The sequence below is a fragment of the Alligator mississippiensis genome, chromosome 4 (genome assembly GCF_030867095.1).
Source record: "Alligator mississippiensis isolate rAllMis1 chromosome 4, rAllMis1, whole genome shotgun sequence".
NCBI classification, from domain to species: Eukaryota; Metazoa; Chordata; order Crocodylia; family Alligatoridae; genus Alligator; species Alligator mississippiensis.
In genome coordinates, this window is record NC_081827.1 from 13,737,622 (window position 1) to 14,297,241 (window position 559,620).

Consider the following 559,620-nt stretch of genomic DNA (forward strand, 5'->3'; position numbering starts at 1 on the left):
GAGCAGCAGACAGACAAGCAAGCACACATTTCTCCGAAAGGTCAAGTCCCAGGCAAACTCCCCGATTACTATTGTCTGATTGCTGTCCCCTCATTTTGCTGGGCTGCCATGGTGGACACTGATTTAGTTCACTAGCCGGGCTGTCGGGGTACCAGCAGAACAGCGACACAACGTCTCAAGGTAAATGACCACCCCTTAAATACTCCAGAGGTTATTGAAAAACCATGCAGGTCTATTAAACAGTGATGGCAACAGGTCCTTGGCTCAAGCCCAAGGCTGGAGCTAGCCAGATCAAATGGACTTGACAGGGTTAAAATGGGGAGAATTTGTTTGTGGATCAGGCTGACATAACTATGAGGTTGGTGAGAGTATGCAAAGCAGCTGGGGTTTCCTAAGCTTCCCTGGGATGACAAGTCTTAGGTGAAGCTGACAGGCATATAGGCTGTTTGTACTAGTTTAAAACCCTTTCTCCTTCATGTTTTCTTCCCATCTTGTTTCAGTTAAGAGTTAAACCATCCTTTGCTTGGAGAAAGCTGCCTGGTCACTGAAGTAACCGCTAGTCACAGGCTCCTGCAGGGAAGAAGTATAGGGACTAAATCTGATTAGATCTGCTAAGGATCCTCGCTGGTACCCAGGACCTGGGGATCCAAGAGCGTAAGAACTGGAGGATTCTTTCTCTGGACAGGTGAAGGCAAGGGGCCTGACATTTGTGTGCAGGATGCAGTCTGAGAGACTAGAGAAAGCTTCAAGGTATGCCGAGCCCTGTAATGGTGACATGGAAAAGTGTGCAGTAACCTGGTGCAGTCTTTTTGATGCTAAGCAATTAGTGATGGCAGACACACAACATGAAAACGATAAACCTTATATATACTCTCTAATATAACATACATGTATACACTCTGACAGTTGACTTTAAAAAGTTAAATTGTTTAACTGTCCGAAAGTACGTGTGTACACACCCATAAGGCTAAGTACAGCCAGTCAAAAAGCCCGAGGCTGAATTGATTCAGTCTTTGCAGGTTAGTCTAAGCTCCAAAGATTGAACCAATAAGCAAATGAACAGACATTCGCTTTTGATTCAGGAAATGCAGCCACATGCCTGCAGTGGCTCAGGCTAGTAGCTGGGGACACTAAAGTATGGCTCTCTGGCATGTAGCCCATGTAGGCTGTGTGTTTGCTTGCTCTCCCTGCTGCCCCTGAGGTCCCTGGGTTTTTCAGTCCAGACTCACAATAACAGGACTCTGCAGGGTTGCTCATCACTTCCTCTTCCTGCTTCCAGGTGCCTCTGGGATTTGTGGTCCACATTCACAGCCAGAACTAAGTAACCAGGGCAGTGCAGGACAGCTCTGTACTCAGGGGAAGGGAAGTTAAACGCCCCCTCCCTGGCCTAGGACCCCAGCAAGGGGTTGTCTGGTGGGGCCAGTGAACCAGCCCTCACTGCTCCAGTTAGGGAGCGGGGAGGCAGGGCCAGCCCTGCTCTCTGGAGCACACAGCAAAGCCCAGCCCAGGGCTGCGAAATGCTGGGATGCTGAGGGACCAATTTAACTAAATCAGTTAAGTCTGATACTACATTCAACCAGATTAATTTTAAACCAGTTTCAGCCATTTTGAAACTGGTTTATGTGCACTGAACTTCTATTCTGTTACAGGTATAAACCAGTTTCTGATCACTTAAACTAGTTTATGTGTAATTTCTGTCCCTAGCATAAATGTCTACAGCTTTTAAAAATCCCACTAAACTCCTGAGGCAGTGAGTTCCACGGGTTAGTTATGCCTTCTACTACAATAATACTTCTTTTGTAAGCTTTAAATTTCTGTTTCATAAACCACCCCTTGTTCTTGTATTATTGGAGAGGATGAATAGGAACACCAATTTACCTTCTTTGTAGCATGTGTTCTTTTGAATACCCACTATCATTTCCCTTAGCTCTTAATTTTTGCTTGAATTGTTGTATAAACGCAACTTGGGAACAGCAGCATTTCCATTGTTTCCATACTTTACACTGCAATGTTTTACCAAGGTCAGGCTGTGTCAACTTTAACATAGTATTCCAGAAGGGATAATAAAGTGTCACCTTCCAATGTGTCAGACTCTGCTTAGTTTTACAAACGCAGAAGTCAGAAACGTGAAGCCATTACACACAATTGGACACGATTAAGAATTCAGAATTTGAAGATGCCTGGTACTAAGCAAGTGTGAAAATTGCATCAGCTTGCAGTCTGTTGGCTTTACGTAATGACTTCACTTTGGGGAAGCAGGCGCTGCTTCTACCTCAGCTTCTTCTTGGCTGTGAATAAATATAAAGCATCAATGTAAAGAGATGTTTGCTGTTGTGTTAAAAAAAGATCAGAAACAAATGGACCGTAATGGATTAAGGACTAACTCTCTTTTCATACTCAGTAAACAGACAGGAATGTGCTATGCATACGCTGCGAAGAACCCATCATAACCCAACACATGCAGCCCGCTCTTATTAGCAGCAAATGCAAGCACCTACTCCCTGACTCAGTGACTCCTGCCTACAGGATTAGTATTTTCTTAAGTAAAAAACCTGCAGACTGAAAGTAAATGCCTGACCAACTGTGTAGCCTATGGCTTTGTTCTGTCTCTTTAAGATTCAGTTTACAGAACTGCTATTCTTGAAAAAACAGTACACATGAGTGAGATGCTTAAGATGCTTCTTACACCATTGGTCTTTCCTTTATGGCAGTGTAGAGACAGATTGATGGAAGACCAGGGAAGTGGGTCCTGATGGGGACAAGAGGAAAGAAGGAGGGAAGAAGGTAGAGGAGAGATCTTCAAGTTGTTATCATTCCCCTTAAAAATATTCTAGGGACAGATATCCACAGGGCAAACCTTTGCTGAGAACTCCATTTCTTTTCTATACCAGTTTATAATCCCATGGTTGGGGTGTCACAGACTACTCCCTTGTCTGTAACTGTGATGCCAAAGAGAATTATTCTCTACCCAGCACTAGAGGTGAGTACAGCTTTGTCCAGGACATGACACTATAATCCCTGGCTCACAAAATAATAAGCCTGAGGATTCAGAGTGGAATGGACTGGGATGAGACGTTGGAAGGCAGGGGGATGGGGGAATTTTATAACTGGCTTGTATCAAGGAAGAGGAGACTTTCAAGGAGATATTTAAAGAGGAAGAGAGCTTAATGCATAATACTTCCGGGGCTGTTCAGTAGGGCTGTGCAAAACAGCACTGTTCCATTTCGACTTAAGTTTCGAGGTTCGAATGGAACAGCATTTTGTTTCAAATTTCATATTGAGTCGAAATAGCTGTTCCGTTTCGTTTCGTTGAAACAGTGAGGCTGTTTTGACGCTGTTTCGACATTTTGCCTGACCATCATGCTGGGGAAAGGAACTCAGCCCAGCTGGGCTGAATTTGTTTCCCCAGCCCAATCGTGGGTCTGGGGTTGGGAAGTCAGCCCAGCTGGTCTGAGTTCCTTTCCCCAGCACCATGGTTGGACTGAGGAAAGGAACTCAGCCCAGCTGGGCTGACTTCCCATCCCCTGCCCAATCTAGCTTTGGGGAGGGGAACTGAGCAATCGGGCTCAGTTCCTTTCCCCATCCCCATCGCAGCACTTGGGAGGGGGACTGAGTTTGGGCTCCATTCCCTTCCCCTGCATTGTGATTGGCCTGGGAGCGCAGGCCTGGTTCTCCCCTGTCTCCCATCAACATGCTGCTGGCATTGAAACTTGAAACACTTCAAAACTTTTGAAACATTTTGATTAGCCTTGTTTTGTTTCAAGGCTGTTTTGAAGCTGTTCGTTTCAATTCGACTTCACTGTTTCGAGCTCGAAATGAGTCGAAACAGTGTCAAATCGAAACAGCCAGCAAAATTTTGCACAGCCCTACTGTTCAGTACAGGCAAAGTGATGTGGTAGGAGGCATGTTACTAATGGAACCATAGGGCTGGACACAGGACCTCACCGGTCATCTGGTCAAACCCACTGCACGAATGCAGGATGTGCAATACCTAAACCACCTCTATCCATCCCAGGGGATGAAGGAAAGAGGGGGGAGGAATGACACAAAGTAATGGGAACGTTATTACTGGAAATCCAGTAACGTGAACAGCATTCCTGAACACTAATAGATGCCCTCTGCTTGGGTTTAAGGCAGGTGTGTTTGAGTATCTTTGCTTCTTATAAACAATGCTTTATCTGAACTTTTATTCTGTACTTCTCTGACTAAAAGCCTGGAGCATAGCAAGGCCCGCAGAAGGGCGACATGAGAGTACATCTAACATTGAGAGGCTCAGTCACTCCAAAGAATGGTGTGTGTTTCTATAATAGCCTTTTGGGCTAACAAAAGCCTGTGAAAGACCCCTGGAGTTCTCATTTTATTATGTGGCTCATTAATACGGTCATTTTGGTGTCAAATAGACCTGTTGTTTGCTTCTAGTACATGTAATGGAGGACATATGTGAGACTGAACTTTGTCTAGTGATTTTATGCATCTTGGTTTATACAACCTCAATGACACCTGTGCAGCACCTGTTGCCCTCAGTGGCTGCATCCAGAAGACCGCAGCCATCTGTTTTCCCAGGGACAAGTAGCAGTGGCACACTGAGTGCCAATGCTACTTGTTCCCGGGGAATGCCCATGCCATGCGTGCTCCGGGTGGGTAGGGGAGGCTGGGGCCAGCAACCGTGTTGGCCCCAGCAGCCCTACCTGGGGTCCTGGGCACCTTGGGGGGCAGCAGTTGCAGTGCTCCTGAAGCTGGGAACCTGGCTGGCAGCTGGAGTATGGCTCTGGCCACCCAGGCTCTGGTTTCGGGCAGCATACACTGCCACCACATGTGCCACCCCACTTTTTTTTGGTGTGGGTTTTTTTGACCCTGGGATCTCCCGGGATCAAAAAACTCCCCCAAGCTGCAAGGTAGCAGTGCAGGACATACCTGCATGTGCAGTGTATGGGTGTACAGTGCACCCAGTGTACAGCACCACATACTGCACGTGCGTGCTCGTCTGAATGCGGCCAGTGGGTTTTACATAGGTTTAACCAGGTGGAATTTGGTAAAAAGCTTGTCAGCAATGCACAAGACCTAGAATTCAGATGACTCTCTCTTAACATTGCTGGTTTTGTAAAACTATCAGATATAACAATTACTTCACTAAGGTAAGATCTGTCTCTGAATAATGTGGGGGAAGGGTACAATCACACTGTAGGTATGTTTGTGACTGATGGCAGGACAAAGCATAAAGGTTAATATGGAGATTTAGCAAGGGATTTTGTTTGCCTGTAAGTCTTTGCACGCAATCTCCAAAAGGTTTTAATCCCTCTGCATTTGTGGATATTTGTGCTGAGGTATTGCTGTAAGACGGATAAACAAAGCAGGTCCTTAGAAGACCTGTGTCACCTTCTTACCTTTTGATCTTGGCTTTTAGGGTTCTGAGTACAGACTAATTAAGATTAAGACTAATGAAGATTAAGGAAACCTGGTTATGTAACACGCCAGGTATGTGCAATCTGGATAAGAAAGTCTAACATTCCCATAGGTTTATGCCCTGTAGTTTTGTGCATCGTCATAGATGGAGACGAAAAAGATTTGTGTGAGGCTGCTGATGTGGGAATTATACTGGTGGGCATCATCACTTATTTCTTCCTTTTTTAATACATAAAAGCATTAAAAGATCATTCTGTTTGCACAGACAGCCCTTGTAGATTTGCTCTTATAACTATAGCCAGAAACTGGATTATTACAATTTAAGGTTTTATGCAGCTTTATATATCTTGTGCTTTCACGTCTGAGTAACCCCTTGGGCTACAAATCAAGCTTAGAAGAAGCCATCAGGCTTTTGGATGTTAGAAACTCTGGCAGATGCAGTTGATGCTTAAGTTTTACTGGAGTCTATCTGTCAAGACTCATTTCAAAATGCGTGTTGTCATTCAGATACTCCAGGTCTTACTATCTAAAGACAGCAGGACTCGTTTTGGTAAACAGCCTTTGAGAAAGATGGCTGGCTTCCAAAGCAAGGATAAATAGGGATAAAGTAAAGGCCATGGAGGGTTGAAAACTTCTGTTTTCCCCTTTGCCCACAAGGAACCTTGCGCAGTAACAAAGGTCCCAGACAGGTGCTGGAAGTACAAAACTGGCATGAACAAAAATGAGTCGTCCAGTGCGAACATGCCCAAGGAGTGAAAGACCCGCATCACCCTGACACTGCTTCTGGCATTAGGTCTTTGTCAATGGAAAAAGGGAGAAAATTATTATTTGGAAAAAAACCCCAAACCCCCAGATTCTACCCCAGGCAGGATCTTGACCTTAAGAGACGGTTCAGAGACTCACCTTCCCCCCAGTTCTGTTGCTCTCCACCCCTTCCTCTGCTCAGATCTGCCCCTTGTGTCCCTACCTTGGCTCTGAAGGAGATACGAGTGGTGATGGGGAACTTTCTGGTGCCATCAGACTATTTTTATGGCTCTGTGGTTCCCAGAACCCCTGATGATGGTGCTCAGTCTCATATACTGGAAAGCAAACAAAGGAAAATCAAGAGAGCTTGGCCCAGAGCTACTCCCACTAGCCCATTTTTGCATGGGTGTTTCCAGCCTGAGTAGCCTCGGTATAACTCACTATTGTGAGTGTTTTTGACCTGTGCATCAAGCCAAAATTCAAGCTCTTGCAGATTTTTTCAGCTGGGAAGAAAACTGGAGTTGGAGTCACGTGTTTCTCTAATGCAATGCTGTTTATTGACTACGAATGAACCAAGTTCTGCTGTCCTGAACATGGGAGGAGCCAGTTCCTTGCTCACAGTACCAGCCTGAGTAAGTCTCTCTCAGGGCTTTTTCTCAGAGTCATGTTACCCATATATTCTGGCTGTACCAGGCTTTAACTCTGCCTTTGTTTTGTAACCTGGTCTCCCCACTTTTTCCACCTTAGCTGTTTTTCTCTGTCTCATGTACATGCACACACATCCAACATCCAGCAAAGCACTTTTGCTCACATAGTTCAAGTACTCTAGCAGACTCCATATCAATCATGAATACCCTCCTGCTGGGAAAAATGCCAACATTGTACTGGGATGTATAAACGGTTGTGACGTATGTAAGACATGATGTAATTCTTTGCAGCACTGGCCAGGCCTCAGGTGGAGGTACTGTGTTCAGTTTTGGGTGCTGCACTTCAAATAGAGGTGGATCAAATGGAAAGAGTCCAGAGGATAGCAACAAAAATGAGCAGAGGTTTAGAAAATGAATGATGAGGAAACCATAAAAGAACTGGGTTTGTTTAGTCTAGAGAGGAGAAGAGTGAAGGGAGACATGAGAACAGCCTTCAAATATGTAAAAGTTTATTGCAGAGAAAGGTTATAACAGTAGCATAACCTGGAGGAGGGGTGAGAGAGACATCAGCCCTGGGTGTTGACTTCGCAGAGGTCTTGGAAAGTTACCACCCCCCTGCTGCCAAATCTTTGCTTGCTGGGGCAGGAATAGCCCCATGCCACACAGCTGTAGGAATGGGTGCAGTGAGGATACAAGATCAGCAAAGGGGGGTCTTTCAGGGCAGGCAAAAGACTGACCACCCTGCTGCCCCCTCCTCATCCCTGTCTTTCCCAGGGCCCAAAACTCAGTAGTTATACCTTGGGGTTATAAACTGTTCTCTGTGTTCACTGAGGAAAGAACAAGAAATAAGGGGTTTAAATTGCTATAAGGGAGTCTTAGGTTGGGTATTAGGAAAAACTTACAATTAGAAAGGGTAGGTGAGCTCTGGGGAGGTTGTGGAGTCTCCATCACTGATGATTTTAAGAGCTGATTAGACCGATATTTATCAGGAATGGTTTCGACAGGCGTGATCCTGTCCCGGTGCCCCTGGGCCAGATCAAGCCTACAGATCCAGGTCATCTGAGCCCATGAGGCTCTCTGTGAGTCCAGAAGTCTGGCAGTGAGGGAGCAGTAGCAGCACTAATTGCATCCAGTGCGGTAGCAATTAATGCTGCCCTGCTCCCCAGCTGCCAAATTTCCAGACCCATGAGGAGCCCTGTGGTCCAGACGACACAGCTCCATGGACCAGATCACGCTGATGTAGGGTCATGATGCAGCTGGATTCAGTGCATGGGCCTGTACTGCAGCTGGATCCAATGTACAGAGTTGTGCCAGCCCACTGGGTTGCACCTGCATGCTGACCTTGCATACAGGATCAGGCCCACAGATAACTCCCAGGCATGAGATCTGGCCCACAGGGCTATAGACTGGACTAGATGACTGACCTCTTGATGTCCCTTCTATCCCTGCTTTCTATCATTTGAGCAGAGACATACTTAGGGTTTGATGACTGCTATGATTTCAGCTACCTGCTTCTAGAAAGGAGCTTAGTGACTTCTTGCAACTGTCTTAAAGGGAGGGCTGTGGTTGAACCTACCAGTTTCAGTGAGCTTTAACCCAACCTATAATACAAGGATAGAGTGAAATTCTTTGTCTTCTCTACATATGCTCTTGATGTTGAGACCAAAGCGCTTCTGTGCCTCAGTTCCCCATGCATTAAATGGGGAAGATGATACATATTTCTCCCAGAAAGTGAAGATGAATAGTTACTGCAGGCATGGATCTCTGAAGCGCTGCTTGGCAGTGGTGTTTTTGAGTTTGTTGCATTACAATTTTACATGCACGATCTCCCCATTTAGTTGCTGCCCCTGGTTGATGTGGCTGTTGGGCAGACCTTCAGTCAAGAAAAACTAGGCAACTGCTACTCAGCCTCAGACAGTTATGTGAGACTAGGAAAGAGACACAGAGACAGGCAGCAAGGAGCAAGGTATGAGTCAGCAAGGTAGCTAATGTTACAATAGCTTTGGCAGCTCCTGCTTGGAAGGAATACAGCGTGCTAGGGAATAAGGATTTTGCATTATAAAAGGAGTGGAGTTTGATAAAGAACTCTGGCCCTTCTCACCTTATAGGCTTATGCAAATTTAATTAGAGGTGAGTGCCGAAAATATGCTGTTCAATTAAATAGTTTTCAAAGAGTGCAAAGCAAACAGCAGTTCCATCAGGGAGAGCACGTACCTTTTGGCACTTGCATTAGAAACGCTCCTGATTATGCTCAGTGTAGCACTCTTTTATGGAGTTTTATCTTTCATACCAATCGGCTGACAACACATTTTTAAAGCTGAGTTATAGATCTCTGAAAAATGAGATTCAACCATCTCCTAATAACCCTTCCTTCTCTTGAAAACTCTGCATTGCTTACCTACCTTTCAGAGGTCTTTTAACAATCCACTCACATCTTAGTAGAAACAAATTTGGACACCTTGAAGAATTATGCTGCCCAAATCTGGCATTTGACAGTTTAGGTCATGTCAGGAATTCCATTACAAACTGTAAAAATGCCAGCTTTGGCTTTAAAACAAAGCAAAAATAAAATCCGCTTGTGTTGCCAACTTTGCAACCTCTAGAAGTGAATGGGGATTTTGCCTGAGTAAAGACTGCAAGATCAGAGTCTTTATGGTCTGTTTTTTCTATATTTATTTTTAGGTTTTGGCCTGCAAGGCTAGTTTAGTTTGCAAAAAGTTGGAGGAAATGTATTTGCCCTCTTAATAAAGACAGCAATATTTATTTAGTTTAATGGTTTGGGTTCTTTGCAGCCATCCAGGATGACAGCAGCTGTATTATTGGTAATATTTATTGTTTAATTAGTTAATGTTGTTGTTAGTTGTTATTAGTAATATTTATTGTAGCAGTTGCAAGGCCCAGTCATAGATTAGGATAGATGCTCTATAAACACAGAACAAACAGATCTTCCCTACCCCAGAGTATAGTGTTTCAGTAAGTCAAGGAGTCGAAGGCTCCAGTTCTCTTTTGTCCCCCTAAAAAAGGAATAAACTGCTTAGGGGACAGGAAACCTTGCTAGTTGCCAGTCATGGAGTGGGATTAATTCCACTCCAGTTAATTCTTCTGTGGGATGCTCACAGCCTGCACTCACGGAAATGAAACAGGGGTGCAAAACGCTGCACGGCTGGAGTGGCTGCTACGGTGCCAGCACAGTGAACGACACCGCTCTGTGCGCTGCTGCTTCGTTGTGTTATGCCTCTGTATTCTCACCGTGCCAAGGAATCTGAGGGCTTCCAGCCTTACAACCTATGAATTACCCAGTCTCCATAGACGGGCTGCATACATCGGCAGGAAGCCTCTTTTTTATCCGTGTGCTCCTGCGGCACAGCTCAGTTTCCGAAGAGCTGCCTCTGATTGGCAATATTTGCCTCTTGAAGCCCACGGGGGGCAAGGTAGAGCTGGAAACAGTATAAATTAATATAATGTCAGGCTTTAATAACTTCCCTACATGATGGAAAAATTCTGGAGGAGGTAATGGGGCTCTCACACTGCCATCCTCCTACTCACGCCCTTTGTCCAGGGGAAGCTGATTCCTACCCAGTTCTAAAAGGGGAGAGAGTAAAAGGAGCAAGTTGCCGTGGCAGAAATCTTCTCTTTAGTGGGTTCAGGCTTCCCTCTGTGACTGGAGGAGTTTTTCATAGTGAAATAAAAGTGTTGCCAGCTCTCATGATTTATTTATGTATTGCTGTTTTGCACGTGTCAGGACATCGGCTGTTTCTCTTGTTGCGAAGCTCCCAGATGCAAGGATCTCAACTTTTATTTGATAAAAAGTCAATTTCCAACCCCTTGGTTGTGGCTACGGTAATGAAAAGGGCCTGCTTAACAGCACAAAAACCAGAAGGAAGCGGCAGACCAAGATTTTTTATTCTCATCATTTTGTGAAGCCTGGCTCATTGTTTTGAAGCTGCTGACAACACTGAGACAAGCACATTTTACAATTCAGACTTTTGAGTGCCTAGCCTTTCTTACAGTATTTACAGAGGTACTGATTCTGGAGGAACAAGAGGAACCAGACTGTGTCACTGGATGGGACTGGTGTCTAATAGTCTGCATTTCATTGACAAAGGTTAATAGTCAGCACCGTTATTGTGAGATCTACAACACAAACCCAGCTCCAATCTGGGAGGATTTTTTGCGTGCATATCTCCCATTAAGGCAGATGAGGTTGGGTTTTTTTCATGTGAGAAGAATGCAAGGCTGGACATAATATAGTATCCAGAGTTAATTAACAAACCACTTCCCTCTTCACTCTTCAATGATGCTAATGCCCTGGCGAGCAAAGAACAAAATGAGCCAAGTTAATTTGAGCTCTGTTAGAAATGCTGGGAAACAGAGATGTTTGCCACATGGAAAACGAGAAACTTGTGAGATAAATGTTCATTTTCAGCTTCCAAGAGGGTATTACCAATAACAATATAAAAGGTAGCCGAGTGTTTTGTTTAAATGAAAGAAACCTGATTACTTCAAAAGCAAGTGAATTGCTCTCCAAAAACATTGGACAGTGTAGCTATTCTAATTAAAAGTTACAGTGATAGTGTATTCAAAATATTATCTTTCCCACCTATGTCTCTTAATTTCTTTCTCCTTCAACTTTCTATGTTATTCACTGCTATAATTGTAGTAATTTTGTGCTGGATTTAGCTGTTGTTTATTCTGGGGGCTGTTCAGAAGAACTCCTCTAGTTTCAGTGGAGCTGTTCTTGTTATGTTGCCAGTGCAACTGCATTATGTTTGTGCAACATTAATGTTGCAAGAAAGGGTGCTCCGAAGTCAGGAAATGTGATAGTTAACTGTAAATGCAGAGCCTTAACATCAATATTGCATGATAATATGGAGACATATTCTGCTTTCAGACCTAACAGAACCCCTTTGAAAGCATGGAGAGGCAATAGAATTTGGCAGCAAGGACCAGACTCTCAAGAATAAATTAAAATGGTTTCACTGATGGCAGATTTATGCCAGTTTGGAAACTGACCCACAGATTAGATAATTAAATGTGCACGTCATTTTCAAATGCATATAACATTACAAATGTATGCAAAAGAGCCCCATGCAAAACCAGGAATTCAGCCAGCAAAATCAAGTCTCAAAAATCAGAAACGTTAGAATGAAGGTCGCCCATGCAACCTTGTTTTTGCATAGTTGTTAGGGGCTGGAAGGGACCTTACAGATCGTTGGGCCCAGCCTCCCTGCATTTGGGTAGCAAAGACCACTGGTGTCAAATGACCCCAGCACGATGGGCGCCATAATGCCTCTTGAAGACAGCCAAGGTGGGTGACTGTACCACCTCTGGGAGGAGCCTGTTCCAAACCCTTGGCACTCAATTTTTTAAAGAAGGTTTTCCTTATGTTGAACCTGAAGTGGTGTTCAATCAGTCTGTGCCCATAATTTCTTGTCCTGCCCCAGGGGGCCTTGGTGAATAGATGTCCCCCCAAGCCCTGATGTACGCCCCTGATATACTTGTAGGCTGCCACCAGGTTTATAAGGGAGCATCTATTCACCAAGGTCTAGAGACCTCTAATCATGTGTGTGGCCTTCCTTTGGACTCTCTCCAGCTTCTCCACATCCTTCTTGATGTGCGGCGCCCAGAACTGGATGCAGTACTCCAGCTGCTGTCTCACCAAGGCTCAGTAGAGCAGGAGGATGACATCCTTTGCTGTGCTTGAGATGCCTCGGTGGATACATGTCAGCATTTGATTAGCTCTGCCAGCTACGGCATCACTTTTGTGATCTCTTGTGCATATATATTTTGATATTGTCTTTCTTGTGTGACTATATTATGCATTTTTAGGTTTTTTTAATTGATAGTTATTGTGTATTTATCTTCCTCCAGGATTTGGCTCCAGGATTCATTGAACACACATCAATGAACACACATTTCCTTCTGAGGTTTATTCTGGTGCCCATCGATATTCTGTCTACTTCTCAAAATCAGTGATCTTATCTTCACGCTCCTGTGAGATAAGACTGCCATAGTCACTATTTTCTCTTTGTGGAACAGAGGCACAAAGACACTGAGGCCAAAATTACCAAAGTGTCTTCTTATTCTGGGAGCCCAATTCAAAACATGTGGGTTTTATTTTCTTCAAGGTACACATAGCACATTGGCTGTCTATAGTGCAGCTCCCATTGTCCTCCCAGTTTTAGAAGGCTTGACATTTCTGCAAATCTGGTTGACGTGTCTGATTCTGGGCACCCAGAAAAGAGAGATTCACTAGACATCCTTAATTCATCCCCAGATGAGGTCTGTCTTAGGCACTGAATGAAACATGGGTCCAGTAGAATAAAGAATATGTGGCTGTGTAATTAAAGACTTTCTTGGTGTATTTGCACAAGGGAGATGAATTAAGATGGCACAAAACTGAATTGGGAAATTTCCTTCCTAACTTTTGAATACTTGTCTTTGTTGTCTGTTTTTCTTTTAATGTAGATTTTTAATGTGATTTTCTACTTAGAGAAACTGAAACCCCCTTCCCCACCGTGCAATTTATATTTCATGGCACCATACTGACCCCAGTTTAAACCATCAGACAGGTTCAGCCCTCTAGCTCCATGTCTCAGACCTCTCCTCCCTCAGTGAATCTAGTAACTGAAAGCAGTAGTAAGTCATTCCCCTCTGTATTATCTATAACTGTCATTGCCAGGATATGAGACATGTTCTGCCAGTGGCTTTCACAGATCTTTGGTGATGACAGAGAAACGAAAGACTTGGGACTCCTGGGTTCAGTGCTAAGATCTGTCAGGAAGTGTACTCAAGTGCAGGTGTGTCACACTCGTCTGGGACCCTGGACTGGATTTGGACTGCAGCCTGCAAGGCTTCTCGCAGGCGGGATCCAGCCTAGGGCGTATGGCTGTGGTCACTGTGATGATAGTAGCAGTGACAGCTGCAGCCATCGTGGTGACAGTAAAGTAAGAAGTGTGGGTTGGCTAGCCAGGCACTTGCATGCAAGCAGCAGCAGGCCAGGTGGTCACAGGGCAAGGGAGAACTGTGTTCTGCAATGCTCACCCACCCACCTGCCACTGAGGGTCACGTACACTGAGGCCAGGGTTTGAATTACACTTTGACTCTTGGGGAGGGGTTTGCATAAAAAATTGGCTGGAGTTGGGGCTGTGTGCACGGGTCCCCGCCAGTACCACCAGGCTGGGGCCGGTGACAGCGGCAGCTGGAAGGAGCTGCCACCGTTGCTGCCTAGGCTGCTTAGAACTGCGTGGGGCAGGCTGGGGACTGTGCATGGTGGTGCATGGGCTCCAAGCTGTTGTGGTGCGGAGGGAAGGTATGCTGACTGGCCTATTTCTCGTCTCTTATGGGGGGGCTCAATCCCCGCAAGCTCCCCTGTAATTTGAGCCCTGACTGAGGCCATAGGGCCCTGGATTCCACAGCAGGCCATGCCGCCAGCTTCTGGTACCCACTGGTATCCTGGAGAGCCAGATGGGGCAGCTCTGCAGGCCATATGTTTGACACCTCTGCTTTAGTGCGTATAGACCATTCTGTCCCTGTGTCCCCAGCTGGCCCTGTACCCTTCTACATCTATTCCCAAGCCTTGCTTCTGCTCCTATCCGCCCCATCTGCTCCTGGCTCTTCTCCCTGGGCTCCTCTCCATGTTTTTTTCTGCAGGCTCATACACATATGCATATCTGAAGTTCTCAAAATGTGTTATGTGCTAGGGGCAGAATTAATTTAATTTTTAAAAAATTTCTGACTTCTGAGTATGTAAAGGTATAATCTGAACAGCACCTTAAACATAGTTTCTTTTTTATTATTTAACTTCCTAGATTTAATCAAATAAAAATAAAAGGAAAGAAGAAAAATCCCAGTCTTAAAACTCTGAAATCAGCTGGTGCCTCAACAACATCAGTAACCTGTGGACTTAACAGGCACCAGATGGTCCCAGGGTGACTAACGCCTAGTTGTAGGCTAAGCAGGCACATCTCTACTAGCACATGCCGTTATACAAGCATGGTTTAAAAATTCCTGAAGACAGCGTAAGTCCTTTACCCTCCTATTCTTTAAAGTTGCAAATGCATCAACAGTCTGTCATCCTTTTGCCCTCAATTCGTGTGTTTTGGGATGCTGTTTTAATAGTTTAAGATGATCCAGGGCCACAAATCATCTTAAAGAGCTTAAAGTGATTCAAGGCCTTAGGCTGCTTTAAGTTGCCTTAGGGATGTTTATCATTTTAACCTGCAAAAACAGAACAGTTTTACAATTCAGCAATATGGAGAGGCAATATGGAGCTTGGAAGGTGGATTGAAACTGGGAAAAACAGGTTAAAGGCTTATGGCCTGAGGATTGTGAATGAATTTAGAAAAGTGCTGTTTTAAAAAAGCTGCACGCACATGTGTTTCCCTTTTACAGTGAAATGTAACCCAGTTCAGAGAGCCAGCACAAGACGGCACTAGGACACAGAGCTGGGTGGAGTCTTCTCTATGGGGTAGCATTTCTCCCTGCCTGCACACTTCTTGACCTGATCCAAAGCCTGCTGAAGTCCATGCAACATCTCTCATTGGTTTCTATGAGTTTTGAACCCAAACTTGCACTCCTGATCACAGGGGATGTTCTGCCCTGGCCATCAGCTGCAACATAACCTGAGCATGCAATTTGGAAATACTCCTAAATTTGCCATGTCCAAAACAGGTTTAAAAAAATCAGAGCATAAGCATTCCTCCTTGCTGAGGACTGTTCCCTTGCCAAATTGCAGCTTGTCAAACTTCTGTTATTACTTAACTTTTTAAAAAAGGCAGAAACAGCACTGAAAAAGAAATATTTTAAGTCAGAAAACAAACTTGCATCTTTTTTTTCACCCTCCCATGACTCAGCAAAACTGCTGTGGGGATTTTGCTCAGACTTTCTGAACAAGTCCACTTTTCTTTGGCCAAAGACCAAGTCCACAACATTTCAGCCCCTGAAAGTGAATATTTCCCAAAATGTCACACACATGTGAAACACAGGGGGTTATAATGGAAGTGGTTTGCAATGCTAGTTATCCTAGCTATAGCTGGAACACATTAAACTTAAGAGAGAAGCTTAAGCTACTACATTTGGAGCCGGAGAGTCGGATTTCGAGATGTGTAGGTCCAAGATTTTAGTTAATTTCATTTTAGGCTCTGAACTTCTGTCTGACATCACTCATGCATGAATAGAGAAAGAGAGGTTTGGATCAATTTAGCTTGAAAACCCTGGTTCTGAATCAGGCCGGGCAGAAATTGAACTTTGGTTTTCCATGTCCATGCCAGGACACTGCTGTGGTCCTCGGCCACAAAGAATAAATGGGGATGGAAGGAGGGGACTGATCCCCCAGCTTCAAGCAGCCACTAGTCCCCCTTCCTGGTGGATGCCCTCTACCCCCCGGTTTCTGGTTGATGCCTGTGAGCCCTGGCCGTTGGCATTTTCTTATTAACTGCAATGAATGAAGAGTCAGATAAGCACTGGGTGATTTTCAAAATCCCACTCGCAGGACATATGAAATCTCATGGGATATTTTAGTTTTAGTGTGTGTTAGAATATCACGTGCATGTAGATGAATGCACAGATAGCTTGTTTATCTACATGCTGTGGATGGAGGTAATATGCAGAAATTATGTATAGGTAATAAATACTTCCATGACACAATTCTAAAATGGCACGGTTTTTTGGGTAGATGTGAGATCTTTTATTAGACCAGCCAAAGAGCTGGAAAAAAGTTTGTTGCAAGCTTTCAGGCAGAAACACCTTTCCTCAGGCATTGTGTCCTTAGACCAACACGGCTATAATCGACAACCCTGCAACAATTCGAAAATGTATCAGAAATCCTTGACCACCTGGTTCTGTCCACTAATCCATCTTCTTGGGATATGGTTTGTTCTTCTTGAAATCAGTCTGTTGTCAGTGGAATGGTTTCTCTTTCTTCACCTCAAATTTGTTCATTTTTGCTACTCCTATATCCCCCGAACTGAACTATCATAGACCAAAGCCCAGTATGGGCAAGATTCAATCTTGAGACAATGGCAGCCTTTCTGCATCTCAAAACTGTCATGACCCAGCTCTGGCTTGCAGTCCTAAAATCTTAAGCCATTGGTTCTTAATCGTGGCATTTTTAAGAGCACACATGCTGTTTTAAAGTTCTCTTGAGTGGTTTGATGGTTCCTCCTTCGCTTTATGCACTTAGGCGTATGTAGTGCAATCCTGGTCCCGTTGAAGTCAATGAGAGTATTGCCCTTATTTTCAGTGGAGTAGTAGGAGTTCACAAATGGTAACTTTTAGGCAGATGCATAGAGACCAATAAAGCTGAAGGAAGCCCTGTAAACACTTGTAAAATAGGTTTTTGGTTTGTATAAGACTTACCAGCTAAAAATGCTGAAAGGAGTAGTGTGATATCAAGGTTTTGGCACCCATTTGAGAGGACTAATATAGCTACCATATGTAATCTCAAATTAATGTTGATAAGCCATTTGCGTCCTTATCCTAATATGTGTTAGAGTTCATACTATGGAAAACAAATAGTATACCACTGTGTAATGAAAGACTACTATATCGCATGCAGATGCAGGTTCCAAATTAAGGCTGGACAGGTATTTCCTATTTTTTGAGTGCCTGATTTTGCAGTCAAAAATAATTTTCTTTGAACCTAGTTCTGTATATATAATTATACAGAATAGAATTATACATAGCCAGTCTACCTCATCCTATACTGTTATACGCAACCACTGCAGAGGGAGGGATTTCTTTCATTTTTTTTTAAATCGACTCTTCAAATAACTGAGTTCACTACAATAGCTCATCTAGATCATGTCAATCAAACAGGATTATAGGCTCCCGGAGTTCATCCTGACATGACAGACTGTAATGACTCTGAAGAAGCTGTTACAGTCTATTGTGTCAATGATCCATGGCTAATGGGAATGTCTCATATACTTGTCATTAAAATTGTACTGGCTCCTGAGGATTCCTACATTACTAGTTATTTCAAATATGGGTTCTATTAGCACAAAAAGTACGGTAACATGAAGTTAAAGGTGCAGGTTAAATTGGCAAAAGAAAGTTTGAGTGAGAGGTTGACCTGACACCTAACCCTCAAGTCAGAGTCTTTTGATGCTTAGAAACTGCCCTGTTCACAATGCATTCTGGAGTCTTAGGAAAACATGAACATCTGCAGCTAGCCTAGGAATTGAGATGCATGCGAGTCTCTTAGCATGATGAGATTCCAGCGCCATGTGGAATGAAGTGACATGATAAATAATAGTGATGGATGCTTATGATATGCTACAGCTCAAACAGAAGTTATAGACTTGAGGCAGAAATTACTGATGAGATTCTTTGGCCTGTGTTATGCAAGGGGTCAGGCTACAGCATCATCATAATCCCTTCTGGCCTTAAACTCCATCAATCTTATACCAATGATGTGAGGTTTATGTGAATTTCATAGCACCATTTGAGTACCCGTGAGTGAAATTTCAGGATTCTGCGTTACCAGTGTCAAATAATTTACATCTCATAGAGAGGAAGAGTGAACATTACATTGGCACCGATAGGTAGGCAGAAGGTATATGTATTTTGGGGTATTTATTGCAAGTTCTTTGGGAAATGTTCTGTCTTGTCTGTTATATTTATACAATGCCTAACGCAATGGGGTCTCAATTTCTGACCGGGTTGCCAAGGCACTACCACAATAAATGATAATAAGAAATTATTGTAACTGGATGAGGGTGGGGATGAGAGGATCAAGTAAACAACAGTGTAATGTGTTTAAAATTAATTCTTTGACGTTATTTGTGCAGAACGTTGTGGCAAATGTGAGGTCATTTGGGTTGTGAGCATGTTGCCACTTCAGACTGCAGTGCATCAGTGAAGCCCCTGCTACCAATTTACCGAAGAACCCAAGACACAGTCCTGTGGATCTGGTTCCTTCCTGGAGAGGGCAGTATTGCATGGACACACTAACCAGATTGCCTGATGATGTACACTTGAAATCCTTAATTGGAATATATGTATTGTTCCTCGTTTACTTCTCAGCTCACACTCCAGTAAATCTAGCCTTATCCCCATAAACTGGATATTATCTCATTAATAACACTCACATTTTTTATCTTAGAAAAACACTGTCTGGAAACTAGGAAGATAAGAAAGAATGAATATATATATATATATATATATATGAAAAGAATTTCACAACATTTTGAGCTTTACCCCTCATTATTTTCTGTTGTGAGTGTGAATGTTGTCACATTAAAAAAGGCAAGAGTCACACATGGGTCTGCAGGGTAGAGAAAAATGGTAGTACCATACTAAACAATACAATGACACGCTATTCTTTTCATTTTAATTGGGATTGGATTATTCAGGGGATAGGTAAGGCACTAGAATGACTTTCACTCTTAAATCGCTGTCTGTAAATTAGGCCGTGCCGTAATTCATAAACACTTGCCGTAATTAGTAATAATGCAGTCATAACTGATCCTTTGCCCTTACACAATATTTTCCATCTGAAGGGATCCATGTGCCTCAGTGTGTGCAGGTATTATTGGCCAGTTCTGGCAAATTTGGGGTCATAAAGTTGCACACTTTAAACCCTATTTAGGGAGCTAAATTGGTGATCAGATATCGGGCCCAATCCAAAGCCTGGAGAACTCGATGACAGCTCCCACGGCTACTCAGCCTTTTGGCAAATGAAGCCACTGAGTGCTGTGCCTAATTTTAGGCACCTGCTTTTGAAAATGGTGCCCTGCTTATCTCCATCCACAGGGATGGAAATTACAGAGATGTTCATGGCTTCCCTGCGAGCTCGTGGGAGAGAGTCTGGGCTTCCTGCCTCTCAGCCGCCCGACTTAACCCACTGGCAGCGCGTGGCCTCTCGTTGCGGCGCGGAGGTTGCTTGGTGGCCGTTCGAGGACGCTGGGGCTGCATCCAAACTGCTTTGCCGCACTCCCAGGAGCGCCACCAAGATGCACCACTGCTCCACAGGCGACTGGTGCCTCCCGAGTCTGGCGTGGCACCTGCAGAAGCTGGTGGCGGTGGCGCGGATGGGGCTGGCGAGCACCTGCAGAAGCTGGTTTTGTGGACAGAGCTGGTGAGCTCCTGCAGAAGGCGATGTCGGTGGCAGGGACAGAGCTGGCGAGCACCTGCAGAAGGCGATGTTGGTGGCAGGGATAGAGCTGGCGAGCACCTGCAGAAGGCGATGTTGGTGGCAGGGATAGAGCTGGCGAGCACCTGCAGAAGGCGATGTTGGTGGCAGGGATAGAGCTGGCGAGCACCTGCAGAAGCTGGTTTTGTGGACAGAGCTGGTGAGCTCCTGCAGAAGGCGATGTTGGTGGCAGGGACGGGGCTGGCGAGCACCCGCAGAAGCCAGCGTCAGCATCGATGTCGGGGGGGGGCACCCACACCCAAACCCCACTTTTGGCTGGGCCCCCTTTCCAGGCAGGTGTCTCTGGAGCCGTCCCTGGGGGGGTGCCAGCGGGCGAGGGCGCTGATGTGCCAGGAACTTGGCCACACCAGTGCAGTGGTGCTGGGGGGGGGGGGGGGGAAGCCGCCCTCAGTGTTCCCACCTGCGGAATGGGCAGAGCGCTCCCGCGCGGGTGCGCACAGGCCCCGCCCCCGGGGCACATGCGGGGCGGGGCGGGGCGGGGCGGGGCCGGGTTGTGTGTGGGTTTTGTATTTTCTCTGTGTCTCTCTCTCTTTCCTCGTTGCCTTCCCCTTCCCCTTCCCCCTGCCCGCCCGCCCGCCCGGGCTCCCCCCGCTCGACGCGCGCCGTTTTGGTGCAATGCGAATTATCGGCCGGCTGCAGGCGGGCGGGCGGCCCGGCCTCCCCCGCCCATCGCCATAACAACCCGCACGCCCATGTGCCCGGCCCCGGCCCCGGCCCCGGCCCGCAGCCCCGCGCGGCAAGCGGAGGAAGAGGAAGCGGCAGCAGCCGGCGCCATGGCCCGCGAGACCGGCGAGGACAGCTCGTCCTGGAAGAAGCCGGCCGAGGACATCAAGAAGATTTTCGAGTTCAAGGAGACGCTGGGGACGTGAGTGGGGGCGGCCGGGCCGGGGCCTGTGGGTGGGTGGGTGTGTGTGTGTGTGTGTGTGTGTGTGTGTGTGTGTGGAGGGGAGGGCGAGGAGGGCACCCCCCCCCCCTGCACGGGCACCCTCCAACTTCAGGACTCGCGAGTCGTACTTTTGGGCACGACCGTCCCGTTTCAGGTGTGACACCGGTGCCGCTCTGACAGACAACACCGTGTGGGGCTACAATGTGCCCCGTGTTGGGTGCCGGCCGGGTGTGTTTCCGTTCCCCGCGTGCTGTCTTACCTTTGCTGGAGGGAACTTAACCATTGGCGAGGCTCCCGTCTCCGTGGAGGGTGACGGCGCCAGCCGAGCGACCCGTGATGTCGCTAAAAGCCTAAACTGCATCCGCATCTGGGGGGCACCGGCGCCGTTCCTGCGGGAGCCGGGTCCCGAGGGGCTGTCGGTGCAAACTTGCTGCGGAAACATATCGACTAGTGCAAAGATGTAAAAAGATGGCTGTTTCTGCCGAAATGCCATATGTGACCGTTCGGTACCTCGTGCTATTAAAGATGGTCTGTTCGGTGACTCTGCGTAACCATACGTGTCAGCCCAAAGCGTTTCAATTTGATGTCATTTAATAGTCTGGCAAGTTTTGCAATAAAGTGGATTAAATTAGGAGGAATTACATTGTGTAGAAGCCACTGGATGCCAGGGGGACCGTGACCGTGGCCCCTGCGAGGAAGGCAGAGCAGACCCGAGGATAGGTATGGCAATTATAAATACACTAGCGTTTAAAATCCTCAGTCGGTTCCTTTCCCGTCCCCGGCAGGAGCAGGCTGTAGCCGCAGAAAGCAGCCTGCTAAATGGGAGGCGTGCGCTTCGGTTTGTTTTCTATCAGAGGTGCCGAGTTGTTTCTCTTCTCCTTAGCTGAAATGGGGCATGTCCGTACTTGGAGCCCCTGCAGAATCAGGTTGCTACCGTGCAAGTTACTTCAGCCCCTGGGAGGCAAATGCCATGGCAGTTTTCTGCTGCGGGCCCTTGCCCTTCAGAGCAGAAATGCCCCAGTTTTGTTTCTGTTGAAGTCAGTAGGCAGACTCCTCTCGACTTCGCTGGGAGATATATGGAGCGCATGCAAAAAGAGCCTGGATCCTAAAGCATGCTTTGTTGCCTAATCCCTGCTTAAACACCTAACTCCTCCTGAAATCAGGTTAGGTATCTGTGTACCTCAGATCTGGACCAGAGTCCTTTTCCTCCGTATCATGACTTAGCAATGCAAGAGTCTGGTTTGGTCGCTCCTGTACTGTTATGCTGAACTGTGTTGGACACTGGCATGTGTAAGTAGAGAGAGGTAGGTCTGTAGTCATAGTAGTACATACATGTCATGTAGAAGGCAGAGTAGATTTGAGCTTATAGACTAAAGAAGATATATAGCACAAGCTTTGGTGGGCTTGAGGTCACTCTGTCAAGTAGCAGATTTTTTTCCGCGGGGTTTGTGGGACCTTAATTCCTTTTGAGTCTCAATTTCCTTCTATGTAAATGTGTATGCTAATATTAATCCACTTCACAGCGGTGAAAACCTGTAGATCCTCTGGTGAAGAGCCCTAGATGAATGCATATATATTTTGTACTTCTCTATTACCGTTCATGTGAGGATATCAGAATGCTAAAAGCACCTTGAACAGAAAAGCAGTCCTTTTCCTGCACTCTGCAGCACTGAGTAGCTCTGATTAAATAATCTGTGATAAGAAAAGTACAAAGCCCCAAATCAGGCAAGAAAGTGAAAGTTAACCTGATTTTAAAATATTTGGTGCTGAAATGTACTCAGTTGTAAACGTGAAGTCGTCTTACGCACTCTGCTAACGACTCAGTCTCTGAAAAATTTATTTTTCATTTTATACAAAAGCTTTTCAGTTCATTGTTAAGATGTGGAGGACTCGGGCTGCCTTTAATACATTAAAAAGACATCTTTTTAAGACATCGTCTGTCTATTATGTAATAATTCAAGCTGGAAGGGATCCTCTAGTGCAGGGGTCAGTGAAGTTTTTGGGCAGAGTCCCAAAAAATACCCGCAACTTGTAAGATGTTGGCATGCCAGGGGCAGATGGCAGGGGAGCCGTGCGGCGCTCGATCCTTGTTCTGGCAGCACAGCGCCAGCCTCTTCCCTGCTGTCCGCCCTGAGGCATGTGTGCCAAGCAAAATGCCTTTGCGTGCTATACTCTGACACCTGTGCCGGGGGTTCCCTACCCCTGCTCTATTGGGTTACCTAGTCCTCTCTTTCTCCCCCCCACCCTCCCACATTATGGCATTAATTAATGACTTGGATGTCCCCAGAAAATTATATCCGGTCATTTATTAAGGTGGAGGCGATATAGAATTGAGAATACCATTTTGTAACACAGGACTGGTTGCACAATAAATCTCTCCTGTTAGACTGCTGAAGTCTTGGCCATTTGCCTTCATTGAACGTTCCTGTATAGAAGGCTGGGCAGTGTGGTGGTTCACAGACTAACTTAATCAGAGAGGATGTGCTAACAAAATCCTTGTACAGTTTTTCTTGAGGAGTCAGCTGCAGCAGGGAATCAACTTCGACAACTTTGCTGAAGTTTCCCCCTCTCCATGCTGGCAACAGCATGCAACCAGCTGTGATTCAGGGTTGCCTTGAGAGCCAAGGGTGCTGCAGGGTGCTGCACAATGGTAGCACTGTTAGGTGTGCACATTTGATTTGTGTGATAAGCCCAGAGATTTCAAACAGGAATTCATAGTGTTAAAAGCATTCTGCTCTGTTGGGGTCTTTCTGAGTTCTTTGCAACACAAGACTTGCATTATTTTTCTGTAGTCAAATAATGAGTGAAAACTAAGAATTGACATTTTCTGAGGGGTGCCTCGAATCTGGCAAGGGTGCCTTGAGTCTAAAAAAGGTTGAGAACCACTGAACTCGATTCAGAACCGGTCCTTCGCAACTTCACGCTAGGTTTGGGAATATAAGGAAGAGGCTTTTACTCAGCAGCACCCATCTGGGTAAATCTCACCACCTTTGTGATCCTGAGGTAAGGAAGTGGCAGCAAAGAACATGAGAGAGACCAGTGAGAGAGGCAGAGAGAGCAGAGTCAGTAGGGAGAGAAGGGGTACAAATAGAGAATCGAAAAGGAGAAGGAGATAGAAATAGAGAAGAAGGAGGCAGGAACAAGAGATCAAAGCAGAAATTACACATAAAGGAGAAGTGAGTGGATGAAGACATGTGATGCAGACTGCCTTTTGGGCAGGGAGGAGGGGGGAAATATGTACGGTGTCCAGCAAACTGAAGTCATAAGAACATATGAGATGCCATACTGGGTCAGACCCCAGGTCCACTAGCACAGTGTTCTGTATCTCAGTGACAGAGTCGATTCTAGGGGGAAGAGTACTTATGCGGGGCCTCTCCACACTGACCTGTCTCCTTCCCCTCTTCTCTTACAGCTGACAGCATTGAGAGGCTTAGGAAATCTGATTTTGGAGGTTACAGGCCTACTGTCCTGTTAAGTGCATGAGTCTGCCTAATCCTTTTTTGAACCAAAGTGAATTATCAGTCACTACAACCTCCTGTGGCAGCGAGTTCCACAAGTAAATGACACGTGTGAAAAAATCCTTTTGTTTTGCTTTAAACACACTCCCTAATAATATCATTGTTTGTTCCGTACTTCTAGTATTGTGAGAGATGGTAAATAGTAAATACCTATTTCCTTTCTTCACCCTATTCATTACTTTATAGACCTATGTTATACCTCGCTCAGTTATCTTATATCTCAGCTGAAAAGTCCTAGCCATAGCCTCTCCTCGTAGGGAAGTCTCTCCTTGTTGCCTTTCTCCATACTTTTTTAGTTCTGCTCTATCCTTTTGGATGTGGGGAGCTCAGAACTGCACACAGTATTCAAGGTGGGGTGTACCCTTGATTGGGACTCCTAGGTAAAGAGAGCACAGTAAGGAAAACAAAAGTAAACGAGAACAGAGAGGGAGAAAGAGAGAACAGATCAAAAAATCTTATTCAGGGAAAACTCCCTTTGACTTTAAAAAGTGGGCCCTTTCTTTTCTATCAGCATAATTTTGCCTCTGCCGTTTTGGACCTGATTCCTCTCTGGATTACTCCATTTTTGTGCTATCCACCAGTGTAGCGCTAGATTATCAAGGCAGTGATTTACGCTCTATAACAGCAAGTTTAGTGGTACCTTGGTAGGCCCTTTAGTCACCATTTCTGCACCTGGACTTTTGCATTTCTGATTGTTGAGTTTTGACAGATAACTAAGAGTGAAGCTGAAGAAACGGAAAAGCATGAGGGGAGCTTCCCCCTACTTCTACAAATCCCCCTCCCCCCCCCCCCCCCAAAAAAAAAAAGCCCCACCCCAAACTTTGATGACAGTAAAGGGTCAGACTCTCTACCAATGCAAATTAGTATGGGTTCATTAAAATCAGGGCAATTATAAACAGGGGAGCAGAAGATATGGCTTGTGATTTGCAGGTTTTCCAAAATTTAAATTCACCTGACATTGGACAGGTAGAGAACTGTCTTGATTTGCCTTTGGGTGATTTAATGTTTTGAAACAACGTTGTTAAAATATGGTTGCTCAATGCTATTCTCTCTGTAACCATCAGAAAATAAAGTCAGGGTAGTACGTTTTTCAGCTGAGAGAGTGACATTCCAAGAGCTAATGAGAAGCAGAATGTCATCTACCTATCCAGTAGGAAAGGGGAGAAAGCCTTAGATCAATTGATCAGATTAATCTAAAGAATCTGCATTTATAAAGCATCTTTTAGTGTAGCACTCCATCTATGTCATAGTTACAACCAAATTGAGGGCTACAGTTTTCCTGTCTTAGCAGGGAATAAACTCTGTCATATTTATATGATGAGAGTATTGTTCTCATTGGGGGAAGATTGGGAGTGAAGAATAATTCCCCTAACATTTCCCTAATCCACTAGTCAAGCCCTAACTTTCTTCCTATCAGATTATAATGGTAAGAAAGTTAGGGCCTCCGTTGCACAGGCAGAGCAAAACGATGTTGTAATAACACAATGGTGCGTGGACACAAAGGAATCGTAACTCTGTCCCAACACTGCTGTAAAGTGTAACACAGAGGGAACCCAAAAGTGACTGCATTTGTCTTGGGAGTCAAATCATGGGCATTTCTCTTCAAGTCCCCTATATGCTGTGTCTCTACTCTTCCACACTCCTACAATCACATGGCTCCTCCTACCCCAACCTTTGACGGTTTTTGGATAATGATACTGAGAAGGTAACAGGATGCAAGAAAACCCAACCCATAAACTGCAGTTCTGACTGAATTTCCTCTGGCCATCGGAAGGAAATCCCCACAGCTTGAGCAGTGCTGGAGGTTTTCTGCAAGCTACCATCTGCGGACTGCTGGCCCACCTGCACATGTTCACACTTTGTCCCACATTCACTCAAGAACTGTTGTGCTCATACACATCTTACATTTCTTCTCTCATGTACAAGCACAGTTGCAAACTGTCACCTGCAGACCGAGATCTGTCTTTGCAACATGCATGCCTTCACTCGTGTCGTCTTGCACATACACTCGTGCATCTACATATACACTATTGTTAAATTCTCATGCCTTTGTTAAGGGGTGACTGGATGGATCACGCGTTGGTGCAACTCATCGAGGCAAGCAGACACCTAGCCTCCTCTTCCACCCAGTGCAGAAAAGACACCCCAGCATATGTGCTAGTGCAAAGGATGGGGCAGGTGAATGCTACTACATACAGATGATTTGGTTCAAGTCATGCATGGTCCTGACCAGAAGTCGTTCACTCATCTTTCGTTCTGATCACCTGTTGAACAGAAATTAAAACTTTTGTATTTTCTCCCATAAAATGAGTCTTGAAACATAATCCCTTTAATTGTGGGTGCAATATAAATTACAAAATAGCTTTTTTTTCTTGCTGTATTTTAGGTATATGAAACTTCAGTAGTTTCTCAGATCTTGCAGGGAAAAAAATATTTGCGCTGCCCCCCACTTTTTATTCCACAAAAGACTGAAATACTGTTTTAGTTTCACAATGATGCTGCTGACATGCGCAGCTCTGACAAGTGATTTGTGTTTCCATTTGTTGACAGTCCTGTGGAGCTAGATGCAGAACATGGTGGATTTCATCATAATTATTTTGCTTAGTTTGGTACTTTCTCTACATAATTGCATTCGGAGGATGCTCCTATGCAGCAGGCATAACATAGCAGTATGATTACAATATTTCACAATGGATCCAAAGGTGTGAGTTTGAGCTTTTTTCTGGACGTGCCAGTGGGTACCTCCTGTTGACCCAGCAGTGAGTGCCTACTGGTCAGCAGGCTGGGAAAATCAGAGTCAGCTAGACATGATTCTGGCCATATTGTTTCTTCACGTACTGTGGTCTACAAACCCTGGTATGCTTGAACCACACCAGCCTGACAAGCTACCTACCCTGAGGTAGGCGGCTGACAAGCTAGGACCTCAAGCTAGGACCTCAGACCTAGATAACAAGATGTAAGTACTTCCTGAACAGAAAACTCTGGACTCGAAAGATTTCTTTAATTCATTAGAGAAAAGGAATAATAAGAACTGTTAACTTGAATTTAAAGCAGGAAAAATTCAAATTAGAAATCGGGCGGAAAAGCAGTGAGAGTGACTAACCATTGGAACAAATGCCTAATGCAAATGATGGATTTTCCATCTGGTGATATCCTCAAATCAAAACTGGATGCCTCTTTTTCTGGAAGCTGTCATCTAGCCAAACACAACTTTCTGCATTTAATACAGAAGTAATCCTCTATCTTATGTTATTCAGAAGGTTGGAGTAGATGATTTAATGGCCTTAGGACCCCTGGTACACATTACAGTTCTGCTGCGATGGATGTGTCAATCGCACATCCATAAATGGCAAGGGTATTATATTGGATGCACTTGTAAGGCACCACAAAATGGTAAACCAGTCCTAAAAATGTTCTACATATAATATCTACATATAGTATAGAACATTTTTATGGTTGGTTTGCAAGGCTCTTTAAATTGAACCCATGGTATGTCTGGTCCTGGGGCTGATGATCAGCTGATTGTTGGCTCTGGCCCCTGATCACACTGGGGCCAGGTCAAGACTCCTGTGCACCCCTGGGACTGGAGCCAATAATTAGCACCCCAGCTCCAGACTTGCAGGCACTGGGGGAGCCCGGGCTCTGATCCTGGGTTTCCCCTGTACTGGCAAGTAGAGAGGGCATTATTGGGATCTGATCCTGGAACCCAGAATTGCGCCTCCTGCAATTCATGTGGCATCTTTAAATGAATGTATGTCAGGAGGCTAGGACTTGTAACTCTAGGAATCATGATGTCACTGGAGTGCACAAACATGGGAATATATTGTGGTGTTAGCAGCCTATAGCATCCAACTATCTTTGGCTTCCCTGGGAGGAGAATTCATAGCTGATGTCCAACAGTTAACATTTCTCTACATTTTGTGAAGAAACAGATTTTACTGAGCTGAATTAACATATGGCAGCCAATAAGGAGGATATGCTTGTTTTAAAATCAAGTCATTTTGATTGCTATCTTACAGCATACCCCGTAGTTTAAGAGGCAGTGTTCTTGTAGGGTTTTAGTTATTTTTATTAGATTTATTTATATATTTAGATATATTAAGGCCTAGGGCAGTTTATAGTAGAAGACCAAATAAACTCATAAAATATTCAGCAATTATTAGTTCCTACCATTTTCAAAATAAATCGCAAAAGCTCAGAAGATAGACTATTTAGTTTAATTCTAATAATCATAGAAAATAACCTTAAAAATGTGGTTAGAATTGAAGTGGGGGAGAGAAAGCCAAAATGATCAGAATTAAGGTCTGGTACTGACTGAATCATCTTTTACTATACAGTAGCGGAGAGGAAGAACCCTTCCCAGTTGTCCAGTGATGCCTAGCGTTGCTTTCTCAGCAGGGTGGTTCGTGAGATGCCAGGGTTAAGCTGTTTGTTGGTCTGCCGTACTGGGCAGAAATGCAGGTGGGCTACTGAACAGTCAGGTTGCTCTCCCCCTCATAATTTTTTAGAGCAGATCTGAAAGTATTCTCGACTCAAAGACCATGGAGCTTAAATGTTTTCCAATTCATTTCATAAACCTTATTTTCCACTATTTCTCTTTCATTTCCTTCCCATCTACCACCAGCCCTTTGGTTTATTTTCATGGTCACTATGTTTTGAGTGCTTATGTGGCCTCCATCAAGATAGTACCTGAGTGCTTCAGAGTCATTAATGTATTAATTGTATTTTTAACCCTGAGTTTGTACAACAAAACACAGTGTCATAGTATGTGACAAGTGCTCCTAGGTACTGCTGTAATACAAATAAATATCAGTAACAATTCATCAGTTCAGTTTGAAGCAATTCACTTTTGCCCTGCTCTTTGCACATGCTGTTATGCCAGAGTGCACAGCTACATACGGCTACACAAGGTACCGCGTAATAATGGATGAGGCGCGGTGAGACTGGGTTGCCTAAGGTAACACAAGAAGTCTGTAGAAGTACATGGGACTCAACCCAAGTCCCGCACGAGTACTTTAACTGCACGTCCATCTATCTTATTTCAGTCTCAGTGCTGCAAGTGCTGGATTCTCTGCAGCCTGTCATCTGGAGCAGCCGCTCTGCCTTCTTCCCCTTCCATCTCTTTCAAATATCCGCTGGAAATACATTTTTCTTGAAAATATATTTTTCTCTCCTGTCTTTGCCTCTCTTTCTGTCTACCTCCGCCGCTGACCTTGATTACTTTTGTTATAGCCCAGGTGATGCATTTACATGGCAGCTACCATAGTATATACAGAACCTGGGTCTGAGTGTTTCACTCTGTAAAGCACTGCAGGATACATTTTATATTGAATAAAATTTCATTGTTTTGGTTCGTTTGACAATTAATGAGTGCTTATAATAAGGTTCTCAATTTATTGCCAGTAATGGCATTCACTTAACTGGTGAGTCACAGTTTATAATCATGATTACTTAATAGGACCTAATTTTCCAGTCATTTAGGGTAGTATGAAAACAAGTTTGAACTGTAAAGGTATTATTAGTAAACAGGTTAATGAATCAAATGAGTGATGAAAGTGTTCCTAAGGCAGGGATCTGTCACTTTATTAGTCTGTAAACTTCCTTGCTTATCCATGGTACTTTGTAAATAATAATTAACAATAATAATTTCTTAACATATTTGTTTGCTTGGCCTACACATGAAGGACAAATCAAATAGTCCAGCAGCAAAAATCTTCATAATAGGAATCACTCTGACCCATAGCATCTTTCCATCCTGTCTTATCACTGGTATATGTTGTGCTGCCTATTTTGGCGAGTCCTGTAATTGTCTCTACATGTTGTCAGTCTTTTAAAAAAATTTTTATGAACACCAGAAATAACAGATTGTTAACAAACTTTACAAAGCCCTTTTCTGATATTTTCATATTAAGATTTTCATATTGTGTTTTATGCCAGAATTAACTCACCAAACAGCTTGCATAGGTTAAATTCAATTAATATGTATTTTTGTTAGCAGAATGTCTTGGTTTAATTGAAAAGCTAATTTTAACACTGGCTATAATCAAACAAAGCTTTTGAGATGGAGACCCATATAGATTTCATCTGAATGTAAAACATCTGAAAACAGATCTCCAGCTTTTTTCTGTTACAATAGATCAGTGGTTTCTCATGCACTTTTTCTGGGTAGTTTCACGTCATATATAGAAACAAAAACTATAGGCAAACAGGCCAAGCTAAGTGGGAGAAGAAACCAAAAATACCCTTTTTCGGGGAGTGGGGAAAGAATGGCTTGGGATTAGTGTGTCCGTGTCTCAGAGGTGGGCTAAAGGAAGGGGAGTAATATGAACTTAAATTAGGTTTACATGAAAGACCCACTGTAACTTTCACATACCTTTTCAATTTTAAAAGAGAGTATCAGTCTAATTACCATTTCTAGAAAGAATAAAAGAGAGAGACTCTTTATAACAATGCAAACAAATGTGATAATTTGACTGAAGAGGCAATCTCTCACTGTGGCCTTGAGAATGCGTTGATGGCTTTTGTCCTTTAGCATTGTATTCCTCACTCTGCTCTTGATACACTCTTTCTCTGACTTAAGGCAGGTCACTTGGATTTTAAAGCAGAGTGCCTAAAATTAGGGACGTAAATCAGATAGCCTGATTTCATAGGATCCCACAAAAACGCGTATGAAGTTAATAGGGGCAGGGGTGCCCAGTGCCTCTGGAAAAATCAAGCTTATAAGTTTTGATACCTGAATCTACCCTTTTAGGCCTTTCAAGCGCCACATTTCTTCAGAATGTGAAAGGGCTTGATCCTGGATCACTGTAGTCAATGGGAGTTGTGACAGTGGTTTCTATAGGAGTAGTATCAGGCCTGAGCTTTTGACTGTTGTGAGACAGTATTAGGATGTGCAAATCTAAATCACATCTTAAAACTGTATGTTCTGTAAGTGCCAGGCATTGTTGTTAAAATTGATAGAAACATTTGGTTACATAATTATGTTTGAAGAGCGCATCACATTAAAAACACCTGTCCACCCACTCTAATCTGCAGCTGAAAAGTGTTTCCATTTATGACATTGGTTATGTAATTGGTTTTACACAAGGGTATGGTTTCGATGGTCAGCTGGTAGTAGAAAATGGTACAGCACAGTGATCTGCACTTACAAACTGCCTTGGTCCTATTGATTTTTTGCAACTAGCAAGGCCAGAATATGTTGCACAAATATGGGTTCAGTCTTGGTGGGCAAATGTGACGGTTATACCATCCTCATTAGCTCTAGTACCTGGAGGCCCATGCTGAGATCTAGTCTAGAGTAAGGGTAAGTCCCTACTGAGAAGAATTTACATTCTAATGAACACACAGTGGGTTGGAAACTGTTACATGGCTTTATCAAAGGTCAAATAACTGATAAGTGGCAGACCTGGGGGCTGAACCCTGAGCCCTAGTTTAGCACTCTGTGTGGTGGATGGTGCTGCACCTCTCATCGTCAGTGGCTTCTTACAAGCATATTTATGTCATACTAGCATCTAACTGGCGTTAAGTGTTTGCTGGACTAGCTAACTCATTATGTTTTTGTAATTTAACTTTTTCACATTGGTGGTTGAGTTGTCCATCCTCTAACCTAGGAGACCATAGACTGGGATTGTGTTTGGTCTCCGTCCTTTAACTCTTCAAGATTGGGTGACACTACTAGGAGGTCAAGAGAGTCATAAACAGCTGGCGCCAGGTCAGACCAACACTGGAAATGCATAATTGTGTTCCTTTCACAAAGGTGCAGTTATCTGACTGATGTTGAATACCTCTGGATATCTTGGCTCTAGCCAACTATTGCCTAACTTTGAACATTTAATTCCCATACGAGGTCCTAGAAAAGCCAACCTAAAGGCAACCAAAAGGCAGCTTAAAGCCAGCTATAGGCTCTAACTGAAGCTAATATTCTAAACCTGGCACAATCTGGATTTAGGCCAGGATGTAAACTGCTTTAGTGGTGCTAATAGATGATCCTATATAATGCAGAAGGAAAAAGATATCCACTCATCCTCCCGGACCTCTGTGCAGCATTTGATACTGCTGACCACTGGAGAAAGCAGGCAGGCCTTGAAGGTAAAAGTAGCTTGAGTCTTTTCTGACCACCAGCACCAGGCTCTTCATTTGTGAGTTTCACAAGGATCTCTTGTCTCTTTAACACCTGCGTGTGGTCACTAGGCCCGTTGGTCAGACGAAAAAGAGTCAAGTAGAATGATGCAGATGATATACTGCTGTCCTGATCCATCACATATCACCACGCAGCTACCAAGAAGATGGGCCAGTGCTTGGATGAGCCAAGCGCTGGGGTCAAAACCAGGTAGTTGAAGCTGCATTTATTTCTGGTGGGCAGAAGAAAACTTTTTTTTTAAATAAAGTTTGCAGCCACAGTGCAGCTTCCTTGACTGAGGGTACTTTTTAGCAGTATGCTTGGGGTTCTTGTTGATGCTAAGGTGTCACATAGTGGTGTGGTTTTTTAGTCCTTAGGCACACATTACACTGTTCACAGAAACCACGGTATTTACAGAAGCACACAGGTGGGTTAGTGCTTAACTGCCACTGGAAGTTAAAGGCAGTTGCCAACAAATGCATTCAGGCAGTGTTGTAAACTGCCAGGCACAGTGAAATGCATGTCAGGGGACTGGTAGTGCTCTTTTCCCACCTGGGGCATCAAATCCTTCTTCTCTTTCTGTGTTGTTCAGTGGTTGCAACAGGGGACTGGGCGCCAGGCTCTTCTGTTCTGATCCTGAATCTGCCCTGTGTGATCTGAGAACTGTGTGTTCTTTGTGTTATAATGATACTTTCTTTCCTCCCTCCCAAGGAAAGAAAAATGGCTTAACTAATTAATGTTTGGAAAGTGTTCTGAGATCTTTGGATAGAAGAAGCTGTGTGTGGTATTAGTATTTATTATGTAAGTCATATTTCTCCGGTCACTTTGTTCAACTGGCCAAATTCAAGTAAAGACTTTGAAGTTACATCCGTCTGTTCCAGGGTTCAGTTTAGCTAACTGTCCTTAAAGGTGGCTCGAAACCAAAAAGTAGGATGTGAATATCTCAGACACTGGAAAAATTTGCCTCTGGATCCAAAGGTTGCAATGCAGTCCAATTTCTACTTATTTTTTTGTTATATGCATCATCTTGGTGGCCACATTTTGTGATGTGTATCTTTCCATCTGCCAGGGGAAAAATAGAAAAGTCTTTACTAAAACTTTTTATTCTGGGAAATGAGGTTAACTACAGTCTGCATAGCCATGGCGCAGTGGCAGGGTGAGAAATGAACTATATGGTATAATTTATCTTTTTTCTCACTCATCCCTGCAGTTGTTCTTTGCTGGTAGTTCTACAAGTGCTGCCAAGACTTTTAACATGTCTGGGCTTCCAATTTGATGAGTTGGTGAACAGGATTACATAATATTGTTGCCTGCAATAGGAGGGGATAGACCTAGGAGATCTTTTAACCAGTCCTGTATTTCTGTCTGGGGGAGAACAACATGCATGTGAGGCAAGTCTAGTGGATGCAGACCACATTCTCTACAGTTAAAACTCACCAGTTAAAGAAAACCAGAGAGTAGAAAACATGGAAGTGCCTAGAATGATCCAGACAAGGTTCTTTGGGTAAATCCGATATCTTCTATTAGACCAACTCAAAGATATTGGATTTACCCAAAGAACCTTGTCTGCCTACGTCCTTAGACCAGGGGTGGGCAAAATGCGGCTTGGGGGCTGGATGTGGCCCACCAGGCCATTCTGTCCAGCCTGCGAGGCCCCTAAAATATTTAGAAAATTAATATTCATCTGCCCTGGGCTGCCTGTCATGTGACCCTCGCTGGCTTGCCAAAACTCTGCGCAAAATAATTGCCCGCCCCTGCCTTAGACCAACACGGCTACAACCCACACCCCTGATAGAATGAGCCAGGTTCTCTGCTTTCTTTTTGCCTTTCCTCTGATCCCATTGCGAGTACTGATGCTTAGTCATCTGGAAATTTTCTTGTAATGTGCAACAAATTATAGAGGGAGGATGCCAGCCTTACATAAAATTGAATTAAGGAACCATGGAGTGGCCCCTTGTTCATACAGATAGCTTGAAAATCAAACGTAGGTGGAAGGTGAGTACAGTAAGGGCAAAGGAGAGCATATTGTCTCTTCTTTCTGGATCATCCCTCCGTTGCCATCATTTCTGCCAAACAAATATTTTCTGGCAGATGCCCAAGTTACTTATGGTTCGCGTAGCAGGGTGTGGTAGTCAGATTTACATCGTTTGATGGACACACACAGCTTGGAAGGCTACAGGACTTTTCCTTTGAGTCAGTTAAGTCATATATTTCTCAGGGCTTTGTTGCATGTTACTCTTAGAACATTTTATTTAGATTGGAGTAGGCAGTACTGCACATTGCAAAGTTTTCTGAGCAGTTGCATGGTAATGCTTATTAATTATTACCATCTATCTAAGTACTGGAGCCCTTGAAGACTGGTGTGCTGCCGTGCACTGCTCAGAGTAGCAAATAGCTGTTTGACACTCCCAGCCCCGTCACTACACCTGAGTCTCCTGATCACATTATCTTCGTGGAGTAACGGAAGCTCAACATGCGTTAAGTAATATGATCTGGAGCTACTCCTCACTGTGCTATGCTAGGATGGCACTTAGTGCGTGTTTACTGCATTAATGCTTTAGGAACAAGCCTCATGAATGGTATACTTAGGGCCTAATTCAGCCATCTGCTGCTTGCAAACTGGTCCTTGGGCCCCTGCGGAGACATAGCTAGGGCTCCACATGGACATTAGGATTCAACCACAGAGATCAGATTGGTGAGTTGATGTATCACTGACCTGTGGGCTTCTGTGGTGTATCAAAGAGTTTCTGTGCACGGGGTACAGCAGCAGCTGGGGCAGCGGTTGCTGTTCTTGCACCTTCTCAAAATTGACTCCCAGGGCCAGTGCCCCAGTTGCCCACCCCTGGTTCTGCTACTTGTGAGGCTCCTTTATGAGCCAGGTAACAGTAGCTCTGTTGTATGGGAGCCAGTATTGCAACAGAGCCACGTGGACACAATTAGCACATCTACACACGAGTTAAGGCGCTTTAGTTATTCAAACCTAAAATTGATACCTGCTTTTGCAGATATCAGATTTAGGAATGAATAGCCTAAAATCATCATTTTTTTTTAAGGCACATTAAGGGTGCGCATGTGTAGATCCATGCCCTTAATGGGCCTTAAAAATAGCTAACGCACCTTAAATTGGCACGTATAGACGCGCCCGATCTGCAGAGCACTGTGTGGCACTTCAGGGTAAAAAACTGTGTAGATGTAAACTCCATGTATGCCACATTAGTTTTCTCTACACAGTTTTCTTATTTGTAGTATCATACACTACATATCTGCACTGGTGAGAGTGTCAAAAAAGGTCTTCCAGGTATTTGCATATCAGCTCCAAGAACTTGGAAGTAGAGAGGGTATAAATAGTGGAAATGCCATATAAGGTATAGTTTTGGTTTTGGAAAGTGTCAGTACAGCCCCTTACACCAGAAATACTATGTGTTGGCTCAGCCTGCCTTATGAGATGCATCTGTCGACTGCAGCAGTACAAAAAAAAGGTTTGCTTTCCATCCTGCAGAACCAAGACATCTGCAGATTACCGAATTAATCCTTAGCCTTTGTATGATCTGCTTGCAGGATCTATATTGCTGGGGAGGATATCTGAGCCAGCACACAAGTGGGCACACAGGCCAGGTTGAGCTGGTGTCAGGGGTTAGTGAACTCATCTGAAAAGGTATAAATGGAACGTGTCATAGTTGCTTAATGAGAAACGTGAGAACAAGGATTCTCCAGGCTTAAAAAAATCTGCCATGTCTCTATCATGGTTTCTTAAACAATTATGCAGTTTGTTTAAAGTTCTGACAAGATAACTGGCAAAATTGGTGCACAGAGCAGATCATATAAATATACAATGTTTTCCAGTCAGCATTACTGTCATAAAACCTTATGATTTTTATCATCATAATCCCAATCCAGTCATTTGCTTTCAGCAGCATGCTCGGATGAAATCCTACATGGCCAGTAATGATGTTGTAGTCTAGATCATTTGTCATTTATCCATTTCTGGTCTAATGGTACTAAAGTCTGGTCTTCAGTGACAATGAATAATTTATTGCTTTAATATAGAATATAGCTATGTGTTTTGCTCATCTCTCAAACTGGAATATTCCAAAGGGTTTAAGGCAATCTGGCCCCCAACTCTTGTTGGCATCTAGTCTGAATTTGTTGTAATGTTTTATTTATTCAGCAGCAGCAAAGTTGGAGCCAGTAGAAGAAAGGTTAGAAGGACATAATTTAAGGGAACAAAAAACAAAGCTAAAGTTTTGAGAGCTGCACAGAGGAGGTGGTTTAGTGTAAACGAAGCTTTTCATTCTACTGCACTTCATTCTGGTTGAGCCTGAATGGTTCAGTTATAGCTTACAGACCTTATTAGCTGCACACTGGCAAAGGCAATTTATCACCTATAATGGCCATTTGATCCTGTGCAGAATAAAGCTGTTGATCCCAGCCCGGTTCCTAGTGACAAGCAGGCACATTATATATAAAATAAATAACTAAATAACCTACAGGAGCTGTCAGACTTAGCACTGATTAGCAGCCATGTTGGCCGCCTTAACGGCAAGACCAAGCGTGATTAGTCATGGATGTTCAGCTGCTCTCTGAGTGCTGGTCAAACTTCAGCGTATTAGTAGAGCCGTGTTGGGCAAGCTAGTCTGTGATGACGCACAGTTTCTAGGGCTGCCACCGTGGCACTTTTTACCATCTTTAAAATGTTTAGAGAGGAGAAAAGCACTCTGAATTCTGTGAGATCAGTATTGTGTGCTGCTGTTAAATGGCAATTCTATGGCAACCCATTTGCTTCAGTTCACCTGAGCCTCAAATACATATTAATTGGTCTCATTCTTTTTCCATTCTTTTCCCTAAATGATTCCCCATTTGTTGAATGTGCATGGCTATTAGGCTAAAAAAAAAAAAAATCCCCTCTTCTGCCTTCTTGTACCTCATGCTGGTCTTTGCATCTTCCACACAGGAGGAGCAACGAAGGTACGTCAGAGCAGGGGTTTCTTCTGCTCGCTTTACAAAGAAGATGGGAGTCGTCCTTTGGCGCATTTGCATCTTACCTGGCCAATAGGAGCCATAAACATGCCTGATTACACATCTCACTGTGCCCCAACTTTGCATGCCATGGGGCACGTCTACACAAGACGGCACAGTGCAGTAGCAATGAGTTACTGTGCCGTAGCTCGTTGCTACCATGCAGTATCGTTGCTGGGCACTAATCGTGTGGCATTGGGCAAAACACTCATGCGTCAACGGTACTGCGCAGTAACAGCTGTGCAGTGGGTGGCTCATGTAGACGCACCCACAGGTTTTCAAACTGGAGGTTGCAAACAGATTTTAGAGAATTGTGACCACTTTTCCTTTCTTTGGTCATGTCTCCTCTGCAGACTAGCATAGTGTAGAGATACTTGATTTAGCTTGAAAGCTCAGGTCCCAGAAACACTCCTGCTGAGTCTGGTAATTTCTGCAGCTGAGAAGGGTATAGCTATATCCTTTATAACTACATGAGAAGAGTCCTAAAAATGTTTTTTCTATTGCAATATAAAGACACAACATAGAAAAGCTGAGAACCAGCGAATTATGCTCAGTGGCGCCCCCCCCTTTCATCCATATCTGACTCCTGTTAATGCTGTTTCTGAGCAAGGGACTGCAAACCCTACCAAATCTGACTATATGCCTGAAATCCAGGCTTTCTACCCATGTTAGGCATGACACATTGCCTTCCATGATCTGTCTCCAAATTCAGCTTACCATCCTGTTTTATCCTATGACTGTTGAAGGATATGAATACATGCAATATCTCCTTTACTATTCATGTCCCTGTTGCCTTCTTGGCTTTAGCTTGTAGTTTGTTGGCTAACAGTCTCTTATTAATGGCTTTATTAAGGAACAGATGTACAGGTCTACTCTTTGTTTTTGTAGCTGCACTCTTGACATACTGTAAATGCTCTTAATTGATTTTATTCAATGTAATACCATCTGCTGGCTTCTGTTTATGCTGTGGCTACTGCTGAATACTTATATTTAACTTGTTTTGCACGGACCAAGTGCTGCTGTCAGTTACACTGATTAAATTCATTGCAACTTTCATTGCTGTGAATGAGAACAGGATTTGGCTTTAAAAATTAATGACAGACAGACAAGTTTAATATCTGGGGTAAATGGTCATGATCCAAGGAAGAATTTGGTCCAGTGTGCACGTTGGCTTCTTACATGTCGCTAATAATTTTGTATTTGTGAGCAGGCTAGAGCTAAACTATTTTTTCTCAGTTTGGTGGAGAAAGCAACCTTTGAATTTTATATTTGGATACTGTCGATGACAGGAGGATGCCCGTTATACAAGCCTGAGGTCTTGATGTAAGACTTTGTTCAAGGAACAGTCAAGATTAGTAAACTTTAAAAACCATTTATCTGTAAGACTGATGGGCTTTTTGTCATCCCTTATCACACCCTTGTATATTCTTACATAGAGCTTTTGGTGGCAAAGACAATGTTACTCAGGTGTTGGATGAAAAGTCCACTGAGAATTCAGTGAAGCAAATGTATGCCGAGTCTCACCCAGAGTCCATAATGAAGCCTTCCTTTTTATACAGGGCACTGTAGCTCACTGGATATAAAACTGTCATGTCAAGTTTAGCTTTATGTCTTCAGCTCAGTCCCCTTATTAACTGTAGTCAGCACTTACTGTAGGTTTCATTACAGGTGCCATGTCCATGTCCAGCCTGTGAAAATTAAATAGAGGATTTCATTTCCCATCACTGTCTCTTGGTGGTCTATGACGGGTGCCAGCAGCTCTCAGAACGTTTTAGAGTGTCATTTTTTTTCTTTTATAGTGGCCTAATACTGCCCCCACTAAAATTTTAGGCATTTTACCCATGATTTCAAAGGGAGCAGAGTTAAGTTGATGCCCAGAACTTCTGAAAACCCCAAACTTTTAAGCACCCACAACCTGATCACGTACCATTAAAGCCAGTAGGGGCTAAGTCTTGTAACCCGGGATTTCGGCATAATACTGTCTGATTAGCTCTTCACTACTTCAGGATAGTTAGACTCAGTGTCATGATGTTTATGGTAGGTGGAGGCCCATGAGAGACATGGAAGTCTTGTCTGCTTTTCATGAAGATTAAAGCTCACATGGTGATCTTTGTGAGAGCATAGATCAGCTTCAGCACTCCTTGCAAAATATCTCTTCTCCCTGAGGTGCTGGCTGCTGCTGATTGCCCTCAATGCTAGTGTTCAAAAGTTACAAGTCTGGCCCCCAAAGTCACAAGGTTGTTTTAAGAGTTAAAATACTACAGTATTTATAATTTGTGCATTTATCTTTTAGTTCTGAGTCTCTAGAGTTCGTTTGAGCCCCTAGAATTCAAGTCTGAGCTGCCCCAAAATATCCTTGCCTCTTGCAAAGGCTTCCTGGACCATCACAGCTACAACAACATCGCTACAAGTCTACTAATGGGATTTTTGCCATTGACTTCAAGTGGAAAAAGACTGGTCTGGAAACAGCATTAGCAACTGGATAAATAAGCCAAAAATCAAGCAATATAGTTTATTTTTTGAAACTGTTAAGTCATCCTCTTCAGTGTGAGTCAAGATCCAGATAAGGCAGAAAGTTTTTGTGTGCCATTGTGTTATGGCTCAAGTCCTGCTGATTGGTGGTTTTATAGCAGGGGTTCACTGTAAGTATTTGCCTTTGTTAGGTAATGCTAGAGAAACTGGGAGCCAGATAACATTTGGTGGGATTTCCCCTTTATGGTTAGTTGGGTTATAGGTGGGTGTTGTTTTAGAGACACTGAGCAGCTGGAAAGTAAAAATTAAAGTGGTTTGGGGACTGTTCTGCCTGTAGCAATGGTGCTGAATGAGAACTTCATTTGCATTAAAGAACTATTTGATGGTAAGACAAGGTGGTCTGGCCTCATTCACCCTTAGTATTGCATTATCATCTGTTATTTACTTTAATGCTCGCTTACATTTCGTATTTGTCTTTAAGTTATTCAAAAATTGAAGTCTGCATGCTGAGTAATTGTGGTGAGCCTGCGGCTATATTTTTGCATAATATCTTAAAAATATCAGCAAGCCAATTAAAGGAATATGTTCATTATGGGAAAAATATTCACGCCTATGGGAAACTATGAGATGCAGCCCAAATCACCCTTGGGGGTCTTTAAGAGGAAGGCTGGATAGGCATCTGGCTGGGGTCATCTGACCACAGCACTCTTTCCTGCCCAGGGCAGGGGGTCCAACTCGATGATCTGCTGAGGTCCCTTCTGACCCTAGCATCTATGAATCTATAAAATATGATTATGTGCTCATTCTCCCAAGAATCACATCATTGCTCTTCTAAAAGGCCGTTCGTGGGTATAAAACATTTTAATTTTTATTTTTTGGGAAAGGTGATATTTTCAGCATAAATGGTGAAAAGCCTTTTCATCAAAGCTGTATGATTTACATCTGTCAGTGGAGCCTGCTGTGTTAGAGCCTTCAGCATCCATCAGAGAAATCTCCAAGTCTAAACAGTTTTCTTATGCAAAGTTATATACTTGAATGGTAAAGCTCTTTATCTTTTTCTACTTTGAAGTTCAGTTCCAGCTGATGGATTGTCTGTTGAATATCTCATAAACCTGCAAGAAAAGCAAATGACTTTCAGGCCCATTCTGCAAACTCTTGAGCACTGTGTGCAGACATAGGAATCTCTCAAATTTCTGGAAAACCGAGAAAGGCAAAAATTCTTGTGGGTGATCTCTTTTATTGGACCAACTGTATGGTTGGTATAGACATATGCCAGCTTTCAGTCTCACAGTACCCTCCCTCAGGCCTCCCTGTTTTAAACACTTGTTTTATCACTTGCAGAACACCCTCATTAAATGTATGCAATGGCCTGTTGTTGTCCCATTGGATGCTGATTTATTTCTTTAGTGATTTAGGGTCCCAATTCATCAAAGCATTTCAGTATAAGCTTCAGTCCATTCTTGAGCATATGATTATCTTACTTACGCACACTTAAGCATGTAATTATCTTTCAGCACATGCTGAAAGTCCCATTGGAGAGAGGCTTATATATGTGTCAAAACCTGAGTACTGTATAGCTTTGCTAATTAGAGATGGGCATCTGAATTGGGATATGGAGCAGGGCACTGGGATCTTAGACAACAGGGTACTCATTCTTATTTGTCATATGCTCATTGTGTGATTTTATTTATTTATTTATTTTAAGTAATGAACTTTAATAGTTATCGCATCCCATTAATCACCGAAGGATCAAAACAAAAAGCATATTTCCAAAAAGTCTCATAAATCATCTTATAACAGACTACAAAAACATCATGGGAGGAGAAGATAAATAAGATTTGAGCACGAGCATTTTAGATGTATAGTAAGTGTTCAGAAAGCAGTATATTTCTTGATAACATTAAGATCTTAACAAGGAAAACAATTGTCTCTATAATCCCATTAAAAATACAGTAATTCAGAAAATTTAACATGGGGACCAGTTTCTAATTTGGCTAAACAGTCCTCTTAATTTTTTTAATGAGAGACTTCAGACAAATTTTGTTTTTATCATGGTCAAAAGAAATATTCTTTTTTTGTCTTTGGATAACTTTGGGATTTTCTGGGAAGAGGACTATAGCAGAAAAAAGTAGCCTGAGCCTACAAGCTGGATCCGGAACAAAAACAATTTCTTGCATCTAGTTCAAGGCCATGCATTAAGTGCACTGCATAAAATTTTCTGTGGACCCACCTGTATAGTTGTAAAAGCAGCTGAAGAATGAATTCATAGGTTTGCTGCATGTTATTCAAGTGCCTAAGAAAACTTGCAGAAAATAAAACACTGCAAATAATGTAAATATATCATTTTATTTCTTTTACTATAGGAGCTGCAGGGTTTTACTGAAATGCTGCCCTTGCCACATGCATCTATTACTAGTTTTTAAAAGAAGCAAAGTAGTTGATTTTCCCCAGGCACCATTACGTGAAGGTACCCCATTCCTTACTGCTGCTGAAATCCCATTGTGGGACAGGGCACGAGATGACTGGAGTTTAGACAGAAGCAAGATGCAGGGGTCTGGGTATCTAAGGGAATTGAGAAGCTCCTGTTGGGGATCTCTGTGTTGCTGCTTTGAATCTAGTTTAGTGTGGGAATGGCCATAATATTAAAAAATGGACTTTTACTTCATAGGCCTGCCAGAGAGACCAAAGATTTATGGGTCACAGACAAAGCTGTTGGTACTCAGTATTTCTGAAATCAAGCCAAGGTGTCTTAAATTATGCAACCAAAATCAGCAGCCAGTTTCGAAAACTTAGGCCCGTGCGATTTGCCTGCAGTCACCTGTGAAATCTGTGGCTGAGCTGGGCTTAGATTCCGGGTCTGTCTCCCATATCTTTGCTTTCACTGTTAGACTGCAGTTAAATCAATGGAAGTTTAGGGGATTCTGGAATTGGCTCCCTTCTATGTAATGTGCCTCATTACCCAACAGGTGTATTGGACTTTTTTCAGCAACGTTGCTCTCCCCTGGTTGGATATAGCCCAGTTCCCTAACATTGGTAGGTGAGCAAGCCCTCCATTGGTTTGAGGGCTTTCTTATGCACTTGAAGTTCAGTGCTCCGTGATAATTCCCAACCTCATAATTAGCTAGAAAAAAGAATAAGCAAAGCTAACTTGTAAAATCTTCCATTGAATCTTGCTGGTGGAATATGAGTGTCACCTCAGCTGCGACTGCTTTCATCTTCTCACTTTTTGCTTTTGCCAGTTTTCCAAACATCTCTGGAAATTTAAGATGACCTTTCTCATTCCAGGGAGGGTGGTGGTAGCTCTGTTTTCATTGCATGGATTCAGCTGGCATAAATAAGACATTCTTCTTTGGTTGTTCATTTTCAAATAAGCAGCAAAAAAAAAAAGAAAAAAGAAAAGAGAAACATGCTGCACATACATATACGTCGTTTGAGCTGGTTCCCTGAGAGAACCTGCTTTTATGAGTATAGGTTGTAGCCATGTTGGTCTAAGAATTTTTCCAACTATTTTATTTGGTTTAATAAAACTATTTTAGTTGGTCTAATAAAAGATATCGTATTTACCCAAAGAACTGTGTCTGCCTGCTTTTATGAGAATTTCAAAGTGGAAAACTTCTGTGATCAGCTTCTCTGGACATGATGCTACAGGGAGGATATCAAGAACAGAAATTAAACATTAATTCTTCCTCTGCTTGAAAATAGCCATTATCTTGTTTTTAGTCTCTTAAGAGCTTATAATGGGTATTCTCCCTATCACCTTTTAAAGCCTGTGCTTACTTTTGATCTAAGTTGGCATTTACACTGAAAGGTGATTCAGACCCAATAGCTTCATGTCAGTTATAGGTTAGATCTGCTTAAAATTAGTTTTGGATCTTAGTACAGAAGAGCATGAATTTTTGCTAGGGGCTTAGGGATTGGTGTAATGCCTGTTTCATTCTTCCCTTGGCAAGAGGGTCTGTAAAAAAAAAAACTCAGCCAGAAAATTCTCATGGAGTTTTGTTTGAATATTTCTGTTAGGCAGGTGGGATTTAGGGAGTTGGCAAAGAAAACTTCAGGAAATGTAGAAATCTGTAGGAAAGGCAAGTTCTGGTCTTGTGGTTGATGGGGGGCGAGGGGGAGCAGGGCTTTTTTTCTGTGATGTTCCCTGAGAACCACCTGTCTCTGGCTGACACCTCGTGGAGGAGACCAAAGCAAAGAGCAAAAGAATGGTATTTTTGGCAGCATGGTGGTCTCGTTGGTTTTTCTGCTTGGATTCGTGTTGGATTCAGAATGGAGCACAGCACATAAATCAGCTGCTCCCATGTCTGCTATTTGGGATTGTACCTTTCACTAACTTTGCTTCCCAGGCAGGGAGTCGGGAGGGGGAGCACAGCAGAGATTGCTGGGACTGGGGGCCTGAACCAAGAAGCGATCTTACGAGTATGTCTGGTGGAAGGTTTACTATCTGCCACTGCCAGTGTCTGCTCCCCTGCTGTGCCGCCAAAAGAGGGAGGTCCTTCACCCCTAATTCGAAATATTTTACAAGGTCGAATGCAGACGGTAATTGTATCTTACCTTCATGGGACACTTTTGTAATCCTAGGTGGGCCCAAAGTGCATCAGTGCTGCAACAGGCCATTGATAAAATGGAAATCCTAAAGCCTTTCCTAGAACATAGGTTGTTATATGGGGGTTGAAAAGCCAAAGAGTCTGACATTCCTGCCAAATATCATGGGATTCAAGGCTTTAATATAGTGTGGCCTCAATCTGCTTGTACTACATTTCATAGATTTCATAGACATTAGGGCTGGAAGGGACATTGGAAGATCGTCGAGTCCAGCCTCATTGAATTTGGTGGGAGGAAGATCCATTGAAGGCCCATAGATACCTGCTGCATTTCTTACTGAGTTCCTGCTCCAGGCAATCAAAAAAAAATGATCTATATATTTCCTTGTGAGCCCCTCTTACTGGACAGGCTGAAATAGCAAAGCTGGGGAGGAATTGGGAAAGATGACAGCCAAATGTGAACAAACATTAATATATATAATATAAATATATTATAAATACGCACACACACACACATATTAATGTTTGTTCACGTTTGGCTCTGTCATCTTTCCTAATTCGTCCCTAGTGTTGCTATTTCAGCCTGTCCAGTAAGAGTGGTTCACAAGCCAACATCTCTATAGCAATTTGTTGCTTCGTCTTAACAGTGCAAGATTATTTAACACCCTGCTTTTCGTTTCCCCTCTACCAGGAATCAGCTCTCTGGAGGGTGGTTACCTGGCATGGTTGCATGAGGGGCAGAAACATGCTGTTTTTTGAGGTTTTGATTTTTAACCTGGTTGGCAGCTGCAGAGATTGAATTATGTTCCTAAGGGGAAGCAGGCTTCATGCACGATTGCCGGGTCTGGAGAGCAGCTGTGCCTCCTGCATGATCCTAAGACAGTTGAGCTCCACTACATGCACAGTGCAGTCAGAGCTGGTTCAGCTGATGCTGACTGCAAGCTCGATTTTAATTAATCTTTTTTTGCAAAGAAATCAGATTAATTTTACAAACAAATCAATTTAATTTTTCCCTCTTTGAAATGGCTCTCAGTAGCCAGCCAGAGACGGAGAGGTACATGGGTTCCATTATTTTTCCCTTTTAAACTGTATTTAATTACCCCTGAAAGCTCCCAGAGATTGAAAATGAAATATGAGGTTGTCTTCTTTTCAGGCACGCCTTCTGATAACTACCCAGGATATAATTGAATGCTCTTTCAAAATCATAGGCCTTTTTAGACATTCCTTGCAAATATGCAGCAATACTAGAAACCAAAAGATCTGATAGGGAAGCGTTATGGACCAGGGGATGAGGAAACAGGTCTGAAAGTCAGAATATCTAGGGGTTTGTCCTGGCTTTATCACTAACTCCCTGTTTGGCCTTTAGCAAGTCATTTATAACTAGGGATCTACTGAAATCAATGAGGCAGGTGGCTGATTTTGCAGGCTGATTGCAAGGCTGGCCTCCATTTTCACAGGGTTATTGCAGCAGGGCCCCTCCCGTGCCTCAGGTTTCATGGATGTTGCCTGATTTTGCAGACAATGCCTGATTTCATGATGTCCAAAAGTGTTTTGCTTGAAGAATTTAGAGTCCACAGTTTCTCAGGCTACCTAGAGAAATTGTAGAATCTCCATCCTTGGAAATTTTCAAAAATAGGTTGAACAGACACTTGGCTGGGATGGTTTAGCTGGGAATGAACCTGCTTTGAGCAGGGAGCTGGACTAGATGACCTTCTAGCCCTACTTTCCTATGATCCTATAAAATGAAGTGGTTTGTTTTGCCTGTAAACTACTTTTTTACCTTTTTAAAAATGTAGGTTACTTTATATAATAAGAAGTTGACATATTGTCTTTTGGAAGTGTATACAATTCACTTTTTTTTTTCATCTCCAAATCTGTGAATAGGTTTGATGATCCCCAAACAGTATTTATTTGTGTATTCAGTGGAAAGATTTTACTCGGGGCTACTCATAATAGCTTTGTGCTTCAGTTTCTTTATTTATAACATGGGGATAAGGAGGAGAAGGAGACTTGCTCATCTTTTTCAAGTGCTTTGAGATCTGTGTTTGAAAAGTACTGTGGAAGTGCTAAATATTGCCATATTATTATCCAGTTAAATAAGGGATCACACAGAAGAGCTCCTTATCCCTTGCTATGATTTTTTTGTTAAAATCTTTATTGTGTTTCCATTTATAAATATTTTGCATAGGGTTAATAGATGATTAGAAGATATTTTAACAAATAGTTAATCAGTTGTTATATCAGTAGGATACTTATTACTGTAGGTTATAACCATCTATAATCCTTCTATTGATGTGCTTATTACAGCAGATAATACATACTGCTCATGTCTGTCACATGTGAAGAACATTTATTAATCATTTATTAACCTTTTGTTAAACCATTTACAATTAGCATGTTATTCAGTTCAATTTATTATTAAGGATTCTGGCTAAATGCCATGCTCCCAAAGACAACATAACACACACACCCATAATATAAGTAAGTTTGAACAAAGTAACCAAACTACAAATATTATACTAAAGAAAGAACCCACCAACATAAAAACATTAATATAAATATAGTAGTAAATCAAGACATGAATCGGTCATATTGTTGTACATAGATCCACAACTGAGACAATAAAATCAAGTCTAATTAGCATGTTAATAAAAAGTGCAACCCATTAGTTCTTGGCACTGTGCTAAACCATTTATTGAAGGAAGCAGGATCTAGCCATCATGAAAATATATGATTAATCTGCTATGTGGATCTTTTTCAGCCTTAGGACTGAGGAAAAAGGCTTGCTCCTGCCTTTTTTGTTCAGCCCTTCCTCTGCATCCTTTCAGCTTGATGACAGTTTTGGGTGCAAAAGCATTATGTGATTAAGCCCACAATGTGTTTCCACTATTTTCCCACATTCACATTCCCATTGACGGAGGAACGGCTAGTCAGTTCTGGCACCCATTTATTCCTCCTCCATTTTTCATAGGAGTCTTGCACTCTTATTTGTGAGAGTACAGAGGCCTTTTTTCTCCCATCTGAAATATGGACAGGTTATATGCACGCACATATTTAGGAGAGGAATAATGTTTCATTACAAGAACCCATCAAATATTTAATTCCCTTGCATATCCATCTGATTTGCAGTGTTGGAAATAGCATGTGTGAAAGGAAAGTTTTTTTTCCCCTCTGTTGGTAGGTAGCAGTGATTTACTATCTGACCTCTTTCTTCTTTGCCATAATAATGCATATGCCTAGAATAAGGTATTTACCTGATACTTGTTCAAGTGGACTCTATATTGACATAAAAGGATGTGATCATTCAGTAAAGGCCAACTTCATCCACTTGTCTGGAGACAGTGGCATTACATAGGAGATGGATGTGAATCAAGATAGAGACTATAGATCCTAGTACATATCAGACTGGTTTATTTTACAGTTTTGATAACACTGTTTCACCATTTAACACCCATCAAGACACTGTTCGTTTTGTCTGTGAGCTCCTCTATTACATTTTGAGAGAAGGGAAGATGATTTGACATGGCAAGGAAGCTGTGAGTGTTCCTTGCTGAGCTGTCAGACAAGCTCCCTTTCAGGACATACCTGCTGCTTGGGTTGCTGAAGTCAAAGGACAGGGCTGGGCTGGGCTGGGCTAAGATCTCCGCCCATGCCCAAAGGGCCAAGGGAGCACGGAGCGCAGGTATGCTCTGATGAGCTGCCACGCACAGTCCTATTGCATTGTGTGCAACCTGGGCTGGACCTGGAACCCACCGGGCGTCCTATGTAGGGAGCAGTTGCAAAAGGGGACCCCCTACTGAGAGTAAAGTACTGCAGGATTTCAGCCTTGCAAAGCTCATGTTAATGTTATTTGTAAATAGAAATCTCCATGTTTTTTCTAAAGCATCCATCACCGTAGTGCATGGTCTTTCCTCACAGACCCCATGCTCCTGGGTATAAGATCTTCATGTGAAGATTAATCACCCCCCTCACTAGTTCTGATTAGGGCCCTACCAAATTCATAGCAGAAGGCCCGGTGGCTCCTTTAATCTTGCAGGTTCCCCTGCGCTCCTGCCACTGATTGGTGGAGGGGCTGCGCTTGCGGCTCGCTCCTGGTTAGCAGGGAAGCAAAAACAGCGATATTACAACACAGCGCTGTTTTTGCTTCCCTGCCGCTGATTGGCTGAGGGGCCCTGGCAGCCCCACTGCTTGCTGCTGCTGACTGGTGGGGGAGGCAAAAACGGCGTTATGTTTAAAACCGCAGTTTTTGCTTCCTCGCCGATCAGGAGCGAGCCGTAAGCAAGGCCCCTTCATCAATCAGCCGTGGAGGGTGGGTGTGCGGGAGAACCTGCAAGATTGAAGGAGCCGCAGCGCAGCCCACTAACACCGTGAATTCAGTAGGGCCCTAGTTATGATCAGCATGGCTACTTGATGTACTTCCTCCAATGTGCACCGCGCTCCCATGAAACAACCTGGCCCGAGAATTAACTCAAGGCTTGCGGTGGTCAAGGGGATGAGCATGGGAATTCCCAGTGGCAAAGGGAGCCTCGTCTTTTTTCTCGGTCGGCTGACCAAGCATTTATGTCAATAAATTCCTAGAGAAACAAGCAGAGGGGGAGAGACATTGGGGCAGAAACGGGAAAAAGATCCTAAAAAGACATAGGAGGTGTTTCCCCGACGGTGACTCCATTCTATATTTTGTTCTCCTCATGCTTCACAAAGTATGCAGCCATGTTTATCTTCAAATCTGATTTACGACCTGTGTAATCTGAGCTGTGTTTCAGGAATTTGGTGCATTTTGGAAGTTAAATCCTAGGGGTATGATTTTTCCACAGAAAGGAGTGTACTGAAAGCTTTCTTGGTTTTGTGATGCACAGAAAGAAATCTTGTGACAATCTTTATTTCAAGGGAAACATTCAAATTAACATGACTATCTTTTTGTAAATCCTGCTGGAAAGTCCTCTTTGTTGGTAATGTTACATTTCAGCTCGCAGGGCACAGAACGGAACGTTAAGCAGCACATCTTCCATGCAGTTTCAATCTCTGATTAGCAGGGATCCTGGTTTTCTTTGATAAAAATTCGCAAATTCTCTGATTAAAAACCCCAAAATATGCAATTAAAATGAAACACAGCTATATGTGTATCAATTAAATGAAATGTTTTCTTGATATATTTACAATTTTAAAGCAATTTGGAAGCCTACCAGTGCCTCAGTGACGTATTTAAAATTTATTTTATTATACTGTAAATTTTGGTATTTGATTTTGGGTTTTTTATCATGGAAAATCAGAGCTCCTCTGCCCCCTTAGCTCACAGAACTCAGGTCCAGGCCCCCCACTCCCCACCCACAGCCCCCCGGGCCATAGCAGTGCCCCTCACTCTGCCCCTCCCCAGCTCCCTAGTCCTGCTGGTGCCCCTCACTTTCCCCCCACAATTTCCGGGGCCTGCTGGTGCCCTTCATTCCCCTCTCACAGCCCCCTGACCCCCCAGCCCTGCCAGAGGGGGCCCCCAGCTGCCAGGGCTATGGGGCCAGGGACCCAGGTCCACAGTGCCCGAGCCCTGGCTGCCACCTGTGCAGAGCCTGGCTCCCCCTTCTTCACCCTCCTGTGGGCAGCATGGCTGGAGCAGAGCCCATGGGACCGTGGGTACAGGTTGCTTGGGTGGGGGGGCTGGCTCCCCACTGCTGTGCTTGCTTTCGGGGGGATCAGGGGGGACCTGTGCCCCCCAGATCTGTGTGTGGGGCAGAGGTGGGGGCAGCAGTGTGGGGAGCCCGATCCCACAGCAGGAGTGGGATAGGGCTGTGGACTGCTCATCTGGGGGGCGGTGGGGCTGACTCCCTGCCACTGCAGAGCTTGCAGCAGGAAGGAGCTTCCCCACCCAGCCCCACTCTGTCCTGCCATGCCAGGTCCTGCCTGCTGGGCCATGGAGGCCCTGGGCGAGGGCAGCAGGGTGGGGAGCCCGAGCTCCCAGTGGGCAACCTGCCCCCACTTCACACACAGATCTCGGGGACATGGCCACCTCTGCCCCCCCAGGAGTGTGTGCAGCGGCAGGGAGCCAGCCCCTCCCCCCATCCCCTGGATCCGCAGCCCCATCCCACACCCCCAACCAGGGCTGGCGGCCCTCTGTACCACCCTGCTGGGCAGCAGCCGTAGCCCCAGCCCTCCCCAACTCCCTCCCTCCCTCCCTATGGGGGTCTCAAGCCCTCCATCACCCTGCACTTACCTGCAGGAGCTGCTCTCCAGGATGCCTGGTGGCCCTGTGCATACACATGCACATGGCGTGCTGCCCCATGCCTGCTTGCCCTCTACCTGCTCCCTCCAGCCCCATGCAGGCTGGGACGGCCAGTCTGCAGAGAGCTCTCTGCAAAACTGCAAAATCTGCAGGTTTCTCCGGTAAAATGAGAAATCTGCCTTTTCTCCCAGTAAAGGGGAAAGTCTGTGTTTTTCTCTGTTTCCCCATGGGAAATGGAAAACCCAGATCTCTGCTAATTAGTATCGACAAGGGTGTTGCAAGGCTTTCTGTTGGAGTCTCACTATGCTACTGCTCTTTGCACTGAACTCCATTTGGGTTTCAGATGTAACCCTGGAACCAGAGCCAAGCAAACAGTAATGGCTTGTTGTAGTTAGAGTTTATTTAGAAATGCTGTCGAGTTTTGTGAGCTGTACTTCTCCAATCCTCTTGCTTCTGTAAGGTCAACATTTGGCTCTCCATTACACAAGAATAAATCTGTGTTATCTCCAGAACTAAAGTATCTCAAGTAAATTTATCCCATTGCCCTTAATGGATTTTTTTAGACTGATATAACTGATCAGAAGATGGATACTAGCCATTATAATGCTGAGTAGACAAACAGAACAACTGAATTGAGCAAGGGACAGTAGACATTCACTAAGCCCTGGATGCAGTAGCGTGAAGTTTCATAAAACTTATAAAACTTTGGTTTCAAAAAATCAAAGCCATATGTTGAATAAACCTAGTTCTTATTTTCTTAAATGGGCCATCCCTAATACTTACAGGTAAAAGGGAAAAGCTAGCTCCTCTCATTTTTGCACGTTACTTTTTCACTATATAATGCTACACCTTTTGAATTGATAAGATGTACTGCCCTGTACTGCCTGTCAAGTGCTGTATGACAAGACACATGCTTTTCTATCCAACATGATAAAGACCAAGTGAAAAATAATGGACATGGTTTTCATTTCTCTGCGAAGAAGATACGCTGTGCCCTCTGTTTTGTGGTGATGCATCCTGACTCAGTAGCAGATGTAGCTGTTTGGGCATCAGTATACATCAGCACCAGTTGTTCACAGTAAGACAGTTACTGCCATTCTCTCAAGCTCATGCTGTTAACATAGTTTTAAAGAGGTTCTGAAGATAATATAAAAGTAAGGAGCAATGGTGTTTGCATGGGTGTATCTGCATGCTTGTGCATGTGTGAGGGATGGGAAAGTCACTGGGGTGAGGATTATAGCGTGCAAATACTTCCCTCTCATTTCTTTTGTGATTTATATGGTAGTTTCCTTGACCACACAATCTTATTAGCAGTATTAATAGACTTAACATCTCCCACCTCAACACGTCAGTGGAATCTTCTGTGTGGTACTCTGCATGGAAATGCAAAAGGACAATGGTAGAAATACATCCTACGTGACAAGTGATGCATTTAAACTTTTCTTTAGCCTGGTATCAGAAAGCACATTTTTTTGAAGTAGGTCTTGCTCCTCTTGCAGTCGTAACTTTTGGCACACAGGGCCTTTATCCTCCATTTATGCTTTACTTTAGAGATAAGTCAGAACTTGACACTTTTCAAGCACCCTGAATTTTGTGGTTTGGGTAAAATGGAATGTCTTCCAAATTGTGTTGCCTGCAGACCAAACAGGAATAATTTGAAATAGAAATTGCCAAGTCTGGATCAGAGCCGAGGCCCATCGAGTCAGGTGTCCAGTCTCCAGCAGTGACCAACACTGGATCAGAGGAGGATGCAAGAAACCCGCAGTAGGCAGCTGCAGGGTAGCCTGCCCCATTGCATCTTATCTTCATTTCTAATGCTTAGCGATCGGCTAAAGCCTTGAAGCACAAAGTTTAATATTTATTCAAGGCATTTTGTCATCACTGATTATAATAACTCCGGTTCGTTTTGATAGTTGCATGAATGTCCAGTCCAAATGTATTTACCCAATCTATGTAAATGGACTGGCCATAAATAGAATTTACTGATGTTTATTATGGTGATTTTGTATTCTTGTATCCCCTTACTGTTTCCAGCTGTTAGATGCCTTTAACTTTTACCCTCTAATACTCCTGTGCATGTTTCAGAAATGGATAATGTTTTTTTTTAACGTTACATACATTAAGATGGCATTCTCTGTGGGTGAGTCTACACGTGCCATTAATGCTATAAAGGTTTTGCACAGTAAGTCTTCCGTGGGATCAAATCTGCTCTCGACAGGAGCAGCCTGGTACAGGGCTGCTCCTACCTTGCTCTGGCCCCCTGTAGCAGTGGGGGGGAGCTCCAGGCTTCCCTGGAGTGCTAGCCCAGGGGCTGGCAGGGAGCACAGGGGCCAGTCCCGATGCACGTGGGGCCCAGAGAGCTCTGCCGGCTGCAGCAGCAGCTGTCTCCTGGTCCCATGCACATCGGGAGGGGTCCTGATGTGCACGGGGCTGGGAGACAGCTGTCGCTCCAGAGCTTTCCAGACCCCATGCACGTGGGGACAAAACCTGTATCCAACAGGGCTTCCCCATGCAGCCAGGGGTTGGCTGGGAGCTGCCCTGTTTCTGGGTTTGTTCCTGCTAATCCTTGGCTAGGCAAGGATTTCTGCTTTTCTCAGAAGTGGGACGGCTCCTGGCCAGCCCTTGGCTGGGCAGAGAAGCAGAGCGCTCCCCTCCCAGTTCTGCGTGGCTCCTGTGGGGAGCCAGGAGCTGAGCAGTGCCAGGACGGGGCAGGGGCAGGGGCTACCCCATCCCAGTGCTGCTCGGCTCCCAGCTCCCTGAGCAGTGCCAGGACTAGGGGAGTTCCCCATCCCCTGTGGCCCCCTGGTGTTGGTCAGCATCTACACATGCACTACTGCGCAATATCTACTGCGCAGTTAATTTATGGCCTATATTTATGGGTAGTAGCTAACTGCGCAGTAGACTCATTTACTGCGCAGTAAATGGTGTGCAGGTATAGATGGTAACACTTCACTGCGCAGTGTATTAGTCTCACATAGACATGCCTTGTGTGAATAAAACACAAAGGCCACTTCTGTTCCACACGAGTCGGCCTTCCCACCTCATCTCTATATTGGTACATGGAACCGGTAGCCATTTGCTTAAAAGACAGGTCCTTTATTTGGCAGGATCTGCTCTTTAGTGCCATCCCAGTTGATTTTTAACACAGCCTGAATATAATTGAATGGCCTCTTCTTATTTCTATGTACAAAATGACTTGTTTACGTGCCTCCTGAGGATTAGGCAGTGAATTAAGAGCAATCACTTTAGAGAGCTGCAAATACCCCTTTCTCTCCTTCACCCCCCAAAAGGGAAAATTATGACTGTTTTCTTAAACAAGCATGATATCTGCCATGGGATTGGGCTGGCGTTCTCTCTCCCCAGCCTGCCATGCTGTCCCTCACCCCATCCGGCCCCCTCGATAGATGAATTTTCTTGCCTGTTTACAAACAGCCTGGTTCATTCTGGCTGGGGGATGAGAATGGCACTGTGCTAAATCATTTCACACACGATTTGCCTGGTCATCTGGGTCAGAGTTTTATCTTAAACTGCATAAAGAGTTTAGGACATAGCTCTTTTACTATTTTTAGCTAATCTCTGTGTCTCCCCTACAGCTCTGTTCACCCTAACGCAGCTTATACTAATGGGCAGAGACAGTTACTGGGGATGTTAATGACTTGTCTGTTGAGGTCTGTCACTTGCTAGCTGCTTGTGTAGTCAGGTTGTTGTTTTTCCCCCTAGAGCTATTGAAGGTCCTTTATCTGAGTCTCTCTTTCTCTCTCACTAGTTTCAATGGCTTCTCTATGGAGATTTTTGTTTGTTATAAATGTGCATCATAAAACATAATTGACTTTGCATAGTTTACTGCAGTGTTTTTGCTTCCAGTGCATACGTGCTTTGTGTAGCCAGACACGGCGTAAAGCTAAAATCTGCCTTATTGACATCAAAGGGTTCTCTTGGTTGGAGTGGAGAATCGGGCATATTTAGTGTGGTAGGATTTTACATTTTAGTGGTTACATGACTGATATAAAATGTTGCGTGGGGACGAGAGGTACTGCTGCTTTGGATGATGCAAATCAAGTGAATCCCACGGTGGTGTCTTTTTCTTGAAATCATCCAGGATGCCCAGAGTGTTAGATGGATTCCCTTCGTATATCATCGCCTTTTAGACTGAAATATCTCAGTGAATTTTACTCCTGCAGAGCTTCTTGGGAAGAACGGGGCAACAGTAACGTTCAAATATTCTAGACTTTGTGAGTGGAGAACTCTTTTTTCCCCCCCCCCCCCCCCCTGTTATTTTAAATAAATTGTAAATCCCTATGCAAATATACTTTCTCTTCACATTATAAAGAACACATGTGTTTTTCAGGGCTTGCAGAAAAGTGTCATTGGTGCTGTGGACCACAGGCTGAGAGCTGTTGCATCTTGAAACCCGCCTTAGTTGCTGTGGTAACTTATGATCCAGCTGTTCATTTGATGTGGCTTAATTTGATCTTGAGGCCTGGAGCTTCAAGGAGAGACTTTCAGCTGTTTTAATGAATTGAATTTGGGAGGGTGCTGTTTATAGTTATAGCTTCCTGCTCTCAGATAAATAAAGTGGGAGTAAATCTCTTATTTATGCAGCGCTGAGCCACTAAGCAAAGCCAAACAGTATAGCAAAGCTGGGCCCTTGCCTCACCACTCACCACTTTGATTAGCTGTACCTTATAATCTGCATCTGTCTTATATTGTCCTCCTCACCAAAGTATCTGAGTGCCTCCTAGTAGGAGATAAGTGATGTCACTAACATCTGCCTTGTGAGTCATTACTTAGAAGGAAGGTAGGACTGAAATAAAGAGCATGCACAAATGAAAGATAAGGCTATGGTGTGACAATTAGGAGCACCTAGAAAATCTAGAATAATATACCATTTCTGGCTTTTTAAAAATTTCTGGAGGCAAATGGGTCTGAATCAGATCACTGGGTTCTAAGCCTGATTGCATTCCAGAGAAGTTTGGATTTGAATCTGGATACGGTTTTGCATTTGTCAGGCTTGGTTCCATCTTTGACTCAGGATGCGAATCCAGATCTGATCCTTAGGGTTTTCTCTCCACATCTAATCCCTATGTAAATGGAATTGGATAAGAAATATACGGAGTGGTTTGAGCTAGTGTTCAAGAACTCAAGTTGGACAGCCCACTATTGAAGATGGAGACCAAGAGAAACTGGAGGTGCTATAGTACTCGCACCCTGAAGGTCTGACAGGAAGAAAAGTAGTGAAAATGGTGTTGGGGAATAAGTGTGCACACAGTGAAGTCCTGGCATGGGAAAAGGAGGGGAAAATCTAGTTTAGGAGGACAGGATAGGAGTAGGGTGAAGTATACACAGAACCTTTTGGCATGGGAGAAATTGGAGATGCCCAAAAGGTGGCATTTGGCAGGGAAGAGGAAAATGTATTTATTTATTTATGTGTTTGCTTATCTTATTCAATTTATAAACGGCATAAAAGGGGAAGAGAGAAATAGAAAAAAAGCAGAGAATGGGAGGTTTAGTGTACTACACATATGTACATGCATTCATATAAACACATACGTAGACTACCTCTGTGTGTGTGTGTGTATGTATATGTTATTAGTATATGCATGCACAAGCAGTATTCTGTATATACATGCACAGAGTATGCTATTCCATAAATACAGTAGAGTATGCTAAGGGCTGCTTGATATTTAGCTAATAAATAAGAGTTTAGCTATCCAAAATGACTCAGTGCTCTGAATGTTTCTAAAATGGACTATAATGCAATTCGGTCAGATCTAATAAACAAATATACAAACTCTGCCTAGTGCTATGGCCAGTATAAATCCATCCACCCTAAATCTGATTTTAATGCATACATGTAAGCAATTCGTTGATAAAAAAAACAAACTGTAAAGAAAAGCTTTTGGATTTTTATACAGCCCAGGAAGCATGCTTAGATGTGCTGGCATTTTGTAGCATTAAGCATTGAGTGACTGGGCAGCTACCAAACTCTACATAGGCACAATACCTTGTTGGATGCCAGTCCAGGTGGGTGGCCCCCGTGGGATCCATCTGAGTGCAACACAGCAGAGGAAAAGTCTTGTGCTGGCATGTGGTGCACATTAACTCTGCACGCAGACACGTTTTAATTAGTGGTGGGCAGAGGCTGGTTTCCAGGTGGAGACAGCCCTCGTGGGAAGAGGCAAGTAAGAGTCAACGCTAGGCAACAATAGAGCAGGGCAAAGGAGCCTAAAATCTTGGGGGCAAGGGCGTGCAAGAGAAAGAAAGATGAGGATTATGGGTGGCTGTTGCCTCATGACAAGGGCAGGGGACTGGGACTCCTGCAGTCCAGGCTTCTGTGCATCATGACCTTGGGCAAGTCATTTAACCTTGGGGATTTCTTCTCCAGGTAGTGAATGGGCATAATGGCACTGGCTGCTCCCTCAAAGGGCTCTGTGAACATTGTGAGATCCTGGAGTGCAGAGGCAGTCAGTGTGCGAGTACAAAGTATCATGATTAAGAGGAAAGGGAGGAGAAACATAGCAAGGGAGATCTGTTTTTCCTTCTCTTCCTCCTAATAATAATACTGTACTAATAATAGAGCAGATGAGGAAACCAAAGAGGAGGCAGGTGCAGAAAGGAAGGGAGACAGAAGCATGCTGGATGTAGCAGTTCTCACCAGCTAGGCAGAGGGAAGCGTGTGTTGGGAGGAAGCTCTGCTTCCAAAAAAGCTAATTCACACATTGAAAAGGGGCCTGAACATCGTGGAAACCCAAATCATCCCCAGCAAGGAAATCAGAATGAGAGACCAAGGAAAAAGAGAGAGAAAAGGGAGGGTGGTTTCAAACTGCATTTGTTTCCAGAGGAGAAGCATTCCCATTCTGCCACCCTCTGTCTCTGGTTTTGATCAAAGGCCTGTTTGCCCCAGGGAGTCTTTCTGTTGACTTTCTAAGTGATTAATGTGGGGAACCTCCTGCAAATTCACTTTCTTCCTTGGCTTCCCTCACTGCTTCCTTCTTTCTCTCCTTCCTTTTCATCTCAACTCAGCTGAGTTGGCAGCTCATTCCCTGCTGGTGCTGGACCCCAGGGAGCCTAAAACTTCGGTATATGCTTGGAGCTTAAAAGAGGTAGCATTTAGTATCCCACACTGTGCCGGGGTGGGGGGGCCGACCTCGTGACTTTCCGTGTAACTTACCTGGCTTGGGTGACCTCAGGAACTGCGTCCGTGCATCTGGCTGTGTGCATTTTTTTCCGACTGCCTATTGTTGTCTGGAGCCTATCATGTAAGCACCAGTCTGCCTATAATAATCTAATGAGTCATGCAAATACAGACACCTCCTTCCGCTTTACCTTAGGATATGTCTTATTGCATTAGTAGGTTTAACGTAACGGCTCTGATTCAGACCTCTGGCTGCAGGCCCCTGCACAGCCCATTGCTGCCCACCTCAACAGGATTTGGTTGTTGCTGCTTCCAGGGTGGTCTTCCTTGGACCTGACTCCCTCTGCCCGCTAGAGGATGAGGGGGCTAAATTCTGGCTTACCAACATGGAGCATATGTGGGTCAAGCTCTGCGTCACAGGTAAATGAACTCTGTGGGAGGTGCTCGTTGTTCTGTGACAGAAATAACACAAGGACCCTGCTCCGAAGAATGCATCAGAATGCATCACCAGCCGTGCTATTTTGAGACGCAACGGTGCAAATAAGGGTTTGAAATCTATCGTGTGCATTGAATCCGGGACACATTTTCGTCTCTGGTGAAGTGAGGAGTAGGAGGGGGCCTTTCTCTTTTCAAGGAAGAGTTGGTGAGTAGGTGTCATGGGCCCAGTGCTCTGAGCTGCCTCTGTCTGTATTTGCTCCTTTGGACACTGGCAGAGGCAACTCTAGCTCCCTCCCTAGCATATTTTTAGTTACATAAGCCTTTTTACAGTCTTCCTAATCAAGGATAGGCTACCATCCTACAGAAACAAAGAAGTGATAATCTTTATTTATAGAGTAGGGTTGGCTATTTGATCAGTCGAAAAATATTTGGTCAGTTGACCAGCGAAAGAATGTCAAATAATAGTCAAGTAATTTTAGCATTCATTTATTGGAACAGTAAAGCGAGGGACTGATTTTGAGTGAGTTAGATGCTCATCTGTTAGTGAAACAATTAATTTCTAAAATCTTGCTAGTGAATTGTTATAACTAGCAATGTTAGGCAAATATAAATGGGAATGATACAGTACTCTAGATTGAGCAGCTCTTCTTCTCCTTGGCTTTTATCCCAGAACCCCAGGGTTGGCCCAAATAGTTACAACCCCAAAACAAAACAAAACACCCCCAAAACCACCAATAACCCCAAAACAAGAAATAAAACAGGAATGAAACACATATAGCAACTATAAAAGACAAAACTCAGCATTTCTGTGCTGCTGTTTCAGTTCCTCCCACGGCGCAGAGCAGATCTCCTGCAGCCCCTTATGAGCTTTCCTGTCCTGTCCCAGACTTGCACTGGGACCTTGGGCAAGCTATTTGTGGGATGGAAGTAGTTTTACAAAACCTACCTCATTGAATGAGGCACAGCAGTTCCTTGAGACTCTATAGGACTTGTGCAAACTTGGGGGTTTTTTTGGAAAATTGCACCCTCAATCTTTTTATGCCTTGGCTTCCTGATTTGTAAAATGAAACAGTACCTGCCCTACAGCTGTGGTAGGAGATTAATTAATTATTTAATTCATATCTGTAACATTTTTGAGACCTTAGATGTTATATGACAAAAAAATATCCTATAGAGATATGGGTTTGGAAACCATTCCAGCCACCGGAAAACATCAGGAAGTTGAGATGGATTTTATGGCTAGAGTTCAGCCCAGATTATGCATTATTTGAACAGGATTAACTTCAGCCACCAGCGACATTCAGCTACGTCTGGGTAGAATTAGGCAGCACACCAGTTTGAGGCAGGGAGTGAGAAACTACCTCCCGTTTAAAAAATCAGGAAAAGTTTGGGTAGGCAGGATAATCATCCAACAACAATTTCATTAAGAAAAGGGCCAAATTCTCATCTATTATTAACCAGAATAACGCTGTCAGTTCCAGTGAGATGCTCAGACTTAAACCAGCTGAGGATCAGGTCCTTGTCTGTGAAGGCTAACAAGAATTTAGAAGTTTAAAGTTGTGTTTGACAGCATGTATTTAATAGAAAAAAGTTATATGGAATTTCAGAAGAAAACCATCTTTCCTCTGCTTTAAAAATTAAACCTAACCTTAATGTTTTGTGTGACACTGTGCTGAACAAATCTGTGCTTTGATCTCCAAAGCTGAGGCAGAACAGTGGTAGTTTTTCTTAAGGGCTGGAATTTGCAATGGGAGATATACTAGACGCCTAAAATAAAGTCCCAAGATAGTGTTCACTCAGGATTTCACTTGGTGAATCACAAGTGTAGATTTGGAAGACCTCAGTCTAAATGGTGCTTGCTACCACTCGGGTCTCGCAGAATGCATCCGTTTAATAAAAAGGAAGATTCCCAAGAGCTCTTCACCTGTTATCCTGAGATGTGCTTAAATTCTCCCTTATGCTTCAGTGTCAGCCACATTGAGATTGCAGACTCCTCCAGGATTTCTTCCCCTAACCTGCCAAAGGATTGATTTCAGTTTCTTGCAGAGGCATCTCGAAAGTATCCCCTTATGCCTTGAATTAAGGAGTTTTTTAAATGTAACAATCGATCCTGGATGCCTTACAGAAGTTGTCTGCAACAGGGGAGTTGTTTGGCGCTAATTTTTAGGGGTTTTCTGGTTTGAGATTGATGTGGAGGTAGAGATTTCAGGATTGGACCCATGCTGAGAGGAGGTTTCCTGCCTTCTGTTATAGCGACAGCATACAGGAGCTGTAAAAGCCTCTTAGCCAGTCAGAGGAGAAGTCACTTGGTACAGTTAAGGTTTCCATATTGCTTGGCAGAATAGAGCAGTACGTGGTCCCTAGGTAGCCCGCTGCGTACCTGAAGGGCCAGCCTTGAGTTAGTGATCTGACCCCAGCTGATTTCCTGCCCCTTGGATAGGGGGCTGGATCTGATGATCTCGCGAGGTCCCTTCCAGCCCTAACGTCTATGAAATCTGTGAAATCTAGGCAGCTATATCCCTGTAGAGCAGGGGTGGGCAAAATGCGGCCTGGGGGCCAGACGCAGCCTGCCAGGCCATTCTATCCAGCCCGCAGGGCCCCCCCCAAATTTAGAAAATTAATATGTATCTGCCCCGGCTGCCTGTCATGCAGCCCTCGATGGCTTGCCAAAACTTAGCAAATGGCCCTCCACCTGAAATAATTGCCTGCCCCTGTTGTAGAGTGTATAGGGATAGTGAAGTGCCTAAAAGAAGGATTTTCGAAAGCTGAGTGAGCGAATGGGCATTTGCCCAAGCTAGTTGGGAGTAAGATGCTGAGGAGGGAGGGGTGAGGACAGGTTGGTACTTAAGTGGCTGACCAGGTATGTCTGGCTTAGAGGTGAGGGAAGGCTACCAGGGTCCTTAGCCATGAGCCCTTTTATGGAGTGAGGACCCCAAGCTTGGTCAGCTGCTTTAGCAGCCTGCATACTAGCTTATAGGTTTATAGTAGGGCTGTTGAATAGTTAAAAAAAAATTAATAGTATTTTTTGCAAGATTAAAAAATAGTTGCAATTAATTTTAATCATGCAGTTAAACAATAATATAATCCCAATTTATTATAAATATATTTTAATGTACGCACACACGTACACAAACCCTCGACAGTCCCCAAGACCTGGCCCTCCAACCCCTGCCCTGCCATATACTTACCTGCATCCAGCTGCTGAGTCATCTCCCAGGACCGTGTGTGTGTGTGTGTGTGTGTGTGGGGGGGGGGGGGGGTGGGGGGTGGCCAGGCAGCTGTGAGGGGGAAAGGCTGCTTTTCCCCCAGAAGCACAGGTAGGCATGCACCAGCAATGGGAGAGGGGCTGCTTCCCCCCCATCACCAGCAGTGACTAATGCGGATTAAAATTAATGCAAAATCAAAAGAATGCGTTAATTGTGGGCGTTAATTGTGATTAATTGACAGCTCTAGTTTATAGCAGCCTTAGCAGCTCATACATTTTCCTTCTTACACTCAGTCCCTTCCCTTTTGGAGATGTTTGTGCGGGGGTTGTGGTGCTCCTCCATCATTGGGTAGGCTCTATCTGGTCCTCCTGCTGTGGTGTGGAAGCATCTGGACTTGGGCCTGGTCATGGGATTGTGCACTGTAGACAACCACCTTGCAGTGTCTAAAAGTTTTGCTTCAGTTGGGGCTCTGAGAAGTTCTTTAGCTGGGGTGGTATTGGCAGTGTCTAGGGTGCTTTGAAACATTGGCTGGGGATTCAGTGGCCCTTGAGCTGTGCTGTGGGGTTTATGCACCTATCCCCGTCTGCGGGTATGTCTACACGAGATGTCTACTGTGCAGTTGTTACTGCACAGTCATTTATTACTTGCTTAACCAAGTTCTAAATGAATGTGCAGTAACTGGCATTAGTTGCCTGGTGGTGCTTACGGCGCAGGAGCTCATTACTACTGCACAGTAGTGTCACGTCACGGTTCGTGCCTGGTGATGCTACCGTGCAGCTACTGTTCAGTAAGCCTCTTGTCTAGATGCACCCTAGAAGTACCTAAGTTCCTTTGAAAATCTGCTCCTTCCCAGCTCTCAGGGAGGTGCTTATTCCGAGGCAGAGAGGGGAGAGGGGGTGCCTGGGTTGGGAAGCTGATGTAAATCGACATGTCTCTAGCAGAGACTCTGGCTCCTTTGAGTCTTTGCCTATAAATCAATCTTTCTTGCTAGCTTTTCACTCCAAGACCTTGATTCCAAGCAGGGATAGGTTACAAGTGAAACGAATTGTACGCCTTTCTCTAGTCCGTAGTGGACATTTGTTTTTCTCATGTCACTCACTATGTTTGGGAAATCAGAATACCGGTCTCCACTAGAGCAGCTTATTTCTGATTCCCACTGCTCAACAAGAAACGAAAGGACATAGCCTTGCCTTAGCAATAAATGTTTAACCTGTCAACACATATCCACTGCTACTATAGTCAACACTCCCTGCAACAAACCCATCAGAATCCCGGGATTCTACTTATGTCTTTCCTAAAATGCAATATACTCAGACTTGGCAGGATTCAATTTTTATCAGTAAATGTTGATAAACTTTGATGTTGTTGGCTACAAATGTCCAACTCGGGATCCTTAAAATTCTGGTTTATTAGGCAGATTGAAACACTGTAATGAAGTTAACTCATAAACCTTGGGGCTGCTCCACACACACACACACACACACATATATATATATATATACAGTAGCAAGCTACAAGAGTCTGGTATACCTATCCCACGGGCACTGGAGTCTGCTGTTGAGGCTTCTTTCAGCGTGGTGTTATCTTCCAGAAGGGGGTCGCCGGCTGGTCCTTCTGGCTGGACAGGTCGGGTGCTGGTCAAGTTGGAGATCAAGAGGGCGCCACTGAGGGTCACTTTTCACTGCCTTTTATCTGTCCTTGGCAGACTTTGGTGACTCCCCAGTTTTCAGGTTTGCACAATCCAGGGGTCATTGACCCTCGTGGGACTTCCCCCCTCGGTGGCTACTGGATGGCATCTGTCAGCCCCAGGGGTCGTCCACATGTATGTGCAGGTTTGGGAGTCCATTGATGAATTTTGAATAGGGCTCTGGGAGTGGTCGATCTGGATATATTCATCCCAAAAGTTGGTCCCCAGCATTGATTAACTCAGGCCAGGGCTTCTACCCCTTGATCAGTGACGTTTAGAGATTTCCCAGTTATTACATTGTCTTCTATTGATTTCTTCCGTTGGTTGATCTGCAGTTTCCTAGGTGTTAATTGCTGCCTACTACCGTGTTACAGATTCAATCACTGATTCACTTGCTCTTTCAGGGGCCAGCCTGATACAAGGAAGGGCAGTTTGATTCCTGCCCTTGTTAACATTGTTACAATGTATAACTTACTTATGAAACTAAACACATTTAGTTGAAAGTTGAAAGGTGAGGTGTATAAAATATAAGCTACAAAAGTAATGCCATGGCACACAAATAGATAAAAATACCAAAATACAAGGGGAGATACAAAATGCACGCATACAAATTTCAAAACACAATTCCTTATCTTAAAGTGAAAGAAAGAGAAAGGAAGAAAAGGTAGAAGAGGAAAAACATATCCAAGGAAGGGAGAGCAACTGCAGGCAAGAGGAAAAGGGGCTTTCTGCTACATTATCATCTCACATTCACAGACCAACAAAAACATGTTTCCATCATCAATAATTGAAAAGAGAGGGGAAGAACAAAAGAGTCTCAGGCCGGAGTACAGAGGGGTGGTCTCTTTAAAGAGGAAAGCAGCAGGCGACCTAATAAATCATCACTTAAGCAATTAGCTGCACATTCACAGATGCTGGGAAGCAGGCTGGAGGGAGATAGGCTACTAGCTCAGAGCTGGTGGGAGGAATATTGAGCTGAACTGGGAGGAGGGCATAAGAAGCAATGGTGGGGAGTTTCTGATGCTTGAGTGGGACAAATCATCTGCGAAAAACTAGGAAGAAACTGTAAGAAGAGGCAAGGCAGCCTACTGGTGAGACTGGTATGTGGAGAGAGAAATTTCATTAGAAAGGATACAAATTTTGGTGTTTTCTTGGTGTTTTGGTCATTTTTTTTCCCCACCCCAGGCTGTGGAAGGTCTTTATGTTTTTAATTTAATTGAAATTGATAAAAAATGAAATAAGTGCTTAACAAGAAACATCAATATTACCCATCAAAATGATAAAAAAAAAGAAAATAATAATCCTGCCCAGCTAAATATACTTGATCTAATGTACCAAGTGCCCTCATGCAACTATGTGGGTGAAACTAAATAGCAACTATGCACCAGAATTAACTTTCACAGAAAAATGATGAAGGACAGACACACCTATGTACCATTAGGAGCACGTTTCTCGCAGAACAACCACTCCCTACCTTGCTATCTTTGTATTCAAGGAAAATCTAAATAATACTTTAAAAAGGTGAACTTGGGAACAAAAATTCATAAACTGGTTAGACACAAGGAACCAAGGACTAAACATTGGTATTAGTTTTATGGCACATTATGATGTTCCTGATTCCTGACTTCTTTCTACACATGGAAGGTGAGAATGACCACCCTCCCTTTTGATAGGTCTTGATCTCCCAGTAATTAGTTTTTTTTTCTTTGGCTAATTGCTACACCTGGGGATTTCTCTCACCTCCTCCCATCACTGTTCTTTACTATGCTATGCCTAGCTTGTTTTGGTCAGACTTTATGAAGAATGTCTTGCATTAGAAAGCTTGTATGATTTTATCCCAACTACACGATTGGTCCAATAAAAGATGTCACTCTAAGAAATCCTTACCTATTTCAAAGACGCAGGTATTTTCAAACTTTGTATGTGTGCACAAGTGAGAGAGAGGAAAAAAAAGACAGACTGGAGCAGTTATATAACCTTTCTGCAGCCTATAGTGTGCCATCAGTTGTGAACACAAAATAAGTCCAGTCCATAATTTTTGTTTCTGCCACAATTCTCTGCATATTGGGGCTGACTCCCCAATGTACCCCTCAAGACAGCATACCAGTTAACAAGCGAGTCAGCATTAGTCGAAAATATAACAATAAATACTGCTTATTATAATATGGAGAATTCACAGAAAAATGAGTACAGTGGTTCCCTAGGGTTGTATTCCATTACTGGCATTACTAATAACATTGTCCTTGGCATCTATACGTAGGAATGAATCAGAACTGTGCACGGAGAACGTCTACTGGGCACTTGAAGCCTCTATGCCTGAGGTGGATCCTCCTCCTACTCGCCTGACACGACTTGATAGTCTTAAAAAAAGAATGGGAAGTTCCTTTAGAGATGAGGTGTCCTTCCACTCTCAGGCTGGCTAAGTGCGATAGTGAGTGGCTTCAGGCTCCGCCTTCCCTATACCCCATCCACTCACTAACTGAATAAAGTTGCGGCAATGATAGGATACTTGACCGTCACGAACTTGAGTAATCTGTTGCCCCTTTCCTGAGCTGGGGTGGGCTTTCTTCCCTCCTCCTGCAGCCCTTGGGGAACCACCTGAAGCTGTCCTGCTCTGGCCATCCACCTTAAAGGGTGCCAGAGACTACCGGCTCCTTCTGCTGGGCCTCTTTAGGTCGTGCCAGGTGCTCCTGGGTCAGCGTTTCATAGTTTCATAGTTGGTAGGGTTGGAAGGAACCTGAGCAGATCATCAAGTCCGACCCCTGCCATGGCAGGAAAAAGTACTGGGGTCAAACAACCCGAGCGAGGTGTTTGTCTAACCTCCTCTTAAAGACCCCCAGGGTAGGAGCCAGCACCACTTTGCTTGGAAGTTGGTTCCAGATCCTAGCTGCCCTGAAAGTGAAGTAGCACCTCCTGATGTCTAGTCTGAATCTACCCTCTGCCAGCTTGTGACCGTTATTTCTAGTCACTCCTGGTAGTGCTCAGGGGAACCAGGGACTCCCCCAATACCTGCTGGTCCCCTCTGACTAGTTTGTAACAGGCCACTAGATCCCCCCTCAGCCTTCTCTTGTGGAGTCTGAACAGGTTCAGGTCCCGTAGCCAGTCCTTGTAAGGCCTGCCCTACTGCCCCCTGATCATGCAGGTGGCCCTCCTCTAAACCCTCTCAATGCTGTCCACATCCCTCCTGAAGTGCAGCGCCCAGAACTGGACGCAGTATTCCAACTGCGGCCTGACCAGTGCTGCATAGAGGGGGAGGATCACCTCCTTGGACCTGCTCGAGATGCATCTGTGGATGCATGATAAGGTGTGGTTGGCTTTCCTGACCGCGTCTCCACACTGTCGGCCCACGTTCATTTTGGCATCAATAATGACTCCAAGATCCTTTTCTGCCTCTGCACTGACGAGGAGGGAGTTCCCCAGCCTATAGGTCTGCTGCTGGTTCTTGCTCCCCAGGTGCAGCACCTTGCACTTGTCAGTGTTGAAACCCATCCTGTTCTCATCCGCCCACCCCTGTAACCTGTCTAGGTCCAATTGCAGCCTATTCCTCCCTTCTAGCGTGCCCACATCCCCCCAAATCTTAGTGTCATCAGCACATTTGAAGAGGGTGCTTTTTACCCTCTCATCCAAGTCACTGATGAAGATGTTGAACAGCGCGGGTCTGAGGACTGAACCCTGGGGGACCCCACTGCCCACATCCCTCCAGGTTGAAAATGACCCGTCCACCACCACTTTCTGGGTGTGGCCCTCCAGCCTGTTAGCGACCCATTTGATTGTGTACGTGTTGACACCACAGTCCCCTAGTTTTTTAATGAGAATGTGGTGAGAGACAGTGTTGAAGGCCTTCCTGAAGTCCAGAAAGACTACGTCCACTGCTACCCCTGCAGCTAAGGATTTTGTGACCTGGTCCTAGAAGGCCACCAGGTTGGTCTGACAGGACCTGCCTCTAATGAACCCATGTTGGTTGCCCCTAAGCATAACCTCCCTTGCTGGCCCTTTGTGGACATGTGCCAGGATAATTCTCTCAAAAAGCTTACCCAGGATCGAGGTAAGACTAACTAAGCGTTGTTTTAGCATAGAATAAATTCCACAGCAAAAGGAAACTGAAACCAAAAACACCCCAGGCACCTAATGTGGCATGCGTCCACCATCCGTCCTAGGGGCTTACTCTGGTGGTGGGTACCACCAGTTCCACTCTAGCTCACCGCTGCTAGCCTTAGAGGATTGAGGTTCCTCTGCCTCTCCCTGTTTCCAGCTTGTATGTGCTTTTTCAGCATCCTTGCTGGGTCTTGCTGTATCTGTAGGGACACTCCTGGCAGCCTGTGCTGCTGCTGCTGCTCCTGTGCTGCTTGCCAGGGCTGCGGGGGCACTCCTGGCAGCCTGTGCTGCCTCTGTTCTTGCTCTGTTTGCCCAGGGCTTGTTGATTCCCTGGGCACCTTTTATTGACGTCAGCAACAGCACGCCTCCACACATGTAGGGAGAGTGTGCTTTTAAAATGTTGAGGAGACGCTGCGCCTGTCTCCACTTCTCGAACCCGGGCTGCTACAAACATGGTAAGCAGCCCATCAGTCCGTTCTGGGCTTTGGTTCCCTGTCTGTTGCAGTTTGTCGGGGGGGAATCCCCCCTGCTTCTGGGTCCCCTGGGAGCCTCATCGCCCATTGCTGCGGCAAGAACCGAATGTGAGATATGAACCCTCTTAATCTTTAGATTTTAAAAGCTGATTATGTGATGGGCTGAACTGAAATCCCCAGTCAAAATGCTGTAGAACTGTGGAAAACACCAGACCTCGGCAGCTTCTCTGTACTTTGCCAATGATCGTTATAATGATGCCAACCCTGTGCATGACCCTACTCCTTCCCAAAAATCATGTGATTTTTTTTTTAAATTCAAAATTTGGGGTTCTTTTGATTTACCTTCTGGTCTTTTGCACCTTTTAGAGTTTGTACTTTCAAACATTTTTTCCTACAATCATGAGGATTGAAATCTAATTTTTTTTTAAATGGACCTAGAGGTTCTCTCATTTTCACACGACTCCAGGTGCTAGGGCTTTAGGTAAAGTGCAGATATCGCAAGATATAGCAACACTGGCACCATCCCAAATCTTTTGTTAATAAACCACCCCAAAATCAAATTTGTAGCCTGCCAGAGGGCAGAACATGAAGCAATGGCTTTAAATTGCAACCAAGTAGATTTAGATTACATCTCAGGAAAACCCATTTTGTTAGAACTGTAAGGCAGTGAAATAGACTGCGTAGGGAAGTTGAGGAACCTCCGTTGTCAAAGGTTTTCAAGAAGAGGCTGAATAAGCATTGGACAGCAATGATTTAGGAATAGCAAGATGTTGGACCAGATGACATTTGAGGTCCCTTCTGATTCTAGGATTCTGTGATATTTATGTTTTACATGAATTAATGATTCCAGCTAACAGTATTTTTCTCATTTGTAGCCATTTAGTAATAGCATTGATACATTATTTAAAATAACTCTTCCCAGAGCTTTGTGTGTCTTTATTTATGGCTATTTCAGAAGACTAAGGGTTTTCTTTGATCTGTCTTGTTTGTCTAGAGTGCCAGGCATTTGCATTAACCAAAAGACTTAGCAAGACAGTAGTTACTGATCCCTGAGGGGGCTGATTTTTCCCTTGATGTGCATATAATTCCTTTTATACTAATGGGAGGCATTTGTACATGCTGAGGGGATTAGTTAATGAGCTGCAATGGAAGTCCAAATGAGTGTGGCTCTCCAGTGACCACCATCATACCGTACGCTCTTGGAATCCCAACGTGCTTTACAGACCTTCAATCGGGACTCGTAGCAGAGATGAGATCTTTTATTAGACCAACAAGATTTTTGCAAAAAAAATTTTTTTTTAATTTCAAGCTTTTGGGCACAAACACCCTTCATCAGGCACCAGAGAAAAGATTGTAAAAGTTTTCCTGTGTAGAAAGGAAAGTTTATATTTCATAGGATTTCACAGAGGAGTCAGTAGATGGAAAACTCCTCTGGGCAGGCAGTTCAGAGCTGGTGTGGAGCTCCTCACCTCTTGTGAGGTTCTGGGATGATGCAAATTACTTTGAGACAAAGGCAGGAGGAGCAGGATCCTAGGCTTCAGGTGGTCACAGTTGCTTCCTGCTTGGGAAAATATGAAGATTTCATTTAAAAAATGAAAAAATTACAGACTGTCATTCATTAAGCCTCAGACTATGGTGAAGGCAAATATCTGTGTCTTCATAAGAAAACTGAGGTACTGCCCACTTTCCAGGTGAGGAGCCAGAGGCCCTGGGAGGTTAAGCAGCATGACCAGGGGTATATAATGAGCAAGTGTCTGAACTGGGAATACAAGTAAAAGAGTTTTCCCTTTGACAACATTGGCAGATAAAGTTCTTTGGGTAGATGTGATATCTTTTATTAGACCAACTAAATAGTTGGAAAAATTGTTCTTTGCAAGCTTTTGGGTACAAGCACCCTTCTTCAGTTTTCTCTTTGAGAAAACTTCCTCCTCTCTGTAAACTGCATGGATGTCCCCATGCCTACTTGTGCCTTTGTCAGGCAATGTCACAAGCTATTGTGACAGCTCTTGTGGGATAGTATAGCAGTGTCATGCTGAGTCACAGAGTCCCCGTTCCACTAAAGCAGCCAGTGCAGTCCCTGCTTATTGTTCAGTGCCTATGGTGATGCATATGCAACCGTTCTGTACTAAGCTCTGGCTATTCTGCTGAGCCGAGGAGTAACTCGTTTTTTCTGAGAGGGCAGCGTATGCTTGGGACAGTCTTTAGGAATGACACATAACCACTGAGTAGCATATCTACTCTGGCCAGATGTTAAAACCAAACACATGGCCTCATTATTATCTTAACCCAGACTAATGTAGCTATTTTGGGGTTTTGTGTCAGAGCCACCAAAATCCTGGAAAATTATAGATGGAAAAGACCTATGAGATCATTCCTCCCACTCACAGGATTGTTCCCTACAAAAATATTCTCCACTGCCTTGTCCAGTGTAGTCAGAAGTGACCCCATTGATGGGGTTTCCACTGCTTCCTGCGACATCCCGCAGCCTGCCAGGTTTAACCCGTTTGCTCCTGATCTTTAGTGTTATTGTTTCCTTCACCCAGTTTCATTCTGTTGCTCCCAGTTCTGTTCTCCTGCGCAGCTCCTCGTTTTTCTTGGCCCCTCTCTGGTCCTGCAGATGAAATGCAAATTGCTCAGCTCTTCTGTAGCATTTGAAAACTAGGAAGAAATTGGGCAGGGGGGTTATCAACTGCCTTGGTGTGATTGCCCCTTTTATGAGACCTCTTCATATAGACAGGGCAGAGATGCAGTCACATGTATCTGGGCATAGCTCCTTCTCATCATCCTCCAGGACACAAACAACCCTGAAGCAATTAGGGGGCAAAAGGGAAGAGATGAGGCCAGGGCTGGGGCTGTACACTGGGCTGTGGGGTGAGCCAGACATGTCACATCATCCGGTGGGTGTAGTGCACTGTGTGCCCTCCTTGGCTTGCTAAGAAGCTCCAAGTAGAATTGTTTGCCCTGAAGTAATAATCTTGTGTCAAACCTGCTATGTCCTAGCATGGGCCTGTGTCTTAGTTGCTCAGTTAATCTCAAGGCTCAGTGAGAAGAGGAATGTGTGCGGGAATATCAAGCATAGCAAGGGCACAGTTTGCTTCCCAGTCTGGTATATAGCTCATTTGTAAGAGCTAGAGGCTATGCACAAGACCTTATGAACCAGACTGGTGTCCCAGTTCTCTTCCCTTCAAAGTAAATGGCCAGACTTCCCTTGATTTAAGTGGGAGCAGGCTCCAGGCCCCGAGTAATACCTACCTGACAAGAGATGTATTGGAGCAGTCCAGTTTGTCCAAGTGTTCCCCTTCATACATGTTAGAGTGGCTTTCACCCATGGAGGGAGGGCAGGTTTAAAAAGGAAAAGCTGTATTTAATCCTGTGAAAGGCCCAACATCTGTGCCAATGGCTCAGTCAGGATCTGACTGTAACTACCCTGCAGTCCTGTTTGGTGCTTACAGCATCCATTATATCCTGGGGTTGCAAGGCATTTAAGAAACATAAATTAACGGAGGCCTCACAGTAGTGCCACAAGGAAGGCAAGCAGTATCATACCTGCACCAGTAGTACTGCTGAAGATCAGGGAGGCAAACCCTTTCAAAAATATTCACTCATTTTGGGAGCCTCAGTTTCTGGTGGGTTTCCACCCAAGCATCCCGCACTGGAACCTGCTTTTGAAAATTTCAGCCTTTGGGATTTGTCCAAGGTCTCCGACTATGCCAACGGCATAGCTGGGGTCCAGGAGTCCTACTTCCTTGGACCCTGCTCTGACTACCAGACAGCTCACATTTTGCAGTATGTTAGCAGCAGCAGGCTAATGGTATTTGTGTGGGACCCCAGCCATAATTTCAAGCCATACTCTGTGCTCAAGAGTGAAATGTGGAGAGGGGCTACCAGAGACCCCTTTGCATGGGTCTAAATGGTGTCTAGAGCGGTCCACCTATGATGTTCCAGGTGAAGCTATGCAGATGCCTTGTGCCTCAGCACACCGGGGGCCTCTCAGAGCCTTGTCTTACATTTCCTTAACTTCCCCTTAGGCCCTGTCCCCCACACTAGCAATGCTACACACTGTAGTAAAAATAACTTCAGAAATATAAAAATAGCTACAAACCAACAAAGCAAGCAAAAAGTCTGTCTAATAGTACTATAAAAAAATTTACAAACATATTAATAAAAGTTGACTCGCTAGAAAAATAAACAAGAGCTTTTACAGAAATATTGTAAATGGAAATAATCCTTTTTTGGGGGGCTGAGACCTTGCAGTCCAGTTTCTAGCCGGCAGCCAAGTTGTACATCTGTTCTAAACTTATGATACTATGAGTGAAAGTGGAAACCCTGAGACTCTTAGTTCTGGCAGTATTCATGGATGCCAAGCTATGCTTTTTTTTTGCCAGTTCTTACCTCATATAGTGTTCCTATAATTAATCATTTTGGTGAAACTCATCTCGGGGGAAAAAGGGCCTGCATGCAGTTCTAGGCGTTATTTAAGAAGCCTGGAGATTCTTATAAGACCTTTGACATACTTTGCCCTGCAAGCACTGCACCCCTTCGATAAATCATGAAACCTGCTCAGATCTTCAGGCCTCTCCATGACTGTAGGTATTGGGAAGGACTGTGTCACTTCAAGTGGTAAGCCGTGGTGAAACAGGGTGGTCTGGCACTTCAAGGCAAGTGGACAGCCCTGGAGGAGGAGCCCAGCTGTGGGTGATTAGCTGGCAGTTAAAAGTCCAAGAGAGAAAGAGGAAGAAGCTGGAGCTGGGGGTAGGAGTAGTTAGTGGCAGGAGGCAGACTGAAAGCCAGCAGAGCTGGCGAAGGGCTCTCTCCTGATGCCTGGAGAAAGGCTAAAGGTTTGCTTTGTTTGTTCATTTGGACCAAGGAGTATTGTTTTGTGTTACGAGGACTGGCTGAGGGCTCCTGAGGGGGCAAAGCCAGATGAGGCAGCAATTTCCCAAGAATCCTAGTATCAGGAGGGATCTCAAATGTCATCTGGTCCAATATCTTGCTATTCCTAAATCTTATGGACATCAGTCCTGCTTATGGACCAATGTTTGGAGGCCTGAAGGGCTCCAAACAGGGTCAAAGGCGGTCTAAGCAGCAGGCACACCAGCCTGCATCCATGTGGCTATCTTGGCAGAGGTTTTCTCTGACTGAAGATGTTATTTCAAGCCTGAACCTTAATGGCATGAACCTGGAGATGCCAGTAAATGGAGCATGGGTCTGTGGGATTTTTTTCTTTTTGGGGGAAGCAAAGCTTTCATTGAAGACAAGGAGGGTTTTGGCTGATGGTGGCCCTATACGAAACCCTTGAGTTTTGCATAGCTTTACTCCATATACACTCGTCCACTGCAAGGAGGACAATGTCCAAACATTATTCAGTAGACAGCAGGGAGGCTCCCTGCTCCTTGGGAACAAGGGGTTTACTCCATTTTTGCCTTGCTTATGCTTGAGCACAGGTGCTCAAGGGAAGATTGCAGTGTTTGGCAGCTTGCAACATTGGAAGGACAAAAGCCTTCTGGAAAATGAGATTCTTTCCATCACATTCGCCTGTGTTTGTTCCACTTCGCTTTCTCTTATGCCTGGAAAAACCTCCTACTAGTCTCTTTGCTGAGCCTGATTTCCATTTTCTCCTGCCAGTCCCTCTATACAGCCCCTTATTCTCCCTCCCTCTCTTGGTCTCCATTAATCTCTCCGCATTCTTCCATCTCTTAGTTAACCCTCACTTTCTCTATTGTTCTGCTTTTTTTTGCCTGTTTACCTAAGCTTTGTAAACTGCTCAGGGCAATGGCTGTGCACATAAGGCACATGGTCAACACAGAGATTTAAATGTGATGTTTTTTCACAGGAATATAAACCTGTGTCATTAATCATAGTCTTCGATTCTGTGATAACAAAGGGTCATTAATGTGGTATGACCAAGTTAAATTTGTAAAGATCCTGTTTTTTTGTGTCACAGGATAAACAGTCCCATAGTGCAGTCGGACACTTTTTTGCCCAGCCTCTAGATTGTCTCTATCCATCTCTTATCGCTTACAAAAGCTGCCTTCAGGCTCAGTCATTAGGGTCTCACTGCAAATGTTTTTTCTCTGACTTTCAGCTTTTTCTGTGCTTAGCCTATTTGTGCCAATTCATGGTGGTGTGATTCATTTGTATCATTATAGCTAGAGGACAAAGGTTGGAGTACAGGTAGTTCTGGGCTTCGAATGGTGAGATTTGTACGTCCAGATCATTTCACAGAGGCCAGCAACCATCACAGTTGGATATTTTTTGTGGAACAGTTGGGCAGTCATGTCTGAGCTCTTAGCAGTTGGGTTTTCAAGTTGCAAAAACTCACCATTGAAGGTGGCATCCTGCCAGCCCAAGGCCATATGGGGTGGGGGGGGGGGGGGGTTGTATTGCTACTAGTCATGCTGTCTTTTCTGCAGATAGACAGAGGACTTCATTTTCCAGTGATGCCACTCTGGCATCTTTTCCTAGCAAGAAGATCCACTCAATGAGAGAAAATTGAAGTCAATGGGCCCCCTCAATTTTTTTCCCCACCTTCTGAAAAAAACAGAAAAGAAAAAAAACCCAGTATTTTCTAGGGCACACTGCCCCGAGTGAGAGGTACATTGTTAATATGCAGAATATGGACAGTCTGTGCTGTGACTGTCACTTCAGATCAAATCCTGCTTGCCGTATGTAATGCAAAATACAGCAATAGACTGTATGAGTAAAGTAAGCAGCAAGCTCTTCTTGAGTCTGCTCTGAGCTGCTGAGCACACACCTTACAATTAGTATGTGACAAAGAGACTGAATGCTTCCTTGAAGAGTAAATCGCACTGCAGTCTCAACTCTGGCACCTCCATAAATAGTGATGCACTCCAAGGTAGTAAGCAGAAGGCCCAGTCTCCTAGGGACCGGAGACCTCTGGGACTCAGATATGCCTCATTTGTATTTGTGTAGCATGTAGAGCAGTGCTTCCCAAACTTCCTCAGCATGACCCCATTTATGGCCCCATTTCCTCTGCATGACCCATCGCTCCCACCCCTGCCACCCCATCTGCTGATGTTGAGACCCCATTGGGGTTGTGACCCACAGTTTGGGAACCACTAATGTAGAGGCTGAAATTAATACCAGGCACCATTGCATTGGGTGCTACACACAGAACAAGGTGCAGTTCCTGCCTCGAAGCACTCGCAGTTTAGCCAAGACAGACAGACCCAGGGTGGGAGCAAAGAGGCTCACATACATGAGTATACCAGAGGTAGGAGTAAAAGATGGGCGTTCCCCCGGGGTCTGGGTCAGTGCTTTTAGCCTCTTCGCAACATCGGCCTTCCAAGTACAGATCAGGACCTTCCACTTTGTGGATGTGTGTCTGATGCGATCTATTGCATCTGTGTTGATTATCCGCTTGAGAAGGGTTGCATTACCCCGAACAGCATATGTGTCTTTGGGTTATAAAAGCAATGTGTTGAGGTTAAAATGAAAAAAACAAATCTCCAAAATCTGCTTTCATTCTCCTTTTCCTTCATGTTTCAGTGAGCTGTTTTCTGTCAGCAAGCATCCTTTCCTTTTCATTATAACATAACGCGACTGAAAAAAGACCACATACTTCTGTAGTAGCTCTGAGTTGCAAACGTGTGGTTTACTCTGGAAACCTAGCAAGAACATTTCTCATCTGCACGGACGTTTTCTCTCATTGAAGGTTTCACACTTACTAGAGCAGTGAATCATCTCCGGGAGGAGCGCAGCATGGCTGCCTATGGATTGGGACAAGGATGCTCGATCCCTGGCCCCCGGAGCTGTCATCTGGCCTGCAGGGCTCTCCACAGGTCGGCAGATTTGGCAGTGGAGGAACAGCAGTCCTGTTAATTAGCCATCCTCTGCTGCCAGAATTTGGGACCTGCGGGAGGAGCCCTGCATGGTGGAAAACACGTCCCTGGGCCTGGCCGGTGCAGGACTCCATCTGCAGCCTGACCCCATGTCACTCATCCAGCCTGTGGGGTTAAAAGGTTGGACCAGTAGTGAGGGGGATGGATTTGGGTTGTGAGGGCTCGCGTTTTGGTAGCAGGACTGCTGGAAGACTGGCAGCCCCGGGGGGATCTGCAAACTCAAGCCAGACCAGAAAAACTCCTTTTTCAATCCAGCCAGGCCCCTTGCCGCAGCAATTTCTTTCCTCAAGTGAAACGTGTCAGAATGTGGACCCTGGTCTTATGGCAAGTGGTTATTCGTGCACAGAAGTGGTTGTCTGAGGGTTGCACTGGGCTCTCCAGAGCTGAAACCTGTACGAGTCTCTATAGCTTGCGGTAGACGGCCAGATTCACATACTCCGGACATACTGCAAAGAGCTATACTTGCAAATGCATACAGACAGGAACACAAACCACGATCGGACCAGTGGGTTATGCTTACCATAGGATCCTTGTTTCCATTTTACGCCATGATTTTTTTTCCCCCACAGTGACTTTATAGTGATAGCACCATTTGTTTGCATGATTTTAGTAACTTCCTGCTCCTCTGTGTGCTTTTACACTTACAGAAGAGAGCCCTGATTGTGCTGGTTAAGATAAAAGCAAAGAGCAGGGGTGTTTAGGTGTCAGCAAGTGGTATTTGCACCACAGGGAAGAGGCAGCACTTCCAGGATTATGGGGAATCTGGCTGACCCCTTCTTTGTCTGGCTTCTGACCCCCCTCACTGACCTCAGTGGGTGAGAGGAGCAGCAGACTGCTTCTTGCTGGCCAGTTACTCTCTTAACATGTGAGCCTGAGGCCTTTTGCAAATCAGAAGTGTGTCCACCCTGTGGGCTGGTCTGCGGTGGCAGAGCCTCCTTCTGCTTTGCTTTATCTCTGCCAAGTGGCACGAGGCTCCGGCTGCTTCCCAGTAGCTGGCTGAAGGCACGCTCTGGTGCCTACTGTTGGCTGCCACATGCGCGTATTCAATCAGGACCCCTGTGCGCTCAAAAACTTGGTTAGAGATGTTAGAATCAAGTCAATGCTTCATCTGTCTGGGAGGCTTTGTAGTATCTACAGAGGATCGGTTTGCTAATCAGAGATATGTCTGGGAGTCAGGAGATGTGAGCTCTGTTCCTGGCCCTGCCCAGCCCATACAGCTATTCTGTGCCTTGGGTTTTACATTGATAGAGCAGGCATAGCAGCATCCGCTTGTGTCCTAGGGGCGCCACAGGGCACCACCAAATTCACTCTAAAGTGCTTGGAGACCCTCAGATGGACGTCTTAAGAGCTTATGAATCTAACTCTGGAACAGTTTGGGGGGATGACAGGGTTTTTGCAACTGAAAAGGGTACAAAGATTTCACTTGATTTCAGATTCCTTGGGCATCAGGGTATGAAACCTTCCCCCCCCCCCCCCCCCCCCCCCCCCCGATAAAGAATTTGGGTCCTGCATTTTAAAATCAGTGCTGGTATTGTGGCTAAGGGTAAGATTCACCCAACTTATGCTGAAAGCAATAGGGCTGTGCACATAATAAGATGCTATTTGACAAGAAAATGGGTAGCAAAATGAGACTCTTTGCAGGAGATTCCTTTTGTGCATCTCCTAAATGTCTTAAAGGACAAAATGTATATTCTCCCTAGGCCTCAGGAAGAGGTCCTCTTTGTAAGGAAAGCCTCACATAGTCTGATTTAATTTTTTTTTTATTTTTTTTTATACTGTAAGAAAAATAGAGAACTCCTTGGGACTCAGATATGCAAAGTTCATTACAGTATTAGCATAGCTGAGCAAACCTATTACTCTGTTTAAAAGTTGCAGTTCTTCACAAGGCACGTATGTTCATGATGATTAATTTTCCTGGCTACTTAATCTAAGAGTTCCTAGTGGGATAAATGGAATAGGAATGAAGTCAATAGTTCACAGCTGTCAAGGTGAAAGAAGAGAAAATACCCATATACTGCACTGTGCAGCCTCTCAAATGTGGTAGCTTTTCTTAAAATAGATAAGATAGCTAAGTTTCCCTCGGTAGCTGCAGTTTTTCCATGTACTTACTATAAGAAATACCATGAAGTGCAAGGAAGGCTGGTGGAGTAGATTAGATATCTTCCAGAGACTTAGTTTCAGCCCACTGCTGCACCACAGACTTCCTGTGTGACCTGTCTCTGTCTGCCTCAGTTTCCCATTAGTAAAATGGAGATTACTGTGCTTCACTGCATCACGGGGGTGCTCTGAGAAGAAACACGCTAAAGGTTGCGTGATTTAGGCCATATGGAGCAGAGGGAGAAATACAGGGGGGTTATCTCACTGCCAATATTTACTGATCTGCAGGAACTGGCACGTTCAGGGACACCACTGTGCATCATGCAGACTGTGGTATATCAGTCATGCTGCGGTATAAAAGCATGAATGTAAATGCTATGACCTGCACTCCCCCCAGCTCCAAGTTCTGCTCTGAAGGAGCTTGTTATTGCTTTTTAATTCTTTGGCCATTATATATCACCCCTATCTCCTGTAAGAGCTAGAGCATTGTAGGCGATGGTTTAGATTTTGCCACGGGTATAATAGTGGTTAGAGGTTTTATGCAAGGGACGGGCCACCGTAGCACAGCGGGGCTTCCTGACCCCCTGTCTCAGTATTTCCTCCACACCAGGATGGAGGTGCTCTTTGCTAGAGGAATTATAAAAATGTAATCCCTTTGTGCCACCTGAAAAGTTGAAAGGGGTTGAAGCATCCACCAGAGTGCAGCGTATATCCCGGATCCTCAAACATACTAAGTGCCCAGGTCCTCTGTTTAGACATCACTGGCATTTTCAAAAGTGCTGCTCAGCTGCTGCTTAACCCTGTAATCACCTACATTTCCATGGAGGGCCACGAGCAAAGTAGCCTAAACTCTGCTGTTACCCCAGGGGGAGGTAGGTCAAGCTCAAGTCCCAGGGGCCTTAGAATAGGCTTTTGAAAGGAAGTGGAGGAATGCCTGTTATTAGTGGGGCCTGATGTGTAAAGCATATGCTAAGCAGGTCTAAGTCTTAATCACTATCATACCTCTCAGCAGTAGGGCCAGACAGCTGTCAGGTGGAATGGCAACACAGCACAAGCACTAAGGACAGCCAGGGGCACAGGAAAACTTTGTGGGTGGTGGGCCAGTTCAGAGGAGGGAGCTAACTGAAGTCTCCTACATTGCCGAGGCATTAGCTTCTTCTCTTTCATATTGTCTCTGAGTGCATGACTTTGCTTAGAGATACCCAGGGGGCAAGGGAGTGGAGGGAAACTGCTCTGATCACATTAGTTTTCTACGTCTCACTTCTTTCCTCTGCTCCTCACTTTTGGCTCGGTAGCAACCTGCTCAGCATGCCAGTAGTGATCTGGAGAAATAATAGGCAATGGCAAAGAAATATCTGCAGAAAGGGGTACGTAAAAATCTGTTAATAGCAGTGAGAAGAAAGCTGTGCTGGGACGTGATAGTTGTGTAATATTAATTCTTAGCAATTTCCCCTGCAAATGCTAATAAATTCAAGGGTCATAACAGACAGGTAGGGTAGGAAAAGGTTATTTGACAATTGGGGAAATGTAGGTACTTAGGAAATGTGGGTACCCAGCCTTCTCTATACAGGGAGGCCAGAATTTCAGACTTTGTACTTACAGGGTCCCTAGGGTCCCTAATCCTTTTTTTGGAGTTAAGATATTTTGGAAATCAGACTGTTCATTTAAGTATCTAAACATGGATTTAGATATCTAATTATAAGCATGAGTTTGACAAGTGATACTTAAGAACAGGCCTTAACCCTGTAGAGCTCTAGACCTGAGTGTTAGCCACTGTCTATATTAACTGCCCTGAGTGTGTTTTACTGAGTTTTTGAATGCTCTTCTGTAGAATACCTCAAACTGAAACTTTAATTAATCACAGAAGGGTCATCACATTACCAACTTGAGTGAATTACTTTTACTAGCAAAATGTATATTTAAAACTCAAAATGTTCTTGTTACAATGACTAATTATCTACAGAAAATTGAAAGCATGTGAAAAAAAATTAAAAAGATCATTTATACATCATCTGTCTTTCTAAAAACACTCATCTGAATGTTTTAGGAAGAATATTATTGCTGCATAGACGTTAGCCATTTGAAATATGTTTTTTCAGCGTTCTCTTTGATGTAGCCTTGATGCAATTTGTTTTCATGGAGTCTGTGAACAGATTAAAGATTTATAGAGTTTGTAAACTGGAATGATTTTCAGGAGGAGATTGATTTCCCTGCCACCTCAGGTTCAGTTTAATTTTGTGTTACTTAGGAAATAATGAGAAATATACATCAAAGTAATGGAAAGAGGCAAAGGCACGGAGCACTGGTTGCATTTTAGAAACTGCAGGTCAACAAGGAATCTTGCTCGTTTATTCACGAACCATAATCACATAATAGGGATCAGAAATTTCAGGAGTGAGCTGACTACCAAAAATGCATCTAGCAAAATGCATGGCTATCCATAGCTCTGTGCACTGTCATTATTTCATGACTGATGATTAAGGTTGGTTATTTACTCATGGCTAAAAGATATCACACTGGGCTTTGAAAAAAGAAAGAGAAAAAAGAAGCAAGTAGGTAGCAAAAGCTGCAGTTTGATTTGGGATCTGGTCTGGGAAGTTACAAACACCAGCCTATTCTCAGAAGAGTGAAAAACCAGTGCAGCGACCCTTAAGTCCCTAAATGGTCTGGGTCCTACATACCTAAGGGACCTTCGTTTCCTTCATGCCCATTGAGATCCCTAAGATCAGCTGAGAGCAACCTCCTACTAGTACCCCTAGCCTTCATGGGACCAATTGCCTTGTGGGCCTGATTCAACTCCTGAAGTTAGGGGGAGTCTGTCCACTGCGTCCAACAACAGTTGAATCCAGCCTCTTGACTAGAGATCTTGACCTGTTCTCTTCCCGTTCCTCTGTCCACAACACACCCAGCCATTATGGCTTGAGAAGCTTTCAGCCCATAGTGATGTCTGAAGTTCCATGATTTCCACAATGCTGTGTGACAGCTGATTGTAAATTATAGGGTCTGAAAAATCCACATCTTCCCACCATGGCAAGAAGGAAACTTTCCTAGGCAGGTCCCTCCATCCTCCTGCCAAGGATAAGCTTTTATGTAAGAGTAAGAGTTTTTCCCATTTGTTTTAGCTGTAAGAAAACTGCTTCCAAATAGAACCAAATGTTTTCCTGAGCTTTGGTGTCTGTACTGCTCAGGAATTCCAAGCTGCTGCATAGTAAAAATAATTGACTCGTTATACAAGGGTGAATATCTCCCTCTGAGGCTAGTTCCATTATAGTAACTTTGGAGCAGGTCCTGTGCCTGGCTTTCTGAGCTACTTGGGGTGCCACGACAAGTAAAGTGGGTCCAACAGCCAAAGCAACCAATTAACCAAAGAAACTAATAGCAAGATGAGTAAATACAGGCCCTTATCTTAGAGCCCTTACATATAAAAAGACACATGTATGTTCAACCACAGATCAGATCTTCATGAACGTTTTTCAAGGTAAGGGGATGAGTTGCATACATAAAGACGGCAGGAGCAGGGCCAGGTCATTCATAAGAACCATTGCGATCTTTTTGAATGAATTTGCTTTTTTATTAAAGAACATCAAAGCCAGCAAGGAAAAGTACTTTCCTCATATCCAGACAATATAAACTTTGCGTCACAAAGTGTGGGACAGTAAGGACTGATTCACAACTTCCCATTGTAATCAGTGTACCCAGAGAAACAGTGTCATAAAGAATAGAGGGAGTTAAAAAATAATTCAGGTTTTAGAAGGACTTCTGGTAGTAAGTAAAAAAAAAAACACAAAAAACATAATCCACTGCTACTCACACCAATGTTTTCTTATCATCAAGAAAGACTGCATCAGTGAAGAGACATCCAAGAGTTGTCAGATCATATTTTGTACTGGACAGCCAAACTTGCCGCTCACCTCTCGTATAATAACAGTCAGTATATTTGAAGAATCTATCATATGATGCCTCTTGCATTTTTCCTGGCTTTTTGCAGAAAAATGACCTTATATGTACAAGTAATTTCCGGTATTAATCGGGTATTAAAAAAAAAAAATCCCCTTTGAAAAACACAGCATTCTTTAGAATCTGTGCAGCAGCTGAAGATTGATTTGGTTCTTTTGCAACTACATCAACTTTCATTGCATCCTCTTGATAGAATGAGTCCTGGCATAGCTTGATGGATTGCATTCATTTCCATCCAAAGCCTAAAAAGTTTAAAGGCAGTCCTTTAAGTTGTTCTTTTTGAGGTACTCCCTTCTGAGCAGTTTTGCTTTTGCGCAGTTTTATTTGTATGGTTATATTGTACATAATCAGAGTTATGTAGCACTGCAGGAGTATCTTCAGATTTGATTAAGTAACACATGTTGAGCTAATGTCAGATTTCTTTGTGGAGATAATCATTCCTGTAGCTGGAATTTACAATCTGCTGATTGTGGGTCCTGCACCCAGGACCACATTGGAGTCTCAAACTGGTTCCAGTGTGGTCCCAGAGCTGAGACCAAAATCAGCTGTTTGTCAGTTCCTTCCCCATCCCCTATCCTTTATCTCCTCCCTTGCCCCCCTACAGTGGAGCCAGTTCAAGACTCTGGTGTGGTGTGGGGACCGATTATTGGTTCAGCGCCAGCACCACACCAGGGCTAGTTCAGGACTCTGGTGTTCAAGGCTCTCAAGGAGCAACGGTCTCAAGTTGCAGCAAGGGTAGTTTAGGTTAGATATTAGGAAGCATTTTCTCACTAGGAGGGTAGTAAAACACTGGAACAGGTTACCCAGAAAGGTTGCTGAATTTCCTTACTTGGAGGTTTTAAGACCTGGCTAGACAAATCCTTGGGTAAGATGATCTAGTTGGGGACTGTCCTGTTTTGAGCAGGGAGTTGGACTAGATGAGCTCCTGAGGTCCCTTCCAACCCTAATTTTCTATGATTCTGTGTGGTGGCAGGGCTGGGACTTGCAATCAGCTGACTGTTGGTCCAGCTCCATCAGAGCCAGTTCAGGACTCCAGTATGGTATGCAAGCTGGGACCAACAATCTTCAACTGTAGTAAGCATTACCTTGCAACTGCTCAGAACATGTTCTAACTTTTAATACAGCTCAGTAATGCTCATTATCAATTCAGATAAAACGTGTGCTAAGTGTCTCGTGCAACAAGGCCCTAAGGCTCTTGTGGAGAGAAGCCAGCTTATCCCAGTGCTTGTTTTGGTTGATGTTTTTGCTGACAGCCCTGTTTCCTGGAGTCTTATTGCCCAAGAATCTTTCTTTAAAAAAAATAAATAAATAAAGTTCTACCCATCATTGTGGTAAAGGAAAGCTTGAGAACAGGAACCTTAAAGATTGGAAAAACCAGGAGATGAAAAAAAAAATCTATAATTTAGTATGAATAATAGTGCATGATGTTAGGAGGCCTGGCTCTTGGCTCATGGTGAGTGCTTAGGGTTGACAATGCTGTCTCTGTTACAGCCACTTCTGGCCTCAGAAACCTGGCACACCCTCATAGTAGTCATATTTCCCAGCTTCAAGCTCCAGTCCTTCATCTGTTGCTCCACCCTGTACATGCTATTCTCCCAGGCAAGGGTGTTTAGTATCAGAATATTTTACTGAAAAATCACCAACACCAGTGCACAGACGTTCCACTGTTGGTGCAAACAAAGACTGGATACTCACTTGAATCTGATATAGAATTATCCTGGGATAAATCCAGGGTAAAACTACACTCATGCAAGAGCTGTGTATCCACAGCTATGTCTGGGAAGCTGTTTGGCACTTGCTCCTGCTACCTGTACTAGCACCTGCTGTGGGCAGTGACTCCAGGATAACTGGTTGTCTGCTCCAGATCCCAGTGTAATTACAGTGGCATGCAAAACTAATGTACGTTATACTGGTGTAAATATGCCGTAGGCCTAGAGGCTTACCTGAGCTTGCAGATGACGACTTTGGAGTGTTGCAGGAACTACATAGGATACTAATTCCTTTCCTGCTGTTAACAAGCTAGTCTTCTGTATCCTATTACATGGCTATTAAACCATTCCAGTGTCATTTTAACTGGCCAGAATACATGTAAGGCTCCTCACTGAAACATGAGATATCTCACTGACTTCAGTGGGTTGTTGGGGACAGAATTTGCTCGTAGATTGAAGAGCCAATAAGTTGTAACAACTATGGTCAAATAGAGTTATGAGCTCGAGACAAACTCATACAAAAAGTGTAAGAACACAAATACATTATGAGATGAATGTGGCCAGATGTCCAAAAGCCTAGGTGTAGTCTGCTTTTGGAAGTCTGAGCTGTTCATATAGGTGTTCAATCCTGGGTTCTCCTTAATGGAAGTGCTCACTTTTTATTTCCCTGCATCTTCTTATCCATCTGCCATTTTACATTCATATTTATTATCTCTTTCCTATTACAAAACACTTACAAAGAGAAGTGCAACAAGGGCTAATACGAAAGGGCGCTAGTATAATAGCGATGCTTACTTTTGGCACTTTTGAAACTTTATTTTAGCTACAGATCCCAACGGATCCCAAAGTATTAAACAGTTGCATCTCAATACGCTCATCTAAGGTTGGAAGGCAGATGTATAAAGTTCACATTATCCACTAAAGTGCAGCCCCATCTGGCACAGAAGGCAGGAGCTATTTTAAGTCGGGCAGCAAAACTGCGTTAGCTCAACATTAGTAAAAATAATGCAACACAAAGCACTACATCTGGAGGCATCCTTAGAAAAGCGTTAGATATATTTGCTACTTAATAACACATTTGAATTTGGAAGATGTTAATGTCTGGATTATCTGGGGCCTGGTTTATCAAAACCAAGTTGATTCGTATGTGCCAAAGATAAGAGGCCAGGAATTATGTTTGGACAAAAGGGCTTTGAGATTGCCGGGTGCAAATGTTTTAAATGAGGACAAAGGATTGAGTCGGAGGGATCAAGGTTTCCAGTCTCAGCTGATCTTCTGTTTCTTTGTGCCTCCCTGTGTAACTCACTCAATCCACTTGTTCTTCAATGAACTCAGCTGAAGAAAAAAAGCTGGACCACATCAGAAACCATGTGTATCCTCTGGGATTGGTTTTCATCAGCTAAATTCATTTAAAGTTGGTATGTAAGGCAGGTATGTTGTTCCAGCTGCACACATCTAAAGAGAAGTAACAGCCATAGCTCTGACCTATACACCAGTTCATAAAAATAGTGCAGGGGGACAGAGGGGCTAATTACTAAAGATTATTTGAAAAGTGTTCAATCTATTAGGCATAAATAATAAATTCAAGGGACAACAGATTCTCACCTTGCTAGGATCATACCAGGGGTACAAAATGAGGTTTCAGGCCTAACCAGAGCTTTCAAAACCATTTCTTCAGCAGACCATGGCCCAGAGAGGTGTGCATCAGAGTCCTTTGCTAGGATCAGGGACAGTATACTCTTCATCTTCATTACAGTCTGTTTTCTCACCAGGCCTTTAAAGGAAAACAATGACAAGTAAAGGTTATACCTCACCACTGCTATGAGCATGGGTGCCATGGAGAAGCAGGGAAGAAGAAAAGGAATCTCATGAGGTTCAATAAAGACAATTACAAAGTCCTGCACTTAGCATGGAACCATCCCATACGCCGGTACAGACGAGGGGCTGACTGGCTAAACAGCAGCTCTGCGGGAAAGGACCTGGGGGTTACAGTGGGCATTAAGCTGAATGTGAGTCGACAATGTGCCCTTATTGCAAAGAAGGCTAACAGCACACTGGGCTGCATTAGTAGGAGTGTTGTCAGCAGGTCAAGGGAAGTGATTATTCCCCTCTATGCAGCACTGGTGAGGCCACATCTGACGTACCATGTCCAGTTTTGGGGCCCTTGCTACAGAAAGGATGTGGATAAACTGGAGAGAGTCCAACAGAGTCCCTAGGGGTTGGGCAGGGAGAGGTAGCTTTCAGCCATCTTCCTCTTTTTTTCAATTTTAGGGCTAATAAGTTGAGGTTGGGGGCTGCTCTGAGTCAGCAGTTTTCCCCTGAAGTCATCCCCATCAGCCAAATACACCCCTTCAGTTTCCCTTAAAGAGGGCCCTACCGGGGGTTGTGGATAGCTTAAAGCTGGCTAAGCTATTCAGGATATTCCCTTACGCTAAGAGAATTTCTGTCTGGAAGCAGCTGCAACAGGGACTGATGATCTGGCTGTTGGGATCTCTGGAATGTTAGAGTAGAAGTCTGCCAGGGTTTCATTTGTCCTAGACAGATAACTGAGATCCCTGGGGCATGTCCAGATGAGTGCACATATTTGTGCTGCTGCTAGTTGTCCCTCTGGAATGCCTTTGCATGCATGTTCTGGCACGTTGTCCCACGTGAAGTAGGGGAGGTTGGGTCCAGCACCTGGGCTAGCCTCAGCAGCCTTACCTGGGGTCTTGGGGGCCTCCCAGGGCTCCAGCAGTGGTTATCTGGACACGTGGAGCCTGGCCAGGCTCTGGTTTGGGCAGTGCATGCTGCTGCCACATGCACCACTCTGTGTTTTTTTTTTTGTTTTTTTTTTTTTTGGCACATTTTTTTCTGATCCTGGGATTTCCCAGTGTCTAAATTCGGCTCTGTGCTGCAAATATGCAGCAGAGAGAAGCAAATTATGTGTGCCTTATGCTTTTTGCAGCGCTGCAAAAGTGTTTGAGGTGCTGCAAAATGCATGTGTGCACTCATGTGGATGCGGCCGTGCAGTTTAATCTATCAGTCTTTCAGGTGTTTAGCATGGTAGTTAAAGAGCTCATCAGCACTCCGCTAAGTGCATTTGGTCCTGAGTTGCAGTGTCTGCTGGTTGACTGCCACTCTCGGGATGGTGTATGTATAGGCTCTGCAAACCATTAGGTCTTTTGTGGGTAATGTGGGCTAATGCATGTATGGCAGTTGTGAAGTGCAAAAGTTATTATTATGGAGGAGGCTACTGCTTGTGTGTTCCTGGTACTATACGAGAGACAAAGTAGACATAGTGCCTGTCTCTAGCATTTTGTGGTGTAGTGTTTTTGAATAAGTGGAAGAACTCTCCTATGCATAATGTATGCTTAATATTAATATAATGAAATCTTTGTTGTATGGCTCTTATTGGATGTAATTAAGTTATGGGATCTCGGTTTTTTTAGATGTAATTACACCATTAACCATACCTTCATTTCAGCCCCAGAAATACTGCAATTACACCATTTAATGGCATTACATAATTCCATTTAACTATTGAGGGAACAGACAATTAATGTGGTTCTGGCGTACACCATGTTCTTTCTGTTTTTAACTTCAAAACTTTCACTGGATTAGATGTCCTAGTGGAATCTCAGGAGTGCAGGAGTGCATGAATCTCAGCTTCAGTGCCCAAGCCTTTGGAGCTCTTAAGTGAGCAAGTAACTTTATGCTACCGAGTACTCCCCATGGATGTGATGAGGCCCCTATTCCTAGGTGCTTACAGGATTAGGGCTTTAACTAAGAGTTCAGGTTCAGCTGTTTAAAGGAATTATCAGTTGTTTGTAGTCTTCAGCTATTCTTGTGGCTGCAAAGTTTAGTAGTAGTTTAATATATCTACTTAGATTATTCTATCCTAAGGATAGTTTGATCCTATCCTTAGAAGATAGGATCCTAAGAAGAAGCAGCTCTAAGGCCAGCTTATTTTGGTGCTGGAAATAAAGTGGTCCATATTAGGGCCAGATCAGGAGCTTGATTAGCATAGTAAAGCAGTCAATGGGAGACCCTGGGTAGCCTGCATAGGGACAGGAATTGAGGACTGGTTGGTGTGTTGGGGAGGGGTGGGCAGGGAGCATCTGGGCGCTACCCATGATCCCTGCATTTTTGTTGGTGGCGCACGCTGTGCCTCTGGGTCTCAAGGTGGGTGACACACTCATCTGGAGATGGACAGACATTTAGAAGATAGAAGTATGTGCATTCTCATAGCCTTTGGGAGGGACTCCACCAAATGTCTCCATGTCTAGAAGACATTTCTTGGCTGACATTAGCCTTGTTTCCAGAGGATGAGCGCCCAGTTCACCAGAGCTGATACTGCTATTGCCTTTTCCAACGTAGGAGCAAAGGACTGTCAGGGGGAAACAGATGCTGACTGGAGACACCGAGGGAGCTGCTAAGACTTTTGTCAGTCCAGGTTATATGACCCATCTACTATTTCCAGTTTTCCCAGTGTCTCTGCATAGATGCTGTAATGTGTCCAGGCAGGTAGAAATTTCCAAATCTTGATAGGGGGCTGGGCACTTTTTTTTTGCTTTTTAACATAAAGGTTTAAACATAAAGCCTTGTGGCTAAAAGATTTTAGTCTCCAAGTTTCTCTGTTCATCTGTTTTCACCAGACCTAAATCCATATGTTCCAATTTTTAAAGATAGTTTAATATTTCATTAAATTTTTTGGTGAAAAGATAGCAAAAATGTGCTTGCTTTAAAAGTATTTTGTTAAAAATAATCAAAAGAAGAATCTGATATGAAAGGGGATACAAGCTCTGGAGTTATACAAGCAGCTCCATTCCTTTGTGTTCCTAAATAAAGCCAGTATCCAGGAGACATATTCCTGTTTCTTCTTTTTGCAAAAAGACCCGGAAACTCTATAATTAAAATCTGATACAAAGTGGACATCCTTGCGACATGCTGCTGCCAAAATTGAAGTTAGGCAGGAAAGCTGGACTTAGAGCTTGAAAATAATTGAACCTGGTGGTTTTTTCCTCTCCCTACTGAATTGATGGAGTTTTTTTAAAGTGGCTATAGTACAGGTCAAAGTTGTGCTAACATTTGGGAGAATGGAGTCCTCTTCCTCCACCCTCAGCACAGCAACGAAAGTAGAGAGAGAGGCAGCCACCCATTAACTTGATCTTCATGAGCTGCCTTGAGGGGTGACAGGTGGGTTTTATGTTCACGGGTCTTGTACTTTCCGATTGACAGCAGGGGTGCATATATTGGGGGGGAAAACTAGTGCACTTAAAGGGGCCCTGCCAGCTCCAGTGAAGGCAGCAGAGCTGCAGAGGTGTGTGAGAGATGCATAACAGCTGTGCATGGGTAGCAGAGGAGCTTGTAGAAGGGCACTGTTTAAAAAAACCCCAAAAACCTAACAAAAAAAAACTGCTTTACCTCCCAGCATTTTTGGCTTCTTCCTGCATGGTTACTAGAAGGAACAAGCGGGGATTTTCTACTTTTAACCTCTATGCAGAACTGTCTTGCAGAGAAACAACTTAGCTGTTGCGCAGGCAGGACTGGGAGTAGGTGAGGGGAGACTTCTGCTTTCGGTAGAAATGTGAGTGTGCAGTGTCAGCACTGGGCTAAGTACGGCTCATGCCCGGCACACTGATTAGCTGGGTCAGCTGAATGAAGAGAGCTGGCCAGGGCCAGCTGAGTCCTAGTCTGTGGGGCAAGACTAAGTGAGTAACTGAGCCCAATGGGCCCTAGCTCCTCCCAGCACCTGCGTCTTACTGCACAACTTACTGGTCTCCAGTGCTTGTGTAACTCCTTTGGCTTCCTGATTCCTGGTTAACCCTCTGGCTTGATGTTTGAACTTTGGTTTGACCTTGGCCTGCTTCCTGATCTCTTTTTAGTCCTCTGGTTTTGTTTTGGACTCTGGGCTTTGGTCCCTGCTGCCCGAGTTTAGAACTTGGCTTGTCCCCGGTCACTTCAAACCCACGACTTATCCCTGAAACCCCACTGATCCTCACTCGTGGCTCCACCAACTTGGCCTTATTCCCTTGTGAGCTGTGGTGTACGTAAGGGAGTGCAGTACCTGTGCCCAGGTGATGCCAAGTCTAGTGCAGGAATGTGTGTCATTTCCATCATATCCGTTCCTTGGTTGTACAAGAAAGCTGCTCTGATTATTTCTATTTTTGCAACAGGGAAGGGAAGGGGAGGTGCAAAGGTGTACCTATTGTGTGGTGAGTTGGCAGCCAGCATGCTGGACGGTGACTGTCCTTTTCTTTGAATGTAGCACATGTGTTTGGGGTACTCATGGCTGTGTTCACAAGTAAGGGGTGTTTCTTTGTGCACCTCCAGCGACTGCTGAGCTGTCATACATTTTGGTTTTGTCAGGAACTTTGGCTCACAGGGAAGGAAGATAGCCGTGTGGTTAAGGGACTGGTTATGGAGTCAAGATACTTGGCTTGGATTCTTGGCTTTGCAAGGATTTCCTATTTGATGGTTGGCAGGACACTTATTTTCTCTGTGCCTCAGTTCCTCCTCAGGAGTAGCATGAGGTTGTACTCATTACTGCATGTATGGTCTGGCCACAAACCTAGATAGATATGTACTAGACCATGGAAGAGTGAATGATATAGTTTTATATGACGTGAGCTCTGTGGCAGAACATATTAAAAGATAATGTAAAAAGAATGAAAATCACATTGGTTTGTTCAAACTAGTCCAACAGTGAACTCTGGAAAGAAAGCATGGCCAAGTAATGAGAGCAAAGGGCTGACAATGAGAAGCCCTGGCTTCTGTCCTCTGCTTTCTGCAGACTTGTGGCATCCCAGAGCCATGGCAGTTGATATGGATACTGCTCTGCGTTGCCAAATTTCCAGACCTGTGGGGAGCCCTGTGGGCCAGATGACATGGTTCTGTGAGCTAGAGCAGTTCACCAGCTGTATCTTAATCACCCCTGGTTTAGACTGTTAGGCCAGAAGTACCACCTATTTGGCGCCTAAGTGGGATCCCGTTCCACTCTGTTTGCATCTCTGAAAACTTGTTAATGAAAATAATGGGATGGATCCTTCTCCTCCATGCATTTTTGTGACTTTTGGTATAAAGTGGGTGTGTCAAACTCATCCAGCCCTGAGGAAGAGATGCGGGGTGCAGGGCCAGTCTGCTGGATTGGGCCCAGAGACTAGCCCCATGTGCTGGGCCAGGTCACAGGGCTAGTCCATTGAGGGTTCTGCATGCAGGGTGTGCCCTGGACTGGTCCCATGGGCTGCTTGCTTGAGCCCAGCTCAAAACAAGGTGCACGAGGCTGGTCTGGGGTCATGGCTGCATGTAGTGCCCATGCCAGAATGGCCCTATGTGCTGAATCTTGCACACAGGGCCGATTTGTGGGCCTGATCTGGACCAGCTTTGGATCCAGTGTGCCAGGCTGCTCTTGCATGGGCTGTACATGCAGCATACACCCAGATTGGCTGATTTCAGTGCGTATGCCATATACAGGGCACGGGGACATAGTCAGCATGTGCTATATGCAGCGCACCAGTCTGAGACGCACAGGCATTACTATGGGCTGGACTGAAGGGCTCGCTCCATGGGCTGGCTCTAGCTTGCGGGCTGTCTTTGACACCCCTGATCTCAACCTTTATAGAAAAGTAGGTGCATTAATGGATTTTTTCAGGGATTCGAACAGGGTGGAATAGGATTGCACTATGTTGCCGAAGTCCAGTTAGGCGAGTAACAGATGCGAGTAGGTTCTATTAATCTCTCTGTGCCTGGGAATATTAATGTTGGGGGATTGTGAGGATTGTTTCAAGTTCTGTGAGATCCTTGGATGGATGGTTGTATCTTGAAGTGAAGGCCAATGTTGCAGTCTATGTTAGTGCAGTCAACATAGAGGTGTTACAGAGCAAGGGCAACACCAGGCGATACTCAGTGCTGCATGCTTGCAACTTCTTTAGCATTGTTAACACTGGTTCTTACTGTGGTGCCAGCAGGAAAGCTACAGCAGTGTTGAATATTTACAGGTGGTCTTTGATTTGGTCATGCCATGTCAAGCCTTCATTACCTAGGCTTTATTACTGCTCCTTGCTATATGCAGGAATGAAGGCCTGAGCCCTGAGTGCCAAGTGGTGCAAAAGCATCAGGCCATCCGCTTAGCATCACTGGTCTCTGTGAGCACGTCAGCCTGGTGTTGTTATATTGAATACAGAGTCCAGGTCAAGGTCTGTGCCTCGATATTCAAAGTTTTATATAGGGTTGGTGCCTGCCACATGAAACTCTGACATCCTACAACACTTGTGCTCCACTACAATAGTGAAACCGCCAGCAAACCGTGGGAAGCGCAGGAGCCAAAACTTTCACCGGAGCCAGATCTGAAATGTGGAACTTCCTCCTGTAATTGATAAGAAGGCCCCATGTGGAAGCTTTACCGTTTTACACGTTAAATGTGAAACTTGGTCCTTTTACTAAGGTTTCTCTAGGTAATGAGTATAGCCCTCCTATTCATATGCTTATAGATGCAGACAAAGGCAAAGTCATGTCTGGGTTTGGATTTTAGACACCCCTGGGTCCAGAACCAGGGTTTTGTTTTGGTTCATTTCTAAAAACGAAGTTAGATTTTCACTAATATAAATTCTCCCATTCAGGGCTGAGGGGTGGTTAGTTGTATTGTTTTGAAATTAGCATCTGACAAAGTATGTTGTTGCCTGTGAAAGCTCATGCCTCTCAGAACCACTTAGTTTCTAAGGTCACATATACACATGCCCAATGCCTGCTCCAATGCATGCTAATCGAGCCTGCTGGAGCGTGCTAATTAGCATGTTTCAGCAGCCTTGGTATGACGTGTATTCAGTGTCCCTGCACTTTAACATGCCATCAGGGGCGCTTTAACTAAAACTTGTCGAATGAGCTTTAGTTAAAGCACCCCCACTGCCATGTTGAAGCACAGGACTCTGAATACATGAAATGCTGTGGGCTCTTTAATTAGAGAGGCTTCCAAGAGTCTCTCTAATTAAAGCACTCCCTTCCCACCCCCAAGCACATGTAAAGACACCCTAAGGTACTATCCAGCCCTACCTTCTGCCTCATTCAGTGTTGTGTGTGATTAGGCTGTGGCAACTTGGAATAAAATTATATAAAAACCCAGAGATTTTAAGGTAATGGTATGCAGACTCCATGGACAAAAACCTCAAGGAAGGTGGGTGGTAACTTTGTATGAATTTAGCAGCTCTCCTCGTTAGAACCATCAAATATATAAAAAGCAAGAGGAAAAAAGACCATGATTAGGCTGCATCGGAAGAGACTTTGGCACCACTTACAACTTAGCTCTGATACTAGCTGTTCTCCCTGTGACGCTGGCAGAATGCAGCTCTGCCTCTGAATTGCATCTCCAGATTTGTATGCAGATGTCTGCCAAGGGCAGGGAAAGTCGCTCATCTACTTAACCTAGGTTAGTACATATCTTGATTAACAAGTCAGCCACGGATCTAACAGGAGTTGATTTCCCCTCCTTCCCCCAATAGATGCCAGGCTCTTTAAGAGAGGTCTCTGCTCTCATGCACCCTTGCAGTATCTCCTTTCTACCTCTTCTTCTCTCTGTTTATCTACATGTAATTTCCTGCAAGATATTTTTTTCCCACACATTTATTTTTAGGCCTACATTTGTTTACCAAAATCTGTCTGAAGTTCTGCTAAATAGCAGCTCAATATCCATTCATTGATTTCCCAAGCTCTCATTAGTTTTAAATGCCTCTTTGAAGCTGCCGGTGAAGGAGGTCTTTGTCTTTCATTTTAAAAGCATTTTTTTAAGTTAGTCATTGTATCTGAATTGATTTTATCTAGATTTAAAAGGAGTCCATTTACATTATCCTTCTACTTTATGTTTACTTTTTGGCCTGAGCATCCGAGCGCTCTATAGTACTTACAACGGAAACGAAGTTAGAGATAGGAATTAATGAGTCTACTGATCATCAGCCAAAAAAAACATGCCAGGGAAGATCTATGTAACAAGCTAACCCCAAAGGTTTCCCCAAGAGAAGCCCTTTTCTATATCAGGGAAAAGAAAAATGGAGTAACTGAAGTGATGTAGTGGGTAAAGGCATTTGCTGAGGTTTTAGGAAACCTGGATTAGGGAATTTATTTTTGGGTGTGCCCCTGGCTGTTTGCTGGGTGTCACTGTTTCTTTGTGCCCTGGTTTCTCCATCTGTAAAATGGAAATCCTATCACTTACCTTCCTTTAAATGTGCTATAGGACCTGTAGGGAAGAGCTGTATAAAGGCTTTTTATTGTAATCAAGAACAAGATTCTTGCCTGCAGAACAGTGACTTGAGCTAAGCGATGTAGTTTTCTGTCTGATATCAGAGGGCATTTTACCCATAAATTTTATTGGCTGTCTAATGAAGTGCTGTGTTGTGTACTAATCTTCTTATTTCGGGATCCATTTTTGCATAATTGGATGCAAAATTGTAGGGACAACCAAAATATGGGTCCCCTGCATTCCTGCTGCCAACAGCAGGATATGACTCAGATCCTGACAGTGGAAGAAAGTTACAGTCTTTAAAATAAATAATTTAATTTGTATTAGTTTGCTGTTGTTTGCGGTTGAGTTAAAAGGGAAAGGGTGCTCTGAGGGAATTTTGTGCTTTGTGATATAAAAAGCAGATTCTTTTATAGCCAAGGTCTCAAATGGACCCTGTTGACTAGGTCCCATAACTTGAAGGGCTCTGAGCTAAGTGGGAGATTTTCATTGCCAGACCCGCATGTGCAAATAAGGTATTTGCTTACCTAGCTCCTTGATTTCAAAGTGTATGTGCCTAATTGTGGGCACAAACATATTATTGCACATGCGGCTTTGCACACAGTTTTACAATGATGCCGTAGGCTTTCAGTTTTCAAATATGGCCACCTAAATTGCACCCAGGGTACCACATTTCCCGAGTGCAAAAAGGCATGCAAGTGTTGTTTGCCTATCCAGCTGGCATTTGTGGGTACAAATGCAAGGTTTGGGTCTGCAGTTTAGGTAAATACTTTTGAAAATGGTCTCCAGATGCAAATCTAGGTGGTCACATCAGAAAGAATTGTATTTTTCCTGAAGTTTATAATTCCTAAGTATATTAAATAAGCTGTCACCATTTAGAACTAATGTTCTGATACCAGACTTGAGTTATTAGACTAGTAAATTCTATTTGTCTGTCTAGTAGCTGTCTTCACTGACATCTAAGTGCAGTGAAATGCAGAGAAAATTAAAAGCAATTGCATTAAGAAGCTGTTTATTCAACAGGAATGTTCATTTTTCATACAGTATTAAAGTTACAGAGTGCAGCCTGCAAGTTGGAATATTTTATTACAAAGTGTCTACAATAAACAGCTAGCCAGAATAAATTATATTCCTCTGCTGGAAGATTTATTGAAGTAGCATGTCTTTTACTAGGAGACTATCATTGCATATAAATGCATTACCCTATAAAATATTACAAGAGCATCACGGCATGCGTCCAGGGTTCTGAACTGAACTCGAATGAACAAATGGTGGACGAGCTGGGAGGAGGGGGAGAAGAGGAAGGAAAAACATGCATTTCCAGCAACAAATTATTTTTTTGGCCACTGTCATTACATTTCGCTAGGGATCAGAAGTGTCAGTTGTTTAGGAAATGTTGTAGACATGGAAACTTGAGACTCTGAAGAATAAATGTACACGGAGCAGATTCTAGGCATACCAAGTTGTGCTGTGATATTGTTAATCATCACAAACTAACCATGGCTTACTTTTGGTCAATTATTTATTATTTGCTGTGTTTTTCACATCCTGGAATTCCTACTTGCTTTTTGTTTGTTCCCTTCTCGAGTGAAAATCCTGTTACCATCTGAGTTTGCCTGGGCACATGCAGAATAAGGACTTCCAGGATAGAACTTTTACATATAGTCAATATTATTTAGTTTTCATTCTGCAGTAACATCTAGAGGCTTCTGTACATCAGGACCTTATTGTGCTAGCCCCAGTACAAACACAGTCAGAGACAGCCTACGTCCTGAAAGCCTTACAATTTAAATTGGCAGGACAAGCAAAGAGTGGGCATGGAAGTGACACAGAGTCAGTGCAGAGCCAGACCTAGGAGCAAAACCTAGATCTTTCTGCCTTAACCTAGCACTCCGCCAGCTCGGCTGCCTCCCCTGTGCCTATTAATTATCCGCTGTTGTCACCAATCTCTTTTTTTTTTTTTTTTGTAGCACCTGCTCAGTATTTCACAGAACATAGACAAAAACAAGAGCTCTGTGCTATATTCCTTGTAATTTAGGCTTCCTGTCTTGCAAGCTCTATTGCTATGTAAATCTCTGCTTCAGAAAAGCTGCTCGTGTGAATAAGAGTTACTGGTGTGAGCAAGGCCTGTGGAGTTAGGCTGTAAATAATGGATCAGCCTAGGTTCAGCACAAGAGTACAAGATCTGGGCTGAGCATATTGGCAATACCAGGTTGGTTATTGCTGGTGAAAGGGTAAGGTCTGTTTTGCACAGCTTTGTCCTTACCCCTGACTTAAGCTATCCTGACTGCAGAAGTCTTTGATAGTATCGGTTGTTTCCATGAGGGGAGTTTGCCGGTATAATTCTACCCGCATGGTTATGCTGGCAAACCCTTTCCAAAGTAGACAAGATCTAGCATAGGTGCTGACTTTGTTTTTTGCCAGTGGGTGTTTGCAGATGTAAAAAAACAAAACAAAAACCAACCAAAAAAATCCGGACTTTACTTCTAACTTGGTGCCTTCCTGCGCTGAACTACACACATGCACAGAAGACACTCATACTTCAACCCGACTCTGCAGCATCTGTAAAGATTGGGCACTTTAGTGGGGCTTTTTTGGTGCTTTTATCTAATAGCTGATTGAATCAGCTTCAGCTAAAAGCACCAAGAAGCCCTGCTGAAGTGCCCGGGCCTTACAGATGCTGCAGAGATGGGTTGAAGTAACAAGCTGCTTCTTTTAGGAAAGCACATTTTGGTTTGTTTGGGGTTTTTTTTTAACATCTGCAAGTGTGGCTCTGTGCATGCTTAGCACCGACTAATTTCTTTCGGTGGGTGCTTGAGCCCTGGAGCACCCATGGAGTTGGCACTTCTGAAACCTAGCCAGGAGAAGGGGTGGGAGGGTTTAGAGTTGGGATGAAAAATAAAAGAATAAAGAATGTGTTGGGTGTGGAGGAAATGAAAAAGTGTGGACACCCTTGTATACACTTTTTTGGAAAAAATATTAAAAACAGAAGATGTCTGTATTGTGCTGGCGGGGGCTAAATTCTGTTTTCCTCCCCTAGGGGTATGTCCAAGATGAGTGCAGACATTTGTTTCCCTGGGGACAAGTAGCAGTGGCACACCTTGTGAAACGCCCATGCCATGCACACTTTGGCATGTGGCAGGTTACCCTGGATGGGGTAGGGGAGGCTGGGACCAGCAATGTGCTGGCCCCTGCTGTCTTACCTGGGGTCCTGGGGGCTTCCTGGGGCTGCAGCTGTGCCAGGAAGCCTGGCCAGTAGCTGGAGTGTGGCTGTGGTTGGGCTCTGGTTTTGGGCTGCTGCTACATGCGCCACCCCACTTGTTTTTTGGCGTGGGTTTTTTGATGCTGGGATCTCCTGGGGTCAACACCCCCACCATGCTGCAAAGTAGAAACGTAGGGAATGCCTGCATATGCGGTGTGTGGTGCCACAGATAGATCTGGATGCGCCCTAGCTGTCTAACATTAGGCAATTGCCCAAGTCCTGATATATGTGGCCAGAATCAGGGAGGTGTCCTTTTCCTCCTGTGTTCTTCTGTGCTTTCATTCAGGAACTAACGTGCAGCTTGTATGCCCAGGAGCGTCACTCCACTTTGCCCCGCAGAACCAAACTGCCCTCCTGGTGATTTCAGTGGGCAACTCTTGGACACCTTGGGAGAGATCCTCAGTTATGTAGGGGGAGCCTGGCGCTTCATTTGTTCCTATGGGAATTTTAACCTGTGCTGAGCTGCCTCGATTTTTCTCTTCAAACACAGGTGCGCTCTTCTTCCCACTAGTAAGTCTCTGCCTCCCCTGCATGAAGTACCCTCAAGAGGACTGCCATTTGAAGCTTTTCCAAATCATCCAGTTCCACCCCTGTCGAAGGTAGTTCAAGTGGGTGGAGCATGATGTGAAGGAGCCTGCTCACCACCCTTAGTGCTACGTATGCGGGTTTCCCCCTGACTCTGAAATGCAAAATATACAAAAATCCATGGGAGCCAGGGCTCACTTTCCTGCTGTCGGGGCTGGGTCTACTTCCCGGAACAACAGTCAGGCTTCCTCTTACTTGTTTTCCTTCTGTCTTCAGCATGTATTCTTCCCGGGTGCTCAGGGACCTAGTCTCAGCAGGAAGGTGCTCTCATTCCTGGCCCACAGCTTGGTACTTGATTACTTCCTTGGGATGTGAGAGAGCAGGATTCAAAACCCTCAGTGGGAGGTGAGTCTAGAATATGGGTCCCCTAGGTTTCCCCTGTCACAGGGACAAGGTGGGATGATGGACATGGCTGTGCTCTCTTTGACTCTCACTCTTTTTGGCTACAATTTTGGAGTTAGGGCTGTTTTGTATATTAATTTTATGTGGCTCAGGGAGCTCTTAACCTTGGGATTGTTCACATAGTAACATGTGAAACTGGTTTTAGGCACCCTTTGGGCATCTTAAAGTTACGCCACTCCAGGCTAGGTTTATCTGTCATCTGTTACCCAGCTAGTGTTACACTAATGTGTGGCCACTCTAGGCTGGACATTAGTGTAACACCATTTCCTCCCCGCACTTGACCTGGATCCGGTCACTGTCCCCCACCACATTAGGCTTGCTACCTCCCTGCCACCATCTCCCACCAGCCTGGATTGGCGTACTGTCCCCCATCCACCCAGCATGTCAGATCCCCACCCCCTGCCCATGCTTCTGGCCCACCTGTGGCTGCCAGCACTGTCCTGGGGGAGCAGGCAAGGAAGGGGAATCTGCCTGCTTGGTGTCTGCTGCTGGCTGGGCTAGGCTGGGCTGGGCTGAGCTGGGGCATGGGTGAGCTCTGGGGACAGGGGGAAGTCCTGGGGTTGGGGGGTGAAGGGGAACGGGGAGGGAAGGGAGGGGGAATTCTTACCTTTTAGTCCTAAAGGCTCCTGCTCACCTGAGCTGCTCTAAACTTGAGCTAACACTACCACTGATCAGCATTTGAGAAGCTTAAAGTGCAATAGGTAATAAAGCCCATAGATGGGTATGGAGCAGCACTGAACTGCTCCTGAGCATCTGCACTACGGACAGCCTTGGTCACATTGGGCAGAGCTGTACTGTGCACGTGCAACTACATGAAACGTGCAGTAAAATATCATCGGGCAACTCAGGCTCCTAATATCTGTGTGCATCCTAGCAGTGAGATGAATTCTTCTTGAAAGGTCTCGTGGGGATGCCTGAAAGTTTCTAGCATGTCCTCTCCCCTGTACTGCTGTGAACTGGCCTCTCTGTTAGGTGTCTGCTAACCATCCCTATAGATCACTTTCTTTCAGTGGGTCCTTGTGAAGTACAAGCAAAGTTGGTCAAGTGCTTTGACCTAAGTGGTGCTGTTTAAAAGTACAGTTTCACTAGGGAAGCTTAAGTGCTAGCCTGATGTGGTTTAGCAGCCTTGGTTGCTTTGAGAGAGTTTGCATTTTTGTAAGGTTGATGCTAGAAGGAAATTGTCTCACCTTGGGGAAATATATTCCAAAAAGGAGACCCCTGGGTTATTTTAAAAAGGGATTTAAATGTGTGATAAGAATGGGTCACCTCTAAAAGCTGGCATCCTCTGGGAATATTCTTTGTCCTCAAGTTCATTTCTATATACCACCGAGTGCAAAGTTGGAATCTTTGTTTTCTCCTAAGAGCTAACTTGACATGGTTGAAAAGCTGGAACAAAAAATGAGGTCTCAATGAAACTGGCTTAAAAATGTGGAGGTTATAGGAAAAATAATACATTATTTGGGTCCTTCTATTCCCTGTCTGGTTCCTGAGTCCTTAGGATTAAAGTATTCAAGCTTTTTTTCTGTTACCAGAATGGCTTGAAATTTATAGTTCCAGCTTATTTTTATTGACACAATCACACAACCCCAGACTTGAGTTTCTTTAAGAAAAAAATAAATCACAAGGTTTGCAATAGAAATGTTTGTAATAAGTGCTTGTTGGCAGCACTACTTCCAGAGTAGATTAACTAAAGAGAGGCACTTAGTACCAAGTCCTGAGTTTGGTACCATTATTGCTGAGTGTGGGAGGGAACAGGAATCTTGGCCAGTGCATACTTTCTGGTTCACGAATAGCTGGTGCAGTGGGACATGACTATTGACTAGTCTGTGCTGCAAATCCCTCTTAGGGCAAGTGGCTTCCACCTGGCTAACCAAGCCCATTCCTGCCTGCAAGGGAATAAATCCTTGTCCCCTTAACATTAACTCTGCCGTCTTGCTTTGTGGTGGGGAGAAAGTCCCACAACCTCATTCCCACCTGGTGCTGTAGGCAGAATCTACCCCTATCAGCTGTTGTAAACCTCAGTCTCCATTCCCCCTCACCTGCCCTTATCATTAATATATCATCATGTAGGAATGTTAAGATCATTCAGATGTTATGTCCTCCTGCCTGTTACAGCTTTTATATATCCTTTGCTCTTCACACTGGCTCCTGCCTTCATGGTGGCTTCTGATTGCAGTGTGTAGTGGAGGCTTTTTACTCTATTGATTTATCGTAGCTTTCAGACAATGCCAGATGTCTGCTGAGTGCCGAGCAATCTGCAGTGGTCTCATTTTTACCTTTTTTAGGGAGAAAGAGACAGGCTGGTTGGGCCTGCCCCCATATGTGCAAAAAACCTTTCATGAGAAATTTGCAGTACAGCTGACAGCATACAGGAGAAGACTTCAGAGTGGCCCGATACAGGGTCAGAAACAGTGTGCACATTTCAGAAGCGAGGAGGACTGGAACAGTTTCTGGAGGGGGTTGTTACAACACAGCAGGCTGGATTCAATGCTGGTGGCTCACCTCTGCAGACTGACTTTTTAGCACCGATGGCTTTGATCCATGACCACCAGAGATAGCATGAGTCGGCTCAGCTGCTCTGTTTCCCTTGTTTCTGTTTTCTTTTTGGATGATGATGTTAAGACTCCTTTAGTCCAGCAGGTTTCGTTTTATGGACTTGCTTGACTATTATTTTGGTTAATGAATAGTTGTAAATTATAATGGTTGAACTTGTAAATAGTTAAGTAATGGAAAAGTTAGATGTCTTTGGCTACTGGTGTCCTTACCTGCCCTGCCTATAATATATACACACACACCTGATAGAGACAGAGGTTTCCTTTCTTGATATTTATGCTATTTCACCTGCCCTGAAATGGGGAAAAGTGAATGCGTTTATCCTCTGAGGCTTAAACTATACCTGGAAAGGACTAAGATGGTGGTATTAGGAACCGGAAAGTGCTGAACACCTGAGAGTGTCTCTGCCAGCAGTGTGTATGTATTAGGGACACCTGTAGTTGAAGAGGCCTACCATTTTCCACCTTGTGCCCTTTGATTTTCAAATGGAGCCAAGTTGAAACTTCTTGATATCGTAGAGTTCAGAATTGTTTGATTCTGGGATTTTGGACCAGCCTGCTATAGAGATTGGATCAGGAATAAAATTTGAATCTGAATCGAATCTTCCCCAAATCTTAAAGCCTATCACTGATTGGATATAGGCATCGCAGCAAAACACATACAGTGGAATTTAGGTTATTTTGGTGGTGCAGAAATACTCCAGTTAAGTGTAAATGTGCTAACCCAGCTACCAGAACAGTAGGGCTGTATTAGTGTGGTACTCCGCCTAAGATAATTAGTCCTACTTTTCAGATCAGAGCCCACTGCGCGTGCCGGATTAACGCATAGGCAAACTAGGTGCAAGCCTAGGGTCCTAAGTGAAGAATGGGCCTGATTGTGCTTATTTTGCTGTGGCACTGCCGCTGCCATGCCACTGCACGGGTGTCCAGCTCCTTTTCCCTTCTAGGGCTGCACACTGCAGCTCCAAGTCCTGACAGTGGCTGCTGCTACCTTCTGCAAAGCACCTAGGTGCACAGTTTGCTTGCGTAGGGCCCACAAAAGGGTTAGTCTGGCCCTGCCCCCTGGTACTGTGGCTCCATTGCTTTGGGTACCCAAATTAGCTCCTTTACAGCTCGCTCAGGTATCTCCTCTCTGTATGGCAGGATACCATGTAGACAGCATAGCCTCAGTTTATCACAGATATTTTGACAGCCGGTGTGGGGCTAGGGAAGGTCGATGGGTGTTGTGCTGGGTGAGGGAATTTCCTCACAGCTGTGTGAGCACCCTCTCCCTAGTTAATTGCTGCCCTTCTCTCTAACTAAAAGTCCCTTTAAATGTCGGTGGGGAGAGGAAAGCAAGGTTCTTTGGGTAAATGTGGTATCTTTTATTAGCCCAGCCCAATTAAATAGTTGGAAAAATTATTCTTTGCAAATATTCAGGCATGAACACCCTTCTTCAGGCACGGGGAGAGTGGTGGTGTTTTATGATCTCCTGGATGGAAAAGAAGCCAATATGCAAAATGCAGGTCTGGTGACAGAATGTTGCTGGTAAAATGTAGTGAGGTTACCCAGGGTTATCAGTTGGCAGGCAGGTTGTATATAATGTGAGAAGAACGTTCTTGTTATGCGAAGACAAGTGTGGTGATGGTTTTGTAGGAGTTTGCTACACACCCAACCACTGCAGGTGTCCCCCCTGCAGCTCTCTTGGGGGAATGGCTTCCTTGCAGTCAACTGAGTGCTTGCAGCATGGTTAGACATGCCCCAACCAGCTTGCATATTAGTGCACTATCTAGGGCGGCACAGGCTTCGGGGAAGGCTGCGCAAGCCTGCGTGCAGCCCTGGGTACTTCTTCAGGCTTCTACATCCCACACTGAATTTTGTGTGGCTGCACATGTATCCACACCTTTCTGTATGTGTTGCAGTCACTCATCTGATGGCGGTGTGGACATCCTTACTGTGTGCACATAAGGAAAGCTTAGGTTCACTGCTTTATTGGTCTCTGTTAACTCCTCCCTTGATACCAATACATCCCGTGTGAGAACAGTCTTTAGACTCTCGCTGGTATGGCACAATATTGCATGAGTTATTTAGCTGTAGCAGCGGTGTTGACTCCAGCTGAACTTCCTTTGTCAGGGAAAGGGTTGCCCACGCATGGGTCTTTCTGTTGTGGCTTTGGTAGTTTTGTTAGGGACTCAGATTCTGTACTGATGAAAGCGATGCTTTCCTACATGGCTGACAGATGGGAGCAAAATGCGCGGATGGAAACGAGAGGCTGTGCCGCCCGTGGAGGTGGGGTGCGTCAGCACCGCCGTGACACTGTAAGACAGTGATTCTCAGCCAGAGTGGCTTGAGCTCCTTTCACTGTTGTGTGTGCAAACATGATTCACAAGAGAAACCCAGAGATTGTAAGTAGGAATTCATGATGTCCAAAGCATTCTGACCTGTTGTGGCCTTTCTGAGTTGTTTGCAACAGAAGAATTGCTCCATTATTTGTTGTAGCCATAAAAAATTGAAAACTAAGAGCTGGCATTGTTTGAGGGGTACCTCGAGTCTCATTAGGGGTGCCTTGAGTCTACAAAAGTTGGGAACCAGTGTGGTAGGAGAAAGGCGAAAAAGATTTTCTTTGTCAAAACCAAGGGACCTGGCTTGTGATGGAGGAGCGCCTCTCAATTTGGTCTGTCTTTTCAAGGACAAATCTCTCTCACTTCCATGGATACAGCAGGCCCCCAGCTTGGTGAAACTGCTGCAGTTCGGCTTCATGGTGACATGGGCGAGCTCTGTGCTCTCTGTGCACTTCAAAGCCCTGCTCTGCGGCAGCTTTGAAGTTGAGGGTCTGAGAACTGCAGAGATGTGCTGGCCGGCACATCTAGTGCCTCTTCTTCAGAGCTGCAAACAGGAAGTAATTTGCAGTGCGTGAGAACAGCAACTTGACTGAACCTGCAGAGTATCAAACAGTAAAACCAGCACCAATTCTCATGGGCCACTAGCTGATGATTTATATATATAGAGACTGCTTACATAACAGCACCACCACAATCCCGGGGTGTGAGACAGAGTGGGCCCTGTACGCTGGCTGCAACATAGCTCCCCTGACATGAAATACACTTTCTTGGGCTTTGGTAGGAGATAAGAATTTGGCCCTATTTTTATTTTTTTTTGCATACTTGATATTCAGACAAGGCTGGATCTTGATATAGCCCAGCTTCTTGTAGCACTGGTGTGATTCGCACCACAGGAATAAAAGGAAGGTGGACTCTCTCTGTTAGTAGGGAGCAGAGGCATCACTGTTGTGAAGAGCGCAAACTGCAGCGTTCCAGCAGAGTGAATGGTACAAGCCAACATTTCAGATTACTTATCAGAGCGATTGCAGGTAAAAGTGTTACAAATACCATATAAAGAAAGAGAAACATTTGCCCTGACTGTTAAAACAAAGATCCAGAGATCAAAACACTCAGCTCCATTTAGAGTGAGTTAGTCTCAGAGTGAGTCTTTCATTCTTTAGCTAGCAGAAGAGATGTGAAAGTGGCAGGACAAAGTTGTCCATTAATCTACTGATTTCAGTGGAGTTGCTCTAAAGATAAATTTAGATCAGTACTTTGGGTAGAACAGTTCTTTTGCATTGCTTAGGATTTGAACTTTTCCAAATCTAACTTTTTTGATGACAAATTATATCCTTTTTTTTTTTTTTTTTTAGAAAAGTTTTCAGAAAATAAATAACTCTTGCCTCTCCAGAAAATAGAGACATTCATTTATTCTTAATGAACAAAATACATCTTTCTATTATACCAGCTTTCCCTGAACTCAAATGCTGCTTTTTCTGTAGGTTATCTGTCACAGGCCTTCTTTGTACATTGCCATTGATGTCACAATTAATATGGTAATTGTGGCATATATGTAAGGATACATGCGCACCAAGTTTAAGGCACCATAAAGTGGCATAGCAGCCATAAAAATGTTTTACATTATATGCATTTCCTGTGTCATATATAGACCACTTCTACGGCTGGTTTGTATGGTGCCTTAAATTGAACATGTAGCAAGCAGGGATTGGGGCCCTAGAGTCAGCTGGTTGTCGGCTCTGACGGGAGGGATGGGGGGAAACACTGGAGTCTTGAATACCTCCAGTGTGGTCCAGGGTTGGGGCTGACTGTTGGCCTTGGCCCTAGACCTGCAAGCACCCGATTTTCAGCTTGTCTGGGGTCATGATCCCAGGCTCCCCCAACACTGGCAATTAGAAAGGGCACAATTGGAATCTGATTGGCAATCCCAAAATCATGCCTCCTGCTATGCATTGGTGGCATGCAGTCTTACAGGAATGCGTGCTTGGAGTCCTAGTTCCTTAGGGCTGTATCCTGCAAGAAAGTTCAGGTAAAAACCCTCTTTAAAGTCATATCAGATAATAACCTGTGAATAAAGTCATCTCAGCTCAGGGAAAACAGGAGAGTTCAGTGCAAAACTACTGTAGGGCTCTTATCGAGCGCTTGTCTTTCATTGATCTCAGAGTACTTTACAGATAGGGCAACACGGGGAAGAGAAGTGACATGTTCAAAGTCAGTCAGCTAACTAGTAGCAGAGTTAGAAACAGAATCCATCTCTCGCAAGTCCCAGTTCAGGCACACATTGGCTCCTTAGGAAGCTATTCCCTATCCTTTGATGTGCAGGTATTGAAAGGGACAAAACTAAAGACCGATGAAGGGTAGAAGAATGGCTCCCTTCACCCTCTCTCTATGTTAATATGCAGAAAACGGCGGCCTTGGTGCATACGTGATTTGTATCTTATTGGCCTGGTATTTCTAGCAATTTGGCTGTGTTCAGAGCTGAGTGCTCTCCTAAGTCTGCTAGGACGCAGCCTGTTTAAGATGATGAGTTAAAGCATCTGGATAGTTCTTGCTTACACTTGTTTGCCGCATAGGGCTGTAAAAAATCGAGAGAGGTATCAGCTGCCAGGCTGACGTGTTGGATTCCTGTGCAGCTCAGTAACTGAGATGTGCTTGGTGATACGGACAACACTTACTCGGAGATACAGTCTCTTAAGCCAGCTGTTCTTGGGTTTATTCATATGGTAGACCATGCTGGAAATGAGTCAGCCCCAGTCCCATGCATCTCTTTATGCACTACTGCTTGGTTATGTGAAAAAAAAACAAACAAGTTCAGGGTAACATTAAGGAACCAAGACAAGATTAATACTAGAATCATCAGGTTGGAGAGGACATCTGGGCTGATCTAATTCAGCCCCGTGTATGAATGCAAGATGTGCTATTTCCAAACCATCCTCAACAAAGGCTTAGCCCCCACCATTTCCACCCCCCGCTCCCACCATTAAGGTGAGGTGTATGCCTGGAGATGTGCTTTGCGAGCTGCTGGGGTCCTATCCAGTCTGTTAGGCTGTATGGGATTGAATTTGGGTTGCTAGGCCCTCCTGTTTCTGAGGTCTAGTACAGGTCCCACATAGGGGAGGGGAACACAGAGGACGACTTCAGCTGGCTCCATTCTTCTATGCCCTTCTACTTCTGCAGATATTGCCAATACTTCCTCTGGTTTTCCAAGTTAATTGGGATATAAAAGCCAACCAGTCAGCAAACTCTGATCACACACTAATTGTGTACCATGTAAATGCATTGTCTTAAGTGAGTTTTTCTGATTTATATGCATGTATGAGTAAGGGGAAAAGAGACTATTCTAAGCTCAGGGCCTAAGTTTTCAAAAGTGACGAAAGATATTTTATTTTTTTGGACGCTTCTGTTTTTGGGTGCTTGATTTTTTTTTTACCTGCTTTTTGGTGGATAGGGACTTGGCACTTTTTCTCAGTGTTTTGAGAATTACTTAGGACAGCAGGATTCAGTGTTTCAGAAGGCCTCTTCCAGTCCTTTGTTCCCATATTTTTAAATATTCAACCCCCTTTAAAGCATCTCAGCTCAGGCACATAAAATTACTGGTCATTTTCAAAAGTTGAGGCAAAATGGTCTTTTGACTCCCCATAGATCACAGATTCCATCCGTTTTGAAAATGAAAGGTGTTATACAAAGCCTTGGTATTAATTATTATTCTTATTCATAGAACTTCTTTCTGTAGATCAGTATGACACTTCAAGTTACTGTACCACTTAACACATATAATGGAGAAGCGAGAGAGTATGAAATACTGCAATTCAGTTCCCATACCGTGGTCTTACAGCTCACTTTGCGGGCAGGGCGAACTTTCCATTAGCTTTTCTTTTCTTCCCCCTCCATTTTCCATATTTTTATTTTGCCAGCTTGGTCATTTCTGCCATATCTAAATAGGAAGAAATAAAGCATTTTTAAACAAGCATTTCCTTGCCATGCTTAGCGTGACTAGATCAGAAAAGCTAGCCTTTTAGAGCAGACTTTGGGGCGGCTTAAACTTGAAGGAATGTGCTGTTGTACAGGACGTTCCCTGGCTAAGGTCAGTAAATAGATGGTGATAGAGCAGAGGAAGGAGATGAAATAAACTTCTTCATGGTTTCAAAGTGTTTATCTTTCTTAATGAACACGTGAACACTTGAAAAGTCCGGTTCTTAAGTCTTAAAAACATTTAGTTGGCCCATTGGAAATCAGCTACGAATGATTAACTGTATTGCTGGAGATCTTCGTTCTACTATTCAGAGATGCTCTGGGAAAGGGGGGAAAAACTAACTAAATAGGGCTCAGGGTTTGCAATGGGTCACCTGCTTGTCTGTCAGAAGCTTGCTTACACACAGTTGTCCCACCAGTCTACTTAAATTGGCTTAAAAAAATGAATTAAATTGGTGCAAACCCCAGTGAGTGGGCACTTTTACATTTGTTTAAAACTAACTGTTGGAAAGCCGACTTTGACAAGCTCAGGCAGCTTGTCAGTGAGGCCCTAAGGGACCATGACCCCAGGGGGAGGGGAGTCCAGGAAGAGTGGTTGCTCCTCAAGGGAGCGATCCTCAGTGCACAAGCTAAGTCTATTCCATCTTGGAGGAAAGGCAGCAAGAGGGCACAGCAGCCCCCCTGGATCTCCAGGGACCTAGCAGACCTCCTGAGGCTAAAAAGAAAGGCCTACAAAGGATGGAGGATGGGATTTGCCTCCAAGGAGGAATATTCGGCACTGGTCCGGTCCTGCAGGGAGCAAACCAGGAAAGCCAAGGCTGCAACTGAACTCCAGCTAGCTTTGAGCATCAAGGACAATAAAAAGTCCTTTTTCAGATATGTGGGGAGCCGGAGGAAAAGCAGGGGCAACATTGGACCCCTGCTGAGCCAGATGGGACAACTGACAACTGACGCCCAGGAAAAACCCAACCTATTAAATGGGTACTTTGTGTCGGATTTTCATCAGTCCCATGGGACGCCCATGCTTGCTACGGGATAGGGAGGTCTGGGTGAGGGAGATCCCCTGCCCTCCATCAATGCTGACCTCGTGAAGGAACACCTTGAGAGGCTGGATACCTTCAAGTCAGCCGTCCCTGACAATCTTCACCCCAGGGTACTCAAGGAGCTGGCGAGCATCATAGCCCAGCCTCTAGCACGGATCTTTGAAAACTCCTGGTGCTCTGGTGTAGTGCCCGAAGACTGGAAGAAGGCCAATGTGGTGCCTATCTTCAAGAAAGGGAGGAAAGTGGATCCGGCTAACTATAGGCCCATCAGCCTGACTTCTATCCCGGGGAAGATCTTAGAAAAGTTTATTAAAGAGGCCATCCTTAACGGAGTGGCCAACGCCAACATCCTGAGGGATAGCCAGCATGGGTTTGTTGCGGGTAGGTCTTGCTTGACCAGTCTCATTTCCTTTTACAACCAGGTGACCTATCACCTGGACAAGAGAGAAGAGATTGATGCCATATATCTTGACTTCAAAAAAGCCTTCAATCTGGTATCCCACGATCACCTTTTGGTGAAACTGGCCAATTCTGGACTTCGGTCCACCACGATCCGCTGGCTGGGAAATTGGCTCCGTGGTCGGACCCAGAGGGTAGTAATTGACGGAAGTCAATCATCATGGTGCCCTGTGACCTGTGGGTCCCCCAAGGCTCTGTCCTTGGACCCATACTGTTCAACATCTTCATTACTGATGTGGACACTGGAGTCAAAAGCGGACTGGCCAAGTTTGCCGATGACACCAAACTTTGGGGCAAAGCATCCACACCTGAAGACAGGAGGGTGATCCAGGCTGACCTGGAAAGGCTCAGCAAATGGGCGGACAAGAACCTGATGGTGTTTAACACTGAAAAATGCAAGGCTCTCCACCTTGAAAGGAAAAGCCTGCAGCATCCTTATAGGCTTAGCAGTGCTATGCTGGCTAGCACTACAGAAGAAAGAGACTTGGGGGTTGTCATTGACCACAAGATGAGCATGAGCCTGCAATGTGATGCTGTGGCTAGTAAAGTGAGCAAAATGCTGGCTTGCATCCATAGATGCTTCTCAAGCAAATCCCGGGACATCATTCTCCCCTTGTACTTGGCCTTGGTGAGGCCGGAGCTGGAGCACTGCGTCCGGTTTTGGGCCCCACAATTCAAAAAGGATGTGGAGAAGCTTGAGAGAGTCCAGAGAAGAGCCACGTGCATGATCAGAGGTCAGGAAAACAGACCTTACGATGACAGGCTGAGAGCCCTGGGGCTCTTTAGCCTGGAAAAGCGCAGGCTCAGGGGTGGTCTGATGGCCACCTATAAGTTTATCGGGGTGACCATCAGTATCTGGGGGAACATTTGCTCACTAGAGCGTGCCCCAAGGGATGACGAGGTCGAACGGTTATAAACTACTGCAAGACCGTTTCAGGCTGGACATAAGGAAGAATTTCTTTACTGTCCGAGCCCCCAAGGTCTGGAACAGCCTGCCATCGGAGGTGGTTCAAGCACCTACATTGAACACCTTCAAGAGTAAATTGGATGCTCATCTTGCTGGGAACCTATGACCCCAGCTGACTTCCTGCCCTTCAGGCGGGGGGCTGAACTTGATGATCTTCTGAGGTCCCTTCCAGCCCTAGTATCTGTGAATCTGTATCGGTTTAGCTTGCATCTCTACATCTGTCAGTGCACTCTATGTTGACGCGAGTCAGGTCGCAATTGATTTCAGAATCTCTGCTCAGAACAGAACATTTTAATAGTGTAATAACTATGTTGGTATGAAGTCACCACTTTGGGTAAGGCAGTGCTTCTTTCTGTGTAGCCAAGCCTTCAGTTACAATGAAGTTGATCCGAGAGCTTATTTTACATCATCATCTGAAGTCACAATATCCAAGGCCGGGAGCTCTGCAGACGTGTAAGAAGAATGATAGCTTGTTCCAAAATTAATTACAAGGAGATAAGAGCTGTGAAACACAGCGACTGCCCTTGGAACTGTCATCATCGTCCATGTGACTGCCTGGTGCTGGTGTCACTTGGTTGTATCAACTGAACCTTTCTTCTTGTGACAGCAAAGTAGCACCCGCTCATATTCAGTCTTTGCCACTTTTTGACTTGTAGACTGAAATTGCATGGGAATTTGAATTTGTTTGATAAAATGCAAGTCCAGTGACTTCATGCCAAATATAAAATTTTATTCCGTTGTCTATCAGTTACATGGGATGAAATATAGACCCAGTGTCTGTCACATTCAGAACCAAGCTATAACATTTTGTGAATTTATCTGACTGGGGGTTTATTTAGCTTTCTGAGGCTTCATATCCATAGATTCATAGATTGTAAGGGGCTGGAAGGGGCCTCAGAAGATCATCAGGTCCAGCCCCCTGCACCAGGCAGGAAGGACAGCTGGGGTCAGGTGACCCTAGCAAGGTGACTGTCCAGTCTCCTCCTAAGGTCCTCTCAAACTGGCCAGGAAATGAATGCAAGTTACAGTTAACGCATTTTTAATTCAGCACCAAATAAACTGACCATCTGATAGACATCATTAAAATACCATTTCTGAAGAAGCCCCTTGGAAGTGGTTGCTTAATTGGCTATAGATTGTGCTGATGTGTGGAGCTAGTTTGGAAGTGGCTACCAGAAGTAATAGACCGGGTAATGGGAAGAAGAATACTTTGATCTGACAACTTTAATAGTTACATAATTTTAATGGTGTCACCAAATGAGGACTGTCACCAAATGAGGGACTAACAGCTATGATAGGCTTGAAGCAAATGTTGTGGGGGTCTGATGGTGGGATCCATGGCTGCCTGCAATTGCATTATGATAGTGTCTGAAAGCCCGTCATGGACCGTCCATCTCACTGAGCTAAGTGCTGCACAGGCATAGAATAAATAGATGCTCCCAGTTCTACTGAGCTCACAAAAGGCTTTGAATGAAAAAAAGAGGATTTGTAAGTAGCTGCTATACTTAAGGTCTATTTCTGACTGTGCCATTGAGCCAAGAGTCACTCCTTCCTTCTATGCCTCTGGTTCCCATCAGGATAATGTTCACCCCCTTTGTAAAGCCCTTTGGCTAGGAACAGATGTAGCATGTATCAGTGGATAAGCTGTACCTGCATTTGTCCTGGAATAAAAATATCCCAAGGTTGGCATGTACACACATCACCCTTCTAATCAGGGTTCAGTGAGTGGCTGAATGCACTGCTTTTCTGCCATTGATTCAATGATGTAATCCCAGGATAACTCTACAGACCTACTTTGCAGGGATAAGCTGTTACTGCCTCTTAGCAGGGAACCTTTTTTAAGGCTTTATCGTGGAATAATGGACACAGACATTTGTATGATTGCACTTTGTCCCAGGATAAACTGGTTTATCCCAGCATAAAGGCAATGTCTATTTGCAGCCTTCAAGATCTAGGGAGGAAAAGCACTGGAGGAAACCTAAGCATGTTTAAGGATTGCTGTTGCTTTACTGCTAATGCTTTACTGATTGAATGTGAGTTGGTGGGTGTTAGTTTCAAACATACCCAGGGAGAATTCCTGGAAGTTAAAAATAATCCAAGCAGAAGAAAATTAATATAGGGCTGAATGCTAAGAATAAAGGGAAAAGGTCTCAGAAATCCCTGTGCATTAGGAGAGAATGTAGACAAGTGTCTTATGGATCTCTAGGAATTCTAAATCTTACTTATAAGAAATATGAAGCTAATGTACTTGGGGATAACAGTGGATTAATATACTTATTCAAATTATCTGAAAATCAGCCTTATAATGAAAACAACCAGGTCCAAGAGGCGAAAGATAAGTAATGGAAAGGAGGAAAAAAGAGATAGAGTGAATAATCATGCTACTCTGAATTTTTAGCAAGTCTAATTAATCTAGTGTCACAACACTGTTAAAGTAGAAGGCAGTGTAATGATCTTCATTTTACAGAGAGGCAAGCTGAGGCAAGATGTGACGGAAGTATGCATGTATATTGATTTCTATATAGCATGACTATAACTGGGCGCATCTACACATACTATTAGTTCAAAGTAGGCTTACCGTGCAGTAAAAATACTGCATGGTAAGCCTACCCAGGAGCACGTTTACATGTGTTCCCTCTTGGGAGCAGATTTTCTGCTAGCTGCCCCACTGGTAGGACAGCTCCTGGCTGCCCCTGGCTAAGTGGGGATTCCCTGCACAGCCAGGGGCTTGCTGCTAGCTGCCTCACTGGTGGGACAGGTCCCGGTCAGCCCCTGGCTGAGTGAGAAAGGAAGAGTCCCGGCACTGCTCAACAGCTGTTTTTGTGGGGAGCCAGGAACTCCACAGCGCCGGGACTGGGGGGAGCAGAGAGAAACCCAGTCCCTGCGCTGATCGGCTCCTGACTCCTGGAGGTAGCAAGGAGCTGAGCAGCACCAGGACTGGGCGCCCCTACTGGTGTGGCCAACAGGGAGCAAATTTGCTCCTGGCCAGCATCTGCACAATTCCTACTGCGCAGTTTAGTACCTGTAATTACAGGTACTAGCTAACTGTGCAGTAGACTGATTTACTGTGCAGTAGCTTATTAGCATGCTTACTTGGTAGATTACTGCACAGTAAAGCATCCCGTGTATACACACCCACCGTGTCTCTTTGCTAACGGCAGAAACTGGGAAGTGTTGAAACATAACAGTGCTGCTTCCGTTCACCTGTGTATCACTGGAAACATATTGCCATATTGGTGAAATGCAAATTCTGTTTGATAACAAGATTTAATTTTATATCTTTATATCAATGAAGTCTAACTTGGACAAAACTCTGCTTGATATACATGCGGTTAAGTTCAGTGAGGGTAGTCAGGAGTTGCATCTCCTCTACAATGCACTAGTTGTGACTTGGGATGTGTGAAATGATTCATTGTGAAACCTAAGGTGGACATTTCCTTGGGTTTGGCAAACACTAGTCCAGTTTCATTAAAAACTTGCAAAATGCCCCAGGACTGTATTGTCAAGCACCAGCATCAACATTTTGGAAATTCAGAATGTTATTAGGAAAATGCTGGCTTTGGAAGATAAACTTTTTTTAGCTTTGAAGCATAAGGAAGGATTGCTTAGTGGTCAGAGCACTGGCTTGGGAGAAGAGAGACCTGTGTTTACTTCCCAGACTTTCCCAGGCTTTACATCACAGGCTTTCCAGTTTTTGGGCAAGTCACTTAATTTCTCTGTGATCCAGTTTCTCATTTATAAAATGAGAGTAATATTTCTTTGCTATACAGTGGATTTTGGTAAGATGAATACATTGAGAATTTGGACATATTTGGACACTTCACATGACAGTGGTAGGGATCATGCTGGTGAGGATCCCACAATTGCCTAATGTAGACCTTGATGTAAAATCTAGTGAAGACAGGACACGGTTGTTTCTTCTTCAGCATAGCTAGTCATGATCAACTGGAGGTGGAAGTGTAAGAAGTCGTTCATTAAGGTAAAACCTGCAGTGCCTTATACCTACACCTATACGGATTTCATATCAAAACAGCCTCTCATTTGCTGTCTCAATGTAAACCCACACTTTTCTTCTTTTTTGCAGGGGAGATATTGCCTTATCCCTCTTCAGATTGGGTATAAAAAACTTCCAGAAAACATTCAATGCATGTGATTTCACTGTAAGGTTCAAGGCGATGGAGAGTTACATCTTTTTGTCTGTAAAGAGATGTGTGAGCTTAGTTTTGCATACGTGTGTATGCATGTGTGTGTTTAAGGTTCAGGGTCTTTACTGACTGTGGCCAGATCTTCATGTATATTACTATTTTCTAAGGCTGTTGGATTTTTTTTTTTCCCTTTTCTTTTTTCACTAGTGGAAGGACCCGTTCTTCACCCAGGTTGTTATTTTTGTAATTGAAGCGTCTGTTTATTTTCAAAGAACTTAGTACAACATGTTTAGGTAAAAAATACTGTGTATTCTTAAAGAACATACAACGTATTTAACATTTAATATTTAATGTAGAGCAACATTCCAAATGACATCCAAATGAATGATCTTTATGGTAGACCTTCTTTGTAAACAGTTTTTGCGGTATTTCCTGTTGGCGCCAGTATATACTGTACAACCCTCTTCGATTATCAACTCTGGAGTAAGCCACATATAACTGTCCGTGTGAAAAGCATCGTGCCCTTAAATAGTCACTCGAAGCCGCGAAAAGGGTCAAGTGAAAAATAACTCGCCTATAATTTTCTTCAGGTGGTATTCAATGATTTTGAAAGGTTTAGAGTAGATAGGACTAGCCCTTCTCGAGTTATAAGTGAACATGCAGACATACACTTCATTTTATAGATTTATTTAAATAACAAATTTATTTAACTTGAAACTAGATTTTACCCTTGCGTTCTCCATGAAATCTAATAAGCTAGCTGGCGTGAATCCTGTTACACAGGACACAATCCAATTTCTATGTTTCACAGGGTTTTTCTCTTTTTCCTTGCAAAAGTTCTTTTCTTTAACTTGTCCCTCAAAAAAACAAAAAATAATCTTTCATACCAATGCCTCTGTAATGATCTCAGTCATATTTTCATGTTTTAGTGATTCCTCCTACACAGAGGCTTTAGGATGTGGCTGTTTGAGCCATCAGTTGCAGCTCTTGAGTGCTCTGCTGAGAACATTACATTACTATAATGATCCTTTTTGGGTTCTTATGGATTTTCAGCAGATTGGTTTATTTGTACCAGTCTCTGCACCCCAGGAGTGGAGAGGAGGACTCATTGACAGGAGAGATTCAAGCCTATTACCAACATATGGCTTTTTCATTTCTGTAAGTGTTGGTTTCCATGACTCCTCTCTCTCCCATCCAGCTGCTTAAGGCTTTGGGTAAATTAAAAAAAAACATAATAACATAAGAGGTGCCATAGTGAGTCAGACCAGTGGTCCAGCTAGTTTAATATTCTGTCTCTGACAGTGCCAGGAACAAAATGCTTTAGAGGGTGAGCATTGAAAAGGGTATATCTAGAGTGACCTATGCCCTGGTCATTACCCTTCCTGGCATCCACCATCATTATAGAGATGCTAGAGGAAACTTCCACCTCTTCTGTTTAATAGCTATTAATACATCTAGTGTCCCTAGTCTCTTTTTGAATCTGGCTGTGCTATCTGCCACTACAACTTCCTGTGACAGTGAATTCCACAAATTAACTACACGTTGCGTAAAAAAGTACTTTCTCTTGTTTTAAGCCTGTCTCCTACTAATTGCAATGTGTGCCCCTTCATTTTCATATCCCAGAAGGACTTGGTAAATACCAGTTTTCTATTCACTTTGTCTTTACCCTTCATGATTTTATAGCTTTCTATCATATTCTCCCTCGGCCTTCTCCTCTCCGAACTGAAGAGCCCTACCCATTTTAGTCTCTTCTGGTATGGCAGTTGCTTCATACTGCTGATCATTTTTGGTCATAGAATCATAGAAGTAGGGTCAGAAGGGACCTTGTAGATCTTCAAGTCCGACCCCCTGCCTGGGTAGGAGAGAAACTGGGCTCAAGTGACCCCAGCCATGTAGGCATCGAGCCGCTTCTTAAAGACCCCCAGGGTAGGAGGCAGCACCACTTCCCTTGGAAGTTGGTTCCAGATCCTAGCCGCCCTAACTATGAAGTAGTTCCTACGGATGTCTAATCTGAACCTACTCTCCAACAACTTGTGGCCGTTATTTCTTGTTATCCCGGGGGGTGCTAGGGGAAACAAGGTCTCCCACAAACCCTTCTGGTCCCCCCTAGTGAGTTTATAGACGGTCACCAGGTCCTCCCTCAGCCTTCTCTTGTGAAGGCTGAACAGGTTCAGGTCCCGTAGCCTCTCATTGTAGGGTCTGCCCTGCTGTCCCCGGATCATGCGGGTGGCCCTCCTCTGGACCCTCTCAATGTTGTCCACATCCCTCTTGAAGTGGGGCGCCCAGAACTGGACACAGTATTCCAGCTGTGGCCTGACCAGTGTCGCGTAGAGGGGGAGGATCACCTCCTTGGCCCTACTTGAGATGCATCTGTGGATGCACGATCAGGTCCAGTTAGCCCTGCCGACCGTGACCCCGCATTGTTGGCCCATGTTCATCTTGGTCGCCCCTCTCTGTACCTTTTCTAATTTTATTACATCTTTTTTGAGATGCAGAAACCAGAACTGAATTTAGAATGGAAAAGTAGCTCTTGCACCTGATTCGATACTTTATCTTCTCCACAAGAGGCTATGCCAGTGGTTCTCAACCTGGTTGCACTTGAGTCAACCCTCCATAACTTTTGTGGATTAAGTGGCCCCCATTTTCAAAAGCTATTTTATATATTATAATGCTTGTCCCCTTACACAGGGGGTGGGGTGGCAATAGGGGTGGGGGATCATCCAGGCTGGGACAAGCCTGAGCCTACCTTATTTGTTTAGCTTATCTTCTTCTGTCTTCACACCATGGGGCACCCTTCAAAGGATCTGGTGACACCCCTGGGTGCCCTGCCATGTGAGTTGAGAATCACTGGGCTACACAGTCCATAGCTTTGAATTTTTTCTGATCTCTTTCACTCTCTGGCCTTTCACTTCTGGCAAGCCAACGTGAATCTGGCTGTGTGACTGGACAAGATATTGCCATATGATGTCTGTTTCATGGCTGATGAAATGAGCTGATTGGGGTGCACGCAGCTGTCTACATCACAAAACTCCCAGGAACGCTGATGCTGGCCATCATCTCTGTTGGAAGTCTCAGCAGAGAGCATGAGGACTGGATGGACAGGGAGGCTTTTATGGGGTTTGAGGCTCATTGATGGGGAAACACAAAACTGTTGCTGATACTCACCTGGGGTATTTGTTTTGTGGATTTTGTTCAGCTGAACTGCCAGTCTGGTTCTAAAACCTCCACATCAGCCCAAAAAAAGGCACACTGAATAGAAACAGGGAGCTTTATTACCTCTGTATTTGTTATCAGTGACTGCTGAAACACAGCAGCCACAATGGAGTCCACTGCTCAGGAAGGATGTTGATAAATGGGAATATGGAGTTGGAAGGGGTGTCCTGGACCATCGAGTCCAGTCCCTGAGGGTTCATGTCCGGATGATTAGAACGGTGGGAAGTGCGTCTCATAGCGAGACTGAGCTCCTTGAATGCCTACTCGGCTTATCAGAGGGACGGATAAGGAGATACTTGGTCTCAGAAGATGCAATGGCTAGAATTTGAAGCGAGATAAATTCAGACTACAACTAAGGTGCTGGACAAGCTATGGAGTCTCCATCACTTGAACTTTACAAAGAGGAAGATTTTTTTTCCCTAAAAGGCATAGCCTAGTTCAAGCAGGAATCTGCTCAGGGAAGTCTTGTGTTATGCAGGAAGTCCAACTAGTTCATCACAAAGTCCTTTTTTTGTTTGTTTGTTTTTGCGATTTCCTAGTTGGTCTAATAAAAGGTATCATTTCTGTACCACGAGTTCTAAATTGTTGCATTTCTTTTTGTCTCAGACCAACACGGCTACCAAATACATCCCTGAAAGGTCCTTCTGGCATTGGTAATATGTAAATCTGTGAGCCATCTGTTGTGAGGGAGAAGGACAAAGGGTTTTTAATGACTGGTTCCTAATCTGTAGATTTAAGGAGTGTTCTTCTAGAAAAAGTTATTTGGGAGCACGCCTGCCCAGCAGGTAAGTCCCACCTGGCCGGGGCCCCACTCAAGTTACCCCTGGTCCTGCAACTTACTGCGGGGGCCCCGATCTAGCCCCCGCCCCTTCCCTGCTCCACAGACTGACCTGCTGGGCTGGGGTGTGTGTGTGCGTGCGTGCAGGCACTCAGCCCTCCACCCCAGCCTCAGATTGGCTCTGATATCTATTGCAAGAGGCTCCAAGATCTACTGGTAGATAGAGATCCACTGGTTGGTGACCACTTGTCTAGGAGGCTCCTTGTCGTGAACTCCATCTGAAGGCAGATGTTGTCCGGGTGTGTATTAAGATTCCCTTCTCTGTCCCTCGTTCTGTCCCTCTGGTGGTACTCCCGTTCATGTTTTCTTGTTGCTTCTTCCCCAGCCTGGGGCCCGTTCCTTATTGAGGTGCAGGCCTTAATTATTTTGGGAAACTCCCTCATTAGTAGATTTAAACAGGTTGGGGAAAAAAATGAAGACACAATCTTCCTGTCCAATTCGAATAATTAAATTTACATGGAAAGAGAATTGTCAAGGTCACCAGAATTAAGGACCATCTTTCCTTGTAGATTTGACTTTGATTTTGGATTTCTGTTGCTTTGTTTTTTTTAGTGGTTATTTCCTGCTCTGGCTCCAGCTGGCATTAGCTAGCTGGCTAGTTTACTCATGTCTACATGAGTTTGCTGCAGAGTAGACTAATTAGCTCCCCAGTAAACATCTCAGCATCTACATGTGCAGGGCTATTCAGCTGGAGTAAACTAATAAATTCCACAGCTAGGTAGTGCTTGTAAATACAAGTACTATTCTGCTACAGAGTTTTTTACTCCACAGCAGCTCATGTATAGATGTTGAGAGGGTTGGTTGGAGCCATGAGGGTGCTTCAGTGTGGGGGCTGGCTGCTGGCTAGCCCTGCACTGAAGCACCCTCAGGCCCCAGGCAGCCCCTCCAGAATGTTAAGCCAAGTGGCAGCAGCCCTAGGCTAGCAGGCTGGTCCCCCGATCCCCCTGCCAGCCAGGACTGCTCTGACTTGGCTCAATGTGCTGTGGTCCCAGGTACATGTGTAAACACAGTGCATGGGGGTAATAAACTCCGGCACGATAAGCACCAGAGTTTATCGCATTGCATTAATACGCACATGTAGCATTAATATGCACGCCACATATCATTCAGGATAGTCCAAGTTCCTTATAAACCATGAATGTCAGTCCGACCCTTTCTTTGGGTCTGTTAGTTTATAATCTCTCTGTCCATCTATGCATTTCCAATGAGGACCCCCTTGATTCTCGCCTGCCTTCTACAAAGTGAAGTAAAAGCAGTGGTCCAAGAAGGGCATTCAGGCCTTCCTGCTCCACCTCTCTTTCCTCCCCCTCCCTCCCTGCTGTTCTGCTCAGAATTGATGTTATTTTTAATTCAGCGCTGTCTTGCTATTAATTAATCTTTGCTGTTATTTAATTATTTTATTATTATTTAATCTCTGCATTTGAATCACGGCAAACATGCGTCAGCGGCTGTATTTTTTCTGAGGGATTGTGGAAGGAGGTGATAGTTTTCATTTGTAAACTGAGCAAACAGACACGCTTCTCTTAATCTTTTCATATTTACTGAGAAGGAGATAATTATGCTGCTGAGTACAAATTAATATTACATCAACAGGCTTAACTCTCTCTGGTTTACAGTAATTCATCTTTATACAAAGAAAGGAATAAAATAAGAAAAGGTAAGCATCCAAATAGAAGTGAGTTTTGCCTCTTGTTTAATGCTTCAAGCCTGATATTTAATGGAACCTGTTAAAACAGTCTGAAAATGGATTGTAGCATATTGGTAGGGCCCTATTCTGACCGCTTCTGGCAGGTAGGGAAGTGGAGCTGGGTGTAGGCTGAGAGTCGTAGGCTCATATGCTATGGGTACAAGTGGGTTTCTATGCAATAATTCAAAGCTCCAAAATGTCCTTCAAGTCTTTCATGTAGTTAATGTCATGACTCCAGTTCCACCAGTGGCAGAGCAAGCAAAACTGTATATCCTACCCCACACCTCAGCTATATGGCTTAGAAAGGGAAAGAATGCAGAGGAATAAGAGTTAGCAGCTTTTTAAGTGTAGAATTGGGCTTGCCAGTTAGATTAACTATTCCCAGTTGACATAGCTTCTCTCTCTCCAATGGCTTCTTTCTTCAGCCCTAATTTATTCCAGATCAGCACAACAATCTGGGAACCTGCATCTGCCAGCCTACCTGCGGTACGGAAAAATATTGCCTGCATGTGCTGTATGAAGATCTATTTCTCCCTTTGGGCTGGATAATTTGCCCTCCTGAGCTGTGCATTTAGATCTCTGGCACTCTCAGACCTCTGCCCGAGCGAGCCCTTCAGTGGATACTGATCTCCTGGAGCAGGCCCCAAGCAAGTCATTGTGAGAGTGAATAGTTTCATGAATACCAAGGATGGGATTTAATATTTACTGGTCTCAACTATAGCAATCTTTACTTAAACAATTTCCCTTAAGATTACCATCAGAAACCTCTCTTGACAGAGTGCTCCCCCTTCCCTCCATCCCAAACTCAGAAGCCCGCTGGAAAGCCAGCTGCTACAATGGAAAGGATGGTGAACAGTTTTCTTTTGCCCTACATCTTGGGCTGCTGTTTACTCTAGCTCAGAGCATGCACAGTGATACAGTCCTGATTTGCACTCGTGTTATGCTGGAATGAGTGAGTGTGCAGAGGCCCTGGACCTCGGGGAGCAGGCCCTGAGCAATGATGAGTTATCTTTCTCTGTTCCACTCATCCTCTAAAGCAGTGGTTTTTAACCTGTGGTCCACAGACCCCTGGGGTCCACAGACTAAGTCTAAGAGGTCTGCCAAAGTTGAACTATGTGAATACCCACACTTAACAATTTAAAGGGGTCTGCAGCTCCATTTGAAGTTTCTGAAGGGGTCTGCACCTCCATTCCAAATGATTTAGGGGTCCGCAAATGAGAAATGGTTGAAAACCACTGCTCTAAAAGAAAATCCATGAACCTGCATTCAGAAAAGGGGAAAGCTAAGATACCCAGCAGTTAATAAGATGAAGAGCCTCATATAAAAGTTGCATACTGCTTTGCTGAGAAATTGTCATTGTTATTTGTTTTACTTATTATTTCTATTGTAGCAGCACCTAGGAATTAGGTTGAACTCAGTGAAGACAAATAGACAGTCCCTGTCCCAAAATGCTTGCAATCTGATCCTCAGACAGAGAGATGACACAGTGAATTGGGTTAGAGTTTCTAGAATAGTTTCTATTCTACATGGATTTTATTCATCTTTAAAGTGTTTTCTTGGAATATAGTAGACTCAGTTCTACTTTGTAGCGCCAATCGGCTTGCTTTGTTTTAGACCAACAACAATGCTTTCTTCTCATAACTAATCAAGGCTTGCAATACCACTAACTGTGGTGACCCATTTATCAACTTGGTAAAAATTGTCAAACGTCTCAAGAGAAGTGCTTAATTAGTTAGAACAATTCTGGGACTTATCCATTTATTATGCAGCCAGTCTCTAATGAAGCACTTAATTTTGGGTGCTTTACATGTTTTTGTGAATGCCCAGTGTTTATGTGCGTTCCTTTGGTAAGTGCATAGTGCTAGGAGTGCACATGTCACTAGACAGACTAAGGAGAAGAAAGGTCCCCTGACCTTACAAAATTAACAATGCAAACAAATAAAGATGAGGAGAGACGTTAGCATTTGGAGGGAGAGGAGGAAAGAGGGCACCTAAGAAAACACAGGAGAAACTGTTCCTGGGAAAGCCTGTTGACAAAATGTCCAGGTCCACTGTTAGATTGAAGTTTCATGCTTTTATTTGGCTCTTGTTCTAGTTCCCTTGTTTTGTCATGGCAGGTGTGGTTTGCCCTCACCTCGATCAGGTGTGGGATTGGCTGGAGTTAGGAGTAGTGATGAGCTCAAATAAGTAAACCAAATCACAGGATTTACCATTCCAATGTCACTGGGTCTCCAGACTCACTGGATGCCATCCTGGGTTCATTGAAGTCTATGGGATTTTTGTCAGTGAGGTCAGTCGAGTCAGTAATTCATTTTATTGGAGATACTACTCCAATAAAAGTAGATAGACTATAATAGATAGTCATCTACTATAGCACAGGCCATTGCATTTTTGCTTATAATTCCGTTCTCAGGCCCACGATTTCTGAGTTTTTCCCCCAAAAAGACTAACCCTTTGTTTGTTTAAGGATCACAAGTGATGCAGGTTTTATCCCATCCCAGGGTAAATTCTTCTGTTGGTTATCTACCCTCTCAGATGAAATATTCACAGCTTATTTGAATGTTTTGGGTAACCTGGATTGTATTTACTGCTCAGGCAGTTGCTTGCTGTGATGCTTCACTTCGCAGCAGTGTCCGTTTCCCCGGTTGTCCGTTGTCTTGCGCGTTTGGACCATCAGTTCTTCATGGAAGGGGCTCGGTCTTGGGGTGTGTTTTGTACAGGTGCAGTGTCATGGAGCTCCTATCTCAGTTAAGACTTAAGTATTGCTGCATTACCAATAACCATGCTTCAGCCCCACAGCTCCCTTGCGCTGGGCCTTCCCAGAGAAACCCAGTGGATTTGTGTCCCACTCCCTTGACTTGTGGAAGTGAAGGGGATGATGCAGTCCTGAATTATTCCTGACCCCTTCCATCTCAAGAAAATAAGCCATTCCTGTTAGCATGAATGGGAAACATGTATAAAGCAGGGTCCTGAAAGGGTCTTTCCACTCTTCAGTATCCCACAGCCGTCACTACCATCGGCCACAGAAGAGTACTTCTCTGACAAGCAGGTGCTGAAAAATAGTAGAAATTCTCTCCCTGGTCACAGGCCATGAACTCTCAGCTCAGGGACTTTAAGGCGCACAGGCCACATCTACACGAGACACTGAATGAGCAGTTGTTACTGCACATTCATTTGGTGCTTGCATACACAGGTGCTAAATCACTGCGCAGTAACTGGCCTTACTGCACAGCACTGTCCCCAAGCAGCTTCTCGGTGACACTGATTGCACAGTAGCTGGTTACTACCGCCCAGTAGCGCCGTGTCACGCTTCGTGCCGTGCAACACTACTACGCAGTAGTAACAAGCTACTTTGCAGTTAGTGTCTCGTGTAGACACGACCACCCTGACCTAAAGGATCCCAAGACAGGAAAAAAGAGATTGGATTTGAGGTGGTTTTAAATATATTTTTCTGCGTGTTCTACCAGCATTGCTTGTTCTGCACCAGCAGAAAAATCCAGGAAATGCAATGGAAATCCAGGAAATGCAATGCTTTGTTGTATGCTTCGTTTTTCATTCCTGCCAAAGAAAGAGTGTCGTTTTTGAAACAACTGAAAACCAGTTTTTTGTACGGAGTTTGTCTTTGCGGGTTTCTGTCTGAAGCTGACACTTAGCGTCTTTCTAGAGTTGGCAGTCCCACTAGGTGTGTATAATGCTTTTTTGCAGTTTGCTGTTGAAAACAGTAAGTCAAGTTGAAAGGGAAATAAAAACTTTTGTGAAAAGATTCCTTTGGGGTGTTTTGATTGAAGTGTTCTTATTCCCAGGTCCTTAGAAGGATACTCTGTGTCTAAGGTAACTGGATTTTGTAACAAGATTTCAGCAAGAAATCGTAACATGAAAGAAGATTTTTTTTTTTTTCATTCAGCTCAGTCACTTATCCAGAGACTTTCACACCTGAACAAATGGCTAGATAGTTTTCAGAGGAGAGCTGGACAAATCTGCGCTGTTTGCTGGAGATCTCGTCCCATAATGTCTAAATTGGCGGTTCACAACCACGGTGCCATGACACTCTGGGGTGCTGCCCGATCCTTTTGAAGGACATTGGGAGGTGTGAAGGGATGAGCAGAACAGCACAGGCTCGGGCTTATCCCTGCCTGGTGGTTCCCCCACCCACTGCCCTGTAATACATAAATTAGTTTTTGAGAACGAACTCCACTAAATTTGCACAAGTTATGGGGGGATGCCTTGAGTCCACAAAAGGTTGAGAACCACTGATCTAATTTCTACCTGGTCTGTTATCTTTTTTTCTGCTTCAAGGGCATCTTGGTCCTGAGACGATGGAAACACAAAAATGAAAGTGGAGTCAAAAGAAAAGGAGCACTGAAAAGTTGCTCCTGGGTCAACAAGTCCAGTCCTCAAGGCCTGATATGGCACATCTGTGATGGACTGTGGGTTTTATTATAATACTTCTGGTTTAAATGTGGTTGTGTTGTTACAATGCTGCACGCTTCAGTTTAGCCAACTAGAAATGCAAGTTCATGTTTCATAGGATTTCACAGAGGAGTCAATAGATGGAAAACTCGCTCCTCTGGGCAGTCAGTTCATAGCTGGTATGAAGCCTCCACCTCCTGTGTGGATCATTGATGATGCAAATTACCTTGAAACACAGGCAGGAGCGGGATCTCGGGGTCCCAGAGAAGCTGAAGAAGATAAGCATGACAATAGATATGGGAGTGGGACCAGGCAGGATATCTGAGACTAAATGCAGAGACTAGAGATCAAGGAGGTTTGGGCTGGATTGAGGATAGAGGAACTGCTTAATCGTTTGGAGGGGAAATCTACTTGGGCAGCCTTGGGTCTAATAAACACGGTTATTGAAGTGGAGCTGTCTGCTGCGCTTGCACTTATTCTCCCCAGGAGAAAAAGTTCCTTTCTCAGGAGCAGACAAGTTTCTTTGGGTAAATCCGGTGCCTTTTATTAGACCAACTCAAATAGTTGGAAAAAGTCTTCTTTGCAATCTTTCAGGCACCAGTGCCATCCGTCAGGCTGAGGAAGCATCTCTCAGGAGCTGAAATCTAGATCTCCAGGTTGCTCCTTGAGTCAGGGCCTGGGATAACCCAGGAGGCTTAGGGACTGAAAAGCCGGTCTGAGTGGGAAAGAGTCACAGCTCCCCCCAAGCTCTAGAAGAGACCTAAAGCCTTTTAGTTCCTCATTGTCCCTTATCTGGTCTTGGAGGGTGCCCCTGAAGCCAGACAGGGCTGGAGGGGTCTAGAGAAAGCACCATAGTGTCCTGACCCTTTTCTTTAGGACTTCAAACCTGGCACTTAGCAGCAGTCAGCTGTGTGAAAGGCCAGGCTTGGAAAACAGAAGGCGCTTCCAATGCACCTGGTTCTGGAGAGGTGACTTAGGGGGCTGCTCAGGCTTGGTTGGAAGAAAGGGAAGAGTTTTAAGCCCAATGGTAGAGCTGCTTAGAAAATGATGAACATTTTCATGGAAGAATTTTGGAATAATTAAAAAGGTTTTTCTTTTCCTTTGGAAAACATGCTTGGAAATGGTTTTAGGGTCTGCGGAGTAGAGCAGGTACCACCGTTCTGGAAGTGCCTGCCTTGCTCTCCCAAGGACCAGAGGCCTCGCTGGGTTGTCAAGCAGGCATTTCCGGAGCTCTGGCTACCATTGTGCTGGGAGATGTCTCCTCTTCCATCTCCCATTGCTGGGATTCTTTTGTGGAGTCTTGGGCTAATTTTTGGACCACAAGGGTCTTTTATGTAAGTGAGGATTGGATCCTAAGCAAAGTATGGCCAACCCTAAGAGTTCAGCATTCAAGCCTCAGAGATTTTGTTCAAAAATAGTTTTGGAGTTATTTCTATTTTAACCTCTCATTCTTTGAGCTTTGAGAGTGGCTGTGTCATGTTTTCAAGCTCTTCTTTCCAGCCAGAAAGACTAGAAAGCTGCTTTTTTAAGAGAAATGAATGCTGAGATATATAGCTAACCGCATCTCCAGAAGCTGAACCTTTACAAAAAAAACAAAACAACCCAAACCCCCCAACATCTCAAGAGTCACTATAACAATTTAGAGAGCTGGAAATATAATTAGTGCGAGTCCCTGGAAAAAAAAAGAGTGAATTTAAAATTTGATTATAATCATAAAACTACTCTGTGTGTTGTCCAGGCCGGAAAAGGCAAAAATAGAGTATTAATGGCAAAAAAACAAAGCAAAAAAAGAAAAGACACCTGCAAATTCCTTCAGTTCTTGGTGGGGGAGGGAATGGGTGTTTTTCCCCCATAATTAAGATGTCGTTTATAATATAGGGGAGGAATTTTGATTTTATTTTTAAAAGATGTATTCTTTCTAAGCTGACAGTGTCCTTTTAAATAATTCAATGAGACAAGGGAACAAAAAAAGAACTCTTGTGAGTCAACTTTGCAGCTAGCAGCTCTGTGACGAGTGAGTGTCACTGCAGTCGAGCCACGTTTAACAAAGGGGAGAAAGAAATAGCAGGGAAGGGAGCCTGCTAATGGGAAAACTTGTTAGTGGCACACTTGTCAAGCAGAGAGATTGTATGTTTTCCCTCTTTGTAAGAAGAGAGTATGCTTGAAAATAGTTGTAAAAGCATCCCAAACCAAAGACTATTATCTTTTGCCTTTCAGAATTACTTCTGTTTTTTTTCCCCCTTTGTACATTTTCCTGTGGGAAAATACAGATGCTGCTCCCACAGATCAGACTGTGTCAAAACTGCACTTGACCTTTTATCCATTTTATTAACCCTCCTGGTAGTTCCAACAGCTGTTGGAGCCGTTCTTAGAGGGAGAAAGGACGAGAAGAAACCCCGTGTGAGCTGGTCGTGTCAGATGGGACATGGTCAGGGCTAATCCTAAAGCAAGGCCACTCCTGTTTCAGGAAAGCTCAGATTGGGAAGCAAACGTTGCATTTTAGGATACTCCTTTCAACAGGCTACTCTGCCTGTGGCCTGGGGACAAACGCCCTGGCTTCAGTAGGGAGAGAATGAAAAGAAAAAGTCTGAACTCGATCATCTGTTCTTGGCAGCTAGGATCAGTGCAGGAACTTGAGCTTTGGTCCCCAGTAGCTAACAGCAGCAGCAGCAGCTTTGTCCCTTGAACATCGGGCAGAGGGGACCCCCATTTCCTTGTCCTTTGAGAACTCCCTCTGGAAAGTGGATTTAGTCCATATGCTAGCAAGCGTCTCAAGTTCCCTCTGTAGATGGATGCTTTAGAGGAGTCTTTCCTCCTAAGGCCTTTTAATAACTCCCCTATTAATGTTACAAATCTAAGCACAGGATTCATCCATTGAAGCTTGGATGAGCATAAGCAAGAGAGCTACTTTTGCATGACAGCGAAAGCGTGTTTCTTCCTGTATCGTTTGCATTGGTACATGTATTCCAGCAGGCATGTTGGCAGACCTGCGCTCCAGCAAACTGGAAAGCCCTTGAAATGACAAACCTTGCTGAGACAATTGCTTGCTGTGCAAACAGCAGCACCTCGGGAATGTGTTTGTTCATCGTGGGCATTGTAGACATTTCATTTTGAAGAAGTGACGTGACAGTGTAGATCCGGATGCGCTCAGTAGCTAAAGGCATCAATAGCAATAAACTGATGGCTTCTGCAGTCAGAAACCCTTCAGAGCACCTCGCCAGAGGCATTCAACATCTTCTCTTCCTTGCTTCCTGGCTTAAATGTGTTGTTAGAAAAGGTGATCAGAACCGAGCAAACTGTCATTAGTAGAGATGCAGCGCAATCTTTGTTGGCCTCTTTTGCTTTTTCCTTATAGAAAACCAAAGATGACGTGAAAAATATTTTGCCTGTCCTAGGAGGGAGGAGGGGGTGTTAAATAATGTATCAGACTCCACTTGACTTCAAAACCATATTTGCTGGGGTTAAGTTATAAATGGAGAGAGAGAGAGAGACAGAGAGAGAAATTTTCAGGCTAGGTGGTTTTCCTGCCTATATACCATTGGGAACAAAAGTTTAGCAGGATTCTGAAAGTTTATACACGTAAGAAGAAGATCCAGAATTATGTTAAATCACGTGGGATTGGGAATGGCTATAAAACTTCATGCTTCAGGGGATATGCCAAGCTCTCATCAGTGAGGATTTGAGAAGAACCTTTCCCTAGGGGTAGGCGACACTATAACAACCAGCTGCAAAGTTTCTTATGCATTTTTGTAAGGCCGAGACAGGACACTAGTGTAGATGGATCCCTAGCCTGATCCACTTCCCATATGAACATCTTTTTTCTCGGAGAGGACCAGAAGATCTGTAGGGGCAGGTCCTCAACCAGTATAATTCATGGTAGCTCTGCTGATTACAGTGTTACCCACTCCACACCAGCTGCAGCCCTGCCCATAAAGTTTTTATTTCTGGAGTTTACAACAGATTGCTGTGTTGAGGGGGTGACAGCAAATGAAATAATTGCTGACTGGCATGATTTCAGGTCATATGAAGAAGTGTGTAATGAGCAAACAGACTGTTGATTGTATTTACAGTTTCCATAACAGATGGACAGAAGAGATTTCATCTCGCCCTGTTTCGTTTGCTGAGATTTAGTTAATTGTTTAAGCCACGCAGGTATGAGTGGTGCCATGCGTGCGTTCCAGGGTAAATAGAGGCTTGAGCTATTGGCCATTATGGCTTTTAAAAGCCTAAACCAAAAAAAAAGACAGATCCTTGCTGACCTCTTAATTATACAGGGAGTGACTATGAGGGAGGAATAATGTGGGTTTCCCCTTTTGTACATGTTTTATTTTTATGTTTTTTAATAAGAGGTTTGATTCTCCAAGAGTCATCAGGTTAGAGGGCAAGGGGGAATGTCACTGTATCCTAGCATTTAGGACAGTCCCCTGTTGTGGGGGAAGACTGAAATGCATGAACAGTCCTTGGAACAAGGACTGGAAGCAGTCTGAAAAATGACATTATGAATAGCTCCATGTTTGTTATCTCAGGCATTTCCATAGCTGTTGCACTCGACGTGCAAGTAAAACCTGCGTTTTTCCCACCTTGACTGTATTTGACAACTGATTTGAGTCAAGCTGGCTTTTCTCCTCCTGAATAGTCACTAGTAGTAAAGGGTTCTGTGTACTGAATTGTGCTCTCGTAGGCCTGTGCAAACTCCGCTGTCATTTTGGGGGCTGCACAGCATACACCTACACAGCTATGAGTCAGAGAAGTGACAGTGGCATAGCAGAGCTACTTGAGATAGCTTGGGTAATGGTTGCTGCTTAGCCACAGCAGCACAGAGCACGGACAGATTTGTCCTGCAGAGAAGCAGGTACCCAAAATAGTTGAAAGCTAACTTGGGTACCTCTGCTTCACCCTGCAGATGTACCCCCTGATAAAACTCTGCTGGTGATGCACAGGACAGGCCAGAGTTCAGATCACTCAACTTTTACTTGGACTGGCTCCAGAAAGAGAACAAGAGTAAGAAAGCAGCAGAAACTCATTTTTCGTAGCATACGTTTTTCTAAACGCACAGGGGGAGCAGATCTGTGGAGTAAGGTAGTGTTTTTGTATATACTGTATAGAATAGAGCCGCGCTTTAAGATTTGTGTGTTTTTCTTTTAAAGTAAGTCAGGCCGATTGGATAATTAGGTGTTAATATTAAATGCAGATTCATACCAGGCAATGTCTATGTGGGATGCTAAGCCTTCCACCTGGTTCCATACCCCCCCACCTCTATTTAATGGATAAGATTGGTGCACAAGAAATACAGAAAGGTTGGGCTAAAAGGTTGCTTGTACTTGCTCATCCTTTCTCTTCACTACAAGCACTTCATTTGTTTTAATAGTCTTCTTATCTCTTCATAAGTGGCAACTGTGCTGTGTCTGATGTGAGTAATTTCTCTGTATATTGTGCCTCCCTATTGACATTTATAAACTAAACAATGGTGCACCGCCCCAGAGAGTGCCATTGTAATACAGTTAACAATTTAATCATGCAGAGTTGATTTTGAGGTGACGGAGTTGAGGGAAAACATCACTGATGTTAGAGACAAGGATGACATAGATCCCTCCTGTGTGGATCACATTGGCGTGACAGATAATTAATTCGGAAATCCCAGTAGTAGTTTTTGTTATAATTTCTCTAGGGAGGAAAGATGAAAGGGCATTAAAAACCAAAACCGGCAGGCCTAATTTTGAACTCAACAGGGATTTCCTCTTTGACGTCACTGGGAACGGTAGTGCATAAAGTAGTGCCTGAAATATGCTAGCGGCTGCACAGTGCTGAGAAACCACGAGGACTGATGGAGTTAACTCTGCTTCCTTCTGCCTATGCAGAGCTGGGCTTTGGCTAGCCCTCATTGTGGGGTTTGTTACTTCCCTTAACTCAGGGGCGAGCAATTATTTCAGCTGGAGGGCTGCTTAGCCAGGGTTGGTGAGCTTTTCAGGACCACATGGGTAGCCCCACCCCTTGACAGTTGCCCCGCCCCCTGGTTGCCATCTTGGGACTGAAAGTCCTGCCCCTGACCCAGGGCCAGAATAACCCTTTAGTGGGCTCTAGGCAAACAAACTCATGGGTCCCTACTTAATACAATATATTTTTATTACTTTTTTCAGTCAATAATTATAATATGTAAAATATGCACAGCTGGGCCCCTTCTTCACTTAGGGCCCTAGGCATGTGCCTAGTTCGCTCATGCGGTAATCCAGCCCTGCCCTGCCCTTTGCCACTGGAAGTCCCTTCCCTTGCGCTCCTGGAAATACTCCTTTTGGGAGGGTGGAATTGCAAATCATACACTAAAAATCAAACACCTACCATAGATTTCATAGACATTAGGGCTGGAAGGAACCTCGGAGGATCATCGAGTCCAGCCCCCTGCCCAAAGGGCAGGAAGTCAGCTGGGGTCATAGGATCCCAGCAAGATAAGCATCCAATTTTTTCTTGAAGGTGTTCAATGTAGGTGCTTGAACCACCTCCGATGGCAGGCTGTTCCAGACCTTGGGGGCTCGGACAGTAAAGAAATTCTTCCTTATGTCCAGCCTGAAACGGTCTTGTAGTAGTTTATGACCATTCGACCTAGTTGTCATCCCTTGGGGTGCTCTGGTGAACAAACGTTCCCCCAGTTACTGGTGGTCACCCCTGATAAACTTATAGGTGGCCATCAGACCACCCCTGAGCCTGCGCTTTTCCAGGCTAAAGAGCCCCAGGGCTCTCAGCCTGTCATCGTAGGGTCTGCTTCCCTGACCTCTGATCATGTGCGTGGCTCTTCTCTGGACTCTCTCAAGCTTCTCCACATCCTTTTTGAATTGCGGAGCCCAAAACTGGACGCAGTACTCCAGCTGCGGCCTCACTAAGGCCGAGTACAAGGGGAGAATGACGTTCCGGGATTTGCTTGAGAAGCATCTATGGATGCAAGCCAGCGTTTTGGTCGCTTTACTAGCCACAGCATCTCATTGAAGGCTCATGTTCATCTTGTGGCCAATGATGACCCCCAAGTCCCTTTCATCTGTAGTGCTAGCCAGCGTAGCACTGCTGAGCCTATAAGGATGCTGCAGATTTTTCCTCCCAAGGTGGAGAACGTTGCATTTTTTCAGTGTTAAACACCATTAGGTTCTCGTCCGCCCGTTTGCTGAGCCTGTCCAGGTCGGCCTGGATCGCCCTCCTGTCTTCAGGTGTGGATGCTTTGCCCCAGAGTTTGGTGTCATCAGCGAACTTGGCCAGTCTGCTTCTGACTCATATGTCTGCATCATTTAATGAAGATGTTGAACAATATGGGTCCAAGGACAGAGCCTTGGGGGACCCACTGGTCACAGGGCACCATGATGATTGACTTCCGTCAATTACTACCCTCTGGGTCCGACCACAGAGCCAATTTCCCAGCTTGTGAGGACCCTGTGGGGAAGCAGGGGCTAGGGCTCCCCTCCACTTCTGGCAGAGTCGTGGGACCTGCGCAGCAGGGAGTAGCGAAGGCAGCCAGCTCCAGCGTGTAGAGCTTTCCTGTGGTGCTGCACGAGTGCAGGAGTTGCATGTGTGTGGCGGGGAGCCCGGGCAATAGAGGCAGCCTGGTCAGACTGTGCACCTTGCTGCAATGTGCACCACTGGCTGGAGCTGCGCACTGCCGGCAGCAGCACCTCTGCCAGGCATGTACACCCCAAACATCCCTGCCTGCAGGGGCTTTGTGCCATAGGGGATGTGCCCGGGGGGTGTCCCCACACCCTCCCTCACACCCACACCCTTCCCACCTGAACTCCGCACTGCCACACGTGCCACGCTCCATGGTTCTGCCCTCTGCAGCTCCCTTGCCCTGCTTCTGCTGTTTCCCTACCTGCTGCCCAGAGCAAGCAGGATGCTGGGGAAGCCAAGCAGGTCTCCCGGCGGCTGCAGCTATGGCAGCATCAACCCTGCCCAGAAGCTGCTGCTGGCTGGGCTGAGCCCTCCCGCCCACGAGGGTGGGAGTGAGGCGCTATAGGGTATGTTGGTGGAGGAGGGGTGTAGTGGGAGCATCGCTTCCACCCTCATGGGCAGAAAGGCTCAGTAGGGTACAGTTAGTTGGTGGGTGCTGCGGGCTGGGCAGAAGTGCCTGGCAGGCTGAATCTGGCCCATGGGTTGCATTTTGCCTGTCCCTGCCTTAACTGGTACATAGGTAAGAAATAGATTCTGGCTTTTTTGTTCTGTGGAGCCATACCAAGGTGGTAGCACGTGGGGCCAAAGGGTCTAAAGTGAATCAAGTTTGATGCAAGCGTGGTTAATTTGGCAGAGACCATATGCTTTGCGAGTTCATGGGACTTATTTCTTTGTGCTTTTATTACACATCTTTGTTTGTAGCCTCCTTTTGAACGGGATTATAAATCTCATGACACTAATGAGAGTTACACATCTAAAGGAAGGGAAGAGTATATAACCCCCTCCCATTTTGTTTGATCTCCAAATCTGGAGTTCTCAAAAAAGGTATTTATCTCTTCAACTCTGTGCACTAGGTCACAGTAGTTTTCATCAAAACCTTTAGCCCTTGAACATGTCTAAGATGAAAGATGTCAAACGGTTTGGTTTCATTTAGCCCATGAAGTTGAAAATATGTATTGATGTTCACTTCTTTTATTTTTCCTATTGAAGAAAATTTTGCAGTTGGACATCAGTAAGTCTCTGCGGAGACTTTTAATTCTTTTGACATCAGCATACCAAGTTTTTCCTCAAAGTGTTGCCAATATACTTCAAGCCTGATCCTGAAGAGAGAACCTCAAGCGATAAAAGGCCCATTCAGTTTCCATAACTCTTTGACACCACTGCTGAGACTGTCAAAGCTGGTGCCAATCTGTGGTCTTGGTTTTTGGGATACAGACATATGTCTGGATTGGGTCTACCAAATGTATTTGTACTCCAAACAAATGTCACCTGGTGGTGACTATCCAGACAAATCCTCACTTGGGCTGATTTGAACAGGCAAGCTAGAAGTGAAGGGGACCTCCAAGGCTTTGTTAACCTTCTAGTAGCACCTTTTCTGTTATTGTCTTGATGCTTTGTGTCCCTAGGAACAAATGCATGGAAAAAAACATATTATATGCACCCTGACAGCTTCTCCCAGGGCCTGCTTCATCCCCACTGATGGGAGGAAGAAATGGTGGATGGGAGAGACTTTGCGAAGGGTAGAGCCTTACAGATTTGTTAGTGGCACTTTTGTGTCCCACTAGGTCTTCTAGGGTAACTAGAAAAATGGTGTGCTGGATTTTAAAAGCCACATCCAGTAAAAAAAAAAAAAAAAAAAAAAAGGGTATCTACAAGCAGGTACTGCTGTGCCAAACTCGCATGTGCCCAGTTTCTTCTCCTATGCACAGGTGTCTGACAAAAGCTGACGGGGGTCAGGTATCTGCTTGGGGACTGCCTGGGGAGGAGGTCTGGGAGAGGGGTGGAGACTTGCAGCATACAGCAGTGGACAGGTCACAAACTCCAACTCATGCTGGCAAAAGGTGGTTGACCCCTGCTAAGCGTGTAACGTCACGGTACATGATACATGGCATCTTATTCTCCTGGGATGAGTGAAATTCAGCCTCATAAAAACCCTCCAGCAAAAGGCCTGTGAAAGACCTGTGCACGATGCAAGTCCCACCTAATTCCTCAGAGCAAGCACAGGCTTAAACTGGCCCAATGCAAAGGGTGCATGCCATTCTTAGCATTGGGCTGAAGCTCGAGGACCAACTCCTCAGCTGATGTAAATCAACATAGGTCTGTGGTATAAATGAACATAACACCACCACTGGATCTTTACCAGCATAGAGCAGCTTCAAGTCTGGCCCAGGGATTATGTATAACTATAATATAGTGACTTTTAGAACTTAGACTTAACAACAGCAACAAAAAAAACCCTTTCCCTGGTGAGCGAGAGAGAGAGACCTTTGTTGCATGTTGTGCTAAGAGCTGTTAAATATGAATGAGCAGGATGAAATACCTTTTCCCCATTACTTCAAAATGAATAAACAATAATTGTCAGTCTCTGTATCCATCTGAGACTTAAAAAAAAAACCCAACAGAAATGAATTTAATGTGAACACCTGCTAACACCCTTGTAAAATAAATGGCCCTCCGAAGCTTTTGCCAGCAAAGTGGAAAGATTTGTTTCTCCATAAAGGCTTTGATGGCAGCTCAACCAATACATATTTACACTGTTTACTTTAAGTTATGCAAATGAATCCTGGCAAATGGAGGAACAAAGTAAACAGGTTTGTGTAACTGGAGTGCATTGGATTAACGAGACAGTATTGTGCTGATTTGCTGCAGCTTTCATTGTGTGCAATTTTGGAAATGGCATCGTTTTAATAAAGGCTTGGGTAACTTTGCTTTAAAGTTTTCCTCTGTAAAAACATCACATTTTTACACCCCATAGATGTTTTATCATGTCTTCACAGTGAGCTCTGCTTTCTGGGGTAAAAATGCAATTCTGCTGCTGTCCTCCTGCGAGCCTTGGGGAACCAACACAGCCGTGGGAGAATGGACTGATTTTTGTTGTTGTTGTTCCTGGCTTGTGGATGCTCAGCAGAATTGTTAACAAAGTTGCATGTACAGGACATCTCCATTGTCCTCATATAATACACATGGATAGTCCTCAGTATTCCCGCTGAAGCCCATATTGTGTCCATAGGGCTAGAAAGTGGACAATACCGTCTTCTCACTTGTGAAATGAGCAGATTTTGATAAGGAAACATCAATATCAAATCCATGGAGAATGACGCCATCTTAACCAATCCACTTTATAGAGCAGAACCACACTTCAGTAATGGCTGATATTCATTTTAGAGACAAATAGTATGTAACACATTGAAACTGGAAAAATCAATGTATTACAGACTCTTTGTCTCTAAAATGATAATACCACAATGGCTCATGATTTGGAAGTTGAAATCTGATGCCATATGAAAGAGTCATCTTCATCTGTAACACAGATGAAAGGTACTTGGAAGCTGACCTGATGCAAGTGGCCAGTAAGCTGGGCATGAGGTTGTTAATACAATCAGGCAAAAAGAAAAGCTGGTCCTGCAGGTAGGGGCACTAATGAAGGCCTAGGGAGACTGGGATGACAACAAAGGAACTAGACAACGGAGCAGAAAGTACCTAAAAATTACAGCCAGACAAAAAATAGGCTTTTCTCCGTGGGCATTTTTTAATGGAAAAATGGAATTGTTTCTTTTGAATTTTCAGCAGAATAGTTTTACTTTTTAAAAAAATATTCTTACAAGTAAAAGTATCCAAGAAAAGCAGGTGCTCTTGTTAAAAAAGCAGTTAACCAACAAAGTGTTTTGGCTATTTTTTCCCTAGCAATAGTTAAAAGTTGATGTCATATAGATTGGGAAAGCAATAAGGGCAGAGAGTAAAAGGGGCTGGGGTAGCAGGAGAGAGAAGAAAACAGCAATGGGAAAGGAAGCAAGTCATCTGGCAAAGGAAAGGAGAGAAGAGGCTGGAAGAAAGCTCTAAACCAGCATTTCTTTGGAAGAATTTAATAGCAGCCTCCAAATACCTGAAGGGGTTCCTAGCCTGATGAAGGATGTTTGTTCCTGAAAGTTTTCTAAGAAGAATTTTTCCAACTATTTGAGTTGGTCTAATAAAGATTTCGGATTTACCCAAAGAACCGTGTCTGCCAAGGTAAATTACTGACTTTTTAGTTCTTAGTAAAATTACTAGTAGAACATCCTCCATTAAATAATCCATTGCTGTGCCTTTTATTGCGACTTTCACCCATCTCTATTTGATAGATCCATCATAAACTTTGTCTTTTAAGCATATTTGTATGGTGTGACCCATGCTTTTGATAACTGACAATGTCCTACTTGATGGATGTTTAAAATGCCCCCAGGGACTTACATGTGCACTGAAGTTGAATTAACTACACAATGCCCTGAAGAAAGACTTCATCATCAGAGCAATTAAGAACAATCAAGGGCTTAGTTGTGGAATCCACACCTTATAACCTGTTTTAGGGCTGTACAGCCTGCCTGTAGTTCTGTTTTGTGCTAGGGTCTGCAATCCTAGCCAAAGTCTGGACAGCAAGAGCAGTAGGACAGTGTGACAAGCAAGACATCTATGGAACCTCCACCGTTGGAGGCTTTCCAGAAATGTCTTGATAAGTACTTATCTGGGATGGTTTAAGGATGGTGAGCCCTGAATCTGTGGACTACCTTATTCTGATTATTCCCCTAATCTTTATCCATTTTACCTTCTGCAAGTGGACACTCTGAGACTCTTAATTCATAGGCCTATTCCATGCCTTCATATTCAAAACCATCTCACATTGTTTTCTACAGTATATGGGAGGGCAGAATCCCTTCTCTTCTTCACCACCCTGCTAGTGTCCTCTGTCAAACCTACTGCTGGGGTGAGATTCACCCTGGAAAGATGATCGGCTACTTCCTTTGTGTTCATGTTCAAATGATGAGACAGCATTCAAAGAAACATGAAAATTACCAGGTTCAGATTGCCAGAGCAGTATTCCCCCCACCTCATCTAACTCATCAGTATGCGCATTAAGTATCCACTTGGACGTACTGTCCGAGATCCATGCCAGCTTATTTTGAGCTGGGTTACTGATGAGAAGCATAATGACTGCAGTGTCTGCCATTGTGTGTGCCATGTGTACAAAACAGCACAAGATGGAAATGAGTTCTTAGAAGTTTTATTTTTAAAAATAGGTTGTGTGCGTGGCAGCAATCTCCTAGGAAACTCATATTCATATTATGAGAATATAATGTACTGTAATTACATATCAGATAAAACAGAATAGAATTAGCTGTCAAATTGTTTCTGCTAACATATTCTAACAGGGAAGGTCATAAGTGCATAATAGTTAGTTATGGTTGACTTTCTTGAACCGGATGGTGTATCAAGATGATTCCTCTCATGTTGCTACTCTCAGTAGACCAGATAATGAAGAGCTGATAGAGACTAGCAAAGGCTTACAGTGCCTTTTGCCTCTAGTTTGGCGGGTGAGGTTAGTGCTGACTGAGAACAATTTGCCAGTTTTGACAATCGTGTCAAAACGTGTATGATTCTTAAGCAGGGTGTCTTGGCACCCTGGGGTGCTGTGAGATCCTCTTGAAGATGCCACCGGGAACTGCACAACATTAGCACAGTTAGGTGTAAAAACACACAATTCACAAAATTAAAAAAAAAAAATTCATATAGGAATCTGTAAGTCAAAAACCTATTGACCTGTTGTGGTCTTCTAGATTTCTCTGCAATAGAAGAATTGCTCTATTATTTTTCTGTAGTCAAGAAATGAGTAAAAGCTAAGAGCTGCCATTTCTGAGGGGATCTTGAGTCTAGCAAGGGGTGTTTTGAGTCTAAAAAGGTTGAGAGCCATTGGTGTGTGGGTTTAAGTGGTACCAATAGACTGTCCTCAGCTAGTCCATTCTCAGTGATGGCAGATGACAGAACAAGGACCAACATCTCAAGTTGCAGCAAGGGACGTTTAGGTTGAGAATTAGGAAAAACTTTCTTGCTAGGAGGTTGGTGAAGCACTGGAATGGGTTACCTAGAGAGATGGTGAAGTCTCCAGCCCTGGAGGTTTTTAAGGCCCAGCTGAACAAAGCTCTGGCTGGAATGATCTAGTTGGGGATGGTCTTGCTTTGAGCAGGAGGTTGGACTAGATGACCTCCTGAGGTCCCTTGCAACCCTAATTTTCTATGATTTTGATTCAGTCCAATCCCTCGGTAGGCAGAAGTCACCAGTCCTCTCTGCCCTGTCAGTTGAGGATTGCAGTCAGCTGTTCTGCTGATGGAGGCTGGGCTCATGACTTCAACCTGCAGCAACTCATGCTTTTAGCTCTTGTTCAATGGTAGCTGTTACACACAAGACTCAGACTATCTCTCTGGGTGGGGTTGAGTGTCCCCCTCCAGGGTGAAATTCAGCTTTACGTAGAACACTAAGATGATGTCCATGATCCACTTTAATTTCTGGTGGAGTTAAGCCTCTTTGCTGGCCAAAGAAACAAGAGGTGCATAGTTATTCTCCATTGCATTTCTGGTGGACAGCTCTCCACCATATCTTGATTCACTCCTCAGCAAAGAGGTGACTCAGTGGCTGCGTCCACTGTGGGGACTGAAGTACCTGGCGTTGATCTGGGAAGCTAAGGCCTTCCAGGAAGAGCAGATGAGGGACCTCCAAGAGTCCTTTAATCACTGGTGGCTTATGTGGAGCTCACCCACTACGAGGATCTGGAGGGCAGTGAATTATTTTCTTCTTTTTCCTGAAGGGTGGGAAGCATCACTGACTGCTCCGCATGGTGGTCCTCAAATGGGCCCAGCTGTCTCAGCAGCTGGTCTGCCACCTGTATGCTGTTAGCTGTCTCTTGCCTTTTGAGATTAGCTTGGCAAGTGCTTCCTCATGCCCTGTAATAATGCACAGCACAGCAGCTTACTCACTTCATAGAGAGGAGGCAGCTAGGGACAGCCCCAGCCATCCCCTAAATCCCTATCTGTTCCTCCTAACTTCCTCCCTCCTGATCTACCTTTTATCTGGCCATAGACTGCCAGCTTCCCAGGGCTCATTGCCACAGATCAGATCAGCACTTAATTGGCCATGGTTTGTATGAGAGTTTGGGTGGCCTGTGGTGTCTGGGAGCCTCTTGGGAAATTTTGCCATAGCCCAAGCTAACTGCGTGCACTGCAAGGTTGCTTTGAAGAAACTTGCACCAACACAGAAGTAGTTCCATGGATAATGGCATTAGCAGTCCTACGACGTGTCTGTAAATCTGGGACCATATTCGGAACCTCTTGAAGTCGGTGGCAAAGCTCTTGCTGCCTTAATTTCAGTGGGAACAGGGTTTGAATTTACTTTACCAAGATACTTACTTAGGCCCTGAACTTACTTTACAAAGCTAGAAAAAAACTATTTACAGAAGTTGCTGCAAATTCCAGATCTGCTGGGTAACTTCCCTGTATAATTGCACCGGAATAAACAAAAATGTTATTTTTAAGCTTGCTGACTACTGGGGAAACCAGTCTGCTAAGGCTGTTCAATGTTGGTTTGTTCAGATGCTCAACCAGAGGCTGGATCCTCAAGTGAGGAACTAGCTGGAGAGGAAGACAAACTCTCATTTGTTGTTCTATGAGAGCCCTGTTAAAAATGAGCCTGGAGACAGAGCTCTAACTTTATTGCATTGCTTGTGTTACTTCACAGATTCTGAACTATGAAATATTTTACATGCTTTAATACTATATTCTCCCCTTTTTTTGTTTTAGCTCTAAGCTGTGATTAAGAGTGGGCGAGGATACAAATTACACATCATTTGGAGTCCAAATATTTAAAACAGATATTCAAGCCTGGCTGGATGGGTAACAACAGAATGAGAACAAGCCAATTAATGTTTCATAGTCATGCAAAGGCAGTGTTATACAATGGGAATTGTTCAGCTGCATGGCCTGTTCCTGGAGTCATTACTTCCTTTCCCAGGATATGCAGTGGAGTGCGGGGGGGAGTCATCCCTAATTGCGTACAGAGCCCTAAAGGGTTACTTTGGAAGAGGCAGGTCTCAGAAGATGCATCTTGGCTTCAGGATCTGATTAACTGATCGGTTTGTTCCTCAAACAGGGAGGATTTGTGGTAGAGAGGATTAGTCATGGATCTCAGACTCCCACTTGGTACAAGTCACTCAAGACATGAGTCTGTACCATTTAAGTTAGTGGGAGCATAAGGTCAGACTTTGGCTCTTAAAATCCCTGTGCCCCAGTTCCCTCATTAGTAACATGGGGCTTCTGCTGTCCCTTGAAGAGCAGTGCCCAGCCTGCGTCTGAAGAAAGCTGCTTGGATTTTGGCCAACTCATAGCAACATTTGACAATCACACTCTGAAGAGCAGAGTTGCTTGCTGAGCAGATGAGATTCGTCCCTCTGCAGAGGACCCACAGCTCTTGCAGGTGCCTGGGCAGTATAGTGCGTGGAGGTGTATGTCACTCCATAGAGCAGTGCTCTGTGCGGGCATTTGTACATGCCTGTTCTTCGCAGCAGGATGAATGGTGGGCCAACAGTTTGGGAAAACAATCCTAGCAATCCTCCTCTTGCTTTTTCATTCCCTGCAGTAAACGCTGTAGGCAGGCTGAGAGCCAAGAACTCCTGAGAGCAGGTCCCACCTCCACAGCTACTTGACTTTTTTTAAGGTGAAAATACCAGTTCAGGAACTGGGGAAGGGCTGAGCACAAGACTGGAGTGTTTGCATTACCGCCTTTCCCTCCTGCCCCCTCCTCCTCCCCCTGAAAAACTCATGTCCCTGGATTGCTGCTTAATTTATTCAAGAGCTTTGGACAGCATCACTGTCTGCCAGACTTTTTCTTACATGAAAAACACCATGTCGAGGAGCAGAGGAAACAAAACAGAAAAAGCAGAATATTTTTAATTGATGCAGTCTTCTCTGCATGATCAGACAAGATCAGTAGAAAGCATGTGTTATGCTAGCGTTGTGATTGAAAGAGTTTTGAAGAAGTCATGCTTTTTTTAAAGGTTTGAGGTCAGCCTTGAAAATAGAAAGATTACTTCTCTGCTAGAAGGCTCCCATCAGATAAGCCATAGGAGATGATGAGCTCCTTTTGTTTTACAAGATGATAAAGAGAAATGATATCTGAGAGAAAGCGATCAGAAGTGCAAAAGAATAAACTGCTTATGAGTTCATTTGCAGGGAGTAATGGAGAAAAACCTTTTTACAGAAAGCTGTTTGCATAGTCTTTGATTCAAGACAAGTTTAACATGATTGCTGTAGAGGACACAGGTGTAATAAGGTCTTGAAAGATAAGAGTTGCCTTGTTAACAACAGGGATAAGGATTAATCATAAAGGGGTCGGCTTGGGATGGGGTAGGAATGGAGTGAGGGAGGCCTGGAAAAGAACTTTGTTTGACCTGTTTGGTTTAGTCCATCATGCCTGGGAATTTGCCCTAAAATGATCTAGTGTATAAACTAGAGAAGAAATGTTTTGTTTTGGGTCACGATCAAGGCAGAAGGTAGGTTGACTGTGCTTTTCCAGTGAAGGTCTGACATTGCCAACATCTGGTTTATGGTGCGTCTTACAACTCTGGGCATTTCATCTTAAATCCTGTGGTGCTGTATGCAAGAATCTGAGCTTCAGCTTTTATAAAATCTAGCCGTCTTGACTCTAGAGAAGAGCTGTGACAAATGGCTCAAATGCACCCCAAAATCTCAAAACCCGGAAGGTGAAGAACTACCCAGCTTATTTTTGTGAAGTTTCATAATTAAGCCTATCTCCACAATTTATGACCACCTGGAATCAGCAACGTCAAATTCCTTCTTTGACACAGTTGTCCAAGATCAAGATGCAGACTTGAGAGCCCCAAAGCCTGAGCTAGAGCTGCCCTCTCAATCCAGTATCAAGGTAATGGAGAAGACAGTGCTGATGTGGTGCTGCTTTTTCATGGACTGTCAGTGCACAGGACCCCCACAGTCCAACACGCATCTTGCTGGCTGGTGCTGTCCTAGTGCCCAACCAGCCATCTCCAGCTTTCCTCCTTTCCCTTTTCAGACACTGCCACACATTTTCATAGGGCAAGAATCACCCCTATGCAAGGCAGTTGTTTTTTTTTTTCTTCGCTAGTGTTTATTAAGTCTTAGAGCAGGGGTAGGCAACCCCCAGCACGTGTGCCAGAGTGTGGCATGCAAAGTTGTTTTGCTTGGCACTTTCATCTTGGGGAATGGGCCAGGCCTGTGCTGCCACAACAAGGACCAGGCCACTTGCAGCTCCCCTGCTCTCTGCCCTGGCATGCCAACATCTTACGAGATTGTGGGTGTTTTTGGCACACTGCCCAAAACCGTTGCTGATCCCTGCCTTAGAGTCTCCACACAGCAGCCCTGAGGCTCAATCAGACGTGTAACCCTTAACTCCACTGACTAGCAGCTTCCACTCTTTCTTGTCCTGCCTGCTACCTGGGAGGTGGCTGTTCTCTGTCCAGGGCAGGTCAGCACGTCCCCATAGTCCTCTCCCTTCTCTGACTCTAGCTAGGAAAGAGCAGGGGATACGTTCTTCCATTACACCCGGGCTTTCCTCCCTTCTTCAACCCAAAGAAACCAGCAGGCAAATATTTCTGCTCCCTGCCTGTCCATAGGCTCCTGCAGCCTCCTCCACTTTTGGCTCCTGAACTTAGGAAGCTCCACAAACACATCCTTATATGCTGTCATCTCCATTCTCCAGGAAACGCCTACCAGATCACAAGTACCCACTTCCTCTGAACTAACAGCTGCATCCCCTCTCTCTCTTCTCCCAAACTAGCTGCTGCTTATTTAGCGCTGCCTCCTGGCTTGGCCAAGGTGCCACCGCGCCCTCCTAATCGAGTCCTGCTGGGAAGTGCCTGATGTGCCTCGGAGAAGCTGAGCCCACTTTCCTTAAAGGAGGCAGGAAGCCTGACTGATGCTGGGAGCCATTGGTTTTGTCACATGAGGTGCAAGTGCAGGAAAATATCAAGTGCATTTATTTTACTGTTGTTATTAAAGGGAATCTGGTTGTTCATGCAGGAAGGTTATGCTAACCCAGCTGTAGGTCAAGAGAAATTTAATTTTAGCTGTCAGGAGATATAGGCTCATAGGAAGGCAGATCTGTACAAGGATTAGAGCCGAGGATTGGAATCAGGACTTGAGAGTCTGTTCTTGTTTCAGTGAGCCTTGCTGAATTCAGTTGTGCTAATGATCCTTGCCTTCCTGAAGTTTTTTGAGAGCTCCAGTGAACTATGTATATAGAAGTGCAAACAATTGTTCTTACAATTCACTTGGGTCATCCAGAACCTTATGGGGTGCTGCACACCAGGGTGTACCTTCCCCCTCCTAATGGTGGCAGCCGGGAGAGAAAATGGATCCAAAACCACAGGCTAGGATCAGGGACAATTATTGCTCCCTGTAGCAGTAGAAGACCATAGCATGCATCTGAGCAGTTCTGAATCTCTTCAATAGAGAACAAAGGGATGCTGATGTGCATGCACACACGCACACAAATGCCTGCTTACATGCATGTGTTCATGCTCACATACACACATGTGCAGGGTGAAGTTACACATTACAATTAGACCATACTAAATAAGTGGAATGTTAAGTGATGTTAAAATTAGGATATTCTGTGACTAATCTGTCATTAAGGATTAATACTGTTTTTTGCCTACACAAATCTGACTTGCCACCAGAGAGGTGATGGGCAGAGGTGTGACAACGATCCAGGACTCCTGGATGTCTGCTCTGGGTAGGCAAAGGACTGGGAGTGATGCATCCTGGGATGATGGAGGACTGCAAATTGCTCATTTTACCTCCATGGACCCGACCCAAATTTACCCCAACACAATCTAGGTAGTGTGGTTCAGTTAACCCTTGCCTGAAGTGGCATAACTTTGAGATGCTCGGAGGGCATTTAGCTTGAGTCAATGAGCTTTAATGTATGGGTGCTCACATTTTTTGAAGCCCTTAGTATGGTTTAAGTGTAACGTAATTTTACACACACAAGTTTCCTCTCCCACTCAACACGTTACATTATTATAGATAGTAAAGGCAGCAGTGGAGTGAGCTGATAATGTGTACATCCCTTGAAAAGCATGAGGAGATCGTGGAAAAACGTGTAGAAAAAAATCTGGATGCTGCAGCCTCCCAAACAAAACACATGAAAAGCTGGAAAAGTTCTACCAGTTTCCCTTCCAACCTCTTCTAATCTTCTACTGATGTCTCTTGACAAATGATGTTCAAAAAGCATTGGAAAAAATATTGCAGGAAATCAGAGCTACGCAAAATACTTGGTTGGTTTTATCCATAATGATTGGTCAAACCTGAAATTTTCCAAAGCGTTTCCTAGAACATGAGTACTTGATCTGAGGGTGTCTGAAAGGAGCACAGTGAATTTTCTTTGAATTCATTTTCAGGAACATGGGACTGGGACTTTCACAGCTGAGTGGCCGGGCATTTTCCTTTGGGGTCTAGGAAACTTGTGTTCTAAGAAAGGGTTAATGACATATCTTGTGGGCTTTTTGCAGTGGGGAATGGGGCTTCGCTCTGTGTATCCCCAACCCCTAGCTAGGAGTAGGTCTAGACTAAGACCCCTGTCTAGACTAGGACTCCTTGGTGCTGCCACAATACCAGTGAAGAAGAGAAATTGCTGGGGAAGTCTCCTGTTCTCAGAGTGGAAGTGACAAATGAAAGCTTGATCCAGTGACCATGCCTCTCTCAGTATATTGCCTAGCAGTTTTATGGGTGAGAACTGGTTACTTCTGCACTCTCCAGATCTCCATCTGCCCCTTGTAGCTGGATCTCCTTCAGTTCCAAACACCTTCTACCGACTGCATTGCAGTGCTTAGACCTGCTTGGTGCAACTCTTGCTCCAGCGTGTGCATTTTGACTCCAGGTGTATTAAGGATCAGTTAGAGCCTGCTCCTTCTTACTGCTTTTGCGTTGGAATTAGCTGTCCTTCAGGTTGGGGCTGTGATCCAAGTTTTCTGTGCTGCAGCGCATTGGCAAGTGCCAGGAGGTTAGGGCTGTGGATGGCTAAACCTCTCCTTCCATTAAGGGGTCAACCTTTTTGGTAGGCATGCCACAACTCAGCCCTGAACCTTCTTGGAGTGCCACCCCAATCCCCTTCCTCTGCCCGATCTGCTGCTCTGCTCCCTGCCCTGTGCATCTGCCATTGTGCTGCCCGTCCCCTTCCTGATCTGTCGCATACCCCATACACATGCCACTTGTGACACACATGCCACAAGTTGGCCACCCCTACCCTAAGGTGTCCTTTGCTGCCCAGCTCATACAACCCCCATCCTCATCCCCAGCCCCTAACTGAGACTCTCTATCTAGAAACTGTAAAGGGGTGCTATGCATGGAAATTGCTCTCCCCTCACACAGATACTAATTAACAACTTGGATGCTTTGGCTAATCATTTTGTTGATGTCCTGTGTTAAAATGAGAGCATCTCTGAGGGCTGCACTAGCAGTTTGCTAAGTGTTGAGCCGCGAGGCATATATTTGAACTGTTAATTTGTTGGATTTGTTTCTGTCCAGCAGTTACATAAATCTGGGAATTTCCCCATCTGTGAGGAACAAGCTGGCTGTGCTGTGCTGTGCTGTGCTGTGCTGACGGACGAAAAAATATTTTGCTCTGACCCGAGCCATTTAACAGCTCCTTTCAGAATCACAGATGTCTTGCCTTTGTATGAGAAAAGAGGGAAGGTGTTGCTCTAAGGCTGCAACAAGACTTGCCTCTCTACAGTTTTACACTGCTTGGTAGCACCTTTTCAAACAATCACTGGTTGGGAGCTGGTGCCTCGTTCCACGATGCAGGGTCTTTCCTGCATTTGTGCAACTGCAGTGATTTGGGGACCTGAATGGCTTGCCAGCAGGCTTGCTTTGGGATACTCAAATCACTCACTCCATGTTTATACACTGCTCTATCCCATCCTCTCACAGCATCTGTCTAAACTATTAAGATTAGAAATCACTGAGTAATGCTGACAGTCATGTTTCTACAACACTACAAACTCACCTGCATTGCACACCCACCAGTTTTTTTTCTACTCTTTCTTACAAGAAGTGTAAAGCAATACAACAATATCATGTGTTATATTAAACACATTTAATAGTTTCAGGCTGAGCAAGGATGGATGGGTCCCTATTAGGAGACTGTGTGGGGATCTGGCAGCTCTCTATTTATTTCATTATTCTGCCTATGTGACCATGGGCAAGTTTCTCTTTGCATCCCTGGTTCCCCATCTGTATTCAGAGTACTTGCACAGGTTCTTGGGGCAAAATACATCAAAGCCACAGGTGACTTTAAATTGTTACACAGTGACCTTATTGTTGCACAGTGGCAGTCTATACCAGTGGCAGACTGCACAGTTGTTACTACGCAGTCATTTAGTACTTGCTTACCAAGTCCATGTTTGGGGGTTTTTTAGATACTAGTGCTCAGTAGCAACAACCCACTGTGCAATAGTCATGAGCTACCCACACAGTAGCATTACAGTAGCTCGTTGCTACTAGCTCGATGCCATAGCATCTCGTGTAGAAGCGTGCATTAGGAAGCAGGAGCATGAAGAACAAATGGAAAACTCAAAATTCAGGGTGCAGCTGAAATACTAAGAACAAGTGTTTTTTACCTTACAAATATGTCTGCAAACCACATGTTTCTGGTTGTGGGGAGACTGACAGCTTTTCTAGTGTTAAGCATAATGCTCTCTGTAAATGCTGCCACATGGCTGTGACTGCAGTGCTCTTCAGCCCTAATCTGCAACAGTTCTGCTCACTTAGTACTTGCAAGTCATTCACTGCAGACCTGTGCATATTATGCAGCGACTGTAAATATAAGCCCTGTATAGGGCTGAAGAATCACTCCCCTTCAAAGTGAACTACCAAGGTTTGTTAGGTTCCTAAGTCAGGGAGAATAGTGTTGTACACCTGAACACTCAAATGATAATACCCACCATTTTCCATTTGCTGAGCACTGTGTAAGCAGCTCTAACACCCCTGCCAGCTAGCTATTATCATCTCTCTACCAACAGAGGGAAAAAACAAGACCCAGAAGTGAAGTACAAAGTCCAATGAGTAAATGATAGAGCCAGGATTAGCATGCCGGAGTTCCTTATTCTTAGTTATTTGTTCAGTTCACTAGACCACGCTGGCTTTTAGCAAAATAAGATATGAATACACTTACAGCAGGAAACATCAAGGCCTCCTATACTTAGCCAGCAAGCCCTGGGTTCTGTTTTTTGGTTCAGACTGCAGCCTTTTAAAACTTAACAACACTGAGGACTAGAATTATAGAAATAGTATGATATTTAATAGGCAAGTGCAAAAGCATACATTTAGGGACTAATACACATTTGTGTTACAAAGTAGAGATCTCATAAATTAGGGAGGGCAGAAGAGGAAAAAGACCTCTTTTGTATTAGCTGATTACAGATAACCATGAGCCACCACTGTGAGGTGGACATAAAGGCAAGTGTAATCCTAGGATGTATCTATAGTGGCATCTGTGGTATAGACAGTGCAATAGCACTGGGACAAGACACTGGAGTGTTACTTACAGCTCACTTCTGTTTAAAGAAAGATGAATTAAAACTGGAACAGGTATAGAGAGAGGCTACTAGGATGGGCAGGGAAGTGGAGTCCCATATTATGAGAGGAGACTAAATGACCTTGGTTTGTTTAGCCCAGCTGCACTCAGGTGCAGACAGCTGTCTATAAATGCATTAGTGGTATAAAGAGGAGGGCAGGAAAAGAGCTAGCTAGCTTAATGGGCAAAGCTGATGCAAGAGCAAACAGACATAAACAGGCCATTAATAAACTGAGGTGGGAAAATGGAAGAAGGTATCTTGGCATCAGGGTATTTTTGTTTTGACAACCTGCCAAACGGCCAGACTGGTTTTAAGATGCGGTTTGATAAATTTATCAAAGCAGTTATATGACATAGTTGCCAATAACAGCCAGGACAGGACTCGGCCACCAGGGAGGTCCCACCCATCCTAAGATTTTTTTCCTCTGCATACACCTAAAACTGCTTTAATCAATGTGCCCCTGCCCTTGTTATTTATTTAAAGCTATACACAGGGGTGGACACAAAAGCCTGAGCTTGCCAAGTAGGAGACTCTTTGCTTTTGTTAAAAGGTTCAATCTCCTAGCCCTGAGCTACAACCCCAAAATGGCTGCAGCAACCTTTTTTGCCATCATGATCCGTAGTGGAGCAGGAGACCTGGGCAGCTTTGGTATGGAATTTAAAATCTCATTCTGGGCATATACCAACCTCTAGATAAGGGGTTTAGAAAGGAGCTTGCCCTGGGAACAGGGTACTAGTATTGTTTATTGGCCTAATGGTGGCATATAGAGACTCCAGCAGGGATTTGGGCCCCATTGTATTAGATGTGGCGTACCGCAAAGAAGAGACAGTATTTTTTTTTAAGTCATAGGTTTTGGCTTTCCAGCAATGGGCCATTGGGCTACCGTGGTCCAGGCATGTCAGCCAACAGCATACAGCAAGATGTCCTAGCTGCTCTGCTGCCACACGCTGGAAGAACCTGGTTTTAATGACCAAGGGCAGAGCAACTTGGGCAGAGCCATCCAATAGAGACTAGGGTCTAATAGAGACTAGTTTCCTAACGTCTGACGGAGTGCTTTATCTGCTAGTGCACCCTGCAGCCCATATTATCCCACAGGGATTTCTACAGGGTTTCTCATATCTTGTGCTGAGATAGGACATACTGGCCTCTGTGGAAGTCAGGCTGCTAGACTGGCAGGGCTAATGGTCTGACTCAGTCTGGTCATTCCCATATGTTCCTGTTTCACATTACTTTGGGGTGATGTGGTTAAGCAGTCAGGATAATTGGAGAACCATGATCCATATCGTTGTTCTAAATGGCTTTATGATATGTTTTACCTGGAACAAAGTAAATCCCTACAGCCACGCTCTTTCAGGAGCTGGCTCTGAGCCTGCAGGAAGATGTATCAGTGATACAGACTGGGACGACTTGCTGCATGAGCCGTGGCATGAGGAACGGCACTGGCCTCTGCCCTTGTTAGCTAATCGTCCTTTAGGGAAATAGCAACAGCATTTTAAGCAAGCCTGAGAGCACTGTCCATTGTCTAGATCACATAATAGCAGCGTGATGAGTGACTGGGGGCGTTAAACTTCGAATAGATGGTGCGCATGAGAGGGCAAGCAGCACAGCTGCCTGGTGCAACAGAGAGAGAAGACTGTGTGCCATGTTAATACAATAACAATGGAGCAAATATACCCCTGGTGTTGCAACACAAACTCATCTAGCCCAACAGATATACAGAAATATTTTCAAACACAGGTGACTAGATTAAGAAAACAGAAGTAAATACCAGGGTTGAAAGTTTGGTCTTCAACTCCTATGGTCTGATCTTGCGGTGTTTACTGAGGTGAAATTCCCAGAGTAAGGGTTGAAGGACTGAATCTAAGGTATGATGAATAAGGCTAGATGGATAGCACAGTTGCCCCACTAAAGAATAAACTACTGCAAAGGGATCAAAATGTTTGTGACCTTGCCCTTAGTTTTATATTGAGCTGCTTTGGGTCCTTAGCTGAGTCTAAGGCAGGGGTCAGCAACGTTTTTGGGTAGAGTGCCCAAAACACCTGCAGCCTGACTTGTAAGATGATGGCGTGCCAGGGGTGGATGGCAGGGGAGCGGCGAGGGACCCGATCCTTTTTGTGGCAGTGCAGACCCAGCCTCTTGAGGCGCATCTGCCAAGCAAAATGCCTTTGCGTGCCACGCTCTGGCATGCCTGCCAGCAGTTGCCCTGGTCTAAGGGTTTGACACCGATGGAGATGCCCCAAATACCTTGGTTTCACACTGGACTAGTCTTGGGCCTGGATCACACCTCTTCATTGAAACTTCCTTGAACTTCTGGAAACTTTGGTTTCACGTCCAAGTCTGAAGTTTGCAGGACAAACTTCCCTCCCTATAGATCACAGCGCATGCTGGGATGTGGCTTCATGGCGAAAATGCTTAATTTTCAATTTAGTTATGGTTTGGGCTTTGTGCCAGGCAGAGCGTAGAGCCGTAGAGGAATAACAACTTGAGTTACATCAGTAGCAGACCCAGCAACAGAGCTCGGCTCCCACTTCTGTGTGTTTTGTCATAAAACACATGGTCTCATAGCTTACACGAGAAGGCATCTGTGATCCCCTCGCCGCTGAGAGCACTTCCTATTTATCCTTGACGGTGTTCAGGAACAGTTTAAATGTAGCCTCTCTGCAGAGGATGGAGGGGTATGGCTGAACAGGTAAGGTGCTATGTTATGTCTCCACAGGCCATAACAGTTTGATCCTTGCTCTGGACTTGCACTGAAGGCTGCCCTCAATCAACCCAGCTGTAATTGGGTATTTGGTGATTTGGGCTGGGGATCTGCAGGCAGTTGGATGTGATTGTCACTGCATTGCTCCCTTGCGTGTTGTTGGCTGCAGAAAGTGGTGTGCTTCAGGCCCATTAGTCTGGTGCACCATGTTGGCTTGGCACAGACCTTTTTCTGGAGAGAAAACGAATATCTGTGTTTGCTTACTAAGATCTTATGAAATGGCTCATTGTTGTTTGGTGAGCCTCACACTTCACAGGGTTGTTCACGCTGGCAGCTGCCTTTTTTTTTTTTTTTAACGCCATTAGTGCTCACTGATTACTTTCCTGAGAATGGCTAGAGCAAAATACACACTGAATGCCACCTATATCATAATTAAGGTCATTAGTGATATAGGGCCTACACATGCAAAATCTGCTTCCTGCCTACTTCTGTTGGTTTAGTATAACAGCACCTGCTAACGCAGTGGAAAACCATTCAACATGTAGATATTAGTAAATGGAAAATTCCTTCATCAGCCATTCATTTGTCAGAGTCTGCATTTGTATTTTTGTGGCACTGAAGCGTATTGATGCAGTGTGACAGATTCTCTCTGACACAGCGCATGCCATTCATTTTATTTCAGGCTTTCAGTTTTCATAGTAGGTTATGATTTGAACAGATGCCACTGAGATGTGGCAGAACAAAGTTCTTTGCACTTCATTTCATCTTTAGCAGCACTCAAGTTTAGTATGAGCACCCTTGCTTTCCATTAGAAAGCTGCTGTAGACAAAATCCATTTGGAAGCAAATGCAGTTTGTTCCAGCAAAGTTCTTGAAGTGCTAATCTATTCTTGTAACTCTAGATTAAAGAGAGTAACTAGAATGGGAAATGATCCAAGGAAATTCAGAGCATGAAGGATGGGGCGTCACATGAGATGCTGCATGGTTAAAAATTTTGAAGAAGATAAGGAGTCCGTGTTTCTTGGGTGTCTTCCAGAATTTGTCCCTGTTGTGACCAAGGACAAGTCACTTAGCCTCTCTCTGCTTCTCTCCCACCATGTTTTAAATGAGTGTACAGTTCCCTAGATTGCAGAACTGTGGCTTAATTAGAAGTTTGCAAAAAGCTGAGGCCCTCAGATAAAAGACATTTAGCCTCTACGTCCACTTTTAGGTGCCCCAAAAGTGGCCTGGTTTTGGATCGCAGATAGAGCTGTGAGACGCCTGGCACTTCTGCAAAATCATGTTACTTATTAATATGCCATATTATAATACCGACTCAGGATGGGATTTTAGAGCTGTGAAAGTGGTATGGAGGCTCTGAATAGAACTTTTGGAAATACCAAGGGAATTAGGAATGGAAAACAAATTGGATATGAACATGCTCTTAATTTCCTTAGGTGCTTTGAAAAGCCCCCTTTTTGTTATTTCCCATTTAAGGGGAATTGGATATCTAAAGACATAAGCAAGTATAGATTCTCAGTCTTTAGGTATGTGCCTTTATCTTCCTACATATAAAACTTAGTCTCTATGTGTAAAAGTACTTCAAAATTGTCTTTCATTTGACTACAAAAGTAAATAATTTTTTTGGTCGCTGTGAAGGGGGAGAAGTTCCCCAAGATTTTTTCACAGAGTAAAGATCAATTTGTTTCTAAGAAGACTACAAACTGAACTTGCCCTACAGATGACATTTCTGATCCAAATCCATTCTCACTTCAAAATCTTACCTGGTGGCTTTTAATTGTATGGATTTTTGTCATTAATTTTGTAATCCCCAGTGTGCTTCTCCCTTCCAGTGTTTCAGGAGTCCAGAGCTACTTTGAAATAGTAGCTTCTGTAAGACGTATCTCTAAGTTTGGGAATTTGCAAATCCTTAAACAAGTGCAGAGGCTATTTGAATGAAGTGGGTTCATTCAGCTTACTCACGTGCTTAAAATGGTAGTCAGATTGGGTCTTATTAGATTTGGTGGAGGCAGTACAAGAAATAGTGCTGAAGATCGGGACTCAACCTCCAGCCCATGGGCCAAATCCAGCCTGTTGAGCCGTGGCATCCAGTCTGTGGGGATCCCCATGGGTCAGGAAATTGGGCAACAGGGGAGTGGTGGAGGCTCTGTGTGGCTGGATCCAGCCCTGCCTGGGCTATTGAGCCCCCTGTGCATCCAGATCGGGGTGGAGCTGCACACCCTCTACTGCGGGCTGGATTGAGCCCATTGGCTGCATCTGGCCTGCAGACGGACCTGGCATTGCCCGTCTGGTCCCCGGGGTATCACTATTCTAAGTCTGTTACCCAGCCAAAGCCCTAGCCCTGGTTTGGGGCCACTCTGATGTTGGAACAGACTCTTTTATACAAGATCCAGATGAGAGATCTTGATTACTTCTTGCCATTATGGTTCATGTGGCATCTTTTGAGTAGGTCCAGGTGTTAAACCCCATGTCTTGTCTGCCTTCCAGACCTGCATGCACATTCTCCTTGTCTCAAGTCCTGCCTGTGCTTCCTACCAATTTTGTATAGTAAAGCTCCTGGGTGCTGTTACACTGCTGATACCCGCCACCCAACAGGAGAAGTCTTTGGGATTTGGGAATGAAAGGTACCTTCTCAGTACAACTCACTGTGCAAAGAAAGATGGTCTCTGTAGTCAACAAGAGGAGGAAAGGGAAAAAAGCAAAGGTAAAGATGTGCTGTCATTTATTAATGCGAATGTCCTGATACTAATATCAGTACTGTATAGAGGACACCGCAGTACATGCCAATATTATAGACAAAGCTGTCTGTTCAGAGAGCATTAGGGAATAGGGCTAATAACAGTTCTGTGCTATACAAATGGAAATAATAAACACGGGATGAAATAAGACTGAGTTTTGGATGGAACTTATTATTATCCCGGGTGATGCTTAATGAAACACATTAAAGAAAAATAATGCTGCTTTGATGTTGTACAATAACCATGTTTGCTAAAACTAGGCAACCTGTTATAGGGATTTATGTGCAGAATTACTGATTTTTTATTTTTTTTTTTGAACCCTAGAGATAAGTAGAGATTTGTCCTCAGAGTTAAATCGCTGTTCTTGATTAGACTCTCGAATGAAAAGGGTCATCAGTTCCTTTGGCTAAAACTGTTGTTTAGTCCCCCTCGTGGTCTAGTGCAGGGCTGTCCAACTGGCAGCCCCCGGGCTACATGTGGCTCACAAGGGGTTAATTTGTGGCTTGCCCCCTCCCCCCATCCTCCCACCCAGCCACTATTTCCCCATTGCTTCAGCTGCAGCAGCAGCCAGGATCTCTGGGCTCTTCCCTCCTCCAGCTTTCACAGTCTGCTCTGCAGTGAAGTGCAGCATGCAATGCCCAGGGAACCCAAGGCCCGGGGCCATTTTGCCTTGCTCTGAAATTCCTGGCCTCCATACCAGCCCCATGGCAGGGAGACAGGGAGGAGGGTGGGGTGAAGCTATACCAGGAATGAATTTGATCCAGGATGTTTCTTTCTTTCATTTATTTAGTTGTTTTTGCTTCCCCCCTCAATCGCTCTCAACTTCTTGGGTCTTCCCTGCATCCCCTTTCTACTATGGCAGCCTCTCCCTCTTTTAATTCCTCGTTAATCCCTTTGGTAATATTTGCTGGATGGTTGCACCCTTGTCTGCTTGCGGACAGGACTTCCTATGAGAGCCTCCTAATTAGCTTCCCACTTCGACTTGCAGTGGGAGGATCTCAGCTACACGCCGACTTTATGGAAATGGGAGACTGCTTCCTAGTTTGTGCTCGCAGCAATATGGCTGAGGGCAAGCGAAACTCAGGGGCATCCAAAACCCAAGCCTCCGGGCTTGGGCCTGCACGTAGGATGCCGGCCAAAAGAGAATCTGAAGCCCCAAGTAGGGGTGAAGGATGCTTGCCGGTAGCAGGGCTACTTATGCTTCTTGAATGATTCACATGGATTTGGAATTGACTTGGCTGATTTGCCTTGGGACATGAAAAATTTTCCATTAAAGAAAAAATAAAGTGTGTGTATGTGTGTGTGTACATACACACGCACACAATTTTTTATTTTTTAGATAATATGTATCATTCCTTCCCAGACCAGTGTCACACACTGCGTGTGTCCTCAGGGGCTGGGGGATTGCAGGGAGCAGTGCTCAATGCTATCGGAGGGCACTTTCCACTGCCAGAGGAGACATGAATCTCGCCAAGTGTTTGTACAACGTTGGGAACATGAGGAGTGCACTAAGCACCGAGGGTTGACATTCAGATAAACACTTTAATAGAGTATCTTCCCATTTTGTGATCCTAATGAGAACAGCCATTAAAGAAATATGATATTAATCTTAATGAGGGGAACTATAAGTCCTCGAAAACATTCAGGGGGCTATCAATTCAAATCTGTAGGCTGGATACAGCTTCTCCTTCCCATGGCTTTCCAGCAAGCAGAGGAGAAGGGCAGTAACCCAGGCATTTAGCAGAGTTTACTGAAAAGAGATTTTTGTATCACGGTCTTCAGATGGCAATGAACTTACGTTATAAACAGAAGCTTTCTGGATTTTTATAGTATTGTAAACATACCCGGCTCTGTACAACAAATGAAAGGAGTTGTACAAACATTCAAGCTGCTGTGCAGAGCAGGCAAGCAAGAGGCAAGGGACTGGTACAGTACACAGCCAAGCACCTGCAGTGTAGATAGTGTGACAAAAGCTTACCGATGCAGACATGGTGTTGATTATAGCCGTGTTAGTCTAAGGATGTTGGCAGACAAGGTTCTTTGGGTAGATGGGATATCTTTTATTAGACCAACTAAATAGTTGGAAAAATTGTTCTTTGCAAGCTTTTGGGCACGAACACCCTTCAGGCAAGGTGTGGCTTAAGTGGTTCTTGAAAGGATGCCTGGGAGCCCTCTTGTGAGTTCCTCAGCACCCTTCTCTTTGAAGTTAATGATACTTGAAGGTTCAAAGTGATTATTCCCTAAGTATTTGCAAGGACAAGGACTGGCGTGAAAGAATTTCATGACTCAAATAACTAGGGCTATTCAGCAGGAGAAAGTTGCAGAATAAGTCTTTTAAACAAACTTGATCTGCTTGGTTCTTTTGTTCTGGCTGAGTCTATGTGGCACAGGCTAGGTGAACTCCTGGATGAAGTACCTTGGTCCCATAGCGCTCTGAAACTTGTGATCTAAACACAAAGCATTAAGTAGAAATTAGTGAGGCTAAAATTTGAACTGTTCACACACACACACACACACACACACACACACACACACACACACACACACACACACACACACACACGCGTAATATTTTGCATCAATCCCATTAATCTATTTCCAGCTTCCTGTCATCATTTCCTTATCACCGCTAACTACAAAAGTATTTCCCTGTAAACGGAAGTTTTCTGTTTCCTAATCAGCATCCTCCTTCTCCAGCCTGATTCATTTATTGACTCGCTTAATGATTCATTCAGTTATTTCACATCCAGGGAGCAACTGTGAGGTCACCTATACTCAACTGTGCCATAAAAACTGTATGATTGAGGAAAGAAGAGCCTGGCGGTAAAAGGGAAAAAGCTTCTGTTTACCCATAAACACCAGATAACCAGCAGTGATGGGAGATGAAAGTCAGAGAACATTCAGAGTTTAATGAGGTTGTGATCAAATATTAACATTTTAAGAGCTTACTGGAGCTTAGTTGCAGCTTGTTTAGGCTGTGAGTGGCGTGGTTTTTTCTGAAATGCCACGCCAAATAATATATTGATTGATTGAGGGGAAAATTCAAAGGGAAATGTGCCCTAGTTCTGGGGATTTATTTTTATTTTATATTAATAATAAATGACCTTGCAGCTATTAGTTGACCTTGGGCTGTGGTCTTGAGAGAGAAGCACTTGGATGTGAGATACACAGGGGAGCACAGGTACTGCGGAAAGTGGTTTTTCGATTAATAGGAGCATTGGGATTTGCCAATCTGAATCAGGCCAGTAGGCCATCCAGCATCTTATTCAGCAGTGGCTGAAACCAAGTAATACAGAGAAGTTCATAATACATAAATTTGGCATAAAATGTCAAAGCGGCGGCTTCTTCTTACTCTTGGCTGCTGAGTGAGGACTTGTGCCGTGGATCACATGCTCTTCGTATGTTTTATCCTGTCTGCAGCCCTGAATATTCTTACTATTCATGGGAATGCCTCAACCGACTCTGTAATCCTGCCTTCAGCAAAGTCTCTTCTAGAAGTTTGTTCCATGGGTGTACAAAAAACTAGACCTCTTGGTTCCAAAACGATACCTTTTAGTAGACCAACTGGAAAATGGCAAGAAAATAGTCCTTTTCTGCAAGCTTTTGGGATCAAAGCCCCTTTGTCAGGCTCTGGGAAAAGTGTAGATGGTAGAAGATGGTGAAAAGTCCCCATAGGTAGGAAATAGACTTTATTTTTGCACAGGGGGTGCTGAAGATGGAGGGTTGTCCCTCTGGGTCCATGAGAGTGTCTTTGTGAGCTGTGTTGAGTAGCTCTTTGGTGTTAATTTTATGTTGTGCAAAGTAGTTCAATAGCTGCTGTCTTTGCTGAGTCAGAATAGAACAAAAGGCGATGGGAAACCCTAGACTGCTGGAGAACTAAAACGCAAGCAATCATTAAAGTGCGAGTATCTTGGATAAACATAAGTGCAGGCTTTACAGACTTTTATGAATTAAACCTTCTAACGCTGCAGCGAGTGAAGGAATCACTGCAGGTAGGCGTCTGGGGCAGAAGATGCTAAGTGCGTTCTCCAAGTCTCACAGTAAACCGTTGGCGATGGCACAAGTAGCATTTCTTGGTTTCCAAGAGATGCCTTCATTCCTTTTTTGGACCCTGGCTTACTTTTAAAACTTTCCTGTTGTTCAGTAAACGTGGCTGTCAAGAATATTTAGCCTGAGCGCCAACAGGAGTATGTTTGTAAAGCAAATGAAAGATGCTCTACACATGGAACATTGCTGTTAATAATGAGAAGTTGCAATAGCAGCCTTTGTAGCCTGTATGCGCGTGCTTCGGATCGCAGAGAGGAGATGATTTGAAACTGATCTTTTCCTTTTCCTTTAGGGGTGCATTTTCTGAAGTCGTTTTGGCTGAAGAGAGAGCAAGTGGAAAACTATTCGCAGTCAAGTGCATTCCCAAGAAAGCACTGAAGGGGAAGGAAAGCAGCATAGAGAACGAAATTGCAGTCTTGAGAAAGTAAGTATCAGATACGCATATCTCCTTTAGCAGTTAGACTAGCAGATCAGTCTGCTCTATGGCCAGTGAGTGAGAACCGCAATTTGATGCATGTGACCCAGTAGCTCAGCCTGTCGCAGAGGGCTGGGAATATCTGAGCATAAAATGCTTGCTGCATTTGGTTTCAAAATTACTTATTTTTATTGTGCATTAATGGAGCCAGACTAATGCACAGTGGGAGAGAAAGCCTTTGGGCGTACAGTATAATGTTCTCTAAATCAGTGGGGGCTCACTTTGTTGGCAGGCAGGTCACAGATTAGCCCTACACCTTCTCTGGATGTCACTCTGATCCCCTGTCCTTGCTCAATCTGTTGCTCTGTTTTCTGCTCACTGTCCGATCTATTGCTGTTGCTGTGTTCTGCTTCCTTCCCTGGGCTCCCTGTCCAATCTGCTGCTCTGCTTTCTGCTTCCTGTCCTATCTGCCACTGTACGCCCTATCCCCTCCCTGATCTGCTGCATGCTGTATATAGCATTTTGTCCATCCCTGTCCTAAATAATCCTGGTGTCACTGAAATTATTAACAGTTTGGCCATGGGTTTCAGTGGGGGCCAGATCAGCTTTAACATAATCCTGAGCCATCCTTACAACATAGGATGCAGATGTGTGGCAGTACCGTTAAGATTAACCCCTCTTTTCCCTGTTATGGAGTTCTCAGCACAACTCTGTGCCCTGTTTGTACATCCGCTCAGTTGTTACAGATGCTACTGTTCAATGTATCTCAGCTGGGCATTTTTGCCTTAAGAAGGGATTGTTGGAAAGTACAATAGATAGAACCACTGGGGGATCAGGCCTACATTTCTTGTAAGCTACAAGCTTTCTCTGACTCCATTAGGAAGTTTGAATGCATTTTAAGAAGGGAATCAAAAGAAAAGGAGGTGTTGACCAGGGCATAGCATAGTGGAGAAGCTGGAACAAGCCCCACTGGTGTTGAGATTTCATACCCAGGCAGTAATTTCAAGTGGCACAATCTAGCAGCTTGAAACAAATGCTGTCTTGGTAGAACAGGCAGTTTTGCCTGTTGTAAGGACTGCCTTGCCTGGATCTGCCTTGAAGGATGGAGTACAGAGAAATCTTTGGGGGTCGCTTCTTGCTTTTGTTTTTCCCCTCGTTTTTCTTGTTCACTGGCACGTTGTTTTGCAGGACAACAGGAAGCAGAAGCTCGGGTTGAGCTGTCCAAGCTGCACTGGCAAAGTAGCAAAGGGATGGAAAATACCTTATAGATCTGCTCGGTCTGCTGCCTACTGGGCATTAGGAGTTAGCTGCAATGAGAGAGATTTGCCCATTTCTCTCTCCTGATGTTTCGTACTTAGATATTGCCAGTTCAACTTAGGATGTCTTTGTATTTACTCTAAAAATAGTTCCTTTTTGCTAATAGCCCCAGTGAAGAATATGTATGTGCCACCAAGGAAAACCCACCACCTTACCACCTTAAAAAAACAAAAAAACAGCTGCTTCTCTCAGTTGAGGAGGTGGAAATCAGCCAGTTGCGTTATTCAGACACACTGCAATGAATTCTTCTCTGATAAGCAGATGTTGGGCATAGCTTTAAAACAGAAAAGGTGAGGCGAATCCCGAGATGCTGTTGCTAGGCTGCGGAGGTACCTCTAGTTGTCCTGCTTTTGTTTCTGGTAAGCTTAATACTAACCCTGATCTTTAGTATACACCTCTCCTAATGATTATGTATTATACCAGAGCATTGGGCTGGTATACTTCACTCTAAGGAGTGAGAATCCTTAAGTAGGCATGTACTTGGCTAGCTGATCCCAAAGTTAGTGCAAATAGGTGGAGGAGATGATAAGTATTAACTTGATTTCCTGAAAGGGAAGTACAGAGAAGGAATTCAGAGCTCATGAAAATGCCTCCCCTTGCCCTTCCAGTCTATCCATGGAGCTTGCTAAAGACTCTGGCTTTCACCTGAGAAGACAAATGTCCACGACTAGGCTTAACCCTGCTGTGACATGAAATATCCCTGACCTCTTCAGAGGATGCTCTGTAGTAGACTTGAGTTCTCTGTCCTGCATTTGGGTGGGTGGTAAATGGTTTCTTCATCCTGGGGAGGCCTTATCTTCTGGCAGTTGTCAAGCAGGGGCAAGTGCTATAGTGTATCTGCATGAAAGAAACCACACCTGTCATGGGGTCATGCTTCTGTGCCATCTTCCAGCTCAAGCGAAGCTCGCTGCATTAGGCAGTTTCCTTTTGTGAGGTGGGGTGCACCTTGAATGACACACAGGAATTGTTGGGAACTCCAGGGCTAAAAGCAAGAGGTGCTTTGGCATAAGATTAATCTCTCCAGATGGAGCTAGACTAAGGTGACATCCTTAGCAGTTGGGGACACAAGAAGAAACTGTAACCCCCCTCTCCCCCCTACCCCCTACCTTGGATTAAATTATACAACTGCTCCCGAGATGGAGGAGCAAATCCCAGAATCCATGCATGTCTTTTGCATCTGTATATGATCATAGAAACGTAGGGCTGAGGTGGACCTTGAAGTTTTCTACTCCATCCCCATGCTCAAGGCAGTCATCCTGTCTAAACCATCTGAGAAAAATGTTGGTCAGACTTTCACTTAAAACCTTCCAGTGACAGATTCGACAGCCATTATCTCTCCCAGTGCTTAGCTAGCACTATACATGGAAGATTCTTCCTGGTGTCTGACATAAATCTCTGTTGTTGCAGTTTAAGCCCCTTACTTGTTCTGTCTTTTGTGGATCAAAAAACAGTGATCACTCTGCTCTGTCTTCCGTTCTCCAGATGAAATAACCCCAGTTTTTCCAGAGTCTTTCTGCCAACCCTTGAGGATCTGGCAGGCTGCACTACCTCTTATATCATGCATTTGAGTGGATCATGGTATGACTTTTCTATTTAAGGTGAGTTTTATAGGCAGTGGAATCTAATGTCAAGAGCAGGGATCTGGGAACTAGCACTCCTGTTTATATTCCTGCCTCTGCCACTGACTCTCTCTGTGACCTTAAGTTTTTGATGGCTTAACTTGCCCAGTTATAGCTTGTGAAACTCAATTATTTGTTGCCTCTGAAACATACTGAGATCCTTGAATCCAGTGCTGTATGTACAGTGTCCTTGTGCATCCTTTACTTACGTCAGCAGTCCCTTTGACCTCGCAGTTTGGACCTCAAGTGCAAACTTATTACATGTTCTTCTAAATGCTCTGTTTTTCTGAGATTTCCTTTAGAGCTGTTGGATGTCATACCCCAGCCATTACAAGGAGAGCGTGCTTGTATACTGTAGAAAGCTGGTGGCCTATATGGAATTCTTGGGCATATATGTATGGTCTTTACCTGTTAGATGCTTTCTGGCTTTGGGCTTCTGTGCTTCTGCTGCCTGAAAATCACACATTTTACAAATGATGCCATGCTACCAGTTGAGTTTGCAGCCAGCCAGCCACTCTGAATTTTTTTCTGTGCAGGCTGGGATGAATCATACATGCTCAATCACTGTATTTTTCCAGCTCAAGCAGGCAAATCTTTTCTTAAAAAGAAAAGGATGGGAGAGCCGGTAAGTGACATTAAGTCTGTCTTTACATTTCTTCACACTAGTAACCCGAGCAGCATTCTTTCAAAATGGGCATTTTTGTTTCTATTGGAATCCATGGCAAAATTTCCCATTGACTTGAATGGCGGGGGCAGAGCAGGCCCTTGAAATTACAATATGAGAAGTGAAAAATGGCTCGGCTCAGCTAGTCTGGTAAGTTCTACCTGACAAAGGCCCGTGGCCCTGTTTCAGCAAGCGTGAACTTAAATTTAAACAGTGAGTTGCCCTTATAAAGTCAGTCGGTCCACTCACAGGCTAAATAACATGCTGAACCGGGATCTACAAGGCTGCTTCAAATGAGGACAAAAATCCCCTTAGGCATTTGTGTTCAGCGCTATATCATGAGTAGCAGAGCTGGCCTTAGGGAACATGGTGCTTTGGGTGAACTTATATTTTGGCAGCCCCTCCTAAGCCAGTGGTGCTGCTAGAAGCAGAGGCAGGCAAGGGCATGGGGCGCAGCGCAGCAGGGAGGTGGAGCGGCATGATGTGCCACGCAGTCAGGCAGACAGTGCTGCTGCTGTGCAGGAGCAGGGTGGGTGGACTGGAACAGGAACCATCCCATGCACATGTGCCCAGTCCAGCTCTTCTGACCAGCAGCTAGAGGTGGGGGTGGGCTGGGTACTGCTTCTGCTGCCTGGGGCAGGGATTAGCTGGGGTGGGGTGGGATGGGGGGAAAGTCCTGCTCTCAATGCAGGCCCCTCACGCGTGTGTGCACACGTGTGTGTGTTTGAGGCATGAGGATTGCCTGCTTGTGTAATTGCTTTGCTAATGATACATGATGGCACACAGTGCAGAATGCTGGCCAGAGTTACAGACTTGCTGTACTTTGCTCTGTCAAAAATCAGGTTTCACATCAGAAGCTAGGCTGCTCTGTTTTAGGTCATGCAGGGATTCAGTTGTTTTTCAGCAGGAGTAGGCACCTTTTCCGGCTGTGGGTCTAAAATGACCCACCCTGGGTCAGCAGTGGCTGGGCAGCTGCCAGGACCCTGTTGCCGTTGCTGCTTGTCTTCGCTTCGGCAATTGATGCTCATCCCTGCTGCAGCATGGGGAAAGCACCCCACAGAAGGCACCTCCGGCTCACAAATACTGCCGAAGCCCCACATTTGAAAGCTAGATCCAAAAGTCCCATGGGCTGGATCTGGTCTTCAGGCCATACATTGCCGACTTCTGTACTAATGGGAGGTGTGAACTGCTACATACCAAACTGGGGTAAGGGAAGACAGATGCTCACCATTTAGTTAGGCACCAAGGCTGTCTCCAGAGCCCAGGGGAGTTACTGGGAAGATGCTTGCAGGCTTCATAACACTCTGGATCTGGCCTGGGATACCTCGCACCATCTAGAACTGTTGGATTCTCAAGAATGCAGGGTTTTTTGCCACTGGAGTCCTCTTGCCATTGCGGAGTAGGTTAGAGGATGGCAGGCCAGGAGTCACTTCTTTCTTTCTTTTTAATGTAGCCAGCCACTTGGAGTGGGTGGATGAACTGCACAGATCCAGTCCTCTACCGCTGCAATTGGTGAGAGTTCGATAAAGGATCTGGCTTCGTGTTTCCTGTCTCCTTTTTTTTTCCTTTCACATCTCTGCAGGGCCTAGTGTATCTTGTCTGCTACACTGGGGCTTGAGCCAAGGCTCTCTAGAGCCAACAGCATGAACTGCTTCAGCTTGAGTTCAGGCTCCCTGGTTAAGGCTATAACCAATCCCTGTTGCACACCGCAGCCCTGAAGCACATGCTCACATGGGGTGATAAACTCACTTGAATACTAAATGAAAGAAACCCTTGATAAAAAGCAGGGTGTGGAAGTTTCATATCCTTCAAATTGCTTCTGCCTTTAAAGCAAGCAGGTAAATGAAATTCACTCAGCAGCTTGTGTAGAATAGTGAAACATTCTTCCATGTATGGTAATTGGGCAGGTGTGAACGTGTTGAAAGACGAACTGCTGTTAGACAGGTTCTCGTAGGGGGTAGGTGGTGTGAAAAGAAATGTTAGACTCCAAAGAATCACCAATTTGAGGCTCTATTTCAATTGAAACAAAAACATTCTTTCTCTTTTTAAAATGCTGCTATGGAGGGAAAAGCTGCCTGATGTTCCTCTTGCTCAGTAATGTAAATCTGGAGTAACTGTGTGCCAGGCTATGAACTTAAATCTGCATAAAACCACTGCAGATGTGGAGATTCAGGCCCACTGAGTTCAGCAGCAAACAGACAGAAGAGCAAAAAATTAACACCCCCCCCCCCCCCCCCAAAAAAAAAACAAAAACCGAAACCAAAAACACCTGAATAGAACAGTGCTCAGGCAGATGTGTTTCTTAACAGTGTTTTGAAACACATACCATATGCTCAGCTAGCCATAGTACTTCAGGTAGTTCCCACCAGGGATACTTCCAATTTCTTATCAACTAGTTAATTATTTTGCCCCCTGCTTTCCCTCCCCCTCCCCCCCCAAATTTAGGAAAGGCTTTTATATTTCTTAACACAGATTCTGCTTCTGCCAAATTTCAAGCATCAGCCATTTTTTCTGTAACATAAACACCCTTCCAAAACCTTCCCCTCAAAAGCAAGCAAGCAACAAGATGGTGGTTAAAATGTTCTCAGAATTTGGAAATGCGCGGGGAGGAGAATACTGCTCTTTCAAAAACCTCCAAAGACTTTAATCCAAGGAATAACTTTCTCAGGAAGTTGTGAGCTTGTCAGAACACAGGGTAGAAGGACTCTGCTGTGTATCCTTGATAACATTATTCAGCGCATTTCAATAACATACAGGGCCCCTGGTTTGCACATGGACATGCACAACGGAAGGACCTCAAAGAGCTTAGAGTAATTCAGATGGATCCAAGCTCCATCCCAGTTCCCAGCAGGCTTTATTCACACTGAAAACTCCTCATAAGTCCTGTAGAAAATATCAGTCTAAAATCCACCTCCATGCTAAAAACAAGAGGTGCTTTGCAGTCCCGTTTGACCGGCAGTTCAGGTTAAACCATTGCTCGGACTAAACCTTTATCTCCCAGTCCTTAACAACTCTCTTTAGGAGTTCTCTGTCTTAGCTCATCTCCCATGAGGTTGTCTACACAGGAGCACTTGGGGAAAGTGAATCTGAATGAACTTTTAAAGCAGATTAGTTTAACGGTATTAAGAGTTAAACCCAGAAAAGGGCTTGGGCACTAAAACAGACTGAGGTAAACATTAGACATCCACACCCAAAATTGTGACCCAAACCATCATTGTTTAGCTCCTGCCTTATCCTGGAAGTGTTTGAAATTACTTTGTTCCTCCCAGTCGGACTTAAAAATTCTCCAGGCACCAGCTGTTCTGTTTGTGCCCACATGCAGACCGAAGCTACTAGGCACCAACTCTTGCCTAAGCCAGATCAGATCTAGGGACCAGGCAGAGCAGCATCCAAGTGCCCTGGGAGGCCTGATCCAGCGTGTATGCTCAGGGTCCCTGACAAAGTACCATATGGCCTGCTTTCTTTTTAAAAGCATTGGCAGTGGTGTGTGATAGCTGCCAGGAGGGCAGTGCCCAGGGCATGGGAGACCTGAGTTCTGAGCCTCCCTCGGTTTGAGGGGACTCGACTCCAGATCTGCCATCTACCAGTCGAGTGCCCTAACCATCAGTGTGTGGGTTTGCCTGGGTAGGATGCTTGACTCCCCTCTTGTCACTGGGCAGAAAGGAAAGCAAGCCATATGAGACTGGGAAGACAAAGAACAAGAGGGAGCACAGCTCTGTCATTGGTTAGTTTGGGCACTCAACAGATCAGGGCGTGGGGAGTCTAGGGTTTTTGTTACAAAAAATAATTGGATAAAAGTAAGAAATAATACAAGGAGCAAAGACTGTGACCCAGCATTACACCTGCTCCCTGATGAGTACACTAACCACTAGCTTACGGAGCTACATTCCTGCGCGCATGCTGTCTCTCTCAGACACCGTAACTCCATCACTCTCGAGTTCACAGTGGCTGGACAGTGCCCCTTGTCGTATCATGAAGGGCGAGGGTATTCTCCTGGGAGACGGGAGACGGGGTTTGTACCTACTCAGGCTGAAGAGAACATTAAACCCAAGTCTCCCGTTTCCTGGGTGAATGCTTTAGTCTAACTATAAAGGGGGGTGATAGTGGCACTGGATGATCTTTGCTCCATTCTTTCAAACACCACTGTTCAGCTCCAGCCCTCAAGAGTGGTCCTAGGGTTTGATTCCTGCGTGCATGGAGTAGGATTGCAGTATTGTAGCTAGGGCAGGCCTGAGAGGTAAGGTTTCTGTATACTTGGGAGAGTAGTTGGACAAGCTTTTGAACATCAGGTGCCCTTCCTCAGGTCTTTAGATCCCTTCAGACCTGAGGAAGCACACCTGATGCCCAAAAGCTTCTTCAGCAGCTCTCCCAACTATGCAGCTGGTCCAGTAAAGAGATCACAAAAAAGTCTTGCTCCTCAGTGGATGGAAGCGTCTACTTGCAACTCTGATTCAGGTGGCCAGGCTGGAGAGGGGCTGAAGTTTGGACACTCCTTTGCTTAGTCTTCCCTTTTGGCTAACTCTAAATAGACTTTTTTTTCTTCATTGTCCTTCTGAAGCACCTAAACCTCTCTTGGCATTGGTTAGGGAGCCGGAGGACCAACTTGGGGTTCTGGATTCCACTCTGGGAGACAGATGCATGACAGTAAGGTGGTGTAGCATTTAATCCTTTATTGCAGTGCTTCTCAACCTTTTTTCTCCCAGGACCCATTTGTAAACCTCAGTGGTCAGTCCCGACCCAGTGCCCCTCAAGCCCGACCCACTACCCGCAGGCTCCAGCCCCCCAGTGTGTGGGGCGGGGGGTGGGTGTGTGGGGCAGGGAAACTCTGCCAGGGAAAAGCCACGGTTTCCCATGATTTTCTTTGTTGAAGGAGAATCCTTTTTTAAAGTTTGTTCATGACCCTGTCATATATTCTTGTGATCCACTTTTGGGTTGCGACCCATGGGTTGAGACATGCTGCTGTATTGGATCTGGCCCTAAACACATGTGTAGTCATCCTTATTCAGAATTGAAGTGACCTTAATTCCATTTTTTAATTCTGAATAAGAGTGTTCATATGGGGGTTTAATGGATTTTAAACATCTATGTTTGGTTGGGCCACTTAACACCGATTCAAATAAATGCTCCTGAGTGTCTCTATATATAAGAGACATGATTTCTTGTGCTTTATTTTATTGGCCCAGCTATATAGTTGGGAGAGCTGTTGGACGAGCCTTCAAGTGCCCTTCCTCAGGTTCCTTGGATGGACTTCTCCATGCAGCCCATCTACATGGGCCACCACTGCCTGGCTTAGCCGGCACTTACAGCCCTGCAGTTCCCAGCAGGGTTGGGCAGCAGCATAACCCTATCCAGTTACAAGGCTGTCTTTGTGACTGGTGTAATGCTTTCGTACAGTAGTAAATATTTGACTGCTAAAGGTCCAGGTTTCTGAAGCAATGCCAGTCTGATGAATTGGGAGGTTGACAAAGTCTGGCAGTAGATACTGCAGATAGACAATGGAGGCTCTGTGTGCACAGACTGATCCTTAAAAGTGTTGTCTAACCCCTTCCGTCACCGTTACCGTCTAACCCCTACCGTCATCCAAGGTAATTGGTGCTCTTCTCCTTTAAGGACATGAATAACATGCTTGGGAAAAAAAATAAACCAAAAACTTGGCATCTCAGTCTGTCAGGTAAAATTATTTCTCTGAAACTTTGCTTACCCTATAGACAAAACAAAGTTTTTTCAATGAATAATGATGAGATGATACGCTGCCTCAGCAAGAAAAGGGGAGACAGCTGGTGGTTATGTTAAGTAATCACTTCCAGAGAAAGCTTTTATGTAGATTTACTTGTTAAACCCTGGCCTGTGCGTGCTCTTGCCGTTTTGCTGTAGTGACGTTGGGCTCACTGCCTGTTGACTTAGCTTACAGATGAGTGCAAATTCCGGCCAGCTTCTACCCCAACCTCCTCTGCGGACCCTGGAGGCTCTAACTGCAGTGTACGTGCGAGGACAAGACTCTGTCTGCATCATGGGAAAACACAACCAGCTTCATGGCAACGTGGGAAGGTGGCTCAGGGCTGGGGCTGCAGCATGGCCAGAAATTCTTAATTATCCTGTTGCCGTTTCTTATCTGTACTGATGTAGTACCCAGGAGGCAGACATGCCCCAGAGTCCTTAGGGCAGGGCTGGGCAAAATGTGGCCCGCGGGCCAGATGCAGCCCGCCAGGCCATTCTATCCGGCCCGCGGGGCCCCTAAAAAAATTAGAAAATTAATATATATCTGCCCCTTGCTGCCTGGCATGTGGCCCTTGATGGCTTGCCAAAACTCAGTAAGCGGCCCGCTGCCCGAAATAATTGCCCTCCCCTGCCTTAGGGCATTGATGCACATGCTCCAGGAGGGTGTGGGGGTGTGGGGGGGGGGGGGGGGAGGCTTTAATTAAAGCGGCTCTGAGAGCATGGGGATGCCAATACATGAGATGCTGGAGTGTGTTGGAACATGGTAATTACTACTTGATTAATTGAGCCTCCTCCGATGTACTGTAATTACAGAGCGTTGGAGCAGCCTTGCTGCTCATGTATAGGCACCCTTAGTGTTTGGTCCTGCATAGAATAAAAACAGTGCTTACAGTGTAAGTAGCATTATATGCATGGGCCTGCTGGGACCCCTGTCTCAGTGTGCCTATATGTAAAATGTGATGCTGAGCCCCTTTGCAGAGTGTTTTAGCAGCTTTGGATTGGAAAGTGCTTTAAGAGAAAAGTCTTGTTAGATGGATTGACCAACTCAAGACCCACATAAAAGTGAGGACCAGGAGTCTGTGCATGCTGTCCCATCCCTATCTGAGACCTAGTAAGGATAAGAACACTGGCTTACAGGGAACAAAGATGCAACATTATCATGGGATACTAGCTCAGCTTTCAGATGTTTCTGTTGGCTGATCATGGGAAAGAGGCAGAACTTCGCTGGTTATTTCAGCCCCTGCGTTCCTTGCACACCCAAATCCCCCATTCACTTCTGCAGGGAGCTTTGGGCACAGCAGGGAGTCAGGATTCGCTCTGACAGGGCCTGCGCAAAGAAGACACAGAGAACCATGTTTGGAGGCGAAGGGAGATGTGTACAGAAGTGCTGCCACCTTTGCTCTCCCTTGGGTCAGTAGGAGCCATCAACAGGCTTGTGATCTAGGATGATTCATCCCCTGCAAAGCCTCTCACATTTCCCTTGCAAGGACAACATGAAGTTTGCCCTTGTGTGGACATCCCCTGTGGAAGGACTGAGTGAGCATGATGGGCTGGATTCTGCCTGGTGCTGAGGGCCAGGTTTGCAAGGGGGGTTGGGATTCTTAAGGCTGTTACTAGGTATGTGCTTGATCTGCCTAGGGGCTTCGGAAACCTCCACTGTGTGTCTAGCGGCAACTTCAGGTGCCTGAATACCTTTGCAAACCTGGCCAGGAGTGCAACAGCCTGAGTGCAGCATGGGGGGGACAGAGAGGAAAAGTTTGGCAATGGGAATAGCTGTAAAGTGGGTGATGTTGGGGAGCCCGCCCTCCCCTGCAAATCAGATAATGTATGAAGGTGGGCAGTGCTTGCTCACAGCTATTGTAAATTTGGGATTGCTCTTATTTCCAGAGTGGCAGAGTGGGTGAGTAATAGGGGGTGTATGTATAACAGTTACTATAAAAGGAATCTAAGCCTCACGCTCCATGGCATAAATTGATCAACTGTGGGAGTTGGCAAGGCATTCTCCTCTGGCAGGGTACAGCACAGTCCTTCTTCCTCCAAGAGGAGGCTTGAGAGGAGGACGATATGGTATGGTGATACCTCTACTCCATGCAACAGAACTTGGTGGGCTAGATTCATCAGCGCCCTTTGCACTGGCGAGGCTAATAATGGGACCCCAGGACAGGTGTTAAATGTTATTCTGGGGAATAGTTTTGAGGCAGGGACCACTACACCCAGCTCAAGTTGGATCCACTGCTGTCCAGCTTCTTAGCCATGTCCAGGTTTGAGGGCAGGCTTAGCATAGAATAGGAGCAATCCCTGCAGAGCCCTGCCAGATGAGAGGGGCCAAATTAATGCAGATCTTGGGGTCAAAACCTGCAAGGACCCCTGCAAGCTTCTGGGCAGGGTTGATGGAAACAGCATGGATTCCTGTCCTAAGCACCAGCACGAGGAGGAATCTGACTATGTATGCCTGTGGGACACTGCGTCTCTTGCAGTGGCACTGTTGTTAATTCAGTGCTTCTTCAGCATCCCTCCCTTACTGCATATGAATTATTTCTCATCTGCTGGTGTCTTTACCTGCAGAAGAGAAATAATTTGCTAAGGACAGTATAAAATAATCACACGGTAAAAAAATCCCCATATGGTTTCTGAGTAACACAGATGTTAACTGTAAATAGACTTAGAGGAAGATATTGGGGCTTCTGACAGTCCTAAAATGAGAGAAAAATCCTGCTTAAAATAGTAAAATACAATCCTTATCTCCCCTCTGATTCAAAGGGTGGGTGGCAACTGGTTTCATCTACATACAATGCATTCAGTAGCTGCCTTAGTAATATTATGTGTCTGGCTATATAGCTTAATCCCCACCCCCCATATTGTATACACCTGGGCTTTTGGGTTTATTTAAATGTTACTAAGTGTGATGAGCCATTTTCACTGTCATTGTTAGAAGGTACTGTACTTTTTTTTTTTCTCATTGGTTTATTGAACCTCCATTACATAACCGTTCTTTTTCAAGGTCAACTTAAACCCTGACTCAACTGAAAAATGACATATCCTGAGAGAAGGGGTAGGTTAGGGGCCATTAAGGCATCACAGCTTGGAGTGATAGCTTGAATAACAATTTGGCATGTTGCGGTAACACCTGCTTTCAGAAATAGTAATTTTAAGGTGTTTGCAGATTTGGGGTATGGATTTTGCAACCTTAGCTAAAGTGTCCTTTCTGTGCCAAATGCATGTTTTGTGTAGACACAGCTGTATGTACAGGTCTGAATCCCAAGGCACTGAATAAAGAACTTTTTTAAGGTGGTAGCTGAAGGATAAGAAATTTGCAACAAGTATTTTTCACCCTGGAAACCATGTACTTCATTTCCATGGTACTAATAACAATTTAGACTTACTGTTGGCTATCTTATAAGGGGAAATGTCACCATATTGTCCTGTATAACACACACCCTCCCCCCCTGACTAAGATACACACTTTGTTTTCAGATGGTGGAATGAAAAAAAACCCGATTCTTCACTGCCTGAAAGATCGTAACTGCCTTGTACTCGATCCTGATAGAACGTGCTAACAGGGTTAATGGAGCTGCCACCCTCTTGTGCACCTGGACTGCAGCTGCCACCAAATTTCATAGCCAACCAGTGAATACATGAAAACACAAGCAGTAAAGGGGGAACAACCACCTGTGGCTGCTTTATTAACCCCCTAGCTGCTGGCCATTGATCATTCCTCCTTCAGCAGCAGTGTTTGCAGCAGCAGTGTCTGCCTTGGTAGCAGCTTGAGGGTGTCCCTTTAACAAAGTGAAATGGGAAGAAAGAGAAAATAACCCTGCATGTGCTGAGCAGGGGCCAGCACAGTTAGCACACAGGATTGCCTAGTGGCTGGCCCTATTTTCTCAGTAAAGGCACACATGCTCCAATTTCTAGTAGCTGATTTTAAGAAGAAAAGCAAGAAGATATGCAAGAAAACAGTGGTGAACATATATAAGGACTTTTGATTAAGGGCCTTGTTACACAGTAAAGTCAGGTGGCTTCTGGAGCTCTTGACCCCTGGATTGGCTTCATGTTAACACCTTTTAAGTGGTTTAAAGCACTTATTATTCAGTTTAGTTACACCACTGCAGGGCCAGATAATCTCCAATCTGCCTAATTTTGTTCCTGTTTCATTATCATTTGGCCACTTCCCACAGCCATTCCACCCAAGTTGAAGTCCTCCAGTATCCCAGAATGCAGCGGCCCCTCCTGACTCAGGGTGAATGGGGATGTCGTGGTATAGTGTGGCTGAGCATGGTGCCTCACCCCACCAGGGATGTTGGGCAGAGAAAGCGCTGCAGCCCCTGAGTGCCCATCAGCCATGATGCAGCCTGGCAGTGGGGGTGGCAGGCATAGCCTTAGCTCTGGAGAGAAAAGGATCGGGCCTCTCAGAGCACGTGAGCTCTAGGGTCTCTCTGGTTTCACTGACACATCAGCATTGTGCTTAAGCCCTGACAGCCCTGCTCTCAGCGCAGAGCTGCCACAGCTCGGCAACACCAGAGAGCCCCGGGTAAGCAGCTTGGTACCGTAGAGCTGCAGCAGCTCTGTGCTGAGAGCAGGGCTGCCAGGGCTTTAGCTGAGCCGCTGCATCAGTTTTAGGAGACCAGAGAGCCCCAGGGAAGCTGCTCCCCAGGTCTCTCCAGTCTCCCCACACCTTGCAGGTTGGTGGACCCACTCTCTGCCCGGCGGGAGCAGCAGGCTGGTCCTGCTCCTAGTCCTGCCCCTGCTCTCCAAGCCTCTTGCGGCAAATCACAGTGGTGCAGGTGAAGGATAGTCAGAGCAGGTTTATCTCCCTACCGATAAGTGACTGCTCCACTAAGCCAAACAACCTAAAACAGTTAACATTTGTTTGACTTACACCATAAGGTCTAACAAGGCCTTAAGTTCTTCTTGCTAGGTAAGCAGGGAAGCATCATAGCTTGCAGGTTGCCTTGGTCATTTTTAACACTGTTAATGCTTCAGAGTCATATTATTTGCAACTGCACCATCTCAGTTAGCAATGATGCAGACTGTAGAGGGTAAGGTGGCCCAGGACTGATGAACTTGCTAGAGAGCTCTAAGTCCAGTCAGAATCTGACCTTGCACTGGGAGCTGAAGTGTCCAGGTAAGCAAGAATGAATGGTTGCAGAGTCCAAATAAAGGCTCCGTTGATTTAATTGGGCTGAACTCTCTTGGGTTGCTCTATCAAGCCACTGGAGCTCCAGCTGTGCAACAGACACAAATTTGGTTCATCTTTTCTTGGCTTTTGGAAAGAACAAGGAGGATTGGTGGGTTATCACAAGCATATTCCACCCTGAAATTGCTGAGAGTGAAGTTTAACTACATGCAGCAAATCCTGATTAATGTAGAAAGCATTGATGCACATTTCCAAATAGATCAGAGTTGACAGGAAGAAAATGCCAAGTATTTTAGCAACTGTTCAAGAAATCATAAGTGAGATTTCCACACCACATTATTTTACAATTGCATTTTTCTATTCAGGTACAGCACAGAGCTTTGCAAACAACTGTCTGACATGTAGTTTATCCTTAAAACTGGTGAAATGAGGTTAGAAGTAGTGCTGAGTTAGATTCTGTTTGGTCACATCAGTATAAATCTAGAATAATGCAGAAGGAGCCAGTGAAGTTGTTCTCAAGGCCTTGTCATGTGTTGCACTTAGGATGCCTTAACTGCACTTAAGGCACCAGTGGCCACACATTCAACCAGTAAAACATGCTAAGTGCCATCGTGGCGTAGCAAAGTTAGTACTTTTCACAAGAGGAATATGTCCAAATGATATTAAGTAACATGTGTTCAGCTACTGTGGGACCGAGATAATAGGAGTGGTCCTTATTGACTCCAGTGTGGTGTGGGGGCTCACACTGGCAGCTGTTTGTTAGGTCCAGCCCCAGCAAATAGCTGTTTGTCAGTCACAGCTGGCTTCATGTCTGCTCCGACTGTCGTAAGCATTACCGTGGGACTGCTCAGAACAAGTTCTAAGTCTTACTGACCACGTCTGCATGGGACACTGACTGCGCTGCCGCTGCCGTGTTCATACAAGTACTAAATGACTGCGCAGTAACTGGAGTTACTGCACAGTAGTGTTGCCAAATGGCTTTTTTGTAGTGCCGACTGCGCCGTAGTTCATTAGTTCTGTGCAGTAGCGTTGCGTCATGTTTCCTGCCACATGACGCTACTGCGGGGAGAAACGAGCTACTGCGCAGTCTCGTGCAGACGTGGCCAACTGTGATCTAAATGAAACCCATGCTGTGTCCCATGTGGCAAGGCCCTCAGCTTTGCTAGTGCAACTGGTTGAATGAGGAGCATGCCGTACAGGTGGATAAGCACGAGGTTAAGTCGCTTGCAGGGGGTCTTAGGCTGAGGCAGTATTAGAGCTGTCAGTGAAACGCAGTCGCTCACGTTTCCTCTGCATTTACGTGTAAGTTTGTCCAAAGTTCGGGTCCTCTGCTGTTCATGGACCCTCTACAGTGGGTGCGTCTTTGCGAGATACTGCTGTGCAGTAGCGTTGGCAGGCACTAACTGTGATGTGACACTACTGCATAGTAATGCCGGTTACTGTGCAGTCATTTAGTACTTGGTTATGCAAGTACTAAATGACTGGACAGTAACAACTGCACAGTCTGCCACTCATGTAGATGCGGCCATTGATGAGTAGGACATGTAAAACTGCATTTGCCAAAATGAAATAAAGTCTACTATGTTTGCTTCTTGTTATACACTCTCGCTAGAGAACCACCCTTTCAAAGGACTTCGCAATAAGAAAAGCTGTGTGATGCCATGAAATATGATACATATGCTTAGGCTTAGATCCAGGGCTGTACTCACTGTGTTTTCAATAGTGAGGAGAGATAAAGATGACATTATACTGCCATTGCTCATGCCCACAATCCTACTGAATCCCCATAGCAGCTTCTTTTTTGCACTGGCTACCAGCATCCCCTACTGGATCTGCTCCCTTTCCCCACCTGCGCACCATGGTAGTGGGAGCTAAGATCATGTAGATACTGTCAAATTTGCACCTTATGTTGTAAAGCATTTGGAGTACAAAGTCATAAAGTATTTGGTATGGGATGTGCAATTCAGTGCCTGGTGAAGTTGAACTGGTCTACTTTGCCTTTCTATTTTTGAGTTTCCTTTAACTATGTTCTTGATAATACAATCTGGATTTTAAATTTGTAATATCTCTTTAAAACAAAATCCATTAAAATGCATTTAAAAAAGGTAATTAGTATCATAGAAAAACACAGAGAGAGTGAAATAAAACTAAAATTCACTTTTGTCCTAAAGAGTTTGGACCAAAATCTGAGCTCTGAAATAAACAGGGGAATGAATTTGATGAAATGTAATTACAAAGCATATGAATTGGCGAAATAAGATTGCCACAGGGTAATAGGCAATACAATTTTTATGCTGCTTTATAAGCAGTGGTGGCATAAATGTATTCTGCCAATCCATCATTTGTCGAAAGTAAAACGAGGTTGCACTTTTTCTCTGATTAAGGGCTTGAGCCAGTGTCCCATGAAAGCTTGAATGTAGTGGGTTTTAGACAGGACTACATTTGCACTAGACTCTGCTTCAGTTTCTACTGCCAGCAGAAATCCAATAGCAAGCCCAGTATTTTCCAGAGATCTTGAAATGACTATCCGATAAATGAGACCAGGATGTCGCCCATTATAATAGTGCTCCTCTGTAACCACATAATGTTCCCAATTTTGCAGTATTTGCCATTCAAAACTCCACTTGTTTTCAGGGAGAAGTATCTTTATTTGTTGAGCTGGTCTGCTGTACAATTTGAGCACCTAATGGTGGGGACAGTTTTATGTGGAATGAAAAACGGCTTGTTTTGATTTTTGCTTGATTTTATGTGGAAGAAGTTGACTTAAAATAGGACATTCTTAATCGAATCCTGACATGTTCACACTAGGGAGTTGTGCTGATGTAACTAAATTGTATTCTAAACTAATTTAATTAAATCAGCGGCCACGCTGTGTAGACAAGACCTTTGACAAAGTAAAGATTAATATTCTCCTAAATTGTATCCATATTCCATTATTTCTGTATGCAGTTATCAAATATGTTGCCACTCAGTTCCTAAATCTTTGTCAGAGTTACAGACGTCTGTGTGTTAGTTTTGTTTTAACTCAGACAGCCTATATAGATGGCCTATGAAATCACTGTCCAAAGGAAATGCTTTTACTTTGCCAGACAGTTTCTCAAATTAAAATTACAGAAAGTTACATCTAGCAGAGAGATTTGCTTTTGTGGGAGAGCAGGCCTAATAAGTCAACACAAAAGTATTTAAAGGTGCTTTACAAAAGAGCATTTTAAATTTTTAACTAATTTTACTTTTTTTTTCTCAAAAATCACCATATGGAATAACTCTAATGAAGACTTTGAAAAGAAAGCATTAGCAAGCAAGCAGTGTTAAGTGTTTAATAGCTATATTGCTGAACCATAAGCAAGTGAATTTTGTGTAGTAGTGAGATATTCAAGGTATGTTAATACACACAAATGCAGACTTCTGCCTGTGATATCATGAGATCAGTCAAATAACTTGGCCTTTTTTTTGTTTTATTTCTAAAATCCAACACAAATCTAATAATCTAATTCTGAACACCACTTAAGTCTTTGACTTCTGCGGCTTTGTTTAAAACCAACTGAACTATGGTCCCTTTTGATGTCTGCCCTTGGACTGACACAGGGACTAAATTGGTGACTTCTGGAGTGAAAAGCATGAGCCTCCACAGCTACAGCTGAAGAGCCAAAGAGATGTGGCCCCCTCATGCCTTGCCTCGCCAGGGCACCAAGGGCAATGGTTAGAACACACTGACACAGTTATTTAAAACATGCACATTGGCGTGAAACGCATACCTTATTTTTCATCTTTCTTTTAATTGCATTTTTCCGTACACTAAACATAAGATCCTAGTAAATATTTCTAGATTTTGCCAATATGTTAAGCTTAAGAAGCAAAACAAGCCTGTTACTCCCGCATTTGTTGTGAGCTCAAAAGTTCAAACTAGAAAATGATTGCTGTTCAAAGCTTTTGCTAGACAGAACATCCATCTAGGACAGCGCAGTGAGCTCATTTTTAAATTTTAATGTACTGTAGATGGTTCAGCACAAGGGTGCATATTTGGATTGATGCACAAAATTATATGCAATACCTGTTCTTCCCTTATTAAAATGGACTTTTTGGAGATAGATCCTATTATAACTACCTGTATGTTTACTGCCATCTAGGGAAAAATAAGGGAGGGGTAAAACTGATGAAGAATTTTGTGAAAATTAGTTTCTACTTTTTGTCACCTTTTTTTTGGCAGGAATGGGGGAGAAGCTTTATTAGGACTGCTGATGTTGTGTTAAACAGTGTCTGAATCTTAAAGGCACTTCAAGTTCATGTTCAGTACAAACATACTGTGTTTTTTAAAATACAGTATGCTCCCAGAATAAGATATATGCTTTGTTTTTGAAGGGCAGAATGAAGAAAGAAAGATATTTCCTTGTAAAAACTGAATGGCAGCAGCTAAGGAGCTGAGCCTTCTTCTTATTCTTTTCCCTGTGAATTTCATGCACAGTGGGCTGAGTGCGTATACACATGCGCTTTAATGCGCATTAGCCTATTTTAATGCTCATTAAAGTGTCACTAAAAAATGGTGCTATTTAGTTAATGAACATTAAAATAAGTTAATGCGCGTTACATGCCACTTAAAAACCAGGGTGTTTATACACGTGATCTGGGAGTGGGATGGAGGCACTTTAATTAGAGTGACTCCGAGTGTTTGTCAAACAAGCTTTAGATAAAGCACCCCTGCAGCCATTTTGAAGCATGGGGATGCTGATACACAAAACATGGGAGGCTGCTGGAGCCCAGTAATTGCCACGCTCCAGCAGACTTGGTTAATCAAATCTGCTCCAATGCGTTGGAATTTCAGCATGTTGGAGCAGCCTCCCTGCTCGTGTATAGGCACCCCATGCTCTTTAGTTAATGTGCATTAAGACAGGCTAATGCACATTTTCCTAGTACCTCACAATGGCATCTACACCTGCGCTTTAATGTTCATTAGCCTATTTCAATGTGCATTTAAGTGTCACATAAAAGCCACGTTACTTAATGCACATTAAAATAGTCTAATGCACATTAAACATCACTTAAAAAGCATTCACTTTAGTTAATGTGCTTTAAGCCAGGCTAATATACATTTTCCTAGTACCTCACAAGGGAGGTACTAGATTTAATGCGCATTAACTAAAGTGCACTTTCACTTTTGCCCAGCAAAAACTTAAGCAGCAGGTTACTGTGTTTCTTTGCTTACGCTGCACACCCCAATTTCTACCAATTGGTTTTTCTATGAATAAGAAAATACAGTATTCCTCATGGGTTATAAAGTACTGGGGTTTACCCAGCATAAATGAACTCTCCTATGAACTGAATGTAAATAGAAGCCCAGTACTTCACCCTGCTTCCATTGAAGTCAATGGAAATTATTCAAATGTAATGAGGCTTGGATGCCTTATTTGTTTAGCCTCGCAGCTACTGCCTGTGTCAAGTAGTAGGAAGAAAAAATAAATTCTAGACTCAGGATCTATTAAATGGGCATGCAGAATTCCCTGCCAATCAGACTGACTTTGTAGCGTGCTTTAATTCTTCAGTATTTTAGCAACATACTGGTGAGAGAAAATATTTCCACATTTTGCTAAATGCAGTTTTTCAAGAATAAGAGGAGGCCTACATATTCTCAGTATGTGATGAGCTTCTCCTCTCGTTTTGGCTGGTTCTGCAACTTGACCTGTCCCATGAGGATTTTCTTCTTGGGTCTGTCGATTGGATTCTTCTCCCACACTAATTTCATACTCCAGAGCCAAAAGCGCAAGGCTCTACAGCTCTACTGATTGCTGTGGGTTTACTGCTGACTTATGCTGGCATAATCAAGACTAGAATTAGGTCTCAACTCTGCAGCACCTTACACTGGTTTAACTCCCAGGTCAAGAATCCGAACAAGACCTGGTGTGCCCCACCAGCTTCTCCCTTCAACCAAAGAATGGAAACCATGGGGAGCACTGAGAGATGGCTTCTGTGAAGGGACAGGGAACAGAGTTAGCATGTTATAGAGTGAGGAATTTTTCCTTCTGTCTGCCTGCCAGTGTTAGCTACACTCCCATCAGGAGCAGACGGAAACATGGACATTGTAAAAACAAGTCTCACCTAGCACAATCTGGACTGGATTGGAGTGGTGGATGGAGGTTGTTTCCCCCCTTGGCTTGGCTCTGGGATCAGGCAGGGATTTGACCTGCTGAATTTGTCTAAACTCCCCCCACTTGTTAGAAGCATGTGCTTCTAATTTTCTTTCTTATGATGGCACTGTTTTCTTTCACTCTAACTTGAGCGCTGTTTTCGTAATAGTCACCTATATTTGGAATCACTCTGAATGCCTACTAGAATGAAAGGCTGATGTCAGTGTTTTGGCAGGTTTTCAGTGTTTTCTCCTATAATTGAGTGTCAAATGCTGGTTCAAGCTGGGAACACCTATTTTACTTCAGTTTATTTTATTGCTCTTAAAGCAGCTGGCCTAGGGAGCTGTTAGTAGGATCATTGCGTGGTTTAATCAAGAGAGACAATGTAGGTCACATTCCAGTGAATCGGCATTCTTCATTACACACCCCTGGAAATCTGGTAAGGTTTAAGGAGTCGTTAAGCTTGAAGGATTCTACATTCACTGGAGCACATGTGGGCACCTTGACTAGGCACAGAAGTTGCACATAAACTTGTTTAAATGATCAGAAACCAGTTTAAACCCATAATAGAACAGAAGTTCAGTGCACTTAAACCGCTTACAAAATGGTTGAAACTGGTTTAAGATAAACCTGGTTGGATGTAGTATTAGACTTAACTGATTTAGGTCAAATGGGTTTATGGAACTTCTGTTCCAGACTTCCTCCCAGTTCAAGTTAACTCATAGTCCCCTAGCATCCCAGGATGCTTTGCAGCCCTGGACCATGCTATCTGCTTCAGCGGAGCAGAGCTGGCTCCCTAGATGGAGGTCCCTCTATCACTGCTCCTGCTGGCAGAGAAGGGGTGAAGGGGAACCACAGCACTGGACCCCAGCTGGGGTCTGCTTGCACGAAGGGCACTGGGCTGGGCTGGGCTGGGCTGGGCTGGGCTGGGCTGGGTGGGGGCCTAGCCATGACTCCTACTCTCCACTGGACCGGGGAGCAGGGAATAAGCAGGAAATAAGCCTCAGAGGCTCTGCCAGGGGCAGGGGATGCCCCCTGAGGCTGGGGCACCCTTACAGCCCTGGGCTAGAAGGACTGTTTTCCCCTGGGGGTGGGGGCTGCAGGGGTTCAGGGGAGTGCGCATGGGGCAGCCAGTCAAGGATGAGCCCTGCTTGGCTGCACTTGGGTGCCTTCAGCAGTGGCCAGCAGGCTGGGAGGCCTGCTCTACTGCCTCCCAGTTACTGGTATGGGCCAGGTCTAGCTGCCTTTCCAGCTTCAGAAATGAATGTCTGTTCACTCACTTCTCAGTTCAATCTGTGCAGTTGAGACTAGCCTGCAGGGATTGAATCCATTCGGCCTGGGGCTTTTTGACTGTCTGTACTTAGGCCTTAAGGCCGGATTTTGGAAGGTAAGTAGTTGCCTGAAGGTTTATGTAGGCACCAAATGGGATTTTCAAATGCAAATCAATGGTTAGATGCCAGGTTCCCCATTAAGACCCCTGATTGAATGTGGCCTGACTCATTTAGGTGCTTCTTCTAGTTAGAAAGGGCAAGGTGGGACTCCCCTCCGAGCTTTCTTTCTTGTCCATCACACATCACCAGCAAGCGATACTGACTGTTCCCTCTGCCTCCAGTCTGATTAGATCTTGTCTCTGGTAGTCTTTGGCCAGTCTGGAGCAGCAGCCAGCTGACTCCGAATCCCACATTTTTTCCAGTTCAGACTACACGTGGGGATTCGGGGTGGACTTGTGAGTGTTTTATAGTGCTCAGGGTGCACCTGGTACTTTGCATGCATTTAATAGTGTCTGTAGCCGAGATGATGTTTCTCATCCTGCATACCTTTTAGGGGAAGAATAATTTTCTCAGTGGGGTGCAAAGTGCAAAGACCAATTTTAAAAAAGAAAAGAAAATGTGGTGAGCTTGGCTCAGCTGAGCAGTGCATATTTGCTAGACAGCACTTAGTCCGCAGGTGGCCATGAGTACCTCACTGACCTTCATGCATTAGGGTGTCATTTGCACATGGTTGAACAATCTCTCTCATGCGAGCCATGCAAACAAGATGTTGCCAACATGATGCCTGCCTGCTTTGTCTTTATGCAGTCTCTTTTCCTGGCTTCCTCAGATGATTTGTGTGACTGCCATGAAGGAAAATGCCCTTCAAGATTCAGCCTCCATACACTGTGGATCTCTGTTTAGAATACAAGGGCTAATTCTCCAGTCATGCCATTTAGTAAACCCCTTTAAGACTCTTATTCAAGACAGATGGGTCCATGGATGAAGCTTTCTGAGCCAAAAAGTTGAGATCAGGTCATGGACTTCCTCAAAGTGTAGGCAGTGGTTTGGGTTTAGTGTTATCTCTGAAATCAAATCACCTTTATATATAAATTTCAAGAGCCTAGATGGGATTATTAGCCCTTAATACAGCCATAGTATTTCACACAGTTACATCTCCATTGAGATGAGTAACCCATCTGATTAAAGCAAATATTCCAGAAGAAACATCTAGTCTTTGATTTCGATTTCCATCAAGGAGAATCCACCATTTACCAATGGCTTGTTCCAGTGGTTAGTCATCTTTGCTCTTTTTATTTCTAATTCAGATTTTGTCTTGCTTCAACTCCTACTCCATGGTTCCAATTCTACCTTTCTCTGGTAGCTAAAAGATCCCTTTAGTGCCTAGTATTTTCCCCCATAAAGATACGTGTACACTGCAATCAGTTGCCCTCTCCATTTGTTTGATAGCATATTTAGTAGTAATTATGTTTAGAAAGCAAACTGTTTCATGAGGTTCACTCCATTGAAAAACAGGTTCGCTCAACAGGAGCTGAGTTAGCTCTCTCAAAAGAAAGAACGGGGCAGATCAGATACAATGGGAGACGAAGAAGGGAGACTGCAGATAGTGTGGGCAGTATGTTGGCATGGGTGGAACAGGGGAGGTTGCAGTTGAAATAGGAGACGGTGAGAATGCAGGGCGGATCAAGAACAGGCTGGACCAGGAATCAGGAAGTTGTCCAGCAGGTAAACTGGATCTTTGTCTGCTGTTTCCAAGTCTCAGCATTGAGAAATAAAGGCTAGAGACCCAAGGCTGTTCTGTGAAATTACAGAGAAATTATAAAAATGGAGGACTATAGAGGACAGCAGTGAGGCACTTCGTTCCTCTCTAGCATGGGGCAACACTGGAGATAGCACATTTGAATGCCTGAATCTGCATCCCAAATTCTTGGGAATACCTCTTCCTTTTAGGACCCGGCACATACTTGTGCACCAGCCTGTTGTTTAGCAGGACACAGTTGTGTGTGCTGTCAAATTCACTGGGTGGTTACAAAAGCCCAATGAAATGATTTTTAAGATGCAAAAAATGTATAAATAACTGTTACTTAGTTATATGAAATCTGCCTTTGTCACCATTACCCACGGTCTAAAGGAGTGTTGGAAAATATTTGAATTCAAGTTGCTTTGCAGTGCTGTGCCTTTGCTCATGTTAAAAATATAAGTGAGCATCATGAACAGTTGGTCTTGCCAGTTTATAAACAGTTTTCCTCACACCTCCTCCTTTTCCATTTCACTACTGTTCAGGAATTACGTTGCTTATGTAGACCACTGCCTCAAGCAAAGTATTGCGTGGTCAGGAGAAACTGAGGACCATGCTTTACCACTCCATCAGTAGAGTTTGATCCTTCTGACCTGCAAGAGGCAGCAAAAATGCCCTTTGGTTGGGACTGATATACTGCAGTTCTTTCACCTCAAGCAGAGGTTGGACTGGATGACCTCCGGAGGTCCCTTGCCAGCCCTTCTTTTACGATTCTGTGATAGACATAGATGCCCTTTTGTTTACGGAGATAAATAATGATCTGTGTGTGTATTTGAGTACTTTATTTTATTGATTCATCCTCATGGGGGTGGGAGAACTAGAAGTGGGAACTGGAAGAAAAAAGAAGTTTTGCAAATTTGCACTTGAAACAGATTTCAAGAGGTTCCCAAAGGATCAGTCCCCATTAGGTCAGTTGCTCCTTAGCTTAGAAAAGGAAATATCCCTGCAAGGAAAGTGCTGTTCATCGATGGGAATCAGAGCGAGAACTCTGAACCCTGCCCAAGTTGGGTGAGGCTGGATTCGCCTCTAAATGCAAATCCTCAAAGCTGACTTCTAAATCTGTGACGTCCCCCACAAAATTCTCTGACAAAGCAAAGATTGACATCTTTGAAAGTCATAGCTTAACACCCCTCCTCTCCACATCATAGCCTCAATGACACAGGTATATTGAAAATAGTCCTTAATGACAAAAGGCTTCCAAGTCCATTAATATTTACTGTTTGAGTCAATAAATTAGAGACTGCTAATTACTTAAGGCTATGAAAGACGACAGGCCCAGCGCTCAGATAATAAGTCACCAAAGAACACAGACTAAACCATTTTAATTTTGCATGAAGTGTACTGTAGAGACAGAACAATTGGCTGCTTGAAGCAAGACTTTTTTTTTCTACGTTATTTCTTGGTAGGATGCCGAAGAGAGTTTGTCAGTTTAGAAATTTTTTTTTTTGTGTGTGTGTGTGTGTGTGTGTGTGTGTGTGTGTGTAAGAGAGTAGGGTTGTCTCTAAATGATGCTGACTGTCACCGGTTGTAACAGCCTGCTTGAAAACAACAGCCACAGGAGCCCTGTTTTGCTAAGAAGCAGGCACTGCAGTTTCTGTCATTCGGAAGATGGAAACAATGCATACAAAATGCCGAAGTATTTCAATACTATCACTGCATGTCAGGAGACTTGAATAACGGGGTCCCCAACAAAACCAGCTATTTCACTGGGGATGGGTGGGTGTAACTCAGGTTCACATGAAAAGCCCCATATTTTTGGTAGATCTCCCTTTAGTTGAAATCAGCAGGGCTATTCTTGGGAGTAATTGCTTGCAACCGTGAGTAAAGAGGTCGTGTGCTGTCCCATAAATGATAAGGGCTGTCTTGTGGTTTTGAAGAGGTTTGGCCAGGGCGTTCTGGCAGCGTGCATCCGAGGTACTCGGGCAAGCACAGGGAGCAGTGACTGTCCGTATCTATAGCTGTCTGTCACCAGGGCCTTCTGATGTTCCACCTCTGCCATAGAAAATACTGAAATACAAGCAATGCTTTGTCTCTGTCAGCTGCCTTTGAGCACATTGATGGGTTCTTTTTTAGGAGATGCTTTAAGAAATGAGTCTAGCAGCATGATCTACATGAAACATGGGTATTATTGCTAGTTATATGCATTATTTATATTGTGGAAGTGGCTAGAGCATCAGCGTACAATGTAAAAACCATGGCTTTTCTCAAGTTCCCTCTATGCTGGTATTCCAGGGATTTGGGTCAGCTACTGAGGCTTTCCCTTGGGTTCCTTTCAGTTTATAGCTGGGACTGCTCATAGTCTCATGTCTGAGAGGTGGACGTTCACTAAAACAATATAGGCCTATTTTACTAAGAGCTTCTTGGTGCCATACCAGAAATGAGGCCTAGATTCTGTCTAGTGAGGAGGGAGCCAACGCAGGTTGCAGAAGGCTGGTACAATGAAAGGGCTGTTGCGTATTGAACCGGCTTCCTTGCCAAGCTCTTCCAAGTCACAGTGAATGACACCAGGCCAGAACGAAGGTGCTGGCATCATCAGAAAGGAAAGGAAGGCAGGGAATCTTTTTTTCCCTCCCTTGCTGAAACCAGCACAACCTCCAGGCTTGTCTACAAGATGCCTGTTTGCAAAGGAGGGCGAGGTGGTGACACTCCATTTCTTGGAAACATTTATTTCTTCCAGCGAAATGCTGACGTGAACCTCAGTGAAACAAATATGTTGCATAGCGTGCTTGCTTCTGTGTAGTCTGTTTGCTTTTCACTGATGATCTTACTCAGGTGTGGCTGTGTACTAACATGACACCTTAAGGAAGGCCGTGGTGTGCATACCTCTAACTAAACACATCCTCTAATTATTTTAGATATGATCTCACATGGAAAGGTGCAAAAGCAAATTATTGTACAGGGTGTGATGCTTGTCAAACCAGGGCTTGACTGAAACAATATGCCTTTGAAGATGTAACAACTTGTCTGTTATAGTTGGCAAGCTTCTTTGCATGATCTAATTATTGAGATTTGGGGTGTGATATTCAGTGGTGAGAGATCCTTATCCTAGGGATCATTTTATTGATTCAGCATCTGTTCAGCTACTAAATTAACTTTTACCAGCAGATTCTGTAAGTGTCTCTGATGTTTTTATCTTCCCACTTCTCTACTTGCCTCCCATGCATGTGGGCACAAGTAACAACTGGCACGCTGGGATCAAATAGGGACCTCCTGTCACAAAGACATGGGCCGTATGGCATGAGCTAAGGAGCCAAATGCTGTAGGTGAGAACATAAAGTCTTCAGTTATTTGTAGAAGAGGTTGGGGAGGGCTCTGACAGCCATGTACCAGTGGGCTGCATACATCATGTAATCTAATCTGGTGTTAAAGTTGTGGTCAGCTTGCAGCATAAAGCACAATGTTTGTCCTTCTCCTCTCTGATTACAGAAAATGTTGTTTGACTAGGAAAATGCTGTATTTTGCCTTGAAATCAAAAGGAAATATTTTTGCAGTTGTATAAAGGAAATCAGTCAAATTTGGTGTCAGTTGGATATATTTAGAAAGGTTGATTTTTGCCTTCAGGTTTTGCATCCTTCTTTAGAGCTACAGTATATTAGTAATGAAAACTCTTCAAGGATTCCCCAAATTCTTTTTATACCCTGCACTTTATTAAAAAAAATTATATGATTTCAGTGAAGACCCACCTCAAGTGTAATTAAATAATGACATGGAAGTGCCGTATTCCACAATTATTGTATTTGGGCCCTGTTTCCATAACATTTGTGATAAAGCTGTATCATTTCTATAGCAGTTGACTTTTTACATTCTCAAAAAATCTGCCTTTCCCTGTTGGAACAGGGACACCGCATGCTAGGAAAGGATAACCAACTAAAGAAACCAAACAAAACATCCCAGTGCACATGCTCTTGGTAGTCCGGTGTTTATCACAGACAGAGATTAAAGATTTATAAATCACAAAAGCTCAGCGCATGTGATTATTGTTCAGCTTTCCAACAAAGTGTCCAAAGTGTCTTTTTGCGCTACTGCAAGCCACAGCTATGACTCGGTTGTCATAAAATTATGTCCCCGGGGCAGCCACTTGAAATGTTATTAAGGCAGAGCTCAGTGAGGAGGGGGAAGGACAAGGAAGCCCCTCCTAACTATTGATGATGAGTCAAGACTGCTAACCACCAAAACCCATTTAAATTCCAGAAGATAAGCATTTGTTTAAATAATTTCCTTCAGTTAAAATTCAGCTGGGGGGATTCTTCTTTCAGATTCTTCTGCCTGAGCTAAAATTTGAGTCCAAAAAAATCTTTTGCTTTCATCAAAATGAAATGCAGCATATTTTAGGCTGAGGAAACGTCAAGTGAAGCACTGCAGAGCTCTGTCTCGGTGCTGGAAAGCTGGAAAGGCACACTCCCCTTTCTGTTGGGGTTGCCTCTGTCAAGAGCCAGATGGAAAATGAAAGAAATAACTGCAGTATTTTTATAAAATTATTTTTTTATAAAAATGAAAGAAATAACTGCATTATTTTTATAAACATGGTTTACACCCCAGTTGTCATGCTGCTGAACAGCAGGTAGTTGAGGGTCCTTGGGGAAACCACAGAATAGCTACCACTTTGGTTGTACCCATCTACCTGGCTCCAACCAGGTGAGCAAGGCTTCTGCACCCTAGGGCTGAGCTTGGAGTCAGAGGGGTGACTAAAGCTGTAAGGATCCTGGATTAGAGGGCAGGTAGATGCTGTGGGCAAAAGGAGCTGGAGCAGAGTGGCAGAGAGGCATGGAGCAGGCTGCAGCTGGGGCTGGAGGGAGCTGAGCTAAGTGGGGTTTACCTGAACATGCCAGGAAGGTGTGACAGACCCAGCCAGGCACAAAGACTTTTGCTGCTTCCTTTATTTGCCTGCTTGTAACTTTGGGTAAATAAATCAACAACAGGCTTTTTTGAAGAAGCTGCTTTTGAATTACTGTAATCAGCCATGGGTCACAGGCTCCCGGAGAGAAAAGGGCTTACAGGTGTCAGAGACAGCTGGGCCTGCTGTGTTAATGCAGGTGGGGAACAAAGGGGCTGGATCTCTGAGCAACAGTCCAACAGCTTTTTGGAGTGCGGCTTTCCCCCCATGGGTCTCGTGGAGGCAGCTATGCTAAAGATTTGAGAGGAGCGCTGGGTGATGGAGTGAACTCACTGCTCCTGAAGTTGAACTGCGGCTCTGACACCAGCCTGTTAAGCAAATGGTACGGTACAATAGACTTTGCATTACTCTGCTTGACATTTAATTAAAAAAAAAAAAATTGCCACCGTAAAGAAACGTTGGCTCACTTTCCCTTTAATTTGCCTAATAATGCAAGCTGTTTGTTTGGAGGTTACGTTTGCATCTGGTCCTGATTCTGATCTCACACGTTAGTTCTGCACCTGTGTAGCTCCTCTGTTGTCCGTGGAGCTACTGCCGAATTACTGCGCTGCAAACAACAGGGAAGTCTGACCCTTTATCAATCGTCTACACTTAAATGAGCCACCAGCCCCAACAGCTCAGACAACACCAGTGAGATGCAGTGGTTACTTGTGCTGGTCAGAGCTCTGTAAACCCATTATTGTCATAGGCCAATACATGTTCTGTACGTACCTGCCAAAAGCAGACAAGGATCGAATCTTTCTGTCAGGCTCCTGTGAGCTCCATACCCATGATGATTACGAAGTGACTTGTTCTGACTTGGTACCGTGCACTCCAGAAACCTTCTGTACATAGAAGCGGATTAGGCCATGCTGGAGGCTCTCCATTTCCTGAGGACAAAGAGAGGGGGAGAAAGGCTGACATGTCCAAGTTGCTAAGCACCCTGGGCATTTATAAGTGTACTCTGGGAGGCAGAGGGGGGGCAGGAGGTGCTTTAATTAATGAGCTGTGCTAATCAAAAGTGCCCATGCGTCACATGCAACAGCATCTCCACGCTGAAATATGGCAGCAGGGTGCTTTGAACTAAAGCTCATTGAACGGGCTTTAGTTTAAAGTGCCCTGCCACCATTTTTCAGCGCGGGGATGCTGATACATGTGACGCTGGAGACTGCTGGAGTGTGTTAATTTCTGCACTGCAGCAGATTCGATGAATTGAGTCTGCTCTGACATGCTGGATTTACAGCACATCAGAGCAGCCTCATTGCACATCTACAGGAGCCCCTTGGCTAGGTACGGACAGTCAGAAAGTGTGAGGCTGAATCATAGATTCATAGATGTTTGGGTCAGAAGGGACCTCAGTAGACCATCGAGTCTGACCCCCTGCCCTGGGCAGGAAAGAGTGCTGGGGTTAGATAGCCCCAGTCAGGTGCATGTCTCATCTCTTCTTGAAGACCCCCAAGGTAGGGGAGAGCACCACCTGCCTTGGAAGCCCATTCCAGATTCTGGTAACCCTTACCATAAAGAAGTTCTTCTTGATGTCTAACCCAAATCTGCTCTCCATCAGTTTGTGGCCATTGTTCCTAGTTACTCCAAGGGGTGCCCTTGTAAACAGAGCATCTCCTATCCCTCGCTGTCCCCCCTCCCCAATGAATTTGTAAGTAGCCACAAGATCCCCCCTCAGCCTTCTCTTACAGAGGCTGAAGAGATCCAGGTCCCTCAATCTCTCCTCGTAGGGCTTTGCCTGCAGGCAACCGTATGTGTGGCCCTTCTCTGAACCCTCCCAAAGTTGTCCACATCCCTCTTCAAGTGTGACGCCCAAAACTGGATGCAGTACTCCGATTGCGGCCTGACCAATGCTGCATAGAGTGGAAGTACCACCTCCCTGGGCCTGTTCATCATGCACTTGCTAAATGCATGGTAATTGATTCAGTCTTTGCAGTTTAGTCTAAACTGCACAGATTAAATTGAAACAGAAGTGAACACACATTTACCTTTGATTCAGGAAATGTAGCCACATGCCTACAGTTTTCCCAGTGGTGAGATGAGGGGGGTAGTAATTATTGGCTTTATTCCAAAGGGGATAGGAGGAGTAATTGAGGCAGGAGGTCAGATGGATACATCAGCTTTAGTCTGTCTTTCTGGTCTTAAGGGTGATATGCAGCCAAAGAGAACCCTATCTGGGTGCGGCTCACTTAGGAATAACTCATGCCTTTCAGGACTTTTCAGAGTCATTGACTCTTCTGTCGTTTTAGAGTATAACATTTGGCTGGGGCAGACTTATTTGCTTGCTTGGCTTATTTGGTAGTGTCACAACCCAAAGTTGTGATTTTTTGTTTGTGTGTGCTTCGGCACTGCTAAATTATTTTTCCCGCTAAATTGCAGCTTCCTTGCGTGGTGGAATTCTCTGCTGCAGAAGAGAACCCCGGTGCAATGGAGAATTTCCCACCAATTTGAAGCTTTCTTTGCATGGTGCATTTCTTTTGCATCCAAGAAATGCACGGTGCAAGGAGTTCCCGCCATTTGTATGAAGATTCGTGCCACATTATTATCCGATTCTAATACATGCACATGTGGCGGCTAGCAATTGGCTTGCTAGCCGTATAAAGAGTTTGGGTGGTTTCCGCCCAAGTTGGAGAGAAAGCAATTGGAGTTTGAGAGGGAGAGCATGAAGATCTCTAAGTGCTGTGGATCCTTTCGGACCCAACGCTTTTCTTAAAAGGCAAATAGAGGTCTGATAACCGAACCCGCGGAGCTGCAACAACTCCGGGGAAAAGAACAAACAGCCTCTAGCCTCTCCCCGTTGCCGATAAATTCCTAGACTTATCCCTTCCTGCATATTAAAGATACGAACCCACGGAGCTTCAACAACTCCGGGGCTAGAGAACTGAACCGAACCCACAGAGCTTCAGCAACTCTGTGGGAGAGAAACTACCGAACCCGCAGAGCTTCAACTCCAGGGCTAGAACGAATTTGTCGTAGTCCTCTAACAAGGATTTAAGCGGAGCTGCACCTGGAAACTGTCCAGCCTACACCACGACCATCTTTGGTGTAAGTAAACAATCTTTAAATCAACCATTACGCGTCCGTGACTAATTCTAGTTTGCCCCCCGGTCTTCTCCGGCCCCGCGTGCCCGGGCTGCTGGCCACAGCCCGTGTGTGCAAAGACGGGCCCCGCTCGCCCCCAGCCCGCACAGGTAGCTGCAGAGTTGGTTTGCTTTTCCGGTATAACCAGCACAGGAAGGTTGAGACAGCCATTCTGGGTCAGGTGGAAAGGTGTAGCTGCATCTCCCAAAGGCATTCGCAATCCCTTCGAGATTTGCTTCATCACTGTCTCATAGAGGGGCCTCTCCCTTGCGGTATGTGTGAACAACCCCTCCCTGCTCAGGGGAGGTGGCTTTTCTGGAAGTCTGATTCACCCTGCAAGACAAGAAGTGAAATTATTGCCACTGCATCTCCCTTGGGATTTCTACCAAGGCAGGGCCCCTTTGAATTTTTTACTAACAGAGCCTGTGCAGTCAGTGTTTCCTTGTCATAGTCTCAATCAGGCCCATTCCTGGGTGCTGCCTGTCCTCTGCAGAAGGGAGGATTCAGCGTGTTTCCAGCTCTGTGATTGCCCCAGGTGGAGGTTACACCTCTGATGAGCCTGACTCATTAGTGACTGACTCATTGCCAGAGCCTGGACTCATTAGTGTCCCTGGATGGTTGGCCCCAAGCTAAACATTAGGCATTCTCCATTCTTCTTCCCAGGACCGCTCTCATATATTAGGCCAGGAGAGATGGTGTGTGTGCATCAGTAGAGGCCTCTGGCCTTCTGCTGTGCACTCCAGGAGCAGTACAATTTACAAGGGAAAGGAAACCTTATCAAAAACTGACCATCAGATTGTCAGGTCAAAGGACCTCCAGCTCCTGACAATAATGTCATCTTTATGCCACTGAAACATTTTGTTGACCTTGCTCCAGGATGGCGCTGGCAGAGCTGACCTTGCCTGTGTGCAGTGATTTCTCTGCAAGATAATCACCCTTCTAAACCAGTCATCCCTCCAGCTTAAACGTCCAGTGACCTCCAGCTCAGGGGAAGTTTTCAGTGGGTCACTGTCATTTGCTTCCTCACCTGTCCCTCTGGCTTTGAGACCTCAAAGTCACTTCCCTTCCTTCAGAAGCCTTAGATCAGCAGGGCTACCTCTATCCACAGGTATTTTTATGGCAGCTTAAATCTTTTCTGGGCTATCATTTGACATCTCCTGAACCTGAAGGTCCTCTACTTGTGGCTGATCATGAAATGTATTGGTAAGGCTTGAAACGGGTCATTTAAAGCAAGATTCATCCAGCTCTTTGCTAACATTTTGTGATGCTTTCCAATAAGCTTGTGCCAGAGCCAAACACAAGTGATACCTTGAATACTGCATTTACCTTGTACTGCCTGTGCTCAAGCACTTACTCATCAAGCATTGAGACTAATGTCATTGGATGCCATCTCCCACCAACCTCTTCTGGTACCTGTAGGAGCCCCAATTCCATGACACCCTGTTCCTGCCTCTTCCTAGGATCACAAACGGGTGAAAAAGGCAGGGATGGGACTAGGAAAGTGCCAGCACCCTTCCCTGCTGCACAGCCCAGATACCGGATGGATCCTGGACAGAGTGCCACAGGGTCCAGTCTGCCTATGCAGCTATTTCTACAGCACCTGTCACAGTGCAGTGTCAGTGCCCTGAAAGTGGTAATTTAGATCTCAGGAGGTAGTATGCTGTGCTCTGCTGCCTGAAGCCACAGGGTTGATGCAAAGGGGATATTATGGCTACAAATCAAGATGTGTGTGGCCTATTGCCCAGGAGAGAAGGTTGATTCTAGGCTTTTAATCTGTCATACACAGACAGTTGGCAGGTAGAACAAAGGGTGAGTAGTTCCCAGGAACAGGGACTTGCTAACCCTTCATTCAGCATAGGGGAGGAATCTGAGCACGTTTCCGCTCCCATGCTCTACAGGATTCTTCCTTATTGTTTCTTTATCTGTATTACCACAGGGCCTCAAGTCATTGTGCAAGGGGAGTGCAGAGTACAACGTCGCTGTCCTGTCAAAGGGCAACGCTAGAGACAACAGGTGCATATGGACAGATGGGGAGTACGATGAAATAGTGAGACAATATTTTTTAGCAGGATGGTCTCGGTGCAGCAGCCTCCCCATTGTCAAATGTTCGTTTGCAGGAGCTGCAGAAGGGGAGGATGATAAGGCCATAGATGTTGCTGGCAAACTCCTCCCCGGTGTAAGTGGCAGCCTGAGAGGAGGCACAATGAATCTCTTTAGAAATCTAGCAACTGGGCGGTGGTGGGTGGCACATGGTGATGGGTGGAGTGGGGGTAAGCTGAAAAAGGACCTCAAAGCTGCAAGCCACTGGCTTAAATTTTAGTATCATAGAGCAGCATACCTGACTGGGAGGAAATAGGAGAATGGCAATACAGGCATGACATGATCAAAGCAACAAGCTAAGAAAATGCTTGTCACATTCTGAGTGGGATAGGAGTATTTTTGTTGAGGCCAGAGAGCAACGGTGCTGTCGGTACCGAGCCATTAGAGGCGGCGAGTCAGGAATTCAGTTCTGTTCTCTATTAAAATTGTATCGTCGATGTTATTCCAGTAATGCAGCCAGTGACATCCCCAGCATCCATCATGCATGGTCTGCGCAGAGCAGTATTTTGTTTGCTAAGGTTTTATATATCCTCCTATGGGTGTTGCTGTATGTTTATGGTGGAGGAAGCAGGTCAAAGAACTGCACCTTGCACTTGGAGACACAAGTTTGTGATGGTCCTTGGTTCTTGTGGGAATCCATTGCAGAGCCTCAGATCATCCCAAAAGACCTCTGTGTTCTCTGGGCTGGAGTAGCGATGTTATTGTCATCCCAGAGCTTCATTGGGTCTTAGAGATGCCCAAGACTAGTCTGCTGAATGCTTGGGAAATAAGGACCAAGGTCTTGAAATGGATTCAGTATTCATTGTATGCCAGCTCTGTGGAGAGGTGGTTGGATGGGTGAAGGACAGGCTTGATGTAAATCCCATTCCATTAGAGGTTACTGTCTCAAGGAACGCTGTATGGACCCTGCTGCTTTCCTGAGCAGATACTGCCAACTATGCAAATAGAAGCACAGACCTTTCAAGTAGCACCTGACATGCTATAATTACAGAGCAGAACTGGAACAAATAACAGTTTTGGAGATTACCAACAAGCATTATGGAGATTTTGTCAGGGAATAAGAAAGAACCTTCCTGCTTTAGAAGTCCCGTCCGTCTAATAAAAGGTTAACTTGCTGAGGAGGAGAACTGAAAAGCTAGAGGGGAAAAATAACAGGTAAAAACAAAACCCGAAAGGCAAATAAAAGAAAATGCACTGGGTAACAATTAGACTAATGCAGGATTAATTTAAGAGTGTTTTAACTGTTCGTGTTGAGAGATTAAATGCTGTCAGATCTGAAGAGCCTCATTATCTGCTCAGAAGTGTATTTATACCTGTCAAAAGGATAAATGACAGCTTGGAAACAACATGTCCCCTCCCATATCTGGATACAGAATCTGCAAATCAGAGTTCACCAGTCTCAGTTTTAATCAAAATGATAAAAGTGAATTGTGTTTGCATTAAGCACATGTATGATTGACATCACATTAGCTGCACTGCTGATTTTGAATGAGACATCATCTGCTTACGGGCATGAAAAAAACCAACACAAAATGATGCTTTAATTTCAGCTTGGCACACCTCCGTGCCCAGTGCAGTGCTTGCCCAGAAGAGGCATCACATTAGTTTGACCCGGCTTGCCCAACGTCTTTATAGATCAAGCGATTCAGTGGGGCTTCAGGACACTTTTATCTAATAGCTGATTGAATCAGCTATTAGATAAAAACGCCAAAAAGCCCTGAAACGCTGGATCTACAGATGATGGGTGAGCCAGGTCAAACAAATGTGATTCAATCAGCTTTCAATTAGATAAAAGTACCAAAAAGCCCTACTGAAGCATCCGATCTATACAAACGCTGGGGAGCCGGGTCGAACTAATGTGCTTCGTCTTCTGGTAAAGCCTTGGGGAGATTTGGGGAGGGGGAGAGGGAGGGGGCCGGGAAGGGAGCCTGGTGGGGGGTTCCACATCTGTCAGCGGTATATGAGCATGCGGGTTTGGCACCACTCTCATTGACACCAGTTTTACCCCCTCGGACTGGAGTCTCCCCCTGCTCTGTACATTGCGTAGTCAGCTAGAAATGTGCAAAGCAAGTGTGAAACGTATCAGAATAAGAACACTTTATATGAGTGGAAATGAGGATGCATGGTACCAGGAATTGGAGGATCAGGGCTGTTGGCTGGAGTGAAATCTTTCCTGATTTGCACTGCCGGAGAGGACACTGGAAAACTCGGTGTTTGCATATTTTTTCTAGACATTTCAAGTACAATTTTATAATATTTGTTGGCTGCTTATACTAGCATGAAGACCAAATCTGTTTCCATGCTAATTGCAGCTCCTTTTAAAATGACTGCATCTTTTTAAGCAAATTCTGTCCGTGTTGCAAGTTTTTATTTTTTTCTTAGCTCTGTGGTAAATTTTTTAGGTCAGAGAACAGTATTTCCAGCCACAATTTGGAGTTACAGGAATGGGGAAAAGTACAGTTGTTCTCTGTATTTGCTGTGAGAGGGTTGTTTTTATGTATATTTATATGCATATTGCCAAACAAAAAAGAGCAGAAGCTAGAGACTGCAGATTTACCTGGGCTTATAGTCTCATGTAGAAAGGGAAAGAACAATAAATGTTAAGGAAATAGATTATTTGGATCAAACATGATTTTTTATGATTTTTTTTTTTATTCAAATTTTAACAGGCATACATAATAATTCAACAATGTACAAACTGAAACACAGTTTAGGAAGGAACTAGGACATGAAGCTTCAGTGGAAAAGATGGGTCAAGCTTTACAATAGATTATAGTATATAAGTAGCTCTGGATTAAGGCCAAAGAGTGCTTGTGGGTCTGTGTGAAACTCTGACAGCCAGCATCCAATTGTTATTCGCTGGTGCAATTCCTGATTTTGGCTGGGACACAAATTAGAAATACTTTTGGAAAAGCTGAGCTGATGCATCTAAAACTGAGTGCTTCTATAGAGTGTCCTCGATGTCCTGTTCTTGTGGACTGCAGATGGCCAGACCCAGGATAATATGAATGCTGAGCTAGACATGAACCCCATAACCTTTGAATTTTGCCTATTATCAGAGCATTACAATTAGTTTACAAGATGTTTTATTTATCCTATTCAAAATCCATGGTGTGCTAAAATACTCATCTATAATTGTGAAGAAAGGCATTCCCTCTTAATAGTACCATGCAAAGTTGGGGTAGTGATTGAAAACAGGTATCTGTTGATTGTTCCTGGTTGTCCTAGTCCACAGTGCTATAGACAGGAATCAATACTATGAAAGTACAACCATCACCTCTAAAGGTGTTTGTACCAGTGACAAGGAAGCCAGAAATTGGATCGACTGTGGAGGTTAAGCTCAATCACCTTTCTCTCCAAAGTTGCTGTTTCTCTCTCCAGGTCTTAACTGAAGCATGAATAGTAGAGCAGGTTGGCTGAGTCTGTTGCTGTCTTGGCAATATCAATCCATCATATTTTTATTAATGGATGCAAGGTGGAAGGAAAATGGTTTAAGCTTATCACAAGATTATTTATGATGATCATTGGAGCTTTGACATGTCAAAGAAGGGGTTATGCTATCAAAATGACCTGTGTCCATCAACCCTTAATCAGTATTTAATGTAATTTATTTTAGACACCATCTAATAGCTACCTCTCAGTCTAAATACCTTGAATTAATTACATGTATCATTTAGGAAAAAATGAGTCACAATGTGCGACTTGATGTGTGACTTGACTGCATAAAATATTAGAAACCTAGAGCATGCAGTTTATATTTTAGCTGGTTGGAAAACAGGCTATGGACGGCCAGGATGCAGATGATTTTCCACTGTACCTATTTTTCTGATCTGAGTATGTGAAAACTAAAATCACACAATGGCAAACACGCCATCATTATTCACTGCTCTACTCTTTGAAGCGCACTTACATTATTTTCAAATGCTACATTTTTTTTCAAAGAATTTCCACTCTGATTCATCAAACTATAAAAAGAATTAATGGGCAGTCATAAAACTTAACATTGTGAACAAAATAATCCTACTGTCATTACAGTATTGTTCTTTTGCCCTGCTGCTTTGGGAGTAAGAGCTTACATTTATTTTGCACAAAGGATTTGTTGTCCCATGCCAATAACTACTGTTTATAACACATAATCTGCTTGCAACCAGTCGTTGTGGATAATACCAGTTGATTTGTTGGCCTCCATTTCTAAAGAGTTATTACTATTGTTAACGTTCCGTGTTTTAGAGAAGCATGACCAGGGTGATATTTTCAAAAGCACCTAAGTCTTATTTTCAAAAGTGACTGAAGAGTTTAGGAACTTTAACCTGATCAGAAGTCTTAGGGTAGACATGTAGGGAAGCCTGTAGACGTGTGGGGAAGCTGCTCTGATGTGCTGCAATCACAGCATGTTGAAGCAGACTCAATTAATCAAGTCTGCTGGAGCGTGCTAATGAATGTGCTCCAGCAGCCTTCGTGTCTCATGTATCGGCATCCCCGCACTTCAAAATGGTGTTGGGGCACTTTACCTAAAGCTCATTCAACAAGCTTTAGTTGAAGTGCTCCTGCTGCCATTTTGAAGCACGGGGACACCGATACACAAGACACTGCAGGTGCTTTAATTAGAGTGGCACTCTAATTAAAGTGTCCCGTCCCCCAAGCACGTGTAAAAATGTTCCTAGTGCCTAAAATACTTTGGAAAATAGATCTCAAAACGTTTTGAGGTATCTGAAAATACAGATAGGCACCCAATGGGATTTTCTAGTGTCTAGATTCCTTAGTCCTATACACACTTAAATGCACCTTTAGGTACTTAATTATCTATTAAATCCTGTGTCCTGGCAAGAGTGTACTTTTGAAATATTTTACTCTTGGTCCTCATGTGTGATAGGAGGAAATGTGCAGTTGAGGGATGGTCAAGCTCTGCTTTCCCCTTACATACATTTTGAAAGCATTTGGAATCAGCTTTTTCTGTCCTAAAAAGCATATTTATATAGGGCTCCTATATACTATGGTAATAATTTTAAAAATATGAAATTTGATGCACTTGATCTTATTCTTTTTTTTTTCCCTTAAATTAATCTTCATGTGGCAACTTCTGTGTTAAAACTCTGAAGATTAACATCTGAGAGCACTTCCTCACCTAGTTAACTACCACTTAGCTCCTAGCACCAGCCAAATCATACCCTTGTTGAAGATACGATTATGCTTAATGATATTTTTTCTGGTTATGCACCAGTCATGGTATTCGGGGCATCAAGTTAGACTGTCTTGACAGATACTTCTTCGGGCTCTGCAGTGATAAACCGAAGTGAACATCTGCCAAAGTGAGACCACTGGGCCTTCAGGCTTTGGATCAGTTGAATGAAACCAAGAATGAATTCTGTCCAGAGAAGTTTTCTTTGCTCCTTTTTTCAGATAGTCTCTCTTACATGCAAAGCAAACCCAGTAACTATGGATTTGAACAGGTATTTAAACCTCCAGCATTAGGATAGATTAAAAATAAAGCAAAACAGGCCAAACATCTCTAATCTTAATTTTTCTTTAAATAGAAAGTTTGGCAGCATATGGCTGAGGGCCTTCTTTCTCACAGTGGCTGATGTAAATCAGGAGGAGCTTAGCAGAGTTAGGTTGGTCTTACATTATGAGGTAGGGGCAAATCATAGAAAATGAGGGCTGGAAGGGACCTCAGGAAGTCAAGTCTAGTCCAACCCCCTACTCAAAGCAGGAGCAGCCCCAACTACATCATCCCAGCCCAGGCTTTGTTGAGCCGGGTCTTAAAAATCTCCAGGATGGAGACTCCACCACTTCTGTGGGTAACCTGTTCCAAGCACTTCACCACTCTCCTAGTGAGAGAGGTTTTCCTAATATCCAACCTAAACCTCCCTTGCTGCAACTTGAGCCCATTGCTCCTTGTTCTGTCATCTATCACCACTGAGAACAGTCCAGCTCCATCCTTTTTGCAACCCCCCTGCAGGTAGTTAGAGGCTGCTATTAAATCCCCTCTCAGTTTTCTCTTCTGCAGAGTAAATAAACCCAATTCCCTCAGCCTCCCCTCATAAGTCATGTGCCCCTGGCCTTCTAATAATTTTTGTTGCCCTCCACTAGACTGTCTCCAACGTGTCCACATCCTTTCTGTAGTGGGGGGCCCAAAACCGGACACAGGACTCCAGATGTGGCCTCACTGGTGCAGAATAGAGCAGAATAATTACTTCCCTCGATCTGCTGGCAACGCCCTTACTAATCCTAACATTTCTAAGGCAAGCGTGTAGCAGCCTTTGGTGCGGGTGCAGGAATGCATAATACATAGTTTCAAAATTAGCAAAAAACCGAATGTACATTCCTCCAAAACCAACTCCCAGTCATTTGCCTATTGGAAAATGTCTCTACACGCTTTGTTGCAGTACAGTATATACGTGACTCACTTCATGGCAACAGCTTCCCACAAGCATCTGAGGGAGCAGCCTATTGTGTAGGAGTGTCCTGCTATAGAGATTACGACACGTGGAGAGCTTCATTGTCTTCTGATTTACCTCTGTGCCTCCCTCTCTGAATAATGCAGTATAGTGACACTGCACAGCTTTGGGGTATGTGTGGACTTCCCGGCATGTAGCTGTTGCGTGTGGTTTGTATTGTGTGTGGAGTTTGAGATGGCCCACTACTAAGATATCACCTTTGAAGTATATGATAAACCTGCATTTTCAGGCCGAGGATAACAAGGTTTGACTTCTACTAAGCCCATAGTTGGCTGGTGTTACAGAAGAGGCCTGGGCACAAGAAAATATTACACACATACTCGCATTGGTTTTGTTGATGTCCTTGTATTAAATCGAGAATAAAAAATAAGAGAAACTATTAAAATTATTAGCCCCCCTGCACTGTTTTGGCGCTTTCCTGAGAGCACTTGCAGCCCCTTGCCACAAGAAACATCCACAGTGGGGGAATCCCAGCAGTCATGCATTTTGGTGACTTGAGGGCAGGTCCTAAATGCTAAGATCTTGCCTTAGTCTCTGTTTCCCTTCACATGGGCAAAGATGATCATTGGCTAACAGTTGCCATAGTATAGATGGGATGTTGCTTACCATCCCATTTTAAATGTGACCCCAACTCTGAGAAGGACACAGATAAAACATGCACCGTCTCATTTATCAGGTCATCTTCTTGTGGGCATCCAGGACCAGATCTTGTTACTTTAGCACATAAAACCACTCCCCATAACCCTGCAGAGCCATAAAAGCTCAGGGAAATAGAGCTGGGTTCTAGTCCCTCTTCTGATTAATCAGTTATTCACTAGGTCTCAGGCAGTTAGAGCTACACACACCAACAGAAGGAAATAACATTTGCATGTGTTGTGGTGGTCCTGCTTTGAACACAGTGGGCTTTGCCTAGGGGTCTTCCTGGAAGGAACCGTGTAGATGCCTGTTTTGGAAGAGCAGTGGGGTAGACAGAGTTGTGAAGAGCCTTACACGTGATAGGGAAAGTGAGTAAGACACATTACCTAAACCATAAAGAAACTTTGCAGGATGGCCCAGCTATAAATATGTGGGGGACGGGAGATCTAGGTGGCTCTTCTGACTCCGTCACTGTTCTACTGGGCTGCCTTTGGCAAAATCCCCTTGTTTCACAGTGCTTCAGTTCAAAACTTGTATGAAGGAGTTTGTGGTGCTTTGGTACTGCAAGGACTATGTATGAAAAGAACAAAGGTTTATTTACCTTCTATGTGGTGGGGCAAACATGTGTATTTAAGTGATCTTCTGCCCTATCGCTGTCTCGGTAGCAACTCTCAGCCTTTTTGTATAATTCCCATATAAAGGTCCCTCTTTGTGGCAGCCGTTTCTGCATGTGTGTTTTCAAACCAATAATGGAGATTCAGGGAGACAATGGAAAAACGAGAGGGTCTACGTCCAATGAGTATTTCACAGTCAGCTAACATCCCTTTCTGTACGTTTCCTGTCCACCATCTTTTTTTAGATATAACTGAATATCTGTGTATAGATCGCAACCACATAAGAGCTTGTGAGTGTAGGAACAGGACGTTGCACCGGTTATCGCTCAAATCTTTATCTGCTCTAAGTTAGAAAAGGTTTTGTCATGAACCCTGGTATGTTTTGCGGGGTTGTACAGTGTCAGGAATGTTTTCTTGTTTTTTGTTGTACTGATATGGTCTTATTGGAAAGCCCATGTTATGCTGTATCTGTGAATGTTGGATCTTCAAGGCTGCCATTAGTTTCACATGTGTTAGCTTTCTTTGAAACTCATATCATAGGACTGCGGTGGAGACACTCTGACTCATTTTTTACTGAATCTACCAAAACCAGTGAATATGCTTCATTTACTAAGACATTATTTACTACTGTCTTGAGCCTGATTTTGGACTTTGTGACCAGCTCTGTATGTCCTCGCTAAATCACTGCAGCCATCCAGTCAGTCTGAACTCCCTGAATCAGCTCTAAAAGTCTCTTTGTAAGACCATTCTCTTTTGTATTAGAAATCAGTGAGTCTGGGAAGGCCCCATAGGTCTACACTTTTTTGTACAGTTCTTTTTACACCAAAGTTCACAGGGTATCTGGAGACTTGGTTTTGCTCATGAGTGGTACTTGGGACTGCCACAAAGTTCATGGAGTATTAGGAATCAGATGCAGGATTGAAGATCAGTATTTTTTTAACTTCTAAATAGGTCTAAAGTAGTAATTGGCCATTTGGGATTTGGATGACTTGGAGGAGTTTGGCCTTTGGGTATAGTATTAGTTCCCAACCTCCAGCCCATTGGCTTGTGGGGCCATGTCACCTTGCCTGTAGGGCTGCCCCACTTGTCCAGACATTTGGGGGAAGGGGAGCAGTGGCAGCATGAGTTGCGATTTCTTCTAGAATCAGAGCAATTAAAGCTGCTGTTGCCCCCAATGCCAAATTTCTAGAACCACGGGGAGCCCTACAGGCTGGACGATGTGGCTCCATACATTAGATGAGACAGCCCCATGTGCCATTGTGCATTTTAAAACAACTTACAAATCAGAATAGAGAGGTTGGTTCCTGTCTGCACATACAGTGTTATATCCAAGGTTAAAGTGGCTAAATCTTCAGATAACAAAATGAGTGGTAATATTAAGTTAAAAATCATCATCACGTTCTTCCAGGGCCATTAAGATGAGACCTATAACGGGCTGTATGTATTTCTCCTGAGACTTTGATGTTCCTGCTACATTTGAATGCCTGCTGCGAGTTGCTGCATACTGTGCTGCAGTGGTGCTGTCTACCATACACATCTCTGCAGTGACCTTTGCAGAAAGAATTTGTAGGATTCATTGAGCTGTGCCTTACCCCCTACCCAGAGGCATGCAGCTCTTTTTTATTTTCCTTTTTTCTTTTCCTCTAAGGCAGAGGTTCCCAAACATTTTCTTATTGTGTACCCCCTTCCAGATTAACCAGCTGCCTGTGGACCCCTACCAGCATGCATTTTATATTTTAAACCCTTAAGTGCCAATTATTATAATGAAAATTAAATCCACCATTAAATCCCAATTTCTCCCACATACCCCCCAGAGATGTCTTGTGTACCCCCAGGGGTATGTGTACTACAGTTGGGGAACTCCTGCTCTAAGGGAATACTGGATCTAGTAAACCTCCTCCAAATTTGTATGGCTACGTAATGAAGAAGTTGAGGATACGGCTGTCCCAGAAACAGAGATCTGAGAGTGACAGCAATAAAATGCAAGTGTTCTAGGTTTGTACACTTCGCAGAACCATCTTTGTCACAGAAACATCCTAGCATCTGATGTTTGCGTCCACATCTGTCTTCCATGGATAGACTACTTACTCTGGCGCTTCTTTTTTTCTTGCTGTGTTGTGTGTGTATGTGTGTGTGTAATTTATTATTAAGAGATGCTCAGCTGCAAATATTCATTCCTGTTTTTATCACCAGAATCTACCACAGATTACCTCTCTACATGAGATGCTGTAGTGCTGTACCAACAAGTTCCTGCGCAGTAGCTCATTTCTCTGGTGCGTAGTGTCTCGCGTAGATTCACCCACAGCGAGGTCACATTGCCGGGCACGAACCTTGCCAGTGACACTACTGGCCAGTAGCTCATTAATACTGGGCAGTAGCGTCTGAAAATAACCATGTGGCAATGGGACTGCGCAGCAACACCAGGTACCGTGCAGTCATTTAGTACCTGGATTTAGTTATTTAGTACTTGGAAGCAAGTACTAAATGATTGCGCAGTAACAACTGTGCAGTCAGCTGCTTGTGTAGACGTGGCCTGTATGTGCTTCAACCCTGAGCTTGGAGATGTCAAATGAGGCAACGACTGAGTCTCATTGGCCTATTCTGTTCCCAGCTACTCTTCTGAGACCACCTCTGAAGCTGCCCATTACAACCAGTGGCACTGATTTTGTAATAGGAGTTGGACTGAAATAGCCCTTTCATTTAAGACAGACTGATCAGCAGCTCTCAGACAGTGATAATCTTGGGATCCTGCCACTCGTTTGCATGCTGATTCCTAAATGCGTAGGCTTCCAGGCAGGAACCTATGCTATGGGCCTTTGTGTGGCGGGTTATAAAAACACACATTTTCCTCTGTAGACTTGGCTGCAAGCAGTTCCTTTGTGTGTATCCACTACTTTCTTACTACTAAGTGCTTAGGGCTACCTTTCCTGGCTGCTTTAAGTTGTTGCATACTGTGCTGTCAGTCAGTAGGGTATTTTAGACCAAACAATGATGGTGTGAGAAGCAGCCCTGTTGAGATGACTAAATGCCATCAAGAAGAGAATAAGATCCACATTGGATGGCTAATTGAGGAGGAGGAACAGGAAGGTTGGGATGAGTCCAATTGGAGGTTTTTCCTTTCTCTGGCACTTTGTTTGCCCTTTGTTCCTCACATGTGTACATCATTTAATTTCTCGCCTTGCAAATTTGATGGAATGTGATCACAAAAGAGTTGTTGCTTTGGAAAGCTGTGCTTTTTAAACAGTGTCTCATTTCCCCAAGGCTTTTCTTCAGCATCTTTCTAACTGATCACCCCTTATCCTAGCCTTCAGGGCAGAAACTATTGTCAGTGTGGTCAGTATAATTACCAATGGTATCATAATAGTTTTCATTCATCTATACCTTTCATTTAGGGCTCTTATGGTGTTCTGCCAAGCAGCAAAGTATTATCCCCAGTCACTCATTAAGGGGCTAAGTCACTTTGTTGTCTCAGAGCAAGTCGGAAACCTGTCCCAGGATGAGACTAGGTACAGAACCCAGGTCCTCTGTTCTCAGCAACAAAGAGTACTGCCTCCATGATCGGTGATCTTTAGTAACGTACTAACCATTCTTACTCAACCTCAGGGTCTCTGGGGCAGTAGGAGCTGGCAGAGGGATAGAAATATTTCAGGGGTTCAGGAATATACTTCTCTTACTGTATGTCATCTTGTATGTTTTAGTCCTTTTCTCTTTAATAGCAAGGTCCATCCTAAAACCATACAATCGGGGTGAATTTCATTCCTCGGTTGTCCAACTGGTGGCCTGTGAGTTCTTATCATTCAGCCCACAGATGCTTCTTTTGCTGCCGCATGGTGGTGGGGAACCTGGGGGTCTGCGCGCCACCTGTGCAGCCCGTGTGGTGGGTGACAGGGGGAACCACATGCTTCTGGCAGAGCCTGCATGGGCAGGGAGGTGGAGGAGCTGCATGCCACTGGCAGGGAGTGGGAGACTGCACCACTAGTGTGGGTGGGAAGCTGCATGCCACTAGCACAGCCCACGTGGCAGGGGTGGGGGGCTACCCCCACCGTGTGCAGCCTAGTGGCTGTACGCTGGCACTACCTGCAGCTCCCAGCCATGCCAAAGTCAGACAGTCCCGACTTAATCTCTTAAGGTGGCATTTATGTAATGCATAACACCTGTGTGCTAAATTTCCTGGCACGCAGGACTGTCCTTTAGCAACTATTCACCCAATGGTTGCCATATGATATCAATTGGTGTTCAGGACCAGATCTTACTTTTATAGTGGTGGAATAGGTCTCATTCAGGGACCGCAGTCAGTCCCATCAGAAGACTGAAGTGACAGACCTTCTCACTGATCCTACTTGAGCTTCTTCGTGGACACAAGTAAGGTGCGTGTGGCCAGGAAGAAAATGCAGTCATGTCTGTACCAGAACACGAAGCAATTTCTCTCCTTGTTCATATATGTATATAGAGAGAGAGAGAAAGAGAGAGAGGGAGAGAGGTCTATATATCTATATCGATATAGATAGATAGATAGATAGATAGATAGATAGATAGATAGATAGATAGATAGATAGATAGATAGATATCCATATATATATCTCAAGTTGGATGTGACTGCAGATGAACAAACATTAGTGATTCCCATTGGTTATAGTGACCTCTGCTGGAAAGTACAAAGCCAGTTTATATGGGTTTCATTGACAAAGCCTGCAAAAGGGCGTACTTTCCTGCTTTATTCAGCCTTGCTGAAGCCACATGTTTTATGAACATCTTTATTAAGAATTCCTCTTGAAGATTTCATAACTCAAAATGTAGGTGTTCTAGTTATCTCCCATCCTGCCGGTAAAAAGCAAAATGGACTATTTTGGGAATGGTTTTTTTTACCCCTCCTACAAGCTTAAAAAAGCTGCATATAACCATAGGGCTTGATTGTCAGAGGTATTGAGCGACTGACTTTGGGATGAGTTGTGGGCAGTCATTGCTTCCAGATATCAGGCTGTTACTGTCCTGAGTTGCTTGAGGCAAAACGGAAGAAGAGTTTCCTTTTTGACTTGGCAGGACCGCACCAGTTACATGGTGACTGGATGCTCTGTTGCTGATTAGCCATAGCTGCAAAATGGCTGAGTTCTCAAACCATCTTGGGGCTAACTCTTTCTAGACAAATATATTTTCAAATGTTAATTAGTCCAGTTCAGAATGTAAATGACCTCGGGATAGCGAGCGTTAGACCAGCCGCATCATTGGCTGAGCCAATCAGTTGCTGCCTGCTTCACTTTTTAATCAGGAGAAGAAAAGAGCTGATGAGGAGTCTTTACTGTTATCAGGGATAGGGACATCTTCTGGGTCCCTTGCCAAGAAAGATATTGCCGAGGTGAGAATGGAGAAAAGCTTCCTTTCTTCTTCCTCTTATTTGGCTCTTGTTTTTTAATCCTGTTCCTTCCTTTTCCCTAGCCACAATTTAGGTTCTTGTGCTCTTGTTTCAATTTTTTCTGCCTTCTCCTTTTTGTTTCCCTTTTATTCTGTATTCTCTTTTCCTCCTTGCCCTATTTCTTCCTCTGACTTCAGGTGCTTGCTTTTGCTTACTGATGCCATATAGAGACCAATTGATGGCATAGTGGGGGCCCCAGAAAGCAATCATGGTATAATTAAATCCTTACTCTTCAGGTTGTTCAAATCCTCCCCATTTTCAGCACAACCTGCAGGCTGACAATGTTTTCTAGAGCTGTGAGTTCCTGAGACAGGTAGTAAGATCTGAACAATATGTTTGGCTGCTACGATCTTACATATTTTAAACATTGGTGGTAAAGAGGGCTTACAGGAGCTGCATGCATTTGTAATGTGCCTGATAGCTTGCAAAGAAAGAATTTGGTTTGCTATTTTTTAGTTGGTCTAATAAAAGGTATCACCTCTGAACCAAGAGTTTGAGGGTTTTGTATTTCTTTTTGTCTCAAACCAACATGGTTACAAAAAAGATCCCTGAAACTTGGAAGATAACTGTGCTGTTGGCATTTGCTAAGGAGCACTTGGAGTTGAGAGTGGGGGAGCTGAGGCTGGTGCCTTTCCCTGAATGAGTGTATAAGTCCAAATAAATAACCAGGCATCAGAATGGGTGGGAAAATGCTGTATTCAGGACTAGGGGGTTCTGTGGCTGCCTTAAAAGCTGGGGAGCTCTGAGCTTATGGTGGCATCAGCTCTTTTCTTGATTTCATTTTTCATTTTTAAAGCATTCTTATTCCACCATCTCTCCTGATGCTTGCCCTCCACTTCTGCTAAGTCATTTGCTCTGCAGGTAGCTGCTGAAGATAGTTATGGAGAAGAAGCGCTCTATCTATCTGTGTGCTGACACAGACAGCATTGCTATACGGTCAGGAAGTATTTCTTCAAGAATTTACAAAGATAGGGATATGGTCTTAAGCTTCCCCTGCGGCACACGTGGAAAGCATTGGCCCATGATCCCAAGCGTGGTGTCCTGTTACCGCAGCAGCCCTTCTGAGACCTTCCTTCCTCTGCTCTCTTGTGTTTCTCTTCAGCTATACCAGCCTTTGTCATACATGTAGTTGTCCTTGTCTTGCAGGTTTGTCTCCCCTACTTTTTCAGGTGCATCTACTCATCCCAATCATTGCAATGGGTGACTGGTGAGATAGGAAAGTCACCGCTCAGGCATCCTCAGCCAGTCTCTGATGGAACAGAAACCTCCAAAAGCTTGGACTCTCCAGATGGGCGCTCACCCTGCTGAGCCCTCCTTTACCCCTCTAGGCACCCAAATCTCACTGCATACCTACACACCCGCTGGACTCCCCCCACCCACAATCTCTCTTGGTCACAATTGCCATCACACCCTTCTTCATCCCTACCGCCCCTGCCATCCTGCTCAGATGCAAACACCATCTGGTCTTTCTCACTAACTAGAACCCCGCGAGGAGTACCACGCTGGGGACGGGAGCAGGGATCCTGAGGGGGATAATTTTGGGTCCTGGGAGGAATGTCCGCAACACATGGACAGTTGGGGTTGGGGGAAGATTTGCTTCAGTCGCTTACAACACCTCTACCAAAGGTGACCAGCCCCTCTGGATCTGACTGTGCTCATCTGTATGTCACCTACTGGCTGTACCATTAGTTCAGGCTCCATCATCTGCTGCAATGTATAACCCAGGAAAGCATCACTTCAATAACTTATCTCTTTGCCTCACCTTTGCAATTCCCTCCTGCCTCTGAATGCTGCACAACTGCACTGCTTAGCCTGCCTTCAGCTCTGCCCCTTCCCGTCCTGTGTCTGATTTGTTGTGGGTTCGAATCTCCTAGGAACAAAGTCACCTAGTACAGGTTCCTAGAGTACACCTTGATTGGACATGCTGGGAGGCGAGCTGAGCAACATTACCAGGAGTAGGTAACAGACAGGATCATTTTAAGAGAGAGGCTAGCTTAAATAGTGGAAGATCAATAATGGCTTACACCTATGAAGGGTAGAGATTAGCAGGAATCGGATAATGAACCTAGAAGTCAGTTGACTCCCTCAGCCCCACCTGAATAGAAATATGTCCATTATTGTCAGATGGTCTGTTTTAAACTTTGTGAAGTGGGAATCAAAGGGGAGTGTGACTGCTCCACCAACCCACCCTTGAACCACCCCTCTGTACTCCACTGTGATTAGAGACAGGGTAAAGAGATGGTGAATTTTCTTCTGGCATCTTTCTCCTGTTTGCTGAGTATTTCTGGGCAACAACTCTGAGCTAGTGTGTTCCTGAGCAAGCCTCAGTTTATCTATGTTTCAGATGGTTTCTAATACTTTGCTATCTCAAAGGGGAGTTAGGATTAGCTAGTGTTTGAAAAGCATCTGGAGAGCCTGTGAGAGAAGTCTTCTTACAAAAGCCAAGAGTCAATATAGTTATTACAGTGTTATGCTGTGGGATTAATGCATGTTTCAGTTATGATGAGTAGAAAGAAGGAGGTTTGAATTAAAATTACCTTCTCGAACATGACGACGTCAGGAGTTATTGTGCTTGTGTGCATGCATGTACATGGGGGGTGGTGGGTAGAGCTGCGTTAGTGATACAAACTGTGCTACTGAAGTCAGTATTTCCTTTCAGGATCCAACCAATGTTATCTGAAAGACCATATTCATTTTCTGTGATTAAAACAAGGAAACACATGTCCCCACCCTAACTGTAACCCTTTGACAGTTCTAGTATTAACTGGCAAATGCTGCCTTTCTCAAGAGAACCAGGCTCAAGACTTCCATTCTTGCACGCAGGAAGGAAGACTTCCAAGCTTCAATTCTCGTTATGTGCGATATGAGCCACATTGAGTGGAAGCAAGCTGCCTTTTTACCCGTCTCTTGCTGCCAAGATTATGATGCTAGAGCTCTCATGCCATTTCTCTGGATGATTTGCTTGAACATGTTGGGATGTTTCAGATATTCCCATAAAGATGACATGTAGTCCTTTATGTATTGCTGCGACATCCTACAGCTTGTTAAATTTGCGTTGACGCATCACTGATGCAAAATTTCTTGAGTAAGAAGGTTCCCGATAAATGCAGCTTTTTGTTGCTGAATAACGATCTTACTCTCGCTGGCAGCTTTCCATTGACCTCTGAGGAAAATGGACCTACCCCATATGCATCCCAGCCTACAAGATGCTGAGTACCCTCCACTCTCATCAGCTTCAGTGGGAGTACAGGGTGCTTAGCGCTGGTCAAAATTGGGCCCTTGAGACTGAGGTAGATCACCGTATTTACTCGAATCCAAGGTTGAGGTATGTGGGCGGAGGGCGGAGACTCATCTAGGATTCAAGTGCCAGCCCAGGCTTAGTTCCAACTTTGGCTCCAGGGCTGAAGCCAGAGTTGAGCCTCCACCTGCCCTGGGCTGGATTGGCTCATTTGGTGGGGGAGAGGGCATGTGGCTGGGGGAGCTTCAAGGAAACCACAGAATGGTTTCCCCTACACCCTGCTCTCCCCCACTCCCCTATACCCTGATCCCCCCTGCAGCCTGCCCACCCCATGCCAGCTGTCCCTTTTGCTCCAGCTCTGGTCCCCCCAGCCCTGACCTGACCTGGCCACAAGCTGCTGCTGCTGTTTCTTCCTAGCTGGGCTGGGCTGGGGCTCCCACTGCTGCTGAGTGCCCGAGTGCTGAAACAGAGCTGTAGCAGAAGGTAAGGGGCATGGGTGGGTGAGGAGTAGAGGGGCAGGCACAGGCACAGGGAGGCAAAGGGGGGACAGGCTGCAGGGAGGGTAGGAGGGGTAGGCAGCAGGCTGCAGGGGCGAGTAGGAGGAGGTTGGGGGCAGGCTGTAGGCAGGAGCAGGAGGTGGGCAAAGCAGGGAGTCGGGGGCAGACAGGCATGGAGGGGCAGGGGGCCATGCAGCAGGAGGTATATGGTAGGGGAGCAAGGGGCAGAGGATTTCCCTGGAGTTCCATGGCAGTGGGGAGAACAAATGTAAGATGACCTTCCACTAATTGGCTTCTGTACCTGGAAAATTATAACACATCTATAATTTTCCAGGTATAGCATCTCAATTATTGATGGGGAGGGGTGTCTTATATTCAGAGTTATCTTGGATTCTGGTCAATACGGTGTATCTCAGTATATAGAGAGTTTTGGATTCACTGTTGATATCACCCACGAAAATCCTTGCCTCTTGCATGAATATCCTTGGCAATTTTTCATGAATTGTATGTTCCAGTTGCCATTTGCCGTTGCACTCGAAGCACTATAGTTTGCATAAATAATATTATACCCCTTCTAGTTAAACAGTTAGCCTGCTTTAGGCTTAAAACAAGTTAACTGTGCTTTTGAAAGCATTTGGAACTGTTTAAGCAAAACTCCCAAAGGGGATTTGCTCTGAGCAGTTAATTAGATTGTGTTAGCGGAAGTGATTCTCCTCTCAGAATTAACGCTCTGAGCAACAAGGGGCCTAGAGGTTCTCAGTAGCAGCGACCTGCTCCTGCATCCAGATGGCTGAGCTGCTCTAATTTAAATGGTAAGGATGCTGCTGTGCGAGGCTGGTGACAATTCTTGGGAATCATGGCCTGAATTATGTCTCATTCCATGTTATGAGGGGATAATTCGTTACAAATGTACACGGGTGGGGGCTTTGGGTGGAAGACACTGTTGAAACGAAGTATTTTATGATTGTCGCTGCTGTGAGAAGAGGATGTTGTGTTGGCAAAGAGTGAGTGGAACTGCTCTGAATGTGGGGATGTCCAGCCATTGCAGCACGTATACATATTCCAATCCTTGTGTTTTTTGGCTATTAAATGTTGCTTCAGTAACTCTACAGTATGCCAGTCCTTGCACTCTGATTTGATACTGCTCTGGGATCTCAATAGCAAAACATCACCTTCTCTTTTTATTTTATTCATACAAGAAAGAGGGACAGTCTCTTAGTGCTCTAAAAGGATTTAAAGATTTCAGCATAATATCAGGTGGAGGGAGTTTCCTGCTAGGTAAGTAATAGCTGTATCCTACACTAACAAGCACCTGTGAGCACTGACAGAGCTGGATTCTGTACTTGCTTTGTAAAATAGTTCCAAGTCGCATCTAAGTAAAAATAGCTTTCTTTTGGCAGCTGCTAAGCATCACCATTTCATTTGGTACTGATCTTGTGGCGGTGTTTGTTTTTCAGAATCAAGCATGAAAATATTGTTGCTTTGGAAGATATATATGAGAGTCCAAACCACTTATATCTGGTTATGCAACTGTAAGTACTCAAGTTAATTAAGTTTATTTATTTAACCATCCTGTCAAAATTATCCATGGCTCTTGTTATAGGGGTTTTTTTGTTTCTTTTAAACCAAAAAAGATGGAATAGATCAGAAGTATTTATTTCATTTACTTTCCCTGAAAACTAGGTGGAATGATGCCTAAAAAACTGCGGGCCAGATTTCCCTCATATGCTTTCTGAAACTGTTAAATAGTGTATTCTGTAAATAACCTCATTCAAATTTGTGCGATGGTTTACAGAGTACAGTACTAACTGGCTTGCATAAAGGGATCAACATTTGGCATGTGCTTCCTCCTTCCCCTCTCTCTCATATGTATATACACACCACATACTTCATTTATATCATGCAGACTTTGTTTTTATGGGTTGCATGGTCTTTATCTCTTGTTTCAGAAGGAACGAAAAACGGAAGACAAAAATAAACTAATCTTGGTTGATTCACAGACACCTAAATTGTGCAATGTGATACATATGAGAGAGAGAGAATCAAATTGCCACAGTTTAGTTGTCTGTGAATCAACCAAGATTAGATTTTTTTTGGTCTTCCCTCTTTGGTTCTTTCTGAAACAAGAGAGAGAGCCTACGCAGCCCATAAAAACAAAGCCTGTGTAGTATAAATGAAGTGTGTGTTTTGTACTGACAAACAGAAGGTCAAAGATGATGAACATGCAAGTTTGCATTTAAATATGGAAATTAGATTGTACCCACTAGCCAGTTATGAAGAAAACTTCTTCCTTGTCTAAGTATTACTGACAGAGTTGATAAGGGCTCTACACTGAATACCTGTCCAAATTTGAGCCAACGAGAGAGTCATCCATCATCACTGGCACATCAGCTCACCCTAACGGTAGCCCTCTGAATAGCATTTTTCTCGAAACAAAAGTGTGCATCCATAGCTCGTCTACATCAGAAACTTGTTACGTGAATGCTGGTGGCTCGGTGGAACATCTCATCTCCCCCGTGCTTACCATGTCTCACTGGCAGTGCAGATCTCTGTTGCATTCATTTTCTGTAGTGAACTTTTCTGAAGTCACATTCACAGGAGAGTTCCTTCCCCTCTCCCGTTTGTCACAACTGTAGCTTTCCTTCTCCCCTCTTTTTCCCTTCTGCTACACTTTAATAAGCGAGACATTTCACATCAGAGGCCAGGAGCATTGCTTCGGTGTCGCCAAGCGATCTCTTCAGTCAGAGTATTGAAAGGGGTCAGTCTGGGAGACATACAGAAGATACATATTCAAGGGGTTTTCTTTCTGGAATCCAATTTAAAATCCCTGACTTGAAATCAAACTTTCTTCTTATGTAATACTATAAATCTCCTGTTGTCAGTTAGCGGAATCATTCTGGTGCCAGATACATATAATGGAATTATTTGTTACAGAAACACCCTGGGTCCCACTGCGTTCGGTGCTATATAAACAATTAATAAAGTGAAGAAAGTGCTATAAAGCAAGCTGTACTGGAACATGAGAGTCCTACAAATTCCAACAAATGAAGTAAATTCCATTAAACACAGATTTTATGATCTGTTAGCGGGGAACTCCTGCTTTTGTTCAACTCTACCAAAATCTCGGTATTCTGGTGGTGGTGGTATTTATTACAAATGTGCCACTTTTTCCAAATTCTGTCATGTCCGAATTTCTAGCGTAGCTCAAATTTGTATTGGGTCTTGAATCTAAAATTCTGAGCAAAACCAAAATCTGTAGTTCTGAATCTGTAGTTTTAAGAATCGTTCATAGTAAAATTCCAATTTATTGTTCTGAACCTTTGTCTTTAAGGAAATATGATGCTTACCACTACTTTGGTAATACTGAGATTCTCTTGTTTTCCATTTTGATTACTGGTAACAACCTGAAGGACTGTTTGGGCTCAAATTAAAAGGAAGAAGATGGAGTTTGAATGTCAGGGGAGACTTCCTAGCTGTGAGATCAGAGGGCATAGTAGAAACCCCTCCTTTTTTCAGAAAGGTTTGGACAGAGCACTAGAAATACATGAACCCAGAAATATTTCCTGATCTCAGGGGAATAAAGGATTTCTCCATCAATTAATTCTAGGCTATTTAGGTGTTTCAAGGTGTTTCTGTGTTCAGTTGTAATTTGATTTGCTTGGGGATTATTTATTAATATCAGTTTCTCCTCCTTCCTGCTTCACCTCCTCTTGTTGTAGCTATTTTTTCCTTCATTCATTTTTAAGTAGTTGATTTGAAATATTTGATTCCAAAGGCCAAGGACTTCACCTGACATGAATAGACACAGCTTCGCTGAAGTCTTGGCAGTGAAGGGCCGTAGAAGTCATTGGAGCTGAACCCATTTATATCAAGAGCGTCCAGCACTAAATATTGTGGCAGTCGAATGAAATGAGGAACCTGCTATGAGTTGTCATGAATAACACCGAGATGTTTTGTGTAAAAAATACATTGTACTTAAGGTCCATCAAATGGGCTTGGTTCTGTAGATCATCCCTTTTAAAGTGAAGGGAAACATCCTAGCAAAATGGCTACAGTTTTTTATTGCTCAGGTGCTTGTCACTTAACAGGCAAGGCCTGATTGTACTGCATTCAGCGTGGGCGCTAGTAATGACATAGCCTTTGTACTGCACTCCCCAAGGAGAAGAAGGTCCAATCAACGGTATCAACCCCAGCTGGGCGGGAGGAGGTGGCTGAAGACCCATCCCTGCCGTGCGTGGTGGATAGTCTGAGCTGTGTCTAAAGGTTGTTTCAGCCTGTGCACGCTTCCCTCCCTCCGACACATATTCTGAAATGCCCTTAATGTCTCGGAGTTAGGGCTAGAGCTTCACAAAGTTCCGTAGAATTAAAATCAATTTAACATGCCCCATTTCCTGCATGCCATCTATGAAGATTTATGCATGGATAATTTCTTGTTTCCTAGGAAACATCAACTTGTTGATACAACAGCTTAAAAACTACATGGCACTAGCACCTCTTCAGTTCCAGCTCAGTCTGATATACTATTATATTTCTTGTGGTTTTTTAGCTTCCAATTTTCATTTATTTCTCCCGAACAAATCAATGCTTGAGTTACCTCTATTTAAAGCCTGCCTTTGGTCTGGATGAGCAATGCATGACTTCAGCAGTGCTCTGGGAAATGGCATTCTTATTAAAATAGAATTGGAGGTGGCATTGGAGTCACTGAGAGCTTATAGACAGAAAGGCCTGTTTTCTCTTAATGAGAAGCAGGATAAAAGATCCCCCAAATTTGAGGGAATTCAGAAGCTGAATCTGGTTCAGTTTTTGATGGTTGCGCTTTATTTCTGTCGCAGACTCCAAATCTGAACACTCCCAGCCTTTGTGGTTGTTGAAATCTAGAGCAAAAATTTGCCTCTTGGATCCATCTCTGCTTTTGCTGCAACCGACACTGAATGTTGCATGTAGAAAAGAATTTTCCCTTTTACAAAAGAAAAAAAAAGGAAAAAAATATCTTTGTGCTTGAACTGTTTTATAAAGAGTGTAGGTTGTGTTACAAGCTGCAAATTGACTGTTGAATTGCAACACACAATGTGCTTTAAAACCCTGGAATAAGTTGTTTGAGAGGCTGTTGAGGTTCAGAGAGTTGCTTATAATTGTGACAAGGTATGAAACCAAGTTTTGTTTACTGGGGGGGGGAGGGATTGTGACATATTCATTGTGTGGGGGGGGTTTCCAAATAATACCAGTGGAAACTCCCAAAGGAGAATGAGCTGAGTATCAAATCTGTTACATACAAAAACTGCATTACAATTTAAGGTTGCAAAGCCAAGCAGTCGGTAGTTAAGAAATGTCAGAAGTAAAGATTGCCTTTGAAACCTTACTTCACCCCCTTGTGTGCATATGTATTAGGGCAGTCTTTCATTATGGGATCATATCCTGTACTATTTTTCCATAGGACCTTTGCCTGTGAACTGGTTTATTTTAAAGGTTTACAACATGGCCAGATTTAGGCAGATTTCCATAGGGATGGTACAAGATACAGCTCTAGAACTGAGGCCACCCTTCTGCCCGATGCCACAGAAGAGAGGTAGAATTTTTCAGAGTAAAAATTACTAGTGTGTGTATATACAAAATGGTTGAGACTCTTTAGCTGCTATCTTCAAAAAGAATTCAGCCTGAGGCAAATACCCAGCTACCTGAAAAATTTCTGCCCAAGTCGTTACAGGTTTGGCAAAATCATAAGCAACTGAAACCAGGGTCTTATAATAGGGAGTGTTGGGCAATAACATAAAATATGGTTGTGAGTTGGCAGCTGCTACTGCTTCCTCTATGAACATTTCAAGACATTACTAAAGAAGAAATATACGCCAGAAAGGCACCATGGAGTATTCAGGATTGATTTCACCAGCATTATTGTAATTTCATGCTTCCTTTGTCAATACAAATGATGTGCAACCCACTGCCCCGTTCCTAATGGTGATGTCATGTAATAACGTTAAGATCTGCAGCAACTAGTTACCTGCTGCGAATGAAGACAAATGATAAAATACTTGGAGGGTTTTGTTTCTTTTGTTTGCTGAGTGAGCGGTGTCCCAAGAGGATACTGGAGATGATTGGGGAAAATAAATTACTTCCAAATAAATGTTTTATCAAACTTTTTGGTTTGGTTTGAGCATAGGATTGCTTGCAACTAAGCATAGCCAGTGCCCTATTCAGTAATCATAGGAGGTTCATTTCCAAATAGATTCCATGCCACATTTTCTTGGATGTAGTGATAATTGCCCCTTATCCTGGTACCCTGTTGTGGTTATACTGGCTAGTACCAACTTTTTAATGGTGTATATCAGGGCCTTCATTGCCTCTTCTTAATAGATCTGGCTAATTACCAAGACTGAAAATATCCTTAGCACCCTGCCACTCACCCTGCCGCCTGGGCCAGACTGTGGGGCTCCTCATGGGCCAGATCTACATGTGGCAGAGGTGGCAAGGTGAGTAACAGGGGTGTCAGCCAGTGGAGTTAGCACAACCATTGCCCCCACCTCCCCAATAGACATTGGCAGCAAGCCCTGGCCCTGCTTGCCCTGCCCTCCAAATTCTTGAGCCCTAAGTTTACATACCTGGTTGATATTGCTCATGTCCTTTATTTAGGCTAGGGTAGGGGTGGGCAAAATGCATCCCAGGGAGCAGGTGCAGCCTGCCAAGCCATTCTATTCAGCCCGTGGGGCCCCTAAAAAAATTTAGAAAATTAATATTTATCTGCCCCTGGTTGCCTGTTATGTGGCCCTTGATGGCTTGCCAAAACTCAGTAAGTGGCCCTCCACCAAAAATAATTGCCCGCCCCTGGGCTAGGGAATCCTGTATTAATTTGGAGCCCATGTAGATATGCACCTTCTTCATATTATGGCGCTAGAAAAAGCCAGTTAAAGAGCAGAAGGGAATGCTGTTTCTGAACATGACCTCCATTTGCCTTGCTTTCCACCAGTGATCTCTGCAAGTAGTGTAAAGATACAAATAGGTACCCAGCGCACAGTGGAAACAGCGACTTCTGGTTGCTGCTGCGATCATGAACACAAGGCTCCAGCAGCAAATGATTCTCTTTCCCTTCCCCATTCCCCTAAGTCGGCGACTAGGACGCCACCCCTATCGGTTGCCCCTACCACCTCCCCCTCGTTCTGCCACTGATCCTCTATTGGTTGCCACTAGTCGGTTACCCTTATCGCCTCCCCCTAGTTATGCCACTGATCCCCACTGACTTCAGCCAAAATACTTCCATGTAGGAGGAGCAGGATTTGGCCTACCATGTATATTGAAATCTGTTGGAGTTTTGTGACTGTCTTCAGTGGGACCAGGATTGTCCACGTTATCTAGTAGTGTTGGTCCTAGATTTGAGTTGCTTTAAAATTACTCTGAATTTGGTGGGGAATTTCCTCTAAATTTCAAAGTTTTTTTGTTTGTTTTTTTTAAAGTCTGAACAGAAGCTTCAAAAGCCAAATGTTGGCTCTTTCCCTTTGGCACCTATGTTTTTTTCCTGCATGGAGCCCGGTTGTTGGAACATGGGCCTGATCCCTCCACCCATATGAACACAAGCCTTCCACATTTGCCTATTCCTCTTGAAGAGTGAGGGTTGTATATTGGGACCCGCACAGCACTTGGCAAGGGATTGAACAGTGTCTTGGACACCTGCATTTAAGTTTGCGTGGAAATTTTTCTTGTCCAAATTAGCCCATGATCCAAAAAGAAAACTCATTACTGTCAGTGTCCCTAAGAGTCTGAGCCAGTGAAGTGGGTCAAGGACAGTCAGGACCCAGGTAAAAGGTGCTCTGTACTTTTTAGAACAGGGGACCTTGTGCTAAAAAAACTAAATAAAAAAGTGTGTGAACTGGAGCTTGATTCTGAGAATTTGCCCTTAAATTTCTGTTTGAAGAAAATGAAAATGACCACAGCAATATATGGCAGCTCTGCACAATACACTTTATGGCCTGCTGCCAGAGTTGCTGATACTGTAAAGGAGGGCTGTTTTATCCAGGTCCCTCATTAGGCCATGCCTGAGCTTCCCTACTGGCGATGTCTTCCCCAGGCTGATAGGGTGATGTGAGGCTTTGGGAAAGGCTCCAACTCCAATCTCTGGAGATGTAATGAGCCATCTTAAGTGCTCTGTTATCATGTCCTGACACATCAGCATTGGGAACTACCGATTTTTGCCAGATCCCTTAATTGCATTATTCTTAATTATTCTAATAATCAAATGATTACAATGTTCTTCTTATTATATTCTAAATAGCATTGACTCCATTTGCCATAGTAACAGAGTTAAAGAATTAAAAAGTTGACTGTTCATCTTATCCAAGCATATGCAAATTTAGCTGTAACCTTGTAAAAGGTTTGGAGAGTAGCTGAAAAAGACACTTAATGTACCTGCAGTAAAATCCATAGACATTTTTATTACTGTTGAAGATTAAATGAACCTTAGTTTTGTTACTTCACCTATAAGCATCCAGCGACTGAGTGCTCAGTAAGTGAAGAGTAGAAAGCAAAGCATTAAGCACTGGGTAAGCACTGAGTTTTATTTATTTTTTAAATAACCACTGCATGAGCGCGCTCTGAGAGCAGTGGAGCGTGTGCCGTTTTAAAAAGTGACATTTAAATTAAAATATTCAGCCTCGAAGAAAAACAGCAATCGATTGAGGGAGGTGCCTCATTTCCCAGTTTCCTTAAGTAGTCTAGCAAGGGCGCGTTATGTTATGAAACGCTGATACACGCAGTATGCAGGGATCGCATCAGGATGCTAATTAAACCAAAGCATAGATTTACTATACAGGAGGCCTTATATAGATTCATTCATATGCATATTTTTTTCCGTGACCGAAACGCATTTTGCATAGAGACATAATTCAATGACTTTTGCACTCTTCTAGGTCTTTCCTAATGATATTTCAATGGCTGACTATACGTCAGATTGTGTATTTTAGCAGCAGAAATGGCAGTTGTCCAGACATCCAGAAAATACGATCGCACATCATCTTCTGAACGGAGTTTGGCTCCTTCTAATCTTTTGTATTGTCTTAGACAAGCATGTTTAATCTTCCTTTAATAATCACAAAAAAATGAGAACAGTACAGGGGCCCTGCAGGGTATGTGATCCATTAAATATTGGAAAGGCAGGGCCTCTCTAATGCTGAAGGTTAGCTGGTTTCATTGTACAGGACAGGAGAGGGGGAAGGGCTTGGGGGGTGTGTGACAGTGATGGTGCCCCTCACTCCCAACCCACAGCCCTCTACTCCACTAGCCCTGCTGGAGTGTCACTGGTCCCTCACTCCTGACCCGCAGCCCCCTGCCCCCCCTCCAGCCCTGCTGCCCACATAGCTTGCACACATATACACACTCTCTCTGTCTCTGTGTCTCTGTCTTTCGTACCTGCAAATAGCTTGCCAGGGCCCATGCACAAAGCATGTGATCCCCCGTCAGCCATTCTCTTTGCCCTGCTGCTCCCAGCTCCAAGCAGCCAAGCTGGAAGTACCTGGGAAAAGCAGAGGCAAAGCAAAAACCCAGACATTTGGTTGCATTTTAAAAAACCTCCCGGACAGGAGGACAGGGGGCCAAAAAAGAGGACATGTCCAGGAAAACCCGGACATATGGTAACCCTAGCCCTAACCACTTAGGTGGTAGCTGAACAGGGGTTTCAAGGATTCTGGTTTGACAGTGCTTGGGTACCTAATCCCTTTGGCAGGTAAAGCTTTAAGAATGGCCAGGAAATTTTTGGTGGTGCAGGGGTCTCCCACAGCTCAAAACAGTACCCTAACCATGGGGCCATCCTTCCTTTTCTGTGCTTCTTAAGGGAAAAAGACTTATGTGGTGCTGCTGAGATGAAGTGCTGCTGATGATGAAGTGTTTTTTAATTTTTATTTTTTTGCAAGCTACAACTGCTTTTCATAAGAATCAGTACTAGACTTTGCAGAATTGAGCATTGTTGTTTAATAAGAAATGGGCCCAAATTGCAAATATGGGATATTAGATTTTGAAGCCTGTCACACCATTCAGGGGTGTAGATAATATAGAGGTTAGGTGAATAGTATCTAATGTAATCAGAACATTATCATTGTATCTGTTTCCTTTAGAAATAAAAAGAAAAAAAACCATTGTGGCTTATTATGTTCTACAAAGGCTGAGCGACACAACGGTGATTCTATCTTTGAGATCGCCATCTAAGCTAGAACAGTTAATTGCACTATAGTTCAATAGTTGCCCATCAGAGCTGTGTGAGTGATTGGCTTCATAATGAACCAGTCCCCTGGCACTGTATCTCTGGTAAATGAGCAATAGTGGTTTTTTCAGGAGCATTTCCTGAATATTTTTGCATTGAAAAGAAAAATGATTAAGTCAACTTGGTTATGCTCCAAAGTACTTGTTAGAAAGATGTTCCTCTTCTTTTCTGTACCGAGAGCTTGTAGGCAGAGTGGAATAGATCAAAGTCTAAAAAGTGATCAGTAATGAATAGGCAGGTGTTTTAGTAATGCATATATAGGCACAGCAGAGTGGTTCCCAAGATGAATTTTAGACATATCCAGATAATCCCCTACCTGTAACTGTAAGGAGTAGATAAGATTTGAAGTGTGAGATATGTACTTATTAGATGCATCTAACCAAGCCTGATACTTGGGAAGTTTGGTTTTCCTCCTACGTCAGGCCATTCCAGGACAACTTTGACCACAGAGGTATCATAACTCCCTTCACCCCTGGTAAATGTTCGGTCTGATCATTTGCTTGTGTGGCAGCCAAAATAGTTACAAGTTTCTCTCCCATTAAAGAACGTACACTGTACCCCTAATTCAGGCTGCATAATATGCAAAGTTGTAAAATGAAAGCAGTATTTAAAAGCATAGATAAAAATGCCAAGAAAAAAATTTAGAGAAGCAAGATTTGTTAAGCAGTATCTTTTAGACTACAGACAGAAGTTACACACAAACCAGTGTAAGTAATCAGAAACTTGTTCAAATCTGTAACACAAGACAAATTCGGTGCACTTAAACTGCTTTCAAAATGGCAGAAACTGATTTAAGACAAACCTGCACAGATGTAGTATCAGACTTAACTGATATAGATTCAATTGGTTTGTTGAACTTCTGTCCAAGATCCCTTGCAGCTTCAAGTTAACTCACAGTCCCCCCAGCATCCCAGGATGCTTTGCACCTCCCCCATAAACCTGCCCTTGCAGGGTGGGTGAGTGGGCTTTGGCCCAAGCTGTCTGCTCGAGCAGAGCAGGGAGCCATGCTCTAGCACAGGCTTGTCCAACATACAGCCCGTGGGCCGCCATGCAGCCCTCCAAGCTGTTTTCTGAGGCCTGAGGTGCTGCGACGGGAAACCAAAGTAAACACTGTACTTTCGTTTCGGGGAGGGTGATGTGATACCGTTTCCTGTGAGGTCTTTGAATATGGCTCGCCAGTCCATTGGGTGATAAAAAGTTCATGATCCGGCCCCACATTCAAAAAGGTTGGCACCCCTGCTGTAGCACCTCCAGCTTCTGGTCTAAGTCACTGCAGGCATGTGGCTGCATTTCCAGAATCAAAAGTGAGTGTGTGTTCACTTGTTTATTGGTTCAATCTATGCAGCTTAGACTAACCTGTGAAGATTGAATCAATGCAGCCTCAGGCTTTTTGACCGACTGTACTTAGCCGTACTAGAGCAACTGGGAGAAATGTTAGACAAACTTTTAGGCACAGTGTCCTTCCTCAAGGTTGGGAAAGAAGCAGATAGAGCCTAAGCTAATAACAGTTGGACAGTTACTTTTGTGTGAACTTATGTGAGTGCAAATGTCACTTAAAAAAGGAAAGGGGGCACTAACCTGTTGAGCAAAGAGAAGCAAGTGAAGAGCTGTTGAAGTACCCAGACTTAATTGTATAAGAAAATAAAGCCATTCAAAAAGGAAGATTGTTGTTATTACCTGTGGATACAAAGATGTTAGCAGAGGGCTAGTGAGCTATAAAAACGTTGCCTGTATTAAATCCTTCATTTTTAGTGTCCAGTAAAGATATCAGTTTTTCTTCCTAGGCCCATCTTCTGAACTTCTTATGTAAGTTTTTGGGAGGACAAGGACTGTGAGGTCGGAGACAGAACGGTTGTTCTGTGAAAAGAGTTCTTCCCCTGTTGATTGGGTGTTTTCATTTATATAATGGGGTTAAACAAAAGTAATTGTTCTACCTGGTTTCCTTAAGTCAGTGATTCTCAACCAGTCCCCCATGGCAACCTGGGGTGCCATGAGATCCTTTCACAGGTGCTGCAGGGTGCCACTCAGCACTATGATGTGTGCAAATATGATTCACAAGATAAATCCAGAGATTTCAAATAGGAATCCACAATGTTAAAAAAAATTTTGCCCTGTTGTCAGCTAAGTTCTTTAAAACAAAATAAAGTGATTTTTCTATAATAAAAAATGAGTGAAAACTAAGTACTGGAATTTTCCAGCAGGTGCCTCAAGTCTAATGCGGGGTGCCTTGAGTCTAAAAAGTGAGAATGACTGGCTTAGGCCTATTTTCCCAGGCCTGTGTAAGGGTATTTTGTGTCCAAAATCTTGTCTAACATTGATCCTGATTATACAATTTGTCCAGTAAAAGATATTAAGAAAGCTTGCTTTTTGCATATTCCCTGGATTATCATGGCTACCACACCACTGTAACACTAAGTATTAGAGCTGCTTGAGGAAAACAGTTGCTCCTTGATATAAAAAAGCAGATAGAACCTAAGCTAATAGCAGTTGGACAGTTACTTGGATTGTATGTGGGACCCAAAATGAAGATTTCTTTTTATTTTGCACCACCCTGTCATAAGAACATAAGTGCCATACATGTCCATGTAGGCAAGCATCCTGTCTCTGACAGCAGCAGAGGTTAAGGAAAGGAAAGATCCTTAACCACTGTTCAATAGCTATTAATAGATCCATTATCCATAAATTTATCTAGTCCTTTTTTTTAAATCAGGCTATGCTATCTGTTTCTACCACCTCCTATGGTAATAAATTTAAAAAGTTAACTATGAATTTTGTAAAAAAAAACAACAAAAAAGAATTTCTGTTTGTTTAAAAATGTGTCATCTACTCATTTCAGCAGGTGCCCCCCTAGTTCTAGTATTCTGGGACTTGGTGAACAGCAGTTCCCTGTTCACTTACCATACCCTTCATGAGTTTATCTATCATACCCTCCCCTCAGCTTTCTCCTTTCCAAACTGAAAAATCCTAGGCTTTTTAGTCTTTCCTCCTATGGCAGTTGCTCCAGGCTGCTCCTCCAGATTGCTCTTCTCTGTACTTTTTCTAACCCTGTTACATCTTTTTTTGAGATGTTGGGACCAGAACTGCACATAGTACTGCAGACGTAGGTGCACCATGCATTTGTATGATGGCATCATGGACGCTCTCTGTTTTGTTTTCATTTGCATTCTTAATGATGCCCAGCATTTTATTGGCTTTTTCGGTCACTGATGCACATTGAGCTGAGATTTTTAAAGAACTATCTACAGTGATACCAAAGTCTCCTTCCTGAGTTGTAGCAGCTAGTTCAGAACCCAGCAATGTGTAAGTATAGTTGGGGTTATTTTCCCACCAGGTGCATTACCTTACACGTGTCAACATTGAAGTTCATCTGCCTTTTTTTTGCCCATTCACTTAGCTTGGTAAGCTCTTTCGGCAGCTCCTGTCAGCTTGGTACCTGACTACTCTGAATAATTTGGGGTCATCTGCAAACTTGGAGATTTCACTGTGCACTGCCATTTATAGGTCTTTGATACAAATAAAGAAGAAAACTGGGCCTTGCACATATCCCTGCAGAACCCCACTTTTGACCTCCTACCCTAAAATGTGACTATTATGCCTTACCTATGGCTTCCTATATTTTAACCAACTCTCAGTTCACAAAAGAACCTTCCCTCCAATCCTGTGGCAATGTAGTGTTTTTAAAAGCCTTTGCTAAGAGACCTCGTTGAATGCTTTTTAAAAGTCCAAATATATTGTCAGCTGGATCCCCCGTGTCCATGGGCTTGTTAACATCCTCGAAGAACTCCAGCGTTAGCTGAGGCAGGATTTCCCTTTCCAAAACCAGTTGGCTCCTCCCCAGCAGATCATATTTGTCCATATGACTGCTGATCTTATTCTTTCTTATAGTTTCTACCAACTTGCCAGGAATGGAAGTGAGCCTCACTGTTGAGTAGTTCCCAGGATTGCCTTTGGAGCCCTTTTTGAAGATGGTGTTATGTTAGTAACTCACAGGTCCTCTGGCATGGAGGCCATTGTAAAAATAGGTTACACATTGTTGCCTGTAATTCTGCAATTTCACCTTTGAGTTCCTTCTGAACTCTCAGGGGTGGGCAATTATTTGGGCTGGAGGGCCACTCAGGGAGTTTTGGTGAGCGGCTGCAGATTGGGTCACCACCCTCCCTCCCCATAACCGCCCACCAAAACTTCCTAAATTTTGGGACCCCTGTGCTCAGGGCATCCTCAGCTGGGTGGGATGGGATGGGGCTTCTGGTGGGAGGGATGTGACATCTGGGAGTAGGACTAGTAGGCAGCGAGTGGCATCCAGGAGTGGGAGGGTGGCTGGGATTGCATGGGCAGCCCCAGTACGGTGCAGCCTGATCCGGTCACCATCCGTCAGGGCCAGCACCCCATGATCCCAGCTCTGACCCCGGCCCTGCCTGCCTGTTTTGCTCCTGGACTCCGCTCTCTGCCTGCCCATGGCCCCATGCCATCCACCTGGCTAAGTGTGTCCTGCCCTGCTGTGTGCCCAGGGGTGACAGGACTGACTGCATGTGCCATAGCCTGGGCTGCCCCTCAAGCCTGGCCTGGGTGGGGCCAAGGGACCCATCATGGGCAAGGTAAAATCCTTTGGCAGGTCCGATCTGGCCCACAGGCCATATTTTACCCACCCCTGGATTAGTTGCTGTCATTTATCTCCATAGTACTGCCTGTTGGGCACCACACTGACAACATCTAATCCTGCCCTCAGGGCAAAACCTTATCCTGGGAAAGAGGCAGGTCCTTAGAAAACAGACTCATGACCGTCTTCCACTATACCTATGAGCAAGGTGTCTTCTCCCCAGGCAGTATCAGGGTGTTAAAAACTCATTTATACCTCCTTAGTGGTTTTTGGGATGCAGAGCGGAGAAACTGAGGAACAGAGAGATCTGGCTCCTTGGGTGAGTGCAGGGTGACTACGTGAAAGTGAGATGTGGCTGTGAAAAGTACCAGTGCGATTCAGGGTATATTAAGGATCTTTTTGAGGCTGCTATTCATGCCTGTTCCTGCTGGCTGTCTTTTGAACTATGCAGTGTTTCACGAAGAGGGGATTTGCTCCTGCAGGTCTGATCCTGATAGGAGCTGTATGCAGACAGCAGATGTTCTCAATGCTTTCTGTAGTAACAGGTCTCACACTCAACTTGAGTTAACTCCCACACCAGATTTTTAGCTGAACTAACCTGCTTTTTTTATTTTTTAATTGGCCATTGTTCTTTAGCTGTACTTAATTTCTGAGCTTCATGCTGCAGCTGCGTATGTGGGCACATGTGCCAGAGCTTCATAGCTTGGCCACTATATGTAGGTTGTTGTGTGGTAGGAATGATTCATCAGACAGCAGTGTGTACCTGCCAATAACCTCATATAATATTTCTGTCTCCCCGTGAGCAAAAATGAGACCTTTTTCTACAACAAGCAGGCAGATTGCTATTTAGAGGTCTAGCAATTTTCACTCCATTCTGTTCGAGTTGAATAACACTCTTGGACCTTTTCATGCCTTCCCTGAAGTTTTGTTGCTGGTGACTTGATATAGTCGCTGCATTAGTTTCTTACATTTACTTCTAGTTCTGCATGTACCTGATAATTTTCAGCATTGTAAAGAGCCTGCACTAAAATCAATTAAATAGCTAGGATCTGGGGCAAGGGAGATGTAGCCTTACAAGGTGGCAATAAATGTAAAAACCATTTCTGGCACAATATGGGAGCACATTGTGATATAGTGGAATCCTCCTGGGCAGTGCACTGAGGTGCTTTAATTATTTTCTGGTTAAGTAGCTGGACTGCTTTTGAGAGAAGAGGACTTTTAGAAAAACCTAGGATACTTTAAAATGAAATGATATTCTCCACTGAAAGAAAGTAGGTGATTTTCTGTTTTACTAAGGTTTTATTCTTTTAATACAGGAGCTGCCGAATAAAAACTTTTCCTCCCTTCCCAAATTTGTTCATCTAGTAAGCTATGACACACTGTGAATTAGGGTGGCAGACTCTGCCTCATATGCATTATGTTCTAGTAAAAATTAGGAGGAAAAAACATGGCAACAATCCCAAACTCCAAACTCTTCCTTTATTGATACAGTTTTGTTGAAGTTCCCTTAGGTGAACTCAGACCAATGTAAGGCTGACTTGCACTTTACATTTTAATTACTCTAACCATGGATAAACCTAATGAATGGGGCAGGGAATGGGGAACAGGAGTTGGGTGGCATGCCAAGAACCATCATCATCAAATGCAGCAGTGTTTTCTATCTGAATTGAAACAAAAGACTTCAATTTTTCACAGGCATTTATGCACCCTATTTAATCCCTTTGAAGCTGATTAAGATCCACTCCCTTTATTTGGGTTCAGAGTCTGACAAAGAATCTTTTTCAAATCTTATTCGCTTTCAAATATTTCAGCTTCTTGCACAGAATCATAGATTCAGATTCATAGATGTTAGGGTCAGAAGGGACCTCAATAGATCATCGAGTCCGACCCCCTGCATAGGCAGGAAAGAGTGCTGGGTTTAGATGACCCCAGCTAGATGCCTATCTAACCTCCTCTTGAAGACCCCCAGGGTAGGGGAGAGCACCACCTCCCTTGGGAGCCCGTTCCAGACCTTGGCCACTCGAACTGTGAAGAAGTTCTTCCTAATGTCCAGTCTAAATCTGCTCTCTGCTAGCTTGTGGCCATTATTTCTTGTAACCCCCGGGGGCTGAGTTCCTTGTGTAGTGCACTGGTTACCTCTGCTTACAGAAAGCATCTTTATCATAGTCTGCTGTGAATATTCTTGCTGGAAAAATTGCATAATGGAAATGATGGAGCTACCCTTCCCCCTCCAAATGCATTTGTCTCTGCATGGCTATATTTTTTATTGTGTTTTAGAAGAAAGAAAAACCTTTCTGATAATAGAGTCTTCTTTTATTATGCATTTATGTAATGTGCTCATTGCATTTTCATTAATACCCTGTGGATATATTGTGTCCATGTTAAAAAACATTCTTCCCTCAGGCTGGAGGGAATATACATTCATATAGTCAAATCCTACAGTGTTTAGTCCCCCTTTATGAAGACTGAGAGCTGTTACATGTTTGGGAAGTCTTAAATACCTCTGTTTCCCTGTATCTAAAATGAAGATTATGATACCTCATTTATAAAAGGCTGTAAGAGCTATAGAATAGCTAGATATTGTCATTATTAATGGTCATTTTATTAGGCGTTATTATTAAATTGTTTCATAGTTTAGTTTTCCCTAACTGTAGACTAACGTTCTTCACCTGTATATAGAGCCTTGACATCTTCAGCTGATGGACAAGGTAGTTCTTTAAATTGCCTCATCTCACACAGAATAGGAGAATATTTTTTTCAGGAGCTCAGTGTCTTTCCATGGCTTACTGCTGACGTGGAGGAAGGCAACACCCTCTCCAGGGGAAGTAGAATTTTAAGGTCTGTATTAGATGTATAGGGAAGCCATATAGTCAAGACTGAGGTTCGAGCTCTTGCAGTAAAAAAGGTAGCTAGCAAAGTACCCCCGCATCCTGCCTCTTTGGGAAAGGCGTATGCTATCTACATTAACGCTAGGGAAAGGTGTTGGTGCTGCTTATAGCTCACATTTCCCAACACTGTGATCCTGAAGGCAATGGGGTTTAAGTTGGGTGAGGCTTCCTGGTTGCCAAGTATGTTGTCTGAACATACCCTTGCCACAGAGTCTTTGAACTATTTCCCAGGGTAAATTCATCTTGTTGAAAGTTGCCGTGCAGTTGGAAGCAATTCACACTAGAGCATGTCTGATGATTGTCCAGTAATGTCTGATGACCCTCCTGGATCAGCTTGTGATAGTCCCCCAGCTATCACAGACACCATAGCCATTAGTTCTTTTAAAAAATTTGTCATGCACCGTCTTAAAAGTTGGCAGGTGTTTTGCCCCTGTTGCTCCAATTGGAGGGGGTGCAGTGGCAGAATGGTTAAGGTAGAGGCGTGAGTTCATGCCTTGCTCGGGGCATGTTCCAGAGGCCACCCCCTAGTCAAACCAAGTCTAAATAGGTACCTGGTCATTCGGTTTGGGGAGTCAAAAGTAGCCACATCACTCCCTTGTGTGCCGTTGGCTGTAAACGCCAGTGTGCTTGAACCAGGCTAGCCCAAAGAAGCTTGGATCTTTATTTGAATGGCTGATCTAAGCTACTCTGACAATTAGAAACCTTCCGCTTCTTTCCAGATTGAATTTATGACCAAGTTTAAAACCAACTGTTCTTGTGCCAGCATCATACTTCACCTTAAATAGCTCTTCTCAATCCTTCTCAGCTTCCAATTTGCTAGACTAAACAAGCTGAGCTCTTTGTGTCTCCTCTTGTATGATAAGCTTTCCATTCTCTTGGTCAGTTTAGCAGCCCCTCTCTGCACCCGTTCCACTTGGAATTTGTTTTTCTTGGACATGGGTGATCAGAGCTGTCCGCAGCTTTCCAGGGCCACTCTCCTCCATTTTATTTCCAGCCATTGTGCACGTGGAGCAATTTTATTAAGCACATTAAGTGGAATAAGATGTAGCCCCCTAAGTAACATGTAGGTAGAAATGCATATATAATACATACTGTATGTATTGTGTCTACTAGACCACCACCAGCTAAAAGTCAGTTATAATATTCTTGCAGCTCAAGTAATAGGATTCTGTGCTGTTGGTGAAAGTGCATGCAAATCTGAACTCTGTCCTCTTCATTGCTGTAACATTCTTGTAATGATAGCGAGCCTGAGAACCAACTACAAATCTGTTGCAAAAATGTAGTAAGTGATCAAGGAAATGGGACCCCCCCCCACCTCCCTTACAAATATTGTTGTGTGAGATGATGAGCATTTAGAAAAGGGAAATTATCTGATTCCATTCTCCCCCCAAAACTATCCAAATATCTGTTACTGCTTTCCAAACTGTTTTTGTTGATTAATGCTGGTTTCCATGTAAATGTTGGATGCTGTTCTTTTGATAGAATACTTTCTGATATTTTCCCTCCTAAGTGACCAAATTCTCTGTTGACTCTGCTCTGTTCTAACTGGGCTTTACAGATACATTTCTTATTTTAAACGGTTTTTGATTCATGGTAATTTTTTATTATTTCGTTGTCTAGAGAGAGAGAAATATAGGTATAAGATTACTGTCAGGCTGGGTAGCTTTTTTATGATTCACCCTGTGAAATGAAATGTGATTCTGAAAAGAAATTTATTAAGGAATGACTCTTTTAAAATAGGCAGACAAGGTTCCTTGGGTGAATCTGATATCTTTTATTAGACCAACCCAAATAGTTGGAAAATAATTATTAAGCAAGCTTTCGGGTTCAAAAACCCTTTGTCAGGCTAAGGAAGTTTCTGCAGTTGGTGTGTGCTCTTCCTGGATGGAGTGAAAAGTAAAGGAGCCAGCGGCTGGGCTGGTATGCATACAAGACAGGTAGTCAGTGAAAATGTAGATTGAGGAGTCAATGGGTGAGAGACAGGCTGGGGGGGGAGAAGGGGGATGAAAGTGGAGAGATACCTGGGGAGTCAGATGTCAGGCAGGTTATAATGTGTCATAAATCCAATGTCTATATTTAGTCCATGATTTTTAGTATCCAGGAGGTTGATGAAGTGGAGTTCATAGGCTCGTCTCAGGGAAGTGTTTTGTAGGTTTCCTTTGAGGATCAGGACTGAGAGATTGGAGAGAGAGTGGTTTTCTTGTGAGAAATGTGCCCCCACCAGTAATTGGGTATTTCTGTCTTTGATAGATTTCCGGTGTGTGTTTGTTCTGGTGCGCAACTGTTGTTTGGTCTCTCCTACGTATTTTCCATCAGGGCATTTGGTGCATTGGATGAGATATATTACATTTCTGGAGGTGCAGCTGTAAGACACTACAGGCTTTCTACGGAAACTTAAAAACATAGACCACCTTCCCAGCAACACATTCCTAGCCACCATGGACGTTACCAGCCTATATACCAACATCCCACACCAGGATGACATCCAAGCCTGCCTTACATATCTACAGGAACAAGATTACAACTCAGAATACAGACCCAAAGATATTTCTGACCTTATACACTTCATCCTCACACACAACAATTTCACTTTTAATAATCAACACTTCCTCCAGATGATGGGAACAGCTATGGGCACTAAAATGGCCCCACAGTATGCCAACCTTTTTATGAGCCACCTGGAAGAAGACTTCCTCAAGAACTGCACCGTCAAACCCTTGCTATACTTAAGATATATCGATGACATCTTCATCATTTGGACTGAAAACCTGCAATCTCTGATTGAGTTCCATCAGAAATTCAACAATCACCATCCCTCCATCCGACTTTCTCTAGAATACTCCAGCACCAACATCTCCTTTTTAGACACGATGATCAGTGTCCAGAATGATAAAATACAGATCACGTTATACAAAAAACCCACAGACCAACATACATATCTGCACAGAACCAGCAATCACCCTAAACACACCAAAAAAGCTGTGATATACAGCCAAGCCCTCAGATACCATCGCATTTGTACTGAAGAGAACACCTGAGATCGCCACCTCACCAATCTTAAAAAGGCTTTCACCTGACAAGGACACTCCTCCAGAGAGAGAGATCGCACGTTTGAAAGAGCCACCCGGATACCAGGTGAAGAACTGCTGCAGTACAGAAGAAACCCCCCACAAATCGCACACCGCTGGTTATGACCTATCACCCATCCCTTGAACCTGTACAGAAAATCCTCAAACAACCGCAACCCATACTAGAAAGAGACCCTATTCTTAAAAAGATATTCCCAGAGCCACCCATCCTAGCCTTCAAACAAGCACCAAACCTCGCCAACTTCATCACCAGAAGCAAACTTCCTCAAGCCCAGAACACACCAAAAGGATCCAGACCGTGCCAGGACAAGAAATGCAAAACCTGCCAACACATCTCCACCACCCCCACAATTACTACACCCCACAACAGAGCCATCAGCATTCCTGGATCTTACAGCTGCACCTCCAGAAATGTGATATATCTCATCCAATGCACCAAATGCCCTGATGGAAAATACATAGGAGAGACCAAACAACAGCTGCGCACCAGAATGAATGCAGCAAAAATGGCTGGTCCAGGAGAAAAATATCAGACAGAAATCGTTGCCGGAAGGGTTGTCTTTCCTGCCTAGTGCAGGGGGCTGGACCCAATGATCTTGCAAAGTACCTTCCAGCCCTTACAATCTGTGAGGCTAATCTTTGAGAATCTATCTATGAGTTTTTCCCTTGGGACCAGGAAGAGCGGAGCCAGGGCCTTCTAGGGACAGGTGTCACCCCATCTGGAGAAGATGCAGGAGACAGCTGCTCCACCTGTCCTGTGGACCGGAAGGGGAGGGGAAGAACAGCCACCAGCTGCTCTCTGCCAACTAAACAGCAGATGACATTCAATGTCCATAATTGCAAAGTGATTCACCTGGGCAAAAATAACCCAAGCTTATGCCTACGCTATGATGGGCTCTACATTAGCTGTTACCACACAGGAAAAATCTGGGAGTCATTGTGGACAGTTCACTTAAACCATCAGCTCAGTGCTCTGCGGCCATCCAAAAGGCAAACAAAATGTTAGGGATTATTCATAGATTCATAGATGTTAGGGTCAGAAGGGACCTCAACAGATCATTGAGTCTGACCCCCTGCATAGGCAGGAAAGAGCGCTGGGGTCAGATGCCTATCCAGCCTTCTCTCAAAGACCCCCAAGGTAGGGGAGGGCACCACCTATTATCAAGAAGGGAATTGTATACAAAACTGCAAGTATCATCATGCCCCTTTATGTATCCACAGTGTGTCCACACCTTAAATACTGTGCCCAGTTCTGGTCCCCACACCTCAAAAAGGAGATAGGAGAAGTAGAGAAGGGCCAGAAAAGAGCAACAAGGATGCTTAGTGATATGGAGGAGCTTCCACATGGGGAGAGACTAAAGAGGCCAGGCCTATTCAATTTAGGAGAGAGATGCTTGAGGGGGGGCATGATAAGGGTTTACAAAATACTAAATGGGTGAAGAGGAAGTAAATAGAGATGTATTATTTACTGTCTCTCACAATATAAGATCTAGAGATCACAAACTGAAACGAGGAGGTAGCTTTAAAACTAACAAAAGCCAGCTCTTTTTCACAGTGTGTAATCCAAGTGTGGAACTCATTGCCACCAGATGCCGTGACAGCTGACAGTTTAGCCAGGTTCGAAAAAGGGTTGGGAGGAAAGGCACATCAGTAGCTGTTGGGCATGGGAGGTAGGGATACAGCCTCTGAATCAGAGCTTCCTAGACCCTGAATGCTGGAGGCTGCAAGTGAGAGAAGAACTGCGGGAGGAAAAAACCCTGGTCATACCCAGTTCCCTCTCCCTTTCAGCATCCAGTCTCTGCCACTGTGACACAGTATACCAGACAAGATGGACCTATGGTCTGAGCCATTAAATGGCAATTCTTATGTTGTGAGTCACCCAGGAAATCAAGGTGGTCCCTTCTGCAGGGAAGAAGGTCCCTTTGATAGAATGACAGAATTTAACAGTCTGACATCCAGTCGCTGGCCAAGCCTCATGTTGCTTAACTTGAAAGATCTGCTCAGCTGCTACAAGACTGCTAGTTCTAAGGCCAGACATGTAAATAAAATCAGTTATTCTTCCCAATTCACAACAGACAAATAACCCATAAAAGTAGCAGTCTTTCCCAGAGTCTCTGGGCATGCCTATGCTTGCAAAGGACCCAGCAGGAAAATCCAGCAGCACTCTCTCTGGTGCTGATTCATCCTCACACAAGCACCTGCTGCCCGACCCTGCTCCCTGCACATCCTGAAAGTACAGCTCAAGCCATTGCTTTTTAAGGAGGCCAGTACTGATCCGATTTCCAATCCAGCTGCGTCCAGCTGGTAAATCCGTTGTGGTGAAAGGGGTGGGGAGAGGGCTGCCGGAAAGGGGAATATATTAGTGACACATGTCCCCATTCAGATTTGGGGCTCTGTAAGCTCAGCTTGGACGTCATAGCCCTTCCATGCCCCTGTTTCTGTCATGTCACTGCTTTTCCTTCTGGATAGCACCTGTGGCACCTTTTCCGTGATTTTTCTGTAGTTTTGGTCCCTATCCACACTCACCTGTGGAGTGACATGATGTCTGTGTCTCAGGTTTACGACATCACCAAGAACGAGGGGCAAGTGGAGTGACATGGATCTCAAGGATCGTGATGAGTTGCTTGGTTCCAAATTTAGCTGTTTTACACCATGTCGTTTCATTTTATCCTGCATCTGCCAGGACTTGGGTAGAGAAGAGCACTACAGCTGCTATTTTGTGAGTGACAGAAGGAGTGAAAAAATGTATGTGATTAGGAGGTAGAAAACAGCATCCAAAACATAGGGCACTCAGAGGAGAAGTGGATGAACATGAGACATGGTGCTTTCAGGTGTAGGGTCTTGTTCTCATGGGCTTGAAATACTCATATGCTTAAAATGTCTGAATATTCTGCAGGATGGAAAAGAAACAGCAGTGTCCTGCAGGATGGAAACAGTGCCCCAGCAGGATCACGGATAGACAGTTTGGTCTTTGGAGCCACACTCTAGCACTACTGCCGTCTAGCCGCAGGGAGAGCCAGAGGTTGCCAGAATGAAAGTGTCCCAAGGCTTGCCGGAAGGATGAATTAAGCCACAGGGACGTCATAAGATCTGGCTTCTATTCCAAGCTTTACCATTGATTTTCAATGTGACCCTCTTGGCTCACTTTCTGCTATAATTGCCTTGTCTGAGAGGTAGAAATAGCTATACTTTCCTAATAGGGACCTAATTATGATTGATGTAGCTAATTGCCAAAGTCAGCAGGGCTGTTTGTAGAGCAGGTTACCAAGCATGAATAAGGGTATCAGAATCTGGCCCATCATGTTTGTAAAATCTTTTGACTTTCTCAGCTGGAAAGTGCTGTAGAAAGGCCAAGAGTTATTATGAATATGTGTGTGCTGCAGGAGCTGGAGCAGTGACCACCCTGAAAATCATTGTAAACCACATATAAGAAATGTTTACCCTTTCTCTCTCCAAGGCCTCTATTAACGTTTGGGATTGTCATTCCATAAATGTCTGTGTATTTTAACACAAGCTAGTCGATATAGCCCATTCTGGAATATTGTAAGCTAAAGTAGCCAACATTGTAACATTGATTTACTTTCTCTTTATGGGGTAGACATGTGGTCATACTAAATATTGTAGTTATAATCCAGGGTTATGGTGGGTGTATTCTTCACCCAACTAATGTCAGTGGCAACACTCTTACTGATGCCAGGGTTTCATTTAGTGCGTGCAGTACGGGGTGAGATGAGATCCCCTATCTTCCTCTTCCACTTAGGAAAATTTAGTAGGAAAACTCAAGGACTGTATTGTGGCCAGGCTGCTTTCAAGGTCAAAGGAAAATGTTCTTGCTTCTGACTTCTTGCTTGGTCATAAGGAAATCACAATCCAGCTCAGGGTCTACCAGAGTCCAGAGGAGAGCCATGCACAAGGTTAGAGGTCAAGAGAACAGGCCTAATGAGGAGAGGCTGAGAGGCATGGGACTCTTCAGCCTGGAGAAGCAAAGGCTCAGGGGTGACTTGGTGGCAGTAGAGGTACACCGATACATCAGTCCGATACCAGATTGCTACTGATATAAAGAAAATTTGCTGTATCAGATATCGGCCCGATGTGGCTGATAATTTGGCCGATAAATACCCATGCTGCGCACAGCCATGGCGCACCACTGAGGCAGCGTGGAGAGCTGCCTCCAGCTAGTAAATTTGGTGTGGGGGAAAGGGAGGGAGCGGGGAGGGAAGGGGCGTGAGGGGGCAGATCAACACCCCCCTTGGTGGTGGGGGGGTAGGGGCAGGGGCAGGCACTGCCCAGCTGGGGAGGTGGGGTGGGTGCAGGAGGGAGCTGCAGCTCGTCGGGGTGGGGAGAGTGTGTGCCCGCCGGATCTGCACGGGATGGGGCAGGCTGCAGCCGGGGCTGCACGGGGCTCTACTTGGTGGGGGCTGGGCTTGGAGCAGGCAGGGCTGAGTGGGCACCGGTGGTGCTCCGAGGTTGCTGCATCCACCCCAAATTTCGCTGCAGCTCCACTCCCAGCGCTGCCTCCACCAGCTGTCTGACAGCCTTGGCTCTTCCCAGCGCATGGGGTGGAGGTAGGGCATTGAGCTGAGGCAGCGCCAGGCGGCTGGCGTTGGCCGTGCTGGATGTGGAGCTGCAGTGAAATTTGGGGTGGATGCAACATCCTCCCAGCACTGCCGGTGCCCGCTCTGAAGAGCCCTGTGCTTTGGATTCTGCTTGTAAACCTATGTGATTAGGAGGTAAAAGCAGAATCCAAAGCGTAGGGCACTCAAAGGAGAAATGGATGCAGCATTGCATCGTCCCAGTGCCGCCAGCCCACACCAAGAAGAGCCCCGCAGAGCCCTGGCTGGCCTGCCCTGCCCCTGTTCCACGCAGATCTGGGGGGCACATCCCGCCCCCCCCGCTCTTCCAGGGTGCAAGCAGTGGCGGGAGCTGCCCCCCCCGCCCCCCGAGCCACAGCTCCATCCTCCCCCCAACCCCACCCAGGCAGCTCCTGCCCCCTCCCTCACTGCAGGGGGCATTGATCTGTGCCCCCCTGCCATGTCCTTTCCCTCTCCCCTCCCCTTTCACCACACTGGACTTACCAGCTGGAGGCAGCTTTTCACGCTGCCACCTATACTCCTCACTGCCTCAGTGCACCTGCCCCTACCCCCTCCCTTACTGTGGAGGGAGTTGATCTGCCCCCGCGCTCATACCCCCTGCTTCCCTTTCCCCTCCCGTTCCACCACAACAGATTTACCAGCTGGATGCAGCTGTATTGGAAATCGGATCAGTATTGGCCTCCTTAAATATTGGCTATCAGTATCGACCCCCAAAATCTCTATCAGTGCACCCATAGGTGGCAGCCTATAAGTATATAAAGGGTGCACATCAGGAACTGGGAGAACATCTGTTCACCAGGGCACCCCAAGGGTCCAGCAAGGGTCCAACTAGGTCCAACAATCACAAACTGCTGGAAGATTGTTTTAGACTGCACATAAGGAAAAACTTCTTTACTGTCTTGAGTTTCCAGAGTCTGGAACAGACTCCCCCCAGAAGTGGTGCAAACGCCTACTCCGGATACCTTTGAGAAAACTCTTGGATACTTATCTCACCAGGTGATCCAGATGACTTCCTGCTCCTTGGACAGGGGGTTGGACCCAAAGATCTTGCGAGGTCCCTTCTAGCCCTAATGTCTATGAAATCTAAGAAATCATTATTAATTCCCAAGTAGCAAATGCTCCCAATAGAAAATACTTACATGAAGACATTCAAAAAGCCCATGGCAGGATCGATCAAATCTTCCTGGGTTTCTTAAAGCTATGTAGATTGGATCAGGAGTGAACAAAACACACGTTTGTTCTGTGGGTTGGCGGAGGGAGGGGTGGGGGGGAGAGAGATGCCTACTTGTCCCAAGTAGCGAATACTCCCAATAGAAAATACTTACATAAAGAGTGATAATACGGAAAGCAGAATGAAAAGATAGTTCAGAATTGAGAGATTTCAGTTTGATTCCCAGCTCCAACACAGCTTCCTGTGTGACCTTGTGCAAATCACCCAGATCTCTGTCTGACAGAGATGTCATGAAGATAAACAGGCTAAAGACCATTGTTGAGATACTATGGTAGCTGAAGCGTACATGTTCCCATGATAGATGGAAAGGAGTACAGTTCACAAATGAACAAAATGATTAAAAGTATGAATTTGGTCACAATACTTCTTTATTTCAGTGCATTTTCCAAATAACTATTCTACCAAAAAAAGTCAACGACATGAAATGACCATTAAAAACAAGGAAAACAAATGAAATGTAAAATTACCCATAGTTATAGTTCGAGTTTTCTAGGTAAGCAGCATATCCATTTGTTCATTAGGTATTGCTTTCGTGGCATCGTGCTACTGGAGATTATCTTGAAGCAAAAACTTCTATTTCAAGAGTTTTTTTGCAACATACTTTCCTGAGTCTCTTATGGTTATGATACAATTCATACTTCAGGGCAGTAAGTATCCAACCAAACATTAGCATCAGATTCAGTAGAACAAATTTGCTAAGATATATGATGTTACCTAATATACCTAATATAACTAAGTTACCTAATATAACTAAGTCCGTTTATTTGGCTTAGGAACATAAGCCTACACATACAAACTGCAAAGATATGGGGTGGGTAACGCGAACGAACAGCAGGGGCCTTGATGGTCTTCTCACCAAAGTTATACTAGTATAACTTTACTGATCTTGATAGTTACTCCCAGTACACACTGGTGTAAAGTCAAGGTGGATCAGGTCCTAGGTGTCAGTGGAAAATGTATTTCCCTGCCAGACTCAAAATGCTGTTTCATACAGACTTGTGGTAATAAATTATATTCAGGGTTTCAGTCCTGTAGAATAATGATTTGTAAAATAAACACACATTGTGTTAAGTATAATTTAACTTTGAATGTACCAAAGAGTCTGTCTTCAATCCAAACGTGTAAATACTGTTAGAATATAAATATCCGCATTATTCTCAGATAACATATTTTGCATGGTTCATCACTATATAACATAGCTCTATTAGCAGGTGAAGCAACATTCACCTTTCTCAGACAATTCCTGTAATACAAGCTATTCTAATTAATCTTGAGATCTCACTAAATAGGTTACATAAAATTCCGATGCAGTCATATCTTGCATGCTTAATTTATAAAGGAAAAAAACCCCATTGATTTGCAGAATCCATTGGACCTGAAAGGCTGAAAGTAGAAGCTGCTGCCAATAAGATTGTAGGGCTAACATTATACCCAAGGCTTTTTTTGAATTATGCAGAAGCTTTCATCTTATCATAAATGTAGATAAAACTATTTCAGCAATAAAAAAGCAATTGCCTCTTTGATCCATAGAGCTGACCTTTGGCCAAAACCAGGAATGCATACAAACATAGAAGAGCTTGTCCAAAATCTATTTAAATGTTATCTCCTCTAGGTCCCAGGACTTGGACCCAAGCTACACTGTAGTATCTATGGGCATGTGTAGATGAAATGGGGGCCCTAAATTAAAGTGGTGGGTTTTTAAAAACACCGCTTCAATTTAGGGCCCTTTAAATCCCCATGTTGTGCACACACCCGAACTTACCTGCCTCTCCGGCGGTGGGGAGGGGAAGGTGAGCTGCCGGCGGCCAGGCACCCGGTGCTTTGCTCTGCAGCTGTAGGGCACAAACTAAAACTCCTTGGAAGAGTTTAATTTGCTGTGCTCCAAGTCATTTAAGGCACATTATGCTGCCGAATTTGCTAGAGCAGCTGGAATTACTGCGCAATATGCCGCCAATGCATGCAAACACCAACACCGTTAAAGTGGTGCAACAGCATTTAACCCGTGTCTACACATGGCCTATGTCTTTCTTGTGTTCCAGGTAGTCAACTGGAGTTGACTAGCTTTCTCCCCTGTGATTCCACCTTCTTAATCTTCTCTCCAGATGTCTTAGTGGACCTAGGCTTAGAACAACAAGACACAATGGCTTCACGCAGAGAGGAGATGAATGTAAATCTACCCCATTTACTCAAATGCATACATTCTGTAGATGAATCACCAAAACCACTGTTTTTGAAGGGCTCAGAGCCAGCATTCGATTCACTTTCCCTAGTGAGCGGAAAATAGGTGGTATTGTTTGTGTACCCCTCTATAGCATCTTGCAATCTGGTATAAAACAAATGTTTGTTAGTATTTTTGTACAGCAAGAAAATAGACTAATTTAGTTATTTCTGCAGTTAGTAATAACAATTAACTGAGGTGTTTAGTTTTTCAGAGTTTTTGCAGTTTCTTTGCTCTTTCATTAGCATTTCAATCTCTTCCTTCCAATTGTAAACCTTTGTAGAAAAATATGTAGTTTCCATAATGGAAGCAAGGCAATATATGTGAAAAGAGAAGAACTGTGTGTCTTTATCAAGCTTACCTATCAAAAGTGAAACTGTTTAGATTCATAGTGCCCTGGTTGTGATCTTTGCTGCGGTATTCCTGCTGAGCACATCGTGCAGCACAGCAACTACCGTGAAGTTCCTGGATAGCTGCAGCTTCTTTATAAAACTTCACAAGTGATTCTGCAAATCACAAAATAATAAAAAAAAACAGCAGCAGCAAAAGTGTTTGGGAACCTATCGAATATTTACCAGGCAAAGGGTTGAGCTTTTTCAATGGAGCATAATAAAGCCATGCTTTAGCACAGTATAAACTTATTAGCAGGAAAAGCAGATTCAGGCTTCAGCAGAAACCAAGGCTAACACATGTCTTTTAAACTTAAATGTCCTCAGTTTCTTTGTCAGCCTCCTGAAGCCACAGCTAACATTTCACTGCATGCTGATTCATAGTTGGTAAACTTGGTTGAAAGCCCCATGTGAACAGAGTCTAATCACAGACAGTATAGTCATTTTGCAGTTTTTCTTCAAGGCTGTAATACATTATTAAAACATCATCTATCCAGTGACCATACTATTAATCACAGAGAATATAACAATTATGTCTTGTCTGACCTGGCTTCTTAGTCTAGCTGCATTTGTCCTTGGCCAGTGGCTTGTCCTCCTTTCAAAACTGAACTAAGCAACAACCCTATTAAAATTAACAGAAAATAGTCAATCAGGTTAGGTCATCTCAATCCATGTTCAGCAATAACAAGAAATTACGCACACATGCGCATGACATGCACAAACACACCGGACACTCTGCAGTCTCAGTATCTAGGCCAGACAGTGTGGAAGGGGTTTTGCAAGGCACCATGGCAAGGAGAAGCCCTATAGTCGCTACTGGAGCCTAGAGGCCGCAGGAACTTGCACAGCTCCTTCTCCCTGTCTCTGCCTGGGCTTGGGTTGGTGAGTGATTGCAGATCCATTTATCTCACCCTTACCTTGCTTTAGGTGTTGTTTGTTATAGCTGTGCTGGTCTAAGGACATCAGCAGACAAGGTTCTTTGGGTAGATGTGATATCTTTTATTAGACCAACTAAATAGTTGGAAAAATTGTTCTTTGCAAGCTTTCAGGCACAAATGCCCTCTTCAGACTCTCCCCATGCCTGAAGAAGGGCTTTTGTTCCCGAAAGTTTGCAAAGAACAATTTTTCCAACTATTTAGGTGGTCTAATAAAACGTATCACATCTACCCAAAGACCTTTGTCTGTTTTTCTGGCCCTGCCTTTCATATCCGGTCCAGTGTTGGGTGAGATGCCCTGCTCTGTACCTTCCATGGGCTTCCCAAGCTCTGCCCCAGAGTCTGATGCACCCCCTTCCATTACCTCTGATTTACACTGGACAATGATCCTCTGATAGAATCAGGCCCCCAAAACAAGATCAGGGCTCTTGCCCCTTTGTGTGGGACGGAAAGAAACAAAACTCCTTCAAAAGTGACATGGAGCCATAAGTGATTGTGACAACCCAAGGAAACAGAAACAGCTTTTGATGAGCAAATCCCTTGGTACAGTATGACCAGACATAGCCCCTCCAACACAGAGATGTACAGAGACCGATATTCATGGAATGAAAAATGGGGTTCATGGGTCTCTCTGTCCAACCGTGAGCTCCACAAGCAGAGACTCTCGCATCGTGCAGTTGGAGCGGTGTGGTTGAACTAGGTCATGAATGCAGAGCCTCTTTGAAATTGGTTGGGGTTACAAAAGTAGAGATCCCCTGTAGTGTTCTTCGTACAGACTTAGGGCCCGGATTTCAGGTCTCAGATCCTGGAGCGACAGAATCTGGGCAGGTTGCTAAACGACCAGGCCTGAGAGGGATGTTACGAATCTCAATTCTAGCAGCTGGTAAGTAGGAGTTAATGCAAAGACAATGTACAGCACTTCCTGGGGAGTGTGAAGAACTGCTTTGCAGGGAGGGAAGGGAGGAGGGAGAAAGCTGTCATCTGAGCTGCCTCTCACTTCTGCTTGCAGTCCTACATGGCAATGAGTCAGAGCTGGCGAGGAGGGTGAGAAACTCAGGTGGCTCTCTAGTGGGCGAAGGGGAAGCCCACACTAAGATGTTTGCAGCCCTTCCACTATTAAAATAGAAAGGTTAAAAAAAAAAAAAAAGATGATGTAAGATCAGTAAGGCTAAAAGTGCTCCCTGGTTGGTGCTTGTGCTTGTGCTCCCCGAGCCTAAGATAATGCCCCGTATTGTGCTCCTGATGCTCTGGTGCTCTGCCTTATGCAATTGCCCACAATTTCTTGAGATCCCTGCTGCATCCTTCTGTTATATGGGGCAGTCCAGAAGAGGGGGTGGTGCTAGTGGTCATAGCTGGATGCAAATGCGCTGCCAGAACCTCTCACCAAAGATCCCTATGCTCTCCTGGTTGTTTTTGGTGATCCTGGTGAATACCACTTGCTGACAATGTCAACAAAATACTTTTATGCAGTGGACCCCGTCTGCATCCACGCGCTCTATTTTGACTCAGTGCAGGCCCAACTCAAAACATTTCATTCTTGGTGTCTATTGTGTAAACTGAATAGAGTGAGATGTGCGTTGCTCATGCTCAGCCATAATCCAATGAAGAGTTTGTAGCAACTGCAAGTTAAAAAGGCAAGTCACAGAATGTGGTTCATACCAGGAGATACTGAAATGTCATTTATGACTGTTTCTCAGAATTTGAGTAACAGGGAAAAGATTAATAATAATGGCTGCTTCACTGAGTTTCTTTTTGATTCACTATCCAATAACCTGATATATTTAAAAGCAATTTAGAATCAACACGGAAGGCTCCCTTAGGCATTTATTTTACCATACTATATAAATAAGCCTATTAACATCCTACAAATGCGGAAAAAAGGGAACATTTTGCATATGTTATGTCAGAACATCATTTTTAAGGCAGTGGTACATGAATCAGTAAAGTTTAGGAACTCTTGGTCTAGAACTTAAAGAAAAGCAAGTGAGAATTAAATTGCTTCTCCGTGTACTCTCCACTAGACAGTCCATAAGTCATGATGATTATATGTGACTTGAAAGAAGCCCAATTTTTGGTGATTTGGAAAAGGTGAAGAGAAGCTAAGTGTGAGGGAAATGGTTTGGGCTTTGTTCTCCTGTGGAACGTTTCAGGAAAGTTTTCCTTTTCATAAGCATTGTCAGGGGAAATTTTAAACTTTTCATCAAAACTCCCAACCTTGAACATTGTTGGGGGAGGAGGAGCATACTTGATTTTCCTGTTTACAGCTCCCCAAAAAGAATCACCTTTTTTGAGGAAAGCAAATGTGTTTTGTGAAAGCTTTTGTTCTCTGGAAACAAAAAGGCTTTGAAAGCAATTTTTCTACTAACCTTATTCATGACAGTGAAGCGTGGAAAATTTAACCTAGTCCTGAGAGTTATAAAATGAAGTAATGCGTGCATTGCAAACAGCTCAGTACTCTGGAGTGACTAGTGCCACCGTGTTTTCTTTCCTGAGTGTAGAGCGGTCACTGTAGATGTTTGACGGGGAAGTGGTGAGCTTCATATGTCACCCTCTGTATCATAAAAAGCATTAGTATTTTGAGACTATCCATGACAAGAGCTACAGAAATGTTTAGAAGGTTGGAAGAACTGCTTGAGGATTGTTTAAGAGCCTCAAAGGTGTTAGCTCGGCCAAATGCTGATTAAGAGAGGCTCTGTTAACTGTACAAAGTGTCTGGTAGATGTCGGACACCAAGGCAAGAAAGAACAATTGGTTCGGGCACCACAGAGGGACTGGATAAGTGGAGCTTGTTGAATCTATATATATGAGGGATGTATCACTTGTGGAGAGGAAAAACAAAATGATGCAAATATCTAGCCTTAGCCATGGCCTTACAGAAGGCTTAAATTGAGGGTAGATGTATGGTACTGGAAAATGATCCAATACCCACTGAAGTGAACATGAGATTTTCTACTAACTTCAGTAGATTTTGTTTCAGGCTCTTGTTGGGGGCCTTTCTCATGCTGGTATCAGCAGTGGGGTTTCCAGAAACCCTCTGTGCCTGGAGAGGAGGAATGGCAGAAATCCTGTAAAAAGAAACAACAGGTCAGCAACAGCAGTAGTAACCCAGGTGGGAGTCCAAAATAGAAGAGCAGTTCTAGGAGGAGCTGCTTCAGAAGAGACCCTAGGAACAGCCATCCTCAGAGAGTCAACACACAACACACTGATACCCATCAAACTTATGTCAGTCTGTACACAGGTATAACATGCATCCAATGTCCGGAAAGGATAGCTGAATGTTTCCTGGAAGTCACTGCCTGCCGTAGGTGCTATTACACATCCTGCCACTAGTTAATAGCCTATGTGCATTGAACCAAGGGTTGCCCAAAGATAAAATTGTCTAGAATTGTGGACACTTGACTTTTACACTGGTGTAATTTAAGCTAGTGTGACTCGCAGAGGCAGGTAGTTACTCCTCACCTTCAGAGTCATAACTTGAGCCTAGAAAGGAGATATTTACACTGGTTTAAGGCTGTAGATTGTGAGTCCACTTCACCCTTATGCTGCTGTAAAGGCAAACTAAGCCAGTACAGCTGTGTCATACGTCCTCACCCTCAGCTTAATTTAAGGTTACTTCTGCATCATTGCTTCTGAGCTATTTGAAATGCTAATCCTCAGGATAGACGGCTTGAACCATAAACCAAGGTCTGAGTTGCATACAGGATTTATTTTTCCAATAAATATCAGGTATGTTGGATGATGAGATCATACTACAAAAGAAGCCATGAGAGCCAGTGGATCAAGCCATATAAAACTGGACAGACATGGTACTAGGGAACAATCCCAATCAGTGTAGAGAGGCAGACCTAGTAAGTATTTCAATGTTAGGGGAAGTTTTAATTCCACAATTTCAAATGTTCTTTAATACTTAGAAAATCAGAACTAAAACTTGCTAATATAATGGGCCCAAGTGGTGTGGTAGAACGTGGGCAGTTATGTTCCCTGTCATAGCATATCTCAATTTCCTTCTGCCGGCAGCTTGGTATTTGACTGAAGAGTCTGTTGACTGATGGTTAATAACTGGAAGGGACTTGAATTGATTCTACTCTCAAAAGCATAAGATTCTTCTGGCTAACTAATAGCGATCTGCAATTTTTTGCTAAATTTTATAGTGGCTCATCTGGAAAATTACTTTCTTTGTTGAGAGGGGGAATAAGTCTTCATAGAAAATGAGATTGTTTGCTGAACTATCCTGAATAAATACATTACCCTAGTGCAGATCAGAATATTAAGTTAAAAAATAGAGGGAACTATGAAAACCTTCTGAAGTTATTCATTATGTCAATTTTCAATTGAATAGGCAGTTAATGAGCATATACTAGATTTTATATTAACTTTTTGCTTCAGACTCAAAGACTTGAAACTGGTTTTTTTTCCCTTGTACTTCAGCTTGCATCTTATTAAGTGTATTAATAATTAAACAACTAAAAAAAAAAGATGTGTTACTCCTAATACCATTTACCTGCTAGCCAGCCTGTGGATTTCTCATGTGGCAGCCTTAGAACACAGAAAAGCAGCTCCTCCAGCTTCACCTCCTGCTACCAGCCAATTTTGCTCACAGGCAGCAACACTAATTATTATTTTGTATTCCTGGAGGCCCAACCGAGATTGGGGTCTCAAAGTGTTAGACACAGTACAAATACATAGTTCCTGCCTTGAAGAAGGCTGGTAGTATGGATGACCAAGAGTGGAAAGGGAAACAGAGTCACACAGAGGGGACATGACTTGCCTGAGGTCGCACAAACCAGCCCTGTGACTCAGTTAGAAACTCACGTCTTCTGAATCCAGTCCTAACCCAGTGGTGTTTGCAGAGCTACCCTACCTCCCTGAGTATTTCAGTTTAAGAGCTATACAGCTGTCATCCGAAAACTTCAAAATCTCCTGTGTGCTGTTAGAGAAGAATTAGTTACACGTAAGTCTTAAACCATAATCCTGCAAAACACTTGTGAATACAACTTTACTCTCCTACATCACCAGCATAGATGTTAGGGTCAAGTCCTCAAGTTATAACACTAGATGCACAAAGTTTATTTGAACGAAAAGATCTTAATCTACAAAAGCCATCCCCAAAAAACTCTTTCCAGACTGATAAATATCCTCTTTCCACATCAGTCTTACAGCACTTTCTGGCTGGCTAGTGACTAAAGAACAGCTGTGCATACAAGGCAAAATTGCAAATACTATCTAAAGATCTCATCTCGTCTCTCATACTAGCTGCTACAGTGGTCCAAAGGCTCCTCCTGTGGGGATTGCAGAGAAATACAAAAGATTAAAATAATGAAAACCAGTAAAAGAATGCCTGAGGAGCAGGAGGAAGAATGTTAATTAAGGAACGAGTAAATCCTAAAAATTCACTTTGAGCAATGTTAACGCAAGTGCCAAAAAATCCCTAAATCTGGGATTTTTCTTTTCTTTGCTGCGGGAATTTAGAGCTTCTCATTTTTAGCTGTTGATGCTTGTTGTTCCCTGTATTAGTCCTTTCAGTATCTTTATATTCCCAGGGACTCAGAGATATGATCATTGTCAGTACTGTTCAGGGGAGTAAGCTACCATCCTTCCGCCTGGAAATACACACCTCTATTAGTGGAAGCAATACATTGGCGGGTTACCCATACCCCTTGGGATTCTGGGAAAATCTGTCTGCAGTCAGTGATTCACCCATCTGGCTTCAGGAGCCTGACATCTCTCAGAGCACTGCTGGGCATATCTTCCTTTGATGTGAATGCGTAATTCCTATTCTTGTTCTTGGGAGTGACGCAGTGCGCACTGCCTGCCAGGAGAAAACATCCCCTGGTCATCAGCTTTTTTTTTTTCAATACGATGGCTCAAAAGAGGGATTTGCATAGGAAAATATTGCCCACAGTTTGCAATTATTGATGTGACCTGTACCCCCAAGGTCTTCAGAGTAGCTTTTTCTATATGAGGGCTACCTATTATGCACAGCCCCACAGTCTCATTGTGTCAATGCTGGGCGAATTAAATGGTTTAGGAGAGCAAGGGTTGGAAACACATTGCATTTTTGCAGGCAGTGGTGATGAATGGCATTTAGTAATAACTTTGCAAATGAAGAGGAACTATTTTCTCACCGGGGCTCGCAGACTGAATGTCAAAAGGAAAACGGCTGTACACAGTGGGAGAGAAACAAGTACATTGATTTGCATATGTCGGATAAATCCTGTAATGATGATGACCCTCTTCGAGTTGCAGACTGTTACATAAAGTTTTTGTATGACAGTGGAAAGAAAACTCTTGTGTGTGCTGACAAAAGGATCCGTTTTCTGCTCAGCGCATTTTGATAGCAGTGTGATGTGCAGAAAATGGGCTTTACCTGGATCACTAACCCTGCCCCTACTTGAGCTCTTAGGAAGTTTAGAGCCAGGGAGAAACTTGCAGAAGTGTTTTTGTGACTTGGGAACCAAAGTCTCATTGAAATCCAATAGGGCTTTGGGGCCAGATCCCCAAAACAACTTAGGCATTTAAAGTGGGACTTATGTGGAATTTAGCTGCCAAAGTCCAAAATCACAGTCCTGAAAACTCCCATTCAGATTGTCACCTAAGCCTGAAGGTGCTTAAATTCTATAGGTGCCTCACTTTTCAGTTGTAAAATTCCCCGGATGCCCAGAGTCGCACCTTTGAACATGCCCAGAACTGCCCCAGTCTTGACAGGACCGAACAAGTTTATCTGTAGGTAGACGTCTAAGCCTAGTTGGAATCTGGAACAGAGATGTTTGCCTAAATTTTCGGAGGGGTTCGGTGTCGTCGGTGTTCTCAGAGCATACCTACTACACCCCAGAAGGATGGGGGTCAACACGAAACGCAGTTGCAGTCTACCACTTTTTAAAAAAATACAGCCAGAAGAGGAGGAAGAGAATTATGTTGTTGCCACCCCAGTTTCGACATAATAGCCTACAAGTAAGGCACTTTTCCAAAATCCTTGTGGATTCTCCCTCCCTGGAGGTTGTCGGGGAGGGGATGGACAAAGATCTCTTTTGAGATGGTTTGGAACAGCATAGCCTGCATCTCTGCAGAGGTTGGGCTGAATGACCTTTAAGATCCTAGGGGGATTCTGTGCTTAAATTCCTTTTTCTGTCCTGTTTTCAAACCCAGATCACTTACAGCACAATGATGGCAGAGCCAGCCACCGGGATAGAGACTGTTCTGGGAGAGGACCTTCTCCACCTGTTGGGCTGAAGCCAGGCCATGGGACAGAAAAAAACTCAAGATACTTTAGGCCAGAGAGGGGGAAATAGGGAGCTATAGTCTAGTGGATTGTATTCACCAGAAGGTAAAACACCTGGCTTCTGGTCCCTGTTCCCCAAGACTGTTGATGTATTTTACATGAAACAGTCACTTTTTCAAATATAGAAGCAGTTCTAGTAGGGTCTTTCCCCTTTCAGATGAGTGCCTTCATCTCCAGACTATAGAGAACAACTCGCTTTATTTGGTATGTACGTGCCTGATAGAAATTTATAATGAAGGTATATTTTTCCTTAACCCTGTATCGGGCCATGGGAAATACCAGTAGGGAAGTATTTTTTTTTAATTAAATTTCATAATAATTATTATTTTGTTACTATTTTTAAATACTTTTGTCTTTGGAAGAAGTGTTTGTTGGAGGAGAGGGGGGTGTTGTTAAAGTCCTAAGTTATACACATTATTCATTCTGTATCAAAGTGGTGGCAAAAAACCTTTGCTGGCCTTGTTAAAGTCTATGCTCCAGTTGGCTGGCTCCAAGTGCCTGTATTTTATTTTCATACAGCATAACAATACTTAATTTCTTTCCATTTATGCTCTGCACTGGCCAATTTAGTTCAGCATCAGAGTGCGGGTAGAGAAAGTCAAGAGCCCAAGAGACAGATTTTAATTAGAAGGCAATCAAGCCACCAGATGGCTCCCTGATGTTTTAAATCTCCACTTGGGTGAAATAAATTGACTTTTCTTGAAAATATTACTGGAGTATATTTTAAATAATGCCCCAAAGCTGAAACATAAAACAGCTCTGCATCGTTGTGAGCGTAATTTGTAGACTCTGAGATATACATTGGAGTGTTTTATTTCTTTAATAAAAGGCATTAAGGTTGGAATCCCTGGCCTCTTTCACCACATACCCCCTGCTCTGGTTGTAGTGTGGTTTTAATTTTAGAAATACATTTTCATTCTTGAATTTAATTAATTGCCCCAATTAACAAACAATAGTTAGATTGAATCTCAGATAAGCAAACTTTTGTGTGTACTGATCTCAGTGAATCCCAGCTTCAGTATTGTGATGGGACTAATAGCAGTCAAAGTTACTTAACTCCCGGACTCTTCATTGTACAGAGGTTAAATGACTTGCCCAGTCCTACAGTGCACTGGTGGTAGGCTCTGTATGGGATAGGAGGATGTAGTAGATGAGATCTGAGATGAGTTCAGGTGTAGAACGCAGCATCCTGAGTTAACGGAGCATAAATAAAGCAATGCTCTTGCCTCAGTCTCTGTCTTCTGGTTTTCCCCTCTTCCATTATGCATGTTCAGCAAAGCAAACCAGGTACCTTCCCAAATCACTGAATCTATCCCTTATTGAAAGAAAAGCTTCTCAGACACTGTGTTGCAGACGAAGTAGAGGGCTGCTTACCAAATGAAGCATCTGTACGGGGACCCCCAGAAATCACTTTGTTGAGTTGACTTGGTCCTTTCTCCTTCAGCTGAACGTTGAGGTCCATGCAGTTTATTTTTGTCTAGCAGATGACTTCAACTGCTTCCTCCTATCTGGTCCTTGGAGATGTTATTGGCCTGATCCAAAGCCTGTGTGCAGTTAATGAAAAGACTCTTGCCTACTGAGCTTTGGAGCAAGAGCTATGTATGCCAGTAATGCTGTTTTTCATAGGAATAGAGTTGTGCTCCACTGTTCTTGGTAAAATTTGTCTTCCCCACACTGCTGTACAGCCAGGAACGGTTGCATTTTAGCAATAGAGCATGGCACCTATGGAGGGGATATTCAGAGTCACGACTCACAGAAAGTCTAATTGCCATTTGTGATCAGAAGCCTCCCTCTGTGCTCCGTGGTATTCCTTCCTGCAGACAAAGGGACAGGACAAAACTGAAGACCATCGTTAAAAACATTCTCTCTAGATAACTAGCCCAGGGTCACCTAAGTCCTGCCCCCTATCCATCAGACAACACTCCCAGAAAGCAGTCATTCCATATGCATCTTGCCCGCTGATTCAGTTTATGAAATAATACTATCAGTGTTTCATGTCTAAATCTGGAGAGGCCGCTGTGTTGAGGACATTGTTATTTATCTACAGCAAGGCTGTCCAACTACTGGGCAGTAGGTTGTATGCTGTGGGGGTGACTTTTGAGCTGCATGTGGTGTGGGTCACATGCCATGGCAGTGGCTCTCCCAGGGTCCCCCAGCCATCCAGGTGGATGCCTCCTCTCCACCCCATTGCAACCACTGCATGCAGCACGGACCCCTCCCCAGGCCCCCTACAATTGCCCTATCCCATCCCCAGGAGCAGGGACAGAAAGTAGAAGGCAGAGGAGAGAGGGGGAGCCCAAAGACTCTGGTCACTGCCACACTTGGAGTAATGGGTGGGTGGGAGACCATGTGCTACATATTAAGCCCTTGGCCCATGAGCCATGAGTTGAACAGCCCTGATCTATAACATATTATTTCTACTGAGCAGCCACCAGTCTTCTTCAAGCAGCTCAAGCCATGACAATGGAAAGAGCGCAGCTTGCTTGCCATTCAGAATGAGTTGCAGCAGCAACCTGGGACCAGGATGCATCTTGCTTGCAACTCAGGCCCTCAAGGTCTGGAGCATTTGGACCTCAGGCACTGCTTGGAACAATTTTGGAGTGGGGCTAGCTCTGATCTTCCCATCCAGATGTGAATTCATGGGGGAGATGGAATTTGAGAGGCTGCCCCTTTTTTACATTATATAAGGACAACTGATTCAGTAAAAGTATCAGCCATGTTTTTTTCAAACTATTGATTATTTTAATGTATTATGTACTGGGCTAAGGTGAGAAAAGGTCACTTACATATATCGACATACAGAATGTTTAAAATAAGGAGTTTCCAACATAATGTTTAACATTTATTGGGGAAGAAAAGTATTCGCTACTTCTGTTTTCCTAACCTCTTGTGAGCACACTGAAAGAATTCTTCTTATTGAACCCTTATACTTTTAATGCAGTCACTGAACACATATGCATTTGCCATATGTTTTAGTTAGCCATTAAATGGTTGACTAAGGCCTTTAGTTGGCCTGTAAAACTGAACTGATGACATTTTAATATTGTACAGGGACTGCCACTGCCAAATAGAAAACAGACATCTCTAGTGCTGTGGTGCTCAGATGGATCAATTCTTGCCTTGAAGTGAAGGAGCTGGACCAGTGAGCTGAGTACTGGAAACCAGGGCAGCATAAATAACATGGCTCAAGCAGAAGAGCATTTTTACCAAGGCCTTTGAATGTTCATACATTTTTATAACTCATTATTTAAAGGACTTCATAAATCATCTGCCTGAAGTCTGTTTTCCAAACTGTTCTGTAACAAATGGCCAAAGCGAATAGCCTCATTCATCACATAAATACATCCTGTTCATGCTGTGGACAGATTGACTTGCTCTTCCTTTGTAAGACCAAGCTGTTGCTCTTGGTCATCTATTGTACGTTATGGAAGCTACAGGTGCCATCTATTAAAATATGGGCATATGAATACATTTGTTGTTGGGATACTTTTAGGCTTTCAGAGAGATCAGTGGAAGTTTTGATGTTCACTTGAATTGTAGCAGGTTGGGGCTTTTGTTCTTCTTTAACATTAGCCTAAATAGAACTACAAAGACAGTCAGAAAACATATCCATGCATTGCGCCCCAAAAGAACTGCGGCTTGTGGCTACTACATTAATTACTAGGCTTTTCTACATGCTAGTGGCTAGTCCTGTGTCTCCAATTGATTCAGTATGGAACCTAGCCTGTGCCACATGCACATGCATGCTATGGAAAGCCTGAGAGGTGGAAGGTGCTCCTGACTTAGTTTCTGCAATGGCCGGTCAGTCTTGAGCCCTCTCTATTGAGAGAGGCAATGGCTGCACACCCACTGCCTACGTGGTAAGTGCAGTAGGAGGAACAATGTAAGGATAGGAGAGTGAATGCCTTTTGGTTGAGAGGGGGCCTGAATGGGTCAGCATGGCCCAGTGCCAGGAACCACAGCTCACTGCTCCTCACCAACCCAGTAATCAGTAAAGGGGAGGAGAGCATAGGACAAACTCAAACTCCTGTCCAGGAGGGCCCTTCCCTTTCTTTTGTGACCTGTGCTATGGACTTAGTCCCTCCAACTTTCTGTAGCAGCTCTACACTGAAGTAAAGGCACCACCTCATAATTTTCCTTTTGGGGATGCTGAGAGTCTCTTTCTATGCTCCCATCCCTTCGGGATTTGCAGATGTCCTGTCGTCGGCACACCACAGAGTTGCTCCTGACCACATTCAGCAGTGTCTCCTGCATACTGTACTGCCATACCAATGACTGATGATGTGAAGTATGGAGATTAGCATCCTAGCATCTGTGCCTGCACTGTGCAGGCACTGACATACTGTGGTGTCAATGTTAAGATGGATGAATGGCATCTACACAATTGCACCCACAGTAGCATGCACATATGCCACTAGACCTTGTCTACACATGGGATTTCATTGTAATAGCTCCTGCAGAATGGTTCTCCATGTCAGCCCCTTGTTTGGGTGGGTTACATGGCTAAGTGACACCTCCTGCCTCGTAAATGCAGGGTCACCGCTGACTGCGCTGCCACAAACTCGATTCCTCATCAGACTCTAACATTAAGTATATTTTGAGCCAAATCCTCCTTCAGTGTAAGTTGGTGTTGTTCCATTGAAATCCCTGGGCCTATTCCACTGCAGATTTGCTCATGATATTTAATAGCTACGTTTCCATGTCAAAAGCATGGAACTCATCAACTTTATTTACAGCTCATAAGCCCTTGGTGTCAAGGTCTCTGTCTTCAGACTTGCCTGTGAACTTTGCAGTAGCCTGAGAACGATATAAATAACGTGAGCGGTCTGTCGGACCTCCAGCTCTCGGGGAGGGCAGGCAAGTCCGGCAGCCTAGGACACAGGCGGGCTGTATTTGTCGGGCTGTTGTTCAGGTTTTGTTTCATCTGCTTGGTTCTTTTCTTGCTTTGAGTTGAGAAGGAGCTGTTGCTCTTCGCTTTCACACTTCTCTGTGTTTAATATACAGCAAAGGTGCCAAGAGGCCGGGATTGAGGTATAGTCATTTTCATTATAAAATGTAAAAGAAAGTTTAAGATCTTCTAGTTCAAAGCTGTAGATGAATGCCTTTCTGCTAAGAGGTTTATAAAGTCATGTGTTTTAACCGACAGGAGCATCCAGTGTGTTATCAGATGCCGTGGAAGCCAATTGAAATACAGTGCAAGGATAAGCTCTCGCTCCCTGAATTCCCTCCAGGACGGTGCGAGTTGTTGTAGTGACCATTTAGATCGGCTCCAAGAGCCAGCGGTTTCCTTACAAAAACATTCCTGTCCATTATCATGACAACTTGTGTCCGTGAACGTCACAAACCAGAGATGGGATAACATTGTTTTCTGGTTCATGTTTCTTCCAAAGCCTCATTGACATACAGCATGTTCCAAGGTTCATGTACGTACTTGAGCCATATTCAGAGGCGATGGGTTGAACAGAGTGGCTGTATTTCAAGCTTGTGTATTTCTATTGCAAGTATTGCTCTGAGCTGTGCCTGTAACTTGTACATAGTGTTACATACATGAAGGTAAATGTGTATTCGTAGAATACAGGATGCTAAGAGGGTCAGCTGGGCCTTTTAAGTTGCCTGGAGACTTCTATGAGGCACTCCTTTTGGAGACACCCAGCACAAAACAAATGTACACCCTGCTGTCTCTCAGATGTATGAGATACACGGAGGGAGGAAAGTTGGGCTGTGCTACTTTGTTCCTGTCTTCTTTGGAGTGGGTATTGGAATGGGTGCTAGCAGGAGGCTATCCTTGAGAGCAGGGCTGCAACCGTGTCTGGCTCTGTTGTGGGACAGATGTTACAAGAAAATGTTCCTTGAACCGTACCTTGCTGCCTCCACCTTCTTTGCACACCTGTGCAGAAGACTTGGCTAATAGAAGGGCTCTGCTGAATCCATGAGAACCAGCGTACCACTTTACCCCGTTCAGCCCAGATCCTGTCTAGGTCTAATCAGTTGTTGCAACAGTTCTGATATTTTTTTTCCAGCTTCAACATTTCCAGTGCAGTATTTTCACTAACTAAAAAGCCTGATCTGTCATTAATCTGCCTATTAAAATTTATTAGAGAAATAAATGCTGCATGTGGCTTTCTTTTTATTGCAATGGTAACACAGGACTGTCCATAGACTTCTCTAAAACACAAGAAGAAATTGATTTTCCTTTGCTGTTGTTACAGGAGATGTGTGGCACAGATCTGCTCCCCTCTCTTAAATACAGAGTCAATGCAAATTTACTTGTGTTGACTCCTAAAGTCAAGGGCATCACCCAGAGGTGGGGGGTTTTCAGTTCCATGACATTTAAAACCGTCTCTCTGCAACATGTGAAAAGAGGGTGCAGCCCAGAAGCAATAATAAATAAGCAGACATTGAAAATCTCTCCCTGCACCATGGGGCAGTCCTAGTAAAAGCTGAAACATCTGGCAGCAGGCCAGCCTGGATTTTTAAAGATGTTTTCAGAAGCAGTAATAGCAAATCACAGCCTTCCCTAAAAAGTATCTTTTATTTTGCAGGCATCTTCATTAGTAACATGAGGGGGCATATGTTTTAATTTGTCTGATTAGATTCCTGGAAAATCAGTCTCCATGATGAGTCATTGATTTTCCTTACAAACATTTAATTGGTCTGGCTCAAGTTAGCTACCAGTAGGTCTATAAATGAGGAATTATTAAAATAATCCCTGGGAACATTTATTTTATATAGGCATTCTAGAGACAGGTTATTTTTTAAAAGCTGTTATTGTGATTTAGCTTCATCTTATAACAAATTACTTCCTTTAAGGTATGGATTTTTATTCCTTTCAAAATGCAATAAATTCTGCTATTGCTTATAATAACAACTGACTTTCAATCATTTGCCTGTCTGATCTAGCCTAGCCATCGAAGATGGAATTAATGGTCACATATGCAGCTCCTGTGTCCAGCTTATTTTACTGGCTCCTTCCGTCCATCTTTCTTTCCCTCACATTTTTGCAGAAGGTGTTAAGGTGGGTTTTGCATTTTTCTGCACTGATGATCAGATATCCGCTCATTCTCCTCCCTGCCATTAAGTAGTTTCATGGTCAAGGACTCTTCTTCAAGAATTTGCGAGCTCGAGAGATTTCCCCAGGGCTGAGTTGAGAGTAAAATTCTCATCAAAAACAGCTGTTTGGGATGCTCATACGGTCAGCTTCTAGTTTTATTCGGAAAACGCTAAGAATCAGGACCAGATGCACTGTTTTGGGGTTTGTTTTTTTTAAGAAAATATGTTTTGTGCATTATAAAAGCTTCCTTACAGCCATGAGAGCATGTGCGTACTGCTTGCCTCCTGTCCAAACTAGCAATAAATTAGCTGATCCTTGCAGACCCTTGCAGTGGATAGTCCCTGAAGATGGTATTAGCTCTGACTAATGTTACTTTTCAGGGCAGAAAATTCCAGGTACTAACTGATCATGATGATGTCCTTGTGAACGACACTTTGAGCTTGTTACTAATACACAGGCAACATCATGAACAAAATCCACTTCCAGGAACATGTACGGTTAAAACAGTTCTCGAGCACTGAAGTAACTCATGGTGGATTGACAGGTAATTACATTACAATAGTCCAGAAAAGTTCAGCGTGTATCATTTGAGATAGCCCCTGTCCTGGGGTACTCAGTCTTCAATTGTTCCTTGCCTTGCAGTCCTGCATGAGTCTTGGGTCAGGTGCGTGTCATCCTGAAAAGAGAGCCAGGAGGGAATGAGTTAATAGGAGTAAAGAAATAAATGGAAGAAAAAGGCAGAGGTAAGGGAAAGACAGCTCCCTGTAGGGCAGGGAGATTGGAGCTAGTCCTGGAGGGAGTGGGGGCAGCTAGGGAGAGCAAAGGTGGCACAGCTAAAGTGCTAAGAAAGGGGCAGTCGTTGAGAGAAGCACCGAGGCCAGGAGGGATGAAGTGGGCAACAAAAGAGCTGTAGAGGACAACGGGCAGGGGAAAGGTAGGCAAATTTGCAGTCAGTAGAGAGAGAAAATAAATCCCAGTGCTCTTCAGTTTAAACTGGGAATGTGGCCAGTCTTAGGATAGAGATGGTGCTTCCCCCACCAGCAGCACTTTTACTTCCACTATTTCCCATCTTTTGACTCCAGTGCTGGGAGCTACTTGCTCTTCCTCCTGCCAGCCCAGTTTGCTTCTCCAGGCCTCAGTGATGTGCAGTGTGGGGCTTCGAAGCGCTCTCTTCTGAAGTGCATGGCAGTTTTCTTCCAAGCTGTACAGCCCACATGGGATGTGTTGGAAATGCCCAGCAGCATTGATTTTTGGAAGGCGGTCTCCAGGCGTGTGGTGAAAGCACGTTACTGTCCCCTGAGGCTGGGAGTCAGCAGTTTGAGGGAGAAGAACAGAGACCTGGGAAGATGATCCACTGCATCAGTTAGAGAAGAGGAGTTAGCTACAGAAATAAGGTTATTGATCTGGGTAATTCTGTTCCCTGCTGCTCCTGGGCTACATCACTGAGCATGCTGTGTGGCAGAGCGGCCAGGTTCAGCTCGGTGCTTTTTGCCATGTTCCCCTTTTAACCACGTGTTTATTCTGTATACATTTTAACTATATATCGGGGCTTTGGCATGTTTGAAGGTATAGCTGCCCCTTGGACTAGTTGTATCCTCGTCTATACATTCAGCCCTGGCCATTGGACAGTCCATGTGCCAGTCTGTAATAGTTGGTCTCAGCCATTGGCTAGCCTCTTGCTCTCAGATCTTGACTCTGATCCGTGGTTGGACTTCCCATGACACAGAACCGTGTACCATGGAAGACTAAAACAGCGTCTGTCTGTAGGTGGCTCTTGAGAGGTTGAATATCTTCTTTTGGAAGAGAAAGGCCATATTACACCTGGGAAAGCAATATTTCAGAATCAGAAAAAGAGGAGGCCTGGCTTAATGTGGACAGAAGGCACCATCTTTTCCATTTTGAAGGACCTAGTAAGATCCAGTGGCCAGAAGCTGAAGCTAGGCAGATTAAAATTGGAAATAAGGGGCGGCTTTTGACAGTGAATGTGATTCATCATCAGAGAATATTTCACCAAAAGGTGGGATGGATAATCCATCACTTGAAGTCTTTAAGTCAAGACTGGACACTTTGCCAGAAGAGATTCTCTGGTTCAGCCAGAAGCTGTGGCCTTGATGCAGAGTTCATATGGGCTGTGCTGTGCATGTGGTAAAGACTGGATGAATTTAACCATCCCATCTGGCTCCCAAATCTAGAAACCTGTCATCTTTGATTTTGAGAGAATAACTGAAAGATTTTTTTTCAATGCCTGCTTGATACATTCAGTCCAGAGCTGAGCGTGTAATTTATTTGAAGGATTTAGTCTCTTTCTTTGTTCACCAGTTATCTGCAAGAAGTTTGTCATTTCCTTCAGTTCTTTCTTCAAAAGCTGCTGAACACTTTCTCCGTGTAATGGGGGTTTGCACGTGTTTCATGAGTAAGCTGGTATGACTGATAATAAAGAAATGCCTGATAAAACGTGCTACCTTGATTTGTGCGGGCTAGTTTTGATTTGCTGCTCAATTTGCATTTGTGCTGGTTCCATTTCGTTTTATTGGATAAGCTTATTTTTTTTCAGAATTAGACTTCTGGGGCAATGAGTTACATTTTTTTTTAATTCAGATTCATTTTGTGTGTCAAATTCAGCCCTAAGCAGAGGAACCAACTCAAGGCCTATGCACAATGTAAGTCCTGGAAGAATTCAAAATCAAGGCTTACATGAGACATAACTGTGTCCTTAAAATTCATTCTTTCCATTAACATTTTTGCCTGCAAACTCATTCTGTATAATCCATACGGAAATCAACGTCAAAGGAGGGATGAACAGGGGAAAGTGAATTGTTAATATTATTCAAGCAAACAATAGCAGTAAAATAGTTGAGGGCACCAACTGAGAATTGCATTATGGAGCTTCTGTTCTTTTCAGATATTAGGAGAATCCTTACCATTGTATTAACAATTATCATTTAATAGCTGTCGTCTGTGCCTTGTGCAATTTAAGGCCTCCCTTCCCACTTGCTTCAGTTTTGATTATTTTTAGGTTCTTGTTTTTCCGAGTGAATGCTGGCAGGACATCGAGGTTGGTTTCCACTGGAAACAAGTTAAAGGGAAAACAGAATCTGACCTACTAATAGTAAAATCTGACCTACTTTTAAATTGCTATCAGGTGGGCAATATCCTCTGAATTCCAAATATCGATTTATTCTAGATAATGCTTAGAAGTTTGCTGTTGGTGATAAAATATGGAATTCAACTCCCAAGAAACAAACAAAAAACGGAAAGGAAAAAACCTATGTGTTTTATGCTTGTTATGCTGTGGATAAAAAGGGCTTCATTACTCTATGCCACAACAAACTGAAACATTTAAATGGCACACTTGCATGGGTATGATGAGCAGGAGAAATCTTGTTTGGAGCGACTCACAAGAATTCTACATAAGCAAATGAATAAAGCAGAAATTAATTGCTTTCGTGGAGTTACTTGTTAGTGCGTGCATCTACACAAGACGCTTAACTGTGCAGTAGCGTAGTTTACTGCGCAGTAAGCATGTGCGTCTGCACGTGCACATGCTTACTATGAAGGAAACCCCACTAATCACGAGTAAATTTGCTACCTGCAAATGCAAGTAGCAAATTTACTTTCAGTTAGTAATGGCCCAGTAGTGCTTGTGTAGAAACCTGACCAGGAGCCAATCTGCTCCTGGTCAGCCATCCACCAGAGGGCAAGAAATTACTCCCAGCCCCTGAGAGCTGCTTGCTCCTGGGGCAGGCTCTGCCACCTGAGCCTGGGTGGGTACTGTATCCCTCAGCCCCTGTACCAGGGAGCTACAAGCCCTCCGCTCTGAGATTGCAATTGGGGGGGAAATCCTTATCTCCCAGCCCCCACTCCGCCATCATGATTGGGGAACAGGGGGCTGGGAGACGCTTATCTCCCAACACTGGCCCCAGAACTGTGGAGCTCGGGCTATGAGATAAGGGTCTCCCAGTGGTGGCCCTGCAGTGTGGCGCTGGCACTGGGAGCTCTCTGCTGGCAGGGGCTGGGGAGCCTGTTCCCCACCCAGCTCCATGCTCACAGAGCTGAGCGGAATCACGGAGCAGGGGCTGGGAACTGTCCTGGGCAGGGGCAGGTCCCACTCCCATGCCCCGATCGGGTGATTGAGGCACAGGGCTTGGAAAGAGCTGCAGGGGAGGGGTGTAAGTCTCAGCTCCCTGCCCAGGTCTGCCAGTGGGGCAGCTAGCACTAGCTGACCTACCAGTGGATCGGAGCAGGGGGCTGGGACCTGCCCCTCCCCTGCAGCTCTTTCCAAGTCCCCTGCCCCGATCAGAGAGCCAGAGTCAGGAGCCCCCTGCTGCCAGGGCAGGGGCACATTGCCTCTGCACCAGCAGCAGGCAGCCCCCGGGGATAGGGTGTAATGTCCCGTCCCTGGCCAGGAGACAGCTGTTTACTGGCCCCATACTCCCTGCCAGCCCCTTGGCTAGCATCCAGGGGAAGCCTAGAGCTTCTCCTGGTGGCTGCAGGACCTCAGGAAGTGGGAGTGGTGGGGTGGGAGATCCCCAGGAAGTGGGAGCAGTTTGCTGCCATTAGCAGCAAATCTGTTCCTGCTTCCCTGCATGTGTAGACGCCTGCCCAGGAACATTTACGCACAAGTAAATAAAATTGATGCTTGATCAAATGCATGTGTAGACCTGCCCAATGATTTAATAAATGCTCTGTGTGTGTGTGTGCGTGTTTAAATTAATATTGTATGATCTCGGCGAGACCTATTGGTGCCTGAATTATGGTATATTAATTCATGTGTTGGTAGGTTGATGGCATTGGGCGCATCTACACATGCGCTTTAACGTGCATTAGCTTATTTTAATGCACATTCAAGCATCACAACAAAATTGTGCATTTTCGCTAATGCGTATTAAAATAGGCTAATGCGCTTTTTTCTAGTATCTCACAGTGGAGGTACAAATTTAATGTCCATTAACAAAAGTGCATTAATGAATGTGTAGAAGTGGCCACTGAGTCTTTGGCATCCTGCCACAGAACACGCTGGATGTAAATCCATGATGCAGTAAATTTTCCCTGGATTTTATCTTTTGAGATAATTAAAAACTGGTGAGGGAAAATCTAAACTAATCCCAACTTTTAAAAATATGTGAGAATGTATACACCTTAATCCTGGTGATCAGCAGATTATAAACTTTTGCTTGGCTCTTCTGAGAGAGAGGATGAGTGGCAACCCTTATCTGCCCTTTCAGGTTGTAGGCTGCTGAGAAGCGATTGTGACATGAAAATTTGTAACAGAATTCCTTAGGATCTGTCTGCTCAAGGGAACCTTACCATTGCAAAGTTTGCTATTAGAGACATGCACTTTACTGATAATGTTACCAACAGGATTTCTCATTCTGCAATACCTAGTGGGCCTTTGGCTACACCCTGTTCTTATTATAGATAGAGTCAAACTGTAACTGAGATATAGATTTCATAGACTTAAGGGCTGGAAGGGACCTCAGAAGATCATTGAGTCCAGCCCTCTGCCCCAGGGGCAGGAAGTCAGCTGAGGCACAGGATCCCAGCAAGATATACGTCCAATTGACTCTTAAAGGAGTCTGAGTTTTTTTGGCAACTGTTGATCCTTCTGGATCATGGTGTATGCATGAGAGGTCACCCAGACCTTCAACACATATGCCTAGGCAGGAGTTTTGGAGGAGTGGGGGCTGCTCAGACCTTCCATCCCCCCTTGAGACCACTGAGACAGAATCCAAAGGCCAGACTAAGTCCAGGCGCTGGTGCCTCCATGGCTGTATTTGCATAAGCATCCAGGAATTGAAAAGTTTAAAATAAATTGCTGAGGCAGACACCCTGCATGGAAGACTGTTCCAAACAATTTCAGGGGTGTAGGTTGTAGCCGTGTTGGTCTAAGGACATAGGCAGACAAGGTTCTTTGGGTGCATCTGATATCTTCTATTAGACCAACTTAAATAGTTGGGAAAAAATTCCTCAGCCTGACAAAGGGCTTTTAAACCCAAAAGCTTGCTTAAAATTTTTTTCCATTCTAAACAATGCTTGGTAGTAGCGAGTGTCTGAAAACAGGGTCATACATTGAAAAGTGATAGGGCAACTTAACTGTAGGTGTTGCTATCCGCACTGCATTTAGTACATATGTATTATATTTAAGTCTGAATTTAAAAAAAAAAATAGAGCAAGATTAATTTTGTCCCCTTCCTCTGTTGGCCTCAGGGTACATATTTATGGAAGAGCCTGGTTTTAAGATCCTGATTTAAAACTGCAATAGCAAGAAAATTCCTTGCCTTGTTCACATTGAATAGTTTATGATGTGTAGGGAATGAGGAATCTGGTGCAATTTTCTAAGGTGAGTGTTGAATAAAGCAGGTCTCTGTAGGATTTATAATATTTTTATAGTAACAAACATCCTTGCCTGATTAACACCTTGGATTATTGGCACTGAGATAATTTTAATCACCTAATTATATTTGCAGGAGGTCATACTAAATTATAGTAATGGTCCTTCCTGGACCCCCAAAAAATAGCTATGAATCTGAATTTCTCTCTTTGAGCTGTTTTTTTCAGTTTATTTTTGCATGTCACTCAGTTTGCACAATGAGACTTAGCTCTCAGCCAGTTTCTCTTTCCTTTAGGATCACATACTGGTCTGATTTACATTCTAGTTCTCATGCACTTGGACAATGCAGAGGAAAACAAACAAAAAAATCCCTCTCTTTTATAAAAAAACAACAACAACCCAGAAACCAAAAAAAAAATGCAACCCCCAAAATGAAAGCATTATATTAATGTTTATTCTTGTAAACTCTTTTTCTGAAAAACCAAAGATTTGGAGCCCAAACTTCCAGACAGTGCCTCTTTACTTCACTCACACTATTCTTGTCTCATTTCCCTGGTTTGGCTCTGTGCTTCCTGTATTGGCTTATCCAAACTGTGAATTAAATTTGTCCATTATTTAGAAATATTGACCTGATCCTGCGTCCACTGAAAGCAGTGTGTGTGTTATATATAAACATGTGCACATGCAATTGGTTTCACTGGAAACAGGATGCAACCCAACGTTTTTGACATCATTATTAAAAGGCTCATAGGCCATCATAGACGTTTTACAGAGCTTACATCTGGTGCCATTTTCAGTGCTGTGGTTCTTCAAGCTACTGGATCTTATGCAATTTTTATTATGACTATACTTATTGCTTTTGTGCTTGCTGGTTTCAAAGTCCCTTTATTATTCACCATAGCAGTGTGTCTTCTGAAGGTCTGGTTGCTTATGACCTATGGCATTTCAGGCTAAGTTGACTGAGCAAAGCAAACCTTCACTACTGCTCATCATACGTGTGACACTACGTTGCTGTAGTAACACGCTACAGCAATGTAGCATCCGTGGGCAAAACTCGTGATGCTGCATCTATGTTGCTGTAGTGACTCAATCCCCCTGATATAACGTGTTGCTACAGCAATGTAGTGCCTAAAAATAATTGTGCATGGCGCGCACAGTGCAGTACCAGCTGTTGCTGCGCTGTCTTTTAGTACTTCCAAAAGGCGTTACTAAATAATGGCGCAGTAACAACGGTGCCATAGCAGCGTGTGTCAACGCGTCCGCTGTGTTTTATCACTGTGCTCCACAGTGGTTTAAGTAGAACAGCAGTACTCAACCTTTCAAGCCTTGCTGGCCAGGTGAGTCGCACAGGCCTGGTCCGCGGCCTGAATCTAGCATGTGGCACCAGTCCACAGGTGCAATCTGGCATGCCAACCCAGCCTCACATGCTAGATCTGGCCATGGAATGATCCTGGATCAACTCATGCAGCCATGACATCCAGCCCCTAGGGCTCAGATCCAGAGATTTGGTATCAGGGGAGTGGTGGCAATGTTAATTGCCGGGGCAATTAACTCTGCTACCAGTCCCCCGCTGTCAAATTTCTGGATCCGTGGGCAGCCCTGTGGGCTGGATGACACGGCTGCATGGGCTGCATGTGGTAGGTTGTACCACTGAAGTAGCATGTTACATGCTGGACACTGCTTTTCCATCCAAGCTTATGGTGTGAAAAACTTGAAGCAAAGGTGTTGAGAGTTGTCTCCATGATCCACTTTTCCTAACAAACCATTTCTAGCAAAATAATGAAATACTAATTCTTGGTCTTAGAGTGCTTTTCATCAGATGAGCTCAAGGTGCCTTGCAAAGTAGGTCTGCTGCTTTGGGATTTCACAGGTAATTGTCGCCTGGAAAATTCCCATCAGTTAAACTATTGACAGTTGATAGCGGTATTGAAATGATACTTGGCCTGCATTTAGGAGTTCTGCTTTTACTAGTTTTCTGGGCTCAACTACATTTCAATGTGGGCGGTCTGACACCTCTTGTCTCATGTTTGCTGGATGCCGCCAAGCCCCTGTGAAGCCCTGTTGCATTTCTGTTGCTGCTGTGATGAAAGTTTAACACTACCTGTTGATGTAGGAATAACCTGCTCGCCTCTCTAGCCTCATGCAATTGTGAATCAGGCTGACTTCCCAAAGAGCTGCCTTAGCAAGTTATTGAGGACCATGACCTGTGGACTCTGAATAGCCATGCTGTTTTCTTTTTAATCCTACTGCTGGTGATTTTATCAACGAGGCTTTTAGCAAAAACACAATTAAACTGTCAGCCGAAAACAGTCCCAATCCAGCACTGTATTAGCCCATGCCTCAGAAGAACAAGAGGGGAAACAATACCAATGCTTTGTCAAATGGCAAAGGAGTAAAAACCAGTACCTAAAGGAAGGTTGGGGTTTTTTCAGTCTCCTAAAAGTCTCTTCTCCTCTCCATGCACGTGTGCTACTGCAGTTAATAGCAGTGGGAGGTGTGCAGATGAGTTTTTCTGTGCAAATTGGTCATGCCAACAAAGGAAGAGAAGAGTTAACATACAAAGCATCCTTTAAGTAAAACTAATATTATTTAAATCCAGCTTTTAAAAAAAGAACAGACTAGTGATTTGCCCTCTTCAGTGCAACCCCAGTGTATCTATTCTGGTCTTGGGCTAGATTGGGATTATAATCCCAAATGATTTGTGAGCTGCAGTTTTGCCACACCACTGTGAAAGGGGAAGAGAAGTAGATCTGGGCTCAGTGGTGCAGGTGAAGATTTCAGATTGTGAAAACCATCATTGCTTAACTGTTTGGATCCTAGGTTTTGGTTATATGGGCTAGGAGTCTGAGGTTGAGGGAGAGTTGAGGAGCTAACGTTGTGCTGGGTGTTCCTCCTCATCAGGGAACAAAAGTAAAGCAAAGATACTTCCTGCATCCAAATACTGCTGAAGGAAAGTAGGAAAGAACATAGTTATCTTTTTGTCAAGGTTGGGAAACCCTTGACAGTATTCTCGACAAAACGTGAATTAAAGGTTTCAGCTAAATGCTTCTGTTTAATAATTACAGCAACAGCATAATGGATGGAGAAAGATTCATTGTCTGGCCCTAAACTTGTCTCTGTTTACCCTACTTTCTTTCAGGGTCTACAGTTTGGCATGATACAGATTGCTGACTCTTTTCAATAGCCTACCAGTGGCCAGATTGCATAAATGAAGTGCCATTTCTGGTGCCCTAAATGGAGGTTCCCGTTGCTCAGCACTGCACTTGAGAACAGGGTCTTAAATGTAAAGGTTAAATCAGGAAGGGCCAAGATATTAAAAAAATAAAAGAAAGAAAGAAAAAGAACCTCTTAAAGGGAAACAAGGGGCAGGGATTCAGCTTGTAATTTTTCATTTTTGAGAGATGCCTGTGAGGTTTCTGAATCCCCCTCATTAGAACTGCAAGAGCGCTTCATAACAAAACTCCAGAGTTTGTGAGTTCATTGCAAACCCCAACATCATACTAAGTCATCTGGAAGGTTTTTCAAGGTTGGTGAACATGAAGAGTCCTCAGTGAAGCACATATTAAAAAATGATATATCACTAATGGAAACAACTGAACCCCTGTCTTCAAATAGCCCCGAGTCCAATCATTCCCAAAGGTCAGAATGCAGTATTTATACTCTAATTGCTGCGGCGACAGGTTCAGGTAGTGATATCACACCCAAAGGATAGATCCAGTGACTCATACCTGAAGTTCTGGTTTCAGCCCGTCTTTGCTTTCAGTGAATCTGGGCCTAGTTTTGAACCGTTCAGAGCCATTTTGTGGTTTCATATAGAAACGTTGCATGCTTTGATCTGAAACCAGACAGCGTTTGATGATTCCCATCTAAGCATTTGCTTCATTGGGTGCCCATCAACCAAAAGAACAAAACAATTAACAAGAACCCTACATTTTAACTTACAAAGTATCACACTTTGTAAACACTTCTGGGTTTTGCCTTCCTTTTCCCTATCCAGTGGCCCATACTTGCATCACACCTTATCTGTATGAATTTCAGTATGGTTTCTCCTTGTTTCCACTGGCAGGGGGAGGAGAGGGGAAGAAAATCAGGTCTGTTGCGCTGCCTTTCTTAAGTGCAACAAACTGTAATGAGCTGGATCAGTATATTCTTATGCAATAGGATATTTCTCTAACGGTTGCCTGTTTTTCCTTCTACCTACAGCCTTGCACTGCCTCAAGGTAAAGGCTGTTAAGCAATCTGTCTGCTTTCCCAAAGGAAGTGTTTATTAACACTCTTCCACTATCAAATATATTTTTATCATGTTGCGTCATTCCCTTTTGACTATGTTGATCCACATGAAGTTAGACCTTGCTTTAATGTCCTTTGCAGTATGACAAAAATTCCACCCTATTTGAGTCCCTGAAAACACATTAATTACAAAACGGGGGTGGGTCCTTCTCCTCCTGGTTCCTCTTTTGTGAGGGTTAGATGATGGTTTGTTACAAAAGTAGATGAAATGTGGATTTCCAAGGACTTGAACAGGGTGGAAGAGATGCCCAATAGGTAGGCCCCTAATCTTACAGACTCAGTTTCCTTAGCTGAAAAATGGGGATAATAGTGATTCCCGGCTACTTCACATGGCTGTTCAAATGATGTTTGTAAAGACCTAGGATAGCCTCAGGTAGAAGACTGTAGAAGCATTAACCTTATTGTTGATTATCATGTAAATCCAAATAGTTTTATTAAATTTAGTTTCACATCTCTGTTGGAACCAGACACTGTCCTTTCTGTATAGTTACTTACTAAAAAATACTATACTGTACTACTACAGTGATACTAATTCAGTCAGTTCATATTACATGAAACAGGGACGGAGTGCCATATGTTTGCGGGTGGGGAATGGAGGCAAAGAGAAACTGCAGATCTTGGAGAGCTGTGGCAAGAGCTGGCAATGAAATTAGTTTTCCTGATTTCTTGTCCAGCAACTTAACCACAAGCTCATACTTTGTCTTCTTGTTAAATAAATGGTTGGTACTGGCTTATCGAAGTGTAGCATGAACCGAACTGCAGTACCTCCAGGCAAGCACCTTTTTACTGAACGTACTTGGAGGGACTTGCTGAACTAATAATGATACTCCAGGTCGTGTCGTAGCCCCTGAGCCATCGCCAGAGTTAAATTGCCATCAGCTAATCGCACTGGCTGTTCCTGCTCCACCCTGTCCTTTCCAGGTTAACAAAATCAGAATCAGCGAGGAAAGAAAAAAATCCTGTTGCTCTAAGTTCACGTTGTGCAGATGTTTGGTGAGTTCATCCCATCAGATAGACTACAGACAGCTGTCTTCCCGAGACTTGCAGATTGCCACAGCAATTACAAATACTCCCTTTTGTCTCTGGCCAAGAAACTGCCCCCTTCTCTGAGACAAGAACCCAGCTTCTCTGTCAATGCTGCTAGCTTCCACATTGCTATGTAGGACTGGTCATCATGGCCATATAAAGGGTGAAGTTGGTGCCACGCTCATCAGCAGCAAGGCCTATATGTGGCAAAGACCAATGTAAATGCATTACAGCTCCCTAGACACTTTTTTTTCTTTTTAGATTCCCTGTTCACTTCAAAACAGAAGACCCAAGTCCTGATCTTTCTTTCACAAACAGGGTCCTAGCTATGTCACACCTTCCCATGGCTAGAGAGAACCAGCAGTAGACCCTCAGATGACGTAGGGCAAAGCATTGTCAGGGGCAGAGTCACAGCTTTGCCCTGGTATCATTATTCCAGTGTAGGGTAAGTGCAGCTATGCTGCAACAGCAGCTTGCAGGAAGTAGACATTATTCTGCACTTATAACACAGGTAGCCCTGGAGGTGTACGTTGGACCACAGTGATGCCCTGAATGAGCAGGAACTGACCCCTGTTGAATGCCCTTCTCATGTCCCTGCATTAAACTTTGTTCTGTGACACAACAGCAAGGAGGTTGAAAATACGTACCACGTGTTGAAAGAAAATTATAAGCAGATTGAGCCTGAGTGCAGCAGATCCATGAAACTAAATTTGACCTTTTGATTAAGAAGCAAAGGACTTGCAGGGGGGAAGGGGGAATATCAAGTATTTGTGATGAAAAAGCATAGGGACTTATTCTCCCCGGTGAGTGGGGGAGGAGAGAGACTTGCTGTATGAAAGCGTATGCTGTAAATCAGTGTGTAGGAAAGCAGTACCTGTTGTGAATAAAGTCCAAGGAATTGTGGAGAAGTGCACAGCCAAACACACAGAGATTTCCTAGGGAAAGGTACTGTATTCAATCATGTTAATTATGGCGTGGGCTACATTTTCAATGCAGTGAGTTCACGGGATACAAAAGGGCCTTGGGGGAAATATAACAAGACAGTCAGTTAATAAAAGACAGATTAAAAAAAACCTGCATCTACGTTCAGCGAATGGAGATATAGATTCTTTGCAAAGCATTTACTTGGCTCTTCCATGTTAAGAGAAGTGGAGCCTGGATGAATTTTGTACTGAATGCACCTTTGTCAGGGCTTGGAGCAGTGCTCTGTGCTGTGCTGTTCTGCCTGTACTCTGCATGTATTCATTTTCAATGTATAGCTCCTGTGGTGCCAACCGGAGAATGTGATTATTTGTGTGCAGGTGTATTCAGATAGAGGGAGCATTCCAGCTTTATGCAAGCAAAGCAACAAGGATGGGGGGCTGGAGAGGGTTTGGGGCCACATCTCAACCCCATCTGGCCTCTTGGCTACCTCTGCTGAGTCGTCTGGCCTTGAGTATCACATAGATGCCAGATAGGGTTGCCTTCTCTGTTTGAAGCCATTTCGGGAGGTTTCATCACATGATGTGCCTGTGCTATACAACACGAAACGTGCCCATGTGCTTGCGTATATCAGTTATGGATTGTGGTGCATAGACTTTACATCAGGAAGGCAAATGCACGTTACTATTGCATTTTAAAACCCACTGGACTATTGTATAAATCAGATGCAACATTAAATATTTATTGTAATGAATGGCCTATCGTTTATCTCCTGGGGGACTCTCAGCAGTCTCCTGGAGGTTTATGTCTAATTCCTGGAGACTCCAGGACAATCCTGGAGGGTTGGCAACCCTGATGTCAGAGCTCCTCCACATGTCTGCTGCCAACCTGCCCTCCTAGTGCCGCCTCCTCCCCAAGTCCACTTCCGTGGCAAGCACAGAGCCCTCTGTAGGGAGCACAGAGGACCCTGCGTGGCTGCTCGGGCTACAGACTTCCAACCTGCTGGCAAGAGCTGGAGTGACATCCAGGGCCTATTCCATAGCTCATTGGAGCCAGCAGGAGCCTTTCCGATGGCCTTTGGATCAGGCCGCTAGTGGATTTGAGTTCTGTTGGGTAGAGTCAGTGTAGTTCTGATATTTTAATGCCGTGTTTCTCAACCTTTTAAGTAGCTAGTACCCCCAAACTGCTGAAAATTGTAATAAGTACCCCAGCACTCAGTTTTCCAGGGGATTTTATATTTACAGACTAATGTGTTGGAAGAAGGGCTGTGTATATAAGGCCGCGATATGACAGATGTCTGATCTGGTGTGGGTATGGTTGCCACCTTTTACATCAGGGGTGCACAACTCAAGTATGTACCTGGGCTAGGGGTGATGTAGGGCAAAGCTAGGACGGCTGAACCCAGTGCTGCACAAAGCGATGCACGCCAAATTATTACTAGGGAATTTAAAGCGGCGCACCAAGTTTTTGCCATAGTTTTGAGAGGAGGAAGGGGTGAGAGAGAGAGGAAAAGAGGGTGAGAGAGAGAGAGTGTTGGGTATCACACCCCCTGCCTGTGTCTTGCGTACCCCCAGGGTTATGCCTACCACAGGTTGAGAAACTGTGTTTTAGTGGGTCATTAAGTTCAGTTGTCTAGTCGTCAGTGGGTGGACTGGTCAGTCTAAAATGCCCTTTTTTTCTCCCAAATGTATTTTCATTTTCCAAGTGGAACACGTTAATTTCCAGGAGCAACTTTCTCTTCCATTCAGGCTCCAAACATTTCTTAGGAAGTGACTTCATATTATTATTCACACAGATCATCGCTTGCAGCGGCTGTAACTGAATTACCTAGTGTTCGTATAACGGCAAGCTCCCAGCACATGGACGTTTAATGACTTTAATAAGTTATTATTTTCCCTTTATTGGGTTTGTTTTTAAAGAAGTTTTCACTGTGTTATTTATTATATGTTAAGTGGTTCAGCTTGCAGAAAACATATCGCATTCATTTTATTTTTTAATTTGTTTGCCTGCTAAAATAGAAAATTTTATTTATCCTGGTGGGGCAGTTAAGGTTTTGTGCTGACAGGTTTATGATTTCAATTACTCAGAAAGGTCTTTCCTCTTTTGTTTCACCCAGGGCTCCTTTACAGAGTTGTAACGTGCCCCACTCTTTTTCAGATGTGTGTCTGAGCACACTGCTATTTCTGGAAGAGCAGAGGAAAAGTGCAATATAGTAAAAAGAGAATATGGAAATAGTTGAGTTTTACTTTCTTCTTTGAATCATGGAGCCCTTTTCTAGTCTCATCTGATGAATAACTCATTTCATCGTCGTTGGTCTTTCATGAATAATTTTGTTCTATTAATGTCAGTCTGAGGTCATACTTATATAACCATTTTGTTCCTAAGTCTTGATATATGAACACGTATGAGTGGGTAATGTTATGGAGGCCCTGAAAGAATTTCAGGTGCCCGCCCCCGCCCCCCCCCCATCCCAGCACAAACTCCTTAGCAGTGTAATGAATTCAGGTGCTGTACATATCAGAAAGAAAAATGCTGTATAAATCCCATACCTATCCATGTAGAGGAAGAGGAAAGGATCATTATCCTGAGCTACATACCTCTACTACTTAGGAGTGTCCTAGGTGTTAGTGTTTGTGGGAAACTCATAATCTCCCGGGGCCAGCCACCAGCAGGCTATGTCAGACTCAAAACTCAGCGTAGTAAGGCACCATCAGAATAATGAACTTACCCTGCAGGCAGCCAGCCCAGGAATGCCTGATGAAGGAGAAAGAGCTGTAACTTTCCCATTCTAGCTCTGGTGAACCTTGCCCATGGCTTTTTCCTTGGCCACTGTATTAGACAGATCAGTGAACTAGATGGACAGTTGCTCTGTTACATCTTTTGTTTTTATTTCCTAACTATTACCTTACTTTTTCAGCCACTTTTTGATGTCTGTAGGGTAAGTTCACTATTAGAAAAAGAAATAACTTGACCATGCTATGAGAAGATCCCAGATCCTAAAATTTATGAGATTCCGCACCCCCCACCCCCGCCGTGTTATCTGTGTTTCCCCTGAGCGCTTGGCAGTATATGAACTGAATCTGTCTCAGTACAGCCTTTTATTGACCATCCTTCAGAGAGAGAAATAAAGCATGTCTTCACATGTATCCCGTGATGTTTTCCAGTGTGTCCGGGGGTGAGCTTTTTGACCGCATAGTGGAAAAAGGATTTTACACGGAGAAAGATGCTAGCACTCTGATACGGCAGGTCCTGGATGCTGTATTCTATCTGCACAGAATGGGCATCGTGCACAGAGATCTCAAGGTAAGGCTGCTCATTGTCTTCTACCTCCAGAAAGCATTCATGAATGTGGTCCCAGGTACATGAAACCTAAGTGACTTGATTCAGTAGAAGTCGGTGTGTGAGTAGGCATTTATCTGGTGAATGAGGCTTTATAATGGAGAAAGGCCTGTATAATCCATATTCTCCTTGATCTGAACAGTTGTGCTGTTTTATTTGGTGTCTTCTCACATTAAGGGCCTGATCCTGCCTTCCCCACCATGAAAGGGAAGTGGGATTACTGTGCCTGTGATCTAGGGAAAACTGACATCCCTTACCTTAAGAATATGCCTCTTCTGGACAAAGTCATATCTTTTTCTTGCCGTAAAGTACCTTGTGCATGTGTAGCGCTATATTAAATTTTACAGACAATTAATAATTAAGATGGATTAATTATTTGGAAATGTTTAATGGGTCCCTGTCAGCCCCCCTGTCAAATAATTCAATTTGACCAATGTTTTTGTAAATGCTTCCTACGCAGACTGTAATTCTTCTGAGGAGCACAATGTAATCATATGATTTTTAGATTATTCTTCATTTCTGGCCGTGCCCATGTGTCTCATCAGATTCTTTCACTCAGTCCATTCAAGTAATAGCATTATTTCTGCATGCTTTTGTCCTTCCAATTTGAATACTGCCACTGAGCTGATAAGCAGATTTGTCTGGGACAGGTATTTCTGCGTTTCATGGAGTGTCCAACTAAAGAAAACCAGCGCATATAAACCTTGGGTATCCTGAGTAACAAAATAGCAGAAGTCATGTATTTAATTGACACAACACCAGTGTGTGTGTGTGTGTGTGTGTGTGTGTGTCTACGTAAAATTGAATGTTTAGGGTATGTACTTGGAATGCCATTACCAGTAGTGTTCAGTGCAATACACTGAAAATACTGTAAGTAAAATGAACAAGAGTAATATATTCCAAAGGTTTGAAAAATAAGATAGTGTAATATTAAGTGTAGCATTGGGCCCCTTAAATTATTATTTATATAGGATAAAAGTTAAGGACTGCACTGATGTAGTTTGCACAAAATAGAGACTTATAGCAGTGAAAGGACAGTTAATATACTGAGTTAGAGCCCACACGACATAAATCCAGCCCCTGGCTCTTTTTTGCATTCCGGATAAATCATTTAATTTTTCTGGGGGCATCTACACGAGACGCTGACTATGCAGTAGCCAAAAAATACAGCACAGTAGCATGTCACAGCACAGACAGTGCTAATACACTACTGTGCAGTATTATTAGGCTACAGTGCAGTAGCATCACTTAAAAGACGTTTGCCGGTGCTACTGTGCAGTAACTCCAGTTACCATGAATTTATTTTGTGCTTGCTAATACAAGTACTAAATAAATGTGTAACAATGACTGCACAGTAGCGTCTCATGTAGACGTGTCCTCTGTGTCTCGGTTCTACACCTGTATTATGGGAGTAAGACTTCCCAGGGCTGGGCTGATGCTTGGAGTGCATTGCTACTAAACCAATGGGTATGTGCATGCGAGCACTTAGATAGAAGAGAACAACTTCTCCATTTTGAGCTAATCTTTACCTGGCCAGTCAGGGTGTAAGACCCAAACTGTTTTTGAAAGGCTGAAGGATTTATTTGGATATCAGAAGATTTTGAGGCAAAGTATTCCTGGTAGGTTCAGCTGCCTTTGTCTCCAGCATTGCCTTCCTAGGCCACAAAAGCACAGTTTAACGGAAATGAAGCCAAGATGAATCACGCCAGCATTAACTGTTATCAACAGAGAGTTTAATTGTTGTTCATTCACCATTTTATTTTTTATTCCAGTCTTGCAAAACAAGCTGGCTTTTATATATTATTGTTGTGAAGATAATATGGATTGTTTTGTCTTACCCTTGCTTAAAACTTGGAGTGCTTAGCACTGTTTATTTTCTCATCTGAGTTTGGCCTTGATTCACAATCCCAGCTGGGGAAAATAAGTAAATACAGACTTGTCCTACAACCTGGTGTGAACAGCCAGAGCAGAGAACATTTATAATTTTAAAACTTGGCATCAGAAGATCCAGTTTAACATAAAAGACTGCAGAGGAGCAGCTCTTTGTCTTACAGGTTCACCCTGCTTTGGATTAGGAGCAATGCGTCTTTGGTTTCTGCTGATCATTGGTTCTGAGTTTGCATCTTCAAATATTCATAAACTTTAATAGTTCTGCTTACCAGTCTCCAAGCACAGAGTAGGACCATATGTTTCTTCAAATCTTCCTGCTAAGTAATGTCCCTCCACCATAAAACCCTTTACCAGTACTCTGAGTCATCCAGTCCCCTTCTGGGGATAATCAGAGAATACAATCATAGCAGAATAAAATAGTGGAATAGCAAAAGACATGTTGGATCTTCTAGTCCAAGGCAGGTTTGCTCCTTAAAGCGTGTGACTAGAATAGGATCCTGGCTCCACAAAAACTGATAGCAACATTTACATTGGGGATGTTTGAAACAGGTTGTGGGCCAGGGTGTGGAGGGGCTAGAGGGGAGGAAAAGAGGGCAAGTAACCTGGCATGTGTTGGATAGGGGGTAGTGCAGTGAGCCCGTGGGGCACCCTGTCTGCTGGCCCTGTTTTCTTGCTTAAGACCCACACCCCATCCAGTACCTAATTGTCAGAGGAAAGTGCATGTTGTGTACAAGGAAATATGGCAAAGGGGTTCCCCTCAATTTTCTGGGAAGACATTTACTCACTCTCATACATGTAGAATAAACTCCTTCCAGAGGTGGTGCAATCACCTACCTTGGAGGTTTTCAAGAGGAGACTGGACGGTCACCTTGCTGGGGTCACAACCCCAGTTGTCTTTCCTGCCTAGTGCAGGGGGCTAGACCCGATGATCTGCAAGGTCCCTTCCAGCCCCTAACACCTATGAATCTCACTGCCCTCTAAATTTCCAATATCTTTTATTCCATTCTGTCAGTCCCAAGTATGTAGTTACACCCGTCTTGCTCATCAGCATTTTGTGTCACTTCAGTGTACAAATTGGTTGTTTAGTATCTGTTTTACTTAAGCAGCCTTTCCCAAACTAATTTAATTTGTAAGAAATAACTATAGACTTTTTTTTCTGACATGAAAGCTCTGAGAAGCAGGCCCAAGTCTTGTTGTTTCAGACACCACACCAGCTAAGCTGTTAACATTTCTACATTTAGTATTTAAAGGAATGCCTTAGCTGTGATTTTAAACCAAGTTAATCTTATTAGCAACATGCCAGAATAAAATATGAAATCTGATTAAATAAGTGATTGGAAAGAGGATTAATTTATAAATTACTTCAGGAGTTTATTTAGGGACATGGCGAAAACAGATCAAATCAGACAGAAAATGCTGTAGCTTCATTTTCCAAATGTTCTTGTGGGGAAAATGCGTGTTCTTTTCTTTCCTGTTTGAGAAGTAGTTGTCAATACCATGCCAATGGTTAAAATGTCTCAAAAAAGAGAAAATCTAAAGCCACGGATAGATGTGCTGTGTTGAAGCATGCTAAGTACCTTTGAAGCACTCCAAACTGCATGGGTACATATGTGCACCGTTAAAGTAGTGCTTGAAAAATGACCTTGTAGTGCTTTCTTTTGAAGCACTCTTTCAAACATCTATGTAGGATAGCAGTCCTTCAGCATCCCACAGTGGTCGGGGGGAATAGGGCAGACAACCAGTAAGCGCTCTCCTGTGCGCTCAGCTGTCCCCAGGACCTCCAGAGTTTGAGAAGCATGTTGGGATGCCTGCACTCTAGGGGAGCTCCGCAGCAGCTGGAGAGCAGTGCCTCTGCACGCCTTCATGGCCATTTTGGCATGCACAGCACCTAATTAGAAGCGCTCCAAGATTCGGAGCTCTTTAAGTCTGTCCATATCCTGATATTCTCCAGGTAGGTATTTATATTACTATGCCAGCTGTACTGATATGACAAAAATATCAGCGTAGTAAAGCTTGTTGGAGATCTGAGAACTTTTAATATAAATGTAAATTTGGAATGTTTTATCCAAAAATAAAAATACAGCAAAGAAATCCCTGTTTAAAATGATAACGTGTGCAGCATTCATAATAAATTAGGGCAGTTCTAATCATCATTCTTACAACAGAAGGATGGTACTTAGTGGGCAGATAGGAAAGGCAGATCTTTCCCAGAGTTTCTCATCTAAATGACACAGCAAGAGAGGATAATAAATGAAGGCTGGAGTATGATGGTTACAACTATCCAGGTCCTGAACAATTCTGTTTGGTTCAGATGCATCTTGTTGAGTTTACACAGGTCTTACTTGTATTTTGACTCCTGCATTGGAGATCTCATGGCCTGAGATGTGAAATTGCAGAGTGGTAGAACTGGTTAGGGAAAATTCATGAAAATGTTTTTGAGTTCTTCCCCTATACCTTTAAAAAAATTATAGAAGTCTGTAAGAAATCAGAATGTTTAAAGCTCAGATGCTCTCTATTAGTACTTGGGCTGGTTAAGAATCAGGGATATGAGAAATTGGAGATTTCCATTTAGTTTTTTAGTTTTGAAATTTCATAAATAATTTTAAAGGTTGTACAGTTTCCTTCAAGTCTAGTTGACAGGAGGAATGAAAGGAGAAGTTTGTGATGATGAGGCACAGCAGCTGAAACCTGGATTTATCCTAAAGATGTTCTTTACGTAAAGAAGAATTTCTGGATAATATGGACATGTTATGGGGCTTTTGGTGCTCCACTTCCTAATGCAGGGGGCCACATCCAAGGGGAACAGAACAAAATAATCCTGAGAACCGTTGGCAACTGGTACAATGTAGAGCAGGGATGGGCAAAATATGGCCTGCAGGCCAGATGCGGCCCACGAGGCCATTCTATCCAGCCCGCAGGGCCCCTAAAAAGTGTAGAAAATTAATATTTATCTGCCCTTGGTTCCTGTAAAAAATGACAGGAACCAAGGGCAGTAGGACCCTGGGGAAGCCTGGCGCGCTCCCACAACAGCAGGGCCTGCGCGGCCCTGGCCCCCCAGCTGGAAGCCCCAGCCGGGGCTTCTGGCCTGAGAGCATGTGGCTGCCTCGTGCTGGAACTGCAGGTAAGAGGGAATAGGGGGAGGGCGGGGGGGACCCTGGGCAGGGAAGGAGTGTGGGGGGGGAAAAGCGGCCCCTCGCCCGCCCCATGCCTGGCACCCTGTGCTTCAGATGCTCGCAGTCCACCCGGGGCTGTCCGGAGCAGGCACAGGCAGCCCCACAGCAGCTGTGGCCCCCCACTTGCCGCACCGGGCAGTGTTTGCCACCGTTGCCTCTGGCCTGCCCAGCGCGCGAGCTCTGCATGGGCAGCAACAGCCAACACTGCCTGGCATGGTAAGCTGCTGCTGCTGACGGGGGTGGATTACAAGCTGGTACTGAGCACGGGGAAGAGCGGCCCCTCGCTCACCCTATGGCTGGCGCCCCACACTGGAGCCACTTGCAGCCCGCGTGGGGCTGCCTGTGCCTGTTGCAGACAGCTCCATGTGGGCTGCAAGTGGCTGCAGCAGGGAGCGTTGGCCATGGGGTGGGCGAGGGGCTGCTTTTCCCCGTGCTCAGCACCAGCTTCCTCCCTGCCAGCGAGCAGGAGGTCAGGGCTGTGCGCTGCCCCTCGCCTGTACCTCAGGGCTGGGAGGGCACTGGGAGTCAGTGGGCAGGGACCCAGTGGGAGCACGGGGCCCGCATGGGTGTCCCAGGGCCAGTGCCAGCGGGGCCCAGAGCAGGGTGGCAGGAGCGCGGGGTCCCAGGTGGCAGGGGCTCTATGGAGCCGGGCCAGCTCCCCCCTCTCCCTGCTGGTGCAGCCCCCTCTCCCTGCTGGTGCAGCCCAGCCCGGCTCCACAGACCCCTGCCAGCCCGCGCTCTGCTTTGGGCCCCCACCGGTGCTGGCCCTGGGACATCGGTTCCAAGATGGTGACCAGGGGGTGGGGCACCTATCAAGGGGCAGGGCTACCCATGCGGCCTTCGACAGCCTGCCAAAACGGGGCAAGCGGCCCTCTGCCAGAAATAATTGCCCATCCCTGATGTAGAGCAACCCTAGGGTTGCTGTAAGTAGTGCTACCTCGAACCTCTGGACCTTTTCTGCAATAGTTCCTGTCCCCAGAACCCTACTGAAAGGGAGGTCCAACTTGGGCAGTTGTCCTCTGATGCCTTTGGCCGAGTGTCTGTGTTGCTGAAGTAGATCATGTAAAAGTTCATAAACCTTGGAGTGAAACAACGAATGCATCCAGCTTCCTGAGCTGTCTTACAGTGCCAAATTCAGCCTTAGCCAATGTCATCAGCTGCAGTGGAATTGTGCACCCGCTTACACCAATGCTGATTCGGGCCCAAGGAATGTAATGATTCTGAACTGCCCCATCTGTCTCTTATTTCCTGAAAAGCTGTGCTTGGAGTGCACGTTGGATTTATAGGAAAAATGTGTTAAATTTATAGTAGGAATTTGCACCCGCTACTTGGCAAAATCTAGTGCAGCGCTATGTCAAAACACTGGATATCTTTAATGGTAAAAATGTAACAAGTTTTGGGCCTGGACCTGGGCAGTATGGAAATGCCCACAGCTCTCGTAGGACTCAGGGTCACAAACCACCTCCCAGCAAATGTTGTGCGCTCTACAGTCTCCATGGAATTGGCCTAGAGGTAAAACCTCAAATTATGTTTCCCAGCAGCACGGTATGTTTAGTAGGAGTTTTACCGTACGTTAATGCCACATTGGAAACATATGTCTTAAGGATCTGCGAGAATGTCACCGATTGGTATCTAGGGCTTGGTTCTCTTCTCAAACCAGCTTTAACAGTGTAAATCCTTGGAGCTCAGTGAACCAACTCCTGGTTTCTGCCAGAACAAGAAGGCCCCTCGCCCACCATTCTCAATACTGCAGGGTTTTGTTTCTAGTCAACTGGAACTCAAATGTCCTTGGTGTAAGTCTGTTAACTTTAATGGCATTTCCTCCTTGATTCCCATTAAATATATTTAAAATTGTTCAACACCTACAGTTTTTTACATTATGTGGAACCTCTCAGTTTGGAATGTTTTAGGCAGGATTTACCCTCGGTACTTGCATATAAATCAGCTTCTCTGTTTTATCACCACAGAATAAGAAAAGCATTATTTTGTTCTTATGTCAGTCCTCTTATATCTCTGGTCAGGAGAAAGAAAAGAGCCATATTTCCTATTTGGAGTGTCAAAAGAAAATGGTAGCCTCCAGGGTGGTATGATCATCATGGAAAGGGGAGGCCTCTTAGGTTGCCTCACAAAGACAGGTTGGCCTTCTTGCAAGGATCCGTAGAAAGATTATTGGGGAAAATGGTTGGGGTTTCTGGGGCACTGAATATAACAAGTGGAAAGTGTCAATCAACATCTGTCATTCTTTACTCAGTTTTCTAGTTGTAACTCCTCAATCTCCTTTGCAGCCGGAGAATCTGCTTTACTACAGCCAGGATGAAGAATCCAAAATCATGATCAGTGACTTTGGATTGTCCAAGATGGAGGGTAAAGGAGATGTCATGTCTACAGCATGTGGCACCCCAGGATATGTTGGTAAGTATTGTGGGTTATAATTAGTAGCTGTTGTTCTAAGGTACAATACAGAAGCCAAAATAAATAGATGGCAATATGACAAGTGACAATATATAGATTTAGTAGGTCTTAAACTGCAGTTTTCTAAAGTATACTCGATGCTATTCCTTGAGTCTTTTTTTCTTCTCTAGGTCCCAATCCTCTATGGATGATGGGGAAAACAGTGGATGTGAAATACCTTAACTATAGCAGGGCTTTTGCTGTTGTCTCCCACAACAGTCTCATTGACAAGATAAGGAAATACAGACTAGGTGGAAGTCCTGTAAGGTGGATACATAAGTGGTTGGACCATCATGCTCTATGAGTAGTCATCAATGGCTCAATGTCTAGTTGGGAGGAGGTGTTGGGGCTGGGCTAGACTGCATTTGGGGTGGGTGGCGATGCTGCTGGGAGTGGGGGCTACAGCCAATTTTGGGATGGCTCTAGCCCCCCCAATCCTCCTCCCAGTACCACCACCACCCACCCCGAGTGCAGCCCAGCCCAGGCCCCTGCCATGAAGAGCCCAGCATAGCCCCAGTCCGCAGCAAGAGCCTACCCTTGCCCCACGCTGATCTGGGGCACATGCCCTCCATGCCCTCCTGGGAGTGCATGTAGCAGTGGGAACTGCTCCCTCCACCCTGCCCCCGGACAAGCTGTAGCTCCATCTTGTGCCCTGTCCCACCCCGGCTGTGCAGTGCCTGGCCCAGTCCCAGTGCCAGCCCCACTCCCTCTGTCACCATGGGGGCCTCAATCTGCCCCCCATGCCCCTTCCCTCCTCCTTGCCCCTTCCCCCACAACAGACTTGCCAGCTGGACACTGCTCTCCATGCTGCCCAGCTGCGCTCCTAGCCACCTGTATGCTGCACCCCGGCTGTGCACATGCATGTGGTATTTATTGGCTACATTATCAGCCACATGAGCCAAAAATAGCCGTTTGCCAATACTCTCAATTTTCCTTATATTGGCACCGATCCGAAATGAGATCAGTATATGGGTGCACTTCTACTTCAAGAAGTACTGGACATACTGGAAAGAGTCCAGTGCAGAGAGACAAAAAGTGATTAGGGAAGCTAGACTTATGGGGAAGGGCTGAAAGAGCTAGGGTTATTTAGTCTTGGTAAGAGAAGAATGAGGGGAGATTTGATAACAGTCTTCAAATACCTGAAGGTCAATTACAAAGAAGCTGGAGTTAAGCTTTTTCTCTGTGGCTATAGGGGATAGGACTAGGAGCAATAGCCTCAAGCTTCAGCAGAAGAAATTTAGGTTGGAGATTAGGATGAACTTTCTGACTGTCAGGGTTGTCAAGCATTGGAACAGATTACCTGGCCTGTGAAATCTCCATCCTTGGAAGTTTTCAAGAGCAGGGTATGCAGATACTTGGTTGGGATGGTTTAGTGAGGATGATCCTGCCTTGAGCCAGAGGGCTGAACCAGATGACCTCACGAGGCCCCTTCCAGCCCTACTTGCTTGTGATCCTGCAGTTCATATACTTCTCTGGGATTTTGCACACTTAGGGATTGTGGGTTTTAAGTTTGGTAATTTTATTCCTTCGAAGGCAGACTGCACTTGCTGTTGAATTAGAAGAATATGAGTGATATCCTTCTAATCTGTCTGTGTTTCAGTCTCACATGAAACTGAAACACTCTAGCTAAGGTAACATATCATTTTAATTATAAAGGATTGGATTTCTCAGATTCTTTCTAATACAAGTCTTAGAAGTAAAATGGATGAGCTATGTTTATTTGGAGATCTCTGATAAGTCTCTGGTACAACCATGTTGAATTATTGACTTATAGAAATTAGAGATGGAAAAATCCTTTAGGTCTTCCAGTCCTCACAGAAAGTATCAGATTGCTTCCCATTTTATATGCTCTGATGTTTTTCCAGTCCAAATAGTTTCTGCACTAGGCTTCAGTGTTGCACTGCTGCTTGGATCAAAACCCTCCATTTTACCAATGGAGTTAAAAAAGAATAATTCACTGAACACTTGAAGTGCATATAAATTACATTTCCAGGATCCTTTGAACAAACATTATTTAAAAGATTTTGATTCACATTCAGATAAGCTCCTAAAAAGCTTTGGCTGTTCCAGTAATAAGGTACCAGGTTGTTGGCTCTCTGGGGTAGCTTGGTTTAAACCAGCCTGCTTTTGGCTGTGCCTTTCTGCTCTGAAGGAGGAGCACCTGAAGGTTTTCAGTGGTGAAAGGTAGACTGTTGTTTGTACTCATGCATATGTTTAAATTAGACAGCACAGATTTCCTGTAATGCACCTGTTCTAACTTCAGACTTAACTGAAGTAAGATGTGCCTTGTACCCATGCTGTGGCTCTTGGCTGAGGGGAGAATTGTTGCAGGATAATCTTTGCTTTTACTTTTCTGTTTCACAGTTAAAGGAAAAGGCATGTTAAATTCCACCTAGATATCCTTCTTCCTCCCAATCCTCCACTACAATCCATTTTTAGATTGAAGAATGGGGAACAAATGCAAGCTGTAGTGTCACTGGGCTCAGTTCTGCTGATTGTTTTAGTTGCAGCTGCTTACACCAGAGTCACATTTGTTGCCAGCTCTCATCTGATGTCCTGCACCCTTAAGCCAAATTCCTGCCAGGCCTTGCTGGTCGCATAGATTGGCCTCTGCCTTCTGCACTAAGTTCACTTTAATGTCTTGAGGCTTTGTGTAAGAATGGGGACTGCAGAATTCAGGGTCCAGCTGGAGTACTGCCATCAACTTTAGTGATCATTCAGTCCCTTCGCTGATTTACAAAGATGACCGCACCCTTTCAGACCGCATGCTGCTGTAAGGTGAAAACAAGAATGGCACAGCAGTAGTTCCCGTACTTGTATGCCTTGTTTCTAATTGGTTAGAAACTCACAGGGGAAGTCTCATGACTCTTGCTGACTTACTGCCAGGTCACCTGAATTAACATAGTAAGGGGAAAAAATCCCTCAGATCCCATAGCGAGAAACACAGTACAAACCTGAATAGGACAGAGTGGACCTCTGCAACACCGAGCCAAATACATCCCTGTTGTAAATCCTTTTGAATCCCATTATCTTCATACTGAACAGAATACCTTTGATGTTATCTTGGTAACCTTGGACAGAGGAATAGATTTGTTTTTCTTTTTACCAGTCTGCAACAATCATAGCCTTATAGTGCTTGTTCTGTTGTGAAACTTGAGGTTGGCTGAACTAGGGTACACCCTGCTTCATTTAATCAAGCTGAGCGGAGGACCTTCTTTTGGAAGCCAAATACTGGAACTGAGTAAGAGCTAAGGGAGCACATTTGATCATTCTTTGTGTAGTCTGCTCAGCTCTGTTTAATTAAAATTTTTTGAGCTCTGCAAGGGCTACTGATCAAAAACAATAAGTCTCTAAGAAACCCAAATGTTAAGGTTATGTTTATTGAACATTTGATGCAGATGAGAATGAAGTGTAATGTAGCATAGAATAATCTGAGGCTGATTCTTCATGTTGCCATTTATAGGAGTCAACTACTGATAGTTTGGAAATAAATATCTTCTGATCACGTGATTAAATGCTGTGCCACTTAGTGAGTCCTGATTATTTGTGGCTTGGATGCTGATCCACCACTGGAGAAGTGACTCCATATTTATCATTATCTAGTGACAGCAAGACTTCCTGACCACCCTTTGGGAGGAGACCAAGGGAGCTCATTACTGAGGAGAGGGTTAGACTTTCTGACTTACCTTAGGAAGGTAATGATGTTCTATATGATACAGCCAATTTGACGGTGGAGATTTGGGGTAAGATTTGATTCCACCTATTATACATTTAAGTGGAGTTAGGTAACTAAGTACTAGCCTGTCTACCTCGTGCAAATTACTGAAAATCTACTAATGCATCTGCTTATGTAAAAACTTCCATCTTCCCATTAAGACTGGGTCACAGAATAGCAGAGAGGAGGAGGACTCACTCATCTTTTATATTAAGATTGTCAAGGATTTGAGCAAGGTGAGTAGTTTCATAGTTTAATAGTTTGTAGGGTCGGAAGGGACCTTGACAGATCATCAAGTCCAACCCCCGGCCGTGGCAGGAAAGAGCACTGAGGTCAAACGACCCCAGCAAGGTGTTCATCCAGCCTCTTCTTAAAGACCCCCAGGGTAGAAGCCAGCACCACTTCTCTTGGAAGTTGGTTCTAGATCCTAGCCGCCCTGACAGTGAAGTAGTGCCTCCTGATATCTAGTCTAAATCTACCCTCTGCCAGCTTGTGACCGTTATTTCTAGTCACTCCTGGTAGTGCTTGGGGCACCAGGGACTCCCCCAATGCCTGCTGGTCCCCTCTGACTAGTTTGTAACAGGCTACTAGATCCCCCCTCAGCCTTCTCTTGTGGAGGCTGAACAGGTACAGGTCCCGTAGCCTCTCCTCGTAGGGCCTGCTGGCCCCTGATCATGCAACTGGCCCTCCTTTGAACCCTCTCAATGCTGTCCACATCCCTCCTGAAGCGTGGCGCCCAGAACTGGACGCAGTACTCCAACTGCGGCCTGATCAGTGCCGCATAGAGGGGGAGGATCACCTCCTTGGACCTGCTTGAGATGCATCTGTAGATGCATGACGAGGTACAGTTGGCCTTCCTGACTGCGTCCCTACACTGTCGGCCCATGTTCATTTTGACATCAATAATGACTCCAAGATCCATTTCTGCCTCTGCATTGACAAGAAGGGATGTTCTTCCCCAGCCTGTAGGTCTGCTGCTGGTTCTTCCTCCCCGGGTGCAGCACCTTGCACTTGTCAGTGTTGAAACCCATCCTGTTCTCATTTGCCCACCCCTGTAATCTGTCTAGGTCCAATTGCAGCCTATTCCTCCCTTCTAGCGTGCCCACATCCCCCCACATCTTAGTATCATCAGCCAGTTTGAACAGGGTGCTTTTTACCCCCTTGTCCAAGTCACTGATGAAGATGTTGAACAGTGCAGGTCCGAGGACCGAGCCCTGGGGGCCCCCACTGCCCACATCCCTCCAGGTCGAAAATGACCCGTCCACCACCACTCTCTGGGTGTGGCCCTCCAGCCAGTTAGTGACCCATTTGACTGTGTAGGTGTCGACACCAGTCTCCTAGTTTTTTAAATGAGATTGGTGTGAGAAACAGTGTCGAAGGCCTTCCTGAAGTCCAGAAAGACTACGTCCACTGCTACACCTGTGTCTAAGGATTTTGCGACCTGGTCATAGAAGGCCACCAGGTTGGTCTGACAGGACCTGCCTCTAGTGAACCCATGTTGGTTACCCCTAAGCATAACCTCCCCTGCTGGCCCCTCGTGGACATGCGCCAGGATAATTTTCTCAAAAAGCTTACCCAGGATCAAGGTAAGACCAACTGGCCTATAGTTCCCTGGGTCCTTCCTCCCTTTTTTGAAAATGGGAACCACAGTGGCCCTTTTCCAGTCCTCTGGCACCACACCAGAGCATCACTAGTGCTTGTACAGCCGTGCCAGGGGTCCCGCAATGACCTCTGCTAATTCCCTCAGCACTCTGGGGTGGAGGTCGTCAGGACCAGCTGATTTAAATACGTCCAGTCCCTCCAGAAGTTCCCTGACTAGATCCTCACTGACCCTAGGCCTGGGTGCTCCTCCCCCGGGGCTTGAGGGGATCCTGGCAGACGGGCTGATCTGGTCCCTGCTGAGGAAAATGGAGGCAAAGAAATCGTTAAATAGGTTAGCCTTGTCGTCTGGTGCGACAACTGGATTTCCTAGTGTGTCTTGCAGAGGCCCCACATTACCAGGTACCTTCTTTTTGCCCCATATGTATTTAAAAAAGGACTTCTTGTTGTCCTTAGTCTGGGTAGCTAGTCCCAGTTCCATCTCCACCTTGGCCTTCCTGACCACCCCCCTGCAGCCCCAAGCAACCGAGGTGTAGTCCTCCCTGGTGATGGCCCCTCCCTTCCATTGGGTGTACACCTCCCTTTTAGCTAGGAGATGTTCCCATATGCCTTTGGTGAGCCATGGGGGCTTTTGCACCCTCTTGCCCCCTTTGACCCTTGTTGGGATTACCTCCCTTTGGACAAGGAGGATCATCTCCTTAAGGAACGACCACTCTTCTTGGACACCCGACTCCCCTCCCCTCAGGGACCTCAGTACTTCCCCAACTATTCTTCTTACCTCATTGAAATCTGCCCTCCTCAAGTCCAGGGCTGCTGCCTTGCTGCAGGCTTTTACCACCTTGTGCTGGATGGTGAATTCCAGTAGGTGATGATCGCTGTCGCCCAGGTGGTCGAGCCCCCGGAGCCCCCACATGAGGTCGTCGCCTGTGGCCAGCACCAGGTCCAACAAGGTGTCTCCCCTGGTGGAGCTGTGCACCTCCTGAGTTAGATGGAGGTCCTGTATCTCGGCTCGGAACCTACGTGAGCGGTCAGACCTGGCCGACTGCTCTTCCCAGCAGATGTCTGGCAAGTTCAGGTCACCCATGATGACCACATCTTTTGACCTAACTACCTCTGTGAGCTGACTTAAGAATTCCCAGTCTAGCTCTTCCCCTTGGTTGGGTGGCCTGTATTAGACCCCCACCGTTAAGTCCCTTTCCCCTCGACTCCCTTGTATTCTAACCCAGAGCACTTCAGTGTGCCCCTCATCTGACCTTGTGCTACTAGATGAGGATGTGCATTCCTCCTTGATGTAGAGCACTACACCTCCACCTTTCCTCCCTGTCCTGTCCCTCCTATACAGCCTGTAGCCCTTGATATTCACTGCCCAGTCGTGCGTTGGGTCCCACCATGTTTCTGTGAGCCCCACTATAACTGGCTTGGGGTCGGCTAGCAGGAGGGTAAGTTCCTCCTTCTTGTTCCCCATACTAAGAGCATTTGTGTAGAGGCATTTGAGGCCTCCTGAAGATGTGTGCACTTGCCCCCTAATCTCAGTACTACCCGAGCCCCTGTTGCTTACCTGGGTATTTGTTCTGCTCGTTGTCAGTCCAGGCTGGGATGTTCTTGTGGGTGTCTCTTGGTTTATTGGTTCAAGGCTTCCTCCACCTTCATCTTCCCCGTCCCCCGACAAGCCTAGTTTAAAGCCTGCCGGAGGGCTTTAAAGAGTAGAATTGCCAGAGGGCTTTAAAAAGTAGAATTGCTCTTAGGCACCTACATCCGCTTACACACCCAACAAGTGAAATAGAATATGGCCCTTCATGTCTAGGTGTTTGCTTTCTACAGTGGGCTTCTTACCTCTCAATATCTCTATATTTGTTTTTTCAGTCAGATAGATTGACACTTTAATTTACTGAATTTTATTCATTCAAACACCTCTTGTCAAGTTTGTACCCCTCTGCCTTAATCACACAAGTCTTGTATGCTCAACTCATTAATTTTCAACTAACAAATAGCTCCCCACTCTAATCTGAACACTCAGTATCCCCCATCGCACTTGGATATAAACCTCAGAATGGAAAGTCTGGAAATTTAGGTTCTTATTTCTGACTTCACTCAAAACTTCCCTTGTGTCTCTGGGTAAGTCATGTGACCACTCTGTGCTTCCACCTGCTAATCTGTAAAATGGGGATATTTTGTGCTAACCACATAGGGGGATCACAAGGATTATTTTGTGACAGGTTTAAAGACGTCTAGTGATACTTAGGTGGAAAGTGCAGTAGGGATAAGTACAGACAGTCAAAAAACTGGAGGGTGAATTAATTCAATCTTCACAGGTTGGTGTAGACTGCATAGATTGAACCGATAAGCAAGTGAGCAGACATTCACTTTTGATTCCTGAAATGCAGCCACATGGCTTCAGTGGCCCAAGTGAGAAGCTTGGGGGGAGGGGGGGGCACGAGAACATGCCTCCCTGCTTGGCTAGAGCAGACAAGGCTAGCCTGCCCACCCTACAAGGGGGAGTTGTGGGGGAGGTGCAAAGCATCTTGGGATGCTGGGGGACTGTGAGTTAACTTGAATTTGGAGGGGATCTGGGACAGAAGTTCAATAACCCGATTTAACCTAAATCAGTTAAGTCTGAGACTGCATCCATCCAGGTTTATCTTATACTGGCTTCAGGCATTTTGAAAGTAGTTTTGGTGCTCTGAACTTTCTGATCACTTTTACCAGTTTGTTTGTAATATCTGCCCCTAGCCTAGATGTGCAAAGCTGTTGGTTGTTTATTAACTAGGCATGGCACCAAAGTTTTATTGGTGTAGGAACGCTGTGGTGTGAGCTGGCACAGCGAACTAGCGCAACATGAAAAACTTGACAACAATGCAGTTGTAGCATAGTAGAGTTTTGTTCTGGTTTTTTAGCTTTTAAATAGCAGCTGGCTCTTCTTTAGTATTGTCTTTTTCATAATTGGTTGCCCAGACAACATCTTCCCAGTGCAGTAAAATTTTGCTGTCAGCCACTGTGATTGTGCCCACAAATTGGGCCTTTCAAGTGTTACACCTGATTACCCATCTTTTCCATATTCTTTCTGCAATTTATCTGCTTCAAACAGCTTTCCTGGCTCTTGGTGTCACCAGGATTTTCAGGAATTTCCTAATGGCCTCAAATAAATGTTACTTTCCTTCTCCCAACAGCTCACAATGAATATATGTTTAAATGTGTGTCAAGGGAGATACTGCAGCATAGTGAAGACAGGCCTGGATGGGGTGTCCAGTGATCTACCAACTCTTCGGCAAGACTCTTTTCCCTTCTTGTGCCTCTGTCTCCCAGCTATGGAATAAGGGCAATGCCGCTGATATCCTCTAAAAAATAGAGATTTCCTGATGAAAAAGTGCTGTACAAGGCATTAGAATTTCTTCTGATCTTAGAGGGGCAAATATTTGGCGGGCAGGGAAGGGGTGATATCTTTTTTCAACCAGCTGTGCAGTTGTGAGAGGTCATAGACAAGCTTTCAGGCACAAGGTACCATTCCTCAGGTCTGAGAAAGAAGCAGACACAGCTTAAGCTAAGTAGCAGATAGAACAAGAGCCTGGGTAAAACTCCATCTGCGAAGAAAACGTTGACAAGAAAATACAAATTTAAAAAATTCATGCACCAGCATACAGCAGAAGCCACTGAACTGAAGGCAAATCAGAAGAGCACCAGTTTTATGAGCAACTCCTGCTTAAATCTGGTAGATTGAGCCCTAAAAATGTCATCTTTCCGGCACAATGGAAACGGATAATTTGTTCAGTCTTTCTCATCTAATTCTATTCTGATTAGGTTCTTATCTTACACCGTTGACTGAATGCCGCAAATGTATAATTTCACTGCAGTCTGTTGTGGAGAAAAGATTAATATCTCTACCTGCTAGTTCCCCTTTGTGTACTGTTGTGTTAGCCCACTTAAAGATTTTTAGTAGACTGGAGAGGTAGTTTTCCTGCCTCTGTTTCTGCAAAATCACCTGGTGCTGAATTAAATGTCATCGGTCTGCAGCTCCCAGGATCATTCCTAAGGTCTTTTTTAAAGACTAGTCCTACAACCATTTCCCTTATAGTTGCTGTCTTTAATGAAAATTGCCCATTTTTATGAAGTCAGGTTCTTTAGCTCCTGGGGAACACTTGAGTGAATTCCACTGGGAACAGAACTAAGGGCTGATGTGCATGAGGTTACTAATGTCCTGTGACTTAACACTATTATTTATATTATGGCTGCTTGAGACCAACCCAGTTGCTAGATGCTGTTCAAACTTTGTGGCCTTTTCTTTGCTTGGGGGGAAAAAAACTGTGTTTTTCACTCAGGGCAGCATACACAAGGTATATGCTAGATAAGATAAGGAAGATGATAGTTTTGATTCAAGTGAGCAGGCTAAGCTAGCCACATAAACACCACCATAATCTTTAACTTAACTTTCATTAGTAAATGATAATTTCCAAACCTGATAGTTCACAGGAGCGATGAATGCCCTCAACCTCTGCTGACTTCAGTGAGCGGAGGAACCATGCGACTTACAGCATCGTACCCCCTGGTCATTGGAACAGGCACGGGGCTGGTTTCCCTTAGACACGGAAGAGTGCTGGGATCAGATACACTAAGCCAGGGGTAGGCAATCCCTGGCACAGGTGCCAGAGTCTGGCACTTGAAGACATTTTACTTGGCATGCATGCCTTTGGGTGGATAGCAAGGAAGGGGCCATGTGGCCACAACAAGGATCAAGCCCTTCATGGCTCCCCCACCATCCACCCCAGGCACCCCAACATGTTACAAGTTAAAGTCGGGGGTGTTTTTGGCACTCTGCACAAAACCGTTGCTGACCCTGCCTAAACCCTTGTTCTGAAATTGTTCTAGGTAAGGGTTTTGGGAAACATCACTGTTTTCCTTTTGAAATGAACATTATTACTTAGCCAGTTACAATGCATCTAAAATGTTCTGCAAGTCCCTCAGCCCTAGGAAGGTGGTACATTAGCACATTAACTAGACTTTTAAATCAGCACCACAAATACAATCAATATCAGCACTTCAGAGAAGGCCTCTTTCTGGCAGAAGCCCTGTCAGAGATATTGTCTCTGTGATAAGAAGGTGACTATGTTAACTAACTCAACTCAAATCAGTTAGGGCCCTTTTGTCAAGATATCATTTTATATTTTCACTTTTTAAAGGAGGATTCTCATGATGCAGTCCATTCAATTGAAAATTACATTATTGTGGCCCAAGCCAGCTATTACATTCTTGTGATGAGTCAATATAGGGCTTAGGCCTGCCGGGTGCTGGGATGTTTGCATGGGATATTACAAAGTGCGTGCTTTGTAATTTCTGCATGTGCTTTGTAATATTTGTAATATTGAGCATGCGCTCAACTTTATGCATACGAGTACAGTACACCTTGACGTTCTGGTGTGGTACGCTTTGGACATCCAGCACAATTTTGAAGGTGTTAAATTGCATTAATACTAGTCAGTAAGTGGTGTGTCAAGTTGAGTTAGCTAACATAATTTTGAAAGAAAATACACCCTTTTCTCTGATTCCATGGGAGTAAAGTTTTCAAGGGTACCTGCCTCAGGGCCAGATTTTTTAAAATGTCTACTGATTTTTAACATTACATTTACCATTCTTCTGTAAATCAGGCCTCTTTAAGGCACCTCAGTTTGGGACCAAACAACCAAAACATCCAGCATCACAAGTCACTTGAAGATTTTGAATGAAGAAGGCCCTTATGCACTTAGGAGGCCAAGCCTCACTCACATTCAATGAGAGTTGGTCTCATATGGGCTCAGTTCACTTTTGAAAATGGGATTTAAGCTCATAAATTATGCAGGCAGGTTTGCAAAATTAATTTTAAATGGTAGGCACTCTCTAAGGCAGTGCCTCTCAACTCTTCCTTATTACAGGACAGACTTTAGGTCCACCGCTCTTATCCTTTTGCAGCTACAACAGCAGTGCTAACTCATGGGACTGTTCAAGGGAATCTACTATATTAATTTGGTTAACTTTCTTGGCTTAGGATCCAATTCAGCTACTGCTGAAGTCTGTGGAAAATTTCCTTTTGTGGGAGTTGGGTTGGACCCTTTTCTGTATGTGTTTTTTCCCCTTCATGTTAAGTCTTTGTCTTACATTTCCGAAAGGACTTTTCACCACATCTCTGCTTTGCCAGAAATCCAGTGGCGATCCCAGCTCATGTCAAAGCTGTAAGTTTTTCTTAGCCCTGCAGAGGCCGTTGGACCAAGAAATTAAAGTAAACAGTAGATTTCCGTGTTTGCTTTTGAGTTGCTCAGTATCTCTGTGAGCCAAGGGCTGGAAAATCCTGGTAAGTCTTTGAAATAGCCTTATTAGCAGCTAGCACCCCCAGGAGTTGTTTAGACAGTAACATGAGTAATAAAGTAAAAGCAGAGCTTGTGAGGGGCATTCATCAGAGCCTTTTCAGACAGCATTGCTGATGAGAGCTCCCCAGCTGCATCACGGTTTGACAGAATAGGGGCTGTTTGTATGCTGTCATGGCTGGAGACACAAATTCCATGTCACTGACTTCGAGCTTTCTTTGTAATGCCAGATCGGAAAGAGCCAAGGGCTGGAAAGTACCAGTGGGCGTGCGCCGTGCATTAGGAACACTGTTGTGCTCAATGCACTGCTGTATGGAGCAAATCCTCAGTCTAAGGACATGGGCTGGGTGCTGAAGGGAGGGATGGCAGAGTTGAAGAAAGAGGCATGCACCCCATCAGCCTATTGATCAGCTGTTGCATGAATGCCATTTTGGTCCAATGGCTGAAGCAGCTTCACATGCCTCTTTGCAGTGATCTCTCAGGGTTTGGGCACTGACTGCCTCTCCCTTGGTCCATCCAGGCCCTGCTTACTCCCACCCTGTCTTGTCCCAAATGATGGGCTTAATCCATTTCTGCTTAATGGGCAGCACATTCCACATGCAGCTCAAATTCTCAGGGTCTCTCTAGTCTCATCCCCCAACTCTTGATTGCATTGTCCATCATCACACTATAACAATTCCTCTATGTACCTGGAGCCTTGCCTACGTTGCAGAATCTCATCATGGCTCCTCAGAAAAGTTCACACAGGGAATTAGTCACCAGTCACACCCCTAAGTCTGGCATAACAGCAGGCGCAGGCCAATCCAGCATCCTCTGGTAGCTGACTCGTACAAGTACATGTGTCTGGTGTAGCCCAGCCCCTACATCAAGCTCCCAATATTGAGATCGTTCTTATTCTCACACACGAGTCGGACTCTCCAACTTCCCATTTTGGTGCTCTTCTGGGGAGTTCATCACAAGCTGCATCATTTGTGCGAGGGTGGCATGCCCGTGGCACTGCAGTTCGGTAGAAGTCACGTGAAATAGGAATAAAAATGGCATTCTTAATTCCCACCATTCAAGAAAAATGGCCAGCAGGTGGTACAATACTGGGAGCAAATAAGGGCTACGTTTGGCTGTCAGGTTAGTGGGAAGAACAAGTGACGTCTTGTCAACACATTCTAATAATTTACTTTGTACAATATGTTCAGCAGGTTTAACATTTCAGAGCAGTTCTCATATGTTAAGCTCTTTACGAGAACATGAACTGCTACTGTTCTTTGGCATTCAGTTATTGCATATTTTGGAAGCTTCTTAGCAGACTTAGTTGTTGAGTAGAGAGTAGGCCAGCTCACTTTGAAGGGCTGCAGCAACTTTTCTTATTCTAAGCTTTTCCTAAAAACCTCTTTGCAGGGGAATCCTTCCAGTTTTCTTTTCTGACTTTTCTTTTTTGTGAATTGTAAAAGCAACTCAGAAGTCAGACCAGGAAGTCAAAAGTTCTGTTTATCCAAAGAACAGGTGAGGCTGAAGCTCACATCCACCTTCACAGTGTGTCCAAATCGTGACTACTTACAGGAGAAGGAAGGCTGGATTGTGATCTCAGACTTTTTTTTAACTTCTTTAGCATCATCTCTTGAAACAACTTGCTACAGTCTCAGTAAGTGCTGTGTCTTGCAGTCCTTTAGGGGCTATACAACTTTACTGTCCACTTGCAAATGAAATGAGATCACAAGTTCATTTTTCATCAGTCCACCAAACCCCCTGCATATGGGATGGCAGAGGTGGCCAGGCACAAAACAAATGTAGCATATCTGCTGCAACTATAACACTGATTCATCCAGTGTTAAAAGTGGAGCTGTTTTGCTGCATGTGTATCATTTTCAGCTTGTACTCACATAACAATTAGAAGATAACAGGTGCTTCCCGTTTGAAAGGAAAGGGCTCCAAATGTACATATGTTCACACCCTTTGTAAGTCCTGTGTATACACTAGGCAAATAGTTCTCAACCTTTTTAGGTTACCTTTCAGAAAATACCAGCTTTTAACTTTGACTCCTTTTTTTGACTATGGAAGAAATAAGAGAAATTCTTCTGTGAAGATGCTATAAATTCCTATGTTTAACTTATGAATCATTTGTAGGTGTTTGTACCCAGTGGTACCCTGTGTCATCCTAAAAAGGATCTTATGGCACTAGGCACTTCACATAAAGTAGTAGAGGGTTTTTTTTGGCTCATGAGGCATCTTTTCATTCTCTTTGTGTACAGCATGTACTGCACTGGAATCCTGGTCCATGAATGAAGTGCCAAGGGGCATTGCAATCCTTAGGAACATATGGGATTCTCCATCACTTGCAGTCTTTAAGTCAAACCTGTGTGTCTTGCTGTGTTTCTGCTGAAACCAAAGTTATAGTCTTGGTGTAGAAAGTGAGTGATGTTCCTTGGTTCTTGTTACGCAGGAGATCAGACTAGACAATCATGATTGTGTCTTCTGGCTTTAAAATCTGTGAGCCTGCAAGCACAATTTATTAATAGCAATGAGTCTCTGCTGCAGAGAGCTTACACTATAACTGGAGACAAGGGTAGGAAAGTCCCATGTCAGGAGAATGTATTGGGGAGAGAGGCTGACAAGGATCATGAGTTTGCTTTGGTAGCTCAGCCATCATCGTATTGCTGTTCTCTTTACAGGATGTTTTGTTTTGTGGCAATAGGAATATGAGTAGGGTTGATTTTTTGCTTGTGTGGTGACTTTCCTTATGGAGGGAAAGGAGAAAGTACAGAGGAGATGAGTATCAGAAGGCATGAATTTCTGACGGTGGTATCTTTTATTGGACCAACTATGTAGCTGGGATGAAATTAGCCAAGTTTTTAATGTAAGACATTTTTCCTTGTGGATGCTAATGTAAGACAGTCTCTGCTCAGGAGAAAGAAAGTGTTGCATTCAAAAGCTTGGCTAACTTTATCCCATCTACATAGTCAGTCCAATAAGAGAGATCACCCTAAGAAATCCTTGTCTTTTGCATAATTTCTGGACCATCGTGGCTACAACATCACTCTTACACTAGAGTTTCAGTAGGGGAAGAGAAGGCTATGGGGGTAGGAAGGGTCTTTGGACTTAGAAGAGCTCTTCAGTTCTTTGCTCTCTAGATGACAGAAGAAGTGAGAGAGAAGGGGAGATGAAAGGAAACAGTGGCAAAGGCAGTTCCATGTTGTAGCGAGCTAAATGTGAGGAACAGATGAATTGAGGGGGACAACGGCCACTCAGTCAAACAACAGGTATGAATAAAACCATCTCTAAGATGGGGTCTGGGTCTGGGGGACACCTTCCTTCTTCCTATTCTACTTCTGCAAAGGCAAGGACTGTTCTGGGTGCTGGAGTTTGCTCCTCTCACTGTTACTGGGGCAACCCAGTGTCCTCACTGATTCCAGGGAGTGGTATGGAAAAGGGAGCCACAGTCCCGCCTGTGCTTCCTGGTGCCAGCACGCATCAGAAAACACCAACTTCCCATCACTGTGGAAACCAGTTCCCTTGTGGGTTTGCTGGAAGTTAGTGGGCCATCTGCTGCATTCTGTACTACAGGATTAGACCAACAGAAAAAGGAATACATTTTTATCCACTAGTTAATTCACTCTCCCTTGCACCATTTTCATCTTTCTCCTCGGCCACCTGCTTTATTTTATTGCACAGAACAACTGGTCTTCTCTCTTTAACCACAGCTTCTGCTTTCCTCCCTGCTACTTGGCACACCCATTTCTAAGATCCTTCTCAGACTTTGTTCTTCAGGTTCACCTCAACTTCTTTCAGGACTTCATTGCCCCTGTAGTTCAGGAGGTTGATTGCTATACATCTGCTTTGCCCAGGAGGAGACAGAAGGCCTATTGGTGAAATCACTAGCTTAGGACTTAAAAGATCTGTTCAATTCCTTGCTCTCTGCATGAACTGGGGCTAGTCACCTAGGCCCTATAGAGTAGAGGGGGAAAATTAGGTGACTTAGAATAGGATTCACTACATCCAGCCTACTGAATGGAGAGATGTCTAAATTATCCTTGGGTGGACGCATCTACACAAGATGTTTACTGTGCAGTTGAATAATTAGCTATGAAATAAATGTCTTGGTGTCTATACATGTGCCCCTATTAGGCTGGAGTAAGCTAATTTATTCTGCAGCAGAATAGTACTTATAAATACAAGTAGTATCTTGCTGCAGAGTAAAAAACCACCACAACACCACATGTGTAGATGTTGGAGGGGCTGGCTGGGGCATGAGGGTACTTCAGTGTGGAGGTTTTCCTGCTGGCTAGCCCTGCACTGAAGCTACCTCATTCCTCAACCAGCCCCTCTGGAGCACGTTGAGTTGGGGGGAGCAGCCCTGGGCTGGCAAGCTGACACCCAGGGCCCCCTGCCAGCTGAGACTGCTGTGACCCGGGTCCATGTTTTCACGCATGAATAAGGGGTTCAAAGGAGCAGTAAACCCTGGTGTAATAAGTTCCAGAGTTTATTCATGTGCAGTCATATATGTAGATGCACCCAGTGCGCCTGAAGTCTTGCGTCTCCCTGGGTTAGGTGCACATGTGAGATTGGGATTCACAATTCAGATATCTTCTTAGGTTTAGGCCTTGAGACATTCCTTTTGGTTCAGGGTCATTCTTTTCTTTTAAGACATCACTGTGCAGAAAGGAGAGCAAAATTCATTGACCCAAGAGCAAGCAAGGAAGTCCATGCCCATGATCAGAGCATTCCCTACAGGGTGCAGAGTTCTGAGGTCTGTCCATGGTCCCAACATTGTTTCATTATTTTATCCAGTGACTCTTCAATGCAAAATGCTTGAGCAGACATGAGCCTGATCCTTCTCCCTTTAAAGTCAATGGCCAGACTTCCACAGGAGCAGGAGCAAGAGCAGGTCTATTATTAATATATGTCACCCCCATAGAATTGAAGGAGATGTTAACAGAGCACATGATTGAATCCAGGGACCTCTGAGTTCTAGTCCTGGCTCTGAAATGGCAGCAGCGTGACAAGAGGAAGGTGATGGGGGTGCAAGAATGGCAGCTGGTGCCACAGCTGACCTGGCTGCTGCCAGCCCAGCCACCACCAGTGCCCCAGCCACCACTGTCACCCAGGGCACAAAACTTCCTAGTTACACTTCTGTAACACAGTCCCCACTAGAGGTATTTGGCAAGCTCCTTAACATCTCTGTGGGCATGTCTGCATGTTGTAACAGGATAACATCTTCAGCGGCATTTTTTAGCCTATGAAGGTACCCTAAAGTCCTTTGATATCTCAGTTTTCCTCCGGGAACAAACTCCCCTTCGCTTTCCTGCCACGACTTGATGTTCCTTGGTTCTTGAAAAGGAGGCTGCCCCAGGGCTTCCCAGGCAATATCTGTGTTCTCCCTCACCCAAGGTAAGGGACTTTTGCCTTAGAGGCTAATTGCACATTCCAACCTTCCCTTAACATGCGTCATACCTCACAAGTGTTAGCTGTGTCTCTGTTGGGACTTCAGCCTACTCAGCTTCCGCCCCTTTATCTAGACCCACCAGCCTAGACCCACTATATAGGGTCAGGCCCCGAAGCTCTAGCCCCTTAGGCACAGGGCACGTGGTCCTATACCCTGTTCCCTAACTCTCTACTGGGACTTCAGCTGATCCAGCCTCGTTCCCTTTTTATATGGCTAGGACCTTTAGCCCATACCTATTGTCTCAGGCACAGCTTAAAGACCCTAGCCCCCAGCTGGGCCCTTGGCTCTTGTCTGCTGCACCCTCCTAGCCCCTCTGTAGCTGCACCCCATGGACGCTAACGAGGACTTCACCTCCCTTACAGCCTCCACCACCAACCACCAGTTCACAAAATGCAACATAAGCAGTAAGCCCCTGGACTATAACAAACTAAAAGTAAAAAGGCAATCTTCCCTGCTTACAGTTCTGTGGCTCCATCTCTCTGCTCTGACTCAAAGAGCTGTCACAGCTTCTCTGGGAGTTCTCCATAGTCCACCCTCTCAGGTAATCACACCTTGGCCAGCTCAGACCAGGGTTTATATAGCTCTGGCCTCAGTTCTCTTCCGGTCACCTGACACTCTAATCACCGACCAGGCTCAGCTTTTAACACCAGCTCTGCTGGCCTGCTTTGCCCTGAAAATTCTCTTCTTAAGGGAGCTGTTGTGCTTCCTAGTAACAGGGCTCAGGTTCCCTGTTACAAGGAAACACATTTATTTACGCTGGCTTAAATTTATGCAGGAATAGGCCAACGTCTACATGTGCTGGCAGTAAAACGCATTAACGCTGTGTGTGGACTAAAGTTACTCCCAAGTCAGTCCACACATACAGTGTTACTGCACAGTAAGGCATCTATACATGTGTTACTGTACAGTAACTAGTTGGGCATAAATTTGATACCTTCATGATGTAGTTATCAAATTTACACTCAAGTCGGCATAAGTCACCATATTTACTGTGCAGTACAGGCATGCACTTGTAGACACGCTCTCGTACTGCACGGTAATTTCGGTTACTGCGCAGTAATTGTGCATGTGTAGATGCGCCCTGTGTGTAGCTTTCCCTCCTCTAAAATGGGGTGAATGATTGGTTACCTCAGAAATGGACTGCAAGGGTTCAGTAGTTTTTGTGTTTGAAGATCAGAGCACTGCAAAGAATACATGCTAAATGGAAGTATGAATAGTAACAACATTGCAAGAGAAGGGTCATAATCATGTGATTTTTATATAGTGGCCAAAGCCTGCCAAGCATCTCTCAAATGGGAATATCATGTATCCTGTGTTACAGGACGGCGTGAAGCTTACTTCTTCCTAACCTACAAGGACCTTCCTCATTTCACTTCAAGCTATAGTTCTGCTCTCATTTTGTCCTTTGTTTCTCCCAGTCATCTTGCCCTACAAGCCAGTCTTGGCTTCATGTCTTCTTTCTCCTGTCCTCTGCATAAGAATTAGCCTGCTGAGTACCTCGTCTCCCCTTAAATTCTTTCTTTTAAACCTACCCATTGCTCTTCCTTAATAATTTCCACTGCTTTCCCTCTAGGTTTGTCGTCTGTTTTTTTGTCTTTTTTGATTCTTAGCTCTTTGGGTCCGGGATTCTTTATGCACCAGATACATTTTCAGCAACTGTATAAGGGCAAGATTTGAATATGCTCTATCACCTCAAGTAACCCCTTACTCTTTGATAGTACCATTGACCTAGATGGAATTATCCCTCACTATTAATAATTTTGCCAGAACCTAGTCAACCGTTTGGGGTGGGGGGCACGTTTTGTTGGGTTTTTTGATGTTCAAACTCCTAAGATGTTGAAAAAGCTGGTGCTTATTTAAACCCAGGTCAACTTTTGAAATGTCATGAGCAATGATTTTTGCATTACTATGGGCATCTTTCTTTGAAAACTTAAAAGCTCATTTACATGAAAAAGATTAGAGTCATGGTGTTTTAAAATTCAGTATCAAGTATTTGAAAATGACAGATCCTAGCATATAATTCTTCAGACTTTCATGAAGAAAACTTGACTTTTTAAACTTCTAGTGATTTAAAAAGCAAAACAAAACCCTCCATCATTTGAATAAATGCCCAACCCCTGAATTTCAGGGAAAATTCAAGATAAAGTGGCTAAAAGCTTTAGATGTAAAGAAGGCTCAGTTCCTTTGTATGTGTGTCTAGCTGTAATTCCTAGCCCTTTTTCTTTCTCTCTCTTCTATTGTGGTATCCTTGCTCCCTGAGACAGAAGGGCAAGCAGCTCCCTCTGACACCAGCAACCATGACGCTTCATTAGTCAGCTTGTAGGAGGTAGGGTGACAGCTGTCTAGCTTTCATCCCTCTCCTGGAGACTTTAGCTTATCAGCTTGGCAACACACTGCACTTGTTTTGAGACGCTTCCTGAAGTCTTCTGTTTGGGAATATGATGCCAAGTTGCCTCAGTAAATGTGCATCTGAGAAATTGGACAACACTGCCTCATTTTTCTTTGAGCTACTACAAGCTCTTTTGACAGGAAGCTGATGGCTCTATAAGCTTTCTAGTCTTTTATATTTTTTTTTTGTTTTTGTTTTTTCCATCTCTGTCAGCAAATGATGAATTTAGCATTATGAATCACACTTCTCAGAAATGTATACACTCGTTCTGCTCATGTGTGGCCTGACTCTGGTGGGTGCTGAGCACATCCCAGTCCTCTGAGCTGTCACAGAAAGTGGCAGGCACTACACGGAACCGGGCTAATAAGAGTCTAGCTTTCATGAATGATTGTTGAGTCCTACATTAGCTGCATTCACTGCATTTTGTTTTTATAACATTTAGCTGTATGATTTTCTTTTTCTCAGCTCCTGAAGTCTTGGCCCAGAAGCCCTACAGTAAAGCAGTGGACTGTTGGTCCATCGGGGTCATTGCTTACATTCTGTAAGTATTTATTAATTTCTTAATCATAAAACTCAGTTAATTTATAACATGCACCCTCCACTGGGCTGCATAATTCCTCCAGGCAATGGGCATTCATCTCTACTATCCGAGGACCACAACAGTTTGAACCACAGACAGGCCCTCCACTTATGTGAAGGCTGCTGTCTCAGCTGGTTCAACTGGACTGAAGCAGGGTCCTTTAGAACTAAAAGTATGCATGCGACACAGAGGCACCAGTTGTTGGCCATCTCATATGTACATATTGTGCGTACATGTGAATTTTAATGCCCTCTTACATGCCCCGCTGCCCTCATTTACGCAGATGTCAGGATGTGGTGGCTGCAGGCATTCTCTTCTTAGGGGTTTCTCAGGAGGGCCTGTAAACTTAATTCACATCTCTGGGGACTATATCCTTTTCTGCAAGGTGAATGGGGAAAAAAACTGGCCTCTGATGACAAAGAAGGAAAAGTATGGATGAGGAAAGAGCCCTCAAGGGTGCTTTCCTAGCTCCCAGTATTTTTTTTCCATTGCTAACATGAGCTTTTGACTAAATTTTACGTTCTTGAAAATAATGAAAATGAAAAAAATGAAAACAAACTGAAATGAAGCTATTTTTTTGGCAGCTTTTGGATTTTAGATATTAATGAAAACATTTCAACAAAAATGAAAACTTTCTGTCAACATTTGTTATTCCATTCTTTAATCCTCCCTATGCTCAGGTCATCAGGGTGAGGTGAACTGAATATCGCATAATCTGTTTTTATTGATTGTCAGATATCGAATTCAAGGCTAAGACCTTGCTCATATAATTAAAACCTTGCTCATGTAACTGACCTTAGTGGTGCTTCAGATGACAGTAAGGATTGGTTGAATGAGGAAGGTAAGTGATACCACTGTGTTGAGCCATAGACAGTGTTGCTGCAAAGTATCCCCTTACTCCATAGGAGCTGAACATCCAGAACTAACCCTTGCATTAGTTCTACCGCATGGAACTCCAGTGCATAGGAACTGAGAATTTAAACCAATGCTTTCACCACATTTGTTGTCCTGTGTATGTTTAGGGAGCGATACCACAGTTCTGGGATGTGAACTTCCAACATCTAGCATGGCAGAGTAAGGTGCTATCCCTGTTCCCAGCTAGCCCAACTTGTATATTTAGGCTAGGGACAGACATTACGCATAAACCAGTTTAAATGATCAGAAACTGATTTAAACCTGTAACAGAACATAACTTCAGTGTATATAAACCAGTTGCAAAATGGCCGAAACTGGTTTAATTTAAACCTGGTTGAATGTAGTATCAGACCTGATTTGGGTCAAACCAGTTTATGCAATGTCTGTCCCAGAACCTTTCCTAATTTAAGTTAAACTAGAGTCTCCCAGCATCCCACATGCTTTGCAGCCTTGCGCTGGGCTGTGCTCTCTGCTTCAGAGACCAGAGATGGCCCTGTTTCTCTGCTCCCTAGCTGGAGCTCCAACAGAGGCTGCAGGCACAGCAGGGCCCGCCTTGCTTTCCCCTGCCCCACCCACCTTCTCTGCTCAAACAGGGATCCCCCCTCCTTCCCTCTCTTCCTCCCCTCCCATCTCCCACAGCATGGACCCCAGCCCCACAGACCCTAGGCATGTGGTATGCTAGCTAATGCTGAATGGTGTCTATGTGGGTGTGTCTCCAGTTTTACTGGGACAGACAGACAGAACAGTGTCTGCTTAGGACTTTTTGGAGCTAATCAACAGGTCAGTTGGTAATGTCTCTCTGTTCCTTCCTTGGAAAAAGCTGTTTAAGAAAAGCTTAACTAATGAGAAAGGCATTGTTTTGTTGTTGGTCTGATAAATACTGTGTTATCAGCCCCTTGCTAGCTCCCTCACCTGTCAGCTTTGCAGACAGTATGAAGGTCTGAGGTATGAAGGCATAGGTATGGCAACACTCCTGCCCCTTGAGAAGCAAGTGGGAAAAATCCTGGGACAGTGCAGGCAGAGTTGGGTTTTACACCCCTCCCTAATCAGAGTGTCCTGCTGGGGCCTGGCCATGCCCCTGCTCAGCTCAGCACTACGGAAGGGGAGGGAGGGCTGCTCTAGCACCCCTCAGCTTCTAGCTGGAGCCACTGCAGGCATGTGCCTGCATTTCTTCAGTCCAGAGAGAACGTCTCTATAGCTGCAAACCGATTCAGCCTAGGCAGGTTAGACTAACTTGCAAAGATTGAGTCAGTTCAGGCTTAGGAGTTTTGAATGTCTGTCCCTAGCCCTAGGGCATGTCCACTTATGCCAATTTAAGCATTAGCCATTTTTAAGGTGCATTAAGGGCACAGGTCTATATGTGCATGCCCTTAATGCACTTTAAAAATGGTGATTTTAGGCTATGCATGCCTAAATTTGATACTCGATTTTGCAAATATCTAAAGCACCTTAACACATGTGTAGACATGCTAAGGCACGTTAATGCTCTGTGTATCGACTGACTTGGGACTAACTTTAGCCTTAGTGCATTCACTTGTAGATACGTGCCTAAATCACCTTAATGTGCATTAGGCAAATGTGCATTGAATTTAGGCATGCATAAAAGCACACACAGACATGCCCGTAGTGTAGATTACATTGTAAGCCATAACATAATAGTTTTTCTGCATAGAGGTATAGGAGGTGGTACGTGATCCTGAAAAGGATACAGCTCCAATTTCACCCCTTTTTTTGTCTTCCTTAAAGGATAGTCCATTTTCTGCCCCACAAAGTGAAAGGGGTTAGAGGTTGAGACAGAATCTGAGAACCTATCACCTAATCTAGTTTAGCATAATCTAGTTTTGTCAACATAAATGCACATATGACACAACGGGGCACCAATGGGTGCTGTTGAAAGCTGCCCTGGGTGCCTGAGCATATGACATTAACCTTAGGTAGCAGGCCCATAGGGAAGAGAAGGGACCTACTACTCGTATTATTTGAGGGAGATTAGCATAAGTGGTGGGTGTCTGTTTTATTGGAGCATAAGCATTCTAGGAGCAGCAACCTTTGTGTGTATGTGATTTAAATAATAACCAAGGATGTTGTCTGTAGTGTTAAATTGTTTACATCAGCTGGCATTGTACCGCATCAGAGCCTTTGAAATGCATTTAAACTGCTGCTGTTGAAGCTGCTCAGATTGACCAAAGGGGCATAGCAAACATGACAAACTTATTTTCTTTGTATAGAGAAGTGGGGAATGGCCTTGCTGCTATCAACTGTAACAAAAAACAAAGTTATATCTTGTGATGTTTATACTTCCAGTGGGTTTTACCTTTTTTTTTTCTTTTTACCCAACTGCCTGTTCTACAAGACTTCAGCAAAAACCCAAAAAAACTCCACTGCTACAGCATCAAATTGTTCCTACTTTGTTCCTTTTCCCTTTGTACAAACATTTTATGGCCTGTCAACATGAGTAACTTTTTCATGATGCAGTACAGCTATTTTTGTCAGCACAGTGTCTAATTGCTGTATAATCCATTGCTGTGTAATGTTCATTATTTGTCTGTCACCCGTATTTATTTTACTCTTGAGCATAAATTTTAGGGGGTGTTTTCCCCAGTGCCACCCAAACGACTTTTTATTTTGTTTTAAAGGAGTACTGGAGTTCCAGTTTTTAAACAGTAACCCCCTCTCACCCTAGTAATGTCAAATTTATGAGTACTTTGCCACCCTGCATGAATGTCAGCAAAGTTCTCATCCAAAAACCTTGCAGGGGGCTGGATTACCCTTGGGGCAATCTTTAATAGTAGCAAGAGGCAAATGAATTTTACATGTAGAATCAAATTCAGCAGTGCTATCTATGTAAGACATTAGATCAGTTCCTGGCAAGAGCACTGGGAGAGTGGGAGCAGAGCCTTTGCAGAGCAGGGTGGACATCATCAAAGGCTGCCGGGTTTATGTAGGAATAAATCTGATGAAGAATGCTTTGCATTTGAAAGCTCATCTAAGTCTCTCCCAACTATGCAGTTGGTCTAATAAAAGCTATCGCCCACACAAATCCTTCCGCTTACAGGAATCGCGTCACTTTCTGATGTTCCTTGAAAAAGGAATAGTCTTACGCCTGCAAACATGGGTCCACAACATACTGCTGAATGAAGCAGTCCTTCTCGTGTGCTTTCTTTAAGGTCTGAGTCTTTCACTGACTAGCAGAGGGGTAGTCTGCCGAGGTTGCTCCTACGCATTTCTAAGTCAAGTCCTCCGTCCTGCCTGACCTAAGTGTGAAACTTCATAATGGCTCTGTGTCACAAGCAGCTCATAAACTTCCTCATGCTAGATGGTAGGAAACTCAGTTTTCTTGGAGAACAGTTTTTTTCCCATGCCCAGGCTTGTCCACTGCTAGCTTCCCCGTCTATGTTAGAGTTCACTGTTGAGCGTTCAGTATGGAAACCTTCAACTGTCCATCGAATTGCACAGTAGTGGGGCTGGCTGTAGCTGCCTGATTGCGCAGAGGTAAAATGATTCAGCTCTATTCAGCCATGGCACATCCACCAGAATGTTTTTTTCCAGTGGTGACGTCCATGTTTTGCTAGTGGGTTTTACGCTACGAGATACCTTAGAAGATAGTCTGTTTTATTATTAGCTGTATCTGAAGGCAGGAGCCCAGCTGGTGGAGACTGAACCACAATGTGCCCTCTAGCCTTGGATAATGAATACATCCTCCCAGTGATCTGTGTATATCTGTTGGATGGAAGGTTTCAGTTCTGCCCTTGAGACATGACTCAAACAGTGTTATCAATGCTCTTCCTACACTAGCAAAGCTACATTGTCTGCCAGCCCCAGTTCAGCAGTATTTCCTTTTGTTTTCAAAGTCAGTTAGTGGTTTAGCTTTACAAGCAAGAGGCTTACACAGCCCTCAGGCCTTAAAACACCATTGGCCCTCCTGGGAATCCTCTGCCGTTTAGGGTAAAATCCATTTAATAACAGTAAGTTCCTATAAAAAGACCACTTCCTCCTAGCAAGACAAGTGGTATCTAAAAACTACCTATAGTTGTTTGTAGGTAGCTAATGGAGCTAGCCTGTGTAGCAAAGATAGGTGTGTTTAGTTGAAAATACTGCTGGCTTTTTGATACTGCAGTGATGGGCACAGTATTAATGGCTTCACTGGATATGTGGACTAGAAAATGACCTGCTAAGGTCATACTTTTAAGTATTGGGGCATAAGCAGTCTGGAGGAGCATAGGTTTATATAAGTACCTGAGCCCATGGGGAGTCCAGATCAGGGGCTGAGGGTCATAACCAGGGAGTCTGAGTCATGTTCCTAGTCTGTAGCAATACCTGTGTCCATAGTTGAAGTCAGGAGTCAGGGTACCCACACAACATGATAAGCAGGAGCAAAGTCCTAGGGTCTGAGGCAGGGGCTTATTTACCAAGCCCAGTCTCCTACAGGCAGTTAGCTTAACCCTTGCAGCTGCTGCCACTCTGATACCAGGTGGTGCCACTGAACGTGCAGATGGCCTTCTAATACAACAGGTAAGATGACAGTTAAAGATAAATGGTCACAATCTGACTGTGTAGTGCATTGCTCTCATTCTTTCAGTATATCTGTCTTGAATAGGCAGAGGATACTGCTGTATTTGCAACAGCAAAATGATTCCAGTGGCTGACACTGATGTTACACACTGGTTAACCAGCCAGACTTTCAGTTCCACCTGTTGTGTGTGCTGAGGCACAGGATTCAAAGTGCTAGTAACTGCTGTGCAGGACAGAAAACATTTCTCTGAGTCTTTTTCTTCAGCAAACCACTGTCTTTCCATTTAAAAAATGGCAGCTGAGGAGAAATCAATATAAAAGCAGAGCATAAATGAAAAATAGTTTAAAATATTGTTCCTGTTAATGACTTGATGGCCTCCAAACACAAAATACAATATCCCATTGATGCTCTTGAGTTTATGGGGAAAAAATTAACTACTTCTGATGCACCACTGTTCTTGATGAATACTTGTCTATAAAATAGACATGGGCATATATGTATAGGTTCACAAATATGTAAACCCGAGATGAAAAGATGTCTTAAGAAATAATATCCTTGTTTCAGTGCTAACCACTAAGGCTTCTTTTTAATTGCATACAGATTCAAAAGTCTGCACCGCTAGAGTTTTTATCAAAAACTCATTTTGTATGAAAAGTCATTGCTCATACAAGCACTAATTATAGCAGCTCGAAACTTCCTGTTATTTCAGTTATAACATTTCGCAATTTGAAACAGCCTCATTGTGTAGCTCAGATTTCCACTCATTCATTTACAAGGTAGTTTTGGTATATATTGGATTTAAAGAAAAATAAGAAAGGCAAAAAACTCCATCAAATCCCTATCAGATGGGTTTGGGCCCACATGAACAAGCTCATGAATGCCAGGTGGCTAAACTTCTGTTCCTTCACATACCTATATATGGAGAAGATTAAGTTAATGGAAGCAAAAAATAGAAAATGTCATTCTAAAGTTGGAAAACAGCCCTAGGCTACAGCATGTTCTGCTTCAGCCTCTGATTATTTATATTTAGTATGTCATGTCCCTTCTGTGTTAGCTTTATTACATTTTGCCTTGATTTCTTTTGTAGCTGTGTTGAGGGTAGCATCATTATTGCTTTATTGTTTTCATAATATTCCATATGTAGCATAGCTGTGGAAGGCAGTCTCTTTTCCAAAGACCTTGTAGTCTTTTTTGGTTTTGATGTTGAGATTTTTTTTTGTTTTATGTGCACATGAAATAACCTACACTTGCATATGACTGAAAGACTACAAAATGTAACAAACCAACATCCAGGAAATATTTTCCACTATCACAGGCCATGTCTACACATGCATTTATGCGGTTTTTAGACCAGTGTCTATACATATAGGCATTACAGTGCAGTAACGCTGGGTGTACAATGACTTGGGAATAAAGTTACTTCCAAGTCAGCCCACACAAACAGGGTTACTGCGCAATAAGGTGTCTACACATGCCTTACTGCGCAGTAACTACTTGGGAGTAAATTTGTTACCTGCATCATGCAGGTAGTAAATTTACTCCCGAATTGGCATAAGTCACCATAGTTACTGCGCAGCACGGGTGTGCACTGCACAGTAATTTTCAGTTACTGCACAGTAGCTTAAGTTACTTCACAGTAACGGTGCACGTGTAGTCACGGCCACTGAGATGCAGCCATCCAATGGAAAAAAGGTGTGGGGTGTTCAGCAATGTCCACCATCATGGCCCAATGGTTTAAGGCAGGTAGCAAAGAACTATATATCCAGGTAAAACTGCAGAGGTAATTAGTGTTGGCAGAATGTCAGTACCAATGCTAGGATTTACCAAACTGCCAGACTTAAGTCCTGAGAAAATGCAATCTCTTCTTAGTCCTCCAGTGGCTTTGTTACATGTTTATTAGCTTGTCCAGGGTTCTTGATGCTACCATTGCATGGGCCCTACTATTCAACTGAAGAGCAGCACTGTTGACAAAAACAAGTGTCCATGCTCAAAATGAGGGAAAAAATAAATAAGTGTGCGTGTGTGTGTGTGTGTGTGTGTGTGTGTAGTTCAGCCATATAAATAGCACTTGGACAACATCCCACACTTTGGCATTTGTGAAAATTGAGATATTCGCTATTATATCATTTAAAAAATGTGTATGTTTTACCCCCATCCCTCCTGCACTTCAGGTTATGCACTGGTCATATTCATGAGCTATTTAGAGACCCTTCCCTAGGCAGCAGCACCACCCATATGGGATGGGAACTCTCATGGCCTTTGTTTTTGTTGTGTTTGTTTGTCTGGTAATGAAATATGTACATTAAGCAGGCCCCTACTGTGCTTTCTCCAGGACATCTGAACACATGTCTCTCTTTTGCATGCCCAGCTGTTTTTCTCTTATCTGCATCAAGTATTTTTTATGAGGGCTGGAAAGTCTGGGAATAGTAGGTACAGGGAAAATTCGTGTCTGATATGACAAGACCCTTAAATATTCCCAAAAGTGTTTATTTTTTTGATGCACCGGCAAGAAAATTATGCCAACTAATAGTTGATTGCAAGTCCCACAGGAAGATCTAGGGCTTTTCACACTGAAGAGAGATTGTTTATTTTTACTTCTTGCATACCGAAAGAAAGAGAGCAGAACCCTTTGGTAGGGAGGTCGTTTTCTTCACACAGGATGTTCCCAATGAGCCAAATCTAAGTTAATGACATTTTGATTCAATAGGGATCAAAGGAAAACTCAGTGAGGATGTTGAATTTGGCCTGGTCAGTTGAAATCCACAAGAGGTTATTGCAGTTACAGGTGGGATGTTGGGCCAGTTTGGGACTGTGGCCATAGCCCTTAAAACAAGTCCATACTAAGTGTAAAATCCAAGCTCATTCCTGGGCTTTGGCTGTATTAACCAAGAAATTAACAATAAGACAATTTAGACCATGCTTTCTACTCAAGCTTGGCTACTCTTGGGGTTCCTGTCTCAGGGCCACCATGCCCTGACCTTACATCATCTTTCCCTAGAAATCTGCTCCCATCTCCCATGTGTCCAAGTACCAGTATTGAAACATTTGCCTCACCTGTTCTAAGAACAATTGGCCCCTGATATCAGGGTGGAGTATTTTAGGTGCATGAAGCCAGCTAGTTACAGACACTCTCACAATGTCACCAGGCAGGGAGGGTGACTCAGTGGTTATTTACATTAGCAGGTTCTGTTGCATTGGATGATAGTAGTCCTTAGAAAATGTTATTGTCAGGACCGATTAATGCTATCTAATCTGTTGGAAACATAGGATTATTGGAAAGTAGGGCTGGAAAGGACCTCCTGAGGTCATCTAGGCCAGTCCACTGCGCAAGACCATCAGTGCTTGCTACTTGAAGCCACACACAATGGCAAGTTAGGGGTTGAAATCCAGGAAACAATATATCCACAAGTGTGCTAAGAAATGTGCTAACAAAGAAGGAGAGGCTTTTTATCCGGTTAACTAGCAAACTCAGTGTCCTCTAGTGGGAGACTCCTGACAGCCATGTTAGAGCACTCACCCAAGGGTCACACACCATGTCATGTTCTTGCACTAGTGTTGGGAGGAAAGTACAAAGTACAGTACTCGCCATCCTCCATTCCACTCCTTCCTCTCTTTTGTATGCCTTTCCCTCGCTCTGAACGTCCCCGGTCCTGTGCTCGCCTGTGGGGATGCAACCTACCTCGATAGGAAGGGGAAGAAAATTCTCCTCTTCACGTTCCACAGGAGAATGGCTATAGGGGCCTGCTTGAGCCCATAGATTCATAGATTGTAGAGTCAGAAAGGACCACAATGGATCATTGTGTCCGACCCCCTTCCCCTGGCAGGAAAGAGGACCAAGGTCAGATGACCCCAGCCAGGTGACTATCTAGCCTCCTCTTGAAGACCTCCAAGCTAGGTGATGGCACCACCTCTCTTGGAAGCCCATTCCAGATCCTGGCCACCCTTACTGTGAAAAATTTCTTCCTAACGTCTAACCTAAATCCACTCTCAACTAGTTTACACCCATTATTCCTAGGCACTCCCTGGGTCGCAACAGTGCTTCCCCTATTCCCCGTTGACCTCCCTTAATAAATGTATAGGCAGCCACAAGATCTCCCCTCAGCCGTCTCTTGTGAAGGCTGAAGAGATTCAGCTCTCTCAACCTCCCCCCATAGGGTCTTTCCCGAAGGCCACTAATCATGTGAGTGGCCCTCCTCTGGACCCTCTCCAGATTCTCCGCGTCCCTCTTGAAGTGCGGTGCCCAAAACTGGACCCAGTACTCCAACTGCAGCCTGACCAGCGCCGCATAGAGGGGGAGCATCACCTCCTTTGATCTATTAGTCATGCACCTGCTAATGCACGACAAGGTACGATTGGCCTTGTTGAGGGCCTCATTACATCGCCGGCTCATGTTCATCTTGGAGTCAATTATGACTCCAAGATCCCTCTCTGCCTCCAAGCTGCTGAGAAGGACACTCCCCAGCCTATAGGTGTGCTGGGGGTTCCTCCTTCCCAGGTGGAGTACCTTACATTTATCTTTATTAAATTGCATCCTATTTCTCTCTGCCCATTGATCCAACCTGTCCAGGTCAGCCTGAATCTGCTCCCTGCCCTCCGGTGTACTTACTTTGCCCCATAACTTGGTATCATCAGCAAACTTGGAGAGGGTGCTCTCCATGCCCTCGTCCAAATCGCTGATGAAGATATTGAATAATATCGGTCCAAGGACCGAACCCTGCGGGATCCCACTGCCCACCTCCCTCCAGTCCGAGAAGGAACCATCCACCGCCACTCTCTGGGTGCAGTCCCTAAGCCAGTTGGCCACCCACCTGACCGTGTAGGCGTCCACTCCACAGTCTGCTAGCTTCCCAATGAGGATTGGGTGCAAAACTGTGTCGAAGGCCTTCCTAAAGTCCAGGAAGATGACATCAGCCTTGGCTCCCACATCCAGGCAGTGTGTGACCTGGTCATAGAAGGCTACAAGGTTTGTCAGGCAGGATCTACCCGTGACATACCCATGCTGGTTTCCCTTCAGCATCGTTTCTCCTGCTGGGCCTGCACAAATGTGTTCTTTGATTATTTTCTCTAGCATTTTCCCAGGAATAGAGGTAAGACTGACTGGTCTAAAGTTACCCGGCTCATCCCTTCTCCCTTTCTTGAAAATGGGCACCACATTGGCCCTTCTTCAGTCCTCAGGGACCTGGCTGGAGCACCATGAGTGCTTGAACAGCTGTGCCAGTGGCTCAGCTATGATACTGGCCAATTCTTTCAGCAGCCATGGATAGAGGTCATCCAGGCCTGCTGACCTGTACCCATTCAGCTCCTCCAGGAGCTCCTTAACTGTTTCAGAACTAGCCGTAGGTGGACTGGTGCCATGTGGACATCCGTCAATGATTGAGGTGGAGGCTGAGATACGAGATACTGGGCCAGATGCACCCGTGGTCCATTTCCTATGTGTTTGTGCATGGTTTGTAGCACACTTTGGGAAAGACTGAACCTCAAATGGGGTAATCAGTATATATGGAGATGCTGTGCATCTCTATTCTGCACCCCTCCCCTTCCCACATGGGCAATATTAACTGCAACAGCCTGATCCTGCTGCTCTAGGTAGCTGAGACCAGTACACCTACTTAAAGACAGAACATTTGTCAGCCATAAACAGCTGTAATCCATAGCAGCTCTAATTCACTCTTGTACTGCTGCCAAGGTAATTAGCATACCATGTATTTTAAAAGAGTTATTACTATTGCTGGAGCAGACTGACAGGAGGTGCACACACAGTGCTAAGTTCTCCCTGAGATGGGAAGGAGTATGCAGAACAGCAAGGGTCTGGGTTTACTGTTTTCCCAGGGACGTTTATTTATCTATTTATTTATTTTTTAATAGAGGGTGCTGGGTCATGTAGCAGGTTGGCAGAGAGCTAGGGAGCCTGTTTACATGAAGGTTGCTGAGTGAAATCTAACCCAAAGCAGGAGTGACAAAAGGGCCCGTCCAGAGTGGGGGTGGAGCGAGATGGAGGTTTCAAGTCTGTACCTTGTACACTGGCCCCTGCATCCGGAGCCCTGTCATATTGTTATCCTTGCAGTAATGCCAACTTGGAGCATTGCAAAATCATGAGATTAGTTTAAAAACTATAAGATTTTTTTTAATGCAGAGTTTGGGTTCTTTTGACTTGCTTTCTGATTTCTGACCATAAGCTTCTTATTTTTAAATGTATTATTAAATAAAAAGGGATGTTCTCATGTAATCTTGTGACTCCAGCAGCTACGGGTGGATCTAGAATTTTGAAGAGGAGGGTGCAGATGGTGAGGTGCATCCTCATGTAAGAAATAAACCAACGGCTTTACTAATATGCGAGGGAAATAGGGCTGTATCGTTCAGTTTAAGATTGAAGCAGAAACAAATATAACTGCATTGGAATGAGTTACAAACAGTCTACAGGGCTGTGAAATAGGAGCTTCATTACCAGGAACAACTCACAGACCGCAGAACAGAGGATAGTTTGATTGGTGTAATATCAAGACCATTAAAAAGAGGAGAGGGTCGTTAAGATATGACACCAGTTTAGCTCACTGCTCCAATACCAAAAGATTACATATCTGTTCCTGTTCCTACTGAAATCAGCGGTAAAGCTCCTATAGTAAAGTAAGGACTTTGGCTCCTGGGTCTAGCCTCTGGGCTGGTAGAAGCTAGAACAAGATGGGAAGGAAAATGAGTGGTCAGACTCCTACAAAGAGGTTTGGGGAACAAAGCCAAATAATTGTACTGTTTTAAAGAGGGGATGGATTTGCCAGATTTAAAGCACTCCAGGCACTGCTCCCAGAACTGCTTAATCTGTCCATGCCTATCACATGGTAAGTCAAGTTACACTGAGACAGCTTGCCGCTGAATAGAACAAGATGAAGTTACTCCAGTTTAGCTGCAGTTACTGCTGGATAGCAGCAGACTGACTAAACAGTTACAGTCCATTGTCTCTGCTGCCACACTCTCTCTCTAGGGTATCTCTGTACCTCAGTTTCTTTTCTGTCTCTCCTCCCTCTCTTCTGCATCCATTTATTCTTAGTTTCTTTTTTGTCCCTGTGACAGTGGGATCTGAGATTTGATATTATATAAAATGCATATTATGTATGTTAATATCCTTATGCAGTCATATGATTCTGCAGAGCGTTATCCTAGCAGTCTTACTCACTGATCAGGTCTGTGACATTTTAGGTCTTGTTTAAATGCAGAGATTTCAAGGTCTGTTTTGAATTTCTGTTCCAGCCTTTGGCACAAGCCATGAAATTTCCCCCAGTGATTCCAGCCTCAAGTCCCTTAACTATTCACTGAGCTAGATCATGCATTTCAGCAAGTCATCCAGTCTTGGTTTACCTGTGACTGTTTGGTGTCAGGCTTTCTTATCTGCCTTGACGAGGTCATCCGTCCAAACGATAAGGAGGGCTGTCTGTTGCAGAGCACATCTTCTTTGAAAGATAAGGGGCCAGATATCCACATCAGTTATGCCACTGTGTATTCAGAGCAACACCATAAATTTCAGGGATGTTACTCCAGATGTATACTGATGGAGTAGAGATCAGAATCTAGCACAATGTTTGAAATATTTATAAAGCAAACTGTTGGAGTCATGTTGTAGCTGTGAAAGTCTGGGAAATATCCAAGAGGCAACGAGTTTCATAGAATCATAGAAAATTAGGCTTGGAAGGGTCCTCAGGGGGGTCATCTAGTCCAACCCCCTGCTCAAAGCAGGACCATCCCCAACTAGATCATCCCAGCCAAGGCTTTATCTAGCTGGGTCTTAAAAGCTTCCAAGGATGGACAGTGCACAACCTCTCTGGGTAACCTGTTCCATTGTTTCACCACCCTCCTTGTGAGAAAGTTTTTTCCTAATATCTAACCTAAACTTCCCTTGCTGTAATTTGAGATCATTACTACTTGTTCTGTCATCTGCCACCACTGAGGACAGTCCAGCTTCATCTTCTTTTGAACCCCCCTTCACATAGTTGAAGGCTGCTATCAAATCCCCCTCAGTCGTCTCTTCTCCAGACTAAATAAGCCCAGTTTGGTCAGCCTTTCTTCAGACATCATGGTCCCCAACCCCCTATCCATTTTCTTTGCTCTCTTCTGGACTCTCTCCAATTTGTCTATGTCCTTTCTGTAGTGGGTAATATCTTTATCACTAGGTTTGTGGATGATATCTTGTATTTCATTCTTTTCCAGGTCAAAGCAAACTGAATCTTTAGCATTAACAACATACCCATACTTTTACTGTATTAAGTTGGTTGAAGGTAGAAGATTGGCTCTATGTTATAAATAACATGAGTATTTCATTTGTTACAGATTTTCTTTTCCATTTGCTCCTGCAGTTGTTACAGAGTAATGTTCCAACTAAATCCTTGGTCTGTTTATAATCTCTGGCTCTCTGTGCTTAAATACTGTATCAAGGTTGGTCAATCACAGATTTAAGAAAACATTAGGGAAAACATTACACTATTTCTGTATTAGGCAGACATGCAAAAAGAACAGTTTACACCGGGCCCCAGAGATACACGATGAAAACTGGTGAAACTCAGTACAGGCTTCCTACTTGGAGTGGAGCAGATGAAAAGGCCTCTTCTACTGTGAATAGAAAGCAGGTTGATCAACTTCTGAAGTAAATATGTTCTTTTTCCAAAAATGATGTCCAGACCTGTATGTACAGCAGGCAGCTGGGAGAATCCTGGAACATTTTAATTAAAATACAGGTGCTCATCTGGTTTAACTATGCAGACAATGTTTTATAAGCTAGTAATCTTGCTGCTGTGCTTCCAAAGTGTCTGATTATAAATACTTGTCAGGAGTTTTGCCTAAGGAAGGAGAGAACAAGATTTTCAGGATTGGGTCTTTTATCATCCTGATACAAAAAACAGAACTTCAAATGAATTGTTTGTAGTTTTTTATTAAATGTAATTTGTTAGCACCTAGATCTCTGACAATGGGAGCTGTATAAATATCAATGCCTTTACACCTTCAAGAAGTTGCCCAAGTAGCAATGGATAGTAACAGGGATGGATGAAGCGATCTTGGCTATTATATCTGATTATGTGGAACCACTGGCCAGATACGCATGTGCTTGTTTTCCATGGAGAACTTCGTCATACAGCTTGTTTTCTTGGGTCCTGCACATGGCTCAGGGCTGGAGGTTTGAGTGTTGCACAGATTTTGGTCATAACCATGAGTACTTTCTCCTCCTTGTTCCTTACCTTCTCCACAGAAGAGACCAAAGAGTTTTAAATCCCATGTTCTGTTTTGCACATTAGGCTCTGTGGATATCCTCCCTTCTATGATGAAAATGACTCCAAGCTTTTTGAGCAGATTCTCAAGGCTGAATATGAATTTGACTCTCCATATTGGGATGACATCTCTGAGTCTGGTAAGAAATCAATGTAACTGCAGTAGCCATGTCTTGCATCTCCCTCTATATCACTGAATATTTCTACCATATGTACTTTCTTAGTGCCATGGTATAGAGCTCTCCCAGTAATTGGAGGTCAGTGGGAACTATGTGTTTCTCCAATCCCAGATTGTTTTTTAAGCATCAAGGGACATTATTTCTGTGTGAGTCTCAAATTAGGTATTGTCTCATCCCAGGATAATGCCTAAAGCATTACAACTGGGCTTGTTGGAGAGTGACATAAAATAGGAATTAGGCCTTCAGCCCCAAGAAGACAGACTGCTTTAATTTTTCCTGCACATCAGAATAAAATACAGATGTTTTCATCTGTCTCTAATAATAGAAAACAAAATAACTCAGCTGTGTTACTGAATGTATACCGCTGGTCTGATTGATGAATCTCTGTAATGTAAACAGGAAAGAAACAGAACCCAGGATTTAATGGCTTTCGAATGAAGCAGGACTAAAGCAGCAGGAATAAAAGCAATTGCCAAGTCCCTGGGAAGGGAGGGTTTAGGGTTCAGTAGTTTTAGCACAAACCTAAAGTTAGGATTCATAAGTCTGACACAGCTTTGCTGTGGAGACCTAAGCACATCACTTTGTCTGGAGCTTTGGCCATGTCCAAAATTGGGATAATGACATTCTTTTTATCTGGAGCTCAAGAGGGCAAATCAATGTTCAGGAAACTTTCTGATAGTATGACATGAAAATATCTCTAAAAGTACTGTTATTACCTTATTATTAATTATGAATATAGTCAGGCTTTCTTAAAAAGGGTTTTTTTAAATTGATGATATAATTTAATTTCTTAGCGTGACAAGTTTTCATGCCATTTAAAACCAGTGTTCATGCCACTGCAGTGGGCTCCTTAGAGAGAAGGGAGATATTCCAAAGTTCCTAAGAGGTTTAGGAGCACAACTTCAAGTCTACGCTAAATCTTTCAGTGGCTTTGGAAATCTAGATTTAACTGACTTGAGGAAATTCATTCGACATCTGGCCTCTCCTGTAGACACCATATATCTTGGATAACTTCTGTGCTTTGAACCCTGTTCCCCTCATTTTAACATCCCCTGAGAGCACACTCCCCTAGGTCCAAGTGAGTTGATAACAAACTCTACAAGAATGATAGTGAATGTTATTTTTCAATATAATAAAGATAACAGACCCAGTCAGGTGTGAAGTTATGTGAAGTGAATGGTGACAAGCTTGTGAGACAGGAACCTCTGAGTGTTTCCACCGCAACCCATTCCTACCTGCATTACAGCAATAATGTAGCATAAGCTCTTTGTGTCAGGATCTGTGGCTGTTTTTGCCATCTGTGTAGCTTTTCCCATGCTTGTGGGGCATCCTGTTAATTAATAATTAGATGGCTTAAATATGTGCTTGAAAACTTTATTGTCTGCCTGGCCATCCTAACACAGAGTTGGGCTGGGATACTGAGTCATCTTGGAACCTCCGATTGATAATTGGCGCCCGTGTCTCTCTTCTTGCTGTCCGCCATCCCTTTTTTCTTGCAGTCCCATGAGCAGCACACGTCATTTTGGTGAGGTTCCTCTGCGCAGGTCAGTGGGTGGGGACAGTCACACCACCTTATGGTCCATACACCAGTATCATTTAGATGGACATGACCTCTTAGACACCACTTCACATTGCCTTTTCAGACTCTGAACCTATTGATTTTAGTTACTTTGTCTTTTATGCAGCTAAAGACTTTATACGGAACTTGATGGAGAAAGACCCTAACAAAAGATACACCTGTGAGCAGGCTGCCCGGCACCCATGGTAAGTAGCTAACTTGTGACTTCTGTTGACAGCTCAAGAAATGGTTTTACATTACATGTTTGAGAGAGACAAATGCTGGTTCCACCATGCTGTACACTTGCCTTTGTTGAGTGACACTCTCTGATTGCTCCAACCCTTGAATTTGTATGTCAGCCCTCCCTTCTTGTTCAGCTACATCTGAAACTGTGCCCTCTTCCTGCAAAGATGTGATTCAGTTTAAGTTTGTGCATAGTCCCATTGAATTCATTGTCTAATTACTCAGTCAAGTATTGCTCTCAGTTGCTAACATTACCACAGTGGGTTTGCATCAGCATAGCAGCATTAAAAATCAATGTTTCTAATGTTAGGCAACTACCTACATATAAGAATTTCATTAAAGTAGAATCGAAACACATTGCAACTGCCCTGTGGAATAGGGAGGTATCACCCCTATTTCACAGGTGAGGCAGATGATACAGTCTGTGTGATTGGCTCAACATCATGCAGAAATTAAACCCAGATCTCCTAAGACTCTTGCCTCTACCCTCCCCACTAGGCTCAGGGTGACCAAGACATGGCCTGTGGGCTGAATCTGGCCCATGAAACAGTGTCATCTGGCCCGTGGAGCTCCCCAGAGGTCAAGAAATTTGACTGTGTGGCATGTGCTGGCAGTGTTAATTACCACAGCTCCTGGAGCAATTAACATTGTCGCTGCTTGCCACACCACCAAATTTCTGAATCCATGGCAAGCCATGCAGGCCAGATCTGGATCACAGACCCACATCACCTAGTCCATGGGGCTGCATGCAGGGCTGGGAATTTGGCCACAGGAGGAGCAGTGGTTCCTGTAGAAATCACAGCGATTAATATTGTCGGCACCAATTTCCAACCATGTGGGACAGAAGACATGGCCCTGGACTCCAGATCCAGCTTGCAGACCAACCCTGTGCTGCTCATCTCACCCACAAAGTCAGAGCAGTTGGACACCACTGCACCAGGTGATCTTTCCAGCCACATGCAGAATTAGGGCCCTTCAGCGCACGAGCCATTACTTGTCCTCGGAGGCACTCCCTTTGGGCACTCTACAGTAATGAAACTGCAATGCTGGGGATGCTGGACCTGATGGCTGCGTTTTTGCACTCGGGGTGTACAGTGTACTGTATATCCCTGTTGTTGCAGCTGCAGAAATGTTGTTCATTTCTCCAGTTTTCATGTAGCTGTTTGGATGGTCCAGTTATCTATCTATTCACTCACACCTCAGGTTCTTGCTCATACTCTCAGCCATTCATAAGACTTCTAAGCTTGAATAATAATTAGTTCAGTGGTTTGATGTTCTGCCAGCTGCTCCTAGCAGGGGAGCTTAAGCACAGCGGGACATATTCTGCACTTGATTATACTGGACAGTCCTCCTACAACATTGCACAGACTACAACCATGTAAAAGCACGGGCATAAAATGAACTTGAAGAGGGGTGATGGTAACCCCCTTTTGCAACAGATAGATATCGCTGGAATGTGTAAAATCATTAAGATCTCTGCCACAGCAAGATACGGGATACTAGGCCAGATGCACCTATGGTCCATTTCTTACATGTTTGCACATGGTTGCTAGCATGCTTGTGTGTTTCTAGCACTAAAACATGAAGTGATTTGTACTGCACAGTTTATAAATTATACTGCTTAGAAAAACACCATGTTTACCTTGCTTGCAACCATGCTAACTTTTAGCAAGACTTCTGGAAAGACAGAACAAATAATGTGGTTTAGATTCAGGGGAGTTGTGATCCTTCTCTAAAATTCACTGGTTTGTCTATATTTCATTGCCACCTTGAGTTATAAGACAGCATGATAGGGAAATCTCAGTTTTTACAGTAGGAAACTCAATCTGCAGCAGATTATGAAGTTTTGATGATAATCTGATTACAAGGCACATTGCAGTTGCCCAGTGCTTATTAACCAGAAGATAACATTCATGAACATTCATTTAAATCCCGCCCCGCCCTCCCAATAGCGTGTTGCATTATGTAACATAATGAAATGAGGCATAATTTCATGTGTCCTATATGAGGGCACTTCATCCCAGTGCACTAGCACATTTCAGACAAGGTTGGTTTCCTTGCTGATTGTAGTTCCAAAAACTAGGGTTATAATTTGCCCTCATCATTGATTAATGATGTGGGACTTTTGATGCAGAGCAATAGACTGTAAATGTGATAGTCCTGGAAGACTTGATGTAATGACTGTCATATCTAATATGCCATCCCAGACATTGACTGCAGACTGGTTGTGATTACAAACTATTTAATTACAAATTAGAGCCCTTAAAAACACAGAAAGAAAAACAATAAAAAAAGAATAAAGCATTAGGCATGGAAGATGCTTTGCAAATCATTTGGAAAACAAATTATTTGTCTTCTTCTTCCTCTCTGCCCATTATCCTAAATGTGGTAGAGATGCATATTAGCAATATTGATGGCTGACTTGAGCATGCATGAGAAATGTGAAGTCAAAACATAAGTAATTGCAGTTCCCCTGTGTCCCTTTGGTAACTATCTATTATCTTTGTGACAAAAAGGAAATTTGGAAAACTCTGTCAGAGGCTTTTGTAAGAGGCAAAAAATAAGTGTTTTTTAATCATGAACCTGAGCCCCAGGAAAGAAACAAGTAGTAAGATTTGACATTCTAAACACAAAGAAAAGGACACGAAATGCAACTCCCAGTAGAGACCTGGGTGACCAGGCATATTTCTGAAGGACAGTTTCCCCAAGTTATTTCCAAGATACACAACATATGTGAATCCAAGTCCTGGCCTGGTATCATCTGTGTTGGTTGCTGGAATACAGCAAAGAAACGTGGCAACTGCATCACACAGCTCTCGAGTCCTCCGACAGGAACATAATGATACAAAATGTTTTCATTCCTTTTTTTTTCTTTTTATTTTGCATGTCATGGCTGGAGGCCAGTGGAAAATCATTGACTGATCCATAATATTTGATGTTTTCCACAGAATCCAAGCTTCCACTTAAAAACAAACAAAAATACATTTTTAGCCATTTCTGTTGCTGCCAGGCTGGCTTTACACGGCAGTCATTTATTTATTCATAAAGCCCCTTCCCAGCTATGTGGACCACAGCTTACGGTTCAGCCCAAGAAGCAGAATTGACAGAAACGTTAATTTATGTGCTTGGTCATCCAGTCTTTCCCCACAGCAGGGAAGTTTTAAAGTATGAACTTCCTTCCCCCTCAACCCAACATCCCACTCCCTGAGCCATTAACAGCAAAGCACAGCTGGGAGCTTAAACATGTGCATGGTAGTGCAACAAGGGTGGAAGAGGCAGCCTCATAGTAAAGCAAAGTCAAGAGATGTGGGTTCCAGGCCAAGTTCTTTCCCAGACAGTGTGCTCTTGAGTAAGTTTTTTACTCTCCTTCTCTCTCTCTTCAGCTTAACTTTATTACCTCAACTTAAAATAAGGGCGGTAGCTATGCACTTTACTGAATAGCTATGCACCTAAACCACTAATGTGTCATGCCTTTCCGATATTGAAGCCGGGCCAGTCTAGAATGAACCAAACATGCACTTGTGATTGTGCCTAGCAATCCTCCAAGTGAATTTTTCTTCCTATTTAGGGTTTTCATTTGTCCCTCTGCTATTCCAAACTCTGCAATAAGCAATCTTGCCTTCAGTTTGAAGGCAAGGGACAGTAGCCTCTTGATTTATTGAGTTACCTGACAGTGGAGAAGGAGAGTCTTTGTGATGTCAAGGTCTCCGGATTTCCTTTGGGAACTCAGCTGTTGTCTGTGTGATTGGAAGGAAACGTATCATTGTGTCCAATGCCTGGACATTTACAGGACTCTATGAATGGAAGTCAGAGTCTGTGCCTGAGGCCTTATCTTCCATTGTGCCACACTGTCATAATGTGATGTAAAATAACAACTATAGAAGGAGAGCTGTGCAAGTTTTCAAATGTTTAGTCAACTTTAAGTGCTCTACTCATTTGGAAAAATGACCTTCTAAAGCGGCAGCGCTTACTTCTCAGGGTAACATTGTGCCGAGTAGAGACATGCATGATTCCAGGATTTTGCATGAAGATCCCATCAGAATGAATGATGCTTTGCTGCAGGCTTTATAGATGCAGACATACTCTAACGAGGAGCACTTACCCTGGTAAGCAGCCCCTTCATAGGACTTTCACCTGAGAAAAAATCAATTCACGTTTAAAGGATTGGGTCTGTAGGAGAATTTGAGAGGTAGAGCATCATCTATCACAATACAGATTGTAAGCTCTTGGGGTAGAGTATAATCCTGGGTCCCTTAATGTCAATGGCATTTTTACCATTGACTTAAATGGGGCCAGGATTTGACTCATTCATAGCTGGATGTACAATATGTGGTCCACTCTTGACACTATACAAATGATAAATAATTAGTATAACAGATGAGATGTTTCCATGCAGTGGCATTTCCCTGCTGCTTTTCTGACAAGAACAGGTCTCTGGGACCAGCCACAAGTAATTAGGCAGAAATTCTCCAAATAAAGAACTATTTTACAAAACATGTTCTTGTATGATGATGAATAAAAGCATTTTTAATCTATTGTGGAGAAATGCAAGGTGCTATACCTCGGGAGGAATGTTCAAAAACACAGATATAAATGGGTGACACCTAGCTGGGTGGCAGCCCTATGGAAAAGGACTTGGAAGTGTTGATAGTCCAGACTTAATATGACTCTGCAGGATGATGCAGCCACACAAAAGTTGAATGCGGTTTTGGGCTGCATCAATAGAAGCATTAGGTGCAAGACACAGGAGGTGATAGTGCCTCTCTGCTCAGCACTGGTTAGGCCTCATCTGGTACACGGTGTGCAGGCCTGAGCTTTCCACAGAGACACGAAATACGTGGAGGCCTGAGGGCCCTGGCCCCCCTTAGGAAGAGGACTGTCACCTGAAATGCATAAAACTTTCCACATGACCATTATTTTAGCACCCCCCCCCCCCCCCCCCAGCAAAAATAAAAGTCAGGGAAATGCCATTGCGTGGAAACATCTCAGCTGTTATACTAATTATTTCTCATTTGTATAATGTCAAGAGTGGACCACATATTGTACGTCCAGCTATGGATGAGTCAGATGAAGCCTATGGCTTCACATTTTCAAAAGGATGTGGAGAGTCTGAGAGCGTCCAGAGATGAGCAATAAAAATACTTAAGGGCAAGACAAGTCATGAGAAAAGGCTGAAGGAGGTAGGCGTGTTTAGCTTGTGGAAAAGGCACTTAAGAGGGGACATGATACTTAAAGGGCTGTCCTAAAGAAGCTGTCTTCAAATACTTAAAGGGCTGTCCTAAAGAAGTGGGAAAGCACCTCTTCTCTCTTGCTGCATAGACAAGGACGTGGACCATTAGCTTGAAGTTGCAGCAAAGTAAGTTTAGATTGGATGTCTGGAAATCTTCACTGTGAGAATAGTGAGGCAGTGGAAGAGACTGCCTGGGGAAGTTGTGGACTCTCCATCCCTGGAGGTGTTCAAGAAGAGGTTGGACAGCCACTGGTCAGGGATGATCTAGGCATAGCTGTGCCTGTGTTCTACTATAGGCATGTCCCATGCTTCTGGGCTTTGCTGGTTGTCCCTCCCTGTGCTTTCTGCTATGTGTATTAGGTTGTTTTTAAGCCTTCCTCAAAGACATTAGGTGTGGGTGACAGCCAAGGCTGGGAACTTTGACTGGGCTTTACCAGTTCTCCTGCTGGGACCAAACTGGAGGTTCCTGACTAGAGGGTCTTGCCCCTCTGCTCAGGGTCAGACTGATCACCATATTTGGGTTCGGGAAGGAATTTTGTCCCATGGTCAGATTGGTATGGACTGTGGGGTTTTGCCTTCCTCTGTAGCAGTTGACGTGGACTTTACCTGGACTCTCTTGAGAGGACGTTGCCGATGTTTCAGAGAAGCGGGACGTTGGCTGCCGTGGTTCCCCTGCTTTACCTGTGACAGGTTATGGTGTTAGGTCTGTCTTGTGTCAGGACAGATGATACTCCTATGTAGAGTTTAGATTATGGTTTGTATGAAATGGTTTGTTTAGGGATGAACCTGCCTCAGGCAGACGTTGGGCTAGATGACCTCTGGAAGGTCCCTTGCAGCCATACTTCTCTGTGAGTCTATGATTTACCTGTGCCAGAGACCACTACCTGGCAGTAAGAAAGATTGAGTTATTCTGATACTGTTTCCACAGAGCAATAAGTCTCTTCAAAGTGACCTGTGATTTTTAACCATCACTTTTCTCTAAGACATCCCAAAGAATTAGGAAAATTAAAGACCTCAGCTTTCAAAATACTAAGATTTGAGTCTGGGTAGGCAGCTAAACAGTCTCATTGAGTTGGTGAAAATACTGCCAGGCTTCAGGGTTTGTACAGGATTGGGGCAAAAGGAATGAAAACTCTTCATTCCAGCGGCCCATTTTTTTCTGCTCTGTATCTGCTTCCCATATGCCTACATTTATGCAATGTTTTTCTATTTATAATCAAATGGCTTTGGCAGGGAGACTGCATGTTAAACTTAAAGTTGGCAGAAAAGGAGGCTAATAATTGCCATGAAGTATTGCAGCAGAAACAGCTCAATATGTAAGCCCTGTTGGTAGAGGTGATTACACCCCAAACTGCATAATCTGCACATTTACACAGATTTCTCCAGATTAATCTACAGGTGATTTATGCTGTCTCTTGTGAGGGCTATTTATTTTACAGCCTACCTTTCACATAGGCTTTCACTGTTTACGATGTGCGGCAAGGGTATAATGTGCGGTTTAGTCATTCCGCTGTGACTGTTCCAGCGTGATATGGAAAATGAGGGTAACAAAAGAAGGGGGGGGGTATCATTTGCTTCAGCTTGATACATTTTAAAGTTTCCTGTGCTCGTATTAATGACGGCAATTACATTTATTAAATATATTGTCGCAGCAGCATTCTGGTCCTACCCTAAGCCACATAGCTTAGACTGTAGCTGTTAAAAGCAAGAGGGAGAAACCCCGGGGCCTGATTTTTCCAGCTGCAGGATACACAAAACTCCTATCGAAGTCGGTGCCATCATACAAAGTCATCTCATCTCAGACTCCATCAGATGGTTCAGAGAGGAGGGCAGCAGATGACCTACATGTTTCTTAAAGAGAGAGGCTGGTCCTGTTAGGTTAGATGGCTAGCCTGGGGCCAACACACTTACAACATAATGTCGGGCATGTCCATCCATCTGTCCATATTTTTAATATACCTGTATAAATATCTCGTGTTCTGGAAGTGGCTGTGTATAACTTGGGGTGGGAGCGGGGGGTCGGGGGGGGATCACTGCGTGAATCCGACTGCAACTGAATAACCAGTCCGGGTGGAGCACAACTGGTCTGACTGTTGCAGCCACGTGGGGGCCTGGGAAACGTGGGAGCGGAGGGAAGCCGAGCGCAGGGAATGGCAATAGCGAGGGCCGTTCCAGGAGGCTGGGCTTTGGGCTGGGTCCGTACCTACGGTGGAGGACTCTGAAGCCATAACTTTTAACTGGAGTGGATTTGATTCATTTTTTATTTTCCAGGAGGGTCTGGATTTTAACTTTTTTTAATATTGTAAATTATTTGTAAGAGAAGGAAAAAAGGAATTTCTTCCCCTCAATGTGGCATTGGTGAGGCCGCAGCTGGCGTACTGCATCCAGTTTTGGGCGCCACACTGCAAGAGGGATGTGGATAAAACTGTGAGAGTGTCAAGAGGAGGGCCACTCATATGGTTAGGGGTCTGCAGGAAAGGTCCTACAAGGAGAGATTGAGGGACCTGGATCTCTTCAGCCTCCATAAGAGAAGGATGAGAGGGGATCTGCTGGCTGTCTACAAATTCGTTGGGTGGGGGGGGTGCAAGGAATAGCAGATGCTCTGTTTACCAGGGCGCCCCTTGGAGTAACTAGAAACAACAGTCACAAACTGATGGAGAGCAGATTCAGATTAGACATTAGGGTGAACTTCTTTACGGTAAGGGTTACCAGAATCTGGAACAGGCTTCCACGGGAGGTGGTGCTCACCCCTACCCTGGAGGTTTTTAAGAGGAGACTGGACAAACACCTGGTTGTGGTCATTTAACCCCAGCGCTCTTTCCTGCCCAGGGGCAGGGGGTCAGACTCAATGATCTTCCGAGGTCCCTTCCAACCCTAGAAATCTATGAAAGGACCAAATCCAGATTGGCTTCATAGGTGCCTCCATTTATGTTTCTGTATGCCTAAAAATGAGAAGATTTGCCCCAGAGGGGTGATACAAATGGAAGAGCCGGGCCTTTAGGGATCTCTGTAGTGTCAAAGGAGAGAGTGAGGTGGTTCCAGAGAGAGATCCAGAGCCCAAGCTCTCATCAGGCAGGACCCTTGACCTAGCCAACAAGGGGCTCTGAACACAGGGTCCAGCTGAACTCCAGCTTAGGCACCTGACTCCTAAAGTAGGAGCCTCTGTTCTCGGAGGATCCAGAGCACCCAGAGGGCAGGTGCTCAAGTGACTGGTGGTGGTCATGCCCCTTTCCCCATTGCCTGCTTGTCTACTCACACACCCAGGAACTGGGAGACTTGTATTCTAGACCCCCGCTTGCAGGGATCCCAGTCCACACCTCTCGTAGCGAGACTCCTTCTTTCTTGCTCTGCTGTCCCCATTACTCCAGAACAATTGGGTGCCCAGTAGCCTTGCTTCAGCAGGAGGAGCAGAGGATGCCACACTTTCTGTTCTGCCACATAGTGCGGGGGCTTGACCCCCACCCCAGTGCTGTGTCAGGCAGTAGCACTGCTCCCCCGCTATCAAATTTCCAAACCCTTGAGGAGCTGTGGGTCCTCTGGGCTAAATTGGAGGTTGACCCTGGTGCATGGGGTTGGGTGGAGGTAGCACAGGCTGCCAGGTCCCAGTCTCAGTACACAGGGGCAGCACTGGACCCCAGTCCCAGTACATGGAAGCAGCCCCAGGACCTAATCCCAGTGTGCAGGGGCAGCTGAAGCCCCGTGGGCCTGATCCTGGCAGAGCCAAAAGCTTGAATACCACTGACCTAGTGGTTGTGACCATCTCCTGGGAGGTGGGAGATACAGGTTTAATTCATCTCAGGCTGAGGAGGACCCAGAACCCACATTTCCCACTTGTGGGGACCACTGGACTGTTTACGTAGAGGGTGGGTGTCATCACCGTGGGCTGTGTCTTTGTGCTTCGTGCTGAAGTCATCGCTGTTGGTATGAGGTAGGATCATAGGAAAATGGGGCTGGGAGGGACCTTGTGAGGTCATCTTGTTCAGCCCCGTGCTCAAGGCAGGATCATCCCGGACTGAGCCATCCCAGCCAAGTGTCTGTCTAACCTACTCTTGAAAATTTCCAGGGATGGAGTTGCTTCAACTTCTCTCAGCGGCCTGTTGCAACGCTTGACCACCATCAGTCAGAGTATTCTTCCTAATCATCTACCCAAATTTCCTCTGCTGCTGTTTGAGGCCATTGCTCCTGGTCCTGTCCCCTACAGCCACAGAGAAAAATCCATCTCCATCCTCTTTATAATCTCCCTTCAGGGATTTAAAGACTGTCATCAAAGCCTTCCTCAGCCTTCTTTTCTTCAGACTAAGTAATCATTTTTAGGATTGATGTTGGGAGGTACTCAGAGATAGCACATTTGGGAGAGGTTTGTACCAAAGTCAGATAAACCAGAGCTGGGAGGTATTCTGTATCCTGATTTTCCTTATTCCTATCCAGAATTTGGGGGTCTGTTGGAGATCCACTGGACCTCTGGAAATTGTATTAGTGCCACTGAGTGTTTATGGTGTGCCAGGATGTACTACCCAGCTAATAACTTCCCTCAAGCGAAGGAAAATTGTTTATAAAGAGCTCTGTTCTCAGACAACGTTGTTTGAAGTGTGAAAAGGCTCCCTGAAGGGAACTGGTGCTGTTTACAATATTCAATCAGTCTCTTATCTGGCTCATCCCTGCACTCTATTTATTTTGGAGCATTGCTGGTGCTGTATGTGTGCGTGTATCTATAATATATACATAACCAGAACAGTTACGCTCCTTCAGCATTATCCATCACAGCTAACGCCATGTTTCCTGTCATCATACTGAGGAGTATTTCCAAGTACGAGTTGGCCAGCAGAAGGTTTGAATTGGCTGTCTTCAGTAAGTATGAAGGTTCTGAAAATAATACCAGATGAAAGGGTCTAACTGCTATTGCGGGCAGGGAAGACGTAGAGCCAAAGGAACATATGCTTTGCAGTATGTTAGCGAAGAATGATCCAAAAGGGAACGAATGTGTTTTGTCTTCGTTGGAAGTTCCTTCAAAGCTTGAGAGCACTAGAGCGAGAGAGATTATAGAAAGCAAACTGAGCCCAGGTAGGTGGGTGAAATAAATTGATTTAGATAAAATAACAGTACATCTGCACTTCAGCAACAGTGCATCCCTGCTAAGATGTTCCTCCTTGTGCTCCACCTCTACTCCCATTCACATCCTCCAAACCTGGAAATGCATCACTGAGTCTACTCTGGGATATCCCTCCAGGGCTGCTGTTCAGATCTCAGCCTGCCTGAGAGCAACTGCTAAGAACAACTCCAGAGCAGCTGGGCCAGTTTATGTCCAGGTTTAGAGCATGCAGACGGGAGTGGGTCTGCAGGATGTTGGAGTGTGCTCAAGAATGTCCTGGGTAGCACGACTGTGGCTTAGACCTGCCGTAAGACTTGATCATGAAATAAGATTCCTTTTGCAAGTTCAGTGCCCCATTCTGTTATCTGTGCCTTGCGATGTGTAGTCCCATATAATATGTGTCAGCGGAATTACTCATGGAAGAAGGTGCCATTCATTAAGAAGGCCGTCAGAATCTGGCATGGGTGCACAGTCCTGCAAGACTGAGCACTCTCTGCACACACTGGACTTGTCTATACATGGTCCTTTTAAGAGGGATTAGCCTAAAATTGCCATTTTTAAGGCCCATTAAGGGCACATGTCCACATATGCATGCCATTAATCCACCCAAAAATGGTGATTTTAGGCTAAGCCTACCTAAATTTAATACCGGCTTAAAGCAAGTACCAAATTTAAGATGGCATAATTAAGTCACGTTAGTCCACAAGTAGATGCTTAATGGCATTAACATGGTATGCGTCAATGGATGCGCACTGTGTTAATGTGCATTAGCGTGGCTACACATGGGCTAATGCGACTTAACTAATGCCAGCCTAAATTTAATACACCTTAGCACATCTACATGTAGACGCATCCTAAATTGCCTTAATGCACCTTAAACAAAGGTGTGGTAAGGTTAATGCACCTTAAACAAAGGTGCATTAAGGTTAGGAGTACATAACTACATGTGTAGACAGGCCCATTGTGAGTTTAGGACCTTGGAAGATCAGGCCCTGAGCTCTTAAGAAAAATGGCAGACTTGCTGGAGCCTTGCCTGTTTCCACAAAACAAGCTTCTGCCTGCAGCCCTGTGAGTGGGCTCCTTACCTGACCCCTGTAGGAAGAGTTCACTCTTCCAGGCTCATGCTGTTCCCAACCTTTGCTCTAAAAATGTCAGCAGAGATTTCAGTTCATACCACTTAGAACATGGACCCTTATCTACTCACAACTGGACTAAAGACGAGCGTGATGCCACGGTCCATCCAAACGCTGTCATGCTTTAAAATCTCTCAGTCACTGCAAACCAATAACCCAGCATTGAAAGCTTAAATCCAGGGTGTCAAACTCATCTAGCCACACGGCCGCCCCCCTGCTCTCACCTGCAGGGTCAGTGGGGCACCACTGGGGGCCAGATTATGGGGCTCTGTGGGCCAGTTTCAGCCTATGGACCATGTTTGATACGCTTAGCTTAAGCCAATCAATTCCCACCCAGTTGCATGTGATGCTCAGCACACTGTAAGATCATGCTTTATTCCAGAATGGGTTTTATTTTTTAACCTAAGATTTTTTTTGTTCCTGAACAGTGCAGTGCATGAGTAGTTGAGATCCTCCAGATGGAAGGTGCTATGTAGGCACACAGTGGTAGTGGTATTGCAGTTATATTATTCTAGTCTGAGTTAATCACTCAAAATAGTTGCATGTGCTCTTAAAAACATCTTAGAGCAGTGGTTCTCAACCTTTTTTAGATTCAAGACCTCCCTCAAAAATGCCGGCTCTTAGCTTTCATTCATTTTTTGACTGTGGAAAAATAATAGAGCAATTCTTCTGTTGCAAAGAACTCAGAAAGACCACAGCAGGGCAGAGTGTTTTGGGCCCTCTGGATTCCTATTTGACATCTCTGGGTTTATCTTGTGAACCGTGTGTAAGTGTTTGCACACCTGGCAATGCTAATATTGTACTGTACCCTTTAAATGGATCTCAAGGTTCCCAAAGGTGTTGTGGCACCTTGGTTGAGAATTGCTGCCTTAGATTTTTCTATGGGCCTCCTCATTATGGTGGCTGAGGACCTTACACTCTTAAATAATCTTCCCGGGAAGGTAGGGAAGTATTGGCAACCTGATTTTACAGAAAAGCACAGACAGACAGAGGGCTAAATCCTATTTCACTTTTACACCCTCAACTAGCACTTACCTAGCTGTGTAAATGCAGCTTTGGGCACCTTTGCAGTCTTTGAGTTCCTTCTGCACTTGCATAGTTATAGTCACCTCGTGGTTCCCTTTTGAACATGCTCAGAAGGCTGCACACTACACTTCATCTATTTTGGAGCAGAATAGGACGGAATAAGATCACCTGCGCGCACAAATCATGTTGTGCCAATCCCAGAATTCAGTCAGAGAAAAACCATGACTGGAAAGAAACTCCCCTCTTTTTCGACCAATAAATTCACCTTGCCTGGGCAGCTGCAGATCTGCTTTCTAGGTCCCTTTCACAGAGAGAAGGGGTTTGAACCTGCATCTCAGCACAGTGCACTAAGCACCCAGCCAATGCCAGCAGCCTTCTTCTTGAAGCTGATCCCCTGGGAGTCCAAGAGAGGAAGACACATGGGACCAGGAGCAAAAGAGCAAGCAGAGGGGAGGGGGGCTCTGTTTGGTGGGTATGGCCCTGGAAGGGAGGGGGCCCTAGTGTCAGATCCCTCCTCCCTCTGTTTATCCAATGTATATTAAATGGAAGGTGCAGAAAAGCCACCAGGGCATTTCACAACTTTGCCTTTCCCTGATTATCAGTTACTAGACTAAAAATGCGGTCTCTCATTCTTTGTTCATTGATTTGCTCCAGTTTGCACATTTGAGCTTTATCACATGGCGCTCAGTGGTCCCAGCTTGTACCTTTTCAGTAAACTGTACCTTTGCACAAGAGACTTTCTTCTTGGGTGCACCATGTGCTTGAAATTTCTGGATGACTTTGCCGAGCAGTTTGCAGTCCCCTTCGGGCTCTCACTGGGGAAGTATTTTCTCTCTCTAATGTCTCTGGGTCTGTCAGATGTATCAGTGTGAAAGTTATCACCCTCTCCGGTTTCTCTGCAACGTCATTTGGCTTCCAAGAAACTTGGGGAGTGTTACAACTTGCTCCCTCACGTTTCTGCCACATTCCCTTGCTAGAGGAGAGGCCTTTGCTTCCTGACTGCGGTCGCATTATGTGGGCGAGGGGTGCAAAGAATGTGTCCCTGACAGATGGCATAAAAACCACCGGCTTCTACGGTTACTGCTAGAGCAGTCCTCCAATGCAATCACTTGGACTGCAGCAGGGTTGAATTTGTCCCTTTCTGCAAAAATGAATTATTGGCGTGAGAGCTGGAACATTTTTTTAAGACTGTGTTTTGTTGAGGTTGAGCTATCTTGTGGAGCCTGTAGTCAGAGAATCCATGTGTCCGCTTTGTTGTAAATGTACATTCGTTATGGCAAACAGCTATGTATGGTTCAGCGTGGCACGAAAATCTCCAAGACAAACATAATTCAGACAGGTTGGAGTGTTTTGGAAACTGCTGCCCATCTTGAGGCTAAAGCTAGTCTCAACATATTGATGTTAAAACTGAAGCTGTGGAAGAAAAAGAAGTGGAGTGATTTCAGATAGGACTGTAAAGATGATAGAAAGCAGCCACACACCCACAGAGGTCAAACTTGTTTGCAACTGTCAGACCAACAGACCTTGTCTGCGCTAGATTTTATTGCCCCAGATTTTCTTGTGTTGCTGCCAGCGGTGACAACAGTGGGAAATTTGAGGCAAAAAGCCCAATGCATATGAGGCCGTCATTTCACTACATAAACCATCGTGCTTCACACACTGGTCCCCTCTGATGACTTTTATACAGTGAGAGGCATGAGAGACTATTTTAGAGCAAAGCATTTTTTTAATGGGATGTTTTTGTTTCAGGATTGCTGGTGACACCGCCCTCAGTAAAAATATCCATGAGTCAGTCAGCGCTCAGATCCGAAAGAACTTCGCAAAAAGCAAATGGAGAGTAAGTGACTTCTGCACAGGGGTTACACTGGGAAGCATGAACTAGAGGTGCACCGATATATCAGTTGCATATTGGATCCACGCCAAAAAAAGGGAACTTTACATTATTGGCTATCAGGTTTTTTTGGCTGTTGTAGCCGATGATGTTCTCCTATACATATAATTAATTATGCCTTTTGATTGGGGCCCCTGGACACTTGGGTTCCCTCTCGCCTATGAGGTCAGGGCCCCTGGATGCCTGGGTTCCTTCAGGAAATGGCAGGTTTCCCCTTGCAGGTGGGCAGCATTCTAGCCTGCAAGGGGTCCTGCTTGGGGCTGCAGGAGTGGGACGCAGGGGGTGCTGCCCATGTGCACATGGCCGGGAATACAGCCAGGCAGCATGGAGAGCAGCTCCATGCAGGTAAGTCTGTGGAGGGAAAGGGACATGGGGGAGGGAAGTGGGCATGGGGGAGGGGGGGAGCAGATTGAGGCCCCCATGGTGAGGGATGGAGTGGGGCAGGGGCTGGGGCTGGGACTAGTGGCACTGTCCAGCCAGAGCAGTGCATGGGACCCAGGGCTGGGGCAGGGATCAGGACAAAGCCATGGGAGGCTTGTCTGGGGGCCCTCAGGGGTGGCTCCCCACCATTGTGCACACCCGCTGGGGGTGGGGCATATGGCCCCCCCGGATTTGTGCACGGGGTGGATGCAGGATGCTTGCTGTGGGCTCAGGGCTCTCTGCTCTGCCTTTTCCCTGGGAGCTCCGCACTGGCCATGTACCCCCTGCCCACACAGCAGCAGTGGGGGTAGCGAGCTGTGTCCCTGCTGCTAGGTGGGCAGGGGGCACGTGGCCAGCGCAGGGCTCCTGGAGTAAAAGGCAGCAAAAGCCCTGAGCCCACAGCAGGCAGCCTACATCTGCCCTCACCCCACTTGGCTCTGCCACACTTAAGTGTCCCGGAGCTTTAGTTCAAGCACCCCTGCTGCCATTGTTAAGTGCTGGGACACTGATACATATGACCTGAGAGGCTGCTGGGGCATGCCAGAAAAAAAGGGTTTATTTATGTCAGTACATTTTTAAGTACTGACAGAAATAAATCTTTCTTTTCTTTGGCATGCTCCATCAGCCTCCAGCATCACATGTAACGAAATCAGTTATTGGATCGGTATTGGCCGATATGGCTGGTTAATAAGTGGCTATTGGTATTGGCCAAGAAAATCTTTATCAGTGCACCTCTAGCACTAATAAAAACAGCTGCTGCATTGCTGTACATTCAGCATCTACAGCCATCAAATTGGGGCTCAGCAATTTAGGCAGTCATACTACTCATGTTTATAGGTGTGATGGACACAGAGGACTGAACCAGGTGTGTGCACAATTAAAAGCATGAGCTGGTATAATTGGAGCTGAAGAGGCAACACCGCGGTTGAGAGCTGTGGCAACTCATATCCTTTGTCAGTTGGCACAGAGGGGCCCACGGTGGGCTCCTAAGCTCTCCTGAATGGGAGTAAAAGATATAAGCTCAAGACCTGAGAAAGTCTTTCCAGTTTCCAAAACAGAAACTTGTGAAATCATAATAGCAATTGCAAATAAACAGAATAAAATCGACAACCAAGTGATTCTGGGCTTTTTTCTTTTCCAGCAAGCGTTCAACGCCACAGCAGTAGTGAGACACATGAGAAGGTTACATCTCGGCAGTAGCCTGGACAGTTCAAACGCAGGTGTGTCAAACACCCTCAGCCTGACCAACCCACGATCCGACGGAACAGCCAGGAAAGATTGTGAGTACACGAGAGCGGAGCAAGGCTGTGGCCCACTCCTAACTGGGAACTGCCCATCAGTCCGCAGTCACCCTGTGTAGATCAAGCCTGCATATATTTAGGCAAGGGCTGTCCAACTTCCAGGCAGCTAGGAGCCAAATGGCCCTGAGAGCCACACACTGCATGGCCAGCTGGGTATCCCCATCTCCCTCCGCACACTGGGTGGGTTGCCCAATGCCAGCCCCCATCCTAGCTCCTTTGTACTGTTAGACCCAACTGGGAGAGGAGTGGTGACTAGGTGGGGGATTGTGGGCCGTCTGTTAACCTTTTGGGGGTTGCCAGGTGCACAGCCTAGACTTAAGCCATTTGAGGGTAGGCTGGATCAGAGTTCATGTTGCTTTTCCCATCAACCTGTGGCAGCCTAACAGATTTGACAATACAATGTTTTCTCTTTGAGACAAGTGCTACAATCCTTACTTCGGCTGACTTCAGCATCACGGGTGTTTCACATAAGGACTGTAACTAGGCTGAGCTGTTCTTTGTCCAGAGGACTGTGACCCAAACTTTTCTGTCAAAATTGCTTTTCAGTAGAGAACTGGCTTTTCAATGTCACATGTTCTTTTGCAGAAAGTGTCTGCTGGCAAATGTTGGCTTTCCACTGGAGAAAAAAACAAACCCCAGAAAGGAAAAAAAATGCGTTTTTGGTGGGGGGTGGGCGAGAGGTTAAATAGAAATCAAAAACTTTTCAAATGAAAATATTTTATTTGGTTATTTTGTTTTTAAAGACAAGTCAAATTTTCTGTGTAAGTTTGTTTAATTTTCGCTTATATTTTTCATGGGAGTCACCCCTCCGTGCCAATCCCCTCTCAAATGTCTACTGTGGCTGAGAAGCCAGAATCAGTCCTTGAATCCTGGGGCCAAATTCAGCTCCTGTGTAAGCAGGCATAGTCCCATTTACTTTAACAGAAGTTGAACCCTCCTACACCAAAATCAGATCTAGCCCAGTGAGTTGCTTATTGTACAGTATCTCAGCATCTAAGGAAGCAAGCTGCTACCTATGAAAGCGTATGGGTTGTTGATTTAGTTAGTCTATAAGGTACAAATCTATCCTGCCTTCCGTTGTACATTAAACCTGAGGCTTTCAGAGCTGCCTAGTGAATTTGAACTCTTGGCCTATATGTTCTTCTGAACACCAGGGAAGGAGGGTGAGTGGCAGAGGCATCTTTTAGAAGATTGCATCTATGATGCTTCCTTCCCAGTGAAATCCATTTTATCCAGGCATCTTGAGTGTTTATTGTCTTCCCCCCACCCTACCCCTGTGTTTGGAGGGTTTCTCCTATCATAAAATGTCAATTAAAAATGGGGAGATGTAAGCTTACCTATTAGATAAACTCCTATTAGATTGAGCGTTAAGCTGTGGAACAGACTAGGTATGCTAATGGCTTATTAGACTGACACTTCCTGCACAGGTTCACTGGTGGTTTAATTGACTTTTTCTACAGCACCGTGCAATGGTGTTTGGTTCGCTCGACTGAGGTTGTATTTGCTGACCGAAGTATATTGCATTAAAAACCTGCTTGCCAGGAATAGTCCAGTACAGATCCTCCAGCAGTTTCCAGGAAAGCAGGACTCTTTCTCCAGTGGTCTTCTTGGATCACACAACTGCTGCTGCCATATGAGTGACGTGATGCCAGATTGCTTCTCCTGGGGACCTAGAGCGTCCTTGCCAGAGGTGGCAGTCAGCAGCCCAGTGCTGGAGACAGCCTGGATGAAAATTTGATTCTGAGAACAGCTTGTGAATGTGGGGCCTGCAGTACAGCCAGAGCTGCAGAAGGCTGATCTCTCACTGCCTCTGATCTCAAGTAGTTTTTATTAGTATAATGGAGAATCTCTTGGTTTAAGGAAAGGAGACCAAGAACAAAACCCACATACACTGGTGCTCAGATGTGCCTATGCAGTATCTAGTGTTTGAATGCTGCAGAATGGTGTTAAGAGTGGCCAGATATGCTGAGCTGGGTATTTTTAATGTTATCTGGATCTTAAAGTAGAAAATAACTGCTGGATTCCTCAGCATGCACCAAACCCAAGGAGAAAGCTCGTTAGCAGGAACTTCCATTTTTTGGAAGAAATCAGTTAAGCAGAAGAGTTAGGGGAGACTACTGCAGCTGATGCCAAAGACCCTAGAGAGATATCTGGAGATCCTGGTCTGCAAAACAGTTACAACAAAGGAAAATAAGAGAGGGTTTAGCATGCTTTCTAGTGTACTAGGCACTTTTTATTTCCTGAAAGGGAGGTGTAAATTAAGGTGTGCTACATCCCGATGCTCAGTAATGGAAAATAACTGAAATCATTGTAATTAAGGCTGACCAAAATTCAGTTGAATTTATGTTAAAAACCTTTTCCTCACAGTATTATACTTTTGGGGAGGCTTGTTTTTTTTTTTACAGAGGTGCCTCTTAAACACTGGGAAATAGGATATGCATCAGATACATGTAAATCAACTATTTGTTGGGAAAGGGAATATCTCTGAGGGTCCCTTTCCTGCCTGCTCCTTTCTCATTAGTTTATATGGGAAAATAAGTTACTGTAAAGACAAAGTACTGGGCAGATGTAAATCGATGCAAATGACTCATCTCTGGTCCCACACTCAGTGACAAAAGATCACATAAGTCCTCCCTGAATCACAGGCTTGGGGCTGGGGCCGGCTGTTGCTTGCCCTCCTGTGCTGCAGGAGTAACTCCATTGAAGTGAATTCTTCTCACTCCAAGAGGAAAACGTGGGCTGGTTTTTTCCAACTTCAGTTCATTGCCTCACAATGAAACCCCATCAGTCTCTCTTCAGCTTACTGACTGGCCTTGCATCAAACAGTGCCTCCACAGTCAAGTCGCTGTTGGAGTTCTGCACAGGTTCTGTTGTGCCCTGACTATTTTCCAGCATGTCATATAGCGGGGGATGGAAGTCAAAGAAATCTGGTACATGGTTATACAGATGCCATGATTCAGCCTTGAGAAGGACTTGTTTACAGTCACGTCAGGACAGAACAGGCATGGTGGTTAGTCCCTATCTTCTGATAACTGGTGGCAGCACTCAAAGGAGCAAGCAGCTGTGAATTAACAGCAGCTTACAGAAAGCAACTGCTGCCACTACTAAAAGATTTGATACTCCATGATCCCTTTACTAGTAAATTTAATGCTTTCACAAATTATACCAGCCCCCTGCAATGATTTAGTATGATTTAATAACTATTGATCCTGTAAGTGTTTCAGCACAGCTGTTTCAAACTCACAGAAGGTGGTGGACATGATATTAGCCTGAGACTATGTTTTGCCAAGATATATCCTAGTTATCTTATACTTGTGTGAAAAGAGTAGGTCAGATTAGAGGTGATGTGTTAAAACTGCATACAGTACACATCAGTAAGCATGTGTGTTCAAGTCTAAGTAAGTCTGGCCATTTCCAGAGCACAGCTCCTGTTCTCAGTGTTGCACACCTGTTTGCAGTGTAAGATAATTCTGCGCTGAGCCAGTCACAAGAAGACTGCCATGTGGGCCTCTGGCTGTCAGCATCTGTAGTCACCATCAGAGTTTGATTATGTGATGTGGAGTAAGAAACTACTCTATGATCCATGCCTAAAACTCCCACTGGCGTCTGTAGGAAGAGCTGCATATGAAAAAGGGGAATGAATAGGTCCCTGCTGGATTCATCACTGTGGGAAGGATAGAAAACCACGCAGCTTGTTGTTCTTCCACAAGCTGTTCCTTTGCTTTGTGGAAGGCTTTTAGGGAAACACCGTTTGGAAATCAGTGGTATGTTCGCATTCATTCCTTGCTCATTCTACCCGCTTGCTCATCAGTGTTTCTGGCTTTCCTTTTAGGTATGTCCCCATCCACTCTCTGTAGTTTTGTTTCATCTGCTTCTTCAGGCATTTCTGCAGTAGGAGGAGAACGGAGACCCAGACCGACCACAGTAACAACAGTGCACACAGGCAGCAAGTGACCAGCGAAGGAGCGTAGAGACAGAAGCGGCATGTGGGCAGGCATATCTACTCCGAGCGATCTCATCTTGCATTGTGCACTCAGCGAAGGACTAGAAGAAAGAAGATTTTTTTATGGCCATATTTTATACTGCAATTCTGAAATGTTTCATTTATCACAAACTGCAATGACTCCGTGGGGGGATGGATCTTTACAGTCTCTGGTGCTGTATATATGAGTCTAGCAATGTTAAACCTAATGGACACTCATTCTTTTCTCCAGTGATTTACTCTCTTCTTAGTGTAGGTAACAGTATCTGTTGTATTTTTTTTAAACTAAAAAGTCTCAACTGGATTATTTAAATAGAGAGGATTTTTGAGCATTCGTTTTTTTTTTCTTTTAACCAGTACTTCCAGTCACATCCCTCCTTCCCATTTGTTGAGGGATAGGTAATTTGTGTAGGTAAAAAAGTATATTAACCTTACCAAACCGGGGGGTTTCCAAGGCATGCCATTTCTAATACTAGGACTGGGTTTGGCAGCACTGTTATTTCTTATACAAAACCAAACTGCTTTCCCTCCCCTTCTTCTTACAGTAAGGACAGCCACATTGCAGTGAGTTCAATGGGGAGAATTCTTCCTGTTTTGACCCACTCCATGCCTGCTCTTAGCCCACAGCAATCAGAAACTAAACTATGGTACTTTAGCCTTGCTTGACTGAGGGGCAATTTGGTCTGATTTATTTTCACTTACTGTAAAGTAAGAGCAGTTGATGTATTATACGCCCCCGCTCCCTTTTAACTCACTGTAATTTGTTCATGTCTGTGGAGACCATGCTGAAGGTTAGTGGCAACCAACTGGAAAACAGCTCCTCAATGGCCTGATTCAGCATGTAGTGTTGTGAACCTGCAGCATCCATAGACTTCAGCAGGAGAGGCAGGTACACGGTGCCATTCAGGAACAGACCTCAGTTCAGCAAAGGGAATGATGTGAGGTCTAAGCCTGCAGCTCTTACTCCTTTGAGCAGTCCTGATACTGCGTGGTTATCCCATTCGAAGGCCCTGTGCTCTGCCAGCAGGGCGTGCAGAACCTGAGTTCTGTTCCCATCTCTGCTACTGACTCATTTTTCTTTCCTTGGGAAACTTATAGCCAAATCTTCAAATGTGGCCACTGGCTTTTTTAGTGTCTCCAGACATTGGGGCACCAAAAGTCAAAATCCACTTCACAACATTTTGGCCTTAGTTTCTCTGTCCCTCAGTTTCCCCTGTTGGAAAATGGGGATAATGATCTGTACCCAACTCTGTTGAGATTCTCATATCCAACATGAAAGATGTATAAGTATTATTAATTCTTATGAGGACTAAGGGCTGCAGGATCAGACTAAAAAATCAGCAGAGCGGAGCTGCAGAGGGCAGGTCTCTGAAATGACACGAGCACACTCAAGGTGTCATAAAGATGCTCCCACTTAAAAAATATGCCCACACCCCTAGTTCACGTATCAAAGCAGAATCTCCTGGTCTTGGCTGTTGAAGTACATGCATTTCCCATGTCCAGTTTCCAGTAAAAAAATCACACACAGGGCCACTGTTACTAATCTACAGTAAGTGCTTGAACATCCTAGACAACAGTGTTCAGAGATCACAGCACTGGCAAGGTTTGCAAGTCATGTCCAGATCTCTAACAGGTCATTCCCAAAATTTAGTCCTATGAAAAAGGCAGAAGGTAGCTTCATGAGGAACAGGCACATTTTAAGTCAACCTTCCCAGCCCTGTTCACCCCAAACCGATCTATCTCCACGTACTATGTGGAGGTATGAATCATTTTTCTTTAAACTGTTGGTTTGCCATATTCATGTTACTTACCTTCTATAATGAAATGAAAAAGCCAGTTACAGATACATCTGAATGTATCCTGGTGCAATGAGCATGCTATGAAAAGCCATGAGATGCCCACTTTTCACTGAGACATCAAAGGCATTGATTGATATTCTGTTCCTGGGCTTGGACTTGGGCTATCCACTTCCGTGCAGCTAGGATTTCGCACATTGTTTTTGAAGCATGAGAGGCAAGAAAACCAGGTTCATAGATTTCATAGACATTAGGGCTGGAAGGGACCTCGAGAGATCGAGTCCAGCCCACTGCACCAAGGGCAGGAAGTCAGCTAGAGTCAAAGGATCCCAGCAAGATAAGCGTCCAAACGCTTCTTAAAGGAGTCCAGAGTAGGTGTTTGCACCACCTCCGGCGGCCGTCTATTCCAGGCCTTGGGGGCTTGGACAGTAAAGAAGTTTTTCCTTATGCCCAGCCTAAAACGGACTTGAAGGAGTTAGTGACCATTGAACCTTGTCATCCCTCGGGGCGCTCTGGTGATCAAAAATGGGGTGGTACTTAGTGCTGACTCTCTACAAATTGGTCATTTCGTTAGTGGCCCATAAAAAGATTGCCTCTAATAGATTTCAGTTTCCTCAGTATAAATCCATTCATGATTTTCAGCAAGATTTGGAGCATGACTTAATCAGTCACCTCCAGGAAGTCCAAGGAGCTCCGTGTCATATTACACCGAGCACAGACATTCAGTCCATAATGATAACATAGACTCCATGAAACATTAGTGCTCAGTACACTTTCCAGCTTGGCTATCCAACACTCCCGTGTATTACCTTGTTAAGCCCTACAGATCTGCCCAGTATACCACATAAACATGCCAGGTCACCAGCTGGTAAAACTTGTGAGTAGGTCAGCTGGATCAACTGAGCTGTTTTGGTGTTCACCAGCTGGCCCAGTATGTTCCAGTGACATGCCCGAGTTGTGATATTCATGCCAAGAAGGTGTTATGACTCTGTACTTATAGTAAATTCAAAAAGCCATAGCTGTTCATTTTTTAGTTAAAATGTCTTGTACTGGTCTCAGTGAAGTTAGTGGTAAGACTCCTGTTAACTCCCATTGTCTTACTAAATCTTGACACAGTTCTTTCTTTAGATCAAATAAAAGCCCTGTAGGTTAAGGCAAGGCCATTGCAGAAGAAGACATTTTTCATTTGATTTGGGTCAACTCCCTGGCACTGTCCAATAGGTCAACACCGCCTCGATGCAAAATAGTCGTATGATTTCATTGAGCAATGGCTGTCTCATTAGGGGCTTTGAATTAGATTTGTCTTACTACTGCTGGTATTCTACTAGCATGGGCAACTTTATCAGCACTCTAGTTAGACTAATACCTGTTAGCGGTTTCCAAAGAGAAGGAATACGAGTAATTAAAAGCAAAATGTTTCTTCCTGCCAGAATTATTTTGTGTATCAAAAAGCGTGGCTGGGGTTTTGGCAGGTGCTTGTGCGGAAGAGAGAGCAGAAATGTTTACTGTCGTCAGTCCTCCTTGTATCTGCTCCTTTTCTTAGTCAAATCTTTTCAGTTATAACCAGACAAATCTATAAGTGGCTGGAAAGTAACAGCTTGCCAATTAAGATCTAAACCAGTATTAAAATGAATGCAAAAGCCAGCAATATGTAAACGATGAAGGGGGATGAAAACTCCCCACAAAACAGGAAAATACCAAAACAAGTCCACAAGGCGTCTTGCCATGGACATGTGGATAAAGCCCTGCTGGTTGCTCTCTAAAGGGTAAAATATTAATGGTGCATTCATCGCATAGGATCCCCATCCATCGGTTATGCTTTTCTGCTGTATTTACTTTAATGGATCCTGCCCCCATCGTGTTTCTGATGTGTAATGTTTTTCCTGGATTCCCTCGTTCTCGGTCTTTGCCTGTCACCTTGATGGTTGAATTTTTACCTCCAGAGTCGCAGATGTTCGATGCCAATGCCAATTCTCTTGTCGGAAAAAATAAAATCCCAGCAAACCTTGTAAAGACAAGAGTCTGCCTGGGATCCTTCCGAGACTGAATGTCAGTTCTCCAGAGTCAGGAGCCTAAACTGCTGACTTGGCATTTGACTTTTTTCCTAGTGCATCCTGAGTGTCCCACTGGATCACCTCCTGCAACACAAACTGGATACTGACCTTACAGCACTGCTAGCAGGGAAGTCGGGAGATGGCAGAACATGGACAACGATGCTCTGTTGAGACTGTATTATTGCTGCGGAGCTCACGTCTCTCCTGCACTAGCTGCTGTTGTGAAGGTGCCATCAAAATCATGGGGTCAGAAAAAAAAAGCTTGATGATTTCACCCACTTCTGGTGTGTCTGGAGCTGAAATGAAATAAGAATGGACTGCTGTTTGTTCCTGATAAGGATTACGTGACAATAAAATACCTGGAAAAGTGACGAGAGCAAGGATAATTCTTTTAAGTGGTTCTGAAAATAGAAACTATTCAGCACTGAAGCCAGCTTAAAAAGAAATGAGGAATACCCTCTGGGCCGGTATTTTCTGGGCTCCCCGTGCTATTGTTGACAAGAGTCGTATCTAATCCAAGCTTTTGTGCTTCACAGATCTTTCTTCGCTCTCTCCTGCCTCATCCTTCAGTAACAACATAATCTTGTGATTAAGGCATCATTCTCAGTTGCCATGATAGTCATTGTGATGTCATAAGTGAAGTGTTAGAAACCAAAACTGGATGCCAGCTTGATAGAAAATAGCCAAGCTCCCCAAGGGATACAAGGGGTAGAGATGCAGAGGAAAATGTTTTACCCTCACACGTCTTGGAGCTGTCCCATAGCCAGGCTAAGCAGCCTCGAGCTAAGTTACTCCATTGGGGAGAATGGCAGATGGGTTTGTATCATCACAGAGCAACAACCTTATACTTGACTTTCATGCCCAGCAGAGCCCTTGGCAAACTACAGTGCATGGTATCGATCACATCCTTCCTTCTTGCTGAGGGCCTTCCATGCCAGCAGAGGATAGGATGTTGACCCTTGAACTGCACCGTGGGCTGAAGTAGAAAGAAAGGATGAGGCACAAGGAAACCAGCCTCTGCTCTAGCTCAAATAGCTAAGTCATTAGCCAGCAGTGAGGATATCCTGAAGAGGAGCAATTGAGGAAGTTGAGTTATAATTGTCAGATACAGTGAAACCTATGGCAGGGTTTCCACCTCCTTCCATCTCTTGTCCCTGGCAGAGCTGCATGAATCCTGCAGCATGTATGGGCTGAAGTTGCAAGCAGACACGCGTTGGAAGTTTGTGTTTGCTCTCAGCAGATAGTCCCGGGGCTTCCTGCCCAGACAGAGTCCACTGAAGCCTTAATTCAGCAAAGTACATAAACACATAACTTGAGAAGCCCCCCTTGACTTTACCAGGATTACTGGCTTTCTTGTTTAAGTACGTGCTTTGCTGAATTGGGCCTAAGTGAACACCAGAGCGTATTCCTAGGAAGAGAATTTGGCCTTCGTTAGCCTGACTGTTCACACCAGAAATCTGATTTTGAAGAATTAGCCTCATGCAAGCAAGAAACACCCCATGCGACTACCATGTCCAGTCAAAGTATAGCAGAGCAGAACGATTGCTAAGGTGAAGAATCATCTGGCAAAGAATTTCAAATAATGGATAAATAAGGAAATAATTGCAAGCTGCTTGTACACATTTTGTGGCCAGAAATTCACCTGGTAAAGTATTCATTATGGATCATTCACCCAGCAGTAGTTTTGCACTTCCCCTTTTTTTTTAAATTATCCCAAATTTCCAGTTTCTGTACGTGATCCATGTCAGGTACGCGACGTGTGCATTTATTCCTTTGGCGATCACCTAACACAAATTTCACTGATATTTGACAGTTTACCCCAGGATGTCAGTTCCTCTTCAAATTTCACGCTGGACCGAACATGTATCAACCGGACCTGTCATTAAGAATAAGACCCTCTTAGTCACAGAAATGATTTTTCAGGACCTCTGCAAAAGAAGCAGGTGATCAGAGCGTTTGCTTTTGTTTTCTAGGAGTGAGTAACAAGGTTAAATGAACAGCTCCAACATTGCTCCGTGCAAACAGGGCACAGGCACTCTTAAGTGTGGTGAAAACTATTGCTGAACTAATGATGACATCAAGCTTGTCCAATAAATGCATGATACTGCGCTGCATGTGTTGAACTGTGCTGTTTCTACACTTCCCAGAGCTTTCCTTTAAGCCCGTTCTGACCCAGCCCCCTGAGGTTTGTATCCAGCTCAGTTTTGAAATGCCTGTGTTTATCTGGAACGCGTTGTTACCTTGTGCTAAATGCTAACGCTGGTGTTTTGTATACAACCACTGCAAAGCCTGAGAATGTATCTTGTTCTCTGATTGGATGCCATGCAGCTCTTATGGGAAGACCCGCTATTTAGAGGGACTCACGCCTATGCAGCAGTCTTATGCATGTCAAGGTATGGGGAAATAAAAGGGATTCTCCCCAGAAAAGGATTTTTAAGAATTGCACTTGCAGTTAAACCCCTTTGCCAGGGTCTGCTCTACCCTGAGGCTAGCCAAGGCTGCATGTTAATATAGCTGGTTTTTATTTTTTTACTTATAAGAGAACATCAAGCCTCAAACTGGCTCCGTCTGTTCATATAATTTCTCCTTTTCCTACAAACTCTTGGGAATTTGTCTTTTTGCACATCTGCTGCAGAATGCCCTGTATCTTTGGTACCCAAATGCTGTGAGCATTTCGAGCTCTGCAAGTGGACCGAGCTAATTGTGGGGTATCTCAAATGTGTGTGATTTCCAAAGTATCACGGGCCAGATCACCCCATTGTGTTTTTTGCTTCAATTTGCATTTAACCTTTCATGGTCCCTGCGATCCCGCCAGCATTCATCCTCAAAAGGGTCAACCTTATTTTTCTTACTGCACGGGAACGATTCTTCTGTTTGATCGTCCCCTTGAATCACTTTATACATGATTAACCTTTCTGAGACGGGATGATGTTCTGAGTAACTTTGGAGCAATCCCATTCAACTTATTCTTCGAGGTGAGAGAACGACGTGCCTGATGGCTCTCGGTTTCTGTAGCATGTATTACAGATCTGCAAAGGGAGCCAACTGAAAGAGCTATGAAATTCTTTTTCAATCAGAAGATGTGTTTGATCATTTCTTCACAGTCCATTTCCCTGCAAAGAGCATGGAAGCCTACACCCAACTGCGGTGTAGGAAAGGCATAACTCCTTTCAGAGTCATGCTTGGGACTTAGAGTTGTGCCCAAGAGCTTACCAGAACCTGACCAAGAAGGACAGAGTAGTAAGGGGGTATGGCTTACCTTCTCCTAAGCCTCAGTTCTGCAAAGCACTTGGGCATGTCTCCTTGAAATCAATAGAGCTCATGTGTTCCTAAAGTTAAACACAATTACATGTAGAATCAGGGCAGAAGGGAAACCGAGTCCTGCTGTCCTGTGTGTCCCCTGGGAGCCGTTGGGTGAAGTTCTCCCTTAGGAGGCCTCCTAATGGCCCCCACATTGCCTGTGCACACACAGTGAACACAGCCAAGCCTCACAAAGGCTGAATCTTGCCTTCAGAGAGAAGCCATGTCAGAATTTACCAACCCGTGATTCATGTCCTGTTTTCGCAGCCCCGGTACCCTAAATGTTTGAGCAGAATATCAAACCAGGTCATTAGCTCCGAGAGAGAGTTAGCGTGTGACTTGTGTTTCTCTTCCAACATGGACAGTAGCATTCCACTAAGTGCTTGCTTCTCATTGAGAAGCAACATTTCAGTAAGTCTTGCTTTTTGTTAAAAAAAATATATATATGTATATATATATATTTGATTTGGGACAAAAACACCCAGGCCACCCAGAGCCAACAAACAAGAATGAGTCCCCAAGAAGCACATGGCTGCAAAACATCTCTTAATCTTTTATTTTTTAACAAAGATGCAAGCATGGTTTATAAACAAAGAAAAAAGCTTACCGTTTTAATCCAGGAATGTCAGTGTGCCTAATATTATAGGTCTTGTGACTGATATAATTTCATAACAACATCCTTATCCAAAAGAAGGGAAATTGTGTATCTACTCCATGCATGTACTAAGGCATTGCAAAAAGTTTAATCTGCGTAATGAGTTTGCGATACTGCAAATTGTTAATGGGGCTACATCGCAAATGGTTCTCTGCCTTGACAATCATGTATACATATCAATATTTCTATCATAATGATAATTTGAAGGGACAACTACTTGTTTTCCTCCAATAAATCCAATTAAATCCATGTTCTGAAGTGTCTTACTGTTTTCAGATATCATCGGTGTGTATGAGAGAAAATGACTGAGATGGCCTAGCTTCTTAACAGGACCTCTAAAAGGAGGTCCATGGAATTATTCCTATTTCAGGGAAAGAGACCAAGGCACTGAGTGGGGTGATGATTTAACTAGCAAGTAGCTATGTGAGTGAAACTCGGATCTCAGGGGTCCTAATCTAGCGCTCTATCTCTTAGGTCACACCCTTCTGCCATGGTTGTAGATTATGCCAATTGGGGACATGGTGGCAGTAAGGTTAAAGCATCCTATGACAGCAATTGCAGTGCAAGTCTGAGCCTTGTTAGGACTCTTGCTAACTCTTGGGAGGCTGCCCCCATTTGACCCAGTTATGAAAGGGTCCCTAGTCATTTGGACTTGGGAGCTGAAGGCAGCAGGAGGTGACGGCAGACTCATCACTCCATTGTAGGCTGTTGGCTATAAAAACCGGCATGCCTCATCCCTATAGTCCAAAGGGTTGCTAGATTTGGGATGAACATTTAACTTTAATAAACGTAATATATTTGAGATTTCTTGATGAGCAGTTCTTTCAGATACATCTTGCTTTTTCCGGAGCCTCCTCTGAACGTTGAATATGATGAAAGAAGGCCAGATCCTGAGGTCACAGTGTGCTTACTGTCCCATTGGCCTATGTGTAAGGGAGTGATTGGGTTATGGGTGGTCAGTCTGAGTGGTGCATGCTAGGTCAAGAGGTTACTGGAGCTCGGGGTCAAACCAGGTATCAGTCTGAGTTCAGGATATCAAGTCGAAAGTCAAAGACAAGGTTGTAGTCAGGACAAGCAGTTGATCCAGGCCGGGAGGTCCAAGGATGGAACAGGAGCAATCGGGAATAAGTAAGGTGTCATAAGCTAGTGGTCCAAAGCACAGAGTCAGGTTTAGGAGTTTCACGCACTCCAGAAGCGCAGCAGAAAGGTCCGTTGGCCAAACAGCTCCTCTGTCTTATCTGAGTTTACATGGCTAGTGCAAGCAGGGCTTTTCCCTGAGAGATTACTCAGCCTGATTACCTATAATGGGCCCGGGCTCATTACACTATGCTGACCATCCTTCCAGGGACTGCAGGGATTTTTTTTTTCAATTTTCCCTGATGCATTTTGAGCAGGTGTCATGTATTAGTCCTGCTAACCAAGTGCTTCATATGAAGTACAAAGGAAGGAGCACCGAAGAGTGGAAGACAACTACGTAAGTGGAAATAAATCGATTACATGCATCCCAGCTGGCAGCTTGGGTCAGGATAGGTGGAAAGAAATGCTTGTTCACCAGCGCAAGGAGTATAGGCAATAAAATGAAGCAGCTAGAGTTCCTGGCGTGAGAAACAAATTAACATTATAGGAATAATGGGAGCGAATGGGGAATAATAGGCATGACTGGAATGCAGTTATTGCAAGATGTAAACTATAGGGAGGAGAGAAATAAGAATATCAGCTGTAGGGTAGCGCTGCACTTCAATGAAGAGGGAGACCGCAGGGAAATGAGATGAGATGGCATAGACAGGACAAACCGAGTGAAAAGCCTATTAAGCAGGAATAACAAAAAGGACCTTAGAGGAAATGTGCTAGAAATTTGTTATGGACCCTCAAGTGCAGGCCTGGAAATGGATAGGGACCAAGGCAATTACAGGTGCTTGTTAGCTGGACTTCAGCAGTGCATAAGCTCGTAGACCAGGTCCTGGAGGAAAGACTTGATGTGGAAGTGAATGAAAAATGGGACAAAAAATAAAACCTGATCTGAAGACGATTGTGCCAGATGACTTAATGTCCCCTCCTAAAACCGAATAACAGACTTTTTGGATAACAGGGATTTAATTGATCTAGATTTAGGCAAATCCTTTGACACTGTGCTTCATGGGAAATTATTGGCCAGGCTGGGGAAGGATGAGCACCAGTGCTATAGTTGCAAGGTGGAGAGTTGACTTAGGGCACGGACAAATATGTCTTTGGAGCTGTTTCAAAAGGAGAACATTTCACAAAAGGGAGTTGCTAATCAGGAGCAGCTATTACACGGGTGGGCAAAATATGGCCCACGGGCCAGATGCGGCCCACCAAGGGATTCTGTCCAGCCTGCGGCGGGTCCCCCAGCCCCACCTGACCCAGGGGGCAGCCCAGGCCATGACACATGCCCCAGTCCTGCCACCCCCAGGCACACAGTGGGGTAGGGGCAGTGCAGTGGCCAGACTTGGTGTCCTGGCAGCCACCATGGCAGTGCCTCAGTCTGCCCAGCTTCCTCTGCCAGTGTCTTTGCCACCACCACCAGATCTGGCCCCATTGCCTGGGCACCCTGGTCTGTCCACCCCTACCCACTGCTGGAGGCGCTGGACAGAGTGGGTGGGTGGGTGGGGTCTCCACAAGGACTAGCCCAGGACCCCTGTGGGATCCTTGGCCAAGTGGATGGGATAAGTGCGTGGGGAGCGGGGTCCGGGAGCAGGATTGGCGGGTGGGGGCCAGGGCTGGGGCCAAGATTGCAGGGCAGTGACAGTGTGGGGCTGGGGCACGGGGAAGAACCACGACCCGTTCCCTGCACATCCTTGCCTGTGGAACTGGCACCAGGCACAGGGACATGTGGGAAACACGCTGCAGCTCTGCTCCGGGCCCCGGCCCCATGCTATCACCACTTTGCAATCCCAGTCCTGGTCACCCATCCTGCTCCCAGAAGCTGCTCCCTGCCTGCCCATGGCCCCATCCCATCTGCCCAGCTGAGTGCACCTTGCCCACAGGGGTCCCGGGCTGGTCTCCATCGCGACCCCAACTATCCACCAGCTCTATCCGGCACCCCCAGCAGTGGGTGCAGGGCAGACAGGCCTGGGGCCAGATAGGATCAATTTTCTCCATCCCTGGTCTGCAACAGCTGACCAATACAGCCCAAATAATTGCTTACCCCTGAGCTTTTATGTCCTAAGAGTGGGGAACTATACAAGTGTAGCAAAACTGCTCCAACTTTACCCCTGGATGAAGCAGTGTTAAAGCTATAGCTATAGTGTATAATATAGCTGTTTTGCTATATTCGTATCACACCCAGCTTGTGCACACACAAGGGCTAGAAGGTAACTGAGGCTGCCAGGTGCGGAGCAGGAGTGCCCCCCTCCCTTTCTGAAACGGCTCCAAATACGCATGTGTCCATGGGCAAATCTAAAACTTTGGAAAGGGGGGTGCAGATGCTGTGGTGCATTATCACATATAAAACAACACACATTTTTGTTCTCTACTTAAAAATAAACTAGAAGTTTTACTAAGATGCTAGGAGCCGGAGGCTGTATCTTTCACTTTAAGATTGAAGCGACAAATTTAACTTTGATGGAATGAGTTAAAAATGATCTGCAGGGCTGTGAAAGGTTGCAGGAGCTTCATTACCAGGAGCAGCTCACAGACGGCAGCTGCCAAACGAAGGGTAGCTTGATTGGTGGAGCATCAAGACCTTTCAAAAGAAGAGAGGGTCATTAACACCCCTGGAATACGAGGTAGAAGGGATCAGGGAGATTATAATGAGCCAGAAAATCAAGTGAATCTCTCAGCACTGCTGGACTAGAAATGCTGCTGCCACTGCCAGGTAGTTCGTTTTAAACTTTGGATGGGCCAGGAATCAAAGAGTGCACACCCCACCCCTCCTGCCCCCCAGATCCGCCCCGTGTGTGTCATACCCTCAGCAAAGCGGCTTCCAGGAGTCCAGGTTGCAAGATGAATTATCTGACTGGAGAGCAGTCACCGGCGACGTTCCTCAGGGAGCAGTCTTGAGACCTGTCACATTTACCATTTTTATCAGCAAGCTTAGTATTGGAACCAGATGTGTCCTGATGAAATTAGCAGATGACACTAAGCTGATGGGCTATCGCCAGGGTGTAAGATGAAGACCAGATCCTTCTACAGGACGACTGAAATAATCACGTGGAATGGAGCAGTAGAAATGGAATAAAGTTGAAGATTTAAACACGGAGTAGAAGACAGATTTGTATTATACTGAGTGCTCGGGGTAGGGGGAAGAGGGGGGAAAATATTTTATAGAAATGAAGAATCACAAAAGTTTAACATTGTTGGAGATGTGAAGGAACTGTCGGAGACTGAACGGAAGAGAAGTAAAGAACAGGAGACTCCTGTGGACATTGATTTGAGTTAAGGGAGCACTGTTGATGGAAGATTAATACGTGGTCTTATGTATATCTTATGGGATCGGCAGTATCTTTAAATCTTAATTCTGTCATTTGGTATATTGGCTTAATAAAGAACGTTAAAATGAAATGGCATGATGTTTAACAGTATGAAGTGCAGAGTCACGTACTTGGTGATCAGTAGCAAGGACTTCAGCTGTAAGATGGAGTTGCTTGCATGGGAGACAACTGAGAAAAGAAATGGAGCCAGATTTTTTTCAGAGGTAAAACAGTTGCAATTAAAATTTTCCAGCCAGCCAAAACCATTGACAGGTTGGAAGAGGAGGAGGTATATGAGGGAAACGTGGGTCCTGGAGATTCCTCCCCTGGTGTCAAGCGATCACGCTGGTAAAGCAGAGGATGAGCGGCAAGACGTTCTGACTTCATTTTTTACCTCTACTGAAATTTTCTCTGTGCTTGGTCAGGATACTAGGTTGTGTTGTGGTGCAGACAGGCCTATTAATTGTGAAATGACAGTGGGCCTATGCCCACTGGGAGCTAAAAGCCCTCGATGGTCAGAGGGAGACCACTAGATGCACAACAGCTGCTGTCTTGGGACAATAAAAAGATGAACAGGGATGGGATACGGTCAGGGAGAGTTTGGGCCAGCACCCACTGCCCTCCAAAGGTATCTAAGGAGCCACTGAATGCCACCCAGTGAAACTCCCCTTGGAGACATGCAGGGACAATTATGAATGATATCATTTTAATTTTTATTGTGAAAAACATTTTGAGCTGCACTACTAATCCCTTAAGTACCAGCCAACACAAATGTTGGCACAGTAAGATTTACCCACCTCACTGGTAAGTTTGCAGACTGACCTAATTAAAGAGCTTTTCTATCCATAGAAGCCAGTACAGATTACGATGTGTGACTTGACCGTGAATGACTTATTCCACACTAACCCCCTGTGCAGATGCTCTTGGCCCGTGCTCGGGCTGTCTTTGTGAGAGCTATGGTTAGCCAGTATCGTCAGTCACAAACCAGCCATTGTCTTGCCATGGATGTCGGGCAGCTTCCTGCTGTTGTGTGAGCTTCTGCAGCTCTCTATTAGTGAAACGCAGTGAAATTAAGCGTCTGCCTAGGATGCAGGTTTGGAAAGGGAAGCAGTGTGAGAGTTGCCATTACCATGCAAAAGCTCATGAGGTCATGCAGTATCTCTGCTAGGGAGTAAAATGGAGATCCTGGGACAGGCCTCACTGAATGTCATGCTACCTTATGCTGACTCCCATGATGACTTGGAAGAGATCAGTGTTGGCCCCAAAAGCACCCAGGGTTACATTTGGGGGTAACCCATAACATTTGGGGATGCCAGGAACCCTATTAGATGCTCATCTCTTTTGTAAATCCAGCCCCCAAAACTGGAGCACCATAAAGGGTGGGGCTCGACGTGTTTAAATTGGAGGGGCTTGGACGTGTTTAAATCAGTAGGTCCAGATGTTCTTTACCTGAGGGTGCTGAGGGGATTGGCGGGCGTCATAGCGGGGCCCCTGGCACAGCTGTATGAGAGCTCATGGGGCTCTGGCCAGGTACCAGAGGATTGGAAAAGGGCCAATGTGGTCCCCATTTACAAGAAGGGGAGAAAGGAGGACCTCAGCAATTATAGGCCAGTCAGTCTTACCTCAGTCCTTGGGAAGACCTTTGAAATAATTAACAAGGAGCACATCTGCAAGGGCCCAGCAGGGGAGGTAAGGCTCAGGGGCAACCAACGTGGGTTCATTGTCCTCAATTGCCTGACTAACCTGGTTTCTTTTTTATGATCAGGTCACAAAGTCCCTGGATGAGGGTATCAGGGTGGATGTTGTCTTCCTGGACTTTAAGAAGGCCTTGGACATGGTTTCCCACCACGTTCTCTTAAAAAACTTGGTGACTGCAGCACTGATGCCTACAAAGTCAGATGGGTGGCAAATTGGCTAGATGGTCGCACCCAGAGAGTGATGGTGGATGGGTCATTTTTGACCTGGAGGGATGTGGGCAGTGGGGTCCCCCAGGGCTCGGTCCTGGGGCCTGTACCATTCAACACCTTTATCAGCGATCTGGATGTGGGTGTGGAAAGCACGCTGTCCAAATTTGCTGACGACACCAAGTTGTGGGGCGAGGTGGGCATGCTGGAGGGGAGGGACAGAATCCAACTAGATCCAGACAGGTTACAGAGGTGGGTGGACGAGAATAGGATGCAATTCAAAGCAGACAAGTGCAGGGTGCTGCATCTAGGGAGAAGGAACCAGCAACACCCCTATAAGCTGGGGAACACCCTTCTTGTCAACACGGTGGCAGAAAAGGATCTTGGAGTCACCAGGATGAACATGAGCCACCAATGCGAGGAAGTGGTCAGTAAGGTTCACCACATCTCGTCATGCATCTACAGATGCATGACAAGCAGGTCCAGGGAGGTGATCCTTCTCCTCTATGCGGCATTGGTCAGACCACAGTTGGAGTACTGCGTCCAGTTCTGGGTGCCGCACTTCAAAAGGGATGTGGCTAGCATTGAGAGGGTCCAGAGGAGGGCCACTTGCATGGTCAAGGGGCAGTGGGTCTGGCCCTACAAAGAGAGGCTAAAAGGCCTGAACCTATTCAGCCTCCACAAGAGAAGGGCAAGAGGGGGTCTGGTGGCCATTTACAAATTCACCAGGGGGGACCAGCGGGAATTGGGGGAGGCTCTGCTCCCCCCAGGCACCACCCAGGGTTACTAGGAACAATGGCCACAAATTGTTAGAGAGCAGGTTCAGGCTGGACATCAGGAGACATTACTGTACAGTTAGGGCTGCCAGGCTCTGGAACGGGCTCCCAGGTGAGGTGGTGCTCTCTCCTACCTTGGGGGTCTTCAAGAGGAGGCTGGACAGATATTTGGCTGGGGTGATATGACCCCGGCACTCATTCCTGCCCGGGCCAGGGGGTCGGACCTGATGATCTGTTTAGGACCCTAAGCACTATGATACTATGAGAAACGTTGGTCACTGGCAGGAGATAGAGACACGAAGGTACGTATCTTCAGGAATTCACCCAGTCACTGATTGCCCCCCGTACCTCGGGACTCTAAGCCCAAATTTTAACCCTCTCTCAGCATCTCAGACCAGATCCTCCTGACTTCAGTGGAGTTGTGACTATTTACACTGGCTGAGGCTCTGTCCTTTTATTTATCGGTTAAATCAAAAGTGGCCGTGTCAGCCTTCTGCCAGAGTCTTGCCTTCAAAACTGTTGATCGCTTTGTAGACTCAACAGTTGCCTTGTGTAAGCTGAGCTTTGATAACTTCCCTGTGAAACAGGAAGGAGATAATTGCTAAGAACAATGAAAATCCTTACCCTGCTCGACAGGATTGGATGTGGCGTGTCAATGTTTACTTGACCTCATTGTTTCACCTTGCTGTAATGGGCTCAGCACCACATTCTGGGTTTGGCTTTGGGTTTTTTTCAAAATAAAGCCTGGAGTACAATGAAACCAAAGGGACAAGACAGAGGCGGGGTTATTGAAAATATTGCTCCTGCAGTCCTGCCAAGGTACACAGCCACTTCCATGCCGAAGTGGAAGGCAACTGGTCTTGTTTTAAAACGTTTGTCAGTCTGGGTGTGCACAAAGGTTATGGAACAGGCAGTACTTTAAACCTCGTTCGTAATCCATACATTAGTGTCCAATAAATTCTTCTTGTGCAAACTTGGAATGATACTGTGTGGAGCTTGTTCTTGGAGTCCTACTCGATCGCCACCCTGGGAGTTTTATCAGAGTGAAGGCTGCGCTAAAAGATGATGCCTCCATCTCTCATCTTTGACCCTGCTGTGTAGCTTCATGCATTGGAGTGCCCCTGTTCCTCTACCCATCAGCTGTTTTACAGGCCCAGGCTCAGCTGAGGCTTCAAACTGATGTCTTTGGACTTTCATCATCAGTTATCCTATTGCCGTGGAGTCAGTGATGTTGAAAATTGTATAAATTAAAGGCTCCAATGCATTTAAGACAATAGTGATAGACTCACTCATTTCGCTGGGTGCCAGCTTGTGCCCTTAGGTTTCAGAAGGGTCTGTAAACTCTTTGTGCTCATGGCTCTGGCACCCTTATGTGGGTCAGGGCCACTGCAAGTGTTTTTGCTGGCCGTCATATGGTGGAGAAGGGACCTGTCTTTTTTTTCTTGCCTTCTTTCATCCGTATCTATTACTTTACTCAGGAACACTGATGTTCTTTCATCCTGGGAGGCTTAGCCAACTAGAGGGAGGTGCTACCTAAGTCACCATCAGAAGGGACGGTGTAGCAGAGATAGTGGAAAGAAAGCTGTCATTTCATCCAGCAGCCGCAGCCCTTACTGTAGCAATGGTAAGGAGATGGGTGCGGAGGCAGAGTCTGCACTATTATACTGGATGTGGTAGTTCAGCTTTTGGACTGATGGGAAAAACTGCTCTCGCCCAACACTGGTCTCAAGAGCTCTGGATTCAAAGCCTGTCCCTGCCAAAGACTCCCTGTGTGGCTTTGGCCAAGCCGCTCCATTTCTCCATGGCTCGGTTTCATTTTGCAAACTAGGAATAATAATCCTCCCCCCTGCCGCTCCCACCTCCTGCCTTTGTAAGTCTCTTGGGAAAAGAGCTGTCTCTTACTATGAACTCTGAGAGCATTTACGTCCCAAACTCCTCTGTGATAGAGGACCTTTACGTCCCAAACTCCTCCGTGATAAAGGGTTTTGTTTCAGAAGCGGCATACCAGGGCTGAGGGTCTATTTGCTGTTCCCATCTAACTCAAAAGCTGCATGTTGCCTTTGGCACTGGACAAGCTCTTGTATGGCTACACGCTCTATTTTGTTAGGCTATAAGCATCCAAGTTGTGTTCATATCTTTACTTCCTACCACAATCTAGCTATGACTAAAAATAGATTAAAAATTACAAGCAAACACTTAATTCTGTAGGAGGCCATCTGGACTGACACCCTCCGTACCGCAGAGCCACTTAGCAGTTTTATATGATCGCTATTGAGAGTCAGCATCTGCTCAAAGTGGTATGTGAGATAGCACTGTTACTTCCTGATCCTATTAGAGGGAGAAAATTGCGGTATCTCAGATATCACTGTGGGAAAATATTGCTTTCTGTTGGCAGTCCCTGGATAATGGATATTTTAAGTAAACAGGGAGGTATGCATTGTTAAGGGTTTCCATCTTGGCTGATCTACTGGGTGTTGATGCACAAGCTGCTTACATAAGTTATGGGTTCTTAAGGTTATATTTAAATTGTTTGTCATAAGTCAGGTAAGTATATGGATAAGGTTGAATGAATAGTGCACTTTGCTTATATGCCGAGGCGTATTTTCCCAGAATTCTGTGAGGTTAATACAACATATCAAAGGACTACTGAGCTTCCGGGATTAACCGGTGTACAAAAGAAGTGTGCAAGATAAGGAAAAGAAGTAATTTATGGGCCAGTTGGTGCCTCTACATGTGCAATTAATGTGGAGCAATAAACCCCGGGACCGCAGCACGTCGAGCCAGGTTGGAGCAGCTCTGGCCGGCAGGGGCCCCAGGAGTCAGCCTGACAACCCAAGGCTGCCCCTGCCCAGTTCAGCGTGCTGCGGAGGAGCTGGCTGGGGCATGCGGGTGCTACAGCGCGGCAGGCAGCCCCAGCCCCAGCACTGAAGCACCATCAGCCCCAGCCAGTCAACTCAGTGTCTTCATCTGCAGTGCTGAGGAGTAAAAAACTCTGCAGCCAGACAGTATTTGTATTTACAAGTACTATCCAGCTGTGGAGTTTATTAGTTTACACCTGCCTAATAGCACAGCACATGTAGACGCGAGACATTTATAGCAGAGCTAATTAGGCAGCTGCACAGTAAACATCTCATGTAGATGTGCACAGTATCAATTAGTGTTGAGAGTCCAGGAACCAAATCTTTTCCAGTGGTACATCTTGCTTAACTGCCACCTTTACTGCCACTGAAAGGTCTGGGTTTCTGGGGTCCTAGAACAAAGAAACTGCTCAGATTTCCCACCTGGTTTCCCTAGAATATTTAAGTTAGATCTTCCAACATGTTCACTGGGAACAGACTTGCAAAGGAAGCAGGAGGGCTATCCTCCAAGGACTGCGACCACAGAAAGAAAGCAGGACTGGGCACACAGGAGGAAACTTAAATCCTGGGCATTGACTGGTACTTTCCACATAACTCACCAGGCAAGATTCATCCACCTCTGAGCTTTAGGACTGAAAAGGCTGCCTGACATCTGGCACCCAAAGCTAATGGTTTTCACCGGCTAGCTTATACAGAGCATTACAAAACCACAGGTGCAGCCCCTCCTCCAAGGACTTGGCTTCGATGAAGGGTACCAGCATGAAAGCAATAGAGGCTCAAGGGAGGAAAGCAATGCATCACTTCAGAAGTGGGCAGGATGTCTTGGTGGCATGAAGGTGTGAGTGGGAGAAGGGCACCAGGAGCAGAGCTAGGAGGGATGCCCTGGAAATGCAGAAGCAAGAGGAAGCATGTAAGGGCAGAGAAATGAAAGGTCCTTTGGGCTGTTCTCACTGACTTCAGAAGCTGTGCTGTCCCCCCAGCTTCACTGCGATGGGTGGCACAAATCCGGCCAGAAGCAGCATCTGGATAGTTGAGTGCCTTATATTCAGTGAGGCTGAAAGGGGAGGAGAGGCAAGCTGAGGGGGAACCAGAGAGAATCAGTTTACAATAGCTAAGCAGAGACGGCCAAAAGGTCTGATTGTGAGGATGGAGGAGAAAAGGGCAGATTTTATAGGCATCGTGGAGGAAGAAACAAGAGGACGAGGCAGAGTATGGATGTGAGGGAAGAATGAGGAAAAAGAGCATTGCTCCAGGTTCCAGGGATGGGTCCAGGCTAAACGAGGATTTAAACTTCCCCAAGGTCTGATTGAGGTTGGATCCCCCCTGGCTTGCACTCATCATTCCTTCCTACACCTGCATTTATCATTCAAAGTTTCTTCTTGATTTCTGCGGTTTTCCACCATGATTTATGAGCCAAGATTTGTCATCCCAAACACAGCTACACTTACCTGCTTTTCTTTATCACGTGCAGACAAAGCCACTGCGGGGTTTTGTGCTTCTGGATCGTCCCCTTCACATGACAGCTGCCATTCCCCACCTTCTGCCCAAAGACCTTTGGTTCCTTTTTTTCCAAGTATATTTTAATATGCTTCCATCAGCACTCACCCAAACTTCCCATAAACTCCTGAACTATAGAAACACTTGTTATTTTGCCATGTGTTTCCTTTAACCCATTCTGGCTGTATGTGTGTGAGAAAGAGAGAAAGCAAGGAATATATCAACTTGCCCAAAGGGCTGGACTTCCCCTACATGCACAGAAAAAGTTTAAACAATTCCATCAGCGTTGCCAACTCATTGTCTATGCATGTCTTCAAGGCTCCTTTGGGATCTTAAGGAAACACATGGCCAAAAGCTGGCCACAAATTCAAAGTCTGGAGAGTGCAGCCTGTTTCCAATCATTTGCAAATGTGCACATTGGTGACCTACCGTTATTGCTGCCAGTAGTCTCAGTCAATTAGAATATAAATCTGATAAAGTAATATTTCAGCTTCCATGCGATGGCAGGAAGAAGAAAATCCCATTTCTCAAACCACTGCTCGCGCAGTACAGTCCTGTCTTGCCGCTGGCCGAGCTGGAGCAGAGGTTTTGTGGTTTGTACCAGACCTTGTCCATTAAAGAACCAAGGGCTCCCCCACAAACCACAGCCTGCTTTGCTTTAAAGGGAAAGTCCTGCAAAGTTCATGCTGAGAATGGCACTGTGTGTTGATCTGACCCTTCACCAGTGAGAAATGCTTTGCCCTGCTCCTCTGCAGAGAAACAAAAGTGGAGCCCTTTTTATTCCACCACCGTGGTAGCGAAGGGGCTGGACTCTGGTGAGAGCCGTGGAACAGGATGAGGAGCTTGGACTCCAGGGCACGTCGAGACGAGTGCGGTCGTGCGGTATGTGGCACTGCAAACACATTTGCAAGCATCACCTACCGCACAGTGTGGTATTCCCCGTGCTGCAAGGGCACGCTGCCCGAGCACATGCTGCTCCGTTTTTCTTTCCCTGCAGTATTTTTGACCCCTGGATATCGCATGGTATGGACATTCCCCAGGGACAAGAAGCGAGGGTGCAAGGTGAGCCACTGCTACTTGTCCCTGGGGAACCAAATGTCCATGCTCATGTGGACACACCCCAGGGGGCTAATTTGGAGTCTGCCCCTGACTTCTTTGAAAGCTCCCCTCTGGCTAAGTGTCAGTTTGCCTCCAACAGGATTAATCGGCTGTGCTGTTCAGAAATCACTCAGCGCTGAGGAGCCTGGCAGACATCTGCTTTGTTCAGTGGCTGAATCCTAATGAAAATGTATTGAAAACATCTAGTGCTTCCACCTCAGCACCTCCTGAGCTCAGTGATGGTAATTTCTTAGACTATTTTTGACCTCCAAAATACTCATAGATGTATGTAAAAAGAGTTTCATGCATGTGCAGCATGGTGATCTGGTTCCTTGTGTACAGTGCAGGCGGATTAAAAGGGGCCTTGTACCCTGCCAGAGAACACTGTCAATATACCCTAAACCAGCGCTAGGCAGAGAGGTCTGCCCGTGAACAGCTTTCAGGAGCCGTGGACAGGGCCATAGGGAAAGGAGCACCACTGCAGGCTTCCCTCCCCTACCTCACTTGCTCACAGAAGGGGTTAAGGAGCGTAACTCGGAGGCAGAGAGAAATGCTCCGCGTCGTTAGAGAAGCTGCGTCAGAAGAATGGAGGTGTGGGGCTGGAAGGGATGTCAGGAGCATCGTCCAGCCCAGGTCCCTGCAGAGAGGTCAGCACAAATATACCTACATCCTTCCTAGCAGGTGTTTGGGCTTTCCCTACCTGCCCAGGCACCCTGTTTGGAGGATTCCCCTTCCTAAGAGTTTGCAGGCTTTTCCTAACAGTCCATGTAACTCTTCTTTGCTGCAAACTAAGCTTTCTTCTTTGACCTTCTTCCTGCGGCCACAGAGAACAATTTACTTTACTTTGAAAAATGTCACCTTGCCCTTTGTCAGAACCCTTTACATCCCGGAGGACTTTTACCACGTCCCTCCTCGGTCTCCCTTTTTTGAGACTAAACAGGTCCCATTCCTCCAACATCATGTTTTCCAACCCTCTTACCCTTCTTGGTAACTCTCCTCTGTACTCTCGGGACTGTTGGTATCTTTTTATAGCTTTTGATCTGCCCCAAACTGGACACTGCTCTCCAGCCCAGGACTCCCCAGTGCTAAGTGAAGTGAGATCATTACTTTCTGGGACTTGTGGGAGATGCATCGAGGTCTGAGGGGAAAAATGCCATCACAATGAGAGCAAAGGACCACAGAGACTCAAGGAAGTACGGCCAGATCCCAAAGCCATTGGATCACGGTTGGGATGCAAAGGAAGAACTGACAGCAGCGGAGTCAGCGGGAATGAGGACAGGAGGGCATTTGCCACCAGCCCGCAGGCAGCCAGAGGCAGAGCATAGCAGTCATTTCCTATTGTGAATATTGCATAAGCTGACTGGGACACAGGACAAGTATTTGATCTTCCAGCGTCGTGCTACAGTTGTACCTACCTGGATTACTCCAGGCCATTCCTGAGGCTAGGCTACCTGCGCGATAATGTGGTTTATTCTCTCCTCACTCAGCACTTCTGACCTGTGCCATCCTGAGCTTTCCGTTAGTTGTCCATGACCCTCTCGAGTCATTACTTAGGGTCTCTTGTGTTTGCTCCTGTTTGAAGTGAGCACTTCAGTGCCTTTGTAGGGACACGGTCTGTCTCATGGATGTTGCTCTCCTCCCCTTACTTGATGCACGCCATCTGAGAATAGCCAGTCTGTGCCATTCACGTATCTCTGCTCCCTCTGACATGCAGGTAATCTGTCTTGCATAAAAACCAGAGGCCTAGGTTGCTATTTTAGTCCCCAGAGCAAAGCATGGGTGCCCGAGCACCTTGTACAAAAGATGATGTCTGCTAAGTGGGGGGGTTTACGTCCTTTATCTCAGCTGCAAGTTGGAGATCCCTTGTCCCAGCAAAGCTCCCCACACGTGTCCAGTTTTCCTGTTACTGGAAAAGCACCTGCTCTGCAGTTGATCCTCCTGCTGTCACCAAAGCAAGGGCCAAACAATGTGGACTCTTTCACCATGACCTTGGTTGTAAAGGTTGCCCGCTGTGTGAAGACAGGACTACAATGAGCAGCTGGTAGCCTTGGATTGACCAAATCCATCCCATAGCCAGGATGACTGTCAAAGAAATCCAGAAATAAACTTTATAAAAGCAAAAACAGGATGAAAGAAAAGTAGTTCCCTCTCACTTTTCTGCCACCAGCAGCATCCCAAACTATGTGCCGGGCATGGTCTCAGCCCACTGCATGACGGGGATTATTACCTGGTTGCTTTATGCTATGATGCCTCTGCAAACGCAGCCTTGAACTCAGCGCTGTCATTGGAAACCCATGTCTGATTTGTTCTCCCCGTTCCCTCCTTCTCGCTTAGCATTACTGAGTCCTAGGTTTCTCCTGCCCTTGTGTCTTGCCCAAATGCTCTCATATGCATTTGCTGGATCCATTTTTTGATTTTCTGCCCATTTCTCTAACCTCTCATCTCCCTCTTCTCACTGGGGCTTGCAGATCCTTTGAATATAATGCTAGCTGTTAATTTATTAACATGCCACTTACTTCGTGTTTCAGAACATTAATGAAGATATTATCTTGGACCAGATCTGGCCCCAGTTTCTGCTGTAGGCAAAGCCCCAGTGCTTATCATCGGTGCGACATAAAGAGAGAGCTTCTCTCCATGCCTGTTTCTGTATTAAATGATGAATGCTGCTGTGAAGATACAGAGAAACATGAAACCAAAGCAAATCTGCAGTTAATTAAAAATAAAGGGGATTAAATATGCATCAGAAGATGCATGTGAAGTGAAGATCAGACTGATCCCCAGCTTGAAAGTTCAGTTTATTATCCTGTTATCGCAAGTTCATACATAGGGAGATGCTGTTGTGTCTAGAGATGTAAGCAGAAAATTTTAATTAACTTCCTTTAAAAGGATGTGATCAAATTGTGCTGCCTTCATTGCATTCAGGCCTGATTGCACGAGGTGTTTAAGCAGAATGGGCTATACTTTTGAGATAGGACTTACGGCCTTTGCTGAACCAGAACCTAAAAGCCTGTTTCTAAACCCAGCAAAGTGAATGGAAAGACTCCCACTGATGGCAGTGATCCTGGATCAGGGCCATATTGTGATTAAATAGCACAAATGCTCCTAATCACCCTAATGATGATGGCTGTGGGGAACCCTTTACTTTTTTTACAACATGCATGCATTTTCTCAGCCCCAGTGTTGCTTTCCCCAATACCTGATATGTTAAAAAGGGAACATTTTTTATGAGGACAATAAATTCTGATTTCCTACATGCACCTGCACTTCAGTATGTGGAGCCTCTATTTCATGGAGCAGGCCAGTCCTCATTACAAATCCCACAACTTCCTGAGACATTCATCTTTCACGCCAAAATAGTTCAAGGTTAATCTCTGCCTTAAAATGAAGTTGACCATATGCACCTGGGAGGTTGCTTTTCCCTCCACAGCCACTGACATAAAGAAACCGTCAACCTAACCAGGGTGGCGGTCATGGAGGACAATCCGGTTTTCTGCTACTCTGTCCTCTATTGATACGAAACCCGACGCCTTTATGTCCTCTATGTTTCTCTTGAGGACATCCAGCATTGGGTTTCGTATCGACAGAGGACAACCGGACTGTCCTCTGTGATGGCCACCCTACAACCTATAGCAGTGAAACTCATGAGGGCAGGAGATAGAAAGGTCACAGGAAACTTTCATTTAAATTATGGAGCCCAATCCCAAAAATATGAGTGACTGGAGCAGAAATATCCCTTATCATGAGCTGCCTCTTAGCTGAGCTGTCCCGAGTTGGTGGCCTTCTTGTAGGTGTCACTGCAGAAGTGGGTCTTGAGGAACTTGAAAGATGGGAGTAATGGACTTTCAGATTAGTTTGGAGCAGGTTTTCCATGTATTGAGACTGGTTCAGAAGAAGTATTTCTGGGGTAGGGTGTGCAAAGCACTCAGGTCAGACCACCAAAGACACGAAGATGTGCATTTATGAGGCCAACTGTTATTTCTTAAAATCGCAATGTTATCATTGACTTGTATTGCAGTTATGCCTAGGAGCCCCCGGGACCCCACTGTGCTTGTGCTTTACAAAGGCACTCTGTGCCCGCACAGCTTTCAGTCTAGGAAAGGGCTGGGCAAAATGCGGCCCGGGGGCCAGATGCAGCCTGCCAGGCCATTCTTTCCAGCCCACAGGGCTCCTAAAAAATTTAGAAAATTAATTAATCCACCCTGGGCTGCCAGGCGTGCGGCCCTCTATGGCTTGCCGAAACTCGGCAAGTGGCCCTCTGCCCAAAATAATTGCCTGCCCCTGGTCTAGGACCAGGTGACCATCAACGCTTCTGGCTTTGTACCTATAATTCAGTGACGTTGCAGCAGGTCATGGGTGCTCAACCCTTGGCCCATGGGCCAGAACTGGCCCATGGTGCCATGTCATCCAGCCCACGGGGCTCTCCATGGGTCCAAAAGTTTGGCAGTGGGGGAACGAGGCAGCATTAATTGCCACCTCCCTACTGCCAGATTTCTGGACCCTGGGGAGCCCTGTGGTCTGGATAGCCTGGCCCTACATGCTAGATTGGGTGCACAGGCTGGGGCAGTGTGAGACCCAATCTAGGCATGCAGGGCCAAGGCTTTGCAGCCCTGATCCAGGAGGACAGCACTAGGCTGAGGCAGCATGGGGCCTGACCCACGCACTGACCCCACACAGGATCTGGCAGGTGGAAGTGGCAAGAAGCCAGCAGGGAAGAGGGGGTCGAGTCTCTGGAGTGAGGGGGTCGTATGTGTGAGAGAGAGATCCTGCAGCCAGGGGACAGATCCCACCACTGAACTGGGATTTATTTTGTTACCTGGTCTGGTGAATGGCAGCACCTTCAAGCCTCCCTGTGACTAGATCCTAGCTGATCTCATGGCGACTGGGTCCTAGCTGATCTCATGGTGATTTGATCCTAGCTGCCAGAATCTGGATCCCCTATGTGCAAACTCATGATTGCAGGGATCTCGCCATGTCCTGCTGCTCCATCCCGACTGGACCCCCACAAAGCTGCTGGAGCCTGGCACCCCCAGTTGCCCAGGGAGTTGCAAATACTAGCTTTACCTTTGTTACTCTACTTACAGACACCATGGGGTAACTGGAATGGATTTTAAAAGTAGTCTCTTCGTTCAAAAACTGAAGCAAATAGGATTCGCATTTGCCGTGACAGCACAGTCATGGCGTTCATATTCTGTCGCCTTGAGTGTCTCGTCTTGTAGATTTTGGGGACTTAATTTGTATCTCTTGGTTGCATTTGATTTGGTGCAAGAGAATCTGACACTGACTTCAGAGGGGCAATCCTGGACTGTAGCTGAGGCGGGGCTGGCCTTTAGGGAAAAATAGAAACTAGAGAAAACAGAGCATCGCTATCAGTTATAACTACAAAGGAGAGCTAGGAAGCCCAATAGGTTATGTGAAGAAGCAGGGACTTGCCTGGTAGGACTGCCTGTATCTGGGGTAGTGCCAAACAAGTGCTGTCAGAGCAATGACTCCATTCCAGGAGGAAGACGGACCTTTATCTTTAGCCTGCAATGAATGCCTGCTTGTGCCCGACTAGCTCCACAACCTGCGTCCAGGCCTTCCCTGCAGCAGAGCTGATGCTGTGCGGTGCAGAGATGAGCAGCCCATGTGCAGCACCGTTCACCTAGTAGTGTTCACAAAGCTAGAGCGGCGGGAGTCTCGGCACAGCGCAGACTTGCGCTCTGTAGCACAGGAACATAAGAACTGCCATTTACTGGGTCGGACCCTAGGTCCCTCTTGTCCTTTCTCCTGTGTCACATGGTGGCAGACACTGGATGCTGACAGGGAGAGGGAACAGGGAGAAGGTATGACCAGGGTTTTTTCCACTATTCCTCTCTCACTTGCAGCCTCCAGCATTTACGGTCTAGGAAATTCGGATTCGGAGACCATACCCCTTACTTCTGAAACCCCCAAAGTGATTACTGAACAAAACACTTTTTGATTTCTGAGCAACTTTCATAACAAGCAGGGTTTGTGCCGTGGGCAAACTCTGCCAGAGTGCAGAAGGGGAGAGGGAGTGGGTGGGGAGATGCTATGAGCACCTGAGGAGCAGGGTTTCCAAGAGCAAAGGGAGGGAGCCTGGGAGTCTTACCTATGCTGGGACTCAGAAATAACCCCAGTTGCTGCTGGTACCATTGCAACCACAGCATGGTCTGCCTGCCCCTGCTGTTGTTCCCACAGCAGGGTTGTGGTGTCCATGCACCTGACTGCGGCTGCAGAGCAATAACATGGGGCTGCTTCTCCTTCTAGGGTGCAGACTCTGTGGGGATGCTTCTGGCACCCCTACCATGAGGATGCCCAAGGCTGGTGCCCTGCTTGCTCATCTCAAGTTATGCTCCTGTCTTTGGGGACCTGGTCCAGGAGGCGCCCATAAAGATCCTTCCTCAGTTCGAAAGTCTGCATTTGAAACTCAAGACATTTATGATGATGTCTGCACTGATTGTTAGATGCACTGTGAACCACACTGGTTTGACCCCCACCAGCAGCTCAGGCCAACCCTGGAAGGTCTGCACCACTTTGGGGCTGAGGTCTTAGAAATCATAGGGTTGGAAAGGACCTCTAATCTACGCTCCAGCATGAATACAGTGTGAGCTGTTTCTAAAACCCCTGTACAATGCTTATCCAGCCCCTTGAAAACCTTCATGGGGGTGCCGGCTAAAGGCAGATGACCAGCCCTGAAGACTGGAGGCAATAACCTGCTGTGCCACCTGTGCGGGGGTGGGCAGTGGGAAAACGACTGGCTGAATTATCCTCCTGGGAGAGAGAGAGCAGGAACAAGGATTTGTGGATGCTTGAGCGTGCACAGAAGGGGAAAGCAGGGCCTGCAATTTGTGTGTGTGTCTGTTTGATATGCTTTTATGGTTGAAAGCTCAACATGTAATTGCACCAGACAGAGGGGCTCAGTGGGGGAGAGGACTTAATCCAGAGGGCAGGTTGCTATTGTGATTATTTTTCAGCCTTGTGGTTTGTTTAAGCCAAGCTAATGACTCTTGGTTTGGCATCCTGCTTCTTAAGGGAACTTGTTCCCAGCGCTGTTTTTCCTTGAGATACCTGGTTTAAATATGCCAGGGAAAAGCAACCAGGGTTTCATTTGGCACCTGGATGTGGCTGACTCCATCCACCTCTCTTCCATCCGGTAAGGAGGGGCTGAGCTATCTCTGCCTGTCTCTGTACTATGTACGTGTACTGATGCCATATAGAATAAATCAGCAGCCAACACACAGGTCCCTGCAGACTTTCCCTTATCTCTGCGCTTCAATTGATGGCTGGTGGAGGAAGCTGGGCCCAGCTGCCTTGGGACTTTTAAAGGTCCTCTTGGTTTGAAATCCAGCCAGTTGGGTCCAGGTTTTACATCTGCTTGTAAAGCCCCCAGCTGATTTCTGTGATTCTACTGTCCTGATGCCTAAGTCTTCAAAATGGCTTTTCCTCCATCATTTGTTACTGTGCAAGAAGCCCACACAAACCAAAAAACCCATCCCCTAGTAACTCAGCAGTTACAGATCTCTGTGCGTGATAAAGGTAGGCAAAATGTTTGCAGACAAGGGGCATTTCAGTAGATGAAGCACCTTTCAGTGTAATCTGAATACCTGTATGTGGGCCTATGCCCAGGTTTGAAAGTCCTTGCTCGTTTTCCAAGGTGCGGAGCAATGGGAAATGAAGAAGCCCTGTACTGCTGACATTCATGCCTTTGGTGCAATGGCAGGATGTAGGGGGGGCCTTGCGGTTCTTCAGTCACAGCTTGCAGGGCATGTGCGTGCTGAGATACACTGTCTCGGCTGGACCTCCTGGAAGCATTCGTTCTTGCTCACTGGTGTGGCTCAGAACTGTGCCAGATTAACACACATGTGAATGAGATAAAAATAAGGTGCTGGAGGAGCGGGCATGGTGGCTGCTTCTATTCCCTTTACCTGAGCACAACGCCCACATAACCCACCAAGAGCCCGTGGAGAGTGTTGTTCGCAGAAGGGCAACAGTGACGGTCCCTCAGCTATAAAGCCAGGCTCTTTGGTTCAAGCTGGTGACCTTTGTGTGTAGTTTTGGAGCTCCCTAGCACAATCCTGGGGGGCGGGAGATGGCAGCTATCACATTTGTTCTCCCTTGCCCCAGCTATGACAGTGCCAAGGCTGGTTTGTGAAAGGCTTTTATCCAGGGCTAGTCTCAGTAAGACCTATAGCAACCTATGGCCCATGGAGCCAGCAGATGTGGCTTGCAACGCTGGAGGGCTTCAGTGACGTTTTGCCTGTGCTGTGCATCTCCCCTGGTCGGTGGCTGGAGCCCCTGCTTTTGCACACCCCGGAGCCCAAGGGGTGAGTGCTGCCCCTGCTCATCTGCTCTTTTCCCCTGCTGTCGAGTTCAGCATGGGGAAGTGCTCACCCCTGGGCTCCAGAGCTGTGTGAAAGCAGGGGCTCCAGCCACACTCTGCGCTGCTAACCAGCCTCTTTCCTGCTCTTGGAACGGTGAGTTCATCCCTGCTTTTGTAAAAAGGACCAGGCAGGGTTGCTATCCCAGCACAATTATTTCTTCTGGAGCCCCGGTGTTAAAACATGCTCTTTCTCCACCTGCCCTTCTGCAGCAATGCCCGTCTTCCCGCTGGAATGTGGTCCCTGCAGGACCAGCTGGAAAAGAGAGAACAAGGAGCAATGGTCTCAAGTTGCAGCAAGGGAAGTTTAGGTTTGATATTAGGAAAAACTCTCTCACAAGGAGGGTAGTAAAGCACTGGAACAGGTTACCCAGAGAGGTTGTAGACTTTCCATCCTTGGAGATTTTTAAGACCCAGGTAAACAAAGCCTGGGTGGGATGATCTAGCTGGAGATGGCCCTGCTTTGAGCAGGGGGTTGGACTAGATGTGACCTCCTGAGATCCCTTCCACTCTAACTTTCTATTAATCTAATAGTAATCAAGTAAAGCATTAAACCGTCATTAGGTCAAGGCTGGGACACTCCTATTATCCCTACCACCTTCTTAGCTGTGCAATTGTGCAGAGGTCTGTCTTCCCCTGGCCAGGGTTCAGACACACATCGCTACTGGTGCTGCAGACTACAACCTCATGCTCTGTCTCAACAAGTCAGTTCTGTGTTGGTGCTTGGTCAGGGTTTATTGAATACTGTGCACAGGACAGGCAACACATTCATGAATACTGTGCATCAACTTGTGCTCTAGAAGTGCTGTGCTGGCACTTGCAATGCCTCCCATCAAGTAGGTGCTTGCGGGAGGGGACTGTGCTGCTACGTGGTTCAAACCCTCTCTCTCAGAGCCATGCAGCACACGTGGATCAAGACGCACGTAGAGCGGTTAGAGCACAAACACGGGGCTCAGCAGAGCTGGGTCCATGTCTCACTACAGGCTTCCTGTGTGATCTTCAGTCAAGTCACTAGAGTTGTTCCACAAAGTGAATTGAAGGTGTGATCATAGCACACCCCTATGTAATCGAGCAAAACAAAAGCAGCAAGGACACAGCAAATAAACTAGCTCATGCTGGCAGTCTCACACAGAGGCCCCAGAGAGTCTTTACCCTGAATTACTTTACTTGAATTACTTTACTTTTACTTGAATACTGAATACCCTGCACTGTGCTATGCTGTGCTGTCTGCTCCAGCAGAGAAGGGTTGGGGGATGGGGTGGGGAGAGCAGAGAATGCCCCCCCACCCCAAGTAAACCCCAGCTGGGATCTGGAGCCACGGAGGGGGGTTAAACTTCTCTTCTCCCAAGTACAGAGCTGCCTTGCCCTGTTAAAAGTTTACTGCTGGCTGAAACTGTGGACTACAATTCCCAGAGGCACCAGGAAGAGGAAGTGATGACCAAGCCTACAAAGTCCTGCTGCTGTGATTCTGGACTGCAAATCCCATAGGCCTTGGGGACAGTGGAAAGAGGAAGCAAACACACAGCCCATGTTGGCTACATGCCAAAAAGCCATGCTTTAGCACCCCCGGCTTCTAACCTGAACCGCTGCAGGTATATGGCTTCATTTCCTGAATTAAAAGTGACTGTCTGTCCAGTTGTTTCTCAGTGTAATTAATGCATCTTAGACTAACCTGCAAAGACTGAATCAATTCAGCCTCAGGCTTTGTGACTGTCTGTGCTTAGCCACATCAGCCTGGCTCACTCTTATTGGGCCACTTCGCTTCTCCAGCCTGCCATTTACAACACTGCTGTCTCCTTTCTTCAGGGGTACAAGGTCCCCTGCTACACACCCATGCTCAGGTGGGCTTCCATAGACTGCAATCGCAACTTTGTTTTGCTGTTTAGATATGCTTGGATTGGGAAGGTAAATATATCAAAGACTAAAGGCAGAGTAGATATGAATCTTCTAGACTCTGATTCAGTTAGTCTAGAATGGTGGTTTTTCAACCTTGTTAGACCACTTGCTAGGCTCAAGGCTCTCATTGGAAGATGTCACTTCTACATTTTCACTTGATTTTTAACTATAGAAAAATAATAGAGATTTGTTTTCTGTTGTAAAGGACTCAGAAATGCCACAGCAGACCAGAACAGTTTTAACTCTATGAATTTCTATTTAAGATCTCTCATCTATCTTGTGAATCATGTTTGTACACCTACCAATGCTAATGTTCTGTGACACTCTGTGGCACCCTTGAAAGGGTATCAACGTACTCCAGGGTGCCAGGCACCATGGTTGTGAGTCATAGGATCATAGAAAATGAGGGTGGGAAGGGACCTCAGGAAGTTACATCTAGTCCAACCCCCTGCTCAAAACAGGACCAGCCCCAACTAGATCACCCCAGCCAAGGCTTTGCCTAGCCATGTCACTGGTCTATAAGGTCCATCTCCTGCCTTCTGCCAATCTTCAGGCTAAATTCATGCTAACATAGCTATCTCTCTGTGTATTAAAGACTGTTAGTGGGCAATGGTAACAGGAGCCATAAAAATAATTAGGATAATGAATACCATATCTAGAGACCCTTCCATGCCTTTGATTAAGGATGCACTGGTAGAAACCAATAGAAGTAAACTTCAGAAATAATGTTTTGAGAATGGTTGTAGCAGCATGGATTTGTTCCAGATCCATTATTTATTTCTTATTTGACAAGTTGTCTTGAAATTGTGGGTTATGGAGTAGAGGTCACCATTAGCACAAGTTTTAATTTCTTTGACTATTTTAATTTTGAGCCCAGGTAAGTATTGAATTGGTGTGAAGCTGCACATCTTATAATATTCAGCTGTCACCTACCAGGTAATATTAGCTGTCTGTTGGCCAACAAGCGGCAGTTTTTTGCTGCCATCTGCTTATATGTGGGTTTGTTTTGTACCTGAGACTCCAGTAAGATGACTACCATGCTGGTGATAATAGAACAAGTAAAAAGGAATAGTCTTAGGTAGCAGACATTCTGTATGTGCTACGTTTAGACTCCAGGGCTAAGTACAGACAGTTAAAAAGCCCGAGGCTGAATAGATTCAGTCTTTGCAAGTTAGTCTAAAATCCACAGATTAAACTGAAACAGAAGTGAACAGACATTTACCTTTGATTCAGGAAATGCAGCCACACACCTGCAGTGACTCAGGCCAGAAGCCAGGGGGGTGCTAGAGCACAGCTCTCTGGCTGTGTGCTCACTTCCTCTTCCTGTTTCCCCCAAGGTTTCTGGGATTTGCAGTCCAGAATTACAGCAACAGGACTCTGAAGGGTTGCTCATTACTTCTTCCTGCTTCTTGGTGCCTCTGGGATTTGTAGTCCACAGCTGCAGCCAGCAGTAAGTTTGAGCAGGGGAAAGGGTGTTAAACCCCTTCCCCTGCTCTCTGGTCACTGACCCCAGCTGGGGCTCGCCCGGCGGGGAACAGTCTGCACCCCCTCCCATAGACTGGGCTGCATCCCTAGCTGGGCTTGCCCTGCTCCCCCGCCCCCTTGTCAGCCAGCCCTCAGTGCTCCAGCTAGGGAGCAGAGGGGTGGGGCCAGGCCTGCTCTCTGGAGCAGACAGCACAGCCCAGCCCAGGGCTGCAAAGTATGCTGGGAGACTGATTTAGCTTGAACCAGGATGGGGTCTGGGGCAGAAGTTACATAAACTGGTTTGACCCAAGTCAGTTATGTCTGATACTACATTCAGCTAGGTTTACCTTAAACCCATATCAGCCGTTTTGAAACTGGTTTATGTGCACTGAACGTCTGTTCTGTTACAGGTTTAAGCCAGTTTCTGATCACTTAAACTGGTTTATGTGTAGCTTCTGTCCCTAGCCCAGGGGTTCAGAGCTGCAGACAATGTAGTTGGGCCAGATACTGTAGCTTGTATTTGGGCAATAAAAATGAATAACTTTATGACCCCCCAAAAGTTTTTTGTAGTTGTACAGCCCAAAATAATTTTGATAATTAAAGCTCATGCTACATGTAATAAATTGATTTCCCATTAAGGTCAATGGCCTAACTTGTATGGCTCTGTGCAGTTGCCAGCAGGTGTTAGGAGGTTGTAGGAGACTGAATATTTTGTTGTTACCTTGTCTGGAAGCAGGATACTGGGCTAGATTCATTGGTGGTTTAATCTGGGGTGGCTAATCCTGTATTTATAAGAGTCCCTGTACTGCATATTTTCTTTCTGACTGATATCTAATACTCTCATCCTCCCTGCCTCACCTTCCTTGCCAGCTATGTATATAGCAGTTTCTTTGCATTTGTAGTTTTTAAAGCCAGAAGGACCACTAAGATCAACTAGTTTGAGTTCTTTTATAACACAATTTGTATAATAACCCCCTCACTGACAGAGTGGAGGCCAATGTTAAACTTGATGTGTTTGTGACCTGATTACTACAGGAAACTTTCTTGCAATGAAGTCATTGATCCTGGAAGCTTTTGAACATTTCTTTGCCCAAGTGGATCATCCTTCTGCATCTCTGTGCACCAGCCTTGCCATCCATGGCTGTGCCTGTTGGCTTTATATTGGATGGGAGTAACGCCTCAAACAGACTTTGGTTTTGGTGCTTGTTCAAGACTCTTAAAATGCCAGTTCCTGGATGTTTCATGTCCTGATCAGCTACCATCCTAGGTGGTAGAGAAGTTGTGACAAATGGATGAAAAGGACACTGGAGAAGGATGGAGAATGACACCAATAAAAACTCTATCCCCAATTTCAGTGAAAAGGGGAAAAACTTGTTTCTGATTATTGTTTTGCTAATGCAAAACTCTTTTTCCTGAGCTTTGCTCATGCCCTCCCTGAGCAAAGGAGAGGCACAGATTTCAGTACCAAATGTTCCCTCTGGAAACTGGCAACATTTTCTCTGTTCCCACCCATTCTCATGTTTTTGTCAGACTTTTCTGCATTTATGAGGAATACTCCTGGCCCTTCACCATGGATCAATGAGTGAGAACTTAGTGGCAACACTAGGTCACTTCATCTCTGCAACTTGCTGGATAGTTCAACACGCTCCTTGTTCATTAGCAGCCGTTTTAAGGGCAGCTTACAGTTCATCTGTAACACTTATATTGTGGCAACCCCTTTTATTAATGCTAGTGTTACCCAAGATGCATGTCTAGGCTTATAGAGAGCACTAAGCCTACAAACATCTGAGTGACAGCGGCATCAGACCACATGATCATTACTCAAGGCTGCCAGCTGCCTAAACAGATGGTTTGGGCAAATTAAAATTTTTATATTGGGGGCAGGTTAGACGAGTGGTAGGAAACCCTCAGATGCCAGTTCTAAATTGCTGGAAAACGTAGTAATGAACAGTCGACGCAGTATCTTAGCAATGGGGGAAAGTGAATTATAGGGGAAATGTTGTCCACAACCAGGATACAAACAAGAAGCAGCTGGTGCTGCCATGCTCTGCTGTGCCAAAGGGACGCAAGTTCAGTAGATTTGCAGAGACAGATTTATTTCCCTGAATTGGAGCAGATGCTGCCAGCTCAGAACCAAAGGGGAAGTGGACACATGCCATTACTTCCACAGTTAAACTTTGCCTTGTGTGCCTGATGTGAGGAGAAATGGAAAGAAAACTATTGATGCAAGTAGATGAAGCGTAAAATAAGCCTAAGTGTGTAGAGATTCTTGTGTCTTGCTTTGAATGCGTAATCCTGTGCCTGTTGTCTTTAGTGGCAACGCTCCCAGAGCTCACAATGGGAGGAGTCCCGGGAGCTTGGTACAATTAGACTGCTTACTTGGATGCAGCCAGTCTGAAGAGCAGGGAGACTTTTAGCTGTGTGGGTTTCATAGTGCTGATTAGGAAAATATGCTCTTACAGACAAATTTCCCCTTGCATGAAGGCTGGCTTGTTTGCAGGATTTCCTAGGTAAGTTCCTCTGCAAGGCAGTATTGCAGGTGATGAAGACTATACATCCTACCAAAATACTTTACCAGTCCAAACACAAGTTCATACAATCATAGACAATTAGGGTTCAAAGGGAGCTCATCTAGTCCATCCCCCCACTCAAAGCAGGACCAGCCCCAACTAGATCATCCCAGCCAGTTATGTACAGAAGTCTCTTCTCCTATTCTTATTGCTTACTGGTACTCCTCACTTAACGTCATCCCAGTTAACATTTCATTATTACATCGCTGATCTATTGGAGAACATACTCATTTAAAGTAGCACAATGTTCGGTTATAATGTTGTTTGGCTACTGCCTGCTAGTAGGTAACTACTGTGACATAATTGGATTCACATACATAATCTTTTCTCACGTTTTTCAAGAACATTTCAAGAACATTAAGCGAGGAGTAGCTGTATTATGGTATAACACCCATGGATGTGCAAGATGCTTGCAAAGGGATTCTTTAGAGTTCTGCCCCAAAGAGTTCACCATATAAATGACTGACTTGATGGACAAGCTCAGCTTTCTCTTGGGTTGGACTCTGCAGCTCTTTAACAGCTGGTAGCCATTTAGGATGGGAAACAGAGAGGAGTTTAAGGTCTGATTGAGACTTCAGGAGGACTTTGAGGGAAGTTAGTGCAGTTTGCAGCCTTGCCTACAGTGCAAGTGCCACGGGACCTTCAGTGGTTACAAGAGGTCCCTGGCTTTTTGCAAGCAAGCAAGAGAAATGTGTGGTTGGCTTTTTGAGCCTAGAGATTTTGTTCATGTCCCTAGGGACATTACAGGTACCAGATGTGTTGGATTCTCTCACCTGAACGGATATAATTTCATTGACTTAGTCCTACTATACGTTAGGATTGGAGACAGCAGAATTAGGCCTTCTAAATTTTAAAAAGCACCCCTAACTTATGATGTTAATACTTTTGTGTTGCTTAAGGCTGAAGGAATTGGAGAGCTCTGATTTAATCTCTTTAGTTAGGCTGTTTCTTTCCCTTTTGTGTTCCATCAGCTTGGATAATGGCACTGGGCTAGTCTCTGACACATCCATTTCTTAGCTGCGTTCACTTTCTCATTTTCATTCCCTAGTTTTATGCTTTTATTAACTGGGTCTACAGTAATGCAGATCCCCCCCAGTCTATAAAATCTACATTCAGCAAAATAGAAGAAGTTATTACGTTCTTAAAACAACTTTTCCCTGACTATGACAGAATGAAATGACCAGGGCTGACCAGAAAAGATTTCTTTTTCATGAAAAATGTTGGGGTTTAACACTGGTTTCTGTTTCAAGGAGTGGAGGGTGCCTTCAGCCCTCTGTAGCCCATGGCCTGGTGTTCAGAGCACAGCGAAGGATCATAAGCCATGTAGACTGAAATCCTCTTGGGATGAGATAAGTGTAGGACGCAGGTCTTCAACTTCCTGCACAAGTGTCTTAACCACCAGGTTACGCTGGTTACTGCTTAATTTCAGCATCAAGTAATCTGTGTGCATGGCTCTTTCCTGCTGGGCATTTGAGGCCTCGCTCCTTAGAAGTGAAAAAGGATCAAGCTGAATTCTCTACAGAGCGTCTGCGCCTGAGATTTCGTACAGGCTCATCACTTGGCCAAAGTTGGATGTAATTTCATCTGAATGGCAAACAACACATCCTTGCCAGAAAGGGTCATCTCCTGCCATATTTGCAGTTCCTGCACCAAAGCCTGGGGTGCTAAAATATTTCAAAGAAAACATTGCTGGAGCTCTTTTATTATTAACATTGCAAAAAAATCAGTTTTCCCTTCTCTTCCTCTCAGAAATAGCAGAAGCATTTTGGCTGAAACGGCCCAAATACCTTGAGGCTGAGATGGAAGATTCAGCCCATATTGTTACAGTGCAGGAATGTTTTAAACAACTGAAAAGAGGGCTTTATAATGTCATGAACCCTTAATATGTGGATTTCACCAATGCCAATTTTGTAAACTCTTTGGGACCAGGCTATCTCTTTTTGTGTGTTTGTACAGTACCTAGCACAATGAGGCCCTGATTCGGGGTGTGGGGAGGAAGCAGATGAACAGTGTGCAGTCATATTCGTTATGCGACTATGGCCACAGATTATGGCTTTGAAGCACTACATCTAGTGAGGGTGCAGACATTCAGGCCTGACGAAGCACTTAAAAAATGACCAAAGTGTTTAAAAATAGCCGTTCTTTTTGAAGCACCACTTGAAACACGTGGGTCCTCCAATGGTACAGTACGTGATAAGGGGTTATTTGATCCTCCAGCATCCCTTCCAGTGGAACACGATAAGGGTTTACTTGGTCCTCCAGCATCCCACAATGCTTTGCTCTCAACTCCATGGGGGGAAGGGGGAAGGGGGAGGGGGGGAGAACAGGGTGGACAACCATTGCGTGGTGTCCTGCGCACTCAGCTATTCTTAGAGCTTTGAGAGACTGAAACCAGAGATACGTAGCGAATCTTGATTTCCAGCCCCCAGCTGGAAGCGCTGCTTGCTTCATGCTTTTGTAGCCATTTTGAAGTGATCCAGAAGAGGCACATCTGTATGACGCTGAAGTGCTCCAAGCTGGAGTGGGTTTTGGAGCACTTCAAATGAATATCCATCCCCAATCTAAATATATGGACAGACTTAAGGCTGTAAGACTATTTCTTGCTTCACAGAAAATGCCACGCAGGCTTAATACAGAAGTTGCTACCAACTTCTCAATAACGTGTTACATCTATGGTTCTATACTGATGTGGTCTAGCATATTTAAATATTATAGAGGAAAACATAACCCACCATTTCCCCGTCTGTCTTTTTCTCTCTGGAGCAATGTTGTTTTTACTGGCATCCAGAAAAGGGGAAAAATAACTTATTGACAACCATCTGTGACATTTCCCCTTTCTTATCTCTCAAGTCCAAGTCTCTAGCTGACAGGGGATTTAAAAAATAATAAAAGAAATATTTAAAAAGAAGAAACCCAAACAGTGCCCTGCTCCCACGGAGATGGAGGGGAGCAGTTCAAACAAACAGAATATCGCGATGGAGTCATATATTTGTACCGCTACTTCAAATGGAGATTGTGCGTTTCATCTTTCCCTTTGCTCGCCTGTGCTTTTTGAACTGGACGTTTTTTCTGGTGGTCTGTTGATACCGAATCCCCTTTGCTTTGATGATCGCATGTTTTGTCTAGCCAGCAGGTGGAACAAAAATGTAGTTAGTGACTTATGAACAGTGGTGGGACACCTGGGGGGTCTGGTCTTCCTGCTGTCCCCTTTATCGTTTTCAACCTCCCTCTACTAATGCAATGCCAGCACTCTGTCAAATGTAGCATGTCTTGTGTTTCTCCCTGGGAAGTAAATGACAGCAGCCCATTGGATTGACTCTTTTTTTCCTAGCAGCATGGGATATGATGAAATCAGATGAAGTAAGTGAACCAAGAAGGTCAATTAACCCCCAAATGCTTTTTTCCCTTCCCTGGATGCTGCTTGCCTGATGCTCTCCTTATTTGCAATAAAAGCCAAGCGTTTGCGCCCCTCACTCTCCGGGATTTGATGAAATGCACCTGTGCTTCTGATGCCATTTCCTGCTTAGGGTCTCGTACCACAGAGCAGATGTGCATCTAACAAGCAACAAAGAGTTTAAGACTTATTTCCTGCCAGTGGGACCACACTGTATGGGAGGCCACAAAAAAACCCCTTCTTGGTCTTGTTGATTATGGCACATTAAAGGCGCTTAGCGTGAAAAGCCCAGCGAAGCCAAACATTGTCTCGGAAGTTCATGAAACAGACGTGGAAGCGGGAGGGACAGAGCAGATGACATAACAGAAACTCGCATGCCTGAAAACGGGGATTTCATTGTGTCTTGTAAAAAATTAGAGTTCAGATGTTGCTGTATCCTCTAGAATAAACAGAGCAAAATAGGAAAAGGAAACTATAAATTCCCCTGCTCTGCTCCAACAAGCGTGTCCAATCACTGGGGAGAACACCTGAAGGAGAAAGTGGCCTTTTTTCCTCCAAACTCTTGTTTATTTTGGGTGAGCAAGAAAGGGCGAAAGACTCAAATGTCCCAGTGTGATCTCTGGCACAAGAGTGAAGTTTGTGTCTTTATGGCAATTAATCTAACATGCAGCTCAGGAATCCCGTGTCTTGAGTGACATCATTCATTTTAGGCCTGGAGTTACCTCTGTCCCAAACATATGTCCCTTAGCTTTTATTGCTGAATATTATTTAAGTCAGAAATGCAGACTCTGAGAACTGCTGTACAAGCTTAGGGGCTTATGAGGTGTTGTATAGCCAGTGAAGGGAGCCCTGTATGTACCTAAGACAGGGCTGTGAAAAGTGGAGAAGGAGATCCTATCACAGGGGTGGGCAACATGTGGCCCCGGGGGCTGGATGCAGCCCGCCCGGCCATTCTATCTGGTCCATGGGGCCCCTAAAAATTTAGAAAATTAATGTTTATCTTCCCTGGGCTGCCTGTCATGCAGCCCTCAATGGCTTGCCAAAACTCAGTAAGCGGCCCTCCGCCCAAAATAATTGCCTGCCCCTGTCCTATCACCTTCTCAGGTTTGTAAATGAGTACATGTTTGGGCCCATCTTTGGGGGGGAAGGGGGTTGTCTCACATTTTCTCACTGGAGCAAGGGGCTGTGATTTGGGACTCCTTTGTTTTAGAACCCATCTCTGTCACCGTTTTGCTGTCTTGAACTTGGTTGTTACCTCTGTCTTTGTGCCTTTGTTTTAACCTATGTAAAAAGAAATGCTGTGAAATGTAATTAATTAATCAATCAAAGTTCATAAAATATTTTAAAGAATCCAGATGAAAGGTTCAGTGGATGTCTCAGCGTTATATGGCAGCAGTTCCCCCAATGGAGTCTGTGGGTTGGAGATGGTGAGCTGTTGGTCTCCATAGAGCTGCCTGCTTGTGCGGTGGTAGCCATCTTCCTTGCAGAAAAGGGCCAAGGGGCCTGGGAAAGGCAGGGGAACCAACTCTAGCTCCACTGAGAAGTCGGGTACTAGCCTGAGACCACTACCTCTTCACACTGAGAACCAAACACTGCCTTTGCACAGCGACGGGTGCAGCTCGCTAACAACCATGGCTGTGCGAAACAGCGCTGTTCCACTTTGACTTCGGTTTTGACGGAACAAGGTTTCGTTTCAAGTTTCGAAAGCTCTGTTCTGTTTCATTTTGTCAAAACCATTTCGATGTTTTGCCCATAGGCTATAATGAGGAATCATGAAAATGCCTAACACGTTGTCATTTCTTCCCTGATTCAGATAAAAGTTGCAGGGATGGTAGCCCCTTCTGAGGCCATGAAGCCTGCCAAGTTTTGAGGAGATAGGTGCAGAGGTTTCTGGGAAACTGCACCTCAAGGTGTTGACAAGCAAAAGTCCTGTCATCTGGCAGGCAGATCCGGGGGTCCGCACTCCTGGGAGGGCTGTGGAGCAGTGCTGGACTTCTCCCAGGGGTGTGGGCCCCCGATCTGCGAGCCGGGTAACAGGAGGTTGGTTCTGCCACCTGGGGCCAGCGGCAGCACCAATCTTCCCAGCACTGGGTACAGGCTGCGCCCAGTGCCAGTCCCAGGCGGCAGCAGCAGCTTCCTGTGATGCGGCAGGCAAATCGGGGGCCTGCACCCCCAGGAGGAGTCCAGCACAGCCCCACAGCCCTCCCGGGGGTGTGGGTGACCCCCATTCTGGCTACCGGATGACAGGAGGCTGCTGCTGCCGCCTGGGACCAGTGCCGAAGCCAAGCAAGCCCGGCTTCGAAATGCGAAAGATTTTGAAACTTTCAAAACATTTCAAGTCCTTTTGTTTCATTTCAAAGCTGTTTCGTAGCCTTTTGTTTCACTTTGATTTCACTGTTTCAAGCTCGAAACGCTTCGAAACGAACCGCCCAGCAAAACTTCACACGGGCCTAGTGCTCAACCACCTGCAGGCATATCCTGTTACCCCTACCCTGAGCCGCCTGACCTGCCAGGGGTCATTTATAATGTTCACTGCCCCATGTCTCTGGACAAAACTGATCCCTCCTTCTGCAGTTTAGCTTTGACTGGAACTGGATTTATGGAGCTCCCTCTGCACAGCCGTAGTTCAGCTTCCCAGGACAGCGGTATGCTAGTAGTTCACCGAGACCCCGGCTCGGTCAGGCTGAAGGAACCAGATGACTGACGCTAAATAACAGTCTTCATGTATCTATACATTTGAAGGCTGAGAAAATGTCCATTTGCAGCTTGTCAAAAATAAATGTGCCCCTTTTATTGTTGTCCCAACCCCAACATCAGCTATATCATGTCTATGGGAGATGCTGAGCTTAATCCTCCTCATGCAATGGACTAGTTTTATGCCAGTGTCACTATCAGATAGCACAGCTCTGGTCTTACCTGTGCAGGTAAGAGAATCGGGCTTGTTAACCGTAGGTGGAATGACATGGCCAAGAGCACAGTACGCAGCAGAGGCCTGTACTCTTGTGATGCATCCTCATGCTTGCTGAGCTGTCAGGGCACTCAAATGGGTTTTTGAAGAAGGTGACAAGTGCTGACAAAGTTGAATGTGTGGACAAGGAGTGCCTTAGGGAGGAGACATGGGTTCTCACAAGCAATGCCAGCCACCCATATGATTTGTGATAACAGCTTTGCAGGATTAGGCTCCCGTTTTCTGCTTAGCAGGACAAAGGAGAGTGTTGTGCAAGTGTTATGAGTTGCCCTCATGCACAGTCTGCATCAGTGAGCTGGAAGAGAAAGGGCAGCCTGCCAAGCTGCCTTGTCACTTCGGAGTTGAAATGACATTATTTGCAGATGTTTAATCAGCCAGCATCTTCCAGGGTCAGGTCCAGCACATCCATTCAGGTCCAGCTCATCTGCCTGATGGCCCAGTAGAGATGGCATGAGGCTGCATCCTGGTGAACTGCTCCTTGGAGTTAAACACCAAAGTATGCACATGAGACAGTATGATTTGGGTAATCTTCTGAGGCAGGGTGGCCAACCTGTTTGATTTCCTGTGCCTCTGAAGGGGCACATGCAGAGTGAATGAGACTTTCAGCTCCTCCAGGAGATACAGGCTGGGGATGATCTGTTTCTCACTTACATGGATTCTTATTTAGTAGAAAACTTTCCACTTAAACTTTCAGTTATTCAAATCTAAGACTAACATACCCTCTTAATACTTTTCTGCTTCCAAACAGTTAGATTGAGTCCTGGGTAAGATGACCCACTCTGGATACTAGTTGTGAAGGAGTTAGAGGACTCCTGGGGCAGTAATGCCCTTTGGAGATTATGGGTTCAGATCCTTGGAGAGTCACTAATTTGACTCTTCTGGGACAAAGAAGAGTTAGACTTTTACTGTGGGCTTGAGACAAAGCTCAGTGCTTTACTCCTAGCATGATTTCCAAGCTCTCTTTGAACAGTGGATTCCCCTGTCATTCTATGAGACTGACAACTAATTCTGGGGACAAGTGGGTAAATGCCCGTGTGCACTCCAGCACTCTTTGCTGGGTGGAATTGGAAAGGCTTCGGCTTATGTTAAAGTAGATTTCTACTACTAACAATTGAAGAGAAGTCCTCCTCCTCCTCCTCTAGTTCAAGGGGCAGGGGGTTCTGTTCTTGTAACAGCTGGCTCTGATGCTAGGTACAAATACTCATTCAAAATAGCCTAGCAATGGTTTCATCATTACTGTAGGTGTCTAAGAACAGGACTCCAGGACAGCTTTCTTGAGAAGTTTGAGGTTTCCATGACCTGGTGTGAGAGTAGTTGAAAGGATTTTAGGCTGCTCGCTCTTCATCCCAATTGCATACACTTGCTAACGCTGTGGGAGAGTGACAGAAATTAGCTTGGGCTCCAGTTACCCACTTTAAGCACTCGGTTCTGAAAAACCAGTTCATAAATTACACTTGAGCTGCAGGGCGGCCATGGCCTGTTTTTTCTTTTGGAATTGGGCACACGGGGGACTTCCATTGTCCATAGGTATTGATATTCTCATCAAGAGCCCAGCTGAATATAGGCGAATAAGGCAATACTGTGTAATTTCTATATTGCTAACTCCAGTGACAAAACTTAAAGGCCTACATTCACCCCTGGAGTAATGATACTGTTGTCAGGAGCTTTCCACCGGGGGTTAATGCAGCCCATTTTGTGACTATACAACACTGCGGGTTAGTGTGTCACTAAACATAAAGGAAACAGTATAGCTTTATTCTCTGCAGTAGTTGAAATTGGTACAATATCAGCTCTGTCAAGCTCTCTGCAGTACTTGAAATTGGTACAATATCAACTCTCTCAACCTCAGAGGGTAACTAATATTACATTTCAGCTAATGTATGTAAAGTGCTTTGAAGATGAAAACTATAAATGCTCAGTATTATTTTCTTTAATTAACTCAGATCCATTTCTGATGCATTAATATCTCCATTAACATTACCGGGGTCTAGTGGGAATTAGACAGAGGCCACCAGGCTCACTTCATTTACAACTCTTCCACCCAACCTGAACTGCCTCCCTATGTGATCTCTTATTAATTAAAATGTCCCTCTGGCCTTAGTAAGGCAGGGCTTTGAAAGCAATACTTGAATACACAAGCATTGCATTTCTATCAGAGCTAGAGTTATAAAGAAGCTTTTGCTGATCAAGGCCCACTGATTAATGCAAGGGGTAAGTATAGTTTGAAAAGGCCTTGTAACAAATGCTACCTGAGGTCTCTTCCACCACTTCTGCTGAAAAGGTTGATGGGAGCAATAGCTCCCAGAAGGGACAGGGTAACAGTGGGGCTTTGCATAGTGCTGATTGCTCCTTGCACTTCTGTTTGGATCAATCGGAGGCAGCAGCTTGGAAATACTTGGGATCACTAGTTTTCTTCCCTGCACCAGCTTCAGTCAGCTTGCACCTCCCTGTGCTTACCTAGCACCTGCTGGTAATTTCTTCAGGTAGAAAAGACAGGAATCAATACCTCACTGCCAGTTAATCATGCTTCCCTGAAGCAGGCACCTGGTTCAGTTGTCTGCAGGATGGGAACTTCGAGTCTGGAATGAAAGGGCAAAAGGCTTCATAAGCCTCTAAATATCTCTGGGTATAAAGAACCAGGCCCTAGCAAGAGGTGGGGAAGGTTGCATAGTTCCAGCTGAATCAGCTAAGAGTCTAGTGACAAACATGGAGATCCTTGCAGAGGGCAATGCCCAGGCCAAAGGTAGCTGCTTTCATTTAAGGATCTCAAAGAGATTTAACTCTGGGGTCCTCTAATGATGTGATGTGGACCCGTATTTTACAGGGTGAAGACACTGGGGAAGAGGGGGGCAGAGAAAGATGAAGCTCACACCCCTGATTTGTACTGGAGCATAACATGATCATGAGAGAGCGTCTGCAGCCACCGTGCCCTGCTCCCTTGGTTCCACGAGAGCCTTGTGTGGCATGCAGTCTCCTAGGGAAAAGAAGAAAAACACTGAAACAGTAACTGCCCTTTGTTAAATGCAAAAAAACCCCCTTGCATTAAAAAAACATTGGTGAGTAGCTGACACGGCACCTTTCGATCCACCGCACAGACCTCTCCTGCATGAGCCGAAAGAGTGATGGAGAGCACTAGGAGGCAGCTGGTCTCTGCGTAGACCAGCACTAGAGCAGCTAACCTCCCTGGCCGGATATTTGCTGAGGCAGAGGAAGGGTGAGACGCAGGTCCTAGGGAGGAGTGTGCCCCAACGGGAGCAGACTCTTTTGGTCATCTCTCCCACCACGCGCGCACCCCGAGCTTTCTCCTTTCTTCCCCACCTCGCTCCCAACCTGGCCCTGTCCCAGCCCTCTGCTCCCCACCGGGACTTTTCCAGTCTCATTCTCTTCACCTACCAGCCTCCACCCCTTAGGCTTCTAATCCTAATCTTTTTTACCCAGTAAATCCTCATCTCATCTCGCCAGTCTCATCCCTACTCCTACTTGCAGTAGCCTTGTCAGTCCTCTCCCTGTGACTTCCAGTCCTCCTGTCTCCTTGTTTCCAGTCTCCTTGCCGGCCAGTCTTGGTGTCTATTCCTCTGTAGTCTTGTCTCCCCATTCCTCAGCCTCATTGTCACAGCTAACTCTTCCAGCCCTTACTCACGACGCCCACGATGACACAGAACATCTGGCTTCCTCCATGTTGTTCCAGGCTGCTCCATCTCTGTTGCTACGTGTAGATGGCATGTGTGCAGTTTAGGCAGCACTAAAAACTGTGATGAGATTGTGCATACTCGGTGAGAAAAGATTCTTCTGATATTTTAGCTTTTAAGTTCTAGCAAACTGTGTTTTTAAAAGCTTATAATGTGGCCAAATGAGGGGGGAAGGAGAGGGAATTGTCATCATGACAGCAAAAGGAGCATTCCTGACATCAACGTCACTCCGTCCAATTGTTTGCTTTAGCTTCAAGGCCCGGGTAGGAAGAAAATAGCAGCAGAATTTTCCTAACATTGCAAAAGAACTTATTTTTTCCCCTTAAATGACCGGGTGATTTTTTTGGCTGAAACTTTCCAAAGATATCAAGCCTGAGGCAGGCAGCTGGTATTGCACATTTCAGCCCAATCAGTTAAACTTTTGCTACATCATAAGCAACTGAAAACACAGTCTTAGAATGAGACTCGGGCCATCTGTAAGGGATAGAAAAATGGAAGAACATCCATTTCAACTCCCCAACCCAACCAGAAAGAGTTCACTTTTTTTCCATCTAGGCCTAGTGTCCCAGTTCCCAGCCATGCCTCTGCTTGCCAGGCCTCTAGTAGCAAGTCAGAGTTGTGCAGGCAAAAAATGGCATTAGCCCTTAATGTGTGACTGCTCACAGCACATCCTAACTTTAACCCAGCTTAACCTTCCACAGATTTAGTATGGTCTGAGTTGCGTGTAACTTCACACTCAACCTGATGTTGGAAATAGTTTCATATGTAAAACGTGCTGTGTTTGGGGTGGAATATCAAAGTTTAATTAAAATACCTAAAGTTAAGTGGGCTGCAGAGTGAAATACGTAGCAACTCCTTTGATTTATTTCTGGAACCAGTTGACCCCTGTCCCAGCTGTTGTCCATAGCCAAGCAAGGTCTTTCACTCCAACACTTTCCCTCATTGACTCCTGTAATGGAGAGTCTCCGTGCCTGGGAGACGTCCTGTTTTCTTAGAAGAGGAACATCTAGCTTTATTGGGACTGATCTTCAAAGCATAGGCCAGCTTGAGCGCTCAGTTGTACTGGTGCAAATCTGATTTGAGTGAAATTGTTCTGAATTTGCATCAAGTAACTGAGGTCTGCTGTCCCATCAACATCCCACCCCCCCCCCCACTAAAACCCAAACACATTAACATGACTGAGCATAGCCGTTTCCTCAAATTTATGTTCACACATGTGGAAACCATTGCGTCTTTTGTATTTCTTTGGTGTTAATATCTAGAGAAATTTGCCAACTCTGCTTATTCTTCATAAATCTCCCTTCTAAACTGCATGGCTCCTTCAAAGCTACCTGTGTGGGATCCTTAAATCATGAGGGTGCTGGCAGTTTATGAGAGAAAATCATCCAGCTCATTTGATGTGTTCTGCTCTGTAAATACCCACGCTCTATAAATCTCAGGAAAGTGTCACCTTGCCCAAGTGAGGGGCCAGATTGTGTATGAGGTCTAGAGACCTGTGTTAGAGATGTCCCCTTCAAGCTGGAAAAGTCATGCAAGCCACAGGCATAGGCGAGCAATGGCCAACCTGAAGAATACCGGGAGTTTGCTCCATATCATGCCATGCTTTCTAAACACCCAACTCTTTTTCCTTCCTCACCATACAAACAAAATGGACTGATACAGATGTTGGAGGCAGATGTTGGGAAGGGGCTGTGTCCTGGGGTTGAGTATAGCCTTCTGTTTGGGATGCCAAGGGAAGGGGTCAGGGAAATGCTGGTCTTCCAATTCTAGTCATGCTGCTGTTGGCATCTACACAGGTTACTGATGAACGGAGGTTATTGTGTACAGGCATTTCATCTTCTTCTTTTTGGGGGGCCTGATCCATGACTAGGGCTCCTAGTTGGGTGAATAATATAAAGCAGGTCAGTGGGGTTTAAACCTGCGACTTGTTTCTCCAACTGATATTCATTTTGTACTTTGGGTACAAGTGCAACTCCTGGCTCCAATCCAGTACATTTTCCTCTAGGTTAAAAGGTCTTTTTTTTTCCACAGGGGGCTATCTCTCAACTGTGAATCATTGACCAAATTAGCAGGACTGGGAGTCTAACATAGCTGAAATGCTGAATGTACCATGAAAAGTAGCAGTGAGAGTGCCTTGGTTGAGTGCGTATGGATGAGGAGTTGAATAAGAGAGGCTACAAAGGGTCATAGGTGACTGGTAGGGGGTGCATGTGCCCCCCTGATGGGGCTGGTGCCCTCCTGATGGCTGATACTGATGCTGTTGGTAGGGCTGGTGCCCCCCTGACAGGGCTGGTGGCTTCTGTGGGTCCCCCCCCCCCAGATTCAGGAGGCACCAGTCACTCATGCAAAGGGTTATGCTGCAGCGGGAGTTACTAAAGAGCAGCAATTACTAGTAGTGTTCCTCCAGGCGTGGTCTTCACACCTGTCCTGTCTAACATTTTCATTAGTGACCCTGGTGCAAGAAGTAGTTGTGCACTTATGAAATGTGTAGACAACACAACGCTGGGGGACTGCCAGTTTGGAGGAAGAGTGGATTATTATAAAGGAAGCATTAGGCTATGGGTGCTCAATCTCCAGGCAGTGGGCCAGATCCAGCCCACCATCCAGCACTCAGAGGCTCTCCAAGGGTCTGAAAATATGGTGGTGTGGCAGAAATTGCTGCTTCCTTGTTGCCAAATTTCTGGACTTGTGAGGAGCCCCACGGGCAAAATAGCACACTGACTTAGCACATGGAGATGGAGCAGACAGGGGCCAGCTGGAGGCAGCGAGGCCCAATCCTGCTGTGTGAGGCTGAGTGGAGGCAGCATGTGGCCCCGATCTGGCAGCACAGACTGTCGGGAGGTTCATGGGGCCTCATTCTATAGCTGAAGGCTAAGGGAGGCAACATGGGCTCCCTTTCTTGTGGTGTGGAGCTGAGCAGAGGTGGTTCAGGGCCCTATCCAGTCCATGGACAGGACCCCTCATCACTCATCCAACCCACCACACTAAACAGTTGAGCACCATTGAATTAGATCAGCTTGTATTACTCAGAACAGTAATACACCTTTCAAGAATGCAAGTCATGCTGCACAAGCCAGGAAAGTAGTGATAGGTGTAGAAATGTGGGTCTCCTGTCACCTATACATGCTGACGGAGTCCACAAATAATCCATTCAAAGTGCCATAATTCTCATTATTATAAATGAAATCACTTCACATTAACAAGGCATGTAATTGTACAGACATGTCTGGGTATAGAAAATGCACATGCATTTTGTTGAAAATCCTGGTCTACATCGAATAACAAAAACCTCCAGAGAAAGTGCAGCCCAGGACAGAACTCAAAGAGCTCCTGGCTCTGAGTCTAGGATGAATCACATCTTCAGAGCTATCCCCAAAATCCCCTCAAAAGAAACAAAAATGTTTTTGCTTAGTCCATTTTTTTGGTTTGCGGGGAAATTCAAACAGATTTGCAACGTGCATTTCTGTTTCTGGTCTCCACAGAAATGCACCTTCCAATGTTTACTTTCTTCCCCAAGAGGAAAAGTGAAACAACTACTTAATCAAAGAAAAAAACTGAATTTTGCTCAGCAAAATGAAATGAAAAATTCCAATTTTTTGTTAGAGGACCAAAAAAAGAAGACTTTCCGTGAAAGCGTTTGTTTTGATCAAAAGCCCTTTCTTCCTTGAAAAAAACAAAGACAAAATGAAGTTCTCTTAGTAACATCCGCCCTCAAACCTCTTTCTAAAACATAAGTGAATAACAGAGAGGACAAGTTTTATTGAAAAAATATTAAACACAAGAGGTTTGTACCAATACCAGAGAAACCATTCATTTTATTTAAACAGCAGTTTAAAAACAGAACAAAACAAAGTCTAGATACTTTCCTACGGGTTTTATGTTTGAGTAAAAACCCACTGATGGCTTTTAGAAAGCTAAGGAAGCCTCAAGTCTGTAGCAGTTCTCTGGAAAGCCTCTACTCAACTTGAATTGTGCTGACTTAACAGGAAGACACTTTGAAGCTGCTGCCGCTTGTGGAGGAGTGAGGCTCTTATGAGATGCCAGCCAGTATTATTTCAAGAGAAACAAAATATGCTGCTATTTCCAACCAGAGCAGAGTTGGAAGATAATTAAAGCTCAGTTGCTTCCTAAAAACCAAAGCAATGGTTAACCTTTGAGTTCAGCTTGGATTCCAGCAAATGGTTGCATAAATGTAAGAGCAGGCGCCTGCTGGGTCCTAATGCAAGGATTGACAAAGCCAAGCATGGCCTCTTCAACGCTGTGATAACGTGGCAACTACGTGTCCCAGCATGCTGTGCCTGGGGTAATCACATAAGACTATGGAAGGCAGAACTTTGCATGCTGGGATGTGTAGCTCTGTGGCAAGCATCAACCAATGGGAGGTCGGGTGCAATGTGGTCCATTTTATGCAAGTCAGGTGTAGCCCTGGCAAATTGTCGACGGTGCCCTGGGTTGGGCAAAATCTGGCTGCCCCTGTCCTCATGCATTAAGTGTACTTGTAGTAAGGCCAACTAAACTGGTTATAAAATAAATATTTAAAATGACAACCTTTGGAACATCTTCCTTTACCTTTTTTTTCTCTACTATTGACACAAAGGAAGATCACTTGGCTAACAAGAGCCAATCCATGCACCAAAATATATACCTAAGGTATACTCTGCCAGCCAGTGGGACTGTTGCTTTAATCCAAGCCATTTTAATAATGCAGTTAATAATCTGTCTTGGCAATGCCTAACACAAAATGTGGAGGATTTTTCTTTATGTGATAACCAAGAAACAGAATGTACTTCATACTTTAAGAAATTAGACTATATCAAATGTGTAATAAAAATATTTTCTATAGGATTTAAAAATATATACATATATAAACTACCTTAATTTTAATGCCCTGTTGATATTGACGCAATCTCTACAGTATCTAAGCAAAGCCGAGGTTGCCCAGCAACCTCCATCATACCTCAAAACAGTGATTACAAAATGGGAGGCCTTGTCTACACTGCCCGTGGAAGCCTGCTTGCAAACTGGATCTGAAATACCTTTCCACAGGCCTGCTCCAACTCCCGTGGGGAGTCCCTGCAAAAGCTTCTAACAACGGTGGGACTGGGACTAGAGCCTAGCAATCGATCCAGATAATCTGCATTCAAACTCTGTGTGGCTGGGCAGAGTAAATAGATCCCAAATGTGTTAATGATCCTCTCCAGGATAGTTCCCAGTAAGGCGTGAAGGGGATTCCCAGAAGCTGCCTTAAGACAGTTTGATTCTGTCTACAGTGCCCAGTCAAATCTAGTTTGGATCCTTCTTATCTAGAACCGTTCCTAAGTGAGGCTCAATTTTTTTTTCATACATGGTTTGAAGCCCAGTGTAGACAAGGTGTCTGGGCCCAATCCTGTTCTAATGCAGGCAAGACTCCGCCGGGAGTACGTGATAAATGTGGGATGAGGCCTCTGGTCACCAATATCATTATCATTCGCACTGCAGTTTGCATTATACTTTAAGGTAGGTAGCATGAGAGTTCTCTTGCTTTAAAGAGTTAATGTGTGGGATTTGGCCTGCGGAGGAGAGTTTCTCACTGAGCTTTCGGTTCATCTGCTCCATGTGCCTGTTGTTCTTTCTGGCCTGCCGGAGGGACCTCTTGACTTTCTTCACCCTATCTCGCAGCTGCTTGTTGCGTTTCTCCAAGGTTGCCACCTTCTGCTGCAGTTTCTTCACCCTGTCCTCTTCCTCAAAGAGGGCTTTCTGGACTGAGGAGCACATGAGCTAAAGGAATAGAAGAAAGGAAATAAAAACTCATGAACTTCAAGCCAAAGCCATTTTGAAGTGATAGTGCCCCAGGCATTCAACTTCATGGAGCGCCTCACAACCCTACAATAGTGGGTCAGTAACTTTCAGAAATGGATCATCATCTTCCACTTTTTCAGCTAAAATCCTCTACCTTTCCACCTCCTGTAATAGGAAAGCAAACTATTTAAGTCCTAATAATATTAGCACCAGCTCTCTGCCCCAAGCCCTGGCCGCTGCCCCCTCTCTGCTGCAGGGCTGGAGGCACAGCCGACTGCTGCTGCCACCTTCTCCCACGGCCTTCGAGGCTCTTCAGAGAGGTCTCTGCTCCCTCCGCTGGGTCAGCTCTCCCCAGCTCTTCTTAGGCCTCCTGCATCGTTCCCCAGAGTCACTGTCAGCAGCCCCCATGCCAGTTCGGCTACTGCTTTTATCCCCTCTGGCAGTCCCTCCCTTGCTTGCAAACCGGCCGACCAGGGCTCAGGGTGGCGGGCCCCCAACCCCGGCCACCCCCCTTCCATGCGAATGCGGGGATTGAGATCGGCTTCTCCTTTTCCATAGGGCAGGGCTCCCCTGCTCCACCCTTGGGGTCGCTCCGAGTTCACCGGCACTGTTTCTACCCCCGGGTAAGTATCTCAAGCCAATCTGGTGAGCCCACATTGGCAGTCTGTTACATCAGCTATCAAAATTACATTAACGAGGCTTATTTAGGTCATATGGGCTGTTTGGTTGATCTCCAGGTAGAAACCTGGCCCATTTCTGATGCATGATTTGGCTCTGGGATTTGAATTCAGCTGACTGGGATTTGCCATTAGAAAAAAAAAATCTATATTCAAACCCAGGGTTTGATGCTAAACCATATAAATGCAAGGTTTTGGCTCAGTTCTGCCCTTTATTCTTTGTTCTAAAAGCAGAAAGAAGCTGACCTTCAAGACATCAACGCTACGTGGCTCAGATCTGCCCTTCCGAGATAGAGAAGTTGGTTATTGTTTTAATACAGGGTATTTTATGTGGTTCTGTTACATGAAACCTTAAAAAGGCAAGCTCCTATCATCATTGTAGGGACAGTCAGGACTCGGTGACCTTTTCCTTACAAGGCTTTTCCATGGGTCCTTGGGCAAAATCTCCACCTGTCCTAATCCCACCCAGTATTGATTGAAGTGTATTATACCAGCCGACTGCTGCCTTCTGCCCCATGTGCAGTGTCTTAGCGCTGCCCTTGCTCCAGCAGTCTTTGTGCAAAAACCCACCCGTTTCAGCAGCAGTCACAGCAACAAGACAAGAACAGGCCCACAGTTTGTGGAGAAGTTTGAAATCCCTGAGGATGGGAGGGGCTGAAGGGAAACTGAAAAGCTATGGGATGATCCAAGCATAATTTAAGATGGCATCAAATAGCTTGCCTGTAAAATGCCAAGTGCCTCTCTCATAACCCAAGACATTTCACCTCTGCAGTGCCCTGCTATAATGATTCAACTGCAAAGTTTTCTCTGATGTATATGATCATGTGATTTTTTTTTCTTCCCCCGCTCCCTCGTTTCAGCCTTTATTTTAGGTTTTTCCCTGTTATAGTCATAACAGAACTATAAAAATCAATTTTAAAAAGGATGAGTAATGTTAACCCAGAGTTTAGAGAGATGAAGGGTTTAAATTCTTAGTGTTTAATTTAATGTTAGTAAAGTACACTAGTGAATTAGAAAAAGTTAGTCATTTCAAGAGTGTTTTTTTTTCCCTGTCCTCTCTAGGAAAACCCTTCTCTTAACTGCTTAATAAAGCAGGAGGCAAGAATTTCTTAGGGCGATATCTTTTATTGGACTAGCTGTATAGTTGGGACAGTTAGACAAGCTTTTGCATACAAGGTACTCTTCAGTGGGTCTCCACTGTAAGCGGAGGATTTCAATACCTTCCATGTTACGGTAGGGTAAGAGTGATGTTGTAGCTGTGATAGACCGGGAATTTTGCAAAACGTGATGAAAAATGTCTTGCATTCAAAAGCTAGTCTAACTCAATCCCAACGATGCAGTCAAGTGCAGTAAAAGACATCACCTTAAAAAAAACCCTTGCCTCTCAAATAATTTCTGGACTACCATGTCTGCAACATCAATTTTACACTACATACTGAATAATGAAATCCAATTCAACAGTTAAATGACTGATGATCAAACACTGTATGGTTGGGTGGAAGAAAAAAAAATGCTGTTTCTTTGGTTAAGTTTTCCTGCTCAATTATTCTGATTTTTAAATGTACATCAAGGTCTCCCAGAGCTTTGGAGGGGCTTCCTTTGGTGCTTCCTTTGGTGTGGAGTTTGCATAAGAATGACATTTAAATAAATAAGTACATCCTTGCTGAGATAATTAATGTTATAGGCTATTTTTCCTCATCTTGCTCTGTAATGTTTTTCAGTGAACCAAGCGGGGGGGCAGGGAAATCATACTTTGATGGGTAATATTTCATTTGCTTTGGAAACCCACCAGCAATTGAATACCCCTGCAGGATAATGCAGCAACAGCCTCCAGTTGCAGCTGGCCACTTGGATTTAGTCCGCTTTGATGACACACTGTGAGGTTTTGCTGGGGATGGAGCTGTTTGCAGTGCTGATGCTTCCCATCAAAGTTGCTTAGTAAACACACACCAAAAGGACTGTAACCCCAAACCAAGGCCAAGAGTGTTTGGAAGAGGAAAATGTTTTCTGTTTTTCAAATAATGCATATTTCAAGTGAACTCTTCTAGCTCTTTGAAAACTATTAATAACTTTTGGCTTTCATTTTTCTCCAGTCCCATGCAAAACCTCAACTGGAGCGATAATTAGATAATATCCTTACAGTTTTCCTTTGCATTTTCTTAGATTAGGGATTAATTAAGAGGAGATACACAAGACCTTCACTTGGAGGCATATTAGATCACTGTGACCAACTGCAAGACCAACATGCATCTTCCTTTGAAGTTTCCCGTGGAAGCCACTACCAGAGACATGATACTGGGGTAGATCTACCAGTATGGTGATGCCTACAAGGTGTGCCTTTATCCCGAGAAATGGCTATGGGTGGAGTAGGCATCGAAGAGGGGTGCAACTGCACCGCTGTACTCCCCTCCCTGGTCATCCCTGGTCTAAACAATTCCAAGCTCTTTGACCAGCCTGGTCTTTAAAAACTTCAGGAACAACTCTCATGTGTGACCACTAGATAGAAAGCCCAAACCACTGTCAGGAGAGAGATACTTGTGCAATGAAACCAGAAACTCGTGTGATCTTGGACAGCCAAAGCAAAGTGGAATTGGTCTCTGTACAGGTCTCCTTCAGCACCTTAGGCACGTAGATATATACAGCAAAGGAACCTGCAGCTTTCAGGCTTTGGCCACTGTGCCTTAATGTGCATATGCGAGTTGGCAGCAGATTTTCCCCCTCTGTCTCTGACAAGGGTGGGCTTCAGGAAGTTCTGCCGACCAGGAAACAGCTCAGACCTCCCAGAGGTGTGCCGGGCGTGAGGCTGACCACCCTACTTCCCTGTGAAAGAACGGAAAGAATTTGGGAGTGCGGCCGACTGAAGCAGGGATTGGGAGGAAACAAGGATGGAAAGAGAATCGCTGTTTTAGAAAGCATGGTCATAGGACCTGCCTAAGACTCGTGCCTAATGCAGCGCCCAGCAAGTCTATTGTTAATTCACAGATTATATACATCAAAGTAGCAGTCTGAAATATTTTGTTATAATATATCTTTGTTGTTCAAACGTTCATTATGTCCTAAGGAATACATTTTGTTAATCAGCCATTAAAAAAATCAGCATTTTGCCCAATGATTGAAGGGGTACGCATTCTTAGAGTGTGCATCCACAAAAGCATATTCTTTTCTCTAATCTGTATTTTATCCATAAACTGACTTCTGAATGATTGGGGCACTGAACTCTGTTCTCCTGCATCAAAATCACAAAGAAGCTTTGTAGTAATGACATAATGAACAGGGACTGCTCCGCTGAAAAAGGCAACTGGAATGTATATGCGCTTCAATGCTAGCCTTTATACATTATGAACGTCATGTAAGCAATCAAGCTCGGCTTTGTAGTAATCAAGTAGCTACAGGTTCAAGTCCCAGCAAAGCCAAATCAGCCCTTCATTTAGCCAAGGGAGATAAATGGAGTTCTTCATTGTGCATTACGAGAGGTTCTTACTAATTAAAAAACCTATATTCTCCATTGTTTGAAGTCTTTAAATCCAGATTTTCCAGAATATATCACCATCTAGTTTAGGGTTGGGCAATTATTTGGGCTGGAGGGCCACTTAGGCAGTTTTGGAGAGCTGTTGCAAGCCAGGTCAGCACCACCCCCATCAGACTGGCTCAGCACTGCCAGCCTGGCCCACAACAGCTCACCAAAACTCCCTAAGTAGCTGTGTCCCGGGGCCAGGGCCCAGCCCCACGCTGTCACCACCTGGCAATCCCAGGGTCTCCAAGCAAACTGGCTTGGGACCCACATGGGCAGGGCATGCTTGGCTGGGCAGATGGGACGGGGCCACAAGTGGTGTCTGGGAGCGGGATGGGTAGGCAGGTCTGGAGCCAGGACTGGGACTGGGCTTGCAGACTGGTGGCAGCACAAGGCCAGGGCCTGGAGAGCCGCTATCCACTCCCTGCATACCCTTCCCCACAAAACTGCTGCCCGTTGCAGGGATGCATGGCCAGCAGATCACGGCTCTGCCCTGGGCCCCTGTCCCAAGCCCCATGCTGTCGCCACTTTGCAGTCCCGATCCTGATCCCAACTCCACCCACCCAACCCACCCCCAGGTGCTGCTCCCTGCCTGCCTGTGGCCCCATCCCCATCTGCCTGGCCATGTGCCCTGACCTCACGGGTACCAGGCAGGTCTCCATAGAGACTATGTCTGCCCACTCTGTCCAGTGCCCCTGGCAGTGGGTGTGGGGTGGGTGGGCTGGGGTGCCTGGGTGGTGGGGCCAGGTCCAGCAGTGTGGTGGAGAGCATTGGTAGAGAGAAGAAACCACCGCTATGGAGGATGCCAGGACAAGTCTGGCCACTCAACCCCGCTGTGCACCTGGGGGCGATGGGACTGGTTGCATGCACCATAGCCTGGGCTGTTCCCCATGCCTGGGGCAGGTGAGGTCGAGGAACCCACCGCAAGCCAGACAGACTGTCTTAGTGGGCTGGATCCAGCCTGCGGGCCATATTTTGCCCACCTCGATCTAGTTGGAAAAGAGTATAAGGTTCCTTCTAGCACTAAAACATAAAACAAGGCCTCATCCACTTCTTCATGGACTCTAAGGTTTCCATGGTACTTCACATAAGAGTTGGGGGATGGTTGACTTGGTTTGTTAGCCATAAAAACTTCTGTCCTTGTTCATACTGTTAGGTACATGATGTCTATTATTCAGAATATCGTGATAATACATGCGGGTTCCTTTCAAAGAAGGGAATGGGAGCATTCTGCCCCAAAAGTGGACCTCTCGTGTTGTGAATCCTGTTCCTTTGTAGCTGAATTCTCCAGAACAGGGTACCCTCCCTGCCCCACTGCTATTGTAGAAGAGAGCCGGTTATTTCATTGGCAACCCTGCTGTCCAAAGAGACCGCATGCAGGTAACAGCCATGGCTGTGATTTCAGCTTCCCGCTCAAGAGCACAGCACATGGTCCAGGAAAGAAAAATCCCAAACAAAGTTCCAAAACCAGATCTGCACCACCAAAAACACATTACCGGCAGCACTTGGCATGCCCAATGGAACAAATGACAGCTGCTCCCTCTGGAAATGATGTCCTAGCATTTTTCATTGCTTAGCAGAGTGGTTGGCCCCAATCCTGTCTGAATGGTGCATCAGCACCTACAGCAGATCTCACAGCTTAGCTATAAATCAGTCCCTGAGAATAGGAGAGACGTTCACATTTGCTGCATGTTGTGTAGCCACGCTGCATTTTACCACTGTAAAGTTGGGTGCAGGCTCTTAAACTGAAACCCTATCCAGCATCAAACACTTACCTCTCACTGCTCATGTATTTAAACATAGCAATAATTCATTCACCCTCTCTAGAGGGACCTGGAGGCCAAACATAGCTCTCTCTTGTTTTTAACTATGTACAGGGCTGACTTACTGAGACATCCCTTCAGTTGGGAAGGAGGACTCTGTACCCCAGGACTGTACAGTGTGAATTGGACAAGATACAGTTAAGACACCCCTCCCTTGGCTGGCAGAGGAACCCATAAGTAGGACTCTTCACCTGGCCAGATTTCAGACTTGATGCATCACCTCTTCCTCCAGTCAGCCCCAGTGGGTAGGCAACTTGAGAGAAAAAACAGACACATTGCTTAGCACTCCTGCAGAGGTTTCAGAAGGGTTTCGGCAAGTTGAGTTTGGAATTGGGTGACAACCTCCACCTACATGAGCCTCCCAACCAAGAGTCACAGCTATGCTGAGGCATGGAAAAGCCCCTCTCCGCACTTCAAAAGCCCTCTCATTGGGCAAACTAGTTACACACAGCACTACCCAGTTAAAACACATACAGCTTGTGTCAGAAGAACTAAATGGTGACTTAAATGTTATGGAAACGTGTCACCGACCTGGGGTGAGATCCTGGCCTGACTGAAGTCAATAGTAAAAATTCCTGCGGACTTCACTGGAGGGGAGGGGGTCAGTACTTCACCCTAGGACTTGATACAGTTCACAAGGGTATTGTAAAAGCCAGGCTCTCTGAACTTGTGTACAGTGCCAAACTGAGAGAAAGGAGGGGGAGAAGCAAGATGGCTGCCCATCACTAAATACTAGATGGTGTGTGTTTTCTTGGGAAGAGTCAAGGTCTTTTACTCTGTGGAGACTCTGAATGGAGGAGATGGTCTTAAACTTTAGGAGGAGAGTGATCTCTGTTTATAATCCGAGGACTGCTGACTTTGCTCCCTCATGCTTTCCTCATACACGTAGCCCCGACATCTGGTGTTTGCTAACCCCCTTCCACCTGTGCGAAACGTCCACTTTCTTTTAGAGCCAGGTTTGCCCAAGTGTGAAGTATGAAGAACAAGCATGAAGCCCAAAGACAAACATCTTAACTGTTCTCCAGAAGCCCAGATTTGATTTTTAAACGAAGAAAAAGTTTTCTGTGGTTACAGCTGTGAAGAAACCATTTTAAAACACCGAGAAGAAATAATAAGGCATGGATGCCGTACCTGAATTTTCAGAAAGCCTGAAACAAGTGCTCTAAGGTGTTAACTGACCTCTTCATTTCAGAGGGGGTAGGGACAGAAGTTACACATAAGCTGGTATAAGCTAACAGAAACCAGGTCCGCAGTGGCTCCAGTGCAGGGCTTCCCCGGTGCCACGCGAGCGTGAGAGCTGCAGGCGTGCCACATGGAGCCCTCGCAATAGAGGCGGGCTGGGCAAGCTGCACCCCTCGCCCCCATGTGCAGCACTGACCAGAACTGCGCGTCACCGGGCACCAGCACCTGTGCAGGGCACGAGCAGCCTGAGCACTCCCACCAGCTGCTGCTGCCGGCGGCAGGGGCTGTGCACCATGTGGGGGGTCCCCACCTTCCCTGACACCTCATACACCCACACCCTGCCCCCACAACTCCCCCTCATACACATAACCCTGACATCACATGCCCAGCCACACCTCTCACAAACCCCCCACACACCTCACCATACACCCCATGCCCAATCACACCCCACACCTCCCACACACTATATACAAGAGTAAGACTTTATTTCTGAGTTATTGTGCACAATATACCCTTTATATACAGTACACAAACACAAATTGTGAAAAATATTTTTTGTTATTAAATTAAAATATGTTATAGTAGGTGTTTGACTTTTACTGTAGGATTTGATTTTTGTTCTGGTTCCAAGATGGCAAACGTCCTCTCCCAAGAAAAGAGTATTTCTGGGGGGGTAAGGGCAGGGACTTCTGGTGGCAAAGGTCTGGAGTTAGGGGGCAGGACTTTCAGTCCCAATATGGTGACCAGGGGGTGGGGCAACTGTCAAGGGGTGGGGCTACCCATGAAGCCCAGGACAGCTCACCAAAACCCATTAAGTGGCCCTCCAGCTGAAATAATTGCCCACCCCTGCACTAACACCACCCTCCGGCTGGCTTCTGGCCTGGGCATGTGGCTGCATTTCCAGAATTAAAAGTGAATGTCTGTTCACTCACTTACTGATTCAGTCTACACAGCTTAGACCAGGGGTGGGCAATTATTTTGGGCAGAGGGTCACTTACCGAGTTTTGGCAAGTTGTCAAGTGACTTATTTCCCTCTCCGGCACAGGGAAGCAGGAACAGCCCCACAGTCCTAGGCCAGAAGCCTCTGCTAGGCAGGGACTTCTGGTTGGGGGGGCAAGGCTGGGTGGGCCTTGCTGCTGGGTCCTGCCATCAGCTTCCCCTGGGTCCTACTGCCCCTGGCTCCTGTCATCTTTGACAAGCAGCCAGGAGCAAATAAATATTAATTTTCTAAATTTTTTAGGGGCCCTGTGGGCCAGATCCAGCCCCCGGGCCATATTTTGCCCACCCCTGGCTTAGACTAACCTGGGACGATTGAATCAATTCAGCCTTGGGCTTTTTCATTGTCTGTACTTAGCTCGTGGTAAGTCAAATGGTCAGTGATGGTGACTTTAAATGTCTAGAGTATCTGTAAATGTCCGGTGACTTTAAATGTCACCATTCCTATCTATTGCACTGCTCATTACAGCAAGTCAGAAAGGCAAAGTGGGGTCTGGCTCAAAAGACTAGTCTTGAGCTTGAAGAAGGTGGAAGATGTGTAGGCCTTCAATGAAATGGCCACGTTGCAGCAGAGTGCGGCTAATCTCACATTCTCAAGGCAGGGGGAAAGAGGTAACCTCAACTTTCTGAAATTTGGAAAACTCTGCCCAGGAGATTGGAAAGGCAAGGACAGAGCTGCTGAACCCAAGCTCAGCTTCAGAGTGCAACTGCTTAATCCCTTTGAGTTTTATAGCTGGGACAAGCTGCCATTTGTAACTATAACAACCGCCCGAGAGATCATTTGAGACATCACTTAAGCGCCTGACCGAGGCAGTGTTGACTGAAATGTCTGCTCTTGTTTTCCCTGGTGCTTCTTGAGATTGCTAGTACGTGGCGCTGACATTCTCATCACTGGCTAAGACTGGCCCAGGGACTCCTGGCACTGCACGTCTCCCTGGAAAATGGGAACTCTGTTTACAAGTTGTAGCCTAAGATTTACTTTCCAAAGGCCAGTGTGCCAGCAGCTTCACCAGGACACACTGACTCAGCAGAAAGGCTGGCGTATTTATAGGGACGAGGTGTTATTCGAAAAGGGCAAAATATTCTCAATGTGCTCTTATTCTTATTTAATAATGTTAAGATCAATGGACATTTTCTTAAATTATTCCCTATAATAAAGCCCCATTAATTTAAAAGAAATAACCTTCTTTTCTAGTGGGGTGCTTTGGATATGTAGTGAGCACTGAAGTCCTTATTCTCAGCTCTGGGCTCCCAGGGTTTGAGCTCTTAAGAATAGACTGTGATTTCCTTTGAACAACAGAGTTGGCTTTGGATGTATTTCATGCTAATGAAAGTAGCTGGACTGACAATCTTGGAAATCTCTCTCTAGCCATAGTACACGGGGTCCCAGCACTATATTATCTTTATGCTTTGAGCCTTGATTTGCAAGGAGCAGTTCTCTGAGTAACAGGTAGCAAGCTCTTATAGGTACTGTAAGTCCCATATAGACCGTGGTCCCTCTGCTGAGCCTGGGACTGTGGGCACAATTTGGTCACCATCTATTACTTACAGTAGTGGGAACTTCTTTATACAATGTGTACAGATATATATGGGAAAAAGTCTCTGCTCCAAAGCAATTAGAATCAAAATGAACAAGGAAAATGAGGGTGGAAGGAGGTTTTGTCTCCGTTATACAGATGGGGAAATGAAAGCACAGCAAGAGTAGGCAGAGGGGAGGGGGCTACATTGTCCTGCATGCCCGATTGTGGACCTGTGCTCCTCCTGTTGTCTTGCCTGGTAATTGACAGTAAAATAACTCAACGTGTTATGTAACAGCTAATGATGATTAGCACCTGAAGACAGTACACAGGCACAGTTGACAGCTTGGTGTCTAACTCCCGTCTCTCTCACCTCCACTCCTTTCTGAATTTCTGCGAGCTTCAATCTTTCTGGGAGCTGTATTTTCTGGGACTCTCCATCTGACTGCCTCTGGAAACCCACTGAACCTCGGGGGATCTATGGCACACATGGGACTAAGCACAAAAGTCAGTTTAATGGCATGAGCCTTTTGCCTTTTTGTTCATCAAAGAGGAGGTGGGATGGTAAAGTGTACCAGATATATCTCCGTCCTCTCTCCTCCCCAGAGCAGCAATGAAAGGTACAGCAGAGGGCAGGGCATGGATGCATCCATTAAGTTGATTGCTTCCTTGTGAACTACACTTACAGGGGCACTGTCAAAATAAAATCACATTTTTCAGAGGGAAAAAAACCCCTTTCCTCTGTTACTACTCTGAATCCTGGAAGGATCATTAAAATGTATTTGATGTTACATATTGTTTCAGGTATCCAGGTTGTAGCTGTATTGGTCTAGAGAATAAAGCAACCAGGGCTTGTGGTAGAGGTGATGTCTTGTATTAAACCAACAAGATTTTTGCAAAAAAAAAAAAATCTTTAATTGCAAGCTTTTGGGCACGAACACCCTTCATGAGGCATCGGAGAAAAGATTGTAAAAGTTCTCCTGAGTAGAAATGAAAGTTCATATTTCTTCCTTCCACCTTCCATTTTCTCTCTCTCTCTCTCTCTCTCTCTCTCTCTCTCTCTCTCTCTATATATAGAGAGAGAGAGAGAGAGAGAGAGAGAGAGAGACTAAAAGTTCTCCTGGGTAGAAATGAAAGTTCATATTTCCTATAGGAAATATATATGAACTTTCATTTCTACCCAGGAAAACTTTTACAACCTTTGCTCCATTGCCTGATGAAAGGTGTTAGTTGCCTGAAAGGTTGCAATTAAAGATTTTTTTGGTGCAAAAATCTTGTTGGCCTAATAAAAGACATTACCTCTACCATGAGCCCTGATTGCTACGTGCCATTTCAAGACTTTTTGCACTTCACTCTGTTTGGACAAAGAAATGACACTACTTAGGTTCAGGATTTTATACTCTCTCCAAAAATACAATAAAACCACTCCATTTTCATTATGTTTTCATTTGTTAAAAAAAAAAGTGTTCTCAAAATAGCATGATTATACTCAACCCATAATTAGGACCTGTCAGCCTCCTTTATATTTTTTAAGATTGAAAAATGCTGTGTGAACCTGTCTGCATCTGAATTTGTTTTACTTGCTTAGCTTACAGTAGGAATAATTCAATTCCCAGCCCCCAACAATATTTCAAAGAAGAGATAAAAACTAGAATGACCCAGAAATGAAGTGTGTTGAGTTCTTCTCTACTACAGACTGAAAATATGAGAGCTGGTTTCAGACGAACCAGAAAGTACTGATATGAAAGCCGGACATCTTGCTGGCTTCTTGTGTTTATTTGAACTTATCATCACTGATCCTTAAATTAGTTGAAAGCTACCTTTACAGTCAGTCTTACAACACCCCTTTGAAGCTACAGAACCTCAGTTTATTTTTATGTTCCTATTAATTACGTTATCTATAATAAGGTAATTATGTAATTATAGTGTGTGTGTGTGTGTGTGTGTGCGCGCTGGAAGGGCAGGAGCAAGTAAAAGTACAAAGCTATTAAAATAAATTGACAACTAAATGGAGGAAAGACGGAGCACCAGTTCTGGCAACTGTGTGCGTTGTGTCTAGTCTGCACGGGAATTCAGAGGAGAATGATCAGAACGGTCCAGCAGATGAAGAAAGCATGAAAAGACTGGGATTTGTCTAGCATAAAAATGGATGTAACAAAAGCGGATAAAATGAGGGACATCACAAGCAAGGTTGATCGGGAGCTCCTGCGCTCTCTGTCTTAGCACATCAGAAAGACGGGGGTGTTTAATAAAACGGGACATTTCACACGAGCCTTCGTTCCACCCACACCTGCCTCCTGAACCATTTTTCCACTTTACCTTGAAGCATCTGTTGTTGGCCGTTGTTAGAGGCAGAGCGACAGATTATGTGGACCTGGGGTCTGACTGAGTCTGGTCACCCCTGGGTCCCAGAGGATCTCTTGCAACACTAGACACCCCCCAAAAAATGCTGGATTTGTGAATTTGAACAAAAAAAAAATCAAAGTCTCCCCATTCTGCTGGTTAAAGGTAAACAGCTGATTCCTGCTCCGAGTCAAAACAGCAAGAGTGCTCCCACGCTGCCTAGCCTCACCCAAAAAAATGAAAGCCCCATCCTATTTTTCTTCAGCCCTGGGATTTATTGCTCCTGGACAGCACAATCTAAAGCCCAGGAATTCTGTCATCCATAAATCAAAATCAGGGAAGGAAGAAACATAGCTATTTTTGCTCAAGGGCTGGAGTGGGAATATCATGAAGTAAATGACTGCCTTTGTCTCCAAAGAACGCAGAACAGTGACATTTACTCTAAGTGGAGTCTGTGAGCTCCTCCCCACCAAGAAATACTATGAAAATGGACCAAACGTATAGGAAACCAGCATAGCAATGCTCGTTCTTTTCCTGAACTGCTGAACTAAATAGCATTCCTCCTGTCCCCAAAGACAGGTGGCTGTCTCCATAGAGGCCAATGTCTCCGAGATGGACAAGATCTTCCGTGGTCCGCTTCCTGCCAGTACTGGAGCGTCCTTCACAGATTGTGCTCCAGGGCTTTGCCCTGTCATGTGGTAATGGAGTCAAACGGCCTGGCTTTCACCACCTCCTGCAGAGGACTGAGCCACTTTGCCCTGTTTGGAATTGTCCCTATTACTAAGCCTGCATTCTCCTTTTCTCAGCTTCCTAGATTAAGCTCTTCTTAGTTCTCCTTAAACAACTCTTCCCACCTCTGAGATTATTTCTTTCAGATACAGAAGCAATGCTCAGCTCAACAAAGCCTTGACTGGGATGACCTAGTTGGGGTTGGTCTTGCTTTGAGCAGGGGATTGGACTAGATGACCTCCTGAGGTCCCGTCTAACCCTAATTTTCTGTGATTCTAATGCCGTCACTGTGGGGATGAATTCCCTGGGGCAGGTTTACAGCAGAAAGAGGACCGAAGAGGCTTTCCCCATCCTTCTGTGTCCTTCAGCATAGATCAGCTGCACTCCCACATGGAAGTGCAAGGACTTGACTTGTGTAGAGCTCCCTCTGGTTCTAGGAATGGATACAGCTATGGTCCCATCTCCCTTCCACGCCATTTTTAGATGAAGAGGGTGATGGCAACAGATGTTTTGTCTTGGCACGTATCCCCTTGCAGCTACTGGAGGAATTCTAGCTGAGAAAGAAGAAAGGATGAATGATCTTCTACCTTAATAAATACTTATGCAATACTACAGAATTGCTAATCTGCTTCCGAAGGAAGTGTCTGCTGTACAAAGAAAACACTGCAGTAATTTCAAGACAACCTAAACAGTTGTTTAACTTCCAAACACATCCTGCAAATAGGTTCTGGGAGATGGTTTGTTGCACAGGAATAAAGTGGGTATCCAGAATAATTACTCTGGAAAACTAACTGCTTATTGAATTAGAGACTAAATTAGACAAAAGACTCATAAACGGATACCCTTTAAGGCTGAAATACAGACAATGAATGACCTGTTCCCTTCTAAATCCTTCAGGACTGGACCTCCTGACTTCACAACCCACATAAACTGCTGTAGCCAAACTGCTTTTACAAACATATTATTTATCTTCTCAGCTGCATTCTCTGCTTGCAATCTTATCTGGATGTTGCTGCTGTTCGTTGGGACTCTGAAAGGCAAGGACACATGTGCTCCAAGCAATTGATGGCGTTAGCTATCTACAAGTGCTCCTTAGAATTGGGTGCTCAGCTACGATTGCTTCATGCATGTTTGCTTCAGGTGCCTACCTGCAGATACTACATGAATTGTAATTATTCATGAAACCAGTGAGACCAGGTTAAGGAATGGAAGGATGGTCTCGTCAAGAGGTCTCTTGATTAGGATTTGGGAGACTTGTGTTCATGTTGTGGTCTAGCCAGACTCCTTGCATGACTTTGGTCAAGTCACTTAACCTTCTGCCTCATCTTCCTCATTTTACAGGAACACCGCAAGGATGAAATGGAAAGGTAATGAAGACTACAATGGAGAAGGCCTATATGCACTTGATTAAATACCCAGTTCAGTCGCTCTCTCTCTAACAAAGGAATTTATCTAGGAGGGATTAGAAGGAGCTAGAAAAATGAAGGGGGCTGACTTATGAGGATTCAAATAAACTCTTAGAGCTGGTCTAAATAATTGCTCAATGAAAAGCAGAGGGGAGGGACTGAAGTGGACATCTGGGACGCTGGCTTGGAGGACTAAACATGAAACCAAGGAGAGCGAGTGCACTGACCCAGCATATTCACTGATTTTTTTTTTTCACTGGACTGTGGAAGCAACAGGGATGTATAACTCAGAACAGCCTGTCCTGGTGTGTGGGCTGGAAATCCTGAAAGACCATCAGCCCATTCTGCATGTTATAATCATGGAACACAACGCACCAGGAGGAGGAGGGTTTTTAAATAGTTTTTAATCTTCAGGGTTCAGGAAAGTTGTTTTTTCTGGATCACCATCCTGTCCTTCTGCCTCTGAACACATTTCTGACAGCTAAAGTGGGGCAGGAGGACATGGGCTTGGAACGTACAGTGAATAACGCTGCCAGGCTCAAGACTCCCTGTGAAAGCTAACCCTGGGATTCTCTCTTCCCCTGGGTTCCACAATGTTTCTGGTTAAGGAAAAGGCAGAGAGCACTTGAGCCATACAAAGAATGGCTTCCAAGGCCCAGACAAGGAAAATGTCTACCTACCCCTTTCAAACTTTGATTTTCTTTATTTGTATTCCCTAAGGGACAAATCCTACTTCCCTGACTCACATTTAGCAATATCTTAACCAGAAAGTAGCCTACAAGGACTAATGATGGAGTAATGAGCAACTCTATGTGAGCAAAGGATGCAGAATCTGGCTGTAAGTGAGCTCAGGCTCACAAAAGCTATTGCATCTCTGATTTAGTCTGCAAGGTGGATCTCTATCCTTCCCTCTGCCTAAGTGTCAGCGCCTGTTAAGGGTCTGTTCATGCTCTGTCTTGAAGTTTATGGAAGTCCAGCTGTTGATTTCAGTGAGACTAGAACTTGTCTCTAAATACATTTGTGACACCTAGGTCCAATTCAAAACCTTCATGGCAAAGACCTGCAAGTAGTGGGAATATACAACATTCATGCTCAGGTTTTATAGCTTGTGCTTATCTCTAATGCAACCACTTAGTACTTCTCTTAAGACATGTGTCTAAGAGAACTGCAGACACTCCTGACTTTTGCTGCTAGCTAGCTAAATGCCCTACACAATACAAATCTTTAAGACAATGACAGTGATAACAGGTAAAACGCATATTAACAAGCAAAGTTTGTAAGAGCGGGAGCAAAACTTCATCTCCCAATGGTCTGTCTTTAGTTATTCGTTAGCTATTCTTTTACTCTTGAAACTTGAACTTCAGTTTGACTACCAGAGCCATATTTGACTTAATGTTGACAGGGCAGAAGCAGTCTTGGATGAATTTATCTTGTGCACACATTTAAATTAAAGGACACTCAATATCATGCAATGGGTCTTTAATATTATTATAGTAGCTCTTGACCATTTAATTCTAGGTTAATAATTATGTCATGGGAAAGGTAATTACATAGCAAAAACCACACATTACAAGGTAAATGCATGATTATTTCTGTCTTCTAAACTACAGTGCATCAGTCATATGGCAATTTACTTTTTGCAACTTTTAAGTACAATTAATTCTGAAATTAGAAAATGTGTCCCTTGCTACCCTGCATTATCTAATTACATCTGCAACGCCACGTAAATACTGCTGTTTTGCTACACTGACCAGCAAATTATATACTCTTACTGGCCAAGTAATTAGGAAGAAATTAGAAAACATATCCTTCGTTACTCTGTATTATCCTTTATGTACATGTGTGTGTTTTAACTGAGTGCAATACCTGAGTTTCAGAAGGGAAAGCAACACATTGTGCTGTATATACAATTAGCTTGTAAAAGTAATAAATTAAAGTGGATTAATATTAAGGAAGGAGCACGTTTATGGTAATAGACATCCTTGGGCATGGAAAACTCACATTTTTTTTCTTTACAGTTTTGGCTGGATTCATGAATAAGCTTCAGCAACAGAAACGGGTAATCTAAAAAGGGAGATGAGGATGGGAGGGAGGGTAAGAAGAGGATCAGAGCATGCTCTTTTCCCAACAGCATGGCTCTTCAAGCCTGAGTGGCCAGAGGTAAGCTCCGGCACGCTCAAAATGAGAGCTAAGAGGAACTGATGGATGCAAGTATGACATGGGGTCAGAGGTCTGATACACACGCAAGAACTGCAGTTCTTTCCCATCCCTCAGAGAATATTGCTGTCTACTGGATGTGCCTTTTAGGACCAAACTGTGACCATGGATACCAAGTCCAAGAGTGAAACCCAGGGGAGGGTTCACCTGAATAGATCCAATGCAGTGCAGACTTCACTGCTTGATCACATTATTTAATGCTAAAATCACGCAATCTCATTTTTTTTTAGTGTTTTCTTAAAACTACAGCTGCTGGAATCATAACATTGCATGGCATGTTTAAAAATATATATTATTCTAGCTCCCGTACTTGCAAAGCAAAGCTTAAAGACTTGAAGCAAGTGACTCCAAAAAACTCAAAAGGATCCAACTTGTTTCCTGCACCCAAAACCCCCCCTCTCATTTTTAAACCAAATTTATGATACAAAGGTCCAAATTTATGCTGTTTTTGAATGCCCAGAGTTGGAAAACAAAGTTTGAATGACTGGGGGGATCACCACTTGATACAAAGCAAGAAAGGATAGCTCCAGATCTAAGGGGAAAGTAAAAAAGGTGTGCAAATGGAGAAAGCAACCCTGTAGTAAAATGTGCATCAGCTGGTATCTTTCCCCGGTTTGTCTGAATACCTCTAAAAGTTGAAACAGTTATTTATAGATCGCACTGCTGGGCTGATCTGTGGAAGCGAGTGGCTTTTCCAACACTGCTTTATTCTCTTTTTGTGTGGTGTCACTTTTCCCAGTCCGTAAAGCGTGTGTTCTGGTCCGGGGTCTGTAGGACAACATATGTCGGGCTCCCTGGGGTCAAAAAGGAGACATTTTACAACTTAAAAAAATCCCCCCCCAATTTGAGATGCCAAAATTCAATATGTGTTGACTAGTTTGTTGGCCCCAAATGGGGGAAACGTTGATGCTGATATACATTTTGAAATTCAGAAATGCTCATCTCATCCTCCTCAGTGCATTGATACACAATTTCTAATGCATCTGATATTTCTTTAAGCTCTAGTCTATTGTATATTCTACCCCTATTTAAAAGAGTAAAAGAGCCTTTGGGTGTTTTGCTATTGTGCAAACAAGAAAAAAAACCCTGATTTAATATCTTATCACTAGCAGCTGAAGCCAAAGCCTGGGTCCTGTTGGGGATGTATAAGCCTCTGAAATACTGCAAGCTTATTGGGAGGGGGGCACTGCAGTTGAAAAAGATCAAACTGCGATGTATGCCTAGCCCACATTTTGACATCAGATGCCATCATGTAACACTGCGCAGTTGGGATTAACTGGCAGTCACTGCCAGAAAGGAATAGCAGAGGTCCTGGAGCTCAGGACAGGGAGGTGCACTGGCAGATCAAAAGCAAGATCATAGAGCTGCCTTAGGCAAAATTCCTCTATTCAGACAAGGAATAGGCATCTCCTAGTGTTGTGCATGTTAAACATACTGGTCTTCCAAAGACAAAGGAACCAAAGTCATGACAAATCAAAGTAAACCCTCAAAGGGTTGAACCATGAGGGTGAAGTAGAAACTCGAGCACAGCAATTACTGTTCTGCTGAAGGAGCTCATTAATAGCTCCTGAAAATCAACACAGTCTTTCGAACCACCAGAATCCCACCTTGGGTTGTAAGATTTTTTTTACGTGGGCAGACAAGGTTAAGTTAAGGGCCACTGTTTGGAGACTATGCTCTGTTATGTACTATTTTATTTTAGCTTTTTGATCTAATCTATAATTTAACTGGTTTTTAATGTAAGCTGCTGTGAGCCTCTTCTGGGGTGGACACCTGGACAGCACATACACCTAGGAGATAAATTAATAAAAGCATTAATTGATTTATTCATGGTGGCTACTGTGATTATGAAGAAAAGGACTGACCATAATATTTGGCATGGTTCAGTATATAGAAATGTTTTTTGACTCTGTGAAAACACAGCTGCCATGATAGGAACAGATATGGTGTTTCCCTGTTCCGCCAGCCTAGCAGAAAAAAAACATCCCCTCTTCAAACAGAAACGCCAGCACAGCTGGGAACACAACCCCTTCCCCACCTTGACCCCTCTGCTGCGTTCATGCCAAAATACAGTTAGCAGTAAATAAATGCAAATGTAAGTAAGCACAATTTCCCCTTTAAGGGCTCTATACAGAACCCATGGAATTAAGCAGAAAGACTCTGTTGACTTCAGTGGATTTTGGGTCATCCTTAAAAATTAGAAAAGATCAGAAAACACAAAAGTTAGAGAAGTAGGAAAGCAGGAGCAACATGAATTTGGTTGTATGGTGCCTATGCAACTTTCTAGCTTTCTGGGGAAATGTATAGTTTAACAGGCCACTCTCTGTTACAAAGTGTGTGCTCTGAACTTGCGCAGGATGTGCAAAACAACCCAGGTTACTATGGTGGCTGGCTCCTTTACACCTGACATTTTGTTATCTTGCATTAAGATAGACAGAAACCTGGAATTCTTTGCAAGAGGCATAGGCTTTTCCTAACCCACATTTATTTTTAACAGGAGAGTTACCGTCATGACGAAGTTGTCACAGTCCATTCAGTTTGGCATTAGATAAAACAAGTGAAAGAACGCAAAGGTAAATTGGATGGGTGAATTTAATGGAGAGAGTTCGGTATGGTCAAAGGAAACCAAAGCTGCTGTTCAGTACTGGTGCTGCTACCCACCCTTCTGTGCTCCAGGCCTGCGGGTGTGAATGTGTGCCAACATCTTACTTATCAGCTTCCTCCTAAAAAGAACAATCTTAAGGCTTTGCTTTTCTGGGACCTGATCCAATGTCCACCGAAGTCTAAAGAAGCCACACTGACCGCACCCATGCAACATTTCAGATGTTCAAAGAACATCAATATTGTAAATACTAACCATTTCTAATGGTCTCTCTCAGGGTACATACAGACATTCAGGGAGGTTAGGGAAAGGGGAGGTAAGATCGCGTTAAAAATGGCCACCCAATCTAACTTAGTTCACACAGGTGCAGACCTTCCAGTTAGATTCCTAGTTCGGTTGATCTAAATGTGAACTGTACACAGATGTTCAGGACAGCTAGATCAGACTAAAAATGGCTAACCCAATCTAATCTAAGTGTACCTCTGAGGTAATCTAACTTAGATCAGGTTCAGCGAGAACTTCTGCACCGTTCCCAGGACAGCCCTGGGGCTGGGAAAGTCCGGCTGCTGGCCCCAGCCCCAGGGCTGTGCTTTTCCTACCCCGCACTGGGCACCAGGCTATTTTTAGCCCCCAGCCCCTCCCCTCACCCCCTCAATCTCCTTGATCCCCCCCAGCCAACCCCACTTTCTGCTCGATCTCCCCCACAGACCCTGCTAGCCTGCATAATCCCCTGATCCCCATCCCCATGGACTCTGCTATCCCTCCCAATCCTGCCCTAGTGCTTGCTTGGCCTTCCTGATCCCCTCAACCCCCTCACTAGCTCCCCCCATCCCGACTTATCTTAGATCAAGTAGACATTTTTTACTCAATCTAACCTCCCCCTGACCTCCTTGAATGTCTGTATGTACCTTTGGAGATAGTATTCTCTCAATTGTAACAGATGAGGAAACTGAGATACACATTAAAGCTGGATCCCAACAGTACCTGTAGATACCCAAATGGGATTTAGATGTTTAACTCCCAAAAAACTGATCAAAATGGACCCCACTCCAGTGGCCACAAAACCATTTAGGTAAGTGCCTACAGTTTGGTGTGAAGAGATGCCTAGGTGTCTCAGCGTAGGTACATGTGCATGCTCAGAAGTGATCCAGATCAAGCACTTGGATGCCTCATTCCTGTCTAAATTCTGTCCCTCTCGAGACTGGGGCTGGCAGGTGCCAGATCAAGGTGAGTGAGTGGCAGAGACAAGACTAAAATTCAAGTCTGCCCAGTGCCCACTTGGCTCTCACCACTACAGTTTGCTGCCATCTAGGAAACAACAGTAAAGGGGAGAGAGCATGGGCGACTGGTGCCTCTTGAGTAAGGGGGGGCATGTGCCCCCCCCAGCAACCAGTCAGCAACCAAGGCCGATCGCACTGAACGGGGTGGGGTCCCCCAGGAGCCAAACACACCGGGGGGGGGATAGTCCCCCGTGGCTGATCACTCACCAAAAAGCAGCCACGGCGCTTCAGGACTTCAGCAAGTGGCTGTGGCTGAAGCTGCTTCTGCTGGGGGCCTGCTCCCCGGCTGGCACTTGCACCATCTGAGAGCACGGCCATTTCACCTGGTGGCCCTGCTCCCCAGCCAGCACTCACAGGGGTGTCCACCGGCGATCCCACCTGTTCCCCCCTGCACGTTGCCTAAGCAGTAAGAGTGGACATCAGGGGGTGCACCAGCGCTCTGAGGGGGTGCACGTACACCCCCATGCACCCCATACACGTCGCCACTGGGGGAGAGGGAAACACATTTTCCCCTCTTTAAAAAAAAATACTTCTCTGCCCCTTAGGAAGACTCCACAACAGAGAAGTCTGTGAAACAGTCTATGCACAGAAAGCTGCCAAATCATTAAAAGGGACACACTGAAAAAGAGGTTTTTTTTCCTTCTAGTACTGTCACTTTTAGCCAGCTCAGGGAGTAGAGGGGCAGGATCCCATGGGAGGCAAGTCTAAGAAAAAGTAGGCTCAGAAAACTGGTTGTACCTTAACGTATGAAGGGCAAAATAAGACGGTATCCTGATGTGAAGGAAGGAAAGTCAGAGCAGCAAGAGACTGGTATGGCTGATAGCAAACTCTCAAATCACTTGAAAATTGAAAGGGAATTGTAAAAAATGTGGAAACTTGACCATAACACTCAGGAATATAGCAGAGGCCTGTAGGAAGGTCAAGGCGCAGACTGAGATACAGCTAGCCAGGGACTGTAAATGGCAACAAAAAATGTGATAAAGCATGTTAGAAGAAAAAAGAACAAGAAAGGTGTAGGTGCTTTACTGAACACGGCAGGCAAGCTAACAACGGATGATGCAGGGGGGCTGAAGTATTTAATGGCTTTTTTACTTCAGCCTTCACGAATAAGGTCAGCTATCAGACAACAAGTGCAGCTGGCAGCAAGGATAGAGGAGGAGATAATCAGCCGAGAGTAGGAAAAGAACAGGTTAGCGCTTAGTTAGACAAGATGGATGTTTCAAAGTCAGCAGCGCCAGATAAAATTCATCATAGAGTACTCAAGGATTTGGCAGAGGTGCAACTGGCTATTATCTCTGTGACCTCATGGAGGTCAGGTGTGGTCCTCGAAGCCTGGAAAAGGGAAAATATAATGCCTGTTCCTAGAAAAACAATTAAAACAATAATGAAAAATGAAAGGATTAATAATGAAATAATAATTGTTTTACTGAAGGGACTCATTCACAGTGGGCACATCTAAATGTTCATTAATGTGCTGTAGTTACTGCACGTTAAATTTAATACTTGTATAATCAAGTACTATGTTAATGCACAGCAAGCAGCGCTACTGAGCAGGAGTGCCAGCACATGCCTTTTTAGTGACACTACTGCACAGTAGCCTAATGATACTGTGCAGTAGTGTATTGGCACTGTTTGTGGTTTGATACGCTACTGCACAGTATTATTCGGCTGCTGCGCAGTCAGCGTCTCGTGTAGATGCGCCCAGTGACAGGCACTACAAATACACGAGGATGAATAAGAACAATCTCTCAGGACTTTTGCAGGGTGACAGGTAGCCTGGTCTTTAGGAATCCTATTGTTCAGATGAAGAGGTGTATTTGTTCTGCCTGTGATCTGCTGTATTTCTAGGTGTTATCTGTTACGGGTGGCAGAATCTTAACAAGATAGAAGGGGGAAAAACAAAACCAAATGCTGTATGCCATAACTGGATTCTGCGCGGAATGAAAGAACCTGGCAGTTCCTGATTTCTAGGCAACAAAGAAGTTGCAATTGCCTTCTGCAAAGTAGTTATTTCTCCTATTGCCATCCAGTGTTTTCCACCATCTCAGGCATTCACTACCTCTCCAACTGTGAGAAGACAGGTGTAGTCTTAATCACTATACTGTTACAACTGAATTCCGTTACAGTTCACAAACCTGGACAGCCTTCAGTATTTAATGTCCCCTTGCGAGAACTGAAAGGATGAGTTATAGCAAGGGCAGACAATTATTTGAACCCACGGGCCACCTGGGCAGTTCTGGGGAGCTGCCGCAGGCCAGTCAGCACCCCTACTCCATCCCCTGCAACAGTCTGGAGCCCATGCACCCTCGCTGCCACTGCCAACAGTGCACAGCCCCAGCCCTGACCCCACCCTGACTTTCTAGGTAGCCCGGGCTGTGGCAGGGACTCCTGCTGGCTGCCACCACCTCTGGCCCCAGCCCCGTGGTACTGGTGGGGACCTGCATGCACAGCCCTGACCCCAGCCTGCTCCAGACTCAGCCTGGTGAAGCAAACCAGCTCCAGACTAGCCAGAAACCACATGCACAGCCCCAACCACGGCCCGCCCTGCACCTGTTCTGGACTGCACGGCCATGCTGACTGGCAGCAGTGGCTGGGCAGAAGCTGCTGCTGGGCATGGGGGAAAAACATCCCTCCCACCACTGCAAGGCCATTCTTTCTGGGCAGCTGCCCAGAGCCCATGCCTGGGCTACCCTGCTGTTCCTCTCCACTGCTGTCGCTGCTACCTCTGGCAAGCACAGCAGGGCAGTGGTGGCAGTGCAGAGAAGCTACAGGGCAGCCTGGGCTCCAGGCAACTGCAGCATGAAGAGCCGAGCAGCAACTTCTGCCCAGTCATTGTCACTGCTGCCACTGCTCAGCTGGAGCTGTTCTCCGCCAGGCCAAGTCCAGAGTAGGTGTGGGGTAGACCAGGGTCAGGGCTGTGTGCATGGGTCCCTGCTAGTACCACGGGGCTGGGGCCAGCGGCAGCAGCAGCCAGAAGAAGCTGCCACTGCCTGGGCTGCCTAGAGAGGCAATCCAACTGTGGAGCCACCCCAACCCTGCTGCATGCCCAGGGGGTGGCAGGACATGTCAAGGGCTGGACGGCGCCTGGGCCAGGTGGGACCAAAGGACACACCACAGGCTGGACAAAGTCCCTCCGTGGGTCGGATCTGGCCCGCAGGACATATTTTGCCCACCCCTGTGTTATAGAGAGCAGGATATCATGGAAAAATTACTACCCCACACTCTCAGTTTTACGTCCAACCTCATGGGAGCTCAAATTAAAAAAAAAAAAATGTTTCTTTTAACGTGGGAGTTGCAATGTTATGAAGTTGTGGCAACACTTAGCAGTGTTGCTTTGGGATTGTAGGAGTGTTTATGTGATCATGAATCGACTTAAATCATGATAAAGGCATGCATGTTGCAACAGGTTAACCTTAGAAGGTAAAGGTGATGAATTGTCCTATACTGGAAAGAAAACTGCCCTCAGCTGGGCAGAGGCTAGGATGGTTTCTTGAAGGGAAATCTGATGCCACTGTCTAGTGTGCAAATGAATAAATAATGCTGAAGTGAAGACAGAATGTGTTTGGATTCTTCTGGCTTGGACTGTACTTATGATATGTTCCATTTTGATATAAGACAACATACTAGGAGTGCACCAATAAAGATTTTTTTGGCCAATACCAATGACTGATAATTAACAAGTTGTAATGGCCGATACCAATCCAACTGCTAATATACAGCCTGGCAGTTTGGAGAGCAGTGTCCAGCTGGTAAGTCTGTTGGAGGGGAAAGGGCATGGGGCGTGCAGATTGAGGTCCCCATGGTGAGGGAGGAGGAGGGCTGGGGCTGGGGCTGGGGCAGGCACTGCCCAGCTGGGGCAGGCCTGAACTGTGAGCAGCTTGTCCCAGGGGCGCAGGAGGTGACTCCCACCACTGCATGCACCCCTGGGGAGCTATGGAGGGGCATGTGACCCCCAAGTCAGCATATGGGGAAAGGGTGGGCTGCTGCATGCAGCATTTATTGGTGACATTATCAGCCACATCACCCAAAAAAAGCCAATTGCCAATAATGTCAATTTTCCTTTTATCGGTGCTGATATGATATGGACCAATGTATCAGTGCACTTCTACACGAGACATTTGCAGCACTCTAGCACACATATATCTAGGCCTTCATAACAATCAGTATACTGCTTGATATTTAAATCCACAGTGTGATACCATTAATGAAATATATCAAGAAGGTTTGTCCAGTAGCTAGGATGCTAGACTGGGAATACAGGAAAGCTAGGTTCAGGCTCCAGGTCTGTCACAGATGGTCTCTCTCTTTCCCATCTGTAAAATGGAGGTAATACACATATCTCTACCTCACAGAGGCGCTTTGTGGGTGCGTACACTTCAGGTTATGAGGTGCTCAGCTACTGGGCTGACAGGGGTAGGGAAAGGGAGCTAAAGTATATATTAGCTAGAATCAGCCATCCATTATCCAGAACAACTTTGGTGGAATTACCTCAGTATGAGAGAGCAGAAATAGCCCTCTTACTGAGTCTAAACACTTACGAGTCACAGAAAATGCCACTCAAAAAAATTAAAAACCTAGGAAATCTGTATAATCCAACCCCCGTACAGTGGAGGCTGTGAACATTCACCGTTGTTCTAGTCAAGGCTTTTTCTTAATCTATGTGATAAGGTGATGTTGGGAAAGTGCTCTGTCTTCCCTCTGTTCCTAATGACAGACTCAACAACATCAGTGTGTTAACCTTTTTTTCTTGGAGTGCCATTTCTTTGACAACGGTTGTGTCCTGTTCCTCTCTCTACCCCCGCAATGCACAACCTCTACCCTCTGACCTGCAGACTGTTATCCAGTCCATCCTCTTCAGCCCCTTTAATGCACAAGTACAATTTCTCTCTCTCCTCACATGAACGTGAATAATAACTTAGCACTTTTCAGTTTCAAAATTCATTACGATGTTAATTAAAACAAACAGTCTCAGCACAGGGTAAGTATTGAGGGTATTACAAGTCCCTTTAATACAAATGGAAGAAAAGAAACAGAAGGCGTGAAGGATTTTAAAAGGCGCACCAGAGAGGGTACAGAAATACAAACCCATGACTACAGTTAATTGACATCCAGTTTATTCCACAAAAGCCTTACTTACTACCAAATAAGTCTCCTTTTGCTGGAGTAAAGTGACCACATGAAGACTGGTATAATGTTACCCCAGGGTTAATTTACTACAGATGTGTGTGTCATGGGTGTATCCTTCTGCTCAGTGCAAACAGGCTATTACTGCCTCCCCCATCACCTAGTGATGAGACACTATAGTAGCACCTAGGTATGCAGCTGGCTCTGGAGGGCTGCTCCTATGTTTACCTTAATACAGATTAAATTTATTGTGGGGTAAAACTTGAGGTATATTATTTGCTGATAACTGTGTTGTGTGCCCAAAGTCATGTAAGACCAGGTTTTATAACTTGGGAGTTCCTTCTTCTTAGTCCTTTTATCAGATGCTCTCCTGCTTTCAGGTGGACTTCTGCCACCACAAATAGCAACAATGGATATTGCCGAGTTAATTAAGAGGCCTTTCCTGTGTCTATCTGCTCCTGCTCCTGGGTATCCCAGAAAGCATCCCACTCTCTTGCACAAGAGTATTAATTCCTAAAGCAACAAAATCATTTTGATCATAGAGGACAATCCGGTTGTCCTCTGTCTTCTATTGCTACAAAACCTGATGCCTTTATATCAGGAAAAATAAAGGACATAGAGGCAACAGGTTTTGTAGCAACAGAGGACAGAGTAGCAGAAAACTGGAATGTCCTCTACAATGGCCATCCTAATCATATAGTGCTGCTAGGCTTGGTTCAATGTCTGGCCACGACTTTTATGGACTAAATAAAGTAAATCATGGTGCAGCAATTGTGAGATGCTCTTGCAGTTTCTTCTGTTCAAATATACCTTCCCTGGACATGTCTTCTGGAGAACACATGCTGCAGAACCCCTCCATTTACATGTACAAGTCTGGTGTTAGGAAGAAAAAGGGGACAAAGAAGACAGAAGATCCAGAATAGGAAATCAGGTGGAATATGGTAATGTTCTTCCCTGCCTCATGTATGTACTAATCCAGGAGTAACCAAGATCCAGCCTGTGGGACTCCCTAGGTGTCCTTAAAATTGGCAGTGTAGTGAGTGGTAGCAGTATTAATTGCCATGGCAATTAATGCTGCTGCTTCTAATAAAATTGCCGAATTTCCGGAACAATGGGGAGACCTATAAACAGATCCTGAGCATGAAGCCATGTCATCTGGTCCATTAGGCTGCCTAGGGGGCAGAAATTTGGCAGCAGGAGGAGTAGTGGCTGCCATGACTTGGGAAGCTACAACACTTAACACTGTTGTCATCAAATTCCAGCCCCAAAAGGCAGATTAAGTGGCTTCAGACCCTGGATCCAGCCTCCAGACCATCCCCATCTGGATCAAATGAGTTGGACACCACTCTGCTAATCCAGTGGCCTGCCACTGGAGCACAGGAGCACTGGACCTGTCACTAGAAAACCAATCCAACAACTCTATAAATCCAGTGACGGTTCATTTGTGTCTTGCTGCTACTGCTGCTTTGGATCATTTTTGCTAGAAACACCTCATTGGAGTCATGTTACTAAGCCTGTTTCAGCACCAAGGCATTTAATCTATGCAACATTTATAACCTGAGAATTGCATCTGTGATTGTCACAGAGCTCCATGTAAGGTGCCTGAGTGTATCATGTAAGAGAAACCTATCCAAGGAGAAGACAGGCAGGACTCCACAGAAGTTTTCCTCCTAAGATTTTTTCTAAGCAGTCTAGGGGATGTTAGAGACACGTGCTCCTCAGAATGAATGATAGAAGCATGGGATTTCCAAAAACACTTAAAAACCCTAGAAACACAAAGCCCATCAAAAGTCAAAACTGGCATTAGGGCAGGGCACATGTTGTTATGGCACACGGTCCCTAGTTAGGCAGAGGCCTCATTACATTAACAGTCATGACATAGAGAAGCGTCCAAAGTAAACCCCATCCTAGCTGAAAATCACTGGATGCTGTGCTCCCAGCAGTTCTGAAAACCCTTCCTGATCAGAGGCAAAGCAGCACAGCTCCCTGCCCAGGACAGCGCCAGCTCCTGCCAAGCTGATCATGCTGATGAGATCCACCATTAGTGCAACAACTGTTTTTCCACCCCCACAACAAAGGCAGTGGTCACCCCCTCACCTTCCCTGTTACACTACTGCATTGGATGCATCTAAATCTCCTTGAAAACCACTATAATTGCGTAGAATTTAGCCTCCCCATTTTTGCTGAAGCCAGCAGCTATGCCATTAAATCTCTGCAGCTCTAAAACTTTATGTCTGCAGATAACATAGCTTTAAGGGGAAGACAGATGGTGCTATCACAAATTTAAGGGTAACTGATGCAGAGGAGATTCAGTTTATTCTACTTCAGAAGGCTTAACATGCCTGAAAACATGGAATCTCTGTAGTATTAAATAACAATTATTTTGGTATTGCTAAATTGCTAGTTGTAAAGTCTGTTTTTGTTAAAGAGAGCAAGTCCATCCTGTTCTCTTGTGGATACAAGTGTGACTCTAAATTTTCTCCATGCATCTGGCTGAGAAGAAAAGGCTAGGAAATAAGGAAAATCCTTTTCACCACCTGCAGTAAAATTCTTTCATTTAGCAGCTGGCAGCTGCCTCACCAGCTGAGTCTTCTGTCATTTATTAATAGGTTAAACACAGTCCAACCATTATTCTCAGATCAAGATGTGATCTCTGTGCTCTCTTCTCCATGTGTGATCAATGACCTAGGGAACAGCTTTTGGGAGGAAAGGGATAACTTCAACCAGTTAAATCAACTCACTGTTTGCCTTCAGACCTCCCTGGCAAAGGATGAAGTGCTGCTGTATTACAGCCTCCCCAAGATGCTCAGGTCTCATGAAATGCTATAAAGTATGGTGAGAATCACAGACAAGCTACAGGGCATGATCCTGCTATGGGCTTGGGATAAGCAGGCGATGACTTATTAATGATCACTTCGTTTTTATTTTTTTGAACTTGTAGGTAGGATCCACATGTTGAGGTACTAAAACAAACAAACTTGTCCTCTCCTTTTCTCATCATGACCAAAAGACCACTATATGCTTAGTCCAAGGCATAATGCTGGCCCTACTGAAGTCCACATAGAGAAGCTTGTCTCTGGCAAGAGGAAGGTTCTGGGTTATTGAGAAGCACCAAAGGAGGCCAGTTTGAAGAGGAAGAGGCTTATTTGCAGGCTATCCCTGGTTGTGACTGCACTGGCTCTAAAGGGATAGCTTTTTTGTTGTTGCTCAATAACCATCCCAAACACCTAAGGAGAATGTAATAGGACTGGCAGGAGCTATTTATTCTTTAACTCATCATCATTGACAAGCCCTCACACTCGAGGATGATGGTCTTCCATGATTGTCTTATCTGTGGGTCCAAAGACGGCTGACAAGGCCAATATGGGATTGGCAGGTTTTACTGCAACTCGGGCATATGATTCCTTGAGGGGTGGGTGGCTCTGGATTACTGATTCAGTTCGTGACACAACTTCTGCTGCTCCCACTTTTCTATCTTCTGTTGTCATTGTTCAAGTTTCAAAGAACAGATCTTTTCAGCAAACTCTTCTTCCATTTGGGGTGGTCCTGGGCAACAGCTTCCCACAAGTTGATGTCAATGTTGCATTTTTCTTAAGTTGGCCTTGAGGATGTCCTTGAAGTGCTTTCTCTGCCCTCCTCTTGAGCATACACCTTGACTTAGCTGGAAGAATAAAACTTGCTTTAGAAGTCTGGAGTCAGACAACTGGATGACATGGCCAGCACCGTGAAGTTGATGTCAAATGATCATTGCCTTGATTGATGCTCATGGTGTTTGCTTGCTAGAGGACGCTAGCATTGGTGTGTTTGTTTTCCTACTAGATTCAAAGGATCTTCTGTAGGCAGCATTAATGGTATTTCTCTAGTAACTTGAGGTTTTTCCTGTACGTTGTCCACTTTTCAGCTCAATACAGTAAGGCAGGGATCATGACTGCTTGATAAATCTTGAGCTTGGTTTTGAATCTGATGTTATGATCTTCAAACATGCATTTCCTCAGGTGTCTGAAGGCAGCACTTACACATTTGAGGCGATGTTGGATTTCTTTGTCGGTGTCACCCTTCTGCAAGAGATGGCTTCCAAGGTACCGGAAATAACATTCTCCAGAGTCTCACCATAAATCAGTTGATGGGGGACCTTAGTCTTCTGAAAGTTCAATCTTCTGAAGCGTGAGTCCCATTTACTTGTATGCCTCAGTAAAGACGTTGACAATTGCCTGAAGGTCTGCTTCCAAGTAAGCACGTACTACAGCATCATCAGTGTACAGGAGCCTGATGACTGAGATAACTGGAGTCTTGGTTTTGACTTGGAGTCGCCCGAGATTAAACAGCTTACCATCCATTCGGTAGTTTAGCTTTCCTCTGACTAGAAGCTTGTTGGTGGTCAGATGTAGCATTGCAGTAAGAAATATCGAGAAGAGCATTGGAGCGCTGATGTAACCTTGCTTAACTCTCATCTTAATTTCAAAGGGATCTGTGATACTTCCATTAGCGAGAACCACCACTCGCATACCATCATGGAGCAGATGAAGAATGGTGACGAATTTCAGTGGGCTTCCACACTCCAGAAAGACCCTCCACAGCTCTTCTTAGTTGAGTCAAAGGCTTTCATGAAGTCAAAGAAGGCCATGTAGAGGGGTTTATGTTGTTCCCAACATTTTTCCTGTAGCTGGTGAGCAGTGAAGATCATATCAGTTGTGACTCTTGCTGCCCTAAACCCACAGTGAGATTCCAGAAGAAGCTCTTCAGCAAATGGAAGGAGATGCTTCAGGAAGGTTCTTGTAATGAGCTTTCCTGTGGTGGACAGCAAAGCAACCCCTCTGTAATTTCCATGGTCGGATCTGTCTCCTTTCTTGAAGACATGTCCCTAAGGTCATCTGGGACTTCCTCATCCTTCCAGATCCTTAAGACGAGGGCATGGAGCTGTGATGTGAGCCCCTCTACCCCCTGCTTGAAGATTTCGGCAGGGATTCTAGCTGTTCCAGATGCTTTGTCGTTCTTCATCTGCTTGATGGTTTTCCTCACCTCGTCAAGCATTGGATGGTTTCTGAGATTGTCTCTGACTTGGTGTTGCAGGATGGAATTGAGAACACTCTTCTTGACTGAGAAAGTCTTCAAAATGCTCCGTCCAGCAGGCTTTGATGGCTCCCCTTTCTTTGATCAAGTCTCCTCTGTCTTTAAGTCTCAAATGGGCTGGCTATTTGCCAGGCTACCCCTGGTTGAGACTGCACTGTCTCTGGAGGGATAGCTTATTTTTCTTTTGTTCAATAATCATCTCAAACACCTAAGGAAAATGCTATAGGACTGACAGGAACCATTTATTCTCTAACTAATGCTTCTGCAAAAAGCCAAAGGTCTATCTGAGCTTAGCAATGCAATTAAGGCACATCCAGGTCTATAGCCAACAGCACACAAGAGAATGATGTGATTTGCATCACATCCAGCTGCCTTTCACTCCCCAGCCTGAATGATCAGGTGTCCATTTACAGCTGGGGGAAGCCTTCAGCCCAGGTCTAGAACAGGTCTAGGCCATGCCCTTGAACCACATCAAGTGCCTTTAACTACTCTGCCACCTCTGTTCAGCTCAGGTGCTGCGCAGAGACTTTATGAACGATGAAACAAGCCATTGCAGGAGACAGTCTTCTGAAGTGAGAGTCCCAGGAGACAGTGAAGTTGCAAATAGTAGAGTCTAAACCCGGCAAAAATGATTTAGGGTTAATACAAGTAACCACACCATGCCGTCTGTGGAAAGACCAAACTACAAATCTATTCAGGTCTGCTACAAATCCAACAAACCTCTCTCAAATTTGCCCTGATCTGCTGAACTCTGTTACTAATTGCATTACTATACTCATAAATAATGTCTGCATGGTCTCCTTTTTCTTTAAAAAGAAATTATTGCTGCAAGACAATCTAATTAGCGTCTACAAGAGAACAAAAAACCTAAATACACTGTATGAACTACTACCAGTTAAAGGTGCACATAATAAGCATCTGAAATTGTACCATTTATGCCTCTATCCTTTTACCCATCTCTTTAGTTAGAGGTTTTTTCACTTTCTGCTTCAAGGTAATATTTTTTATTCAAAGCCCTGTCCCCCCCTTTAAAATACTTCTTCCACAGCTAATCGATTTTTTAAAGTTCATTTTGATGGAGGTAGAAAAAAATTCAATTATTTCCTGGCTGAGGTTTATCTGTCCAGTTTTTGCTTGGAGTCAGTTTTTGTAGCTGAATTGTAAACTCTGAAGATAATCCCAATTCTCTTCTTCAGCAACTTTTACAAAGCCACTCATGATATACGAGGGAGCTGAGGACAGAGCCCTGGCCCAAGGAGGTTTTATAATGGAAATGCTGACAGGTCTCTGAGTCTAAAGAAAAAGTGCAGGAACATGAGGAGGCCTGAGCAAAGCTTTCACCACAAAACTAATGTGCTGAAGAACCACAAGCCCAACCATGAAGAGCTCATGTCACTGTATAGCTCCAGATGGAAACTAGGTAAAATTCAGCAGTATCATACTTGGTTTCCACTAAGCTGTGGGGGGGAGCTGACTTTTGCTTAGAGATGGAGGGCTTTTTTTTCCTCCATGTTCAACAAATTCCTCCAGCCTAAGGAGGTACCATGCAGAATAGTCTTCAGATCCAAACACGTAGCACCGTGCAGCTCCTGATCCCAGTAGCTCTGGCCAGCTGCTTGGCAGAAAGGGCAGGAGGAACCTCATACGTTCCAGTCAGTAGTTCATAGAAGGACTTGATCCGTCTTCTCCCTTTTCCCTTCCCTGCTGTAAAGAGGCTGGTCTTCTACCCTCATTGCTCTCTGGACTACCTAAGCTACACCCTGCCCTGTCCTGCCTCCCCCAGGGCAAGGCACTCTCCTGGGCTCCAGCTGAGATAGGACAGCTTTGTGCCACCCCTCCAGTGCCCTCGCTCTGACACAGTCTCTCCTTGCTGATTTGAGAAAAGCTCACGGATTATTCAGATTGGCAGACACGTGACAGCTCTGCTCCTCAATGCCAACGTTACACATTGCACTAAGGAAGCATTCGCTACCTGTCAGTCAGTACATGTAACGAAATTAAAGGGAAGGGTCATGGATCTATTCACTTCATTGGTAACTTGAACAGAAATGAAAGCATCTGGCTAAATTCTAACAAAGACGATTCTTTCTGTTCTGCTGAACTCTGCCAGCATTCAACCAAGCAAGTTATCTACTTCCTGATCCAGGCTGCTGTGATAACACGGCCAAGAGCTTTTAAACAGTGCTGGTGTTTCATCCTGAAGGGAAGGCTGGCACAGCCCTTGAAGCCCCATGCAGCCACTGGACCAACAAGGAACTTCATAGATTTCATAGACATTAGGGCTGGAAGGGACCTCGGCAGATCGAGTCCAGCCCCCTGCCCCAGGGCAGGACGTCAGCTGGGGTCAAAGGATCCCAGCAAGATAAGCATCCAAACGCTTGTTAAAGGAGTCCAAAGTAGGTGCTTGCACCACCTCTGGGGGGACTCTATTCCAGGCCTTGGGGGCTCGGACAGTAAAGACGTTTTTCCTAATGTCCAGCCTAAAATGGTCTTGGAGGAGTTTGTGACCATTTGACCTTGTCATCCAACATACATTCATAAAGCTGGACAGTCCATCTATGTGGCTTCATGGACCTCTCTCACAACCTGCCTAGGACCCCTGCAATGGGGACTGTGTCTTTGCTTTACCATTTTATCCATCTCCACAGAGGCCACACGAGTAGGAATGCGCAGTTTGTGGTGCCTCAAAGCCTTGTGAGGTGCCACAAAACACACGCAGCGCACATGGATCTGCAGCAGCAAAATTAGATACCGGGAAGTGCTGATATCTAAAAAAAAAAAAAAAACACGGGAGAAAAAAAGCAGCACAGCACACGTGGCTGCAGTGTGCACCAACAGAAACCAGAGCCTGGCTAGCCAGAGCCATGCTCCAGCTGCCAGTCAGGCTCTGCATGCTTGGACTGCTGCCACTGCAGCCCCGGCGCCCCAGGTAAGGCTGCTGGGGCCAGCCCAGGTGTACCCAGCTTCCCCTGCCCCACCTGGGGCAATTTGCTGTGTGTCAGAGCACGCATGCAGAAGCATGCCTGGGGACAAGTAGCAGTGACACAAATACATGCTGCTGCTATTTGTCCCCAGGGAAATGCACGTTCCTGCTCATAGGGCTGCACCTAGAGGCCTATTTGCTCCCAGGCTCTGTTCTTTCTCAGCTTGCAGTTCACTAACCATGCAGGGTGGTCATGGGTATGTTTCCCATGAAGGGTAGAACATTCCTGTAAAATTATTACTTTTATCTATCTATCTATCTATCTATCTATCTATCTATATCTGGGTGGACACATGCCTTGTAATTCTCTCTGCATCATGAAAGAGATCAGACCCATCCTATGCAGAAGTATCTCTAGGAGCCTTCAGACTGAAAATGCTAGGCATGAGAAATGTCAAATCTCATCCTGATTATGGTGCAGTGAACCCATTCAATCCATTTGCTCCCTCGGTCTTGTCAAAAGAAGCTCCCCCCTCCACCACTTCTGAGGCTTTGCTTGGTTAGCTGGTTTGAAGTTATATATAAATGGCTGTAGACAGAAGGTGGTGATGAATGTGCGATCGCTCCTACCCACGCTGCACATTCCATGTGGCTCCTGTCTTCTGTAATCCAATTGTAACACATAAGTAGCAGCTGGCTGCTCCCCAAAAAGCAGTACGCTACCAAAGCTGAGAAAGTCTTTATCCCTTAAGTTACACAAGAGGAGGGAGTGAGTGGAAAGGATGACTGGGGCAGCTAAAAAAGTCGATCTATTTTCCTCTACTGTATTCATTTCAAATTCCCACTGGTGCTGACATTCACGCCCCTCTTAACTCCCATGTTTTTAAAAACAGTTGAATCAACATGCTCCGAGAGAGTGTAGAGTCTATTAAGCCATCTTGGATATGGTGTAATGCTTTTTTGGAGGGTGTTAATGCAAGACAGACATCCACATTATGGTTGCAATTGTAACTTGTGTTGGCTAAGCTTTGAAATGCTCTCAACATGCTGCACACGGAATGCAGAGGAAGAGATGGCAATGGTGATTTTGAGTTATTTGTGAAGAAAGAAGCAAGTCTTATGGCAACAGCAATTGACTACTTAGGAGAATTCCTGGGTCCTCTTTCCAACTTACTTAATGGTCTTATAGAAAAAAAATAGGTATAAAAACCATCCACAAATTATTGTGCCACCATCATTAGGAAGATAACTCTAGACCAGTGATTCTCAACCAGCATGTAACATAAGATCATTTTAAGTGTGCTGCAGGGTACTGCTCAATAGTGACACTGTTAGGTGCTCAAACATGCTTAGGGTGTTATGTCTAGGATTTTCATGGAAGGGTGGATTGTCGTTTTGCTAAAAGGTTAGACAATGGATGTGTACGGGATGGTCTGGATATGGATGATCCTGCCTCAGGCGGAGGGTTGGACTAGATGACCCATGGAGGTCCCTTCCAGCCCTATTTCTCTGTGATTCTATGATAAACAAGATAAACTGAAACATTTTCAATAGGCATCCACCGAGCCAAAAACATTCTACCTATTGCGGTCTTTCCGAGTTCTTTGCAACAGAAGAAGAGTTATTATATTATTTTTCTGTAATCAAAAAAAAGAGTAAGAGCTAAATGCTGGTATTTTCCAAGGGGTGCCTTTAATTCTAAAAAAAGGTTAAGAACTACTGCGCTAGACACCTACTTTCAGAGGCACTAAACTCCTAGAAACCCATTAGGCTTCAGCAAGATTCACAGATATTCAGCATCTATGAAAAATCAGTGCAAAAATATCCACGTGCAGTTTCCCTGTGCCTTGTGTAGTCTGTCACACAGTGCAAGCAGGGTATAAAATGCTACAAAGAATATTATGTGCTGGTTCCATTTGTCAATCAGTAAAATAACATAAATACATCAATGAACACAGGTGCTTCAAACTTTACCTACCTGTTTGCACAGCACTATGAGACCCTCATAATAAAGGTGCTATATAAAAATAAAATTGTCAGAGGCATAGAAATAATCTGATGTAATGGCTGATTCAATTTAAAAGGATTCAATTCCAGATCTAAATCCCCCATGTCCAGATCCTTCTTACGAGGGGTGTTTGAGTTTAAATCCTGTAGATGGGTCGTATCTTAATAATGGACCAAACAAAACCCCTAGTCCAAACAACCTCCAAAAATTGGGGAAGATCAGACCCTGAACCAACGTTTCCATCTTGAGTTGTATCTAGTAATAATATAAGAGATCCTATGTTTATATAGCAAGTTGAATCAAAAAGGTTCCTAGAAGTGCTTTGCAAGCTTAGGAAGCTTATTTATAAGCCATCATACGAAGGGAGTATTTCATCTATCACTACTGTTAAAGCTTTCCTCATGTAAAACACAGCTATTGGTTAACCATAAAGCCACATCAGGCTTCAATATTATATTACTTATGATTCAGTTGTGTTTAGGATCTAAAGTGAAACAATCAGATGCAGTCTAAGTGCTCTGGATTTGGGACATTTTTAGGTAAAAAATGAAAAAGAGGTTTACAACTTTCTCACGTAGGATGTGAACGTCTTAACCCCAATCCTGCAAAGATCTATGTATGTATGGTATTTAGCTTGCCGCATTCTGACTCCAATGAGACCACTCCACGTGTAAGCCGAATTGAGCCTTTATAGGATTGGGACACTAGCAGTATAGCCCACTGCAAGTCTTGAGAGGCTGCAAGGTTTGAACCTGGAGGTGTTTGGGGGAAGGAGAAGCAGAGAAGAACAGAGTATATCATTCAGCTCTGACAACCCACAAGCCAGAGATCCTCCACATCTCAGTGGGAAATTCTGTAGGATTCAAGTGTATCTTCTCTCATTTGTATTGGCAGAGTCAAAGGCTTTTCGAAGGATAGCAGCTGCATGCATATGTTTTATTTAAATCATTGTTTTCAACAGCTACCGGACACTTCTTAGTTTCTTCCAGCTCATGGTATACACCAAAATGATGCATAGCAGTGCCTCGCTTCCATGGAAGGTCAACACTATTCTAGAGTTTCCTTTTTTAGCTTTATAGTGTTGGCTAAGTTAAAGCAGTTTTCTGGCCATTTTCCCATTCCCTTAATACTTCAACAAATAGTGTGAAGAGTGCTAAAGAGTGCAGCATACATTTTAAAATTAACTCGAGTTTGACTTAAACATCTTGGCTGTCACCGTTGTGATGGAGATGTATTGACCTCCATTTTTTCCCCCTTTTTTAAAGTGTTTTATTGTACTTGATGGAAAATACACAAGCCACGCATTCAGAAATGATTTTATAAATGGTACACACTGTGCCATGCTTTTCCCTATCATAATTTTACAGTGACACTTGGTAAAAGATGGCACTTTTTTCTGCACACTAGACAATTTCCTGCAATGCTGTTTTCAGTAATCCTGCTTCTTCACTTGTATCATCATTGACATCTATGAAATTATTTCAAGGACAAAGTGTTTTGCATGAGAGTTCTCACACAGGTAAAGCCTCTTGGCCAAAGGATGATCTATTATGCAGTGAAGTAACTCCTCCTGTGTGGTTTGTGGCTTCAGTAGGAGATGCTAATCTGAACTGAGGCAAAGGCCTACATAGACCAAGATGGCACATGGCATACTAACACAAAAGTGGGCACAGAATTCCAGTACATTCCCATTATACCGCCAAGAAAACCTTGTGGCCTCAGCACTGCACAGGGAATTCATGCTTAGCTGAGCGATTACCTACCATGACCCCCCAATTCTTTATTCGAGTCACTGCTTTCCAAATAGAGTTCTCCAGCTTTTAAGTATGGCACGCATTCCTAGACCGATGACTTGATATTTGGCCATATTACAACTCTGCTTGCTTGCCTGGCCGAACTTAATGAGAGATGCAGATCATTCTGCATCGGTGACCTGCACTCTTCATTACTGCCTCTCCTCCAGATCTCTGTCACCTGTAAACTTCATCAGCACGGAGACCCATCAGTTTGCCGGTTTTTAGTCCCCTGACTGTGCACAGCGTTGATTTTATATCATGCTAGTTTTTTAATCAAAATGTTGTATGGTACCAAGTCACATGTTTCATTTAAACATATCCAGCTTTACTAACTGTTGCTTAACATTCTCCTTAGCTCCTGCTGGACTGCAAAATCTTTGTATCAGACAATGATGAAGACATGCATTATCTCCTTTATCTCAAGTGCAAGACAGAAACATTTAGTGAACACTTTTTCCCTTTCTGGATTTTTATGAACAATTCTCCCACTATAATGTAATAACAGGCCCAGTATTCTTTTGAGGGGGTTTCTTTTGTTCCTGATATATTTGAAAAACTCCTCATTGTGCAGGACTCTAGTAGTCACAGACTTGTGCTTGTGTTGTTTTGCTTCTCTTATTAACATTTGACCATACGACCGCTCCTAGTAATGAATAAACATCAGAAGCGATCTGCTTCTCAGTTTTTCCATTTGTTACAAATAGTTTTTTAAAATGTGTTTATGGTTGGTTTCACTTCTTTCTTAACCAATGTAGCTTTTTGTGGTTTGTTGGACATATGAAAAATTGCTCTTGAACAGTCCCTAGCAGTCACTTACAGTTTTCTGTTTACATTCCCTTTCATACCTGTTTTGCCTTATAATTTATCTGACACTTGTCATTTTAAAAGCATACTGTATGGAAAATAGATGGTCTTCTACTTTAGTTTGTTTGCACATAACTAGGATGCCCATATTATTTTTAAGGAAATCCAGGACACTGCTCCCCGCTCCCAAGTCAGTGCGCTGCTGCAGGCGGAGGTAGGTGGGCAGGGGCACAGTCCGGTGGGGAGGTGGAGCAGCACGGTGAACCAAGCAGACAGGCAGGTAAACACCATTGCTGCTGTGTGGGAGCAAGGCAGGTGGACTGGACCAGGTACCACCCTGCCCGCACGTACCTGGAGGCAGGAGCAGGCTGGCCTGGGCACCACTCCAGTCCACCTGCCTTGCTCCCGCATAGCAGCAGAGATACCTGCCCGCCTGCATGCCTGGCACACCATGCTGCTCCGCCTCCCTGCTGGACTGTGCCCCACGCCCCTGTGATTCCAGCCAGGACTTTTGCTTCAATCCTCACCAACCAACCACGACTGGCTTATGAAAACTGTGACTGATTCAACCAAACCAGGACGTATGGTCACCCTACACAAAACTGATGGGATTAAGTCAGAGTCACCTGCATCACAGCTGCCACTACATTTTTAGTTGTGTGATCAATTCCTTTTTTATCTGTCAAAATGAAATCTAGCATAACACTTCCCGCTTTTGAGTTACAGAAATGTCATCTATAATGATAATTCCAAGGACAAATGTCACTTAAAATGAAGTCCCATCCTCAGTACGAAGAGGTACTTTAAAAGCTGGTCGTGCTGTTCTCTAGCAGATACCACAGCACCTTATGCTTTATTTTTCAGAAATGCCAACAAGGTCCAATATGTGATGAGAGACAGTTCCAATTCATCTCAGGTATCATAATTAGTATAAAATTGCCTTAATTAGTATAGGCAATTAAGAATCTTGTCTCTTTGAACTGTTTGGTGTTTGGATTAATTGTGCCCTAAAATAAGTGTGCATTTCTTCTTTTTCATCTTTCCCTTTAGTTACTGCTTATCATCTTCCCGACTGCTCTTTCCAGTCTTTCCATTAAAAGACTGGTTTTCCTTCCAGTGAAATTGGGATTGTTCAAACTGTGTATTGTCTTCTTCCTGGAGAAGGGGAAGCAATGCTCCAATCTTAGGTAAAACCAACCTCCCCTCCATACACCACTTAACAGTTCAATTCCAGAATCTGCCTTCCCTTGCTTGTGAGCCAGGCAGGGTCAGATCCCATTCCGCCTATTAGATTTTTAAGTAAGACTCGAGTTTCTAGGGGCATCTATACTCGTGCATCTGGGTGGAGGGGAGATGCTTTAATTAGAGCAGCTGTCAGAGCTGCTCTAATTAAAAGTGCCCACAGCGTCATGTGTATTCAGCGTCCCGTGCTTCAAAATAGCAGCAGGGGCACTTTCATTAAAGCTTGTTCGACGAGCTTTAGTAAAAATGCCCCCACCGCCATTTTGAAATGCGGGGACACTGAATACACGTGATGCGAAGGTTGCTGGAGATTAATCGACTCTGCTCCACTGCATGCTAATTAGCATGTGTCAGAGCAGAGGTCTGTCACATGTATAGGTGTCCTAAATCTCTATGTGCAATCCTATTCCACCCTTCTTGAGTCACCAAAAATATTAATGCGTCTACTTTTAATCGTAAAAGAACTTAATCTTACCCTTAAGGCTGAGTCACAAAAACCGATGAAGGGGAAGAGGGCAAATCCCCTACCTTTTTGTATTAACAGGACACGACCAGGACAGAATAGGATCGCATTTGACACCTAATAGGTAGAACTGAATCTGGCCAAAAGATCTCAGAATATCTTAGACATTCATCTCCTTCAGGACCATCCCAACATCCCAGAAGGTAAGCTGTACAGTGTTCTGAAAAGCCACGTGTTTAATGCTGATACGCACTATCCTTGGGAAAGGGTTGCCCGTGTTTGGAGTCCTGGCAAACTACCTGCACTACTATCTGATAACTAAAGCATGGGTGTTTTTCTCACCGTATCCCTCTTTTGAGGCCCCTGCGGCCTTTCTCCAACAAGCAACAAGCTGTATTAAAACTTCACTTTTTCCCCCCATTTGTTGCTAATCTGTTTTCCATTTTATTCTTCTTTTTTTTTTTTTTCCTGTTCTGTTTTCACATCCTACTCAATTTTCATTTTCTCTTGCAGGTTGCTGGCACTGCCGACTGCCATCTGTAGTTAATCTTTTCTAGGTTAAATCTTACACACAAATATTTGCTTTGCCTATTGGCACTTTCATGAGACTGGGCAAAACCTTCAAACTTCCCTGTGGCAATAGTGGTGGGAGGTCCCAGACTGTAGGAGAAGAGGCCTTGCTCCCCTCTTCATTTTTGCGCTATTGCACCATAGCTGGTTCCCATCGAGGAAAGCACAGAAACATCCTCCTTTGAGGCTTCCATCAGTTCGACCTTAAAGCCCTGGATTCCTCAGTCTGGCCTGATCTACGTGCACAGATCTTTATGCCCTACCTGAATCCTTGAGAACTAGGCTAGGCTCTGCATGAGAGCAGCCATCGAATCGACCAGCGCACATCGGATTGTAGGATTGGGGCCAAAACCCTGAAATTGCTCCCCGAAACAAATCTCCAGTATTTGGCTGCAATAAAACATCTGTGTAGCTAGAAACTGATGACCAAGTTCTCCAATAACTTGGAATCATGACTAAACTGTATTAGCTGGAGGAAACTCGTGCATATTTCCCCATGTGCGTTTAAAGGAAGGGGTTAGAATAGTTTACTCCCTAGGTGCATTTAAAATAAACTTGTAGATTTTGACAAAGCACCAATTTGAGAGTCATGGAGAAAAGGCAAGCGGCACTGAAATTAGTCCCCAACTAGGACCCGATGCAATGATTACTGCAGACAGACGAAGCTTCTTCTACCCACACCTATTCTTCCTCCCCCCTCACCAAGGTGGATGCCTTGCTGCTGATTGTGTTAGAATACAACAGAGATGCATTCTGGGCTTGTTTTAATTCTTCGCCTCCTCCTTTGCATGCCCTTGTAGCTCCCGCACTCTTCAGCTGGCCTCCCAGCTGTTGAGTTACAGATTCGCTTTCAACTTTTATCTCCCGTTAAAAAAAAGTCTTAATAAATACCTTGTTGTCACTTCTGTGCTTGAGTAAAAACAATCTAGCCATCAGCTGTTGGAGGCTGAAAAGGGAAACAGGGGTTTTTCCTGTCATTATCCTCTGGAATTTGGCATTCCAGCAGGTGCCCAAAGGCAGCCCCGCTTAGCACGCAATCCGGGGCAAATGCTCCAGACCACCAGAGATGGACTTGCCCTTCCCACCAGGTTGCACCTGTGCAAGTCCATTAACTTTAGGGAGTCATCATCATCAGTGTGAAAGCAGACTTGGCCCCCTTTGCCCTTGCTAATATTCCTATCTACTGAATCGTTTTACTGAGCTCATCTCCCAGGCAAAAGCTCAGGATCTGGAGTTAGACTGTTCCATGGTGACCAGCAGGTACTGTCAACACAAGAAGCCATCTGGCTCTGAACGAAGTGCTGCCAACACCCAAGGGTTTTTTGCTTTAGTCTTTAGGATGTTTGGCCAGTTTCCAACCTGAAACTGGGTCTGAAGAAGAAAAGATGCAGGCTAGGTAGTAGGCACCCGTCACTGGAAGAGATGCGACCGGATTGATTACAAGACTAGAAGTCAGAAACTTCTGTGTCCTAATCTCTGCTTCTGCACTGACTTCTTCTGCCGTATAGTTTAGGCAAGGCAGGTTTATTCTCTTCCCTAGCCTACCTGTGTTAAAAATAAGCATGATACTTGCCAACTATGGTGAGGATCAATTGATGCCTGCACCATACTCTGAAGGTGATAGCCACTAAGCACTGTGCAGCAGCAGTAAGGTGAGGGCCTTCAGCACCTGGAGACAAAGCAGATGCGCATTCACCCTAAGGAAGTCCTGACCTCTCTAAGCTTTGTGAAATTTTAACAGACCAAGAACAAGCAATAATCATATATATTGTTGGTAAAGTGTATAAGGGTTACATGAACTTGGCAAGGGGGGAAACGGATTGCTGAGCAAGCATTCACAGCATAGAGAATTTGACAAGAAGAGGTGGTGACTCGGTAGGTGGGGCAGGTTGAGGGTGGACAGTGACCTGGGTAGAGTATCTTGGATAAAACTGGCAACTAAGTAGAAGACGGAAAACTGAACAAATACATATTCATTACCCTAAACTCCTCAGTAAATGATAACTGAAAAACTCTTGCTGTTGGTGCTCCAAGGGATGGGTTGTACCTACAGAAAAGACACAAAGAGAGAGAACTGCTTTCTGTTAAGTGCATTATTTTCTGTGGGTCTGGTTCTGTGTATGTTCAGTAAGATGAAACAAGCTGGAGTGGTGGGAAGAAATGCAAGTCTAACTCAATAAATGAGAAATATTTCTACCATTTCCATGGGCTTCCTTGATGGCATGTTTACTGAGCAAGAGAAATGGTAAGAATGAATCTCTGAAGAAGACTTTATATTAGCTGTGGGTTTTATAGAGCAGTTTTCTCATGAGGCCCTTGAACAGCTGGGGTCTACAGCACAGCCCCCCATAAGCACTTGGCATAGAGCTGGCCATTTTCCGAAAGGCTACAAGTTCCTCTACCAACTACTTCACAGTCTTAATCATGTCATAGTATTACTTACATTTCCACAAATATTGAAACTGGAAAATTATTGCAGCTCAAAACCTTCTTTCAACAGCGTTTGTCAGAGCTCAGATTGCAATTTCACCTTCATTAGGAACTCAGCTATACTCATCCAAACCTTTTAAAAAATAAGGTTGCATACTGTTATTATTGAAATGTCCAAGGAAAATTCCATTGGGCCTCTTCTGAAAAGCAAGAAAAGCATGTCTTTGCATAGCCCCATTTTAAATAATCTTGTGACTGTGAGCCTTTTTGCCAGCAGCAGAGATTGAGCTGGGGACTTCCCAAGCTGCAGGAGGCTCGACAGCTTGAGTTGGAGGGCTGTGCTTTGAAGATTTAGACTCAGATGGTCTGTGGTTTGGGTGCAGAGAGGAACACATAAACACTGACAATGGATTATATAGCTCTTCCAAACATTAGATACTTATCCAACAGCAGCCTGAATTTAGACAAGCCCCTACTTCAGTGATGACCTCCATCCTGAGTGACATATTAAGGCTGGAAAACAAGATACCAGACCTGAAAGCATGAGTTTCTACAACCTGAGCTGGAGATATCTGCAACTGGGCCAAAAAACAAATCAGTATCTTACAGTTACGCTAGGGACAGACATTCAGAAAGCCTGAATATGAATTGATTCAATCTCTGCAGGTTAGTCTAACCGGGCTAGGTTGAACCAGTTTGCAACCATACAGACATTCTTTCTGGACTGAAGAAATGCAGGCACACACCTGCAATGGCTCAAGCTAGAAGTGGGGGGTGGGGGAGGCAGTAAAGCAGCCCTCCATTCTACTTCACAGTGCTGAGCTGGGGTGGGGTGGCCAGGCCCTAGCAGGACAATCTGATTAGGGAAGGGTGTAAACCCCTACCCTGCCTGCACCGTCCTAGGTTTTTTCCCCACTCACTATTCAAGGGGCAGAAGTGTTGCCAGCCCCCAGCCCCGGGGCTAGCACTCTGAGGCAAAGGTGGGGGGGGGGGGGGTGCAGTGCATGCATCTGTCGATACTGAGCTTTTCAGTCTCTCTCTCCCTGCTTCTTCATACTGTCTGCAAACCTGACAGGGCTGCAAGCCAGCAGGAGGCTGATAAAATCAGCAGGGGGATGATAACACAGTGTTTATCAACCCATCAACAAAACCAAAGCCTCTCTCTTTAGTTCAAGCTCTTCTTAAACAGCTTTATCTGAGGAAGGAAAGGAGGGACATTACCAGCTGACCTGCTGATTAGCTCCAAAAGCCCCAAGCGGACACTGTTCTGTTTTCCTGTCCCAGTGAAATTGGAGACACACACAGACACCTCTCAGCATTAGCTAACATACCACATGTATAGGGTCCATGGAGCTGAGATCTGTGCTGTGGGAGATGGGAAGGAGGGGGGAATTCCTTCTTGAGCAGCGAGCAAAGCAAGGCAGACGCTGCTGTACTTGCAGTCTCCGTCAGAGCTCTGGCTAGGGAGCAGAGGGGTAGGGACACCCTTGTTCTATGGAGCAGAGAGCAGAGCCCAGCCCAGGGCTGCAAAGCATCTGGTATGCTGGGGGACTCTGGTTTAACTTAAACCAGGAAGGGGTCTCGGACAGACATTGCATACACTGGTTTGACCCAAATCAGTTAAGTCTGATGCTACATTCAACCAGGTTTATCTTAAACCAGTTTCAGCCATTTTGAAACCGGTTTATATGCACTGAACTTCTGTTCTGTTGCAGGTTTAAAGCAGTTTCTGATCACTTAAACCACATTATGTGTAAGGTCTGTCCCTACCCTTAGTGTCTTCTACATTCTCTGAGCTACATGGTTCTTCAGTGAAAACTGACTCTTGCTTTCACATCTACAGATCCTAAATTCAACTTTCACGGAAGACCCACCCAGAAATGTCACTATATTGAGCCAAAAACTCTACATGCTAGTTATAAACAATATAAACATATGCTGTATTTTAACTGCTCATCAGGGCAGGTCTTCCCAGAACCTTCTGATCTCTCCTGGGGATCAAGCCAGTATTATTTCTTATGCCTGAAGAAAACCACTCCCAATCCAGGCCTTCATGTCCTCCACAATGGGAGTCTGTTACACAAACGTACACATCCCTTGTCTGGTGTGCAGTACTGCTACTCACACACCCCATAAGCAAACGGAGGCAGCCAGGGGACCAGCACAGGTCCAGTAGAAATGGTTGGGTGCTGCACTTCAGCTCCTGCTATTCCTCACATAAGCATAAGGAGCCCATGTAAGTGTATCAGGCACTACCTCAAGCCCTGGACTGTAGTAGCCAAGATGCTCTGCAGAATTCCTCCTGTCCTGCGTGCTTGGCCAGGCACCAAGTACTGGATTTCCTCTGAAGGCCTATTTCTGTTCCTCTAAAAGGCAGCAGGATCATGCCCTTATCTTAGTTTCACATAAGTGGAACTGCAAGGTGCTGTAGATGCCTTCTATCACATGTCTCATCTGACTTGAAAGACATTTGTTTTCAATTCCAAGCTTCCTAGAAACCCAGCAACATGCACATGACTCTAAGAAAATCCTGGAGATGTGCTCTGTACCGGATTACTAGCGTTCTTTTCCTAGAATGCATGCTTGAATTCGAAGGGTTTTAAAATGCAAACCTTTAAGAAGTTTATTGTTGGATAATACATTTGACTTCTCTTACTACTAAAATCTTTTTTTTTTTTTTAATTAAAAAAACCCCCCTTTCTTTACCCCAAAACCACTTCTTTGAGTCTATTAATGCATCAAATGCATAGGGAAAAGTGTTCCAAATCTCTTTAACCTGAACCGTCCATGGCCTGTAGAATACATTTGGGTCTCCTTTAGACAAGGAGTCCTGAAATCAATTATGAGGTCATGAAACTGGCTATGAAGGAGGCCATTTTCACATGATGGTTCCACACAGTGCTTCACTGGAAAGCTTGTTTAGGTCACTGCTCCAAGTAAAGAGTTTATTATTACTTCCATCTCTTTCACTCAGTTTTCTCTGAATGCAGAGACTGCTATCTTTTGATAAACTATTGGTAACATGTGTGTTTTGTTGTTCTTTTTTTTACAAAGCCATTTTTAAATGCTTTTAATTTTGTTTATATATTTTGCACCATTTCCTAAATTATTCTGTAACTGACCGCAAGTATTAGAAACAAGCTCTTGAATTCAGTAACACAAGGAATTACTTTAAAGTAATTTAGAAGACGGGATTTAAATCCACAAAATAAAAAACAACATCTTATAAGCATGTAGAAACTCACATCCAAAAGGCTTTACAAGTTATACAATAAATGATCCAAAAGGCCTTACAAGCTATAAGCTAAATTCAGACCACCTGTTCCACAGATGTACATGCATGGAAAGAGGAAGACAAGCAGGGGTGCAGTTTGTACACCCACATCTGCTTTTTCCCAAACCCACCAAACTCATATTCCTCAGGTCTCCTGATTCCCGACCCTGGGAAGAAACAGGGCAAAGATCATAGTCAAAAGGTTTTAGTATAGACACCTGGGACTCTGTCAGCTCAACCCTACTAAATTAATTTCTTGCCCCAAATAAATCCACATAGGGCTGTAGTTAGTTGGATCAGAATATGGGCTTGCTTTATCACTACAGTATTAAGATAAACTGGTCTCTGCCCCAAAGTTAATGAGGATGTGATTTTGAATACTATAAGGCTCCATCAAAATTCAGTCATCACCAGGGTGAAATGCAGGAGCTTTTTAGACTGACAGTCCAATACTACAGCAATAGGAACACTGTACAACCCTATTCTTTAGATAAGAAATGAAGAACACTGCATCAAGTCAACAGTCCTGGATTAATTTAGTTACAAAGAGAGGACTGCTTCTATTTGAATAGAGCTCAGATGTTTGACTATTCCCCTTGTGAAGACAAACTATCCTATACATTCAAAATCTTGGTTTAGGTTGTTTTCTAGAAGCCTTTTTGGCTCAGAAACTCCAGTTGCATCCTGGGACAGTAAGTTCAAATCAGAAATCCCACCTAGATGTGGACGGACATAACTGTCAGTCATTTTAAAAGGCAAAGAGGCTACCATTTGTGGGTTCTGATTTAGCTGTTAGGTCTGTCTGCTAAGTGTCTTAAACCAGTATAAATTTAAAATTAAAGTGGAACGGTTCCAGTATACCCATTACAACTGTTCATACCCTTCAGGTAATAAGCCAACACTGCCACTTCATCCCATACAATACGTCCCCCAGCATATCATGATCAAATCCTGCTACATAATCACCTCTAGCAGAAGTAATTCATTTATTTACATTGCAAGGTTTCTGTATTCATAGTGCTGAAGATCTCCGCTTTGGACCTTGTCTCTATACAAATGAAACTGCATATACATGGGAGCATACTAAAAATAAACTTAGCTTGCGATACTATAAAGCAGGGGTGTCAAGCATCTGGCCCACCAGCCACATCTGGCCTATGCAGCTGTTCTATCTGCACCCCCCTCCCCGGGCTACCTGTAGCCCACCCAAATTTAAGGCTCGTGGTGGGAGGCCCAACCTGCCAAAGACACTGGGACCCCCGAAGCCCTGTTGGACATGAAGGTCAACAGCATGAGGGCTGAAACAGCCCCAGTTGCCCTTCAACCGCTTCACCTTTCCTCAGTGCCATAGCCCTATCTCTTCGGCCACCAGCTGCATGCCCTTGCTGGAGCCAGAGTTGCCACCGTGGCACACAACACATGGCCGCAGCAGCTCTGACTATGGCAAGGGGCATGTAGCTGCGTGCCCTGTACTCGAGCCAGAGCTATAGCCACCTCCGCATGACCCTGGTCAGAACTGGAGCTACTGCTGCCACCACCACCTCTGCCACCATGTTCTCTGCGGTGGAGCTGGAGCTGCAGCCATCACCGCTGCCACCTCATGCCCTAGGCTGCATCCGGCCCACAAGGAGCCCCACTGTCTGGATACAGCTCACACTACAAAGTGAATCTGAAACTCCTGATCTACAGTATCATGTGCCAAGGTGGTAAAACACAAAAAGGGGACATATATTCAAGGCTGTGTTAATGCACCACTGCGAGATCACTGCACAGGGAGAGAAACTGAAAATGCTGCAAAATTGCAAAGTAGTAATTCTGATTTCTCCTTGCAACTCTTGGTGTCTACATGAAATGGACTGGCAAACCGAGTGCACAGCTTCAGGGACAGTCACAACTGGCACTTCTGAAAGGAGATTAAGCTGACAATGACCCAGAGCCAACCTTGGCCCTGAGTCTCCTGGATTCATGGGCTTAAGTCCCATCATAAAATTATGATGGGGGGCTCCTGGGTGAGTTGGTTTGAGAAAGGAGCAGCCATCTGAAGGCACACAGAGTTGCTCCATGGTGACCCCTACTCTAGCCTACTGGCTTTACATAGCCTCTCCAGCTATAACACAACCTTCTTTCAGGCCCTTGATTCTTCATCTTGTATTGCAGCACACAGAGGAGCTCTGCCTCCCTGAACCTCCCCGCTCTGATACCCCAGCTGTGGTACAAAAAAGGCCCCCTCTCCTCCATCCAGATCTGCAGAGGAGAGAACGAGCTACTGATGTTTTATGAATGTCAATAATACACAGCATATAAATGGTTAAACATGATGTTCACACTGGCCCCTAAAACTGCAATCATTTTTTGTATTATGATTAAAGCCAAGTATGTGCATAAGTATCTGTAGGATGAGGGTTCATTTACAGATTTAAATCTTGTGTGGCTCTGCGAGCAGACTTCTGCCCTTAATTTAAAATTTTAGAGAAAATTACTAAAGCGCCATTACCTAATATAACGTTCAAAAAGAGGCAGGGAGGGAACCAAACGTTGCAGTGTTTGTCTTTCCTCTCCTATTTCCTGTTTCAAAAATAGGAAATACCGTAAATACCAAGATAAATGTAACTACTGCGGCATGGCAAACATTGCTTTGGTTGTGGTAACAACTGTAGGATTTTTTTCCTCTCCAACTCTTGCGATAAGGAGCAAAAACCAATGCTAAGGTTGATTCTAAAGCATGCAAAAGAGTCCTGCAATTGCCATACGGATGCCATGTGTCTGGGGTTTTTAATCCCTTAACTATCTTGACAATATGGCAGATGGAGCTTGCGCCTTCATATCCTTCACATCTGTAAAATGTTTTCGGAGCAATGGGTGGGATGCATTCCAGTGGCTGCAGAATGCCACTAACTTGGAAGCATTAGGACTTTTCATGTCAGTATTTCACCAGCTTTTTGCGCTTGCTTAAATATAGGAGGGTTTTGCGCAGAACATATTTTTGAACAATTTATACTGAAACAGGCAAAGTTTAAGGACAAATATTGTTTTCTGAATATATTTAATCTCCAGTTTGCATCTTTAGAAACAAAACCAAGAATCACATTTATCTGCTTGTGCTTTGAAATGTATCTTTTTTTTAAAATAGAAGACAGAACCAAATACAACGTTAAGGGAAGGATGATGCAGTACTCACTCAGGCAAAATGCCCATTGAGGATGGGGCCAGAAACTTGTAAAACGGCAGAAACACAATCCATTTATGTTAGTGACACACCTTCCCTGAAGTCTTCTTCAGAAATTATTTATTTCAAATTCACAGTCTTTCCCTAACATTTCTGTTCATGTATAATGCAACTGTGGCTGTCTGCGTTGCTCAGGGGACTGGCAGTGGGTTTTAGAGATATTTCCTTTTCAGAAGTCTGTTTAAATCCAGCATCCAGCTCAGGGAGGTACTGTGTGCATGCTGTTCACCTTGGACCATGTCTGTGACATCTCCCTGCCAACCCCAGGACCAACATGAAGAACAAGCTGCACCCTTTGCAGCTTTTCTATGCCTACCAAAGCCTGGCAATTAGACAGCATATACAGCTAAAGGCTGTCCTGAGCCTTTATATATGCACCCAGCACTGATGTCTCTTGAGTGGACAGGTCATTATTCCCGTCAACCTTTAGGACAAAGGATTGAATAGGACATGGGAGACTGAACTATCCCCTCTCAACTTGTGAGAGTCCTTTTAGGATCACAGATTTTAAAGCCAGGAGGAAGCACTATGACAATCTACTCTGTCTTCACGTGTACGCAAGTCACAGCATTTCACCCCAAAGCTGTAACGGGAGTTATTTTTCCTTTTGAGGTAAGGAACAAAAATAAATCTTTCAGAAAGGCCTTGCACCTTGGTTTAAAGATTCTCGGATAACGGTGAATGTAGCAGATCCCTCGTTAAGTTCTGCCAGGGTTTGGTTACCCTGCCTATATACAAGAATTGTCCTTAATTTCCCTTTTGCATGCTTCAAAATTTCAGCCATTGGCTCCTGTTAGGTCTCTGTGCACCCCGTTAACAAGTTCCCTGATAACTGATGCCCTCTCCCAGCACTGGCACACAGATAAAATGCTTAAGTTGCCTACACACCTTCTCAATAAGCCCAGAAGATTGCCCTCCTTAGGTTTCTCATTGTAAGCTATGCCTCCTGGACCCTGAATAATCTTTTCAGCTCTTCTCACCATCCTGCCCCCAACCTTGAGGCTTTCAAAGGCTGGATATTAAGATTGCATACTGGATTCCAGCTGTGCTCTTACCAGTGTCATATATAGAAAGTATAGAAATGTTTCACTCCGCATCTCCCTAAATACAGGCCAAAGATCTTAGCACTTTCCGATGGGCAGGAAACAACTTGTCTATTCTGTGAATAAGGAGGGGGCTTTAAGTAGATAACAGTATGTTTGTGTTTCAAACCACATCAAATTGGGCTCCTTTCCCCGTTTGACACGAAAGATTTTGGATTTGTAATATGTAGATTTCTAAGAATATCCAATCGACCTTGGTACAAACTGTGCCTTCATCCTGAATTTTCATTTTTAAACTTCTTTGCCAGATATTACTCACTTAGGTCATTAGCTGAACTTTTCCACAAAAAACACATAATCAAAAACATCGTGAGGAAAACGATTATGCTCAGATCTTATGTACCTTCCCCCCCCTTAAAGCCCAACAAACTAACTTGATTTGGAAGAGCTCCACAGGGAGCACAAACAAAACCCACAATTTTCTTAAATTCTGTAATATTTGTAAGGTGTTTTGAAGCTAAAGCTACATGAAGTGCTAAGTTATTCTTATACCCTACTTTTCCTCTGGACCAGAAACACAGCAGGAACAGTTCCTCTTGCAGTTCTTTGAATCTGGTGGTTTCAGACTGATCTAGGAAATGAAGAGATGCCAAAAGCAGACATCAACTGCATGTTTCCAGATCTCAAAGAACGGTTACATTGAGTTCGGTTTGAGTTTGGGATTCAGTCATAGCCTTTTATTTTCTCTGCATGGTCTCCCATTTGTTTGCTATAGATGAATCCTGAAGGCTTGAACTGATGTTGGTAATCCCCCCCCCTTCTTTCATTCATTTTATAGATTGTAGGTAGTAATCTCTAAAAACACAAAAACAGTACAAGGATGGGAGGGAACAGCAAAAGTCATCACATCAGATGCAAAAAGCACCTGGAAGGCTAGGAGAACCCAGCTACTATCAGACAGTAACAAACACACACAAACTGTACTCGGACTTCCCAGAAATTTGCTGCCCTATTTTGTCATTTTTCATTATTTGTTGCATCCTTTTACTGTGATCTGCATTTCCAGAGGCAGATGAAGTAGCCAAGCCTCTGGAATTATGTGACTGCTTCTGACAGAGCACAATAGGGAAAGGAAATTACTTAGGATGAATTTGGAAAAACTGTCCGCTCACAAAGGGAGGCCAGGCCTTTAAAAGGTTCCGTCTGTAGCTTCCATTACGGCTCCAAGCTGCTGCTGCCGCCTTTGAGCCAAGCTGGCTCGCAACTGGTGAAAATAAATGTCAGAATGCATAGAAGAGGATAAAATATGTCTCAGGTTGAAAGATCTCCTCTCCCTTCGGCCACAACAGCTGATCAGGTTACGGGTGACGTTACAGGTGTCCCGTTTGCCAGCTGCCATCTGGGTGATGGCAGTGGTTGTTTTTAATACGCATTGTGTTTTGGGGGGGGTTTGTATCTCACAGGTGGGTCAGGACACAGGGAGAAAGAAAAACAGCAGGAAGAAAATAGTCGTTTCATAGGGATTCACGTTGAGCGCAACCAACCACCGAACAATTGGTTGCAGTCTCCCTCTGGTTAGTGGACAGGGCTTGTACTGATAGCTATTGATTGTTTGTATGGGACAGGATCTGGCCTTGGAGTGTCCATGTTGTGCTACAGAAATCATCCTTTCCTATTGTTTAAAAATAGGATGCAGTTGTTCTTCACACAAGAACACTTACTTGGGTTACAGATTGTATGGTGGCCTTCGGGAGCAAGCTTGGTGACAAAGATTTTGCAGAGAGAGGTAGTTAGCCATAGTTGGCTGAAGTTAGGCACGAATGCAGGGTAGGGTGGCACCTTATAGACTAACTAGTTCCTTGAAAAAACATCCAATAGCTGGCCCTGCCATAACGGTAACATGCAAGCTTCACACTGGAACTCTTCCTTCCCCAAACTCCTGCAGTGTCCGTGAGAGTTGCAGGACGTGGGGCTCACTGTCAATACTGTGGGCAGATGAAGTGTTGGGCATTCATCCGCTTTCCTTTCCTCCCTATCTATGTTTTTGCAGCTCTGTCTCCGTTTTCCATTCCAGCTATAGGCAGAAGCCCTGGAGTATATCCCTTCTACATAGGTTCCCATCAGCATTCATCACCGCAGCATCTGAGCACCATCCAACAGAATATTAAGCAGCATGACTGACATAGTATTGTTTCCCTCAAAGGTTCAGAAATCATGACACAGACCTCAAGAAAGTCTCTACTGGGTCAAAAATCATAAGGGAAATTTTGATACATAGAGAAAATTAGATTGTGTGTTTTGGTCCTCCTTGATTTTTTTTAACTTCCCCTGGCACCTCTACGTGTGTGTGTTCATGTGCACATCTGAAAAAAGAGAAAGGATTTGTCTAAACAGTTCTCCCTAGTTTGTAGTAACAAAGGGCTGGATGGGACCTGTGGGTCATTAGGTCCAACGCTTTGCTATTCAGACAAGCAAGGTAACATAACAGATGCTGACAGGCAACTGGGGCTTCTACTGTAGGAGCTTTCATCCATGCATCTGCTTCCCTTCAATCCTGTCCCATATCTGTTCTCCCCCTACTTCAGCCTCATGCCTACAACACCATGAGCTCTTCTTCTCCATCATCCAGGCCTGAGCGGGGTGCTATCACTGGGTCCCCTTGCTCTTTCATGTAATAACAGCCAGTGGGGCTCTTCCCAGGCTGAGTATTGCAGGGAGACAGAGAAGCAGGAAAGGAGCAGAGGAGCTGCCCCATTTCTTGCAGGAGAGGAGATGAAGAAAGGAGTGGAGCTGCTGCTGCTTTCTCTTTCATTTTATCCCTTCTGCCCTGTGAGAACTACTCGGTTCCCGAGAGCCGTAAAAGAGAGCTCTGTCTCTTCCCGTGGCACTCCTCATTGGCTGTTTTCTCTACCTCTGGAGGAAGAGCAGCCAAATTTGGGCTGGAATTTGCAGGTGTGGCACTTCTTCCGTCATTGCAAGAGTGGCTTTGGCCCTCCCGCTAAAATCCTGCAGCTTGCTTGTGGTGAGAACTGGGAACATTGCTGATACCCGTCCAGTTTGCTCCCTAATCCCCAGGAGCACAATGCTTCATTTCAGATTTTTTTAAGAACATATACCTATAACCTCATATCCATACCCTAAAACAAAGGCTCTTGGCTCAACATCGCCCAAGTACAGGTAGTGCCGGAGATCTCAGCTGAGAACCAGTTCTTGACTAATTCTCCACCCCGCTTCGCATTCGAAAGGCAGTGTGCACCCCTCTGCCTACTTCAGCAGAGGCAGCATTTGTGTTGTTTGGGGTAGGGAAGGTGTGGAAACTAGACAATCTACCCCCAAGACACCGGGGCAGCGGAGGGGTTAGCATGCAAAACTATTCAGAGCATGGGTCATCATTAGCCAGACACAGTAGATAACTTACCTTGGAACAGTTTGACCAGTTAGGATACAACTAATGCAGTTTTCTGAAGCGAGGCCCCACAAACTATATTCCACTTCCATCTCTTGAAGCAGAGGCCCCTCTCGCCCCTGGCTCTCTGAGGCAAATAAAGACATGTCTTCCTGGTAGCAGATATCTCTAAATTGTACCATGGAAGGCAGTATAGGGAACATCATGGAGTTAGTCCCTTTTAGCTTATTGCCTTCACCTTCCTGCCAATTCAGAGAGATTTTTTATTTCACCCCCTTGGCAGAGAGCAGCTGATGTGTGCCTGGAAAAAGCTGAGATGCTGCCTAATCCACTTGAGGGACCCCTGATCCAAACACTGCTATATACCAGTGCCAAATGCATTCTGGATGGGAGCCACAGCAGCACTGCTGTGACTTGCACAGAGCCAGCTCCAAAGATGACTTAGAAACATTTTGGAGGGAATGATTGGGTGTTTGAATCGGTATCAGTACCACCGCACTTCCCAATCTCTAAGTATAGGGACGTGAGCCCACTGCTAATCAGGGACTCCACTGCTACTGGCAGCTTCCCTCCACGTTGTGGTTGTGCAACCAGAAGTCACTCTGTAAACACGGATGGTGGTAGTGGTAGCAATTCACAGCCTGCTGGCCTCCTGTGGGGATGGGATAGAGCAGATATCATCATGCCGAAACCCCCTGAATGATATAGTGTGCTTGGCAGCGCTTGCTTAAAGTGTGTCTCCAAGTAATTAAAAGCAGCCTTAAAAGCAATCAGTGTCTTTATTCATCTCTGGTTTAAATGAAATGGGATCCTATTTAACCCTTTGGAGACAGTGCACATGTATATGCAGATATGTGCACATACATGCACACATTCACCCACATACACACCTAACTAATTAGTTATCAGCAACCATCAGCCTCTTTCCAGCCACTCATGTGCATGGCACAGCCCCTCGGTTGTGTTGTACTGAGCCACTTGCTTCTCTTTAAGAAAGCGTTTCCTTCTTCCAAGAGATGTGGATCAACCTTATTTTTTCAGTTAAAAAAATAACTGTTGGCAAGCTCTGTGCATGTCTGAGGTGAGTTGATCCCTTATCACTACAACCATTTTCTTTTCTCCCAAACACTTCCCTACCATGTGTGACCTACCTCACTTGTAACAGAAAACTTTAAATCAGGAGCGTCAAACATATGGTCTGCAGGCTGGATCTAGCCGGGAGAAGTAGGTCATTCAGCCCACAAGGCTTTTTGCCATGGATGTCTGCAGCCAACAAGTTAATATTGCTGCCCATCAATGCAGCTGACAGCTGCAATATCAATACAACCAGCACCCAGAGAGTTAACATCTTTGCAAAATCTAGTGGTTTTGGTCATGGCTGATGAATAAAATCAGTGGTTTTTACTCCCTAGGTGCTGGCCTCACCAACACCGTGCCTCTGGCAGCTGCAGTGACAGCATTAACTCCTTACCAGCTGGTGCAGACACAGAGGCACCAGCAGCCATGGAGAGAAGCCCAGCAAGCTGGATCCAGAGGTGGGCTGTCCAACCTGCAAGAAGCCCCGTGGTCTGGATCTGGCCCGCTAACTCATTTGAGTTGGATACCCCTGTTTTAAATGTAATGGACTCCTCTTTATATGCAGGGGTCTGGGGTGGGATTTTTAAAAGCTGGGATTTTCATAATCACTGGGAATTGTGCTCCCAAAGCAGGAAAATCCCACCTGGTGAAGTTCTTTCTACATAGTAAAATGCCCAGAGTACTTCTGGGCACTGTCAGGGGTGGATCCAGAAGGGATGCAGTGGCACAGTCACACCCCCTGACAGACCACACCATGGCAACAGCACTTTTAAGTCCCTGAATCAGGTAATAATCCCTCTCTGGTTCTTCTCCATGCTCAGCAGAACATCCCCTCTCCTCCCATTCCCCCCTCCTGTGCTTGCCACTGCCACTGTCCCTGCTGTCTCTGACTGCTTTGGGGGCCAGGGGAGCTCCAGAGCGGCTCTGCCCAGGCTGCACAGGGAGCTGGGTTCAGCCTGGGCCAGCAACAAGCAGCGGCAGTGGGCAGGTTCCCCCTCTCTGCCCAGTTACCCCAGGTGTTCCCCACCAGCCTGGAGTCAGGCTCAGGGAGGGGGAACCCTGCTGCTGCCACTGCTCTTGTCCCCAGCTGAGTCCAGCTCTTTGCACAACTTGGTTGGAGCAAGGAAGGAGCAGCTCTGGAGCTCCCTTCACCCCTGGGGCAGCCAGAAGCAGCAGAGGACAAGAGATGGGGGAAATGGGAGGGGAGGATAAAGAAGGGGAGGGAAGGTGTCACTGAGGATGAAGGGGAAAGCAGGGGATCCCAAGAGCAAGGGTGGGGGATGCATCTTACCTGACTCGAGGACTTAAAAAAACCTCCCCAGCTTCTGTTCCCACAGCTTGGTCTGCCTGCTCCAGCAGGGTGTGGGCTGGAGCCGGCAGCAGGGGTGCAGCCACCCCTGCACACAGGTCGCTGCTCACACCCCCACCGTTACACAGTCCTGGATCTGCCTATGGGTGCTATAATTATAATGCTGAAAGGAATGTGTCCTCCCACAAATGAAGGATGATTTTGTGCCCTTTGATGCTCCTTCTGCGTTGTATTTCTACAGCACGTATGCGAGGAAAATGAACCTCTAATAGGATACCAAGAGACCCTCTGAACACCAATTACCTCAGTCTGTGGAATATCGCGGCAGAAATCAGTGTCACCCCCACAAAGAGACATCCCATGATGTCACCCAAATCTGCAGGGAGTGAGGAGCGCTAGCAGGGCCGATGGGGCTATGGTGGGGGGGAGTGAGGGGCCTTTCATTTTAATCATGGACTTTGGAGTCTTCCTCGGAGAATTTGCAATTTTGTTTTAATCACAGAATTTGCAATTTTTTTTTATCATGGAAAACCAGGATCCCTGCTTATAACACAGAATGTTAGATCTATTTAATTATCTGCTCACACATTAAAGGCCCCTCCTGCTGCCAGTGTAACTCATTTTTTCTAGCATGAGGATCATCTATGACTAATACAGACATCCTCCCCCGCTGATGGATTAATGCCACGATTATTCTTTGTCATTACCATAGCTAGGGAGGGACAAGCAGGACACAAGCCCTGAGCACTGACTACGAGGGGGTGCCAGAATTACCCAACCCCCCATGGGTCTTTGCCACAGGGGCAGACCTGCACTGCCCCTGCCCAGCCCCAGGAGCCCCCAGGCAATGCACCTGGGGGGCAGGAGGTGAGTGGAGCAAGAAGAATGACACTTCCTTCCCCTGTCTCTGGGAGCCTTTCCCAGAGCAGGTATTGCCCTGCACCCAATACATTTGCATCGGGGAGGAGGGGAGAGGAAGCAAAGGGGGCATCTGGGTCAGCTCATACAGAGCCCAGTGCTGCCACAAGAGCAGAGACAATCACAGAATCATAGAAAATGAGGGTTGGCAGGAACCTCAGGAGGTCACATCTAGTCCAACCCCATGCCCACAGCAGGACCATCCCCAGCTAGTTCATCCCAGCCAGGGCTTTGTCTAGCTGGGTTTTGAAAACCCCCAAGGATGGAGCTTCCACCACCTCTCTGGGTAGCCTGTTCCAGTGTTTTACTACCCTCCTAGTGAGAAAACTCTTCCTAATATCTAACCTAAACTTCCCTTGCTGCAATTTAAGACCATTGCTCCTTCTGTCATTTGCTGCCACTGAGAACAATCCAGCTCCATCGTCTCTGCAACCCCCCTGCAAGTAGTTGAAAGCTGCTATTCAGTCTCCTCTTCTCTAGACTAAATAAGCCCAGGTCCCCCAGTCTTTCCTCAGAAGTCATGTCCCCCGGCCCCCTCACCATTTTGTCACTCTCCACTGGACTCTCTCCAGTTTGTCCACATCCCTTTTGTAGCGGGGGGGCCCAAAACTGAACCAATACTCCAGATGTGGCCTCACCAGTGCTGAGTAGAAGGGAATAATTGGTTCCCTTGACCTGCTGACAACACACCTACCAATGCAGCCCAGGATGCCATTAGCTTTCTTGGCAACAAGGACACACTGCTGGCTCATATTCAGCTTATTATTCACTGTGACCCCCAGGTCCTTTTCTGCAGAGCTGCTGCCTAGCCAGTCGGCCCCCAGCCTGTCCTGGTGCATGGGATTGTTCTGTCCTAAGTGCAGGACTTTGCGCTTGTCCTTGCTGAACCTCATGAGATTTCTTTTGGCCCAATCCTCCAATTTCTCTAGGTCACTCTGAATCCTAACCATACCCTCCAGTGTATCTACTACTCCCCCCAGCTTGGTGATGCTTTTATATTAGCACCAGCAGCCTTCCCCCCCTTGGGTCTACAGTGCTCAGCACAGCAATGCCCTGGTCCCAAGCACTCAATGAGCTCGCTACACCTTTGTAGTGGCATCATTGCCACTAGCGTCCTCTTTCATGGACCACGACAGGCTGTTTTGTGCTAGGTGCTGTACGAGCACAGAATAAAAAAGATGTGTTAAAAAAGCCAACCAGCAGCCTTTATACCGGCAATAATGAGGACAGCTGTTTCACATACGGACATTAATGTAACACATTTGTTTAAAACTGACATGAATTTCCAGCACCATCCAGTTTCCTTAACCAGAGTCAAGTCCCAGACTGGGCAGGGATCAGGCAGGTCAGAGCTAAATCAGATGATCTCTGCACAGTACCCATGTGTCCTTTTCCTCCCTAAGCCCCCTAAGCTAAGAGCATTAGCAGGTGTTAGGGGGAAATGCTGCTGATGAAAGGGAGCTCTTTCGCAGGAGGTAGTTTCTGGTTTTGGCAAGAAAAGGTGTGACCATAATACTATCAGCCTACATTGCTTTTCAAATTCCAGCCTGCATCCTCCCTACCTAACTGTCCTGCAGTTTCAGCTGACAAAGATGCTGTCCATCAAAGTCCCAGCCCGGCAGTATGCAGCTGCCATGTCCCACTGAAGAGGAACTGGCATTCACTGACAGTGGAAGTGATTGTGTACCTATTTCAGAGGGGCATTTATTACGAGACACCGTTAACACTTTGAAAGCAATTCGAGACCTTCAGCTGGAAAGAGACAAGCTGCTTCCTTCCTGTGCAGTATTTTTAAACTTGCGCTGTGGCTCAGATGCATGGAGAGGAATGTGCATGTCCAAGAAGAACAGAGACACAGACCCGACTCCACAGCTGCAGCATGCTGCAGTGCACGTCATGGCAAATCAAAGGGATATGGCTACAAAGCATTTACTGCCTCTCTGCCCTGCTTGAATGGCAGGAGCTGCATAGCTAGCTTAACAGCTGCGCACTCCATCAGTGTTACAGAGCTATGCCTCATCCCCACTACAAATGAAGGCCATAGGTGTTTCATGCTGGTTCCTTTTTCTCAAGAAAATCCCAGCTTCTCTAAGAAGGCACCTTGCTGCCCCAGCACTGCACTTGGGTTCGTTAACTAAGCAGACCCAGGAACTTGCATATGGTTTCATATTTATGAAATGGGATGAGTTCTCAGCATGTGCACTATTAAAAAGCCTTCAAGACTGACTGCCATAAGACTGACCTTTCCATTTTACAAAGACTGGGTTTATACCTGACAGAGCATTCCCCAGGCATGTGGAAGACCCAGGTCTAAACTCATGCACAGGCTTGGCCATAACATGGTCAACCCCAGAACCTGCGATGTCAAGGCAGAAACACTGGAGAGTGGACTTCGCGTTCACAGACTAGTGTTCACAGAAACATGCCCTCGGTTAGCCCTGTCCCCATCCCGTAAACTTTATCACAGAGCCTGTCAAATGACTACCTTCTTGACAGACTGGCTTCCACAGCTAAAAGCACGATGACTGTCCATGCCCAGTCAACTCCTTCCATCTCTTTCAAGCTCTCATCCTTGTAGGGAAGAGAAGTTACCAGCTTGGAGTTATAATAAACTCTCCAAAAGACAACCCTCAGTGCTACAAAGCTGACGGATGCAATATTTAACTCCAGATCAGATGCATGTTGAAGGATTTAACCAAAGGGGAAGAGAAAAGGTAAGGGGGAAATACCCAGGCCTTCACTTAGACTGGACATGAATCCAAAATCCTGGTTTTAGGAGATAAAAAGACCTCCAACTAGGTTGGAGAGAAGGAAACTCTGATCTCAGAGCCTGGGGCCTCCATCTCTGTAAAAGAGAGCCAGCTTCTAAACGGTTATTTACCCAACATTGTGAGAGAGGCTTTCAAGTTTGGCTTCATTAGTGATACAGCTGATACTGTTTAATGAGCAGTACAAAATAAAATTCTGTAGCCACCTACTCATTGGCAGCAATGGGCCAGAGCCAGGTTCTCAGTAGCATGCATTGTGCAGTGCTCCTATTAATTGTTTCATTTTATTAAAAAATTATGCTTTTAGGTCTCACAGTTGGGAGCAGAGGAGCTGCCCCATTTCAAGGTGAGCTGCCATACTCTCCCACGGAGTCTGAAGAGAGACAGCTAGACACACAGAAACAAGCATTCAAATCCAACGGTGGTATAAATCCCAGATGGATGAATCCAAGGATGGATTTGACTCAATGGCACTGAGAGATGCATGCATGTTGTACTTTCTCATTGTATAACATGATTGTAAATTCCTGATTAGTACATCAACATTTACTATTTTTAAATGGAAAGCCTAAAATAACTCCTTCCATCTGACCCCTGTTATGGTGATCTACTGTCTAGGAGGACATTGTGGTAACATAATCAGGTACCTCTATAGCACCCTGGGGTGTCACTAGAGAGATGGAACCAGAAAAAAAATGAACATAGGTGTTTATACACTAATTTATACACTAACTGCCTTTCTTTTAATCACATAGAGTAAGAGTTAATTTATTATCCAAAGAGATCCTTGAAGGTCACTGAGGACAATTCCACCTTTTCTAGAATTTGATCTAAAACCCACCGAAGTTTTAGAAAAAATACTATTATTTTCAGTAGGCTTTATATCAGGCCCCAAGTGTTTTAACAGCTTGTTCAGGACAAGTTTAACATCTCTATGTCAGTCCTTTTATGATATGTGTTTGCTCGTTTCTCTGATCTCCAGTGTTTAAAATGGGGAAAAGCTGGCTTGTAAAGAAAGCATCATATGTCAGCAGGCTTTGTTTAGCAGGCTCATGGAGAAAATTAAAGAAAGGCTGAAAAGCTGAGCTATCCAGACCTCCCTCGTAGTGACTCAAGGAGTCGAACCTCAGCAGAGTAATAACAGCTAAACAGAAAGACCTTCATTTAACACACGTGCAGTGTTTTGTTATCCAAGCATCTCGCATCCCTTTGCGGGAGAGGCAAAATTTATTATCCCCCTTCTGCAGAGGGGGAAACTAAAGAGCGTAAAGGTGAATCACATGAAGGCAGAGGCTCGGAAGAAAAATCAAAGCCATTTGGGACTTACTGGCAACAACCTTACTGGTTCGGGATTTCACCCCAGATCTCCTGACACCCAACTCGGTGTCACTCCATGCACCACTACAGTGAAAGTCCTGAGAGCAAATTCTAGATCCCAATTTCCACAAACCACTCCAATTCAAGTCAACATATCTATGCAAAACAGAGCATTACTTGGGCCATGCATATGGACATTTGAGCTTGTGTGGTGGAACAGTGGTATTTATGCACCCACAAATGTCTCTAGACCCACTCAGAGCCACAAGGGAGGGCAGCAATTGGCAAAAACTGGAGATATAACAGGATGCATTAGCCACTCGGCCACCAAGCCCTGGGAGAAGCACACACAACTGGCTGATATACAAGGTTTTGTGAGCAAGTTTAAAGGAGCTTTGGGCAGTTGAGTTAAACAGATTGTTCTTGGAGGTAGTTTCCAGAGCCAAAATTGAGCAGATGAATGTCCTGGCAGCAATACGAGGGCTATTTGGTATGTTCCTATTAGGTTGCCAGATTTTACCTTCTACTTGATACAGATAGGGCTCATTCCTCAGAGGGACACAGGAAAACAGGGTAAAAAAAAAAATAGAGATTTTAAGAACCATAATGAGATTTTGATGGCTTTTTAGTGCATACTATTACACACATGAGAGTCTCATTAAAATAAAAAGAAACTATTGCGACTCCGAGATGCCTTTTAGTAGGCAAATATCATAGTCCTCCTGGGAAGAGAGGGAAAAGACTGGTTCAAACACTTATTTCTTACCATTGTAACTCAAAGGAAAACAGTAGCTTTTCTCTGTGCTTTATTTCCACCTCGCTGGTTCTGGAATTATGACAAACCTGAGCTTGAGGTAACTACAGCTGAATGAGAGATTGGGCCCTTTGATCCCCTAGCCGAATGGAGAGAATATAGCAATTTGTTACCAATCCAGTCTCATAACCTAAGCACTGGCCAAAAGCTCTTGCGGGAACAAAATTCATTGTAAACAGCTCAGAGGAAATTGGAATGACAGCAGGCAAAGTACAGCAGCAAGCTGGTGCCTTGCAGATCTGCAAACATCACTAAGAGGGAATGCTTTTTGGGAAGAGACTAGAAAAACTTGGAAAATGCTACAAAAAAGATCCCAGGGGTGTAGGTTGTAGCCATGTTGGTCTAAGGACATAGGCAAACAAGGTTCTTTGGGTGAATCTGATATCTTTTATTAGACCAGGTTAAATAGTTGGAAAAAAAATTTCAGCAAGCTCAAACTACCATGGATCTTCAGTGTAACACATTAGAGCAAAATGCTGAAAATATGGGCTTAATTAAAAACCAAGGAGAATGCAGAGAACCAGACTCAAATTGTCCAGCTAGGCACTTCTGTCACATTGTCATCCAACTCCTGCCTGTCTCACATCAACAGCACTGAATTGACCACCAACCAAAAAGGTGTCACCCGCCCAGTAGTCTTGTGCTTACCGCAGTTGCCTGAAGCCTGGATTCTAGGCTGCCTGTCACTGAGGACATTTTAACCCAGGTTTCTCACTTCCCAGGGGAATGCCCTAACCCCCAGCCTACAGACTAGAGGGGGTGAGGGCGTACTCAGTCTCTCCTGTTGAACCTGGGCCAGTGGGAAGACAGAACTGCAAGAACCATGGGGCCACAGGGAGAAGGAAGCAGGACCCTGATTCTGTAGCCCAGCGCAGAAGGCACTCCTCTGGGAAGGAGCCCTGGTTGCAGTCCCTTCTTGTACATTTATTTCTGTTGTACCCAGATGTAAAGCATGTAACCTGAGCTGGGAAGTGGGAGCAAGAATGGAGGACAAGGACACCCCTTTCCCAGAGCAGTGCCCTAACCACAAGGCAGGCTCCTTCTTGCTTGCTTCTTCCACTTTGCTATGTCTTTGTTCCAGAGGTTTCTTGCTTATAGTTTGCCTCCTTCTGCTCGCCCCCTCCCTCTAAACAGTCATGAGAAAGGGGTCATTAACTCTCAGCTGAGTCCCAGCTCTGGCCTATAGTACAAGTCTGGCATTGATGCCCATAACACTAATAAACAGTGATGGGATAATTGCCAAGCTAATTCAGTTACTTTCACCAAGTGATTTATCTTAATGTAGAGGAGTAAATGTACTGCATTTTACACTGCTGGGAAGAGGAAAGACAGCTATTCACACTTCCTCAATAAACTTTAACAGAGTATATATATGGATCAGATGGTTTTCTGTGCCAAGTAGTAATGTAGACTCCTGTCCAAATCCATCCCCCCCACCTTCAGTGGAAGTGTGGATGATCAACAGCAACGATACATGATAGGACTCAGATTCTCACACAAGGATCCAACTGAATTGCGCCCAGGAGATGTCCCTCAGGGTATTAAGAGTGAGATTTCTTTAAATCAGGTGTGTCAAATTCACCCCATGCCCTGGGCCAGATCTGAATCGCAGGACTCGTTGTGGTCCAGATCTCAACTGAGACACAGAGCAGCTGCTGCAGGACTGAAGGGGCTGATGGTGGCTGCAGTCGGGCTAACAGGATTAGTGTCAATAGTGGCTGTGGCAGCAGTGGAGCCAGTGGCAGTAGGGCAAGCACCTGCAAGACAAACAGCCGCTTGGCACGGCAGTCATGGAGGGTCAAGTGGCTGCAGGGCAAATGGGGTGGTATAGGCACAACCCTTGCTCTCCCTTCTCCTGAGGACAATGTAGGAGAAGGGAGAGCAAGGATTGTGCCTACACCACCGTGTGACTGTGGTAGTCAAATCCCCAACTGCTACAGCCTGCTAGTAGCCCAGCAAGTCAGATAGAGCAGGCCTGCAGGCCAGATCTAGCCCCGAGGCCATATGTTGACACCCCGCTTTAACTGGCAATCAGAAAGGTCAGATCTTCCAAAGACATATGAACAGAACCATGCAGGCACAACTGTGACCACTTACCTTAACTAGCAAACACCAAAGATGCACTGCAAATCATGTAAAAACACACATAAGCTATGCAGTGTAATTGTATGTGCATTTCCAGCTTTGAAAGACTGCCTCACAATGTCCACCCCTGTGACATGTCCAAAGACAGAGGGTTGCAAGTGAACAGAGGATTTCAGGAGGCCACGTGAAGGAATGAGTCAGACTCACTCCACTCCAAACCCATCACAGTTGCACTGGTTTTTGTTTAAACTCACCCCCTGTCTGACCTACCCTTGCATTCTGCAGTCAGAGATCTTAGTAACAAAGCCCTATTAACATCTGAACACAGCATGGTTTGAGCCTCCTTCTATGCTGGTTATTCCAGTGACTTCTTAAAGACCTGATTTGCTATATCTTTCTTCCCAGAGAAGCTGATGTTGCATTTAATTGTTTATACCCATCCAAATCACCTAGCAAGACCCATCTACGCTGACTGACAGGATGAGCCTGCAGAATAACTCTGCATCTCCCGATAAGGAAACCTAAGGCCTGATACTGTCACAGGAATGGTCCCATCGAGTTGCCACGCAAAGTCCACTGAAAAGCTTTTTCTTTCAAAGCTGGAAGAACTCTTCATTAAACCTAAAAGTCATTTCCATTGATAGTAACCATACACAAAACAGCTCTCGGTTTGAAAGGAACCAACGGATGGAAATTGAACTCAGATACCAATGGGATGAGAATAACTGAGGCAAGTGTGTGTGGAAGCAAAGAAGCAACACGGGCATCTCCTGAGCTTGTCGGGAGGGGGAAGCAGCAAGAAAGATGATGAACTTTTAAACGGAGCTGTGCAAAATGGGTCAGACACTTTCACAGGAAGGAAATGACATTATGAAAAAGGAGGGTCTCAGCCCTATCACACAGAGGTAGGAATGAATCCTTCACCTCTCTATACCCCTCCAGCCCCAACCTGGCTGGGGTGCCTTTCACAAGACTGGAAAACGCTTGAGGGGAGAAGGCAGGAGGAGGGTGGCACCCAGCTGGAAGAAGAAAGCTATTATAAGACCGAAGAGGAATGAAAGCAAAATCAATCTGAACGGGATTTTCCCCCAGAGGTAGAGGAAACTTTGGCTTTCCTATAACAGAGGGAGGTGGAAGGGAGACCCAGCATCTGTCAGAAAGACATAATTTATGTACTTGATGTTTCTGTAAGCTGAATTATTTAAAAAAAGAAAAGCTCAGCCCGGACTTGTATAACAAGCAGTCATAACTCCATACTAAGCTGCTCACAGCTGCAAAGGGGCAAAGAGCAAAACAGCTGAAACTCACTTCTGATGCATTTGTCTCTCTGTTTCCCAGAGCTGCCCTCCAGGGATTTTGCCTCGTGACTTCCGTTCAGTTTAATAGTCCAGGTTCACTGCTGGCATCGGTGGGCACTACCTCATCAAAGACAAGTTGATTGTGTGTGATATGGCGAAATAAATCCTGCTAGGGCATCTGGAAAACTGTGGGGGGAAAGAAGGAGGAGGGGTCTGACCCTCCACTGTATCCAACCACAGTGGCAGCTAGAGGGTGGCTGCTTTTTTTGCTTGGGTCTGCCTGGCCTTGGGTCCTCTTAAGATGACTCCTGTGCAATGAGCTAGCAGAGCGCTGCTGTGCCCTACCCCCTGCTCTTTGTTGCCCCACCTGTATCGCAACACGTCCTTTCCTTGCCACAAGGTAGCATTAGGATGGCTAGGACAGGACCCTCCTCTGACAGCCGTATGCCAGCAGAGAGCTCCCAGGTGGTAAGAAGTGGCTTTCAAGGACTGAAGAATCCTCCTCTGCTTTGTCTCTGTAGGAAGAGGGCTCAGATAAAATCTCCTCCCCAGCTCCTTCCCTCCTCCAAAACTCACAGCTGGCTTCCAAAGCTTGGGAATTCAGTCCCACTGGGCCCCCATCGATACCTGGGATGCAAAGGTCTCAGAGTCGAGGAAGTTCAGACTGGAGTCTGGTTCCATCTGTTCAAGTTCAACCCCTGAATATGGAGCAAGTAGACAGGCTCCCCTTGGGGAGAAGGAGGATTTATACTCATGCACAGCAAGCCTCAAAGCAGAGCTTTTTTTTTTTTTTTTTTTAAACAGTTTCTGTAAAAAATGTTACAGTATTTTACAGAAGCTGCACCTGAGTTAGAGGTGGGCTCAGCACACACTGATTCTTGTGCCTTTACTACAGGGACCAGCTGAATCACTTCCATACCTATGGTGTCTATTTTTAAGATAAGCCATCCTAATGGTTTGAAAGGAAGAGAGATCCCACAACCCCTGACTGCTCCTGCCCACCACAAATACAAATCTGAAAATTAGCAAAAAAACCACTGTAAAAATTCCACCATGTGGTGGCTGCTCTCTTACCCGAGCAACGTTCCCACTACATTGTACCACTGGCCAGATGGAAAACCAGCAGCTAACCCTTTGCATTCTGGCTGTTAGCCAGCAATAGATGGTCTTCAGTTAGCTATTAAGTTCCTACCATTGCTTTCCCAACGAAACCACTGGAGTTGGTTGTAGACAGTACTATTGCATGTAAATACTGATGTTTTGTTGACCTTGTCTGAATCCATATGACAGACAGTACAACTGATAACATATGTTCAGTCATTTCTAAGTCGGAAAGGCACTTGGAATTCGCTCAGCTCCTTGGGGAAACCACTCACTTCATAGAAAAACCACCACTGATATGAAAATAAAATATTTCAATGGTTTCATTCTATAAATAAGCAAATATTTAATGAGTCCCCCTCACCAAAATTGCTACGGAATAAAAGCTGGAATTTATCACACCCTTTCCTCTCATAAAAGCTGAAACCCACCATAAAGGTATGCATCAGCGGTACATGTATTTGGAGACTTTGCTTGTTGCAAATGTACTCACCTAGAGCCCAGAGAGACCCAGGTAAGATAGGAGCATTCAGGGCAAGCAAGGGTGAGGTCAGCAGCTTGACTATACAGAAGACTTGGAATCAAACACTACAAAATTTAAGGTCTTTTCCCCTCCACATTTCACATAAAGCCAAAGTATGGAGTCTGACTCTGGCAAAAAGAGGGACTAAATTATTGTATATGACATGACCGTCTAGGAAAAAAAGATATCAACTGCAACTCCTGCGCGTTCCACAAACTTGCGATCGTGAATGATTTTTCCCTGCTCATTTAGTACTAAGATAGGATCGCAGAGGAAAGCCTTACCCTGTTGTCCTCTTGAATCTCCCAATCACTGGAGAGGGTGAGGACATGCTGTGCCTGAGAGCAGTTGGAAAACTGGAAGAGGCTGGAAAACATCCTTCTGTTCTCCTGTGTGTCTGGAAATATTGCTTCCTGGAAATTTACTCCGTGGGGAAGGAGGTTATAATTCTCATCCATTCTGAAACAAAAATCAGACAGGACGGCTAATGTAATGATGTTTTATTTCCCATACAGGTCACAATTCATGCCCTTTGCGGGACAGGGTGCTGCCTAAATGGATTACAATGGGTGATAGGAGATTCCTTAGCTCATTTAAGTTGGCATTGCTCCATGACATCAGCTTTCGTGCCAGCATTTACATCAGTGAGGCTCTGTCCTGGAGGGTCCAATCCTGCACTGAATACCATACAAATAGATCCTTGCACTCATACAGACCTCAAAAGGTCCCTCCAGCTGGAGGATCCCAGAGCTCACTGCAGTACCAGAGGTATAATTTGGGATGACCTTATATTTTGGGCACTGTTCCCAATTTAGTATACTATACTCTAAATTTCTTGCCATGCTTCCAGATACCCCAGAGCATAAGCACAATTTAGATGAGTCAAGAAATAGCAAATGTAAACTCAGGGTTTACAAATATTGCCATCAGTGAGGTATCAGACACCAGCAAAGCACATATTATTACACTTCTCTGCCCCATGCCTAAGTACAGTATATCCTGAGTGTTCCTGAGAGTCACTGGGTACATCTGACAAATATTGTTTGATTGAAAGGTCATCCTGATGGCTTTATTCCCATATTGTGGTTGATTATCCTCATTCTTTCAAGGAGCCTAAAATACAGATTTGGCAGATACAAGAGAAATCTGTTGCATAAATATTTGGGGATCACTGCTAAAACAACATGCCAAACTTTTGAGAGAACAGACTGGCATCGATCCAGTTGGTTAAACTGACCAGAACCGACACTGCATAGAAAAAAATAAATGGGGAATGAGCTGCACACCGTAGTTACTGAACAGCAACTCAGCACAAGTCCCTTGCACAGGAATGTCAAAATGTTGTTTCAACTGCTTCATCTTTTACAATGAAAGACATGATCATGGTCTGCAAGTGTGCAAGGCTGTTTTAAGAAGTTCCTGCCACACATTGATGAACTCAAAGTATCAATAAGATGGAAACAGATGCCATCTGGGGAGGTTTTTAGTTTTCTTTTGATTTCTTTTTATTTTTCTTCTCTCTATTTTATATCCAGACTCTTAAAACGGATATAGGAAAATTCGCTTTCACCATGGCTTGGCTTTAAAAAGATAACTGGATTGCTAGCAAGAATGATTGAAAAAAAGTTACATACCCTATCCCAAGTCAGAAGAAAAACAGCAGCATGCTCAGTTGTAAACTTAACCTACCAGAAAACACACTGAAGGACAGCTTCACAGACTCTGCGTTTATCATGACATGATCTTCATGATGCATTTATCATCCTCACCCTTCAGCTGGCTCTCTGTACACCACTTCACATTAGAACAGCTATCCCAGATGATTACATGTACAGAAAGAGGCCATTATCAAACATTAAACCAAATTCAGGTCCAGCCAACAACTAGTTACAGCAATCCTCTTCAGCGATGAGCGGTATGATGCATGTTTCCCTTCTTGCAAGCGTAAAGCTTTACAGTAGTGTCAAAGTGATGTTGTAGCTGTGACGGTCCAGAAATTATGCGAAAGGCAAAGATTTCTTAGGGTGCTCTCTTTTATTGGACCAATGATGTAGCTAGGATAAAGTTAGACATGTTTTTGCACATGAGACCTGAAGAAGAACGTCTCACATTTGAAAGTTTGTCTAACTTTGTCCCAGCTACATTGTTGGTCCAATAAATGTTAGACAAGGTTTCAAATACGAGACGTTCTTCCTCAGGTCTCACATTCAAAAGCTGGTCTAACGTTTATGGGACCAACAGCATAGCTGGGATAAAGTTAGACAAGTTTTTGAGTGTAAGACTTGCTTCCTCAGGTCTCATGCTCAAAAGCCGGTCTAACTTTTACTGGACCAACAGTGTAGCTGGGATAAAGTTAGACAAGCTCTTGAACGCAAGACCTGAGGAAGAAAGTCTTACACTCAAAAGCTTGTCTAACTTTACCCCAGTTACATCGTTGATCCAATAAAAGATACTGCCCTCAGAAATCCTTGCCTCTTGCATAAAACTTGATACCCCCCTGCACCTCACCTAAAACTTGATACAGATTTCCAAGTAGCTCATCATGTTCATTTCTCTTTGTAGCCCCCTCTGAGAAAGCGCCAGCATCACCTTTCCCTGGGAACCCACACCCGAAGGAGCTCCCCTTTCAAATGCCACCCCTGCGTGAATCCGGACCCAGACAACCAAGACGACAGGAGGCACAACCAATCACTTGTGCGCAATCATGGCACTTGGAAGTCTCCCACTTCATAGAGAAAGTGTCTATCCTCTCCGGAGGTGCCTTCCAGCCCGACTTCCGACCTGCACCTCCCCTGCCCAAAGCAAGGGGAAGTGCCCTCGCCCAGGGGAAAGAGCACCGCATGCAGCCCTTCCTCCGGGGCAGCGCTGCCCTGCGGGGACTCACCGGAGGAAGAAGAAGTAGGAGTAGCCCTGCATGACGGTGTGCGAGTGGCAGGAGAAGTAGCCCAAGCCCGTGAGGTTGAGGCGGGAGCCGGCGGGCACCTCCAGCATGCTGCCCCATGCCTGGTCGCACAGCATCTCGATCTCGGCCGAGTAGAAGAGCCCGTCCTGGCCGTGCCACGGCAGGTAGTTGTAGGCGCTGTACAGCTCCGGGTGCAGCGCCAGCACCTTGGCGTACACGATGATCTCGGCCAGCTCCGCGCGGCAGCTCTCGCTCAGCGGCCTCCAGTCCGAGGGCAGCTGGCAGCCCAGGCACGGCCCGAGGCTCAGCAGCACCAGCACCAGCACCAGCCGCAGCGGTGCGGGCGGAGGCGGAGGCATGCTGGGCGCGGGGCACGCACGGAGCTGCCGACTGCGGAGCGCGCTCAGCCCGGGCGCGCGGGGGCTCCGGGGCGGCGGCGCAAGCGCACGCGGGCCGCGAGGGCGGGGAACCCGGCTCTGCCTCCCGCCGCTGCCCGCGGGCACCTGCCCGCAGCGCCGCCCCGCCCCGCCCCGCCCCGCCCAGCCCCGGGGGTCTGCGCCGGGGCCGGCGTACGGGCGGGCGGGAGGGCTTCATGGATGGGGCGAAGTGACATGGAAACCAGGAGTGTCCAACTTGCTTGTGGGTCATCAAAACTAAGCCACAAAGGGGATCCCAACGACTCGCTTGCTTTAGGGGGCCCCACAATTATGCAACAATATTTTTTGGGGTGAAGTTATTAAAAATTGTGTTCTTTCTTCAACATCTGTACAAGTTGCATGGATGGGGTGAAGTGACATTGACATGGGAAGTGTCCAACTTGCTTGGAGGTCATCAAAATTAAGCCTCTAAGAGGACCTGAATGACTCTCTTGCTCTAGGGGGCCCCATCATTTTGCAACAATATTTTTTGGGGGTAAAGTTATTAAAAACTTTGTTCTTTCTTCAACATCTGAACAAGTTTCATGGATGGGGCGAAGTGACATTGGCATGGAAAGTGTACAACTTGCTTAGAGGTCATCAAAATTAAGCCTCTAAGTGGACCCCAATGACTCGCTTGCATTAGGGGGCCCCACAATTTTGTGACAAATGGCCGACTTGCTTATAGGTCATCAAAATTAAGCCTCTAAGGAGCCCTCAATGACTTGCTTGCTTTAGGGGGGCCCACAATTATGCAACAATATTTTTTTTGAGTGAAGTTATTAAAAATTTTGTTCTTTCTTCAGCATATGAACAAGTTTCATGGATGGGGCAAAGTGAAATTGAAATCAGAAGTGTCCAACTTGCTTGGAGGTCATCAAAATTAAGCCTCAAAGGGGCCCCCAATGGCTCATTTGCTTTAGGGAGCCCCACAATTATGCAACAATTTTTTGAGGGTGATGTTATTAAAAACTTTGTTCTTTCTTCAATGTATGAACGAGTTTCATGGATGGCGCGAAGTGAAATTGAAATGGAAAGTGTCCAACTTGCTAGGAGGTCATCAAAATTAAACCTCTAAGTGGACCCCAATGACTCGCTTGCATTAGGGGCCCCACAATTTTGCAACAATATTTTTTGGGGGTGAAGTTATTAAAAACTTTGTTCTTTCTTCAATGTATGAATGAGTTTCATGGATAGCGCGAAGTGAAATTGAAATGGAAAGTGTCCAACTTGCTTGTAGGTCATCAAAATTAAGCCATGAAGGGCCCCACAATGACTCTTGCTCTAGGGGGCCCCACAATTTTGCAAAAAATGTCCAACTTGCTTATAGGTCATCAAAATTAAACCTCTAAGGGGATCCCAATGACTCACTTGCTTTAAGGGACCCCAACAACCCTAAGGCCACCACTGCCCTCAGCACACGCCAGCCCAAGTCCGTGCAACACAGCTGAGGGCCTCCCCCATGCCAGACCCACCGCTTCATTCCTGGGTAGGGTTGCCAACCCTCCAGGATTGCTCTGGAGTCTCCAGGAATTAGATATAAATCTCCAGAAGACTGCTGAGAGTCACCTGGGAGATAAATGATAGGGCATTCATGAAAATAAATATTAAATGTTGAATCTGATTTATACACTAGTCCAGTGGGTTTTTAAAATGTAATAGTCATGTGCATTTGCCTTCCTGATGCACCATAACCTGTAATTGATATATGCAAGCATGTGGGTACATTGACATTGTGTGTCACAAGCACGTTGGCGTTCCAGAAACCTGGAATAGATTCAGAGTTGGCAACCCTATTCCTGGGCTCAGTGTGGGCAGAGCAGGCAGGGGCGAGCAGCCTCCAGGAGCGCAGCGGATCATAAAGTCATAGAAAATGAGGGTTGGAAGGGACCTCAGGAGGTCATCGAAGCAACCCCCTGCTCAAAGCAGGACCAGCCCCAACTAAACCATTCTAGCCAGGGCTTTGTCAAGTCCAGCCTTAAAAATCTCCAAGGATGGAGATTCCACCACCTCTCTAGGTAAAACCCTCTGGTGCCCAACTAGCACATACAACAGGGCCCTCAAACCTCTCCGTGACTGGGCTCTGCACGTCTGGGGTAGGAAAGGGGCTTCCTCGTCTACCCCGGTGAAGAGAAATGTGTGTATGCTCTCTAGGCCACAGCCCTGCCCCTGGATCCAGCCCTGTTGAATCCTCTGGAATTCAATGCGGGGTGGTTGTAGGAGCAGAGCCTTCCATTGCACGTGCTCTGGAGCAGGAGCGGTGGGTTTGTGCAGTCTCCACTGCAGTGGGATAGGGCTTGCTGGGTGTGGCTGAATAATGGCCTTATGAGGTGGCCACACTGGAGAGGGAGGGACCCTGTAATCCAGCAAGGCAGGAATGGATGAGATGTGAATGAGAAGAGGAAAGAGGAGGAATAAGGGTATGTAGTGAAAAGAAAGGGGCTGAGAGGGTGAACTGAGAAATGAGGGAAGAAGAAGGGAAGCAGATTGTGAGAGCACTATAATTCCCTGGTACTTTCTCCTACATAGCAAGAGGGGTGGGGAACCATGGAAGATTCCCAACCTCGTTCCCTTTTCCCCAGTTCAACACTGCAGGAAATTAGGAGAAAAAGAGGACAGGGGGAAGAACCCTTGCCTGACCTGTCAGTCTATTTTTCCTGACCAGACAAAGCTTATCCTTGCTGACTTTCCTTCACCTTCTAATTCTCCTCATTGCTTCCTAACATTTTGTTTGGACATCTTTTTCTTTTAAAGCTCCTATCCATATATCATCTATACCATTATGTAACACAGGGAGGGAGGGTTGGGGGGAGCAGTGCACTAACCTGGGCCTTGGGTGCCAATATAGTGGGGCTGCTAGAATAATGCCCCTCTCGGGAGTCTGCAGCCCAGCAGCAGCAGCTTTCCCACACAGTTGATGCTGCACTAGCAGCAGGGTGCATGGACCTACACTGGTGCTGCAGCAGATCATGCACTGACAGTAGCAGCTGGGTTCTTGTTTGAACCCCCAGAGCAGGTAAAACTCACCCCCAACACACACATGCACTATTCTCAGCACCCCCTCCTCTCCAACACTCAGTAGCACCTTGCCTCCCCCTGCTCTCCAGTGAGGTTTACTAGGGTGCAAACCCTTTCACTTATGCCTCTGGATCTAAACACTATTTAAAAAAAACACATAGTGAGAAGGAAAAAGTAGCCAGGTACAAGTGTATCTGCCTCTTCCCACTATTTCCTTCTGCCACACTGCAATCTCGGAGTGACTTGAGGCACCTTTTGATTGATATCTAGACTCTGGAGAAGGCCTCTGAGGCTCCCATTCCACTAACAGGATATAGCAAACCAGAGACATTTGGTTTTCTCACCTCTTATAAGTGTCTCCTGAGGCTAGAGGCAGTAAAGACCACTTTGTACAGTTATAACAGCAATTGTATTTTATTAGATCAACAATGTCCAATATACACCATCCTGTATCTACAGATCTTATAGGACCCAAACCTGATCCTACTGAAAATGATAGCAGCCAGAAATAAGCCCAGGGCACTTTTGTAAAACTACTGTTAGAAGTTAAGTATCATGAAAAGTTGGTTGAACTTAAAGCTTTATTGATAAATACATCTCCTCTGCAGGTGAGCATTCAAAAAACAAGTGATGGTGGTTGGGCTGATGATAAGCTGCCTGTCATGCAGAACAACATTGTCCTGTTGTTTCCTGGTGGTCTTCTGTCCATCTGTATCTTGTTGTTTATGGTGATTGTAAACTCTAGGTCTGGTACTCTCGCACTATGCTGGAATTGTGCTACACTTTTGACCTTTGAATTCTTGTGTATACAATTAATTCCTAGGAACTGTGGTAGTACAAAAAACTAATAAATTAGTTATTTATTAGTTAAAAAGCTGGCTCACTTTCTGCTCTCAGTGAAAATGATATAAATCTGGAGTAACTTCATTGGAATCAGATGACTGCAGATTTTGGTTTAGTGATTAGTAAATACATGTATTTCATTGTTAGACAGCCTCTCTATACTTCAATTCCTCATAGCATTTATGGGAAAGCAGGAAAGTTCTGACTAAAACAGAAACAGATTTTTAACATTTATTTTTTTCTGGAAAATAAAAATGTCAGAAATGAGAATTTTTTCTCTCTTTCCAGAATAAACTTGAAAAACAGTCTTAAATCTTTTTCAATGTTCTTTAGAACCTGTTTCTTGGAGAGCAAAACAGTGTTTCAAAACTTTCAGGAAAAACTTAATAAGGGAAGCCACAAAGGCCAAGAGATCAGCAAGCCACATATGATTTTTTAACACATAATTTCCTAGAGTTACATTATTTTATTCTATTTCATGCTTTCATAAGCTGACTGTATAGACTTTACTATATAAATAAGAACTAGTTGTCTGATCCAACTTCTATTGACATCAAGGACCCTTCTCTATTGCCTTTAGTCAGTATATTTGGTGCAATAACTCTTTGGGGGATATGAGAATGTCCTATGAAATTTTTAAAGAAAACCCATGAATTTTTGCAGAAGGAATATTTTAAAACATTACCTTTGTAACATTTTCTCCCATTTTCTTCACATTACATAAGACTATAACAGGCCTCCAAGGAAATCAAGTCTGTTCCCCTACTAAAGGGCCACATCTACATGAGATGCTATTGCACAGCGGTTACTGCACATTTACTTAGTACTTGTATAAACAAGTACTAAATAAATGTGCAATAACCAGAGTTACTGCTTAGTAGCACTGGTGAATGCCTTTTTTGTTATGCTACTACTCAGTAGCCCAATACTACTACGCAGTAGCATTGCATCACGGTTTTTGCCATGCGATGCTACTGTACAGTAGTATCAGGCTACTGTGGCAGAGAAGTAGTGGCTAATGCATGCTCAAAGGATCATGCCCCTGATATGGAGAAAGAAACCTCTTTTCCATCTCTCCACCCCTCAATTTTTTGGGGTTCCTCTCTCTAAAGAACCACAATCTCCAGGCCTCACCTTACATTCCCACTCCCTAGGGGCCCAGACAGCCAGGCTATCTCCCCAAAGCCTGTTTCTCCTGTTCAGAATTATCCTGCCACCTCTCCACATCACCTCTCAACCTTTGCTCAGCACATATGACCATATAGCCCTGACTTCCAGCTGCCTTTAGTTTGTAAACACTGGTCTGTATCATTAAGATATACCAACTCCGATACTTATAAATGAGATACCTTATAAATATTGGTACTGGATGACCTTCAAAGCTGACTGGTAAGGAAAGAGAGGCAGGGGGTGGAGAGATGAGTATACGTGCAACTGGAGCATCTGAGGCATGGTGGGATGAGGGTCGTGGGAGAAAACTGAAGCTCCGCAGGCCTCAGGAGAAGAAACTGCATTGTTAGTAGGGACATGACTGACCTTGGGGCACTACCAGGAACAATGCAGATCACAACTGATAGCCGTCTATGTAAACACATTGAAACTGACTTGTTACAAAAGACAGGAAAATCCCTCACAAAGGATTTGCTAGACAAAATGCTCCGTCAATGCAAACTGTGAAAAGCTAGGAAATAAGTGACACTATCTCCCATTACTTGCAGTCCACATCTTCTCATTCAACCAATGAGTGTCACCTGTAACTCGGACGAGGTATGATAATACAACATGCATATGCAGATTTCTGCGGTGTCATTTGTACATAAAAAAAGCGCTACTAACAGCTTTGGAAAAATCACTAAGAATGTGGATAACACATTTGCATGATTTTTCTTAACCATTATAGCAAATTATATGTTGCAGCCACCATCTGCACCATATATAGTATTGATGCACACAAATACAAAACTCATCCTGAACTCATTACAAATGCAAAACTCATCCTGAACTAAGTTCAGTGTAATTGAATAAACTAATACTCTAATAATCATCAAAAGTATAAATAATAAACAAGGAGTCAAGGAGTCAATAATAATAAACAAGTCAAATCTGTGGGCTGGCTGTTCAGGACAGAGATAGAGATGGGGGAGTGGGCATGGTGGGACGTATTTGAATTTCAGAAAAGGTACAGATGAGTGGAGCATCAAATGACTTGCACCAAAAAATGCAAGGTTCTCCACCTTGGGAGGAAAAACCTGCAGCATGCTTATAGGCTTGGCAGTGCTACACTGGTCAGCACTGCAGATGAAAGGGACTTGGGGGTCTTGATTGACCACAGGATGAACATGAGCATTCAATGTGATGCTGCGGCTAGTAAAGCGAGCAAAATGCTGGCTTGCATCTATAGATGCTTCTCAAACAATTCCCGGGACGTCATTCTCCCATTGTACTTGGCCTTGGTGAGGCCGCAGCTGGAGTACTGCGTCCTGTTTTGGGCTCCACAATTCAAAAAGGATGTGGAGAAGCTTGAGAGGGTGCAGAGGAGAACCACGCGTGTGATCAGAGGTCAGGAAAACAGACCTTACGACGACAGGCTGAGAGCCATGGGCCTCTTCAGCCTGGAAAAGCGCAGGCTCAGGGGTGATCTGATGGCCACCTATAAGTTTATCAGGGGTGCTCACCAGGATCTGGGGGAACATCTGTTCACCAGAGTGCCCCAAGGGATAACAAGGTCAAATGGTTTCAAACTCCTCCGTGACTGATTCAGGCTGGACATAAGGAAGAACGTCTTTACTGTCCAAGCCCCCAGTCTGGAATAGCCTGCCACCGGAGGTGATTCAAGCACCCACTTTGAACACCTTTAAGAGCAATTTGGATGTTTATCTGGCTGGGATCCTATGACCCCAGCTGACTTCCTGCCCCTGGGGCAGTGGACTGGACTCGATGATCCTTCCAGCCCGAATGTCTATGAAATCTATGAAATCTATGACTTAACCGTTTCCTTTCTTTGCATCTGTGTAAAATGGAATCCAACAGTTTTAACTCTAAATTAACTCTTTGTGGGGGGGTGGATATATACATAATTATTTGATGTAGCATCATTATTCACAAGTTCATACATGGGAATCTGAAGGCATAAATATTGACGAGAGGTTTATAAATAAGGCTATTTTGATTCAGAGCCAAAATATACTTGAATAAATATGCAGGTATTAATTATTCAGTGAAGAAATGAAAGGCTGGCTGCTCTAAACAGAGTAGAGTGCAGTTTTAACAGAAGTTCTCTGTTCTTTTTCTTCATTTATTACGTGTTACGGTGCTCAGATCAGTTTTGCTCTGATCTGAGCTGTGATCTATCCTGTATCTGCTATTGCCCATGTGCCATTGAGCCATGCTGTAACTGCCAGGGGAACTTGGAACACTAAAATAATGGTTTGTTTTCATAATGCTATACTTACTAATCTGAATAAATATATTACGGTTACGTGTGATCTTAATATATGAATCTCCAGTCAAGTCTAGAAAACACTTGGCCTGCAGAAAAATTTGCCCTTGTCTTCTGGCTCTGATTGGAGCTGTCTAATTTTCTTTTTTGGTAGCAATTACTGGGGTGTAGAAGCAAGTAACTGTTTTTTGGATGCTTTCCCATGATCTAGCAGGAGCAAAGCTGCATGCTTTATGGAGACACACTGAGTGAAATCCTAGCCCCGCTGAAATCAGTGGTAAAACTGCTTTTGACTCCTCAGGAGCCAGCATTTCACTCAGTATGTTAAAATGTTATCCATAGTTTTTTTAGAGATATGTGTGCGTATGATACTATTCTAATATAATAAAAGTCTTACCATTTCTGGCTGTGTGTTTGTCTGTCCATAATGCTCCAGGCCAACTGCACATGCGCAGCCTGGAGCCTTCCTGAGAGATAGACAGACAGGCGGCCCCCGGTGTGGGGAGCACCCGGGTGTGCAGGGCGCAGGGAAGAGATGTGGCGTGTGGGGAGCCAGCGTGGGGCTGCACATTTTATTTGATTTATTTACACATTTTTAAATAAGCATTTAGTAGAAACTTTTAACTCTGGACTCAGAACCTAGCGGTTATTACAATTTATTTCTAATTTTTTCTTTGCAGACTGCTCTTATTTTTTAAAGCATCTGATGTAGTAAAATGTAGCAAGACCTCTTGCATTTCTACTCGGAGGCTTTTCTCTTCTCCCTCGGACATTTGTGACTTAAAATAGGGATTTAAAAATCCACCTTGGAGGCAGCATTTTTAAGACCTGTGTTTGCTGTTTCTCCTCGGGGATCCAAAGGTTGATCTTAGACATTCTTCAGTGTAGCATGATTTTTTTTTCTGTGAACTCAGCATGAAGCTGACAAGTACTGTAGCCAAAACTAGCTAATCAGAGTAACATCAATGGAGCCAATTACTGCTGGGTCCCCGCTTTTAACTACTCATGCATGTACCATGTGGGTTATTCATTCACTTCCTCTTCTTAGATAGTCTTGTAGACTTTTAGACAGACGCGTGGTTTTCCCAGGCAGGAACTCTCCTTCTCTTTCACACATCTTTACAAACATTTAAGCTAAGGGTTTCTCCCTCAGGACTTGGTCATTTTCCTTCCTGTTTCTATGGTAATGCAGGTGATTTAAATGTTTTAATATAACTTTAGGTCTGCTCTGGCTCTCTTTGTCTTCAAAGCTTTGGCAGAACTGAGTCTTAGCCCAGGTACCAAACAAAAGAGCACAGTACTAAGAAGTTGGCTGCCTTCTGATGGGTGTAGGTGATCTGAAACCTCAGCCCAGCTGCCTTTTATTTATATATCCGCAGCGATTCTTTTGTAGTCTCTGGTACAAAATATCAAACCCAGATTTCCACCCATACCTCTAATATGGGAGATCTACAGGGATGAATATTTGGCTATGCTAGTGTCCCAAAAGGAAGCCGTGCTTTTCTTTACCATTGTATGTCTATGTTTCTATAATTTGGTTCATTGTTCTTTTATACTTCAAAATTTGTTCCATTGCATTAAACTGTTTTCTAACAACAGCTCTGGGGAACAGAGCTGTATCCCATGAATCATTCCCTTGTCCTATTTTTTCCATTACATTTTTTTGTTGCTTTTGGACGATATTTGTGACATGGAGAAATAAGATCCGCCTTTTGGGAATCCACTGAAGTATTTATACATTGAGCAGAAATATAAAAGTCCGAGCATGATTTACAAATAACAGTAAAAAGACTCCTTCTAAAAACATTTAGCTTCTATCATAATAATAGGATTATTCTGTCTGTCCGGAGCACTGCGATTGGTTGTCTTGGCAGCCAATCACAATGCTTACTGAAACAACCAATCAGAGTGCTCTGGACAGACAGAATAAGTGTGTTATTATTACAGACTAGCCAACTGCCCATCAAGAATGACGGTGGGGGGGAGGTGTGGGGGCTGCCAGAGGGTGGGTGCTGCCAGGGGGTGCCGCCGGATCCAAAGATGCACAGGGCACTGGAAGCCCAGGCATGCTCGGGGAAGTTTGGGCTTGGTGGAGCAACAAAAGCTACATCCAACACCCTGTGCACCATCTCTGCTGCCTTCCTGCTGCCTGGGACTGCCCGCGAACAAGCTGGCTAGCCTGGAAAGACGGCAGGAGGGTGGCTGGGCGTGCTGGTAGCTGGAGACGGCAGTGGGGATGGTGCATGGGAAACTGGAATCTCAGCAAGCCTGAGCTTCCCTGAGCATGCCTGGGCTTCCAGCGCCCCGTACTCCATCCCCATCATCTTCTCCATATAGAGCCCTTGTACACGTGAGGAATATTGCTGTACTTTGTTCTGTAGCAAGCTAAAATACATGGGATGTGTTTTAGTTTGCTCCATATAAAAATCATTTAAATAGAAATATGCCACTGAATGCGTACACTGTTACGAAATTTAGTTGTAACATGCTGCCGAATGTGTACACTTACACAATTAAATCATTAAAAAGAGCAATTGAACCACTTAAAGGGGCAATTTCCTCATTTATACGAGGGCCCTTAGTCACGTGTACAAGGGCCCTCTTATTCTATGACTGTAAACAAGTCACAAGGTCAAACTTTTGACAAAATATGTATTTATATTCCTATGCCTGTGTTTACGTATGGACAGCTTTATGTAGCGTTTTCAAGAGTGAGAACACTTTGATTCCATTAAAGTATTCGGTCAAAGGATAACTAAAAATCCTGTATTTAAAGAAATACTTTTGCAATAAAAAATTTATCACAAATGTTTTGCGGGTTTCAGGTAGTTTAAATGTAAAAGCATAGAGGATGGATCAGGGAGCCAGTGTTGGACTATGGAGTCATGGAAGCCAATGGACCCTGGGCTTCCATGGATCCATCTTCTTCTGGTTCTCCTTTGCCTCTACAGGGCTGCTGGAGAATCCTCCACTATCTGCACCTCCAGTTTTCAGAGGGGTCCTGCAGAGCTCTGTCTCCTGTCTCCTTCTCTTCTCCTTCTACTGCTTACTCCTCTACAGACACAAATTCACCTGCTCTGTCTATGTCAGTAGCTCAAAGATCTACTGCTTGACTCCAAACATTCCTTCTTCCATCTAAACTTGCATCTTGGCCTATCTTTCTGACATTTACTCATGGGTGACTTGCTGCCATTTCAAGATCAATGTGGTTAAAACATGGCTTTTAGACTTTCTGTTCCACCATGTCTTACTCGTTACATTCTTTCTTGGTCATTGCATAGAGCACAATCCTCCATCCTGTTTCTCAGGCCCTTAACCCTGGGGTCATCTTTGACTCAGAACTCTCTCTAGGTCCTCACCTCCAGACTGCTCTAAAGTCTTGCAGATTCTTTCTACATCACATCACTAAGATATGCCTGTCCTCTCCCTCAGCACCGTTAAATCTTTCACCCAAACTTTCACCACCTTGATTGCTGCATCATCTTTGACAAATGCAATACAGAAAACTTCTGCCAAAATAATTTGCTAATCCATCATTCTGACCATATCCCCTCTCTCCAGAAATCCCTTCCACGGTTTTTCCTTCCTCTTTCACATCAAGCATAAGGTGTTCACCTTCCCCTTCAAAGCCCTTCACAAACCATTCCCACCTTTTCTATCATCTCCCATTCAGTACAGGTTTCCTTCGCCAACCATGGTTTCGATTATCCACAGTTAATGTTCTGTATATCATTTTGCCTACCACAGTATACGGTTTTGAGCAACCACAGAGTTTGTGCCAGCCCCTGCTCAATATTCCTCTGCTTATACATCTCAGGATTGTCTTAGCTGTCTTAGCCAGGCCATTGTCCTGATAGAAGGTTAATTGACATGTACCTCTTCCAGGAAATGACTTTATCGATATGGTCCATTTTGCACCTTGATCCTCGAACACCATCAGGTGTCACCAATTCTGACCCCTTTTTGGCAAGGAAGGCTACAGCTATATGACATCTGCTGAGCATGATTCTCCACAAGGCCCAAAGCCTCTGTACTGGGACTCTTCAACTGCAGCATAAGCATTATTTTGAAGGATAAAACAAGATTTGAAATCCACAGGTCTGAATCTGTCAGAATTATTATAGGTTAAGTTCAGGACCTTGCATTCAGTTCTGAAATGAGTGGAAGCAGCACTAGGGTTTATGACACGTAAAATCTTTTCCAGCCTCCTTCATTGCTCACGCTGCTGGTATTTGTCTTCCATGACTATCCTGTATCCAAAAATCTTTAACTGATTGGCTTTTTAATTTACAGCTGGAGCTTTATGTTTGGCTCTGCTTGTTCTCTAAGTGAGTTTAATGCTTCTAAATCAAGGATCAGCAGCCTATGGTCCTGTAGCAGGTTGCTGCCTCAGGGCCTTTTCAGTCAAGCTCTTGCCCTTCCCTGAGTGTCTCTCAGCAAGCCTCATTTATATGCAGTCTTTAAACCTTCTGGCTTCTGCAGTCTGGAACATCTCTCAGCATGCCCCGGTAATATAAAGTGTTTTAACAGAATAAAGCAAATAAACAAAAAACCCTGTTATCCTGGACCCTGGACCCTGGCTTCCACCTTCCTACGCCAGGCTTGGACCCTCATAGTCCAGAAGTCTTCCATCTCTGGTGTCTCTCCACTCCTCCCTCTGTTTCTGCCTGCTGGGGTTTTTGATTCCCAGCAAGCTAGCCTTCCCACAGCTGCAGCCCTTCTGCCAGGTGAACTGCCTTCTCTTATGGGGACAAATCAACCTGTTATGGGGTGGATCTGGCCTGGGGAGCCATTGATTCCAGCCCATGGATGTGAGGCTAAGGCAGCATTCAGCAGCAAGGGGCTTCAGCTGTGGGTGCTCTCCACACGCCTCCACTGGGCACCAGCTGTGATGCTCTTCCCATGCCGCTGAGAAATGCCGCTGAGGGCAAGTCCCAGTGCCTGTCCTCCTCTGACTCAAAGTGGGTCATTCCAGCCCACAGCCAGAAAAGGTTGCCAACTGCTCTGCTTAAAAATTCCAGATTGACAGTCTTCATTTCTGTATCTTTCCACAACAGCTATGGTGTGAGCAGCATCCTTATAAATCAGTACTCCCAAATCACAACCAGATGGAAGGACTACTTCGGAAACAGAGCAACAGTTTCCAAACTGATCCAATCTTTGCCTTTGTGCTGAGATTGGGGAGGAAAGGGAATTGGACACGTACTCGGGTGTTTACAGGCCAGTCTTTCCATGTATAGTTAGACCATATGTCTAGAAGATAGCACTCACCTTTTCCTCCCTCTCCCCAGGACATTACCAGGAATGGCTAACAGACAGCAAAGCCAAATTCTGTTCTCAGATGTCTTTGTGTGGGTCCCTGTATCAGAGTTCATTTCATCCTCAGATAGGTATGTGCTAGGCTGAGCCGGCGCTGAGTCTACATATCCAAGAGGTCACACAGCTGTAATTTGGCATGAGAATATCAAAAAGCATTTTTTTTTCTTGTGCACTCAGACTAGATCAGACTAAAAAAAAATGAGAAGAGGCATCTATAATGAGTGATCTTGGCACAGTAAATAGTTAATGCAATTGAACTCACACTGTGCTCAGTTTTCACAACCAGGTTCTTACTTTGGTGAGCTAATTCCCTTTGATGTCCCTTATGTTCTTCTCCTGCTCTCTGGCAAGACTAAAATAACCCAACTGTCCATCTTGCTTATGGAATTACTGAATTTTTAAGTAAACAGAAAGTGCTCTCACATCAGGATTCAGGACTAAATCTCTTTTGTTTATGTAAAACATGAAGTCTTAATTCTTCCCCTGCTAGAGGGCAAATGAATCTTCTCTGCTCCAGGGGAATCTGCTTTCAAGCACCATGTATAAGCTAAGCTGCAATTTGTTTCTCATTACAGTTGTTATGCCCAATAAAGTTGTCTCCTAATGTAATACTGTCCACACACAAACCACCTTCATACAGTTTACAAGTTTTTATTACACTGCTTTTTAGCTTTCAAGACAACTCCATTTTTATTCCCAGCAGCAAATCTCTTCTTATCTGAACAGTTGCTATCCTGCCCTAAGATCTGATCACTCGATAGTACTGATTTAAGCAGAATGAATAGCTCCTGTGATGTATATGAGTCAGTCCTCCCTTTTTAAAGCTGGTGGAAGTCCTCACTATCTTTCCTCCCTGTCTTTCTTCCACTTTCTTCTCCACGTACTGTCCATATTACATTTGCATTCCTTTTTCTGTGGGAAGCTAATTGCAACCTCTGGTAAGATTAGCAAGGGTGTGCGCGTGCACGTGTGTGTGTGTGTGTGTGTGTGTGTGTGTGTGTGTGTAGGCATATACATGTGCCAATTGCTGCATAGCTGAGGGACATGCTGGGAGGCAGAGACTGTAATAAAAGGACATGTAGGTGAGGAGAGTGGATATTTGGAAAGCAACCTGGTGAGTGGCAGGGACAGAAGGGAGCAGAGCCAGCGAGATCGTAGAGCGGGGTGAAGAAGCGTGATGGGCAGATCGATCTAGGATTTTGAAAATGGGGGTGCAGATGGTATGGCACATTATCACATATAGCACAACATATTTTTTTTCTCCAGTTAAAGAGAAACTAGAAGCTTTACTAGCATTATATGATTCAGTTTAAGATCAAAGAGAAAACAAATATAACTTTTGGAACGTGCATTAATTACCCAGATTATATGTAAACTTTAAATAAGCACAACAAAGTAGGCAAAAATAGTCAAAGTAACCAAGAGATATTGTCTCATTAGTCCCGTAGACATTATAGTTAAATGTACGTCTCTTATTCAGATTCATAAAACAAAATGTAGACTTCTTGAGCATCTTGACAGTGCCTCCAATACTTCACTCGATCATTTCCACACCTGAGTTTATATTACCACATCTGACTCAAGGTTTTTAGTTAGAGCTAAAAGCAGTCTGTAGGGCTGTGAAATAGAAGCCAGACATTACCAGGAATGGCTAACAGAAAGCAAAATTGCAGAAGAAAGGATAGCTTGATTAGTGGACCAGCAAGACAATTAAAAAGAATAGAGGGCCTTTGGCAACTGTGGAGTGGAGATAGATTAGCCAGAATCAGAGATGATAATAAGCCATGAAGTCAGTTGACTCTCTCAGTGCTGCCTGATTAGAAATGCTGCTGCCCATCCCCTCCCAGGCAGTTGGTTTTAAAGCTGTGTGTAGCAGGAGGCAAAAGGGGAGGGGGGAGCAGTGGTGCACCACTGCACCCCCCTCCCTGATCCATCCCCGGGAACAGACATGGGGAAAGGGGAATGGGAGCACATGAAGACTGAAGGTGTGAGGGAGGAGAGGGAACAGAAATAGGGAGAAAGGAAGAGATTGAAGCCAGGAAAGTGAAAATGTGAAGAAATAAATGCCAAAATACTGACCAGAGGAAAAAATCAAGCCCTAGAAAGAAAAGCAGAAAATGATATTAAACTGTAGATAGGAAGGGGAAAGAGGGACAATAGAGCCTTTAGCCAAGAAGTGAAAACATGACAAAGATTGTGGGTGCAACACGAGACAGCTAAAAGGGGCCTGATTTTCAGAGAGTGGGTGGTCAGCTCTTTCCCAAATCAGTCTGCTGTGAGACAATGGACAGCCAGCACCCACCTCTCAACCCTCTCATCTTGGTCTTAGCTTGCTCTGTTGTGTGATCCTCTCCTTGACACTCCCTCCCTCGTGTGCTGGCAAAGCTCCTTCCTAAATTGTGCTTATCCTGAAATGGTGGCAACTGGAGACTCCCTGAGCCTCTTGCAGGGTGGCATATAAATCTAATCAGCTAAATAAATGAATATAAAATCAATCAGTCAGTCACTGGTGGTATAGGATCTGGTCCTTTGTATGATATAGCCAAAACAAATACTGCAGAACAGATCCAGCACTTTCTCACCTGTTAACTGCTTGCTCTTCTTTTCCAAGTGATGAATAAGCTCATCGAGCAGCACTACTCTCTGCTGAATGGAAATTCTGGCTGGCTTTAAGCACAGAAACATTTCTTCCCTGGGACTGGCCTACAAAGGGAATGAGCCTTAATGCTGCTCTCCTCAACAGAGAACCTCCTTTTGCTGAGATAATGAAGGGCTGTGATGGTGAAGCACGAGCTTTGGATTTCTACCCGGGACTGCACCCTTGTGACCTCACTGGCAACCGTGATGTCTCTACCTGCGTCACTCATGGTTTTGTTACTGTTTTATTTTTTTCACCCTCCTATTTTATGGTTTGTTTTATCATCTTTGTTCTGAAATGCAGCTGAAATACTAATGCTTCTCTGATGCAGAGGAAAGAAAACTGCAAGAGCTATCTCCTGGGAGCTTCCTGGCAGCTTGCTGTGGGTTGAAACACTTCTGCCTTTGACAGCCCTGGCCAAAATAAATGAATCGGTGGGATTTTCTGTGAATCAAAATGGTGCCATCCACACATACAAGGTTTTATGATTCTGTAGGAGATATCCATCAGTGCCTTCACAAAAGTAAAGTAAGAAGCACCATATGTCACATCAAGCCCACACCACTGCTCTGGATCAAGACTCCAGCGCATCCAGCATAATGACATTGTGGAGGCTTTGTTAATGCAAGAGCTAGGGTTAACAACAAGACCTATCTATGTCGAACACCCTCACAAAGAATCTCTTTTATTTTAGGCTAGACGGGTAGTTCTGCCCTTTTATTAAGGTTTCCTGACACTTCACATTATAAGTTTCTGTTCTCCAGTTGCATGTAACTTTGCCAAACTTAAATGGTTTAGGCTGTAATTTGCTTCAAGATGAATATTCTGTGGAAAATATCAGTGGAAGCAATTAAGCTGTTTTCAAGCATGAGGGTAGCAAAAATATGTTGTTTTGTCTGTGTTAAATTTGTATTTGAACACTTCTAGCCACCCCACCCCAATACTTTGGAGAAGGGACTTAAAAATTCAGTGTGTGGCCATGAGGTCAAGGCATTCCTGTGAAAATCTTCCCAATTTTGGCTCAAGTTGTAACCATCTGATAAACCACAGTTCACCGATGCTCAGTAAAGAGACTTCTTTGATGTTAAAAGATTCCATCTCTGTCAAGGATGCATCATCCCTTCACAGCTCCTAGCACTGATCTGTCTGCACAAGCTATTCAACAGGTTGACTGAGTATGCACCACCATCCCTAGACTTCAGAAATGAAGCTGCATTTTCCTGGTCATTGTTGGTCCCAGCAAGCTTGGAATACTCACCTGGCTTTCAATGACCTCTTTTCTGGCACTGGCATATGGAGGACAAAGCCATGTGATCAGATGCTAAGGGAAGAAAAGGTAGGGGAACAGAGGGGAAAGAGTAAGTTAGAAGAAGGGTTGAAAATGGCTGGGAAAGAAACTGGGACTGACTAGACAAGGAGACTGGGACTAGGACGTGAAGGTCAGGAGTCTCTGGGTTGTTGAGCAGGAAGGCTAGGTGTGGAAGTCAGTGTATAATGGGGACAGCTACCCCCTCTTCACATCACAAGGGTGTTATGAAAATAAGTTTGTCAATTCTTGTGAAGGGCCCAGGTACAGTGGTGATGGACACTATAGGAAAGCGCAGAAGGATGTCAACAGTTCTGCCTTCAGAGCCAGATTTGAATCCTGTATGCTAAAAAAGGGTCAAACCAAAATGGAAGATAAATGGAGGATAAGGATGAGGATAAACCAAAATACAGCTGCTCAATAGGTGAGGAAAGTCCAGACTGTACACTGACTGAGGCAGATATCCAGTGGAAAAACAGTGCATGATTATTTCATTAAAAATCATTAGAAAAAAGCAGGAGCTATATTAAAGTAATGTTGTGTGTGTCATATAGGTTAGAACAAAGTCCTGTCCCTTTACTACCGAAAGAGACACTGGGTGCAGGTGCATACACAAGTTACATTTTTCACACAATCGGGCCCTCAAAAGAGCTCTACAGCTGTGATGTAACATACATGCATGGCTGCAGAGTACTTTTAAAATGGCCAGTTGTGCAAAAAAGTAACCCTAGTCAAAAGAGGTATTAAATGAAGAAGCTGCAAAGCAGAGCACCTTAGAGGACTTGTGTTCCCTACAGGCTTAATTCTTCATGCTTTTTGGGGCCGGCCTGGTGTTTGTGTGACTGCGTCCCACCTCCCCTCCAGGTCCAGCCAGCCCAAGCTCAGCCAGCAGCACCATGCTGCTTCTTCCCCCTTTCCAGCCCTCCCCCTGGGGTCCTAACAGCCCTGGAGGCAGGGCTGGGGAGAGAGGCTGCAGGCAGGCTTGATCCCCCCTGCCCCAACAGGTGAACGTTTCTTGGGTTGGGAGGGAGGAGGCTGTAATTCAGGGTGCTTTGTGTAAAGTACCATGAGTTAGAGCAGGGCCCCTTGATATCTGTAGGCACCAGGTGAGATTCACTTTACTACTCCAGGCCCTGCATGGGAGGGCAGAACAGAGTAAAGGAGTCCTAAGAGGTCTCTGTCTGTAGCGAGTATTTCCCCAGCTCTGTAACTGGAGAAGAGAACCATAAGGCTGCCTTCAAAGACCTCCCACCCCTTGCAAGGCCTGGCATAAAGGGACGTATCAGAAATCACGCTAACAGAAGAGGAAGCCCAAGGGCCCAGCACATAGTAATACAGTTGTTCTGAACAGCACTGCCACCAAAGAGAGGCTGCCATACTTTGGATCAGTGGGGGGCAACTTTTTTAGCAGGTGTACCACAAATTACGATCCACAGCACTCTCCTGCCTGATCTGTTGCTCTGCTTTCTTCTCCCTGCCCTATATGCAGCCCCCTGCTTCTTCCCCATTTTGCCATGTGCTACACACACAGGCTTTCTGTGACACTTGTGGCACACATACCACTAGTCGGCCACCCCCTAAGACATTGTCTAAGTGACACTCAGGACCATTTCAGGTTGTGAAGCAGCCTAGAATTAGTACCATGCAAAGATGAATTCAAGTGTTAGTTCCCTTAACCTCTGAGCAGCAACTTCTCTTCATGTCTAAGAGACACAGCCCAGAGTCGTACCTGCTGCACGTGGGATAATATTAATGCAGAGAAAATAAATAAGAGAAGGCCTTTCCTTTTATTAGGAAGTTTGTGCACTTTCTAATTCTGATTAAATTTATTCCAGCTGCTAAGAACAGCTGTGAAAGAATTTTCCTTGCTTTTTTTAGATATGCATATATTTCTCTTCATCTCTCCTTCAAAGAGTTACTAAGGGTGGGGAAGAAAAAACACTGGATAAAAGTGTTGCTTAAGGGCATGAAGAGATCCAAACAGCAGCTCTGCGTAAATCTGTCACTTTGATTCCCCTGAGAACAACTGCAAACTTGAAAAATGGTATATTGAGGCAGGCACAGGTGTTAACTTTATTTTATCATTAAGAGGGGGAAAATGTTGCCATGAACAGCCTGGGGTACACAGTTTCTTTCACTCTGCTTTAGGGTTCATTAGCTCCTCTCTATCACTGTGCTGATAAAAGTCTTATTTATACAACAGAGATGAAATTGTAACAGGCAAATTATACTGTACTGATCCCTGCTGTGGGATCCATAGTAATCACCCTTTGCTGCTTCAGATGTTTCATTCCCTAGTTAAAACAATTCACAAGGGTATTTAAAAAAATGTTAAAGCATCAAACGTTGCTGTTTTATGTAGATCAGTATGTATATATGAATTGGAATTCAAGTTGTATCTTTCATCCTTGGGTCGACTTTGTATCCTGTGTTATATTTGGGCCCAGTGCCTGGAAGCAAAGAGACATTTCATTTAAGATCATTTGTCATGAACGTGGTTTAAAAAGAAGTGGTCATGGTTTCGGCAGTCCCTGGCTCCCAACAGTTTGAAGCTGAGCACTTCCGAAAATCTTGCCTAACTGATCCTTGCTTCTGAACAGCAGTGCAGTTTGCTAATTACACCGTTGGCAACATGAGAGGCTACAGTATGCCAGAACAGGATAGGCTTCTAGAGGGAAGAGACATGTTTTTTCCAGCTCTGACCCTGTCTGAGGGATGATAGCATGAAGGCAGAAGCTGAGCTGGTTGAGTCTAACTAAGCCTCCTCATCAGCTAATCCCACCCCACTTTAGGGGCTGTGCTAGCCAGCTCTGGTTCTCTGTATGCAGCAAGGGATTGTGCAGGCTCCTGGTGCCACCGAAACAGGGTTGCCAACTGTCAGTAAATGTACTACCATTAAAAAATTAGGCTAAAAATGGATGTCAGTAAAGTCTGTAAACAAAACTTGAACTGTCACTAGAAACACTAAGCAACTACAGCTTGATTGAAGCTCTATAGACAGAACACAGTAGCACCACCTAGTGTCCAAGCAGGAGCACAGCACCCTTCAGGAAGCACTCTCCCAGCCACGTGCTGCTGTTCTGTGTCCCAGGCTGCCTGTAAGAACAGATTTAACTTTATTAGAAAATGTTAAGAATCACGAAACAAAACTGACAAAGCCATAAGGGAAATACCGTGCTTGAGCAAGGGACTAACATAAGAGGGATGGGGGTGAGGAGGGGAACGCAACTAGGTTACATAACTACAATGTTAGTCATCTAAGCCTGGGGGGTGGGGGGTGAGGTACGGGAAGGGGAGTGAGGGGGTCATGACACTGAGAGAGAAAGTTGATAGATACAAACAAACCCGTACAAAAGTCCGCAATGGTGGAGGGGGTAGGTGAAACAAAGAAGTTACTCAGTCCATAGAGTCCTATCACAGGAGTCCTTGTTGGGTGGAGTGGAGTGGAGTGGTCTTTGTTTGAGAAATAGCTTTCAGAGTCCATCAGGTGCAGAGGGGGGTTCAGGCTCTGGGTCCAGTCAGGTGGTGGTCAGTCTGGTGGTGTCTGTGTACTGGCACTGGCCTGTGATGTGTTTGACATAGATGTCGTAGGACCAGTGGATGGTGTTGGACACCATGAAGTGCCACATTAGCTTGGCATAGCAGCAGGAGACATGGTAGGCACGCAGCACATTCTCATTGCTGGGGTCCCAGACTCCAAGCGCTTCCACGATGAGCGCATCTATTGTCACATTGTAGCTATTGATCCTCAGGATGTTGGCCAGTGGGGCATACTTCTTCTGCTTGCAGGCCCAGGCATTGGTGAAGGCTTGGGGCTGGTTCTCAAAGGGGATGGTCACATCCACGATCACAATCTTCTTGGCCTCCTCGTTGGTGATGACGATGTCGGGGCGCATCTGGCTCTTGCAGCCCAGGATGACAAGGTTCACTGAGCTACTGGTTCTCCTCCGCCAAGCAGCTCCAATGCAGCTACAGCAGCTGCAAGGAGCTGGGGCAATGCTCCCTGCCCCCCATCTGCAGCTGCATCTGGCACGGCAGGGCTGGCAGTCTCCCTTGCCTCAGCACCCTCCTCCACCTCCCGCCCTTCACTCCCATGCTCAGGCACATCCCCTCAGCTGCCTGCAGGGCAATGCATCAGGGCAGGCTGGGAAGAGCTGAAGCAGTTGCCGCCAGGCAGGGAGGAGGAGGAGGAGGGAAAACCTGCCCCACTGGCAGTGGTACAGTGAGAGCTGCAGAAGGAGCTTCTCCCCCACCCCAACAGCTCCTCCCGAAGGCTCTTCAAGCAGCATCTCCTCTTGAGTTTCTTGAAAGAGCCCAGAGCAGCAACTTAAAAAAATGTATTTTTTAACAATTTCCTTGGCACACCTCGTGGCATGCCAAAGAAAATGTCTCCACTTGCCACTAACTGGCATGTGTGCCAGGAGTTGCCTATCCCTGTGTTAGAATCTCAACCAGGGCCAGATTACCCATGAAGTGAAGTATGCACGAACCTAGGGGCACCGACGTACCGGGGCACCAGCATTCTAGTGTTGCGATTTTTTTATTGAAGTAAAAATAATAATAAAATATATATTGTATATAGTATTATAGATAGGGACAGTGAACAGTGCATCAATTCCCATATACCGCAATACACACTTGAAACCTTTCTGTTGGACTACCTGCAGTACAGGTGACTGCTAGATGTTGATATATCATTGGCTTGGAAAAAAATGAAAGTCAGAACAGATAGGCGGTGCTGAATATCGTATGCTTAGGGGTGCATGAGGTGTAAATCCAGCCCTGATCTCAACAGCTGGGAAGGTGGACGAAGGCTGCAGCAGAACAAGCTCCCCAGTTGTCTTGGTCTCCTTGCCATTGGATCAAGATCCCATTCTGCAAACAGCCATATGGAAGCTGATGTGCAGCAGCTTCTCCACAATAAAAGAAGTCACGGACAGGCATCTTCCATGCCAGCACATTCCTCAAGCCCTTTGGTGACCAGCTAATGGCAATGGAAGCAGGATTGTGAGGTCTGGAAACTTCTAGCTCTGAATGTTCACACTGTGCAGGCTGCAGCTTTGTTTTCTAAGCCTTCATCATTAGGGAGGAAGTGACTTTTGCTGCTATAATATCTAACATCCTCCACCTCTAATACCATTAGCTCCTTATTAGACATTATGATGCAGAGATAATGTGTACACAAATAGAGACACATGTTGGCTCAGGCCTGTGGGTCAAGTGAAATGAAGTAAATTAAATTTTAAACAAGTCCAGCCTCAGATCATAAGATGGAGCAATATTTGTTTTGTGCCATATTAAATTAAAGTATTTAGAGCTGTTTTGTGTCCAGCTCACTGAGAGCTGCCCATGCCAAGAATCCTGTAATCTGACTCTTGTGGTATTTCAAAGTTTTGTAGCTAAAGGGGAACAAGTTTTGTATTTAAGAACTGCAGATCTGGTTGTGTCGAAATCAGAATTTCTAGTCAAGTTTTGGATAGGTTGAAATCTACCCTTTTAAGACTCTTAGGCTAGGGACAGAAGTTACACATAGACTAGTTTAAGTGATCAGAAATTGGCTTAAACCTGTAACAGAACAGAAACTCAGTGCACATAAACCAGTTTCAAAATGGCTGAAACTGGTTTAAGATAAACTGGTTGAATGTAGTATCAGACTTAACTGATAAAGGTAAAACTGGTTTATGAAACTTCTGTCCCAGACCCCTTCCTGGTTCATGTTAAAATCACAGTCCCCAATATCCCAGCATGCTTTCCAGCCCTGGCCTGGGCTGTCTTCTCCAGCAGAGAAGGGTTGTGGGGAGAGGAAGGGAGAGGCTGGGACTGCCCCCCCACAAGCAAACCCTAGCTGAGGTCTGGGGCCAGGGAGAGGGGGCTAAACACTCCTTCCCCTGCTCAAACTTACTATTGGCTGGACTGTAGACTACAAACCCCAGAAGCACCTGGAAGCAGTCCCTGCCTGTGCCTGGAAGCAGAAAGGGGAAGTCCTGCAGCATCCTGCTGTTGTGAGTCTGGACTGCAAATCCCAGAGACCTCAGGGGCAGCAGGAAGAGGAAGCGAACACACATCCCATGCTGGCTACATGCCAGACAGCTGTGCTCTAGTGCCCCCTGGCTTCTGACCTGAGTCACTGCAGGCACGTGGCTACATTTCATCTATGAATCTATGAATTTCCTGAATGAAAAGTAAATGTGTCCAGTTGTTTCTCAGTTTAATCCCTGCAGTTTAGACTAACCTGCAAAGGCTGAATCAATTCAGCCTCAGACTTTTTGACTCTCTGTACTTAGCTCTAGACATTTTCTAGAAGTGCAAATATTCAGCTATTCTTTTCAGGTGTGTTTTTCTGGTGCTGTTGTTCCCATCCCAGTAAATAATATTTTGCCTTTGTCCATATTAGTTTTGTCTCCTGAGTTTCTCTATGGCAGAGATGAGTTGTTATGTTACAGGAAGGGTGAAGTGGGGTTCATTTTTAAATAGTTTAAATGTCAGGATTAATAAGCTTGCTGCACTCTAACCATGAAATCAGTTGGTCAGAACAGAACTGGCATTAATGCTACCACTAGAATACATCCTACCTGGGTCTGCATCTTGGGATATGTAGAAGCTCAAGCTAATGTAGAATTTTGCCCCTTCCATGTTGGCTGATACATTTCATAGGAAGCATATCATGCCTCTACTTCAAGACTTGTATTGGCTTGTGCCTGGAGTTAATAATCAGTAAGACCCTGATACACAGCTGAAATAAATAGAAGACTCTGACCGATGTCAATGAAAAGTGGATCAGCTTTAAAGCCTGGGATGGTTTGAGACCATTTCTTTCTCTGGATCATACTCAAAAAGTACTAATGGAAAGTGCTGTACAAGACACACATATTATTCACAGAATAATTATTCTTATTACAATTCCACATTTTAGACCAAAAAGGGTATTAGAGCAAGAAATTTCTTTGGTGGATAATAGGCAGAGCTTCCGGCAGACAATTCTCTGATAAGGAACCCTTGATATCTAAATTCACTCTCCTCTTGGTTCATCTTTCTTTGCAGGACATTTGTGAGGCCATCAGTAAAGGAGCTGTAGATTTCAAAATAATGTAGATAGAGGCAGAAAGGGTGGGTTTCTCAATAGGAATGGTATTAGCTTGGGTGCAATTCTCTTCTTTGCCCCTGGCTTTTTGTGTGGCCCTAAGCAAGTTGCTTAGGGCGTTTTCCAAATATCTGGGCCTTAGTCCTTCTGTGGTTTAGTTTCCCTGTCTAAAACAGAGGTCTGGGAAGATAAATACATTAAAGACTGCAAGGCACTCAGATACTTCAGTCACAGGGGCCATATACATACCGAAGATAGACTACAGTTGGATACGGTATGTTAGTTCTATGTGGATAGGTCTAGAGAGAATTCATACTTGGCAAATTGATAAAGAGAGAGACTGTAATGGAAGTTTCAGAATTACTAATTGTGTATTTTAAGTGTGAAGAGATGCCCAGAGCTGTGGATAGGTGCAAGAGAAATTAGTAATAAAGAAGCCTTAGGGAAAACTAAGAAATCCTGGAATGACACATTCACGATTAATTAGCAGGAGCATTTTTTTCTTTTTGAACATGTAGAACTATGTTTTGAACTTGTTGCCATTGCCTCTGCCTACAGAAATTTTAGGGGCCCTGAAGTCACAAAGAATGAAAGACCAATTAAAAAAAAAAAGCAAAGAAAAGCCAAATCAAACAACTCTCCCAGGTCAGGATAAGTTAGACCACGTAGGGCTTCTGAGAACAGGTCCGTGGGAAATACCAGTGGTGTTGACCACCCAGGGCCCCATACTTTAGGGGGCTCCAAAATTTTGCAACAAATGTACAGCTTGCTTATAGGTCATCAAAATTAAGCTTCCAAGGGACCCAAAATGGCTCTCTTGCCCAGGGCCCCAACAACCCTAATGCCACCACTGGAAATACCCTTCAAAAGCTGCTGCCTGTCAGCATGGTGGAATTGTCACACTGCAGCTCTCTTCTGCAGCAGCAGCAACGTCCCAGCCTGCCAACTACTGCTATATCCTTCAGGTCAGCCCATATGAGGGGATTAATCAGTGATGGGTGCACCTCTACTGCCCCTTTCCTTCCCCCGGGCTCAAAATGCTATTCCATACACTCAGGTGAAGCTCTTTAAAGCAGAATTTCATAGTGCAAGCTCTTCACATCCTGTCCCTGTATAAGAACTATCCTCATTCTGCTGCCTGTTAGGAGCATAATATTTGACCCTGCATTGGAGCAGAATTTGCAATTTTGCTTGCTGCAGTGAAGTGTGGCACGATGGATATCTCATTTGAAAAAGTAACACCATAGTTGGCAAGTTGCTTTTTTGTTGCACAAAATAATTATTGAGATGCCAATATCGGTGGCTGCACCGCCTGAACAAAGCTTGCAGGCATTTTCTAAACTCTGTATCTGGGTGGGGAAACACCCCTCTCTACTGTTTTAAAGGATGTAATAACCTCCCGGGTTTCCCATGGTAACAGACGGTGCTCCTGGATTTGTACACACTGCCATCTGCCGCATGGGAAGGAAACTGGGAGAAGATGTATTGCGACAGGAAAGGCAGATGGAGTGTGTCTAACAAAGCTTTTTTTGTTTGGGTTTTAAATTGCAGTGTCTTCAAACTTTCCTCGTCTCTCTGCAGACAGTAAAAAAAAACGACCACAAAAAAGGAAACTAAACAATTTGATCTCACTGGGAGAGGTGATGAAAACCTCACCCAGCTGAGGGGTTATAATGGCAATGAACCAGGGCTCCCAAAATGCACTTTTGTTTTATATCAGCTTCACAAAACATTGCAAATTGAATTGACAGTCTCTCTCAATTTCAGCCCTCCTCATACCGGCTATTGATACTTTGGCAGTGGAAACCCTGCATGCTCAAATGGAGAAGGTTTGTCATCTCTTATTCCTTCTGTAAAGGACGAGCAATTCTCTGTAAAATGTACCAGCTGTGCTCCAACTGCATCATGCAAGAATCACAACGGTACAACTCATAACCTACCTGGGAATACCTGCTAAACTGATGTTACTCAAAAGTAGTGGATTCTCATAGCCTCTCAAGAGCAGGCCCTTGATGGGGCTAGGTTTCTGGTTGGTTTTACTCAGCTGCCCATGAAGACTCCATGTCCCTCCAATATTTGGACCCTTGCATTGCTGCAAGATTTATACCCTGTCCTGTCACAAATCATTACTATTGGTATTGGGCGTGCCTAGTATCTCTTATCTTATGTCCCAGGGAGCTTCTTAGTCTCAGACAGTTTTTCCATTGCTCTTCTACACTGTTCACCAAACCTACTTAGAATTCAAAGCACTTTCTGCCAAGCCTCTGCAGATATTCTATAGGGAATCCTATGAAAGACAGAAAGTCTTTACACGGTACTTCATGTCCTTTGGCTCAACTGTGACATTATCATGCAACGTTCCTATCACTGTCATCTTGGCATCAATTCCAATTGGATTCCTCTGCAGATTATACCTAGGCACTTCTAATAATTTTTTTGCATATTGATGAAACTGCATCAATAGAGAATAATTCATAAAAATTCCAAATAAATTCTTGAAGAAAGAGATAAATGCCAGTAGTGATAGTAATAAATTCAAACTAGTCCTTGAAACCCCTATTTAAAATACCTACACTTCAATTTTTGGAGGTTCAGCACCTCCAATTGGTATGTTTCATTTGGATAGCATAACTTGTTCATAAGCCATCAGGTAGCTTTACAGTGGGTTATTAAATGGATAGTTACATTCTATCCTAAAGGTAGTTTTATTTGAGGGGGTGAAGTAACCCACACCTGTACTTTGCAAATCCTATTGGATTCAGGTTCCCTTAGCATCTCAGTATCTGTGAACCTTCAAGTAAAGGAGTTTCATATTCAGTTGGCTAGCTGCTTCCATCAATTATTCATGTGAAAGGATTATCAATTTCTCCTCCCTGAATCTAGTAGTGAGCATGTCCTAAAAAACTGAACAGATTGGCAAAGAAACGGGGAAGAAGAGGAGCATCTGGTATTAAAGTGGCCCAGGTCTTTATAGTCTGACCTGACAGTGACTTATCTTACCTTATTAGAAGACCATTGTTTTTTTATCCTCACACCTAAGGTTTTCCAAATTCTTGTCTCATTTGAACTCGACAGAGTACTGTCCTTCATTTCCTGTTCCTACAATGTGTAGTGTTGCTGTGCCCAATGGCTGTTTGGTAAAATGTATATATGTAAGTATAAGGAAGCAATGTGCTTTGGGTAGATGGACTATCTTTTATTAGACCAACTGAGTATCTTTTATTAGACCAGCTAATAACAGATATCCTATCTACCCAAAGAACCTTGCCTGCCTATGTCTTTAGAGTAGACCAAACGGCTACAACCAAAAACCGAGCTATATAAGTGTAAGGGTGAAGTCCCCACTCCCCAGCCTAATGAACTGGCTGTCCCACCTGGGTTCCAAGGCAGCCTTTGGCCAGCTACTTGCTTGGCTCCTGCTCCTCATTCAAGGGACCAATCTAGCTCCTGATATTTGCTGCCTAACACATCAAACCTCCAATCTGTAAACAGCTCTCTACCTCTTGGCTTCTCCTTACCCGGTCTCCTACTCCCTGCCCTGCTTCTTTGGCCCCTGTATCTCTGCTTGCTGCCCCTCAGCTTTGTGACTCCAGTCCCTGACCTCACTACCTGTCTCCTGGTTTCTAATCTCTGGCTGTATACCAAGGGTGACCAAACTGATATAGCCCAATGGTGGCCAAACTGCTGCTCACCAGCATGGTAGTTGTGGCTTTCCAGGGCTTCTCTGCTGAAGCCCCGCCCCTGCATCGTGCCCTGGCAAAGCCCCGCCCCCATGCTCTGCAGCTGCACCACTTACCCTGGGGCGTGGGGAAAGCCAGAGCAGTGCAGGGGGGAGGGGGTGGTCACCTCCACTCCAGGTTACTCAGCACCACCCCACCCCGCTCTCCAGCTTTGGTGGAGGATTGGATGTGGCTCCTGGGTTGAGTAACTCTGACCACCCCCAATATAGCCTGTGAGTGGGATAAGCCCATGTAGCTGTCATCTGTCCCATGGGATTTATAAGGAGTCTAGGCTGATCCAGCTCCAGGCTCAAGCTGGAGGTAATCATGGTGCTGGCTGAATCATTCCCACAGCCCTCAGGAAGAGGCTCCCTCCCTGCCCTACCCAGGCCTTCAGAGGTTCAGATAGCAAAACTTCATCTGAAAAAGAGTGCCTGCTTGCATCTCCTGACCTGCCTGGAACCCTGCCTAGATCCCACCTGAACCTTGCTTAGCATACTCCTTGCCTTGATCTTTACCTACGTTTCTGCTTGCACCCATGCCTAGGTTAGACCTGTACCTTTCCTGCTTAGTTCCTACCTGCACCTTGCCTAGCCTGAACCCATACTTCAAGCCTGCCTGTCTTTGCTCCTGCTACTATGCCTGCCTGTTCCCACCCTGGATTGTCCCATTCCTGTCATGCCTGTCTTTGAGTGTTCCTGTCCCCAGGATGGACTTCCTGGTATGACTTATGTCTTGCCTTGATCCTGACTTCAACGCACCCCCCAGTTTGAGACCTGGACAGGTTCTGGACAGCACACTATCATAATCCCTGCTATAACACCATCTCTTTGGACCAATTGCCTATGCCCTAGTCCACCTGAACAGGGATTCACCTGGGGGAGCAGTGGCAGCATTAATGCTGCCACTACGCCCCTGCTGCCAACTTTCTGAATGGATGGAGAGTCTCATAGGCTTGAGGACACAGCTCTTCACACAAGATGGAGCCTATAGACTGGCCCCATGCCTCTCATCCAGTTGGGTGAGTTGGGTACTACTGGATGAGTCGGGTACTACTGCTCTAGACAATTGGCTTCTGTCCTAGCTACAGGCTTTCAATACCTGGCCTCAGACTGGTATCTCAGACTTGTTTCTTAGCCTGTTAACCTTTGGCTCCAAGCCTCTGCCTAGCTTCCAGCTACACACCAGAGCCCTCAGCTCTAGATATTAGGCTGTGCTACCCTAACAGATGGCGACCCAAGCCCTGTTCTGCCTCTAGGATGTCCTACATCTACATGGCTTTTAAGCACCTAACAGTATGTCTACACTGCATCAGTAGAGAACTTAGCTTTGTTTCACTGCAAGACAATTAGCCCTGCTTACCTGCTCCATGCACATCCACCTTAGAAATGAGGCAAGGATGGCTAAAAGACATCCCTAGCATAATACTCAGGACCTGGGCTTCCTACATACTCACAAGTGGTGGCTTGAGTGACCACCATGGCCATCTGACTGTTTGGTTTGTGAGGCTGGCAAGCTGAGTAGGAGCAGGTGAGCAGACATATTGCCTCAGCCTAAAGATTTAGCTCTCTGCAGTCACTAAGTACATTCCTATTCTCCTCTAGCCACCCACCCTCACCCCCACACAGCAGCCACAAAACTGCTGGCACACCTAGATTTCTTATGTGTCTGCATTTTGGCCTGGTAGGATACCCAGACAACTACACTTGACCTACCACGAATGGCCAGTGGTGATCCAGAACAGCCATCTAGACATCAAACTCTACCAAGTTCAGCCTCAGTCCAAGTCCATCTGAGAAGCACATAAACTCAGCAGAGGTTCCTGTCTCCTTACCTGGAGAAAAGCCACATGGATCAACTGTTTGAAGCTGGGGGAAAGGAGAAACAGGAGGATGCTGTCTTGTTCAGGGAAACATCTTCCTGCTGATGAGTTGGATTCCCCTCTTGGCAAACTGTGTTGAGATAGACTCCAACATGAGGGAAGCATGTAAGTCTGCCTATAATTCTACCCCTTTTGATTAGGGATGAGCTTTGTGCCAGCTGTGAACAGGAAAAGCCTCTGGACTTGCATACAGCTGCCCTCTGCTAGAGTGGGAGAGCCCTCTGATTCTTCAGGAGAGTATGCCTTCCTGGGTGGGAAAGGATTGCATTCCTGAACCAAGACATGCCCTTTTTGTACTAGTGACAGCAAAGACTAAAACATCTGAGAGGCAGAACACATTGTTTGTAATTCCATTAACCTCCCTAAGGTTCAGCACCAAAATACTACACTGACTGGTACTATGGATACATTTTTTTCTGTCACCAGGACATGGATGGCTGGGCTTGCTGTTAGACTTATGAGCCAGGGAGTCATAAGCAGGCAAGGTCAGGAAGCAAGGGTCCAAACTAGAGTCACAAGTCACAGAGCCATGATCCAGGGAGGTTGTTCGCAGTTGTTCCTCAGTGCTGTGACTTTCTCCCTCTTGAGGCTTGCCAGAGCCTGGGCCCAGGCATCTTTTGGAAGTGCTGTAAGACCTTTCTATGGCATGTAGTCAAGACTGAGATGTTATTTAGGGAATCTGTTTTATCTTGATGCTCTAGTTCCCTTTCAGATTGTTTTGGTCCTTTTGTTGTTCTCCTCTTTTGAAGGTATTTTGTTTTCTTAACATAATAAGCCTGAGCCTTCGTTGGGAAAGGCAGCATATAAATTGAATGAATGAAATAAATAAGGCAGGCAATCAGGAGCAGTCGGGTCAGGGGGCCAAGGTGTGTAAGGGATGGAGATCTGGGTGGTCACTAAGCTAGATAGAGGCATGAGCCAAAAGGATTGGATTTTTAAAGACCTAGACGGGGGGTTTGGGATTTGAGCCCCATTTCTAATAATGTAAATGCAAATAAACACATTGTATAAAAATCAGCCTGATTTCTCTCCTGTTAAGGCCCAGCCCTTTTGTAAGAGCCAGCCTTAAAAGTGTTATTTGTTCCCTCCCTTTCTCAGTCTCTGCTGCATAAGTAAACCCCTTTTAATGTCCCTATTCCATAATGTAAGACAATCAAGGCACAGCCTACCCCATTCAGAAGAACCAATTCTCTCTCTGCAGGGTATAAGTAACCCCTATTGAAGCTGTGTACCACCTCTTCTTTTTATCTGGTTCCCACTGACTCCAACGAGAGAGTGAGTTGTATCCTGCAGTGGAAGCATAAGGCACCCAGTAGGGAGAGCTGAGAAGATAAAAAGAGAACGTGGTAAATGAAATAGCAAGCAGAATGTGAATGACTGGATGGAAGCAGGGACGGGGGAAACAGGCATATAGTCTTGCCTGTCAACTCTTCTCACCTCAGGGAGGCTTTGCAAGTAGAACTGACAACAGGATATGCCCTCTCTAGATCATATCTCCCAATGATCTGCTTGCAGAAAATGAGTTGGAAAGAGAAAAAACAGAGGAATGAAGCAGAGGAAATAGCAAAATGTGTATAAAGCTAACAGTCCCAGTTTCTATTAAGGTCCTATTTAAAAAGAGTTAACAACTGATTAGTAGCTGCTTTATTCGCCAGTTACTCAATTGTAATATAGGCCAGCAGGTCTATGGGCTGTTTGTAAATACAGGTGATAACGATCTTTTCAAACCATTTTCTGGTGGTCACGTCTGTAACATACCTATTACATGTAGTAATATACATGTGATAGTTGTACTTGTTATGAACCACTTAAAAATGGGATTTTAATTTAGTGTGTGACCACCTAGCTATATAGGCAGACAAGGTTCTTTGGGTGAATTTCATATCTTTTATAAAATATATCAGATTCACCCAAAGAACCTTGTCTGCCTATGTCCTTAGACCAACATGGCTACAACCTATACCCATCTAGCTATATAGCATTCTCTGCTAAAAGAGGAAACTAAACTGCAGGACAATCCTTATGGAGCATACTAGGAAGCCCATGGGAGCTGGGGAAATAATCCCTACTCTCCATACCATAATAGTGTCCATTCATCAGTAAGTGACAGTGGATATTGCAGCTATTCTACTGACTGGTGGCGCATTTTCTCTTGAATTGCAACAGAAATGTGACCAAAAGAAACAGCCTGTCAGTACAGTAGCCCCTACTGCCATGTACACCTGTGACCGCTGTGGCAGAAACTCTAAGTCTAACATCGGTCTCTACAGCCACAGGAGAAAATGAATAGTTTATCTAGTTTATTTAATGAATAGTTTATTCATTCCATCCAGGAAGAGCACATACACCAACTGCAGATGCTTCCTTAGCCTGACAAAGGGTTTTTAAACCCAAAAGCTTGCTAAGAAAATGTTTTCCAACTTTTTAAGTTGGTCTAAGAAAAGATATCAGATTCACCCAAAGAACCCTGTCTGCCTATGTCCTTAGACCAACACAGCTACAACCTACAACCCCATGAAATGTTCATGAGGCACCCGATGAAAAGCCCTGGAGCCTCCAGTTTTATAGCACAGAACAGCGGAGGCAGCAGAAGTACACAATTTCCCACTACCATGGCAGTCTGTTTCAGTCCTCAATAAGACAAACCACTGTTTGGGAATGTCTCCAGTATGGTCAGACAGAAATAACATCACTGTGTTTCTATGGGATGAGAGTGAAGCCAATTCAACCCACAGTGGCTTGAGGCCCTTGTGCTCACAGGTGTGTCAGTGGATGTTAGGCATCTAAACACCTTGCAGATGTGACTCTGGATGACTGCTACCAGTGTTCTCCAAATGTAAATGGTTTGGGGCAGGGAAGGGGGGAGACGCATCCAATGCTGGTAGATGGAACTCAAGAACATGCCAGATAGTTTTGCAGGATCTGTACAACTTTGTGTTGCAGTGCACTGCAAGAGGCTCCACTTTTGCTGCTCTTCACATGGAGCTTTTAAAAACTTCCAGATTGAGGGGGCTGGCAGTGCCAAGTTGTCATACTTGAGCCCCTAAATTAAGGTCACTGGTTCTGCAGCAGAGCACTCAAAATTAGCACATCAGTGCCAAAAATAGATAACTGACTGTTTAGGCGATGATTTGGATGCTAAATAAGAACCTGGACACCCTAATTTAGGTACCAGTGTTTGGAAGTAAGTCACAATTGACGTAGGCTGTATTAGAAGTGAAGACCTAAAAGTGAAAGATATTAAGTTCATTCCTTAGTCTCTTGAGTCAAGCTGGCCCTTGGTGCTAAAACAAGGCTAGAAATTATTTCTGTTTTAGTCAGATTAATCCTTCTTCTGACAGACACAGGAAGAGATGATGTCCAGCGAGGCAGATCTATTAATAGAGCTAATTATTTTACTACGCTTTTTTAAAAAAAAGAAACAAATATACTTTTTTGTTTGTTTGTACATGCGTACAGATAGAAATAAAAGTAATTGCTAATAATAACATTTGACACCTCTTTAGCATTGTGTGAGATCCCAAAGTGCTTTGCCACATTAATGAATCAAACATTTGCTAATGAATGTCAGTGACTGCAAAGAATACAAAGAACACAGAGGGATATTTAGATGTCAAACTAAGCTGAGGAGTTGTCCAAGTGATGAATGAGGACTGCAATTAAAATCAAAACAATCGTTAGCTATAAACTAGGTGAAATGAGTTTGGGAGGTCTCTGTATAAATTGTCATTGACAACTGTCCCTATCATGGGATGTATGAACACACTGGGCTCTGACTTTCTTGCTGATGTTTGACATTACCAAGGCAAATGGAGATGGTGAAGACTATACCAAGAATTACTCACTCACTGCAGGAAGTGGGCTCTATTGAAGAGGGCTACTCCACTAGGGCTCATTGGATACCTGTTCAGAAAATGAATAACCAGTGATGCCTGCTCAGCAACTTCCTCCTCCCGTGATAACTTCATACAAAGAAACTCAAGCTGGGAGGTGGAAGGGTCAGAGAACTACCACTGCTTTATGGGAGTCTGAGAAGTCGTTTAAAATACTGTTAAAGATGTAGGTGTTCAATCTACTTCGGTCCAAGAAGACCAGAAGCCTTTTGTTTCTTAGTTGCACTTGCTGATAGTGTTAGATTCTAAATCCCTTGTGGAAGTTTGTGAACCAGCCAGGGTTTCTTTAAAAATCCATCAAGACTTGAATTAATGTTATCTCTTAAGTCTTCATCCTGCAAGGTGCAAAGAACACCTAGGAAATGCCTAACACCCTCACCTCCCAGAGAAAGCAGAGGTGTTTTCAGTCTAACTCCTGCATGTTTTACTACCTTGAATATTTCTCAAAAAACCTTTTTTTCTTTCTTGTATCTCCAACATATGCCATGGTCTATATGTGCAATCAAAAGCAGTCCTTGTAAAATACAACTTTGACTTTTGCCATGTTCCAGAGGATGTAGGCATTATATGTTAGGAGTAATCATCATCCTTTTAGATAGGCAATATTTTTAATTCTAAAATTGCCTAAATTATCTTGGAAACTTAGTTCTATTTCTTTAATCCCTCCTTAGTTTGATAGGCAGACAAGGCTCATTGGGTAGATGGGATATCTTCTACTAGACCTGCTAAGTAGTTGGAAAAATTGTTCTTTGCAAGCTTTCAGACACAAACGCCCTTCTTAAGGCATAGGGAAAGTCTGTTGGTGTTTGTGTGCTTTTCTGGGTAGAATAGAAACCCAAATGCAAAATGCAGGTTTGTGAAAATGCAAATCTGTGGCAGTAAGGTTCAAAGTGAATGGGAGACAATAGGTGTGAAATGGCAGTTGTGGGGAGGAAGGGGGAGAAAGTGATAAAATGTAGCTGGTAAAATGCAGACAGGTTACCTAGGGTTATCAGATAGCAGACAGGTTATGATGTGCCATAAATCCAATGTCTATATTTAGGCCTTGATTTTTTGTATCCAGTAGATTTATGAAGTTTGTAGATTTGTACATGAAAGGTGTTTTGTAAATTCCTTTTGAGGGTTAGAACTGAGAGATTGGAGAGAGTGGGTATCTTGTGAGAAGTGGGCCCCCACAGAATTTGGGGGGGGGGGGGGGTGACTATCTAGCCTCTTCTTGAAGACCTCCAAGCTAGGTGATAGCACCACCTCTCTTGGAAGCCCATTCCAGATCCTGGCCACCCTTACTGTGAAAAATGTCTTCCTAATATCTAACCTAAATCCACTCTCAACTAATTTACACCCGTTATTCCTAGTCATTCCCTGGGTCGCCTTAGTAAACAGCACTTCCCCTATTTCCCGTTGAGCTCCCCTAATAAATTTATAGGTGGCCACAAGATCTCCCCTCAGCCGTCTCTTGTGAAGGCTGAAGAAATTCAGCTCTCTCAACCTCCCCTCATAGGTCCTATCATGAAGGCCACTAGTCATGTGAGTGACCCTCCTCTGGACCCTCTCCAGATTCCCCACGTCCCTCTTGAAGTGCGGCACCCAAAACTGGACACAGTACTCCAACTGCGGCCTGACCAGTGCCGCATAGAGGGGGAGCATCACCTCCTTTGATCTATTAGTCATGCACCTGCTAATGCACGACAAGGTGCGACTGGCCTTGTTGATGGTCTCGTTACACTGCCGGCTCATGTTCATTGTTGATGGCCTCGTTACACTGCCGGCTCATGTTTACGGTGGTGTCGTTATTGTTGGAGTGGTGGAGATACGTCAGTGGGTTTTACATTTTTTGTCCTGGCCTGGTCTGGATCCATCCGGTGTGCTTTGGGCCATAGGAAGTTTGCTTCTGTTGATGAGGTTGGCAAGGTTCGGTGCTTGTTTAAAGCCTAGGATGGGTGGTTCTGGAAATAACTCATTAAGAGTTGAGTCTTCTTCTAGTATGGGTTGTAATTGTTTGAGGATTTTCAATATAGGTTCCAGGGAAGGATGGTATATCATAACTAATGGTGTGGGATTCATGGGGATTATTAATTCTATTTTCTTTGAGCACAACAGTAATTTCTGGCTTTCTGTGGAGCTTAGGTTTAGGCTCCTAAATCTCTTGGGATATTTTAAAAAAATCACTCATGAGTTGATCACCAACTGGGCACAAGGTATTTCTAGTGACTTGCACTATCTGACACCTTCGAATTATAGGGTTGGGCAGGGCTTAGAGCGTCATCTAATCCAGCCCCCTGTGCAGATGCAGGATTCATCCCAGAGAGATACCTTTTTCATTATACATATTGCCATGGCCATTGTAGTCCCGTTTGAGGACAGGTGCCCCATTGTACTAGGTGCTGCAGTCTTTCATTCCAAGGTGGATTGTAATTTAGTTTCCCTGGTGGTTTGTAGCATAAGACACCTGCTTTCCCCTTTTGGCTGCAACCCTTCCTATCTAAGGTGCTTTTGCTACACTCTACCATATGATATCATTACTCCCAATCTGCCCCCTCTCTACCCCTGTAAAGTGTAAACAAGCAATCGCTCCAGGATTATCAGAATGACTTTCTTTACAACAACTCAAAAGCACTATTTATTTGCTCCTTGTGTCATCAACCTGTGCTGTTCACTGCCACAGAAGGCCATTGAACTAAAGATTGTAGCTGGGGTTTTTAAAAGATTACATACATTGATGAGAGATGATACAGGTCAGGTTTTATTTAGAGAGATTTAGGTAACCAACTTCAGCCAGGCCCCTAACTCCCTTTACGCACCCAGCTGTAATTAGTAGTTACATTCTCTGAAATAAGGTTAATAACATCTCATGATTTTGGTGATAGGTTGATCTCTCTGCTGGCATAATATTTGATTTTGCTAAAAAAGCAGAATTTTCCCATCACCCACATGTTTCTCTATATATCACGGTGGTAAAGAAAAGTCCTCTTCTAGAACTGAACAAGTTAGTAGCATATAATAAACAGTATTATCCTGAAGGTGGCCTCAGGGCTACTTGCCCTTTAGGGCTATGTCTCTCTCTGTCCCTATCTCTCTCTCTTTGCTTCACTGCAGAGCTACCACCTAGTACCTTCCCCAGTCCCTCTCCTGCCTGACTACTTGTTTCTGTTTGAAAGAAAACCTGCATGTGCATCACATTCAGAAGCATCAAGTGGAGACCACTGTTGAAGACAAAACACTAGACCTGATAGTGATCCCATGACAGTTTGGATGGCAAAGAAAAAACAACATTTCTTTATCTGGCCTGGAATACTATTATGCCATCTTCCTTTGCAGAGGGTACTTCCCTGCTGTATAATGTAGACGTAAAATATCCTACCATCAACATTGTGATCTTCTCTGGCCAAAAGCAAAGTACCTTCCTTTCTCCCTGCAACGTACATTATTTTCCCTCATTGCTCTTTCTCTGTTTATATGCCACTGCAATCTCTGGCAGCGGTGCCACGCTCCAAAAGTTTCAATCATTTTCTCAGTCTGCTTTCTTCGTGGTCCAGATTTAACACTCAAATAGAGTCAAAGAAAAGGACAGATGCGGCTCTGGTTTGCTTTTTGTTTTGTCTATTTTCTTAAATTAACAACTTATCAAACTTTTCCATCCAACCTACTGCAAAGAGGACTGGCTCCATCTGCTGGAGAGACACAAATGCGAGCATATGTTTGCTCTATTTTTAACTACCCCCCTCTGATTTTCTTCCCCTTTGACAGTACAGTATAATTACCTGTATTAAGGATCATAAAGGAAAAAGAAGCAAAATTTTCTCTGGTAATGTCTGTTTGGTGGCTTTTGTAAAATGTATTTGACTTGGTGTGGCTCTGAATGCACAGATCCCTACCTGTTTGATGGCTAACAATTTGCTCGGTGCAATATAAATGAGAACCCCCGGTCTATGGGCCAGATCTGGTGTGGTCCATTATGGCACAGAGGATCAGTGGTATGGAGTTGTGCTGTGCCACGTGACCCATCCCCTCTGCAGCTCACCGCTCCGCCGTGGAGCCTGCTGCTCTCCAAATCTGTGCTCCCTTACTGCTGAGGGGTCAGGTACCTCCGGTCAGCGTGAGAGCAGACAGCTGGCTTCTCCATGGGGTGGAGACTTTGAGCCTGCAGCTATGGCTGGGTCACAAGCTCTAGCCTGTACTGACAAACACTGCCAACCCTTGGTATAAACCATGGACTAGTCAAGGATCCCTCAGTATTGCCAACCCAAGCAATACTGAGTCACTCTCACCTGCCCAGGTCATGAGAGTAAAAAAAAATCATTTTGTCTTCTGGCTACTGTCAGGTCATGTTTTCTGGCTTTTCTTCAAAACTATGAGAGCTTGTAACTCCCTCTTTTATAAAAAAGGAGAACTGGGATTCTTCTGTATTCACAGGACTCCTGAAGCTATGGATTTAAAAAGCACCACGTATTGTGAGAGTTGGGACTGCTTGGCCCTAAAGTGCTTGCAATCTATGAAGTCAATGCCAGTCAAGAAATAGGCAGCATAGTGCAATGAGAGCCAGGAGGCTGAGTTCTCGCGGGAGGCTGGGTGAAATATAGCTCTGCCACAGGCCATTTCACAAAATCCCCATTACACAGCAATGACCTCTGTTGTCCTTTAGCAGAAAGTCTGAAACAAAGACCTTTTGTTACAGTGTCTATCCATGCCACAGTTTTCCAAATGTATTAATCTAAAAGCTGCACTTTATCCTTCCCTGGTCCTGCTTCTCCATGTTAGCAACTGTTGTCATTGCTACAGGGATGTTCTGCCATTGCAAATGGGAAAGGAGGTCACTCATGAGACTGGAAACAGGAGGAAAATTGGTTTGAAGGCAATGGCAGAACACCAATAGATAGAAATAGGAGCAATATTGAGCTGAAGGTCAAAAAAAGATGATCTTGGGAGAGGATACATTACTAGATCAGCATACAGGTCAAGCATCTGACTTTTGTGCTCTCTACATAATTGGTTTTATTGCAGGAGATGTAAAACTGAAACCTGCCACCTCTTATTCCACATTTGCCCAGCCTGCCAAAAGTTATCCTGGAGCCAAGGCAGTGGTTAATTCTCATTTGAAATGAGTTGAATTTCATTATCATATTTTTCTATGGGTTATGGTGACATCCATCACACAGTACTGCTGACTGCAAAAGTTAGATGCTTCTCATAAGGCTGCCTCCCAGTTAATCTTCTTGAGGTGTGAAAGGAACACGTCTTTATGGTGTTCTGAAATGGACTGTCACCTAGAAATTAAACTTAATCAACAAATTTAAAGCCATGTCAAACAACTACAAATTTATCTTGGCAAGAAGCCTGGGTGCTGGTACTTTTATAGAGCTGAAGGTAATTATAGAAAGAGAGAATAGGCTGAATTGTTTTTGGGTGCTTGGGCCTGGATCCCTGGTGAGAAATGATCCATGTTTCACTCTTATGTAGAATCCTAGAGTCATAGAAAATTAGGGTTGGAAGGAACCTCAGGAGATCATCTAGTTCAACCCCCTGCTCAAAGCAGGATCACCCCTAACTATCACATCCCAGCCAAGGCTTTGCCTTCCCAGGTCTTAAAAGCCTCCAAGGATGGAGATTGCACAACCTCTCTGGGTAACTTGTTCCAGGGTTCACTACCCTCCTGGTGAGAAAGCTTTTCCTAATACCTAACCTAAACCTCCCTTGCTGCAACTTGAAGTAATTGCTCCTGGTGAAAGAACAGGTTAGGGACTATTTAGAAAAGCTGGATGTCTACAAGTCCATGGGGCCAGATGCAATGCATCTGAGGGTGCTGAGGGAGTTGACTAATGTTTGTGAAGCTCCATGAGTCTCCAGAGTCTGGAACAGACTCCCCACAAAAGTGGTGCAAGCACCTACTCTGGATACCTCTAAAAAACGCTTGGATGCTTATCTTGCTGGGGTGATCTGACCCCAGCTGACTTCCTACCACTTGGGCAGGGAGCTGGATCCAATGATTTCACAAGGTCCCTTCCAGCTCTAATGTCTATGAAGTCTCTGAAGCTGCTGGCCATCATCTTTGAAAACTCGTGGTGATTAGGGGAAGTCCTGGACAATTGAAAAAGGGCAAATATAGTGACCATCTTTAAGAATGGAAAGGAAGAGGATCTGGGGAACTACAGACCTGTCAGCCTCACCTCAGTCCCCAGAAAAATTATGGAGCAGATCCTCAAAGAATCTATTTCTAAGCACTTGGAGGAGAAGAAGGTGATTAGGAGCAGTCAGCATGGGTTCACCAAGGGCAAGTCATGCCTGACCAACCTGATTGCCTTCTACGATGAAAAGACTGGTTCTGTGGATGCGGGGAGACCAGTGGATGTGGGTGGTATACCTTGATTTTAGCAAGGCTTTTGATACAGTCTCCCACAGCATTCTCGCAGGCAAGCTAAGGAAGTACGGTTTGAATGAATGGACTGTAAGGTGGATAGAAAGCTGGCTGGAGCCTCGGGCTCAGACTGTAGCAATCAATGGCTTGATGTCTAGTTGGCAGCTGGTATCAAATGGAGTGCCCCAGGGATCAGTCCTGGGACCAGTTTTGTTCAATATCTTCATCAACAACCTGGAAGATGGTATAGAGTTACAGCAAGTTTGCAGATGACACGCAGCTGGGAGGAGTATCAGAACCATAGAATCGAAGGACTAGAAGGGGGCTCAAACGATCTCAACAAGGTACTTCTACGGCCTCATGTTGAACACCTCCAAGGATGGCAACTGCAACACCTCTACTGGGAATGCGTTCCATACTCTGGTAACCCGTACAGAAAAAAAGTTTTTTCTTATATCCAGCCTAAACATCTGCAGGAAGGTAGGGCTAGGATTCAGAATGACCTAAACAAATTGGAGGATTGGCCCAAAAGGAATCTCATGAGGTTCAACAAAGACAAGTTCAAAGCCCTGCACTTAAGACAGAACAACCCTGTGTGCTGGTACATGCTAGAGGCTGACTGGCTGGGCAGCAGCTCTGCAGAAAAGGTCCTGGGGGTTACAGTGGGCAATAAGCTGAATATGAGTCAGCAGTGTGCCCTTGCTGCCAAGAAGACTAACAGTATCCTGGGATGAATTAGTGGGAGTGTTGCCAGCAGATCGAGAGAAGTAATTATTCCTCTCTATTTGGCACTGGTGAGGCCACATCTGGAGTACTACATCCAGTTTTGGGCCCCCCACTATAGACATGATGTGGACAAGTTCAAGAGAGCCCAGCAGAGATCAATGAAAATGATGAGGGGCCTGGGGTACATGACTTCTATGAAGAGGCTGAGGGAACTGGGCTTATTTAGTCTGCAAAAGAGAAGACTAAGAGGGGATTGGATAGCAACTTTTAATTACCTGAAGTGGGTTTACAGAGAAGACAGAGATAGACTGTTCTCAGTGGTGGGAGATGACAGAACACGAAGCAATGATCTCAAGTTGCAGTAAGGGAAGTTTAAGTTGGATATTAGGAAAAACTCTCACTGGGAGGGCGGTGAAGCACTGGAACAGGTTACCTATAGAGGTGGTGGAATCTCCATCCTCGGAGGTTTTTAAGGCCCAGCTTGGCAAAGCCCCAGCTGGGATGATCTAGTTGGGGATGGTCCTGCTTTGAGCAGGGGGTTGAACTAGATGACCTCCTGAGGTCCCTTTCAGCCCTAATTCTCTATCTATCATCCTATGATTCCTTGTTCTGTCATCTGCCACCACTGAGAACAGTCTAGGACCAGCCTCTTGTAACCACCCTTCAGGTAGTTGAAGGCTGTATTAAATCCCCCCTCAGTCTTCTCTTCTCTAGACTAAATAATCCCATCTTTTCTGTAGTGGGGGGCCCAAAATAGGATATAGTACTCCAGATGTGGCCTCAAAGTGCCATATATAAGGAAATAATTGCTTCCCTTGATCTGCTGGCAACACTCCTACTAATGAAGCCCAGTATGCTGTTAACCTCCTTTGCAACAATGGCACACTGTTGGCTCATATTCAGCATATTGTCCACTGTAACTCCAATCCCTTTTCTGCAGACCTGCTGCTTAACCAGTCGGTCCCCAGTCTGCTCTGGTGCATGGGATTGTTCAGTTCTAAGTGCAGGAATTTGCACATGCCCATACTGAACTTCATGAGATTTCTTTTGGTCCAATCCTCCAATTTTTCAAGGTCTCTCTGAATCCTAGCCCTACCTTCCAGCATATCTACTATTCCCCCCAGTTTGGTATCAGTTGCAAACTTGCTGAGAGTGCACTCCATCCCATCTTCCAGGTCACTGATGAAGATATTGAACAAAACCAGCCCCAGAACCAAATCCTTCCAGCACTTCACTAGAAACTACCTACCAACTAGACATTGTGTCATTGATTGCTACCCTTTGAGCCTAACTAGCTAGACAGTTTACTATCCACCTTACAGGCCGTTCATCCAAGCTATACTTCCTTAACTTGCTTGCAACAATGTTGTGAGCAACCGTATCAAAAGCCTTGCTTAAGTCAAGGTATATCGCATCCACCACTCTCCTTGCATCCACAGAGCCAGTCATCTCATCACAGAAGGCAATCAGGTTGGTCAGATGTATAGCTTGCCCTTGATGAATCCATGCTGACTGTTCCTAATCACCTTCTTCTCCTCCAAGTGCTTAGAAGTTGATTCCTTGAGGACCTGCTCCATGATTTTTTTAGGGTCTGAGGAGAGGCTGATAGGTCTGTAGTTCCCCAGATCTTCCTTCTTGCCTTTCTGGAAGATGAGCACTATATTGCCCTTACCCAATTACCCAGGACCTCTTCTGATTGCCATGAGTTTTCAAAGATAATGGCTAATAGCTCTGCAATCACATCAGCCAACTCCCTCAGCACCCTCAGATGCATCACGTCTGATCCTATGAATTTGTACACATCCAGCTCTTCTAAGTAGTTCCTAACCTGTTCTTTTCCCATGGTCAGTTGCTCACCTCCTCCCTAACCTGGGCTGCCAGGAACCATAGTCTGGTAGCTGACCTCACCTATGAAGACTGAGATAATAAAGGAATTAAGTACTTCATCCTTTTCTGTATCATCTGTCACTAGGTTGCTTCCCCCATTCAGTAAAGGACCAATACGTTCATTGATCTTTCTCTTATTACTTACATACTTGTAGAAACCATCCTTGTTACCCTTCTCATTCTTTGCTAGCTGCAACTCCAACTGTGTTTTAGCCTGTTCTTCTGCCATACTTGCTAGTAGTCCTGAGCATCGAGATGGTTTGTTCCTGCACCCTCAGGATCATAGAATCAACAAAGGCACACTGTTGGCTCAAAAGTAAAGTTTCTTTAAAGAACAGCCAGATCTCCCAAACTCCTTTCCCCCTCAGACTGGTTTCCCCATCAGACTGGTTTCTCAGGGGATCCTGCCCGTCATTCCTTGAGCTGGTCAAAGTCTGCTTTTCTGAAGTCCAAGGTCCTTACTCTGCTGCTCTCCTTCTTTCTTTTTCTCAGGATCCTGAGCTCAATCATTTCATGGTTGCTGCTGCACAAGTTGCCATCCACATCCACTTCTACATTCCCCATCAATACTTCCCTGCTTTTAATCAGCAAATCAAGAAGAGCACGGCCCTAGCTGGCCTCTCCAACACTTGCACCAGGAAGTTGTGTATAATCAGGTTTGTCCCCGCCGCCAGTGGGAGGGTTCAGGATTGCAAAAGTGGTCGGAAGTAAGAAGGTAAGAAAGGTTTATTGATTTAACAAACACACAACTATGCGTACTATAACAAGATAACAATGACAGACAATAGTATTCTGAGTCAGCAACTTATCAGCAGTCCCCTCTGATGCCTCGTATACGACAAGCCTCTCAAAATTCAGCGAAGTCAGGCATCCCCAATCTGCACTGTCCAAGGGGTACCGGGAAAGACCCTGGTATTCAGTCCTCAGGCTTTTCGAGATCCACCAGCCCACCAAACCCAGGTCAGCAGCTTCTTTTTCACAATGATAGCTTCCTTTACCATGCTGCATCTTCCTTCTGCCAGTTCCCAGGTGTGCTAGCAAATTTATAGCTTTTAAGCTACACTGTTGGCTTACCGCCACTTACAATTTACACCAAGAACTTTCTTTATATATATAACTAACCAATAGCAATACACACCTTCGTGTTCTCTTTATAAGGTTAATTTTAGCTGCGCCGCTGCTTACAAGGCTTCAAAACAGTTTTCTTTAAACTTTAACTAAACTTCTTAGATGTAACACACTTTGCGTTACATAGATAAACAACAGTAAACACCTGGTCCAACCATCACAGGGCACTCAGCAAGCACTTTCCTCAAGCAGACACAACTCCTCACTGCCACACTCCACTTGGTGACATATGAACAATGCAAATTACATTGTACCATTTACATGGCTCAGGCACGTTGACAGCTAAACTGATGATTTGCCTACCCTCCCACGCAGGGAAGGCTAACTGAGTTTTTTGTTGAGCCTTTGCTTCGAGGCTTTGCCACTTATCCTTTACCTTATTTTAGTTTTTTAACTGTGGCATGTTCATGTTTGATACCCATGAAGTGGGCAGCGTAAAGTTGAGGGTTATGGTTTCAGAAGAAATTTCTGGCTATTTTAGGGCAATAGTATGGTTACGGAACAGTAGCATAACAACAGCTTCACTCTTAGCTTTTAAGCAACATGAGCTGCACAAGGCTTAGGTGGTACTATTTTTATACAGCAAGCGACCTGGTTCCTCCTAACACGCTGTCCTATCATTACATATGAAATATTAGGTAGTTTGTGTAAAAGGTCATGTTGGGTGGGCTAAGAGGCCATTCTTTCCATAGGGTTCCTAATTTAATTAAGATGTTACTGATTTGAACTAGGGGGGATTGTGCTACATGGCGAGGGCCATCTGGGGTAACTACTTTCTGTATGGGGCGATGCAGATTTCAGTCCCAAAGGCACCTTTTTCCTAGCCCAGTGCTGAGCAAACAAGTAGTGGTCTAGCTTTTATTTTTTACCCTATGCATCAGGAAGGAACACTTTTTTTTTTATTACAGCCTTTTTAAGTGGTAATTTAGGTGCTTTGATAGGGGTATCTTTTTTTAAATGTTACAGGCATTTTATGATGTTTTAAGCCATGGGGCCATTTTCTATTTTTAATATTGTTTATTACCTGGGAAAAAATGCATATTTAATGATAACTGAACTTGCACACAAGCAGTACTTCAGGTTTGATTTTTTTCTGCTCTAAAAGCAGTGCCCATCATGGCTTGGGGAAGACGGGCTGTCTGCAATCCTATATCAGCCAACAATTTCTCAGTGTGTTTCAAAGTTTTTCCCTTGAGCATGCCTCCCCTAGTGAGTAGCCCTACCACTTGTCAGAGATTGGCTACACCTTCAGTATTTTTCTGGGACTTGTCTAAGTTCCAGACATTCATAGCCAAATTAAGCCCATCTCAGAGATAGCCTTGAGCATCTCTTCGTTGGCGGGGTCCAACTGTATTCGTGGAATGGAAAATGGTCGGCCATTCCCACCTAAGTAACCCCTTAGCTACATGGGCTCCTGCTGAACAGTTTGGAAAGGTAGCTCAGACATACCATTGTTTTGGTCTAAATAATCCTCGGGCAGTGAACAATGAAGCATTTAGGAAGGTTGGGGTTTTAAGCTGTGACTGCCACCATGGTGTGGTGTTATACACAGGAGGTGTCAGGGCCTCCCGAGGGGGAACGGCCAAAGACAATAGTGAACACCCCATCCCCTCACAGCTTACATTTATCTTTCCCTCCTTGGGAACCTGCAACCATGCTTCACCTCCCAAAGAGTGGAAGAGCTCCCACTGTCGCTCATGGGGACGATATTGTACCGGCTTGGTGAAATGGCACTGCCCTGGTAGAATCATAGCACTAATTTGCTTTAGGAATCCTACCATTTATAAAAGGAGGGGAATAAGTGGTGGAGGCTTGTGGATACAGCCTTCTTTTAGTTGTATTAAAGTGGGTACCATTGTGCCATGCCTCTGTGCAGGTATGATTTACAAACCACGTAGTGACTTTGTTCCAACCTGTACCACGCCCTCCCACCTGGTGGGTCTCACACCATCGTTAGAGAGTGTTGTCAGCCATAGGAATGGGAGGGGGTAGATTTTCCCATGAACGCAGTATTTTGAGAAGCTGCTGAAGAGATGCAGAATGCACCGGTGGAGGCAAAGACTCAGGGGCGTTAGGCTTAATGGGGTTTCCCTTAGGAAGTATGTAACAACAATTTATAATCAAGCATAGCTACAGCAATTACCTTCTCACCCACAGTTAGCTATTCCAACCTTCAGGTAGGGAATGAACCCAAAATTATAACCGGTGCCACAGGCGCACTGACAGTTACCACCTTGTCAGTCAACTATTCTATTCCTCCTGCTCAGAGGGTAGGATTTCACCTGCTCCAGGGTAGCGGGTTTCTTCTAATATGAATACTGAGACAGTACTCTGTGAAGGTCATCTGAGCTCGGCTCTGGAGGATGCTCCTTAGGATCTGGACACTCTTTCAAATCTTCAGGAGTGAACTCGTTAATATCTGGGTGGTGAGAAGGATGGTAGACACGCCCCACCCAAGAAACACAATAAGGCATTATTAAGAAGAATACAATCGTAACAGTTCACCACTTCACAGGGTCAGTCGATTTAGACAGACGATAGAACAGGACTCGTCTTCAGTGGCAGGCTTAATTAGGAATGGCTACAACTGCGCTTGTAGACATATTCAATCTGCATGAACAAGAGAAGAAGGAGCTTGGTTCCCATTAGATGAATCTGACTTAAATACCCACTAGGTATTATGTGTATCTTTTCCCAATAGTGTCGTCGTCCCCCTCACCATTATCTCCCTGAGGATGTTTTACTACCACCTGATCCTCTGCCTGGAGTTTTCCCAGGTTACTACCCCTAGGTCACTTTACATTCGGCTCGCGGGGACCACCCAATCTGAAGGCCTGCTGCATGGGGCTACTTCTCGGACGAGGCCAGTTATTGGTCCAATTGGTAGCTTGATCTAGATGCAAGTCCCAGTCCTTAAGAGCTGGGCCAGTGGCTAACTGCAAATTACATTTGAGGATGCCATTGGCTCACTCTACCAATCTGTTAGACTGCAGCTGGTACAGGATATGATATGTTCATAACACGCTATGTTTCGCAGTCCAGTCATACATAAGATGATTGCAGAAGTGAAGGCCATTATCGCTCTGTAATTTGATGGGCAGTGGATACACAGCTAGCAGAGTTTCCAGTGCTGCACAAGAGTCTTGGGCAGTAGCTCTCACCAAGGCGCAGGCAAACATTATCTTTGTGAGGGTGTTCTGGGAGAAAGTAGACTTAGAACACAAGCACTTTGGAAAAATGTCCATCAATTTGTTCTGCTTTTGTGTAACACCTATGAGATCCTGGTCAATCTCTGGAGTCTCTAGATACAGCTGCAGCACGAATATTAAACACTAATCATCAATAAAACATGTAAGACTAGTGACCCATTGGCAGAAGCTGGAAAGATAAACAAGCAGGGAAAAAAGCTTAGAAAAATACAGCTGACTTAAGTCACTGACCGGCAGCCTGAAGCCCTCACTGCCTGAGACAGAGATGTACATTTTTGACCTTCAACTTTCTGAAGTTCATATTTTGACCTCAGTTTTGTAAGATTTTCAGGCCCGTGTTTGACTGACAGCTGTTTGCTTGAAACAAAAAGTATTTTATTTTTTCCGCTTATTTTCACTGGAATGTATCCACCCCCACCCCCACCCCCTTTCCAGTGATGATTTCTTTTGCAGGTTTTTTAAAAAAACAGTCTCTCATTTTCCAGCTTGTCAAAAACCAAAGGGAAAAACTGTGAAGAATTTTGAGCAAAATTATTCTTAGTTTTCAAACAGCTCTAATATAGATATTTGACTTCTGATTTTCCAACTACAGCCTTCCATTTCATAGGTGCATCTTTAAACAATTGCGGGACAAACTCTTACTATGTAGGTAGCTCAGTGCTTAACTACTCGCTCAAATTGGGTGGGGGGTTTAAAATCCAAATACCATGGCTTGGTCATGCAAATAGATTCTGAGTACAAAAATATGAAAACTGTACTCTCGAGACTAGGAGGCCAAGTAAAGACCCGTTTTAAAAAATCTGACGCATTGAGTAATCGTAAGTTGAAATGTATTGCTCTGTCCTCCCTTCATTGCTCTGTCCTGTCTACTTTTTTTACATTCAGGAGCCTTGCTTATTCTATAAATTAAAAGTTTAGAATTTTACAAATAGAGAATAGACTTTTATAAAGATATTTTTATAGATTTCTATAAATACAAATCAGCCAAAGCTCAGATGAGCTATTGCTATTTCTAGTGACAGAAGTAGCTCTTTGAAGTGTCATGGAAGAGAACTTTCTGCTTGCCAAGCCCTGCTAAAACATCCTGACCATGAAGAAGCCTGGAGGAAGTGGCAGTGATTCAGAGTAAAGACCCTCAGTGAGATTTATGAAGATATTTAGGTGTAGGTAGGAACCTAAAGTCTCCTGCTACCACTGTGACAGCTGAAAATTATGTCTGTGTAATAAAGGTGCTTTCTGAAGGCTCTATGAAGATTAGACCAAGTGTTTTTCTGTCATTTGTTCAGATATTAAGCTATATGTTGTTGCTAAGAGCCTAATTAAAGTTTAAGATATAGTAAGGCCTTGTATGAAGTGAGGCCTAGTAAATTTAGCAAAGCCTTGAAGTAGTAAGGCCCTGTGGCGTAGTTAAAATTAACCTTATCAAAAGAATGCAAGGCTTGTACTGCTATTGGTCAGTCTAAAGACAGCTGAAGTAAAAAGAATCTGAATGGCTGTAAGTTATCAGCACAGCTCAGAAGTTATAAATTGGCTGGCACATCTGGAAATCATTCAGAAGGAAGATACAGCTCTGTGAAAAGGGACTAATTAGCTGTTGACCTGGATCAGCGGGCCCGTGGATCTTGAGAAGCCCAAGGACCAGGGTCCTTCCCGGTACCTCTCAGATAGAGCTGATTGGGGATGCCTGACTTCGCTGAACTTTGTGGAAAGAGAAACTTGTCATACATCAGGCATCAGAGGGGACTGCTGATAAGTTGCCGACGTGAATTATTATTGTCTGTCATTCTCTGTCTTAGTATACTACACGTAGTCGCGTTTTTGTTAAATCAATAAACCTTTCTTACCTTTCTACCCTCGACCATACTCTCAATCCTGAACCCTCCTCCGCAGGTGACTGGGACAACCACCATAGCCAGTATGCAGCACACTAAGAGCTGGCCATGACATAGTTCATGGTTTTTTCCTGCTGAATATTTTTACTGCACTGGAAATTTGAATGTTGATGTATTTCTACTGAGCCAAAGCGATTTGGTTTGGAAATGCTGCCTCAGTGCTTCCTGGGATTTGTAGTTTGGGTGCCTACATCTCTTACAAATCAAGGGAAGTGATTCTCCCAATCTATTTGGTACTGGGGACACCACTCTTGGAATAATGTGTTCAGTTTTGGGCCCCACACTTCAAGATAGATGTGGAGGCTGGGGGCTGACTGGCTGGGTAGCAGCTCTGCAGAAAAGGACTTGGGGGTTACAGTGGACAAGAAATTGAATATGAGCAAACTGTGTTTGCTCTTGTCCTTGTTGCCAAGAACGCTAATGGTGTAGTGGGCTGCAGTTTTGCCAGCAGGTCAAGGGCAGTGATTCTTCCTCTCTATTTGGCACTGGTGTGGCCACATCTGGAGTACTGTGTCCAGTTTTGGGCCCCCCACTACAAAAAAGATGTGGACGAATTGGAGAAAATCCAGCGGAAGGCAACAAGAATGGTGAGGGGACTGGGGGACATGACTTGTGAGGAGAGGCTGAGGGAACTGGGCTTATTCAGTCTACAGAAGAGGAGACTGAGAGGGGATTTAATAGCAGCTTTCAGCTACCTGAAGGGAGGGGGGTCCCAAAGAGGAAGGGGCTAGATGGGTCTCAGTGGTGGCAGATGACAGAACAAGGAGCAATGGTCTCAAGTTGCAGCAGGGGAAGTTTAGGTTAGATATTAGGAAGAATTTTCTCACTAGGAGGGTGGTAAAACACTGCAACAGGCTACCCAGAGAAGTGGTGGAAGCTCCATCCTTAGAGGTTTTTAAGACCCAGCTAGACAAAGCCCTGGCTGGGATGATGTAGTTGGGGCTGCTCCTGCTTTGAGCAGGGGGTTGGACTAGATGTGACCTCCTGAGGTCCCTTCCAGCCCTTATTTTCTATGATTCTAATTACCGAAGGGCAATTGTAGAGAGGCTGGAGATGACCTTTTTTCTGTGGCCTTTTGGGACAGGATGAGGAGCAATGGCCTCAAGCTGCAGTAGAGGAAATTTAGGTTGGAGATTAGGAAGAACCCTCTAACTATGAGGAGGGTGGGCAATCATTGGAACAGGCTACCTAGAGGAACATCCTTGGAAATGTTCAAGATGAGGTTGGACAGATGCCTGGCTGGGATTGTTTAGTCAGGATGATCCTGCCTTGACCAGGGGGCTGGACTAATTGAGCTTGTGAGGTCTGTTCCAGCCCTACTTTTCTATGATACTGTGATCTATTTACATGAATAAATTCCTCCTTCAAATCCAGACTAGATCTCAGGTCTTCTAAAGATTTCCGCTGGGGAATTCCTCACAACCCTTACAATATTGTTTCAGTGGTTAAATGTAGAAAAATTGCACCTTAGTCTGAAATTGCCTAGATGTGAGTTCCAGCTATAGGATCGTGTTATATCCTTGCCTGCTAGAAGTTTACTCTATTACTATATTTCTTTCCCATGAAAGCATTTACAGATGGTGATCTCTTGAGGACATAGACAGATTAAGCTGCTTGGATCTTTCACTATCAGTTATATTTTCCAGGTCTTTAAGAGGATAAGAGAGGGAGAGTTTTGCAGGGTATGCATCAGGACAGCCCCTTGGCATTGGAATTTATTTCCTAACTTGCTCCAAAATGATCAGATTAGTTGACCTTTGGGACCCAATGCAAAGCTGGTCTGCTTGGGCTAGGCTGTGACCTGGCTGGGACAAGGGAGCACAGTGCTGAAGAAACTAAAGATAGAAAATCCCACTGTCATGGACTAATTCCTTGTGCCTTGTCCCGTGGATGTATGACATGCCAAAGAACTCCTAGGGCTGGGAATGTGCATCACTTTTACATTTATATGTTGCGATAAATAGAGATCAATAAAGAGGTCTGTGAATCCGTGAAATATTTTCAAAGGCATACGCAGCAGAGAGGTGCCCAATTCCCACTGAACATCAGTGGAAATTCAATTTCTAACTGACCTTGGAGCCTTTCAAAATCTTCCCTTCAATAAATAGTGGTAGCATAGTGTCTTTAATCCAAGTATTCAAATGCCCAGTTCTCATCTACCTGCTGATTTCTCCTTCCTTGGAGGTTTTCAAGAACAGGCTGGAAAAATATTGGGCATAGATGATTTAGGAATAGCATGTCTTTCATTCATGCAGGAGTTGGAGAAGATGAGCCATGGGGTCCCTTCCCGCCCTATGATTCTGTTTCTTGCTTTAGTGTAGGGGGCAGTTTCTTCCAGGCATCACCACAGAAGTGGATTTTAAGGAAGAATTTTGATGAGGCATGGACCTTTTAGGGAGAGTATTTAAGGGACAGAGGCAGCATGGAAGGAAGCATGAAAACAGATGTGTGAGCAAAGGAAAGATGGAATATGAAGGCTGGCATCGTTAGCAGATGATTCAAAAGGTTAGAGGTCAGCCCAAACTGGACAGCCCCTTATGTGGGCACAGTTAAGGCATGACAGTTTCTGTATTCAATGGTGCAAAATGGGGTGATGTTGCTGACATTCTGCCCAGCTCCCATTCACTTCTCCAGCCTAGAGGACTGAATACCCATTCATAGTTGGGGTGGTCTTTTGCATAAGACTTGAATTCACACCTCTGGATCTATGACAGGACATACCTAGAGTAGGGTGCAGTAACCTGAGTTCCTCTCCAGGAACTCTTTGGAAATCCTCTCTGCCTCAGTTTCTCCTTTCATAAAATCCTGGACTCATAGAACATAGAAAAGTAGGGCTGGAAGGGACCTCTGGAGGTTATCTAGTCCAACTTCTTACCAGAGGCAGGATCATCCCTAGCTAAACCATCCCACACAAATCCTTATCTCACCTATTACCAAAACTACACAGACAACCCTGTCACACAGCCATAAGGCAGAACACCCTAACCTGACACTGGTACAGCAGGAGGACACTGGCTGGCAATGTCCTGCTGTTGCAAGGGTTGTTAAACTATGCTTGGGGGATCCAAGAGGGCCACGTCCCCCACTACTGAGCAAAACCCCCACAGCCTGCACCAAACTGGCCATGGAGTAAAATCCTTTCCTGACCCCAGATATGGTAATCGGTCTGACCCTGAGCAAAGGGGCAAGACCCACTAGCCAGGAACCTCTGGGTTTATGTCCCAGCAGGAGCATCAACACACCCCAGCCTTGCCTGCAATCAACACCAAGTGCTTCTGAAGAAGGCAAAAAAACCTGTCTGGCACATGTAGCAACATGGGGAGGAAAAATTCCTTCCTGGCCCCAACAAAACCTACAAGTATGGGGATAATACCATGAGTGGTCATGCCCCTGATCTAATCCTTAGCATTGAGAGAAGAAATGGGCTTTGCATTCATTTTCTATAACCTCAGTTTTGTGACTGGGTGATTCTAGGTGCAAGCTGTTCCCATCTTAGCATTAGCATAACATACCTGTTTTGTGCATTGCTGGCCCCAACAGCCTTACCTGGGGCCCTGGGGGCCTCGGGGAGCTGCAGCTGTGGTGATCCTGCCGCTCAGAGCTTGGCCGGCGGCCAGAGTGTGGCTCTAGTCTGCCAGGCTCTGGTTTTGGGCAGTGCGTACCACCTGCTTTTTTTTGCACAGGGGTTTTTGACCCTGGGATCTCCCCGGGTCAAAAAAAGACCCCACCCTGCTACCTTGCAGCGTCGGGAATGCCTGAATGTATGGAGTATGGCGCCGCAGACAGGTCTGTGGTGCCACATACTGCACAGCTGGGCTCATCTGGACACGGCCACAAAGAGCTTTCCCTAGACTAGTGATTCTCAACCAATCTCACCTTGAGATCTTTTCAAGGGTACCAGGGGGTGCTACACATTATTAACACTATAAGGTGTGCAAATGATTCACAAGATAAACCCATAAATTTCATATAAGAATCCATAGTGTTAAAAACATTCTGGACTGGTATGACCTTTCTGAGATCTTTGCAGCAGAAGAATTGCTCTGTTATTTTCCTATAGTCAAAAAAACTAGTGGAAACTAAGAACTGACATTTTCTAACAGGTGCCTCAAATTCAATGAGAGGTGCCCTGAATCCAGTGAGGGATGTCTCAAGTCTCAACAGGTTGAGGACCGGTGCTCTAGAGAGCTGCCTGTAGCAGCCGTCATTACTGCGCCTCACAACAAGATGCAGGTGCCTTTCACTGAGCAAAATACTACCTGAGATGGCACTGACTAAAGCAGTGGTTTGCAACCTTTCTAGGCTGGAGGCACCCCTGGAGAAATTCCAGATATCCCTCGGAAAATGCCAGCTCTTAGTTTGCACTTTTTTTTTTTAACTATAGAAGAGTAATGCAGAAGTTTTTCTGTTGCAAAGAACACAACTGTGGATTTCTGTTTGAAATCTCTGTGCTTACCTTGTGAATCGTATTTGCATACCTAACAGTGCTAACATTGCACGGCATCCTGTGGTAACCTTGAAAGGATCTCAATCACCCCAGGGTGCTGTGGCTGAGAATCACTGACCTAGAGGTGCACACACACAACCCATACACTGGGTAACTTACACCAATGGCTAGTCACTCCTGACTTCCCTAGCATGACTTTACCCAGGAACCGGGCACCTTACTCCAGCCTCTGGCTATACGCTGTGTGTGCCCGCCATAGTCACACCATAATGCAAGCATTGGGCAAATCCAGGGGAGTGCTGTGGTGCAGTTACACCTCCCCCCTTTGATTCCTGCTCCATCCAAAGTTTAAAACCAACTGCTTGGCAGCGGCAGCAGCATTTCTATTCAGGCAACACGGAGGGAGTCAATTGACTTCATGGCTCATTATAATGGACCTGACTCCTTCTAAACGCCTCTTTCCACAGGAAGGTTAATGACCCTCTGTCTTTTTCAATGATTTTGATGATGTTCCACTAACCCAGCTCTTCTTTCTTCAATAATCCTGCTCTTAGCCACTCCTCTTAAAGCAGCTCCTATGTCGCAGCCCTGCAGGCTGCATTAGCTCCAGTTAAAAACATCACTTCAGGTGTCGAAACATTAACTCATGTGAGAAAATCACTTTCAGGGAAGTGCTGGTTAAGATAATCAGGAAGGCTTGATGGTGTCGGAGGGAGCTGAAACGGAGGTACATTTGATTGTAATGACAACAGGACTGAAGAAAGGATGTGGTTTGCTTATTGTTTGCCCAGTGTGTCGTGTGTTTGTGCAGAATAGAGGACATGGCAAACGAACGCACAGAATAACATTACATTTGCTTTTGCTTTCACCTTAAATGAACTGACAGCCTTGGGCCCCAGTGGAAAATAAAGCTTCTAGTTTCTTTTTACATAAAGAAAAATGTGTGTTATATGGGATGACGCACCCGCTTTCGGGGTGGTTTGGGAGAGGGGCTGCCTAGTGGGCCTGGATCCCGGGGTCTTTCGGGAGCGGCTGATGTATAAAGCCAGGCCTGAAGGATGCGCCCCCTCGGGATCTGCGTGGGGCACCGCGATGCCAGGTCTTTAATATGAAAGGATGGTATTGGAAGCTCAAAATGATAGTCTTTCAGCAAATACAATGGCACGCTGAAAAATTGTGCAAAGACAGGTGGAAATAAGCGTGCAAATAAGTCTTCTTCTGATGCTTTTTATATTGCTCGGTGAGTGAGCGAAACCTGGGTGAAGGCAATCAGGACTCGTAGTAGCGATGATCTCGTTTATTAAACCAACAAGAGTTTTGCAAAAAAAAGCCAACCCTGTTTTTCGTTGCAAGCTTCCGGGCACGAGCGCCGGAGACAAGGTTCAGGGGGAAGAACGGGCGGGGCGGGGCGGGGCGGGGCGGGGCGCGCGAGCGGGGGGCGGGGCGCGGGCAGAGGGGGCGGGGCCTGGGAAACTCCCGGCACAGGCGTCGCGGCGTCAGCTGGGGCAGGGGAAAGGGAAACCGACTGCTTCACAGACCGCCCGCCCGCTGCTGCCCCCCGCACCGCGGGGCCCGCAGGTGAGTGCCCCCGGCCCGGCCCGGGCCTGGGCCCGGGCCCGCCCGGCGTCACGCGGCTCCGACGGGCCCCGGCGTCCGAGCGGGCACCGAGCCGCCTTCGCCCGGCCCCGGCCTCGGCCCCGGCCCCGGCCCCGCCGCGGGGGTCGTGAGGGCAGCTGCTGCCCCGGTGACACGGCCCCGCCCCGCCCCGCCGCCTGCGGCCTCCGCCCTGGCAAATCCACCCACCCACTTACCTACCTGCCGGAGGCGGCCGGGGGGGGGGGTGCACGTGCTCCCCGACGGGACGCCACCCTCGGCGGCTTCTGCTGGTGTCCCCCCAGATTCAGGAGGCACCAGTCACTCGTGCTACCTACCCACCTACCCGCCTATCTACCCACCTACCTGCATACCTGCCTATCTACCCACCTACTAGCCTGCTTACCTACCTGCCTACCCACCAGCCTGCTTACCTACCTGCCTACCCACCAGCCTGCTTACCTACCTGCCTACCCACCAGCCTGCTTACCTGCCTACCCACCCACTCACCTACCTACCTTCCTATCTACCCACCAACCTGCTTACCTACCTGCCTACCTATCTATCCACCAGCCTACTTACCTATCTACCCACCAACCCACCTACCTATGTATCCACCCACCTATCTACATACCTACCCACCCACCAACCTACTTATCTACCTATTTATCCACCCATGCACCCATCTACCCACCTGTCTGTCTACCTCCCTACCTATTTATCTACCCACCCACCTATCTACCTACCTACCTATCTACCTGCTCACCTATTTTAATGAAACCAAAAAGGAGTTCCCCGGGGCCGCCTTAGGACGTGGTTTTCACGCTGCAGTCCTCAGACCCCTGGGGGCTGCAGACAGCCCTTTCTCACCCACCTTGCAGACAATGGTCAATCCAAGAGTAAGGGGATCCCTGTACTTGCAGTCCAAAGGGGCCCGCATCTCTAAGTGAAATATTTTTAGGGTAGAGCACATTAAAAAGGCTGAAAACCGCTGCCGTAGGGGAATCCAGTCCTGCCCCTGACAGCCTTTGTGCTATTATGTGGCAGCCCCTCTGCCCCTGCCTGGGGAGGCGGCAGCGGGGAGATTCCTGCCAGAGTCTGTTCATCTGAGCCTCCCCGTTCCCCAGCACTGAGAATGCCCTTTGCAGCCTGCTTCAGTCCTGGGAGGCCTCAGTGCAAGAAACGTGAGGCCTGACTTACCTCCAGGATGTTCCTCCACTCCTGTAACACCACAGAAATGCAGTAGAAACAGGCCCTGTGACATGAACTGGCCATGACTCTGCAAAGTTGAACCATTTTTTCCCAGGGGTTTCCTGCTGGGAGCATATAACTGCCTCGGCTGCTATGGGCACGGCTGCCTGAACAGTTCCCTCTGAACTTGTTGCTGTTTACTTATCTAGTTGTTGTTCTACATTAACTGGATTTAGGGGCCATAGTTTTGCAGAGCTGAAGGACAAGGGGGTTAAAATCCAGAGTAGAGAAAGCAATTAAAGATAAGCAACAAAGGGAAGGATTAGAGGAAGGATGAAAGCAAAGAGAAAAATACTTATCTTGCAGTGAGCAAATCTAAAACTTGCTTTGGGGATCTGGGGATGGCATGGGGCATCATTGCAAGCCTGGTTCATTTTGCAGAGACTATGAAGCCAGCTCTGAAATCTCTCTTGACTTCCAATTAACAGCAGTTCTTGAAGAAGGGAGGCAGGGTAATGCTGTGAATTAGGCCCAGGCCTTGGGCTTGGTAGGCTTGGCTCCCATCCTTGGCCCTGCCAACTGTTTCTTGAATGACTGGGCAAGTTGCCACCCTTCTGTGCGTTTCAGATGTGGCTACTGCTCTCTCTCATCAAGTGCTTTGACTTCTATGAATAAAAAGCAGAGTGAAATATAAGAATAAAGTAGCAGTATTTTCCCTTCCTGGAAGCAGGCTTGCAGCCCTGGGTAGCTTGTTTCCTGGCTTTAATAATTAACTCATTGCTCATTATTGCAGTTCTGACAGACAGTCTGCCCTTGGCACTTGGCTGCGGCCACAGCTACTGGAGCACTTGGGAGTTCTGCTCAAGGAAGAAAAAGAAACGTGCTGTAGTAAAACACAGCCAGATGTTGAGAGCAAAGGAGGGTGCCTGCTTTAGGAAGGGAACAGGAGGGAAGGAAATACAGGGCCGACTGCAACTGGTCTATGAACTCCTTTGGAGCGGTTGGGGAAGGGGAAGAGGAAATTTTTGGTTGGTTTGGTTTAGATCAAGTAGGCAAGGATAATACATGAGCATGAGGTAGAAGAGAGGGCTTCCACATCATGGAGCCCACCGTAGGTGATACCTGAATTTGAAAGTTCTGGTCTAAGTGCTAGTGTGGCCTCCATGTGGCAAAAGGTTAATGAGCCAGAGCTGAGTTTTGTGCTAGAAACTAAATTGGTAAAGTCTGCATGCAACGTTTTGGAGCGCTGAGACGCTTGTATATCACAGCAGGGCAGAGGTATCCAGTTAGGGGTGGGTAATTATTTGGGCCCACAGGCCACATAGGGAGTTTTGGTGAGCTGTCACAGGCCGGGTCAGCACCCTGCCCCAACTCCCTGCACACCCCTACTCACGATCCACTCCCTGCACACCCCTGCTCACTGAATCCGTGGCCGTTGCAAGGCTGCGTGGGCAGCAGATTGCAATTCTGCCACAGGCCTCAGTCCCAAGATCCTGGGGTCTCCTCGGCTCTACCCACCCATCTTGATTCTGGATGCTGCTCCCCGCTGGTCTGCAGCCCCATCCCAGCCACCAAGCCAAGCACCCTGCCTGTGCTGATCCCAACCTGGGCAGATGGGGTGTGGGGCAGTTGAGCTGGGTGCCTGGGCAGTGGGACCAGGTCTGGCAGCTGTAGCAGCTGGAAAGAGCCGCCACTGCTGTGGCGGAAAGCTAGTCTGGCTGCTGCACTGCCCAGCTCTGTTGCGCGGGGGGGGGAACAGACGAACAACTGGCCACATGTGCCATGACCCATACTGCCCCTGCACCTGGCCTGGGCAAGACAGAGGGACTTGCCATGGGCTGGACAAAATCCCTTGGTGGGCTGGATCCGGCCTGTGGGCCATATTTTGCCCACTCCGGTATAAATTGATCTGTGGCTTGATGTTAGTGTGAGATGTACGTCATTGGGTTTTTTTGGTGCACAGCCTTGCAGCAGGAGACTGACTCTCTCTGTCTGTTAATCTTATAATAGTTGCTGCTGTGATGTCCAGCTGCCCTGCTGAAAATGGGAAGTGCCCCAACAGTGAAATGGAAAATGGCACCCATGACATGGCCCCCTCTACGTTCAGCATGTACACCCCAGAGGAGATGGTGCAGCAGATGAAGGAGCTGATTACAGAGAATAATGAGTTAAAAGGTAAATGAAATGGAGCGGTCTGATTCTGCCTTGCATGAGTACCTTGTGTTGTGACTTGCACCTTTGTTAAAAAAAAAAAAAAAGTCTATAGGATAGAGATTCTCCACTCCATTGCTCTTTTGTGGTAATATTTTACACCCACTCAGTACTTCTTATGAATTACTAATTACATGAGTTTCAAGAAGTGATACTTTTAAAAGTTTTTTAGCTCAGTGCTACACATAAGAAATGCATTAGGAGAGACTCTTGCTATAGCCTAGAGAGAGCAACATGTAGTTCATCACATGGGTTAGAAAATGTCAACTTCATATTTGGGTGTACACACCCAAACATCATTTTTTCAGCATCTTGCAAGCTGCTCATTCTGGAAGACCCTCCTCACTGAGGTTTATCCTCTACTTGTTAGTTCATTGAAATTAGAAAACGGGAATGGATGAAATAACGAGAGTCATCTTCCTGCCCCACAGCAGGATCAAGGACCCCAAGTCATTCCTGACCAATATTTGTCTAATCTGTTCTTTAAAACCACCCATGAGGGAGATTCCACAAACTTAAAATTTTTAATAACTTAACCTATAAACCGGTGTCTTCTGGTTTCAAGGCCCTCATAGCTCTAAAAGGTCTAAGAGGTGTCAGGGATGTCCTGAGTCATTAAGGTTCAAAACTAAATAGGGTCAGGCATTGCAATCTGTGACTCCAGCTAGTAGATCTCCCCTGAATTGGAACTGGTAGCTCAGAGGCAGTCCCCTAGGCTCCTGTATAGCAGGGGGAGAGTTAGATACCTCAAAACAAGCTCCACAAAAAACAGCACACTGAGCAGGGAGCTGACTAAACTGGCCAATAACAAAATGCTGAGGTGAAGGATGCTTCTCAGTGCAGCCAGGACCCTCCTACTACTTGGGAATTCACAGCCTGTACGCTCTGCTGAAGCTAGGTGTTTCTTTCCAAAATGGAGTAGAAGGTGACTCCTTTCTACTAGAAGTACAGACGGAAGAGGAAAAGTTGGTGCCCCTTCTGCACCTTAAACACTAGTTTGACAGAACACTAATTCAAGAAGTAGTAGCCTTGGGTTCAATTCTGCACCCTGCTTGAGAGGATTCAAATCCCAAAAGAGTGCCTGTACCACAAACCTACAGGCTCTTCTGGGTTGGGGACGTTGTCAAGCCTCCCTTTTGAAGGTGTTTCATTGTGCTTGGAAAGATTCACTAGGTCAGAAAGTAGGGAAGAAAAGGGTAGAGTAAGCACAACTCCCCCAAATGGTTAAGCCCAGGCAGAGGAGCTTTCCCAGGTAGAGGAGGGTCCTGAATCCAGCTCTTGCACAGCCTGGGGGAATGCTCTACACATTGAGCCATCATTTAAAAAAAAAAAAAAAAAGACAATGGTACCATCTCCTCTGTTCTGAAAGAAATCCATGTTCATCACTGCATTTTGCGTGGTGCCCAATCTAGTAGGCACGTTCACGGAGGGCATTTATACACATGCTCTGGGAGTTGCGGGGAGTGAGGGGGGGGATGCTTTGATTAGAATGGCTCCGAGAGCAACTCTGATTAAAGCGCCCAGAGCATCTTGTGTCTCAGTGTCCCTGTGCTGAAAAATGGCAGCGGGGGTTTAACTAAAGTTTTTTGAGCAAGCTTTAGTTAAAGTGCCCCCACCGCCGTTTTTCAGCTTAGGGATGTTAATACAAGAGATCCTGGAGTACAGTAATTGCCACGCTCCAGGAGACTTGACTAATTCAGTAATTACAGTGCATTGGAGCAGCCTTGCTGCATGTGTATAGGTGCCCGGATTGCCTTCAGATGAGAGGAACAAACATGTTCCAGAAAATGTGGATTCCCCACAGAGCTGGGTGCTCGGAGCTGTGTTATCCAGTCTGCAGGGCCCCCGATGGGTCTCAAAATTTGACCAGTGGGATAAGGGGGACATTGGGGTGGAATGTGACTGTGTTAATTACCACTCCCCAGCTGCCAAATTTCTGGACCGAAGGAGAGTCCTGTAGGCCAAATGACGGCATAGCCCCATGTACTAGATCAGGCAGTTCAGGGTCCATTCTGGGCTTGTGGGACTGAACCCTACATGCTGACCCTATATGGGAATCGTCCTATAGGGCCAAAAGGTTGAGCAGCACTGCCGTGTGAGATGAACACTGAGCTGTTCAGCCCTGCCAGTACATTGGAGGTGTTTCTGAACATACATTGAAGTAAAACTTTCAAGTATTTCAAAATCAAGAAGGGCCTGTCTTTGAGTCTGTCAGAAGTTTCCATGTAACTAAAAATATTTGTCTTCATGTGTTGACATGGAATTTAAGGCTGAAGACAATATGTTGAGTCCTGGGCAACACTATCTTTAGTATAAAGGATACTTTTTTTCTTGATTTATGATTTTTGTAAGGGTAAAAGCAGTTTGAGGTCTTTATCTGTACTTATTAACTTTTTAAAAGAGAAAGCTGTTTTTCCTAACATTGACCCTGAGACCGTGGGATGGACTTAAATATAAACTGACCATAGATATGAAAGTAAAACAGGGCTTGCTGTTGTCTGTCAACAGAAAACTGACTAGATACAAGAGAATGGGGAAACTAACTGTCCACGCTGTGTTTTTAAAAGCACAGAATTAACTAGGGAAAAAGTAGCAGTAATCTTAAGTAAATTTGGGATGTTTTGAGACAGAAAACTGACTTTCAGGTTGGCAGTCTCACTCCAATTCAGAAATCTTTGGAGTTTAGATGTACAATCCCTGACTGTGTCTAATATAACAGGTATAGTATAGTAATAGTTATCACTGCTATTGTATTATATTACTGTTATAATATAGTAATAGTTATTGCTGTTTGCATTATAATATCTTAGCCCACAAACTCTACTTTCCTTTGGACTGATCACTTTTTTAATTTTAAGAAAAAACTAACACTGCCCTTGAATACATGTGTTCTTCATACCAAAGTCAGTGGAAGCTGTGTTTTATATCTGAGGGTATAATTAGATACTAAATAATCTTTCATACAGAGTATTAAAATGTCAAGATTATCCACCCAAGTTAGAGGGGAAGGAGCAAGTTCAAGAACGTGTCTGATTCTCCACTGTCTTCATCTTTTCATTGTCATTGACACTAGCACGAATTGGGTGTAGAGCTCTCCCATTCTTCTGGGGTAGTTTTGCATCCACATTGTGCAAGTGTCAGTATTTTCCCTCCAGGTGCAAGGCAGAGAAGTGAGCTCTGTGCCCTGGCATAGCAATAACCCATAGAGATAGCACAAAGTTGTGCTTTAATATTGGTAATAATAATCTTTGTTAAAACACGAGAGGTTTCCCAACAAAGTCAGCATCCTTTTGGGTTTCCTGTGTTAATACATATGGTAAAGGAATGCTTGCTTCAGATCACTGCCCAGCTAAATACGTTCTGCTTTACCTTCTGGCCCAGCAGCCTCCTGTATTAGAGGCCAGATATCAGCATACACTGATGTTTGTGTGTTTGAACACTCTCTAGAAGCCATGAAACTACATAACCAAGCGATGAAGGATCGGTATGAGGAGCTCTCTGTATGGCGAGAGAAACAGAAGGAGGAGCGTGAGTTTTTTGAGTCCAAGTTCAAAGAAGCTAAAAATTGCTTACAAGCCAAGTGTGTTGAAAATGAGGAGCTGAGGAAACAACTTCAAAACTTAAAAGAGAGAAAGGAAGGACCTGAAATGGTAATTTAAGCACCATCTATTTATTCAACTCTGTAGTTTTTTTTAAGAAAGGGGGAGCATTCATACCACTGTCATGCTGTACATTTATTTGATGTTCTGCAAAGATAACTGACTCCTTTCAGCTTTGGGTGTGTTCCACAACTCTGAAAATTAAGTCACAGGAAATAATCAGAAGGTGAAGAGTTTCAAATAAGTCACTAGCTTTCTATTCTCTGCTTTGCTATTTTTGTGTGGGGGCCGTTTCTCACTCTTAACTTTTGGATTTTATTTTCTAGTTAGTTTCTATTTCTTGTGTACTCATGTTGTGCTCTTGTGTTTGGATTTTCAATATCACATGAAAATATTTAACCAAAAAAACCTTCCATCTCATTATTTTTAAAGTCATGAAAGTAATTCTGTTCTTATTAAGTCAAACTTTGTCCTATAACACTCATGTTTGGAGTTAGACTAAACCTTGTTTATCCCTGTTTGTAACTGGGTGGTTGGTAATGGGGCACCTAGACAGAGATTGAATGTAGTTTGTAGTGTCATGCTGGAGGATGGTAATGAAGAATCCTGTTCAAAATCCTGCTTTGTGCTCAGATTAGGCACTTGGAGAGAGATTTGCTTCTTGACACGTTTAACCTTTATTAAATTCATGCCTTCAGTCCTGAAGCAATCTCAGCGTTAGGGATGTAGAATCTATGTTCTTGGAGACAGATTATCCTACATCTGCCCAGTACAGCATCTTTCCTTGAAGACTCTGGTTCTAGCCACTCTTGGAGGCAAGATACTGAGTATATAGATGGATCGTGGCCTCTACCATGTAAATCAGGGGTGGGCAAAATGTGGCCCGTGGGCCAGATGCGGCCTGCCAGGCCATTCTGTCCAGCCCGCAGGGCCCTTAAAAAATTTAGAAAATTAATATATATCCGCCCCTGGCTGCCTTTCATGCAGCCCTCACTGGCTTGCCAAAACTCAGTAAGCGGCCCTCTGCCCAAAATAATTGCCCGCCCCTGATGTCAGCAGACTCAGGTGAACAGCATTTACATGCTCCGGAGGGAGAAATTTGTTTGGTGAGGCTGCTCTGGGCTTGTCCTCGGTGCCTGCTCTCAGACCAGATGAAAGCCCATGGTTCTTGAGCAGGTGCTGGGGATGAGCTCAGACGAGAAGTGAGTACGGCTGTGGGTAGGCTCCTGAGTTTGCTAAGTTCTATATCCATTGCAGCATTTAGGGCTGAGGAAGCAAACCTATTCATTTCACTTCTCAAACCCTTTTCTAAAGCAGCACTGTCCAGTCAAGGCTGGCCCCAAATTATTATTTTAAAAAAATCTTCCATGGAGAGGCACGTTCCTTGACTTTGATTAGGTTTTTGGTTTTTTTTCCTGTGGAAACTTTGTTCAAGAAAGCAATCCAATATTCTCAAAACCACACGTGCAAATTTCGTCGTGCAGCATTTTGCCGGTGTAGAAGAGCAGACTAGTGATGAGTCTGTTTTAGTTGTCTTCACCTACAGAGTTGAGAGAGAAATCTAGATTTTCCAGAATTCTTTCCATGTAATCAATCTCTGCTAGAGATATTGTGGTTTTTAACCTGACAAAATGTCATTTAAGCTAAGACTATTCTCCCTTTGAAAGGAATTGCCTTGATTCTAGCCCAAATTCCTTTGAGAGAGAGAGAGAGAGAGAACAAAACTGTCCCTATTTTTCTCGCCCTATCCTTTTACTTTATCTTCTTATTCAAGATAAATTGTAGGCAGATGACCTCATCTGCTTTAGTTGCCATGGGTCACTTATATCACGTGGCCTCCACAGGCTATAAACTCCCAGTGCTTAGATGAGTTTTGAGAGAGAAGCTCCTTCCTTGGCTTTTGTTCTCCTGCTGACTGCTAAAAAGTTACTGCTTCCTTGCTGCAGTAGGCTCCTGCTGCTTCCTCTAAGCATAAAATCTGAGCCACAGAGAGGGGCACAGGCAGAGAAGATGGTACCGAAGGAGGGGCAGTGCCACCATAGCAGAGCCTTGGGAGCTGGGAAAGAGGCAAAGAGAAGAAATAGTTGTGGCAGGGGCTATTTGTGGAGAGGTACCCAGTGTGCTGGAGCCAGAGGTGGGAAGAAGTACAGATGGTGGGAGGGGTTCGGTTCTACCTTCTTGTCCTTTGTACCCTTCATCATAGTGTCCAGATGCTTAAAATAGTCCTGCCTGCACTGAGAGTTGCTGCCGTGAGAGGCCAAGTTAAAAGACACTCGTCCCACTGGCTTAGTTAACTAAACAACACAGTTGGGCCTAGCAACGTAAAGAGCAGTGAACGTTTAAGTCATGGGCCTAATTCTCCTCCTGCTTATGCCAGGGTGGAGTAAAGTTACTCCTGCTTTATGGAGATATTGGCAAGAGGAGTATGGAGGCTTTATTTCCAGATTGTGTTACAGCCTTGCAGGAGATAGTCTCACGGCTGAGTAACCCAGTTTAATGCAGCTTGATCTCAGTGATAGGGGCAAGCCCAGAGCAGTTCTTAATAGTTGTAAACTGAATTTTTGGTGCCTAATGGAATTTTAGTAAATGAAAGGGCATGTAGGATGCTGTTGTATTGTGTTTTCCCTCTGATTCTTGGCTAGCTAATATATTGTGTATTTGGCTTCTGCCCCTGGAAAGGAACTGGCACAGCTGAAGACACAGGTGACACGGCTCCAGGCTGAGAAGGCAGATCTGGTCGCCATTATTTCTGAATTGCAGCTCAAGTTGAATATCTCTGGAGAGGACTCCTTTGTTGAGATCAGGATGATGGTGAGTAACAAGCCTTTCACAGCAATAGGGAGCTGTTTTGTCCATTCAAGGCTGCATATTTTTGCTTCAGGGGCTATCAGTTGGCCTGTATTAGGAATAGTAGCCATTGGGTTTAAGATAATAGGTATTTACTGGAATAATCCCTACTAGCAGTTACAGAGATTGCACAGGTAATTCTCATAGTGTTGAAAATGTACCCTAGAGTGATTAATTTTTATACTAGAAACAATGGTATGCACTAGAAAGGCAAGAAGCACAGGAGACTTTTTTACCACTATTATATATAGGAAGTCTTTTTCCTGGGCCAAAATCCATCAAACCTCAAAGGGGGTGAGTGGCGAAGTGACCAAATTTGTGGATGATAAAATTACCCCCACAAAATGATTCAAAGTGAGAAAGACCAAGGCAGCCTGCAAAGAACTACAGAAGATCTGGCACAATTAAGCAAATAGGCAAATAAATGGCAGATGAAAGTCGATGTAGATAAGTGCGAAGTGATGCAAGTCAAGTTGGTCCTGAGGCTACTGCAAATGTTGGGGCACCTTAGATGCTGTAACAACCTTCCTAGGTTAGTTGAGTTGCTTTATATATTAGCGATTCTTTGGGCAAAGTGACCTGGCAGCGCCCATGTCCTCTCCAGGTATGGAGCTCATCTGCCCTTTGACAGGTCCCATTTTAAGTCGTGCTGGGTGTTCATTCCCCCTCCGCCCTCACCCAGGCCAGCCCAGTTGGGGCACTGGTTTAGTTGCCAAGAACCCAACCGTGGAACAGGCTGTACTAGTTTACATGGTACCAGATAGCAGACCGAGAGGCCTGGTCTGACTTTTGGGTTCTGTATGTGTGAATTTGCTCTTCTGTGATGATCCTTTTTATACCAAAAATTTGTTATATGCAAGGTAAATTCACCCTTATGCTTTATCAGTGTGGTGGAAGCCCATAGTTGGCTGCTTTGTGCAGTGCATTGTGGGAGTGATGCACACCAAAATATAGTCTCCCGTGTGGATCTGTGCTCCTCACTTGTTGTGTGCGACACGTGTTTCTGTAGTTGCCGTCCCTATTATGATAGTGCCCTGTGCTTGTATGAACTGTCTGCTGTTGGCAAGCACCAAAATTTTCTTGTAAAAGTGGGAGAAATGGGTTTGGGGGTCAGTAAGGTCGAGGTCTTGGAAAGTATCCCTATTCGTTACATTGTAAAGTAGACTCCTTTCATGTGAATTCACATTATGCACAGTTTTCCAGGAATGCACGTACAGCAAAAAAGCAAGGGAAACCTGTACATACAATATGATGAATTCTACATTAGCTGCTACCACACAGGAAAGTTCACTAAAAATATCCTATTGGTGCTCAGCAACCATCAAAAAGGCAAGCAAAATGTTAGGGATTGTTAAGGGAATTGTAAACAAAAGTGAAAGTATCATCATGCCCCTTCATAAATCTATGATGTGTCCACACCTTGAATACTGTGCCCAGTTTTGCTCCCCATACCTCAAAAAAGACAGAGAAGAACCAGAGAAAGGCAACAAGGATATTTAGCGGTATGGAGGGCCTTCCATATGAGGAGAGACTACAGAGGCTAAGGCTATTCCATTTAGAGGTCATAAACTAGTAGGTAATAAGTTTAAAACTATCAAAAGTAAGTTCTTTTTCACACAGCATGTAATTAATCTATGGAACCCGTAGCTACCAGATGTTGTGAAAGCTGACAGTTTAGCCAGATTCAAAAATTGGACAAATGCTTGGAGGAAAGGGGCATCAGTAGCTGTTGATCATGGGAGACAGGGGTACAGCATCTGAATCAGAACTTCCTAGACCTTAAATGCTGGAAGCTGCAAGTGAGAGAGGAACCATGGAAAAAACCCTGTTCCATCTCCCTTTCAGCATCCACTCTGTGTGACACAAGATACTGGCAAAGTGGACCTATGGTTTGACCCAGTAAGTGGCAGTCCTTATGGTCTTATGTTCTTATGACCTTGGCCACTTTCATGGCAACAGGTTCTTGTCTGTAAGAAGTATTAGAAATGTGAAATTGAGAAGGTTTTTGATTAAGCCCCATTCACTGAGTTTCTAGATTTGCTAAGGAATGCTGCAAGCTGGGTGCATGGCCCTTGACTTCAAGTTGGAAGGTATTGTGTTCTGGATTGGCAAAGAAAAATGGGCCTGTATGGGAGGACAAGAGAGGTACTTACTCAAAATCATCTTTAATCTTAATGACTTTGCCAGTTACTGCCTGGTTTCTAATTTACTCCTTATGGGTTAGTAACTAGGGAAGATGGTTGGGAGAGCCACTGTTCACTGTTTGAGTAAGCAGGGCACATCAGAGATTTCATTTTAAAAATTTCCAAACTAGAGATGGATTTCCAAGGCCTTGTGTACTTTTATTGTGAAGATGCAAGGTTTCCTCACCTTTCCCTGAATTTTAAAAGTGAATGACATAGAAGCATGCTCCCTGGCTGGATGAAATTTGAAACTACCAAAGCTAATACTCTTCTCCTTTAACAGGAAGGAGAAGTGAGCAGAGCTTTAAGAGAAAATCAAGATATTAATAGACAAGGAACGAGTGACGTGGCTGCCTTCATGTATGTGGATTCTGGTTCTATTGGGAGTCTGCCTCTTTTAGACATTTTAAAGAAAATTGTCAGTCTGATTAAGATGTATCAGATACTGTGCCTGAGTGCTGGACTGCCCACCCCCACTCCCCAATTGCTGAACTTTTACTCTTCATAGATTTAGACAGCTAATACTATTACGGTTTCCAGCTTGGAGGCTGCCCAACTGAACAGCAAGCACCAGCTTACAGAATTACAAAGGACATGACTGCTGGATTTATGGTTTGGCCTTCCCCATTACATGGGAAGATGATACACGCAAGCCAGTGTGATTGGAGATGAACAAGTTGCGTTCCATAGACAGGCTTTTCTTGTGCTCCTGTTTCCAGGACACGCAGTAGTTTATGGCACTACTTCACTCAGCACACCATTAAATACTTGTTAGTCAATTAGTATTATGGTCAGTGATTAATATGGACCAGAGAAGCTCTGGTAATTTGACCATGGGACAGGCTTCACTCATGCAAGATGGCATTTGCATTGTGTTTAACATTCAGTGTTATCATATCCTATATTCTCTGAGTTCCTCTTATCTGGTGGAGCTTAAATGTACCACTATGGCCTTATTTGCTGTGAGTTACAGCAGCTGTATTTCTAGTATTCCTAAATCTGTAGCTTTGTTCCACAATAGAAACCTTAGAATAAGACCATTATCAGATTCAGAGATACAGGATCCTGCTTGTACTGAAGTCAAAACAGAATTAACAATGGGCACAAAAATCCCTTGGCACTGCTGACTGAAGTATGGGTGTTTGTTTGCAACATCTGACTGAACAAAATAGCCCTGCCAGTGGATGTGGGATTTTGACCTTTTCATCTCATAAACTCACTTTGCAGTTTAAGCAACTGCTGTCTCCTGTTATAAAAGCTGGATACTTTTCAGTATTATGCCACATGATTTCTATGTATTCTGTTATATAAAGAATGTATTGTATATGGAAATAAAGAATGTCTGTGTGAGAGAGAGAGAGAGACAGAATGTGTGTGTATTTACATATATGTTCCTTGTATATGTGTTGTGTGTCATGTGTGAACAGCCAGGCATGAACTCCTATGCTACATGCAATGGGAAGATTGTGTCATATCTCTGGAAAGGTGATTTTTTTCTCCCCCTTTTATTTGAAGTGAGGTCTTGGATTTGATGTCATGGACTGCCTTTCCACTAGCATCATGTGACTTCAAAAGAGCATGGAGATAATATATTGCAGAGTTCAGGATTCAAAAAAGAGTATTTTTAATCAAAATTGCCTGTTTTTAATTTTTTTAAATGCCATTTTAGCTGGGGCAGGGGAAACAGTGCTGCATAGAGTTGTGAAATGTTGCATGTTTCCTTGAAAGGGTTAGAAGGAGAGTAGAGGGAGCTATTTTATGAAACTCTCCATCAGGAATAACAATACTTTCAGAGCCCTGAATAAATTCATGAATATTGTTTAAGAGTTTGTTCTTTTTGCATAGATCTAATTAAATGCTAACTGCTTTTCTCTACTCTTGGTGCAAACTCTTGTGGAACAGCTGCACATAACAAGCTGTACTCGGGTTCCTGGATCTGGCACTTTAGGGGACTGCCACCCCTTTAAACTGTTGGGCAAGGCTCAATTTTTGAGGAAGGTCAGTTTGAGGCACATGCTACGCTGCAAGAGGGCTGATGCATAGTTCCATCTGAATATATGGTCCCACTCAGTTTCTCAGGCTTGATAATCTGGTGCACCCCAAATCACTAGTCACTTTTGAAAACTGCCGTGAGTTCTAAGGGACTGTAGTTAATTTGTAACTAACAGTGGGTTTGCTCAATGCAGGGACAAATCTATGGATGAAGTGAAGAATTTGGAATCTGAGGAGCTCACTGTCAGCCAGCTGCTTCATTGTCTCAGAAATGAGACTCAGCAAAGGGAGAGCCTTGAAAAAGAGCTTCAAGAGCACAAGGAGAGGTATGAAATGGGTACACCGCCATTCAGAATAGTTTTGGTTGCTACCTGCCTGTAGCCAGATCTTGGATGTTTGTGTGATCTTCGTGGCAGTGCACAAGATAGTTTGAACAGCTCTGCAATCATGCCATTTTTCTTGGGAATGTCTTTTCTCCCACTCCACCCTCTCCCAGCAAGGGTAAAGGAGAAGGAAACTTCCCTTTCTTGTCTTATTAACTCCCTTAATGCACAGTCCCTTGGGATGCATTTTTGTTGGCCTAGCTGGGTTTGAACTTGCCCCAAATTAAACAAAAACTATGATATGAATATTTGAGGATATGTTTCACCCTACATGTTGCTCATACAGCTTTGCAGTTGTTCAGTGGATTATGCCATTCGTGTGATTCACTTGGTGTGGAGGTCTTGGGTCAGTCACTGTAGAAAATGAGGATGATCGTACTTGTGTTTCAGGCTAAATTCAGTCATATTTTCAAGGCTCTTGGGTACATCATTAAGGAGCTTGTTAGGAGCTCCAAGTTTTAATTCCAGATCCTAAAATGAGTTTCTCAGAGAGACCTGAATGAGGGCCTAACTCTGCTAAGTAGATTGGTGTGATTCTTTAAGTAGTGGAATTTCCTTTGTCTGAGCAGAAGCTTCTAGTTAGAAAGACCTGTCAGACATGTTACAGTATGGCACCTAAGAGAACTTAGAATTGGCTCTCAGTGGCCTTCTAGTAGAGATAACAAGGATTACCTGCATCTAAGGGACTCTCAGAAAAGTGTTAAAACCTCCCTATCTTTTGAAAATATTAATTGAAAAAAAATTGATTTAGAGCTAATCTTTGGAAGAGAGAAATATATTTATACCCATAGGGAAAGGTCTTAGAGAAACAGTTTTGATTTACACTGGCAAATGATCCCTATAGGCAGTGATCCCCATAACTGAATTTCACTGCTTTTCTTTACTGTGAACTTGTCATATAAGTATATAAGTGTTTGTCATATAAGTAATATGACAAACTCATATTATTTGTATGACAGAGTAATTGTATGGCATTATATCATAATATTTTATAATAAGTGTAATATTATATATTTATATAAAAGTAATGTAAGTGTAGATGCGTGGGGGAGGCATAGGCACAATCTGCAGTGTGCTTATGGTTTTGAGTGCTGATGGGTTTGAGTACAGGCTTTGATCCCTTCATGGTTGGCTATACAGGCTTTGAGCCAAATTTGCTTCAGTTTTCAACATGCTTATGGCTTTGAGTTCTGACTCCTATTGGATGTTCTAATGACAGAGTATATTTACATCAACAGTGCATGATTTATGAGTACTACCCATTTTTTCTCATTATCTCCTATCAAATACACGTTGAGACTGACATCATTGGATCTTTGTGTTTCTCAGACTCCTGAAGCTGGAAAAGGCGGCTAGTGATCAACTGGAGATTGGGACTCAAACGGAATGGGAGAACGAAGAAGACAAAAGCTCAGAGACGGTAGGTGCCAGTCATCTGTGGGGGAGTGGCACAAGACATAGATCCTCAGCTGTGCCCACCAAGTATGGAGCAGAGCTCAGGAACTGAACTAAAAAGCACTCTTTGAACTCTTCTGACTCCCAGCTGGTCCTCTTAAAAGTTGTTCTGAATTACTGTACCATCTAAAGACTCTAAGAGATGGTTACAGCAGCCAGATATCAATGGGTCATGTGAAATCCCAGCCATGTCCTATTTCCCCTGACCATGCTCACTGAAGAGAAGATTTAATTGCATCTATTGCCACAAATGCCTTTACTCTCAGGTGATCCCTTCATGGCTGGCTGTACAGGCTTTGAGCCACAATGCACAGGCAGTGCACTATAAAGATCTCGATATTTAGAAAGAGGGTTATTTCTCTCCAGAAATCATGCAATTTTGACGAGCTACATTGTCCCAAAGCCACACCCCTATCTTGAATGCAGATGCAGTCATAAATAGTCCTAATGTTTTTAATTAACGCCTCAAGTTCATACGGAGTCAGCAGAGAACAAAGCATGAGGCTCTTTGACCAGGCTAACAGGTTGGCATCTGAATTCTGCCCAAACTGGAACCTCCACATTGCATATTCAGCCCCAAGTACAGGGAGCTACTGTTATCCAGTCTGAAGGTGACAAACACAGACTGTTTTGTGCAGTTTCAACCAGATGTTTTGTCCATCTCCTGATCTTATTTGGGCATCTGATGTCTTCCTGATGGCACTGGTTGCATCTCTGAAAAAAAAGTGGAAAGCTGGGTTTCCTAAGTGTACTGGTGCTGGCAACAGGGCTCATGTTGTTCCACCATGTCTCCAAGCTGTCTCTTCTCACCAGTGCAGATATTGAAAAAGAGTGGGGGAGTGGCATTGATCACCTGGGGCTCTGCAGGTGAAAGCCCTTGGAGATGAAGAATTACTTCTGTCACCACTCTGGATCTGACTGATGGCATCATAGTACTGCATCTACCTTTTTAAGCTATGTCATGTAGTCAGGGTAACAGTAGCTTGGAAACGGCCTCCATCCATATTTACGAGAAAAGGTGTCTTAAAGGACCCCTGTATTTGTCACTGGGCCATGTCCTAGTCTTAACTACGAAGTGCTCAAGAAGCAGTGTAGTTAAATGATGCTGAAATTTGGGTGTAGCTACTTTCTGTTAATAGGCAGTACTGGGAAGCTGGAGGTAGGGTGATATCTGAGGGGAGCTCTCTACATTGTGTTGACATTTTTTCTTTTTTCTGAGATGTGGGGTAGCCAGTTTTTCTGTGAGGCTGGCAGACTTGCTTCTCAAGAATGTTTTGACTGTGCCCACTTCTAATGGAAGTACATACCTTTTCTTTGGCCAAGTACAGTGTTCAAATGTTACCGGAGGCATCTAGCAGTCTTGTCCATAGTAAGTAACATATGCTGATGGTATTGCTTTCACTTTTAATGCCATGGCCATTTTCTTCTCATACTTGGTTTTCTGCAAAGAAAGATGATGGCTCCTAACTTCTGACTGATACATTCATCCTTGAGCCTGAAATATGGAATCTGATCAGATTAGTTAGTTCACTATGAAATAATCCTGCTGTTGGCTGCTGTTTTGTGGCTGTGATGGCAGAAGGATAGAAGAGTCTTTTGTAGCTTTTATTGAGGTACATTGTGCTGCTGGAGGATAGAATTGGAATTGGGCTTGTAGCCTCTGCCCTTGGTGTCTCACTGATAGTTTTGGAAGAGATGGTAACAGTCATTAGTACGTGATTGTGTCCTACAGTTTTCCAACCGCTTTGACTGTTCCGCGCTTGTAGAGTAAGATGAGAAACTGAAATAACCGTGGGCTAAACAGCTCTGTCACTTCAGTAGCCAGGTGAGGTAGAGGTACAATCGTCATCTAACGTGAGATATTAGGGCAGAATTTCTATGATTATTGCTAGTGGCTGCTTTAATGCTGAAGATCCACTCTAGCACATGCCCAGGCTAGGAGCATGTGGGTGGAATTACATATTTAGAAACTCCATAGATCTGCATGCTCTGCACTTGCATGTTCTTAGGGTGTTTATGTAGAAATTAGTGGTAGAGACAAATAGGCCATGGTAAGGAACAGGTCTTGTTGCTCCTCTGGCATCTACCTCCAGAAGGAAAACCGTGGATTTCTAGTCCCTAGTTTTATACGTAGAAGAATGCATTCTAAGAATTTGGATTCTGAGGTATCTTCTTCATCTGAAGTTGGAGGAGAGAACAAATGTTACAGAACTATTTCCTTTGCCCTTGTCTTTTCCTAGGATCTTATAGCTTGTGTTATATTGTGTTATGATGGGGCTGACTGAGTCTGCAGTGCATACATAATTCCATGTCTTGTCCAGATTCAGATCATGAAAGGTGCTGGTTTTGTTAGACCTTGCAATTGGTAGGTCTCTGAAAAAATCATCTTCCAGTGACAAATATTCCATGTGTTTTACAGTCAAGTGGATAAACAGCTCATGGGAATAGACAGCTCACTGAAATCAGTGTTTTGTCTTGTTCTGTTTTGTTTGGCTCTAATTGCATTTTGCACTATTGTCTGCATGCACTTTTGGGGATGACTAAAATTTATGGTCCATTAACTTGAGAAAAGTTTTACCAAAATGTTTTGTGTGTGATTTGAAGGCCAAATGAGAACCTGAAGCCAGAGGGTCTCCTAAGGAAGATACTCTCTTACAGATATCTGTAGTTCTGCAAGAAATCATTCATCTTCTGGGTTTGTGCCACAGATTTCCCTAGAACCTGGAAGTGAATGGAATTACTGTTTGTTGAACCCTTTCAGAAATATTGTAGCTAAAAGCTTCCTGTTTATGTCGCACCAGTATGTTCTATATCAAAGAATGTAGTGTGTATGGAAAGACTGCTTGGGTTGAGGTTTTTTGCTTGGGTTCAGGTACAATGCAGACATCTGATAAAATCTAGCAACTCCCTACCTCCTGCTACAGCCCTCAGATGAAAATCGAAGAGGCATGAAAAGGGGGCATACCTCACATTACTTCGTGCTGAGCCAACATTCAAGTACCTTCTGATGTTCTACATCTGCTGTCACCTATGTGAAAGTAGCTTATTGATGATAGCAAGTTTCAGGTCTGCTTGGGGATAACTTGTTAACCTATAACAAACAAGCATATTGTATCAGAGGCTGATTCCAATCACTAATTAAATCTTTTTTGGGGGGTGGTGTGCATCTTTAAATTGTAAATTCTTTCAGATGGGAACGTACTACCTTTTCTGTTTGAACAAGACCTAGCACATTATGGCCACTATTGTAAATTTTATAAGATGCTTGTATCTGTCAGATATTGTGGGGAATGTTTTGGGTTTTTTTTTCCCTCCCCATTTTACAAAAGTTTGGGGTGTTCAAAATTAGGATTCATCTATAGCAGGAATGCTTAGTAGTTGTGAAGCCTTTGACAGGGATTCCCTTATTAAACACGGAGCCTACTGATGTTGAAAGTTGTATGCTGTTCTTGCAGGAGAACAGTTTTTGCCTGAGGTAAGCCTCTGACTGTTTTTCAGTTATTCTGTATTACATTGTCTGAGTGTGTGCAATTTTTCCTTCTCAATAATAGGTTGGTAGTGAAATAGAAACTCTGAATCTGCAAGTGTCTGCTCTGTTTAAAGAACTCCAGGAGGCTCACTCTAAATTGAAAGAAGCTGAGCTGATTCAGAAGAAGCTTCAAGAAAAGTAAGGCTCAAGTGTTTGATTGTACTGATGATGATTTTCAGCATTTATAGCATCTTTCTCCTCTGGAGCTCAACTAATTGTATCAACATTAACTGGCAAGCTCTGTGCCAGTTCTTGGAGGTGGGAATATATTAGTTGGGGAATCAGAATCACAGAAACATGGTGGCTCTTATAAGGACTGAGACAGCCTAGTGAACTGGACAGAGCTGGAAATCAAACCCAAAAGGCCTAGTTTTCAGATTGAGTGAACGCATCTATTGAGTGAACGAGACACTAGAAGCGCAGACTAATTCTACTGTGCATTATCACGACATGGTGAAAGCTGTGCTAATGTGCAGTAGAATTAGTCTACAGCGCATTGGCATCATGTAAAAAGTATGCACTGGCACTCCTGTGCAGTATCGTTGATTATGGCGTGTTTAGTACCTGTTATTACAGGTACTAAACTCAATGTACAATAGTTACAGCATGTTCGTGCACATGTAGACATGTCCCATCACACTGTTCTGAGGCTAAAGGGGACCTGTAAAACAAATGCAAATCTGCCCCCCCAACCCCACCTGCAAACAGATTTAAATTCAGGAGAAAACCCCAAAAGACCAAATCTAGCCTTATTCAAATGAACTCTTGGTTCTTTTGAAAATCAGACTTATTTAGATGCATAAAAAGAGGCTATCAATGTAGGCACTTATTTTTTGAACTTTCAGACAAGCTCCAATCTCCTTGTGAATGTATAATCTGAGGAAACGAGGCTTTGGTTCTCTAGCTTTATCTTCTGATGTCTGTGTATGGGTTTTTCTTTCATCAGTCTTCATAAAACAAGCTTTGTGGGTAAATTTAATCACAACTAAAGATTTGCTTTGTATGATGCCCATTATGACAACTCCATCAAGAGAGTGAGATGGGGAAATATAAGCACTCTCCTTTTTTCTTCTGTCAGGTGTCAGATTCTTGAAAGAAAAAGCGCTGCTGTGTCAACAGATCAGGATGAGAAGCAGCAGCTCTTGTACACCATCAAGAAGCTGGAGCTGCAGGTGGAGAGCATGCAGTCAGAAATTAAGCTGGAACAAGCCAAAACACAAGAAGAAAAGTGAGTGTGAAACAGTGGTGTGCTTTGAAGAAATGGGGTCAGGGTAAAGGGAAAAACTATAGAGAAAAAAAAGTTCAAAATGGAGCTGAACCTCAATAATTGCTGTGTGCGCTCATATGTTCTTTTTCATTAAACAGCCATGTGCTGCTGGAGGTGAGCTAGTGGTGGATCTCCTCAGTCTGGGAGGTTGGAGTCTCTGCAGTAAGCCCAAACTGGAGCTTCTCATGCAGAGTCCCAAACTTGGGGGAAATCAAGTTTTGAACTCTGCCATGTGGTGATCTCTAGCATATCCAAACAAATGAGACAGATGCACAGGGAGAGAGACTTATAACGCAGTAGCATCACTGGAGGCGTGTGACCAGGGCAACAGCTCCTGGAATCCATTTTGAGGGAGGGCAAGTATAGCAGTGATAACTGCTGCTGCCCCAGCTACTGCCTCTGCGCTTGGCGCCAACGTTGCTTGTTACACCTCTGGTATACAACATAAAAGTGTAAAGCAAAGGATATGATTGCAGCACACAGCATGTGCATTACACAACTGGGGAGGAAAAGGTAGGGTGAGGCTGAGATGAAAATACTGCTGGGTAAGGGGAAGCAAAGGATGGAGCAAGCAGCCAATCAGCAAAGAACTTGACAGGCAGTTTTCTCAGCCATAAAAAGTTCTCTGCATATCAGCTGGGGCTCATTCTGCTTCTGGTGGATTAAACCTGGGGGAAAGATAGGTTTGTTAGAGGTGAAAACAATGTGAAAGTGGGAACAGGTAGAAAAATTTAGCAAAAAATGAAGATGGTAGAGGGATCAATACAGACCTCTTTTTTTCCCTCCCTCTCCTCCCCCCACCCCCCTTCAACAGAACAAAGTGTGCTGCCGTGCAGGAAGCATACAGCAAGCTCCTTCCTGAATTCACTGATGCATTGAGCACAGTTGAAGAACTGAAAAGCAAAGAGGTAATTTGGTCATGAAAAGAAACTACAGTGATTTTTTTTGGGGGGGGGGGCAGAGAATCTGTAATAACAATTCTGTGACTGAGAGCTTCAGTTTGCCATCTAGACCACCTGTCAGAGCACTGTAGACTTTTGTGATCATTGGCAAAGGCAGACCTTAAAGTCTCCTGTTTCAGGAAATACAGGTGTCACCATTTCAATCTTCCTTCTGCTGTGCTAGTGCTGATCTCTGTGTTAGGCTGTCATTAGTGTTCCACATTCTCAGTTTTTATTTAAAAAAAACAAAATCCGGGAATTTTTCAGGGTTTCTCTTCAAAACATAAAACTTGGGATGAAATCAGGCTAAAGGGAAAAAATCAGTTTAAATCAGCCGTGAGGGAGGGAGGAAGTAAGGCTGGGACTAGGGAAGGGGCAGGGGTGCAGTGAAGCCCATCGGCTGCTCCTGGGGCTACAGCAGGGAACAAAGCGGAGGGAGCTGTCAGTGGGTGCAGGGCAGGGGGCACGGCTCTTGTTACACGCCCCCCGGGAGGGCTGCAGGCTGGGGGGCTGTGCTGGGCTCTTCCCAGGGGGGCACATGTCCCGGGATCTGCGTGCAGGACAGGCTCTTCCAGGTGCTCTGAGCGGGCTGCAGCCTGGTGCCGCTGCAGGCTGGGACCTGCGGCAGCACCGGGCTCTTCCCAGCACTTGTGGTGGGTGGCAGCACCGGGAGGGGGACCCGACCCCAACCCCTGCGCCTCCCGCCCTGCCCGGGTTAAGAGCCGGGAGCCCTGTGGCCCCAGATAACAGCTTCAGCCCTGTGCCAAGCACCCAGGTCCAATCCCCTGCCACTGGGAGTGGAGCTGGGCTCTCCCGCCTGCCCCCCTCTGCCCCAGGCAGGGCTCAGGGCTCCCAGCACCTGGGACAGGGCCAAATCCAGAGCCGCCGGGGTGCAGGTAGGACCTGCCTGCCCTGGGTGCAATTCCCATGGCCCAGCCTGCCCTGCCCGGGGTCAAAGCCAGGAGCCCCGTGCCCCCAGGTAGTGGCTGTAGCCACCATCCCTCAGCCCCCATTTGGTCACCCCCTCGCCCCTCCCCCCAGTCCGCATGTGGCTGCATCCAGCTGGAAATCCTATGCCTCAGGCAGCCAGCACAGTGGCACTTCTAGCTTACTGACAACACCCATTTTTCAGTTCAAATCCCTCTTAGCCAGTACAAGTGGGGAACAGGCCATTCCCCACTTGTGCTGGCTAACAGAGATTTGAACTGAAAAACTGGTGTAAATCAGTAAAAACCAAATGACTTAAAAATAAATAAATAATCAGGGAATTGAGCAGTGAAAATCGGTAAAAACCAAGAATGCGGAACACTTGCTGTCATCTACAAGAGTGTATTGCATTTATATGCATCCTGGATAACAGCATAATTCACTTAACTGCAAAACACATTGCTAGTCCCAATTCTTTCCGTTGCTTACGTGATAACAAACACTGGTTATTGGCATATCCATTAAGGGCATAGAACCTCACAACCCCACTGTCTATTTTGTAATGTAAGTGTATGCACTTAAAGAGCGTATCCCCACAAGTGGGAACGTGCATTTCCTCGGGAACTAACAGCAGGAGCAGGGGGCCTCCCAGGGCTACAGCAGTAGTGATGCAGGTGTGCAGAGCCTGGCCAGCAGCCAGAGTGTAGCTCTGGCCAACCAGGCTCTGGTTTTGGGCAATTCATGCTGCATTGCCCTGCTTTTTTGACCGCATTTGTTTTTTTTGACACTGGGACCTCCTGGTGTCATAAAAACTCACCACGGCGCTGTGAATGCATATACATGTGATGTATGTGCTTTGCAGCGCTGCAGATAGGGGCCAGGGGTTGCACTTACATTGTGCTATTTGGTGCAGAAACTGTGAAGTGGGAAGCAGCAGTGCCTCTGTTATGAGAAGTCTTAAAAAGGATGGGAGCTGGTCAGTTGTGAGATTGTGCTCCCTTTCATTTTCAAGGCTCAATTCTAAAAAGTATATGACTGGAACAGCTCCCAGGAGGTCAGCTAGTCTAGTCCCCTGTTTAATGCGGGATCATCCTTGCCTAAGCCATCCCAGCCAAGTGTTTGTCTAACCTGCATTTAACATCCAGTGATGGCAAGCAATTCTAGTGCCTTTCTGAGTAGGTTTCTAGTAGGAGCTTCAAAACTGACTAGCTCTGGTTCCTTTCAGACCTCTAATAGCAACACTGACATAGCTGTGTACATTGTTAACATTACACTTGCAGTAAGTACATACTCTGGGAAAGCACATAGCCTTTTTTGAATCACAAAGATGATTTAGTTTAACAGAGTACATTATGCCACATGCATCTACTTGAGCCATTCTAAATTTACCCACTAGAGAGCAATAGTGCTGTCATGTTTCTCTTGCGTACGCACTAGTCTGGATAGTTTGCTCTTTTTTTTTTTTTTCTTCCAAACCTGGGAGCCTGACATTAGTATCGATATATCAGTGTAATCTTAGCACAGTGAGCTGTTGTCCATAACTAGGATTCATCGCCATGACGTACAATATATGCTGCAACAAGTGCAATGAATGGAGGAGTTCAGTTGCACTTTATCTCTGAATTGGCTTGTGTGTTGTTTAAGAGACCTTGCCATTCTGGCAAGGAAAAATCCATTGTAGCCTATATCATGCCACAAAGGAACTACTTAAACCAGTGTGAAGCAGAATGCTTGCAGTATGAATTTTTAAATGAAATGTTGCTCAAGGCAATAGTGATGATAGCTGACTGTTGTATACCTGGGACCTGGAACTCTCAGGGAGCTGGGAGAGGTTTCTTTAAAAAGGCCACTTGACTGATCACAATCACTTTTCCTTGCAGTCAGAGAGAGTGGAGAAGGTGGTGGTAGAAGAACTCAATAAAAAGCTAGAGCTGGCAGAGAAAGCTTTGGCTACAAAACAGCTTCAACTGGATGAAATTAAGCAGACCATTGCTAAGCAAGAGGAAGACCTTGAAACCATGGCTGTCCTCCGGGCTCAGGTACTTCAGAAAACTCGAGGAGGCTTGGATAGTTCCCCCTGTCCAGAAGCTGGAAGAATATACTTAATGCTGCAAGCCTTTGCTCTGAGTGCATGCCTCCACTTTTGTAAATAGATGGTATTCCCTTTTTTCATTTGATCCTGCAGATTTCTCTAGAATCTGTATTTGGGTGAATTCCCAAGTCTGTTCCCTTTAAGAGAAAGCAGTTGTAGGAACTACTGGAGTTTGAATTCTGAAGCAGAGTTTGACACCATAGATAAAATGTTAGATAAAGTGACTAGTGTAATTACTGGCCTCCCATAGGCTTAAGATAGCTGCATTATCATCAGTGGGCATCTCTACTACCAGTTTCTGTCAGATTTGCAACAGAGAGCCAATAAGAAGTCTGGCCTTGTGATTAAGGAACTCTTGGTTCTGTTTCTGGCCCTACTACGTACTTCCTGTGTAACCTTGGTCACGTCATTTACTCGTTCTCTTTCTTCACATCACAGGCCTCCAGTGACAAGAATGCTTTCTTCCCCCACCTTTTCTGTGTAGACTGCCGGCTCGCTGATCTGTGACTGCTTAGGAATATGTGCATCCTTTTGCAAAATGCTGGCCCTGATTCTGGTTGGGACCTGTAGCACTACTTTCTTTGTGCCTGCTAGAGTTTTAGTCTTTGGCATATGGCATAACGTGTACCAGGAGGATTAGAGCTGTTGTAAGGGCGCAGTGATGAATGTGACTCTATTTCCTTTTCTGACCAGATGGAGCTTTATTGTTCTGACTTCCATGCTGAGAGGGCAGCGAGAGAGAAGATCCATGAGGAGAAGGAGCAGTTGGCTGTCCAGCTGGCATACCTGCTAAAAGACCAAAGCAACCTTGAAGATCTTGGCAGGTAAGAGGCACTGCTGGCTGGGATGTCTTCGTATCATCTTGTCGGGTATCCAGGTTGTAACTGTATTGGTCTAGAGGCATGAGGAATCAGAACTCATGGTAGAGGTGATATCTTTTATTAGACCACCTAGAACAACTAGCAGCGGTACAAGGTGTCCCACTGCTAGTTGTCCCCAGGGAACCAAACATCCACTCATCTGGACGCAGCCTTAGAGACTTAAATGCTTCTGCCTGGTTTCAGACCAGCACAGACTACCACCATTGTCCTCAGATTGTACTTTAGGAAGGGTGTTTACTCTGGTGTCTTGGTTACATTTCCATTTGGATAATATATACTCTGTCTACTCTAAATTCTATCACCATCCACCACATTTTAATATAGTTTTCCATGGTATAACTGAGTGCAGAAACTAGTCGTTCTGTGATTAGTGGTTATGTGTTTCACCAAAGCTAAGAACTTGAAAACCAAGATCTCTTTGCAAACATTACATGTGAATGCATCCTGCTCTCCTGCAGGACATGGAAGACATTTACCCCAGAATGCTTTCCTGTATAACTTGCCTTTTACACTTCAAATAGACTTTCAGTTATGTTAAACAATTTAAAGTCCTTAGAATGTTACAAAGAATCAAATCCAATCCTCAGAGGTGTTTAAGTGCCTAACTCCTATTGACTCCCAGAATTTGATAGGATCCCAGTTCAGTGGGAGCTAGGAACCATCTACCTTTGAGGATCTGGACTCGATTTCTGGTCCGTAAGGCAGTATGAGTTAATGCAGGGGTCAGTAAACTAAGGCCTTTGGGCCTGTTAATCAGTTTCATCCATCTGACCTGCAAAGCCCAAATGTTGGCAGCATTTTGGTGGTTGTCAACAGCAGGATGAGGGGGTATTTTTCAATAAGGTGTGTTCATATTGATGGGAAGAAACAGTGGCCAGGTAGGAAGAACTGGCTGGCTTGGGACCAAGCAACATTATTTTGGCCCACTGCTCCTAAAAGGTTGCTTGAATTAATGCAGTTCTGGGTGACCAGATCTACTGCAGAACATTGTGACACCATCTTCTGTCTGACCTGGTGTAACATCAAACAGGAGTCTCTTCCTCATAGGTTTTTTCACTGTATTTGAAAGCAGGTGCCTCACCCCTCCTTTCATCTCTGCAGAAATTCTCTGGTGGAAATGCAAAGTCGGCATGGAGCAAGAACCTCGCTAGATCGAGAACATTTGCCTCATCTTGTTCGAAGAGGTAAATCTAAGAGAACTTTTGGATCAGGCTCTGAGATCTAGCCCTGCTGTGCCTAGTACAAACCAGCTTTGTGTTATGCCAGGGGCAGGGCGGACAACACAGAGTACTTTCAGGACTGCTCTGTCTTTGCCCAGCTGCTTACTTGGGCATTTTGAGAGCTGCTGATTGGACAGAGGGTGCAGCACTCCTGTGACAGTACAGCGGTTCATTCTAGCATAATTTCCTAGTGCTAAATTCATGCTTGCACAGCGGAGTAAAAATGGGGCCTAATAGTGAACAGTCTTTCATTTGCTTTATTGGCAGGAACTGGTGGTCAAGACTGGCAGCAGTCGAATATTCCAATGCATTCTTGCCCCAAATGTGGAGAAATTCTCCCGGACATTGACACGCTTCAGATCCACGTGATGGACTGCATCATCTGAATGCTGGCCAACCGCTCCTCAGAGGGGAATTTTTTCACCTGCCAAGCAAATAGATTTTTTTCTGCTAGAACGGGATCCAATTCTATTTCAAAGAAAGTCTTATAGGGTATTTTTCCCCCATTGGATTCAGTGAAAGCCTTCACTCTGACCCTTCTTCACACCTGGTTGGCTGTTCCTGTTTTAATTTGCTCTAGGATGAGAATGTTTATAGTCTAAAATGAATAACTGTTGCAAAGAACTCCATGTATATTTGCAGCAGTGGAAGCCTTATGTAACCTTCACCTCACAAGCTTCTCATCCTGATAGTTGATAGTCAGTTATGACTGAGGAAGATTTATTGAACCTAGCTGAATGTATGCAGTCAAAGGAGAGATGAAGATGCGCACTTTTTGTAAGTTTGAAAACTAAAGTGGTGATAAGTTTAACTAGGGAAAACTCAATCGTGTTGGAGAAGCTTTTAATAAAATGAAATAGTTTTGTATGACACATTTGGAACACATCTTGCTCTTTTGCCAAGTAGCAGTTTTATTGTGGCCCCTTCAACTGTGTAAATTTGGTGTAGAATACTTGATGAGACACATACCCTTTGCTTTGCTTTACTCAGATAGGAGCAAAGTGCAAGATAAATCAGTTGGGCCTGCAATATATATATACACTGGTATATGGTTTTATAGAAAAAGTCATAGTTTAAAATGTGCAGCTGTAATGATTCACTTGAAGTTGTACAGTAGCATTCAAAATTATTTTGCTGAAAAGAGTTGGCACAGCTATAACCTGACTGGAAGAGACTTATCTGGCTTTCTCATTTACAGAACAAAAAATAAATCTGTTTCAAAATACAGAAACCAAGTCTGCTTGTAGATATTTTAGTTGCCTTTTTATTCAGGTGCACATGCAATCTGAAAATCCACACACATTGCACAAGTGCATATGCATTGGATTAATTCAATTGTGTCAGCAGTGCCTAAATTCCTAGTTTACATAGTGATGTAATAAAAGTGCTCTCCACCAGGGTGCCATGTCAGAACAGCCTTGACTTGAGGGGCTGAGCTTGGGGGGGCTGAGCTAGAATCTCACCATGACCGGCTGCTCTTTCTTGCTGTTGTGTGGAATTACCCCTGAAACCTAGAAAATGTGACATCAAAAAGTGAAGTGGAAATGCTCATCAAATGATGTTAAATATACCTTTTTCATCCAAGCATCTTGGGTCTCTTCACCAACACTGACGGTGACAATTCTTGGCATGGGGTTTTAGTTTGCTTTTGTTTTACAGATGGAGAAACCACCATGCCAGGGAACTTTCATCCCCAGGTTCACTCATAGCAATCACTACAGCCCAGGCTGCCTAGCTCCCAATCCTTTGCTTTTTTAAAATATGAAAAATATATGGGAGCTGGGCAGCCTGGGTTGTAGTAGTGATTGCTGTGAAAAAGGTTAAAAGTCTGTGCAGGGTAAAGGTTTGTGCAATTTCAGTTTGCTGTGTCTGAGTTTTGAGCAATTACCTTTCCTTAAATGCTAAAAATGACTACCCAAGAAACATCATGGATTTCTACTACTGCAGTTAAAGTGACTTGAAACCAACACTTACTAGTCTTGCATCCAGATTTCACTTTGAGGGACTTTAGCCAAAAACATAGATGATATTATGTTGGTATTGACTAATGCCTCTTTAGAGTCATAGCATCATAGAGAAGTGGGGCTGGAAGGGACCTCCAGAGGTCATCTAGTCCAATCCCCTGCCTGAGACAGGATCATCTCTATCCAAACCATTCCATATAAACCGTAATTTAAACTCTACATAAGACTACCTTCAATCCTGACACAACATAAACCTAACACCCTAACCTGCCACAGGTAAAGGAGGGAATCATGGCAGCCAACATCCTGCTTCTGTGAAATGTCAATATGTGCTCGGTGGGTCCTGGGTGGAGAGACATGGCCCCCTGCTACTGAGGAAGGCAAAACCCCCCACAGTCCATACCAATCTGACTGGGGTAAAATTCCTTCCTGACCCCAAATCTGGCGATCGGTCTGACCCTGAGGGGAGGGGCAAGAGCCTGTAGCCAAGAACCTCAGGCTTTAGTCCTAGGAGCATTGGCACACCCCTCTTTGACAAACTAGGCTTAATCCTAACCAACTAGGCCACATCCAGATGAGCAGGAATATGCATTTTCCCAAAGGGCAAGTAACAGTGGCATGCCTTGTGTCACTGCTGTTTGCCCCTGGGGAATGCTGGGCCGTGTGTTCTCTGCCATGCAGTGGGTTACCCTGGGTGGGGTACAGGAGGCTGGGGCCAGGAACTCTGGTTGCCCCAGCAGCCCTACCTGGGGTCCTGGTGGCCTTGGGGAGCTGCAGCCACAGCACTCCTGCAGCAGGGAGTCTGGCTGGCAGCTGGAGCATGGCTCCAGCCAGCGTGGCTCCAGCCAGCCAGCCTCGTTTTGGATGGTGCACGCTGACAACACATAGGCCACCCTGAGTGTTTTTTGGCATGGGTTTTTGTAATCCCAGGATCAAAAAAAACCCCACATTGCAAAGTCAGGGAGCACCCACATGTGTAGTATGTGGTGCCACAGACAGGTCTGCAGTGCCACATACCACGTATCCGCGTTCATCTGGATGCAGCTCTAGTGTCTTTCAGAGTTGCAAACTCCAGCCTTTGAAATGTGTGAGCTTCTCTTAATGTACCCAATTTTATTATGGTACCTCTGCAATTACTATAAATTCTTTAGTATTAGCAATTTGATAGGATTACATTAGCTTTCACATGAATGTATTAAAACAGTGATTCTCAACTGGGGTCCTGCAGCACCCTTGGGTGTAATGAGATCCTTTTAAGAGTGATGCACAATACTGGCACTATTTGGTGCACAAACATGTGCACATAATTCACAATATAAACCCAGATATTTTGAATACAAATCCCCAGTGTCAAAAACATCCCAACTTTTTGTCATCTTGCTGAGCTCTTTGCAATAGCATTGCTTTATTATTTTTTCAAAGACTGAGTGAAGCTGATCTGGTGTTTTCCAAGGGAAGCCTTGAGTCTATAAATAACAACTATATTGGACCGGCTGCCCTTCCCTGCCCTCTGGCTCACTTGTGCTGGCTGCCCCCACACTGCAGCAGGCAGGCAGGCAAATGCATGACAGAGCCATGCTTTTTGGGTTAGCTCATCCCTGCAGTTATTCCTATGCTCTCAGGACCTATGAAAGGGGTGATGGGGGCAGATGGCTCTGGTTGCCGGCATGTGCAACCTCAAGGGAGCAGCTTCAGCTGCAGGGGTGGGACGGGGAAGCAAGGGGTGGAAAGATCAGGGGATGACGTCCTGCTGTTGTTGCCCTCCCTGGTATCAGCTGCAGCTGGGGCACTCCTGCAGCAGGTCAGTGTATCTCAACCTTTTTAGCCTTAAGGCAGCCCTCCACAACTTCTCCGAATTTAGCTGCTAGCTCAGTAAATCACAACCAGCACCTCAGCGTGCCACCAAATTCAGAAGAGTTATGGAGTGCTACCTTGACGCTAAGAAGGTTGAGAATCACTTTTAGTTTAAGGAGTTACAGCAACAACATGCAGTTCCTCCTGTCTTTATATAATGGACATCTACAGGGTGGAGGTACTTATGCCAAAGCCCCTAATGCAGCGGTTCTCAACAGGGTGATGCCACTGTCGTGGAGTGCAACTGTCTCGTGCACCTTTGGTTATCAGGAAGCATGCAAGAGCTGAACCGAGAAGCGGCTGCAGGAGAAAGCTGTGTCCGCCTGCATTACATTTCTGCTGCAGTTCTCGCAGGTCAGCTCCAGAGTGCCTGCCCAAAAAGGTTGGCAGCGACTGGTGTAGGGTCATGGTTCTCGGCCTTTTCAGACTTGAGCCCCCACCTCCGGAAACTCAAGGTCCCCTCAAAAAATGACAGCTCTTAGTTTTCACTCATTGCTTGACTGCAGAAAATCCTTCTGTTGTAGGTAAAAAAACAGGCTTGATTGGGACTGGAGCGTCTTGTCTCACAGCAAAGCCCAGCCCATGCAGACCCACTAGCCCCTCACCCCACATGGTGTACCTGTGAAGCCTCGCATTAACACTTGGCCTTCGAGTGAATTGCTGTCCAGGCCTGAGTTGTGTACACAACACCACCCCCCCCACCCCCCCCCCCCCCCGCCCGGGCCCATTTTGATGCAAATCAAACCTTGGACCCTGAATTAAACCCCAGATTAATGAAGCCTGAATTAAATTTTGGACTAATTAACACCAGATTAAATCACAGATATAACCCTGGATTAAACCTCAGGCTAATGAACCCCACATTAAATCCTGGAATAATTAACTTTAGATTAAATATCATATTAATGGATCACAGATTAAACTCTGTCATAATGAATCACAAATTATGCCTCAGAATAATGATTCACAGATTCACAGACATTAGGGCTGGAAGGGACCTCGAAAGATTATCGAGTCCAGCCCCCCGCCCAAAGGCAGGAAGTCAGCTGGGGTCATAGGATCCCAGCAAGATAAGCATCCAATTTACTCTTGAAGGTGTTCAATGTAGGTGCTTGCACCACCTCCGATGGCAGGCTATTCCAGAACTTGGGGGCTCGGACAGTAAAGAAATTCTTCCTTATGTCCAGCCTGAAATGGTCTTGCAGTAGTTTATAACCATTCGACCTCGTCATCCCTTGGGGCGCTCTGGGGAACAAATGTGCCCTCAGATACTGGTGAACAACCCTTATAAATTTATAGGTGGCCATCAGATCACCCCTGAGTCTGCACTTTTCCAGGCTAAAGAGCCTCATAGATCTCAGCCTGTCGTCATAAGGTCTGCTTCCCTGACCTCTGATCATGCACGTGGCTCTTCTCTGGACTCTCTCAAGCTTCCCCACATCCTTTTTGAATTGTGGAGCCCAAAACTGGACATAGTGCTCCAGCTGCAGCCTCACCAAGGCTGAGTACAGGGGGAGAATGACGTCCCGGGATTTGTTTGAGAAGCATCTATGGATGCAAGCCAGCGTTTTGCTCACTTTACTAGCAGCAGCATTGCACTGCAGGCTCATGTTCATCTTGTGGTCAATGACAACCCCCAAGTCTTTCTTCCATAGCGCTAGCCAGCGTAGCACTGCCGAGCCTATAAGGATGCTGCAGGTTTTTCCTCCCGAGGTGGAGAACCTTGCATTTTTCAGTGTTAAACACCATGAAGGGCAGAATAAACTCTGGAATAATGAACTAGAGAATAAATCCTGGATTAAACCTTGGACTAATGAACCTCAGATTGCACCCCAGACTAAACTCTGGATGAAATTCTGGATTAATGAACCTTGGATTAAATTTCAAAACAATGAATCCCAGAATAAACCTTGGACCAAAGACTAGACTAATGAACCCCAGATTAAACCCTGGACCAAACCCTGGATTAAACCTCAGGCTAATGAACCCGAGATTAAACCCTGGAATAATGAACTACATATTAAATCTGAAATGGATGAACTCCAGTTTAAACGCTAGAATAATGAACCATAAATTAAACCTCAGACTAACAGACTCCAGACTCAACCTTGGAATAATGAACTCCAGATTCAACCCTGGATTAAACATCAAACTACTGAACATCAGATTAAATCCCAGAATAAACTCTGGATTAAATTTTGGATCTATGAACCTTGGATTATACCTCAAACTAATGAACCCCAGATTAAACCCTGGAATAATGAGCTCTGGAGTCTGGATCAAACCCTGGACTAAATCTTGGATTCAACACCATATTTATGAACCTTGGATTAAACCTCAAACTAATGAACCTTGGATTAAACCCTGGATGAATGTCCCCCCAGATGAAATGCTGGAATAATGAACCGCAGATTCAACCTCAGATTAATGAATTGCAGATTAAATCCTAGAAGGAGGAACTGCAAATTAAACCTCAGAGTAAAAAACTCCAGATTAACCCCCTGAATAATGAAATGTAAACTAAACCCCAGACTAACATACTCCAGATTAACCCCTTGAATAATGAACTGCAAACTAAACCTCAGACTAACATACTCCAGATTAACCCCTTGAATAATGAACTGCAAACTAAACCTCAGACTAACATACTCCAGATTAACCCCTTGAATAATGAACTGCAAACTAAACCTCAGACTAACATACTCCAGATTAACCCCTTGAATAATGAACTGCAAACTAAACCTCAGACTAACATACTCCAGATTAACCCCTTGAATAATGAACTGCAAACTAAACCTCAGACTAACAAACTCCAGATTAAACCCTGCATCAAACCTCAAACGAATGAATTTCCGATTAAATGCCAAACGAAACCTCAGACTAAACTGGAATGATGACCCTTGGATTAAACCTCAGACTCACGCACCCCAGAATAATGATCTCTGAAGTCTGGATTAAACGCTGGATGTATGAACCTCGGATTCATAAACTTTGGGCTAACACAGCCCAGATTAACCTCTAATGTAGCGCAACCCGGATTAGCCCTCCCCCACGCAGGGCGCTCCGCCCCGCCCCGCCCCGCCCCGCCCCGCCCCGGAGCAGCTGTCCCGCAGCGCAGGGTAGCGCCGCCATGCAGGGTCAAGGGCGGGCGGCATCGCGCCTGGACACCGTCCTGCGGCACCTGCGGCCCGGCCGCCCCGTATCCTTTCCCGCTGCAAGGCCTGGGGAGCCGGGGCTCCAGCCCGCCGCGCTCCTCCCTGCCCGGGCCCTGGGCCTGCTCCGCCTGCGCCTCTGCTCTGCTCACCCTCTCTGTACAGGGTGGAGGACACTGGAGCAGAAAGCAGGAAGCTTTACTAGTGCTGCAGCCTCCCCCTGTCCCTGTCGCTCTACGAAGTGCAACGCTGCTGCATAACTAATCCTGCCCTTCTGCAGCACTGCTGGCTCCTGCTACAGCGTCCAGGCTGTTTTTATGATGTTTTCCGGTCCAGCCTGGCCCTTGGGCTCGTGAAGGTGACGGACGGGCCCTGCCCCAAACGATCTGGCAGAGCAGGTGGGGAGGTCACCGCGGCGGGTGTGTGTCCGTAGACAGCAAATGCCGAGGAGGATCCTGATTTGCGGTGACAGAAGAGACATGGGGTGAAGTGGAGAGTGGGAAAGAGCAGGGGCAGGGTTTGGTGGGGAGAAAGGAACAGGCTCCGGATGGAAGCCCCATAATTCGGTGCACAAAGTAGACGGGGAAAATGCGTGGTAGGAAACAGCCTGGCGCTGATGAAAGAGATTGCCTGGGTGACTTCAGGCTGTAGGTATCTTCCTTCGTTATTTTTTGTTTACCACCATCTTTCAGCAACCTGCGCAGTTTAGCTTCTTCTGCTCACAGGCGCTGTATGTACATACGACTAGCAGCCCCTGCCCTAAATGGTCCGGAGACTAAAAGATCTGGTGGAACAGGTGGATGGGAGGAACAGGTTGGGTCACGGGCAGGGGTGATGAAAATAGTGTCTCGTTTTAGCACAGATGAGCTTTGTTAAAAAGGTTGCTTCTCCTCGAAAACGGCATCCTCTCTCTTCAAGTGGTGACGTGTCTGTGGTGACATCACGTCTCCAGTGTCAAACCCCTTGGAGACCTTGTCCCTCAACCCTGACCTGGGGCTGATGGTCTTGCAGACATGCATGTTTGTTTTGTCTGTTAAATCTTTGGGTTTAGTACAAGGGTGGGCGAGTGTTGGCACAGGCAGCCTCGAGAAACTGGAATTTCCTCTGGGGGAATTTTCAAGAGCAAGTTGGACAGATGCTTGGCTGGGATGGCTAAGCTAAATGAGCACATGATGTCCCTTCCAGCTGTGCTGTCCTAAATACTTGTTGCCAGTTTAGCTCTGGCTTTAGTTGTGCCAGATTTGATAATCTATGAAACATCAGCGCTAATCAGTGTTTGAATTGGTGAGAACAGAGGGAAGCCCAGATGTTGTACAGAATTGCCCAGATGTTGTATAAAGATGTGCAAAGTTGCCCAGATGTTTTATAAAGAAGTTGTACAAAGTTGCAGCTTTGAGCAGGGGGCTGAACTAAATGAGCTGGCGAGGTCCCTTCCAGCCCTACCTTCCTATGTTCGTAAGTGCCTGTTGCTAGTTTAGCTCTGGCTTCAGTCATGCCAGCTTTTATAACCTATGAAATGGAGCTGGTCAGCATTTGAATTGGGGAGAACGGAGGGAAGCCCAGATGTTGTACAAAGTTGCGTTATTGCAATCTAGTAGGTAACACGTTCTCATCTATTCTGCACCGGTGAAGCATTAGTGCTTCAGGAAGGGCTCTCTTTCCACAACAGAAAAGTCAAACCAGCATCCTGGTGAAGCTCCAGAAACGAGAAGCAAGCACCAGTTGGGTAAATTCCAGCTGAGTGTTATATTGACATTTCTAGAGCACCTCCTATAACTTCAGCTTCTCTGGAGATGGCTGCATGAGCGGTACCGGCAGCCATCGGTCTGGGATTTCCCAACTTTTGTGAGTGGAGTGCTTGACTTTGCAGCCCGCATCATTTTCTAACTTGCTCCAAACTGTACTTGTGTTCTTGACCTCAGATGTGGTGTGGTGGCAGGCATGAGGCTTGTGTATGGGTGTGGCTTGTTCTACAGGTTAGATTGCCATTTGAAGGTATTAATCCCTTGCAAAGTTGTTATATGGATTATGACATGTATTTATTGTGGTTTAACCTGGGTAATAACCATCAGATTCTGGGACTCCTGACATATTTGGAGATGCTCTTGTAAAAGTAATTATATTTTTGTATTCCTTAATCTATACTGCAGGCAGCACTTCCTACTTCAGCACAAATTGGTGCTGCTACAACCCCAGTGGGGTTCCAGTAAGTGACATTTAACTTTCATTTTCATATTAAGTTTGAAGATGAGTGTCCGCTCTCTATATAATTGCCTCTCTTTTTTCTTATGGCCATATTTAACTTAAGTCCCCTTGAAGATTTACACTCAATGTGCAAATTAAATCTTGTGGGGGCATTTTCTCATCTGTTTAAAGTGACTTGGAGACTGATCATGTTTCAAGGGTCTGTTTACGTGAATATGACCCTCTCAGATAGGTATATTGAGAATCAGATATGTCCAGAGCCCCTGCTTTCATGCTTTGGAGGCCAGAGGTTGAGTGCTGTGTTCTTTTTTTCCCCTGTTGTTGAATTTGGGTGGAAAGAAGAGGTGAGCGGTGGTGGCACTTGTCCTCTGGGTGCTCAGAGTGCTCCCGGCAAGCATGGAGTTCTGGTAGGAGTTGCACTGATGTGCCAGTGAAGGCAAAGAGCACACTGCACATGCACCACGTGGCCAAAGGGGCTGTGGCTGCAATCCCTCACCTCCCTTCTGGATCCACCCATGGAGACCTCCTTTTAGGAGGGCGGGAGGTGTGTCGAAGGGACAGCTGCTTTTATACCTAGAACTCACGCTTCCAAATCGAGAAAACATTATACTAAATAATCATGTATGTAACACCTTGAACATACTCAGCTGGATTAGGAAACATGTAAGTCTAAGGGAAAAACAAACAGCTTCTCATTATACATTCCTCCTCTTGCCCAGTGTCATTTTACCCTGCATTTTATGATGATCTACCAAGGGTAGGACAGGTTTTATATGCAGTCTGTATTTTGCCAGGCAGCTTTCTGGAGCAGCGCTCAGAATTGAAACTGTTCAAAACCCAACAGCAAAAATTAGGGTCTAAACTATTTTGCCTCTTAAAAGCAAAACCCTTTCTTCACAGTCAGGAGGGGGGATCATTATCTTTTTTCTTTCCTGACTGTGATTTGTTCATAGAGAAGATCAGTTTTCAGGATTTTTCTTAGAGAACTATCTTTTCATCTCTGTAACCAGTTTCCCCCTGTCAGCAGTTAATTCCATTAAATTTGTATTTTATTTTTCTTTTCAGGCCACAGCTGAAATGGGAGCAGTCCATGGAGAACTTTGGTACTTCCTCCTCTTTGCACTTATGTAATCATTTCTGTTTATCTTGGCAGTTACACGCTAGATAATGATCTTCTAACCCCAGAGCAAAGGCACTTCTATGATGAAAATGGTTATCTACTCATTAAAAACCTTGTTTCTGATGAAGACATTGAGCGTTTCAGGTACAGGGCAGCTATCTAATCCAGCCACAAACTTTTTGCTATTTGGTAATTTTGCATAATTTATTGAAACCCCATAAACCTCGGGGTCTCCTGAACTGGAAGCACAGTATCAATGACTAATTTATCTCTGCATTTCAGTGTTTTAGAGAGAGGTAGTTAGCAGTGTCTATCTGAAGTCGGGCAGATGGCCCAATTTATTCAGAAAGCTATAAGATTAAATATTTTAGTGTAGTAAAGTGGTGGAATGCCTACTGACATTTTTTTTTAAATATTCTTTTTCAGAAATGAATTTATAAAGATCTGTAAAAAGGAGATACAAGTACCTGGATTAATAGCAATGCGAGATGTGACCATTGCTAAGTCAGAGTTCGTTGCAGATGAAAAAGCTATTACTAAAATTCAGGATTTTCAGGAAGATGCAGAGCTCTTCAGATATTGTACCCTGCCTCAGGTTAGAAGGGGAAATCTTAGCATACTGGTTCATAAAAATAATGGCCCATGTAAAGAAACGTGTATCGTCGGGACATCAAAGCCTCCTTTGTCCACTCCCAGATGTAACCCTGAGAAAGGGGTGTGAGGGGTAGGGGACACTTAAAGCACTGCTAGACTCACTTCACTGTGAGCTTTCTAAACTGTGCCCAACGGCAGCATCCAAAGGGCAACTGGATTTTACAGGTTTAGGTTATTTTAAGAACGAGCACATTTTTTTTTCTTTTAATAAAAGTAACAAAATAGATCTACCTATGTGGAAGTGCTGTAGAAATCTCTTTATAATCGGATTATATTGCATGTAGCAACATAAAATATGATAAATTTGCTCCTGTAAAACATGCTTACCCTTCAGGCTCATTTAGAAAAAACATATGTGAACAAGTAACATTTCGTAGTTCTTTTGATGTGGCTGTTATAGTGCAATAGCTTTCTGCAGCCCTTTGGCAAGATTAACTATAATAACCACACAGTGTTTGCCAGTATCATTTTATCTCCAGTCGGGACCTACATCAGCACAGCTGTGCTAGCCACAGATCCCACCCCATTAGGACTGACTGCTGGTCAGTCTTGCCAGTAAAAGTGTATAGTTTAGACCTGACCAATACATGGTGATTGCTTTTTGTTGGATTGTACTACATATTGCAACAATGTAATTTCTTTCTTTTTCTTAATTTTCTTTACCTTAGATCCTAAAATATGTTGAATGCTTTACCGGGCCAAACATAATGGCCATGCACACAATGCTGATAAATAAACCTCCAGACCCTGGTAAGGATGATATTAGATGAGGAGGAAAAAGAAGCTTAACTTTATAATAATGGGTGGCTTTCTATCTAGTTAAGAATTTTTTAAGTGCAATTTTTCACCTAGACTTTAAGTGTTCTTTGTTTTTTTCTAGTTGAGGGCTCTGAATCAGTCAGGTTCATACCTATTTTTAAGCATGTGAGTACTTCCACTGAAGTCACTGGGGGGTACTTATGTATTTAAAGTTGGGCACGTATCTGGCTGAATTAGGGGTGTTGTATTTTTAGTTCAAAGCTGAGAAACTTTTTTTCCTAACGGCTTTAGAATATGGTTTTTGCACACCTCACCTCTTCTAAATAGGAATCTGAATCACCTGGGCAATGTTCCTTTTGAGGAAATTTTGTTTCAGGGAGTGTTATAGCTTGGCCATATCCTGCCAGTATTGTTGAAAATTTTCTAAACCTGCTTCTTGATTCGGGAATAAATTAACTTTTGGCCAATTTGAGCTTTGCACTGGGGGTTACTGGCTTCATGTATTAACTGGAAAAAACTTTTAACTTGGAAAAATATTGACTTCTAAAAAAATCTGTCTGCAGCTTGAGACTTTAAAATCTCTCTTAAAGTAGACTAAGATTTATAAAGCCTGGGCCCAAAAGTTAGGCCCTTTTGAAAAATGTATGGATCTTTTGGGTTTGTGCCTGTATTAAATGTAGGTTAAAGGCAGGCATTATTGTTCAGATATAGCCTGTAACAGCCTGAGTTTTCAAAACCTCAGCATTGAGTTAGAAGTATAGATAGTGTCCTCCGGTAAACTGAGCATTTGAAATAAAGACTTAAGAGCATAATTTTTGGCTCTTATTCTTGAAAATCTTGACCCTAAAGCATATGAGAGAGATTTCTAAATCTTAACCTCTTTTTTTTTCAAAGTTACACTAGATGAATTTAATTTGATAATATTCAGATAGACTCTGTTTTTATTTTTCACAACTACCTTTGTTAGTACTTTTAGCAAATATCTACTGTATCAAAACACTTTAACCTGGTTTATGAGCATCATCTCCCCTGTGCGCTGCACTTAAAAGTGCAGTAGAGTTTACAAGTCTTGGAGTAGCGAGAGGTAGTTAGCCACATTCGTTTTAAGTCAGGGCAGGGTGGCATGGTTCAGAGGCTAGCTGTTTCAGCAAAAGCTTTCTTAGCCAATACCCTACTTTGTCATACGCTACAAATGGACTTTCCAAGTATTTGAGGAAATTTGAATTTAGAAATGCAACAGACACTTGATCCATTTTTAAACTTGGTCCATGTGAAACATCACTTAATAAAATAACAATTACCATAAAGTTCATGGCTGGAAATATAATGCATTTCACACCCTGAATCTAGCCGCTCCCCTACTCAGTACAAAGTGAGACTAGTTCTTACAGCATGCTGTGACCCCTCTTGATTGCTAAACAGTAAAAACTCCCCACTGGTGCCAAATGGTTTAAGCATTTCCTTGATGAGAATTCTTCCTGTTCCAGGTAAGATGAGCTCTCGCCATCCCATGCATCAAGATTTGCACTACTTCCCCTTCCGTCCTGCAGATCTCATTGTGGCTGCCTGGACGGCCATGGAGCGGGTAGATCGCAGCAACGGCTGCCTGGTTGTGTTGCCTGGAACACACAAAGGCTCCCTGAAGCAGCACGATTACCCGGAGTGGGAGGTAGAGTTGCATGTGGGGTTCCTGTGGATTGTGTGTGGAGTCTGTGGCCCGTAGACGTGGGGTTTGTTTGGTAAAGTTGAATCGTGCAAATTTGTTATTGGCTAAAGCAGCTATGTAGCTGCGAGGTTTTCTGGTATGTCTTGTTATGGAGTATGAGCCTTTTTTGGGTCAGGGATTGACTTCTGTGTCCATGTTGCACACTGGGTGCCGGGTGTTCCAGTAGCCGAGAGAGTGATGATGGGCACGCGGTTCGGTTGTTCACTGGGCAGACATTACCCCATACTGGAAGTGGGGATAGTTTTTCTGCTTCACAGTCCTCCAGCCCTCAGTTGTCAAGAAGTTTATGCAAATTCGTAACGTGTCAGGCATAAGTGGCACCCCTCTTTCTGACCCTGTGGACTGGAGGAGTGGCATGGGGTCAGATGGCAGGCCAGATCCCATGCAGGGTCAGTGCGTGGGGTCAACATGGGTGTGATCCAGCATGCTGGCATAACCCCATGCAGCCAGCCTGCAGATACCAGGGGTCCAGAAATTTGAAGGCAGTTAACATTACCACTGCTCCCCCACCACCAAATTTCAGGACCCTTGGAGAGCCCTGAGGGCTGGATGACACAGCTCCATGTGCCAGATCCAGCCTGGGGGCTGGAGGCTGAGCATCCCTGGTATAGAAGACACAGTAATGTCTAGTCCCAGAGGTTGGCCCCAGGAACACATTTGTTTTCTTCAGGCAGATAGGAGTGCTGCAGACATATGTAAGATCAGACACTTAGCAAAATGAAAATATCCTCCTAGAAGAATAGTTTGTAAGCCAACTGTACAGGCCTATGAGGAACATCTTTCTTGCCTGAATAATTCTCTTGAACGTAGTGGTTTGGGGTATTGCTTCAAAAAAGAATCTAGTGTTCTTGCAACATCACGTAACTCAGAAATGGCCAGACTGAATTAGGCACACTTTCCCCTCAGAAACCCACAGGCAGCTCTTAGGAAGGCACATGAAATTATATAGATTTCCCACTTCCCCCCTCCGCCATGAGTCTCTGCAGCAGTTTAAACATTTGAACTTTGTATTGTCTCCAGGGTGGTGTCAATAAGATGTACCATGGGGTGCGTGACTATGATGCCAACCAGCCCAGGGTTCACCTTGAGATGAAGAAGGGTGATACCGTGTTCTTCCATCCCCTGCTGATTCACGGCTCAGGAGCAAACCAAACTCAAGGCTTTCGAAAGGTAAGAACCATTTCAAGGTAAAGTATGCAGTTTGCTGTATAGTCTTTTTAACATAAAACATCTTTAAAAAAAAACTCCTCTCAAATCTGTGAATATCTCGCAGTTCCTTGCATGCCAGGAGATTTTTTGGTTTGTTTTTACAGGTTTCTGAAGCGACTTTTGCTGTAATGCTACTTTAAAATAGGCCAGTTTCACTTTTAGAGAAGTGATGTAATGCAGTAGTATATTTTTGGAGAGGTGTATAGTAAGGCCCAGGTTCTGGGAAGCAAATGAACACTAGCAATTCCAACAGAATTCAAAGCTATTTCATCAGATTTTAAGCTGCCTTTGAAGGAGAAAGTGTATTGCTTTTATTTTTTCACCTTCAAAGCCTTTAATATGAACTAACTAATCCTCATATAGGGAGGGTGAGGCTTAGATTAATTCAAGTTTGAATGACTCATTGACCTAATGCCACTCTGAAAGGCTCCTTAAAAAAGGAACAATATGAATTATTATTAAAAGTGCTTTTTTCCCAGGTGAAGATTTCCAAAAGCAGAGGCACATGCTAAAAGCATAAGGAGGGGCTCACACGGGGCTACAACAGTGTCTGCACTAAAATGGTTTGGTAGGGTGTCAACGGGTCACTACACAGCAGCTTTTGGCTTCGGGTCTGTAACTATAGCAGAACTGACTCCAGATTTTTTTCATGCAGGCAATATCTTGTCACTTCGCAAGTGCGGATTGCCATTACATTGATGTCAAGGGTACTAGTCAAGAAAACATTGAGAGAGAAGTTCTGGAAATTGCACGCAAAAAATACGGTGTGACTGTCCCTATTACCTTGAAGGTAACCAAGAATCAGACCCTGCAGCCAGTTGTCCTAATGACACAATACATTTTTAGTTGCAGTTTATGCATATTGATTGTGTGCTTCGGGTATTTTGTGCTTTTTATTATTTAATTCATAAGCAGTTATTTAAGGGTCATGACCCATCCATTTTAAAGTGTTTTAACATAGGTCCACTTACGACTGTGAGCAGATGAGAAGGTTTGATGCTTATTATGGTGACTGGCAAGCCTGGTTTGGCTTATCTTGCCAAACTCAAGCGAGGGAGAGATTCCAGGGATAATGCTCGTGAGGTGAGGCAGGGTACATCTGTGAGTTTAGACTCCAAATGGTATACTCACCACTGGTGCTAAAGTCCACTGTGGTGGGGAGCTACAAGACAGAGCAGATAACCTGGTACTCCTTGCACGGGACTGAATGGTTGCTGTTGTTCAGGGCAATTATAGGATTAGCTCAAAATTTTGTCTTAAAAGTGATTGGTGTGACTTCTGTTTAAAGTCAGTAGCTGCACCCAAAGATCTGAGGAGAATTTTGATTGGTTGTATGTGCTTTTTAATATAATCCCCTTGTAACAATTGGCACTTGGGACATTAGCCAGAGTGGTGGGTATCATGGGTATCTTACTGTATCTGGAAATTGCCCGGCACAGCAGGTTCCTTTTAAATCAGCAGCACAATAGTCTATTCTCTAATTGAGCATCCATTGGAGGAAGGTCAGCTGCTTGCTACTGCTTGGTTTTTGGTGTCTTTTTGATCCCCTCCCCACCTCCCACCCCTAGTTCTTCCAACCTAGCTAATCAACAGCTTTTATACCCCACCCATCAATGTGGAATCGAGGCAGCATGGAGTAGATTTCTCCAAAGCTTTGTTTAGAGAGAGATTTTTTTTTTAATCTTCAGACCAGTCACCGACATGTACTAATTTCCATATGTAACTGCTCTTCTTCAGCTTCCCTGACTTGCCCCAGGCAGAGCTGGCATCAGGACTGCACATGGAGATCAGAATTCCCTGTCCGTTCTCCTGTGCCCGTTCTGTGTCTCTCTCAGCCTAGGCTGGCTTGCTTCCACTTTTGCAGAGAAATGGTGACAAATGTAGTCATTTTTTTTCCTGTTTCCATATTCCTATTTTGCACCTAATTCTGTCCACTGGTTTCTTTGTAATCTTGTGCCCTCTACCTGGTTCCTGTGTGCTTTCACGGAAACTGTCTGCTGTTGGAAAGGAGCACTGTAATAAATCTAGTCATCCAGAGAGCATGTTACGTTGTACAGAAGGTCAAAGCAGCTGAAGATGCAAAAGGGAGGCATAATATTGTGTGTACAAGAAAATAAGTTTTTTTTTCTTTCTGTCATCTGATTTGTTCCTCTTGCAATATATGGGTGTTATCCCATAGGATTATTATTATAAATGTGACAGCTTCTTGTTTTTAGTTGAATAATTTCAGTGAAGTGTTTGTGTCTCTCTCCTACTTCTTCCTTCCTTGATATTTTTTCTCCTTTCATATGTCATAGAATTTATATGAATCTCACAGACAGACTTATCTTTTTGTGGCCTTCAGTATTTGTGTGTCGACGTTGTTCTGCCATAATATATTTATACAGAATCTTTAGGGAAAAAAATCAAGAATTTTGTTAATTTTAAAATATGTAGCTAAGCGGAAAAACATTTCAGCTTGGGTGTCTTCAGAAATAAATACTGTGCCCCAGTCTACCTAATATTATATTTTCTTGCTGTGACAGCTCTGCTCATAATTCAAGGGAATCAGCCTGTTCTTTCCCCAGTTATCTGTGGAGGTGGCCTGCTGTCACTATCCTCCTTTCCCGGCTTCGCCTCCTTTCTCTCCTGTTACACCTTGATCTTTTTCTTTAGGTTTGGGAAGCAGGTGGCAAGGTCAGGGGATGCCCTTGTTGGATGTGTTGCTCACCAGGTTCTCTCTCTCAGCTTCCTTCACCTTAGTTCTGGGCTGTGTCTACCACTTTTGCTGTTCCTCTTCTCCCCAAGGCAGCTGACCTTTTCTGCAGGAGCCGAGCCTTGCCAGGGTTCTCCTTGATATGTACAGCTTTTTATTCTCAGGTTGGAGGCTCTGTTTTAAAGTCCACAAGCTCCAATCCAATAATTACCGCCCCTTATGAGCAATCGGGTTCACTGTCCACACCTCTGCCTTGTTCAGGCTTCTCTGGGACCTCCTTCCTCTCCTCACAGTCCCACCACAAACCAAAGGATTAGTCTCCACGAAAAATACTCAAACAGAAATGGAATCAGTGCCCTCTTAGCAACAACACAGTCTTCTGCCTCCAATATGACAGCCACAAAAAAAATAAAGAAAAAATCATATCCTGTCTAATTTGTTTCCATCTCTCCATTCAAAATCTCCCCAACAGGCTGCTTCTCCCCTTTCTCCTGTCTCTTCCAAATCCCCTGCAGCTCAATCATCCTATTCCGGGGTCAGGAACTCCATCCCACTGCTCTGTAGGCCTTCTTTCCCAGACAGTTGCTAGGTCTGGTTCAAACTCTTTCCGCTCCTCTTTAGGTCCTTCAGCAGAGGTTTAAATAACCAGGTAACTCTCCCTGTCTCACTTCCTGGTGTCTGGGATGGAGTCGCTAATCAGTTAATTATCGAGTCCTTAAACCACCTGCTGTTTCATCTGTGAAAATGGTGGGTGGCCCTCTATATTCCCTTCTGGGTTCTTCTTTTTCCCCTACTCTTTAAACTCTACAACCTCTCTCCCTCCGTCTCTCGTTCTCCTCTGTCTAGTAACAGGGCCAGGGTTCATGCATCTCTCCCAAAAAACAGTTACTAGATATTTTAGCATACATTATATGAAAGAAATACAGTAAGAGCAGGTTCTACCACTTACAGGTGAAAGCAATCCATGAGGAGCAGAGCAGTGAGCAGGCTCAGCTTCCTGGCTGCTGCTACTCAGTTAGATGGTATATGGAAAGATTTTTTTCCCTTGGTTCTGTTTTCCACTCCCCAAAACCAAAACTAAACAAGGGCTGTAATATATTCTAGGGCATGCTGCACATGAGAAAATATGGCAATCTGTTCTACTGCTGTTAACTTTCTTTTTGTTTTAAGGACACCTGGATGATACGGGGACGGCTTGTGAAAGGAGAGAGAATTCATCTTTAGACAAATCTTTGAACACCAGGAATGGAAAACCAAGTGCCAACACGTTGTATTCCCTGGGCACAGACTCAGTCTCCACTGTGGTTTGCTCATAATATTGCACTTTCTCTTTCTCCATGTTTTGTCTGACTTAGGCTAAATATTGCATGCAAGTTCATGTCTAACAAATCTGCTTTATGGCATTTGGGGTTGAAATGTGAATGCCCTGAGCTTTACTGAGTGTTAGAGAAAGTACTTCCAGAAAACATGCCAGCAGTAACAAAACAGAGGTATTCATTGTTTGTTAAAGAGCTGAGAGGTCTCGCCCACCTTCTTAAATCTTATCAGTAAGTAACTACCAGTTTTGGATTCGGATGCATCTATCTTGACATAATCTGAATTGATACTAATAACTTTTATATGCTCTTCTAGCTATAATGGCTTTAGTTTTTACTCAACAAATGAAAAGCAGTAAAGTAGTCTATTTGAACATGAAGCATCTTGATGTGGTGCTATATAGGGAATGTTTAGTTGATTTAGAAAAGATGGAGAGTAGTACAAGAACTGCAAGGGAGGTAAAGAAATTACTAACATTGAGATGGTGGCTTTCACTGAAAGGGAAGCAGTGGAGCTGGAAGAAGGTAGGAAGGTTACCGATTGAGCTCTTTAGTGACTAGATATAAGAAGGTAGGGGTGAGCTGATGGGGTGGTTTGGCAAAATACTGGAATATCAGCCAGGGAGAGCTGGCAATTACCTTGTTTGAAATTGGCTCCAGTGAGCAGAGATTTTTCTCTTAACCTTTTTACTTGCTTCCCTCTCTTCCATTTGTTGAAAAATAAAGGGTTCCTCTTCTGAAACTGCCACATTTATAGGAAAAGGCTTGGTGCTTCATGGCAATGCAGGGAAGTTAATTTAAAAAATGGTAAAATAATTATACTTATCTGCCTAAAAATGGCTAAAGCCAGCAAGGTCTAATTGCTGCAGTGCATTGTAATGCACTTGTTTTTTAAGTTAGCTGTTTTATTAAGACAAAAAATACTTTGAAATAAAGATTAAGCTAAAACAACTATGGATATGTTGGTCCTTTATTTCCACAGATCTGATACTATGCTGATGTTGGATGTAGAAAGTCATTCCTCCAAGAGATTGTGGGTCATGGTAACTTCCCTGGTTCTCTCTAAATATTTGTGATCTTTTTAACACACAAAACCACCACAATGACAGCTTTTCTGTAAAGGGACTCTGTGGGCTCAGTATTTTATCTCTGGAGTCTTTTGTTTAATCGCATCTTGCCTTGGGACACTTAAACCCTGGTCTAGCACCTCCAAAAGCATGCCCAGACACTGGGGCACTCAGTTGTTGACTATCCAAGGGGCTGGGAATGCTCTCCCATCTTCCTATTAGATTTTCTGTACAGGAAATTCAAGATTCATGGGACCAAAGGAAGAAGATAAGAGTGGATAAAACCTGAGCCTAGTGGTTAGGGACACTCATCTGAGGAGGGAGACTTGGACTCCCTCGGTCAGTGTTGTTATGAAAAATGAGGTAGCAGTGGAGAAGATGCCTAAATCCTGCCCTTGTCTGGGGTTTGGGAACCATGGATCTGGAAGGGATCACCAAAGTAAAAAGAGTCCACCCCAGGAAATTGGGGAATTGTGTATTAACTTTGTCCACAAGGAGCCACAAAACATGCAAGTCCGTTGACACACCAAACTACCAAGCTAACACTGTATAACAAACTTGGGATATTTAGTCCAAAATAGACCCCTACATTATTTTGCAGGACGTAGGAGCTTATCTGGGCTCCTGTGGTGTTAGGGAATTTGTTAAGATTATTTAGGCATTTTAGAAAGGGAATTGCTTGTGTGTTATCTTAAAGAAGTAACCTGCAGTGGGGGAAAATTCCTAGCTGACTCCAAATCTGATTTCTTTGGTCCTGACTGTGGGAGCAAGACCCTTTAGCCAGGGACCTGAGATGTATCTCAGCAGCATTTAGAAATGCTACCTCACCTTGGCCTGTTTCCCCATATCTGTCTTTGGCTGTGGGATGTGAAGGCATAACAAGGGCTAGCAGCCTTATGTGATCTAATAGCTACCTTAGCACATTGATGAGAAACTGCAAATGAGTATTGATTGTAATAGAGCAGAAATATAGGAAGTAGGAACATAGAAATATAGAAAATATGAAAGGAAAAGCAGAAATATAGAAATTAGGAAACTGGTTTGGACTGGCATAAAATGTAGATGTGGTAGTGTTGGAGGGATGTTGTAGCTGTGATAGCCCAGCAAATACGCACAAGGCAAGGGTTTTTGCAAGTGATAAGTTTTATTGGACCTATAAAAGATATCACCCACAAAAATCCTTGCATCTCTTATAAAACTTATATTGAGGAGAGCACAGCTAATAGAGAAACTAGGAGTTAATGCATATCTAAAAGATTCATAGCTATACTGTCTAGTGAAACACAAGATCAATAAACCTGGATTAAGCAGAGGCTGATTTCTGGTTGCCAGCTTCAACATGAGCGGTATCTGCAGCTCACAAGCACATGGAATTGTTGCCACGTGCTTCTTCATCCCAGTTTGAGCATTGTCTTAAAAAGAACAGATTGACTGTAGAAGTGCTCAACCACTGGGCAATCCCCAGCACTGGCCAGTTTGTAATGCAGCAGAAGAATCGCATTACATAACCCACCAGGTACCAAGTAATACTAGTACGTTGCAGGGAGGGAGGGAATTCTTCCGCATGTTGGGTTAATCCAGTGCAAGGACTTTTGTAAACATTAAAATCCGAGGAAGATGAACAAGGTGAGGAAATCTACCGTATTTACTCAAATCTGAATCCTGAGTTTAAGACAACCCCCCTCCTCCATAATTAGATTCTTTATATGGGAAAACTTGTATATTTCTTTTAATCTTCCAGATATAGAATCTGATTGTCAGAGGGTCACCTTAAATTTGTCACCCCTCCCGCCCCACACACACACACACACACACACACACACACACACACACATACACTGCTATAGCAAGGGAAAGTAGTAAAGTAGTGTCTAGGGGGCTCAAGTGGCTGGGGTGGGGGCTAACTGAATTATTTCAGTGTAGTGAGTAGGGGGCTCAGGTGGCTGGCAGGGGTGGGTCTTGCCCTCTGGCCTTCCCCCCACTTCTTTCCCCTGCAGCCTTCCTGCCCTTCCCACTGGCTCAGGGCCAGAGTCAGCAACTCCCCTCCCCCCCCCCCCCAACTTTATATGTATATCTAAGATGAGGCTTTGTTCTCCAAGATGATGTAGGAGGGTCATCTTAGATTCAAGTAAATACAGTCAAAAGACTGTTGCAACTACTTGGCCAAGCCTACCTCACCTACACTCAAAAGTGAAGTGTCTTCAAAACAAATATTTACCTAACTACCCGTGAGATATTACACATCTGCCATCCAGTGCAGAAACCAGTCCAGTGTTCAACCGGTTTACTTAACTAAACTTTGGATTGGGCCTTTTTTAAGCCCCTCCATGTGATTTTTGTGGTGACCTCTGACATTGACACCTCAAAGCAAGATCTGCTAGTAGACTTAATACTTTTCTGTCTTGTGTGCATAATTCAATTAACTTTAGAGGGAGTTCAGGTCACAACAAAGCTATAGCTAGATTCCCAACCAAAAGCACTCTTTTGAGATTACATTAAGTATAGTTATACTGATCACTTCTGGGAAAAAGTGAACATTATAGTTGTCTACAAATATATTTTTATCTGAAAATTAAGAATTACATTTCTACTTAATTGAAATTAATGTGGACAGCTATAACTAAGATCACACAAAATCTAAATGTAATTCAATTCTGCTATTTCCCGTGAACAACCAGCATTAGACATGATCATAACATTCCCAGTTACTTTCGCAGGATCTCAGATGGATCCAAAGTGAGTTCTGAATTTTGCACATTTTCAAGCTATCTGGTGATGCAAGTTATCAGGTTTCACATAGATAGATAATCTAGCTGCAGGGACTATGTGCAGCTATCATGTCATATACATACTGCAAGTACTGCTATCTCTGAGGCCACATCTAGAGCATCCAGAGGTTTCATGGCAAAAAAAAGTCTAAGGAAAAGCATTACCAGGCTGTTCTCCAAAGGTGCATGTGTTCTATCTATAGGCTGGCAGAGCTGATGCTCCACTCAAAGCATTTGCAAAATATGAGCAAAGGGAAGCATGTTAACAAAGAATTATCCTTAGAACAGGAGAGGGTGAGGCATCTGCTGAGCATGGAAACTTGTGACTTTATTTTTCAACACTTCGTAATCTGGATAAATATGGGCAATTTTTCTCATGGGACCTGTAAAAGGGACATATGTGACAGCAGGATCATTCCCTGCCAGTCTTCAAGGCCATGATCTGAAGCATGGAGGCATTATAGCGCCACAGGGCAATGGCTGTAACATGGTAAAAAAAAGATAGTTTCCCCTAATCTTGCTTCCGGAAGCAGCTCCCAGCACTTTAGCCAATGAACATTTAATAGAAATGCATAGACAATTTTGGGAACATTAGGAGCAGGAGCCAGAAAACCATGTTTCCTGGGCAGTGCTAGCCCTACGAGGCCACAGAGACAAGTTTTCTCTTGCTTGCTCTCCTTTTGGCCCAACATCTCTCTCCCCCTCATCTGCCCCATGAGCCAATTTCAACAGGAGGCCCGGATGATACCCTCAGCCCTGGCAAACCCACAGCCTGGTGTTTAGGGCACTCATCTACCCTTCTCTTCTATTGCACAGAGATGAGAAAAGATGGGAGAAAAGAGAATAAATGTGTAGGGAGCAGCCACCCCTACTGTTGAAGCTACCTGCAGCACAGTATAGTTTTGTACTTGGTTTAACAGGTTGTTTGACTGTATCGAGCAATCAGCTGGCCAGGCCACATTGTTCTTCTTTCTTCCTTAAAAATAACTGCAAGTTTAAAAACGTCTATAGTTGTGCTCAGTACTTGCTTTTGTCTATTTACTTGTAAAGAAGTAAAAACCTAGATTTACCCCATTAAAGTAGCAGAAAGCAACATACACAAGTTAGTTATATGAGACCTCCACAATCCCAAACTAGCAATCAAGGAGATTAATGAACCCTTACCCAGTGCAGTTCATAAAATTAATTAGGCCCAATATAACCCATAAAGTTTAGTAGTCTTCTCATCCCAGGGGTGTCAAAACAGCACAACAGAAATGTAAAAAATCTGTACCAAATCAGTATAATATATTACAGTAATGCACCATTCAGAATGTAGTACATGTAGTTGTGATTGATTCCTCACTAAAACCATCTTGCATGCCATGCATGTGAACATACATAGTAGCCCTGGATTTCTTTTTCACTTTTGCAGACAGGATGTTTGGCAAGATGGACCTTTGGTCTGGCCCCACTATGGCAACGCTTATGTTCTTATTGTGCTCCTATATTTACATTCACTTATAGTTATATAGTGTTAGGTTGGCGTCACAGTGTAAATAGTATAAAGAATCATTGTTTATTGTTAATATTTTAATTAACTTTAATACAATCATGGTCTTTATAAAGAAAGGCAGATATGGAGTGATCATAGTTGGGTCTTCCACAATCATTAGAGAGGACTAGAAGGCTATATTAATGGGGACAATAATAAAGATGGGGGGGACCTGTGGGAGAGCCAGGTTACAACTCACACCAGGGCTGCATGGGACTGCACTTACTATGTTCCTATATTTTAGGACAGAGGTGACAAGTTCACCTATGCCCCTGAGCCAGATCCAGATCCAGACCCAGCAGCGGCAGGGCAAGTGGTGGTAGCAGAGGTGGTGAAGCGGTGCTAACACAGCCCCCCTGCTGCTTCTCCCCCTCGATCTGTCTCTTGACATTCATCCCAGAAGGGCTCTATAGCTGGGAGTTTGGTGACAGTCTTGCCCCACTACTGAAGTCCTGGTCCCTCAGGGAGGCCTGCAGGCTGTGTAAAGCGCCTCTGCAAGCCAGGTCCAACCCATAGACTTTGTTTGGCACCCCCATTTTAGAGAGACCAGCAAGAGATGTTTTCATGTCACACAGTAAATACGACAGGGCAGGTTTTAGCATTACAGTTGCATTGTAGTATTCCAATAGAACTGAAGTTAGTTGAGAATAAAATACTTAGCCCCATTGTCCATGCTATCATACACTTTCATCCAAAAAATGTGGGACTACTATGCACTGAAATCTCTCACTGTGAGAGCGTCACAGGTTTGGTTGCAGCCTTTTCCAAAATCTGCTTGTGCCATGGTAAACGCAGTGTCTCATTGCCTTTTAATTTGTTCTTTGTGACAGTAAGATGAATGGACTTCTTTCCCTGTTCTCTGTTTTATTATGGAAGATTTGCAGTTATCATGGGTTCTGTAATGACAGTCATTTGATAGAAATGCTACAGTTCCAGCATTGTGATAACAGAATTCCAGGATTAGATGAATAAAGCTAATTATAACAGATCTGATTTCATATATAATTATCCCTGAAAAGAACATAGCAAATCAACACAAAAGCCATAGCAAGAAATTACTTATGCATAAGTCAAACCAAAAACTATTTTGAAGTGGCATTAGAAAGGCAGAGACCTTTGTACAGAATGTTACCTGTAATGCACAGGCATTAATTGGAGCAGGTGTCAACAGGAAGAAATAACACATCATATTTAAGATATATGATGTGACAAGGAACAAAGGTGAAAGCATAGCAAGGAACAGTTAAGACTAAAAACCAAACACTGCATGAAATTAAACCTTGCAAAGGAACTGCCATTTCTTTGTTATATTTAACCTTTGCATTTGAAATAATACGGAGGATTCAGTGAGAGATTTTAGGTTTTGACAGGTAGCCATGTGTAGTCCAAGTTTAATTGCATGTTAGATTTACTTTTCCTAAATGGACACAATTTGCTCTTGCTTTAAGGCCACTGTACAATAATAGAAGCTTTGTACCCTTGTTTTTAACAGAATACACGTCACAGTTATGTGTTGGACAGCCCATAGTTAGACAAGTGCAGAAAACAAATCAACATTGTTTCATTCAATTTCTGTTTGAAACCCAAAACAGGTCGAGGGCCAGGAGTTCTCTTCTACACCGGATCCAAGATGCTTTAGCACAGTGTGGGCCAACCTTTTTTTGGTAGGCATGTCACAAATTGGTAGGCATGATCCTGTGCCCTCCAAATCCCACTCTGTTCCCCTTCCACTGCCCAATTTGCTCCGCTCTCTGCACTGCGGTCCCTCCCGCTCTGCTTTCTCCCCCGCCTGCAGTCGCGCTGCCTGCCCCCTCACTGATCTCCTACACACAGAGGCTGCCCATCCCACTTGTGGCATGCACCCCTGCTTTAGCATTTAGGCAGCTCTTTTGGTTGGCAGAGCCTAAAATGCTTTATAAATGTGTGCAAGCATTATTATTCACGCTTCACAGGTGGGGAAACGGTCTCCAAGGTAGATTTATTGCCTGGGTCACACAGCAAATTAGTAGCAGTGGTGAGAATATAAACCAGTTCTCCCTGACTTCCTGTCTTTTTTGCAATGCACTGCAATATATTGCACTACCCCTATATATGCTCGGTGAAGCCAGCCATGAACCTTCTTAGAGTTTAGATGCTCTATGTCTAATTTC

The 559,620-nt window shown here is 44.7% G+C and overlaps 4 protein-coding genes across 9 annotated transcripts; 3 read left to right on the top strand and 1 right to left on the bottom strand.

Annotated features, from left to right (window-relative positions):
• Window positions 1-20,472: 20,472 nt before the first annotated feature.
• On the top strand, window positions 20,473-339,717 carry CAMK1D (calcium/calmodulin dependent protein kinase ID). Its single transcript, XM_059725786.1, has 11 exons — window positions 20,473-20,815; window positions 156,287-156,418; window positions 208,417-208,491; window positions 267,201-267,339; window positions 274,724-274,850; window positions 294,821-294,896; window positions 309,639-309,751; window positions 311,476-311,554; window positions 325,819-325,906; window positions 327,522-327,660; window positions 331,514-339,717. Exons 1-11 carry the CDS (start codon window positions 20,643-20,645, stop codon window positions 331,633-331,635), a joined length of 1,263 nt encoding a protein of 420 aa, XP_059581769.1. The 5' UTR covers window positions 20,473-20,642; the 3' UTR covers window positions 331,636-339,717.
• A 40,411-nt stretch (window positions 339,718-380,128) lies between these two features.
• On the bottom strand, window positions 380,129-452,407 carry CCDC3 (coiled-coil domain containing 3). 3 transcript variants are annotated; one of them, XM_059725787.1, is made up of 4 exons: window positions 451,924-452,407; window positions 449,324-449,498; window positions 399,195-399,362; window positions 382,063-382,146 (listed from the first exon to the last, which is right to left on the bottom strand). In XM_059725787.1, exons 1-3 carry the CDS (start codon window positions 452,298-452,300, stop codon window positions 399,213-399,215), a joined length of 702 nt encoding a protein of 233 aa, XP_059581770.1. In that variant the 5' UTR covers window positions 452,301-452,407; the 3' UTR covers window positions 382,063-382,146; window positions 399,195-399,212. The 3 variants fall into 3 exon arrangements, with proteins under 3 accessions (XP_006270687.2, XP_059581771.1, XP_059581770.1); XM_006270625.4 differs by lacking the exon at window positions 399,195-399,362 and having other exon boundaries at window positions 380,129-382,146; window positions 451,924-452,397; XM_059725788.1 differs by lacking the exons at window positions 399,195-399,362; window positions 451,924-452,407 and adding an exon at window positions 450,729-451,008 and having other exon boundaries at window positions 380,129-382,146.
• A 54,175-nt stretch (window positions 452,408-506,582) lies between these two features.
• OPTN (optineurin) lies at window positions 506,583-534,678 on the top strand. 3 transcript variants are annotated; one of them, XM_059725789.1, is made up of 14 exons: window positions 506,583-506,714; window positions 509,931-510,095; window positions 513,579-513,781; window positions 516,410-516,541; window positions 519,044-519,120; window positions 520,947-521,078; window positions 522,465-522,555; window positions 526,142-526,257; window positions 527,198-527,347; window positions 528,201-528,294; window positions 531,135-531,293; window positions 532,040-532,170; window positions 533,329-533,411; window positions 533,715-534,678. In XM_059725789.1, the coding sequence occupies exons 2-14, from the start codon at window positions 509,942-509,944 to the stop codon at window positions 533,831-533,833; spliced, it is 1,641 nt and encodes a 546-aa protein (XP_059581772.1). In that variant the 5' UTR covers window positions 506,583-506,714; window positions 509,931-509,941; the 3' UTR covers window positions 533,834-534,678. The 3 variants fall into 3 exon arrangements, with proteins under 3 accessions (XP_059581772.1, XP_059581773.1, XP_059581774.1); XM_059725790.1 differs by having other exon boundaries at window positions 533,297-533,411; window positions 533,715-533,805; XM_059725791.1 differs by having other exon boundaries at window positions 533,300-533,411; window positions 533,715-533,805.
• A 5,679-nt stretch (window positions 534,679-540,357) lies between these two features.
• Window positions 540,358-553,053, top strand: PHYH (phytanoyl-CoA 2-hydroxylase). 2 transcript variants are annotated; one of them, XM_014607563.3, is made up of 9 exons: window positions 540,358-540,464; window positions 542,568-542,623; window positions 543,776-543,886; window positions 544,169-544,337; window positions 545,065-545,146; window positions 546,643-546,824; window positions 547,902-548,051; window positions 548,746-548,880; window positions 551,956-553,053. In XM_014607563.3, the coding sequence occupies exons 1-9, from the start codon at window positions 540,396-540,398 to the stop codon at window positions 552,007-552,009; spliced, it is 1,008 nt and encodes a 335-aa protein (XP_014463049.2). In that variant the 5' UTR covers window positions 540,358-540,395; the 3' UTR covers window positions 552,010-553,053. The 2 variants fall into 2 exon arrangements, with proteins under 2 accessions (XP_014463049.2, XP_059581775.1); XM_059725792.1 differs by lacking the exons at window positions 540,358-540,464; window positions 543,776-543,886 and adding an exon at window positions 543,688-543,725.
• Window positions 553,054-559,620: the final 6,567 nt, after the last annotated feature.

Excerpts from the sequence above, each read along its gene's own strand:
- CAMK1D (XM_059725786.1), top strand. The coding sequence starts at position 20,643 with ATGTGCCCGGCCCCGGCCCCGGCCCCGGCCCGCAGCCCCGCGCGGCAA. Across the intron at positions 294,897-309,638 it reads GGGGTCATTGCTTACATTCT|GCTCTGTGGATATCCTCCCT; the intron begins GTAAGTATTTAT and ends TTTGCACATTAG. Across the intron at positions 327,661-331,513 it reads CGGAACAGCCAGGAAAGATT|GTATGTCCCCATCCACTCTC; the intron begins GTGAGTACACGA and ends CTTTCCTTTTAG.
- CCDC3 (XM_006270625.4), bottom strand. The coding sequence starts at position 452,300 with ATGCCTCCGCCTCCGCCCGCACCGCTGCGGCTGGTGCTGGTGCTGGTG. Across the intron at positions 449,499-451,923 it reads TCCTACTTCTTCTTCCTCCG|AATGGATGAGAATTATAACC; the intron begins GTGAGTCCCCGC and ends TTTTTGTTTCAG. Across the intron at positions 382,147-449,323 it reads AGATTCAAGAGGACAACAGG|CTCATGTGCTCCTCAGTCCA; the intron begins GTAAGGCTTTCC and ends CTATTCCTTTAG.
- OPTN (XM_059725789.1), top strand. The coding sequence starts at position 509,942 with ATGTCCAGCTGCCCTGCTGAAAATGGGAAGTGCCCCAACAGTGAAATG. Across the intron at positions 521,079-522,464 it reads CTTCAAGAGCACAAGGAGAG|ACTCCTGAAGCTGGAAAAGG; the intron begins GTATGAAATGGG and ends TGTGTTTCTCAG. Across the intron at positions 528,295-531,134 it reads AAGAACTGAAAAGCAAAGAG|TCAGAGAGAGTGGAGAAGGT; the intron begins GTAATTTGGTCA and ends TTTTCCTTGCAG.
- PHYH (XM_014607563.3), top strand. The coding sequence starts at position 540,396 with ATGCAGGGTCAAGGGCGGGCGGCATCGCGCCTGGACACCGTCCTGCGG. Across the intron at positions 542,624-543,775 it reads ACAACCCCAGTGGGGTTCCA|TTACACGCTAGATAATGATC; the intron begins GTAAGTGACATT and ends TTATCTTGGCAG. Across the intron at positions 543,887-544,168 it reads GAAGACATTGAGCGTTTCAG|AAATGAATTTATAAAGATCT; the intron begins GTACAGGGCAGC and ends ATTCTTTTTCAG.